We start from the raw sequence: 525,770 nt of genomic DNA on the forward strand, positions 1-525,770 counted from the left end.
TTTAGGTGCGAACACACTCACTCACAGACAAGCGGACAACTTTTCTCCGACTCCGCTATACACGATACATAGATTCGTTCACTTCGTTCACTCATCTATTAAAAGTCAAAACAATCTTAGTAAAGACACGATAATGCTATTATAAATGGAAACTTTTTTAAAGCCTAGCAAACTAAGAAAGAGGAGTCAATAAAAATTGTTGGTATTTCATAATAATTTGTTTGGATTAGAATGAGACATGGTGTTACTGAATTTATGCGTTTTGGAAGTTTATTGACTAACCGATGAAAATAAGTCGTTCACCCATTAAATTTGGCTGCACTAATAAAACAACTACAGCGGAAAATAAACGTCTTGAGTCAAAATGCCGTAAGTAGTAAAGAAATCAAAGCAATTAACGGTAAAGTAATTTACGCATCTGACTTAGTAACCGAGCTCAGCTGGCAAGACTGTAGTCAATCTATCAAATGAAAACAAGAGAAAGGGATGAGGCGGAATAGGGGTGGTTTAGGCGTTGTTTTACCAACATCGCTTAGGATCGTAGACGTAAGGTTTGGATTCAGGGTTAGAAATATACACAATTCTATACTGTTTTTATACAAAATGGTTCCTCAGGTGCTCTCCAACAAGAGAATATATGAATATAAGTTAAGTTTAGAATTGTACCCCACAATGCTGTTCACAAATTCTTAAATCGTATCTCGTGTTGTACATCCTCACAATCTTTTTATATAATTTTCCTTTTGAAGCCACACTTAGTAGTTACAGCTAAGTAGTTATGTTATAGTAACTATAAGTTAAAAGGTCTCGGGTTTGATCTTTGGACAAGTGAGTATTTCTTTCATGATTCGAAACTGTACTCAATTGTTCTTGATTATTTAACTGTAAACAAGTGGTCGTGGCTAATATCATATTTGGGATAAATAGGAAAAGATTTATATAATCTCCAAAAACATAGACATTTCTAGATTGTTTTGAAAGTACAAATTATTCATGCATATTCTATAAGACATTTATTTAGTTTGAAATTATTGAATTGTTTTTTACGAGCTGCAAGCTTTGGAAATGTTGCCTTCGCAACAAAACATGTTGGCTACAGAGCAATATTGACCTCAATCGTTGGCAATTTGTAAGTAAAACGTATAAGTAATTGTCTTAACAAAATATAACAGTGGAACGATACGTCGATTGGAAATTAAACTATTAATAACAATTGTTCTTTTACATGACATATTTGAATAATTAATTCCGTCGTTAGCTAAAGGGCAAATAAGATTTCTAATTACAATATGTTATACTGTTATAAATACAATAAGTTGATTCATAAAACATAATGAGTTGAGAACGTTATAAACAACCGATCCTCGGCTTGTAGGAAGTACAGGAAAGGGCAACTTGGGGGTTGTAAATCTAAAGTAGAACGGAGCGATAAATAACTCCGTCTCAACTGTTGTAAGTAGTGCTTATAACCTGCGTTATACCGGCATCAGTTAAATATGTAGTGAAATGTTAATTTTGTTATCTACCAACTAACTTTAATTTGTTGTAACATTGGCTACTTTTTTCAAACTCAATGTTCAATTTCAGAATATAAAACTGAGGTTGTAAGATGTGATGTGATAGCTGAATCGTTTGAAAATAATACCTTAATATATGCAATAGGCTGCATGCGTAAATATGACTTTCGCAGTTTTTATTTAATCATAGATATTATTACAAGGTTTTACAGTGTATATAGGTTTACCTTGGAAAGAAGAATGTTGAACGTTTTAAGGCAGATTTCAACATATGAATCAAGATAATAATAAATTATGTTCCTTGAGACCAGACTTTTAGCAATAGAACGAGATGACTAAATAAGTCCAATGAGAGTTGAAGATTCTGCAATTAAAGTTCTAAGGATACCTCTAGAGTTATCGAAATCATAGCAATATGATTACATTGCCTGTATTTACTCATGCTGCATAGTATTTATTGTGTTGCTATAATTCTTGTTCTCTGTTGTTATTTTGTTGTCATTGCTTAGAATATAATCTATTGTTATTTGGTTCTACTCGTTATTTATTTTTAGGTTATCTGTAGGCACTATGTCTTGTGCTCGAAATCTTGTTGTGTCCAGTTTTTGTATCGGTATCAGTGAATAAAAAAAGGCAATATGTTACTTATTTGACTAGAACTATACATAATGCATAAATGACGTGTCAATGAATAAACTATACAATATACTTTTCCTATTGTTACTGTAAGGCATATAAATAATTAGGCTCTCAAACACTAAACAAGACGTTTAAGGTTAAATCTAAGCGTTGAACGAAATGGGAAACGCAGGAAACGCTGCACCAGCTGATCGTAGTCGTAGTGTGTTGCCAACTTATTTTAAAACGTAAGCGTATTAGGTGCCTATGCACATTCTGTTTTGTGTTGTTGGTTTTATGTACTGGAGTGCATAAAAAAATGAGTGCGGCAAAAGTAAGTAAATGCAGCAATTAGCTACTTTCCGTGCTATAGTCAATGTAAGGAATGTAAGGAAGCCCACTTTGCCAGATAACTGTAAGAAAATACAATTCGTCCTAATCATGTCAGTCCTAAAAGATTTATATTGGAAGAACCTCGCTGTGAAAATGCAGTTATTACGCTCATGACTGTCCGTAAGCAATACATTTACAGACACAGTAGTAGTATTTTGATCGTAGCAACTTTCTAAGGGGTTTTTTAAACGACGTTTGACTAAATTTCCAAGTGATTGTGTAAAACATTGAAGAGCAGTGATCCGTTAACACGTGTTTCTTCAAAGATAGTTGAATTATTTTAGCATTATTTAGCATCTGATGATTAGGGCTTTCCGCGGATAATATGGGACAATATTTATAACTTGTAAATATAGAGAAGTATTATTTTTTATTTTAATATTTAAATTTTCTTATATAATTATACATATTGACAAATGTATAAAACCAGGAACATACAAAAATAATATTAATTCACCGTAAATGCATAATAAATGCATAACTACGTATATGCGACGATTATAATGTTGTTAGGTTGTTTCTCTTAACAGTCAAGAGAAATTTTGAATGAGAACGTTTCATTATTGTTTCTTTAATGCTTGATGGTGATAAAATTTACGCAAGAAACTAGTAGCAGCAAGAAAATTCAATACTACTGTAACGGTAATACAGTTGATTATACTCACTGGCAAGTGTATAGTAAGCAGTACTTAATAAATCCCAAATACTTTAGATTATTATAATTTAAAATAGGTTAATTTGTTTAAGCTTTGTAAAATAACATGAAGCCACAGCCTAGTCTCTACCTCTGGTTTACGAAGGTTTACTGATTAACACTGACGCCTCTTATTTTTGTTTGATGAAAGCACTTAACTTGTGACGGACTGGGGCCCGGATGTGCTACATGCGCCATTGTTGTTGGAGCTAAAAGCGGCGGGAGATGTACAATAATGGCGCCAGAGGCAAAGCTACTGCTTTAAAAGCCGGAAATTCACTTCCTAGCAAATTATATACCTGGCGCTTATATATTATGGTCATTAAATGGATTTGGTTTGGGATTTCAGTTTACAATTTGTAAGCTTTAAAGAATGAAATTATCTAATATGTTCAAAAGATTAACAGACGTCATTTGGAATAGAAAATCTTACTAATATTATAACTAATAAACCAACCCAAGTATATGACCAGCGAATTTCAACGCGTCCACAGTTAAATTCAGCGTCGGAACGAGTATTCAACCATTTCAAACCTACCCCTCCCCAACAACCCTTATCCCTTGTTTTCAGTTGATAGATTGACTACAGCCCAGCTGAGCCTGCCTTCAATGAACCAGGCTGATTTAGTGACTTAAATTAATCTATCCCTAATTGCTTATTTTGGCCAAATACATTTATCCATTTTGCATTTTTAAGTCTTGTAAACTGTTTAAACGTTTCTTGCTATCGAGCACTTCTTTTCGTAACAGAGAATGTTTTCTTAGTACAGTAGACAAGTCTGGTCTAACGGGTAGAACACAAGAATTCCGATTAGGCTCAAATGGTTTAAACTATGTGATTTGATAACACTCAACTTGGTGTTTTAGAGACTACAATGAGGTTCAGGTTCACATACCCAAAATAGAAGTTCATAGTTATTTTACCACACATTTTTTCCCAATTTCATTTATAAATAGAAAACGATATCTTCATTATGAAACTAGTTTAAATTATAAACTACCTACTATTATACTTTACTCCTTAAATGTTTTATCTAGGCCTACATAATATTCACCGACATTGCCATAAATATAAGGCATCAAATGATCGTTTGTGTAGACACAGAAGATTGTTTTACTTGCCATAATCCCTAGCTCAAACTCTATCTTCGGATTCAATCTCTAGATTAAGTATAAACTATTCAGTGCATCGCTCTGTGGCGCCCATCCAACCTAAATCTGGATCTCGCTTTTCAGTAATTCCAGTATAATTTTTGTCTTATTATTTCAGGTTAGCTAAATCGTCTAAATGGAGATGATGTTAGAGGTGAAGTACTGTACATGTAAACGAACTACCGTTTGTAAAAACACAATTAAGTTGAACTAATTAACATTAGAATATAAATTCAAATATTTTATCCCATTGCATTGAACTATTCATTGTTGAAGAGCGATACTGTTTTTGTGGTTTAACCCGGGTGTGTCATCGTCATGGAGAGTTCAAATCCCACTAATCACTAGTTACTGTGAACAAAGGTCTATTCGCTGGCTCGCGGCCCACCAATCATATCACAAAAACATAAGGAAAAGTCTTAGGCAAGGAAAACGTTTCCTTTTTGATAAACTCTATCTATTTGAAGCCGTAGGCCTACTATGCGTAAGACAATTACTTAGTTATATGTTTTATATTCATATGCAAGAAGCTTGATTTTTCAATCAATACCGCCACAGTAAAACTTTAATCTGAACATCATGCGGATTTATTTACCTAGAAATAAAAACTTAAAATGTTTACTCAAAGGTGTGAATGTTCGTGGATCGTTCGTAGTTTTTTTTACTTTTCTATACTATGAGGTTATTCTCACATTATGGGAGTTTTGTTAGTCGGTATGCTCCAAGCTAGCTATATCATAATCACTGTGAAGAGAAGACAAACTACTGTAATTGCAAGTTTGATGCAAGGAACATGTAAGGTTCACCGTTAAGGCTCAGCGGGTAAGTTGCACTGTAATAGGTTCAGAGTGAAATGTTCAGCGTACAAGTTGCCCCGTATAAGGTTTAGAGTGTAAGGTGCAACGTGTAAGGTTCGGTGTGTAAGTTTCACCGTAATAGGTAAAATTCAAAAGATACGTCTAGAGTTATCGAAATCAATGCAATATGATTGCATTCCCTGTATTACGCGTGTTGCATAGTATTTATTGTGTTGCTATCATTCTTGTTCTCTGTTGTTATTTTGTTCTCATTGCTTGGAATCTAATCTATTGTTATTTGGTTCTGCTCGTTATTTATTTTGAGGTTATCTGTAGGTACTATGTCTTGTGCTCGAAATCTTGTTGTGTCCAGTTTTTGTATCGGTATCCGTGAATAGAAAAAGGCAATAAGTTACTTATTTGACCAGAACTAAACATAATGCTTAAATGTTGTGTCAATGAATAAATTATACAATATACTTTTCCTATTGTTACTGTAAGGCATATAAATAATTAGGCTTTCAAACATTAAACAAGACTTTAAGGTTAAATCTAAGCGTTGAACGAAATGGGAAAGGCAGGAAACGCTGCACCAGCTGATCGTAGTCGTAGTACTTTGTGTTGCCAACTTATTTTGAAACGTAAGCGTACAAGTTGCCCCGTATAAGGTTTAGAGTGTAAGGTGCAACGTGTAAGGTTCGGCGTGTAAGTTTCACCGTAATAGGTATAAGGTTTAGAGTCTAAGGTTCAGCGTGTAAGATTCAGCGTGTTATAAAGTTCAGCGTGTAAGTTTCACCGTAATATGTTCACTGTGTAAAGGTTCAACGTATAAGATTCAAAGTGAGGTTCAGCGTGTCATATCCCGAGTGTACCCCGATTGGCCAAGCTTCGCCATCGATTGCAAATGAATCATAATAACACTTATTCAGTACAATGGAGTGGACTGACCCCAGCTTGTGTCTTATGCTTCTTGATTGATCAGATAGTATCGAAGAAAGTGAAATCGCACAAGCTGCATTTCCACGGTGCAATGGTGCATCTGCTATGATGTTGCAGTGTAGATAATGTATCAAGAGGAACCTAGATCCCTCATTATTTCAATTGGACTATTATTATGCAATGTGCTCTTTTAATTTTTGTTTGCCTTTGGGGAGATCAAAACGTAAAAGTAAAGTGGCCCCGAGCCAATGCACTTTATGCTTATTCCCTATATGGATAATTCGCTAGAGCACAGTATCATATTTTTTCAACAAGCTCGTATGAATTCACCAAATAACAAACGAGCAAATCAAGCCAGTGTTTAGACTTGTGTTAATTTCCACACCTGTGACGCCATTGTCGGGCGAGTTATTTAATTTACTGCTGTGTACAGTTCGTTACCCGTATTGTTTTCTTTGAGAGAATCGATCTGATTCAAAGTCCCTTTTACAATTAAATCGGGTTGATTGAATAAGAGTATATTAGAAAGAGGAAACTCTCTATTGGAAAGACGTTAGTCTTGTTGATTTGATTTCAAGTGTTATTGATTAGTGTTTTAGTTTAATTGACAGTTTAATTTGCGTTTATATTTTTCAATATAGAAAAAATGTATACATTCGCTAATCGGAAGAAAAGTGGATGGAAAATTTATGAATAAAATAATATAAATAAATACAAAGTAATTCACAAAAAAGGTTTGCTTCCGTTCCTGCAGACAAGAGAGAATACGTTAAAACACTAGATTACTTTACTTGAAGCTATGTGTGAATATTGTGTGACCCCAAGACACGATGGATATAATAATGCAACTCATATTTTTAAAACATTTCAAGTTACTCTTAAAGTTACTCTGAAGTTACGTTAAGTTACTCTTATCTTAAGTTATTATATGCTGACTTGTATTTTTTGAAATCTTTCGGCGTTGATTCTGTACTGCATAACCAAATGCCAAAAGTATTTTCCTACTTTTATAAAGAGACGATTAAATATTGTTCTGTGTGTGGTGGCATTGTTTGCATAGATATGACACGATTCTGTGACGGTTTGTAATCTATGGTAGTACGTACCAACCGGAAAAAAGAGTTTCTTATCAACACGGCAAGTTTACGTGCTTACACTTACGTTCTGCAACCAAAAGTACATTTTAAATTGTACTTGCTATTGGTTTAAACTACTTGATGTTCATTACCTTATTTCTTTCGTGTTATATGTGGTTATATACAGGAAATCAGTAGAAAAAATAGCTTTTTCTATTAAATACTACACATTCTTTCGTAACTTACCTAAGGCAAGTTAAAATTATTAATAAATCACACACTACAAAAGTTGTGACCAGTTACAAATTGAAATTAAATTCCCATTAGCTAGGCATGGGTGAAAAATACCACATACTCAGTTAGTTCATCAATGTAGATGAAACATAACTGCAGGCTTCATACGGCAACTGTGTTTTCGATACATGCGAGCTGGAAGATTGATTATCTTGTTCAACGAACAGAAACGCTTATTGGAGATAATTATTAATCGTCAATGCCTCAATCAACCTTCCGTTTTTACGGTAAATGCTTCCAACCCATTGAGATCATATTGACGTGGAAATCTAGATATTACGTGTATTTTATAACATTTCTTTACACAGTATGGAAATGTATTACAGTTATACAATTTCACTTCATATTAAGATGTTTTTTTGAGATTGTTTGATTTGTATTTTGCAGTTAACAGTGTTCAGTTACAATACTAACTACGAACTCTGATCCACAGCCTAAAATATATTAGTAAAATACTTTCCTATACAGTTTTCCATTGAAATGGTGACCTTTTATTCTATGAAAAATGTTGATGTAGGCCTAACTAAATAGTTAATCAATTTTTTGATATTCTTAATACATTTAATGAAATGTCAGCTATTAAAAATGTAGTGCCTACACTACAACGTAAAAGTGAATTTAATCAAAGACAAAAAGTAATTCTTTTTGTCTTCGATTTAATGTTTTTATGTATAAAAGTAATATTTGGACCATCATACAGTAGTGCATGTAACATTCTGGCATGATTAATTATGAATGTATGATGTCTAAATTCAAAATCCAAACCACAAAATTATTTATTTATGATATGGCACTGACTTGGCCTTTTACAGTAAGGTCCAATTGATTCATTAAGTCACATGTTTCAAAGCATTTTCCTTTCTTTTTTAAGCACAAAAATATATAATTACTAATTTTAAGGTGGTTTGTGGCAGGCACTTATTTTGAAACAATGGACCAACTGTTTTAATAAATTAAAGGTGGTATGGAAAAAAATAATTTGTCTACAGCATTACTTGTACACAAGCTATAGGTTTACTACTGTTGTACTATGACGATACTATTCCTATTCATAATTTAGTGTGTCGTAAATAGTCAATTTGCAACACCAGTAGTGTTGGGAATACTAAAATGCTTCATTTTGACAGTCGTTAATTCTTTGTAAAACAAAAATTGTATTCATATGAATTAAGATTTAATCGCATAAAACTGAACATATTAAAACCTTTTACTTCTCTTACAAAATATAATTTAGTACTACTTATGATGTTTACTGAAATTACAAATGTGGTTTCGCAAAACTGTTTTGATAGTATGTTATCCTGTTATAGTCAGCAAACCCTCCAAGGACTCAACAGTATATTTAATTCCAAACGCTTTTGGTTCATTAGGACCTTTTGTCTCACGTACACTCTGTTCACATTACTGCTGTGCAACGAGTACAGTCTGTTTACACGATTATTTTATGGAAGACTTAATTTTCGTACATAATTGTAATAACGCAGTCTACAATCTAAACAAGATTCAAAAACATTTTCCAAACACAAAAGAGGTACAAATCTTTTATTGTTAGGCTTTGAATTGGAATAGAAACTATCTTCTTTATAGGTTATAGTGTTATAGGTTATAGGTTATAGGTAATAGTACTTATCTATAAGATCCATCAAATGAGGAGATATATATCGAATAGTGTAATAGTTGGTATGTAGAAACTGGTGCTGTAAAAATAATTCTGTCATTATGCTATAACAGGAAAATAACACATTAAGAATGTTGATGATTTTAAGGGTCGCTAACAACAAAGTTGATTTTGTTATAACCGGTATCATAGCCAAAATGATGTTTTAAGAAACTGTAAACACTTGCAATTAATAGACTATTATCATCAGTAATAATAACACAATGTGTATTTAACACGCAAAGCCTGCAATTCAAAAAAGAAGTAAATTAGATTTTTCACATTATAAATCCTGACCAAACATTTATTTTGTTTAAATGATGGATGGCTCAACTTTTACTCTTAAATAAGTAATCCCCATTTTGGTTGATAATTTTCATGAATGCAATAAAATGAATAACTAGTTCATTACATTCTCTTCGTATGATGAGACCAAAACTGTCCAACGAATGACGTAGTTTTCATAATTTAATGTGACAAATATATAATTGATGTACCGTATGGTTTCCTAAAATAGTTTTTTGTCCTATTACGCTAGTCACGAGCCCGAGATTGTTTTCACATTACTTCAGGCAGACCTAGGGGTTGCGGCATTATCACTTAGATAAAATCCATTGTTTATTTGACGGGGTTTAAACGTGGGGCCTCGGGAACCGAAGTCCCTCGCTATAACATGGCTATAACCACTAGGTTAGCTCGCTCCCAAAAATGGTGGTACCATAGATACTTCATCTATGGTGGTACTATGCTGTTTATATGCATTTAATACTATTACTTCACATTGACTTGTTCCATAGGCCTATAAAATCGAAAAAGATCACTTTTGATAAGACTCCATGTACTTTATTGCAACGACAGTAAACAATAGACCAGTAAGTAACAGAGAGTCCAGAGTCTAGGTCACTGCCATGCTTTCACCGCGATCAACACACACATACATACAAAGCAAGCCGCATCACGTAGGCTCATGGGCGTGTGTAAGTGTGAAGATCGTGAGATTGGTAAAAACAAATGAATCGCCTTCTACTGGCCACGATCTCATTCGCTCTTCCTGGTCTGTGCAAAGGTCGTGAATATTGGCGATCTATCATCATCTCCAACTCCAATACTGATGAAAACAGAGTCAGCCTAGATGATGCTAAGTGAACTCATCCAGATAAAATAGATCTCTGATACAGACCACCATTCTCTTAGACACTGAATGTAGACTTATTTACCATACTGTATATAGACCGGTTAAAACTTTTGGATTTTCAAGAATATAATTATCAAATAATAAATTAGTTTATGTATTTTCAATAGTGGTGAAAATTACAAATTTCATCAGAGTCCAAAACTTATTTCCTAAGCAAAACGAACAATGCGATAGTATTTTACAATTAAAAGATAATAATTAGTTATTTGTGCAACTTGTGAGCAAAGTTGACTCACTCGAGAGAAATCCTTACGAGAGGAATGGTTTCTCGAGTGAGGCAATTGTACTTGCACTCGAGTTGCACATTATATTTTTCCTACAGTTACCATAAAACAAATAAATTGGTGAAGAAACGTAACATATTTTTACACCGAAGTGAACTTTTAATATAACATTTAATGTGAAGTGACAAATACAACAGTACAACAGATGACCAGCTGATTTACATCCAGTGCTGCCAACGTATTTTGCACGCATACAACCTTGTCTGCATGTTACGCGCTCACTATTTCGTGCCTTCACATTGCAAATCTGGAGTAAGACAAAATAATTAGAAAAAGACAATGTTAACATTGTCTCACCGATGAGCGAATTGGCCACTTTGATTTCTCAAATCAGTGAGAGAACATGTACATTGTTAGGTAACTGCAGGAAAAATAATTATTATCACCATTTGAGATGGGGAAGCCCCAAGCCCCCTATGAGCGAACCCAAATATGAGCGAAGGATGAGTGTAGAATGGAGTGTGATCCCTTGTGTAACTTTGTTACTGACTAGGTCCAGTTGTTTCATTAATCAGGCTCATTTATTAAAAGCCATTAAGGACAGCTGGCTCCAGTTTCGAACCATCAAAAAGCTATACACTTTGCTTGCAAAACAGTTTTTAGTTGAATAAACCTGCTGATTGGTTAGTCCGTGGTACAACTACATGTTTCATAGTCCCTGGGTGTCCGTTGTCGCCTGGAAAGCCTCCAACGACGCCCAGTCGCCCACACAAGCCGCGGTTTCTCAAAACTGCTTCTATGCTCTGATAACCCCCGATCTAGGTGCAACAGCAATTAATGCTGGTTTGCTGCGATATCGAGCCCGCCATCTTGCTAGTTAATTGGACGTATTACGCTCACGTTTGCGTTAGATCTGGTGTTTTCAGTGGCAATGCTTTGTGTACTTATCTTAATACGTTCGGAGTGCGTTGCTGAACTCGTGGAATGTTGGTTTCGCATTGTTGGGCAACGACGGTTTGGAATAGGTTTCGCATTCTATGTATTAGGTGTTGAGGCAAAATCGAGAACTTAGTGGTCATGGATTTATCATTTTTTGGTTTATTACGTATCATGATCAACTATAATATTAGACCCCTTCTAATTTTGTAAAGACAAAGTTGAGTGTAACAAATACTACAGAAGAAATAGCTACGAATTTGGTCAAAAGTAGGGAGTAAGGAGTAAGTATTGAAAACCTAGGTGGTCTTTGGGCGATATTGACTTATCACCCTGTCCGTACTAAAAGTTAAATACCTCTAAGCCATCATTGAGACTACAGTAGTGTTTTGGTGATCAACCTTAATTGATATTTATTTTTATACGAGAGACGTTAAGGGATGGAGCTGATTGTATTTGAAATATTTTGTACTTCACCTCCAGCTACGATTTGTTGTCAGCTTTTAAATTTGAGTAATATTTATCTTTTGGTAATTATAAGGAAAATGGATTGAAAGATACGTGAGAGTGGAAAAGGCATGAGAGGAAGAAGTGTCCCAATGATTATTATGATTGACATTATTCGAACGCTTTTTGAGCCCCCTACTTTCCTGGATTTTAAATTGACAAACTTCAGAAGAAAACAATCAGGAGATTAACAGGGAAAATTATATTATACAAACGTTTTGCTCATAATCTTCATTTACTTCGCATTGGCATCTTCTTCAAACGAGAAGTGGTTAGCCGAAGGCCGCAGTCCCGGCTCCTTTCCAAGAATTATTTACCAGTCAAATTTCTTGAACAATATTCTTGGTTTTAATTCCTTTCTTACTAACCGGTCACTTTTCTCCGTCTCAAAGTAGTACTGTAGACCAACACTTCTTCCCTTGCTGGGATTGCCTCTTCAAGATGGAGTGAAACCGGTTTAGCGCAATTAATGTTGATTTAATGTGAAACGGATGATTTCAATTTCTGTTTGTCGTTTTCATTGCTGACCAATGCTCAACGAAAGTAGCAGAATCTTTTGTTTTATTAGGAGGGGAATCATCCTTTCTGTAGCATGCTTCATTTTGGTATCTGTGACTAACCATATAAATCATATACGTCATATAAATCTTCTGCTGTCGGGTATTTTCTTAGATATCTGAAATGTATACCTTGCACACAATCAACTAACTTTAAATTATTCGAAAATTACATAGATTCAATACTTGATTTATTTACACCTGCATTTCTGACACCCAGTTTCAACACATTTGCAACATTTACCCCCGTAGCCGCCACTTCCTCGACTGTAAATCTTGGCTATTTGAAGTCATCATTGTTTCACGGTTGGATGCGCAGCGACTGAGCGACTCCAGCAGATCGGCTGTTGTTTATGTTCTGTCTCTCAGGCCGCAATAACAAAGATCACAGGTCAAACAATACCGGGTAAACACAGATTAAAACATAACAAGTGATTGCGCAAAGAGTTATGTAAATATGTAGTTCATTAAGGGAGAAAGAGGGGGGATCGTAGCTGGTCGTGCGGAACCTAGGGAAAGCACACTCTCTGGCCAGAGATGGATCGGCATCTGGCCAAGCATCAGCTGTTTTTAAATCTGCTTTAGTAGGAAGTTAGAAACCAAATAGTGCTCGTTGTGATTTTTGGATTTCCCCAAGAAAACAAGAATAAATCAGTTTTATCTATCGTTGATAAATGTGATACTATCTTATTAAAAAATATGTACAAGTACATATTTTTTTAAATATGTATTCTATATTTAATTTATCAGATGGGTTCCATAGCACCCATTTATGGGTGTGGCATTATTACATATCCGTAACAGAATTAACCTTGATGAGTATATATTTAAAGCAAGGCTTACAGAACGGTCCCGAGTTTCTGGACGCGGATGTCTGTAAATATACGTATGACGGCTACTGCTGCAACAATTTCCCGCGAGTGTCACCGGTTTTTTAATTTGATCGATAAACTTTGTTAGGAAACCTAGAAATACGTTTTGAACTCAAACAAGGATTTCTTAACTGAATTCTTGGGCAGTGGAGTAACTTGTGTTCAACGGCTTATATACTTATTTGGGCAGTTATAAATTGTACTTATCCTAGACAAAAGCTGTTTTATACATATTGGTAACATCTTAACAGATCTTAAAGACAACAATAAACCTGTAAATTTTCATTAACAACCATTATTATACAAAGTTTATTATAAACATAGAGTTGAGTATTAATACAGAAGTAAGGGGTTTCAAAGGACTGCTAGCTTGCAATGAACGTAAATACCTTATAAAACAGTACATCCACTGCACGTGCAGCCTATATGGGTAGCATTTGAGAGTGACAGAGACAGTATTATTTGGGAAGAGAAAAACATCATCGAATTCTGGCCACTTTCCCTTAGACGTGTTTGATTATTTCCGAACGCAATACTTCTAGAATACACAATGGCTTTTGATCAACCACCATACTTAACTTGATAATAAAATCCGGAGAAACTAAAACAATTAAAATCTAATCTACACGCCAAATTGTCTATTACAACATCCAAAGAACATGTTTAAGTGTAATCGGACCCCTCATCCATCATGATGGTCCAGATAATGCGTCTCTTGCACACACAGCAGCGCAGCTGGAGATCGGTAACAATTGGAGACTAGTTGTTAAACGACCTAGTTACCAAAGCTCTTAAAAGTCTTAAAAGTCTATCAGGCCTAGCTAATAACAATATAACGGAGGCTTAGGATGTATTTGTACAACAATTAATTCAATTATTGACACTTAGCAAACATAACAATAAATCAGTTGATGATCATTGAGTTTTACCTTACTTCACCCCTAACTTAAAAGAATAATTAACTTGTCTGCACGGTGGTGGCTTAAAGAAAGAAAGGCACCTCACAGTACAAATCACTTGGGAAATCCAGTAAAGGATATTGAAGGGGGCGGCGTTAAAGTTCTTACTTATCATTCCAAAATGCTTTTCCAGAATTACTGTGTTTTTTTTTTGTGTGTAACTAGTGGGCGAAGAGAAATGTTTACGCACGAGGTGAGTGTGGAAAGTTTCTCGAGTGCAGCAAAGGTAGTTTGCTCTCGCGTTACACATTATATTTTTCGTACGTTACTTTAGATAATTAGTCTTTCAAACACTGTACAACACGTTTTTAGTTTAGGTTAAATCCAAACATTGAAAGAAATGGAAAACGCTGCACCAGCTGATCGTAGTCGTAATATCTTTAAGTGTTGCCAGCTTATTTTCAAGCGTACGCGGATTACGTTCATAATAAAAGCACGCTGTTTTGTGTTGTTTGGTTGGAATACAGGTGTGCGCCAAAGTAAAAACTGTGCGCCAAAGTAAGGCTTTCTGTACTAAAATCTGTACAAGGAAGCCCACTTTGTCTGTGGGAAAAATGCATTGTGTAGCACCTGAACTGTTTAATTAGACTAGCCTATTATTTAATACCTTTACGTCCTCATTTCAGAAGAGCATGGTCAAACTCACTACATGTTTCGCCTATACATAGACATTGTCAAGTGATCCATCAAGAACGTTTTCTTCACCTGGAAGAACCTGGTTTCTTCACGTTTCTCACAGCAAGATTGGAATCATGAAGAAATAAGCGACACACATTTTCAAATCGTATTCAAACACGTTTCTCTCAGGTAAATCAATGGTATTCCTATGGTTTTCTATATGTTTTCCAGTAGATTACAGTGATTGTGCTGTACTTGTCGGTTGGCCAATCCGCGCGTCGGCGTCAGCGCAGCCGTGAGGACAAACAACGCACTAATGATGCCCTAATGGCGGCACAGCCCCTTGATCTGAGGTCAAGGGTTCGAGTCCGGGCGGTGGCTAATGTCACGAGAACAGTGTATCTGATGAAAGCGAGGAAAGCAATTGTAGCGTCCTTTTGTTGCTTGATTAGAGTGTGCAATGCCTTGAACAGATGTTAGCAAACGAGTGATGGTCATAGTGTCCTGGGAATTGAGTGATTGCAGAAATCCAGAAATAAATACCTCGGCTATCAATTAGATACATTATGTATGTACGAAAAATTACCAAAATCACGCTTAAGTAATTCAAGTCTTAGTCCTTATCTTGCAAATGGTAATGATTCTGTTATTAGTTGTTGTCTATGAACAGTTTGAACTAACTAGCTACAATCCACAAAAGTTCATTTAATTGATCATTCACTATATTTGTAGAAAACATTATTTGTTGCTTTATCATCGTTTCTCGAAACATTTTTACTTACTATTTCGAGTGAGCTGCAATGAAAAACAACACTCATCTTCTCACGAATACATTGTTTAACGTAAATAAATATACGTCACGTTACACCTCGTCATATTTGATCAATATTCGCATATATTATTCTATAATAATCCACTATACTCATAGAGCCAATATAGTTATGCACCTAGATAACCTCACTAGGTCCTTTAGACAGATGAAAGACAATCGGGCCGTCAAACCCTAAATTATAGTTTAGCTCTGTTCTGCTCCATAAACATCGTCCATTCGTCCCATAACCTGTGTAGACCCTAACGTTAAATGATCATCCAGCCATATCATAAATATCTATCCTCCCCAATACACCCATACAACCTGTGTAGAGACCGGACCACCTGATCATAGGATTACAGCGCCTGGACATACATAATCAATACTCGTCTATTCAGTTGCCACGTGCGTTTGTGAGTTTAGTTTGTATGGGTAGAAATAACTGTAAATTAAAGCAAAACATTCTTTTTATCAACAACATGTATTTGATTATACAACTTTAAGACACAATATCTGAAATAATGTTTTGTAGTACTGCATCAAAAACAGATGTTTTCAACACATGCGGTCTAATGTAGAGTTTTTTCTTCCTAGGTAGTAAAAGAAAATATTACTCCCTTGGGAGTGAAAATCAGAAGAACATTTTGATTACTTGTTTATTTTCATTGTCCAAGGAATCGGTTGTATTTAATGTATTGGTTGTATAGATTGTTTACAATCCTTTGTATTCAGTTTAGTATTTTCGTTGACTGTATACACATCTGTTGACGATGCTGGTACGGAAAACGGTTTATTGCTCTGAAAGCCATAAATCAGAGAAAACTATTGACGTAATAATAGTTCGTTATATCGATATCTACCAATAATGGACACAAACACAATCTCATTAGACGAAATGATACAATACCGTACTAATCAGCTGCTTGTTTACAATGACAAAATTGAAAACTGGATGAAAGTAATTTTGGGAATCTATCTTTACATGAATAGTTATTTGTGTAACTAGTGGTGAAAGTGGCACTTTGCTGCACACGAGAGCAATGTTTACGCACGAGCCGCAGGCGAGTGTGGAATGATCTCGAGTGCAGCAAAGGCCTTTTTCACTCGTGTTACACATTATATTTTTCCTACAGTCACTATAAAGCATATAAATAATTAGTCTTTCAAACACTATGCAACACGTTTTTAGGTTCAGCTGGCAACACAAATGGTGCCCTAGAGAAAGTAGTACCCGCGGTCCATATCACTCCGCTATTTTTCCTCGGCAAGAAATGTGCTCCGCGTTTTGAGAATATAGTTCCGTATGTTTTTGTAATTTGAAGTGGTTTCCGCGCCTAAAAAAAATGCTTAAAAGGTATTTTCTTGTTTATTAAGATCGTAGGAAGGTTTTAAAAACGTTTAAAAGAAAAGTCCAGAAAGTTCAGAAATACCGAAACTATAAACACGAAATGACAGGTTAAATCGTAGTTATAATAGTCAATCAGCTGCTCATAGTATAATTATCTTTAAGTGTTGCCAACCTATTTCCAAGCGTACACGGATTACGTGCATAATGGAACCACGCTGTTTTGTGTTGTTTAGTTGGAATCCTGATGTGCGGCAAAGTATAAACCGTACGGCAAAGTATAAACCGTACGGCAAAGTATAAATATGCAGCAATTAGCAGCTTTCTGTACTATAAACAGTACAAGGAAGCCAACTTTGTCGGGTGACTGTAGGAAAAAGTATTTTTGTTTTGTAACTTATACAAACAAAAATACTTTCTATTGTAAACATAGAGTAGTTTGCTTAGGTAATGAATGATACAATACAATGAATAATGCAGTTCATCACATGGGCTAATGTGTCTTTTTACCCCTCGCTTATTGTCAGAAAAACTTGAGCTCGTTGCCAAAAGAGGCACTTTACGCCTTAGTGCTATACTATTTCGTCATATTACATCAAAACAACTGCTTTCAATACATGCGCTGCGGGTCTTTAGCAGCTCCTTTTTTTCTCCTACGGAGTAAAACCACCTGGAGTCAATGAGTCAGCGCTTCATTGAGCTCACTTGTCAACTTCGATTTTAAACAATCAGTTGTAACTAAGGATTTGGTCGTATTACTTGTTTTCACCGTATTTCATCGTTTCATTGATGTCGACTGGATTTAAATTGGTTTATGTTTAAACTAAAAATATGGATGAGACGGGGAAACGCATATCCCAAAATTACACTCAAAAAGGTCTATAATTAGGAACTCGCTAGATTTAGTAAAAAAATAAAGATTTTTTTATATTTTTAATTGTTAAATCTCAACAATTTCAAGGATTTTTTAACGGACTTAATGATTGGTACACAGTCACAGCTAATCCAATTTTAACATGGTGACCATTGCACACCTATGGCATAGGTGGCAGCGTGAATGCAGATAAGCTGGCAAAAACAGTTCGATCATGCCATTCCTTGGACCGGAGTCATTCTATGGCCTCAGCAAAGCTACCGCCAAACATGCAATCAACAAATGGTCCAGGGAACAACACCTTGAGCGTTGGCGTAATAACCCTGGACAATCACTTGGCAAGAAACTGCTCTCAGAACCTAGCACCCTCTTCACTCGCTGGCTGCTAAAGCTGGGAATAGGGCAGGTCAAGCGGGCTCTTATCACTGGAAACGGCTATTTCAGGAAACACCTTTACACTCTAGGAATCGTTGTGTCGGAGTGTCGGCTTTGCAAGCAGTCCGATGAGACTACCAAACACATTATTCTGGACTGACATACTTGGGGCTAGGAGAAGGGCCCTGTTTGGTCTAAAGCAGCCAAATGATGAATCAGACGCTAACATTTGGCAAATGCTCCTGAACCTGGTCAAGGACACGGGTATAGGTTTACCCAGTTAGTGGTAATTGGGGTACAACAAGGCAGAATAAGCTTTGATTGACGTGCTAGGACCCTTAGTCCACCCCTCTCTCAATACAATGCAATACAATACAATTTCCCACTTACACTATCATAGACTAACCAATCACCTCATGCCATCTTACGTCCACCATCCCACCACTTAACCCTACGCCACCAAGCCGTCCCATTACCGCCGTAAACTCTCGCTAGTTTCGCCACCGACTCACGAGCATCTCGTGGTTGAGTAATGCATAATTTCCAGCGTCCACAAAACAAAACGACTCTTTGTTGTCCAATTTGCAGTGCGGATGGGCGGGGAGGGCCCGGGGCCCTGTGGGGGACACGGACGGCACGACGCTTTATCTGCGTATCAGGGGACGGCCCCCGCGGAGGCGGCTAACGTTGTAACTTGCCTCTCAAACTGGCGCACCGCGGGATGGTCACCATAAACCTCTAGACAGGAGTAAGTGTGCAGATTGGGAGTTGTAGAGATAATTAATTTGTGACAGATTAAGCTGGTGTGAAACCAATGGTGATGCTCAGAAGAAACAGTAATCATTCCAAGAAGACCATCCGTTGCTAGTTTCTTTCTACTAAAGGTATAACAGTCCTATTTGTTCAAACATAAAAAAGTGTGCTGTCTAAAATTCTCTCTTAGTTTTTGGTACAATGAGTTTTTCCTTTCATGTTGGCTTGGATAAAAGATTATGTGTTCTTAAACTGGCTATAAATGTAAATGGTTGCAGAATGTCTTTTATTATTCGTGCCAAAGGTTGTACTGTATTTTATATTTTGGCCTTTCATAGGATGATCCTTGATGTTGACGAAGAAGGTGATACTATAAGCTTCCGTGTCAGAAAATCTGTACATAAACTGTATTTCACTATATAATAAACCTTTCGGTGGTTTAGTAAACCCAAACCTAGATAGCTATGCCAGTTTTGTAACCATCTCAGAGGCTCAGGTGGTTCGTCTCGAAAACCTTTTAAAAAAATAATTCTTTAAATACAAGAACACTTTAGTGTTGCCAAAATTGAATGTTTAGGTACATTAAGACTAACTAAATGTTTAAGGACTAGGTTTTGTGAAAAAATGCAGTATCGTGATAGTGAAGCTTGCGCACTTAATTATGATTTAAATTGTTACAAACAATTCATAAACATGTTAGTCAATATTATACACAAAAAAAATAAACCGTTTCCTGTCACTTCAATGTTCTAGTCTAAATTTTATACTATCAGAACTTAATCAGAGTTATCTATTTTCCTTTCAAGTAGTTAAGCTTTTAAGTTAAATTTCTGATAAAGGTCAATAACTACAGTATTCCCTAAAAACGCTTTTCTTTAACTTTTGCACTTGGTTCAACAATTTCAAGGATCTGCACCGTACTTTTAATTCAATCAACAAACCTGTCACGTAATGGGAAACGCAACGTATGGACGCAGCGCAGAAATAATGAAACGAATGGATCTACCGTGTATGTTAGTTATAAAGAGTTTCGGCCTGAGGACACTTTCCACCTCGTTATCAGGTACATCTGTGGGAGGAGCTTCCAGTTGTAACTTGTAGGGTTAACAGCCACCACGAGGTGTAGGTTACTTCTTGGTAATATACTATTAACACTATTATACGGGGTGTAATGGATATGGCTAGCTCAAGAGAGTGTATGTGCGAAAGAGTGTGCAAAGTATCTGGGAACGTATGTTGGGACATTAGTACTTTCATCTGTTTTGTGAACCAAAGGGTTTTTGGCATCGTCCTCTCAAATATCAAGATACCCCCGCAGAAAACCTGCAGACTAAGGGAAATTCAATGTTTCTGATTGAAATATTCACTTGAAATTGAAAGATTTTATTATATTTAAATAACAATAATTTTAATCAGTACTTAGGTTTGCTGCTACAGGTAAACTAGGTGATAAAGTGTATTGTTTGATATAATTACAACAGCTTAGTATGAAAATAACAAATAAGTAACATTTGATCAAGGCACATACCTAAACAAGCAAACAGTTAATTTATCCTCCATAAGAATAACACAAGAATTTTAAATGTACAGTTTTTTTTATTTCCTCCGAATAATAACACGTCGATGTACTGAATCATTTGTTTTAAAGCTCTACAACCTGGTTTGGATGGAAAGTTCTCTCTCTTTAAAAAAAATGGAAGATACCAACTTTTACCCTATTAAACCCCATAACATCCCCCATAAAACCTCGTTCCCATAGTTTGACCATGCTGGTTCGCGAACTGTTGCAACATTTGTTAAAATGTGTACCTAATTTATGCATTAGTTTATTTTACTAGAGCTCAACTAATCCATTAAACTAAGGGATCCTATGAAAGGATATGACTCTTTTAATTATGAAGTGTTAGTAAACGATTGATATGATTGATTATAGGCAATTAAAGAGCTGTATGTTGTATGTGGGTTGCTTTATGATTGTTTTACCATCTTTGTTCGGTAAAATGGCAGTTCAAAAATTGAACTCAGCTGAAAAACTATTGATTTATAAACATGAGAAACATTTTAGTCCAGTTCTTATAGTGAAATAACCCACAAACCAACTGAATAAAAAATATATGAAAGATGTTCTAGATTCAACTTGATAAATGTGACTTTTATGTACTGAAATTAAAGAGTTGCCTCAGGGAAATCAAGAGATTCTTGGGACATATGTTTCTTTTGCAATTAATAAATCAAAGGTCTGTATTAAAAGGTTCTAAAAATAGTTCTATGTTTTCCAGAATAAATTATAATGTTTATCACATTATTGTGCTAATATAGATTTGTTTTAACCGTTAGTTAATAATTAAGAGTTTTCGGATAGTACATAAAATTACGTCTAATAACACTTACAACATATATTTACGATTATTGATCGATCACCACTTCGGCTACTATATTTTATAAATTTACCATCTTGTGAATTAATAGTATAAGTGTAAATATATGTTTTAAGTATTATTAGACGTAGTTTCATTTACTTTCCGTAGATTTAATAACAAGCACAATGCTGATCAAAAAATTATTTAACAGTATTTTTTTTTCAAAATGTTGCCATTAATAAAGTGAAATATGTGATGAATGTAAAACATTGATTTATTCATATGGAAAAATAATATTTAGTTCATCTTTCTTTTGATATCTTTACTTAAGGTATTATTTAGAATCAGTGATATTATTTTGACAGTTATAATTTGCAATCACTATAATCTTTATGTAACGCTACTCACACAGTATTTTTTACAATAAATAGTTGCACATGATTATTATACATTTTTATATTAAGTTTTAGGTTTTATCAATACTAATGTGAAAAGGTGATTTAACTGTTAATGTATCAACAACCCTTAAGAAGAAAAACACAGAGTAAATGCATTTTACCGAGAGGAATATATTCTTAAGTAACAAAGAGGATTTGAGGCTTTCCTCATCGGCTTACGTGATTCCAGGTCTCACGTGGAACAACGGCCTTCTAGGCTGAAATAACATTAACACCAGTAAACGATAACAATTCTATGGCTGTATTCGGGAAACTATTCCCCAAATATAACACCATAACTAGTATTTTAAACGTTTATAACGCTAAACGAAATTACTTGATAACATCCATACAGGCCGTAGTGTGAAACCTATAACTACTTTTAGCTATGGTTTTGTTTCTTATTAGCCATGGTTTTCAGAAGAATATTTATATTAACAATGGGATCTCCTAGCACAAATGACTATCAAAGCCATCAGATTTAACTCACTTAGCAATAGTTTAACTACTGTTGAGTGTCTAATTATTTGTATCTCGACTAGAACTTCTATGTTCACAATCAAAACATTATAAAAAGATTAAGAGAGATTAAGATTACTCAATTGAAATAGATTACCCTGTATATTACTGTTTCCCAAATCAAATAAAAACTTCTTTTATTTCATATAAATTAATTATTTTTTGCAGTTTTTACAAAATATAATATATGTACAATAGAGCCCCATTCTCGTACAATGTTAACGCATAAACCTAGTAGAAGAGTATGTTCTATTAACACGATTTTTCACACAAACAGACGGTGAAACAAACAAATCAAGTAGTCGTAAAAAGATCACGGGTAGAACATACAATCAAGTAGACGTACAAACAACAGCTGTCTTGTCCTAGAGCATCATGTATCCGGTCAAAGCTATTATGTCAGTCCATTAACTAGCAATTACACATACAATGGGTAGACCAAAACTCCTAATGCATTTACATTACTCTATTGCAATATGGTGAATATAATAGCATTACACAATCTTATCCTAAATTGATTAAAATGTCAGATATTGTGGTATTAAGGTATGCATGTACGAAAAATCTGTTCATATTGGTGTTATTCGATTGCATAAAATATGGGGTGTACACAATATCAAAGGTCGCCGCCGGTTCGATCCTGAGAAAAGTGTGTAGCTTTTGATCGTTCGAATCTGGACCTAGCTGGCGTTGATAAATGATCCTGGCTAATGAAACAGCTGATTTTAGTCTGTAACAAAGCTACCCATACCATCTCACAATAATCAACACGAATATTTGTGTCAAATTACGCACTTAGGTGGCGCCCTTAATTCTAATGATAATAATGAGGACGATGATAGTGAATATTATTATACACTAGATGGCCCGACGGACGTCGTCCTGTCCTAATGTGTCATTTTATGTCAAATGCTCGATCATTTTCAAGACGAGCTCGTTCGTATGGCTCAATCACGTCCTGGTTGAAGTTCGTTCGCTACGCTCACTCACCTTTAGGTTGGAGCTCGTTCACTGCGCTCACTTGCCTTCAGGTTAGCTCGTTTGCTACGCTAACTCACCTCCAGGTTGAAGTTCGTTCGCTACGCTCACTCACCTTTTGGTTGCAAATTAGCTGTTGTCATAGATTTAAAAAAAATAATAGTGCTGCACCCTGTTGGTAAACCTATTAAATTTTTAATGCTATTGAACATCACAGAATCAAATTATTTAGTTGAACCAGCTGTTAAGATTCTTTAATTCCATTTAAATATAAGTACTCATAAGGTTAACATGGGAAACTCCAGAGCCACTGGGGCGGAGCCCTTTTGACAGATCTGCACCAAACTTCACACAAAACATCCTTGAATAATGCTTAATAATACCTGAAAATTTCATTACAATCTGTCGAGCGGTTTCGGAGTCCATAAAGGACAAACAAACAAACAAACAAACATACATTGGATTATATATATATATATATATATATATATATATATATATATATATATATATATTTAACTATATCTTACGAAATAGGCTAACTCGTGACTACTGTATAAGAAACAATGAATACATTTGGCTCTGGCATTTACAATAACTGTTATAGAAACACGTTGATTTTAACTGTACTCACTATTCAATACACGTTTTGATCAAGAGTATTTAGTTCATAATAGGTCAATTATTTAACTAGAGACATCGCCAATATCGAAGGAATAAACGGCTAGACACGGCGTAAGCCCCTCGGGCGTAGGCAAACTCGGCCTAGTTCTGATGAAGTGCGACAAGTGTTCCCAGGCTAGTGTCCGAAGAGTAGAGGAAGTTTTTAGTGGGTAGTCTCTGGGCCTTAAGGGTGTTTGGTCAAAAATTTGATGTCTTATTTTTTGTTATTGTTCAATTGTACTAAAAATTAGGGATACAAATATATAAGAAAAAATTATTTATTTTGAATATTAAGCGAGATATGGAGCTTGAAAGTAGTAAATTTTTAATCTTTGATACCAGTTCACAGGGAGAATGGGTAATGCGATCCTCACCAAAATTTGCGTTCAGGTGTGGAAAAATAAGATAATAATCACTAGCTATTTAAAATTTAAAAAAATTTTTAAAAATTTTATTTTTTATTATTTATAAATTTTTAAAAAAATTAAAAAAAAATTAAAAAAAAAATTAAAAATAGCTGTTTGTTTTTGGGAAAAATGTATCTGTATGTTGGGAAAAAAAATGTGATATGTCAACTCGTTTGGGCTGTGAATTCGTACCTTTGATGCCTTGCGCTGTCGGAGCACTACTCGTTGAGAGTGTGTACACTAACACCGGGGCTCTACAATACAACTATAAACGTATTCTTTCAATGTTAAAGGATGTTAATAATTACGTGATGTTAAAGAATTCTAAAGCCCCGGTGTTAGTGTACAAACTCTCAACGAGTAGTGCTCCGACAGCGCAAGGCATCAAAGGTACGATTTCACAGCCCAAACGAGTTAACATATCACATTTTTTTTTATTCCAACATACAGATACATTTTTCCCAAAAACAAACAGCTATTTTTTAAATAAAAAAAAAAAAATATTTTTTTAAAAAATTTATAAAAAATAAAAAATAATTTTTTTTTTTATTTTAATTTTAAATAGCTAGTGATTATTATCTTATTTTTCCACACCTGAATGCAAATTTTGGTGAGGATCGCATTACCCATTCTCCCTGTGAACTGGTACCAAAGATTAAAAATTTACTACTTTCAAGCTCCATATCTCGCTTAATATTCAAAATAAAAAATTTTTTCCTATATATTTGTATCTCTAATTTTTAGTACAATTAAACAATAAAAAAATCAGACATGAAAATTTGCGACCAAACACCCTTAAGCCCGTTGGAGTCCCACACTACAGGCTAGCCACCTGTTTGCATAAATGCATTTTCCCACCTCTCCCTAAAAAAAAAATATATCGAAGGCCCTCATAAAGTTCGTAAAAAACTTGTAAATATTTTAACTAACCATATTAAATTATATTTTCTTCAAACGTACTTTCTACCCAGGTCCTGGTTATTATATCACTAGCAAAACATTGTACATGTACACGTGTATAATAAGGTGAAACCTAGCCAATAAATTTTGAGGGTTTAAATTAGTTTAGTTAATTTTAAAGTTGACTGGCGTCTTCAAATAACCGCACATGTATGTTATAAATTATCATTTCTTCAAAGGTAACTTTGTTGTAAGTATACCATATAAAACTAATATTACTGCTCAGATAAATAAGACTTTTTCAAATCCAAACCGTGGTTAAAACCTGTATCCAATCATGATGCCTTAAGAGATGTCTGAGAGTAATCTGAGATTGCACTTTTAACTTTTAAAAGACAGGTTCTTAACTATTATGTTTTACAGGATGGTAAAGTATTCCAACTAATCTTCAAGAAGAACTGGTAATATTGGAATTAATATTAATTTGAAATAACAACTTCACCAATATTTCTGAATTTTTACGAATTTTAAAAATTCAGAAATATTGGTGAAGTTGTTATTTCAAATTAATATTCCAACTAAGTGAATTATTAGAATATCAATATATTCAGAATAAAACATAATAGCTGTGAATATGAATAAAAACTTTATCATTTCCAAGATACATTTTTGTATCCTTGACAATTTATTCCTAACTCTAAATATTAATTCGTGTTATTTAAATGCATGTTATTTAACCATGGTTTGAAACTGCAAAATACTACATCAATAATATTGTATATGAATCACACAGAAAATTAGAATAGATTTTATAAACTTTGATTAGACACATAAAAACCTTTCAAATTTAAAGTTTTGGAAGAAAACCTTCTATAGGAGTAGTTAATCAAATTTCATGTTAATGTTTAAGAAAATAATCTAAAAAAGACACACATAAAAATCACTATACAGTCGGTAAAAGAGGACAAATGGTTGCATTTTTTATGTACACATTACATATTTATAAATTTTAAAAATCGAGGAGCACTTAGGACATTTAAATATTTTATTTGAATAAACATTTACTAGGAAACTTTTCGTCTACTTTAAACTTTAAGGTGATGTAAATGGAGTTATACTAGACCAAGGGACAGTAGATGGTATGTAACTTGGACAAAAGGGTCTAACGGCCTAAATCACACAACTACTTAAAATAACACCTCAGGCAAAGTTTAAGAGGAAAGAGGCTTTGAGTTTTAACGACTTTAGTCGCTCGACCTTTTGGTTTTACTACATCAAAGCCTTTATATAAAGGAGAGTAACATTTTGTAAAATCACCGGCAGTTTGAATAAATAACTGTTTTTATTCCACTCACAGTAAACTACAACATGTATACACGTCACAATTTAATAGTTCTATTTATATTATTTTAGTTTTTAAATAGTCTACTCATATTGTTTTTGTTGTTAAATAGTCCATTTATTTTGTTTTTGTTGTTAAATAGTCTATTTATATTGTTTTTGTTGTTAAATAGTCTACTTATATATTTTTTTTTGTTAAATAGTCTATTTATGTTGTTTTCATGCAACATACTAGTATTGCTTTACGTCCTGTTTTACCTTTGTATATCATTCAACAAAGCAGTATTGTATTTATTTACTATTATTATTTTAAATGCTTAATCTATTTCTATTAAACATCATAATTTTGTACCAATTTCTATCAATATTGTAAAATGGCGTTTGCCGTATTTTATAATAAATAAATCCAATGCTCAGTCTCTGCAATACGTCTTACGAAAGGAAAAAAGTATAGTAAACATTTTAGCGAATTTCCCCTACGTATAGAGAAGATGCTATGTTACTGTAGGTGGCACGGATTTTTTATGGATGTATTGTTAGAAAATTAGGCAAATTTATTTATTTTACTTATGACCGTTTTTGAAAGTAGCCGTTTCAGTTCAGTTCTTAGAATTGAACATTTTCACATAATAGCATTGTTTAGTTACATAACAGCAGTTTTACTTAATTTAGTTAGCACTGAAACTTAGTTACTGATTAGTTTTGCTTAACAACACGGGTAACGGACCAATGAGGTTCAAGGATTGAGAGAGAAGAAGTAAAATTGTAATGCTTCGAACTTCAACTAATCAGCTGTACAGGCCAATTTAATTGTTAACGATTGGTGCAATGAGTGTTCGGTACAATGGTTCGTTGCATTACTGTCGGTGGCACTGAGAGAGTATAAACGAAAACATAGGTTAAATAACATAGGTCTCTTAGAAGTTTTGAGTAGTGATTATGAGTAATTAAAAACCGGTCGCAGGTAAAGAAGTGTACGCAACTCGAGTAAATAGAGTTAACGCGATCTTTGCGTAAACTACTATTATACTATAATATTAACATTTCAAAATTTCCCTCACCTGTAACAGAAGACCCAGGGATTCGTTAATCCCAATGTTATTTAATAGGAATAAATATGACATTAAAGGAAACGTGTTAGTAGAAATCCCGCCAGACAAATGGAAACTTACTTTCTGCAGGTTTGCTGCTGCGGGAATATTTGATATTAAGACATTACTTATTAATATTTGCTTTTTGATAAGTATAATAAGACATAACTTATTATACTTATTAAGACTTTACAAACCTCGTTGTTGTACTACCTACCATTTCTCAGTGATAAGGATTTATTATGAACAATTTTTAAGCTGTGGTAATTTTTAAAATTTGAACGTGTACAAAACATATTTCAAGTACTGATCTGATTGTAATTTATTCACAATTAAAACTAGATCCTAAGGCAAGTTATCCAGCATGAAATTGAAATGTCGAAAGAGTGAATTTACAAAGACCTGCAATGACAATGCCAAGTCCTTCTGTTTATTCAGTGTCAAATCTATTCAGCTTTCCTTGTGTTTGCTCAGGTCTTGCTCTTCAGTTGACACTGTTCAACGTTTGTCTGCGACGAACAATGCGAATTCATTTAAAACAAAAGCTTTATATTTTATAGATTCAAAAATCAGTAGTTATTTAAGATTTATTTATATTTCACTGGACCTAACATATTTAACACGACTCATAAAACGTAATTGTGAATTACATATGATATGTGGTCTTTGTGTATTTAAAAAGGCGTTAAAAAAGTAATTTATCAATTTAAATGTTATTGACTTGGTGTGCGTGAGTACATGAAGACATTTTGCATCGTTATTATATTTTTTATGGTATAACAATATTTGTTTACACTGATTACATAATAAATATTGTTCAATATAGCTAATTAACTTATCTAATAAATGTTTTATTAAATCCGAGCAAAGCTCGTCTCTCGGTACTTAATGCAATAAAAGGTTTCACCGTAATATTCCCATTTAGCCTGTTCTAATTAACCGTTTTAAACGATTAAGGTATCATTGTAAGGTTTATCTAGAGGATCGAAGAATGGTAATTAAAAAAGGTAATTTTCTTAGGGCTTCGCCCTCCCTTAGAGTTAGGTTTTTTTATATAGTTCGCTTTCAAAGAATCAATGATGCTGACCAAACGTTTGTATAATGAGTTTAAATGTGAATTTTAATTTAATAGCAGACCTTTCCGTTTTATTGTTAAACAACAGTAAGGTTGTAAACAAGAGACAAAAGGTTTTTGAAAATTTACTTTAAACAGGCTATCGGTGCTTTTATCTAAATTTTTGAACTTTTGGAGGTTCGTTCTTTATGGCGTATATATACAACCCACAAATTTAATTAATTGTATATGTTTTTTTATTTAACTAATAAACTGTCTTTGGAAGATAAAGGGTATTCTATTTATCTTTTTGAACCAATTGAAATACGCAAAATCACATGGGTCGACTCTTATATGGTAATTCAATATTAATTACCACGAAGGCTTCAATTTCAATTACACCAGATTGTTGGTTATATGCCACACTGAAATACTTGGCAAACTATTACACAAGGGATCTCATGCATTGTTCCTGGAACATAATCGATACAAGTTCGAACTGATTAGACCAGACATTCTCCATGCTGCATGGTCGATCGGTCACAGCCCTATCACCAGTCACTCGACGCATGAACCAATAACAAAATTTAATAACGGGCAAACAGATGATGGATGCCGGAAATGCAGGGTTTGGTGGCACACGCCTAGCCCCAGGGGGTCACGGCGGTGCCTGGCACGGACCATGGGAAAGATAGGGAGGAATCTTGGAGAGTATCGTAATGACATTGTGGTAGAGGGGGGAGGAGGGAGGTGCATGGATACTATGGAGGTAAACATGTTTATTGAGTAAAATTGAGACATGGGAGAAAAACGAAGAAATTCTTGGATGGAGTGTGGAATCTATTGAAATATTAGTTCTTGGATAGTATCGCAATGACATGAGGATTTTGTGTTAGCAGGGTCCACACATACAATATCCAAGGTAATTATAGATGTCCATGAACACATAGAGTGAATCGGAGACATGGTAGATATGAGGTCAGATGTATTATATATATATATTTAAAAATGATCACGAATACATGAGAATAGTTAGAGGTGTAGGAAGTTGCACAAAATATGCAGGAGGTTTGGGTAAACAAACTAGCCGTAAACTAAATTATATTGCACTAAAACAAACTTAAAATGTCACGAATACATGAGATGGGTTGGAGGTGTAGGAAGTTACACAAATATATCCTGGATTTTTTGTATACAAACTAGCCTTTAACCAGATTATATTGTACTAAAAAAAACTTAAAATGTAAGCGTCAGAACACTTTAACACAGAATATTAAATATTATTCAATATTACGTTTAAAACAAATTTGGGTGTATTTTTCTAGTGCACTTTTACTAGCAAACCATGGTAAATTCTATTTCCTAACCGATCGTCAAAGTGTAGCTCAATATTAATGCATTAAACTGGTGGCTCAAGTGACTGAGGGTTGAGTTTTATGTGGTCAATGCCAGCGGCAGCCAACCCGTAGTTACTATCGCTGTATACGGGAATTTCGACATAATAGATTTTGCACGATTTGATATTTAATAATAACCTAGATAAAGTGCTTGCCTTGAAATCAATCACTATAGAAAGGTGAAAGAACAATTGTTTGTTTGATATGGTCGTTTATCTTGTGGTTTCGGTACATAAAGCGCCACGCTGAGTATTTAAGTCGCTGCTTGGTTATTATTCTTTACAGTCATTCTCCATTCTTAATTGAGTTTAATTACGCATATTCTCATCCCCTAATTAATTAGTGATACAGTAGATTCTTGATAATAAGTCTCTCATGATCAAATATGACTTGTAATCAAAGTTGACTTCTTATAGAGGTTTGCAATACCATGTAATTAAGGGTAATACAAAGTCAAGGTCATTTGAAAGTGACACTTGTTATCGAGGGTCTTCTTATTGAGGTTCCACTGTATCCAATATTGTTGTTGACTAACATTTAAACATTGTAGTTGCCACATCGTTGTCCTAGGCCAAGGTAGGTGTAACGCCAAGGCGCCGCTTGTCTGTAGCTGCAGAATGTCACAGCTGTTCACAGTTATAGTTATCACAGCTGACACGACTTCCTGTTGACCCGTGGCTGTAGAGGCCGAGGTCTCGGGTGTAACACAGTGGTAACTCGCGGTCAAGCGTACTCGGGAGTTTGGGGACAATGTTTAATTCCATGTGAGAATGAATGTGATCAAGATTGCAGTAGAAGTATAAATAAGTCGACCGTTTCTAAACAGACAAACGTTTCATTTGGTCTCTATAAACTATTTTGATCCATATTTTAAACGCTATATAACATGCTTTATGACCATACTAAGAACCTTTTCAACGTATTCAGCAATACTAGACACCATCAGCCAAAAAGAATGAGTCTAAGAAAACAGAAACTATAATATATTATAGTTTACATATTATGTAAAGTTTTGCAACACCCAATTATTAATACCAATGATGATCACCACCTTCATTATGTTATTACTGTATACATTAGTTGGGTGGATCAAGTAACTCCGCTATTGGTTTCAGACAAGCCTCTAGGCCTACAATGATGAAATACATTTTTCTCACTAAAGCAATACCCTCAAAAATTACTTTAAAAATACACATTTACCAAAATATTTATTTTTTTATTCAGTGTTTTGTACAAATATTTTAGTGCAAACTTAATTTGATAATGTTTTCGTTAAAAATGGTTTTTTTGTGATATTTTCTTATTTCAATGAATACTCGGTATTTTGAATACCTTGATTAAAATTTCGTAGTAGGTTAGCCTATTACTAGGTATGTAATATTACTATATATATCGTAAAAAAAACTGACATAATTTTTTTTTATTGGCTAGCTAACAAGCTAACACTTAATTAATTTAAACACTCATGAACTGATTGAAAAAAAAAACATTTTTTTTAGCAAGAATAAGCGTGGCAATAAAATACTAGAGACTGTAAATCCCGTTTTCGAACCAAAAACGACACAGAAAATCACAATGCCTACGTCAGCTGTTAAATGTGTCTAGAAATCCTATGCATCTTTCACATTTAACAAGGTGGGCAGTACAGTTTTGAAATTGATGAAGTGATTCAACCACGGTTATATAATGTGTGTAATTCTGTTGATGTGGGAATCGGGCTGAAACGACGAAACAGTTGACTGGCGTGTGAACTGGGCGAGGAACGAGACCTCCTAACTGCAGCAAACCTACCAACTATTGTGAGCTTGTACATTCAATCGTGAAAAATACATAATTACCTGAAACTTGCAGTGTTATGACGTAGAAAATGTAGAATAGTCTATTATTTAATTCATATAAGAAAAAAACGCAATAATTTTAAATTTAAACAAAATACCTATAAAAGGATTAAAATTTGTCAGTAACAAATCTACACAGATCATCTCACTACATTCTACACTCGTCCATCACTCATATTAAGGTTGAATTACCTAGGTGGTGATCCCAAGTAAAAATGCTGATAATGGTGATAATAAACCTAACGACAGTTTAGTGCTTTTCCTAATATAAATGTCAAAATAGTGATTTTCAAAAACCTTAGTGTGTTAAAACTACTTCCTTTCCCAATTAATAAGGTCATTATTTTGACATCATGGCTATTTACTGGAAAAAAAAATTGTATTGTCAAAGTCAATTTGCTATTATGTAGTTTTATTTAAAGCCATGCAAACTTGGATATAAAATACTATTCCCAACCAAACATTCTGAAATTCGTAACCGCATGATTTGGAGGAATGTCTTTTGTAATGCACTTACACGGTAATGTACTCTAGTATTTGATAGCTTTTTTACTCAAATAAATTGTAATCAACTAATAAGTAGGGATATAATAACTGACAACTTTAAAAAAGTTTCATTCCAGCACAAAGTAACGAAATGTAAGAGCTTAACTATAATTTCAGTTTGAAGGCAACTTCAGTTGTAGACGACAATAGGAAAAACGAGGTCAGCCAGTTTTGGCGCGCGGTGCCCAACTTTATGTGTCAAAACCCGCAACTAGTTCAATTATGTGGAACAAAACCGAGCACGGGACATCTGGCTTTTGTGGCAACTGTCACTTGGGTGGCTTCGTTGTATTTCATATACGAGTAGTTTAACCGTACATGACGACATGACGTCATACAGACATAATAGACGGGGGAAGGTAGGGGTGTAGTTATATGTCCACTGGAAGATAGCTTATCCTTTCATGATACCAGTTTTATGCTACCAAAGACATAGTATTTTGTATTGTTATCAATTCCACTTAAAATCGGACTAAAATTAGACTAGATTTGACATAGATTACGTTTAAGATTTTAGCTATCATTAAATAGACTAAACGGTATGAAAATTATAGTTAGGACATTTTACCACAATTTTAAGATTGCGACGGCAAGATTATTGTAGATGAAAAATCTAATTATCAATTTAAAGATGGGTAGTTAGTAATTTATAAAACTGTACACTACTTAATAGAATTTACACATAAAGATTAAAGTATTTTTTCATCGAAGACTTTAAATTATCTCATATCACGTAAAACAAAAATGTTCATACAAGCTATTTTAATTAATAGCTAACTTTTCTTTCATACATTTAATCTAGTTCAACATTTAACTTTTAAACACATGTTTCTTAACACTATAGAAACATTTGTAAAATGCATTGGTTGAATTCCAATTAAATGTGATCTCTAATAATATAAAAACTAATTGATTAAACTCCGGCTGTCAAACTGTTTGATAATACCATTAAATTAATTACATCCTCTACATTGTAATGGCTTTTGACAGTTTATTTTCATAGTCAGCATTCAGCTCGGTACTAAACTTTAACTATGTATTTTATATTACTGTATTTATACTTTAACGTATAACATTTTACATTTTATTATACGTTTACATCTGTATGAATCTTATTATTACTCATTGTTAGTAAATTGTTTTTTCACTCTATGCACCAATGCCCAGTTATGAAATGCATTATAAAGTAATAAACGAGCGCTGTGATACCCTATGAATCCTACAGAAAAACGTCATTTTATATTTAGAAAACAGTCATTTATTTGGTTTGTTACGGAATTGTTGGGTATCTTTTCAAAGAAAAGAACCCCCCATGGTAGCTTAGTAAACTCCTTCTTCACAAAGAAATAAAATCAAATGAATGCAACACATCTATAATCGAAATGTGCACATTACAGAAAGTTCTAAAGTAAAATCGTATAACGAACCCGTAATTTTAAAGCCATAATAAGACAGAGTATATTTATATATGCCTAATAATAAAACGTATTTTATATTTGTAAGATATGTTTTCGACTTATATGATTTGTGAAATTAATATTCATGGGAGTAATTAATATTCATAGGGTAATTAATATTCATGAGAGTGCAATTGGTAATTAGGGGTATTCAGTCATAAAATTATAACATAATCTATTAACCTATAATAAACTCCTTAGCCAAATCAAAATCTTCTTTAGTGTTAAGATTTGCAGCCAGACTTGTCATGTGATATCAAATCCTGTCAATATAAAGTCAAATATTATATTTTGTTTTATATTTACAATATATCCATGTTTTTTTAGTTTTAATAAAATAATTTCCAAAAAACAAAAGATAAAAGGTTTATCATATATGTTTTAAACGCTTATCACGTTGAACTAAGAAATTTGATATTGTTTTATCTCACAATACTCCATTATATAACGTGAAACTTCCAAGACGCTAGCGTCTTCACAAAGCTAGAGTTTAAGTCATAGAACAATGAAATTTAGGTCAAACTGTCTAGCTGGTATAACTCCCTCATGTGTATGCTCCAACTTAATCTCTTCCTATAATCTATTATCAATAAAACTAGGAATTACTTGTCATCTAGTATAAGTGTCAATACAGTATACAAGTTTTAATCGGGTTTCCAATCTGCTTTTGTCGATGAATGTGATACTTAGTAGTTTGATGTGTGATGAGTAGTTTGATTCAAGAGAAAATCATGCAACTATGAATTTTTTAAGATGTCTTGTGTGAAATGTGTTTACAATATTTGCTTGTCAATAGAGTCAAAGATAAGGTCAAAGAGAGCTGCTGGTGAAGAGGAAAAATAATAATAGAAAGTTAAAATTTGCATGTAAAAATGTATGTTTGAACCTGTAAAGGAAGACCTCGTGTAGCATTGGATAGTGCATTTTTTTATTGTTATTTGGCAAATGACCGTCGCGGGCTACCAAAAGAATTAAGGAATACATTTCCTAAATGCTAATTTTAAATACAATTTAAAACTGTAATTGGACCAAATATTCGGATTTTAGGTGTAGAGATAAAAAAAAAATTGTAACACGCAAACAAACAAAGTTTTAAAAGTGTAGTAGCTTTTGTAGGGAGGAAGATATAAAAAAACATTTTTGCCTCGAATTACAATACTACATAATAAGCTATATTGTATAGGTCTTTTTATGGGCTCACAAACTTACTTTTAACATTTAGTGAAAACGACTTACTTATTTATGTTAAAGGTGAAGTGTACAATCATGTATTCTAGAGAATTCCTAGGAAATCTTTACATTACCTAGAATGTGCTGGGTAAATTATGAAATAAGGCACTATATACGCCTATATGGCCTGGTCATTCCATGGAATGCCCGATGGTACTACAAGTGGACAAAACAGTTTGTCATACAAATCTCTTTATTTAATACTTTGCCTGACACAACTGTGGTAATCCTATAACAATTCTATGCATTATACACAACACCTAGTTAAAGTATATAAATTCCAACTATAATACTACATTTCACACTTTGCCTAAGAGCATGTGCGAAATACCTAGTCAATCTATAGAATACCGTCAGTTCATACTTTGGTGGTACTGTAAACAATACTTCAACTTGAAACCGAAAAGACTTGCAAAACACTTTCACAAATTGAGAAAAAATCACAAGTCTGTGTAGTCTATATAATAATCACTCGTGTTTTAAGTCCTTTCAATTCCAAAATTCAATCTATCTAGCATGCCTGGGTCCTCGCTCTATCCTGTGTACATTTCCAACTCTAGGTAAAGCTAGTGCTGTGGTGGGGGAGTTATATAGACAGCGCCGGCCGCGAGCACTGCAGTGGGTGCCTGATGTACATGGATACCGTAGCCATGCTGTTTATACAGGTAGGCGCAACTCATTGACGAGTTTCATGGATTATTAGTTTCATTTTTATTTTACCTGAATGATTTCGTTTTTTTTTGTATTTTTGTAAATTTCCTATAAAGGGAAAAGTTATTACCGAAGGTCTCATGGACCTGGACTCGGGACTTAATTCTTTTTCATTTTGATGTGCCCGAACACACAAAAAAATAATACTAATTTCCATATGTGTCCGTTAGTATGATAACTTGAATAAATACAATTAGATTCAAGGAAATTTGGTACAAACGTGTAAAACCACGTTTATTCAAAAAGTTCACGAACCAGCGTATCGGGCTATGGGAACGGCGTTTTTTATTTATGGGATAAAAATAAGGTTAAGAGTTTTCCATTAGTATGTATTATAGTTTATTTATTAAATTGATCTGGGAAATCGGATATATGAGATTACATAATCCATCCTAAGAAATTTAAATCACGACTTAGTGATGTTAGTAAATGATCTCCATTTTTCAAAGTTTTCGTATTTTCTCCCTAATGCATATATATATATATATATATACAAAAAATAACAATTTATCACATCAACAATGTTGATGGTATAAATAATATTTATTTAACTAATATTTGTGGAATATATAAATCCATTGCACTGAACCAATGCTACGTTCTGATAATAAACTGCCATTCAACGGTATGGCATTGTTATCTCAAGTGCAATAGGATAGCTCGTGGAAATGATTGATTGAGGAGCAACATGTTATTTGAAGTTTATTAATTCTATAGGTACGCTTTAATTCTAACTTATTACCGGTCTTTTTTAACAACCATTTCTGTAAGACCTACTTATTGGTAATCCTTGACCTAGAATCTAGGACTTACCATAATTAAAACATTAATAATTGTACTGCTTATAGATGCATTAATTATCAAAATATATTAAACTAGCTGTACCCGCGGGCTTTGCCCCGTTTAACTTCATAAGTATTAATAATAAATTAAAAGTGACTATCTCCACTAAGCCTGTGGTTATATTGGCTCTATTCATGAAAAAAATCTGCTCAATTGGTCAAGTCGTCGTCGTGTCCTAATGTGGTTTTATGTCAATGCTCGTTAATTTTCAAGATGAGCTCGTTCGCATGGCTCAATCACGTCCTGATTAAAGTTCGTTTGCTACGCTTACTCACCTTTAGGTTGGAGCTCGTTCGCTGCGCTCACTTGCCTTCAGGTTAGCTCGTTCGCTACGCTAACTCGCCTCCAGGTTGAAGTTTTAAATGTAAAAAAATAGTGCTGCACCCTGTTGGTAAACCTATTAACTCTTTAATGCTATTGAACATCACAGAGTCAACCTGTTTAGTTGAACCAGCTGTTAAGATTCTTTGATTCCATTTAAATATGAGTACTTATAAGGTTAACATGCGAAAGTCCAAAGCCACTGGGGCGGAGCCCGAAAGCCCGATCAGAATAAAAACTATTTAGTTTTCCTATTTAATGCCCAAAGAATCGGTGTACCGAATTTCAGCCTCCTAGGTAAATGGGAAGTCTGAGAATTAGTGATGAGAGAGTGAGTGAGTCAGTGAGGGCTTTGCCTTTTATAAGTATAGATAATATATATATATATAAATATATATAAAATATACACCAAAATAAATAAGTATATTTCCATTCCTTACTTGTTAGCACCTAATATGAGGTACTTTTCATAGGTCAGTACGGTAACAGGAAAATTGTGATCCAAAGAAATCAAATTGTGAAACACATGTTTCAGCCACATGTATACGTTTGGTGGTTGTGGTATGTGCCATGATTCAATCTATCTTGTTCGTGGTCTCTTGTTTTTTCTATGAAATATTTCACATACAGCTTTTGTCGGGATACAAGAACATAGCATTAGATCTCAGCTATATAGTTATTGCTATAAACACTATGTAGATTTCAACACCTTTAAGATGATAAGGATCTATTGTATCTTTATCGATGACAGGGAAAAACTGACAAATAAATGTAAAATTGAAATAATTTTCAGGCCATGAACTTATATTAAAGAAATGTGAAAGTATATTAAGTAATATGAATTGAAAATGGAATTAATTATCATAAGGACTTCGTTTATACAGATATCCAACGTTAAATTTGTATTTTATTTAATCTATATAGATTATTAGGAAGTAGGTATGACCGTAACTATAAAGGTACGTCCTATGTTTATGAACACCTTTTTAAGTTCATCTTAACCAAAATCCCATAGTGTTTATTATGAGTTCTTACTTCTTAGACAAACATGTTAACTAACCAATTCTACATTTAATTCTTTGTTATAATCTTTCACGAATTGAAATTCTTTGGACAATTCATATTGCATATTACTTAGTACATATTACTTTACGCATATTGCTTTGGTTTAATATTTCTCAGTAGTATTCTACTTTGTTCTTTTGTAACTTTAACTGATTGTTGCAGAAAAGTAGCAAGACATTTCACAAATAAATGTCTTAACTTTAAAGTGGACTTGTTAAGGCAATAAAACCAGTTTTTTGTGTTACTTTGTGCAAAAAGCCTTAATACACATTGAGCAACCTACAGATATACTGAGGGTAGGTTAATCTTTGAAATAAAACTGGTAAAATACAAATATTTATATTTATATATTTTGTTCATTTTTTAAATTAGAAATGAGCACTGTACCTAATGTTGTGTTGTAATTTTTTCGTAGTTCAATACCACACTAAAATTCCGTAACAATAAAATTAGAATGTTGGAGACTTCTTATGTTTAAAATTCAAAAGGACACAGTTCAAGATAAAAAAAATAACTTTACCTGCATTTTTTAAGTTTAATCGTAAAACTATAATACATACGATAGAAGAAACGGCTGTAGAGCACAATTTGGTCTAATTATACAGTCTTCTTAGTTTAATGCCTTAATACAGTTCCTTCCTAATGCCTTAAGTACACCTGTTATATGTTCTTAATATAAGGTAACTGCTCTTCTTACTTAGTTCTAAAATTGCATTGCCTCAATACAGTTAGCAACTTCGTATTCTGGTTAATTTCTACACTCAAAGAGTTGGCTGTTTTAATATTGAAGGTTCTTACATTTGATTTGTTTGATACATACACACCTATACTGTAGCTATAGTTATTTGTTAGTAAATTAAATACTCGTTTACAGAACTGGTGAACTGTTTTGTTCGCAGCATACTTCAACACATTTAGTGTAATAATTATTCATATACAAGAACCCTTTAATGACGATCGAGCTTCTTTTAAATAATGATGTTGGGTTTTTATTGTTTGATTAAAGAAGTAGCACACTTTTATGTGAACTGGAAATAGGTAGAAAAGAATAAATGTAGAATGGTCAAAGATGTTATGAAGACTCGGGTTTGCTTGGTTGGTTACTTACTAAGACTAGCTACAGTACTTGTTAAACGAGGATATTTCATTAAAAACCCCAAAACCAAGGACAGTCGGTTCAGTTACGAACCAAATAGAATCATTTTGATTTTCTCAATGCGGAACTATCTGCCTTGTAAGTAATATATAAAACCTCTGTTGCCCAGCTATGAGATCTCTCACTGCTATAAAATATTTTCTCATAAAAATGATTTCTGTCAAAACCTCATTTTACATTTCGGTGCAATTAAAAAGCATTATATTCGGTCTTTCTTAGAATTAGGATTTTAACCAAAATATGATAAAACGACAGTTTGGTAAGTGCTATAACTAAGTAAGATAGGATTTTTTAATATTGTACCACGTCGTTTTTCCTCATCTACTCTATAATCTGATTGAACAAGTAACAAGTGCATTAGGAAAATCAAATGGTCACATGGTTAATTGTGATAATTGACCTGCGAGTGTGATTGGCATGGTAATTAATTAACCATGCCAAGTAGCAACAATGTGAATAAAGCTTGGGCTGGAATCATTGACTATATAACACTACATATATATACACTGTAGTGTTATATAGTCAATGCTGGAATTCTTTATATAAAATACAAGTTGAATCTGAAACGAAATAAATACCTCAAAAACTTGGAATAAGAATTTCATTGATATTTTTTTGTTTTCCTCTGATACGTTGGGTTTTGTTTAGATTTAGATAATAATCAGGTAATTTATGAAAGGTTTCGGGTAACGTTCACACTTTTCTTGAATTAGCTGAAACCTTAAAACGGAACTGTTCCATCACAAATATAGGTTTGAAGAATAAATGCGTGCTTATAATTGTGCAATGTCTTCGATGAAATTCAATTTTGTGTTTGACATTTTTAATGGTACAAGTTTACAATTCCAAATATGTATATATCACAATATTAGTTATACTGTTGTGTATAGGGGTTTTATTCATACAAAGCACACCCCATTGACAAACAAAAGAGGTCAACTAAGAGATGGAACTGTTTTCTTACGATCTGATTTGAATAACGAACGGAGATTGTTCCCAGCTGTATCATTGACAGCTAAGTAAAGGAAGGACATAGATGGACTGCTCGGATTGAAAGTGACTGATGACCAACCAGCGGAGTTGAATTGATGGCAACGTAGGAGAGATACCCTGGAACATATGTTTGCGGATTTGATTGGAAAATAACATTTTGTTGATAAGAAATGTTCTAGGAACATTATAATTATTGTAGGAGACGAAGGACAATTGCTTATTAGGAGTGTAGGAACATTTATTTTTGTTGTAAACGAAGAAAACGTTTATGAAGAAATATACTTGGTTATGACTCGGAGGGTCTACAACGCATGGTATTTTAAGTGCACCTTTTAGAAAATTTAGTCTATACTGATGGTAACCACTGAGGAATCGTTAAAAACGTTACGTGTTCGATGGACGTAATATGTTTACATTCACTGGTCATGGGAAAAATTGCGTAAAGGGGATGTATGAAAAATACAAAGATACGTTTTATCCAAACAAACATATATTCACAGATGTACTGGAAAATACACGGGACTGAAAGTGTTTAATAGATTATGAAGTATAGCAGATACTCTATTGTTTGTTATTTGTAAATATACATGGGTAACGAACTCAGTGGTAGATTGCAGGACTTTGATCCTTTGACTTTGTCAATTTTGTCGAAGTGAAAATGCCAAAACCATCTAGGCCCAGCCTAATGTGTAAAGCGATTCTGGGATAGAGTCTAGCTCCCTTGGATGCCCCTAGGTGAGACAAAACAATATACATAAATATTTAAACAAATTGTAAAATAAATTCCTCTACATGTATTGTGGTTTGGGATTCGTTCTCTTAAAATTGTGTACAACCACATCTATAGCACAACTAAGGACTGCATATTTCAAATGAAAACATACAAATGTGACTCCCTATAACTTGAATAAATGCACCGTCCTAAAAACATGAAAAGAATAATCGTCGTAATGGCATGTTTATGCCACTTGCTGTTTACTTATGCTTTAACAATGGAGAATGTCTAATGCAATTGATTAACTAGTCTCACACTCGGATTAATTAACATGTTCTACTGACGACATATGGAGAGACACACCTAGCAGAAACATATGTTTACTGACACATCTCAACATACAGCAGCGAAACACATCTTCCTGTATATCTTTTGGAGTGTGATAATAATTCAGTACTGTTCAAATTGTGTACATATTTTAGGAGCCAGAATACAACAATGATTGATAACAGTTTAGTAAATTCTCGAATCAAACGTGTTTGCAAAATGTCAATTTTCGTTAATGAGGTTGCCCTTGGGTTTTGTTGTTGTTGATAAGATACTGGACTAACTGGTTTACTGGACTAAGCAGATAGGTAAGATTTGAATGCACGCTCTTGGTCAAATAATCAGCCATCAGTTAATTGCAAAGCTGAAAATCATCTTTTTATCCCCACGCTAATGTTTCATTAATCTTTGTTAAAAATATTTCATATCTGTATATCCTCATCTTAAATAATAGTTATGTGTTGTTATTATGTGGTTTACACCTTAAGACGACTAGTGTTTGTCGCGCTTTATCTGCATTTGCTGCAAAGGAGGTGTATAAAATGAACACGTATTTCTGTTTGCCGGGGGTTTAATACACTTGTTCATCAATACAAAAATAATAAAGCTGCAATGCAAATTTTAAAAAATCATGCTAAAGGAGATTATACTGTGATTGTTTGTTTTAGGTGTTTGTATGAAGTGATTTAATACGAACGCGGGAAATGAATATTGTTTTGACGCAAGATTGTAAGTTTAGAGCATCAGGTGGCTAACTAAGTGCTAAACAGAGAAAAATTCACAATATTACTTTTTTACGAAGCGTAAATGCTATACAGGTGTTGATATATCACATTGAAAGCATGAGTGAAAGCAATATATCCACGTGCGGCAGACAGGAGAGCGGCAGACATGACAGGCAATGAAAGGCTTAGTGAAAACTTACTATCGATAGTACTATCGATAGTATCGATAGTTTGAAAATATCGATAGTGGGTCGATAGTATTATACTATCGATGAGACTATCGATAGTTTTTTTTACGTTAAATTAAGTAAAGAAATCATTATCTGGTACTCTTACATTTCATTGTTTGTCTGTTAATGCATACATATAGTTAATATTATAGACTATTTTTTTTTTAATTCATTGTAGAAAAGCTCGGTAGACAAGTAGGCTACCTTCTCAAACATTTGAAAGCGGGGGCATTTGCTAATTCACTACCGGACTTATGGGTACATTTGCCTCGTGGGTTTTAGCATACATAGTAGACACCGGTATACGGTATTTTCCTTTGATCTATGGTTTTAGATTGTCATAAAATATATATATATATATATATATTATTTATGCTATGTGAGTAAAAAAATATTTTTGTAGTGAATAATAAAAAGAAAATAGTAAGAGAATTTTTCTTTTTTTATTGTTGTAACCCTTAAAAAAAAACTTATTGTTATTTTATACAAATGTTGTAATATTTTGGAAAAAAAAACATAAAGGGGGCTCCAGGGCGTCACTCATAAATTGTTAAAATTAATAATCTGATACAGCTTTATCTTCGACTAGGTAGAAACCATTGTTTAAACTCATGCAGGCAGGATATATACAATATTATATGCATTAAAATTCCATTTGAGTGACTATCGATAGTACTATCGATAGTATCGATAGTTTTTAAAAAACTATCGAAAACTATCGATAGTGTGACTATCGATAGTAAGTTTTCACTAGAAAGGCTGGGGCGTGTGACCTTCAGTCTTATCAGAGGTCAAGTTCAAGGCCACGGTGACGCCCGCGCCGCAGTTACTGGGTCGATGTACTCCGCTGTTTACTCCTGAAGATTTCATCGCGAACAAGATAAATTCTTTGGTTTTCTCAAGAGATTTAAAAGACAGCATTGGCAGCAAATATATTTATGTCAAAATTTCTCATTTGTCTGGTAAAGTTGTGATACAAATTATTACAAACTAATTGCTGTCTTATAAAGCATAAGGAGTACATGTTTATGTTAATTAAAATTGTATATTAATTGAAGTATTTTTATGCCAACAAACCGTGAAATAAAGTGAATGTATTAATGACAAATTTTGAAATATCTGAAATAGATATTGACTAGAAATAATAATTACTTAAGTCAGTATTCAACCAAGCTTCTATAGTATACAATGTTAAGTGTTAATCTACTCACAATTACAACATTTTTAATTTATTACAATGTAAAACACAACTATGAACAGTTGTACTTTATTACTTTGTTTTTGTGAACTATCTTGACATATCAATGTCATTTTGGTATATTAAATACTGGTGTGAACCAAATTTTGGTCAAATACTTTATTAAAGATCATAATGGTACTAATACCTTATAAGTGGATACGATGACATAACGTATTTTGTATTTATTGTATTTTTTCACTACACAAAAAAACTTCATTCAAAGTGTATTAAAACTTAATAAAAACAAATAAAATACAATTATTAAAAAAATACCAAAGTAAAATACATTTACATATAGTATGGCCATAGCTTTATGGAAATGGTAAACATCCTGATTCAAACATACGTACCTAGTGTAAATCAAACAAATAATTATTTGTGCTAAGTTACTTTTTTCATTTCTTGTATTACTTGGTAAGGGGGAGACATAAAATGCATATGGTACAAATCCTGTAATTGATCAAATCCAACAAAACTCTGTCATGTCCGATGTTTATACATTTTGTAGTTATGAAACTAAATACCTTTTTCTTTTGAATTTTGATGTCGGAACAAATCGTGGCGTTGCACGAAATGAATTAATTCCTCGCCCTCTCCGACAATCTAAATTGCTCAATCTGAACGTAGATAAGCTCGACGAATTATTATTACAGGTTAGCGGTCAAAGTGTTTTATTACGTCAACTTCAGATAAATAACTCAGTTTTTTCACCAGTTACGATGAACTTTGAGGTGAATACCTACGTAAGGTGATTTAAAGAAAGATTGTGGCCAAAGATCTAGTAGATAGTACTTTACTGCTTTAGGATTTTACTGAAAATACTGATGAATACGAAAGTTTTTTTTATTTATAAATTAATTTGGTTGAACACATTAAAGATGTTTTTACATTGGCGGCTGGCACAAATAAAACTCACACTGTTGTTTTCCTAGTAATTTTCATAAGATAAAATGGATCATTATTAAATTGTGAAAATAAAACGTACCTAAAATTGTTATAACATCAATGTACACGAGACAACTTAACATTGTAGATATAGTTCTGTTTAAATTGCGTTAAATTTGATAAGAAAGGGTAACACGCATATGAGATATAATTACTCGAAAAGTACTATAAAATGGGACAAAGGAAAAATTACACGTAAATATTGTATAGCAAATCGTAAAAACGGCCACACAGTTATGAATATAAAAATCAAATTAGTAGCTAGGACTACGTATGAAACTATTTGGACATTGAGTTAAGAATCACGTTAGGTGTAATTGTTTGAATAATCGATCGATTAGTTTTTTAAAGGTTCTGCTCTTCAATGATATAGTGGTTTGGTCTATCAGGTGTAAAAACGGCGGATATTTCCAATAAAACTACATTTGAATACAATAAGCTATAATACCCTCGCCGCTGCTAACCTGCAGACTAAACGAATTTATTTTTGCATGATTGGATTTTAACAAAAAGATTTCCTTAAAAATGTCAGATTTATTTCCTCAGAACATTAAGTTTAATGATTACTTTCGTTTGCTGCCACAGAGAAGGAAATACTGTTAAGTGTGTTTTTTATGGTGATAGCATAGAATGAAGTAAATACATTTTATAAATTTGATTGATGAAATGAAAATAATTAAATTAAATTATTTGGCTAATCCATTGACAAACAAACTACAACAGTTTCCGTACAGTCCTTAAAAATAACATAGAATTTTTTAATGTACACTTTTTATTTTCTCCGTTATCATTATGTTCGAAACGACATTTCAGTATACTAATTATAATTTTTTAAGCTACACAAAACGGCTTAGAAAGGAAATTACGAAATTTTATGTTTTTAGGTTCAATGTGTATTTGACCACTACGGACATAAAATTAGACAAATCGGTCCCGGGTCAAGGTCTTACCATGAGACATACGGTAATACTGTAGTTGATTCCCAATGGGAAATTCGCTAAACGAGAGGCGAGATATTGATTAGACAGTAGACAGTGAGTACGGCCACCCACAAGTCCTTACCCTTGTCATTAGCCCCTCTAATCACTGGTGGTTGTCAGGATCTGTCCCTTTCCTTTCCCAAGTCAATCACACCTCACTTGTGAAAGGTGTGGGGAGCGAACACGCTTCAAACCCTTTTGTAACACGTTGCGCCACGTATCGTCCGTCGTGTGCGTGTGAACCTTGGAAAGTCTCTTATCTCTGTGTCAACTGTGGGTGTTTGGTGCATGGGTAGATTTATTTGAAGGATTGCTATTTTTACTGAATAAGTTATACCATAAGGTAATCCTAATGCCACCACCACATCAAACCTGCAGACTAAGCGAATTTCCATTTGCCAGATTGGATTTACACTAAAATGTCTCCTTTAAATATCACATTTATTCTCTATATTAATAGAATTAGTTTTACAAGTAATTAGGTTTGCTGCAACAGAGAGGCTAAAAGAGTTTTTTTTCTATGTAAATAGTTTAGTAAGAAATAAATGCATTTTTCCAAATTTGATCAAAATATGTTCATAAAAAAGCAAACTACAGCAGATTACTTATTCCCTATAAGAATAACATGGGAAAATTAAAATTAATTACTAAAATTATTTTTTCCGCAATTATTAGGCACTGTAATAAACTAAATCATGTGTTTTTTAAGCTCTTCAAAATGGTTTGGAAAGAAATTGACACTACAACCCGCACCCTCTACAGACCCTGCTGTCTGGTGCACCGCCCCTGCGGTTGACTAACCCTTTGACAATACTGTGAAGGCGCTATGTTACAGATAGTCAGTCTACTGTTCACGACGGTGTACGCGGCAGAGGTAGGAATCCCAGAGAGGTTCCTCAGACCTCGACACTACAACCCGCACCCTCTACAGACCCTGCTGTCTGGTGCTGCGCCCCTGTCGCTCACTAACCCTTTGACAATACTGTGAAGGCTCCATGTTACAGATGGTCAGTCTACTGTTCACGACGGTGTACTCGGCAGAGGTAGGAATCCCAGAGAGGTTCCTGAGACCTCGACACTACAACCCGCACCCTCTACAGACCCTGCTGTCTGGTGCTGCGCCCCTGTCGCTCACTAACCCTTTGACAATACTGTGAAGGCTCCATGTTACAGATGGTCAGTCTACTGTTCACGACGGTGTACTCGGCAGAGGTAGGAATCCCAGAGAGGTTCCTGAGACCTCGACACTACAACCCGCACCCTCTACAGACCCTGCTGTCTGGTGCTGCGCCCCTGTCGCTCACTAACCCTTTGACAATACTGTGAAGGCTCTATGTTACAGATAGTCAGTCTACTGTTCACGACGGTGTACTCGGCAGAGGTAGGAATCCCAGAGAGGTTCCTGAGACCTCGACACTACAACCCGCACCCTCTACAGACCCTGCTGTCTGGTGCTGCGTCCCTGCGGCTGACTAACCCTTTGACAATACTGTGAAGGCTCCATGTTACAGATAGTCAGTCTACTGTTCACGACAGTGTACGCGGCAGAGGTAGGAGTCCCCGAGAGGTTCCTGAGACCTCGACACTACAACCCGCACCCTCTACAGACCCTGCTGTCTGGTGCTGCGCCCCTGTCGCTCACTAACCCTTTGACAATACTGTGAAGGCTCCATGTTACAGATAGTCAGTCTAGTGTTCACGACAGTGTACGCGGCAGAGGTAGGAGTCCCCGAGAGGTTCCTCAGACCTCGACACTACAACCCGCACCCTCTACAGACCCTGCTGTCTGGTGCTGCGCCCTTGCGGCTGTCACAGGTACTACTGGATCAACCCCCGTACCAGCTGTACCCTCGGACCTCCGCCAGACAAGATGACAGCAGTCCTGTACAGTTCCCAGAGGTTCCTGCAACAGTCAAGCCTCCAAAGAAAACCTCCTCGGTGTATGGTCTGGTAAATATACGCATCAATTCATTGTTACCCTATCGCAGCTTGTATAGAATTTAGAAATACTTAACTGAAAAAAAAATAAAACTATAGATCACAAAATATTATTTGGCACAATCAAGAATCCAAACACCCCTCGTAAAGTAATGGTGAAGATAAACAATGAGCTGTTTAGGTTGTGAGCAGAGAAATATGTTTTTTGGTTGATGAATCTATTGGTGGATCCCAATTATGCTTTTTCCAGTTGGCTCCAGCCCAACAACCTCTAAACAAGTCATTCTGTTAATTAAAGTTTTATTTTGGCTCATTTGAGTTTTGTTATAGGCCCTACCATTACTCTAAGGTTCAAAAGGGTTGCCGTAAAAATGAAATTATTTGTTTTACTCCTTGCGTACCATATCGTCTTGGTTCTAAGTGAACAAACAAGTACAATAACTACAACTAGTAAATCACATTTATTTGATCGTAAATTAGTTACATGAGTTTTATTTGAACTATTAATTCTAAATTATTTTTACCTGATATTTAAAAATATCATAAAAAATGTAATTATTTATTTATAGTATAGAGATATTACTTTTCATTACGTATAACATGTTTATGCTATGTATTTTATCACATGAATCCAACCTTTCAAACTAAAGATTATAAATACTGTATCAGGAAGTCTTGCTTGTCTGTGGTATAATTAAAGACTGCAACATTTACAGGCAACCCACTTGACTTTATTGTATAGCGTACAGCTTCTAGAGAGCTGCAGGCCCTCGGTATATCCTCATTCTGTAATAGAACCACTGTGCTCATATAACAGAAGGAGAAATTAAAAGATCGAGGGCGTAATAGTTTTTGTTATTTATTATACCACACTTTCCTCGACATTATATGTTTTTTAAATTAAAACTTGGTACCTTAGGCTAGACGTTCATACCACCTGTGTCGTCGCATATTCTGCTTTGTACGGAAACAAAGTTTTTATTTTTTTCTAACTATATATTACCGTGTAATTCTTTTATAACATTTATATCTACTTGAATAAAACAAACATAGTTTCTAAAAAGGAGATTAAAGGACTAAATAGTAGACTAAAGGAGTTGACTCTAGTTGTCTTTTCTATATACTTCTCTTTGTTTTTCTGTTGTGTAGGTCATTTTTAGATCGTTATTTTTCGGAGCAATTTAACATAAAAAGTGCATAGAAATGTACTTCCTCTAAGTTTTTATGAAACCCATACTAAACAAATAGTCGGGGGGCAAACTGTATTCCGTGGGATTTTTTGTGAAGGGAATGTGTGACTATGTGGAATCTCTTTATTATATGTCACATAATGGTGTAGTACCGGGTGTTTACCCTCAAATTGGGGGGTTTGGTTTTTATGACGTCTTAAATCCAAGATGGCCGCCATGTGTGACATCTATTCATTAAATTGATAATAACTCTTTTCAGAGTAAAATAATCGAATTTTTATTTATACCATTGAATTCAGCTCAAAAAATCAAACAATTTGGTGTTTTGAATCATTGCTCTATGACCATTAGTTACCGAGATATTGAAGGCGGAAAACACAGAACATTGTCCCCAAGCAAGACCCCACTACCCCCATGTTATCCTTATGGGGAAAAAATAAAATTGTATATCTAGCTTATTACTCAGCATATCTTAATAATAATTGGTATGTGGCTTCATTTAGTAGAGATCTACTTGATTATGGCCTAAAATCCCCCATTTTTACATTTCCGTGGCAGCAAACCTGCATACTCACTTCCCATGTTAATCTTATGGAAATTTTTTTGCATGCTTGTTTATGAACATACGTGTTGAGAAATGTTAATGTGTGGCCCCATTTTAATTATTTATTGAAGCATTTGCAATTCGTTGAGTATACAGGTCTGCTGCTACGGGGTTATTGTAGCTATAAACAAATTACAGGTCTAAAATAGGTAGAAAATAAAATAAATTAGACTAGTTGTGAGGCATATGTAATTTTGTAGGATTTTGAATTAAGCAATTGTATGATTGTTGGCAATAGATAGGTAATGATATGTCTGTAAGTGTGGCCACGCTGGTGTTTTCGGCCGCCATCTTGGATCCGCCATATTGGATATTAATAACTTTTTTTATGCAATGCTAGTGTTGTGACACATCATTATGAACTAAATTTTCACGCTGATTTCAATGCTGAAATATGTTTTTAAATATCTTTTTTCGTTTGGAAGATATTCAAATAAAAAAGGTCATCAGTGTTACAATTTTTAGACGTGGAACCTCTTATATGCCTTATATGTCTTATATGCATCATCACACATAATTTACTTTGTACTTACACCAAACAAATGTTGTAACCCTGATGACCAGCCCTGTATGTCTTTAATTGCTTTAACCAAAGACAAATTTCAAAATAAAAATAATTATTCATGTTAAATAAAGGTCCATGATTAATTTTCAATTAGTCAGATTTCATTTAGTGATTGATAAAATTTTAAACCAAACATTTACTGAGTAATTTGAGGCTAGAATGAACCCTTTGACGTATTAACAACCCGAGATATAAATCTTTAAAAAAAACCTGATTTGGAAAAAGTTAAATTTAATATTGTGTTGTGGTTCATAGCTCAACTCTAACTCGTCCGATTTTAATGATCGATAGCTTAAATAAAAGCTCTTACATCACTGAATACTTTAAGACTAGAACAAATTACAAGCGATAATAAGAACTGGATATATGAGAAAAATAATCTGAAAAATAATTAAAGTACGAAACATCCGTAAGAAATGTATGGGGGGGGGAGTTTTCATTTCAATATATCTTCGAAACGAAAAACGATATTTACAAACGGTTTTCGGAATTGAAATTAACGTAAACATCTAGTTTATAATAATGAGTCACAACACCAGCATTAGATTTAAAAATTTGTATTAATATCCAATATGGTGGATCCAAGACGGCGGGCCAAAAACACTAGCTAGGCTACACTTTCAGACAAAACACCCGGTAGTACACGATTCTATATGTCACCTATCTATCACCACCAATCAATCATACAATTGCACAAAAACACAAGAAATTACATATGACCCAGAACTATAGTCTATTTTATTTTATTTTATACCTATCATTTGTGAGATTTTTTTATTGCTACAATACCCCCGTAGCAGCAGACCTGTATACTCAACGAATTGCAAATGCTTCAATAAATAATTAAAATGGAGCCACACATCATCATTTCTCAAAGTATGTTCATGGACAAGCATGCAAAAATATTGACCATAAGAATACCACGGAAAGTGAGTATGCAGGTTTGCTGCCACGGAAATGTAAAAATGGGGGATTTTAGGCCATAATCAAGTAGATCTCTACTAAATGAAGCCACATACCAATTATTATTAAGATATGCTGAGTAATAAGCTAGATATACAGTTTTATTTTTTCCCATAAGGATAACATGGGGGTAGTGGGGTCTTGCTTGGGGACAATGTTCTGTGTTTTCCGCCTTCAATATCTCGGTAACTAATGGTCATAGAGCAATGATTCAAAACACCAAATTGTTTGATTTTTTGAGCTGAATTCAATGGTATAAATAAAAATTCGATTATTTTACTCTGAAAAGAGTTATTATCAATTTAATGAATAGATGTCACACATGGCGGCCATCTTGGATTTAAGACGTCATAAAAACCAAACCCCGCAATTTGAGGGTAAACACCCGGTACTACACCATTATGTGACATATAATAAAGAGATTACACATTCCCTTCACAAAAAATCCCACGGAAGCTGGATATGTGCAGTTTGCTCCTGGACTAAAATATAGTTACTAGAGAATTTGACTCAATACGTCTTTTCTATATACTTCTCTTTGTTTTTCTGCTGTGTAGGCCATTTTTAGACCGTTATTCTTCGGACTGATTTAACATAAAAAGTACATAGAAATATACTTCCTCTATGTGTTTGGGAAACCCATACTAGTTTTTCTACTTTTTTACCATTTCATAAGCAACAGAACACAAAGGTGACTTTTGAGTCACTAACATGTTGGTAGGAACACTTATCGATAAGATATATTTAACTCCTGTTAAGGCTTCAAATGTTTTTATGAACTACGTTATAAAACATTGTTGATGCTATGTTACATATTTTAAGCTAATACATATAAACATTTTAATTTTTGCTGCCTCTAGGTGCCGAAGAACTACGCATTCGCGTACGCGGTGAAGGACCGCCAGTCCGGAGACGACTTCTCACACAAGCAGGCGCACAACGGGCAGTCGACCAAGGGCGAGTACAGGGTTAAGCTTCCCGACGGTCGTACACAGATAGTGAGTTATACTGCGGACAATTCAGGGTACAAAGCCGACGTGAGGTACGATGAGGCTGCCAAACCCGTGTCCAACCCTCAGGTGTACTACACAGGGCGACCAGCAGACAGTGTATACTACACTCCTAGGTACAGCGGTGTGTCCAACAGCATCCTACAGGAGCCTGACTACTCTGACGAACCAGAGGTGGGTACACTACTATTTTTTGTTTCAATGTACATCAGTGAGATTTTTAATTGCAAAAGTGTATGGAAAAAAAGATTCGAAGCCTCAAAGTTTGCGAAGGGGAGGATACGTCCTTCTCACACTTATGTTTAAGACACTTACGACTAAAGAAAAATCAACACAGGGTATTTTAAAGAGAAGTAAAATTTTACAATAACACTTTTTCTAGAATTTTGGATAGTAGAGTTGTTGTAGATGTTATCTCTAGGGTCCAATAAACAATTAAGTTTATACAAACATGATGTAACTACTGATAGTTTGATGTTTTTGATGCAATGACAAGCAAGTATTGTGCAAGCCTAAGCCTCTGTTAACAGTTGTACCTAAAGTAGAATATTTGTCCACACGAACTAAAAAACTAATCCAACACTACAACTCGTAACTGGTGGTTTTTGTTGAGTGCCAGTTCTGTCGCAGTGTATACTTTCTTTACAGCACCTTTCTGGTAGGAGCAATAAAATTAAACAACACTTACGCCACGTACACTCTCAAGTATCAAAATACAGACAACTAATATCTAACCCAAGTAATGTATCTCTTCCAGGTGATCTACAAACATCCAGTCCACGTTGTCGCTAAGTCCCACAGTGTTGCTGCCCAGTACGCCAAACCCTCTGCTACCCCTCGCCCACTAGAAGTACTCTTCAGTCCCACCCCTAGGCCATACAAGAGTCTACAACCTCTGCAGCTCAGGGCTCTTCCCCAGACTGCCGAGGAGTACACTAGCTCAGACTCCCCTAACTACTACCCCTATGTATCGTCCACCCCGTCACCTCCTGTGTCCGGGTACTACGCCTCTGCTGTGTCGTCCACCGCTACCCCTATAGAGGAGGAGCAAGACGACATACCCCGGCCTGCTACCAAACCCGCCCCTATCTCTAACTTCTACGCTACATCAACGACGCCGGCCCCCCACGGGGTGAGGTACATCCTCGTCCCTTCCCACTACTATGATGAATCATAAGTGGAAGTGTTATTTGCTCATTATGTGCCTTGGACCTTTGGACAGTTATACCCAAGTCCTATGTGTATACTTGGCGTGTGTTCTGTGTGTACCTATATTATGACTACTTAATCGTTTAACCATATAGATAAAGTTATAGACAGTTTGATTTGAGAGTGCAATGTGAAATGTTATAAATGAGTACTAACGTAAGTACGTTAGCCTTGGACTAATTACAGTACTAAATTCCGTTTAAAAAATGTTGGATGTTTTAGGGGAAGATTTCCTAGGTTCCCTAACTTTTTTTGCTTAATGTATTAATCAGCTGATCAGCTGTCGGCTTGTTGTCGAAGTTAGGATGATGTGGGGGGAATCACTTCCCTCAAACAGCCAAACGATTGTGAACGGAGAGTTGTCATTTTCTAAAATTAAATCAAGCATTAAAAGGAAATTTACAGCGATGACAAAATATTGGATCCAAAGATAGCTCAACAAGCCTATGATGAGTAAATATTTGTGGTGTTTAATGTTACACGCTATAGTCTATAGGGGAATCACCAAGATGTAGTCAGTAAAGTAACAGATCACTTTGACATAGGTGTATGCCATAACTGGTGCCTAAAATTTTAACGTATGAAAAGGAGTGAGAATACCAGTCCTCAGAAAGTGTTACCGTTTTATGAGTCAGTTACCACGAGTTTAAGACTTCAAACATTATGGAACATAAATAAGACTTATATAATACTCACACATTTTACAAATAATAGAATAAGTTAATTTCTAGTATTAATAATTTAAGGTTTAATTTTGTATATTTGTAATAAAATATGATATATTTTATTTGTGTATTTTATAATTCACTGTAATCATACCATTTAGTGATAACCAAACCGTACTGTTTCGTTGGCATCATACCGAAGAAAAATGGTGAACTACTAGGGCTCACGATAATTTGACAGTTTTAGAGGTGTTGAAATATTTACCAGCCTGATTACTTTTAAGTACGTATGCTTCGTGTCTTTGTTATTAAATACTTAGTGTTGACTATTTAAAAATAAAAATGTTATAAATGCACGTATATTGATGCAAATTTAGAACAATATACGGAGCAAAGATACAAGACTCTCGCGTAGTACCCAATGCTAATTCAGCTTATGTGGAATGGAAAATGTGAATTTCAGGAGCAATTTAACTGCTTTCATAACGAATTGGAACGTTTGAAGTATTTCCCCATTTCATACCAACAGTGCTACAACTACTCTTATATCTATATAGAACTGTAACAAATATCAGGATCCAACATTTTAATAATGACATGGACAGCCTGAACGCCAAGCTTGGTAAAATATTAACTATCTGACATTCAACATTGAAGTAAATTCTTTCGAAGCAAAATACTGTAAAGCGATTCGATTTTATTGAAACTCCAGTGGACTGCAAAGTGAAGTTCAATCCCGTCTTGCAACCAACTGTTGCAAACAAGTTAACAATTGATTCGCTGGACCCTGAGAGCCACTTCAAGTATTGGTTGCAGTACCTGGTATGATATATGGTAAAAAATACGGGATTTTACAAGTGGTGCAGCCAAGTGGGTTTTAACCAACAACTCTTCATACTCAACAGTGACCGGTTTTTAAAGTCGTAACTGCATTGTGATAGTATAGTATACATCGTGTAGATTTTATTAGGATTTTCTAATGTATATCCTGATCATAGTTGTATTTATTCTCAAACGGTATGTGTTTATTGATGTAATTTTTGCGAATGTCCTATTTAGGGATCTATTGCCATAGGTCTCATGGTAAAACCAAGCCCGGGACCGATATAATGTTTTTATGTCCCCAGAGGCCAAAAAACCATTCGTTCAGATTCATATATTTGTGTCCGTTAGCACCATTAGCAGTAAAAATCATCCGAAATTGATGAAATTATATACAATTCTATTAGCCTTTCTTTATTCCTACTAGATCAAGAACCAGCGTAATTGGACTACGGTAACGGGGTTTTACAGGGGATTTTATGGGGGTAAAAGTTGTTATTCCTATTTTGGCTCCCAATACATACAATTTTTGCAATTATCTTCCTAACTATTTTGCAGAGCTTAAAAAAAACTAATAATTTAGGATATTCAAGTGTTCTTAAGGTGACGGAGAAAATGCCAAAAAACTAAGAATTTAAAATTCTTATTCAGCTTTGGGGATCAGCAAGTACCTCAAACATTGAAATTATTCAACGTTACTAATCGAAATTACTACGTAATCATCTTGCACTAAATTTATTGGACAATCACAACACCACTTACAGACTGAAGCGACATACAATATTGGACCTCCCATTCAGGTTCAGCTAAGTGCTATCAACATTCTCATGTTCTTCAAGTTAACTTTTAATGTTGTATTGTTATTTCATTTGCTTATTGTCCAACTTTTGAACAGATTGTAAATTAAATAAGGTAAACAAATTGAATCGGATGGTGATTATATAAACTGTTTTAGTTTGCTTGTTTATATATATTTTGAAAACATTTGGCAAGTTTATTTATGTTATACTATGCTTTTATTATTTATTATTAAAAAAAAAACTTTTACCTTCCTTTCCCTAAGCAAACCTGCGTACTCTTTAAACGCAATTTTACTTGAATAGGAAATAAACCAGACTATTTTGAGAAAACATTTTAGTGATAATCCAACATCGCAAATGAAAATAGGCTTGATCTGCAGGTTTACTGAGGGGGGGGGGTATATTTTTTATACTATGATATGATATATTGACGGTGATTTCTTCTGACTCCTAGTGGGCCGTCCCCGAAGAGGTAGTGTATCACTGAATCATATATTGAAATGATCTTAATATGTTCCAAGTTTTAAAGCTACATCTTTAATACTTTTTGAAATATTTAACCGTCCCGGGACTTTTTCGCCCTGTATAAATTTGCTATAACTTTAACGGTATAATGTAATATCTACTCGGTATGTATATATAATGACAAGCATATGTTACTATTCGTTTATCAACAGGTACAGGTTAATCTTTCCCTAGGGCATTGCTGTCTAGTACATTAGACATAACAACTCCACTGTGGCCATGTAGCATGTAATACAACTGGTATAGGTTACTTTACACTAGAATTTCGTACTATTGCCTGTCCCCTTTTTAACTTGAACTTTTCATTATTGTGTACTAACCTATCTGTGATTTGTCTATTGTGGTAGATTATAGTTTCAAAGCATTTAAAACGGTTGGAAAACGGCAAAATGAATTAATAATTCATTGAGTAAATATCATTCACTGCATTTAAACTGCTATATTTTACTTAAATATCTTGCCTAAAAACCCTATATAATAATGTACTAACTCAATACTGTACGTGGTGCAATTTTAACTGTAGCTTAGTCAACGTTTTACTATAATGTTTATTTAAAGAATTGCCTGATGATGTATCCAAGAACCCTCCATGTCAACCAGTATTCGAAAACAATTCAATAATTTTAGTTTTTATTGCCCGGACATTAGATCTAAAACTATTCTACACGTTTAGTAAAATAATAACAATGACTATTGTTTTCACTGTCACTAGATTTCCTTTAAAATTAGTACCGTCAACACTTTTAATTCTTAAACATTTGAAACTTTGCATGTGATTTAGAACTTGTTTTAAAGAAAGGTATGGAATAAAGTTTTTTTTCGATAGGCCTACAAATGTGATAACTACTGTAATATACTATCACGTTTCTACATAGATTGATGCTTGCCAAATAAAATAATTACAGGTCAAACATTTTTTTTCTATCTTTGCTTGTACAAACAAGCAACAAACTATTGAATATCTTAAGGCCATTTACCGTGTCTTTGAAACTTAAACACAGCGTTGCAAAACAATGTTTACTCATTAAACTTTCTATTGTTAAAGTTTTTCGATTACCTGCTGTAAAATAGTAATTAGTCTAAGACGTAAAATTGGACTGGTAAAAATTCTTTTGAGAAGCATATTCATAGAACACATTCAAAGGTAAATGTTTTCAAACAAGTTTTGAAACCAAGCAAAACTTTTAATAACATTAATTGTTTATTTTTTACAATATGAAAAGACACAAAATTCTCTTAATTTGTATCTTATTTTTTATATTCATAGATGAAACTACTTAAATCACAACAATGATATATTTTAAAATTATAATCTATTTGTTAATTCGTTTGTTTAATTAATGTCACTGTAGACGTAAAATTAACTTTTGAAACTTTGTAAAAAGCTTTACGTAGCTAAAACAGGTAAAGTTAACAATCATTATCATTTCATTAAACAGATTGGAAAATAAAATTGGCCGATTAACACTTGACATGTTTCTTGTACTATGATTTAAGGTGGAAGATAATCATAGGAAGATGTCAGTAGTTTGACATAATATCTTAAATTATAAATAAAAAAGGGGTTCTACAAACGTGGTTAGCTCTTAAACTTATATATTGCTACTGACCGTAGTTATTATCTAATCTTAGACTAGGCAATGGCAGTCTTCAGACTAGGCAGTAACTAACTAAGTCTAATGCCAAGGGTGTTAATGTTCCTTAATGTATTGCCCCCTTACTCCCGTGCGGTTTTCTGGGATAGTATACCACCGCAGCCTTCCACACATGTGGTCAAAAGGTTGCAAAAAGGGGTTGGGAGATCCTTCTACCAATTTTTAACGAGACCAAGTTTCCTTCTTATATTAAGGTTGGCCCTATTAATAGTTTCTTTCCTGTTTTCTACTGTTTTTCTTCTTCCTTTTAAGTCTGGCCTCTGCAACGATGCCACAATTCCCGTCTAGGGCCCGAAAGGGGCTTGTTTCTGCCGTCACACCGAAGGGACCTTGGGCAGTGCGGGGCACACCAGTACCTCTGCACTATATGGGTTCCCATGGCCCCCTAGTTCACCCTGGGCGATAAAAGAGGAAACTTCCAAAGAGGAGTTACTAGGACTGTCACGAGTAAATCTGATCTTCCGGTATTGGGAAAACAGAGCCCAGGCTTCGGGGAACAGAAGTAGAGGTTTGACACCTCACAACCCTATCCGGTTATTCCGAGCTACCCTTTTCCGGGAAAACGCTGTTCTAAGTGTAAGACTCACTAACCCAATTTAAATCAGCAACAGATACCCGAAATGGTAGAACCTGGTGCTAGTAAGCTGTTTGTACTTCGGCATTTGAGGTTTATCTGGGCTAACTGCTGTTGAAAAGCCCTATAATTACGGGTTCAATGCCATATAAGACTGCTGTCGATGGGCACGGTATTCTCGATAACGACCAAGGGGGGACAATCGTTGGTGTGTCACAGTTCGTTGAGGGTATTCTCCGAACCAACAAGCCAGACCTTGAATGAGCGGTCTAGGTTATAAAATAAGTGAATCCCAGAAAAAACGCGAGTCCTGAGGGCTTAACTCGCATGTCAATTAGGCTTTGGAAGAAATATGACAAACAATACCAGGTCTGTGCCCAACAGTGTAGAGGTTTTTTAGTGAGTTTTATGATCAATTTATGAGTCTAAGAGGCTGGCCACATGAGGTTGACAATTTTATACGAAGCTAGTAAGACTTCAATTTCTCTATTTACAACAGGCAATGATCAGCTAAACATCAGTCAAAGCACACATTAGCTACAAGCTCAGGCCGATAAGTTCACTCGAGTAGATCTCTGATATTGACGCACACAGAATGATCTGTCCGTGTGTAATTTACTGATACTTGAGTAATTTGATACATTTGACTATCGACTATATTCGGTGAGATCTCAGACCAGTAATAATATACATTTTCATTTTTATCCGCTAAAACGACATAAAATATAGTTTGCATTTAAGTTAAATGGTCCAATGCTTATCAATTTGACTGTAGTTTGGTAAGAGCAAAATATTATTGGGGTTTTTCTTCAGGCTTAATACAATTTATAAAACTGCGCAATGTAGTAAACACAATTCAAACTTTATTATTATTTGTGTACGCCAAAGTTTCCAACCCAATAAACCCAACATTCCACTGAGAGCTATTAAATACAACCCAAGTGATACTCATACAACTTCAGTACTCTGTCAAATGACCTGGGTGAATTTCAAAGTACGTTTTACATGAATTCAAAAGGTATTTTCAGTAACGTCATTTCGGTGTACTTATCTACAAATATTAACGTTTTTTCACAGAAGTTCTTTGCTCAACTAATTTAAATCATCGAGCTAGTTGCTTTCTAGAAATTGTAACAACTTAATTTGATTTTATGACAAGTTGTGAAATATTTTCAGTCCTTAACACAAAATGTGTACACAGGTTGCCCTTGCATATACAGGGTGTAACGAAAATCCGGAACTGGCTATACATAACCATATTTTAAATTTTTTTTTTCGAAAATGTTCGGTAATATTTTTTGATTTCAACTTCGTTTAGGCACTATCCGCCATTTTTTAACATTTCTATTTCCGTAATGCATTAAGTTATAATTTTATTAAATAAATAATTTTATATCAATTGGGGTCAAGATATCATTTGATATGGAGCTTTACGGGATAAATGTCTAAATCAACAAAAAAAATTATTTTCAGACGTTTCTTTTAAATTTTTAAACTTAAATTACTAAAGAATGGCTAAATGTATTAAAAAAACGTCCTGAACACTTTTAATTGGCAATTTTAAAATCTTATCCAACAATACAAAGTTTAAAACGATCAAATAAGTGATAGCTGAAATATTACGATTTTTAATTATAATGAAATTAGGTGGAATAAGGTTAAGCTAGTCATGTTTGCCCCACTTTACAACTAAAATCATAATATACCTTATTCGATCTTTTTGGTGTGGGTAACGTTGGATAGGAAATTAAAATTGCTAAATAAAAATATTCTTACCATTTTTTCATAAACTCAGCCATTTTCTTAGTAATTTAAGTTAAAGTGGCCACCATTTTCAAAATAAACATCGAATAAAACCCAAAAATAATTTTTCGTGGATTTAGACATTTATCCTGTAAAGCTCCATTCCAAATTATAATTTTATACATTAATCTATTACGGAAATATAAATGTTTAAGGGGAAAAAAACTAAATGGCGATAACGGCTAAACGAAGTTTAAAACGGAAAAAAATACTGAACATTCTTGATTTATTTTTATATCTAGAATATGGTTATGTATAGCCAGTTCCGGATTTTCGTGACACCCTGTATGGAAAAGAATACTGAATTTTTTACTTATGTTTAAAATGCAAAGGATATAGTGTTTAATACATAGTGGTCGTAGTTGTATACATCCTTACTATTTAGCTTACCTGTGTAGCGTCAACTAATTTATAAAAAAAATATATAAAAAACTGCTCTTTAAAAATATTGGCATTTTACAGCTCCATAATAAATACTGACACATTTTCCCTATTAAATTTATTGAACTGAAAATGCTTTAACAATAAAGGAAGTTAATTGAGTAAACATTGTTTTGCAGCATTTGGTTTCGAAGATACGACAAAGAACCTGGAGGATATTCGAAATGAGTTCGGCTTCTTAAACATTAAAACTTAAAACATTCGTTTGTGCAATAGACATAGCTGTTAGGTCTGTAACTTTTGAGTTAATTCCTAAGCTTTTGTATCTCGTAGGTTTACCAAGCGGAAATTTCTTTGTGAACCAACGCATTATGTTTTGTTATCCATACAATACAATATACATTGGGTTGACTACAAACAAAATGAGATATAGGTTTTTCATACATCTCAAGTCAGTTTTCTCATGATTGATTTGGTATACATACGAGTATCAAATTATCACTACGATGACATCGCAACACCATGTAAATACTGAAACTTCTGTTGTCATTGTGCTCTTCTCTAACACAGATGATATGTGTATTCCTAGTCTAATAACTGCTGTCACGGATTTGGGTGTGAAGAGACGAAACAGATCCTAGGAATATCCTTAAGGGTTGGACAGCTTCACTTTCATTCAAAATGGTAATGGAGTAAACATTAAGCTGACAAACTTTGAGTTTTGAAGTTAATAGACACTTTGATCAAAGAAGAAATGTAGAAGGAACAAAAATACTATAAAAGCAACAAAAATGTTTTCAGCTTAAGCTCTGTACAATCTTAGGGCAGAAATGTAAACCTCAAGCAAGTATTACAGGTTTTAAGTATCTTTACCGTGTCTTTTAAACTAAACACAGCGTTGCAAAACACCGATACCTCATTAAACTTTCTTTATTGTTAAACTTTTTCGATTACCTGCTGTAAAATAGTAATTAATTACAGATTGGGAATTGAATTAGTGGTAGTTTTCTTTCTTCTTTCAAGTCACATTTTTATCCAACATAGTTCGATCATTCGACATTATTAGTTTAAAATATATATTTAAAACTCTAATGTAATCGATGGTTTTCCGATAGTGATAATTGTCATAGTCAAGGATCATAGTTAAGGTCGTACAAAATAGTGTCAACTATTTTCATCATCGGAGCTACATTTTTATATTCATTTATATAAAGTGAAATTCGTTGTTAATCCTGATCGAAGTGTTTTTGACAGATGATGGGGCATCGACGGGTCACATTGCTGTATAAGGTGAGTTTATAATTCAGTAATTCCATGGGTATTTATTTTTATATTGTTCTTTTGTTCTTTTACAGATGTTTTATGGATTGAAAATTAATGAAAGTGGCATAATAAAGTTTTTATTTCCTAATACATCATTTCCTCAAGTGATTGACCAGTTTTTCTTAAATATACTACATTTTAATGAATTTATTAACCCTATGTACCGTAGGGTTATGAATCAAACCATGCTGTTAGTTTTCTTCCAATCACAGTGTTTACCCTCATCCAAACTAGAAAACAATATTTATTCACCATAGTGTATCTCTAAAAAATCTCTAAAAATGAGTTTAAATTAAGTAAATTTTCTTCTAAGCACATTGTGTTTTGTTTTTATCCAAACTAGCTACACAGTCTAAACGGGAACCCCGTACCAGCTCCAACTCATGTTTATTCATAAAATTATCATTATTCTCAAAGCCAATTCTGAAAATTCTCTTTGCTTTTAAATAGGCAAGTAAACTTTAAACGATTGTTTATAAATGTGAAACTTGTGGTGATGTTTATCCGAGCAAGCTTTTTGTTTAGTAATATTCTGATGTTCCGTAACATTATTTTATAAGGGGACAGAGCAAATACTATTATGGGATACTGCAGTAGGCTAGTGTGCCATAGGGCCATATACAAGGGACAGTATAATTAGGGTTTGGGTACAATGATAATATTTCTATTTTGAAGTTTACCACGGAAGTAACAAGTAGTTTCCCGTATTATAGGGAAATAATTATGTATTTAAATACCTTTTTTCTACATACTAGGAAATCGTCATAAAGAAATAAGTTACCAAACCTTTTCAAAGGTGTTTTTCATAGATAGCAAGCTTTTGGTATCCATGTTAAAGTAAATAATTTCATAACCAAGGGACAACGATTGGACGTAATTTATACTACAGATATTTAGACGGATATTGGTTCGGACAAATACTGTAGACGATATCTGGACAAAAAATACATTTTCGATAAATATGAAATCTTGTACTGTTACAGCCACTAAGGTATTTTTCCACAGAAAACACATATTACTATAAATCTACATTCCAGTCCAGTTATCAAATGTATCGTCGCCTTCACTCAAACTAAACACATATAACCCACTTAAACTTTTATAATTTCGTATATTAGTGGCAACATCAATCAAAGCACACATTAGCTATTACCTCAGGCTGATTGGTTCACTGGAGTATATCTTCAATGCACACAGAATAATTAGTCTATGTGTAATGTACTTATACTTGAGTAATCCATATACATTTAACTAAGCGTATCAATCGAATATTCAACATAAATATTCAATGAATAGGCTTTTCAAAAAAGTACGTCCAAAACATTTTTTCGTTTAATATTGTTAATGTTGGAATCTTGAAACACCATTAATTTTATTTATTTTCGTGGGATTGTTTTGAAATAGTACCTTAAATCCACGGATATTTGTTAGATAAATAAATATTCAAATTAATAATTTATTTGAACTTTTTATAATACTAATTAAACTATTTATTACTTCAATAATTATATTTTGTTAATAGGTCCTCATATAAACAGTGTAAATAAGACTACTGTAATTAACATGAGGATAAAGGTTGCATTAGTTACTGAGGTAATATATAAAATAATCTCTTGCCTAATATAAATCAACAAATACAATACAGACTTTACATTCACTAATGTTTCTATACCAGTGAGCCCCACATACTACTGGCAGCAATACAACGTTCTTTACAACTAAATACCCTTGTAAGCACGTAATACCTTGGACGGTGAGTCTCAAATTGGTTCGAGGATATTGAGTTCGATTTTTGGTGTGTCTACAAAGTTCAAAGGGTGTGAGATATTAATATTTACAAACACATTAAAAGCAATAACTAATTGAATTGCACTGTAAAATGTTAAATTTCCAACCGGGCCAAAATAGTTGGTACCAACAGAAAATGGTAGCTTAGTGGTAAGAACACGGTTTCATAGGTATGGAATTTTAGCTTCCTAACTAGGTATTATATTTACCCTTCTTTAGTGATTGTCATTTGACCAATTGGAACTATATTATAACATTTCACTGCCACTAGATGGCCGCACATACGAGTGGGCTTCTAGTGGCTACAAAATCGCTGTTCGATTTGTTTTTTATGTTAACAAGTTGTCTACATATAATACAAGACCTGTGAAACAATGTAAAATGATTCAAACCTTATAACGATGTCAATTGCACGAACAAGTCGTAATATTTCAGGAAGCCGAGCTGATTTCAAGTATCCTCCAGGCTTTGTCGTATCTTTGAAGCCATAACATAGCCTTGCAAAACGATGTTTACTCAATTAACTTCTGTTTTCTACCAAATATGGTAGGTAGCTTTAACTATAGATGTAGCTACATTTGATTATTTTATGACATTGCTACTAATAGACTCATTAGACAAATACAAAATGAGATTCCTTTCAATCATCAATAATATAAATGTTAATACAAGACAACAATGATTTTAACTAAGCTTTGTGGAATACTTTAAGCTTAATGTTATAAACATGACAATCGCCTCTAACAAGGCTTTACGCAACTGCTTCGTATTATATCAAATATATTAAAAAGAAAATTAAACATTTTTCGAAAATCCAGTTGAACTACTCAGTTTGGAATAGAAAGCTTAAAAACCTTCGTCTGGTTTTTTCATTTTATTAAGCAGGTGACTTAACCCATCCACATAGCTTATGGTATAACAAACTGATACATTCCTTCTCCCATTAGTTTGTAAACAATATAATGCGTAAACTAAATATGATATTTTATGGGTAAAATCACAAAAATTGCAAACACTTTTCAACCGTAATTGTTACTGCATTAGGGTTTGTAGTATTGTCTTTATAGTAAAAAGGACCATATTATGCTATATTGTAAATAAAACAATTCAAACTGTTTTGTGAAAACACAATCTTCCGTTATTTTATAAACTTTTGTGGGAAAATTGCCACTAAGAATCGAAATTTCTAAGAAATGAAAGAGCATACACAATCACACACAGACTGAAATCTCTGTGTAAACAATTTTTTTCAGGGGCACCCAAAATGGATATTAGTAGCTTATAACAACAAGGAAATATTGTAGTAAATTAATAATAAAACTGTAGGGATGCAATACTATGCGTTTTGTTTATATCCAACCCAAGTTACAGAGTAAACGGGAATCCCTCAACAAAGCCCAGACTGGCTTAGGTCATGTTTATTCATCAAGTTATAATTATTCTCAAAGCTGTGTATTTCTAAGAAAGTCTTTGCCGTGAGGTAGTTTCTAGTCTTTGTATATACATTTCCAGTTTAAAATACTTGGTTTCTTTTCTTTAAATGTCGATGTAGAGAAAGCATTTTGTATTGATACTGAACATACATCTTTTTGTGATAGCATATTGAAACATATATCGTTACTATCATAGACACATGTCCTTTTTCGACCATATTGGAAAATTGTGGAAATAAAAAAAATAGAGTTATTATTTTTTATGTCTTAGGAAAATATAAGATTTGACCGGTAGCTTAATCTCTAGACATTACTGTATCCAAGATAAGCTGTACTCACATGTCATAGTTAGCCTATTCAAGTGTGTTTTACCTGTCAGTTTGGAATGTTTTATAGGAGTTTAATAGTGTGCACGCTGTCAATCTAATTTAAAAATTAAAAATTAGTTTTATATGACAGTTTTATTTAATGGGTTAAATGATAAAATAAAAACATTTGCTTTATCACAGAACCATCTATATTTGCCTTTGGTAGAATTTGGCTTTGAAGTAAATAAACCAATTATTGAAACTAAATTAACTTAATATAACATCTTGTACAAGTCTTATTCGTCAATTGATTTGACATGTGTAAATAACTTAGGTACTTGGTTGTTGGGAAATGCAATTCAGTTTATAGCTTTAGAATGAATAACTGATTAGTGAATCAAATTTAAAACATAATATGACTACAAACAATGGTGTAGATGTATGTTATGTTATGATGTATAATTAATTATCTGTCATGTATTGGTAAGCCTACTATACAGAGTGTTAATGGAAGACAAGCAGAGAAGACAAGATAAACTTCGATCTATCAGTGTCTGTTGTACGAGTAAACTCATCCGTCAACGATATATTATAAACATATTGTGTTCTTGGAAGGTTATATAAGAAAAAAAAGTTTGGCTGTTAAAATATAGCTATAAACGAGTTTATCCTGTAGACTTTTTATACAGGGCGTATTTTTAAACACAACCTAAATTATAAGTACTGAGACACATCCTAATGACAAAACAGGCTTATATGTTGGTATCCCTGTTTTCTTTACTTCATTGCATCATATGTATTCTTACATAGGTATATATGAGGCTTAGTGTAATTGGGAATTTATTGTAAATAAGACACAACATTGTTTCCCCAAGCTCAAAGAGTTATAAGAATAAGTTTAAAGTGAATTATTGGTTCTATGCCAAGAAAGATTTGAAATTCAGCTTACAGGTGTGATTCCAGTGCCCAATAAATCGACTGTTATTTACAATACTAAACTTCATTGATAACAATGCAGCAATTTATATCAGCCAGTCAGTAATGAAGTTAAGAAAACAGGGATACCAACATAAGCTTGTTTTGTCATTAAAATGTGTTTTCCAGTATTTTAATTTAAGTTACTTACTTACTGATGGGGCGTCACAAATCTCAGTAGATTTTTTGCCTCGTAGATTAGCCACCTCTACTCTTCTCTATCCTCAATTTAAGTTTCGTTAAGGAAAAGTACACCCTACATTTATATTTGAAGTGAAAAGGATTGTATTTACGATCTAAATCCTTAAAATTTTCGTTTTAGAGTTGATCCTACAACTCAGATCTTTTTAAACGTTTTTAGGAATCTATTGACGTTTCCAGTGACGTAATGCGCTTTATAATGTATATGTTTAATCTGTTTTCAACTACTTTCCCGTTTTACACAGGAAAAAAAACACCGTTATATACTGGGTTTAAAAAATATTACATTAAATGGCATTAACTGGTTATAAAACTGTAAAAGTTGGATGTAATTTCTCCTAGAATGGCTTAGGAAGTTTGAGGCAAGGCAAGTTTAACTCACTTCAGTTAGCAACTTGCCTACTGATGTCGGAAAAATTGAGAGTTAACAGTAATATACAAAATGTTTTAAATTAAAATGCTGTTATACGTTATATACGTAGATTTTTTTCGTCTCATAAAATGGATTTGAAATATATATCCCATGTTTCTAAGTTAGTTTTAAAGAGATTTTACGTGTTTTACATTACCTTTTAAGACTTTAATGAGTATCATCATTGACTATATATACCTCCAGTAGGTATATATAGTCAATGGTATCATGTATAGGTTTACATAAGAATAACTTAACTAAACAATAAAATAATTCATAATAAGTAATAGTTTATTACTCTCACCTGCCAAGTTCCAAACAACCGCCTTCCTTTGTTAACATTTTTAAAGTCAGTAACCTACTCATAATTTTCCAAACCTGTTTTCGCAAACTTATTTAAAAGCAACTTGTACAAAATAATTGCTATAAATAATATAAATATAAACTATTTAGCTTAATCCTATCCTATATTCTAATACGAGCAATGTCTATTTGTCTGTCTGTAATATATATATCGAGATCCAGCGGAAGGATTTTGGCTACATTATTTTGGTATTAGGGACTTAAAGCCTTAAAAACGTGATTGGCGATAGCCACTACCTCAGGAAAATTCGTATTTCACAACACAACTCATTTTAAAATGTAAAGATTTAACATTGGCCTTGTGGGTCGCCAAGAAACTATGTTGCTTGAACCAAATAACAAGGAAAAATAAACAAAACACTTTTGGGTATGTGTTTATAACAGGCTATCAACAGTAGGCTATACTTGCAAATTACAAAAATCAGTACAAAGGGAAAAACGTCAGTTGTATTTATTGAGCAAAGATTACACTAAAGATTTGATAGTTTGTGGATGTTCTATCTAAGAGTATTTAAACACTTAGTAATGAATAGGGTTGTAATTTTAGGAATAGGTAATTTTGGATCAAACAAATTTATTGGTGGACCAGTAGGCCCTATCGCAGGAAACTGCGAATGTTGCTGAAAATAAGTAATTTGGTTACTAAAAAAGCTACTAAAAGCACTGGACTTTTAGTGGTTTAGATCGGAAAATTACAGGAACAGAAATAGGTTTGATCATATCATTTTAACAATATTCCAAGTAAATTAATTACATCTGTGGTGTTTTATTGGCATAAAACTATTACCGTATGCTAAATACCAATGAAAAAGAGACAGAATCTCAATTTCTTTAGAAGTAGTAGCACAAAATCGTTGTCACAAGCATTTGAAACTAATATGATTTTCTTTAGACCATACTTCTCCTGTCATCGGTGAGCGTAAAGTCGACTAAATGGTTTCAATGACTAGATGAGAGAAGACCATAAAAGTGTATCTTATTTTTGTTTAAAACTGCATGATTCTACATAGTACAACTTTACAATACAGAGTTTTTTTCTAATTTCAAAAATCAAATGTCTATGGTTTGTAATAAAAATGTGTTATGTAAATTATAAAACGTGTATGTTTACGATGTTAGTTTAACTATGAAACCCATTTAACCGAGCAAGGCTTGGTCCCCCGGTACTGCACAGTAATGTAGATACATTATGTAACCCAAAAAATGTATTTATAGGTGAGATCAATATGTATCATTTAAAAGTTTTTGTGTACTGCTTCTGTATACCCTTTCCTCATTATAATTACGAAGCACATTGATTTTGAGATACTTTGTAGAAATATTCTGTGTTTTGTTTATACCTAAACCAAGTTGCAGAGTTTAAACGGGCATCCCTCGCCATAGTCGGTTTGTCTCAGCTCATGTTTATTCACCATATTATAACTATTCTCAAAGCCGTGCGTTTCTCCCAAAGTCTCTGATGTCTGGAAGTTTATTCTGTTGTTTATAAATTTTCAGTGTAGATTTATTTTCATGTTCTAAAAATACCAAGTGTTTACGTAGTCGTAGTATGTGTATGCAAATAGTATTGCAAATAAAAAAAAATAAAATAAAATTGTTGCAAACACAATTTGCTGTTTTACGTCTGTTTAATGCGCCATAATGTTTGCAATTTTATAACGCGAAAACTGTAGGTCAATGATATTTACTAGACATATGCTTTCTTAATCAATCAATATTTTGCCACATAACACACTACGAAATGTAGTTTTACTACGAGTTTACAAAAAAAAGCTCAAGTAATTTTACTTTTTTTCAATAGTGTTAAGGTGAAAGGAATTCATGAACGCCTCAGAGACTTCCGAAATATCCACTGAAGTGATCTGCAAACAAGTAAGTGATCGAGTTGCTTTAAAATATGGGGATTACTTAGAAATTGAAGCTTTCATTTGAACCTGCTTTCATCTAGTTTTAATTGGACACTAATAATTATTATTGAAATGAAATCTTTATTTGGAAATTGAAATAAATTTCCAAAATATTTTAATAATTCAATATAATAGTGTTTAAATTTACATTTACAGGCTATATAGCAGCAAAAGATAATACTAATATTGGTTCTTTATAAAAATTGTAATCAGCTTATGTGTGTTTTAGCACTTTTTCTTTCTATTTTCGTTGAGGGAAAAGGAATATTATGCTAACACTATGAATATTTTCTATTTATTGTTGTTAGAATTAAATTATGAATTTGTATTAATACATAATTAATACAAACAACCATTGTGTCTTTGCTGTAATATTTGTTTTTAGTAACAACTGACCAATGCTAGTATTGCAAATAAAGCTAGTTCTTTCACTTTCAGAGCTTATTAAATTAAGGAGATTTAAGATTTTAATTATTTAATTTAAATTAAATTAAGACAAAACACTGTTAGGCTAGGTTTGGAAATAGATAAAACATAGGTTTGGATAAGTAGGCTATACCACGTAAATGATTGGAAGTGGGAAAAACATTAAATTATGAATTCCTTATTTAAGATTTTACATGACATCGATATTCGGAATGTTAATATTTAAATTAACAAAATCTTTTTTTAATAAACTTAACCTCATTAACTAAATCATTAACGCATCGTTAACGCTTGACAAATCCTTCCAAGTTCCGGAATACCTCATCCGCATCATAGAGGATTATCTCCGGTTCCGCCTCCTCACGTATGACACTGCGGAAGGCCCGCGGACGATGAGTGTCACTTCTGCTGCTCCCCAAGGTTCCATACTCGGCCCAGACCTTTGCGTTTAGGTCATAAAGAATCTAAATGCCAGAAACGGGCGAGCCCAGAGGGCTTAGGTCACATGTTGGCCTGTCTTGAAGTAATGTGACAAACAATTCCAGGTCTGTGTCCAACCGAGTAGAGGTGTTTATAGTGAGTATGATAAATCCAGGAGTCTCACACTACAGGCTGGCTACCTGTGTGCGTAAAAGCATTTTCCCTCCTCTACCTAAAAAAAAAAAAAAAAACATTTGACAAATGAATTAGACACAAATACATCTTGCTCTTGCATACTTTCGAAACTAATTCGTACAACTTCTTAAGGGTAAAACTGTCATAGTTAGCTTGGATGAAAAACTTTTAAATTATAGGTAAACATCGTAAATTAGCGAGGAAATTTCAAATTAAGTAAAAACGTCGTGTAAGTGTCATAGTGTCGAGTCAAAGGTTTATCCAGTGATACTTCACGTCTGTCAATGTTTCAACGAATTACTAAGTGATCAATCATACCAGATGAGGAAACAATGTTCAACCCGAATTCAAATTTGAAATGAATAGTGACACTATTCTTATAAATTCATTATTATGAAGCATTATTATCTTTTTAAATACAATAGGGAATCAGCTAATTCCAAATAAGTTCAGTTAAATATTTGATTTAAATTATATTGTCACAATCAATTTCTAAAGCAATACTGTACTTTAATTTCTACTTTTTAACTGTACAAGCAAAACTATATTTATCGGTTGGTTGATAGTACGTTTGATTAGGTCATTTTGTGTACACATAAAAGATGCTTGTGAGTTTTCGGCTATACATAGCATTTCGTAATTTGATGAAATCGCGTATATTTGTTATTCTTTACTCCTAATCTACAGCATTGCAATCTCGTAAAATAAAATAAATATTGATAGAAAACATTTATCTACATGCATAACTCATGAGCCACAGTAACACTGTAAAATTTAACCAACAATGTTTCATAAATATATGTAACATTAATAATATCTTTCTCGATACCACAACAGTTCCTACTTGATACGTACATGAATTATACACAAACCAATGAACTGAGTTGCGTTTATTAACGTTGATATTCAATCGCTCTGGAATTTCGTAATCACCGGGGTAAAATCTACATTCTACATCCATCATAATTAAGAGTTCTTGGCTTGTAAAAAATATTTTATATGTATGACACCATGTATTACTTATCTTCAATTAATTAAAATATCGATTAAAATGATATTAGCTTCAAGAAATAGGACTTAAGGGTTATTTTTTCATTACGTGCAAAGAGAATATAGCATTTTCCTAACAGTTTTATTTCTTTGTTTTGTGATCTTTCCTTTTTCTACATCAACGATCAAAGTAAAAAGTGCCTTTGGCCGTTCGCCTTTACATGCTCTGTTATTTAAAGAACTTTTGTTGGAGATTGAATGGGTTTTTAGTTCAGTAAAAGTTTGGAAGACTTTAAGTACAGTCATTGACTATACACTGGGATCGAATGTACGCAAAAGTAACAGAGAAATGTAATGCCAGGAGTATGTAAACAAACACTGAAACTTGCATTTCAGAAAAAAAATTACTAAGTAACCAAGGTTATTCCTTCGGTCTAGTCTTAGCGTTACGTTTTGGCCTCAGTTGACATTATTAATCGCTATAATACATTCAGTTATTTAAAATGAGATTTTGTAAATTGAATTCAAGTTTGTAAGCAGAATTACCTTTATCATCGTTATTTGTCATGCGATATCCCAGTTGGCAATTTGATACTATATTTCATGAGTTCCTTTGTTTTTACCCATAACTTAGTAAGTAGTGTACATCAAAATAAATAGCATACGAAATTACATTTTTTTTACACATTAGTTTTTACGTAAAGACTTTCATGGCTTTTACCCAGTAAAAGGCTTTCCTTGATACATTACTAAATCTGATTTCAAATAACTATATGCATAAAAATAATTCTCACTTACAGGAGAATGTTTTAAGCTCTAATATTTACAAAGCCGAACTGATTTAGAATACTTTCCGGGCTCTTTGCGGCATTTTTAAAAGTTAAACACAGCGTTGCAAAACAATGTTTACTCATTTAACTTTCTTTATTGTTAAAGTTTTTCAATTACCTGCTGTAGATAGTAATTCGCTGTAAATCTGAAGTAAAAGGATATTTTAACAAGCTTAAATAAAAACGTGTTATGTGTATTTATTGTTAATAAACTTATGCTATTGCAATTTTAATCAGCTCTTTCCATAACCTCTGACTATTGATAGAACTTCGGTATTTAAAAGTCAATATAATTTACAATGAAAAATAATAATGAATTGATTTTAAGATTTTCCTTTGGATACATTTTATTACTATTCACTCATACATATAATCAAGGGGGATCATCTCATAACTCCAAGGTTTCACAACTCCAAGTGATCATAACTCCAAAGTTTCATAAGTCCAAGAGATCATAACTCCAAATTATATTTAATCCAAAGTGTCACAACTACAAGTACCCGAAAAGGGATCATTTCATTACTCCAAGAAAAATATAAGCGCAAGTGATCATAACTCCAAAGTTCCATAAGTCCAAGTGATCATAACTCCAAAGTTTCATAAGTCCAAGTAAAAATTAAACCAGAGTCTCATAACTCCAAAAGTTGAGTGGAGTCTCATATCTCCAAGTGGAATGTGTAGTACAGTCAGCGCCACAAGTTCCTGCGCTGTCCGCTCCGCTGTAATACTGTCAGCAGCCGTTGCCGCATCATTGTACAGTATCTATATACCTACCGTCGCCTGTCAAACGATTATGTAATTTTGTTATATACTTACAGATTAATTAATTCTTACTTCTATGCTAAAGGGACTTTAACCTTTAACTACTCGCGTGGGTTTTACTAACGTATGTACTCGCGTGGGGTGTTTTTGACACCCCGTTATTACATATTTGTTATAATTGTATTAACACTAATAATTGGTAAATAACATTTTTTTTTATTTAAGTTTAATTTACTGTATACTGTTTCCAATATGAAAGAGTTATTTATTTTAAGTTATACAATGTAAATAATATATTTCTTTTACCAACTGCAATTTGTGTGTGTATTTGGTCAACTTTTGCATATAAACCATTTGTTGTATTGAAAAATATGTATTTTGTCATTGAACTGTTTGATATTGAATAACTAGCATATGTACTATCCGGAAAATATATATTTTTTAAAAGATTATATTATGTCTGTGAATGGTAAAGGTATTATTTTTTCCTAAAATGTACTACTAAAAAAACAGTTTTTAGGGGGGGGGATCGTAACACACACAAGTTTTGTGCAAACAAATTTATTTATATGTCAAAAACACTTGTTTGTTATCGAAATAAATGTAAATAAAAAATGTCCTTTTATTATGCCTACTTTTAGAGTCTTTCGCAAAAAGAAAAAAACATTACCTTATACAGGAACTTGTACTTTTTACGAAACGTTAACACTCACGTGGGGAGTTGAAAACACCCTATACTTTGTAATACACATGTATTACCAAGTGAACACTAGAGATCGCACGGGGACTTTGGATGAGAAACGTTCACAGTTTTAACTTTATATTTCAGGTAATTTAAACTAGGTGTACAATGCAGTTGTCTGCTTGCAATATTGAGCAGATAGCAGACATAATAATCAAATAATTTTCTAAAGTCAATGTTACATATGTTTCTCGTAAATGAAATGCATACTTGCAGTATCCAATCTCATTAGTATATATTTTGTTTCAAATGAATGAAATGTCTAATTTCGTTATTCAAAGTCAATTACAAGTCTGGTTCAATTAAATGTATTGTCTACTTCAAAGTATATATGTTTCATCTGGTTCTCATAAATTAAATGTCTATTTGCAGTAGCAGTATCCTAAATCAATAGTACACCAGCTTCACAAAAATGATAAATTTACTTGCAGTATCCAATGTCAATGGTCCATTTGGTTTACACAAATGAGATGCCTATTTGCAGCATTCAAAGTCAATGATACGTCGAGTTCACTTAAACGAATTGTTTACTTGAAGTATACAAACTCAATGGTACATATCGTTCACATAAATAAATTGTCTACTTGCAGGATCCAAAGAAATGGTTAATTTGATTCCCATAAACAGAGTGCCGATTCGCAGTATATTAAGTCAATGTTACGTCTGGTTCACGTCAATGGAATGTCTACTTGCAGCATCTAAACTCAGTGGTATCTTCGGTTCATATTAATGGAAGTCCTAATTATTGCAGTACCTATTCTGCCTAAGTCTGCATTATTTAATTGTAAGTCTAGTTCACTGAAATGGAAAGCCTACTTGGAATTGCAAGTTAAATGGAAATATAACTCAATGGTAGGCTTATATTTGGTTAAAATGTAATGGATATTTAGATTATTTAAAGTCAAAGGTGTTTCAGCCTTATTCCGGCGACCATAATTATTGGTTGTTTTCATTTTGTAGTAAATTATGCTCAATGATATTAATCTTATTGTTCTTCCCTTTTTCTGTGTCCTATACGGTAATGTACTTTTTAAACGATTCTTTGACTAACATAATGTGGCTACAAGTGGAATAAAATTGTAGAATACACTAAAAACCATATAAGATGTTGAAAAATTATCAAATATTTACAAGAAATGTTTATTATATGGAACTGTTAGGTACGTAGTCTATGAGTTGAGTCTTAAACTCGTCGGAAATTATGACTTTCATTCGTTTTCAAATAAGTTATTTGTTTTTGAATAACTACTTGACTTCTTTGCAATTGCTCGATTTCGAGCAACATGTACATTATACATTAAAACGTCACAGAGTGATTTATTTCACGATGCTAATCAATAACCATTTGACATATTTTCATGCTTTTTGTGTTGCAAGAAACATCGTTACCCCTAGGACTGCCAATAACCGATACCGTATGTTTCAGTTCGAAAGACTATGACAACATACCTTAGTGTAGCAATAACACAAATAAGGTCCTCGATATCAATGCTTCTCTTTCATTCAAAAAGATGTTTTATGACATTTCTTCAATTTGAGTCATGCCTATTTATATGTTATTACTATACATTACAAATAAAACTGTGAGCAATACTCTTACAAAACTTGTACAACCTTTTTTTGTCCGAACATAATCCCCCAGATGAACATATTTCCTAGCATCAAAAACATATTTTTTCAAGTAAATAAAACAAACGCCAATTAATTGCATTGCCCAGCTCTTTCATTAAATAAACAGAATTAAATTATTCAAACTGCGAAAGCATAACAGACGTAGCCCATTGAAATCGGCCTATGGGGACCTGAGAAATTAGTCCATACCTATAATGTTCAGAAAATATGCACATTCTAAGCTCAAGTTTGATGTGCAGTATGCCTATATTTTTATTTGGTAAACTGCCATAATAGTTTACATTTAATTTGATTGTATTTATATGCAATATTTATATATTAATTTATATTTATATTTATATTTATATTAATATTTATAGGCCTTTCTTACTTAAATTTACATTTTTTAAACGGGCAGTTCAGAAGACGGGGCACGGAAGCCACGTCATGTTGGTAACATTGACAATTCGAAGTAAGCGGCAGGCAGGTTGCCAGTATGGATACTAAAAAAGTCCCACACGCCCCTGCTCGCCCCTCCACGCAACTCTCCATCAATTCCAGAACATGAAAGGATCCATAATGTCATATGGGTTCAAGTTATGACCAAATGTTACAGAACCACTTTTGTTAGCTGTTTTGTTCTACACCTTTTAATTTTCTAACTCTTCTCTAGAGTCATTATTAAAAGAATTAATAAATATTTTCGTAATGAGCGACATTTCCTGCCTGTATGCTAAACGAAACGTGATACGTAGATCTATATAATTAATACGCGAACACGAAGTTTGTCGGTTGAACTCCTCCGTCATTTCTTGACCGATTTTATCCATTGACGTATCATTGGAAAGAGCGTGTCGCGTAGATTTGCAAACTGGTCTTGAACTGGATTTGAAAAAGTCCCTTGGGCTCTCAGTGGCTTTGAAGGTTCCCATGTTATCCTTATGAAGATCATAATTGTTAAAATTTTGATCAGCTATATAATTCAATTGCTGTCAATATTTAAGCTGCATTTCAAAGAAAAGCGTCCTACAAAAATTAGATCTTTAAAAAATAAATCATTGAAAGAACTCATTTGCAAATTATTGAAACATTAAAAGTCATAGAACGCCCCCTAGTAGAAGAAATAGAGATAATATTTGTTTAAAGAATTAACTATCGTCATTAGCCTGTATAATGAAGAACACCTACAAGATTCAGATTCCTACAAACTATGAACGAGGATGTTAGCCGAAGTGCTACAAATTTTATTAGGCCCAAGGCAACAATAAATAAACAGGCAATAATGCTCCTCTGGCATGACGTCATCATAAGTAACGGCAATGACGTAATGTTATTTTTTACTTTCTCCCCCTATACCATAGTATATGGAGAAAGTATTGTTTTCGTCAAAATTTTCGAGTTTGAGTTTTGAGTGGATATATTCGTTTTGGGTCCCCCTGGACCCAAAAAAGTGGTTTTCGAAGGGATGTCTGTGTGTGTGTGTGTGTCTGTGTGTGTGTCTGTGTGTCTGGATGTGTACAGAGCTAGGGACTACACCTGTGGTCCGATTTCGATGAAATTTGGTATGTAGGTTCTAATCCATGGTATCTCCAGGCATTTTTTCATTTTTTTGAAATTTTGATTTTTAATGGGGATTTTCCCATAAAAACCCATAAAAACCGGAAAAATTGGATTTTCTCGAAAATGGCCCGAACGATTTCGATAAAAATTTAGTATGTTGTAGCCCTTAAAATTCTGAAGAAAATGGTATAAATCCCATTTCTGTAAAAATTACGGTTCAAAAGTTATGGTAAATTATGTTATTTTCCCATAAAACCCCATAAAATAACGAAAAATAGGATTTTAGAAAAAAATACGGTTTTATTTTAACATAGTATGTTATAGTACTTAAAGTTTTTATAGTTTTTCTTTTTTTTAATTTTTTTTAATGGGAATTTTCCCATAAAACTCCATAAAATAACGGAAAAATAGGATTTTCCCAAAAACGGCCTGAACGATTTTGATAAAATTTTTGTATGTCATAGTCCTTTATATTCTGAACAAAATGGTACAAATCTCATTTCTGTAAAAATTATGGTTCAAAAGTTATTGTAAATTATGTTGTTTTCCCATAAAAACCCCATAAAATAACGGAAAAGTCGGATTTTTACAAAAATGGCCCGAACGATTTTGATAAAAATTAAGTATGTAGTCCTTTAAATTCTGAACAAAATTGTACTAATCCCATTTCCGTATATTTACTCTCACCGCTTACACATGATAAAGGTTGTTGACAAACTTATGGGAGAAAGTATGTGTCAGAATGCTGATACCGTTTATTTATATTTAGTTGCCAAGAAAAGATTAAAATAATCAGCTGAACAAACGGCAAACATTATGTTATTGCCGTCGCCTATGATGACGTCATGCCAAAGGAGCATTATGGCATGTTTATTTAGTTTTTGCCTTGGTGGGCCATGAAAATCCCATCATCCCAAGCATACTGCTAAAGTATGGTTTTTATATTGGGTACCGTTCTGAGTTGCACCATGGAGTAAATCGATAGCAGATGCATTACAGGGTAAAGTGTTCTTTATTTTGCTTACACCAGTTTAAGAGATCTGGATGGAAATTCCTCAATAAAACTCTGACTAATACAGGTCAAGTTTAGTCAACAAATCATAATTACTTTAAAATATTTATATTTAAAGTCACTGATGCAAGGTAGTTCCTAGTCTTTAATTGGAGAATTTTACTTAAATTTTAACTTTGGCTTGATTAGCTTAACATGATGGTAGAGGGGTGGATGATTTTTTTAAACATTGCCAATAATTATAGACCTAATAATTTCATATGTTGAAACTAATGGGGTGGTATCAATGATGAGTAATTGGCATTTCCCAATTAATGTTTTCCATTATTATCAAGTATAATTAATTGTCTGCCATGTATTGGTAAGCCTACAATACAGAGTGTTAATGGAAGACAACCAGAGAAGACAAGATAAGCCTCGATCTATCAGTGTCTGTTGTACGAGTAAACTCATCCTTTATCGATATATTATAAACATGTGTTTTTGGAAGATTATATACGACAAGCGAACACTTTCGATGCCTTAAATATACTTAAAAATCTGAATACTTAATCAAATCGTGCCTGTCGTACAAAAACTGTTTTAAAAATTTAAGTGATTCAGCTTGAAGTTTAATGAGATGTTGGGATTTTATATACTGTATTCCTGTAATATAGATCAGTGAAAGAAAGATTCCAACCCGGTCCTAATTTTAACGGAATAGGCCAAGACGATGCTGGGAAAAGCTTGGGTTGAAAACACGAAAAATACCAAAATGATAAACTACATTTTTCGTTGTTTGAATTTTGTTGAGCTAATTAAGTAATGAATTTGAGAATTTTTTTTACATATTGCATTCCTATTAATAATCCATACCGACCCATTATCATCACATTTTTTGCAATATTTTGCTAGAAAAAGAAAAATTGTATGTTTTAATCTTCTACAAAACGTAAAAACTTGTCAAAAAAGAACAAATAGTGAGTAAGTAATTTTAGTTGGGTTTCATTTATTTTAGTAAAACGAATTCGAAGTAAAACACCTGAGATAATGCCGAAAGATCTTCTGAAGTGATGAGCAAATAGACTTTCTGTCAATGTGCGGATTACTCAGGAATTAAAACTTTTATCAGAACCTGCTTGACGGATCTAATTGAATTAAAGACTAGTTAATTTATTTTAACTGTAGTCCTTAACCGAGAAAAAAGCAGAATGTTGTAGGCTATGATGCCACTTGGATGAATCTAATATATCAGTTTCTTAAATAAACAGAATGAGAAGTTTAAATAAAACACTCTTTAAGTTATTTTACATTAGATACAATATTAAAAAGATTCTATTTAATCTAGAATGGATTTGGTTTCAAATAGAGAATACAAACGTTACTAAATCATATGTAACGAGTTATTTTTCCTAGGGGGGTAAATATTTGCTATTTGGTCGCGCACCGATTGTTGAGGTAGGCAAGCGGCGGCGGCGAACCTGGCTAGCGCCCTTTGACCCGGCTTATCAGTTCGGATAAGCTTGGGTATCCTGGGACTACCGGATAGCCGAGAAGGACATTCTAGTGGTGGATCCCGTACAGTGAAGAAGGCAGTGTTGGTGTCCAGTGGAGACGGACGGCGTACGTGGGTGGTACAGAGAAGTGTACGGTGTCGTGTGATATTGGTGCTCAAGGAGTGAGTGTCGGCATTCAAGTTGGGTAGTGAGTCAGTAACCCACTTGTGGTGAGTGGACGACGTTTTATTATATTTTGGTTTAAGAGAGTTAGAGTTGTAACCGTGCTGGTCAAAGCCTGTCAGTAGTTAGGATTTATATTAGTCAGGAATAATATTAAAGTGTATTCCTGACGGTTCTGGGCAGGTGCTAGAGCGCAAATAATATAATTTAATTGACTGTAGTAGATATTATTTTGCGTTGTACCTAGAGTTAGTTATATTATTAATATAACTCTGAGGCCCGACAAACCTAAGCTGCACGATTTAGCGTGCGTAGTTGGAAACACGTGGCCAGTAGGCTAGTAGCTAATATTATTAGCCGATTAACAGAAGCCCAGCTAAGTAACATAAAGTTGGTAGTAGCAGTAGCAGTAGTAGGGTTGTTATTGTTTATTCATTTGATTATTTTAATTTAACCTGAACAGCTTGTTTGGTAGTCCAACACGTTATCTTGGTAGCTTGGATAGCGGAGTACCGGCTATCAGATAATATATTTATCTATAGTGTTTGGAGTATTTAATATTTATTTATCTGCTACTAAGTAGCTCAATATTTTAATAGTGCCATTGCCATTTAGTTTTGCTTGTTTGGCTTGGTATTTATTGAGACCAGCTACTGGTGTTGTAGTCACTCTACCTATAGTGTACTTGTATTGTTATCTGGTATTTTTATTGAGTGAACTGTTTGATTCTTAGCTTGGGCATTAGAATTGTGTATTGGATTATAGTGGCCTAGTAGACCCCGCCTGGTGATAACACGCGTTGTGGTTTTTATTGGCAAGTCGTCGTGTAACTCACTGTGTTTTAGGCACTCTGGGCTTGACTATTGGATAGTTAGGACGAAGCCCGAGTTGCGTAGTCAGCAACGACCCCCTAGGAGTGTGGAGAATCGGCGTAGGCCTGGTAGTGATTATTGCACGTTTGTTGTGGTGACTTGTTTTTGACTTGTTCACAGTGCCCGTGTATGAGCCAGTCCTATACCGGTTAGACCCGGCTTTTGGCCTAGTGGTTTCCCTGACCTTATCGCAGACCCTGGAATTTTACCCAGCCATTGTAGGCTGAGCTATCCCGGCAAACGGTGACGACTGCACTTTTAATATTTTTTTTCCCAGTGCAGAAAATCTCGTCGCACATATACAGTGTGTAAATTAAGTATTGAAACAAATCTGTATTTTTAAAACCGAAATAGATAGAAATATTTTGTTTGTGGCAATAATTGTTAACAAAGGTCCCGCAATTTTTTACATAAATAGTTATTTGTGTAACTAGGGGTGAAAGTGGCACTTTGCTGCACACGAGAGCAATGTTTACGCACGAGCCGCAGGCGAGTGTGGATTGATCTCGAGTGCAGCAAAGGCCTTTTTCACTCGTGTTACACATTATATTTTTCCTACAGTCACTATAAAGCATATAAATAATTAGTCTTTCAAACACTATGCAACACGTTTTTAGGTTCAGCTGGCAACACAAATGGTGCCCTAGAGAAAGTAGTACCCGCGGTCCATATCACTCCGCTATTTTTCCTCGGCAAGAAATGTGCTCCATGTTTTGAGAATATAGTTCCGTATGTTTTTGTAATTTGAAGTGGTTTCCGCACCTAAAAAAATGCTTAAAAGGTATTTTCTTGTTTATTAAGATCGTAGGAAGGTTTTAAAAACGTTTAAAAGAAAAGTCCAGAAATACCGAAACTATAAACACGAAATGACAGGTTAAATCGTAGTTATAATAGTCAATCAGCTGCTCATAGTATAATTATCTTTAAGTGTTGCCAACCTATTTCCAAGCGTACACGGATTACGTGCATAATGGAACCACGCTGTTTTGTGTTGTTTCGTTGGAATCCTGATGTGCGGCAAAGTATAAACCGTACGGCAAAGTATAAACCGTACGGCAAAGTATAAATATGCAGCAATTAGCAGCTTTCTGTACTATAAACAGTACAAGGAAGCCAACTTTGTCGGGTGACTGTAGGAAAAAATATTTTTTTACCCCCCTAACATGGTAGGGGGTAGGGGGTGAATAATTTTTTTCAAATAGCAACCCCTATTGAGTGACCCCTCATTTTAAAGGGTTTGTTAAAATAAACACAATGACGCAAATCCGAGGTGAATATCTTACCCTAGCCAAAATGGCAGGTATTCCAAAATTTGATTTACTGTATGTGAAAAGCACCAATTTCACAAATTATGGAAAGAAATCTGTATTTTAAAAACCGAAATAGATAGAAATATTTTGTTTGTGGCAATAATTGTTAACAAAGGTTCCAAAATTTTTACATCAGAAATATTTTTCAACCCTCCTAACAGGGTAGGGGGTAGGGGGTGACTTATTTTTTTCAAATGGCAACCCCTATTGAGTGACCTCTCATTTTGAAGTGTTTGTTAAAAGAAAAACAATGACCCAAACCCGAGGTAGATATCTCACCCCTAGTCTAAATGGCGGGTATCCCAAAATTAAATTTTTGTAAAAAAGCACCCATTTTGGAATATCCTCCATTTTGGCTAGGGGTGAGATATTGAACCCGGATTGGCGTCAATGTGTTTCTTTTAACAAACCCTTCAAAATGAGGGGTCACTCAATAGGGGTTGCTATTTGACAAAAATAAGTCACCCCTTACCCCCTACCCTGTTAGGGGGGTAAAAAAGTATTTTTGATGTAAAAAATTGCGGAACCTTTGTTAACAATTATTGCCACAAACAGAATATTTCTATCTATTTTGGTTTTAAAAATACAGATTTGTTTCAATACTTAATTTACACACTGTATAATCAAGTAAGTGGGAAGTTATTCGTGGAAGATCAAGGAAGTGAACTTAAACTGTGAAAATCGTTCAAAAAGATCTAGTGGATACTGTTGTAGTTTGTAGTCAACACAGTTTCACTGTGGCATTTTTATATATATTTTATATTTTTTTTTAGGTTGGCGGCCTCTTTTAACCTTGCATTTACCCGTCCACATAGACTAACCACCCGTGCGTGGAACGTTTACAGCAAGCAAGGAGAGAGCCGGTACAGATCAAAGTTGAACTGCACTGATTGTCAGTGGCAGTGACCAGGATCCGAACCCACGACATCGCTGCCTTGGGACCGAAGTCCGTGACGCTACCGACTGAGCCACCGACTCACTTTACTCGTTATATTACTTACCAACTATTCTATTTCTGTTAATATCCACGCCTTTGGGATTTCTTCGCGTTTTTTTTTTTTGTAAACGGAATCGTCCAAACCCTGGTCTGCTTACAATCTAACATCCCATCATTATATAAGTATAACAATTTAGTCTAACATCCCAATATAAGCCTAATTAACTAGCTGGGTCTGGAAACGTTATCGGTTAGAAATGAACCAGAGCCTTATTCAGACTTTATAGTGATCATCTCAACCACTCGAATACCCAGAAAATTATGTTCTTGTTTTGTGTTGATTAAAGACTTATTGAAATAAACTTCCCGTAAATACTGAGTATTTATTTAATTTCAAATACTTCTGTTTGTCAAGTCATTAACACGGATCGAAACACCACATTATTACTTTCTAAAACGATTCATAAGTTATGTATAATATTCATTTATGTAAGATATTTATAAATAATTTAAAATAGCGAAAATAGCCAAGACCGCTGAGCTATGACTCGCATCAGTCAATGCCTCTACAATTGACTTAGTGATCAATCTTAGCTTTGACAAGAAGCGTTCTTTAATATCCTAATGGATTTAACATTATGGCACTGTCGTTTAATAATAAATATCTAATAAAATATAATAGTTCATAATACTCATTTTGCAGCAAACCTGCATGCTAGGCAATATTCCCTTTGACTAATTGAATTTTCACTAAAATATATCCTTAGATTTATTAGGTATAAACAACCGTAGGCTGTAGGCTGGACTGTAGGCTGTGACACACATTACATTAATTTCACATGATATTTTATTTCTTATTAAATTTCCGTTAAATGTCACTCACTGACTTTTTGGGGTTAGGAGACCTTTTATCCGAAATAAACTGATTACTAAACAAATCTACATTAAACAGCTTTTATATTGTTTTAGGTTCGTTGTTTAAAATTTTAGGTAACAGAATGTGTGTATAATCTTTGCTTAAGCTATAAATATTCAATGTATACTCACACTTTATATTGATAATGCATTACTTAAAATTGAGTTTAGCCATTAGTTAGTGCCTTAAGTACTCGAGACGACTTTGTAAAACTCATAACCCAAGAAACACATCTACTGGGCATGTCTTGCCCACTTTGTACGATATAACTCCCATACCTGGGTCGTATCTATAACTCAACGCCTCTTGTGCTTGGAGAACCAATCTTTCACTCATGCAACGTATTATACATAAATAAAGCCTCCATACACTAAAACCTCGATAAAGAAAGCCCTTATAACTATGTGGAAAAATGGTTTATAAATATTTCCATGCACACAATGCATTTAGAAATACGATTTTTTTATAATTGCGATATAATTAATTATTTAACCATGCTTTAGTGGAAATCAGAGGATGAAATCCTATGACTTAGTAAAATCCTTTTAAAACGTTATGTTACTGAACAGAATATGTAAAGGTGTAATTTTAAAAGTGTAGGTAAATTGGTAGGTAAGTGGTAAGTGGAATAAGATTCGCCTATTGGGTCTGTTGATGATTGGAGTGTCCAATAGAAATCGATCACCACTTACCAACTTTTATATGTATTTACCGTCTTGTGAGTCAACGGTATAAGTTTAAATATATTATTACAAGTGTTATTATATATTTTTCTTTTTTTCTTGGATACATTGCAATAACAGTTGGTAAATTTAATCTACACCATAGCATATTAACTATTAACTACTAACGTTTAAAAAGGAAATATAGGTTTTACATAATTGATAACTATTATTCATATAGTGTGTCGATTATGAATTTTTATTAATTGTCTGCCATGTATTGGTAAGCCTACAATACAGAGTGTTAATGGAAGACAAGCAGAGAAGACAAGATAAGCTTCGATCTATCAGTGTCAAGTACGAGTAAACTCATCCGTCAATGATATATTATAAACATGCGTTTTTGTAAAATTATAGTAGGCAAAGCTAAAAAATCTGATTTTGCTCTAAGGTCAAAATTAATATTTAAAAAAGTATAAGAACCAATATAGATTTACCTGGGCAGAAACAGATTTTTGTTGAAGAATTAACTCAGGATATCAAATGCATAAAAGTTAATCAGACGCGCTTACAATTGAGCAACTCTTAAAATGTTATGATATTTTTACCCTGCGATATAAAGCAATACATTTATGTAAGCATAACCTTACAATTTTTGGAAAACAATAAGTTTTATTTTCTTATTGAACTTATTCTATTGTTAAGAATACGGTTAGCCTATTATATAAAAAAAGTTCCTTTAGCTCGTATAATAGTGTAAAAGTTGGCAACATTGCCTTGTAAGCTTAAGGAGTTTGAATGTAAGAGAAGTTTAACTTACTCCCGTTAGCGACTTGCTTACTGATGTCGGTGAAAACGTGAGTTAACACGAATTACCAACGTTGGTTAAAATTTTAATATAAACACCCTTGTGTTACAGTGTGTGCCTTAAGTAGATACCGCCAATTTAGTAACAGTTTAATGGGCCAAAACAAAACGAGAATAAGAATAAAATATTTTCCAAATAAGTCTCGATTTACCACTATTGTAGTAGTAAATTTATATACTAAAACCCATTAAAGATATCCTTATGAAATTTTGTATACAACTAGAAGTTATAAACCATTTGATAAAAATCATAATTAAATTGGTTTTAAAATGGTGATTTTTTCATGATTGGAAAATTTCTGATATTATGACATATAGAGGAATGTTCTAATAATTTGTTCTACATTTCTTCCTCTGGTTAGCCATTTTTTCCTCTAAAATATTCAACAAGGTTTTCTTCAAAAGTCCAGACTCCATCGAAATGTAGATTCAGTATCCACTACTTTTACAATGTATTGAAATGGTATTGTAAGAGTAGCACTAAAACAACCTTAAAGCTTTTGTCAAGATAACAAATTTTACTACAGCGCAAAGACACAGCCTAAGGGACAACATAATTTACGCCGTGCTTTACTTTAACGATACAAGTTTTCTCATCCGTCTTAATACTTTGAAAATTAAAGTGCATTAGTACTCCTTTCAAAGGTTCTAGGTATCCTTGTAAATCGCTGGACGGTTAAATAAATCTATCAACGTATCTGGAAAAGATTTTAAATTTAAAAATATTAGATTTAAGTCTAATTTTAAATAACAAATGGTAATATATTTAAAACAAGAAACTGAAAGTTTTTCTTAAATATGTTGTCACTATTTTATATGTTTCTGAAAAAGTTTGAAAATATTATTCAATCAAGTAATAGTAAAGTTGCTCAGTAAGAATTGTTATCTTTTAGTAATTAACTACTGTGCATAGATAATTGTAGGTATTATTGTCACATTTTAAACCATTAAACATCTTTTATACTAAGGGATATTTAAAATTTGGCTTGTAGCTATTAACTTTAGGTTTTGTTATTATTAACATTCTAGTAATTTCTTTTGTTGTATAATCTTTTGTCTCAAATACTTTGCAAATAATTATAGCCAGGCACAATGTAGCAGGATTACCGCTCCTAAGTTTCAAAACTCTAAAATCTTTAAATATTAATTAACATTATCTTAAAATGTTAACTCCCTCTCATATAGAGAGGAATCCACCATTATTACTTCAAATTTGACCGAGCTATTGATCGTTTGAATCAGTTAAGTTCTAGATACTGTATTACTCAATCAAAAATCATAAATTTGATTATTTATCAGATATGATATTTATTTTAACGCGGTGGAACAGCACGGGTCCTCTAGTTAACTTTGGATTGAATGCAACACTGAGTGTGCCATCTAGACCACTTCTAGGTGTGTTACGGACTTGGAATGTCCCTCGCTTCTTGGTGATGGCCTCTCACCCCTTCCTTAATTTCTAAATGACGACTAACAGCTAAGGGGCCAACCAACGCTGAGCCAAACGTGAGTATATCCTATACAATCTGGTCTAAGAACCTTAAGTCAAATCCCGGCTTTCATTTAAGCAATTACTTATTCAAATCAGATGAGTTTCAAGCAAACGCAAGGTGAACAACCAACATAACATATCTGTATATGTTTGTATATTTGTATAAGGTTTATCTATGATTAAAAATCAATAGTTCCAGTATGGTTATAACCAGTAAATTAGAGGCTTTAATTTGAGCTATTGATTGTTTGAATCAGTTAAGTTCTAGATACTGTATTACTCAATCAAAAATCATAAATTTGATTATTTATCAGATATGATATTTATTTTAACGCTGTGGAACAGTACGGGTCCTATAGTTAACTTCGGATTGAATGTGTTACCTAAAAATCCTATGAGTTCTGTAGTATTCCTAACTGTTATAAAGAAATGTCCAATGTCTGTTTTAATTAAGAAAATAATTAAAACAGTATTAGTCTTTGTAGTGTAGCAAAAATGTCGTTCAAAACACGAGTGAAAGTAGGTCCATACTTATTCTCGACCATTTAAAGTGATCGATAAATCTCGCACTTCAAACATGGTCTCAAATATGTAATGACCCAATTTATGCTCTTGTTATGAAATGTACTATTGCTGACTGGAGGAGTCAATCATGTTTTAAGGATACTGCTATTTTCAACGTTAGTTTTCTATTTTAACTCCCATGTACGAATTATATAATACAGTTAATGTATATTATCGAGGTACAGTATATAGTACATGACATGATACACAATGTAGAGTAATACTAGACAAAATGCCTCAAAACTCATTCAATTGTTTCCTAAAGTGTTTCCATGAAGTTATAGTGGAAATTACAGGAAAGCAGTTTCTAAAAAGCACAACACAAAGGCAAACGACTTTGATCTTTGGGGTGGAAAAGGAAGATCACAAAGCAAGGAAATACAAAGTATTAACTTGAGAAGAGCACAAAGATCATTCACTAACCAGAAATAAAACATAACATGATATGATTTAAAAGTTAACCCTCGTTAATTTGCCTAGTTAGTTTTGAAATCATAGTTTATTTAAAACTGAATAAAACTAGTTGCATAAAAGGAACACATTTTTAAACCTTGGAATAAAAACATGTAATCGTTTGCATATTTATGTTTAAATAATTATCAATTGGAATCTATTATGGTTTCAATATTTTTAAATTAGACGACTGTCAACAATTATTATTATAATGCACATAGAGGCTATGATATCAAAGTTATCTAGATCCTGTTACCTTTTAACGTTTTGATTCAATTTAAGTACTATTTAAAAAAATGTCATATTGTTTTAATAATTTAGTTGAGAAAACTCATTTTTTGTCCAACGTTTATCATATCATTTTGGGATCATGATTTCATTGAGCCAATTTTCCTTTCAACAGATTAAATTACAAAACAGTTACGTGTATTATGTATTACAATCTACAACCACTATTGTATTTAAAATTGTAATGATTATCTCATAACCTAACAACTCAAATTGGTATTATTAAATGGAACTATTTCTCAATTAGATGCTATAAAGCACTTCAATTAGAAAACTGTGGAATTCTGCTCATACATATCACGTCTATGTGCTGTACAGCCATAGAATTGGTTACACGTTTCATAGTTAAATTTATCAAATTAAATCAAATGACAAATAAGCTGGCCTACAATGTCAAACAGAGTTATTTTGCAACATAACTGGCAAGTTCAATAAGGAGGTTAACCAAGACAGCTGAGCTATGACTCGCATCCGTCAATGCCTCTACAATTGACATAGTGATCAATCACATCTTAGACAAGGATTTCTCTTTAATATCCTAATGGAAGATAGGTTATGGTACTTTACGCAACGATCGCGTAAAGATAGTGTTAACGACGAAGTAGGAATTTAAGTTGCGTACACTACTTTACCTACGACCGTTTCTTAATTACTAACAATCACTAATCATATACTTTAAGCAAGGCTATGTTTTTGTTTATAACATCTCATGACTTTTTAAACTAAAAAAAGAATATGTAAGTACTTTTTTTACTAATGGTTTGCCGAGTGTGCTGTTTGGTTTTCACCCTTTGCATCGCGAGTTTCAGGTACTATTCACTTGTCACCTGACACATTTATGTATATATATATTTTTTTCTGTTTCAGATGGTGTTGAAGGAATTGTTTTATTTATCTTTTATTTATCTTATCTTTTGATGTTTATTTCATAATGTATTAGATTAACGTTTTCCAATGACTTATGTAATTTGAGTTCTAAAGGGATTAAAATGATCTTATGTCTTATGTCTTATTGCTACTGACAGTGATGCAGCGGCTCATTGTACCAACCACTAATTGCACCACTCAACAATGAAATTGGTCTTATCAGCTGATAAGTTGAAGTTCGAAGCATTACAATTTCACTTCTTTTCTCTTGCAAACTTTGAACCTCATTGGTGCGTTACTCGTGTTGTTAAGTAAAACGATGCTGTTAAGTAAGTAATCAATTTTGTTAAGTGAATCTTTTCAAAATCAGGTCAACTGAAACGGCTAGTTAAAAAACGGCCTTAGGTAAACGTAGTTTTAAATTCAATTACATAGCTTAATAACTATGATGAATTTAATTAATCTGGCTCAAATATATGTATTACCTTAAACACTTTTGGAAATTTTTTAGCACTCATCCCAACGTTGTACTGATGATCTCAAACATTCTAGATTGCCCCAACGATCTGTGGCTTTAGATGGAAGGAGTGTTAAAAAGCACTGTTCCTTTGACAGATCTATCCAATTTAATTTTTTTTTATTTTTCAAGAATCGTAGAATTTACTATGCAGACATCTTTGTACACGAATAACATTTATTTGATTTATTACTTTAACTTGACGATGTTTCAAGTAGATCATTGTGGCTTATTTATGACTGTTTACTATAAATATAAACAACAATTAAAATTGTTAGTACAACGAAAACAATTATTTCAAAATCCTATTTGTAATCTACGAGTAAATAAATAGGTCTATGGAGTAAAATTTGGTTTCCAAACCAGAATGTTTGGCACGGAATTCCCACAAAGGTTTCTCGAGTGATTTGAACTCCTCAATCAAACTAGCAATCAATAACACTTTTATCAGAAAGAGTAAAACTGTCAGTAACTGTGGAGTGGATGCAAATGTAGTTTTGAACAATCAACCTCGTCAATGGTTGTCTATGGTAAAGTGATATAAAACTAAAATTATTTTAGTAACTAAATAGTTAAATGTCGTGTGCTTCAGTAAAATTCACTCTGCTTTCTGACGTATATGGATTTGGTTATACAAAAAAACATCAGTGCATACTATATTGACCAATAAAACACATTTAGGATTCCCATATTATTCTTTTGAAGGAAAGAAAACTTTTGTAGTTTACTTGTTTATGGATAGTACCTGGGCACCGAGCTTTGCTCGGAGAAAATCATTAGTTCAATCTGAAAGCAGTCTTAGTATCGGAGATACATAAATCTGTTCCCAAACTCCACACGGCTCGCCTTTACAACGTCCTACACCATTTCCTACGTCATGGACCTGTTTCCCTCCATTCCCATAGCACTTTAGGATTGTAGATACCTTAATCTAATCGTTATTAACAGTTCCCACACTCCGGACAGCTCGCCTTGACTACTTCCTTCACCACTTCCAACGTCGCGGACCTGTTTTTCTCCCTTCCCATAGCATTTCAGAATTGCAGATACGTTAATCTAATCGTCATAAACAGTTCCCACGCTCCATACTAATCGCCTTTACTACTTCCTTCACCACTTCCTACGTCGCAAACATGTTTCCCTCCCTTCCCATTGCATTTAAAGATTGCAGATACGTTAATCTAATCGTCATAAACAGTTCCCACACTCCGGACAGCTCGCCTTGACTACTTCCTTCACCACTTCCTACGTCGCAAACATGTTTCCCTCCCTTCCCATTGCATTTAAAGATTGCAGATACCTTAATCTAATCGTCATAAACAGTTCCCACACTCCGCACAGCTCGCCTTGACTACTTCCTTCACCACTTCCTACGTCACGGACCTCTTTCCTTCCCTTCCCATAGCATTTTAGGATTGCAGATACCTTAATGTATTTGTCATAAACAGATCCTAGACTTCGCACTGCTACCCTTGACTACAATGTATCGAGTAATCTTAAGTATAATCTTTGCTCAATATTAACAAGTGATGTTTTTCCTTTTGTACTGTATTTGTAATTTGCTAGTATACTGTGGGTAGTTGGCTTATTATGAATACATGCTACAACTTCAAGTCTTTTGTTTTCTTTTTCCTTGTTATTTAATTCAGCCAACATGGTTACCTAGCAACCCATAAGATTAATGTAAAAAAATGTGATTTTCAGTTTCATTTTTCTACGTAATTAGATTTTTTTGGCAGTTCTAACTGCATGAAACTCGTTTTTAGGCCAGAAACGAACTATTTACAAAATTTGAAGAAAATCGTCGGAGCCGTTTTTGAAATCTTTGGGCAACCAAGCAAGCAAGCAAGCAAGCATACAAGCAAACATTGCTCGTATTAGAGTATAGGATATGTTGATTAAATCTGGCAAATATATTTATTTTATCCGATGCTATTAAAAGTTGGTCAAAACCCCTTTTACTCCCGCCCGGTAGCAGCAAAATTAAGTACTCCTTAAACCTAAAGGTATTTGAATGGAGAATAAATAAATCTGAAAAAAAATAGTAAAAATTAATTCACACAAATCAAAATTTGCATATTCCTTAAATTATTTTAGCCCCCTGCAATAGGGGGATTTTAATTAAGCATAACTACATTTCACTGACTAGTATAATGTCTAAAATGATTTCCTAACAATCAATAAAAGACTAACCAACACTGAAAAGGTCTGTTAAATAACGTTCAGTCGGCCCAAGTATACAAGGTTACGAATTCTAGTTAAAGTCAAAGTTTAACGCAAAGACACAGCCTAAGGGACTACAAATTTACGCAGTGCTTTACTTTAACGATACAAGTTTTGCCATTTGTATAAATACTTTTGAACTTGAATGAATCATATTGCTGCAACCATTATACACATGTATTCCTTAAGTTTTACGTATACATTTAAGGTTGGGTAGGTATTAATTTATTTGTTTAACTTAATAAGTTATTAATATTGTGAAATTGTATCGACGATATTACTACTTTTTAAATCAAATTGAATGTGTTGAAAAATTATATTAGTGTAATTATTGAACCACTCTTTATAAGACATAATTATTAATATTTCACTGAAAAAGATTTTATAATATTACTTTTCTTGCAGCCTTAGTACTCACTAAACTAGAGAGTAAATCCGACATTTTTAAGGAGATATTTTACTTAAAATATAATGAAACAAACGGAAATTCACTTGGTTTGCAGGTTTAGGCCTATATTGTTCTAATGGTTAAGGTTTTTAGAAAAATAATTTCACGATATAAAACATACTTCCACTTTGCTTAGTTCTTACTATGTAGTTTCGTAAAATTTTAAGATTATTTATAAGCGTAAAAATAGTATTCTTATAGTGACTGTTAATATTGAAGATTTGAAATGTTTTAACCTGCATATTAATGTAAAATTTTTTTTTGCATTTTGCTCCATCAACATTTATTGTAAATATAATTCCAAGGTTATATAGATTGGTAAAACATATTATTTTTATCATCACAATGCATGGAAGGTTTATGCTGAATAACTTCAAACGAAGTTAAATAAGGGTAAATTAACCATCGTATCCCTTGGAAGGCTCTCTCCAATGCAAATTCTGACTCTTTAATTTGATACAAATCTTTTGAATGGCAAGAATCTCGATTTGCATATGAAGTAGGCAGTTTTATTCCCATTCTCTGAGAGATAGTGCGTATGATTTGATTTTCGTCCAAAAGTCAAATGGTCTGTTTAGAACTGATATTAAAATGCGTATGGATAAAATTATGTTGTTTGTTTATAGCTCTTTGATTTAATGTGGTTGTATTTATTAATTGCACTGTATAACCATGAAAAAAATTATACAATTTTGAGATATTTATTAATAAATTCTTTTAATTTTCTCGTAACCTGAATTTTTCATTAAACGTTATTGTAAAGCATCAAAAAAACCCGATGATTTATAAAGTATATGATAGAGTTAGGAAAACAAAACGTACCAATGATAGCCATTTTCTTTTGATATTTGGCTAAAATGTACAATGGAAAATATACAAAGTATTTACTTGAGTACGAGAGTGTGTAAACAATGATAAAAGAGAATCATTTAATCATTAGAAAATCATTTAGAGAATCATTTAGTGTCTTATCTGTATGTCATCTAACTTTGTTTTTCCAAACAGTTTTAAGGTCAGTGACAGTTTTTGAAATTGTTAATATTGGAACGTAGCTTTATTTGAGTGCATACATTTTCTTGTACGTGATTCTCATTTAGTTTTACATTATGAAAATAAATACCTTGAAGATGCTAAAGATTTAATTTAATTTTAATATGGTAGGGGTTTAAATTGTATTATAAAGTTCATTATGTAACAATTAGTTAAAATATTTTATGCTTTAGGACAGAAGTAAAAAATGATTCCGCGTAAGCTGTTGTGCAGTAGAAACCTTTGAGTTTACAAAAAAAGACGTTACGAAAAACTGTAGCAGTTTTACTTTTGGTGGTTACAAGAATGTTACACCACTAATTTGATGTTTCAGTATGCAAGTCAAATTGTAAAATATTGTTAAATTAATAATTGAGTATTGCTTGGTTCCATTACCTTTAATTCTACGATATCTTTTTTAAAACTAGCTACTCTACACATTAAATTTAGGCTCAATACAAAAGGAAAAATTCAACTTACTTACATAATTATCTAGTTATTCACAGTACCTTGGTTTCATTTTGCCAATTTTCCAGTCCAGCGATCCTATTACAAAAGGCTGACGTGTAAAAAGCTAGTTGCAATATTACCATTCTTGACGGAAACTTTAACGTTACATCGTTGGTTAAAGTTGAGTGGGTTTGATATGTTTTGCAATTATTTGACACGTAATGATATTGATCGATTACATTCTTGCCAGGTAAATATTTTGGATATGTTTGTATTCGTTTCTCAGCCTAGTTTTATCATAGATGATATTTCTATCAATGCTTACTTGTAAATACCGCCTAAGTTCTGAGTATAGACATAGGTCAGTTCGTGTTTAATTTTTGCTCAAAATAAATAATTTTATCATAAGTAAATGATTCTATGTCAGAACATGATTTCCTGGAATAGTAAAAATATGATAACGTGGGTGGCTTAGTGGAAGGCTTTCTGTCCTACTCTTCTAAAATCAATGGATTTAGCCCCATTCAACACATAAATTTGTTTCCACAATCCATATTTGATAATTAATAGTTGGATTGATAATTATTGTACCATTCAAAAACATTAAAGTTTAAAAATCGATAAAAGTTTTCCTTTTTCACGTCCCTTTGAAATAACTTAAATCAAAAGTATGTTGGGTTACTATGACTAGTTTCTAGTGAAATAATCACAAAACTGTACCGAACAAAGCCTAAAACATGTATCTGTATCAGGATTATGAAGTAGTATGCGTATAAGAGTTATTTTACCTTCTTACAGCTGAATAGTATAACTAAATATTTTCGAGGAATGCGTAAATCAGGTACCAAATACAAATTTTCATAATTTATTTGACAAATTTTTAATTTATCGCAAAATGCATTCACATACAGTAATAAAATAAAATTAAGCAAAGTTTTACGACATGAAACAACTAAATTGTATACACCATCGTAAATATAAAAACACGTGTCCTTAAAAAGTATATACAAATGTTAATAAAATATAAGAGGATACATTAGACTTAAAACTGTAGAATTACAAAGCGTATTGAAACAGGTAGTTAGAGTAAACAAGCTTTGGCAGATAGTGGATTCAACATTACAGGATTATTTCAAATCTTCTTTCAGTTGCTTTGGTTGTTCCCATGGGAAGATTGCACGCCCAAAATGACCATATGTACTTGTCTTCTGGTATACGGGATTACGTAGGTTCAAATCCCTGTAATAGAGGTTAAATAGGTTAGGGACCAAATGGTATTCTATTTCATATTCCATTGCACAATGTTTCCTACAATCACATTGTTACATTACTTATTCGTATGAGCATAAGTAAATTTGGGCGCTACCTGTAGAATGTTACAAATTACACTTCCACACACATTACACTTTACAAATTACACTGTGTAATATGACAGTCCATATGGGTTAAATACAGTGTGATCAAGAATAATTAGAGTAAACATTAAATGGGGGACATTCATTTACTGTGGCAGTTAAAAAATATAATTTAGTTTTCTGAAATTCCAACTTTAAAAATTCTTATGGAACACCATATATTTTATCATGTGTCAAAAAACAACTATGCAATTGAATGTGCAATTTAAAAACGTTTTTATTCTTGACATTCTTTCTATAAAGCTACTCGTTTAGGAGTTACAATCTACTTCTGTTGTAAATTTTGCATGATAGTTGCATAATAGTCCCTAAACGAGTAAGTTTAGAGTGAAAATGCTAAGAGTAAATAAGTCTTAAAATATAGGTTGTTCCATAAGATATTTCTAAGTTGGCCGCCATATTTATGGAGGCTGCATTCGAAAAAAACTAAATTCATACTTTTAAATGCCACAAAAAAATAATGCAATGTCCCCTATATACTTGATCACCCTATATACTTTTCTAATATAGCTACTCAAGCTCACCTCACAATTTTGCCAGGCCTCAGATCAAAGTTGTTGTTGACGATGGCCAAGAGTTCCTTCTGAGATTTGCTTGATGTTCCATAGTCGAACACGGTGATAGAGATCGGTTCCGCAACACCAATGGCGTATGACACCTAAACACATTGATAAACAAATGGTTGTACACCGTTCGAATTGAGAAATTATTGATATACGATTAAGTAACTAAACCAGTAAACTTATGGTTGACTTAAACCACATTTAGCAGAATTTTATTTGCCAAAGGTATACAAATTCAGCACAGAAACAAAATTATACTGGAGTAACACTTTAAGTTAGCAAAAACATTTAGGAATTATTTTACATGTCTAAAAACTGATAGCTCCTTATGTTACTGTAATGAATTTAAGCTGTTTAGTTAACAAAGCGGTTCAATGGTGATAAAATCTATTTTTGAACAGGCGTTATGAACAAATCTACGTATCAGCTCAAAATATTAAGAAATTACTGAATACCATCACTGGGAATAAACACAGTGGGGCATTTAAATTTGTTCCTAATTGCTACTAATAGTAAACTTAATAACACGTAACCATTATCATAGAGTAAGTAGACCTTTTCTCTCATTACATATTCAAAAGCTTGATTCGGCGTGTTTCATGTCGGGCAACGCTTGTGTGCGTTGATGCATGACATTTCCTCCCTTAATGAAAGGGAATGTTTACAGTTTATAACGCTAGAGGACACCTACTAGGTTTTTACAAAATGCGTTTGTTCTTCGTTTCTACTTAAAATGGTTTACAATACCTGCATATGTATTTATCCTTTGTTGCTGATTTAGGCAACTAGTTTCGGTTCTTGTTTTGAACCATCTTCAGGCCTCAAGGCCCTGAAATTCGAATGAAGTGATCACTTGACACCTTGAGGCCTGAAGATGGTTCAAAACAAGAACCGAAACTAGTTGCCTAAATCAGCAACAAAGGATTACTATATGCAGTAATTGTAAGCCATTTTAAGTATAATAGAGTAATATGGAGGCTAAACAACTATTTTAAAATGTCTTTTCTACTTTTAAGCCAATGGAAGTAGGTAACCTATAAATAGAAGGAATACGTAAACTTATTTAAGCGTTATCTCAAAAAAATAAAGCAAAAGAAAACCAAACTACATCTCAAAAACACTGTAAGGAAACACTGCAGGTGTTGAAACACTGCTGTGTGTTCAACCTACAAGCTCACATACCTGTACCAGACATCTCCTACAGTGTCCGGCGGCTACCAGAGACTTAGCTACCCATCTGGCTGCGTAGGCGGCGCTGCGGTCTACTTTGGTAAAGTCTTTCCCTGAGAACGCTCCTCCGCCGTGTGCTCCCCAGCCTCCGTAGGTGTCCACTATGATCTTCCGACCTGTCAGCCCAGCGTCTCCCTATACAGTATTTATCATGTTTCAATATGCATGTGATTTATATTGTTGGGTTAGGTGGATCTTAAAACGTATAAGCTGCAATACTTAGGGATAATTTTGGATACACAATGTTTTGAACATTTTTAAGCAACTTTAATTAGGAGAATTACAAAGAAAATATTTTTTTATATTTCTAAATTTTGCTTTGCTAAATTAATATGATTTATTCCTGGAGTTTGAATAAGACGTATTACTCAACACGATAAACATACTGATATATCAACAGCACGTCACTACTAGAATACATATTACTTGGAACCAAACATAACATTAGTTATTTAATACATTAGGATATCACTAGTTACTGTATCCTCGATATCGATATAATTACTTTACCCTAGTTATATAGAAACAACTGCAACTCTGATCTAGTGTTTTAATATGTTTGCGTTTCAATAGAAAGTTACTTCAATGAAGACACGTGGAACGTCAAGGAAAGATTATGTAATTATCGGGAGTATTCGTTACCCCCCTCATAAAAAGTCTCCCAAAACAATTAAACTAACGAGTCTGTTCTATTCTCATGATGAAATCCACCAGTAAAAATACTGTAAGTACAGTGCACAGAATAGGAAAATTATATACATATTATTTACAAAAAATTTCAAAACATAAGGAGTTTTGTTAAGAAGAAATCCTTTATAAAACCATTCTGACGTCTTGAGTCATCATACCTGAGGTCCCCCCACAATGAATTCCCCGCACGGGTTGACGTGTATCTTGGTGTTTTGGTCGAGGAACCTTGCAGGTATCACTTCCTGGACGACCCTCTCTATGATTTGTTGTCGTAGCTGGTCCAAGGTGATGTCCTCGGAGTGTTGTACCGAGATTACGACGGTATGAACCCTCAAGGGGATGCAGGCTCCTTGGTCGAAACGGTATTCACAGGTAATCTGTACATTATGATGTGGCATTACAGCAATAGATTTAATAATTGTAATAGTGGCTAAGATTATCTTAATGTAATGTGGGGGAGTGAGCTGGTCTAGTGGTAGAGAGCAGGTATTCGGTTCCCGAGGTCCCAGGTTCGAATGCCACCAAACACAAATGGATGTCTTCAAAGTGATAATGCCGCAATGTAGTCTGAAGAACTGTGAACACGATACCGGTCTGGAGCCTAGTAAAATATGTAGAGCCTACGTCGGGATTGCAACGATAATGTACGATTCATATGAAAAGCAATCATGGAATATAGAGTTCCAGATGGAGGGATTTAAGAATTTTCTTTCAGCAGAATCTTAAGTACCTTTTGTAAAAAAGTTGGTAAATGATTTTAAGTAAAATGTTATCCAATTGGTTTTTTTGTTGAATGAATCATCCCTTTGAATTAGTATAGTACATATGACTTGAGCCCTGACAAATAAATTTAGTCACTATTGCTGTCTTATTCCTTGATAGGCATTACTATGACCTATCTCATGACGGTATATCATAAACTAGTTTTTTTTTTCAAACCAATCGAGAACAGCAAATACTATTTCCCCTAATTCTCATATTACTTTTTGTCCTATACTTTGTGACCTATTTCAAACTGTCAAGTTTTCGGACGACATTCGAAAACTCGGGTAGTAAATTGTAAACTAACTAAGTCTGTATTTTTCACATTGTCAATAGGTATCTATCATCAAAGTAGTTCATAAGGGTATATTACGCCAAGAATATCTTTAAATATTTTGATGCATCTTTGAATTTATTATTTCAAAACAAATTAGGCCACATAAAACTCACCCCACTTGTAATAATCTATATGATTTTTCAATGCATGTAACATATATTCTCACCACATTGTGCTAATTACCTGGGTTTTAGTGTCCGGTCTGGCCCAAGGGAACTCCCCGTTCCTCCTCAGTTCTGCGATCTTCTCGTTGAGTTTGTGAGACAGAACCACAGTAAGAGGCATACACTCCTCGGTCTCGTCTGTAGCATATCCGAACATCAGGCCCTTAAAATAAACACACAATAGTTACAGACACTTTTAAATGTAATAAACAACATATGGTATTAAAGTAATTCAATCACTCGAATAATGAATTACTTAATTATACACAAAATTAAAGCTAAGAGAGATTTCTGTTTTCCTGTTGCTTACTAATGAGACAATAAACGAGTAGTTTCACACATTACGTATTTTTATTTTATTTTATAATCAGTGTTTAGAGCAGCCCTACATTAGAACCTTGATAGGGAGTATCTTCTGCGGATTGTCAAATAAAACATGTTATCAAGGTCTTATATGGTCTTATCAAGGTCTTATGAGGTATTGTTATCTTACCGAGGTTTGCAATACTACGTGATAGTTGAAACCCAAGGGTATTAAATAATTATATTATTAAAGGAGCATTGAGGAAGGTGGGTAGTCTGATGTGTCACTGAAGTCAGGAAATTGAATTCCATTAGAAGAAATGTTTGGGTTTGACTTTTTGATTCTCTGCTGCAACCAGATAAGCAACTAATAGGCAGGTCTTTATACTATATAAGAAAATATACTCATTTCTGCCACTTCCAGTACAGAACCTAAATCCCAGCCAAGCATTGTTTTAATGCGAACAGATAAGAGAGAACTAACAGCAAAATTTACTCTGAAAACAACCAAAACTGTGTCCTAGTTCGATACTGAGGTCGTGAGACGTACTTCAAAGGAAATAGATCTCAACTACACTCCAAAGACTTGTCAATACCTGTGTTAGTGTTTCGAAACATAACAGTATTTTATGTTCTATGCTATGGACTAAACCAAGTATAGAAGAGATCGGAAGAAGTTGATTTCTTTTTTCGGCATAACGTTGTACAATTATTTGTATAAACAAACCTTGAGTCGTTAAAGCGTCGAGGCTGTAAAAAATGGCTGTAAAATAAGTGTGATAACCAATCCAGATTAACTCATTCATGTGTTTGGTATGGTTATTAAAATCTTTTATTTGTACTGTTAATTTATTTAGTCATCGTATTACGTAGTATGAGTATAATATTGAAGTATGTAAGATTGCAAGTTTTACATTGACAGGTTGCCTATAAAGAAATTCATTTACACTCCATAAACGTTTTCATTGTACGAATATACAGCCGAATATATAAGCCAGCTAAATGCATATTACCTGGTCACCCCTATACCCTGTTGAGAGGTTGCTTATAAATAAATGCATATTTTACCCAACATAAACAGTTTTACGTACGAATATACAAGTCTACCAGCTGATTGTACATTACCTGGTCACCTGCTCCTATATCATCCTCCTCTCTGTCCACATGGACGCCACTGGCAATGTTAGGCGATTGTTGTTCCAAGGCAACAAGCACGTTGCAAGTCCTGTAGTCAAACCCTAAACAACAACAAAGTCACTTTTTATAAAGACTGTTGAGTTTACACGATGTAAAATTAATGTGCATATGCGTTTTGTGTTTACTGCACTGTTGAACATTTTTGGGTTTTTTTTTGGGCCAAGCCCTGGTCCAGTTACTAACGTCGGAACTACTTCAGACTAACCCTAGAGGTCGTGGCATCATCACATGGATAAAATCAATTGGTGATTGCCTGGATTTGAACCCGGGACCTTGGACTCCGAAGCCTCTAGCTATACTACTAGACCACCTGATCCCAATGTCGGCTTTTTGATAGCAAAAATTAATTAATAAACCATGAACAAATTGCATACGAGTCCAGATTGGATCCAAATTGGATCGAATCAGCTTGTATGGGTGAAGTCGAGTACTATAACCACTGTATACCGAGCATAACATTTCTTCCAGGAGGTACCTCAATTGTAAAAGTTAGTGTGAAATATTAAGTATATTCGATGTCACATAGATTTCACGTGTTAGATTATGTCAAAGAAAACCGTCTAGACGCTAGTTTTTATTTTAAAATAAGGCACACATGTATAATAGCATAACGAATTTGATAAAACAGTAATCGTGGTTGACGCTATGCAAATGTTTATCGTGTTAAATGGGAAAAAAATCAAAACCAGGATTTATTTTCACGCATTTTGATTAACTAGACTCCCTATCGCCCATCTATACACTAAAATTTTCTTTTGTTAATGTTTCTGTATCCATGATTTAGATTTTGTTTTTGTTGTATATTAATGTAATTGTTAAAATATATGTGTTATATTTATGACAGGTTAAGTGTAAGAAAGACCATGTGGCCCTAACTTTTGCCTGTATAAATAAATAATATTTCATTTCATTTCATTTCATAACTTTAACCTTATATAGGTTAGGACTCCAAAACATGTTAATGTAAATTGGTCAAAATTATCCACACAAGACTCAAGGCTCAAGTAGTGTTTGATTAAGTTACTAAATAATGGCTATATTTTAAGATGTAATAAATTTATTTTAACTATGTCTAAACACAGAGATGTAACATACTTCTCTGGTGTTAAACTTAGAGTAGTACACACTACAAGTACTTAAATTGCTTTGCTCGCATACTTAATTAATAGATGGATGTACAGTACTCTTAGTTTAAGGCTAAACTTTCTAAACTTGAAATGTTACTTGGTTTATTTGGCTATTAGTTTTCATTCTTCATTATTTACCTTTGTGGTAAAAGTGGCACTTATGATCTAAATAAATCCACATTCAATCCATGAGAAATCGTTTTAACAATGCGTTCGTGTACTGTTTTAAAACATTATGAAGCTAAGTGGCTATAATGTTCACAACGAAAAAATCAGCCATTTATAAAGGGATACTGAGAATATGCAGTAGCTTATATGACCGTTCAAAACTGCATGCGGTATTTCAATTGGTTCTGAGTTATAACAGTAATGGTCTGGATAGTTAGTTTCTGGCTGTATTAGTTAAGTTATACAAAATACAATGATAAACACAAGGGAATGCTCCTAATACACGTTGTTGATTTTGTTCTAAATTTCTTTTAATATTGTACCAAATGTAGTTTTACGTATATTTTAACCTAGTTTCAATATAATTGACTGGATACTGAATCAGATCTACCCATACATACTGACCAGTTATAGCCTATTTGGTAAGAATTGAGCTATCCACATAGGGCACTACAGTCCAAAATGTTATTTTATGACTTAGCTTTTTGTTACTACTATAGTTTACGTGGTGTAAGATATGCTATAGTTTATAATGAGGTTCATCAGCTTGACTTGGTTTAAAGAAGGCAAATACCTTTTGAGGAGTTGTCGTAGCCGATGTGTTTGACTGTGTCTCTGACTATTTGTTGGTAGTCAACAACCGCCTTAGATGTGATCTCACCACACAACAACACCATCCCCGTCTTGGTTACCGTTTCTGCAAAAAATATTACAACATAGAACTGAGTGTCATAGATATTTGAGTATTATTTTATAGCCTCTTTTAAATTTTAGTATTTAAATGACATTATGGACTCACGAATGCCTCATCAACTGTTGCAAAGTAATTAGTTAGTAATTGATTGTCTGATGTGTATATTTAGACGCTCGTATTCAGTTAGAAATACTATTTCAGACTGGTAACTTTGAAAAAATCAACTATATAGTAGACACAAAACGGTACATACTTTCAGATTTTGGAGAGCAGACTCAATATTCGAGACTGTTAAGAAACATTGGAAACAAAGTTACACATTATGTGGCTCTGTATTGCTAGTTTATTTTTAATTTTTTAATAAACAAGTAATAACGTTTTTTAACTAATATTTATAATAAAGATTTTCCCTAAGTTTAAGAGCAGCATGACTCCACGTGACATTATTTTTCGTCTTTTAAATTTATGACTAATAAATTTTTGGTAATATGTGATTTTTATTTGTTTTGTTAGTCTCTTAAGTCCTTGCAGTTTTCTTACGAGCGTATTAAAATGATTACAACGATCAGTAAACATCACACTTACCACAAGCCACTCTAGCGTCCGGGTCCTGCTTCAAATGAGCGTCCAATATGGCGTCACTTATCTGATCGCACATCTTGTCTGGGAACAACAATACACTCGATTAATAATCAGCATATCAAACAATGACGTGTTCTGCGTTTAAACAATGGTGACGTCATGAATAGGGGTGGCATCATCCTACGATGTCATGTATTTTCATATTCATCCTTTCAGATAATATGGGTGATATGTACAGTAGTCACCCTTTTGTAAATTTTTAAGTAAATTTAATAACGTAAACATGTTCATCTGTAAGAGCAGGAAAATTAAATTAAGCCAAACGTTGGCACAAGTAGTCAGCTCTTTTCTGCCAGCAAATTTCAAACTAAGTCATTTCTTCTGATATCAATCTTGATCTTAACCAAATAACTGGTAAACTAAGAATATACATAAGCACACCATTTATTGTGCGTTATATTCCGAAGATAAACAACTTTTTATGTACCCACAAATATCACCTAATGTTTTTGTGTAGCATGAAAACAGTTGCACATTTGATAGTACGGATGGATTTATTTTATTAAATTTAAATTGGTGATATTTTAAATTAAGGTGGCCATGTTTATAGAGAACCCTAGGTAGGCTACACTCGCTGCAATAGTAGCATGAAGCAGCGGTGTGTCCCCCTTTACAACAATGAGAACCTTAGACTATTATTTAAGGTACAATGGTTTTCGTCCACAGTTCATTAGAGTATGGTGAAACGTTGTGAGTTTTACCACACTATCTTGAACTATGGACGTAGAGGTATGCAACTTAAATAATAATCTAAACAGTTCAGGGGCTACACAATGAATTCTAATTGAGGACCATCTCTGTATTTTAGGACTCTATTAATTAAAAGCTACATGCCATGCCTCTTTCATTGCTAGCATACAAGAATTATTATAAAAAATGTATGTTAATTCAATACAAAATTATACTTAAACAGTGTGTGATCTTACCAGGGTGGCCTTCCCCGACAGACTCTGATGTGAACAGAAAAGTGTCCTGGTTCTGTGTTTGCTCCATGCAGACCTTCTGCAGGCATCTGTGTTGGTTGGGACAGGTGTGAGCCAGTCTGGAGACGTGAGTCGCTTCCGGCATAATATCTACATCAAATATAAAAATATACAAATATATATAAACAAATATACAATTAATAATCCTTATATATAATACGTGAATGCGATTTCTACGGAACACTACTCCTCCGTTAATAATTGACGGATTTTTACAAACGAGGTGTCAAAATTTAGTATTTTTTTTGTAGACGCCCCCTTTTACAAATTTTTGTCACAAATTCGGGCTTTGCCCCACAGGCCATCAAAATCCCAATGTAATTCTTATAAAGAAAAGATTTTGTATACTTAAACAGACGAATAATTTGTATTAATTACAGCTGTTCGTAGTTAACACATGATACACACAAGAGTGTTCGTTTTCAGAGTGAGTTCGTTTCCAGTTTCGATAACTGGAGTGAAGTGATGATTACATTATCTTTGAGTTGACTCTTTTAAGTCAACGGAAATTGTGACTGTTATTCGTAAAAAAAAAAACTCCTTTAATATTTGCAATTGCTCGAATTCGAGCAACAGGTGCACTAGTTTTATTTATTGCTTGTAAGTACTATTGATTTGGTCGCTGTTTTAAACGTTGGGTTAGGAGGCTATATCTTGATCTCAAAGGAATGAGTTGGTTGAGTAGGCCTAAATATCGTATGATTAAAATACAAAGTAAGCCAGTATCTGCTTAACATAAAAAATATAAAAACATGCGCTACTATTATTAATCCCCCCACTTCACTGCATTAACTTAGTTTTTAAGGAAAAGTAAAGGATTACCGACGATCCAACTATACGTTTTTGCATGGTTAAGAGTTTTTTGCATTTTTGCTATAAACGCTATTGAACGTAAACATAATTATTTATAATTCCTCTTTCTGAATACCGTACATTAATTATTATAAAAGTAAAAAGTTAGTAATCCTAGCTAACACAATTTCACCCCAAGGCTATATAATCTGTATGCAGTATCAACGGGCAAACTGGAGTATTTCGTCACAAACGTATATTCTACACTTGTACTACAAACAAGGTAAATAAAATGTGGCAAGTGGGGATCGATAACGTCTGTTGGGTCTGATGACGATTGTAGTGTCCAATCGAAATTTATCATCACTTTTCATCTTTTTTATAGGTAATATTTACCGTCTTGAGAGTTAACAGTATAAGTGAAAATATATGTTTTTGTGTTAATAGACGTACTATCACTTAACTTATCTAAGTGATAGGATTATGCACTATCATATTGTGCCGTTCTTTCTTTTTCGCTCTAAATTCTTCTCCTCATTTACAGTGTTTTTTTCCATTTAGCTTTTTTTCCATAAGCTTAATTAAAATCATGAAAAGAAAAAAGCAAATTCAATCACGTTCTTGTGAAATGTACCACTGACCCTAAGTCCAATCCCGGGGCGATAGCCTTCTGCATATCTTTGAGCGTGATAACACTAAATATAGTTAAACAATTATCTCGAAAGCATTTACGTAATGTATGACAGCTATCACTTTTGCAAATTTACTTTGATATGGAATTTTCCTATTTGCTTTAAATCAACGTTCACGAAATCTAACCTTTATCTTTTTACTTTATGCTTTCGTGCCTGTTTCATATAGGAGAGGATCGAGGTTACGTATATTTACTCGTATCATACTAAATTATATTGCCTAATGTATCGAACAGTTTTGAAATCTAACATATATGGTCATTAACAATATGAAATCGTACTTTTTTACCTATTGAATAAATCCAACCCTTCATACGTAGAAAATAATCACACACTAAATATTCAAGGAGAAAATTTTCTACACCCAAATATAACAGGGCACTATTAATATTTCATAAACATAGTTTCTAAAGTCTTGTTATTTGTGTTAATCCACTTCACAAGAACGAGCTTAATTTAATAATAATCGTATTTGTAAGTCGTAAGTCATTTATTTGGACGGATGAGGTACAGACATTTCCTTGAAGATAACTAGGAATTATGTGTAACGTGTATAACTAGGAATCACTTAGCTAAACCGTTCTCTGGAATTACTTTCAATTTACACCAAAATTGACAAGTTATCTATCTACACGAAATCAATAGAAATTATAAGCTCTTGTTGCCTATTACATAAATAAGAAGTTAGTACTAAAAATTTGTTTAAAGATGCAATCAAACATTTATACATCAGCAACAAATGTTATGTAATATCAGAAAGCTTCAAATATAAATAAAGTATTTTAAAACACTCTTCATGATCAGTAACTAAGATAATTAATCCTAGTTTCATATAAAAAGAATGAAATCTCTTCTAAATGGTGATTCGAACCGTATGATGTACAGATTGATGCAAAATCCGAGTCTATAGCCTTGTTTGAAGATCCTGCGTTAAACTGTTTACTCTATAAACACCTTATCAATCAATGGCACCTATGTTTTGACACTGCTCCTATAACCCCCCCCCCCCCATGACCCCCTTCACTACCCTACTGACAACATCAATACGTCCATGACACTTAGAGTGGCTCTATGCGGTGTTTATGCTGATTACCTTAGTGCAATCAATTACTCTGATGTAACTATGTTTGTATGATAAAATCAAATATAATAAAGTTTCATATTCAAGTTTTTTCCATCTAAATTAAAACATAGTTAATCACGAACTAAAATACGTAGACTTTTCTTTTTAAAAGATAAAATTTACGAAATGTTTCTATTTCTTGACTATTTAGGCCTAAAATTATTATTACATGTTAATTGTTGCTATGTACTGTTTATAAATGTGACAAGTTAAATGTATAAATGCAATTTTAAGCAGTTTGTTTTAGTTGCACGACTCCACATACGTTGACGAACAAAGAGAGAAAGGTTTTGTAAAGTGTTAGAAATTCAATATCGTAAATAGGTTGTTAAGTAAAATAAATATATTTGATAGTTAATTATTATCTTTAAGCCCCAGCATAAAATTGTGTAAATTTTATACCAACTTACATGAATCAAAAGATTATTAATTTTCTATTTTCATAGGGAATTCTTTTTAAATATCGACAAACGAATAGTTATGTGCTTAAAGTTATGACTACCCCAAATATTCTGACAACATACTAACTACAATTTTTATTTTACTGCAAAATTGAGTGAGTCTTTTAAAAAACAAACAATACTTACTACGAAAGGCAAGAACTCCTTTGGTTGGTAAATACATTTTTATTTACTTAAAAACAGTAAATGAGTACAAAACAAGATAATTAGATAATTGTAACCACAATAGAAAGTTAAATAATGTTTACGCTATGAACTGCTAAAATCCTTTAAAATTCGAGTGAACAAATTTGTGTTGAAAATATCACCGATTTTTGTACAAAGGAAAAACATATTTAATTTTACGCCATATTCTTATGTTCAAATCAAATACTAATTATTTTTTCACATAAGGTACCTTATTTCATCCGATAAAAAAGTTAACAAATGTAAGGTTCGTGTATTTTGGCTCAGAGTAGCTTGTAAAATACTCACAATTGATTTTAAGTGAAGACGTGGACAGAGAGAAGGAGATAGACGACTCGGAACACGACCGACGACGACTAAAAACTGTGCGGTCCTAAGTCCGACTATATATAGTCGTTATCTCCATGAGGAGGCTAGTTGTTGACTTGGGAGGCGTAATCTTGTGTCATCTTAAAATGTCCATCCAACATGCAACCATCATTTAATATTAGTTCAAACTTTCAGCAAACGAATATTTTATTTACAAACATCAGTTACTGGGTATTCTGCGATTTAGGAATAGGTTTGCTTCATTTATTGACTGTGAACGGATTAAAAACTTCCTTGGTAAATATTTTTTTGATTAAAATGGTAAAAGGTTGTTAAGAAACGAAATAATTTCAATGTTTTAAATTTATTGTTGGTATAATAAGAGCCTGATTTCTCCCATAAAGCTTGAAACTAAATTATTACCTTGGAGTGAAGATTTTTTTCCATCTTAGGCATTCACAATTACAATCTAGATTGAAAATGAACTGATCAGTGAATTGTTGGTCAGCTGCAGAAGTTTAATTATTTAGTAAACTGTTAATTAAATATTTTCTAGCAGACTTATCATTTGTCTAAAGTATTGTCTCCCTATTACATTGTATTTTCACAAATTGAAAGTTTAAGGGTATTACCAGCGTCAATTACATAAAACATATTTCTTCATATTATGTCAACAACTTTAGACCTAGTTAAAACAAAATAAAAATATTGTCTTTATACTATCTAGGAATGTTTTTTTTCTTCTTCAAAATAATACTATTAAGAAAGAAAACAAAGGAAATTCCAAGAAATCTGAATGTGGCGTATTACCCAAATACTTTTTTTGTTCCATAATAAACTACTTAAATAAATCGAAAATATTTGTTGCCAATGTGTCATTTAAGTTAACAGGCAAATAGCTGTTGTTCAGAAACAAAATAAAGTTGAGGGGTAAACTTAAAGAATTTTTTATCATTAAAAAATCGTATACAATACCCAATTAGCAAAGTATATATGCAAAAACATTTCTAAACACAGTTGTTGACAAAACAATTTTATGATATCACCAGATTGCTAATTACTTATGGAAATAAAAGGCCAAGGTCTGCTTATCTGATTAACATCTTTAAAACCCTGTGATCTGATAGTAGTTTAAATACAATACTTACGGTTCATATCTCAAAACGATCTGGTAAGGCCTGCTGGTTCAATCCTTCACAGACATGGAAATATACTGGCTTAAACCACTTGAATGAATGTTATCACTGCAGTAAAAACCCTGATTACATGACATAATCAAGAAAAATTACAAACAACTTTCTTTATGAACTTTGGCTCGGGGGGTTTTGTGATAAGTCAGTAACTTCTTTAGAACAAACTGTTTTCGTTTCTGGTTTAATCTGCATGTCGATAACCTTTCCTCTAAGCATGAAAACTATTAGTGGTCATTTCTAAAACTACAGTTATGTTTTGAACTGAAGTAAAGAGAGGAAAATGTTTCTACAATTAATCGGTGTTTACAAACTACTGTCTAATATATTACGTCTTTAGCAAGTTGTTAAAGAAATTTAAACTTTATGATTAATCCTAGGTGTTCTGTTTCCCAAGTTATATTGAGGGCGAGTCATTTTTATTCTTCTGTTTATCTCCATGTACAGGAAGGTGAATCAATTTTTAGTAGTATACTTAACACTTAGTAGACTGGAAACTTAAAGTTACCTCCAAGTTAGTAAAATATGTTTAAAATATCTTAATCATAGGTTACGCGAACAAAAAGTAATATATTTTAAGTGGCGTATTAGGGTTGTTATGGTTTATGAAATTAAGTTATGAAAGTAAAAATATTGAAACCTATATTTTTGCTTCTTATGGAAATAACTAATGCTTTTTACAAAAAGAAAGCACATATTTGATGGATTTTATATGGTAAAAACACGACTTAAAACTACTACCAAGTTTTATTAGTACTTTTCTGTTATACCAAACAGACCAGGTTAGGTTTGGTAATTTTTAATAATTAATTTCAATTAAAATTTTGTTTACATATCTAAATTTAACCTATCCTGGTGAGATTGATATAACCACAGAATAAAGAATCTGTAGTATAACAAAAGAGTTTCGTGTATTAAAGGGAGGAAACCCCTCCAGAAACCTTAAATCTTGAATCTTGTAATTTTAATTCTTATTGTATTGGCCTTTTTCATTTTTTAAATTTTTTAAGTTTAAACAATCAATTATCAATTATCAATTATTTAAGATGGGGACGCCACTATGTGCGTATTTTAACCCAAATATGAGTGAAGGATGAGTGTAGGATGAGTGGCGCGATCTTGTAGTCTTGTTAGTGACTAAGGCCGACATGTTCCTTAGACACAGCTGTTAATTAATAGCCCATACAGCTAATGGCAACTAAGGGACCTACAGTTTATAGTGGAATCCGAACCACATTTTTCCTTGTAATTTACGAATTGGTCTAATTATCAGGATAGTACTGCGGATAGTCGTAGTACTCACTAGTGCGGACGTTAATCCACACCAGTGAGCATCGCATCCACAGTGCATCCCTATAAATATCCACAATTCGTGACCTCCTAGTAGCTGGATTACAGGACGACGCCACCCGTCCCAGTCAAACAAAAAATAAGCTTTTAAAAAAATTTCAATATTTTGGGACATTATTCTATTAGGAATGAACAATTCAGATAATTAGCATGTCACGTGAAATATCAGCGCTCAGCGCACACTTGAGTTGGCTCGGTGATTGCTTCAGCAGGGATAATGTGCTGATGTGAGCTGCTGATGTCATTAATTGACTTGCTTCAGACTGTACGCTAGAAGACGAACTAATTACTCAAATATTAGAAGTTTAGAGAATTCAAACTATGATCAATTCTTGTTGTTTCCTGCTGTTTTAGGTTCATTATTATTTTCAACCAAAATAATCGTGCAGGGTAATTTGGCTATCTAGTTCCACGGCTATGTGTTATTTTTACTTGACTGTATCAGAAGAATAACAATTTAATTTTTTCTAAAGTAACGGTGATGTTTGTTCAATGATAATATTATTTTCGTGTAATGGTTGTATCCATTTACTCCAGAACGTTTGTCAAACCAATTCTTGAGTAGTTAAACACCTAACACTGAGCACAGTAGTTGAAATATCAGAAACAGTGTAATTTAATTATTAATTCAATTAGTAGTAAGTCACCCGCCGCAGCAAACTTGTAGACTAAGCAAATATCCTTATGCATCAATTGATTTTCAAAAAAATCTATTTTAATAACATTTGGTTTAACGATTTCAATTAAAATAGGTTAATAGGTTTGCTGCTACAGGGAGGCTGCTTAAGTGTTTTTTTAGTTAACTATTAGCAGCTTAGTATAAAAACAAATTCCCAAGTTTAATGATATTATTTCCATAAACAAGCAAACTACAACATTTTCCATAATAATAACATGGGTTTTTTAAATTTCCAATTTTTGAATTTTCTCCGTAACCAAAAAACGTTAAAAAACACTTTGCAATTCTAAACCTTTTTAACTGCTTTAAAATGTTCTAGAGGTAAACTGGTAAATTTTGTGATTTAAAGCCTAATTTTTACTCCCATAAAACCCCCTGTAAACCCTGTTCCAATGGTCCGATCAAGCTCTGGTTTGCGAACCCAATCAAGTTTATCTCGCCTGACACATTCAAACCAAATTTCATCAAAATGGGACAAAAACTACTCAAGCTAACGTGTTAACTTAAAAAGATTAATTACAAATATACAAATTTGAACGAATAGCGTTTTTGGTCTCTAGGGACATCAAAATGAAAATTATATCGGTCCCGGCTCCAGGTCTTACATTGCTACCTACGGTAATACCTACTTCCCTATAGGGAAATTTGCTAAAAGAAAGAACTGAAACTTTATAGCACTTTATAACATATTTTCAGTTCTGCTAATGTTTTACATCATTTTTCACTGTTTCCTGACAAATGTCTGTAATTGTGTTGACTGAGTTCACCGAACACACAGCTTTCTATATTTATAAAAGTAATTACTTACAAAAAAGTATTCACATATTAAAAGTAATTATTTCTAAAAGTAGATAATATGTTTTTCACACAAAACTCAATTTTTTCTATGTAGAATCATATTTCATAAATATATGGATACCTTGTAATTAGCAAGGGATTGAATTATGATGGTGCATATAACATCAAACAAAAGCATTTTGAGTTTCTGAATGTCGCTAATGGAAAGCTGTTTATCTAATTTAAAATATATATATTCATATATATCTGGTTCACGAAACGGGTTTCTTAAATGAAAATTCATAGGAATCGACTAAAGATTCTGATGTACCTAGGTCCATTGACTATATAGATAAAACCAATGCATGAATACTACGGTAATACCTAGTCCCTCACTTAACGTACACAGGTTCACTAACAAAGCCTTAATAATTTTAAAATGTAATATTCATCATTGGTTCAACAATATTTGTTTAAATAATGTTAAAGGCTGTTTATTTTTACGTAAAGCATCTCTTTAATTACCATTGTAACAAAATAGTAATCCAGTTACATATTTTTCACAGAGTAATCTTCCTCTCAATTCATACTTTGAAATGACACTTCATTTATTTACCCGCCAATTTTCCCGCCTAACAATGCATACTTGAGATTTTGGAGGTAACTAAAAGTGCTCTAGTCCGTTAATGGGGTCCAGGATTTGTGTGATCCGGTGCTCTACGGCTCTACGTGGCCGGACTTAAATGCGGGAGAGAAACGGAATGACAGATCCAGGCGCTGCGTCTTACATTTTTATCGGTTCGAACAAAAGAGAAAATAATGAAAATAGTTCAACTTTTATAACACGTTTGACTTTGAGAGAAATTTACAATTTTCAAGCTTTTCCTCTTGGCATAATTAGCGTAAGGTGATTTTCCAATGATACCAACCACCGTACTCTAGAAAGGCTCTAAAAAGATACATCATACTCTAGAAAGGCTCTCAAGATTTATGATTTGAGAACAAATTGATTATGAAATTATTGTTTACTCTATATAACCTTAAATAGACTTGTTAAAGTTTAAACTTGTACAAAAAAATAAAAACCCTTTTCAATAACTAAAAATTATTCATTATACTGTCCTGTTGGTGAAAACCGTTATCAGAAGTGAACGCTGTTCATTGAACAGTAATAACATTTTTATTCAATTTAACACGAAGAATCCAAGTTCAGTTTTATCTTCAGTTGAAAAATAATAACCCCTTATGACTATTAAATTATTTATGTAGGAGTATTTTCATAATATTTTAATTTTACATTTCCAGGAAATTTTGGCGAATATCTTTACAAAACCTTTTAATTTACTCTCGTGAAAACGTGAATACTAAAATGGTAATAATTTTAAGAAGGAGTTGTAATAAAATATGTGTACCTATATTCAAAAACCTTCTTGTGAACCATTCTTCGAATCTGTTAATTGAAGGCTTTGAATACTTAAATTTTCAAAAATTATTGTTTTCTTCTCACATTTGCCACATTTTGAATCAGCGCAACATTTAAATAAAGTTCAATAATGCATTTATCACGCATTAACTGTTACCGACGAGTTCGAGACAAAGGAGCCAATTTATCTTTTACGTTCAACTCAAGCGTTTTGTGAGGAAATAACGCAAATTGGTTACTAACAGCGAAGACGAGACAAAGGGTAGTCACAGACATAACAACAGGAGATTCCATTGACCTTATACCTTATTGATCTTTCTTTTAAAAAAGATGTGAGGTTGAAATCAGATTTTATGTTTGTAAATCTTTAACATTTTATCGAAGTTAGTTCATTAGTACCAAATGTTGACATATTAAACATAAAAAATAAATGTGGTACTGATATAGTCCGTTCAAAAAACATCCTCATGCGAGAAAATTTCATTACGACGATTTGGATTTAAACAAACTGGCAACAAATTTTACATTGGAATGGAATGTCAAGTAGTATCAATAGTCAAAAATATTATACACATTAACTACTCGTTTGATTTAGCCTTTGCCTCTCAAATGAATAGGTACAATACTTACAGTGACAACTAATAGGTTGATCGGTTTTCAAATCAGAAAAATAACATTATCTGACAAAAACAATAAAAAATAATCGTACACTTTTGAAAGAATGTAAGTTAAATGTATAAATATCATGATGTTATCGGAAATACTTTCCAACCATTACAAATACAAATTGCTATATGCAATCCCTTGAACAAAATGGCATGTAAACTTTTTTTTATTGTAAATTTTTAATTCCCAAATTAACTAAAAATGCAATTTACTAGGTCTTTTAAATTTGTAAGAAAGGTTATGTACCGGTAACCATATAAAAATAATTTTCAACTGGAAATATGTTATACAACAGAATTAAAGTTCTATTATTTTTTAGTACTATATTTTCAAGTAACAGTACAATTTATATAAAGAGAATCTCCACACTGGATTTTTGTTGTTTTCAGATTTAAAATATGGCAAGAGGAAATACGCTAAAAGCATCAGTTTTGCGGATACCAATAACATATTGGAAATAGCGGGTGTGTTGAGCCTTAGGAAATCCCTTGTTCTATTATCAGTCCCCGAGGTTTAGGTGTATTAGACCAAGAAGATTGATTTCCTTCTCTTAATGCTGATGTGGAAAAAATCCTAGACATAGATAGTTTTAAACGTATTTCTTACATCCTTACATCTTTACCGCATACAATAGTTATTTGTGTAACTAGTGGGCGTAGTGGGAAATGTTTACGCAAGAGCCGTAGGCGAGTGTGGAAAGTTTCTAGAGTGTAGCAAAGGCAGTTTGCACTCGAGTTTCACATTATATTTTTTCTACAGTTACAATAAAGCATATAAATAATTAGTCTTTCAAATACTGTTGTAGAACACGTTTTTAGGTTATGTTAAATCCAAACATTTAACAAAATGGGAATCGCTGCACCAGCTGATCGTAGTCGTAATATCTTTAAGTGTTGCCAACTGATTTTCAAGCGTACACGTATTACGTGCCTAATGAAAGCACGATGTTTTGTGTTGTTTGGTTTAAATACAGCTGTGCGGCAAAAAAAAAAAAAAAAAAAAAAAAACACTGTGCAGCAAAAGTAAGTATGTAGCAATTAGCAACCTTCTGTGCTATAATCAGTGCAAGGAAGGCCACTTTGTCAGGTGACTGTAACATTTTTTATGTAGATTATTTGATTTCCATAGCGTTCTGGTCACCAATGTTGTTATTGTAAACTAGTAGAGTAGCCCAGCGATTACCAGGGTAAAAAAAAAACAATCAACAGGAATGATTAGAATAACCATTTGAAACGAGGAATGTATTTTGTATTTTCTGTTCTGTTTGAACATGTTTAGCTCTGTTTTTGTTCCGTTCATGTAGACATATCAATCAGTGAACAAACATTATAAACTGAAAACTTAAATAAGTAGTGTTGTTTTCGTTGCGCCGTACAACTGACGCTATGCAACCTCTTAGCGCAAATGATAAGCCTGCATACTTGAAGGCGCAGAAGTGGAACAAACTATTTATAAAAATTAAGTTCTTTCGTATTTTTCAGAAATGCTCTAAGACTATTGTAGTTTCGTAAGGCAACAAGTTTTGGGTATAAAGAATATAAATCCGAAAACTTCTACGTAAAAACATTTTACAACTTCACATATAATTAGGACACCCATACAAGGTGTCCCATAAATAAACATCTAAACCCTGGATAATGGTTTTTTGACTCAAAATAATAAAGAAAATACTGAACAATTTTTTTTTAGATTGTCCTTACCGATCTTTATGAAACTTGGGATGTATGAAATGTAGAAGAGACCTATGTTAAGAAAAACGCTTGGTTTCATAAAAATGTTAAATGTTATAAGGGCGGCCATTTTAATTTATTATAATTTAAATTAGTAAAGAATACCTGATTTTATTAAAAAATCTTGAGTAAACTTCTAATTACCATGTAAAATGTCCTATCATACAATACCAAGTTTTTAAAAATCAAATAGGAAAAAAGCTTGAATATCTTTATTTTTTTATGTGAAATAAGGCAGAATGCTAAGATAGTCAGGGTACCCTCATTTTGACACCATGGTGTACATCTATTTTAAAGCTCCACCTTATTTTTTGGACTCAAATACCGGTACTGTATTCGCTTTTATGAAATTTAATGAGGCTTATTGACTTTTATGGGCAGTCTATTTTATCGTTACGATCTTGTAATAGTTTGAGAGAGGTGTTGGCCTAATATGATAGACATTGACACTTTGAACATAAAGCTTTGAACTTGACATACTTTCAATGCGTTATCCACCAATCTGTTATTTATTACTTAATATGCGGTCTTGTTCATCTATCTTCCGTACTATCAACGAATGTTATTAAGTCATTCAATATGATGGATATACTTTTTGGAAGTGCATTACTTCCATTGGAGATTTTGTAAAAATTTTAGGCTGGCGTTTCTAACATCATTCATGTATCGATTTTCCCAATAACATGTTTAGTAATCACCAACCTCATCAGATAATATTTATCTATATATTAATAGGCAAGCATGTTTCTTTAAAACCTTTTTTCTCAGCTTGTGTGCATCGTGGGGTAAATCTGCGCATACCGTTAGAAAGCAATTTTCCTGTAGGTGTGCAGAATCCCTTTGTAAATTTAAATAGGCTCAAAGATAAACACAAAAAATGAGTTTAAAAATTTGAAAAAATTAACATGGATCTTATGCGTTGCCATGCTGGTGACGAAATAACAACGAAATATAAACAGAAAATCAAAACAAATGGAAGAAACTCCAATCACATGTTTTATTTACAGTGTGTGGGGTGAAAATAGAGAAGTGAGTACATTACATATTTTTGGTCGAGTTTCGACCACTGGACGACCTCTCGTACTTTTAAAAAGAATACTTCAACCTCCATTTAATCATAAACTGATGATTTATTTTTGAATTGTTGTAAAACCAAACTAACCTGTCGTTCACGTAAATTGCTTCTCATTTTTTATTTGCAATTATAGATTCTATTAAGTGTGTGTTCTTGAACCGTTGCACTGATATTTATTTTTTAAAGATCACTTTTATTATACATATAAAATCTAAATACATACATTTTATTAAAATGGTAATATAATTGGTAATTAATTGGTAATAGCAAAGATTGAAGGAGTAGACAACTCCTTTAATCTGAGGAAATAGTAAGACAAAATGTGTTTAAAATAGTACAAAATTTTGGTGATTTGGATAACCAAGCGTTATTTCATAATAATAAAATACTATTCCCTATGTCGCCTGTCATTTATTCAAAATCTATTTTTAAATTTATTCCAAGTCTAAAAATATTAAGAGAAGAAGATATATTAAGAAAAACGCCAATTTCATTATTTCTAATCTCGTCAAAATGGACTTACACTGTATTTTTTATAATATTGCAGATGTCTAATAAGACTGCAGACATTACACATTCCCAAGTCCTCCGCCTACTCGTTTCTTTATGCAGCAACTAATTTAATCTAACCAGGCCCATCTCATTCTTTTGCCTTTTTGTATCCAATTTCCTTTCTTACCCTCTTTACCTACACGCCAATACACTTTAAACACTCTAATAGGATTAATTTTACGATTACCTCAAAAGAAAACTTTTGTAATGCAAGGAGGAAAATTACAACAAGTATTTTATCCGACTAAAATACATAATGGAAGTTTTTTTGTATATATTGAATCATTCTATTTCCTACTTAATTGTAGTTGTGGATAATTATTCCATAAAAGCAATCTTTGTTAAGTTTGGATGGTCTTATCGGTAAATCGTAGCATTTCTGTCTGAACGCTCGGGTTCAAATCTTATAATGACTAAAATGTGGGGTGTTGCTAAAGCCCGTGGGATCGAACAGAAAATTAAGATACTGGCCACTTGTCTTAGTAAATAGTTATAGGACTATTTACCAAAAAATAAATTTCTACAAATCAAATTACTAAAAAGATAACTAAAAAGGCATTTAAAAGGAACAAAACCCGCAGAAAACCTGCAGACTAGGAGAATTTCTATTTGTCTAATTGGATTTTAATAAAATATTTGCTTAAGTCAGATGTATTCCCAATTTCAATAACATTAAATTTAACGAGTGTCTGCTGTTACGGGAAAGGTAAAAAGTGTTTGTTGGCTGAATAATCAATTAGTTAATAGTACAGAATGAATTAAATAAATTTGCCAACAACTCCTACTACCAAATGAGAAAGTTTGGGTGTATAGATGGATGGATGGATGGATATTTGTGACAAGTAAACGTGAAAAATACTGGTCGGATTCGGCTGAAATTTGGTCCGATGATAGCTCACATTCCGATTTAACATATAGACGCAATCTTATCTTAAAAATCCTTTTGGGCTCCGCCCCAGTGGCTCTGGAGTTTCCCATGTTAACCTATATTATTTAAAAGAAATGAATTGTGTCAGCTGTTTCAACTACACAAGTTGGTTCTATGATTTTAATAGCATTAAAAAGTTATAAGGTTTACCAACAGGGTTATTCATTTAGTAGCACTATTCATTTTTTTTAGTGTAATTGTTTTATACTTGTACTCCAACCCCGTACGAAGGACGGGTACTCGGCTATTTTCTACCAACAGGGTTATTAATTTAGTAGCACTATTCATTTTGTTTAGTGTAATTGTTTTATACTTATACACCAACCCCATACGAAGGACGGGTACTCGGCTAGTTTCCTTATATGTAAGACGCAAGTCCTGGATTTTGAAGGATATTTTCTCCTGGAGTATGATAAATAAAGCTTAAAGCAAATACAATTCCAATCATACATAATGTGGTTTTAGTAGTACAAAATGTATCATAACAAATGCACGATAGAAAAGCTTGGACTTTGAAAACCTGCTGACTAAGCAGCCTTGTAGTTAAATTTTTGGGTACATTGAAATAGCTATTAATAAAAGTGTGTACATAATAAGGCTTACGCTCTCTTATAATTGGCCCAATAGTACTTATGTATGCAGCTATAAAGAACAAACAAACTATGCCACAATAAAGCACTACTGAAAGAATTTAAAAATTGATAATTTTGTTAAACCGCACTTGCCATACCCTTTATCAGGATAGCTAGAAGAATTATCTATCTTGTATAAAATAAATTTTAATGAGGAAAAAATGCAACTCTTGATTATCTAGCAACTTATAGTATACTAAAGTGTTTGAGCTGTTGTTAAGGTATGTAGGAATGGTAAAAGTAATACAACAGAAGGTTTTTTTATTTACTTACTAATACTACATATAGCATCAATCGATGCTTTTCGCCGTCAGAAACAATGAACAAAATGGTACAGTGGTTTAGAACCTGGATTTTCCTATGTCGACCACAATAATTCCTTTTCCCCATTGGGACATTTTGTATAAAACAATAATAGTACTAATTATTAGTGCTTAAAATAAAAATGTAATAACATATTTTTGTCCCAATACCATCACAATCTTGTTTTTGCAAAAATGTACATGAAGTCCTGAACAATATGTGCATACACGTGCAACACGGTTGCATGAAAGGTAGGCGCCTACATTTGACATGAATGCAATATGGTTGCAGTACTTGTTTCGCCTGCTCTACCGATGTAGGCGCTTTCCGTTGCTTGAAGGCGGAGAGAAGTTTTTCAGGTATAGCACCTTTCCAAATAAAAAAAACAAAAAACAAAACAATTAAATGAGCTATGTACAAGTTTTGTTATCATCGATGTTGTGTGTAAGGTTAGTTTAATTTATTATACTATTTATTTACTATCTTATTTACAATATATTACTATCTTATTTATTCATACTTTGAATAGCTGGATAGTTTTGTATGTTTTTGTAATTTATTTACTGGAATAAAAATTTAATTTATTAATTCATCCGTTCATTTATTAATTTGCCTGAACATAATTTTTTTAATGTTTTGTTATTTAGAGTCTTATGATTAAAGTTTATTATTAGAGCTGACAAATATTTAAGCATAACGTATGCAGGTTGTTCAGTATTGACTGAACTCGTTGCTGTAAAAGGTCTTTTAAGTGTACACAATTTGTGATTAGTATTAAAAATCCAAGTCAAATAGAATTGAGTTCTTTAACTCAATGTAAAGTTTAGTACATTGAATGTCCTTTAAAATACAGTACTTTTATAATAATATTGGAACTGGCATGATTTTCGCTAATGTTTCTTAATATTTATAAAAGAAAACAATCGTAAAATATTAAAAAAATAAACAATTATTATTTATCCTGGTGAAATAAATAAAAGAACTGACAGCCATTATGCAAACCCTACTGATTACCGATGAGATATCAACTGTCATGAACTCATTGTTCAAATGGAACTTTAAGCTCTTAATTATAAGGGGGAAAAAGATAAGGCCAACCAAAAATAAATATAAATTCATAGGGATATGTCTCAGAAGCGAACGCAACGGTTTCTCGGAATTAGGGCGTTTGCATTAGAAGTGCAATTGTTTTATAATCTTACTACTGTAATTATTTACAAAAATTCAATCATAAATTGTCAACAATTATATGTGACGCAGTAATTGTACTGACAGATTCCAAACTATATTAAAGATCCTTTAAAACAAACTGGTGAGAACCTATAATTTATGTTTACACTTCATGCACAATGAGATTCTTAAATCATCGAAGAAATAAAGAGTACAACCAGTGACTAAAACAAATCCATTAAGTCTGTTAATGGAGTTGGGATTTGTGTCTAATCCCTATCGCGATAGCTGGGACTTCAGCGATCTAATGGCGGAAATGTTTGTAATAAACACTGATCATGTGACATTAGTTGCTTGCTAGTTTCAGCCAAACGAGGTATTTATTTGGAATTCCTGTGTCTAGAGTCTTTCACGAAATACACTCACTTCTCTAGTAAGTGTTAAGCTAGTGTTTGAAAAAGATGCTGGTACAATATCTAGTGCAATGATAAACTTCATTTGGGAGTTATGTTGACTTGAAGATGACCCTCTGTATTTAAGCCGAAACGTTTATGAAACGTCGAAAGTGGTGTCGCTGTCGTCACCTGAATACTGGGATTCTACAATATACAACCAAATAGGATTCTCTATTACCTACTACTGTTCATTCAAACGGTACAATTTAAACTAAACGAGGGAGTAATTTTTTACCAAACAATTAAAAACACTTCGAATATACAAGTCAATTCCAGATTTAGCACATAATGTGTATGCGAGTTTGGGTAATTTTAAATCGTAGGAAAAAGAATAAATATCGAACATTTTTTGCCAAATAAAGATTATTCCTACAAAAACCTAGGCTGTTAAAAGTTGTTTATTAATTGAAATATAAGTTCCTTTGGTAATATTTAAATGAGAAATAGAAACAAATATAAACGGAATAACCAAACATTCACAGCTTTCAAACGAAGAAAATAAAGCAATTGGAATCGGTTAGTGAGTAACCATGTTTTTACGTATTCCTACTGATTTTGACAAAGTGAGGAATATCAAAATTTCAGTTCAGTCAAAATGGATTATGTGAAAATCAAAGGCGTTCAGTAAAAGGGAAGACCAGTCTTTGTACTTATTCCTACGTTTTTACAGCTCTTTCAATCTTCAAAGTTTTCACTATAATTTCGTCTATTTGGATGAAACTCCTTGATTAAAGGCTTTAAATCTTGTCTGAAAACCACTATATTTAACACCCAATCACCTTTTTATTCACACCTTCTGCCAAAAGTATTACAATTCATAAGTCTTGTAGTAAAAAGGAAGCTTGAATCTTACATAGTTAAAGTTTACCCATTTACACACTAACTAAGCACGCTAGTGTTTCGTTACGGTTTATTTTAATGATGAAAATCACCTGTTTTCATTGTTGCACAATCTAAATGTATACAGAAACAGGCGTTAGTTTGATTTACTGTTTTTTGTTTTTTTTCGCATAGTACGTGTTTGAAATTGCTCAAAATATGTCTAAAATGTCTGATGAATTGATGAAAAAGCTTCAGAGTTAACTAAACACCACCCACCAGAGAAATCACGAGAAAGACATGAAGAGGAATACAGAAAGTTTATGAACTGGTACAAACATAGATAAAACATACTCCCCCAAGGTACAAATCACTAAATCTTAAACCAAATTAAGTAAGTGACGAAGTAGTTATTAATATATTTATCAAAAAATATCTATAATCATGAAACCATATTGTAAAGAGGATTTTCAATTATAAGAGTGGTCTAAAACTATTATAATATTACTAAAGTCTGTTAATCTGTATGTGTGTATTTTTGCGTCTTGAAGAATATTATCGTTCGTAACTTGTACCAAAATGTATTTTCCGGCACTTGCTACATTTTTCCCGCCACCGGATTCGCCTCGTACGTGAAAATAACATTCACAAGCGCGGCTTCGCCTCACACAGGAAACTTGAGCGCGCGCGCTCCGGAAAATGCCACTTTCGGTCCTAGTAATCCGTACTATTTCACACTTTGTCACCTTTCACTGTAGTAGGAAAGGCGGACTTAACATTAGGTAGGTTAAACTCGTAGATAGGGTAATTAGGTAATTGTAGATATTACGTCACTTGAGAACGGAAGGAGTTCCTTTACCTCATGAAACGTAGCTTAGTAAAAACACTTAATGATGAAAAGTTAACTTTACTTTAACTCATTACAAAAACACAATGTTACATTTGTTATAACGAGGACAAAAATACAATCGACCTTGAAGATAATTACTGCCTCAAAGGTACAAGCCATTCAGGTTAGCAGACAGGTAATTGACCGGTTCCCAGATATCTACGAAAGTATAATAAAGCGATTCACTCAATTGATCTGGCTTGGGAACAAACCAATTGTGGTCTCACGTTGGAACAATACACTATAACCATAACTATAACAATACTCATTAATTTAAACTCCCTGATTTTTAACTAGTGCAATATTCAAACCATTTCAACACGAGTGTAATTTTGTGAACCAATTACATTTTGCATTTTTATGTTTTAGATTTTTATGTTAAATCGATGAAACTGTATACTGAGATAAATGGATGCATTTGTCGTTGTCAAACCGTTAATTAACATAGAGAGCTAGTTTCAAAGCTGCATTGCTCCATTTAAGATCTGATTGGTCAAAACTATAGTCATAGTTAACTATAACTATAAAGATGGTTTTGTCAGTTTTGAAAATTGGAAATGTTTATATCTGTGATGAATTCAACAGTGATGTATCTAACCATTTTATTGTAGCCATAATCCTAGAGACAAAAACTACTGTAAATGTAATTCAGGGGTTTTTAGTAAGCTCATTATGCAAGCATAGTTTTATTTCTAATTTCTTAGTATGCTTGATACTCATCTTTTAGTTATGAGAGATTTAGTTTCAAAGGTACCAATGAACCCCCAAAATTATTTGCATGCTGTATACGACTTACTGTTCAAAATGCAATACTATTAGCTGAAGGACTTCTATGCTATTAGTTAGTTCTGATGTAAGTTATTGTGAACTTTAAATCCATATAGTTAATTTATTGTTTGTAGGCAGATAACATAGCAAAATTTAAAAACTCAATTTTTTCGGTAAACTTATTTGTTAATATAGACTTAAGGTAAATTCAAACGATATTTTATAAGGTTTTACAAAAATTACGTCTGAAATCGTTTATGAATAAATAAATAAAAACTGAATCAATTAGCCAACCCTACGATGATTACTTTTGTCAAATTCAAATACAACAAAAACGCTTGCGATGACATTAGAAAAATCAATCACGTTGTACAAGCAACAACAATGACCTAACCTCAAACACCGCCAGGACGACTGGCTGGTGTGGCCGTGTACAGTGCTGCCCCTGTCGGCGCGCCGGCGCAACACGCACTCTGCGCAGCTTCGCCGGGCCAACGTCAGTACACCCAGCGCGCTCGCGGACGTCCTAGCTGTGCGTGTATCAATGAACCTGGATACGGTTTGTGCTTATCTGTGCAGTGGTAGTGTTGTGCCGTGCGTCTGTGTTGTTAAATGCGTAAACTGATAACTGGTTGGGGGCCGGCGACATGGAATCCCAACATCGGGGGTGGATCTACTATCTTCTGTTGTGTCTCACTTATTCATACGGTAAATATGTAGATAGGGAGGTTAGTGGTAATGACGCAGTCGATGTTTTTACTGTAGATATGTTGTTTATGTGTCAACAATGAGTGTGTGTCATATCCATATGATGGAAGTGACTTAGGTTAAGATAAATTGCACTCTTAATTTAATATTGGATTTATCGTGGTATTGATTGTAATCGACAGATAATAATAATATCGAATAAAGGAAGTGTTCTAGAATGATTATGTCAGGTGTTTTGCTTTGAGAGGACACGCCTAACCGAGTCAAAAGGTCGCAGGGTGTGTTTACGTTTGAACTCATGATAAGGTCCGATTGATGTTTTCATACTGTATTCAAACATTTCGTTGTCATTTCGTCATCATTTGTCATTTCGTAGTAAACAATTCTTTAATAATACTACTCGCATTTTTAAATCGATTTCGAACTATCAGAATATAGGCCTAATCAAGGAGGTAAAAATAAAACATGTAGTCTACTCTATTGTAATCGAGGTAAAATTTTTTGCCTACCTTCAATGATAAATTTTATGTTTATTAACATTGTGGTTGATTAATTAATTATATTAAGTAGAATGTTATAAATATTCACCAGAAGAATTCTACGGTACAGTAAAACATTGTGGTTAACGTTGTTTTTGTTTAAAATATAGGATCATAATGTAAGACACATATTTTATGTACACCAACTTTTGAAATATAAATCGTTACAGGCATGTAATCTTTGTATAATGATATGAAAAAATTAAGCGAATCCAAGCATTTTCGAAATTTGATACTAGTTTAGCTGCATTACAACTGCAACAAACAATCTTACAATTTAACAATCTAATAGGTCTAGCAAAATAAGTTAAAAAAGTATTTATCTTTTAATTTCAAATTACTGTAATGTAAAGAATAGCTACCTACTTGTCAGTTTGTATAACGAAACTTGAATAAAGCAGAGTAGTGTGTATGCGTTTCGCTTGATCTATTTATTATTTTATATATTATAATTTATCTTTATTTTTTTAGTCGACGATCAACACAATTTCATTTTTGATTAGGCTACATAATATAACATGCCAAAATTATATTAACTTTAATAAATAATCACGTCAAATTTTCCACCTTAGCTGCCTTGAAACCTTTTACAACGCCCAGTTTTTTACTCTAAATTATAATATTTATATCCCACGTGAGAGAAGCACTTGAAAATCTAGTTTCCAAAATTGAAGCTCTTAAACAACCTTGGCACACCGGATGGTGCTAATGAAATAATAAACGTCCGAAACACATGTCTCCCAAATTACACGCCAAGCCATAAACTTAATGACGATTATATTAAAATGAGCGATCGGTATCTACCGGTTATCCTTGCATAAGCCGTCCGGACTCGAATACAGTGCTTTTGTTTGCCGGCTTTTGTAACAGGAGTAGGATTAAATATTCAAAATGTAGCTAAAGACCAAGACAAAAGATGAAAGATGTACTGTATTGTTGTCAAAGCTCCACTTCACATCTTTTGTTCGGACGCTGGACAAAATATCTCATTTGCTAGAAAACACTCCCCTCGCAGGGGGTGTGAAAAAGTTATGCTATTTAATGTGGGCCATTTGATGTTGGAGATAAAAATTGCTATGGATGTTTCGGCGGAAATTTATAAAAATGTTGTATTGTTTCTTGAAACATGTCGAAATTAGTTTTATTAACACTATTTGTTGATGTCCGAATACAAGGTAATTTAGTCTGGATTACTTAATTCTTTTATAATGATACACTACACATGGATAACATAGACATTTCTTTTGATTGTTTTTGTTCTGATGGTAGCATTATAGGCTTACTTTATTATATTATATTATATTATTGTTATACTAGCCTATTATATGGTTATTGAGCATTCTAAAGAATCAGGCGTTTGAATAAAATTCGCATTAAAAAAATTATTAAATAGGCGTACGGTACAATAAACTATTTTTTCAAGTTTTTTTTTAGAATTTAAAATAATGTTACAGTTTCTAGTTCAATTTTTAAAATATTTATTTCTTGGATGAAGATTATAAGCCAGGATTGGTACGCAACTATGATAGACAGTACTCTAAACATGCAAACACCTCTAGACATTCTCTTGATTTTTATTAGTTTGAAAAATAAAGTTTTATCCAGAACCAGTGTTATTAAAACCATATTGCAAGAACCCATAATATCTATTGAGCATGCATCAAGTCAGGTACCTATTTTTATAATTTTACTAGGGTTACTGCTTTTATTGCAGGATGTTTCTCCTTACAAAATACATGTAAGTTAGCTAATTTTTATGTTCATATAGTTGCCTCTAAATTAATTGTTACATTATTACATTGGGGTTTACGGTACTTTACATATCATTTATTAATTTAATAAGCATTATTGATTTGTTAATTTAAAATAGACCCAGTAGTATTTAATACATGGTTATAAATATGGTAATAGTTTGTAGTTTAATATTTTAAATAAATAGGTAATAAATAACATTTTAAAGTTTAATATTTTTTCTATGCTTAATTAAATAATTTCTAAATTAAGAGTTGAATAATCCCTAACATAAACAAATTTTGGAATTATTCAAAATTCATACTGAAGAAATTAATGATTTACGCCTACTAAAAACCATCGATCTCTATTATTACTACAGCTGTAATAATAATAGAGATCAATGCTAAAAACCCACGTCTTCCCTGTAGCAGCAAACCTATGTACTCGTTGAACAGTGTTATTTAAAAATAGGGAATAAATCTGACATTTTAATTAGGGAATGGTATATTTTAGTATAAATATAATCAGACAAAAGGAAATTCGCTTAGTCTGCAGGTTTGCTGCGGTGGGGGTATTTATTCTTATGATGCAAATAAGATAGATTTAAAAATATACAACTGGTCGTATTTAATCCATACTTTAATCTACTCGCCAAATGTTACTCTTCGTTAATTCTACATAGGACTACATAAGGTCATAGTTAGTTATTTATACGAATTAGTTGGTAGGCTAAAACATAATTTTGCGTGTCAACGGTAAAAACAGTGAATCAGTACGGTTTCAGTGTTTTAGCCCGTTCTTTAATAATTCTTTTTAAGATGACGTCATAATCAGCTGTTCGATTGTTGTATTGTTGTTGTTCAGTTTTCACGTCGTAGTTTGTCTAGTTGTGGATAGAGACGGTCGCGATCGGTCGAATGTTTTGCGCGTTGATTGAACTATATATTGTCGGAATGTTGATTCAACGGTAATGATCAGGTTTGATGACAGCAGGTCAAAGTGGCCTAATATCATCTAATTGTACAGTCTGATTGTACTCATGGTTTGTTCGGTGGTGTGATTGTGACATACGAAACCCAGTAGCATTTTCTGTGTAGCTTTGCTTCTACTTCATGTAAAGGTAAATATTTTTAGTAATATTGTTATTAGGGCATTGTATACCAAGAACGCAATTTATACGATTAGCAATTGTTTTGTTAGTTTTCGTTATGAAAACATGTGTTGGATAAAATTAAGAAATAAGCTGTTTTCTTTTAATAGGTATTTATTTTGTTCATGGCAAGACGAGTAGCCTATTACCGTTTTGAACCACGCCCAATGAGGGCTTGTTTTAGATATTAAATTCAATCAATAGCTATAGTTTCATTTTCAGTTTCTATTAGATTTTTTGGAAACCTTTACAAACTGTAATTTGTCCGAGTCATGTAAGACGCCATTTCGTATTCGTTGTATTTAATTTGTTTATCCTTCAAACGCCAATCAAAATTATTATAGAACATGCACTAGGCACATATGACAATACTGCATTAATTCAATACATACAATAATGATCAATACACAAGCTACAAACTTAAACAGCAAGTTTGAGGTGTTTTAGGGACTCTCTCTTATAAAAATCATAATTAACCTTCAAATAAAAGTCAATTAATGTAATATAAAAGATTTGTGTTTGGATTTAGGCCAAATTAAGCTTAACGGCATAATGTAGCTTTCTTCATCCAACGTAATTTCAACACATAAAACACAAGTTTTTTTCATTTAGATAACTTTGTTATTGTTTTCAAAAAATTAAATGTTTTATATTTTCTAAATGTGACCTTCCATTTTCTAGAAATGTCAAATACAATCTTAGTTTAGGTGTAAAAAATATTTGTAACCACGTCCCCCGTTACTAAAGCATGTTTCATTGTAAATCAATTTATTTTAAATTCAATTGCAAAAATAAACGTTTCGAAATATCCCTTTGTACAGTTCGTCAGTCAATTTGTAACACATTTCTCTGCACCAACCACAAAGCGCCGGTGTAGATACTGTTACATAATGAGCCAACTGTAAATCAAAGGCAGATAGTTGATATCAGCAGGTATTATTCCACCATCCCGTTGTATTATCTATGTTCAGATACCATTAAAATGGTAATCCAGTCGGTGTTTGTATTCTGTTCGGTTCACGTTGCTGTGCGCTATTCAATATTCAAGTACTTCATGCTGTAGTCTAGGATATTTATGTCATGTCCATATTGTTAAATGTTTATTTATGGTTTGAAAATTCAAACATACAGGCGCCAAATAGTTTTAAACTCATTAACAATCCAAATGATGTTGAATGATTTCGAAATGTAGTGGATGGTTTTCAATTGTTGTTGATCCACTTGTGTTAATAATTTTTTAATTAGTAACCGTACAGTTTATGGTACGGATATTTCTCAAAGTATTCCTAAATCAGAAGTGTCGTTTGGCATGTGTTTCATAATTGTTGCCGTTACCGTGAAACAAACCTTAACCAGAGATCAAGCAACTTGTGAACTTGTGAAAAGATTTTATTTTATTGTGAAACAGTCTAAGCTAAATCTTAGTAAAAACTAGAAATGAAATTGTTTACGTAAAATTACGCACTACTGACCATAATTTGAAACAGTTTAATCGGCGATAAAAAAATAGCCATTAATCGGTGATACAAAACATATGTGAGGTTTAATTATTAATAAAAAAATATGTAACTATGCTCGTTATTTCACCTGTACCTATAGAAATTATTAGGGTATGGTATAGTATACTACATAGTCTACAGTATAACTTTCTTCTTTTAAGCACTTCATATCGTATGATTAAATGCATTGCTTTGATTTTTACCATAGCACAATGAAGAATAATTTATTACCCATTTTATCAGTTTCCAAAGCTAAATGTATCAGTTTTTGGGACATTTTAGCTGAATTCGTTTAGTCAAAAATCTTTAATCCGTAAATCATTGGTCGACATAAAGCCCCTATCATTATTATTAACGAGCGGTTTAACAAGTTAAATATACATCCTTGATGAAGTGGTTCATAAAGTAAATCATTGCACACAGCAGTTACATTATTATGACGATTTAACACATAAATACTACGGCTCTATGTATTGTGGTTAGCAACATAATCGTCTCATAAAATGAATTTGTTAAGTATCATTATTAACCATTACATTGTTATGCATAATGTACACCGGTGTATTGCAGAGATAGTATAAATTATGTAGTACGTTCGGAGCTGAGTGCGCGATAAGCAACATATATAATGCCACTTCACCGAGCGTTAGATTAAGAGTAGTGGCTGAATAAATAGTATTTTGAGATATTTTTACTAAGCAATTTTGTAAACTTAATATAGGCCTACAATATTTAATTTTGTACACGTTTTAAAATTTGTCATATAGTGATTTGGTGTTTTGTATTAATTCAAACAGCGTTTCGCATGCTTCCTTAATTCTAGCGTTGCATCCCTTACTGACAGGATTTTCGTCTTTGCTGTACAATATTTTGATACATAAGTTTATTTGGGGTCGCGTTGAAAACTATCTTTAGCGACAAAAGAATAATCGTGTATTTACTAGTATCGTATTATCGTAAGTTTTATTTATGGATTTCAAAACTAGATAAATATGTGATTTTAATTTCTAATAATTCTATCTTGACTGAAAAATGTGACCAGGGTTAATAAAACCCCAGGGTCTAAGTTTAATTAAACCTTAGATGTTACTCTTTTTTAGATTGATAAGACTAAAACTATCTGTAATACCATAACAATTGGCATTTTTATATACTGACGTTTTCCCGAGGATTTTGTTTATAGTCAAAGATTTTTTATTTTATGTCATCATTCAGTTTCGAACTCCTGGTAAAACATGTCGTAATTACATTTGGTCCATATAATCTCTTCTAACCGTCTTGACATTTTGAATGTTAGCAACGATCCAAGTGGTGTTTGCAAAACCCCTGTTCTATTTTCTGTGCCCCCCGCCGCGCCGCGTCGTAGCACATGTGCTGCACGCTGCACCGTGTGATCGCCCCCGCTGTGTTTTTGCCAACCTGACTCACTCCCCCCCCCCCCCCCCCCGACATCGGGGTGTTATCTCCCTTATCACCCCCTTGTCATGATTTCCGTCCCTGAGCAGTTTGCGGACATCCCTCCTATATCGGGTAAATATATCGCCCCATTCAATTTCTTCCTTTTCTTCCTTTTTCTATTTACTGCTTATCTCGTGTTTTATTAGCTTTCTGGAGGATTTATTTGATTTTTCGAGAGTGTGTACTGTGGTCCACCCGACATATTATGGATATCATGTGGCTTGAATTGAAGTTGAGTTTAAGCGAATTTATTTGTTGGGAAGAAGCTATACCGCAGGTGGCACGGTGGGATCAAGACACAGGACTAATTTTGTTGATATTTGGCTTCAAGGTACGGTGGGATGAACTTTAACTTCAGCTAGTTCGGGTCATGAGAACGGGGTGTTTTGGATTTTACAATTTTCAAAGGTTGATTTTTCAAATTTTTATTCTAAAAACATGGATATGCCCAATTTTAATCGAGGCTATCGTGTAGAGCTTATCTTAATTACTTCATCCTATATTATTAGACTAACGTTTGGTAAAAAAAAACTTTTTAGGTAGCAAACCTAAGTACTCGTTTAATCTTAATGTTATTAAAAGGGTTATTATATGATTACTTGTTTATGGAAATATTTCAGTTAAAGTCCTATCACACAAATTGAAATTCGATTAGTCGCCAGGTTTTCTGTGCCAGCGGTAATATTAAGTTGTTTAGTAGCTAAGATTTACTAATACTCAAATTTATATTGCTTGATCATTCAAATATACAGTGTTTTACCATAGTTAGCAAACCCAATAGAGTAGCTAGGTACCTACTTAACAGTTACAATAGGACGAACGACAACTGATGTAGTTACTTGGCAAATCTAGAATTCTAACCAAACAATCGATAAATCATTCTTTCAACATAATACATAGCAGTATAATGCGCTAAGTATTTCATCATCCACGTAGTCGTTCGCCGGAACTATAAATTCTACGTTTTGAAACATAAACCAAGCAGAAACGATAAATTTCACTTCCGACACACAGTATACAAATCAATCAATCCACATCTAAGCTAGCTTCTAACTACACAAAGGTTTGAAGTTGCACAAAGTAAATTGTTTCACACTTCACGTAAGAGTAGAACTTCCGGACCTCAAAGAATGTTGCACGATATTTATGTTGGGGATGGCCTAGTTTATACTGGGCCCATGCCCCGTATAAATATTAGCCAACCCCGGCCACCCCTTGTTTGTTTTTGCCCCTGGAACACGGACCTTAAAAGCGTTCTCAAGGTTTCTAGTCCATAATGTAAACGCTTTAAAACATTGTTAAGAATAAGAATAACACGTCGATTGATGATGACGTGTGGATTGTGAATTACAAATCGTATTTGGTGTTGTATACTCATATTTTTTAGAACTAGTAAATATTAGGTACAGGGTGTCCCACGAAGAGGTTTTTATTTTTGAACTAATCCACCACACAAACCCAAACACGCTATACTCAACACTTCACAGTTGCACCAAACATGTAAAATAAATACCCTCGATTTATATTGTTTCCGAACAATCATAAAATAATGGAACCCTTAAAAATTCTTCATTAAAGTAATTTAATTTGCAAAAACAATCCTAATTTAATCTTGATGTTTAGTAATGTTACAAAAATAAAACTCCAGTAACCAAAGATATGATAGTGGTGTATTATAAACTAAATGTATTTGATACACAACTTTTAACTTGAACTGATGTCAGTTTAATCACTATGCACCTTAAATACGCCAGAAAAGCATGTTTGCTAAATTTCTTCCACCATTTCTTTTATCTATTAAATCAGAATCAAATGCGACTGGAAGGTGTTGCTTTTACAAACGTATTTTTTTCTATGGTTTTTTTTAGTTTTTGGCTCGTTTGATACCTACGTATGGCATATCAATTCAATAACAGTAACCTCTTCGTAGGACACCCTGTATATTTTTAAACATAACATAATTGCCATAAAATATTGGTAATAGCGTAACAAGGTGTGGGTGAAACAAGAAGGTAAATGTCACTGAAGCCAAAATAGCAAGCCAAATTTATTAGCCTACATTTTGCCTCACATTGAACTAAAATAGAGTGTTTTCACCTAGTTAAAATTAAATCCGTGTGGACAATCATTTTATCGCAAACACTTACCCCCACATTTTCAAACTTTCTCAGTCCCTTTGAAGGCTTATTTGGTCCTCCGATGTAATACACGTATAATCACACCGTGTGAACAAAGGATTAGCGACGCGAAGGAGAATCCCGGCAAGCATCCACTCGCAGATCAAAAGGCTGTTGCGAGTATACATGCTTTTAGCTAATTAGAAATATTCTTGAGTGGCGCGATAGTGTATTAATATGCTGATGTGTATCAACTTTGTGCTTTTAAAAGTTCTTAATTAAATTGCATGTCGTCCAACTCGTGTTTGTAATAATCGTTTAGTGGTCAATGTTTATTTTTAATTATTTTATAATAGTTTAAACGAGACATATATTCATATTGCTCAAAACCTTTTCACTTGATGTTTATTATAAATTATCGAAGAATGAATCTTTTCTTTGACTCCAGGATCACTAGGTATCCAACCAAACTCTACATTCATTGTATATAGGTATCCAATAAGCTCAACCGAACGTGCAATACTATCAATAAATTGAAACTCCAATTGACAAAATGTAAACTATAAATCCTGTCTATTTAAAAATTTATATTCAAGCATCTCGTTCAAATTATAAAACAAAATTTTCCAACGCGACGTGAATGATATGGATAAATACATACAGTCAACGATGTAAACAACTGAATTGTTCATATCGTTGTATACAGTTGAAATCTAGATTAACATTCGTATGCTACTTGTTAACCAAGTAAAAAATCGTCCACTTTGCCATATGTGAAGCATTCTCTTGGAAACGTCTCGGGCAAATAATGTTTGTTCTGGGAGATTGGCAGCTTATGGAGAATATCGCATATGGGACAGGGTATATCTTGTTTGCTTTTTCTCTATCAGAAATCCTACCTTTGCTGACTGCAGCAGATATTTGTCTTCTATTTGCTGAGGAAACAATGTTGTATTGCATTTGTCATTCGAAATGTCTCGAATGTACTGCACGATTTTCGTGTGTTTACAGAATTCGATGTTGGGAACTAATACTTTTTTATTTGTTACTAAATTTTCAAAATGTTTATATATTGTGTAGATATATCTGTGTTGGTATAACAAAAAAGTTTTAACCACACAAATCTTTTTCTCATAAACTTAATTGGCTGATTAATTAGAACAGGAAAACTTATAACCGGTTGGCCCAGTATCGTAACTGTGAAATTAATAATAATGAACATTGGTCTTTACTAAATACCGGAATTAATATTAATTGTATTATATTATTAATCATATAATATTATACTATTAATTAATATCAATAAGTTCCACTACAGTTTGGTTATTGATTCGCTGGTTTATTGCAGAATCCATTATATCTGAGATTCTATAAAATTGCTATGGATATTCTAAAGTTTGTAAAACCGTCAATCCCCCAGTCCCTCGTATTTAAACATTTCTTAAATAGTCTAATCCTATTATCGATACACAGTTTTAGATTTTATACCCAACACACATAAAAAAAAATACTTTTAAACGTTATATTCTTTAGTAAACTTTTATTATCTCTTGTATTTCGCAAATTGTAAAACACTAACAAATTATTTTCCTGGTTTACACATTAACACTGTATTCTTCACCACTTAATGATAATCACCCCATTGTTGGTTCACTAACTACTGTATCATCTGAGTGTAAACATAAGTTGTAGATAGTTCTGTGGGAACGTATCCACCATTAGGCTGTGTACAGTCCACTCAGAAATCGCTCTCATCTCTGCGAGTGTTTGTACTGTTATCATTGTTTGTGCGTGATGCTAACCATCTGAAACACATATCACAGGCTGTATGTTGTATAAAAGGGATGATTGTGCAATAACGCTTTTTAAGGTAGTTTGTATAATTATTGTAGATTAGCTCAGGCGTTAGGTTCAATATATAAAAAAAAAATGGATCCCCATGAGGAAATCTTTCTAGTATTGGAAAAAAAACTCTCTACTAAAAGCTGTGATAATTTAATGCGGTCCTAATCACACGTAATACAATTAATTGGAAAATTCAATAAATAAATCCATTGTTGGTTTCCATTCCACATTTACATTTCAAGGTACCGTTTATATAATATAATACGTGAAAACCGCACGTTATAAATAGAAAATACGTTTTTTAATTGTATGAAAGTGCGATAAAGCAAATAGTACACGTCTTGAAAAATAAAATTTGCGTTACCCAGCTAACGGTTTACTACTTTGATTGAGAACTACAAAGATTTTCTCTCCAATACATAAACGTCGGAATAAACATAAATCTGCGAACCCTATTAATATTTTATTACTGATCGGTTATGGGCTCAAACGTGATTGCTTCGTAAAAATATTACACGCAACGTTCCAGATTTTACTGTTTTAGATAACTCGGTATAGTTCTTTGTGTCACTAGGTATGTAAAAGACTAGTCTACTCATTTTAGCTAACACAACACACTTACGTGTTTTTTTACACTTGGATGAATATCTTTCTGGAGTAAAAAGCCTATAAGCAGAGCAATATATCGATGGGGACGATGTTTACGTTCTTATCTTTCGTTCTTTTCAGTTCGTTTGAGTCGTTGGTACTCGTCAGACTTGTGTTTAGTCTATGTGATCACACGAAACTGTCGTAGTTTACAGAAGGAGTACTGTTTTCTTCCTTTGCTCTCGACATTAATATTTTGCAACAGTGAGTTTTTTACTAGTAGTTTTTTCAGCTCTTTGGTAAATCTATAAAGATCCTAAAATAGTTTAACGCATAGCGAAATTGATTAAACAGTTTTCCTAAATAAAGACACCAAACAAGGTCGGAGAGCTACACGTAGACGTCTTTAAGTTGTTCGATGTTCTTGTTAAAATAGTAGTTGTGATGAGTGACGGATCTGGAAATCGATCTTTACAATAATCCGTTGAATAATCTGGTTCCAACGATAAAAGGTAGGAGTGTAGGGGTCCCGGCCACTGGTCGTAAATTCAGGGCCATATTTATATAATCTAACCTAACCTAACAAAACTTCTATATGCGGATTAGGGCCAGAGGTGGCCGGTTATCCGTTTCCCAAAAATTAGGTAGCCTCCCTAGTGACCAAAATTCACCCGTTTTATTTCATCTCAGCAGTTGTTTTACTTCCAGATTTTATTAAGTTACTTGCTACACCTAATGCGTCACAATCAGTAACCTTCGGTGGTAAACGTATAAAAACGTTTCATAAATGGCTATAAAACATTAACTTTCAGTCTCTTCACACAACCAGTTTCACTCTGTTGCCAGTTGGCCGAATGTTGATAGGAGGGGAGGGGGTGCATTTATTCCGCTACCTTTTACGAGCGTTCAGCGACTCTTGAATGCTAAAAACCTTTATACCTCGCGGAAGTTATAAATCTCACCTCGCAGGCTGGGAAATGTCTTTTACATTGGCGGAAACGCAGTTCTGTTCAAGACAAATATAACTCTTTTTTCGAACACGTTATCAGTAAGAGAGAGTACGTTTTACACAGTTATGTTACTAAATAAATTGGTTGCTAACCAAACTATATTTTTTTGCCATCGACTGGGGATGATTGGGACAATGTGAATATTCCTAACTTAACCATTATAATTAAGTGTTGTATGTTTTCTCCTCATGGTGTATCTATCCTGAAGAGGTGTCTGGTGTATGCGTGTATTCCCTACAACTCTCTTCTGCTCTGAAAGTCATCAAGCTCGTATTGACATGCCGGGAGATGTTTGACACTGCACCCTACCATTTAATCTTTTCCTCCCCTCACTCCATAATTCTTCTCCGAAATAGCCACCCCTCATCGACCCCTGGCTTACATAGTCAGATGGTTCTTTTATTAACTGCTAGCAGGGAGGTTGACGTTAGGTTTTATTAGGTTTCGTTTGATGAACATATTGGACTTTGTTATCAAGTTGGATACAGTAAATTATTAGTTTCTATTGACAAAATTTTTTTACTACTGTTAGTAAGAACGTATGCTAGTTCCATTATCATACAACCAATTTATTAACTGTCACCCATGTAGTGTAAAGTATACACAATCCTTAAAGTATTGTCGTTCCAAAATCCAACTTTTATTCATTACAACAATGTCAACAATGCTATTAAAAGAATAGTCATGTCCTATTTAATAGTTTACGTTCGCAATTTTATAGTGCATTTGGAAAATCTAGACAATGTAATGTATTTGACACATGCAATATAATCGCACACTAATAAAGAAAATACCGTGAGATATTTTCCATTAACACTGTCCTTAATGTTTTATTATGCTATAAATCTCTAAACGCCAAATTCAGCTTTTGACCCTAATCGTAATCGCCTGTTGGAGGTTTTGTGCCGATAAACCAAGGTATAATCGAATGTTTCCTCCTATTAGAGGAATAGGACAGGTCGCTTCCTCGACTCTTCACCCTGACTAACAGGCCTGGGTCACGCGATGGAAGAACGCTCAACCTTACAATAGAATTTGGCTACAATGTATTGTGGGTTCTGCACAAAATCTCATTGTGTATCATCATGAGATTAATCTTTTGTATTATTGTCACGAATCAACAAGAATTAACTTTGTATGAAGACATATGAAGTGTATTTAGGTTTGGTAGAGCAAGACCCCAACTAGTCGTCGAATCCTTCTATTGTAAAGATCTAATCATTCTTGCCCTTTTTTGTTTTTTTACGACGAATTAAAAAATGACACACAGCTAAACAACTGCCGATTTTACAATAGGACCAAGAGGGCTACTCACAATGTTTAAGTAATTAGATTTAAGATAATCAATTCAAGACACGACTCTGCGGTATTTAGCAGACAAAATAAATGGTATCGGCAAACTGACAACTGATACATACTTTATCCCATTAGCTTGCCAGCAACTCTTATAATGGGTAAGCGGTGGGTGTAACTATGATGTTTTATTGGAAAATTACAAAAAAATTCAATAAGATTTGAACCGTATTCGTCAAAACTCTGGGTCGAGACTGAATAATTCCGTATCGTATCAAAATCATCATAACATTAAAAATGATGTTCAAAATTGTAGTTTTTGTGAAAAACTAGGATTTTTAATGGATTTCATGAGGAAAATTAAACAATAGCCTATATAAAAAAAAATCGAAAGCACAAAAAACTGGAGATGACATGGATTTAGTACCCAAATCCCGAATTTTTTTTCAAAACTGGACCCGAGGTGGAATCTGAAGCTCTGTATGTATCAACATCCACAGGGGGAACCAAAAACTTTTTTTCATCCTAAACATAATCTCGGATTTTATGAAGAAAACAATACTTTCTCTATACAGGGGGAGAAGGTAAACATGTATACTATGCAGCTATAGTGCTAAACAAGAGCCAGCCTGTTAGTTAAGTGCTTGAAACAGCTCAGGTGTCTCGCTGCAGATTGAAATCGGTACCTATTAAAGTTGGCAAAGTTGTCCAGAACATTGAAATAGTGGGTCAGACTACTCAGGACTGTAAACGCCGCCGCTTTTGACAGAACAGTTTGTGATAAAGTCGCTTTAGCAACTTGAACCCACTCGACCTTCTTCTCGTATCCTTTTGAAACTCAGTCTTTTCGGAATTTCGAAATTGCGTTATTTGTTTTTAAACATCCAATCACCTAACATACTCGAATGAAAGGTGACAACTTGACGCTGCAAGGAAGTTGTGAAAAGTTAAGTCGGTTTAGTTGTACATAAAACTGATCGTGAGGTTATTTCTTCTCTTCTCCATGGTAATGGGAGAAAAACCTGTTTAGAAGCTTTGAATAGTGTTTTAAAGACGCTGTGCTTACTTGCCGTTAACCTGAAGTCAATTATGTAACCGGTTTGAAATCGAGTACTTTTTTTTAACAAATTTGTCAATTTTTCATTGAGGCTATTTCAATCAGGAGTTGGAGGACATGGTTTTTAAGCTCATTTGAATTTTCATATGCTAAAATTTAGAGTATAATTATTTAAATTTGTTCTGCTTGGGCAATGTTTTCTAATTTGATACCTCTTTAATAGTGTTGTAAAGTCAAGCTTATATTAGTAATGGTTGGAAACTTCAAGTTCGAGTTGAAAAATACAACTAAATACTGGAAAATTAGCTTTTTGTTAAGTCTTTACAAACATTATCAACAGCTCTTAATGCATCATTCGAATACAAAAAGTGTAAATTGAAACAGTGTAATAAACTACTGTACATAAAACTGATCGTGAGGTTATTTCTTCTCTTCCCCATGGTAATGGGAGAAAACCCTGTTTAGAAGCTTTGAATAGTGTTTTAAAGACGCTGTGCTTACTTGCCGTTAACCTGAAGTCAATTATGTAACCGGTTTGAAATCGAGTACTTTTTTTAACAAATTTGTCAATTTTTCATTGAGGCTATTTCAGTCAGGAGTTGGAGGACATGGTTTTTAAGCTCATTTGAATTTTCATATGCTAAAATTTAGAGTATAATTATTTAAATTTGTTCTGCTTGGGCAATGTTTTCTAATTTGATACCTCTTTAATAGTGTTGTAAAGTCAAGCTTATATTAGTAATGGATGGAAACTTCAAGTTCGAGTTGAAAAATACAACTAAATACTGGAAAATTAGCTTTTTGTTAAGTCTTTACAAACATTATCAACAGCTCTTAATGCATCATTCGAATACAAAAATTGTAAATTGAAACAGTAATAAACTACTGATATGTAATAATTGTTGTTTACTTTACCATTGAATAAAAACAGAGCAAGGCAGTTGGTAAAGGTAAAAAGTCAGAAGCCAATAATAGAGCCAAGAGCTGGCCTTATCATAGTGAGATACAGTTCCCCTGGGTCCTCCCCCCTAATGTAAGTCTCCGCTATCATCGCGGACGCTCCCCCTCTAATATATTCACTTGCATTCCCAAATAGTTCTTGAAAAATCTTCAAAATTGTTTATCGTGTTGGAAACAATAGTTATTGGCTAGTGCTTGATTTGCATATTTCATATAATCCATTTATTTTTTTATATTTACAATTCATATAAGCTCGGTTCACACGGTGGAATTTTATCCGTGGATTTTTAGACAGAATACTGTACTGACTTTATTACCATTAAATTCCGCATAAATTTAATTTTTTTTACTAAAATAATAAAATGCGCACAACCGTTGCAGATGATGCAAATGATTGGGTCCAATCCCTTTAGCCTTTGAGAATAAATATAGGAAGTTACATCTATAATAAATTGATCATGGAGAACATCTTTCCATGCCAAATTTAAAGTTGTATAAATAGAACCTCTTAAAAGCGTCCTTAGTCAGACGTTTTGTCCTTTAAATACCTCCTTATTATAACTCATTTTTATATACCCAAGACTGTTAAACATTCTTTAATGTTTAATTTTATTCTCAACCATCTCCTTGTTATTATTCAACATAGATGAAAATGCTATTAAATTTGTGGACAGAGTAAAAAAATGATCACATATATAAAGCGTCTGCTACTAACAAAAGTGAAAGACGTTGTAAAATTGGTTTATATATATTTCAAAGATCAATTAAGATAAGGCATTGACAAAAGCGAGAAACAAACAAGCATTGTTAAGCCGGCCTTCGAATTAATGTTAGGTATTAACAATGACCCTCTCACCCCCACCCTCTCGTCAAGGGGTGAAAACAAGGGGTTTGGGGGAGGGATGAGTCGTTAATGTTATGTTCAAAACATGAAGGACCTGATAGGTCATACAACCATACTAGACGTCTCACTTCAATGTTAATTAATAATCAAACCAATCTTTCATCGTGTTTGGGTACTATTGTATAAGAGATTATAATAAATGAAAGATATGCTTAATATAGTACTATACATTTTATTCTTTATTTCTCATTATCACTTCAAATTAGGGAATAGCCTAATCTATTGAGCCTTAAAGGTAAAGAGTTGTCCATTTTGCAAAATTCTATCCTTAAAATGTGCGATTTCGCGTTCTAAACCTTTTGTTTAACGAAGCAATTTTTACAAGACAATAATAATGTATTACAATTATTAGCCTTTCACCATAGTAGATGTCCGTGTTAATTTCCTTTTAAATATCAGTGTTTGATGGAGAATATAATTTTTGCATAAGAATTTTATCACTTTGTTCCTTTAGACTATAGGCTACATGAACAACCAACAACAGTTTATCGATTAAATATGTAGTTTGGCACAAATTAGAAATCAAATAGGGCCTACAGTGGCCTACAGTAGTAAAATAATAATTCTCAGTAAAGTTTGCAATAGACAGGTGTACACAAAAACAAGATGTTTAATTTACAAATCTTACATAAAAACCCTATACCAGCATACACTTTTTACATCATTATGTATATTTGAGATAAATCAATATCAATCAATTTGTTTTCCAAAGATGAGGTAGCCATTGCGTGGTCGTGTTAAATGCAGCCACTTACAGCGGTGGCCGAGGTCTATAACATGTTTGTGGGCTGATGGCATGCTAATAACCACTTTGGCCTGGCTATGTCTCTTTGAATTACCAAACCCGTGCATCTGACAGCCTCGAATAATCACCAGTTTCGGTCTGTTTGTAAATTATGTCTCCTCCGAGGTACTGTAGTTGGCTCTACTCGCCTCGGTGTGTAGTGAACGGAAACTTTGATCATGTTTATTATAGATGATTTAGCGTTTTTAAAATTGTATTATTTAAATGACTTCGATGTGTATTTATTGATTAGTGTATTGCATGATTTTGTTTTAATCCGTTTTCTAATAGGCATTCAAAATTAAAATGTAGAGAGGATATGGCATATTCTTTACTTTGTTTAGTCTGAATTGTTCCTTGGTGTTTTAAATGAATAAATAAATCATGATTATATTTAGCTTATATTTTTATTCGTTAAATTACTAAATTATCTTAAATTATCTAATGTACGAAATTTAGTACCGAAAGTTAATTCTTTATTACTTGCTTACGATTTTCAATGTGTTTTGATAAAAATGTCTAATCAATATTATTCATAATTACTTTTACTAACGTAAAAGCTACGTTAAATAAACAATCATGATTATATTATTATTTAAGTGAAAGTACTATGTAAGCTAAACCTCATTTTTGTTAGTCTAAAATATTTTCATTAATCATTCTTACATGTTGAATACAATATCTTCACAACTCATAGTTTCAATTTATCACCGAGACGCAGACAGATTTATCACAGCTGTTTACCAAAATCACTCCAGTAAATCCTAGATTCGTTTTTGTTCTAAAACTTTTCAAAACGGAGAATTATGATCGAACGCTTTGGCACCGAGATTATGCACGGCTGAGTTATGGCGGGGTTCAATGAATTCATGAGATTACTCGACCCTACCAAGTACATGGGCTAGGTCAGTGCTTCAATTATAACTTGGAACACTTGAAACTCTGAGGAAATGCACAACTATTCCCTAATTGGCTTTGTTCCATGGTAAAGGCTTCGGTGTGTTTTGTTCGTTTGTAAACCACGAGTTCGATTCCGTTGTATTTTTATGTTCTTGAGAATCGGTTTATATGTAATATTTTACGGCCTGCTAAGCATTTGTATGTGCAGGGTGTTTATAAAAAACTTTACAACTTACAACAACCATAAAACCATTTGTCCACTTAAATCTATGAAATAACAATGAAAGTCTGGAAAATCATTTCAAGTTTTGGTACCTACATAATAGTGAGTTCACCTAACATCAATGTGTTTGCCATTATTAGCACTCAACAATACTTTGTAATAATACAGTCTAAATTCCAGTTTGGACCAACCACTTAAAATAAGAAAATTAATTTCAGCAAAGGTCTCCAGATTCCTACTCTTGAATTCTACTTTGGTGTTCTCTTTACATGTTCGCGATTCCACTCAAAAAAGTCACATAGGGTAATATCTGGTGACCAAGAAGGTCAATTAATAAGGTCTTTAGAACATGCTTTCATTGTACAGGGTTATTACAAATGATGTTCCTGATTTTGATTATAAATATTACTGGGTTATTTTGTTTCAAGACTATTTTAGTTGGTACCATTGGAAAGAAAAACTCATAAAGTTTTATTTACATTGGTTTGGGTGCATATCAGCTGTTTGTCAAGTCAATTGTTGTAAGTGTTGTGTAATGGCTGAATTTAAAGGCGGGAAAGCTTTTTGCCAGTTGGAATATTACATTAACCAATCTGTTATTAGTGTGCAACGACACTTTAGAACCAGGTTTAACGATGATCCTCCTAGTAACCACTATATTGGCAAGTGACACTTGAAATTTAAGATAAATGGCTGCATTTGAATGTTACTTGTAGTAGGGCTGAACTTAACAAGGTGCTGCCTGAGATATGGAATGATTTCGGTAGTCCGAATAATGACACACCCCTGAACTGGCCTACAAGATCTCCGGACATCACCCCCTGTATTTTTTTCTTGTGGGGATACATCAAAGATAAGGCGTACACACCACCATTATCAGATAGCATACTTGAGATTCAGCAGCGGATTACCAATGCTATCGAAACAAAAGATCAAGACACACTTTTCAAAGTCTAGCAAGAGCTTGACTACATTATTGACATCTGTCGTACCACAAGGGGTTCCCGTATCGAGCATTTACAGTTCTGTGTATCTGTATCGAAACTTTTTGAGTTTTTCAACAGTTGTAACCATTTTATTTCTTTGTATAACAAATAAAACTATAATTTATGTATGTATGAAATCATGAACATCATTTGTAATAACCCTGTATTTCTAACGAGACTCATCAATTAATTTGTTATTGTTTACTAAGCAACAATAAACCAATCAGCTGATAAAACTGCTACCGATTAAAACTTGCTTAGCCACTCTGCATGTGTTCTTTTCAGAAATCTTTTATGTTGAATGTAAAGGGGATGGGAAGATGGTGAAGTTTTATTTTTTTAACACTCTGAACTTTATTATAATTTTCTGTTCATGTTGTTAAAAAAAAAAATAATAACGTTTATTAGAGTTATTTGTTTAATTTTGTTCTTTTTCAGTAACTGTTACAATAAAGCACGATTAAATTATGCTAATAAAATTTGAGTCGCAATATTTTCTATTTGAATGAAAATGAAAGTCAGCAACACAGGGTGTGTCAGGCTGAAGCTAGAGAGGAACGTTCCTACATCTAACAAGCTTTTCCTCTCTGACTCACAAAAAGTTCCTCAGACATCAACTACTTTAGCAGCTTACACTCTGTTGACCTGGAGAATTATTTTGGCGATAAATTAGACTTTTAACCGTAATGCCGGCGTGATTTAGTCTTTAGAAGAGGAAAGAAACAGTTGCGGCAGTTAAAATAGATTCATTTAATCAACAATCAAATTATCCTTTATTAATTTTGTACAGAATATACATGAATAGTGTCAATAACATACACATAGACATAGACATATTTTATTCATGAATTAGGTACAAATGATACATTGCACATCTCAATCGTCAAATACATTATATAAAACAATTAACAATTTAGGTCCATACAATACTTTTGTTTCGGTATTTATCATTTCAGTACTAAGTTTTAGCAAAATAATTCGTTCAAGGAAGAAATAAATTTAACTTGACCCCCGATATTTCAATTCCGCAATAATTTACCTCCTAAGTATGTTTGCAGAAGCACGGCAGGAAATTCTACTGATGAACTAATAAATCCCTTTCTCCCAAACGTTTCTCCGCATAATTTCGTTGCTGATCTGCTATATTTACTCGCCGGTTACAATGCTTTTAATATCAGCCAGCCGTGACAGCTCATGATTTATACCCTAATGACTTGTTTCCTCTTCTCCATCATCCTTCATTCTTCTTAGTTCTGACTTTCTACGGATATCTTCACGTGTTGACCTATATTCACGATGATGATGACGTAAGTGGTTTGTAGAGTGTATCGTCGATGACGATGTTAACTAGCACAGGTACAGGTACGCACTGAGTTTTCGAACCTTGTTTGGATAACACTGAACAAGTGGATCGGTAGTATATTTTATATTACCAAACAATTCTAAACAAATTAAAAACATCCAGTAACAATTTAATTTCATATAGTGTAAGTCTTACTAATACTCAAAAGAACAGCTCAATGAGTATTTAAGTTTTCAAGTAGGAATTTAGGGTCTACAGTCTAATTTTGTACTATTCATAACTACTAACTATTCTATAAAGTTGCTATTTTATATTTCTTAAATCGGGGTTTTGAAGAGTATCATGACAACTGCTTACGTTGAGTCTGGAAAGACAGCATAATCAAGTAAAACTATATTATATGGTGCCTAATATTGTGGTATCTTAATCTCGCAATTAATGAAATATCATAAACTTATTGTTTAGTGTATATCATAAGTAGATAGGGCAAAAGTGTAGTTGAGATTAACGCTTTATTTAAAATTTTGTAATTAGCTCAATCCTACAACGTTAATATATAATAAAGGAAAAAAAAAACATAATATAAAATGTTATTAGTAGTTACAAATACTATAATAACGACATGGGCAGGAACGTAATATTCGACAATATTCCGTTTTTATACCTAAACGTTATTATGATATACCTCGCTCAGGAAAAAATCCCTCCAGTACCCCATAGACCATGCCTGCCCCAGTTTCAGTTCTAGACTAGGATGACTTGTCGACCCGCTTGGCCTGGTGAAGGTTTTGTCAGACGTTTTTGTATAACTGTATACCGTCGGGCTACTCAGCAACTTAATTATACTCCTAAATTCTTTCTCCCTGACTATAGAATGCTCGATTAACCTCTTTCGGTTTTACTAACAATGTTTTAGTTTCCGTGACCCGTTTGTTGTAATTAGTGTTTTATAAGTACGGCCTACAAAGTTATTCTGAGGAATTTGTGTTGATTTTCGTCGAACATAGTTTTTAGTACTGTTTTTCTGTAATCGGTTAAACTGTTGATTGAACACTAATTGATGATTGGTTTTTGATAGGCTACATGACATTTTTTATACGTACAATAAAACTTAATCTTTTTTGAAGTAGAAAATCATCAGGCATTTAATTCTAAAATAAAAGGGTACGTAACTTCATTTTGAAAATTCTTTGAGTTTTAATGCATTAACTACAAATTTGCTATTGTAAAAATATCACTATTGCAGCTTTACCATTGGAATTGACATAACAGCTATGCAATAATAATACATGTAAACATCTTTAAAAACTATTACTCACCCTTTTTGCTTATTTATCACGCCCTTTTGGCAGCTTTATTACCACAACTGTTAAAATTGCACCTGAAGAGAAATTAAATGTTAAATAATCAAAATTCAAGACGACGTTTGAAGCGAAAGACGATTCAATATGATTTATTGATGAGTGTAATTTTGTTTGTCGGAGAAAGGCGAGCTTATAAAAGGAATATCAAGTTGATTAGATCGGAAAGAACAAACGGCTGATGATATATTTTCACTTCTCCTAACAAAGTCTATTTCGCTCTCAAAGTGAGTGTAACTGTTCAATTGGACGAGGGCTCAGGTCTACCAAGCTCTTTGTACCATTAAAGGCACACGCGCGCTGGCTTAAGCCTCGATTTATTTTATTACATTTGAGTCTTTCCCTTTAAACCCCCTTAGCATGCAGTGATTTGGCGCACAATTAGTTTTGAAGAGTACAAATTTGGTTTAGGTTATAGCGGTTTTCCTCTTTCCCCTTTTCAGCGATTTGATGTAGTATATAGTAAAAAAAATCATCAACTTAAAATATAATACCGATAAGGTCGTTTGTTGATTTGAATTCCATCTTAGACGTAGAATTAATTTAAAAATCTCTAAGTAATTTGATAATTTGTGTATTGATATTCTTCGATGGCTTGTCTTGTTTATTTGTACAGAAAAGCTTAAGTCAGTTAAACCCACAATGAGTAAATAAAAGAAACAATAGGTTACAACGAGTCAAAATGTGCATTTTCACAATTTATCTGTCAAATATAAAATGAATCTATTATTAATAAACCTTTCTTAGATATTAAGCCACTCTATAATATTGGGTAATTTTATAAAGATGCAGAATATAATTCCCACATCTAACCATTCTTTCGAACCTCCTTTGTATTTTTGCAGTTGTCGGTGAAAATGTGAAGTGCTTAGGCAAAGTAATGGGTTTTGTACAAATGAAAGTAATTAAAACATTCCCGTGCATGCGGAAGCGCGGGTTGCGGAATTTATTAAGTAGTTTCCGATGTAGGATTGCTACAGAGTAATCAGTTAAAAGGCCAGTCGGCCAATCGCGGCGATTTATTTTTATTGAACTCTCACTTTGTCTGATTCAATTTGGCTTTGAAGCTCTTCTCGACAAATTGACGAGACCACGCTTTTGTGACGGCTGCAGAACGAGTTATTCTGATCGGTTTTCTTTGAAATAGTTTTTTTATCGTGCTGACGCCAAGTATTATTATTAAATCAAATATGAACCAAGCACGAGGTGAAATCTATTAACCACATCTGAACACCCCGTTGCAGCTAACCTGCAAACAAATTATACTATCGGTATCGCGGTTGCATTTTAATTCAAACCTGCCCATATATATTTTACTCTGAGATCAAAACCCACCATATCCTAAATAAAATTAACCCAGAAAGTACTTGGTTAACTTGAACTTAACACAAAAAATGCTTTAATTACTCGTCAAAATTATACAATATAGTTTCCCGAAAATTATTGATGTCCTTGAGGAAGCAATCTTCCAAAATAACTTTGGTAATTTTGTCCTTTGAGAAACATGAAACGATAAAGGTACATTGGCCCCGAAACTTAGTCTTGTCATGAAGTCAGGGTTGAATTTTTCCTCTTCCATCTGTTTAAAACTAGACATTGAATTAAAAGAATATATTTTGTGATCAAAACTATTGTTAAAGATCAATACTGAGATAGGGGCAAGACCTGGGATGCAGGTGAATGCATTATATAGGCCGAGAGGGGTCTTGGCATTATCACTTAGATAAAATCTATTGGTGATTGGTGAGAATTGAACCCGGGACTTCGGAGAACGACTAAGCGTATTTTGTAACTCTTAATTCATAAACGAATTAGTTTTCTCTAACAAACACCAGAGAACTATCACACGCTGGTTTTAACGCACAAAACAATATTCCCAGAGTCCGAGATTCTCAGGATGATTTTGACGAATCAGAGCCCGAGTCTCAAGTTGTGTCGGACTCCACTTCGCCATTTATTGACTCCCTCTCTTGTTTTCCTCAGCTATCTCGTGTTTTAATCTTATTGGCTCATCCAATAGAGCTTCGCAATTTACCACCCTTTTTTCTTGGCATCAAGTTCGGATAAGTTTGCTCTTTTAAATCTGTCTTTCACCGGGAAACTTTAGATGGCCTGCCACTCGAAATGTATTTGTGCTGATAACTGTAGGAACTTGGTTTGTTGTTCACCGTGTTAAGTCAGTTTGATTTATACGAATTAAATACTCGATTTTGCGGATTTTAACTTTCATTGTAACTAAGTTTGATATGTGATTCAAAACCAAATATATATTTCGGCATCGGTGTACTTTATGTACTCGTATAAAAGTAAACGTTTCCCCCCACTACATTGTATGATGGATTGCAGAAGCCGCTTGGTTACGAATCTAGGCTATAATTTGCTATTTAAATTCTTATCCGTGAAGTAAATCAATATTCTTATGAAACGATTTCGATTATAAAAGGTAATCCAAAATACTGTAGTCCCTGTTAAAGCTATAGATGTAACGAAATGTGTACTAAACCAGTTTTATTCATCATCAATTATAATGACTTTCCATGAGTACACATTCCATTTGGTAATAAACAATTTCAAAATTCGCAGCTAAACGAATCTTACAGCATGTTTTTAAGCAAAAGCTATGTAATAATGTTCTTGTAAATGAAACTGCTCAAGATTCAAACTTATAAGTGATATAGAAACACAAAATCGCCGAACGTAAAGCGATGAACATTAGAACGACGGGATTTCCAAGACAAATAGCACTAACTATGCGGGTGGCTGCAAACCTGGTTAAGTTATTAGCTTACCGTCCTTTGTTCTATTTTACTTGACCTTGATTTTAAACAGTCTTCACTTGCATAGTTTCGCATAATTTATCTTGTTTTATAAACTGTACAATGAGTTCCTTCGTTGTTTAGCTCCTTCTCATTAAATTCCACTACTTCCACTTACTTAATTTTATCTAAAAGGGGTTTGAACTTAACCAGAACTTATATTCACATTATAATGCTACAATTACCCCTATAGTATGCATTGTACATCACCGATTACCTTACAAGTAGTTGCGGACGAATAACGTTGAGTATACTACAATGTTTAATTGTACAAGATTGTTAAACGTTTTTGTTAATTTTCATATTTAAATTTCATCGTACATGAATACCATAAATGACCATATTAAAATCCTTATAGGACAAGCAATGTTTATGTAAGTTTTAAAACTAACTATCGGTTACCTAATATTTGTGGTGAAATAAAAAGGTCATGTAAAAGTTACCCTAAAATAAAAGAAAAGAGAAACATTTAGTTTACACCACCTCCAGGCGTTACCAGTAATGAAACACAGAAAACATTCCATATTTTGTTAAGTATTACATTTTAAACAAACGCGATTCCATTTAAACCTCCTAGATGCTGGATAGTGTGTGCACATGCACATAACGTGGACAGGTTTCTCCAATGAAACAACAAATGCTGTTGTCGCAATAGCTAACGGATGGGCCATTATAGGGAAACAGTTGTGTTTTGATGATGCATGTGCAGCTGACTTATACCGGTCATGCGTCTGTTTTATGCTCGCTTAATGCCGGGGTTCGAATTCAAATCACTGTTCGGTCCTCTATTTCACCCCGTGGTACGCCAAGCATCAGCCATAAATCAGGGCCCAATTGTTATTGGTTTACTGTTTTACGTTTGCTCATGGTTTACTAACGGGGTTTAAAAAATGTTTAACCTTATAGAGGTAAAGTAGAGTAATTGCACATAACATTGTATTTATGGTTTTTATTTCAGTTTTTAAAACGTGTCTTGAAATAAAGTTATAGAGGTTCGCAAATGGTAAATTGTTTTAGAATGTTTCTACGGTTAATTTTCAGTATTGGTAGTTATTAATTTCTTACTTGCATACATAAGTCTGACATTATTAAATAATGTTTTAATAAAAATCATAATAAGAACATATGGTAATTATATCGAAGATTCTTTTTTATGAGATACTAAATCACAGATTGTGTATAATATTCTCAGCCCGACAATGAAGCACACCAGATATGAGTCGGCGAGATAAACGAGTAATGCCACTCGTCAACTTTTATTAACTCGTCATAATAAGTATATCATTATATATTTAAACACATCGTAATTGCTACTACTATCTATCGGAAATCTAATTCTACATTATCAGTGTAACCAACGGCAAACTTACACGTAATTAACCAGGAAACCTCAAAGAAATGTGACACGATTTAAATTATCTGATGAAATAAAAGTCAAGGTGAAGTTAATTTAGCATTGTTGTATCGTGTGCACATAAAACGTGAGCAGTAGTGATTATAAGTGTACCCTTCACCGATATACTGCGTTATGCTCTATATAGACTACAGTATCGGGTACTCGCCCTGAGCGCTGTGGTTTAATGACAGGTTCTCAGTTGGCTGATGAATCTCGGACTCTCTTTGTCCAACAAATGCCAAGGATACTCTATACTCTGACTTTGCTTTCTACTTCATATATCCGCACCTACAATCCTACACTCTACACTCACACTGACCTAGAAACTCCTGACTTGGGAAATGTGATCTGGTTTTGTGGAATTACACGGTAATTTCAAGACTGAAATTGGATCCGGGATGTAACAGTGTGTGGGTAATTGGGTAACAAATTGAATTGTACATGAGCTTCTTCTAGCTTTGTGTTCCTAGAGGTGGAATAACTGGTTGATTTTTAATTAACTGAATTTATATGCGAAACAAAGTCAAGAAGATATAAACGAAAATACGTTTGAAGTGGAAAAATAATGATTGCATTTATAGTACAATCTTAAAATAATAACCATCATACTGAATTTCATAGGTCAACCACTGACCTAACATCAAATTCTCAATATTGAAAATATCGAATTATGGTGACACTGTAGCCCCGGGTATGTTTATATTGTTTAGGCCGTCGGTGGTGTGTTGTGATTGTGGCGTTATTCGTTTGCAGCCCCGGCGGCGCATCTCCCCCCCCTCTCCCCTTCCTCAGGTTACAATCAATTAGACCGCTCGGCAGGTGGGTGCCATCTGCTATAACACTTTCACGCCAGCTTGAGCTATGGCTTCTTCAGCTTCCTTTCGGTTGTTTTAGCCAGTCGATTCTCTTGGTTGTCGCGTCGTCGAACTTAACATGTTGTTTCGAAATGATTGTATTCAGTCTTATACAACCTATGTGTATATTATACACAATATTGTTTATCAGACGTTGCTGAACAACAAATAATGTGTGTATGGTCGAGTAGGTCAACGAAACACATCTTTAATTCATTTCGAAATAAGGCTTTTGCTGCTATTCTTGTCTTAATTGGGGTTCAAAATAGTAAGAGGAATCTGGATTATAAAAAGTTTTCAAAATAAGAAAATCATAAACTATTCATTTGGTGCATAAATCTGAAAAAGAATTCAAACTGAACATTGTACAGTATTACTCACAGGAGATCATTAAAATAACAAAAACCTTAATAATCGGAGCAACAATTGTTTACATTTGAAGAATAGCCGTATAAATTAAAAGGGTTTTAAACATAATAAAATGTACCTTCATTGGCATTCGCAGAAAATAGATTTGTACATAATTTGGCAAAAACCTCGAAAACAATCAATGCACAAGAAGCTACTGCAATCACTCATCTTCTCACAAACACATCTTAAAACCAAATAATACTTCTTTACTATACAAAACTCATTTTTCAACTAGATTTTTTACGAGAAAACAATCGTCTTCATGTCTCAAGCAGTTCTGAATAGTAAATCAAGACTATTGCCGGGAATCGCTTCATTTCAATGACAACTCAGATTGACTGCAAATTGATCTATTCACGATGCAAGAATATCAGAATGATAGCAAGTCGTGACCCATATCCGACAGTCGTTCAAACTAGAATGTTTTCATTGTTGATGGCCGTCGAGTGTCAACTTGATGTTGATTGTTTCCTCCAAGACTCATTGTTGATGACACTCCAGTCATGTCTGGTGCTGAATTGTTTATTTTATTTATCTTTCATTTATATTTCAACAAATAGTTAAATTGCTTAGCCGAAGTTGTATAAAATTGTTATAAGACAATTTCCTATGGAGAATACACTATTAAGTCTCGTGGTAAGACATAAACCCGTGGTCGATTTACTTTTTGTTTTGATATCCCCAGAGGTAAAAAAAAGCACCATCCGTTCAGATTCACATATGTGTCCGTTACCACGTTAACTCGGATGAAAATCATCCGATTTTGGTGAAATTTGGCTTAAACGTGTAAACCTACTACGAACTAGCATTACTCGGATGATTGACTTCGATTTTGTATGTGGCAACAATTGTTTTATTTTTTTTATTTTTTTAACAAGTAAATTAATTTTTAGTGATTCGTTCTTTGAAACCTGTAACTTTAACCAATCCGGTGATTTTTTTTTAACGTATTAACCACTTTAACCTGTTGTAAACCGCTCAGTCTCAAGTCACTTCAACACCCAGTAGACCTCGTAGACCGTAACGTCTAGACCACCGAGCCGTACGGTGTTTGCTCTAACAGTGTCTATTATCATACAATTATCACTGGACGACTGGACCGTGTAAACATAACACCACAGTAGTCTTGCTCTCTGCACCGAGAGTCGCCTTGTGTCTTCAGCTGTGACATTGGCTTGTCCTTTGTCTTTGTGATCAGCTGTTATCAGGGTGTGCAGGTTAAACACCCTTTTATATCATCCTTATGTAGCTGAAGACAATGTGTATGTATTTTAATGTCGCTTGAATGAGTTGGGGTTTGTCTTGAAGATTTATTTTATTGATTTCACATTTACTACGATTTATTAGATAATTTTGAATATTTTGTACGTTTTCATACAACCCACAGCAGTCTATACATTTCACATTTTTTGTATGGAGAAATGGACGACCTCAATCTCCATCTAGTTAAACAAATGAAACACATTGGAAATAGTTTGTAAAACAAAAAAAGCTCAATTCCAGCGCTCAAATATGCATTGTTTAGCGAGTAAACAGTAGTTATGAATGCAACAAAATACACACAAAACAAAAGCATTGCAGTTATAAAGTTAACAATAATAACCCACCTCGATAAAACGATATTCCGGATCATCCAATAGCTGATCGCTTTATCAGAAAATCTTTTTCATCCCGCTTCATAAAATCCATTGATTTGCAAAGTGGATTTAATTCTTAGAATATTATACCCAATCACGACGAAATATTGTTGGGAACATTTTTCTAATTTATTTGCAACGCATATGTTGAGAACTTGTTAAGTCTAATCCTAAACACTTAAATCCTAAATATTATTTGTACACAAGAGTGTGCGTTTACAAAACGTTTATACTCCTCTGGAGAACGTTCCAAGTAAAAAGAATCTGCAAAGTTAATTCTGCTCTGTAATTTTGCTAAGTTTTTGTTCGGAACAGTCATAAATGAAGGTGGAGCTATTCAGTTAGAGCTCGGTGGAAATGGAAAACAACATGATCTGTCCCTGGCTGGGACTAACTCGCTGGAAGAAAGTTGAGCAAGTCGTTTCGACTGCTGCTGGTGCTTTACTTTAATTACACCTTCTGGAATAATCTCCACAAACCAAATGTCTGGCTGACACCGAGAATACGCTAGTTTCTTTATGTTTCCATTTAATCTTTGTTTTTCAACTAGTTTCTAGTTGTGTATCGCTTATTTTGATGTTTTCAGGTTAAATGTCTTTGTATACTTCTGATAAACTTATCACGTCAAAAAGTAAAATACAAAAACTGAGATAGCCGAAATATTTGTTATATATTTTAAATGAAAAAAGTGTGTGTTGTCTTATTTATGTGGATTAGAAGGTATACTATACAAACTAATGTCCTGCTTTACTGCGTATGCCACTGCCTATTAATTTGTAAGGGAACTTTCCAAACCCTGGTGTTTGTTGCTATCTACGTCCACCTGTTGTTATAAACCTTTGGAGTAAGGTTGTAGGTTCATCTCATAACACAATTATAATGACGCGGCCTGCAGTCTACTGATATCTGCACACTGCCCGGTCGGTTACATTTGATGTATTGTGCAGCAATGCTGTTCATCTAGGTTTGTTACTGAACCATACTGTGCATTACGACTTTTTAAATATCATACTCAAAGTGTTAGTACGATTCAAATCGGATCGTAGGGGAATCGAAGTAATTCGAAAATTGAAGATAGAAAAGTATATGAAAATGGGAAAATTTTCAACTGTCCCTTGAGTGGCATAACTAGCTTAAAATAGAATAAACTCTGCAACACATAACTACTGTCCTAATCACAAACTATTATACAAAATACACATGTTTTTACAATCCATTATACATTTTTGAGAAATTGACTTGGCCACATGTTAGGAAAGGTGAATACGTTTGAGTATTGATGAGCTTGTTCTGTATTCCCATTGATAGTGTCGGGTGGAGGAGAGCGTTCCCTAGAGCTCGTCTCCTAGACCGATATATACTAGAGTCTAGAGACTGAAGACATCCGCTACATGTTGTTAATGTTTACTTTGCAATGTCCTTAGACCCATCACTTTAGTATATACTCTATAGTTCACTAGTAGCTGAACCCGTGCTTTGCATCACAATATGAGCACAAAAGGAAAAAATATAGTAAGCCTACTGTACTTAAATGGTGTTTCGTAGAAAAACATTTACAATACTATAAACACAACCACGATTAATACAAGATTTACTTAAATTTCTAAATTCATAGACCTATTGTGTTTTTTTATAATAAATATCACAAAAAGAGAAAAAAATACTTTATTTTTTGGAGTTTTTTAATTCATTTTCATCACCTGAATTAAAGAGTACATGATTGGTATTTGGAACGTAAAAAGGTTAATGCCTACATTCATTTTTCAATCACTCCGGACATCAGCCAGTACTTACTTTACAATACACATGTAAAAACTTACCCTGTAATTCTTAAGATAGTCTTTGAATCGTTTGATATCAATAAGGGAATCTAAAAAAAAAAAACTGGCTTTATGATCTTTGTGCACATTTTCAATAAATTTAGTCAAGGAGCGTAATAAAAATAATTACAGAAAAACACGTTGTAAATACAGTTAAACATTTTTACATTTACTGACTGTATTCATATCTATACATTTAACTGTATATACATTTAACTGTATTCCTACTTACTTTAACTTTTTTAATTTTAAAAGAATTAAACAGCTACGCAACACACAGGACTGGGCATATTGTTGCCATGTTTATAAACTGGGACCAGTAAGCAAGTAGACAGACCCAATAGCTTGTTGCAAGTGACATGGATTTCCAAGTATTTATTTATTGGACTTGTATCGCTTTTGTCCTCTACTCGTTACTGGTTTAGCCATGCTTTACCATCTCTCGCATACTCCCATAACTCCCACCCTACATGGTAACTTGGGACAGAAACATCAATGATTTACAATGGGAAATTAACTTAATTTTATTATATTAAAACTGAGAAAACTCCTTTTCATAGTAACTAACTGCACAATGCCAAACCGTTGCAGAGCAAAATGTAAATGCTGTCGCAATACGCACAACTGAATTAGTTTGATTTATAAGTTGCGTCACAACAACTGGCTGAGTAGCCGAGTGGTTATAGTGCTTCTAAAGGTTGCCGGTTCGATCCTGAGGAAAGTCAGTAATTTTTTAACCTTTTGAAATTGGATTAAACAGATCCAGATCGTTGGACTTTTAAATAAATGACTCTGGCTAAAGAAATAGTGGATCTTTGTCAATAGCAAAGCTAAAGAGATCATCAAACTCTTGTGTACACTCAACCTTAGCTTAAAATACCGCACCTAGCTATGCGTCACTGTCTGAAAGATACAAATTACAAATATAAAAAAAAACCTTTAAAACGTTTGGGCTTGCAAACATTCAAAGTCTTCACTCTTAATGGATATTTTTACCAAAATATCAACCAAAGCTCTACAACTTTTCACTACCAGGAAAACCTTGTGACAGCCTAGGTTGGCAACTGGGTAGGGCTTTCAACGCGCCATTCCCTATTCAAAGGACTTGCGCAAACTTGCCACAATTTCGTTAAGCCGAGGCAAAGAAAACTTTACTTCGCTAAAAGTAAAAAGTTTCTCTTGCAATCAAATATTTCGCCCTGTGAAAGAATCAGCGCGTTTATACTCCTCTCGGAAAAGATTCTGGAATCGAGCCTTGTAAAATCCTTTAAAACCTTTAAGGGATATAATTCTCTATGAACTCACTCCCGCTCTAATTACGGATTTAAACTTGTCATCAAACTTTGCGAATTTCCTCTTTGCGTTTTCATTGAGATATTTTTTTAAGGAACAAAAGGTTTCTGCACAAATATTTCTTTTGTTACTGAAAATGCAGCGTAAATTTATTGAATAAGAATTCATTATACATTATCGTCATTAATTTAATTGCATAATGTATTAGAGTGATACATTTTTATAACTTAGTGCTTTTACGAATATACATATGAATTCATTTGAGATTCGTGTATTTGATTCACTATAATAGTTCTATTCTTTAGATAGATATCCATTGTTAGTTTTGTATTCCATTCATGTAATTTGTTGATGTATAAATGTTTTACACTTTATTCTATTTTTACAGGTAAGGATTATCCATCGTGTTTGGAAGGTGTAAAAATAGTTCCTGAACGAGTAAGTAATAATAATTTCTACGTAAAATCTTTTTCTATCACATTACAAATTTACAGTGTATGTGATAGTATAATATGGTGGTATATTTGTTTAAAATAGTACCAACATTGTGTAGAATATTGTCACCAAATAACCATACTGAGGTCATTTTCAAATGACATACGAAGTTACTAACTCAAAACAGCAACTACAACCACACAACACTAAAACACTTTACCTTTATAGCGCTAACTGTGCTAGAACAAAGAGGAGGGGCGGGACAGTTAACTTGATTAAATAAATCCCATCAGTTAGTAGTTTGTATTGCTTGTATTCCACAATACTGTTTATTATCAATACGAATACAGTGCTTTGCTAATTTTAATTTGATTTAGTTAGTGTGTAAATATTTGTTCTCTGTTCAATATTCTTGTTAGTGTTTGTATCGGTTTAGGTGAAATTTAAACTAAATTTTGCTCAGGTAAAAATACATGATTATGGATTTTGTTCAATTAAATCCATATAAATGTACTATGATTAATTATGAAAAAAGATTTTAATCGATCATCTAAACCGCAGTAAATGCTGATACATCGTAGCCAACCCTTTGTAAATCCTGCCCATCGAAAAGTCAGTTGTCGAAAACAAATTGCACTTTAAAACTCATCCGAACACAACTCGTGACAAAGACGAATAAAATTGGATCAAAGAAGTGAATTGAGGATCAGTAACTGGTGAACTAGTAAACCTGGGATTTCCGTAGTTGAATCGAAGCAAGTCCTAAGTAAGAATGGCTGTATTTATTGAGCTATTACTGCGTTACAGAACCAAGACTAGCCTCTAAGTCTGCCATTGTTAAACTTCCAATTGTACCGAACTGGATTATTCGGCTTCTATTGTAACTATTGGCGATAAACGCTCACTTACTTTGTACTCTGATTGTTCTGATTGTTTTTGAGTTTATTGTTCTATTTGCTGGTGTTGAAAGCTATTTTAGTTAATTTTAAATGTTAGGTTATCTTTTCCATCAAGAGAAAAATGTTTTTATTTACCTAGAAGAATATTACTCATTAATTGCTGTATGTTTAAACAGCTTCTTATTTCTTATTACTTTTGCACTTTCTAGTGTGGCGTTGCAATTTTATAAAGTAGTGCAGTACATTTGTTAGTTTAGTTTTAACACTAGGATTTGACAATATCTGTTGGTTTTGTAAAAACAATGATTAATACAAAGCCTCGTTGCCGAAACATTTTCCAGCTGTTTTTTTTTAATTTTTTTCTAAACTATTTTACACTTGTTTTTACACATTTTATTAAAATGCAGGGACGTTTTACTTCTATGCAACACTTATGATGAACCTTCTTTTTTGGGGGGGGGGGGGGGTCTGATCCCAAAAAAGTGTAGCGGCCCCACATGTAGGTCTCGTAATAAATAATAACTTTAATCAACCATTAATCAGGATTATAAACGTTATCAAATGTATTGTTCATCATATCGCTCCTAAAACAAAAGACATAGGCCTGATTACCAGATAATATTCCACACAATCATTACAATAATTAATTATAATGTAGTACAGTACCGTAATGTATTATTTTGTAATCTCCTCACTATGCTACACAGACCCATATACCAAGCTGGAGACCCAGTCCATTTACTAGCAATCTGGTTGAAATCACCAATTTACTATCGAGGGTGGCCGCGGGTTGGAGAGGTATGGGGGGGGGGCTTTTTACCCTCCAAATTAATGGCCCTCTCGACAGCTCTGACTAGTTCACATTGTGGGTGGAATCCAAATCGATCGGTTATCGCCTGTGTTTTATAAGAGCTAAATAATTTTCACCCGTGTAAACCGACCACAGAGTAATATTCAGCATGACCCAGCGTGTTTGAGCTCTCCATGGTATAGTTGGGATGAATTTTAGTTGCGTATTCAACGAATTTAAGTAGTTTGAACGATAACTTGAGTAAAAATAGTCTGATTATGATGGAATTTGGTATAAATGGTTAAACCTGCGTTAATTTGAACGATTTCACAAACCAGCATGATCTGACTATGGAAACAAAGATTTATGGGGGGGGGGGCAAATTTGTTTTACTAATTGTTTAGGTACCCTAAAAATCATGAAATGTTAATATTTCTCTCTAAAACATTGTGTATAGCTTAAAACAAATAATTTAGTATTTTGGGAAGCGTTGTTTATGTCTAACGGCTACGTAGAAAATTCCGTTGTTATTGTTACGGAAAATAAATAAACTGTTGTAGTTTGCTTGTTTATTGATCTATTCTGATCCAACCAGGTAAATGGAAATTCACTTAGTCTGCAGGTTTGCTGGTAGGGCTATTTAAATACACAATGCTACCAAAAACGCAAGATTGATTTTTTTACCACGTTACAACTACAGAATTATCTTCGTATTAATTGGGACCTAATAAAATTATAGTAAAACGGGAAAATTGAGTATTTTTTAAAATTGTTGTTTTAATTATTTTGTCGCCTGTGAAAGTAAAACAAAGTAGAAGGTTGTATTTTTAACCCGACCCCCCGTGGAGGTCCAAGCCACTTTTGCGGCGCGGAGTTGGCAAAATATCAAAGTCTGTTCTTCTCTTATCTAACGTAGGTATTAGAACTGACAATCAACCGTCTGCTTAGTATTCTTCTATAATTGGTTAAATTAAATTTTATCTCAGTTATATTGATTTTTGTTTTCTCACATTTGTTCGTGATGGTATTGTATACCCTACCTATCAGCACAATTTAAATTATGATTCCTAATTGTTGCACATTTTCGGATTCGTATTTTTTTAAATTATATATTGAAAGTCCACCGAAAGTTTCAAGGAAGGTTCTGATTGCTTCTCCCAAGAGCAATCAGAAGATAAAAATTTTAATAAAAACATTCTTATTTTGTCATTTTTAAGTATTCTTTAAGGATGGAATATATGTATTTATTTATATTTATACAATAATGATGTAGTTGTATTGGTTCTAGATAAATACAGTTTATGTTTGAATTAATTCAATTTGAAATTTATTTACTTGTTGAATGTCAGTGGAACATATTTTATTGCAAATGCCATTGATATGAGGACACCAAACTGGTAGATATAGATTGTCTAAAGCTAGGACTTTAACTCACTCAGGACAAAGTAAACTAAACTATGCGGTTATCTCGAAATGTTAACTGGTGAGTCGTAAATAAAAATCGTTAAATTTAAGAGATTCCGCAGAAAAAAAACTCAGTGAAAAAACCTTGCAGAGTTAAAAACACATTGATTGTTGTAACCACTTTAATTAGTTAATAGTAAAATAACAAGGCTACAATTTTAAATCGATTTATTTTCTTGAGAAGTTTACAAATTAAGGAATTTAGAAAGCTCGAAGTGTGATGATTAGATTGACCCTGTCTTCAGATATGTTTGCAAAACAGCTAACTTTGTATTTTGTTTTTAATCTTTGTTTAAATTTGATTCCCTTCTTTACCAAATTTACACTAGCTTACAAGCACCAGTATACCACTGTAATACGGTTTTAATTTGTATTTTACACTATATAGTTGGTAAGAACTGTATGTACAGTAGTATTGTTTAGCCCTTCACCGTAGTATTGCCCAAAATAACGCAGATACATCAAACAGTAACTGTAAAGGCCTATATGAATTATTCAAGTTGAATGTTTGGAATACGAAGCGTCCGAAGAATGTAACGCACATGTTTCCCTTGTTTTGGTTTTGTTTTGTTCTCTGACTTTTTACAATGTTTAAATGGTCTGTTTTATCTAAAATGTTCCACAGCAAACCTGCATAGTAAGTGAATTTCAACTTTTTCTGATTGCATTTTAATTCAAATTCTCCCTAAATGTCACATTTATTACCCATTTCAATAACACCAGATTTAACGAGTAGAATAGTATTATAAAGCTTACAAAAAAGTGTAAGCATATAATTTTCATGATTGAATTAGTGTAAGAAACGTGGTGAGAATGTAATAGGTCAAACTAATTAAGATGTTCGAAACAAAATGTTAAATTAATATTTTAGAGTGAACATTTCTTGAATATTTGTCCTACGAGACGTTACACCAGAGAAGCAATATGTCCCTTCTTTCACATTAGACGTGTTCGCCTCAGTGAATACCCAGAATCATAGTTTGGCTCACATTCAAACTCTTGTCTTAAGCGGCGGTCCACAGTAAAGAGAACATTTACACGTTTTTATATTCTCCTTTATCTACCTTCGAATCCAAGTACCAGCTAATTCACTGGGCTAATTTACATTCTAGTGATTTTAATCCCCCAACAATTGAGTAATTAGAAATTATGTATTAATTTTGGAATTTAAACTTTTTTATTAACTAATTTATTAATTTAATACTTTATGTTCCTGTGGTGATACTAGGAACCGACAAAAATACATTTCTAGGGTTTAAAAGTATTATTGTTAACCGGAGATAAAGTTTAACTAAAACGCATATAGCTATTTCTATATCTACAAATATGTAAAACAAACAAATATTCGCATTGGTAAATTTCCATTGCGCCTTTTGCAAATAGGCTTGTATTGTGTAACAAACAGAAATTTTAAACATGGATCAAACATTGCGAAAGGCAAATATGATCGTTGAATGCGCGTATGTTTTATTTGCGATGTATGGCTAAACCAAGCATCACCAACATACAACAGAGCAATGTATAAATTGATTCTATCTGGAACTACCTGCATCGCCTGTTTGAGAAATATTAGGGCTACAGCGTAAATCAAATATCGCGCGGCACATATAGGGAGTGCAACTGACATTTTCTGTGGATTCCTCTCCGTATATGCTTTCTTTTGCACTTACATCATCCCTATTACTATGAAGCATACTCAATACAGTGTGTAAATTAAGTCTGGCACATATTTTTTATCTTTTTTTCTATAGTAGATAGAAGTAATCAATTTGCGGGACTAATTAATAAAAAATGTTAGGCACTTTTTACAAATTTTGAAAATAAAAATTCCCTTAAGACAAAGGGGGGGTGGGGGGGTAACTAAAAAATTTCAAATGACAACCCCAATCTTGTGACCCCTCATTTTAAAGGTATTTGGAAGACAAATTTAACGACGTGTCTAAAAATGTTTTTTAAGCACCCTGTCCAATATGGCGGCTTAAAATGTGCTTAGGGTTGAACAAGTAAATTAAGTCTGAAACACCCTTAGGGGGATTTTTTCAAATAAATAAAAAAGTGCATAATTTTGGCTCAGTCTCACAAGTGGATAAGTTCTATCTATTAATGGCAAAACAGATGAAATTGTGTTCCAGACCCCACCCGTTTAACCCCAAGCACATTTAAAGCCGCCATCTTGGACAGGATGCAAAAAAAATTTTCAGACACATCGTTAAATTTGTCTTCCAAATACCTTTAAAATGAGGGGTCACAAGATGGGGGTTGTCATTTGAAAATTTTTAGTTACCCCCCACCCCCACCTTACCCTTAAGGGAATTTTTTTTTTTTATTATGAATAAGTGCCAAACATTTGTTCTTACTCAGTCCCGCAAAATAATTCCTTCTATCTACAAAGAGTAAAAAAGATAAGAAATGTATGCCATACCTAATTTACCCGTTCAACCCTAAGTACATTTTAAACCGCCATCTTGGATAGGGTGCAAAAAAAATTTTTTCAGACACATCTTTAGATTTGTCTTCCAAATACCTTTAAAATGAGGGGTCACAAGATGGGGGTTGTCATTTGAAAATGTTTAGTTACCACCCACCCCCACTTGCCCTTAAGGGAATTTTTATTTTCAAAATTTGTAAAAAGTGCCTAACATTTGTTACTAATCAGTCCCGCAAATTGATTTCTTCTATCTACTATAGAAAAAAAGATAAAAATTGTGTGCCAGACTTAATTTACACACTATCAATACTATGTGTTGAGCGAGCTGGATATAGTGGTAGAGTGCAGTACTTCTGTGCCTGAGGACTTGGGTTCAAATCCCCAAAATTACCAATGAGTTTGTTTTATTGATAATGCCGCAACCCCAAGAAGGTTAAACATTCTCTGTCTAGAGCCTAGCGTCCTAAGACAAAAAAAAAAAATGTATCATATCAACCATACATTAATCATACTTTTTCACTGCATAATTTTCTATTTAAATCTGTCATTGGCTCCCCTTTTAGACCCATCAAAGTATGAAACGCTAAGAAATAATTCATACAACATAAAAAGAATGTGAACGAAGAAACAAACTACAAAAATTTAAAATTATTCAATGGAAATCGCAGGCACACATACATGTATGAAACAGTTATTTACCTATGATAAAGCAGCATTAAACGTTTATAGAGATTGATAACCTCTAATATAATCGAAATTGCTAAAATATAAGAGTTTATGAACTAAAAAACTACCTTCATGTTAAAATTAATTGTATTTTCAAAGTGCTGAAGCGTTGCTTCTTTTTCTCTATTACATATCTCTATCATAAAACATATAATAAACTACACATTTGCATCATATTCCTCATATCTATATGATGTCCACAGACAGTTCTGTGATAGTGTTCTCTAGACTTGACTACAATGTTTACTTTCGCAATATCTTCTTTGATCGGTTTGCACTAGAATGCGATTTGAGAGTTCCCAGAGTATATACAGAAGATGAATCATGCATCAGCTACTGTAAATTTCATGCGCTTCGGAAATCTTCTGAAAATTTTGCTGCAATTCTGGTATTGTTAGTATCATGTATGGCGATTTTTACTTGATACATTTTTTATTGATAAAATTATTTATATACGTATAATTTTAGTTTATTGGGTTGTTTGTAATCAGACATGAGTATATATAACACACATCAACAGCGAGCACTAATATCGACTAGGGATGAATTAATTTACACATCACAGAAACGATATAACAATTTATGAAGCAAGTTTAATCTAGTTAAGTGTGTTCAATCACATAGGACGATCATTTATATATTAATCTGATTATATTTATTAAAAAATCTTGATGCTTACTCTTTTATCTTGAAATTAATGTTTGGTACAGTGTTGCATCGAACAGTGTTTCCTATACTCCTTTAAAAATCCTTTAAAAAGATTTACTTGCAATTAATTGTGTTCGTCATCAAAAAAGTCTATGCATACCACGGAAATGTCAGTTCTGCATTCAAAATAGTTTACTTTAAATATCAAGCATGTTCAAACGTTTGAACTAATAGAAAATCAAATTATTTCTATTGTATTTTGTAATAGGTTATTTCTTAGTGATATCTTTTAAAGTAGTGCAGCATATACAATTTAAATAAAATCTACACAAAGCTGTTTTTTTTTTAAGTCTCCATTGCCGATGTTCATTAAATTAAATGTTCTTAAAGTTAGAATGTTTATGACAAGTTAATAAAGCTAGCTAAAGCAACGCTTTGATGCCAGTGTCAAATTGGATAACCAGCCTTAACCAATTTGACATAATTAAACAGGACACACTGTGGAACTTATATTATAATTTCTCACTATAACTAAAACCCGGGGTCTATGATCCATTTAGGATGCGGGTAAAATTATTTCGTGTAGTCGATATTTATGTTACTATTTCGACCGTGGAAAACATACTTTGGGTTTTATAAGTGGCTAGGCTGAGACTCAACTTTTGAAACTGAGTAGTCTTTTAACTTGATATTACATATCAATTTCAAAGCATACTGATATTGGTTTAGCCACTGTGGACACTTCACAGCAAGGACTAAAACTATAACGTTTTGCAGTGTCATTTAACGACTTATCTTTCCCTCCTAGTTGACCCTCGCATGACACATTCACAGCTATATAGGATGTAATGATTACTACAAAGCTTTGACAACACTGCTCAGTGTGCGGCCGTAGTGGAGACATCTGATACTTATTTAACTGCTGTTTTTTGTAGCTTTCCCCTGTTTTTCAACGTCGCAGTGTCTATGAAACCCAACCCGTTCGGTTCTCGTATCGTATCGTATGACGCTGTGGATGTGTTTCAATTTCAAATGTTCGGTTTTGTTGTGTTTCTTGTATGGATTTGGGTATTTTATGTACCATCAGAATTCTAGGGTAAGATTCAGTTTGACGAATATATTTATGAAATATGAAGTGGATGATAGCTTTTTTTAACTAAGAAAGTGTGTTTACCGAAGGTTAGGCATAATGGATCAAAATATTGTTAAGAAAAAATCATTACTAAATTATTCTCAAACTGAATGTTTCTTTAAATGAAGTCATCCACCTAATACGTAATGTAAAGTTGTCTAATGTATTTCCATCTAATATGGATATAAAAAATTCAACTGAGTTTAGATATAGGATTCCATACTAAAAGGTAATTTCTTCGTACTAAAGTTTAATTTCTTAATATATAAAAGAATCCGTTACCTCGTGTTATTTGATCGATTGTACAATATTTAGATGATACATTAGCAACCTAGTTGAGTATCTACATACACATAAACTGAGACTAAATTTGGCATGGTGATAAAGAAAGGAATGGAGTGACCAATCCTTGAAATACATTAGTTATTTAACTAAGTAGTTTCGAATGAATTATCCAATAACTCAACTGAAAATTCTCTGATCATACAAAATTTCACCTAAGACACGAGCATGTGTATAACATCACCCCCGCTCGTGATGGGCTAATGTAATTAATTAATTTCTCAACGGTGCCCCAACAGCGCGCATGATCCCATAATTGATTTGACACCTAATTTACACCCCTAGTGCACATATTTACCGACCTTATAACTCAATTACAGTGGGTGATTTCCATTTTAAAATACATTTTCTCCGACTCTAAATGAAAACTGATTAGTGCAACTGTTATAATTTTCTTTGCTAAGAGTATTTAGTCGAAATGACGGCTTGTTGAATAATTTATTACAAAATCTAATTGGCCTTCGTCAATACTTTTTAATGAGGGGTCGATTGAATTCTCAGTTCGAAATGGAAAAGTTTATTTCATTTCAGAACTGCACTCTTTTAATGGTAGAGTTGTGTTCGAGAAAATATTAATCGTTTGATACCGTCCATTGTAAGAGGGAAAATATTGTTAAGATTTCGAGACTTTTTTACATTATGTAATTGTCATGCTATTTTAAGCTGAGCTCTTTTTTAAAAGTAGCTCATAGCTTTTATGAGACCGATAGACTTGAGCACATCAAGAATACCTATAACAGTATACAGAACCCTTATTTCAAACAGTGTACTTACGTAATGTTATACATTTATATTCTACATTCATAAATGTAAGATAATGCTAATTGTAACATATTTTTAGGAATAGCATATTTTTAGGAGAAGCAAAAACTTTTGAAAATATCTTAAAAGTCTAAAAAGGTCCGCTTTAAGTATTGTTTTTATCGTAAACATCGTACTTGTTAACCTATTAGGTTTAGAATTTGGTAATTTGTAGATAGTTCTTTATATATATATATATATATACAATTTTGTAGTCTCTCAATTATACTTTACGTCTCAAACGACTGTGAATAGTTTTATTGATGTGGAAATAATGCATTAACCCATCCACTATGGTTAAATACATATTTGACATTAAGATGTTTGCATGCATCTATATTCAATGGTTCGTGTATGTATTTGACTAGCTTTCCATACATGATACACCCAGCTCGTTAAATACATCTTGCACCCCAAAACCATGAAACCCTTAGTTTTCTCCCGGACAAATTATGTCGTCTAGTATTGAAATATCGCTTTTTCTTATTTATGGATTCTTTGTTTACCGCCACGACGGTGGGGGGGGGGGTGGGGGGTGTCTTCCCCCCTTATTGAGAAACAATGCCGCGTAGCCGAGGCAGATGCGCATCATTCATTATAGGAGGGGCTGCGTCGAGTTGTGATCTACATTAATGCAAATTGCACGTTTCCTCCGCCGCGACACTCCAGATGTACATCTTGATGTTTTATGACAGCCGTATTAATACCTCGAGGGGAGTTTGCTTTTGGCTCTAAAGATTTCCTCAAATGACAAATCCTTATCACGTCGTAATTGAATATTTAATATCAGAGATACGTTTTGAAGACTTAAGTTCATATGCGGAGGTAGATCTAAGAAAATTCTTAACAAGATTGTTTTCTTGGTTTTATTTACATAAAAACGTTATCATAAAGTGTACAATTTGAATATGATATCATATTTCGACTGGGACATCACAGAATGGAACACAACTCACACAATTTCGTAAGTGGGTTTCGACAAAATACAAATTCTTCAAATTGATCACAAAACAATAACTATCACCATGTAGATAATATACACAGTATATATTTTTTTCTTTTCGCCTCTAGTTTTAATAATAAAAAAAACGTCAATACAAGTTTTGTACATTGTCACCAGTTTCAGTCCATGATAAAAACGTTGGCTGGCAAGCGCTGGTTTCCGTTCTGACAACTTTTAATTTGGTGCCGATCCAAATCAAACCAGCATCAAAGTTTATGACAGCATCTGATTACTTGTTTGCCAACGCTTCTGAACTTCGCGAACATCTTAAACGTTGCAAACTTCTTTTTGAAATGCTTCTTATTCATACGTTGTAATTTAACGTTTCAAATCAATCGGGTGAATCCAAGTGGGGTGTTAAATCGATCATTTGTATTTGAGTCTAGTGTAAGGTTTTATAAAGATAACCCAAACAACTTGGACAGTATTTTTATTACATTGGTTTACACTTCATCATTAAGATTTTTTTAAATTTGGTTTCATAATGGTTTCGAAAAAAAAGAATAACTATGCAACCAATAAAATATTATTCAAAAGGGGTTTTGATTAAAAACCCACTCTTTGGATAATATGCGTGAAATTCAAACGCCTACGATATTTCCACCAACACGCTGTCAATAAAATTGTATATTTGTGATATCTACACGCGTACATACTGTACATACATACGATTATATCTAATTATTATGTAATAGCCATTAAAGTAGTCGTAAGCGCATATCGACAATTTTTACCTGTAATCTGTGATCCTAACGGGTACAGGGAATCGCAGGGAATCTACGATATATTATCGGGTAAGATAATGATTCGATAAAATATTTAATTTGATATTTGAAATTTGAAATTTTGATTATTTGAAATAGAATGTAAATGTTGATTTTCTGTTACGGGCTTTTAAAGAATGCTGTATTCTACTCTTTTCGATTGCGCTGGGGCGTTACGATTTGGTTATTAGGTTAGTTCGGTTTAGTTTATGACAATTAAAAACGATGAAACATATACAGCTTTATCTTTGTTAAAAATTAATTAAAATAAACATATCCACTTTGATGTTATAAATGTTATTTTGTTCGTTATTATTATAAACATATCCAAGCCAAACACTGTGCCGAACTAAATAACCTAACCCCCGCAGAACAGTGTGAACGATTTTTCGATTGCTTAAAATATTTTGTAATAGGTAAATCGTTATCTTTATTTATATCCAATAACTATACCGAGTAAGATTCAAATATCGAAACAATATTCCACCCATACATATAGTAGATTTTTTGCGGAACTGTACGGTTCCCCAAGTAATATAACCCAGGCCTTCCTTTTAAACCACTACACGACACCGGAAACAGCTCATTAACACTTTGCAAAGCATTTTTATACAGAATCGTAATTGGCAGGTTTCAAGGGTGATTTTTACTGAAATTAATAAAGAAGAGACCCGATAGAGAATCAACACAGTGGAGTGGTTGGAGCTACGGTTAAGTTCAAATTAGTTTCGCACCGAGGGCTCACCAAACACACAAGTCGCAGTTTTGTTGGAGTTACGCGTCGGATAACCAATCGGCGAGACGGTGTCTTGTGTTGTGTTTCTTCTCTAACTCTCGATGGTTCTCCAAACTATGATTCGTTCCATGTGGTTTATGTCTGCAGTTCTGTGTATTCTAACTTGAGAACTGCTATCGGTTGAGTGTGTTGGTTTACGAACTGGTTTACGATCTGGTTTTAAAAGTAAATTTCAACCAAGCTGTTTAATTAGTTTTATAATTTCATTACGTTTAACTTATTACTAATTCTCATAAAATGGTTTTATAGGTGTTCAAAACAAGTTTGTTGGAATTGGTAAACAGTTTTATAATATTAATGTTGAAGAAATTACTGCACGCTATACAAGGGGCGTCATTTGCATTACTCCAAACAGTGTTTGACTTACCTTACCCAAACACACATTCCGTGAAACAACGTGTAAAAGGTTAGACGAAAAAATAACAGAAAGAGAAGTCATGAAATTTGATTGTATGAACTAGGTCTTCGACAACTACAGTGTGTAAGGCAAATCCAAGGATGATTAAACCTGACAGTCATCAAGCTAATGTCATCTACCAGTCCGGGGTTGTCAGAGGGGGGGGGGAGGGGGCTCCATCTGTCTAAGGGCGGAACAGTCTCTAGGGGAGGGCCATAAATCATCATGTCTGCAATTTCATTTACACTCTAGATAAGTTTAAGAACAGGGGCGAAGTCAGAAAGTGATAAGGGCATCAGAGAGCTGTCTTTGTGGAAATTCCGCGAATCTGTGTTTCCGTCACAATACAAGTTTTAGTTGGGTAAGTATTTTTCCCTTTTGCTATGATGTATAAACATTATATTCTTCATATGCAATTATGTTGTAATCTCCTTGAATGTTCAATACCATTCAATCTTAATAAAATCGTTGTTATTATTTCTTAACTGTAAAGTTTTCTTGTTTCATTCTATTTCAGCTATTGTAGTTTATTCTATAGAAATATGTACACAATTTTGTAAAATAAAAAAAAAATTTGAAACACATTTAAACTAAGAATTTTTGATTACAAAAATATTGTGGAATAATAGAAGTGCATCTTTATATTATGTTTAATTGAATTTTGAATACACGGCCATTATCGTTTTATTACACTTTTCACCTTACTCTTCAACATAACGAATTACTACATAACACGAAGTACAACATCACATATTTCCCCAGTGAGTCGTATCATACCATCGATACACTGCAGGAGTTTGTTCACAAGTACTTGGCACAAGTTGATTTCTGTTTGAGTTATTAAACATACGAACACCGGAGTGAACTGGGTTGGCATCTCTTGATCCGTAAACGGCCAAATGAGTTTGACAGGTCCCTGATTGGCGGAGCAGCCGCACTCCGCTAATGACGTAGTTCTAGTTACGAGTGGAGTATGAGATGTCATGAGGGTCGGTTTGTCTAGTTTTGAATCAGCACACGTTAGTGTGGTAAATGATTTGAATTAGCTTTGATAATTTTTGTACTTTTGTAGCCTACTTATTGGTACAATGGTGTTTAATAACCAGTTGAATAGTTTACAGAGTCAAAATTAAATATCTCACATAGCAATATACGTTTTTCCTTATAATACACTTCTGCAATGTCGGCATTCGATTCCTATGTTAAACGTGTAGCCATTTTCAGATTAAGAAACAACTGAATGGAACAGGCCACAGATAGACCACATTGCTTGTTATCTACCGTTTTCGTTATATTACGCTACATATCTTTCAGTGTTTTTTTAAAGATGCTACGGCAATATACTCTAATATATATCATCCATTACAGTATGGAAACTCATTTTTGTTATCATCTTCGACGGGTTTACTTAACAATGTTTTCTTTATATGGCAAATATAGATGGGATGTATAGGCTACTTAACTATGATGATGATCAAAACAAATTGATCATATTCGAAACAGGTATTTTATGATGTTTTATCACATCATTACACGTGCCTCATCACATAACCGTTCGGTTTATTCATAAACGAAACATGAAGACCATCAGATATACTTTGGCCTAATCACATAACCGATATATTGACTTATCAACCAAATATATTGGTCTGTATAGATACAATAAACACCAATCCAATATGCCCGTGTTGAATTTATGTTATTATTTTAAGTAATGCTTTGTGCTGATTTTCGATGCACAAACAACTTACCACAGGATTATATTTGATGGTTCTTCTTAAATTGCTGTTTTGCCGGATAATAGGTAATGATTTTATCACACTTTCTTGCAGAATACGTAAATTATTCTTGCCAATAAAATTTTATTTTACAGGAAAGCAACCGATCACCATACATCCAGATTCCACATATAACATTGATAGAAATGTGAAAGAAATATTTTGATTTAAAGAAAATCAAATGCACCTTAACTTGAAGAAAGTGCGCAAGACTAGCGAAGAAATCAAACAACTTTATTCTAAGAAACTGTAATACGGTAACTGTGTTGAAAACAACTCTCAGAGTGAAGCACTTCACCAACAGAGACCCAAACGTTCTTATACTTATTTATTTCGAGCGATATTTTGACCTAAAATAAAAATTTCAAAGGACGTTGTATCGCTTGAAGCGAGATGTGTGAAAGAAACTAGAATCAAGTAAAAGAACGCGGGGGCGGCACAACCCGACCTTAAATGAGACGGACTTACCGGTGAATTTTACAAAAAGCGTTCAAGAGAAGATTAAAAAGTAATTGGTGTTTACCCATCGCCTCTTTCAATTAAAAACTGTTTCCACGAGCTTCGCCGTCCTAAGAGAAAGGTGTTTGCGAATAATGCAGACCTAAGTAGGAAAATTAATAAAGGAAGGGAAGTTAAACGCTATTTTCGTAACATTTTACGAAGGGAGCTTTTTGACGGGCGCCCTTTCTGGTTTCTATAGTGTTGTACCTACTAGGTTTGTTTTTGTTTTGTAGAAGTGCTGCTTGGACCTAAACCTATGTCACATTATATAGAACGTATCCAAGCCATACTACTGTTCTACCTCTATTGTAAAATTTTTAGAAATTTTTACCAAAGTTGTCATAGTCAAAATGAATAAAGTTTTAAAAGTAATGCATACAAATTATAAGAAGGTTTATATTTTAGTAAACTGAATGATAAATAAGCTTTTTAAATATAATTGTATTGCTTATGTAATGTTAATGGAAGAAACTACAACAAATCACTAGGTGTTATGATTGCTGATATTTTGGATCGAAAATAGCAAAAAATTTTTCGAAAATAGCAAATAGGTTTGGAACAACCATCTACTGAAAAAATCAAATAGGCCTAATGTGTATTTTGTAAAGTATTAAATAAAAGTATTGTGTAAGTACATTTATACTCGACCTAGTTGTGCGAATAGAGCAGTTTACAACATAAAGTTAAGTTTTTGCTTGATAACACACTCCAAGTACAGCGGAGTTAGTTAGTCCCAGTGTAGCTCCAACACGTTGAACGTTGAACGCTGAACTGCAAACAGCCCAATTACACCAGAACAGCGAGTCAACAATTTACCTCAACTTGGAAGAGGCTTAGAAACTCTTTGTCGGCAACTTTGCAAACTCCGTAAAATAAATCTCTGTCGACAAAGTTGTTGTAATTAAATTATAGCCGTTGGCTCGCCACCTAGCGGACGCCATATTGCGTTAAATTAGTGCGAAGTGATTACTTTAGTGATAACTAGGAGGTAGGGTGTTCGTCGCAGGGGGAATCAGCCTGGGGTCGTCTGTAATTATATTACTGTTTGATTTAACTTAGGTACTTAATACTTATGTTTGGACGAGTAGATGGATCAATGGTCTGATCATGCTGTGGATATTTTGATGAAGTAGGCCCGTTGAATTGTTTCCAATGAATTCGCATTGACTGAATAGTAGTTGAAAAAAGTAATACAATTTTCGTAAGCTATATTTATGTGGTCTGTTAAGAAGGATTTAAAGGAGAAAAAAGATATCTTGAACGGGTTTTCAAGTATGAAGTCAGGTAAAAATATTGAAAAATACCTAAAAAATTAATTTATTGTAACTACGAATAAATGTTCTTTAGCCAAAATTATTTCTTGGAAGAGCATAAGACTGAAATTTGAATTGAAGAAAACGAAAGGAGGGTTATTGGGGGATAGGGGGGTTGTCGTTGGTCGTTGCTGCTCAATGCAAAATTTGAGGAGTAATTTACTAACACCTGCCCTTTTAAAACTACAACACATTGTTTACATACATGTTTTGTAAGTGGTATCAGATCGCCTCTACGATTATTTCTCCTTAAATTCCATACACATACGCTTCGATAATTAAAAAAATGAAAGTATTTCACTCCACCCTAATCACATGTTCAAGTTTGACCAAAACAACCGCAAAATGGCTAAACTAAAACGTGTTACCGCACAATCATGGAAAAGGCGATCTTAAACGTAAACAAGTGTAATCACCATCTAACACGAAACGAGGTGTTACCGACGATATCGTTATCAGATGTGTTAATTAACCAGTAATCGTGAAGCGTAGAGCGTGGCGCGTATCGCACGTAATACTATGATAAACTAAACGTCGTTTACACGCTACGCTACGGTAAACCACCGTGCGTGACTGTACCACTTGCATGTACAAATTGCTGCTTTGATTGTACCGGCGAGCGCAACTGCGTGAAATTACTGGATAAATCAAAATAGTTTTGTTATTCCGCCCTAACAACAGGGTTGACGATGGCTGATGTTGTCAGGGTTGAACGCAGAGGCTATCTGATCGTTGATTGTTTCAAATGAGTCTTTATGGCTCAAGAAATAATTTTGCTTTATTTGACAGTTTTTCGGGTACGATGGATTGCATTGTTTAGTGTGTATTCTGAAAGGAAATAAATGCGTAACTAGATAGATCAACTTAAATACCCCCGCCTCAGTAAACCTGTAGACTAAACGAATTCCCATTTACCTGGTTGGATTGCCTGCGAAATATTTCCTTAAATTGTCAGATTTATTTTCTACTTCAATGTAATATAAATGACTGCTTTAGTTTGCTGCTTTAGGGAACGTAATAAAGTGTGTTTCTATTGAATTATTAAACGCTTAGTTACTATGAAGTTAAACATTCTATAAATGTTATAAAAGAAATCCATAAACGATGAATACTACAACAGTTTATTCATTTCATACAGTTATAAAGGATGGATTTTATACCACGCTCCATTTTAAAGGATTCATTTTTATAATAGTAACTATACTATTGACTATATAATCCATTTACAAAACCATTTTAAAATGTCACTTTAGGATTAGAAGAGGTGAAACAGTGTATTACATACCACAATAACTCAATGGGGAAGGCCATGTTTCAGTTCTAGTCTTATCAGGATGCACCAGGCCAGTGCTAAATAGATACTTGCCATAAAACAGGCTGTGGCCCTTCAGTTGCGCTTTCATCTCGTCAAATGACACGAATTTTGTTGTGTTGGTACCATTTAACTTATTATAATAGTTAATTCAGAGATTTTAGTATATTTTTTATCGTATTTCGTGTAGTAATGCTCATTTTAGGACCTAATGGCAATTAATGTTGTTAGAAAGTTGCAAAAACAATTGTAATTTGTGTAGTCTAGTCCCAATAGGTTTTGTCGCTTTCGTTTTCAATTTGTTTGTGACAATGAACAATCAATTATTAAATGTATAACATACCAGGACTAATAACTTTTGAACTGTGTCAGTTATAAATTTGATGGATCATTCGCGTTTTTTAATTAAATTTGCACTCAATGTGTCAAATTCATCGTTGACTCGTTTAACTATCAATTTTATTTCAAAGCGGGTTCTGTGACTAGTGTCATTTTTAGCTGAAACCAATTACAAATATAACAAACATTTTTATTGGTTTTAAATTATCACTTAAATATATAAATATTTTTATCTGGGTCAATCGTCGTGTTTGTAAAATGAACCGTTTGCATATGATCTTTTTCGAAATAAATTAAGTTTGTTTGGGTTTGTATTTAGTTTTCATTCGTTTGCATATCCAGGCTAAGGCTCCACAGAAACCCTGTCAAATAACGGGATTTTATTCAAAATGATAATTGAATATGCGAAGCAGATGTTTCCCCGTGTAGCCGAAAACAGTTTTGATTTTGGCCCCGCGGCTCTACAGGAAGAAATCGGCAGTTTATAATGTCGATAGAAACAAAATAAAATGGATGGAGACGACATTTATTACAACATGTTTATATTTCCCTGTATTTTCTTCTGTTCTACACCAACCTATTGCTTAAAAAATAATCACTAATTTGTCAGCGTCTTACCAATATAATCTGAACTATAATGATTTTATTTTCTTCCGTAGACTTTTTTGCAGATAATTTGTATTCGAGAATATGTGTTGTTTATTTCAACACATTCTGCTTGCAAAAATAAACTTGTTTCTCTGTCCTGCTTGTTAACAATCCGACGTTAAAGTGAAACCAACTATAACTGGTTTTGTAAAATTATTTCGTCTGTACTGGTTATATTTTTTGAGGTTGAGTTATAGTGTTGAAAACACCAATTGATCACAAAGCCACTCCCATAACAGTTTATTATGCTAAATCGAAAGTCGTCTAATGGTTCCTCATTCGTTTGACGAGAGGGTTTGTTGATGTTGATGTTGTTGTGTTGTTGTGTTGGTCTGGTTGTTTAAACTGGCAGGTTTGTTGTTGGAGATACTACACCAAACGTTCCCCAGCCTAATGGCCAGTATTTGCCAATCTACAAGTCGATAAATATTTCACGTCTTATTTGTGTTCTTTGGCAACACAGAAGCCAATCAAGCGCTCTTTGTGCTTTAATCTTCGTTCATCTTTTATTTCGTCAGAATATAAAATTTATTTAAAACTCTAAAATATTTATATGCTTTAGCTGTTGGTTGAATATAACAGGTTAACTTATACCTTTACGATTATTTGAAATTAAATAGAGGTGTATTCTTTTGCCATGTTACAAAGAGATTTACTTCCAAAGAACATCTAGAAAGAAATGAACTATAATGTATGGAAAGAAATTTCAGTTTTCTGTTCTATAAAAAAATGTTGACACAATTTTAATGTAACCATCAGAAAGTTGCGGAATTCCGGACGGTGCGGCAGTAACGGATTAAATTCCCAACTTACCCATTTACGAGATTTATAAACAATTGAGAATTTGTACCATTTCCTTACAATATTTTCTCAGAAAACTCTTTCATACATGCCGACGTAAAATGCCAGTGTTGTAGAATATCAACAAATTACTTAAACGGCAAAATAGTATCTCTTGCTAACTTCCACGATTTTATTATTAGCAAAGTGATATAGTTCAGAAAATGTTTCAGAATATCTTTTGATGTTTTTTTTACATTGGATATATTGCTTTCAAAGTCGTCGGCGATCTTGACCTTTGGCGTGGGATGTCCCTTTTCTGTAAACTAATACAGTAAAGACCCCTAGTCTGTCGTGGCGCCGAGTCGGGTCGATACGGAGAGCGTCTCGAGCGAAGCCCCTATTTCCTTGACTTATCGGTTGTTGATACAATTTCGTATTTAGTCTTGACACCGGACCCATCAGACTAGAAATTCCACTACATTTATCCTTTGGATAAAATTATTAGAATCGGTCGCTGTTCCGTGTAAAAACTGCGCTACCGTTAACGAAGCATTTAGAAATGACAAATTTCAGTCTTATTTTTTCAAGTTGAACAGTTAAAACTTACGAGTGAAGGAATATTTGTTACAACGTCTTTCATTTGAAACCTGGTAAATTGAGTGTGAAAAATATCTTTTCACTATAAACCTATTTATAAACTCTAACTAATATACAAACCAATGAACTTCAAACTAGTTTATAGCATTACCTGTAAAGTGGTTTCAATATGATACAAATAACACAATTTTAAAACGGTTTTAAAATACCCAAACCAAACAATTAAAAATTCTTCATGTTTGAGATTAAATTGCTATTTGCATGGATTTTGTTTTATAAACTCTGCGAATTCAAATCAGTAATCTCAATGTTGAATACAAACAAACACATTACTATTAAACATTTATAATTTTTCTTAACATGGTTTTTGGCAAATACCCATCGTAAAAGATTAAAAACTAGAAGCGCGAAATTTCATTCCGGCCACAAACTCAAACAAAGCTGTACAATTTCAAGCAGGCCTCAGTTGGTCTCGGAGCTGTGTTGTAGTGCGACGTTTTAATTAAAGCCATTCTTTAAAGTGATGCGTCCGAAGACGTATTTAGTTTGAAATTCTCCGAATCACATGTTTAATTAGTTCCAAACTCTTGACGCCAGAAGCTTTCCAAAGTGAAACTGTAGATTAAACGTGAACAAATAATCAATATTTGCCTCTTGTTTGCTAGTAAATTAATTATCTGGGTAGTTCAATATGAACATGGCATGGTATGTTCTAAAGTATAACGTTCGATGGAAAGTTGGCCCTTGCATTTGTCTCGTATGTCTATATTTTTTATTAAACATCTTTACAAAACATTTAAAAGTAGGTGTGGTTATGGATTAAATTTTTTAAGAAGATGGAAAGCAATCAAGGTTTCCTTTTAATTCAGTGACCTCTTTATGTTTAAGAAAACCTGAAACTCTTTAGCATAGTTTCAGGTTTTCTACGTGTAGACATCTTGTTTTGCATTTTATTTGAAAAATTGTTTCCTGAAATGGGGTTAAAAGAAAACTGTTGTATATTTAAATGTAGGACAGATCCTAACAAGCAGAATTTTAGGGTTTGAACCCAGACATATCTAACGATGGCATAAATTTATGGGGATGCAAACTAAAAGAACGGTGTTCGACAGTAGATAGGCTAAAAAATGTTTAGTGGCCCTTGACTAAAGTCAATTCAATGACTGTAGTTTTCCTACAGAAGAGTTCTCAAAAATATGATTTCAGTATCACCATCATACTCCTTATTATGGTACACACGTTTTCGCGTAAAAACACAACTAAGGCTACATTTTTACCTACAAAAAATTCAACCCCCTTTGTGTTTGTAGTACTTTCCTGCGGTTGGAAGTTCAGTTTCAAAGTGAACATGGAAACGCCGCACGTTCGCACACAACAATACAAACGTTGCAATCATGTTGATTAAAAACTCCCCCAGTTGCGGCCCCATCATACCTATCATTCAATTAACTCGCCAATACTGTGCTGAGGCAATATTTGTGCCATTTTTCATCACGATATGATGTTTAAATTAGACAGGGCTGTGTTTAAAACGTAAATGTTGTCGGAAACGAAGTTGTATTTACGAAAGAATAGCGTTCATAATTATGATTGAACAAAAGTGTTTAAGGTTACAGTTTTTAGATAAATAGGCAATTGTAAAAATTGTCTTAAGTTTTTAACCACTTAGGCCTATACGATGCAAAATATAAGACTATGTATAATACTTGTCTTTAAGGTGGAACTAGGCGTGAAGAAACCTATACATGAACTTAAAATACAATGTTGGATCAGTTTTTACAAACTTAACCTTTATAGACAGACGCAGTCGTACGATCAACTTCATTGTACTGGGTGTTCAAATAGTGTGGTGACGCCTTAATATTTTTTAAAGTTCTTTATCAGAGAAACACATTGCAGCAAACCCAACTGGAAAAGGATTTGTTTGTAAGTAGAAGCCTCTCACAGTTTGTCAACCTTTCCGTAGCGGAGATTAAGAGACAGAAGTGAATACTCAACCATGTTGGTTATGATGGTGTTGTAACCAACATAATTTCACATCTGATGTGTAGAGGGAGGGAAATATCACTGTTGGTTGTTTTAATTTTCGAAACACGCATTATTTATAAAAAAAAATATTAAGGCTCTCTTTTTGAACACCTGGTATATCAACTTTCCTTATCAAATTCATTTACCTTTACACAATATTGAAAATGTCGTATCACACACCTGCGAAATATCAAAAATACCTTCACCTGTGTCAAGAAACGAAGTGGATCTCTTTAGGATACAAAGATGTTTATAACGACGAGTCAGTCGGGTGGAAAGCGACTCCGATATCATTGCCTCCCAAAGCACACTCTCTCCTTCTGGAGCCCCATCTCCCTGCAGATATCAATAAAAGCTACCCTCTGCCCCTCCTGCACACCTACTGTCGATCAACATTTGTCCTTTGTCAGCATTTTCCTGAGCTGCATAAGGAAATTTGAATAGTAACAATAGTACACGTGTTATATCTAATTTAGTTCTTAAGTTAAGCCAAATTTGCCTTAAAAGATGTAACGTAATTTAAGAATGACAGCGTCAAACTGATCAACCACTCTAATAGGCAAAATTAAGTACCATAACTTACTAACTAAAAATCTATATTTATTTTTCACTACTAGTTTAGTCAATCATTATATTCGTCCCAGAAATCCTGTATTTTTTCTGTGAAAATGGTGAATATGTTTACAAATATCAAGAATTTTACTAATTTAATATTTAAAGACATGTAACGATTTACTTTAATGGTGGGACTACTGTTACACAGCATATCTTCCTTATGTTTTCATTTCTTAACTGTTAACACAAAGTGTTTATATTTGCTGTACAATATGTTTCAGATATAATAGTTTTCAATCAGAATCCTACCACACGAATTTAGAAAATCTTACATTTAATTGAGTTGCAGAAGAGGCTTTCTCATCAGCAATTTTGTTCTTAATTTATACTAAATGTACGATTAAAACCTAACTTTATCCCAAATAACCAACCTTGTTACCTAAACTTGCATTTAGAACCTACATTTGGGGAAAGTAAAGTCGCACATAGGTATGAATCATTATTGATTCCATACTTCCCGTCTCAAGGGTGTGATGATACATCTCTTTCTTGCTCGCATAATAAATAAACATCGCAATAAATAAAACAAATTCAATAGAGTAATGGATATTTTTGTAACTACACCATAGTTACTAAAGCTGATACAATTGACTTTTATCTACCATATAAATAACACCGTTGGACTACCACAGCCATTTCTCCGCTAAAACACATTAACGTAATGCTATAGACCCCCATTACTTCTAATGCTATTCATTGCACCCCCTTAGTCTCCGATAAGCCAGTAAATAAAGACGAGTAGCCCAGACACCTTCCCTAATCTTTCCTTCGTTTTCTATATAAATCACTTTATCAACCCTTGGTTTGATGTCCTACCGCTTCATTTCACATTAAATACCTTCGAATTGTGAAAAGTTTCATTTTTTATATTAAAAAATATATGGTTATTTAAATATAGTTTTTTGGTGATAATTTTGGAACCACTTAGAACAAACGAGTTGTCGAAATCAAAATGCAAAGCGTTTTTGGACTTTACTTTTTATTTCAAAATTTTCAATGTAATAAGTTGAAATAATGAAATCAATATTGTAGGAATGATTTAAATGTGTGTTATTAAAGGTCATTTAATTTATAATTGAATTTATTGAATTCTACTAATCACTGATATTAATCATAGTTAGTTATTTTAGACGAAATGAGATTGTTATTATTTTAGTATAATTCAGTCATTTTACCTTAGTTATATTGAAATTGTCTGAAACTAAAATATAACTAGATAAAGTATGTGTGTCAAAGATATTTGTAACTGGACATTCAACTGATATGAAACGATTGTTAAAAACTGTACAACAACTATTAATATACTACAGTTTATTAAATGACTTTACCCTCCACGTTCTGTGCGTTTTGGCACCTTTTTCTCTTCTGATTCCCCGGTGGTCAGATTATGAATTGAGAAACGTCGTGAAACAGAAAACAAATCGTTGTAAATACCTAAATGAATCCATTACTAATCCAATACAGCTATATAATCTTCTATATAATAATTTTTCTCAAAACAATATAATAATGAAAACATTGAATATATAAAAGGCCACTGAGTATTTTGTTGAAGTCATACTTTTAACACAAACAAGGAGAAATGCTGAGGCGCGGTGCGGCGGAGGGAGGTAACGTAGCAGGCGTATATTTTCCCGCGTCAGCTTTATCTGTAGTCTTTTCACGTCAAGACAAAATGTAGGGATCTGCAAAACCTTTATCTCGGCGACGTCGCTGAGCCTATCTCGCAGATGGCGGTTAGCTCTGTACACGTGACGACGGTGTGGAAATGGAGGGAACATGCGAGAAAAGCGCGGGAACGGTGTACATGTGGAATGAAATTTAAGACTGGAAACATGGGACAAGCTTATTAAGTATTAAAAGGGGGGTATGTATGTGTATTTTGTGTAAGCCGTAGTTGAAGCAACATGGAAGTGTTGGTAAAATGTTATATCGTATGGAAAGAACTGAATAAAAGGGAAAGGGTTGAAAGTGTATGATTATTAACGTTTCTAAGTTGTAATGAATTTTTGGGTTCATATATATTTTTCTTCGTTATTGCAGATTGGAACGATTGCAGTGTATGGTAATGCAATTAAAGACATAACAAATCGCTAATATTCTGATTTCGGTTTTAAATTAGCGGTAATCTAAAACAAATAAACCACTGTACTAAACTTAAGGTAATTTACTATGTTAAAATATTTACAATACTGCCGTGTTTGAATTGTTTAAAATGAATTATTTTCCATAAAATTTAAACCCTAGAGTGTTTTTTATAGTTACAAATTCAAACACTATAAATAATATATTTCTTCTTCGTTGTGTTCATATTACTGTTCGAAATAATTGGAAAAAACCAGGAGAAAACTCAAGTTCCTCCCACATTTAGTTTTAAAATCAATTTATCTGAAGAGTCCATAAAATGAGACAGATTTTGCTTGAAGCACGTTTGACTCGGGCCCTTCAAAGATCCAATTCACTGAACAAAAGGCAAAGATGACGGTTCGACCGTCAGCTGGTAGGACTGATGACGCTGCTGTTTATTGGGCACGTCGTCACAATGATGACCTCACTTAAGAGACCATACGTCATCATTTATGTTGCTATGTGTGTCTAAAGCTCTTTGACAAGCTTCTTCTTAGCACCTGATAATAAGGATCAATGCGGAATGTTTAGGTTTTCATTTGTAATTAGTAAATATTTCAATGTAAAATATCCCCACCGAAGAAAGCTGGCAGACTAAGCGTATTTCTATTGTATTTACCCAAATGCATTTTTCATTTTAATAGTTAACCACAAATTCGTAAAATAATCACTAGTAAATCGTACTTAATAAAAACAATTACGCAAATGTTCAGATTTTCAAGTAATAATATTTGACACTATTTTTACATGAATGGCAAAAAGGAAGATGATTTTGAGACTCCAAATGCAGGACGATTCGTTAAAAATCCAACATCAAATTACAGTAAATTTCCTACTTAATCTTGAACCTCAGCGGCCGGAGCCTGTCTTCAGATTAAAATTTCATCACGCCATCTTGTAAATTTCTTAGCAGCGTCTGACTTGTAGGTTGTGTCCGTGTCAGCTTCTCACGAATGGACCCAAGTTTCTCGTGGTTTGCATGTATTGTCTCACATAGGCCAGTTTTGTTTTAGAATTAAGTAGAGATTCTTACTTTTCCTACTTACTTGTAAAGATTTCCTTGAATCATATAACTTTTTATGGATTGAAACAGTACCCTGGAACCAATGATTAAAAGTCTAATGTTTCCTCGAAATAGTCGAAATATTAATTCTAAAGTAAATCTAAAGTGTTTCCATGCTTTTGTAATCACCTAAAGTCGTTAGTGTCTCCGAACATTTCCACCATGAAGCAATACTGTATTTTCACTATGAAATAAAATTCGGAAACTTTCTACGAAACCACTTGAAATATTTACAGTTGTCGAAATCGCCCCAGTTGAAGCATAATGATACATTATTTGACAAACAATCGGAACCAATGGGTAACCTCCTTCGCTAGAAATATTCAATTTCCGGTAGATAATTATCAGATCTCTTCTTGGGCTGATCACCGTTATTCGCTACGCTCGAGTCGAGACTGTGGTGGAAGATGACCTAGTAAGTATTGCTAGTCTATATTTTATACATAGTGAGGCAATACAGCGTAGTGTTATTGACACCGTTGTATCTGACCTCAGAAATATAAAATGTGCATGCGTGGGAACCGATAAACACGGTTGAGATGCTTATTAAAATTAACTGTAGACTGATTTAAAGTCACTAAGAAATTTTTGTTTACAGTTCAATTGAGTATTTACTGTTTCAGTCATCTTATATGCCTATTTAATTTTTTGTAATAGAGTTTTTGTTAACATGAACATTTTCCTAAATAAACGCTTGAAACCTTTACATCTAGGAAAGTCCTACACTCGTACGACTCGGAAACCTAAGTATTTTGATTGTTATTGGGAATTTATTCCCAAAGCATTGACATTTTGTACGTAGCATCTGACTTTAGTAATATCAGTTTTTGTGATGCGAGACTAGATTTTCAATTATCAATTAATTAAGATGGGGACGCCACTATGTGCGTATTTTAACTCAAATATGAGTGAAGGATGAGTGTAGGATGAGTGACGCGATCTTGTAGTCTTGTTAGTAACTAATGCCGACATATTCCTTAGACACTTAATACGTTTACATTCCAACTGTACTAAGTTTCCCTCATAGCATTAATGACCTGAGCAAGAAATACTTTGTAGGTGCTTAAAATACTTTTAAGGACTATTCAAAATCGAATAAAATATATCTGAGGAATTTTAAATCTTCCCAAAGTCTATATTCCTTAATTACAAAAATGTCTCTCTCTTAAAAAGATATAGAAAACGTTTAAATACCTATTCATACCAATAATTATAACACTCTTCTTATTATGATTACACAAAACGCACATAGAAAAAGCCCCTTATATTACGGTCATCTCCTTTAATTCGTCCTATTAATAAAAATCCGTTGTGTTTGAAAACCGCACTCCCGAATTCTGAAAACCACACTTATCTCCCGAATTCCAAAACTTTCCCACTCTAGATCAACGTCTGGCCCAGAAAAGAATAAATTTCTTTATTCTTTCTGTTAAACCGGTCCGAGTGTAAAGGAACGTTCGCGAGTAAATCAATTTAAGTGGAGGAGGGGCGAGTCGCTCGCACTGCTGTAAGCCGTTTATTATAATTCATCGGGCTTGCTGAAGACACCTGCCTCCCCCATATTTCATCATATTACGGTCCAGATGCTAGCACTAGACTACACCGCATTCTGTGTAAACGGATTAGTTCTCACCTCTGCATTGCAAATTTGTATTGTTCCGATGCGTACGTGTGTCAAGTAGCAGGCTTCGGATGATGGACTGTTGGACTGTGGAAATTCCTCCCACAAGTATTTATGTATGCGGACAGTAAATGTTTGTGTAACTTTGTACAATCTAAATACGGGTAGTTTTGCTTCAAGTATAAGGTTTATTGTGATTTTTAAATTACATTCCCGTGCTCCTAGTAAGATGCTAAGAAATACCTATGCTCCAATGACTAACAGGGTTAATGGTCTCAAAAATGTTGATTAAATTTTCTTTTTATATGATTAAATCTTAATCTTTACCTTATTGTCTTGAAGCAATTGGATGGTAATTGTTAGATGGCACGAATTATTGGCTTCATATTCCCCTCAAGTAACGATATAATTTTAATATGAACTCATTAATCATCATCCGTCCCCAAATGCAGCACTATAATAATGTTATTCTTACCAATAAATTTTACTAAATAGTTAGTGTTAAGTTTCAAAAATTTTGAGGGATTATAGTTGTGCGATAGATTGTAATTAAAACTTATTCTGGTAAATAAACTGATCACCTTACTGTTTAAATTTTACAAAAAAAGATCTTACTAAAAATATACGCGTTGGGAACACCTTAGTGAATTAAATTAATTAAAATTATGAAAATACGCACTTATAAAAATTCAATGACCACCCTTTCATTCTATCTACACAGTCCATTACAAACTCTTACCTTTGATTGTCTGAGAGACAGTGTAGTAAGTTGTGAAACTGTTTGACGATGACGTCACAGCCACTAGGGACGGCTTGACGTGGACAAACTGTGACGTAGCGTTCACAGACTGTGTTATCCTCTGGCGACAAAGGTCACTTGTTTTGTCTCTGACTGTTACCTTTGATTGTCTGAGAGACAGTTTAGTAAGTTGTGAAACTGTTTGACGATGACGTCACAGCCACTAGGGACGGCTTGACGTGGACAAACTGTGACGTAGCGTTCACAGACTGTTTTATCCTCTGGCGACAAAGGTCACTTGTTTTGTCTCTGACTGTTACCTTTGATTGTCTGAGAGACAGTTTAGTAAGTTGTGAAACTGTTTGACGATGACGTCAAAGCCACTAGGGACGGCTTGACGTGGACAAAGCGTGACGTAGCGTTCACAGACTGTGTTATCCTCTGGCGACAAAGGTCACTTGTTTTGTCCCTGACTGTTACCTTTGATTGTCTGAGAGACAGTGTAGTAAGTTGTGAAACTGTTTGACGATGACTTCACAGCCACTAGGGACGGCTTGACGTGGACAAAGCGTGACGTAGCGTTCACAGACTGTGTTATCCTCTGGCGACAAAGGTCACTTGTTTTGTATCTGACGGTTACCTTTGATTGTCTGAGAGACAGTGTAGTAAGTTGTGAAACTGTTTGACGATGACGCCACAGCCACTAGGGACGGCTTGACGTGGACAAAGCGTGACGTAGCGTTCACAGACTGTGTTATCCTCTGGCGACAAAGGTCACTTGTTTTGTCTCTGGCGGTTACCTTTGACTGTCAAGTGTATATCCTTTATTTTGGAAGAAGCTCCTTTCGTCGAGGGAAATTAAATTTGTCTTTTACCTTTCCAATGTTTGAGAGTAGTATTTATTGAGAATAATAATACAAATAATAAAATTACGTAAAATGAATTTCTGGTTTACTTAATTTTAAGTGATGATTGTATTTTTAATTAATTTTTCTTACAAGAAAATGAAAAAAAAAATACTGACTACTTCGAATTTGTATAGCTTTGTATTAGAATTTGTATTTTGTTTCGTGAACTAACTTGCTTTGATCTTATGTTTGAAGCCATGCATTTAAAGCAAAGTGTGTTTTCCTTGTAAAGTAGTTTGATTGAAACTACTGCAGTAGTTTGAAAGCTGTTAATTTCTTTACGTTAATTTGAACTTTAAGTGTTCTCAGAAAAAGAAAGTATTAAGATTGGATATTGCAAACTGTATACAAACTATATTATTCCGAGCTAAAAATTGATTTAAACATACTGTTAGAAATTAGTAGCATTTTATTTCGAGTATTCAATGAATCTACACATATAAATCTGTAACATGGTTTTAAAACAATTTTTGGCACCACGGTTTTAAAGGGAATCCTAAAAATACTAAAGTAAGCCTTTTACTTACTCAAATTAATACGTCTTTAGAAACAGGTTGAAAGGGAAAGTACATAAAAAGTATGGGTGTCGCCAAGTTAATGAGGTTCTTTTCAATTTGGAAATTCGTTTTTATCCTTAAAACTGTTCATTTATTTATATTTATACCACAAGGAAGTCCTTTTCAAAATAAATTAATTTTAGAAATATTTCAGTTAAACCAGGATTATATTTGACTAATGTATTACTCTTCTACGTATGTGTGGATGAAAATGTATTTGAATATTGTTCCTGTATTTATAGAAGTTAAGTTAGATAAGATTATAGAGGAGTTGATAAAAAAAGAATACAATCACAAAAGTACTATATAGTGTTTTTAATGTCCACTTTACCTCCCAGGACGCTAGGTTTTAATTTGAACTGATTAACACATTAATATTAAGCTAGCCCTAACCTAGAGGTTTACAGTATTATCACATTGAGATAAAATTTATTGGTGATTGGGAATTTATTTGGTGTGGATTTGAATCAGGGACCTCGGGATCCGAAGCCCCGCACCCTACCACTAAACCAGCTCACTCCCCACTTGAGTGGCGAATAGAAATTTGATGATAAATGCTATCGAATTGAGTTATTTGTCCACTATTTTTAAATAAGGTTTTAAGTATAAGCCAGAAGGTTCAGTAAAATCCTCTGTCATATTAAAAATGGCTTAGGAGTATCTCAGAGTGACAATTTGGGCCTTCCATCACTGGCTTGCCTATATCATATATATTACACCATTACGGTACTTCACCCTCAAAATCACCACGTGGTGATGATCATTAGAGAACAAATCTAGTCAATATTATAACAAGTTACAACTTTCTGTACTTTAATTGTAAACCCTCTACAACACAACAGTTTTCTAAAACATTCGCATTACGGGGGAAAACTATTATATTTCCAAACTTATCTAAGGATCGTGTGAACAAACAGTCCTGAGTATTTTCTATCGACGATTTCGATTTCCTTTAATTGGACGGTTCGGAGGTCGGCGCTCGGAAAATACCCTCTTGACTGTAGTGCCATTGTGAGTGATTCCATCAGAAGCCCAGACATTAGGTGGTTTTGACATGGCCAGGTTTGATGGAATGTTTGGTGCACATGATGGATAGCGTGGAGTGCAGACGCAATCCCACACAAGGGTTCTTGTTATCGCGTTCTTTCTGTGTGCGCTCTCTATTACTTTAGAAATATTAAACAACATTCATAAATGTTTCATTTTAAAGTCGGTTTTGCTATGGGTCATAGATGTTGTAAAGTAGTAGTGTTAAGGTTTTTATATTGATTGGTGCGGTTTTGTAAGATATTCGTTATAAGTGCGGTTGAGTTTTGATAACTTTAGGATTCTAGTTGGATTAGGTGCAGGCTAGGTACTAATAACTCCCAAACTTATCACTTGTTAAGAATACTGATATGATTAATTTGAAGAGCTGTACACAAATATGCAAATTATGTTATTAGAGGGAAAATAAAACAAAAATCTAGTAAATTATTTTTGTAAAGTTTGAAATTAAATTTTTCTTATATTTATTTTGGGTTTTTCTTTAATACAGAACGCCTGAGAGTGCATGAGAGAGATTGTTGCATCCGAACCAATCCCACATCATCATCAAGTAGCTGAAACCCAATATTCATTGGTATCAACAACAAAGCCTCTAGGACAGAAGTTCGCAACTTCATAACAGCATAACAAATATTATACTTTTATAAATAAATGTTTACGTTAACTACGATGCTAAGATCGAGAAGCATATATGTTACCTGACATAAGACATACACAGCTCAACAGTGACTATAACACACAGTGGCTATGTCAGTATGTCGTGTTTATTTCATCCACTAAGGACATTGTGGGGTGATATACTCACCACCGCCCGTTATAAAGTAAGCAGTTGCGGTGAATACATTGCCACTTATCAAATGCACCGTTTGTCTGCAAACGTTACAGTATAAATGTGGCTTTTCCGCTGGACGACCTAAATAGTTAATCTAGCTTGGAAATAGATGATTATTGTTGCGTTGTGGCTTTCAGAGTCCTCATTTAGGGTCTAACAGACCGGAGTTGAACAATGGTTGATAATTCTGAATTAGAATTAAATGTAAATTCAGCGTATTTCAATTAATACTCCCGCTTCACCAAACCTGTAGGCAAAGTGAATGTCGATTTTCCTTATTGGATTTTGACCAAAATATTTTCATCAGGTCAAATTTATTCCATTTGAAATAACATGAGGTTTCACAAGTGCTTAGGTTTGTAGCTACTGGGAAGGAAAACGTGTTTTTTGTAAAAGAAAATTGATAGTATAGAATGAAAGGGATACGATTGCCAAATTTGATCAAAGTATCCCCTATTGTTACTGAGTACATAAACAAGCAAGAGTACAATCAACTGTTCTCCTTAAGTTGTAACTTGGGAATTTTATATGGGCATTTTTAAAATTCACCCCTTAACCCTCATAAACTCCACATAAGAAATTCGTCACAAAAGAAATAGCACGATCAATGATTCGTAAACAAATTCAGCCTCTGAGATCTAAAACACCCTTCGGAAAGAAAAATAAAGTTTCTATTTTTTTTAGAAGTATATTCTCATATCCTCTCCAATTTAATTAAGTTTAATATAATCTCAGTCTGTAACATCTTTGAAACGCCCCTGTCTTTATATTTCCAACTGTACAATGATTTCCTACTTCGTATTACATGTACAATAAATTGATACATTTCCACGATGACAGGTCATGTTACGAGCTCGGATACAATGATGGTGATACTGTATAATCTATGATCTTACTGATTGAGATAATTATCACATAAGCCATTCCATTTACATGATGGAGATACTGTCCTAGATTCAGCGTATGAACTCTTGTTACAGAACAAATTAGCGGTGATTATGGTTATAGTTGTGCATGAACAATGCAAATGCATTTTAATCGCATACTGGTGAATTTAAAATTTTGTTTAGGTTAAAAACGAAAGGTTAGACAAAAACTGTTAAATTTAGATCTGTTAAGAAATACGAAGAGTTGAAACTAACTAAAATGGTAATATAGTTTTTTTGTGATTTGAATAAGTTTGTTGGATTTTCACTTAAATCCAAGCATTGAATTTCCAAATACATTCCGGTTCAGAACCTAGTCCGGGAGTGATTCGATTTTACATAAAGCTCTCCCATCTGAGCCCGGCCACGTATTGAACCCGATGGAATTATGTCTCCTACATTTTATATCATATTTGTGGCCTCGTCTGTTGCCATCACCTTAATTTCTGTTGTGAAAACATTGTGGGAATTTAAAATAGGTTATTTGTGTGTAATTCATATCAAAGATTTAACTATACATTGAAGAAGCCTTTAAAATCTACAAAAGGTCTAATTCTGTACTTTATTTGCCCTAGGACCTTTTATTTTCTGAACTGAATTTACGAGGTTATGAATGCTGTGTATCTGCCCGTGAAATAAAAAAATTAAGTTGCAAACCTTTATACATTTCATCTTACCAGTATGCTTATAACAACAGTGTTCTTTTCTGTTTCAGGTATGTTAAGAAAATACAGTATTACAGAAACTTGCTGCAACGATTCCATCGTAAGGGTAAAACTATGATTTATTAAGACGTAAAATGGTTCATAGAACTATCAATTATAAGTTTAACGATCCAAGCAAATTGTTTTTACGGATTATCGTCCTGAATTCCTGTATTCAACTGTGATACTCATTTGACACAAACCTTATTTTTTTTTTGTCGTGTAGAATAAATTCCTAAAGGAAACAAGTTTACAAATGACACCAAAACATCTTGATTCTGCACACAAGCTTAAGGCATCGCTTCAATTTCACCCTATTACCAAACGCAACGTTTCAATGAATGCAAATGGAACTGGGGAATTGGTCTTTATTGACGGGGAATCATTAATCAGAAAGGGGAATTGTCCCTGGGGAAAGGGGAACTTGCTAACTCGATGCGAGCAGCCCTAGAATTACAACTGTATCGCAGCGCTCGCCAGGAATAAATTATCCCTACCAAACTGCCACTCAAGAACTCTTAACTTGGCCCGCTCTGTCTTCTGCAATTGGTTTATGGGGGTCTGAGTGCTGCTGGGGAGTTAGAAACTAACCAGGAAATTTTTTGTAATTGCGCAAAATATTGTAGTACAGTTAACATATAAAATAGTAAACCATAGTGAGTGATGTGTTGGTGAATTATAGTGTTTAGTTTAGTTCGATTTGGCGGAAATATTCGTCTTTGTTCCATTGTAATTTTGCTATTGTTACACCAAAACTACATAAGAACTGGCGGGTTCATTATCATTCCTAGTAATTGAATTATTCAAACACATCAGTTATCTAATGGTATATTCTACCTGATAATTGGGAATATTTGTTTCCACATACAGGCTGTGTGCGTCGTAATGCAGTTTTGCTCTAAAATAATTATATTTAATTTTTTAAATTATTCGGTTCAGGGATTGATAATGGCCAGCGTGGCTGGTCAAAATGTTATGTATAATTTGTTTATAGTTAAATTTAATCGTATACCAATTTGTGTACAGTCTAGATTGACTACAGCAGTTTATAAAAATAACAGGATAGTGGTACTACATTTGAACATACCTAACATTTCTAAAATTGGCTCACTAAAACTTTACATCTGAAACAAACAGAAAAGTTATTTTTGCAGAGTGTACCTTTATAGAAAGTATTAATTATACCTAAGTCCACAAAGTTGGGAACTGCGAAAGTAAACCGATTACGATACGGTTAGCAGGGAAGAACCATAATGTTAGTTATTAACATAATGTAGTTAATAATGTGCTTTTTCATCACTCCGTAACGAAAATAACTATTTTCGATAACACCTGACATCAATGAAAGTTGTCGTTTCCCAAGCTCTAATTTAGGGCGAGGGAAAATCGATCAGCTGATTTTCCCTCGCTCTAAATTTACTTTCCCTCGCTCTCAATTAGTTCTCCATTTATTCACTACGCGCGCTGGTGTTTTGTTATGTTTTAATTTAATGATTTGAATCAGCTGTATGCGTATTGTTCAAGGTTGTTTTATTCTTTTATTTTGATATTTAAACAAAATTTATTGAGAAATATACGTGGGTTTCCTTTTAGAATTTTTTTTTTATTTTGATGTTCAATCAAATTAATTGAGCAATAAAATAGTTGTAATATTACTGAGGTATGCTATTCTGTGTTTGTGTATTTTTGCGTCGTGATGAAAAGTATCGTTCATAACTCGTACCGAAAGTTATTATCCGGCACTTGTTCCATTATTCCCGTCCTCGGCTTCGCCTCGTACGTGAAGATAGCTCTCACATACTCGGCTTCGCCTCGCACGTGAAATTGATGTTCCATGTGTTCGGCTTCGCCTCACACAAAAACTTGAGCGCGCGACGGAAAATGCCACTTTCGGTCCTAGTAATGAAATATACTATTTCTTTACAGCTTTAAGCATGGTGTACTTTGAGTTTGTCAGAAATAATAAAAGAAAGCAAACTATCTACACTTATGATCAATGTAGCATAAATTACAAAAAAGGGGTTAATTTAATTACATACATTCTTTGACTGTCGATTCAACCTGTATTTTAAAGTATAATCTCAATTTAGGGAGTTGAAAAATTGATTAGGTTTTTAAGATAAAGGCGTGATTACGAAATTTGAAATATTTTTGTATGTATCATGAACTCCAAAATTATCTAAATAGCAGCAACTGTTATTGTTAAACATATCTCGTTGTTCATCCACTGCACCGGATATGTTAGGCACTAAGGTTATCTTATTTCACCATAAACGTCCGTGTTTGCAGAATATTGCAACACTAAATGACGCATCACAGCGTCCGTATCACTTTCGAACAAATTGTAATCAATCACCTGGACCGCCCCGGGGCTACTATAGCCCGGTGGGGGGGGGGGGGGGGGGTTGTGGGGGCTGCTCTCTACAAATCACCTCTATCAGGCCCAATTTTCATCGCTCACCTGGCTTTAATTACTTTTCTCTTGTTTCGCCCGGCCTTAGCAAATTTTTAATATGCATTTAACAAAGGAGGCAATTTTACCTGTGTTGTTTCTTGAAAAGATTAGAGGTCACAAACAATTTACCCTGAATCTAATTTTTTTGTATTGAACCTATAACTTAGTGTAGGATGTATTTATCAATGTTAAATAATAAAGTGTATCTATATTGTAGTGTAAGGTTATTTTAGAAATGTAAAATTTTCAAATTTGGATAAAATCCAAAGGGTCCCCTAAGTGTACGTTATCTACACCAAGTGAAGAAAACCATAAGAAGTTACCTCAACGACTCATGTCTAAAGCTCAAATAGATTTACTTCAAGTTTTCATTAGGTTTGTAATTTACAAATCAAACACTGCTATATCTTTTACAATACAGAATTGCCATCTGGCCCCTCATTTACCATAGTTAATGTCTAGGAAGGGGAGTTTACATAGTTGAACAAATATTATTAAGTCTTCTTTGCTGTGAAACAAAAAAATATTTGCTTTTAATCAGTAATGTTTGGACAATATTGCCATTTTAAACTCTAATAAAGTCATAAACGGCTTTTTAAATATAATATATTATTATTTGCATATTTAACACTGATCAGTTTTAAAAATTTTCATACTGATATCTAATCTTTGCTTTAACGACACACATAAACATACACAATCGTTGATACACATAAACCTATCGTCACACAAGATTCCCTGCAGATACAATTTTCCAGTTTTATAACCACATATCACTCCCAGAGGTTTCGTTTAATTAAAGCCTTCAGTCAAAGTTTCCATGTTTGTTTGTGGCCTGAAATGTTTCTGTAATGAAAATTTCTTTCGCAACAACTACCAGCTTCATGTAGCATTTCTTAACTGTCCGAATCTAAAGCTATTTATCACCACAGAATGTGGAGTAGATGTCTACCCTTTTATCTGTTTTAATCACCACAATATGTGTTTTGTTTACGTAATTTTGGTATAAAAATGCTTGTAAATAAGATATTTGAAATCTATCTATCATTAGTCAATAATTGACTACGAAGGTTTTGTTAATGATTTAGTATGACTGTAAACAATACTAAATCATTAACACACTAAAATTAAACAATAACTTAAAAGACAGAATAGATGGATAATAGCGGTCCTTTTATCATTGGGTTTAAATAAACGGCACTGGCGAAAGAAACAGTAATCTCTTCGTAATCCCACTCTATTCTACTCTCACCCTGCCGTATATGTCTTAAAACAAAACACAAAGTTTGATTTTGTATATTTAAATAAATATATGTGATCAATACCACAAATAAGTTTATCGTTTGGATTAGTACAGTCAAAGTATAGGCTACATGGTATAAAATAGATTCTCCAAGTTCATCAAAATATAACATTACCAGATTATAAAATTCCATTACAAAATTAATTTAAATTGAATTGTTTTGTAAACCTATTGTCCGTTAGTAGCATCATATTAAACCCCTCTGAGCAACGTGATGGTGACCCCTCCCCCCCCCCCTGTACAGTAGCTTACCGCTGGTGATGTTGGGTTGTTTAGTGTATAGAGGAGGGGGGTAGGAGGGTTGGTGTCCGGAAAGATGGGGACGAGGAAACTTAGGGACACGGAAACTTGGGGACAAATCGGGTTTTGAGCCGAGGGGGAGGCAAACAGAGGCTGACTAAGCTCTGAGAACGACTCTTTAAATCGACTCGTTCTCTATTGTTATTGTACCAAGGTCTAGTTGTAACTACGACTTGTTGTATTTATATCTAGTTGTATCTCCCCTTAAATTTTTCACCTTGTTTAAATGGTTACTTTTGTAGTGCTTAGGGGCAACAGATTTAGTACATTGAAGTGTTTTTGTAGGGTTATTTTACTAATCACAGAGTAAACTCGAATTTTAAATGATTATTCAAAATTTTTAAAATCAAAAATACACTTGAATATTTCCAAAACAATAGCTTCAACTTCGTGATGATGTTATAGCCTCCAATTTATGTTATACGACCGTGAACATGGGCGAATTTCTCTCGTTTGTATTAGAACAATAATACAATATAATTCAGGAACAACCCGTGACTAGCTATTACTGAGAAAGATTAAAGAAATGCCTGTTGTAAAATGTGGTCGTAGGCATCTGGTACAATGTATTCCACTTATTGTTTAATATAAGCAAACCCATAAACATTCAGTACTTGGAAAGGTAAGGGAAATATGAGTGAACAGAATACAGCGATGTCCCGTTAATCCCCTCGCACGTTTCTCCGAATCGACTTCATTTGCAATTTCTTAGATTTTCCTTTTAAACAGGCCAGTTGTTGGGGTGTCAAGGTCACTCGGGTCAGTTAACTTTTGTGTAGTTGCGAAAGTGTGATTGACCTCCAATTTCCAACCTAAATATTGTTTTGGTTTTACGTGGCAGTCGCAAAAGAGGAACTCTAAGGTTCAGCTGTTGATAAAACTATTTTTTTCTGAATTCTTAAAAGTGGTGGTAATTTAGGTCTAATTTATTCCTTCGTCAGTGCATACTGATTGAAATATTTATATACAAAATAAATATTGAATAGTGTGAAAAAAGATTCAATACAACAAACAAAGAAAAGTAACAAAGGGTAGTTTAGCAAAAATTGTAAACAAGCGACGTTTTGCAGACGAGGTATATAAAAATCTGTAGGTTTATATCAAGTTTTATTTTAAAAGTGTTACAAACGAAAAATTTCTCATAACTTTTATAAAAAAACAAAATAAATATAAAATGCCTTGTAAACAATTGTAACGAACGTACGTACTTATATTTCAAAAAATACATTGGGCCATTTTCACCAATTTAGTGAATATAAGAAAAAAGAGTTTAATCCCGTGGCGGATCCAGCCAAGGATCCCTCGGCCAGAAAATCATTAACTATCGGGTAATATAATGTAACATATTTCGCTTTATTTTTACAAAGCCTTGTAAACCGATTTGAACAACTTAAAAATAATAACTAAATTTTCTTTGAAAATATATGTCAAAAAATTCAATCTTGACCATGCAGTGATGTGAAATTCCCAGAGTAGACCGCGTAAAATATTGTCTTCTTAAGCATTTCAAAAATTCAGAGATAAAATGTCCATCAGACATGAAAGTAACCAAATACACCATGATCCGACGCAACGTGCAAACAAAAATACAATTTATTTCATAACTTTTATCGTAGGCCTACACAATCACAAAAATATTTGAATTTTAAACTAATTACGTCAGCATATCTTAACAATGTGTCATTACATTATATTCAGTAATATGGTTGCATAGAATGCGTTTATATTTTCTGTAATATATATTTAACTTACCCAAAATGTGTAAAAAAGAATCTAGCAAGCCTAGGCGATTAGGCGGATCAATCGGTACTTGACTGACTTTTTACATTAACTGTTAAAAATGGCTGGTTTACTGTTTGGAAATATTCAAATTATGATTTTGAAGTCAAATCCTGTTACTGTAGCTCTCTGTGAACTGAAACAGGAGAACGATTCGTTCTAAAAGAGTCGTTTCAGAGTCTAGTTCAGCTAATCTCTCCCTCCCCCCCGGTCGAACCCCTATTTGGCCCTAACTTTCCGTGTCCCTAAGTTTCCTTGTCCCCATCTTTCCTAAACTCGGAGGGTTGTGGTCAATATGGTCATTTTGGACGAATAGCTACAGATACCACTAATATTAATACACGAGTAGGGCGATTGGCTATCGATGGTCTCAGTTGATACCTCATGTGCAATGGGTGTTCGGTTTTGAGTAGTTTTAACGAATTGGTAAAGGACCAAAATGGAGATTGTTAAATCTGTATGTTGCCATTAACTTCTGGTTGTTTTAACTTTTAACGTTTTAACGACACACACACACACCTTATTTATTTATCCATCAATGGCCAACATCATTAAGACTATGTTACGATTATTTGTAAATATGACACAATCCAGCGCTAACTGTAACTCGTTAAATCCGTTACAAAAATACAGTAGTAACTGAGTATTATGTAAAATAAATAAATATACTTTTAGCGAATTTCCCATATAGGGAATAAGCTATTACCGTAGTACTCATGGTAAGACCTGGACGCGGGACCGATTTTTTTTTCGTTTTGAGGTCCCTAGAGGCCAAAAACACCATCCGTTCAAATTCATATATATATATATATATATTTATTTATATATATATATATATATATATATATATATATTCATAAAGTCAGCACCATTGTTGATACCTTAAAATGTGCTGCAATTGTTGATACCACTTTCCATCGTATATATTTTTTTATTTTGAATCCTACGTTACAGTGGATGGTATATTATTAAGTTTTATAAAAATTCAGACTTATATATTGTTATATATTTAGTTTATAGTCATGTATAACCAATAGTAATCAAAAGTTGATCTTCTTAAAAAATATCACCTCAAGTTGATACCTCGACCAATATAGAGCCGCCATCTTGCATTCATAAAAACGGCACCAAAGTTGATACGTTAAAACACCTGACTATGTTGATACCTCTTTCCGTCGTATATATTGGTTTATTTTAAAGCCTATCTTATGGAAATAGTTTTACTTCTTTGTCTTATAACATCTTAGACTGATACTTCCTTAAATGTTTAGTTTATAGTCTTTAATAACCAACCAATAGTAATCAAAAGTTGATCTTCTTAAAAAATATCACCTAAAGTTGATACCTCGAACAATATAGAGCCGCCATTTTGCATTCATATAAACGGCACCAAAGTTGATACGTTAAAACACCTGACTATGTTGATACCTCTTTCCGTCGTATATATTGGTTTATTTTAAAGCATGTGTTATGGAAATTGGTTTACTTCTGTGTCTTATAACATTTTAGACAGTTACTTTCTTATATATTTAGTTTATAGTCTTGTATAACCAATAGTAATGAAAAGTTGATATTCTTAAAAATTATCACCTCAAGTTGATACCTCGACTTGTATATAGCCATCATTCTGCATTCATAAAAACAGCACCAAAGTTGATACCTTAAAACAACTGACTATTGTTGATACCTCTTGATACGACAGCGCTCGGCCGAATCTAGTGGCGTCCACGGGAACTATCGGCCCAGCCAAAAATATTCCGCCGCGCCGATCGTGGGATCGCGATTTGACTACCGGAAGTCCACTTCCTGTCTTCTTTTTATCTTCTGCAAACTACACTGAACGTTATTTTTTAATTATTTCTGTAGCTAAAATATGTCTAGCTGTCTCGCAAAGCCTTCGTGGATTTATGCTTAAATTTTCTGTTAGTCAACGTACATATTCAGTTTTTTTCTCTGCAATCCAGGTTTGTGCAGATAAATAATTCAAGCGTGTAAACGGGGATTTAGGGAACAACGTAACCACGGGCCTTCGGTCCCTGAGGTCCGCGGTTTAAATCCTTCTAATCACAGATATAATTACTTTTAGCTTGATGATGCCTAAACAGTTCCGTGGTGAATACAATGTCCTAATATGTAAATGTAGGACATAAAATGAAAAATAATAATATGTTATTATTTATCTAATATTACCAATTCGTAATAAAATCAAACTGTCCTTGATAGTGGTGTAAAATTTTTAATTTTTTGAACTAATAATAATGGATTTAACAAATTGGAGCGAGCTGGTTTGGTTGTAGAACTCAAGGCTTCGATCTCGAGCATTTGGGTTCAAATCCCAGTAATCACCAATTGAGTTTATCTAGGTGATAAAACAATACATAATGTTACTTATCTAATTTTATAAATTCATGATGAACTAGGGTATATTAATTGTCACTAAAAGTGTATTCAATATTTGTTATTGTATTATAACTAATATTAATGGATTTAACAAATGGGAGCGTGCTAGTATAGTCCTAGGAGTAGATTGTGGGGCGGTATTGATGTTATGGGTTTGATTCCCCCCAATTACTAACCAACCCTATCCAATTAGTAAAAATTATTAAGACTCAACAAGCTAAAATTACCAATTCGTGATTAATAGTGCCCAAATAATGGTACCGTAAAATGGTTGATTTTATTCGAACTAAAATTAATGTATTTAACAAGTGGTAGTGGGAGCAGCCTGGTCTAGTTGCAGATCGTAAGGTTTCGGTCACGAGGTTTTGGGTTCAAATTCCGCCAATCACCACTGTTCTTTATCTTGGTGATATAAATGCTTTAGGTTATTCATCTAATACTACCAATTCGTGAAAAATGATAATACTGCAACTGTCACTAATAGTGCTGTAAATAATTGTTTTTTTTTATTATAACTAATTTGTATTGCTTTAAAAAATATAAGCGAGTTGTTCTAGAGCTAGAAGTACAGCGTGAAGCGTCTCCCAAAGTGTTGGGTTCAAATCCAGCTAATCTCTAGTACACTTTATTCAATTCACAAAAATATTAAAGTTTTCAAACAAATACATTATTACTAATTCGTGATAAAGTATAACAGTGTTCTTATCATAATGGCATAAGTTACGGCATTTTATAATAACTAGGCTCAAATCCCTCCTAACACTAATGTTCTTTATAGTGATAATTCCCCTACTCTTTAGGCCTAGGGTGAATAGTAATGTGTTAACAGTTCTGAGTAATAGAGCCTGGCATTCTAGGGTATGATAAACAAATCGTACACAATAAAAAACCATTTCGTGCATTTAATAATTGTATAATAATTATAGTTAATTAATACTTAATACTTTATTCCGATATGGCGACCACACCAATGTAGGTATGTTAAGCCAAGTATGAATTGAAGCATTAAAAAACGAACATAAATATGTCATTCAGAAGTGAATAATACAGTTAGTTTAATGCGCTGGAAGGGAAATAACATGGTCCAATCATGCCAGACCTACCTAACAATGAGTCTGATACCTACCCACTTTTAACGTTGCGTCTGCATTTGGAACACACTTTTTGTTATAGAAAGTAGGTATTATTAATTCAAAGTGGTTTGATATTTGTCTACAATGGACAAAATTTACACTGTTGACTGATTTTCCATCGAGACTAATGCCAGGGATTTTATTTTACATCGATCACTTCAGACCTGCTTCAGACTAGCCCTAGAGGCTGCGGCATTATCACTTGAATAAAATCCATAGGAGATTGGCGGAAATTGAACTCTGGACTTCCAGTGCCGAAGTCCCACGCTCTCCTACACGACCAGCTTGCTCCAGCAGTTCACGGATTAACCATCAACAGACTGATAATTAATCATTATTTGCTGACTAATTATCACAAATTATTCTACTGTTACGATTCTTTAAATTAACTTACCGTTGTGATTGGCAATTTTCCAATGATTCGGAACTCACCTGCACTTGTAGATTGCTAACAAATAGGTAACGTTTTAAAATTATTAAAGCTTTGCCAATGTTATTTTACTATCATCAGCTTTGGCTTGATATTTTGGAACAAACTTTCTTCTTATATATATGTGTAAATTAATGAGTGTTATAGAATGTACAATTTCACAGAAAAAAATTATTGCAATCCCAATTTCATAAAAAGGCATAATTATCAGCTATGGTAAAAATCAGCGATCAGTCGTTAAACGTTGGTTGTAGATTGGTTGTCACATTGTATTGTTGATTGAAGATAACCTTCAATAAGTGTTCTGAATAAGTGTTCAGTTGTTCTGAACCCACCTTTGGTTCTTGGTTGTAGATTAAACTGTAAACAATTTTAAATAGTATTTTGCCAGGCAATGTAAACAACAACAGCCATACCATATTGTATAGTCAATGGTAATATTGTTTTGTTAGATCAAGTTAACATTGTATGTGTTTATAAGCTGGTGATGGCCCAGTGGTTCGGAACCCTCATTTGACTGTAGCTCAATTAAAACAAAATAATAAACATATTATTCTGGCAGGCAATAAAAACTACTTAAGTCATATCGTATTGATAAATTAAGGTAACATTCAATTTTTTTTGGTTAATGATGGCTTAGTGGTTCGGAATCCATCGTTGGCTGTAAATTACTTTGGTTTTTTTAATGGTTAAATAGTAGCCTATTTGACCAGGAAATGTAAACAACTTAGTCATATCGTTTCTATATAAGTAAAATTAGAGTTTTATCTGTAGCCTACATTGCTCAGAATTACATACCAAGTTTTATAAAGATCGGTTGAAAAATTTCAAAAATAAAAATGTTTATGTAAAATATACAAAATGGCGGATATCTGGTTAACCAAGTGATTTTGGAAAAATATTATTCTTGATTTTCTCTTTATTTTGAGCCATAGAACCATTTCCCGGAGTTTGGCTGTTTACTTACGGGACACCCTGTATATTTTTTGGTTATTTTTACGTTTTCTACATTAAAGAAGCCGAAACCGGTCTTTTCTATTATGTCTGTCTGTATGTCACGGCACAGAAGGCATTGTACGCGGCCTTCTTCTGAAAAACGAGAGTACCTATGAATATTGGCGAGAGTGTCTTTAGCTATTACAATATGGCCTCCTTAATTTGTAAATAAAATGTCGGAGTTCAAAACCACAATTTTGTGCGATTTTTGTCAAGTTTCTCACAATGTTTATCACATACGTCATCTATGAAATAACGATCAGCTGTTTGGATCAAGATTATTTTTTCTAGCTGTCACTGATATCCTATACTCTAATATGAGCAATGTTTGCTTGTATGTATGTATGCTTGCACCAAGATATCGAAAACGGCTCCGACAATTTTCTTCAAATGTTGTAAATAGTTTATTCCTGGCCTAAAAAAGGGTTTATTGCAGTTACAACTGCCAACAAAAATCTAATTACATAGAAAAATTAAACTGAAAGTCACATTTTTTAACATTAGTCTTATGGGTTGCTAAGAACCATCTTGGCTGAATTAAATAACAAGGAAAAATTAAACAAAAGACTTGTAAGATGTCTATCTACAGTATACTATCAAATTACAAAATACAGTACAAAAGGAAAAACATTAGTATGTTACTATTGAGCAAAGAGTATACTGAAGATTACTCGATACATTCTAGCAGTACTTTTTTATCTATGATTGTAGTAAAGGCTAGCAGTGTGGAGTTTGGGAACTGTTATGATGATTAGATTAAGGTATCTGCAATCCTAAAATGCTATGGGAAGGGAGGGAAACAGGTCCGCGATGTAGGAAGTGGTGAAGGAAGTAGTAAAGGCAAGCAGTCCGGAGTGTGGGAACTGTTAATACCGATTAGATTAAGGTACAGTATCTGCAATCCTAAAATGGTATGGGAAGGGAGGCAAACAGGTCCATGACGTAGGAAATGGTGAAGGAAGTAGTAAGGCTAGCGGTGCAGAGTGTGGGAACTGTCAGGGAGTGTTGAAGGAAGTAGTAAAGGTGAGCAGTGTGGAGTTTGGGAGTGGATTAATGTATCTGCAATACTAAACTGCGTTCAGAGTAAACTAATGATTTTCCCCGAGCAAAGCTCGGTCCCCAGGTACTGTTTACATTAATATAACTAACTCTGCACATAACCCGTTTTATGGTTTTGGAGTATAGGTACTTAGCTTGGTTTTCATTACTATAATTATGGACATACCCCTCACAAATGTGTAACTTTATAAATTAATAAATTTTGTTAGTGACAAAAAAAAAGTTTTTTCATCAAATTATGATCATTTATCTTTTGTTTTAGCTACCCTAAATAATATGGTGTAAAAATTGAGCATTAATGGTTTGATAGATATTTTTTCCAATAACTCAAGAAGATATTTTTGGCACGTAGCACGGATTTCATTTCCACTCTACAAATGATGTTTACAAATTCCACAACCATTTCCGATCACGTTTTGAAAGCAAATGCTAACCAAGTGAGGTTAAACACATTTTTTCCTTACATTACGGATTTAATTAGTGCAACAATGAGTAACCGTAAATGACATTAAATAATTAGGCATCATTCAGTTCAGGAACCGGAGATTCTTTGTGTATCAAATTGTTCTTGAGTTTTGATAACCGGAAAAAGACCTTGAATCAGTGTTGTATATAGTTGGGAAACTTACATTTTTAAACCAGCGTCGCCAATAGCTGAGATAAAAATATTCTACTCATTGACGGCGCTTCAATGGCGGTTGTGTAAAGTGTAAAGTAAATAATCACAATTGCAGTGGGTGATTGTAACAGAGGTTTACGGATTATGCTCAACTCGCTTTTCCAACGTGTCTTCTCACCGCTATGTGCTGCAATCGCTGGACCATACAACAGCCAATAGGCCATTTATTGCCCATCTCTTGGGTGTGTAGGCCTAACCAATTAATCATAACCAAATATCGACGATGATCCTTGATACCCGTGTTCAATGGTTAGGTTGAGGTAGTATTTGAATTACTTTTAACTAGTGTGGAAAGTAACTTCCAATTATATAAAATATTTTTTGAGTTCAATCTTTGGATATAACATGGACCAACACGATCCGGGTGACATTTAATTGCGAAGCATTTGTTTTGGCTTGAAATTGTCAGATATTGTATTTGCGAAGGTTTATAAAATGTCCTATAATTGTTTTGCCAGCATATCTGGAAATATACAAACCAACTGCTGTTCTGAGTATACGAAGGTTTCCACTGACTACAAGATGGGGGTGCGTAGAACGGGAACACAGAAAGTACTACAGTATTATAAAATTGAGGTGGTGTCTGTGTCTGGGCAGCTGTCTCGACCACGACTAAATACTAAACCGATACAATCAAAGTTAAGCACAAAGATGGTCCACATATTTAGGCACGTCATAGGTATATTCACTTCCCTGAGTTCCTCTCGGGCTACGCCCCTTGGATGTCTAAAGTTTTGAGGTGAGGTTTCCCAAAAGTAAATATTAATTAGTCTCCATGAAAGCACGAGAAAATTCACAATGTTTACCTTTGCGTTGACATTTCAATGTAACGATCAGAACTGCCAAATGCGTATTTCACAATTTCAGACAGCTGATCCAAAGAAATTTAATATATTTTACACAACTATATGGTAGGATTATGTAATTTAAAACTTTATCATAGATAATTTATTCTATATCTATGTCAATGATTATGAAACTGATTCGACTTCCCGTTGCGAAGCACGGTTACAGCAGCTAGTTGTTAAATAAAAAAAAAACATTCGATTACGTGGGTTAGTCGTGACCCAGTGGTTCAGAACCCACATTAGGCTGTAGATTAATAAGTTTTAAAAATAGCTAGGCCTAATGTTAATTAATTAGGCAATGTAATGTAAACAGCAACAGTCATACCTTTGAGTCTATAATATAGTCAATGGTCTTGTATCGTTAGATCAAGTTAACATTTGATTTTGTTTAAACCGGTAATGGCCTAGTGGTTCGGAACCCACCTGTGGCTGTAGATTAACTAGGTGTACAATGCAGTTGTCTGCTTGCAATATTGAGCGGAGCTAGCATATTCATTCTATGTCAATGATATATTTGGTTCACATTTGAAATAGAATTCCTATTTTCAGTAGGTATCCAAAGTCAATTATGAGTCAGGATTAAGCGAATGAATTGTCTACTTGCAGGAACCTATAGAAAGTACAAGTATAACCAAATTCTATGTTTCATCTGGTTCTCATAAATTAAATGTCTACTTGCAGTATCCCATGCCAATGATATATTTGGTTCGCATAAATGTTATGCCTATTTACAGATTCTAAAGTCAATGATACGTCTGGTTCACGTAAACGGATTGTTTACTTGCCGTATCCAAACTTAATGGTACATTTGGTTCATGTAAATAAATAGTCTACTTGCAGTATCCTAAATCAATGGCCAATTAATTTGGTTCACATAAATACAATGTAGGTGTGTCTGTGTGTGTGAAGGCTGTAATCCCTTAGAGTCCTTCGCCTACCTCACTGACTTTTTTTTTATAATTGCACTATCCAAAGTCTATGGTAGGCTTACTTTTGCTTCACTTAAATGGAATGTACTTTTGCAATATTCATACCAATGGTACGTCGGGTTCACGTTTGTAAACGAATTTTCTGCTTGCAGTATCGAAACTCAATATTATATTTGGTTCACATTAATGGAAGTCCTATTTGCAGATTTAATGTTTGCAGACAGGAAATAGGAATTGCAGGTACCTATTCAAAGTCTACATTGATGGTACGTCTTGCTCACATGAATTGGAAGTTTTTTACAGTATTCAAACGCAATGGTAGGCCTATATTTGGTTCACATACCTGTAATGGCTATTTGGAGTATTTAAAGTCAATGGTGCATCAGCCTAATTCCGGCGACCCTTATTATTGGTTATTCATTTTGTAGTAAAGTATGCTCGATGACTCGATGATATTAATCCGATTGTTCTTCTCTTTTTCTCTGAACGGTTTGTAATGAGCAATTTTAGATGATTCGTTGACTATCATACGTTTTGACTCTTGTTTACCTTTTTATTGTTATCTCGCAAATAATGCCATGGCAACCAACTTTCCCTTAAGGTCCATGTTAAATTTCTAAAAGTTTAAATTCACGTAGGGAAAAGCCCTGTGGTCCGATTTGTACCGTTTCAGATTTATACCTTCCCATGGTTGGTTACTATGACTGTGCTAAATTTCGTGCAGATCGCTTCAGCCGTTCAGGAGGAGTATTTGTAAAACAAAAGCAGGGAGTGTAGTATAAGAGCTTCGCTCCGCTCAATTAATTTAAAATTGATAAAATACTATTCAACCAGGCAATGAAAACTACTAAAGTCATATCTAACGTTAAATCAATATACTATTCGATTATGAGGTTCGTGATGTTTCGGTGGTTCGGAACCTACCTTTGCTGAGGAATAATTGATAAATAAATATTTAAATATTATTTTCAGGGGCCTATTTCATAATAAACTACAAAGTAATATTATTAATAAAACAACTGATTGCCCAATGCCAATCTAATGGAAATTACAAATTACAGGTTGTAACTTGTAGCTTATTATGAAATGGGCATATTTTTTTGTTAAATCAAGATATAATTCGATTATGTTTTAGTTAGTGATGTCCCAGTGGTTCGGAACCTATGAATTAGCTGTCATTTGTTAAAAAAATTAATATTATTTTACCAAAAATTATAAAAACAACTAAAGTCACATCATATAGGCTAGTTATACCGAGATAACATTCGATTACGTTTAGTTTAGTGGTGTCCGAGTGGTTCGGAACCCATCTTCGCTGCAGTTTGTTTGAAAACAAAACAAAAAGTGTCTTACGAAATAATTGAAACAACTTAAGTCATGTTTGATTTGTCGATCAGCTGTTTTGTTTCAAATGAATTAATAATGTCAAAGATTTTAAATACATAAACTATTATAGTAAAGTTTTCTAAATCATGGTAATTTATTCTCAACAAAATTTTACTATTCCCAGCATTAAAATAAAGTAGTAAGATCCATTATTAGTAAACTTTAAGTTATACAATCCTTGATTGAAATGTAGTATACGTTAACAGTCATAAGTCACAGCAATTGTTATGTAGTAGACTTTGACTATTTTCAAGTAACAAACAGATGTTTCTGTAAATAAAAATTATCTCCTATGTTATCCTTATGGAGAAATACGAAACTTTAAAAGGCCCAGGGCCTCACTCTCTAATTATTTCCCTAAAAAGAAAGTTTCCTGCACAACTTCACGTTACGCTCTTTCCAATGACATCAAAAACATGTCAATCGGTTCAGTAGTTTCGGAGGAGTAATTGTCACAAAAAACCTGCTTGCGTATTAAATAAGTATAGATATAGATCTAAGTGGCCCCCGCCCCTAGTGGGTTTGGGTAGAGTTTGTTGACATCAGTTACATCTCCGTAGTTTTGAGCTCACAATCGGAACAAATATACGTAGTTGTAAATGCGAGATTTTTTTTCCTAGGACGCTAGTAGACACGAGCCCGTAATTGTTTTTCACATTACTTCAGGCTAGACCTATGGGTTACGGCAATATCACTTAGATAAAATCCATTAGTGATTTACCGGAGTCCCGCGCTCTAACCACTAGACCAGCTCGCTTTAAATGCGAGAATAGTAATATATAAAGTGACACAAACGTTGAACGGAGTAGACTTGGCAACAATGCAGGGAAAATAGATATGGCAACACTGTAACCGGAAATGGATACAATACGCTGCACCGCAAAGTAAACCAAACAAATAATATTAGTCATTCAACGAATGACTATTATTATAGAATAAACGAAAATGAGTTGTATCGTATCTCAATTTCAGTCCATCTGCTTTCTTTGTATGTCTGTCATTGCGTATATAACGCTAAAATTCCAATGTACGTGGACTATTTCGAGGAAGCAACAGTACCTATAAAGATTGAAATTGCCTTCCTGTATTTACTGGATTGGTGAGAATGTCTATTGCCATTAAAACATATTCTAACCATTTTCAAAATAAAATCATTGTTCAAAACTCCCCTTTTGCTCGGTATTATACATATTTACGTCTTTATAAAATAATAATCATCTCTACAGAAAATTCACAAAATCTGTATAAATTATATTAGCCTACAGTTTTGTATGTAAATCGCATAGAATCTTCAATTTTACGTTGCCTAAACTAAGAATGCAGAAACTAGTCTTACCTCAACATATGTTTGGCTGTATGCATTTATTGTATCTCTGCAAAATGTTAGAAACTGAAGTACCTATCAAAATTCAAATGCGTTTCTGTATTTCCTGCAATGGTAAGAATGTCTTTAGCTCTTGATTAAGATCAATACTGTTGATTTAGAAGTTGTTCACATATACAGTAGAACCCCGGTTTACCGAAATAAAGGGGGGGAAGCCGTTTCGGATAACCAATTTCTCGGTTAACCCATCATATGGTGCAATTATTTCCCTGCACGCTGTTTAATGAAATCGAAAATTATGTTGTATTAATAATTTTGTAGCTTAAATGACATGGATTTAATGTATCCCAAGTACAATAGTTTTAGCCTGTAAATAAAATTAAATTACTAGGTACTATCCTGACTAGTAACCCGGATATTCTGCGAATTTGAAATTGTACTGTACGAAAAATTTAAGTTGTAATATGTTTTTGTTCTCACTTCTCAATGGCCCTTTACATTTAATTGGGGCATTGGCAGTTGTCAACAAGTGATAACTATAAATTTACTTATGAAACCCTCACAAAACGTTATCATAATCCATGGGTGTTAAAATCATAGCATTTTATAAACCAACTCATTCACATGCCCATTTTCCAAGAAGTAATTGACAAAAATGTAAGGCATTATATTTCAGTTACGAGAGCAAAGTTCTTCTTTAAGTACAGTAGCTTAGATGTTACCACTGTCGATAAGTAATTCTATGTTAATGACTAATAAGTTTGATGTTAAATGGACACGTTTCGAGGAAATACGTGTGACCACAGAAGGTCTTCCTACTCTAAAGAGAGTCGTACAGTAAAAAATGGTTTGTAATGATTGGAAAATGCACATTTCATAAATTCAGATGTAGGCTTTAACGGAGTCAGCTCAGCATACAACAGCAACAAAAGCAATCCATCATTCTACAGCTAAAAAATTGTTACATTGGTAATGAACTCGAACTGTGCATTAATTGTAATGAATACCACCCCATTTGTTAATTTATTTCTCTCCATTGTTGAAACTTGCACCCAAAGATCTAGATGTAATTTACCAACACCAACTGTTTGAATGTTAACTGCCTGAGGTCATATAAATTCAAAGAATGTACTAGTAAAATACATATAAATGCATACAACTACATAGTGTTAAAAATCACACATTTTTACATCTCAGTGTATATCGATCAAAGAACACGTCTCCAGGCAAGGTATGGAACAGTCCTCCATAACTGGGTATCAGTGGCTGGCATCGCATCACCCCCCCCCCCCCCCCAATAATATTTATTGCAGAAATAGGAGATGATCGTGTACTCACAGTGTTTTCACTAAAGAGAACTGAGAGTGAGGAAGGGTATTTTCGTAAATACTGATACAAAACCATTTTCATCCGCATGTACAATTGATGTTATTCAATTTGAATTCATTTTTTTTTTAATTTGGTGTGTTTTAATGATTTTCACTACTGCAAAAGTAACATCGTGCAAATACATGTTCAAATTAGTAAGTTTTCAGAATTAAATAGTAAGTTGTTGTAAAGTGTGGACTAATTTTCTTATATTTAAATTCCTCTGTCAAAAACCACAACTTCATTAAACAATGACAACTGGTTCCTGGAATAAAAATAATGAACAACTGCTCCACAACTGCTCACGTTAAAGCCGAGTACTTTCTTATCTATCGGAACTTCCGTTGCAAATCATTCCCACGACTCGAGGATAAGCAAAGACTGGCAATGGTGTAAAACAATAAACTATATAAACACATGTAAAGCTTCATTTGAAGCGAGTTTGGAAACATTATATAATTATTGAACAAGTGATTTTTCTTCCTAAATCCTAAATACGTACGGAATAAATCACGTAACACAATACAGTAACAGCCTTGAAATTTCCTTTTGTAAAACTTTGGTTTACTATTAGCTATTACTATTAGCCAAACTGTTGTAAAAATTGCTGTAAAATGGTGATATTTTTCGTTAAAACTTAATATGGGGATATAACAGAGCAAACCTGTGAAATCCGCCGACTTTTACGAAGATTAGATTACAAATACTGTTCAGATGTTTTGTTTATATTTCGCTAATGCCAAAACACACTGTAACCTTAATGTGTCATGGAAAGATTGCTCTCGATAAGGTTAAGGCTTTTTTTGTTTTAGCTAATACTTACTCCAACATATATACATCAAAATAACCATCTTGACGTGTAGATTTGTAAACTAGCTTTAGATTTTTATGTACGCAATAAAACTCGAAAGAGACGCAAAAGACCCTTTGTTTCCTTTTATTAGCGAATTACCCTTTAGGGAAGTAGTTATTACCGTAGGTGGCACGGTAAGACCTATGCCCGGGACCGATTTACTTTTTCATTTTGATGTCATAAAGGTGAAATATGAGCAGATTACTCATCAGATCAATTTTAAAGTCAGGCTGAAAACATGAATGGATCGTCTGCAACTGTAAACGAGAGATGAAAAAGTTAAGAAAATAATATAATATTACACATTTTGCACTTGGTACCCCTTTAAGTATTACATCGTACTGAATCATTGTTTTTACACACATTTCTTAAACATAAAGTAAATAAACTGTGGTGAACTGTCCATTTATTCAAGGTAGTAGTAATAATTGTTTAGCAAACCAAAACTCAGTTATAAACTGTTAAATTGAGAAAGAGGATCAATGAAAGTCAGGTGTAGAATGGTCAATTTTTCATATTATCTAGTATTCAAAATATCTGTTTCTAAATCTTTAGATGCTTACTAAGAAAGTATTTTAAAGTATTTTCTTTCAAATACTGGGACGGGTGGCGTCGTCATGTAATCCAGCTACTAGGAGGTCACGAATTGTGGATATTTATAGGCATGCACTGTGGATGCGAAACTCCCTGGTGTGGATTAACGTCCGCACAAATGAGTACTACGACTATCCGCAGTACTATCCTGATAATTAGACCAATTCGTATATACCAAGGAAAAATGTGGTTCGGATTCCACTATAAACTGTAGGTCCCTTAGTTGCCATTAGCTGTATGGGCTATTAATTAACAGCTGTGTCTAAGGAATGTCGGCCTTAGTCACTAACAAGACTACAAGATCGCGCCACTCACCCTACACTCATCTCCATTCATACTTGGCTTAAAAACACCTACTATGTATGGTCGCCATTTCATTGAACTGTATTAACAGTATAAGTTAATTTTTAAATTTCAAAATAATGACCACATTCAATTTTTTAAGGATAGCCTAATATATTGTAATATGTATCAACGGTACGCCTAAATAACCCCGTTACAACACATTTGCATATTCAGAGAATGTATAAAGACTTATTCGAAAATCCTGCCTTAAAAAAAATTTTGTCAACTCATGTCCAAAAATAAGTGTTCAAAAGATTCATTCATAAGAATAACATATAGGAAGTGAATCTGCAGGTTTCCTGCGAATAAAATTCTTCTGTTGGAAGAACCATTAAATAAATAGTATTAAAATCGTATTGGTCGATCTTTTGTGGTAAACATTTCCGTGATTTTGTGACAATAGATGTCCTCTCTGCAACTCTAATGCTACAGCCTTTTTGAGGTCATACTTTTAAATGGGAGTTGACTAAACTGACTTAAGGATAATAACAAACTTTGAATTTATTCATACATTATTACCGAATAAGTTAATTATCAATCACTGTCTATTCTATATAATTAATACGCTACATGAAACTTAGTCGGTTGAACTCCTCCGCCATTTCTTAATCGATTTTATCCATTGACGTCTCATTGAAAAGAGCGTGTCGCGTAGATTTGCAAACTGTTTTGAAAAAGTCCCTTGGGCTCTGCCCCAGTGGCTTTGAAAGTTCCCATGTTATCCTTATGAAGAACATAATTGTTTACATTTTGATCATCATATTTATTTTTTAATTCATTGAAACGCATTGAGTACATTTATTTACTATTTGAGTTTGTGTAAATATAACCCCCAAGACGGATCGTGTTAGTATGGTTGTATCTTAAATTTGTGTATTTATCGTTGTTTTGTGTCGCTATGACGGATCATGTTAGCATAATTGTAACTTAAATTTGTGCATTTATCGTTTTTTGTGTAGTTAAAATTTGTTTATTTGCTGTTTTTTTTTTTTAAATGCCTACGACGCAACGACAACGAAACATAGACATGAGGCGTATCGTGATAACGACCGCAGCTACAGAACAGTGGCGCGTAGTAGGCTTAACTCATCACAGCCAGCACCTGACCCTGGACAAACTCAACTATATTAGGTTACAAATGCACCCTAACACTACCCCAAAACGATTTTTGGTTCTCGATTGGCCCTCTATCAATGACCTGTGTTGCCTGTACAGCGAGGAATTTTGAGAAGGAGAAAACCGGCCGGAATGCCTTAGGTTTATCAATAACGAAGATAATCGTGGACAACCTTATTTGGCTATAAGTCAGGAAATGTTTGTAGAAAACATTAAAAAGCAATACCTGGGGCCCATTTCATAATAAATTACAAACTAATATTATTAGTAAATCAGCTGATCGCCCAATGCAAATCTAATGGAAATTACAAGTTACAAGTTGTAACTTGTAACTTGTAGTTTATTATGAAATGGGCCCCAGGTTATGAAAATGATACAATATTTACAGGACATGTTGATTACTGTTATAAACATCGCGAGGCGAGTATCTCAATGAGTTACACATCGGTAATCTGTAAGTTGATTCTTTTAAACTCATTGTAAATATTACTGTTATTCGTGTTATTAGGTTATAGAATTTAATATAGAGATTATAGCTGGATTATTCGACTGTAGACTCTTGAAAACATTTTGAGTTACTTTTTTTTAATAAACTAAATAAGTAGTTCCTTACTCTGTGTTTTTAGTTTTCCTGTGGTTCACATACTCTTACCCATTAAATTTAGCTTTAACCCATCAATACAACTAGACATTCCATCCCCATGTTAACTTTATAGCCAGCTTTGTGACCAAAATCGTCGTAGTTGATGTGAGCCACCTACAGATTGCGCTGATCTAAATTACTAAATTCTGCCTAATACACAATCTTTTTAACCAAGTCAAACATAGGGAATGACTTCTGATGAGTTATAGCAACTGTTATGACCCATCAATCAGGTCAGCAACAAAAAATAAGGTATAAAATAGAATTGCAGACAATAGCGTCTGTTTAACTCTGGAAGAAAACCCTCGAGAATTACCACTGATACATCCTGTACTGAACCTAAATTACTATTTCCTTTACTGACCTGGGGCTTTGGTATGTGACAGATGATTCTTTTCAGATCCCTATTCCCAGTGCATTGTCTTTGAAAGACTAATAATTTAAATGATTTTTCTCTAGAGATACTTTCCACAATCACCTACGGCTCGTGCGTAAACATTATTTCCTCTCGTGTGCAGCAAAGGTACTTTTCACTTTTGTTACACATTATATTTTTTCCTGCAATTACTAAAAATCATATAAATAATTAGTCTTCCAAACACTTTATAACACATTTTTAGGTTAGGCTTGAATTAAAAAAATTAAAATGGGAAATGCTGCACCAGCTGATCGTAGTCATGGTATTTTTAAGTGTCATCAACCCATTTCCCAGCGTAAAAGGATTGTGAGCATAATGAAAGCACGTTTTTTGTGTTATTTGGTAGAGAGTGGTGTCGTGTGTGACAAAGAAGAAAACGGCGCGAAAAGTCAAAAGTGTGCGGCGAAGTAAGTAAATGCAGCAATTAGCAGCTTTCTGTTCTATAATCAGTGCAAGAAAGCCCACATTGTCAGGTGACTGTAGGAAAAGGTATTGTTCTCTCTCGCACATCATTTTGTCCTCTAAATGCCGATGTACAATTACTGATACTTTTAATATCATTATATATTTAATCCTTTCCCATTACCATCCCAGTTTATTATCTACAGCTAGTTTCATATTAACAATCTTGAAGTATAAAATTATGGGGTGGCTAGTTACTGAACTGATTTAAGACCCTCAAGACTCCATATTTCTCCTCTATCCTACCTTTTCAGGAATCAGTATTAGTTTTGAATTTCCCCTGAGTAACCTTTTCCTTACATACTACACCAAAAACAGCTCACTCCATCATTCCATAAATATATAATTTATAAAACAATCAATATTAATTTTGCCATGTGTGTACATAGAAATGAATCTACTGATTGATGATAACTATTCGATGGATTATTTTAACACTTTAAGACATTTAATACTTTGTCTGAAATGGCGATTCAAGAAATTATCATTTGAAAACTGCTGTGTTTTAATAAAAGAATAGATTCAAATAACTTTAGTAACTCATTTTATTATAGGTGAAAACAGAAAACATAACTGTACAATCCCAAACATTAGAAAAAAGCTGATCAGCTGGTATAACAAAAACGATCCAAGAAATTATCATTTGGAAACAAGATGAGTCATATGCATTGTTTTAAAAATGTTGACACCATTACGTCTACTACATTCTTAGTTGTTAAAAATGTGTCAGTGACTAAAAAATAGTTTAGGAAATAGTAAAATAGATAGTAAAAATACAAAACAGTTAGGTGCGCGCACCGTATTGGGTGACTCGTCACAGTGGCATACAATGTTGGTTAGGTGCGAAGCATTGGAAACAGGCTTCACTTCACTCTACCGTTTGGCGTGCCCGTTCTATTTTAATTCTGTGGTCACTGCCTGCTGGCGCTCTATGTCAATGACATTAAAATCAAGCTTCTATTCATACAATAGGATTGAAAATCTACATTACTAGGCTGGTAACGGACCGATTTTTAGGTTATACGACAGTATCAACACAAGCAGTGCATTTATATAGAGCTCAGCCACATAACATAACCTCAAATGCTGGGAATATGCACCAAAGTCCGCCACTCTACACAACTAGGCTAACAGACCGGATTTAGGTTATAAGACAGTATCAACATTAGCAGTGCATTTATATAGAGCTCAGCCACATAACATAACCTCAAATGCTGGGAATATGCACCAAAATGCTGGGAATATGCACCAAAGTCCGCCACTCTACTCAACTAGGCTATTAACAGACCGATTTTTAGGTTATACGACAGTATCAACATTAGCAGTGCATTTATATAGAGCTAAGCCACATAACATAACCTCAAAATGCTGGGAATATGCACCAAAGTCCGCCACTCTATACCACTACGCTATTAACAGGCCGGTTTTTAGGTTGTACGACGGTATCAACATTAGCAGTGCATTTATGTAGAGCTAAGCCACATAACATAACCTCAAAATGCTAGGAATGTCCACCAAAGTCCGCGAATCTACACCGATAAGCTATTAACAGACCAGTTTTTAGGTTATACGATGGTATCAACATTAGCAGTGCATTTATATAGAGCTCAGCCACATAACATAACCTCAAATGCAGGGAATATGCACCAAAGTCCGCCAATCTACACAACTAGGCTATTAACAGACCGGTTTTTAGGATGTACGACGGTATCAACATTAGCAGTGCATTTATGTAGAGCTAAGCCACATAACATAACCTCAAAATGCCGGGAATATGTACCAAAGTCCGCCACTCTATACCACTACGCTATTAACAGACCGGTTTTTAGGTTGTACGACGGAATCAACATTAGCAGTGCAGTTATGTAGAGCTAAGCCACATAACATAACCTCAAAATGCTGGAAATATGCACCAAAGGCCGCCACTCTACTCAACTAGGCTATTAACAGACCGATTTTGAGGTTATACGAAAGTATCAACATTAGCAGTGCATTTATATAGAGCTAAGCCACATAACATAACCTCAAAATAATGGGAATATGCACCAAAGGCCGCCACTCTACACCAATAGGCTACTAACAAGACAGATTTTTAGGTTATGCGACGGTATCAACATTAGCAGTGCAATTATCTATAGCTCAGCCACATAACATAATCTCAAAATGCTGGAAATATGCACCAAAGCCCGCGAATCTACACCGATAAGCTATTAACAGACCAGTTTTTAGGTTATACGATGGTATCAACATTAGCATTGCATTTATATAGAGCTCAGCCACATAACATAACCTCGAAATGTAGGGAATATGCACCAAAGTCCGCCACTCTATACCACTACGCTATTAACAGACCGGTTTTTAGGTTATACGATGGTATCAACATTAGCAGTGCATTTATGTAGAGCTAAGCCACATAACATAACCTCAAAATGCTAGGAATGTCCACCAAAGTCCGCGAATCTACACCGATAAGCTATTAACAGACCAGTTTTTAGGTTATACGATGGTATCAACATTAGCAGTGCATTTATATAGAGCTCAGCCACATAACATAACCTAAAATGCAGGGAATATGCACCAAAGTCCGCGAATCTACACCGATAAGCTATTAACAGACCGGTTTTTAGGTTGTACGACGGTATCAACATTAGCAGTGCATTTATGTAGAGCTAAGCCACATAACATAACCTAAAAATGCTGGAAACATGCCCCAAAGTCCGTGAATCTACACCGATAAGCTATTAACAGACCAGTTTTTAGGTTATACGATGGTATCAACATTAGCAGTGCATTTATATAGAGCTCAGCCACATAACATAACCTCAAAATGCCGGGAATATGTACCAAAGTCCGCCACTCTATACCACTACGCTATTAACAGACCGGTTTTTAGGTTGTACGACGGTATCAACATTAGCAGTGCATTTATGTAGAGCTAAGCCACATAACATAACCTGTAACCTCAAAATGCTTGGAATATCCACCAAAGTCCGCGAATCTACACCGATAAGCTATTAACAGACCAGTTTTTTGGTTATACGATGGTATCAACATTAGCAGTGCATTTATATAGAGCTCAGCCACACAACATAACCTCAAAATGCTGGGAATATGCACCAAAGTCCACGCATCTACACCAATAGGCTACTAACAGACCGGTTTTTAGGTGATACGATGGTATCAACATTAGCAGTGCATTTATGTAGAGCACAGCCACATAACATAACCTCAAAATGCTGGGAATATACACCAAAGTCCACCACGACCGATTTTTAGGTTATACGACAGTATCAACATTAGCAGTGCATTTATATAGATTTACAAGTGAATATATAACTGAAATGTTGATACCAGAGTGCTCCAATGTTGATAGTATCAACTTTAGACTGAGTATCAACAAGAGTAGGTAAGATTTAAGACAAGTATCAACTTAAGGCCCACTAGTATACCTATATATATATATATATATATATATATGTGTCCGTCAGCACGATAACTCGAGCAAAAATGATCCGATTTTGATGAAATTTGGTACAAACGTGTAAAAGTACGTTTATTCGAACAAGTTCGCGATCCAGCATGATCGGACCATGGGAACGGGGGTTTACGGGGGGTTTTATGGGGTAAAAATAGGTTTTTCCCATTTTTGACCCAAAAAACATAAAATTTAGCAATTTCTTTCCAAACCATTTTGTAGAGCTTAAAAAAACAAATAATTTAGTATATTGAAGCGTTATTATGCGCCTAATGGTTACGGAGAAAATTCCAAAAAATTGTAAATTTGAAATTCCCATGTTATTCTTATGGAGAATAAGTAAACTGTTGTAGTTTGCTCGTTTGAGAACATATTTTGATCAAATTTGGAAAATGTTTTTATTTCTTACTAACTATTCACATAAAAAAAAAAACAAAACAGTTTTACCCTCCCTGATGCAGCAAACCTAAGTACTTGTTAAACTAATTCTATTTAAATCAAGAATAAATGTTATATTTTTAAGTAGACATTTCAGTGTAAATCCAATCAGTCAAATGGAAATTCGCTTAGTCTGCAGGTTTGCTGCGGCGGGGGTATTTTGTACTCTTAAAGATAATCTTTATCATAGATTTAAGCCAAACGTTTTAATCAATAAACCACCATTGAAGACAAAACAAAACTAGACTGTTTCACATTGAGATATTGTATATAGGATGAGGCAGCAGAGTCAATCAACGAAGGTACGTATTCCATAACTAGATATGCGACGTCGTAGTCTCTCTCGCTACTCATGCGAACTTTCGATAACCGTCGATTCGATATTCGATAACGACATTGTTTCTATTACACGAGCCTACCTTGTTACTCCCCTGTGTACCGAGATCTTCTACAAACATGTTGCGGGATGTTTTAAGAATAAATTTGCATTTTAATATGATTTACACATTGAATATTGAGTGCAGTTAGTTCTGTAATAAACATAACTACCTTTTTGTGTATGTACTTTTATATTTTCCTATTGAATTGAATTTTTGGGACCAATTACGATTGAAATACAGTTGAGCGGAATTTCTGTCCCTAAGAATTGTTCAATTAAAAAAAAAAATGTTTTAGCTGGATATATTTCTACGCTTAATGTATAACTAATTTGACTAAAATTTATTTGCTTTCATCAATATGCGATCGCAGTGCACCATAGTTGTGAAAAGATGGAACTGTACACTTTCTTAGGTCTGTATGAATATGAATATTATATGTAAGTACATTCCATAAAAACAATTTAGACGACATTTACTTCAGTTAGACATTAAAAAAAATTTTAGTTTCTACTTTTACATTTACTATAACAAAAAAAGATTGCATTCAATTTACTCTGAGAAAATTGCACTTGCACAGCGTTTGGGTTTAACACAGTGCTATGAACTTTAGTTAGGAAAGCTGTCCCATCCGCAAGAAACCTAGTTAGAACAAATTTGCTCCGGCGAGCACACGGGCGAAATACTTGATAAGGTAAGAAGCTAAAAAGGGACAGGACCAAGGGAAATGAAAAAGGTAAAGTGGGCCCCAGGCAGCTGGGAATGCTTGGTTCAGCGTTCAGAGTTAATTATTGCTGGGTACAGCTGGGTTAATCTGACCACCCCCACAGGCTTACACGTCTCGTCCTCCGTACACCCTCGCCGGCAAAAACTGTGTTGTCAAAATGTTAAGGGATTGAAAGTGTATACGAAGGATTAAAAACAATTCAGTAGTGGGAGTTTGTGTTGAATTGTATTGACTATCACTAGACTAGACTGTATGGTCGAGTAATATAAACATTATTAGGATTTTGATAGAACAAGCGGTTAATTATAATTTACTACTTAGAGGTCGAGTGGTGTAGAGGCAGAGCATCGAAATTTTGCCCTAAAGCGAAAGCATCGAGTTCAAGTCCCTCTAATCGCCAATATTTTTGCAACCAAGTGACTCCGAGCCCACCTTAATTTTATAGAAAATAGACGAGGAGAAGTCTCTCAAACAAAGAGAATTTGCTCTTAATTGATTAACCATTTGCTCAACCCAAGGTGCTAAAGTTACCTATTAGCAGATTTTGTTCCTTATTCGGGTTATTTCATAATTAAAATCCTACCGCTCATTAAAATCATCAGTTATTGTTGCCACACATATTTCCATCATTATCAATTGCGGTTTAATGTTCCTTAAGAGTTTACGTTACAGCGATTAATTATGAAAGTATTATTTCACCAAGTGTGTTGAAAAGCAAGGTCCTTCAGGTGTATCATACAAATTTTTATAACATCATTATTTGGATACTTGCTCACTTATTCATATCACTCTTCTGAACAACATAATTAATTATAGCGAAGAGATTAAACTGTATTTTGAAGAAAAGAATAAATGAATCCTCGTAGAAGTATTATGTAATTTATTCAGATTCAGGACAGCAGAATCTAGTTAATGTTGGGTGAAAATATAGTCAGCACTGTACCAAAAGTACAGTATACTATACATTGCATTGCCAGTCTATCATCCCGCTGTAGGCTTATCAGACCCACGTGAGCTATGGCGATTAATTATAAAGCCGCTCAGATCACTAATTGGCGTTGTAAATTATGTTCCGTGACAAGAAGAACGGATTTTGTTACCTCAGCTTATCAGGCTGTATCTCCGATTCTAAGCTAAATCTAACCTTGGTTTTGGTTCGGAATTTTTTATTATTTTACTCAAATTAATGATTTTGCAAAAAGTTTTGGTGAGTTTTCTTATGAAAATATGTCTTCGTAGATATTTTCGGAAAGGGGTTTAGTTAGGTGCTAATTACCACATTTTTTATAACAGGTACCAAAAGTAAATATATGGTAAACTATTAACACGTTTTATTCTGTTAAATAGAAAGAAATTGCATGTTAATCAAAAATTCAGGAACTTTAAAAATTACTATCATTCATGTTATGTGTTTCACTCTATCGTACCGAACACTTTTGACACCTTATCCAAAAACAAGATCTTTTAAACCAGCAGACAACTAACCTAGAACCTACCTAAACCACACTAGATACTTCTTAGCTATCTGTAAATCAAATGGTGTTCGAAACAGTTCCAAGCACACTGCCTGTAAATTATTTAAAAGTACTATACCCATTGCCTACACATCCTCATAGTTTTATAGTGAGTGTTTGTGTTCCTCTTGTTGAAAACTGCGAATGAGCACCTGATATTTGATATGTTTACACTACTAGAGAAGTTTAGCTCAAAACACTTTCTTATGTGATGATGCTGATTGTAGAAGGGTCAGGCTGCAGTTCCGCAGGTGCTGAGGCAAGGTCCTGCAGGTGCTGGCGCGTGTCTCGCCCCCCCCTCTCTCTCTCACACACACACACACACAGGCACCTGCCTCCCACCTGTCTACAACAGGTCAGCCTGGTGGCCTGGCCCGTGGCCCAATAAATCCCATTGTCCCGACTTGGCTACCTTACTAATTAGGAGCAGCTTTGTTTCGGCTCTATCTCCGAGGCGCACCTTGCGTTCGGCTTTTAGGGTTTGGGTAATGACCGGATGCGGAAAGAGTAAACCGATTAGATGAGAAAACTGGAAGTTGCCAGAGATGTCTGGACGGAATTATTAGGGATTAGAGTTAAAAAATTTAGGGGAAAAGGGACTGCAAACCTTGGTGTGTGGCTTGTGTATCCGTTGGATGCGAAACATGTTCAGGAAAACTTGGTAAGAACCCGTTTACCAAAAAAAAATATTCGACATGTTACCACAATGACGATTTGTTTCGAAGTTCAAGTATCTGGAAACCAAATATGTTTAGATGGAGGCGAGCTTTATTTTGAAGATTGACCTGAAAGCATACGACCTTAGAAAGAAATCCAATAATATACTTAAGTCTTCTACACTGCGTTAAAATGGCAAGTGAGCTGGTATATTGTTCCAGAGATCCTTAGTTCAAATTCCACTTGTCATCAATGAATTAAATCTAGCAGATAATGCAGCCACCTAGCTTAGCCTGAAGTAACGTAAACAAATATTCCGGACTAGAGCCTTGCGTCCTAGACTCTAGAGTGTAAAATTAGGACATAAAACAACTTTAAAATTTAAGTCAAATTTACGCTTATTGGATAAAAACTAATAAAGAATACGATATTGAGACGGATAAAGACGATGATAAGTTAACGACAACGATAAGTTGACAACGAATTTTAAAACGTCTAGCTTCCACGTCAATCTAGACTTTCTCGCAAACACTTTTAAGCAAACTCAAACTTTATCAAGACATATATAGCCGATGATACAGTATTCTCGTGGTGTAGGGTGCAAGGGTAGAAGTGACATCTGCCTACGAGTGACAGGTGCGGAAGTGGCGACAATCAGGAGGAAATGAGGCCCGCTCAATCATCGGAACAGGACTACTGAAGAAGTGGGTGATGAACAACGATGTCTCGGTATCAAGGACTAGAGGGGGCGGCAAATAGGAGACTAGGAGAGACAGACAATAGGTATACAGTAGAGGGAACTTCATTTGTAACTATGGATTTCGTAAGGGAAGTAGTTAGGTATTAGGAAGTATGTAGTCAGGTATCTTCTATGGGATTCGATTATATTCCTAAAAACCATATTCGTGTAAAACTAAACGGTCTAACGAATATGCTTGATTTGAAGATAAAACTTGCACATTAAACATATCCAACCAACAGATGGTACAGTGGTAGTGCAATTTTATCTTAAAATATTACCTTACGCTTACAACGTTATGTGTAAAGGGTCTCACTGTGATATTACATTTGTAACATCTGATAGAAAATTTTCATATTAAAATTGGTTGAAACTTGTATTTTCAAGCGTCTAGTTTAAAACAGGTATCTAAACAGGTACTAAAACATCCTTTGTTTGATGTGTTTTTGAGAAATCGTAAACCAATCTTATAAGGAAACGTAATAAACGAACGTTCACAGTGGTCTATTATTGTTGGATTTTATCGTAAATCATGAAATTAAATCCCAGTATAATTGCTTACTTCAACATTCTTTCAATAAAATAAGCTTTTTGTTGGAAACTATCGTTGCGACAAGACAACAATAGAAACTATTTTATTTTCAAAGGTATTTTATTGCAACGCTGTTTCAAGCCATTTGATTTAACTTTTCTAAGAGGTTTTAAAACAATACCTCTATCGTTTTCAATGCCCGAGGGTTTGAACTGACTTTTAAGACTGACTGACTTTTCAATTGCGCACTCGATCTCCAATCGGGCAAGTGTTTTTGGGAAACTCGGGCGTTTAAATGCAAGTAGGCGGGTGGGCTAATGGTGGAGAACACTTAGTCTGTCGTTAGCCAACCATTAGGCACATCGATCTCTCTAAGTGCAACATTTGGCGACTTTACTGCCCGCATTTGTGTTTGTGTCGATGCAAACGGTCTATAACCCACGATAACGGCAGTACATCTGTGTCTTTGGTGTGCAAACGGTCTATAGATTATCTTATCTAGATTATCTTATCTTAGATTAAGATACATGTTATCTCAATAATTTACTAAGCCAGCAACAGCAGTACAAATGTAGATTGGTCTGTAAATTATCTATAGGTTATCTAACAGGGATACATAATTATGTATCTCAATAATCTACTAGTCAGTAACAGCAGTAGGTCTACACATGCATCTCAGGTCTGTAAATTATCTATAGATTATTTAACAGAGATACGCATGTATCTCAACAATCTACTAAGTCATCAACAGCTGTGTATATGTTTTTAAGTGTGTAAGCGACCTATAGATTATCTCAAGAAGTTACATAGGAATCCCAACAATCATATAGTTACATTGAAGTATATTATCATGGTATACAACGATAGTAACATAAATATCTTGATATATAGTACAACATACATATTCATGTGTGTACTGCTCTGTAAGCTATGGGACTAATATATGCCTAATTAGTTACTGTTAATTCTGTCTGTTGTACTTATAAACATGCCTAGCGAGTACGGGTATTTAATTACTTTACAAGCATATGCAACAAGATGAGCAGTCATGACTGTTGGTGAACGCGTTTGCGGAATGAAAGTTAAAATAATTTAACGTCGAAAGCGGTATCAAAGGATTAAGCCGGCATGGGACGCTACGTTTAGACATAAATGACACCAACATCCCGGGATCACGTTTATATTTCACGGTTAGTCGACAGACCCACACCACTCACTACGTTTTGGGAAATTGCTGTGTTAATATTTAAACTTTATCATCTAGTTAAATAGTTGAATATTTCAAAACCTTTGCTAGTTAATCGTCTTCCTTTTTAGTAAGCTTATTTAAGAGGATTACAGTAAACAAAAGTAAAATGTTAAAAATCATTACTGTTGAAACGTCAATACAGTAGTTTCATAAATTGTTTAAGTTTAAATTGTAACTGGATCAAATGTGTTAAAACGGTTAAAATGGTTTCATTATGTAAAGTTATCCTGTATTGATTTTAAATTGAATGCTCAAAGATTATGTATTGGGGATGACAATACGTTTTAATTTAATCATTGATTTTATGCCAAGAAAGGTTAGAAGTTAAGTTTCCAGGTGTGATTCCAGTACGTTTAATCGTCTAATCGTCTAATCGTCTAATAAATCAACTTTTATTGGATGGACAAAAAGTTAAGAAACCCGGATTTGTAGAACCTACATTTACCTAGACCTACATTTACATTGGACCTATACTATTTGAGATTGCGAAAACGCCATATTGAGTCGGATTTACAATAAATTGTCAATGCATCCATCTTCTCCCATCCCAATCCGTATATATTCATCCATGCAACAAAGCTATCAGTTGATTGTCAATAAAGTAAAGGAAAAAGGAATATTACGCTTGTGTTGATGGTAATCAATATCTCACATAACTTATAATTTGGGTTGCGTTAAACAAAAAATCCTGTAATTCTCTGCAATAGTGTATTCATTTTGAGTCAAAACCAAAAATATAATTATGAGTAAAACAACCACTTTAGCAAAGAAGGAATTATAAAAAAAGGTTAATCAAAAATTAAAGTGATAAATACTTAACTGCTGAATTTAAACCCGTGAACTCACGTAGTGTTATGAGTCAACCGCAGTTTGTGACATGACCGCATATCGGGCTCGCAATTAAGCACGAAATTATGTCAAACAGAAAACTAAAATAAACAGCTTCGCTTGAACGCAATTAAAGTTGACAATTAATGGCCGTCACTGGCCGCGTTAGGCGAAGAATCAATTAAACTTCCTCACCTCATTTCCACTTTAATTGAATCGAATTTGGATTTAAATTATTGCAATCAATTTGTTTTTATTGGCAGAGATTAGCATTTGTTATTAATCATCCGATTCGAGTTGCTAAAAAAGTAGAGTCTTAATGACATTTATTCAAGATTAATCAGTTTCGTTTCCAAATAAATTTGAAATAATACAATTTAATATACTGTATTAGTTGTAATAGTTTGTGGGGGGTGGAAGATGCTTTAGTTTAAGCGTGCCCTTTGATTAGAAAACTGTATCACAATGTAGCTCAGTTTATCCGTGAGTCAATTGAAATAGGATATTTCTTTGTTCTAACTACTTTAACACGAAGAAAATTCTACTTCACATACGTAGCCAAGGGTGTTATTGTGATTATTCAATAAACATACTTGGAGATGAATTAGCTAAAATAAAAGATAAAGCAAACATTTATAAAAGTCAAACTTGTGCCTTTTTAACTTCCAATTTTTATTCTTCTCAAGTTTACTGTGTTCAATAACATTAAGTTAAGATATAGTTCAGCTGAGGATCCAACCATATACAATTCGATCTCCTGACGCATATGTGTTTACACTTTCAATTTCGCTTGTTAAATCGTAATTTGGGGTCAGTTGACCTTTGTGCTATGACAGAGGCAGAGAAATGTAGTTAAACCTCTAATTGAGGCCAATATTTCTCTTTTGTGTCCATTCTCGCTGAAAATTCTACGAATTTGGCAAAATAGATTTTACCCTAAATTGGGTTTGTTAAATGAGTTAAGATAAAATTGCATTTGCCTGCAATGTTGGACATGCGATATTTCTCTTCGATAAGTTTTTATTGAAATACACTCTATACATATTTTATTTTATTGATATTTTATTTTACACAGCCAGTCTAGTGAGTGTTATTTAGCAGACGTTCACTTTACATGCCACCAACGTGAATAATCATTTGGCGTTTGAAACGTTTTAAATTTGGACGAGCAACCGCAACCAAACCACCTGTATAGGAAATTGGACCGTAGATTGCAGCCTGGAAAGGAAAAGCTGACCAAAACAACATTGTCAGTGGAATTCTTGTTTGTAGGATATTACCTTTTTATATGTTACGATATTGTGTTTTTGATCTAAAAGTTCTAATAAAAGGTTTTGAAAATGCAGAGGCTAATCAATGAAATTCCCTAAATTAACGTTTTCAAATTATTGTTCCCAATTTTGCATATCCCTACTATAATACGAGCAACGTTTGCGCACAATGATTAAAAAAAAACGGCTCCTATGACTTCCTTTAAATTGTTAGGAATATCTTAGTTTCATGCTGAAAATAATATCCATGCTAGCCACTGTTAAAAAAAGTCGTTTTTCGTTAAAAACTCTAGATTAAAATGTAATATTTTTAACATTGGTCTTATGGAAAGCTAGGTGTTTTACGAAAATGAAAATAAATTAATTGTAACATATGTTTCTAACAAACCATCTACAGTACAGTGGCAAATGACCAAATGTAGTACAAAAGAAAAGGACATCTCCGTAAACAACATTTAGCATTGGTTTTAATACACGAGTGTTTTATTAAGCAATGAGAGAATTACGACTCTTTCAAAATCATAGAATATTTTTCCACAAAAGACTATACACTAAAGCTAGGCGCCCACCGGGCAACTCAGCGGGTGACGCGGCGCGGCGCGGCGCGGCGCGACGCCGTGGAAAAAAGTTGCCACGTATCCGTGCCATGTTATCTTATGGACTGACGCCCACCTAGCAACCCAGCGGGTGGCGCAACGCGGCGCGGAAAAAACTTCTTCTCGAATCCGGCAGTGAGAATTCGGTGGAGAATTTCTTCCTCTCGTGTTGCGGCGCCTCCGTTGAGTTGCCTGGTGGGCGCGGGGTAGAGGCACGGAAACGGCGTCTGCCCCTCGTCTGCCGCTCATTCGGGTGTTTTCGGAAAGTATCGTGAGCCCTTCGGGAGTGTTCGGGTTCGAATCGAAGTGCACTGTGCATCCCCTCCAAAAGAATAATTCTCAGCGCTGCCCCGCGCTTCCGCTAGAGTTGCTTGGTGGGCGCGAACCCTGGAGAAGCGGAAGGAAGTTTTTCTCCGCGTCGCGCCGTGCCGCGCCGCGCCGCGTCACCCGCTGAGTTGCCCGGTGGGCGCCTAGCTTAATGCTGAACAAAGTGTATTTAGAAAACCCCAAGGACGTTCTGTAGTTTTTGACGATGCGCCATAAAAATGGGAGTGTTTGACGATCCCACGGATTATAAAATATAAACTATATTGATCATAAACAAACAAATGACCTGAAAATAAATATGTTTGACATTACTATTTATATTATTATTTCAATGCAACTGTCAAAAACGTCCAAACAAGTAAAGATTATTAAATCCATCCAATTACGACATTATTTTATGTTTTTTATCCACTATTCTGTTCTAATATCCGAGGACAATTCCATTGTTGCGACGTTCCTCGATCCAAAAACCTAATGACGCAACCAGAGAGCGCATAATATTCTCAACTCGCACCGATGCTGGTCAACAGCTGATAATACTATAATGATACTATATTTAGATGAAGAATTTTTATTTTGGTAATTTGTTACTGTGTCAGTAATGCGAGTTCATTTAGGCCTACGATACTTTTCAATGACTTGAGACGACAGAGTCGTGCGCAAAATGTTGTGTAAATAGCACCAATACGTTAGCATGAGAAAATGTTTATATATAAGTTCTTATTACATATTTTTGACTGCATTTCATAATATCATGGATATTGTATCTAGGTCTATGTTTTATTTTTTAACGTCACCTACAAATTAACCACGGTGCCCTGGTACTATTTTACAATCAGTTGAATAAACACACAATCAATATTGTGCATGGCTATTACAAGATGCAAGAACATAGTGAAGCATAAACGTTTTGATTCAACCGAGAGAAATCGCTTTAAAATTTCACAGAACAATTCTACCGTATGACCCAATATAGTGCGGTCCACTAGCCATGGCAATAGGTCAGCTGTTTATTTATTGCTTTGTGTGTGCTGCTATAAATAACATGTCCTACGGTTTTGTGGGATAAACTATATTCAGCCATATTTTCAGTATCTTATAGGAGGAATATACGACGTAAACGACATTCCCGATCTTTTCCAATCATTTAGCTTGATTTCAAATTCTTGGAAAAGTTAAACATGCAGACATTAACATTTAATATTCTTCATGGTTTTTTAAAAATATGAACATTTTTAGTTTTTGAAGGTCTTTACAGTGAGGTTTTTATCTTCAAGATATATTTAGAATTTGTGTTTTGTTTCTCTTAAACACATCAAGAACTAAGGACTGGTACACAAAATTACACATTCAACATTCATTTTTCACTCAAACCTGAAAATATACACTCTTGAGTTTCGGTGTCGACGAATCAAATCTTATATCATACAATTGGAGCTACTGTAAAATGTTTACAAAGCAGTTATTGTTAGATTGCAGATCAATAATCAAAACCCAATAATCGTCCTATAATGTTTAACCACGCTCTGAGAACCCTATATTACTTTATGTCGTAGATATGTGTTTATGGTCGAATTTGGCAATATTATCTGCGCAGCGGCCACTGGCCAGATTGCTGGTGCTCGGGTTGGTGACCTGACACCGGAAGTAGCTCGGTTTCCGGTGACCATGCTAATGTCATCTTGAGTCATCAAGTGTTCACAGATTCTTGCTAGTGTGGTACGACAATGGTGAAATTCGACTAGGCTTGCCTCAGCAATGTACATGATGTCACGAAACGCCCTACCGCGTCGGCGCATTTAACGCGTTCAGTTACCGACCTTTATGTAAGGTGTTTCAAATAATGTTTATGTAACAAACAACTGATGTTTCCATTTGAATTCACTTTACTTGTATATGTACACCCATGTTCAGTATTGCATTAAGAAATTAGTTTTTAGATATGTGTGTGTAGTTAGAAACCCACTTTTAGGTAAAAGTACTCCCTATCAATTAAAAATACATAGCCTGATTTGCCAAAAGAATAGTTTTTGTGTTGTAGGTCTTCTACGACTTTATTTTTTATTTATTTACCTAATTTTGTCTCTCGCATAGTTCAAAAATGTTTTTGAAAATTAAAAATTCTTCTGTTCTTTAAAATATAACTTATTGAAACCTTGACTGGACCTTGGCAATAGTCTTGACTGGAAAGTCAATATAAAGATTGTGCAACAAACTGTATAGCTTACGTGTTATTATAACACTATTCCACTATTGCAGTAATTTTTAAGAAGATTTTAGTAGTAGGCAAATTTAATTTTCGATTTTGTTTATAGTTTGGATAAAAACAAAATATCCAACATTAATAACGGATGTATTCATATTGTCCTTGTGATTTAGTGTACTGTAAATTGATTTTTTTTTGTCAACTAGCACTGCTTTGACAGTAATGACCAATTGAATTGAGTGAAAGTTAAGTAATTAATTTGTTTAAGACTGCATAATGTAAAGTCTAAAGTAAGTGAAGGTCTACTTTTTAACCCCACAAAATAAATCTCTATGTAATGATGTAATAATGTGTAATGATTGTGTTTTCTAAGTAAACACCAATCCAACCGAGAATTCAAGTTAAGATTTCATTAAAAACGTTCACTTATGAATGAACCATACAGTTGTGTCAGTGTTGCATTCTTTTATTTCGAGAAGCTTTATATATCCGGTGAGAAGCAATTTTGAGCCGTCAGGGTCCAGAGACACGTCATATCAAGGCGCAATATCGTCTGCCGCTGCAGGGCACAATATCTGGGCATCCATTCTCCGCTTATGTCACAGATGACGACCTTTATCCGTCTGAACTGTCTTATTTTATAAGAGAAAATGTTTTCTTTTTCATCTCCTAATGTTTGTCTTTTGTCATATCTGTTAAACCCGACGTTTCCCGGTTATAAATAAGGGACACGGGATTGCAGAAGCGACTTTTAAATGAAAGTGAGTACGGTCGGTCAGGAAAACCGAGGCTTCTAAAGCTTTTTGACCGACCTCGCTTTGTTAGGGACACTGACCGCTGTTCTCTTTGATGTCCTGTTGTTTCGTGAAATCCGACAGAAAAATATTTTGTATAATTATTTGACATGAAGCTGACCCGGACACCGTAAAAAGTTACAATAACTAAATAATTAAAAGTTTTTACAGGGTACCAACGTTTAATATGTGTCAATGATTTTTCTTGTTGGAGCAAAGACTGACCATAAATAACGTAAATAAAATAAATAGCAGTCTATAAATAAGTAATGAAAAACAATTTTATTTTTGTAATAAACAGCATATTATTTATTTCAAAAAGATTATTGAAAATCGAATTACTACATTCAGCTTTATCTAAAATGTATAATTATTTTACGTTACGCAATTTTTTTTTTATCTTGGGAATTATTCTTACAGCAGCTATATTTAGGCCTAAAGATCATGAACCCATTTACAAATTACGTTGTGGCTGGATAGGATTATAACATTTTTGTCAAAATGATTAGTATATAACTTTTGGATACTACAATTTAGTTTTATATTTTTGATAGATATTTCATCTAACCAATATAATATCTATTTATCTAATAAGAGTTTTAATCTGTGTTTTGGGACTATAGGTCTGTATTTCCATAGAAACACATTTAAAAAACGTCTCATTATACAAGTTAACAATTATTTGAGGACTTGACGTCATTTTACGTGGGACGTTTATAAGACAACTATTAAAACCTGTGTACATACTCTTCATTTCGTATCTCGTATGATTTCCTACCTAAACCACTGCACGTATCAAGTGTACTACCGTTGAGTGCCAATGCCTGTTGAGTGTTGGTCCATTTATTGTTATAATTGACGTGTCGGCTGCACTCAAGCGAGCGTACGACCACGGAACACTTTGCCTAATGCAATCCCGGGTTTGCTGGCTCCCCGCAAATTCAGTTTTTCTTTATTAAATAATCTATAAGTGAATTTTTGTGTTGACTTCGTTTCGTGATACGTAGAATAAAAACTAGAAACATGTTGCCTCGTACTTAAAAATGAAATTAAACAAACATTTGCGGAAACACATTTTTACACCATAGGCAAGTTTAATTCCTTACAATGATAGTAAAGTGCATTTAAAAAATTAAAAATTGCATATTTTTTTATTTACTAATATTTTAATTGTATAGCTATTAAAAACTCCAGATATTTGTATACTTAAAACATTTTTGATCGGTAAAACATCATATTATTATATAAATATAAAATTTAATTGATTTATGGTAAAAATTATCAGTAGTTTAGTATATTGATAAAGTAGTACATACACAATTCACATATTTATTGAAAATCAGTTATAACTAGAAAATATTTTAAAAACAGAAACAATATTGAATGTACTTTCTTAAACATTTACCTTACTTTCATTACATTGACCACTTTTAAAAATAATCGTTTTGCACTATCTATTTTCATACTTTTTTCATATAAACCAGAAGTTATAATGTAATTTGAAGGAGTAAACAAATTTTGATTGATGATTTTATATTGCTGCAATACAAATTCTTTTACGAGTATTATATAAAACATTACAAATCACTGACATATTGTTAAAGAAAACAAAGAATAATACAACTGTCACAAAGGAAGCATTCTCGAGAGCCATGTCCATCTTACAAATTTAATATCCAACCTTTATACAAATTAAACTTAATACAAAGTTTCACTACGTATTTAAATAACTGACAATTGAGATGTTCATTGTGTCAAATGTTGGAAGTGACGCGGGTGAACACTATTACGTGAGCAGAAAAATATTCTTCAGAGAAAACACGGTTTCTGAGAGAGGGAAACTTAATTTGGCAAACAAATGTAAAACCACTTTTCTCGTGTTCATACAGTTCCATAAAGTCGAGGCTTAGAATTCTAGTTGGGCGTTTAAGTTGATCTCGCTACACGTGTAAAAATATTACGTTTGTGTAATTTAGTTTGTAATTTTATAAACTTTATTGCAATAGTACTGACAGTACTGTATGACAGGCCTTAACCTTGTCACGTGTTTATCTTCATTAAGTTTTTTAGGCCATGTAATGTTTTTTTGTTGTTGCAAAAATGTATTCATGTGTAGGTCGGTAATTTGTAATGCTTTCATTTTGTGTTTGTGGAAAATCGTTTAAGCGTTCGTGTTTTATAAGAACGGCTCGGTCACCAAACGTAATTATGTCATGTTCAATATGTGGTGTTTTGTGCCTTTTTGAGTTATGCCATGCACCGTTGAAATAGGCTAATCAAACACCGGATCTAGTGATAACAACTCAATATTGTGTTATATAAGTCAAAATAAATATTTTAACTGTTTAATGTAAATTTACAGATTAAGTTATCGTAGCTCTTCCAGCACTCGTGGTCTAGGTATGATGTAACGTAATAATGGTAATAAATATTAAAATGATTTAAGTTCATAACTAATTTAAAGTTTGCATTTCGATAGTTTCCAAAATAGTTATAAAAACGGAAAATTTTCAAAAAAATGTCTTCTTTCATTAGTTCCTCAACAGTTTGATTAGACCAGATATTGACATTTATCTATTCCTATTGATATAACTCGATTTGCACGAACTCTTCCTCCAATGAATATTATTCCGAGAATCAGACCATCAACTACTGATTCGCAGTGACATTGAATAGAAATGTAACAGATGTGCTTGCCTTTGTATCGAGCACTTTGCCGACCTCAAAACCGGCAATTAGTCATAATTGGTCAACTTTCGATATTAATTGGCTATTCAACTTTACCTGAGCTGTCAATAAACTTATTGTCACCCAACCAGCTTTGACTACGTAGCCAGTGGATTTATTTTTTATTGAAATAATGATTTAACCTTGATATAATATGTTTTTGATAAGTGTATGGTAATTTGTAATTCATGAAATGTTTATTGATATTATTCAAAAATAATTCAACAACATCAAATATGTTTACGGAAATTTATAATGTAATTATGTACAACTATTGTTACATCAGAAAACACGATTTCAACTTCTAGAGTTAACACAAAGACTTGTAAAGTTTGATGGCCAATAAACTAGTGAATTGATAAGATTACGTTGATTTCATTACGACATAAAATAAGTTGTTTAATATTCGTGGTTGATAAACAAGCTGTTAAGTGCTGATCTTAGTTTACCTAAATAGGATCGGTTTAACTTCAACAGTGGAGTTGCTAAGCAATTAAACCTGGAACTTAAGTCAGTAAAATAATTAGTAAATACTTGTTGAACTGTTTAGTAGTTATTCGTGGTACACCGTGTTGTTTCTTTGTTGGAATAAACGGCTAAAAAAGTGGTGGTCGCCTTAAAACTTACCTAACTTGATTGATAAAATACTTCCAAAAAATCTGACTGGCCCATTTTGATGCGTCAGTCTCAGACTAAAAAACTGGATAAAAGGTAGACAAGTCCTGAACACTATCTGTTTGAAACTAACCTGTCCTCGTTTAACCTGGTTTAATATAACCTAACTTTATTAACCTAACCTGAATGAATCTTACCTTACCTTTTGAGCTCTCATTTTTGCAATTTGTTGTTGGCGACTTTATGATATTTCAAATCATAGCCGTAAGAATGAAAACGATTATTATTGTCACCAATACTATCCATAAAAATCTAAACTATTCTACCTCACAATTTGAGTATACTAAAACATAGTTATAACCCGTTCATATTTTGGCCACGCCACTAGTCTCACAATGGTGAGTTTATTCAGCCTACTTGTTAAGTGTTATTCAGTCTTGGGCAGAGGTCAGTCGGGGACGGCCCCAGAATATATTTGCAACACAAGAACGAGTGATTTCCCACAAACTCGCAACTCTATGAAACTGTGTGAATGAGAGAAAAGTGGTTTTACATTTGTTTGCCAAATTAAGTTTCCTTCTGCCGCAGCTGCGGAATTTCCTACTCGGAATATTTTTCAGCTCCGACAATTCTGTTGCTCCCTCGTCAACGCTTGACATTTTTTTACTTTTGTATCATTCTGTCTTTTGCTCTAATTTTACGAGTTGTAACGTTTACACTACTGTATTTTATTTACAGCTTAATTTTATTAATGTTATGTTTTCGGTACGTATCATGTTTCATTGGAAATAAAATACGATATTGTGGTTTCTTGTTTATTTCCTCAACATTTTTCCAGTTCTGGTTAAAATCATTATTGTTTCGAGATTCCACCATACAAAAAAAGTAAAACATATGTTTTGGATGGTTTACGCATTTTTTTACACAATACTTATTTTAGATATAGGAAGGAAGCATACAACTTATACCTTCTATACAACCTATTATTTTTAATGGTGTGAGCCACACCACCGAACAACATATTGCAAGACGTGTTAACATTATTTTCCAGCACTAGTTCCATCCATAAGCCCCTGCGAAATAATTTTTGAGTTTACGGCCGCACATAATTTCTGCACGATATTTCAGACTGTTTTCCCGCCATATTTCGTGATGTTTGACGTCACCCCCGACCCCCCGGCCCCCTTGTCGCCCCTGAGGCCTGTTTGGGTGACAAATTGCCCCATATCATATCAGATAACCCGCGTCACGCTCGTGAATTATGATTCGCCACCCGATACTGTTTAATATTTTATATATGTCGGTGTGCTGCGTTTTTGCTGAAAATTCAATTCGCACGTGTCAATATTAGTGCGTTTATGTAAATAGTTCTAAAATCGGGGTTTGTAATATCGATTTCAGATCAATAGTATAATGTGGTTAAATCGTATTTCATACATGTTTGACTCAGCCACTGACTTGGTGGACGAAAGAATTTTTTTTAGAATTTCCCCTTGTCACGTCTGTGACGCAGAAGATAATATCTCAAATTTTATTTGATTTTTTCCTCGTGGTGGAGTATAACACAAAATATTCAGTGAATATAGACAAGAGTAGCTTATTTCCATAGCGAAGACATAATGTAAAGTCAACTAATAAAGGTAATGCTTGTTAGTTTTTTTTATAATTTGTTCTAAATACTCTATTTTTTTTTGCATCACAAAAAACCCATTTAAATTCCACTCTAAGCCCCCGACATTAATCTAACCTCTATTCTATGAACAGCTATCACAAACCTCAAGTACTGTAGAGGTATTTCACCTTTCACCAGCTGGGCGGAGTCCCCACACCAAGGTCCACAATCAGCTGTTTCTGTATACAGTAATTGCTCGCTGAGTCAGGTGGCAGACACTTTCTTTGTGCGTGTCACAACGTACAGTTAGCGCTCGCTGCAGTTGTTATCTACTTTACTGTCTACTCCATTGTCTATTGAATTTTTACTGTTTAATTACCGTTTAGCCGCACTTACCGGCTAATCACATCTGGCTGCAAATGTCAAGCCAATTATTACAGTTGTACACGTTTATTTTGGAATGCGTTTTTATCGCTGTGTGTTTCGTATGCAGTATTTTATTCTTCCGACTAGTGATAGATTTTGATTCAAGTAATTAAACTTATTTTATTTATGTGCTTATTTTGTGTATTTCGATGTAAATTATCTTAAACTGATACCAAATATATATTACATGCTTTGGTTTATTACAACATCGAAAATATATATTTTCCAGTATACATCTGGCCGAATGGCTTGCAGGAAATTGTTTTAATACTAACATAATTTTACAGCAATCACTAGTTGAGCATGTTACTTGCAGACAAACAGTCGTATCTAAATAAATATATATATATAAATATCTTCAGTCTTCCAGCTAAACAAAATATAAACGATATTTAGTAAATATTCTATGCTCATTCAATTTCATTGATGAAACCCATGTTTGAATATCAAAAGAGCTAACAATGTAATTTAATGCGATGTGTTAACTTATTTAAAATTTCTATTGACTTAAAGGCAAATGTAGGTTGAAGAGCTAATGCAATATCCTAGTTTACTTATAGTTAATCAAAGGAGGCGAACATTTGAAATGCGATTCCTAGCATCATGCAAGTGTGAACAGATATAACTGTTTCCTTCGAAACATGTCGAGAAAACAATAGTCCAGTTTGTAAGTGCAACATGTAGGATACGCGTTCTCTCATTGCTGAATCCATCCTTGAGGAATTCTTTGATTTATCACTGAGAAGTCCACCTCTATAGCCCATTCCACAGAATTGTAAGCTTTAAGCTTCTGCAAGGAGCTCATAAATAAAAAATATTGCTGTCGTAATTTCGTTGTAACATATTTGATTTTTCAACTCCGTGTTCCACCGTTTGAATCGTTTTATGTGGTTTTGTCTTGTTCGTTCAGTTAGTGAAATATATATTTTATTAAAGTGGAAAATATTGTAAATTATAGGGAGTTTCTTTTGATATTTAACAATTTCCAAGTATCTATGTGCGAGCACGTAGCGCTGTTGATTTGCATGAGTAACCCTTCCCCCGAATCTGCATATCCTAGAAGCTTATCCGGGTCCTTACTACAGTGTTTTAATTCAAAGGTAAAACTAATTTAGTTACAATATAAAAATACATGCTTTATTTTTTTCGTTTTCATACGTCGAGCTATACAATAATTTATAATTATCCACGCTATGGAGTACTATTTTTCTTTAAGGTACAGATTCAAATTGTAGTGTTACTCAAAACATAAAACTGGTGTAAGATGTGCTGATAGTTCAATATAGATAAACTCTACAGTTAGATCAAACCTTTTGTAGAGTTAAAATACCGAAAAAAAGTTACCTTATATAAAAGAAATTAGTAATTTTTGTATGTTACTTAGAAATGAAATCTGTACGTATATATTTAACGAATAAAACTCAATTTCGTTTTATACTTATACTATTCTATGAGTTATATTTTACTAATTTCAATCTGTAAAATATTCCAATTAATTCATACACTCATATAAAAAGACACGAAAAGTTCAAATACGTGTATGGATAATAGTCACTAGTCGTTAATAATTTGCATGATATAACATTTTGTTTAAGTGAAGTGAGTGGATATCAAGTACAAGAAACTCAGTCAATTTAAAGTTCAATATAAAGACCCTGAACTATTCCACTGTAAATGTTAACTGAATTTGAACCAATAAAATAAAATAAAATTAAAACTAAATCCCTTAAGATTTTATGCTGACTCAATATTATTAAAATTGAAGCTACATATCTTAAAATCACCATAAATAACTTTAATATCTCATGGTATCCAGTATTTTGCTAAACGACATAGAGCTCTCCGCACCGTTTGTAGATAAATTGAAACCGCTGGTATTATAAACCTTGGTATAAATCAATATTAACCAAGTCTGAGAACAGGATATCTAGGTTAGCGAACCGTTTCCAGCTAGGTTATTACTGCTGCAAGTGTATTAGGTTGTTACAACCAACCGATCGCCCGTAAGGGATTATTGCTAGTTTATTCTGCCATTGTGTTTTCATGCATTCCGACTAAATTGAAATTGAACACTGCAGTTGTCGTGTTTTTGTACTTTTGTTTATTTGTTCAAAAAACTTTAAACAGAACACGTGGGCTGTGTAATGTGCATATAACTTGTGAGTAAATAACAAAATTTTTTTACCCCTTTAAATATTTGCATTACAACGGTGTACTTGTTTTATAGGGGAGGGAAGGTGGATAAGGTGGGTAAGGGGAGTAGGGACAATAGCCTCACCAATTATCATCATTTATCACATCTTACCTAGACAGACAGTGGTTTATGCTATGCACCAAGTTATCACAACTGAACTGTAGTTGCGCGGTGTGAACGGGCGAGGGGAGGTGGATATGGCGGGTGTGGGAGTAGGGACAAAAGCCACACCGATTATCATCATTTATCACATCTTACCTAGACAGACAGTGGTATATGCACCAAGTTATCACAACTGAACTGTAGTTGCACGGTGTGAACGGGCGAGGGAAGGTGGATAAGGCGGGTGTGGGAGTAGGGACAATAGCCACACCGATTATCATCATTTATCACATCTTACCAAGACAGGCAGTGGTATATGCACCAAGTTATCACAACTGAACTGTAGTTGCCCGGTGTGAACGGGCGAGGGAAGGTGGATAAGGCGGGTGTGGGAGTAGGGACAATAGCCACACCGATTATCATCATTTATCATGGCCGCCGTTTCCTTACAATTATCCCGACGTCACTTTTGATGATGTCCAGGACGGTTGCGGCCCTGAGAATAGAGCATTGGATAAAACTCTACGAATTGTCCAAGTCTCTGAAAATAGAAGAACTCAATTACAAGAAAACCTAACATACACATTTTATTTTGATCTAGGTTAAGTTTGATCCTATGATCCTACAATTTCTGCAACAATTTCTCATGTTTTAAATAGTTCTTACGATAGTCAGCTGTTTATATAGAGTGATTGAGCTGAATTTACAGTCGAAAACATTAAAATTGCATAAGGTTAATTGACTGTATTGACGCTTCTTTTGAAATCAAAGGTGTTATATCCCGGGTAACCTTTGGGAAAAGGGATACTACCCTTTTCATAGTAAAGAAAATTACACATTATAATTATTTAAATGAATTTATCACCTCTTAGCAATTTCAGTTCTCACAGCTAAAATATTGATTAGTATTGTAAACAATAAGCGATGAAACGATCACCACACGCATCCGTTATCGTCAACAAGAACAATGACTTGATAGAATTCAATTCCGGGATGTACATCGACATCGGGCCATGATGTTACAGAGATATTGCAATGTTACCTTGCATCTCCTGTTTACGAGTGTCGTTCCGTGTTGATGTCTGATGTGCTCAATGCGAGTGTAGGAGTTTTGCCAACGGGTATCAGGTAGAAAGGGTCCCCATCCATGAATTCCACATACTGCGGAGTTTTGCCAACGGTTGTGGGTTGCGCGAGAGGGGGAGATAGAGAGAGAGATTACACATGACCGTGAGGGTGGCTTCCGCTAGGGGTGGACAAACCAGGCAGGATGCTGACTGTGTCCATAGTAATGGAGTTATGCACCTCTGACTGTGAAAAGAAATGTATTGAATTTCTAACCTAACCTAACCTAACCTAACCTAACCTAACCTAACCTAACCTAACCTAACCTAACCTAACCTAACCTAACCTAACCTAACCTAACCTAACCTAACCCACTGCGACAAGCGCATAACTGCCAAGCGTAGACAACCCTGACAATCGCTCTCCCTCCCTCCCTCACACTCTTTCTCCCACCACCACCGTTGGCAAATCTCCGCACCAAGAGGTGGCCGAAGGCATCCCCCCATCTACCTGACACCCGTTGGCAAAACTCCGGTTCCCCTCAATGCTGATCAATACATGTGACAATGGCAATGTCGACGTCAGCAGCTGATAGCAGGCGTCAGCTCACTGAATAATTGTCCGACATATTGATTGTGTTGTCACTTTTAACATGAATATCAGATATGTAAATCAAAATCTGTAATAGCATGTCGATGTCGGTTCATGGATGGATTTCCCCAAAATAGAAATACATTACGGATATTTTGTGCAATTGTTTTGGAAGTCAATTTAACGATTTTCCTTGTTTATTTGACATGGATTATTACGTAATGTTTCATAATCGAGCTTTCACAGCTGTTGTCGATTAGAGGAGGAAATCTGTTGAGTCTTGTTTTACCCTACAATTAGTCTATATAACACAAAATCATCACCTTCTCCAATGATCGTATAAAGATACAAACAGTCCACGATGGTGGGTTAGTCTCGTCATCCTATTAATTACTTGAGCCACAAATACCGGTTCACAGCGCTGCCCGTTTCCAATTGGACTTCAATCACAGCTGATCGCTTCTTTAGCCACACAGCTTCACTCTGAACCGCTTATCTCCTCAAGTACCGCAGTCCGTTGTATGGTCGACTGCTTGGAATTGCTTGTCTTAACCCGACCCCACTTCTGTAGAGGAGAATATCTCAGCGACTCAAGTTCGTGAATAAACGTTGCTTCTGTATCCAATGGGTCGTTTTTAGTTAATTCAATGATACAAACCCCTTAGGAAATGTCAAACACATGAATTACATTTTGAAGATTAGTAAAAAGATTGAGTACTAAGAATTACATCAAATAGTTTGACAATCAAGACAAAAATGAAAGTTTTAAATTTTTAATAAGACTTTTTAGTTTATTTTTTGTTTGGCTATATGAATTTTAAAATTGATTTTATAAATAATATTAAATAGACTAAGCTGTGAACATTTGGAGAAAATAACGATATTAAAACTGCTCTAGTACTAAAGATATTCTAACCTGTTTTACAAAGCAAGTAACTAAGAGAATCGTAAGTATGCATTATTTACGAGTACCAAGAATGTGATATGGGTCCCAAGCAAATATTATTGCTTAATCAGTATACATTATTTACATTTAATAAAATTGCTGTAAGTAATGCTGCAGAAAGACTAGAAATACTCTTTATCTACTCTTTATGTGTTATTGCATGTCTATTTTAGACTTTAAGATGTCTCCTCTTTAACATGTGGTAATGCATAAAAAGTGAAGCAATAAATGGGACCACGCCATTAACTATGACCGTGTAAATATGATATTAAATATTCTAATGACAAACCAGTTAAGCATACTAGTTTGTCAGCTGTCTGGTTGACTCTAGTAGCTTACGTTCAGAAATGCATAAAGAAGCGACGAGTGTGCTGGGGCTCACATGCGGGCGGTAAATAGCAATTTATGTATTACGTCATAACGCTGTATTTACATCGTCCACCGGGGGACAAATTAAAATATCTTGTCCTGAGCTAGAGTTATATAAGGTTCCTATACTTATACTGTAATCCTCCACCACATTGTACAACCATCCTTCCTCTTAACTTACCTTGCCAAAACTAAAATGTGAAATTTTCATCGTTTAACAACCCTCGTTTATATAATAAGCGAATAATATAAGATTGAAAATTAAGTTTTCACACGTAATTTAATTAGTTGTATGTTTATTTTCAACTAAATTGGATACTTTGATGTAATTTAAGTTATTTTAGAATTTTGCAGAATTTGTATAAAATCTTTTCGTTTCGAGCCCGGGATTGTTTTTCATGTACTTCAGGCTAGACCTAGGGGTTCCTGCATTATCTTTTAGATAAAATCCATTGGTGATTTGTGGGATTTGAACCTGGGACCACGCTCTAACCACTACACCAGCTCGCTCCCCCCTTATTACCTTGAAGAATGAGCTCGTATAGTAGACTTGAGTGCGAAATTTTGTCACTTGAGGTAGGTACCGGGTTCAACCCCCAGCAATCACCAATGGTTTTTGCCTATGTGATAACGCGCAACCTCCTGAAGTAAATCTTTAAAAATCCTGGGCTATGGGGTGTATTAAAACCATATTTTTGACATTATTCAAATTTCGACGATCGTATTCCTAGGTAACTTACATTCACTAATACTGCACCAATACTGGCTATTCATTAGTTGTTACAACAGAATGTGGAACGCACAATATACGGGCTTTTCTTGATTACAACGATAGAGTGATTGTTCCGTTTACATCGTTCGTCCTAAATTGTACCATTTGATGAACTGTTTTGTTGAATTCGCGTTTTAATTTGCCTAAGGCCTTATATATTCACAACCCCTTGCTTGCAGTTAGAACTATTACTTATTTCGATTTGGTTGTATTTTGAGTGGGAAATCCGACGAATGAAAGGTAATAATAAAAAAATCAATTTGGGTTGGTCGATTTAAATTTTAATTCAACAATATTTGTTAATGATGTTATAGTGGCTCGGCCTCACAAAACTTCTCCAACTGATACTCAAAATAGTTTTTTTTTTTATTGGATTAGCAACTTTTTGAAATGGGAAAAAACAATTTAGCGCCTTGATGAAACCAAAGAGACTTGAATATTTAGTAAAATTATATTAGGCAACTATATGGTATTCATTTGATAAATACTAACTCGGTTAATGTGTTTATGTGAAAAATCACGTTCTGTAACCTTTACTTCCTCAATCAACTTGTAACAGCATTGATTTTACTGTTTGTCTAAACTCAGGTCCAGAATAACAGTTTTTTCCTATTTATTTGGAAAGTTCAGACGACAACATCCATCCGATACACATAAAAAGTATGTTCAGTGAAGCTACTACACAAGTGCTATCTAGGTCCGATATGTTCCACGGCTTTACAATAGATGACCCAGGACGGCTTATTTGAATAGTCCGCAGTATGGGAACATTCTGAAGATACGCTCCATTCAATAGGTTTCTTCTCGTAGGAAGGCAGAGCGCCAAATCGCTTATAATGACGCTCCTTGCTAACCCAGTTTCTTATTCTCACTATTTATTTTTTGCCACAACTTCCCATGACACATTTTATCGCCTGACTGGTCATAAGCGAACCACGCTCGCTCAGTGAGTGAGTCGCGTTTTTGTCAGATCCGCTCGCCTCGCCGGTACGTTTTTCAAATCTTGCGGTTGCGGTAAATTTAGGGGTTGTTTGTCACTTTCACTCGTTTGTGGTGTGAATGTTTCTGCACATAGAAGTTGTTAGATGTTATCCAATGTTTGATGCAAGCGTTAAGCTTGGTCAGGGGAACGAGTAGGCGGCGTGATTACCCGCATGGTAAAACCGCTTTGGAGGGAGTTTAAATTAACTTCGTCATCGGTGTGAAAGAAATTTTAACGATATAACAAGATTTTAATTTTGTTTTGGGGCATTTCAAACATATGTTTACAGCATGTATAGACATTGTAATTTAAGGTTCAATCAAGGAAGATACTGTACTATGTTTGTTTTGTTGATTCCATAATCCTCGCGGTTATATTCAGTGTAAAAGTCATTTCGTCAACTATTTTTCGGCATGAAAATTTGTCTGTAACAACAATATTTATATTCTGAAATCAATTTCTACAAATTAAATACATCTACATGCATACAATCCACGATTATACTCATGACTCGTATTATTAATGCGTCATACGTTTTTTTAAAATTTCACCCAACCATTTCACACATAGTAAATAAACGTTTTTAGAACACGCTGTACTACAATTCCAATCATTTTCCTAGCGATTTTCAATTCGTGAAATTGGCGTTTAAATGGAAAAGGAACAGATGGCAAGCGTATATACTGTAATGCACTGTGAGTCCTTGGCAGAGGGAGGGTGTTGGATTAGGGCGGTTCAAGGGAGAATTATGTTAGTCTGTTTGTGACGTAAGCGACGGTTGGATCCTCAGACGCAGGATAAAGTAGCAGTCACCCATGTAGTGTGGCGCTGCTTGGCTTTGTTATGTTTATACTTTATACGTTGGGGTAGGGATGAGCGGAAAAGCTAAGTTTTCTTCGTTTGGAATTGTTTTGAGTCACCCAAACGAGGAAAATGTTAATCGTGTATTTTCGAATTGGTTGCATATGTCTTGGATATTTATTGTATTGCTTACTGTATTGTAGTATTTAATTTAATTGCTATACTGTAAAATAAAATATAATTGAATAAGCTCTGAAAATTATAAATAGCTAAATAATTTTACTCTAGATGTTTATAGGTTAGTATGCTTGTGCCCATCTACAAATTGTCACATGCTACGACTGTTAATGTGAATTTCTGTTGGTATTTCCTATGATTTGTTTATTAAAAGTATTCCTTCGTAAATTTGATTTGTTAAACAAATAACCACGCTTTTTCCATTTCTAAATTCAGTACATAATAAAATAAAATATAAAATTAAAGGTATTACAAACATGAAATATACCCTAATAATAAAACATAATCTTATAGCAATATATATTCTTCGAACTCGATATACGGAGCTATTTTCCTTGATCGTTTGAGTATAAAACTTGCATTATCATTAAAATATAAATCTTATCGTGATCTTACTATAGTAAAGCTTGCGAATTGCTTACCTTTGCAAGCTGAAGAGCTTCTCTACCTTGTGTTGGAGTTCTCATGCAAAGCGGATAGAATATCGTAAGATTTGAGAGTCGCTGTTGTTATATCTGCGTAGTTCATGACATATTATGTCCAGTCGACATCTCTCCCCCCCCCCACCCTACCCCATCAGTCAACCCACTCACCCTTAACCTTGCCGACATAAACTAACACTTCATCACATCATACTATTGACCTTATGTACCACCGTATAGGGAAATAATGTTACTTTGACTCCCTAAACCTCTAGAATCTAGTATATCATATAAAAAATATAGTGGAGAAATACTCCAAAGATTTCTGTATGATATGGATCATATGATATGGATGATATGGAAGACTATTGTTCATTTAAAGGGGTAAAACTTACACATTATTTGTTTCAATCAGTTTTCATTGCTATTGACGTTTGGCTAATGATTTTTCAAGTAATTTTTTAAGCTCTGTTATAATATGCATGTGAATGGTATTAAGTTTTACCTGGTGAATTATGATAGCTTTATGTGATTGTTGGTAAAGCTAAGTATTCAGCAGTTGAAATGTAGGCATTATTCAAATATATCAGATTGGCGCACTAAATAGAAATTAGCTCTAAAATATTTAAATTCTCAATATATGTTCTTGTAGGCTATATAAAACAATATTTAATACAATTCAATGTTTTATAGGCTGTAGGGCTTCATTCTATAATTTCAATTTACTTTGAATCTACCGATTATATTTTTAATTTAACATTCAAAGTAAATGAAAGATGAATACAATATACTTCAAATGTGTAATTCTACCAACGTTTTTGAAGAGTTTCCATGTTTTCGGTAGAACAGTTTTTAATTTCCAATGCTACTTCTGGTTGGATCAAAGCTGGAGCGTTTGGTATTGGTTCGTCCCGTTCTCGATAATTATGTTTCGATCTTGTAGTTTATTTGTCGTTCAATGTGTATTGAATTGGGAACCAAGGAATAATTTAATTTAATTATAAAATAGTCATCAAGCTTCAAAATTCGTAAAATTATGAATGTTCAACTTGTAATTATAATTACAAAGGTAACAGCCATCAAAAAATATACTAATGTATTATTGATTTGTTTTAAATGTTTACTATGAATTATTATATGAATTCACTTAAACCTTACAAAAAGTATATCTTACAGTATACCCTTCATATAAGATTTCCATTACGCACTAAACGATTGTGTCTTTTACTCAACTTGGCCCAATAAATATTGGTTTAGTCAGATGTAGATGGATTACATCTAAATCGTATTAACACAAAAAGCACTGTTAAATTTATTTTCTGCCATTTAGTGGTTATTGGTTTAATTAACTTTTCAACATTTCATCAATACTTTTTTATAGCTGTTGTAAATTAATGTGTTGTTTCACCACAGTAAATCTATTTCAAATAAAAAGAGATAACTTACAAATTCAAATTCAAAGCACCCTTTTTGTATAAACAGCCAATGCAGATTTATCGGTTTCAAATATCAATTTTTACTAAACCTACACCAGAAATCACAGAAAACATACTACTATAACCGTATGTTTTCTGTGCCGAAAGATATTAAAGTAAGTACGGGTTGCCACTAGAGGTTTATACACTTGCGCAAACTTACTGCATAAATAACTCAATCAATCCCCTAATGCTACGAAGCGCTCTTTAAACACTGAACTTTGTAGCAACAATTCCTCAAATGTACCTTTATTGCCGGGAGGATCAGTGTTGCCACATCACGAGATAGATTTCCCTCCTCCCCAAGTTTCTCCCGCCGAGGTATCTCTTGCTGGAATGGCCTCATACATCTCGGCAAAGCTCAGTTTAGTCTTTTATTTGATTTTGTAAACGTTATGAATCTGTAGTGAGTGTCTGGTGTAGAGAAGCGTTTGTTGGTTCCGATTCACTGACTGAAACTATCAATCAGATATGTGGCGCTCTGGCCCGGGATTTGCCGCATTTCCTATCCTGCGAAAACTTATGTAATTTTTATGGTTCGATTTTGACACTTAAAATAGTAAAAAAAGTTAGAATTGGCTCTTTGAAGTTGAACCTTTTTATTATGGAGTGAGCATATTTGATTTTTATTCCTTTATTATGAATTGGAATTAGTTTTACTATTTAGATGTGATTATTATAGAGCAATATATTTTGAGCAATTTATAAAAAAAATGCATTTAGTAAAATAGTTTGTTTATGCGTTTTACGGTTTGGTTTTAAGTTATGATATTGAGCAAAGTACGGATTATAAAAGAGCTATAGTAGCAAAATGCATCAGTTGTTTTAAACTTTTTCCAGTTCTTGAAGCATTAAGTTCAAAAGTCTTTCAACTGTTACTGAATTGAATTACATTTTTAAACGCAAGCTTTTGACGCGAACAGTCAATAAGAACAATTGAACAATTAACCTTTAAGCTGTCACCTCCGGCAGTTTCATTGCTACTGTGAATTTCAATTCAATTCCGTTTCTTACAAGGTATTTCCAGACTGCTTTTCTTAAGAATTTGAATTCTCAAGTTGTGATTTCCTTTCTTTTCAAGGTAAAAATATTGACTGGTTACACCTTTGTTAACTTTAAAGTACAATTCATACAATTATTAAGTTGCACGTTATCTTTGGAACTCTACGAACAACTTATACATTTTGATTTATAAACATGCTTTTGATTTGAACTAAGTACCAACAGGCTTACAGATATTAACACTTCAATACATTATTATTCAAACTTTATTTCTTAATGTTTATTAAAGAACACTAAGCAATGTTAACCTTAGCGAAAGTGCGTTGACAATCATTATAACTAAATTCCTGTGTCTATTTTTTTATCAACGCTTATATAAAGAAAATGTTGTCATTTCCAATACACAACATAATTTACAGCAAAATTTTGTTTTACAAATCTTTATGACTTGAGCAGTAAATTCATGGCAGTATCTTTAAAAAAGTGTATAATAGCTCTTTTATCAACATACATTTATTAAACTATACGTACGTTTACTCTATCTCTTTCCACTCTGTTATTTTATTTTTGTTTTTGTTTCGCCTCCAAATTATTGGATGCTTGTCTTTTGCTCTTAACCGTTTTAAACACTACTTCAAGCTGAGCCTAGAGGTTTGCGAAATCATCCACATATTATAAATCCATTGGTGGTTGGTGGGATTAGAACCCATGACCTTGACCGAAGTTCGTTGCTCGCTCTCCAAGTATAGAAAGAAATATTAAGCATTTCGTAATAGGTTAAATCCCTTCTAGTCCACCTAGTAATGTCATTCGTCAAAGCACTTTTTGCAAGATAAATCTTCTTGCCCCAACCTGGGGTAAGGACTCGGCAGCATATTTGGTCAGGATTTACGCCAGGGCCAATTTGGAGCTTGTGTTTGGGGTAGGTTGTTCAAACATGAAGCACTTTATAGTGTGTTGGTCCTATCTTGTGTCTACTGCAGTGGTACTTGATTACATGTACAGTACTTGCTGCAGTTCATGGAATGCTATGGTTCGTAGAATGTAGTAAATGTATAAATTAACATTGTATTTGGAATGTACTTGATGTTTTAATTTGTTACAGGTAAGAAATAATGACCTGTTGAAGATAATTCTTAGTCAAGGTATTTATGTATCTTTCATTTTACTTTTAGCAAGAGTTTAAAACTTCAATTACAGTTTAATATTTAAGGAATAAATATGGGGTTTTATAGTGTCATTAACAGTCAATTACAGGCCGACTTAAGTCTATTTAGCCGTATTGTAATTAATGTTCTACATCTGAAATTGTAAGCTGTACTGAGTAAAAAAAATAAGATAAATCATTTTTGTTAGTTTTTCCTACAATGCTGGCTTCTAAAATTAGATATATTACGTATTGTAGAAAATATTTTCAGAAAATTACGATTTACACCATAAAACAAACTATTTAAGTAATAACAACACCAACAAAAAACAAATATGTTTTTTAAAAAAAAATTCCAAATACATCTTAACTGTTGAAGTTAGAACAGCAAATTTTAAATTTATGAGTAGTAATTTGTACAAAAACAAGGTTTATTAGATACATTTTTACTAAAACTATGATGAGTTATTTTTACCATTTAGTCACACAACCTATTTCAACATGTTTATCACTCATAACATCCAACCATAAAACGGAATTCTACTTTGAACTGAATGCAAAGCTTTAAACTGAACCGTCCTAGAGACATAGCCTGGTACAGTAGAAGCAATGTATCAGTCCCTTGTTCACTCTTGTATTGACTTAAGTTGATAACTTACATGTTGGAACCTTGCAACTTGTACCAACTTTCCCGTCCCGCATATTTGAACTAAAAACTTTAGTGACAAATCATCCTTCGTGAAATGCGAGCGTTCACGAGAATGCATGTCCTTATTGAATTTAACGTCAAGTTCTTGTTTCTCTGGCAATATCAAGAACTGTAATACGTATTTTTCAGAAGGGAAACTGTTTTCAGAATAATGTTTTGTATTGTTGCATTATATTTATATACATTTTGTTTAATACTATACGGAAAATAATTATGCATCACATTTTACAGACACCCTGTATAGTACATGCATTCATAGGTTACTGTGTTTTTCACCAACAAACAGTTTACAATAAAAGGGAGTTAAAGTTTCCTGTTAGATCAGTCATGATATAGAAATAATTTATTTTGTATATGTATATAAATAATACTCTTGCTCCTACAAAGAACGCTCCAATTCAGTATTATTTTTAAATACGATCATGCTCAAATAAATTAATACGTAAAACATAGGGTTTAAGTAAACAAGACAAATGTGTATTCATATTGTAATCAATGTTAAATAGTTTAATATCTCCCCTATAATGTTATTAAATATATAATTAATGAAAGGACATTGATTTGTTACGTTAAATAAACAATTTAAAATACTAGCACATTTTTTTACTTTAGATTTTTAATTGTTTGTAAGAAATGATTATTAACAGAGTTAAAATGCAAAGCATACCAGTTTAGAAATAGTTTTTCTCAGTGATGCCACAACACCCAGCTTCATTTCCCTCCAAGTCCCAACGACATAGCTCACAAAGACAGCTCCATATGTAACGTAACGCCCTGAGGGAGTGGTACAAACACTTCGGCAAGAAAATTCCCATTAATCTTACATGTTGTTTTGTACAAAATGAACGAGAACTAAATTGATTTTGTCGATACAGCTTTTGATTGTTCTAAAGGGAATTTAATATAGCGGTACAGAGTGGAATTACAGTTTCAAATTGCAATAGAGTGTTTTAATTATGATAAAATTGTCTTTTATAAAATTGATGGAAACTAATTCTATATTATTATTATCAAATCCTAATTGTCAAACGATGTTAATTTTATATACTACCTTTATCATGATCTATCAATTGTTGTATACCACTGTTGTGTTTGTCATTATTATTTACATGTAATGTTACAAAATATGCACTTCGTTTTCACCATTTTAGTGAGCAGCAGTATAAAATGAGTCATTCTTGAATGCACCCTAATTCACGTGTTTTTGCCTTTTAATCTTAAAGCCACGTAGGCCTAAAAAAAATCTATTGATATATTGTGACTCTAGGAAAAAAAGAACATTATTTACCGGCATATATTGTCTCCAGGAGCAAATTGAAACAACATGGAAATATAGTGACTCTAGAACAAAATGAACAATATAATTATGGACGTATATATTGACCCTAGGAGAAAATGGCAATGTAAATGGACATATAGCGGACGAATCTATGAGAAAATAAACAATAGTTACCTCTTTATACTGACTCCAGGAGAAAAATGACAATACTGTATTTATGGACTTATATAGTGACTCTAGGAGAATATGGAGTTGCGATGCTCTAAACAGAACACACGGTAAATGGAGGGCCGCCACAGAGTGTTCAACATTATCCGACTACGTTCATCACTATCCTAAAACAACATTCAAAATCCTTCTTTGTTGCTGAAACGCATCAGGCCGTATGATGCGTAAGCCTATAATAATATTATGTGAACGCAAATCCATCACATTTTACTTATTATGTGTTAATACCTTGTGGTCCACTTTTTATTTCATGAGGTAAACTATCGAGCTTCACAATGCTATCATATTTGCGGAAATTTAATTTGGACTCGTCCCAAGCTTTGTTTATTGCAGATTAATGTTTTGTATGAATATTATAGTAAAGTAAAAAAAGTAGTTCTATATTTTGGCGGTTTGCTACGAACTTTAACGTTGTTATGATTTAGACACAACCAACCTTTCGATTAACATAATTTTGAATGGAAACAAGTTACTTTGCAGCAGCTTATGTGACTAGGTTATTTTGATTGTTGTACGCTAAAGGGTTACAAAAATGTAAATGCAAGGATGAATTTCAGAAAAAGAGTCACACGCTAAACTGTTCTCCTTTAGGTCAACCCGGTACACAATGAGAGAAATATAGATGTGTTTTAGTATAGATATAACCTTTAGCAGTTTGTAGTATTTGAACCATACTTATCAAAATCGGTGTTTTGTCCTTAAACATGGTTTCGCGCCCTTATATAAAAAAATCCGTTTTTTTGTATATATTTTTTTCTTAAACATTACAAAGCTTTTTATTTTACATATACTATTTGTGAGTTCTCTGTTTGATTATTCGTGTCAATTAAACTAACCTTACTCCTACTAAATATTATTTGTAATTTTAAAAAAATCTACAAGGGTGCGTTCGAATACTAGATGCAACTTTTATCCATCCTATTTCTACAAGTACTTATTTAGCAGATAAATACTTACTTGAAATAGAGCAATATAAAACGTTCTGCGTCTAGAAAACCGCATTATCCTTCTGGAACCCGTGGAACATTATTTAGTCAGGATTTACATTGGAAGGCAATTTAGTGCCGAGGCTTGGGTTGGATATTCAAACAGGCGCTTCTGTCAGGGCGACTGTTATTTGCCGAAGCGAAATTGAAACTTACGGAAGCTGCTGTAATTAGAAGTATAGCTTTGTAGAAATGTGTACATAAAAAATAATATTATTTAAAATATTTAAAATTATTATGCCATGAGAATTGTTAAAGAGGGTTTTATAGTTTGGTTGGTGTATAAATGTCTATTACATGTGATTAATTAATTAGTTATCGTAACAATGCATGGAGTGTATTATTAGATTGGCTTTCAATGTCTTAAAGAACAACAGATTTTTTTATTTTTTATGAGGCATTACCTGCCAGAATTTAACTTATGTTTTATTTTTCTGTGAAGGTGGCCTCACTCAGGATAGCCTAGGAGATCCAAATTATTTGCCAAAAACTTTCTGTTTTGTATAGTTTACGTTTCTTTAATTTCAAAAATATTTTTGTTTTCGCATTAAATATCTTACAGGTACTAAGAAAAGGTATTTTATTATTTTTTTGTTGTTGTGTTGTTTCACATAGTTTTATTTAGTATTTATGGAATAATACTGTAAAAAGCTGTAAATGATTGTTATATATTAACAACTCATTATTATTTATACATTCATTAATTATAATTATTATATCGAAATACTAAGACTATTTCACAATGATCTAATACTTTTGTTAAAACATGGAAATGTTAACGGTTTCATAAGTAATTCATAACATCTTGAGAGTAAACAATATAGTTCCACAATGGCTCTGAGGGTTGATTTTAACAAGAACATTGTAAAATCTATGGATGTAAGTAAAGTTGGACCTTCTACTTGTACAAACTGAGTTTGCGAAGAGACTGCATGTATTCGTAACTGGGTCATATTCTTCTAGGAAACACTTCCTTTATAACACAGTTAAATTTTTACACTATTACAATACACAGCAACTAACATGTATGACCTAACTAATGCGTTGTGAATAATCAAACTTAAAATATTCACAGTTTGATCAAATAAGCCCTAACAAACAAATAATTTTAAACACATGATATTGGAAAAAGGTTTTTTTAAACGAATTAAAGTTTCATTACTATGTTCTTAGTATTGTATTTGACAAGATTAATAAAAACATACATATCAGTTACTAAGCTTTATAAAATAATTGAACAAATTGTGGAGCTACATTTCTAAGAGATTATAAACATAAGAAATCTTAACCTCGACTTAAACAGCTAAATTATTACTTTTGCCGGAAACTAAACCATAATTTTAATCATCCAAGATTTACCCCTTGACGGGTATAATGGTATAAACTGAACACATTAAACCAGCGTAGAAACGTAGGCTCTAAGCTGCAAGCCTAATGCTGGTGGTTTGTGTGCGGGTTGGATGGCTGTATGGTTGGATGGTTGGATGGTTGGAGGGTTGGAGGGTTGGTTTAGCCACGATGGATCGCAAGTGCTGTTAATCGGATCGGCGGAACACTCTGCGCTTATTACGTAGAGTACATATTGTTTCATCTTGCGGGAAGTTGATCCCGGCAACGCGCACGACAGTGTGTACTGTCATACTCCTTTTATCTATGGTACTGTGTACAATGGGGTCTTCCGTTAGAGAACTACAGTGAACACGATGGAAAATGTTTATAACTGTAATTAATAATGTATCGTGAGTGGGTTTTTACGATTTTTGTCATGGTTAATTGTGCATTTTATTCATCATTATTGTGATGGATGTACAATATTCCATTGTAGAGTCAGGTGAAAAAAATAGTTCGAAGCAGGTGCAAGAATCTTTTAAAATTCATTGTCTGAATTCGAAGATGTATATATTTTTTTAAATCCTTGATTATTATTTCGAAATGTATAAAAACCTTAACACTCTGATATGGTGACTTAACATATTCTACGAGAAGATATATGCAATTTGCTGATTGAATTGTATTTAAACCTTTGCCAAGTTTAGTGTAAATAGGAAATGCGGCAAATCCCGGGCCAGAGCGCCACATACCTGATTGATAGCTTCAGTCAGTGAATTGGAACCAACAAACGCTTCTCTACACTAGACATTCACTACAGATTCATAACGTTTACAAAATCAAATAAAAGACTAAACTGAGCTTTGCAGAGATATATGAGGCCATTCCAGCAAGAGATACCTCGGCGGGAGAAACTTGGGGAGGAGGGAAATCTATCTCGTGATGTGGCAACACTGATCCTCCCGGCAATAAAGGTACATTTATAACAAACTGAGGTATTGTTATGCTACCAAGTTTATTGTTATAAATGCGCTGCATATCGTTTTATGTAAAGACTTCGCGAGTATAATGTGAAACGTTTGATATCGTTCAAATTCGCCAGTATGATTTTCTATGTCACGTGTCTAGTATATATGTATGATTATTATATATAATAATTGTAAATTGTAAAACAAATTTTTTTTTAAATTTGCCAATTTGGTATAGCAGTCTTTTAGATTAATCCTGGATGGTAACAAAACAAAATCATGTTTTGTAAAGCGTGACATTGAGTTAATCTAAAGTCCATTGTCACTCATCAAAGTTTAACATTTAATAGTTTATCATTTAGCTACCGTGTCGTAAAACTGATATAAATAAAAAATTTACAAAATATTTCCTCGCTTTTTATTTGGGCAGTTTACACTAACTGATTTACTAAAGTGTTATCATAATTAAGTTTAAGTTTATAGGAAATTTTTAATTTCATATTGTATTAAATTACCCAAACCATTACTTTGTGTACAAATTCGTAATCGTCAATCAGCACTTATAACACTAAACATATGCTCAGTTGGCTATCGTAATTTGGAGCTAATTAAAAATCAAATGGACAAAATACTTTGGCATTGATCGTTTGAACGGTGAACAGTGTGATTCCAGTGGATAGTTTCAATTTGCTCCAAACGATGCGCTTTTACTGGCTTTCAGCCCCAGCCATCTAGCTAACGACGCTGAAACGTTTTGAACAAATAAATATTTACAGTCCAGTAGGACGGGCATGCTTATATTTTCATCGTAGTTAATATTTATGCTCATGACGGTTATGTCTTGAAATGATGATTTTTTCTCCTTTAAAAATTATAGTAAATCGATATCTCAGGACAACTTTTAGTTTCATTTGAATCGTCTAGTGTACATCAACGCAGTTGTACAGGAAAAATATAATTTAACATTGTTGATTGCTATGTTAATTGCCAGCCATAGGCAGTATCATCAGATGACTTACACAGCAAAATTATTGTGAATTATCTGTTAAACAAATTAATACCACATAGCTATGTTATAACATTTTTCTATTGAAATCACCTTTGGTATACTAATTTTATATGAATAGTTAGTATTGGCGCGTTTAAATTAATGATAACGTACGGAAACTAAGTTACTGAAAGGCAAGAACATTGACCATAATTAAAAAATCTTACGAAATTTCCAAAGTGAAGTTTTTTTATAATAAAATTATGGATAAAATGCTCCTAAAGGTGTGTGATATATTTAGCGCGATTCTTTACAATATAACTGTGTACTGTAATTAATTAAGGGAAACGGGTATCTAAATATTTTTTAAAAGAATTATCGTGAACAATTTCCACCAGTAACGCGAACAGGTTGGCGAGCACGGTAGGTTATTAGTATAATTACATTTCTGCTGATAAACGTATTGCTATTATTAGGTACGTGAGCTCGTTTGTATTGCCACTTAATTTATCATTTAAATTCCTGTTAAATAACATTTAAGAATTATTTGCTACAATTTGCTTCCTCGTGTAATTAGTTTGAATGTTATTTCAATTTTATGTAACTTGTAAGCTGGCACGTGATATGAGTGCAATAGGTGCAATAATCATTATTTTTTCCTTTTTCAATCCAACAGATTCAAACAAACTGTGGTTATCAGTTTTGGATAAAAATTATTCTCTTTTAATTTTAAAAATTAAATATATGTTTTATATAATATGATAAAGTCGACCAACACGATCAACACTTCAATCTTTTTGCATATTTCAAGCTATCTCTGTTAAAACCTAACCTATAGTACAGTATGTATATATCAATAATACACGTATGAAAATACTCATACTGTATTTTAAGTACTCCAATACGGGTTTCAGATGAGATTTAACGCTCAAAGCGGCCTATTATCGGCTCGAGGCGCGGGTATAGAAAACGATATTTTTCGCTTCATGGGGCGAAACTAAAAGGTAAGGCGCCCAAGTGGCAATAACAACTGCTTTTGAAATGTTAAACGCCTTTTACCAGCGAGTGCGTTGCAATTGCTCGCGAGTGCAGGTATACGTCATGTATTGTTTATTCCTGTCTGGGGTTCGACTTGAACGTTCCATAATTTTGCATGTTTATACTGTGGAATTTATGTTATTAGCAAAAATTGTCTCCTAAAAGGTTGATCGGTATTTTTGTGTAAAAAGCTATGTATCCGGTAAACCTATTGAATCTCTAAATAAAAAAGAATTATGTACTTTAATATCATACACAAAGATTGTTCGCTAGTCTAGTAACAATAAATAAGAGTGATTATGAGTAACAATATTAAATAAGCTAAAAAACATGATACCTGGTCAGAGAGAAAATATTAGGGCCAATAAGTTAAATATTAAATATTTACTAGGTTTGATAAGACGTGGTTGGTTCGGTGTTTAATTTTGCTGTAGTTCAACATACAAATATTATATAGAGGTGTAAGGCGTATTATGCTTTAGCATTTGTATACTGTAACCTACTTTTTCAATACACCCAGTTTAACCATAGCGTCGCAGTGCAAGACAGTAAAGCAAATGTATACAGCTTGTAGATCGGGGGTTCGATCGACTGCAGTTGTGCTAAAGCCCCCTTCTACTGCATAACCCGAGCACTTGGGGTTTTGTTCAATTTGTTTTGAGTCGTTGTATTCTTCGAGTTGACTGTTTTGCTATTCTTTCAGCGAGATATGCCGGTATGTAGTGTAGTGACTGTTATGGAATGGAATATCACGAATCGCTAGTTTTTCAATGAGAAACTCAACACCGAAAAGTATTTCTCCGGGTTATTGTTGACCGTCAGACTAAATATCCTCACAGGGGTTAGCATCTTTTATGAAATTGAGTTGTAAACTTTATACGCGATTAAACCGGAACAACATACATCATAAAACCCTCCACTTTACAGCAGGGGAACTCTGCTCACCGGTTATCGCCGGATCGTTTCATTAACTTTACAATAAACCGAATTATCGAAACGGTTTCATCTGGCGAGCCGGTCTTTGAAATTCGCCTCTCCCGGAATCGCGCAATAAACGCGTTATATGATCCATAAAGCATCGGGCGATATTCGATTAATTAACCGGCTCGAATTACATTCGTAGGAATTTCATTCGAGAAAAGTAGACTTATTTAGAGTGGCAATTATTTAGGACAAAAGGACACGAACTCATTAAAACATTCCCGTCTGGTTGTTAATAAAGTACGTGTCATCAACGGAGCTGCGAGACTGTACCCTTGTGGCATTCCTCCGCTGAATTGTAGCGTCCCCTTTTTGTTACTTCACGCTTATTGCTCTGTGGTTTGATTGATGTGTTTGTACTCGGTCGAGGCGTTACGGATTTTGGACGAATAGCTTAATCCGACTTTAATCTCAGGTCGAGAACTGTGAAATCCCGAGCGAGTGGGGCTGACAATGTCAAAATGAATTGACGTTTGAGCGACTGCAAACGTAGTCAGAAAATTATAACTTTCACGAGAGTATTACTGTAATACTATACTGTGAGTTTATACGGTAATAATTATACTTAACTATTATATTAAGTATTGCAATGGTGTATTTATTATATACAAATCTATCCCTGCCTATTTATATCTAGAATGTAGAACAAGAACCTAAAATCGGACAGTGTGATTGGAAAACGATTTCAACTGTCCCAGTCCCCGGTGACTGTCGTGCGTGACTCAATCTATCTTCGGTTCTAACCGATTACGAGACATTCGTTATATCGGAACCATAACTATTTCAGTTTGGTTAATTCATTGCTAACTTAATTGTGTTAAGCAACCCAACATTCGCTTCCATGCAACATATTTTTCTAAATAATTTAAATGTTTTAAATCATTGATAGACACTGAGTATGCCATTTCAATCTGCAAATGGTGAGTGTGGATTAGTTGATCTGAGTAACTTTGGCACCAGATGATTCTTAGCTAGGACATTGTCCCATAGCTTTTCCACTATCCTCACTTCAACGCACACACTTTAAATCCCTTACCCAAATTAAGTTCCTCCAGTCAAATACTCTTCAAAGTCCATTTGTCCGAGAACAAAATCCACTAAACTCCACTACGATTTATGCCGCGATAAATATAAACTAACAGAGCATAATGTCAATTGCATTCCGGTTGGAGTAGTTAATTGTCCAGGTCGTAACAATTATCCGGCCAGTTTTCCCATAACAATACACTACCTGACTCCGCTCCAATTACACCAGTGTAATGCCGCATGAAGCTTCAGCTGAAGCTCGCTTCTAATGAAGCTACTCGTTAGTATTATCAGCTAACTTGTTAAGTCCTGTTTTAATCTCGTTACAAAGAGGACAACGAATGTTCTTACTTCCAAGCTTAGCTGTTGCCAACTTTAAGCCGTTTGTCTCCTTTTAAAAATCTCTTTGCTCTTTTGAATTCCCCGAGATAATTCACTTATCAACTTGAAAATTAATCCAGTTTAGGCGTCTTGTATTTTATGATTTTATTGTGATTCAGTTTTGAAATTAGTTTTACGTTGCAGTTCAGGAAGGAATAGTTATGAAATCATGGATGATTAATTCAAATAGAAACAATTAGGTTGCTAGAGTTTCTACTAGAGTTTCGTAAATAAAGATAAATGAATCTAAATCGTAAGCTCAATATAAAATGCTTCAAATATTTCTTTAATTGATCAATCATTTTTTGACGTTTCGTTAATAATGCTTTTGGAATACAGAATACATCAATAATTAGTATTACAAAAACATTATTTAAGTTATTTGCTCTTTTCTCCATTTAAAGAACCGCCATCCGGGATCTACGATGTTGGAGATGTTAAAACACAATTTCTAAAGCTATTACCGATTTGAATAACACGCTCAACATCCCACAAGGCAACAATTTATTCAACATTTCAACTGCAGAGCTCACAGCGTTGTTTAAACACGAAATTGCAATATGAATAATTCTTAAAGCGTTTATCCGCACAACAGCCGACCGCGAGACCTCGGTCGCGGCGCTAAACAATTTGCAGGAATTTGACTTACAAAAGATAAGCTGTTGATAAATCCCCCCAGTTGCCTCAAATTAAACGACGGTTCCGAGCAATTTGTTGCGCCGACGCTCATTTCCATTTTGCGTCTCTTTCGGACGAAATCTTGGACAGTTAATGCACCGTGAAATTCAGTTTCTTCTGCGCTGAAATAAGTCCATAAATAGTGCCAAGACGTATGAAATTAGATGTCAACTGAAGGTTTTAGATTATTTGCCGGTTGTATATGGCCAATCAGCAAGAAAATATGAAAGTTACCACAAACCTGTAATTGATCAGAAGTTCAACGTGGCTTTATTATACTGTATTCAACAAGTGAAACAAACTGCTGCTACTTATTTTTCAGCAACAAAACTAAATACCCGTAAAAAAATAAATTTAGTTCACTTCTAAAACAACATATTTAGGCAATTAATTTGAATTTTTTATTAATTATTTTTTTGTACCAGAAAAATAGCCGCGATTGTAAAGTATTTCAAGCATTTTAAGTATTTCACTCGAGAGATTTCGTTCTGTTAGCCCGAAAGACGATCGTGGTATTTTTGGGATTGGTTCAGTGGAGAAACAGGTCTATATTCGATGCGATTAATTCCGCTACTACGTTGTGCCTGGCTGATTTACACATGGGACACAGTTAACCAGATATTCTCGCTGTGAGTGAAAACATTCCAGCCTAGAACTTGATTGATTCTGTTGGTTTGAGAGCAATAAATGTATTTTCTTAGCTAGTTCATTGAAATAGGTCAATATTCGTCCCTATCACTTTACACGCTGATTTACACGCAGCCATGCACGGATTGTCGCTGCATGTGAACGCATTCCGGAGAACGCTCGTGATTCTGTTGGTCCGAGGGTGAGGTAACGGGAGGCTGAGCCAGTTGGGCCGCGGAACTATAATTATCAACCGGTTTCGAGATCGGTCGCCGGTCCGCTCTCAGACGACGGTCCAATTCCAGAGTCTTCAGCTAAGCTCTTATTGTTCCACGCAATCATGTGGCGAGAAGCGATTTTAATATCGATATTCTGCACTTCCTCTCTCAATGCAACCGGTTTCTAGTGTAAGTGATGAGTTTGGTGCGATTCGCGTGTGAAGCGGATCCTGTTCAGTAATATTACTTAGAATTTAAACTGCAAACGGATGTATTAGGGAGAACAGTAATACGTTTCCCAGCGGTTTGATACAGGGAGTCGACGAGGCAGCACAGGTCAAGGCAGCCAAGCGACAAATGGAGACAACGTCAACACGGCTACTCCGGCTGTTGTTGGATTGTAGCGTGGGGGAATATTGTGGAAAAGGTCAAATATAGTTAAATGGCTAGCAATTTGTTGATTTGTGGATATCGTAGTTAGAAGTAATCGCAACTATTCTCTGCAATAACGTTACATTAATTTATTTTGCATTTATATCTATTAATTATATTGAATGTAAATGATTAATTACATCAAACGTACAAGAGACTCTACTGGTGAGTTTGCTTGTTTAAGTAATATAGCCTCCTAATTATTTGAGCTAATATCCATTTATTATTTACCCTCTAAAACATCATTTAATTGTTTTGTTTTTTTTAAGAGATCATACTGTACCCTATGGTAGACTGGAAAAAAAACAGCATAGAGAACCTTCTTACAAAGTCCCATCATTGAGTTCTTGTAATTGTTTGTTTATGCAATGTCTTACTATTTTTTGTACTTCCTGTATTGAACGAATAATCATGCATTTAGCCTATTTTGACCTTATTTTACATAAGTTTACATTTTACATAATAAGGTAGAAGAACCTCTATAATAAGTCTCTCATGAAGACAATCAACTTAAAGACTTGCAATCATGGTTGACCTCTTATAGAGGTTTGCAATAACATGTGATATAAAATCGAATGATATATTAAAACACCACTTTTATTGAGGTTTCACTATAAAGTAGCCGTCTGTGACTGTTGTATAGCTTTGCTTTAAACATCGTTAAATCGTTTAGTAAAGAATCACTATGACTAAATGTGGCTAGGGAGTCAACCGAGCCGGGTTTTAAAGCATCGCTTTCCACATACGCATTTCAAAGATAAATATCCCTTTCAAACCCTTCAGATTGCTTGAGAATTTCCTCGTGTGTTGCCAAGACGGCAAAGACTCAAATTCTTTTTGAGAGTGATAAATTATTTATGATCAGTCAAAGTGCATTTCTCCTCTGCTCGCTTCTATTTCCGATCCAGACTTTTGCTATGTAAACTTTGATAAAGTAGAACGAGGCTATCGATTAAGCCACACATAATCAACAATGATAAATTGACGAACGAAATCGAAATATATTACCATAAACAATAGAAATAAGAAATAAATCTAACGGAAAAAGTGGCGTGACAAAATGTGGCAAATGTTATTGCAATGCCACAAACCCGCAAGATCGACAGCGTACAAATCAGTGAGGGTAATATCGACGGCAATGTGCGGATATTCGGAATTCCGACGTCACGTGAAAACAAACCGAGTTCCTATACTCCTGGTACAAATCTGTGCGGCATGACGTCCATTATTGTGAGCCAGAGACAAGGAATGGCGATGGTTTATCTTTCCGTACACACTTCGACAATATTTTATTCATTACTAATTCTAGTTTGTTTATGGGATAAAATAACTGGAAAATTGTGAACAACACGTGGTATGAATTTAATCAACTACAGTATTAAACGTTGTATAGTTTACAGAAACATTTTAAAATCATGATAAGGGTGCAATTACCTCTTGAACGGAACCTAATATGTAATATTTTGGTGATCCAACCAAAGTATTTGTGACTTAGGTGGTTAAAGCTCCATTGACGAACTTGTAAGACCCGACATTGTACAAAGTTCTGCAAAACAGTACAAAATATTGGCTTTCTCAATTGGTTCGAGCGTCTGCAAAAACTTATTTCACCAACAAACTAGATTTTTTTTAGAAAATATCTTGGCCTGCAATCTTTTTTGACAAATATACATGCGGTACTCCACTTTTCGACACATAGCACTAAGCTGTATCCATGTGTTGACAACAATGCCTGCACCTGTCTGTACGCTACATCAGCATGTTCAACGTCACTCTACACTCCAGTGACGTCACTCAGTTCTCTGTTCTACTAACTACTGCTAGACATTGAGCCAGAAAGCTGAAGGTGTCCGTGAGAGCTTCCTGTGCCGCGTACAGGTGGAAGGTGGAGGGGAGGGGAATGGAGTTCTTGTGTCCGACGGATGTGTTTTTCCCGCGACTGGTTGGCTCGCCCCGAGGCTACCATAATATCGGGAGCAGGTGCAGCTCCCCCCCCCCCACAAACAAGGCTGGTCAGATGTCCACGTAGATTGATATCGCTGGGAAGTAATCAGACGTCGCGGGTCGTGGGTGGAGTGACCTCGGGAGTGAAAACAACGTGGTCAATTACCGACCTATTTCACTTCTCACTTTCTTTTGAAAATTCGCCAATATTTTGGGCCGTGTAGAAATATGACGGCGTACTGTACAGTATAAATAAATGCATGTCCAACTGACATAGCTTTTTATGTATTTATGTATGTTTGTATAAAATATGTATTTCTTCTGACATAAACTATGTTTAATGTATAATTAATACTCATTTGAGTAAATTTATAATCTGACTAGAATGTTTATTATCTATTTTAATAATAAAAAAAATAGAAAAAAAATATAATGTTTTTATTTATTTTGATCTGTAAAATAATCCGATTTATTCTGAACCTCAAAACGAACTCAATGTACGGCTATCGTGCCAAACTTTGGTTACAATTTTGAACACTTTAATTATGCATTTCACAAAACAGTGAATATTAAACACAAGTATGTATGCGAAATCAACAACCTACATAATCATGTGCGAGTCTAAATGCGGAGATATAGCGGAAGGGTGAGACCATAACTGAGGGAGGGCAAGGAATGTTGTGGTTAGAAGCTCTACATCCCCTGTACGAGAAGCAATGCGAGGGGGCGCACTGAAGCACCTGTTCCAAAACTCATTCTTTGTCTAAACACACAGGACCCGCTTACCTTGCCTCTGATCGCTGGGAACGTATCTTTTACGCACCTTTATTAAATTTCCACCCATCTACATAATCAGAAAGGGTGTTTTATTGTGTATAAAACCTTGTGAGAGTTGCCTCTGTCTTATATGTAAAGTTATGTTCTTTGTATGGTTTCGGTTTACATATGCGATTTGCGTAGGAAGATCCGCCTTAGGGGGTAATATGGAAGGAAAATAAAACAATGTTATGCATATATGTTGTTGAAGGCGTAGGTGTGCGCTTTACGTTTAAAAATAGTTTTGTTTTATCTTGCATTTACAGTGTTAATTAATTACGGTGTCTCATGTGAATGGTTTTTGTCGGGCTTTAATGTTAATAAAAAGTCAAGTATTAACGTAAACCAAAGATCCTAGTTGATAAATCACGACGCACGTTTAGAGTCTTAATGCTGTAAATATCACCATTGATTATATATATCACTTATGCTGTTTCTGCACTCATAAGTGAAAAGTCTTACTAACTCTCCTGTGTACAAATCCTCAATATAAACGTATACTCGTAATTACAAGCGAATCAGGCCAGGGATCGCGCGTGATCAGGCAAACGTTACATCCAAGTACCTCGTGCCTCGTGCATACAAACAACTCCAATTCGGCATTCTGTACCACGCAATGTGCACGTGTCGCCAACTCCATCCTCAATTTCCACAAAATAATTAGACGCTGATGAATAGAATAAACAAGACGGGGACGGGTTCAGTGTTCGGCCAGGTTGGCCAACATAATGAATCTGGAGCAGCAGCAATGCTACCAACCTACCGACTAATTCCCACGCCGCGTTCTCACGTTCTTCTAATGACCACAATCTGCCGTAATTTCTTACGCATATTAATCACCTATTTTCACTTATTTTTCATAATACTCTGGTGTTGGCCTCATTGAAATTTACAAATAAATAATCGTGATTTTAAATTGACTAGGTGTAAAAAAGTTACAGAGCGGCCGTTTCAATTTCGGAGGTGAATTGGGCATTTACATGGTCCTTGTGGCCAAATTATTCTTGATTGATATTAAGTGTCCAAATCGGTTTCGGTTTGCACGGTTATTCAGGGTGTTTTTTATATGCAAAATATTTAAAAGCCACACGTCTTATGAGAGAAGTGCCCTTTTGCAAATAATTGACGAGTTAGTAATTGTCTACATTATAGCCCCTAAACACCGTTCGCTTTTCTTTTAAACTGTAAAATATAAAGGTTTTCAGATCGGTTCATTCTATTAAGTCTCTATAATATAGAAACCATCGAAAATTAACTTGTAAAGCCTTTATAGGATATGCCCCGAATAATTATTCATCACAACCCAATTGCTATATAATTTGTTTGAAAGAAAAATATATTTTTCCAATTAAGTAAATTAATGCAATCAATACAGTTTGTAATCCAGCAATAGAAAGTGAAAGAAACACTTTGTTGTTTTAAATTACTAGTTTCAGTATGGCGGAAATGTTGAAACAGCGTGTATTGACTGTATAGAAGACTGGATATTCCAGTGAGCTTTTGGCATCGGGAGGAAGGGGCGAACGGATGATAAATCCCCGAAACAGCGGTTGTATCGTTCATTACGAAACTTGATTTACTACTTCCAGTGTTACTGTTTATTCAGTTAACCTCTGGCTTATTTTTGTACCAATAGTTTGTGCAATGTGTCGTGTAGCTTTGCACAAGCTTGCAATTTTGTCTGTTTGGATAGCACAGTATAAAATGATGCACTCTCCCATTATTGTTTGACAATCCAACTCTTTAACTATAATTTAAGCACATACCCGGTTTTATTTTACACAACATTGACAAGTCAAATTTTGACTGTGTTAGTATCCCCCAAAGGTCCTAATGAATATTACTAACGAATACCTCTTACTTAGTGTTGTAAACACCAAAAACATGTTCAACGTTTGGCGTGTAAAATAACAAAATAACGGTTTCCAAATGCAGGAAGATTAAACGTATCCCACCTTATCCAATCCGCCTTTTCCAATACATATCACTGATTTGTATGAATTACCTTTGATCGTGGAAGGGTGAGGGGGGGTAGGGGTAAGCCAAATAGAAGTTTAAATCGGTCGACGTTTCCCGACCGTAAAATTGAGTCACTTTTTCAGATCGACTTTTGCCCGCTTACTTTTAAAACAATAGAACTGCCGGGCTGCCATTGATTAAGGGAAGTGTGAGGGCGATTGAACTTTTTGTAGAGATCGGTTTCAGTTTCTGTTCGCCACTTTTTACTAGTTCGTTTTACAAATTCGTCGAACTTTGCCGTTTCACTTACTCGATAATAAAGTTCCGAGATCGTGTTTAAAAAATATAAATCTAAAATTTTAAGATTTAAGAACTGATATTTTTATGCCACTTACGTAGCGAAAAAATGTCTAGTTCAAAAATGTGGGGCCACATGGCCAATAAAGTTATGACAACTTTTAATTCATTATAATCTTGTGTTGCACAATTGTGTGCCATATAAACATTGCGAACACCGACATTGAGGGCTGGTTCTGAAAATACACTTTATGACATGTAAAGGACCGTGTTAAATCTACAAAGGCTGTCAGGCCAAAGCTTACCACACAACTCAAACCGGGTGATCTACTTTAGGGCAGACAAGAAACCACTGCATTATTATGCACATATGTATTTTTACATTTATATATTAATATTAGTAATATACCGAAAAGAATACTTTAATGTTGAATGTACTTATTGTAATTAATTTATGATTCGATATTATATAACTAAACGCAGATTAAATCAAGTACATTTTTTAGTAAACAATTATATTTTTTAGAGAATTATTTTTGAACGTATATTTTTGATAAAATACCTAAAAAATAAGTGTGCAGATAAAGTAAAATTATATTATACAATTCAAATAACAAACATGTATCTTTCCAAGGCGGAAATAATGTTTGTTTACAGGCTTATTGAGTTCGTATTCCGGCCGCCGGCAACTGCGACGCTTTTAGGGGAAGTTTTGTCGCAACCGCACAACAATATTTCCAAAATCCCTTTTCAAATAAGTCGGCGAGTTTCGTGCGCAGGAAGAGAGCAATTTAAGATATCCTACAGGCTCGTCCTGAATAACCATCCCGGGGCTGACAATTTCCTCCCTCCACTCGGAAAATCGCCGTATTATTCTTAATTTATCTCGCCTTTCTCCTTTATAGGCCAGTGAGAAGCAAAACGCCCAGAGTTCAACTGTTCTTCGTTTTTAGTGAAGTGCAATAATTTTGTCGTGAGATGTGGGTAACTTATTGTGATTTTATTTATGTTTTTTGGACGGAAAAAGTTTTTTTGCGGTGTCATTAAACAATAGTGTTATCGAGAAATATCTTTATAACCGGAGTTTTTGTTTTATGGGTTAGTATTATTATGAAGTCTTAACATTTTGAGGAATGATAAAAAAAAAAAATTGAACCATATTTGGGTTGGGTCAAAGAAGATTATTGTATGCCGTTGCTGTTTGATCTAACCAATATTAAAAAATTGTTACATTTGAAGAACTTTATCTTCAGATGAATAAAACTTTATATTTGGAGCGAATCAATTAACACACTTTTATAACATATCATGCTGGAGCCTGGCATGGTATGGTAGAACAGCCTGGCTTTTCTACCAAAATCTTAAGGCTGTTGTGTTTTTTAACCTACTATTTCTTATTAATTTATGAGTTTTACTATCTGTGTTTGTCAAAAAGATTCGAAAAACTAGTTTCGTTAATAAATTAATTCACCTTCAAGCTTTAGGGTGACATAGTTAAGCTACAGCCCGTTGTACGGTATGTTCATTTGTAGGTGTATGAGAATACAACTTTCATAATACCAGTCATTAGTTTAAAACCTGGACCAAATGCCGAGTGAATCTTCTAGGGTCCATACCAGATTGGGTTAAAAAGGACTCAAACAACGCTTTTCAAACACGTAACAAACTTTGTGGATACACCGATGATTGAACCTCCTCTCACACCAAAGTCCACACCAACTAGCTTAGCATAAATCTCTCGGTGACATTTGGGATCTCATATTTTGAGTTCCGAAATGAGACAAGCATATTCCACTGATATGTTCTACAACCAGAACAGTCTCCAGGAATCGTCTCAAGGATTACCGAGACTGCTCTAGACCACTTCCTGCGTATCCTCGAGGCGACCTGGAACATTCACCGGAGTAGCAGAGCACAAAGAAGGCGATGCTGAAAGTGCAAGCAATCAGCCGTATAACCAGTTTCCCCCACTACCAAGGGGCGCACGCAGTCCACGCGAACAGGCCAGCGCCCTCCGCCCTGGGCTGGGGAACGGTCCAAACCAAACCATTCACGGCAGTGCGGTAATTGCAACAGCCTCTCCCACGACAAATCCCCCATTGTAGCCGTGAGATTTCCCGCGCGTTTCCTCTAATTAGTCCGCCATCTTGTAAAAGCGAAACTCTTTTGTTTAATGTTGGCTCGAAGGAAGTGCACTGTTAAAGGGGGAACGAATTTTGGCGTGTATTTTATCATGACACACTATAATGGGTCAATAAGATAGAATACTACTGAACATAATGTAAAATATACTATACCTATGAGTTAAGCGTGTAAGTTTGCCTCGAAAATTGTAAATTATTCTTTACGCAATAATAAACGTTGATGAGCAATGTTTTAATTAAATTTGACGTTGAACAATCCGATTAGTTTTGTATAGTTTCGTATTGTAAAAATACAAAGCCGATTATCAATAGTTACTGCTCTATTGTTACTTGTAACCATAAATGTATTTAACAGGTACTCCCATAATGATTCTATTCTGGATACATAATAACATTCCCGATACTTTTGCTAACAGTACGATACGAATTTTTATTTTTCGACATGAAACCCCACCCTGAACTAATTTCAGAATTCACTGTATCCAACGTTTATCCACCCCCGTTTTTCGCCCCCGATGTTTGCCCGCCTAATTAAAAGCGAGAATCATTTTTCACCTGGATTTTCCCGGCTGGCTCGTTATAAGTTTGACTTTTATTAATTGCGCGTCCAATAAAAACCCGCACAGAAGTCCTTTGAAGCCGGTTTGTCCGTGTTGCAAGTCTCTTTAACTTTATAAACTCGTATTTATTATCGTCTTATATACGTCGCCGCCGGTCTCTTTAGCTTTTACATTTACTATTAAACTTGCTTTTCACACACCCTGTTGGATTGGTTAAAAGTTATCTTTTCATAGAGTAGCAATAGAAAAGTGTCGGGATTTAGAAATTGAACAAATTTGTGGTCTTTTTAGAATTTTAAAATATACTTTAACTGTCATGACATCAGTGTTTTAATTACAGAAAACTTGGTGTAACATCATTCGGTTTAAAAAAAACTCTTTAAAGAAAATAATTGAGTTAGCCTATTTGCAAGTTTGTGATAATTACTTAGTGTGCTGCGTTCTTTAGCGCTAATACAAGTAAGATTAACATGAGTGTACATTTGCAACGTCATTTTGTTATGACAACTCATAAATGTTGTTTATGTTTAGTTTTTTTAACCAATATTGAATGCTTTGTTCAGGTGATCAGGTGCGCATTAGTAACTGGTTATCGTGTTCAAAAATAAATATTGATTATTGGCTAATGGCATGGAGTCATTTACCATCGTTCTCTTCCAGTTTAATTGCGATTCCTCTCAATAATTTAATAATTAATAATTTAATTTTACCATAAATACTTAACAATACCATAATTTAGATTACCTTAACAACCATAACCCAATACAAAGTTAGTTAAAGTTTTTGAACATGTTTTTGAGCCATAAAATCAACAAAGCTACTTATTTTTATAATACCGTACGAACTTTTCAATTTATTCAAGAAACGTCTAAAACTGTTGTTGATGAAGATTCACAGGATTCCCGGGCCAATGTGTACAGACAGCCGTGACGTTGATTTTCACGCAGCCAACGTGACGGTAAGCGATTGGTCGCGCAATGACGTGAGAAAACTGACGTCACGCTAAGACAAAAGTCACAGCGATTATACATTAACGTTTACAGTGAAAGGATTTAAACACTTTCCGTCATAAAGCAGCAAAACCGGCTGTTTTCAATATTATACGCGAAGGGTGTAATAGCTCCTTCTCCTTAAGGCAAAAATAAATAAGTTAATAATAATTAATAAAGTCGAGAACATCAGCTGTAAAAATGTATTTTTTGAAAGTTCATCCGCTGACTTTGTGGAAAAAATAGTCCGGATTGATAAAACTGGTATTGCATCATTATCAAAACGTATTGTGTCTTTTGTCGGAAATATTTGATGCTTCTCTACGATAAAAACGATAGTAAATCCGATGGACATTTAGACAGAATTGAATTTATTTTTGTGTATTGACACTTAACAATTCCAAACCTCGGCTTTACCTCAGTTTTTGAACATGAGCTAATCAGTTAGGCCTCATTGATGAAATATAATATTATATTTACTTAAAGATGTTATTGAGCTAGCAAGTTTGGTGTTTTCACAAGTTTGAGTTCTATTAACAACCATCATGTTCATTGGAAAAACGTTCCGCATGAAAAAGTAGGAACAGTAACCACGTGACGCGTATCAATGTGACATTGTAAAGTCAGCTGAAACCAACGTCAACCTCACAATGTCTGTCTTGCTCTAACTAGCATTTCAGTGTAAAACCCGCCGCGCATTCTGGCATATTTAACCTCAGCTCCAGCGGCCAACTTTGTTGCGATGTTGGTTTCAATGGGCGTGAGAAACAGTTTAAAGTTTCCCAACGTTATAATCTGCCGATTGTTTGCTTCTTCCTTTTTAAAATTGCTTTAATTTAATTAACCTAGTAGTATTACTTTTGCTTATAATAGTAATGTTTACGTTAAGTGCGGCAATAATTTATGTAAATTTATATTTTGACATTCGTCGAGGTTTAATTTTTTGGTGGGTAGCAAAATAAACAGTAAGTTAGTTGACCTTCATCCTGAGAAAAAATTAGTAGTCCTTTGACGATTTAAAACTTGATGTATTTCCTCTTGATTTAGCTCCAATGAATGGTTTTTGACTAAAGAAAGCACCAACATCAACCAGTAATAAAACTATCATCAATTTTTTTAAACTCATTTTCGCCTCAAAAATGCAACTTAGTGTGCCGGTGTCGTTCGCACGTAATCGGATTTGAGCGCTGACAATCGTTAATTGGACGTAAAATAATAATATAACTCCACAAAACGTTCATAATAATAAGTAAAACTATTAAATTGACCAATTAATATTATGTAAATCCAACGAGCAAATTACTTTTTCAACTACCCTAATAAAAAGTCTAACTTATTCATACTCAAGAAGCCTATACGGTGCGACAGCCGATTATTATTGGTATCAGTTGCGGGTTTCGACAGTTGGAGAAGGGCACCCCCTCCTTATCTTCTTTCGTATCACTTACGCCTGTTGCGGACTTAACGGGTTCTTTACAAATAAAACTTGGCGATTTTATAATAACTATTTATTTACACTAATTATTCTATATTTACAGATATTACAATTACCTAACACCTAACTAACCCTATCTAACCTAGCTAAAGCCTATTCTAATTTACAATGATTCTACTTACAGCTAACCTTTTACAGGATTTATCACTACTTCTGTTACAGCACTGTCACTACACTGCCACTAGTGTCACTACACTGTATCTACACTGTTACTGCCACTAGCACTAGCACTGGTCACTAACACCGACGGGCGCTTGCCGCGACGATTCTCGGAAGGCTCAACTCAACTCAACTGCCGTGTGCCGGAAGACGGTCCCTTATATAAATTTACCGTGGAACATTCTGGAGACCCCTGGTAGCCTAGACAAAGGTGTTTACGCCGTAGAAGTGTAGAAGGTTCTAGGGCTCCTATTGAGGTAGTACGTTGACATGGGTCTATTGTCTATCAGTGGTGCGCTAGGAGAAACCCGTGTAAACAAACAACCCTTTTGAGACGGCGCCTGGCTATTGTTGCGCGGGGCTCCTGACTTGTAACACTACCCCCTCCTTAAGACTGTTCTGCCCCAGAACAGATTTCTCTCGAAGCTTGAGATCTTCTGGACCAATAATGTCTCCGGTTCCCCACGGGTTGTATACACAGACCACAATGTCGATGCCAGTGTCCTCGAAAAGTTCCTGCACCATATCCCTCACGATCCTCCACTCCAATCCGTCATAACCACATCCCAGCCTGGGGATAGCAAGCTTCTTTATTCCAATCCGAAGGAGCTTGTCACGTAGGTCTTGCAGGCTTTTCTTCAACGATTCGTAGGAAGGCTTATTGTTTGACGTTTCCTTTGTTACGAGGTAGAACAAATGCTGTCCATTGCGCTTCAGGTGAAGGGTCGTGCCAATGGTGGGGCTCTGACGCTCAAGATCTTCGGTCCCTCCAAACTTTTTTCTGAAGACTGTGGCTATACCTCGCGACGCTCTCAGGTCTTCTGCTACGCAGTGTGCCAAGGCATATTCCACTGGCAAGGTGAAGAGGTCCTTGTATAACAGCCTCGGTCCTTCCTTCCCACGTCTCTCAGGCACGGCGTCTTGGCTCGGTTGAGAGGTTCCGAACTTGTTGGCCGTGATCTCCTTTGTAGGGTGCAAGCCTGTTAAAATGAACTATTTTTGGTTTGCCATTTGGTTGTTTCTTAATCCTGTAGATGACGTCATTTAAACGGGAAATAACTTCATAGGGTCCTTCCCATGAGTTCTGGAGTTTAGGTGAATAACCACAACGCCTTCGGGGATTATGTAGCCACACGAGATCACCAGGTGTGAACCCTCCTTTCTCGGCCTTCACGTCGTACCTCTCCTTCATCCTGTCACTTGCTCCAGATATGTTGCGACGAACTTTCTCATGTATCTCGTCCATCCTCTTCCGCAGATCCGATACGTAGTCCTCGCCAACCACACATTCATCCGGCTTCAATCCATACTGCAGATCGCATGGAAGACGTAGCTCTCGCCCGAAAACTACGTTGGCTGGAGTTTGGCCGGTGGTTTCGTTGACAGAACTCCTATAAGCAAGTAGGAACAGGTGCAGGTATTGGTCCCAGTCCCGCTGATGTTCGGAGACAACCTTTGACAGATATCTTCCCATCGTCCTGTTCATGCGTTCTACCATGCCATCTGACTGTGGATGAAGAGGTGTTGTTCGAGTCTTCCGGATACCAAGAACTTCACACATTCTAGAGAATACCACTGACTCAAAATTTCTTCCTTGGTCAGAATGAAGTTCGAGCGGGACGCCAAATCGGCTAACCAGTTCTTTGATTAATATATCTGCAACTGTTACCGCTTCCTGGTTAGGCAATGCATAGGCCTCTACCCATTTGCTGAAGTAGTCCATTGCAACCAAAATAAATCTATTTCCAGCATCGGACATGGGGAACGGTCCTGCAACGTCAATGGCAATGCGCTCGAACGGGGCACCTACGTTGTATTTCCTCATTGGGGCTTTTCGTTTGTTGACAGGGCCATTTGATGCTGCGCAGGTCACACATCTTCTGCACCAGTCTATGACGTCATCTTTCTGATTAGCCCAGTAGAAGCGCTCCCTTACTTTCACCAGTGTACGGTGTACCCCTAGATGGCCTCCAGAAATTCCATCGTGCACTTCCCTTAGCACTTCAGGAACCCTCTTCCTTGGAATTATTATTTGGAGTTTTCGGTGCCCCCCTTCCTCCGATTCGACGACTCGCTTCAAAACTCCTTCTTCCATTAAAATCGAGTTCCACTGCGCCCAGTAGGTCTTGACGTTCTTAGACAATGGAGCAATATCCTGCCACGACGGTCTTCCTTTATTGTCCATCTTCCACTGCATGACGTGTCTTAGGTCTGGGTCTTCCTTCTGGTCCTCTGACAGTTTCTTACTGTCCCATTCGTCGTCAACAGCGGTCACGCGATGAACTGATGCACTTTTGTCTTCCTTGCGTGTGCAGTGCATGCAGGTGTCTCCACATGGTCTTCTTGAAAGTGCATCCGCATTCCTGTGGCTCGGTCCCGCACGATGGACTGATTCGAAGTCATACTCCTGTAACCTTTCCAACCATCTAGCAACCTGCCCTTCTGGAGACTTGAATCTTAGAAGCCATATCAGTGCGGCATGGTCCGTTCTCAAGAGGAACCTTCTTCCATACAAATACTTGTGAAAGTGTTCTATGGACTTCACCACTGCCAGAAGCTCCCTCCTGGTGACACAGTAATTTCGCTCCGGTGCTGACAGTACCTTACTGAAGTATCCGATCACATGTTCTTCTCCATCCTGAAGTTGAGAAAGGACTCCTCCAATGGCGGTATTGCTGGCATCCGTGTCTAGTACGAATTTTCCGTCTGGTCGTGGATAGCTCAATATGGGTGCGCTGCATAATTTGGCCTTCAGCTCTTCAAAAGATTTCTCACAGTCGTTGTCCCAAACAAAGGTTCTCTTGTCTTCGGTCAATTTAGTTAGTGGTTTGGCAATATTAGCAAATCCTTTTACAAATCTTCTGTAGTAAGCGCACAGCCCAAGGAAGCTCCTAACTTGGTGTTTATCCTGAGGTATTGGCCAATCAGTGATAGCTCTGATCTTCTCCGGATCCACAGATACTCCTTTGTCTGATACAACATGGCCGAGGTAATTAACCTGTTTGCGGAACAAGTTGCACTTCTTGGGGTTCAACTTGAGATTAGCCATCCGCAGTCGCATAAAGACATTCTCCAGGTTCTTCAGGTGGTCTTCGAAGGATTTGCCTAGGACGATAATGTCATCCAAGTATACCAGGCATGTTTCCCATGACAATCCCCTGAGGACGTTCTCCATGAGCCTTTCAAAAGTAGCAGGGGCATTGCAAAGTCCAAAAGGAAGCACAGTGAATTGGTAAAGTCCTGTCTCAATAGAGAACGCTGTCTTCTCCTTGTCCTCAGGAGCGAGCCCGACCTGCCAGTAGCCACTTCTGAGGTCTAAGGTTGAGAATATCTGACATCCTCCCAGAGTGTCGAGTGTGTCATCAATCCTGGGTAGAGGGTAGCTGTCTTTCTTGGTGACATTGTTGAGAAGGCGGTAGTCTACGCAAAATCTTGTTGAGCCGTCTTTCTTTTTCACTAGTACCACAGGTGACACCCAAGGGCTGCTAGAAGGCTCGATGACACCATCCGCTTCCATCTCCTTTATGATTCTCTCGGCTTCGTCACGTTTTGCCAGTGGGAGTCGTCTAGGGGCCTGACGTATGGGTTTTGCATCTCCGGTATCTATCTTGTGTTGTACTATATACGTCCTTCCTCTAGGGCCACTTCCGTACTCAAAGACATCTTGCCATCTAGTAATAAAGTCCTTTATTTTTGCACTTTGTTGATGCGTCAGCTCCTGACAGGTGCTCTCCACGAAATCTTCTAGCTCCTTTGGTAATCCATTTGGAGATGGCGGGCATGATTTTAGTTGACGTACCACCGAATTAACAGCCACGCACGTTCCGATCGTTACTCCTCTTTTTATCGTAACAGGAAAACCATTCAAGTTCATCAGTTGCACCGGATTTTCATGTCCTAAGTTAAATAAGGATCTGGCGACAAAGACACCACGTCCAAGCTGGGATTCACTGTCACTTCCTGGCTCCAGAAGAACACTTTGCCCACTAGTCCAATCTCCTTCGACAATAGTTCGGGCGATGACTTGGCTGCGTGCTGGTAGCGTTGTGTCTTCCAGAAGAAGGACGCGTGCAGAGATATCTTTTCCGTGTCGTAGTATGACATCTTCATCTCCGAGAGTCACTAGTCCTCTTGACATGTCCAACTTCAGTCCGTACTTCACCATTATATCGGTTCCCAAAATCACGTCCTCGTCTATGTCGGCAACAAGTGCGCAGTGTTGAAACACGCAGCCACCGATGTGGAAGGTAGCAACCGTCTGCCCATAGACCTGAGCCAGCTGACCTGTAGCTGTACGTAGAGACCACGATGTTGGTGAAATATCTTCCGTCGACACAGTGTTTGGATTCAGGATGGTCATAGTCGCCCCGGTGTCCAGAAGACAGCTTTGGAGACGCCCGTTCACCTTTCCGTCTATGTAGAAACTGCTTGACTGACTTCCAAGTGAAGCAACTTTAACACTTTTCCTCGGGGCTTTCAAATCGCGGGCTGACGGTTGCCCCTTTCCATCAACCCTCCTTAGTTTTCCTGTTCCGGTTCTGATGTGGTCGAAGGACATTTACTCCGGGGATGCCCCATCTGTCCACAGCTCCAACAGCGTATCTGCCGGCGACGTGTTTTTAGCGCCTCCAGAACTCGTTTCACCAGCTCCTCGATGTCGAGTGGAGATGTAGGTTCTGCGTCTGCCACACGGACTCGGGCCTGACCTCTCACCGACTGCCGTACAGCCTCGAACTCCAGTGCCTGTGTCAGTGCGTCACTCAGGGTCTTAGGTCTGGCGAGCTTCACTGCCTGTTGAGTCTCAGGTTCACGTAGACCGTCTAGGAATTTATCCACTGCCAAACTCTCGTAGACATCATCCGTGACCGATGGATAGGCGTTTCTCACCAGACGAGCAATGTCGGCTTCAAATTCCTGAAGTGACTCGCTGGGTTTCTGGATCCGGTTCCGCAGTTGAGATCGGTAAAGCTGGTCCATGTGTCGATGCCCAAAGCGCATGTCCAATCTCCTCACTAGTTCTGGGAAATTCTTCCGCTCCGCCATTGGCATAGCATGCAGAACTGCTAACGCATCACCCCGTAGTGCAAGGCACAGTGCTGAAGCCTTTGTCTCCTCAGTCCACCCATGGACCATAGCCGCTGTCTCGAAGAGAAGCATGTAGTCCTCCCAGGGGGTTTTGCCATCGAAGTGAGGAACGATGTTCTGTGGGGCAACGGCAGCAGTGGTGGGCGCTGGCTTGGAGATCGTTTCTGGGGTGTTATCCTGCCGAAGTTCGTCCGTGCTAGCCGATGACGCAGGTGTGAAGCTTCCCGACGCAGCCATCTCCTGCCTGAGCTTATCAACTAACCTATCTTCTAGATTTTTTTCTAAACAATTAAATTTCTCATCCATTTCATTCATTCTACTTTCTAAACTATCAACTTTGCTCGAATACTCATCTAATTTGTTCAGCATTTTTGATTCTACATTTGACATTTTTGCCTCAATGCTAGCTTCTAAGCTTTTGTTATTTTCTGACATTTTAGACTCAATATTAGCTTCTAGGTTTTCTAATGCTTTACTAGTTTCTGACATTTTTGACTCTAAGTTTTTGTTATTTTCTGACATTTTAGATTCAATATTAGCTTCTAGGTTCTTACTAGTTTCTGACATTTTTGACTCTAATGTTTTACTACTTTCTGAAATTTTTGACTCCAAGTTTTTAAGCATTTTATTGACATCAGATGTTTCAAATAAAACGTTATCCAGATCTTCACCTGCATCAATTAAAGCTTGTTTAAGGCGTGCCTGAAGGGCTGATTTAGTTCCACTAGTATCTAGATCTCGTTCTTCTAATTCTCTCCTAAGATCAGCTACTTTTAATTCATCAAGTTTTACACCTTTGAAAGCCATTTTTATGCAAAACAATTAAAATAATTTTACAATAAATGATTTTGTCCTTTGTAAACAAATTTAAGACACAAATTACTAATATGTAACAAAGACCCTGATTCTTTACTAATTCTAATACAACTAAAATTAAACTCAATATTTTACTTTTAAAATCGCCAAAATAATGCCGCTTTCTGACACCAATTGTTGCGGACTTAACGGGTTCTTTACAAATAAAACTTGGCGATTTTATAATAACTATTTATTTACACTAATTATTCTATATTTACAGATATTACAATTACCTAACACCTAACTAACCCTATCTAACCTAGCTAAAGCCTATTCTAATTTACAATGATTCTACTTACAGCTAACCTTTTACAGGATTTATCACTACTTCTGTTACAGCACTGTCACTACACTGCCACTAGTGTCACTACACTGTATCTACACTGTTACTGCCACTAGCACTAGCACTGGTCACTAACACCGACGGGCGCTTGCCGCGACGATTCTCGGAAGGCTCAACTCAACTCAACTGCCGTGTGCCGGAAGACGGTCCCTTATATAAATTTACCGTGGAACATTCTGGAGACCCCTGGTAGCCTAGACAAAGGTGTTTACGCCGTAGAAGTGTAGAAGGTTCTAGGGCTCCTATTGAGGTAGTACGTTGACATGGGTCTATTGTCTATCAGTGGTGCGCTAGGAGAAACCCGTGTAAACAAACAACCCTTTTGAGACGGCGCCTGGCTATTGTTGCGCGGGGCTCCTGACTTGTAACACGCCTTAAGCAGTAATTGGATTTCTAGCGTTACACATTGTTCTTGAATCGTATCAAGACTCAAGTCATAGATCAGATCCTGTAATGTTAACTTCGATTGGAAATTTTATCCGTTCCAGTTTATTGGAAATTCGATCTCTATTATTCAACAGCGTACCTCTGTAGCTTTATTTTTCTACTTTACTGAAATATTTTTTGAAACTGAGAAACGTATGTATGTTTTTAATGTAAGAACTTTGTGAATCTGTATTTAAATTAGAATAGAACTTGTTTGTTCTTTGGAATCTCTGTAGAAAAAATATTTAATATTATCTCTGGTTATGGAACGTGATTTTACAACCAATGATCATTAATGTACTGCAAAATGCATCTTATTTTACTGTTTTACATACGTATTCACTTCTCAACGGTCCTGTAATATTAGTGCATTTCGAGTACATTATTTTACACACGACCACACGATGAACACTGTTTACTCTGATAAAACTAAATAACATGATAAGTTAATTGATTCGCAATTGAACTGTGAGTGGACGTATGAGCGTCGTCAGTTTCGTCACTCCCCTCGTAACCAACCACTCTACGCTCTACGCGCCACGCGCATTGATTGTCACTCATGATGAGTATTATATACGCTCGGCTTTGTTCCACACAATACTCGTGGACTATAATGCTGCACACCACGCTGCACTATTGCTGCGGTGGTGGTAAAACTGCATACAGGGTGCGGTTGAGTCGTGCGGTCTAAAACTGCATATTGGTTGCATATTATGTATTTTAAATTTAATAAGCTACTTGTTTATGTTGGACACAATAATGTCATTTTGTCACAAAAAGGGGTTGTTGAAATTAGGAGAAAATTTGTGCTGTCTTTATTTTAAATGTATGACTAGTGAAATTTGCAATTGTAAATTATCTTTGTAATATTAAATTTTGAAGCTAGAAGCGAGTAATAACACTAAAAATAATCTGAATATGTGTTGATCTGACTGTGTAATTGATATAAAGATTTAACGTTAGTAAAAGTGTCCACGATTCAATCGATATTTTATTTTGTCATTGATTCCAGGTAGGACTAACCAGTAACCCCACAGTTATAAACTCTCATTAATAGAGCATTTATGTATTTTTATCTACATATAATACATGCTCATGGCCGAAACCTTACATAGTATTTGTAATAAAAAGTAAATATACCATTCCTATATTAAACATTAACTACTAAATATTAGTATAACGGTCTAACCTATCTTGAGTATTGGATAGATTCAATAACTTTTCAGTGAAACAAGACAAATATTCTCTATTCATAATTAGATTACAAAATTTGTTTTCGTCAATTTTTTAAAATAACTTGTACAAATCAAAATGTGAGTCTCGAAAAATACAAAAATATGCTTGGGATATTATTTGGTGCTTTAGAAGTTCTGTAAAAATGTGTAAGGCAAATAAACAATAGGTATAATATACATAAATCTCCTCCATAATTTTATACTATTACTAAACGCAACATGTTCAATATCACACTATTGTAACTCTTCATTCTTCCTGTATTTCAAAAGATTGAGAGGGACCACAAAGTGGATCCGAGAGTTTCGCAGTCAAAAGTTAACATCAAAGTCGAAAGAAAAATCCACGGTTGGAAAATGTACTTTATCTGATGATAAATAATTTATTACATCCCCTTAGAGTTTCTTTAGAAACCGTCTGCGTAATACACGAGACATTCCTTAAGAGGCAATCTGAACGACTTAAGAGGGATATTTGTCTTTGAAATGGATCATATGTCTGTGGTGAAGTAAAGTATGCTTTTACACCGGGTTTGCTATTGACTCGCTTCGAATGGTGTTTTGTTGTGGCTTCTAGATGTGTTTAAAATAGTTTTACTTCTTGTTGCCACAACTGTTACCTCGCAAATAAAATGATAACAAAAAATTACACGGATTGCTATGCAATATCCTCAGTATGTTTGATTCGACAGTGCAGTATTTTCGTTATGTAAAATAATATTTTAAGTTTTGAATCTAAAAGTTAATTGTGTTATACATATTAATGTCTACGCCACTACACTTGCACCATACAATTAGGAAAGCACCTTGGGAGCTACACGCTTTGTTGTTGATTTGTATTTTTGGCTGCAGCATTTTTAACATGTAGCCTATTAAGATGTAAGTAGTATGGGCTAAATGTCTTTTTTGTTTTCCCAGGTAAGGAATCTTATAAAATGCAGTCTCAATCATCTTGTGGTATGTATTGATATACAATATAATAAGATATTACTTTTTTGCTAATAAATGTTATTTGATGAATAAAAAAAAAACAATTTTTCCTCATAAGGCTGAACAGTTTTAATATTAACTTTGGAATTTAAGTTTGATACTTGTTAAAGCTCTCATGGATTATGATTTTGTTTATATTGTTGCAGAGAATGATAAATTTTAATTTTATTACTCGAGTTTCAATTTTGTCTTTTAGAGTCTAACTCCAACCGTAAAGGTAATGTACCATATGGTTTAGCACCGGGGTGTATACTTTGTAACGAAATTAATCATCACGTTTAATAAATACTAAGTAAATCACAAGCAAATTACGAAACTCGCCTGCTAATTGCAAGTCCTCCAAATGAAGACATTGAAGTACACTCTGTAAACACTTACCGTACACGACGTTTGCTCAGGTTATATGAACACTAGCTGTCGTAATTGCTTGGCTTACGGGTAGTATTAAGATAACCTTTGCTAGAGAAACATTTAACCTATATAGTGATAATCATCCATTTACAATTAAATAGTTAATTAACTTATATCAAGTGTGTGCTGATTTTCTAACGTAAACCCGTTGTATGCGAACCACTGCACGTGGATAAAACTAAACTCTTGGTTTTTTAAATCAGTCGAGTATAAAATGCAAATGCTTTGGAAAACATAATAGAATTATAGGATTGATTACAAAACAACATAGGATAATAGGATTGATTACAAAACAACATAGAATAATAGGATTGATTACAAAACAACATAGAATAATAGGATTGATTACAAAACACCACAGGATCACAGGATTGATTACAGAATCACCTCCATTGGTGATTTCGTCGGTTAATTAAACCTCTTCACAGTGTAAACTCGATATTTTGTTTTCTCTACACTGACAAGGGAACTGAAGGATCCGTGCTCGTGAGTGCCCTAAACTTTTAATTACAAATAGTGTACAAAATTTGTCTCGATATTGGAAAATAATAGTCTTAAACGTGCAGTAAACAATAATTAGAACTGGATAATTTAGGTGATCATCTTGATGGGGTTTCGTAATACTAAACGAAAAGGGTTAATTAATTTAATTATTCAAAAGTTGAATTGATTTTAAGGTTTTTAATCAGCACATGAACGGATTTAACTATAATCTACTCATTGTCAGTGATATGAGTTTGTAACTTGACTAAGACTATAAACCACAACAGCTTGGTAACGGTAACAAGCGTTGTGTCGCTGGGGTCGGGTATCTCCGTATGTTATTGTTGCTAGTTTAGATCTCGCACCCGCTTTAAATCCACCCAACCGAACTGGAATGGAATACAATTCCACAAATAAATCCATACTTACACCAAAATACTATACCTGCATCAAAATATACTGCATTTGCTCACTCAAATATATACACACACTTGAATCTGTACTCGAACCCAAATCTGTTCTCGTTCCAAAATCTGTACCCGCGTCTAATCTGTTCTTATACCCAAATCTGTTCCCTCACCCAAATCTGTCCCTACATATATAAATTGTAAATCTGTACCCGCACACTAAACGACTAACTCACACAACAATTTAAGTATCCCAACCAATTTATTACTCATTCCCAAATAATTTTTTTCACGTTGAAAACCTCCAACCATATTCAAACCTTTACTCGCACCCATGAAACTCCGAAATGTCTTACCTTACCCAAACTAAAAACACACTCTAGCAAATTTTTCCTTTGACCCACGATTCTGAGCTACTATAAACATGACATAAAACATTGTAATACCAGAAACAAAGGGTATTACAGTGTAGAATAACACATGAGAGTGTAGTTTGAGCTCTTTACCGCCCCAGATTGGTGTAAGTCTCTCAATAAATTCTCAAAAAGTATCAACCAACTAGAATAGAATATCCTGTAAATCTTAGTTCTAAGTAGGTCGACAATATAAGCCACTAGAACATTATTGCTCTTTAGTCTGCAAATTCACTCAGGGAATGAAAATTGTCATTGTTTGTAACTGCTGTTGTTTTACAAATACACAAATTAAATTAGAGAATCAACGTAGGCGTAGACTCATCCTTAAACAACTGGTGGTGAAAAATACTGATTTCGACGTAAATATTTAAGAGCAAATTGAAATGACTGCAAAAGTGTATCCTACAAATACATTATATTTCCGTTTTAATTCAACGCACCCAAACTGAGTCACCAAGCACCCAAACTGTCGCCCACGCACCCATAGGATCTCAATCAGTTCAGTAAATATCTTACCCTCTCTTCAGTTTGCTACTTTGGTTCCGGTTTTGATCGAAGCATCGTTAGAGTTGATCAATATTGGTTCAGTGTATTTGTGTCGGACGAGGAAGAATCGCGAAACGCACAAATAGTAAAATACCACCACTACCTCCATCAATGACATTTGATTTTGCCTTTGAAAGCGTTGTGCATTTACCGCGTAAATGCACTGTGTACGTATATGTTGGTCATTTTAGGACAAACAAAAAGAATTATACACTTTATGTGCAGCATTTAGGGTTATCCTAAATTGTAGTTTATACCTGTGTTAAAATCTATGTCAATATTTTCCCTACAAGTTGTTTTACTTATGTTTTACTTAGTTTTTAGTTAATTTACAGTTGTTTTGGTTATAAGTTTAATTATGATATATATAAAAAAAAACAGGTCGACGTTGGGTGTTGACGACAAGACCAGGTTTAGACCATTCCCTTCAAGAAGTAAAAATTGCTATTGACGTGGAAAACACACACACAAAAAATATATCACCAATCCCAGTCTAGAAGGAAAATGTATGCATTTGAGGAAAAACTTAAGGTATTAGCACCTTTTGATTTTTTATTGTAGATCTATATGTTACAACTCAACTGCGCAAAAATTATGCAAAACCTTTTTATAGCTTAGGGCTTAACAAAAGTGACCCCTTCCCTTTGTGTATTAATTTTAAAAACACGTTCAAAGCAATGCTATTTGTTATATAGTCTGTATGTGAACATGAAACAGAAAATACCTAAAGGTAAATCATTACTTACATTTTCTGCTTATGAGATGTTCCACTATACAGTGTAAGGTATCACCGTTGACTGTAAGGATTTACAGTCAACGGTATCACTCAAACAATTAAATATCATTTACTTGCAGACGTGTCACTAATTCGCATCAAGCAACATTTTGTGTCTCTTATCGTATACATATTATATACGTTATTGCATTTACTATATTTACATTGAAGTAAGCACTAGTTATGTTATGCATAATCAGATCAATTTATTCCATAACACTAGTTCACTAAAGTGTGCAGAAAACAAAATAACCTAGTTAATTTTAGCGATAATATATTGTGAACTATGATGTTTTGCTGTACAACGTATCCAATTGTAGTAATTAACTAAATCTCCTTACCATCTATCAGTTTCCACTACGGTTAATTTACATGCTTACCTATCCTGCTCGTATCGAAATCCATCTTGTTTGTGTTATTGTATAGAAACAGTTGCATGTTGTGTTTTAACTAGAGACATTTCTTCTTCTTAGTCTTCTAATAATTTAATCATGAAAGATACTCAGTTCATTTTAAGGTGTATTCTGCAATATTGGATGTTCCACCAAACTAGGTATTAATTGAAGCAATTAACTAATCTCCTTAGCTTCCAGCTGGTTAACGGGTTGTCTTGTCTCACGTGATACTGAGCTTGCAACACTTGCTTACGTCATTGTCCGCCATTTTGTTTGTATTGTCCATGCAATGGTTGTTTGTTCTCGAAACGGTTGCATGTTAGTGCTCACTCTAACTAGAACTTAGTTTGTTCACAGTTTCTGAAAAAAATTTCATTTACGTGGAATGTCTCATGTTTTGGAAAAAAATTGAGGCAATAGTTTAAAAATAATTGTGTATTCAATGTGACAGAGTGCATATACAAATTATGAAAGATTAAAGTTACCAACCACTGTAACATTGCGAAAAATAAATATCCCCGTCACAGAAATTCTAAAGAATAAGTTAATTTACAAATTCCTCATTTATTTCCCATACCATATTTCCTTAAACATACCGGACTTATTTATTGTTCAAATGTTTATCTGTATCTAAACGAATACTGTTTTGGTGCCTGGAAAAACAAAACGAAAAAGGTTAATCGGCCCTGGGTCCAGGTCTTACAGAGAGACCTACGTTAATAGCATCTTATCTTACTAATATTATAAATCTGAAAGTTTGTGAGTTTGTGTGTATGTTTGTGTGTATGTTTGTGTGTGTGTTTGTGTGTGTGTTGCTCAATCACGCATAAACTACTGGACGGATTGGGCTGAAATTTGGCATGATGATAGCTCACATTCCCGATTAACATTAAAGCATATTCTTATCTCAAAAACCCTTTCGGGCTCCGCCCCAGTGGCTCTGTAGTTCCCCATGTTAATCTTATGATTTTTCATATTTAAAAGGAATTAATGAATCTTAACAGCTGTTTCAATTAAACAAGTTGGTTCTGTTCTATGATGTTCAATAGCATAAAAGTTAAAAGGATTACCAACAGGGTGCAGCACTATTAATTTTTTTTAAATATATGACAACAGCTAATTTCCAACCAAAAGATGAGTGAGCGTAGCGAACGAGCTAACCTGAAGGCAAGTGAGCGCAGCGAATGAGCTTCAACCTAAAGGTGAGTGAGCGTAGCGAACGAACTTCAACCAGGACGTGAATGAGCCATACGAATACTTATGAAGTTAAACGGGGCGAAGCCCGCGGGTACAGCTAGTATTCCATATATTGGAAATTCACAAAAATTTAAAAACAAAAGTCTAACCTCCAAAAAAATGTATGAGACTATTTTTAAATTCGATGTTTATAAGCCTACAGGTCATAAAGCCGCTAGTTTTAGAAATAGCTTGTAATAACTTCAACCTAAGGTTAATTTATTTAAACTCAACAAATTATAGACTTTAACTATGACACTTTATTCTTAACCATATGTTTACACTTTATTATAAATTTACAATGCTTGTTTTTTCCTCAAAAGCAGTGTTTTATCCCGGGTTTGATTGCCGGTAAATCCCCCCTCCCCCACTATTTAATCTTTTTACCCCCTTTCTCCCTCCACCAGGTATTTTCTAATCTGGTTATCACCGTCTGAGGGAGCAGGTTTCTCCTTTGAGTCGTCTTATAATCTATTACGGAGATAATTTTGGGCAAGCTATTTTTCTCTTGAAAGGATTAGGGAGAATTCTGCCTGCTTGGATACTTTAACCTTTTTGCAAAGGAATATCTTTGTAATATAATTATGTCTTTCCCCCGAGATACAAATTGTTTTCAGGTCAGTGAAGTAATTTTAAATTATTTTTGTACACTTTTCTGTTGGCTTTGTGATTCCGTTTGTTGGGTAATTGAATAAGAAAATGTTGAAAAAAGATTGATGTCTACCTCGTTTACAAAAAAAAACTCCTTTAACATGCATATACATTATTTTATATTTTATGGTGTTGATAAAAGAATAACAATAAAACAATTTTATATTTATATTCTCACCTTAGTAATGTTTTGTAATCTTAGAAGAATTTGCTTTGATAAAATTAACATAATAACGTTAAAAAAATCCCCACCCCCTCCTTAGAAATACATTATTCATGTAAATGCAGTGATCTCAGCTTTTCAAATCTACTGCTAACTAAACCTATACAAGTTCAACCAATACTGTACTTAAATTTAATACGAAATAGGCACATTTCTGTTATAACGACCACACCAGGTAAGGTTAGGTTAAATAAACATACATTTTAAAATTATTAAGTAAATTAATGTTTAATATTCCTTGTGTATTAGTTATAATAGGAACTAAACTATTGTGGTTGGTTAAACAGAAAATTAGAGGAAAAACTAAACATTTAACTTTTAACAGTTGTTATTTACCTCCCACATAATATTTAACAACCCTTTTATAAAGCAGCACCAACAACAAAACCAACATCTCTTGACTTTTGATCTTTTAAATAGCCGTCGTTGGTAACTGTTACCACACTTGTAACATAGTGCATGTAAAATTAATGGTAATAATATGGAACATTGGGTAACTTAAAGTAACACTAACCTATTATTAAGCTAACCTTTAACGTAAGTGCCCTGTTAACAAGGTAACCACAGCACGATCACCGAACACTGTACAGTTTAGCATGCTGCATGTTCAAGCACCAAGTACTCCGTGCTCTCGACACTTGTGGTTGTTAGGTAGGTTTAAATTGACCGTACTCCACGCTCCAATGAATACATCACCTGTTTTACCATCTGAAATGCGACTCTGCTGCATAAACAGGCGAGTGCGCATATGGCGACAACACACGTGCACAACTGATATAGCTGGTCAAGTGCAAGTTGTATTGCAATTGTAATTGTCTATGAAAATATATATGTTAAAGGTTCAAGTTATAAGGTTTTAGATCTAGTTTGGTTGTTGTTGATCAGCTTTACTATTTCATTATTTCATTGTATATGTAAGGTAAAACTACGGTTCATTGACCGTACAAATTTGACATAATAAATTGGATGGGTAGAAAATATTTTGTATTTGTACTTTGTATCAGAAAAACTATACTTGACACCATATAAATAGGATTTGGGGTAAAAACCGGCCTTTAAAGAAATACAAGTTTGTTCGGCATACATTTGTTGAACAGAAACTAAATCTTTTGAGGTTTACGAATAAGATGAATACAGTGCACATACAAATAAAATATGATTGTTTTTCTATAGTACAAATTTAAAGACATTTGCAACTTTTTATTGAATTGTATGTATGATTACTGTAATGCTAAAATATATCGATAGTTGAAAATCGATTTAGTAATTTGATTGTTAATAGTAAAAGGACGTATGCATACTTGATAAAATGATTATATTTTAATACTTTTGAATCATTGAAATTGATCATTAACAGGCTATTTGCTAATTCTAGCCTACTAATTTACCCCCTTTTGGTGGCATTTGGTTAAATAGTCGCAAATTGTGTGTTTTTTTCAAAGGCCGTAAACAACAAGGTAGCTTTACCGGAAGCTGTTTATTAAAAATTTGATTATGTTCGGCGATTGGCGGGATGAAAGCGCCAGCTGCTCCATCGAGCGGGAAACTTGATTAGACAACGCGCTGCACCTCCTGCAGAGGATTAGGGGGTCTAACGAATTGAGTCTGGGGGTAATCAAGTATCAGGCCAAAGTGCAAGCCTTCAGAGCGACAAACATTTGCACGTTAATTGCTACAGCTTTGACGAATCAGGGCTCATTAGTGGGGGTGGGGGTGACAAGGAAAATGTTGCAAACTGATTTGATAAAGATGAGGAAGTTGATTGGAAACGTTTGATGTTTTGAGACTTAAATGTTTTTATATAAGTTTTAACACACACAAATTGGCGAAACCATTATTTTATACATGTTTGATGAACTTATTTTTTCGTACCGCACGAATTGTTTTGCTTACTATTTCGCAATGCATACTTTTAGGGTTGTTCTTATAGTGGTTTCCAATGTGACTTTGACCGCATTGTAGAAAGTTATAGAACATTAAACTGCTGCCCGTTATCGATTACAACTTTAAGAACACAATTTTTCTTTTTCTTTTTCAAATATATCTTTATCTTTTTAGGGACGCTAATTATAATTACTGAAATAAATCGCCACTAAATATGCAGACCAAGGGAGAAATAAACAAGAAATTCTAATTACACCTCACTGTTAATGCACCACTTGGTCCAAAACTTAAACACAACATAAATAGGTAAACCTTACGGTCGGAAGTTGCTTAGTTTGTCTACAGAGTTGGCGAGACGTATAAACACAACGGGTGCCGGAAAACGCATTGCGCTCGTGGTCGCGGGTGCGCGTGCGTCAGCGGCCTCCCAAACTAGGAACAACAGTAACATCTGCCTGCCAACTAATTACCAACTAGGAGGTGTTTACGCATCAAGTAACTTGTTAGTTGTCGATCGTACCGCAGTGTCTGAGAGTTTCCAGTCCAACTGGCGATCAAGTTGTCTGCTCCGATGGCTCGCTGTTTAATATATTGCGGCGTTGAATTAAACTTAGTTGGTTGAACTTGGCGTTGCAGTACTTGGCTTTGGATTAAAGGGATTGTAGGAAATTATGTAAATATTTATTTCACCTACGTCAGAACATTTTTTTTTCAAGAAAAAAATTCAAATGGTTTCACAGAAAATTGACAGAAAACCTTTAAAACTTCGCCGTAGGTAGAGCTAGTTAGGAAGGCGACGTATGTTTGTAATATAAATTGTAAGAACACCTACGTTAACACGCATGCATGATAATGAATACAAATTTGATTGATTTTTTTATACATTATATTCTTTAAATACACATTCAACTCATTCTTCGTTTAGCAACGCAACAGTATGTTGAGGATTTATTTTTTATGTATGACATGGACTTAAAAGGTTAGTACTGTAGGTGATTTGCCTTATTAGTGACCACATGAATATATGGCCAGTTCGGCACAGTGCAATCTACAGTAAAATCTTGTTTAAGATAGGTAACTATTCTGCTGAAAAAAACACCCCACTGTCATTAAAAATTCATCTGTCTCACAGCAGTACCAGAATTATAAAAAACCACAAATATTATGCTTTTCAATCTCATAATTAATTACAATAAAGATACGCTGAGGCGAAGTAAGATAAAAGCGGTTTCAAACAGTATCCTTCCCGCTAGTGACGTATGATCCATTTCAAAGACAAATATCCCCTTTAGATTGCCACTTAAGACATACTCAACAGCGCAGACGGTTCCGAACCTTCTGTTGAAGACTGTTATAAATTATTTATCAACTTCCAGCTTGTGCAAACCTCAACTTTGGTTTTCATCTGTTTTTCTTTCGACTCCGCGCGAAGTTTTGAGTCGGAAATCCGCCAGAGTTCACCGCGGGATTTCAATCATGAAAGTAATTAATTAAGCGCTATTTTACCTCCATAATTGAGCTTTCAATCTTCCATCCTTGAAATATCGAATATCAGCAAGTTGTTGATTTACTCTTTCGTTTTAACGAACCACTCTATAAACAGCGTATTATTGACTAAAGATTTTGTTATCTGTGAGATTTCTAAAATTTTATTTTTTGGAAACATTATTATGAATTTATCGTTTAGTTTTCTAAACAAATAGACACCTTACAAATAAATTTAAATCAACCTTTCCTGTAATCATTGACGTCTGATCAATACAGGATGATTTCGATTCTTATAATTATATTAAATTTTACGTTTAAAAATCTTTCTGAAAACTATTTTTTTAGGTCACATTACAGCTTTTACGTTACTCGAGAAAGTCGAAAATAACAGTTGTATGGAATTATCAAGCCCATCTGCCCTACGAAAGTTGCAAACTTGTAACAATTCCAGCCGAGAATTGCATTTCTTCCCTGGATCTAACGTAATTTAGACCTTGTTTAAACTTTACACTCCCAGGCATCCTCTTCTTGTGTACTGAATGCTAATTAAACATTATTACTACAGCCAAAGTCGTTACTATGCCCTACCAATTAGGTTGGAAAAGTTAAGCTGAGTTAGCTTTTCATAGTTATGTAGTAACTTTCAGTTCGTCATTGTATGAATTGATGGTGAGTAATCAATGGAATTTACTAGATAGTGTATTTGATAATTTTGCAATAATTTATTCACAATAATCTTACTGGATGAAGAGACTTTACGTTATTATAATAATCGTGTCTTCAAGACTCTGTAGGCATCCTACATTAAAAAAAAATGCGATTATAAGAGATAACACTGTCGTTTTGATATTACTTAAATAGCATACAAATTAAAATTCTTATTTATTGATTTCCAAGGTTCTGAAGAGCATTAGTTTGATCTATCATGTTTTGCAGTAATGGCTAGTAAAAATGTATTAGTTTTTTTCTTCATTTTGACAAATGTTTACAATAAAAGTTAAAATAAGAAATCTACCAGTGGCATGTATTTTGATTGGGCTTTCTCTTTTAACTTAGAAAATAACACCATATAGAAAGAAAATAATCGAATAACATTCATATCAATTCGCATGTATGCTGCTATTACACAATAATTAAGTTCACCTACGATTTTAAGTCCCTATGGAACATTCTTTAAATCAAAAGTAACATCTCCAAGAGGGGGGGGGGGGGGGGCACAATTCCCGCACCACGGCTCACAATGTCTTTGGGTTATAAAATTACATAATTTCTTGTACGAGATCCACCTCAATGTAAAAGTTCATGGGTATCAATTTGAACGCAAAGATCTCGAAAAAAAGTCGAGATCATATTCTTACAAAGCTATACAAAAATTGTTCTAAAACCCCCTTTGGTAGTGTTGCCTGTACAGGCGACTAGAAAGTTAATCTAATATAATCCAAGTACTCGAAACTAGACACAAAAAAAAAAAAACACATTGCCTCCTTACTGATTATACTTCTAATACATAAATTAAAATACCAGTTACAAAATCGTAATCCTACGAGTTGCCAAACTACAAATTTAAATAAATTTTCATATTTAAATTGATCACCCGGCCAAGTCAAGGCCTCGCTGTGTCAAGTGTCACTAAAAAGCCGACCATATGTCGCGGAGGCTGTGGGAGGGACGTCATTATTAGCTCTCTGTGGGGGAGAGACAGAGGAGTTGTTCAACTCACCTGTTATTTCCATCTTGTTTCTCTCCCTCGTAACCCTCCTCTTCATATATCACGTGACGAACTCTCTGACGCGTCGCGACTTTCATTGCATACATTAAAATTGATTGGTTCGTAGTTGTCTTGTGTATATACATTGTAGTTACAGTAGAATGTTTGTTCTCTATCTATTTTTTCATTTTATTTACTTCATGAATAATAAGTTAACATGCGATATTTATCACGTTGGTTCATACGATGGAGATTCTTATACAGCAACATATTTGTAAAGTAAATTGGCATAATTCATAAAAAGGTTTGACTCAGGTTGAAAAACATCGAAGTGCAGTGATAAAGATCTGATTATACTGAGTTTGTTTTGATAACACTATTGAAACGTTTATTAATATTTGGTTTTCAATCTTGTTCGTTGTCCGAGTAATAAGATTGTTCACACGATTATTGTCCTTGTTAATAACAGCTAACAACAGACAAAATACACCTGATTACCCCTATTAACTATTATCATCTCATCAGTATCCCTCTATCTTGAAGGTAGGTTGAACACAATCTTGTGACGTCACTAGGATGGCCGTCCATCGTAAATACCTTCAGATAACCAGTGATTTGTTGTGCAATTTCCGGAAGTCGCAACCCCTGGCGCGTGTGATGGCAGCTTCCCCTTCCGCGACGTCAAAACTCCCGCCAAATCTGTGTTATCTCCCGCGCTTGGCCAACATCATCAATTGATCTGCGGACTTATGTACATGAAAAAATGTGCTCTTCTGCTTGTATAGTGAAAATAGTCAGTACGGAATACTTATCACAAACCAACAAACGTATTTAAATATGCGCACACAAATACGTATTATTTAAACAATTTTGTAAATTTGGAAAATTAATTTCGCTAATTCAGCAAATAAGTTTTTTTTACGTTTGGTTCCACACGAATCACTCTGACTTGAGATCACCTTACCTCTGTTTATTTATTGTATTGGTAGATGGATTGCCCATCCAACTAAACTGCATTATGTTGAATGTGTTAAACTCAATTTAAATTCCTACTTACTGCATTCATAATGTAATTATAGGAAAGGCGTGTATGTATAAATATAAAATAAAATATTACACAGCACATCTACTTAAATAAATATGGATTATATAAATCATTATTAAATTATTAAACAAAAGATAACTTTACAAAATTTGCAACACCAAAGAAATAGCCTAAGAATAGAATGACAAACGTTTGCCTTCACACAAGACCCATCCTATCAATTCCCACCTCATAAATTTCAAATTTAACATTTTTTGCCAATCTGTAAAGTTGTTCCTGCTTGCTTCCTGTCGCCAACCTTCTCCCACGAGTTAAGAAAGGCGAAGAGTAAATAAGGGGAGGCATTGATGGATTCGGGGGCCATTTTAAGGGCGGACAAAAGCCTTTATTTGATTACTGTACATTCCAGGCTGGCCGGACAATGTAAACCGGCCGTTATTGTGAACCCTAAAGCTGTTATACAAGCTATATTTTTCCAAAATACTTTCATATTTCAAAAATGTTCAACCCACTAACATTTTGTAATTTGTTCAGAGTTGTACAATGTATATATATCACATGGGTATAACCCACATAATGAAAAACTGTTAAGATTTTCAAAAGTATGCTTTGCATTTTGCACAAATGCTAGGACAGTATTAGAGAATTTCTGTTAAGTTGTGTGAGAATCGGTGGTCATGATAAGACCATTGCATTACCGTTTTAGGTAAAACATTTGTTCGTTACTGCTTCTACAACTATTTCAATTAAGCCATAAATAAATATATATATATATATATAATATACTATATTGATTGTCGATCTAAGGACTTCCTTTTTCGTTTTCAATGACCTCGCTTGATAATGTAATTAACAAAGTAGTTAAAAATGTGTCTTTAAAAATATGGATTTGGACCGTTTTCCCTAAAATGTGTATTATTTTCAATATCTTTCTAAAAATTGACGCCGGTTGCAGACAAAATAAAAACTGTATCCGTAAATAATACCGAACAACAAAAACTGTTTAAAATTAAACTTAATTTCTTTTAAAATCTATATACTATGTTATATACTAAAAAATTTTATCCGCAGTATATATTTGCATTTAGGTCAGCTTTAACATCGACAGTACACCCTTTAAGTTTCTACTTAATAAATATATAAACTCCACAGTCCAAAATACATTCACAAAGTAAGTTACATTGCAATTTTACCACATTCACCAACTAATTCAACAAAAATAAAGACATTGTGTCCAACTCAAATAGTTTGTGTACATCCTTGGTCCAGTGACCTTTTTTACACACAGGAGTTATTTTGTCACGTCACCGTTGTTTCCAAATCGACTCGTCGTGTGTGATAACTCCCTCAAAGAGCCTGAAATAACCAAACCCCTTGGTGGGAATGTACCAACTGTTTGCCTACAAACTGAGAACCTGTGTAAACGGACGATCAGTTCAGTTCAATATACACCTGGCCAACTCCAATGTTTCGTTCCTCAGTCCAATCAGAATCGCGATTCGTAGGAATAACATTGCGTTACAAACAATCGCTTTGGTAACCTAATGAGATTCCTGTTTGTTGTCTGCCTCTCATTTATCGGCGTTTCGACGACTTTTCCGACGTTTTCCCAACATTTAGTTTGTTTCTATTGTGAACCTCGCTGGAATGATGAGCTTCTTGTCCGGCAAATAATCCTCAAACTGGTTAGAAATGTTTTCCCATTTTTTCTATCTCGATACAATTAGGATTTTGTAATATTGAACCACAAATCTCGTTGAAGAGAAGGTTTTGATGTGGATAAAACTATTTTTATACGACGTTTCCAAAAACCAATAAGTTAATTTACGACCAAACTGTATAAATGGATAAATGTTCGGGTAGTTTGATTTAAAAAATAGAGCTCATATTTTTTGCTTAATATTTTCCAGATTTTGATTATATATCCTGCCATTTTTTATATAAAATAACAGTTGATCTGAATTCTCCGCTTAACAGTATTTTATCTAACAAAATTTCTTTTGAAAAAGATTTTATATTTGTTTTTTTACAGTGTACACATTCATACCTTTGCCTCATTTGCTTTCCAAACTCCACTGAAAATACGAATGAGTACATTATTAAATAAACTGGACGATAATGAATTAACTTATAAACATTTAAAGCAGTTAAATAAATGAGAAAATGTTTTTTCTAACTGATTGAGTTTGCTCCAATGTAAAAAATTACAATTTACCTGGTTAATCATGTTTGCCCTGAAACAACAAGTGGACTCGTAGTAATTATATTTACTGTTCACGTACGTAAGAAAAGTAAAACATTGAAAACACATTTTTTTACCATTCTCACAGCTTGCTCGCACACGATTTTCACAGTTTGGTAATCCAAAGCTCCCTTTTCCCTGTTGTCCCTGTTTATCCACCCTTTGACTAATCCCTCGCACCGCTTTCATCAAAGACACGCATGACTCGGGCCTGTCAAAGGGACGAGCAATCCCTCCAAGATGGAATTGTTGATGTTCTTAGACATCCAGGGGTTGTAGCGGGGGGGGGGGAGGGGGTGAATTGGCCCCGGCGCCACGGTATTGTGAGTTACCATGGAGTCAGGGATGTTACCCCCGTGGCTCCCCTGCAATTATATATACCAAGCTTCTGTTCCACCCCCTACCAACCTCTGAAGGCTTTCAAATAAAAGAACCCTCTGTAAATACAAGGGTAGGCGTTTTGTGAGACTTTTGTTTCATTTTGAATCGTAAGATGTGAAATGTGGGGGGTTAATTTACTACAGAAACATTTACTTTAAGTCTTTAGACGTAGATCATTGCTGGGATGATACAAATGGCTTATTTCGGTAAAAGTTTAAGTGAAGTGTATTAGCTAGCTGAATAACATCACGGCGACGATTAGGTTATTTTACTTCATGCTGATACTTTATTACTATTACCATAGATAGATTAAAAGAAGTCTATTGCGTGTTTTTTTTTTACAATTAACGCGCCTTAAAACGAATTCAAGAACTGACGGGTTTCAAGCTTATTAGGACCTATTAGGACAACAATTTCAGAAGACTTAAATTTATTTTTACATTTTTAAAGGACATTTGAGCCGTGATTTAAAAATACTATACGTTTTGCAGTGTTGCGTGGAGTATATCAGGGCTGCACGACCATGAGACGAAAATTTGCTGATTCTTACATTATATGAATCTTTTGGAGTTATTTAAATACTACGACAGCGATAAGGTAAAAGAGTAGACAACTTCCTAAAAGGTAAGTATAAAATGATAAATTTAACACACAATATGTGTGCAGAAAGTTGTTGAAAGAATGTTTGATAGCACTTCAATCGTTTTTAGAGCTACGTCTAAAAAAAATGTGTCTTCAAATTCTATTTTATAAAAATGTATTGCTAATAAACGGTAGAAATTTTCTAAAGTTGTGTAATGAAAAGTTCCTCCAGGAGTAACCCGACATCGTCGGGTAAAGAAATTTTCTTCAAAATGCTTTTTTAAGAAATTCAAACATTCTTGAGCTCGTTTTATCACGGAATATAATCAGAAGTTGATATTAAGAAAGTTCTGACTTTCATCGCAGCAAGGCTTTAATCTGGGAAAGAGTTATTGTTAAGATTAAAATATGCTCCGTAGGTAAAACTTGCTGCAAACCGTAATTAAAATGCTTTATTGTGTTATTTAGGAACCCCATTCCCGAGATATTATCCTCTTTAGGGATTATGATCAATTAGGCCATGGTATGATCAATAACTTAAGCTGTAAGGCCTTTAAAGAAGGTAATTTAAACTTGCGTCGTCTCTGAAAACGCATTCAAAGCAACTCTTTCATGTTTTATGTTATTTTTACTATATAATTATTTGCCTTTTTTCATTTAAGTAGAACCTTTTTATTTTATATACTTACTTAATCTAATGCCAATACCAATACTATATACATACTGTATTAATAGGAAAGCAATTAGTCTGGCAAACAAACCTATTTATTATTCTAATAAATACAAACACATCTAGAACAGTAAAAAATTAAATAAATATAATAAAATTACCCTTTTGTACCTTTGTGTGTGCCGGTTTAAAACAATCAAGCAAATTTAAATACAGCGCATGAATAATAGATGACGAGGCGGATTTTTGCTGCTCAAAAGCAGATTTGTTTAGTATGTGTTTTGCGGCTTGACGAGCCGTGTTGCATTAGAGATCCTCAGGGATTTGACAATGTAAAATGAAAGATCACTAAATCGTGTTGTTCGCTTTCATTTTACACCCCTCCGGTATTTGCATAGATTCTTTGGTAAATTATCTACATTCTTTAGTGTGGCAAAAATACCTTTATTTTGTTTAATCCTGCTAATAACCACTTAAACAAAACCAGAGAGTCTACGAAGCGACTATCGACTTTTGAATTTTACACAGCTACATCTGTTTTAAGCAAAGCGCAATAATTAACGGTACTATTTTACGCGATAACCTCTAAAGATCCGTTTTACCCAGTTGTACACGAATAAATTACCGCTTGGCAACAGGACAACATTTAAATTAGTTTATTAGGGAACACATTTTTCAACTCTAATTGAAACCGTTCCCGATGTTTTAGTATTTCACCCTTGTAATTTAAGCTGCAGTTTGTTGTGTATCATTTCTCAATATCCGAAAGCAATATTACTTGGGTTTACATTTACACTGTAGTCTTATTTACACTATTTAATATGGTTACAACCGCATAACCTATATAACTTATTATGGAGTAGTTTATAATTGAACCGAGTTCCTTTCCTACATTTGCAAATTTGTACTACTAAAAGATTTTAACTAACAAACAATTCTTTTGCTTAAAATAAGTTTGCTTTAAATGTACAAAAAGGATCGTCAAAGGATATGTTACACATTAATGAATGAAGATTTAAATATTTTCTTGAGGATTCCGATTTAACAATGTTTACACCGATTGTATAATATAGCTACCTGTTAAAAATGTTAAGTTACTAGAAAGCGAGATTATATTTATTTTTGTTTAAACTATACACCAAAAACCCTCTTATAACGGTGGTTTTTGAATAATTTATGATATTTCTCATCTAATCTTACGCAATTTGGTTATTTAAGTGTTTGCCTTGACCAAAACTGCTCACTTTTCTCTTAGTACTAAAACTTCCGGTGCTTTGAAGAACGTATACACAACGATTATTTATGATTTTTTAACTATTTTGCATTATTTACCGCATACCCATCTCTATAGAGATACATTGCTCCATAGGCCAGTTGTGTTTGGGCCTAAAGATAAAGAGGCCTACTTAATTTTTTCTACTATTCAATTTTTTCTCGTTTATGATAAAATGTTTTTCCTTTACCGGTATGGAACTGTGTGCTTTCAGCTTTGTATGTGGTAAATATACTTGTGACGAATAAGGAAGATCCTTAGCGGCGATCATTGTTGGGTAATACACGTTTCGCATAGACTTTGCCCTAGACACCAGCGACTAGTGCTAGACACCACTTAAGTGTATCGTATTTTTCCTTTGGTGTACTACAAAAAATATGTAACCTTACCTGTTGGTGTTTGATCCTCACCATTTATCGTTCAAAGTTTATACATTTTCAGTAAAATTCTCTACAAACTTCTCCAAAGTCTCTGAAGTGGCATGTCTTCCTTCCTAGCAGGAGGGATAAATATAGATATTTTCACGCCGAATTTTTAAGGCGAATATGATTGTTTGCCATTGCTTTCTCACTGCCATCAGCTGCTTTAGCTAAGATGTTTTCATACTGCCCAGTCCTTGTTCTCCAGACTATCCACCCCGTGTTGCCCCTTAACCTTGACCAGGACAGTGATTCCCGCCAAGTGTCGGACAGGAAGGAAGCGTCCTCAGCACCGGAAGTGACGGAGTTCCCAGGCTGGTCATGCTTCACCTCTCCACTATCATTAGTTAATTTGCCCCTACAAGCGCGATAATTACCCAGCCTCACGGTAAACAGGTAATTAATTGACAAGTTATCGATGTAAGTGTTTGCGATGTAATTTCAGTAATTTGCTAGTGAAGATTTACTTTTGATGAGCTCCCAGGCGTCAGGCGTTCGGACCTGAAATTAAAACAACATCAAGATATGAATGTGGTAAGCACTGTTGATATGTGATGAACAAGGGCTGTCTCTTTCAGAGAGTTTCATAATGGTAAAATTTCAAATACAGCGCCCTATACATTTGATATTAATGTTGCCTCATTAATTTGTACACAATTAATAACTGTGCATAATCTGAGAGAGAACTAAAGGGATTTGTATGATTTGAACTGATGTTCCTTCGCAAACAACTATGGATTGTTTACGCACTTCATTCTGTTGTAACCCAAATGCTATTTAACTCAACAATGTGTCCATTTTGCCGCCATTTTCCCGTTTTACCCGCCATCGCAGACGCTGTTTCGCAGGTGTAAATGGACCGAGGCCGTAATCGGATCTGCACAGTGCACATTTGTTTGTCATGATTATGGTTAATTCGGCTTAGCGCAGTTTTCATCTTTACCAATCCGCTTTGGCCACCAATGTTATTAGCGCTTGCCAATGTTTATCCAATAAACTACCCCCCCCCCTCCTGTCTCTGCTACTCCATCAAGCTGGATTAGCTAGGTTATTTTATTTACTTCAGCCTCTGTTTTACGTTCGTAATTTGACTGATTGTAAATTTTGAAGTTGTTTTTGCTCATAGTTGCTCAACATAACTGACAAAAATGTGTCTTTTTTGTAAATGGTCGTATGTCATCAATAGGAGTTGTTTGTTTTGCATGCTAAAATACTTCCTTTAAAGCTGAAAAGTTTACTGTAGGTCACAGAGTAATATTTTGTTTGTACCCAAATTTAAATAACATCAAGTACAATCCACCACAAAACCTCAAATGTAAATGTAAAACAAATACATAATTCATATCTGGTTTTCTTTATTCCATTGCACAGTTTTGGTATTGAAGTATTTACTGGTTTTACAATTATAAAGCACAACGTGTACAAAAAAGTTCTGGATTCCTAATAGCTATTCTGAACAAAACTTTTAATTTACTACACCATTAAAGAATAGTCATAAAAATTGAAATAATGTACTTAATATCTGTAAAAACAACCAATCATCAAAAGAATCATATCAACGAATGCATTTTTTACATTTTCTAATACAATTAATCTTTTACACTTTAAATAGATGACGAAATTTGTTTAATCCTTTACTTATATAGGCCTAGATAATAGTACTGAAATTTCCTTTTTCATTCACGTCCGAAGAAGTTATTGTTTTCTGTCCCATATTAGTATCTGATCCAGAGCTGTAGACCTTCATTTTATAATTTACAAAAAACTATTAACTAAGCCGTTAGGTGTTCTCCTTTTTTATAATAATATATTTTTCGTATGAAAATTAATTTTTCTTTTCTCTGTGTGATTGTGAATCACTCATAGTGAAACTAACACTTAAGGGAATGTAAATGATGGTCTATTTAACTAAATATTGAAATTAAACTCCAAATTTATACTAACACTTATACTCAGCAAAAATTTAGAATTTTGAATAAATTATATTTGTTGCGATCCAGAACATTCCCTATACAACGCAACGTACAGATACGACACGATAAAAAAGGGATTGAATTGGCTCATCAATCTGGGCTGTTCCCGTTCGATTTTTCAAGCAATTAAATCTATTTTCGCGTAAGCGGTAAATTGATTCCGTGGATCTGCCTGCGTGGCCAGCTATTGTTCACCTTTGCATGACGCCCTCCAACTCTTTAGCATTGTTACTCGCTAATGATATATGACAGGTTGGAAAAATGTTTATCGTTGAATGAGCATGTCAAAATATTTTATATAAACAAACATTATTTGTGCGTTACAGTATTTTTATTATGAAAATTAATGGGGTTCTCGTTCCATACGTGTATTTTGTGATTGATTAAGTATAGTCCGACGACACATTATTGGCATTAATAATTATTGACGTTTATACATTTAAGCTCATTAAATTTAAAATACAATTGCATGATAAAAAATTATTGATTCCGTTTTAATTTAAATCATTTCAACCTTTCGTTTATATTAAATACATACCGGAAGTTGGTTAAATGATATAGATTAGATGTTAAATCTAAATAGCGCAGTAACACAAAAAACTACCCAGTGGAGCAGTAAAATTTAAATTGACCAATTTAGATATTTAACGTGTTTTAGTAACATTATTTATAAACATATCTAAAGGTGTCAAACTAGGAAGGAGTGAACACTTTGTTTCAACGTCCTTAAAAATGTTTTGTGCATTAATTGGTTAACACAAGATTATGGCTCGTATGTTTTAACTCATTGGAAAGTATGTGATCGTATATTAGTCATTATAATTTTACAATGAGCTTAGGTTGTATGTTTAAAAATGTATTTCAATCCATCAAAACATGGGTTGGTGTCATTGGCACCTTTGATCTCCGTTGTTTAAAAATAAACAACTAATCCCTGTGGGGCTCGATATCATAACGCCCTCAAAGGTTGAAACCCAAAACACGTCAGTGAAAAGAACTTTTCGCTTCATTCTAACATCAACTCATCTATTTACCTTTTTATTGCCTTGTTTTCTTACATTTTAAAATACTGTAATATTTTATCTTGAAATGCAATTTTTAATCTAGATTTTACCTGCTAACAACATAGTAAACAATAACGATATAAAAATACACACTGATATGAGTGAAGAGAGTTCTCAAATATAGAGATAATTCTCTCTGCTTGAAAGTGCTGTGCTTTTAGTTGGATAGCTGAACTTAATTGCAGCAATATTGTCACACAGATACAATCATTGGTGGATTGGCTGGATTCGAGCTACTCACATTCATTATTTGTACGTACAATTTTCTGGGAACCATAATTATTCACCATCACGGTGTCATACGATCTAAACATGTTTTACACGTATAATGATATACAATCTACCTAATGCGCTAATCAAATTACCAGTTATATGTTAACTATTGCGATCACTCTATTAATTAATCTCGCTACCATAGCGCAAATTGATCAATTCCGTAACGTGGTTTACTCATTGGTCCGCCACGTTTAGGTGTGAGTGTCTCTCTTAACGTGATGAGACTGGTAATTACGAAACTTGTTTACACATTTCCAAAGGAAATTTCGATGGCTCGTCTTCCGGTGCCTACTATAACTAATTTTGTTTTGAAATTAATTTGTCATCATAATATTTGTTTATAAAATGTTTAAGTATATATCATAGTTCAGTAAAAATTATTAAAAATACTATATATAAAAATGTAAAAAAATATGTAAAAAAATATACAGGGTGAATAAAATGTCAAGACCCCCCCCTTTAATATTTTTCTAAGTAAATATATAGAGATATACTTTTGGTGGTCGTGCAATCCTAGCAGGAAGTTTCATTTGATGATTTTGAAATTATTGAGTGTCCCACAAAAAGGGGATTTTGGGGGCAACTCTAATTTTTTTAAATGTAAACTCCCTTCAAATGAACTCTGGTTTTCACAATTCTTTAAGTTTTTGTAAACACTTCAATTCGAGGTGACCCTTGAAGGGGCTTTACATTTAAAAATTTTGATTTGCCCCCAAAATCCTCTCTTTTTGGGGGACACTCAAAATTTCAAAATCATAAAATGAAACTTCCTGCTAAGATTGCACGACTACCAAATGAATTTCTCTGTATATTTACTTAGAAAAATATTAGGGGGGGGGGTCTTGCCTTTTTATTCACCTTGCATTTTTAGTAATTCAAATACAGTACGTGTATAATCACAGTAACTGAAATAAAAAAAAATAGATTCTTACTTAAAGTCTTTACTTGTAAGCGATAATACACATTACGAAGCTAATAGTAGACTTGCAATGGTATTGGACATATTTGGTATCGAATACATCAATGTATCGTTGGAACATTTGACTGGAGCAAACAAAATCGACGAATGACAATATTTTTGTTTGTTTCGCGAGCGCAGCGCCACAGTTTCTGCCCCAGTTCGCACTTCGGAGTCTGAATATATTTGAACATCCAGCTCAGGGTTATTCATAATGTATGAACGTCTTGACAGCCGTCACCATCCATATTTAAACTTTACTTTCGTCGTTATTGCTACCCCAAATAATGCAAAAATCCCTCCTATCTTTGGAACCGACCGTCCGCACTTATTTTGTATGCGAAAACACAATTTAATGATATAACAGAGAAAAAATAATGAGGACGTGTGGAAAAAAATTCAACACGTTTGTTTTGCTGGACATCATTCTTAAGGTAAAAATGTGTATTTTCCATTCTCCGTCCTACACTTATATAAGTGATCTTTTCTGTGGGGTACCCTCACAATTTAGGGCGTAAAATGGTAATCAATGTTTGAGAAATGTATTTTCAAAATGCAAATGAATAATAGCAAAACGTAATAGCAGTTTTAACACATCTTAAAAAGTATCGTGATTCACTTACATTATTTCATACCCGTGTTACCCCTATATCTAAAAATGAAGCAACACACTACGTCTATAAATAAGTATTGTATCTGATGGAGTAATTACTGACAGAGCCACTTGGAATTGTGTCTCAAGTATGTGATTGGAATGTTGATGGAGGTTTTTTCTGAGACTCAATCGACTCGCTCAACAAGATCTGTAAGTGACATATGATTGTAATATTGTTGTAAAAATTTGTTATAATATCTTCCACTGATTCCAACCCGTCTCACTTTCAAATCCACAATCACTGTGACTTCAGAAAATACGACATACAATAATTATTAGAGTCAGATTGTGAAACACCTTGTCTCTGCAAATAATTTTCATTTTCTTTGTGATGTACCATTCAGACCACTCTGATGTTGTCCTAGGACATTTGCTCTCTTCGTCTCTTCTGAAATCCACCTTAAATTCGACCAAACACATTTCAAATACCAAAAATATGAAAACAGAGGAGAAAATTGTCGTGATTGATGGTGTTTTTAATTGGACGTACATGCCTGAAGGATATGATTGGTCAATCGCTACAAGAATTAATTGCCGGATTATTAGAACTAAGTCTCGTGGAAGTGACAGATAATCTTCTAGGCTTTCTATAAAGATGGACTTGGAAGGAGTGTTTATAGATGAAAACTCCTACTTAGTTTAAGCCCATTGGACTAGTTGGAAGTACGACCTTTGCCTTGTCTTAGAACTTTAGATACCATCGAACTTTAGAGCCATCGATAGAGTGCGTGTAAATTAATGAGTTCTGTTAAAAGAATGACGTAGAATAACTTGACCCATATAGGAATATTTTGGTATTCTTCATCATGTTCTATTAAACGAATGCTTATTCCGAGGTTGTCCTAGGGGAATGGATCTCTTCACCCTCTGATCTGTTGATCTCCACCTGACTTCTGGGATCTACTCAGCCTCTGTCCCACCTGTTCAGCACTTGACCCCGTACGACTGTCGACGCCGGAGACACACCCGACCAAGCAGTCAAATTACACGACCATCGGGGGTTATGTTGCGTGAAGACGTAAGGTGAAGACTCAAAGGACCCTTAGGGGGGGAGGGGAGGGGGGCGCACCACTCGACCGGAACCTGGCAACATTAGTGTCCAGCAAACAGCATACATTATCGTGATAGCTTTCTTAACCCGAGTGTAGAGCACAGGGAATATTGAATACCGCATTGCTGTTGAGGATCTAGTTTAGATAAACACATAGAGGTTGTCATACAGAAAGATATGATTGTGAACTTTTTTATCCATACTTCGATAAAAAGTAGCTACAAAATAATTGTCTTTAGATCTAAAATCAGTAAAATCACCCATATGTGATGGTGTTAATTATATTTCGTTACTTCCAAATCGTAGATTCTGCTCCCAAATTTGTCACAAGACCAGATAAGGCTTTCTAACTAAATGTTAATATACCCCCTGAGAATGTCTGTGGCACTTTTTGCTTACTTTTAAACTTAATTTACTCATCTCCGGTGGCAGGTTTGAAAAGACCATACATTAATATTTTGTTAAATTTTATTCAAAGTCAAAACGAACTCAATGACATTATAGGTTATTCCTGGTTCGAATTTGTCAAGGGATATTTTAATTAGAAAATTTACAATATATAAAAGTAAATATTAAAGTCTCACGGTCGCTGCTAGTTAATATATTTGCAAATACATGAATACATTATTCCATCAATGCATGTTATAATATAAAACCTTTCTAAACAAAGCGCCGAATGTCAACAAAGAACGCGCTGGAAGCAATAAATAATGGCGTTTTTAGTTTGTATAATGGCGATCTCTGCCACGATTTCCAGAATAGTTTATATCGTACAATAGTTTGCACGGATTGACAACACATGTTGTAAATGCAATAATGCATCTTTCTTCCGGTGATCGTCTCCGAACAATTGGAAATTGTATTAGGACCTGTTTGGAATAGTTCATTTTGGAACTTTTCTAACATGTTTATATCCGTCTTACTAAAACGAGGATGTAAATTATTTACAGCAAAGAGAATCTTTATACTTTAAATAGCCGTATTTTTTAATTTCGTATTGACGAGTTTCATAAAACCTACCAGTGAAAACACAGCTCTGACCAATCTACAAATCTATCGCATTTCTCGTTTTGTAGCTAAACGGCCATACAAATCATTGTGGTATTTAGGTTGCATGCGACTTACCACTTAAGTACAGTATACATTTTCATCCATTCTTTTCGTTCCTAGTCTAGCCGGCGCCCTCTAATAAGGTCTTTACCATGCATATGTCAATTTTCGAGAGCAATCTTACCTAATAAATGTATAATGTTTGTATATTTGGTATTGTATATGATTAAAAGAAATCATTACAGTTTATTTTTACAAAAATCATATGGGTTATGTAGCAATATTTACGACCTAAAAGAATAATGCAGCCTATGACTAAGCGAATCAATGTTAACTAACTTTTCAAAAAGTCTTCAACTTTCGGTTAGTTGCATTAATTGTATTTGTTAGCTGTACATTTATTGTGTAGACTCTACAATTTTCTATTTTCTATAGTAGTAATTGTTATTGTACAATTTAATTCTACTTCTGTGATGGATTCGCTTTATTCTCTTAATAAAGCTTCTATAGTACAGAAATAAAAGTATTTTGCGTGCTCTGTTGGTATTAGAAAAAACATACACCGATTTATATTCTGGACATTTGCATTTACCTGTTATTCAATTGGTACTTTAATTTTTTGTAAGATTGTACCGCGCAAAATAAATTGCACATATTGTTTATTATACATATATATTGTAAGTTTTTTGTGTTTAAAATATAAAAACTCAGCTACGTGTGCACCTTTACGGATATTATTATTTGACATATTACTATATGTATATAAGCTCTAAAGGGGCTTTTTATGTTTCAAAATACCTATGTAGAAAATACTCAATACTCGTTCTTACTTTTCTAATTAATATTATGGGATTCTAAGTTTAAAATACCTAGAAATACGATACCTCAAGCGTTTACATGCTCAAGACAATTTTGACAATCGATTTGGCACGAAAAAGTGAAAACAAAAATCAGTAAATGTATGAAACAGTATTCATGTTCTTTTTATTGTGTAGGATTGACATTTAGGAAAAACATCATACCAAAGTACATAATATTATTAAATGCATCGTATATTACAAAATAATACATATTTTAGTTTTATATATTGTTCTGTAAAATTTTATTCATCTACGGATAAAATTCTGGATCAATTTGTGCATCGGAAAATCCAATTTGTATAAAATTTATCATATTTATAGCTGGGAAATAAAATTTTCTCCAATACCTATTATAATCGCAGATCTGGGTTATAGCTGCAGGTTATCTATTGGTGATAATTTATGTAGATGGGTCCATAATTTAGTACCCCTCTAGATCGTCTATTAGGGATGGTTATATCGTATAATATTGTCTTCCTTAACTCCAATTCCCCTTGTTTGGTTTAAATTATAGTCTTGGCCTTGATAATGCGTTTATAATTTGTTTTATCGATTAGAAGCGTAACTCTGCATACAGATATAATTTATGTCCATTAAAACTCTGTTGTTGTTAAAATTAAAATATCGTTGGTAACTGGATATTAAACAGTTTATTCGTCCATTTGGAAATTAATTTTGCCCAAATCGTGTGATGACCGGAAGACAACAAACCTGGGGATTATTTATTCAATTCGTAGCTTTATATCAGCCAGATATATAAATCGCACGGGTGACACGAGCGTGACACTTTTATTTCTCTGTTTGTAGCGGGCAACATCAAAATGCATGAAGCTCTCGCGGTCCAGCCTGAATATTTATAGGTGAATCATCAAAGTATCTTGGTTTCGTTGGAATTTGTGTCTGAAATGACACATCCATCAGAGAGTATGTAAATATTGTACTAGATATCGGGCTTCAATCACTAGATCCAAGATTGGTTTACACATTTTTATTTACAAATTTATGAAAAAACGGTTAGGTTAGTTTACGTTGGCGTTATTATGATTTTAAATATTTGGATTGTATTTTTTTTAAGTTAACGGCATGTCATTTTATTAATTATATTTATATGTTACTAATAAATATTTATATTTTTCAGGTACGTAGAGCCAAGGATGTTGCCGTACGAGTAAGTAGCCGGCATATAAACCCTAAAACCTGTTTACAGTTTTCCTTTGAATCTGTACGTGTTTTGATACACACATTTATTGTGTAATTTGTTTTAAAGGAATTATCGATATTTTTAAGCCTTATGACAATGTGTTGGCTGCTCAGCATTGGAACATTCCCAATTATTATTTTTTAATCTGTATGTTTTCGTGTGGAATAGTTTTACTCCACAAATCTGCTTCAAGATATTTTTATTGCATTAAACCTAATTAGTTTGCACAATAAGCTTCGATAGACGGACTGGCCGCCGAGTCCATCCCCTCCTACAATATAATTAGTTTAAAACCTGACAAGAAATTGTATAACCCGACTTATAGATTAATAAAAACATTATATACCTACCAAATGTAAGTGAAAACTATTTTAAATCGTATAAAGTTTACACACGATCTATATAAATATGAACATTGGCAATAAACCAAATGCGAAGCACATATCTGAAAATCAGTTCATCCCCAACCCTACTATAAACGATGATTTATCCAGCTTTAATTCCCTCGCTAAATTGAACATACAACACTAGCAATAAAAATGTAAAACTCAACTCGAGTATAACATCTCGATTAGCATACAAATGACCTTAAAACACAGTGAAATTTTCATTACAGCTCTGGACATCGTTCTATTTGTAAATGACTGCTTACGTTTACTGTGTCATTTGCATTAGTTAAAACTATTTGTCGAGTAAACAAGTAAATGATGTACACTATACGTCTTAGTTTAATACATTACAATCTAAAAACCCACAAGTTAGTCAATTTTGGAATGGTATTATTATAAAGAGCTTTCATGGAGTATTCGATTGGTTAGGATGATCCATTCATGCGTATTTTTATTTGTAACAAGCCCTCAATTATGTTTAAAATGAGATTTGTACACAATACAGACTATAATTCACTACCGTTCTCTTACAAAAACCGTTGATAAATTCCACTGGCGAGGACGGAAAAAATAAGAAAAATAGAGAAAAATAACACAAAATATTAACCTAAAACAATGCTCCAATAATATTGTATCAAGAAATATTCTACGACGTAACTCAACTCATTTTCATAAATCTTTTGTGGACTTAATGATTGGTGGAAGGGTTACCAAGTCATTATTATTGTATAGCGTATTGTATTTCTGATGTTAAAATTTAAAGCTTTAAAGTTGTAAACGTTTTAACTAACAAAACCGTTTTAATGTAGAGAAATCAACGATAATAATATTTTGTTCCACGAACTTGACACTGTTTTTCACAGTATATGCGAGTCTTAACATTAAAACTATTTTAAATTATAGAACCCTTAAAAATAAGTTCTGACTTCAAGTTTATGTATTCTTAAGATGTACAGTCTATGGACAGAAGTGAGCCATGATTCTCTTCCTAAGGGTTTATATATAAAAACAATACTACTGCGAATGAACTATGGACGTATGAAAAAATGAATACAATAATATGACATTTCGTAATTCATATAAAGTGTCTGTAGTTCATTTTACCGACTATCAAGGTTCTAGGTACAACAATGTAGTATTTCCTAGTCAACAAAAAGGCAGATGTTAAAGAGGTGATTTGGTCTCTACGGAGCTTTTTGATAATGCAGGAGAGGTTTTGTTAGCTTCGGTACCAACTTGGGGCAGTGACAGTAATTGGGGCAAGTCACATTCGGTTTGTTAGGGTATCTCACATCGTTAAGGTCTTTCTTTTGCTCGTGTAGCCTTTTGTAATCAGCTGCCGTCTTCGTTTACGAGAAAAAAAACAGTGAAATATTTTTTTTTTAATCAGCTGATTACTGATTGGTGACTAAAATACAAAATTCTGACAACAACTTAACTTTTTCCCGATGAAAGGTTGATAAATCATTAAACAGGTAGTAAATAATGAGTCTTAACCTTAAATTATTCAACTTTCTCCAACGCTAATTTCAACAACGTATAAACCCACAAAGTTTACTTTACCAACAAGAACATGGATTAAATAGTTTGTGATCGGTAACATAATAGGGAAGTTAACCGAAAACTTGGTGAAATTAAACAACTATTCAGCCCAAACTTGACAATAACCAAAAGTGCTAAAAGCTTGCCGAGTTTGTAAAACCCTATCCCGCTCTCTGTCTTATTAACTTGGCTTCTTGCAACTATACTTTGCCTGTTTGCCTTTATCAGTAATACAATTGATGCATATACCAACATCCTCTTTGTATGGATGATTTTAAATTCATCTAAATTATATTTTAGGAATTTTTGTTTAATTGTCAGACATATTCGTTTACACTGTAATGTTAGGTTGTTAGAATGATTCTGCTTCTTGTAATGAACATTTTAACTTCTGATCTACTGTAAAGTTTTAAATTGAAAGGTTCTGCATTTCATCCCAATAAATAGTTGTAATAAGGCCACCATTAAATTATTTCAATTCTATTGTTATTTATTACATGTAAATACGAGCAAAATACATTTTAGTTGGTCTACAGTAAATGAAGATGATATATAACGCAAACAATGGTAAAATTTCTGATTTGTACTATTTCTACTTGTTATGTGATTTTATAAATCGTCGTTAAGTCTTAGTATTTTACTAATCGTGGTGTAAAATGTCCTAAATCATTCCATAAATAATAACCCTGATCATTCCCAGGTAAAAAAGAAAATCTGTCATAATTTACCAATAAAGTGTTGATGCACCGTACTGAAACACTCTTCTACAATTTAATTCATTAAATATTTATTCAAGGGTATACATTTTAGTGAGTTGTACAATACGCAAAAATATTGTAATCATTACATAGGAATTATTTTCTTCAGCAAAATCAGTGGAAGAATTTCAATGGCTTAATGGTGTACACTTCATATAATACTTTAGCTCCATATTGCATGTCACAACACAGTGTTTGCTAAAGTATAAGTCAATGGTTTTTAAAGACTAGCATAATCATTACTATATTAGCCAACCACAACAGTTCAAGTTATCACTAAAAGAATATTTCATGCCACACACAACGTTCAAGAATCCACACTAATACAATATTTCAGCTTGTTTTCCAAACAACGTACGTCACGGCCAGCTCGGGCAAGGTTGATAAAGTCCGTCATAAAATCTTATTGCATGGAGCGTTAATGGCGGAGCCACATACAGAATCATAAAGGAGGCTTGGCAGAGAGGGGCAGAGAATGGATAAAGTTGGTAGTCGGCCAGGAGCAGGCTGGTGATAAAACAATATGGCCGCCGCAGATAAGGTGTGTCAAGTTGAAACTTCAACCCTCCACAGATTGGTATTTTGGTCCTCTTAACCATTTTCCTAGTCATAATAGTTTTCAGTTTTCCCAAATTTGTGTACAGAGGTTGAGGGTAACTTTAAATTCGTATTGTTTACATTTTAAATTGAGTTGAGTTTCGATCATCCGACCTAAACCAGCCTTGGGAAAGTTGGATAATCTGAAAAGTAGGAAAATATAGAAAACACTATAAAGCACTCAAAAGCATTTTAAACGTAAATATTTTTAAGTTTAAAATTCATACGTCAATAGCTTTTTATTTTGAAGCCAACGTGCTAAACAACATAAAAACAACTGAAAAAATGCTATAACCCTGTTATTCTTATCTACTCAGTTTGAATGGTATCCGTTCTCACCTTGGCTAAATATGTAAGTAAATAAAGCGTTATGCAGTCTGAGGAGTTGACAAACTGTCTGTGATGTAAGCTGAAATATTTGAAAGATAAATTCAAATGCTTGTAATTAATACCCTTGGCACTAAATATCTTCCTGGTATACACAAGTATCACAAGAGGGGTTGTCTTTTTATACCCGTCACTGTGTGAGCCAACAAATATATGGATTTTGTTAAATGATTATTGGTACTATATTTCCAGGGTCGGATAACGCAGGTCGGATAGCACAGGTTGGATAGTACGGGTCGGATAACACAGGTCGGATAGTACATGTCGGATAACACGCGTAGGATAGCACAGGTTGAATAGCACGGGTCGGATAGCACAGGTCGGATAACACAGGTCGGATAGCACAAGTCGGATAACACGGGTCGGATAAGTGGAGACCGAACAACCGAGACAGTACTGTATTGTTTGAATTTTTCTTTAGTCATTGCTAATTAATTTATTACGTTAAATATAAGACCTATTTTGATTAGCGTTATTTGGGGAACGCACTTGGTGCTTAATTGAAGAAAAATTGCGCAATATGTTCTTTTACTCTTGCAATACACTCTTACCCCATTCCTAAATTGTTATAAGATTATATATGTCTACATTTTGCACGTATAATTAATTGCAACGAGACTTCTACTATTTATAATGTAACTTGTTGGAAACCTAAATTGAATAACCATTCTAAAAGTGATCGAACATTAAGAAAATAAGTTTCTGAAGCTGAATAAATTCAATTATTCAAAGTATCTAGAACGGGTTTCCTTTGATCCTTTTAAAGCGCAAAAGTCGATGTCCCCATTCCGACCAAATGGCACTCTATTAAATAAGTTCTTTGATGAGACTGAAAGAATACAAGCTAATTAAAGAGAAGAATATTATTCTGCCTCATTAATGGCAAAAGGATCTCTTAGTCCTTAATAATATTGTTTTGTTGTCTTTTCTTTATTGTTGAGAAAATGAAATTAATGGGGTTGTTGATTAAAATTCAAAATGAGTTTCGGTTAATAACTAATTATTCTTTCCTAGGTTATAAATTTTGATTTTTTAGATACGAATGTGAAATAATTATGGCTCAGTAGATTTATAACTTTTGTGGGGTAATAAGTTTTATTTTCGTATTGGATTGTTACAGAAACTTCGTTTTTATGTTATAAAATGATGTTGATAGTAAAAAATGCATTCATGGAGGAAACACGATGTAGTCGGTAAATAAATACTTTCTGTTCGATTACTTTGTCACCGTATTTTTACCCTAATGTTACGGTTTTTAAATTTATAAGACAAATTTAATACAATTTACCCAACTAAACTTATTTCTAAAAATCACTAACAAAGCCTAAATCCATCAAATGTTTCAGCGAAGCATCCAAAACGTCTCCTCAGACTTGAAAAAAACGTACAATTTCCTTCAACATCAACTCAGCCTGTTTCAACGGCTGAACTTAATTTCAGAAAGAATAAATTATATGTTTACAAAAGCTTTTGCAAGCTCTTTGCTAGGGTAAGATATAGACAGATAGGCCACATCATGCAAATATTCCTACAGAGGATTCTGGTCCACAAACGCTGTTAAGCCAAATTGGGCCCACTTTGATGCTGCAGGTATAAATATGCAGCGGCCTCGGGTACCTCATGCATTTTGATGTCACTTTCGAATAAAAGAGAAATAAAAATGTCGCATGTTCGTCGTTGTATGTGATTTATAACGTTGGAGCCGTAACTAGAAAACGTGATTGTAATTTTCCCGCGGTTTCGGAACAGAATTGGAACGTAAATATTCAAATGTTTTATTTCGGTTCAGCGTAAAAATGTACATTGTTGAATTTTAGATACTGAAACACGTTTTCGTCATTTTTTTATTATTTTCTTTAAAAAATGTAAAATGTAATCATTTAGAGCTGAAGAGGTAAAACTATATTAGGTTATTTCTGAGATGTATATGAAACTTTGAACAAGGTTCTCGATTCAATCGTGTAACCTTAATGATATTTCCGTGTTTTTGATAATAGAAAAGTTAGTTTTTTGCTTTTTTGCCACTGGCCGTATATAGATTGGTTATACAGTGATATTTTTAATCAAACCAAAATAAAATGAATTTAGAAAAAATGGAAAAAGCTTTAATTTCTTTATAGTTTTTGCCAAGTTGATTTTTTTTTGCCAAAATGTATTTTTGTCTTGATCGTGCCACGTATTGCATTTTCAAATCGGGAAAGTGTCCAGATTCTCTTTGTACACTGAATAATACATTTAAAATTTATCATTACAATATTAGACATATTTCACTCGCATTTGAATCTAAATTTTTCTCTATCCATATACCCATATACCCAACATATACCCAATTTTCAACATTCTCAACTACAACGACGAATATCTAATTATAAAAACCTTTACACCAAAGCTCCAAAGACAAGCAAGAGTCTTTAAGGCCACATGATACAAAGTCACTCCCTACATTTATCTTGGAGGGAAAACATTTAGTTCTTCGCTTAAAAACAAGACGAAACGACCATCAATCAAGATGACGTACTGGTAAAAAATCCACAGATTTGGGGACCTCTGTTTTTTGTTAAGTCGGCTTAACTTAACAAAGCCGTTTCGAATAAATCTTGTTAATAGTTTCGTAGAAAACATTTTCCCTTTGTATCTAGGTTGTTAACATTCTTCATATTTTCAACGGAAAAATATAAAATGCTAACAATTTTAATACGTAAAAATGTTTAGTTTTTTACATTTGAATAACTTTTATGGAAGGCAATCACAAAAAATAATTTATTCCAGGGTAAAATGACAGTTGATTAATAATTACAGACTTTTCTTTGCCGCTCTTTGAAAGTTGTTTCACGTAGAATTTGTAAATTAGTTTGAACGGACAACTTTCAGTTTAGAGTCTAACTGGATTAAAACTTTCTTTAAACTACTTCGACTTCACGTCACATTGGATTAGGGTACATAAAGGTAGTTTCCTATTTCTTGTCATTCTAAGGACATGTAGTGATTTAAAATACTGTTTAAGTAATTTTACCGATATGTATTAAAGATTTAACTCAGTAGGCGTAAATAATTGTATATGTACAACGAAGTGTTTTTTTACGTGTTTACACAAAATAAGTTATTTTATCTCACTCATGTGAAAACTTTTATGATAAATATATTTTATTACTGTTACTTAACACTAATTTGTTCCATAACTGAAAATATTTTATAAAAATATGCATCTCAGAGTAAATTCTAGATAAAATCTCTGCGAAATTGCATTTCCCCAGCTAATCTTGCCGGTCGGCCGTTTCCACATTCTCTTATCTGATGGCAGCCATATTGTTTTATCAGAATGTTATTGGCCTGTCCCCAACTTAATACATTTCCACTGGAACTGGCCCCAAATTCTACATCGGACTCGTTGTTTGCCAAGTCTCTTTGTTGTCAACTTCGAAAACAACCCTTGAGCGGGAAAAAGATTCGGAGGAATCTTCTGGATATACACACGGTACACTGTACTTTGCATTTATCAGGGACCACTATACGACCAGCAAGGCCACGAAATATGTTATTTTGTATTGAAACACCCGTAATTTGTACTTATTATTTATTTTTTCTTAAACAAAAACTGTTAAAATATTTCTTAAAATTCGAGAATTGATAATATAGCCTAAATATTCTACACCGTTAAGTGTTTCAATAATCTCCGTAAATATAATTATTACTAGGAATCTATGATAAATGTATACGTTTGTTAGAACCCAAATGAATCCGTTTAGAGATTGATATACACGTTGGAGCTTTATATCAAACTGAACTTTCACGCTTAGTACATGAAAACTAACACAAAAAAACTTATGCAAATTTATGAAATGATCATTTTAAGTATACACTCTCCATTATATAAAACAAGAAACAAAGTTAATGGAAAATATAACTAATATATCAGCTGAGTTGAGCAAGTATTACGTTAATCAATTAACAAACCATAGAGGTGCAATTAGAGTTATGAAATTTAACATCTGTGTATTAAAACTAATTAAATTTGCATTAGTTATACGATAAAAGCTTGAAAAGATGATATTATAATGATTTAGTAACCATCTTATCAGTCAAATCTAATTTCGTAGTCAATAAAAACAGTTTATACGGTGAAATACGAAGTGAAATACGTATATGTAAATTAGTTTTCTTCGTTTTAGACAAATTAAAAAAAAACTTTCCTCACAATCAATGAGACTCAACACCAAGTCAGAGGCTGTTGTACTGTGATGTCATCGATCTATAAGCCAAGGTAGAAGGTAAAATTTGAGCTCTGTAGGAGAATTGTCTCCTATTTAGGGCCAATCTTGTACTTAACCATCCTAAGCACATAAAATGCTGGCAACGAATAGCTTAACTAAATCTTGAGTTAATTAGTAAATACAAAAACTTATTTTTAATACATTATCTGCCTTAAATGTGTTTTTATTATGTTTAATTTGTAAATATCCTTAATTTTTAGGATATTTTCAATGCAATTTTCTTGATTTTAGACATAAACTGAGTCTTATAAAAACAATTTGTGGATATGGTTTCAAGTAGAATAGAGGAAGGAAGAAGGAAAAAAGGCACCTAACAACACTGAGGGCTACGCTACTTGTGGCTAATTAATTAAGTAATAAACAGCTTCTTGATCAATAAATTATTCCAACGGAAATTTGTTGAGAACAAAACAACCAAAGCAATGGTAGTTTGGGGGATGGTACCTGCGCTTGCGCACCCAGCTTGCCAAATCGAATGTATCAATGAGGAATGCTTTTAGAGAAAAATTTAAAGATCAAAATTATAAGAATCTTACCAGATATCCTTGGTTGTATGTTCGTCACAATATTGTGCAAGTACATCACGTACATAGCCCACTGAGCCGTAAGCGCGCATCTGTTCCATAATTAAGCGTTAGCTGCGCCGGCTGCAATGGAGAATCCTCCTGCTGAATTAATTAAATTCAACCGGAATTATGCTTACATTACATCGTCCCGAGAGATCCACGCTAACATTACAATTAGTAAATTAAATTTCCCAGTTCATATTTTGTAATTGGGGTTTTAACTTGTATTATTAAACGTTTATTGAATCTTTGGCGTTCATCGATTATGAGGTGAGGGGTTGACGTTTGATTCATATAAAGTAATAAAATGAAAGCGAGTGTGTTTAACCTCCTTGCGATGTATTTTGTAAGTGTACTGAATAAATGGGTTTGAACGTTATAACAAATTGCTAATTCTATGGCTAAAGCAATTCAAAAATATGCTTGAACGTGATTACCGAACTAGTTTTACTTCGGTAAACTATTACAATTCTTTCTTATTTTAAGAAAGAAATGTAATAGTCAAATAATTTTAGTAATAACTCAGATTAATAAAGCTGGTTCCAGGTAATTGGTGAATTGAATTTACATATTTATTAGGTTAGCTGTTAATTTTAACAATGCATATTTTGCTCCGATGCAAGTTATAATTCTTTGTACAGAAACTTAAATAATATATATTTTTAACACTTCCAATGCAAAAAACATTTTTAAACTTAAAAATATACTTAAGAAAATCCTAAACAAGTGTTTATGGACACGGGACTGTGAGGTACATATTTAGGCTTTAACATTTTATTTTATGACTGTAACAAACATATTCATCAGAAAAGGTTTTATTTTTTTCGTAAGCATCTAATAAAACTGTAATTGCTTTAACAGCAGGTGGTTCGGCAAATATAAACGTTACCGTTGCTAAGTAAATTTAATTTAAAATAATCCACTTAATATTGTTTAATCTCGATCTGCCCACTTCGTTACTCCTCGCTTCAAACATATTGTAACACAACCTAGGCCTAATAATTAGTAAATAATTATACATTTCAATTGGACTTTTAGTATAACGATTTAATCGACTAATATTACTATGAGTGCTCTCATAGACTTAAAATTCAATAAATATTTAACATATTACAAACATGTACTCACAGCATGTTTTTTTGTTTTAAATGAATATTGTTTACCACAGATAAGTAGCCAATTGCGTCACAATATTGCCGAAGACCCTATTTTATCATTAGAAACGCTAAGGGCCGGCGTAAAGAGAAGAATGGAGTCTGTAAATTGGCTCTTTATCAAGGGACTCTTTATCTCAAGTTATTTACTTGAGCGAAACAACTTTAATTGGAACAACTTCGATGTGTTACATGAAAGCTTCGCATGACAAGTTTGTTTCCATCAAGATGGCGAAATGTTAATTTATCTGCAGTATGATTAATATAATCAGACTGCTTACATCTATTTATTTATATAGATGAAAGGTTTCATATCAATTTTATTTTTTGGTAAGCTTCAGACAAAATTATTAACTAGGCCTATGTCGAATGTTTTTGCATACTCTGACTCACTAGTAACGCGTTAAAATAGAACGTGGAACCATTAAAATATCCAAACGACGAGCAACATGTTTATGAAAAATAGTTATACTCATTCCAAATGAATATATATAATATTTGTGTAAACCAATTTTTGTGACTTTAAAAGTCCTGATTTATTAATGTGTAGCTTAAACCATAAACTACAGTATAGTTAACAAAATACAAAGTACAATAAGACCTTTGTGAGCAACAGTTTTATATTGAGTTATAAACAAAATGCAATACTATAAAGAAATTAAAATTGTAGAAAATATAGTACGAGCAACTGCATTCAACGAATTGGTAACACTACAACATATTTTATCGTTATGATCCACAATAGTACAGAAACAATGTCGAGAAAGAAAAATAAATAACGGTTAAATTAAGCGAGTTCTCTGCGGTTGGAAGTTGTTCGCTGTAATTTTGAACTTTAATACAAACTCCTGGAAATCATTAGTGGATGATTAACATTTTGATGAACTCCCGAACGCGACGGAGGATCTGTTGTAAAGCGTTCATAAAGACTTATTAGGTTTTTCAAGAGCCGTTCACTTTTAGAGTAAGTAATATTGCTAATGTAAAATTTCGCCTGCACTTTCGATGCACTCGGATCAAATTGTGAGGATGTTCCCTTATGGAAATGGAATTGGAGGGTCGCCGTTAGTTTTATGGATATCGCCGATACTCCGCTCCTCCGTACCGGGACATTTATTGCGATGGCCCCGACTTCCGACACTTAAGTTGGTCTATTTTTGTTCCTTTCGTGAGACGTTTTAAGACTTTTGAATTCAATTAGTTGTTTCCAACGACATTGTAAAATTTACTCTGAGATCTAATCTGTTTAGTAATTTGACAGGGTTTTGGTTATTTTTAAAACTTAAAATATTTATTTAAAATGGTTCAAAGTTTAAATAAATTGTGTTCTAACTATTATTTTAATTGTGTAAATCCCAAGAATGAAATAAAGATACACGACACAATATTTTTTATTTGTATCCTAGTTTACATTCCAAACTAGGGTAAACAGAAGGCACCCATTTTTGAGGTTAATCGTAAGAAAGGTCCTAATTTCACTTATAATAAACAAGTATTCATTCACACCTCACATACCTCTACTAGTGCTGGCGCAGCCCCAGTGGATAATAGAAAGAACCCTTTTGCACCTTGGGCTTAGGACTTGATCTTTGGCGCAGTTCCGGGTTACCCTATGCCCTATAGTTTTGATGAGTAATCCGTAATTCAAAAACAAATTCAGTCCTGATCCCACGAACCAAAAAGGTTGTATCTGGCATCCACCGGGACTGCGTCAGCATTAGTTCAGGTAGGTGTTTCTCAGACAATTATTCCTTCAGTGGACAACTCTGTCCATGCTGTATATCACGCGGGGGCTTCACTTTATGAATGAACCACAGTCCGGTGAGCTATTATGTTCGCAGTATAGAGTGTAGAGTGTCCGGCCGCGGTAGACCCACGAAAGTAACACCAGCGTTGTGCAACCTGGGAACTGCTGGCTAGAGTTACACCCGGGACCGTGGGAAGGGGAGGTTCATCAGGACACAGACCTCTAAGATGTCAAGGAGTCAATGCCACGACGACATGATTATTTTTTAAGAATAAGAATATACATGTGCTTACTTTGGTTACAGGTTTCAACTATGGTGATTTTCTCCAAATGATGCGAGGGAAAGAGTCCTTAGGTACTTAATGCAGTCTATAACCTACCTTATAGCTTAGGTGCAAATACATGGCAAATAGTTGGAGGGTGAAGGCGTGTAGATTATTAGATAGTTTAAATAGACTATTCCAAATCCGATCAGGGAGTATTGAATGAAAGTTCTCACAACTTAAAAGGGATGGTAAACGTGACTGTTGAACTGATTTGTGATTGTGATTTGTGTGATAACTAATTATAATTTTATTATTTGTTTAGTTGAATTATCTAGAACTTAAAGACCAATCTTAGATGAGTAGAAATGATTTTAACACGGTTATTAATCAAATACAAATGCAAGTAATTACTAATATTTTATTGTGTTTGTTTCAAACAGTAACAGACCTACAACATTTCGACTACTGTTGCGTTTTTTAAGGCCGTAGGCATAAATAAAAAAAATCTCTTATTGACTGCGTATTAAAACCATAACCAACGAGTTAAACAATTAATTCCAAGCTCATACAAATTTTACCATGATTTAAATTTGTTCTGCCAAACATGATAATTTCTTTTAACATTGTATTTTTTTGTTTACATTTTATTGTAATTTGGGTTTTACAGCATGTACACCTTTGTAAAGAAGGTTGTATATGTTCAAACCCTAAGTAAGGGGTTTGCATCTTTTTCGTCTAGCTAGAGAGACGAAAAGTCAACGTGCAATGTGCAATCAATTTATCGAGTATTTTTGTACATTAACTGTACAAATATTTTGGTTTAACACTAAATATCCAACATGTTTTATAGGTTACTAGTTTATAAAACAAGACAAGACATTAATTAGAATAATCCATTTAAGTATATGGGGTTTAAAGTCACTCAGCCTCCACGTAATGCAAGCCAGGTTGATGCACAGAATTTAAAACACTTTAAGCTTCCACTTAACTCTCACGAAGCAGTTTTGTCTCAGTTTCGAAATAACCTAACGTCACCTAAGTTTCTCAAGTTTCTTCTAATTAATTTAAATTCAAACTTAAACAGCCGCCGTTCAAACTTGCGTAATCGAATCTGCGAACTTGGCTGAAGTTGAAAAGAAGTATATCTCCCAACTCATAAAACCCCGATAACATACCGGCTATATCAGATTATAATAAATTATTCACTAAGCTAGTGCAATAAACTTCCAATATTCAAATCTGCCAAAGTCCTAATGGGCCATTAAGCAGAGATGTAAAGCACCGTTTAAAATTCTTGTTGGGTTTTCGTGTAGAAGTATTTCTTTGAAAACTTTCCCCATCAGTATTGCTCGCGGCGAGGGCTTCTAATGGTTGAGAACTCGTTGTTTAAAAGTTAATAGTTGTTAGTCTTTTTGATTTGCTGATGTTAAACTTAGTAATTGTTATTGCATATACATTTGCTGGTGTAAATTCGCATCTAATAAAAAAAACACCTTAAATCAAGGTAAATTTTTGAAAATTTAAAATAAAATAAAATAAAAACTTACATTTCTTATCTAATTATCCAAGACTTGCTGTATTAAAAGTTTTGTGAATCACGAATAAAGTAATATTCCATTCTTATTTCGAGACCACAAATGCCTAGTTGTATATGAATTTCAATTTTATATTTTGCGAATTTTCCCGTATCCAGTGTTACCAACCAAATAGTGTGCCATTGGCCAGAGTTTTCCTCCCCCTCTTTACCCTTAAACGACCTATTGTTCTACATGCAAATGCCGTTTAGTACCAATCAATAAGTCCAACCCGCTAGCAGCATCTCTGTACCACACGAACATCCATGCTACATGTCGTTGTACTGACTGGCAACACTGACAACCCCACCCCTCGCCCTCTTGTCATAAAAGTTGTTTTTTAATAAGACAGCTATTAAGGGACTCTACTTTTAAGTATAGTTTAAGAAAAGTATAGTTTAAGTATAGTGTTAAAATAACAGCTAGGAGAATGGATTTATTTTAGTATATGGATGGAATTCGTATACAATATCCAATACATCTAAATTCAGTTGAATACACACGACATTTATTGTGTAATCAATCTTTATGTTTTAATTAGTTTTGCCTAGTATGTAAAAGATATTGTAAATGTCTTGAGGGTGCTCAATTGTAGTTTCTTAGCAGGACTAAGGAGAATAAAAAAATAAATTCTTTTCTTTTCTTTTATTCTCCTTAGTCTATGGTTAAAGGTAAAGTAATTATTAGAATACATCAAGTCGCAAATTTTGGAATACCTTCATAATAAACAAAAAAATACCAGATATTTGAAAAAAGTGTTATGTTTAGTAGTATTTTTATTGAATATTTATGCATTTTTTTATGTTTCTAAACTAGGGATTTATAGGTCTGGGAAGTTGTAGACACAATATTAGAATTTATACGTATGTTGACATAGTCACCTCCTGGCTTAGCGGTTTTTACCGATAGAGAACAGACTTGTTTTATCATTTGTTAAGATATTAATATATTTTAACATACTCGTATTTCAAAACTAGTTATGTGCGCTTAGCCCACTGTAACGACTACTAACAAGTCAAACATAATTTTTTAAACAACTTTAGCTTGTTAACTTGTTCCAAAAATTATCGTATACTAAAAATCCATCCATGAAAATCTTCAAACAATTACAACATTAATACATTCAAACCCGGTAAGCTACAATTGTAAATTTACAACCGGAGAATCGTTGGCTTCCATTAACGTTGGGAGAGCTGTACAAGTAGATTGTGTTTCCATGTAGCTACGACGTCGCGGTGGCAGGCGCCACGGGATGGACGGCCAGGAAACAGAACTGGCCACGACTTGGAAACTGAGGAAGTGGAAGGCAAAAGTTAGAATTAATCTGGCTCGTTATAGAAGTTGGAGCCATTATCGATCTGCAAGGTTGGCTCCAACCCAATACATAGTCCGCAGTGGTACGTTCATTTGTAACAATACATCGTTGCACTAACCGCATCACCCTCAACTAATGCCTTACCGTTTAAAAATATGTTTGGTCCAGATTGTTATTTTGACGTTGGTATTTAGTTGGTTGTAATTTCTAAGTAGCGTAAATAATTTATTTTTGTAGTTTTTTTTATTCGTAAATGTGTGGTTAATCATTCTCCATTTCATTTTCACAATAAAAGCACAAGACTATCGCAAGGTTTGTTAACATCCTAAAAATTTACATCCACTTTACATGCGTATTTTATTTTATTATTTATTACCTTCAACTAACTTTTTTGAAAATTACCGATCGTCTCTTGGCTCTAACGAAAACATAAACGAACTGTGCATTTTTGTAGAAGATGAACCCATATTTAACGTGAACTCACTTGACGATTATGATCACGATATGGAATACGAAGAAAGCTTTATATTTTGCAATGAGATGGAACGTATACTTGTAGTACTGTATCCAATGTTATAGGAATAGTGTGCCAAATAACCTACAGTAGTTAGAGTAAATTTGAATTGATCAAGCAAGTGTAATTATTTGCTCAGTAATTAAGCATCCAATCTCTGTAGAACATATTCCAGAGATTAGACGAGCAATCCACCCACATTGATTAGAAAATGGGTTATCGTGTATAGTCAACTTTGAAAATCGATGTTAGTTTTGAAACAGTGCATTTGATCAAAAAAATATTCGAGAAAAATAAAATTAATGACAAGGTAAGTATAAGTTTCCTTAAGTGACAGACAGTATTAACCCTATTTTATTTTAGTAGAATGAAATCTCAAAAACATTTAATTATCTCATAATTACATATCTCAAAAATTACAAGCCATAAAAACTCAGGAATTTACATGGAGGTTCCAATCAACCTCTACACAATAAGTAGCGTTTTCAAGAAATTCCATGAGGGCTCTGCCCCAGTGGATTTTAAAGTTTCCATGTCATCCTTATGGAGAAAATATTTGTTTACATTTAAACACATAAATACTTATGAAACTGCACTATTAATTAAGGGGGACAGGTGTTTATATTTTATTACATAAAATGAAAATATTTTCATTATTTTTGTGGTTTGAAAAAGTATTTTTACTGCATAACAGATTTCTAATAGTTAAATGAAATCAATAAGGGTAGGCCCTACTCAGGTTGAACGTTTAACTTTTTAATTTAAATTTTCTTGAGTATTTTCTTTTATTTTCTTTTACCAGCCGCTATGTAAAAAGTAGTTACTTCATGTACGAAGTTATGGAAAATTTTTATGATATGTTCTATAATGCATATTAATAATTATGACCAAACTATAAAATGTCACAGAGGCTACTGCGAGAACTTGAAACCATTTCAATCCTCAAATTGAATCATTACAACTGCCAATGCAGTGATGCAGTTCTAATTTATACACACATACCAACATGACAAGTTCGATTATATAATATGATTTTCAAGGTAAGTAAATACATTGTTGCCGCCACACATACTCATATTACGAGTTGATTCTCTCCTCATTAAACGAACTATCTAGTTACCAGCTTATCCCGAGTATAACCAGCCCCAATACGCCACTAATTAGATAGGTAGCTCCCAACTCTTCACTCAACGATAATTAATGGTGTTGTATGTAGAAACCGTGTTAGCGAGAAGAGCTTTTCTTAACTTCTGCGACTTTGCTGTCTCCGAGAAAATTAATGAAATTCCTCCGTTTTGGCGATGGTTAACAACATGCTGCTTTGTGTTACCAAATTGAGTTTGTGTTGAAATTTTGCAATATCCATTAAAACCATGCATATTGTTTTGCGAGATTTAACCTATTTTGCGGTAGAACCTTTTAGAATCCTTTTCAAGCTTTTAGTGTGTTAAGGAAATTGAAACAACACTTAACCTGCAACTTATCAGCTTATTTATTCATGAAGTGTACCGACGCATAAAAGTGTCTCTTACAGTTTTAAACAAGTTTATAACTTATTTCAATTACTTTGGTGTGATTTAATTTTTCATTTTAAGCAAACGTGACAGTGCTTTAAGCGAACATTTTCATAGTGTACAGTTGATGAATGAATGTTTAGTTTATAGTTATATTTGGTTTCGAATTTAAGAACATGTTTCTTAAGAAAATCATTGTTTAGTTTATATTTAGATTTACTAGGTTAAATGTAGGAAAGAACCATGTGGTCCTAATTGTTCGTCTCAATAAATAAGTATTTTCATTCATTCAACGCTAACCTAACCTTACCTTTATGTAGCTACTGTATGATGATTCCTCCTATTCATAGTTTTAACAAAAGGTTTATTATTCCTACTATAACCTTCAAGTTGAAACCTAAATTAGAGGAATATGTTAAATCAATAATGGTAAATCATGTATCTTGAACATCTTTCACAGTATTATTTAGCATCCAGTAGAGGGATAATTTTGCCCAAATTAAAATGTTATTGTTCTTTATTCATTCTGTGGATGGAAACTTAATCCCGTCGAAAGTGCGAGGGAGGCAAGAACCACGTAAGAGCTGTAAAATTAATTTAAGATGAGACTGGAAGGGCGGCAAACATTAGCTTGTAGTAGTTTTTGGTTCCTTTTCAGTAAGTGTAACGTTATCTCCGCAAATTAGTCGAATCAATTTAATTTATTTTCTACATATATTTACTACATTATTTATTCTTAGTACTAGTCTTGATCCTTTTTTACTTATTGAAGACAACAGAAAAATCGCATAATGCATTTGGATACTAAACTATCTTAAATTTAATTGTAATTAAGAGGGATATAAGGACAGGGAATTAAAATAACCAATGTAATACTAGGATATTAAAATAATGAGTACGACGTAATGTGTGTTCATTCAGGTCATGCAAGACCTTCTTTCAAGGATTTATGACTAAAATGCGCCCTTATAGAATATTGAAGCTGGACCCGGTGCTATTAATTAAATAGTTTTCAGCCGAAGTAAACCTAATAATCGGTAATAGTATTCTGAATGTTATTTTCGTCCAATTAGGTTTACTTAAAATGTGTCTTTAAATGATATACAATATTTGAGAGGCAGACCATTAGTTTGCTATTTATCATAAGTCACTAAAACAGTTTATTATTAGATTTAGTAAAAATGTTTACATTACCTTTATACGTCTTTGTCAAACCTTCACAGTGACTCGATACCTAGACAACTGTTTGCGGCTCAAACTAGAAGTGAAAGGTCTAGTTTAAACACAATGTCACGTATTGTGCTTATTTATAATTCCTTAATGAGCTATAAACATTTCCTTTACGGTCAACCGCAAAGTAATTCTTTATTTTTAAACTAATCCATGTTCGTACTCAAACCTTTTCTCGCTTAACGACCACTCCGACGTAAGGGTGGCAACCCCTACGGTCAGGAATCCAATCAGTCGGACCATTCCGAGTTGAAACGACGTGTCGGTTGAATCTAGCGACCTTCTTGAACAAATTAAATTCCATCCTAACTTAGAAACTTTACTCTCTTGTGTTCAGTGCCAACTAAAATAATTAATCATTGCCCCCTCCCCTCGTGGGCCGCGACTCTTGGAAACCGTGTCCAAATAAATTCGGCGCTCCGGTGTATTATCTTCAACAGGCTCCATAAATCGTGACGTCACCGCCATACCGTTCATCTTGCTTCCAGTTAAAACTGAATTAAACTTTGCTGCATTGAACGCGTTTAATGAATTATCGAGCCAAGTTTCTCAGGTTAAACTTGTCAATGGAACTCGCTACAACTTGCGTACTCTGACAATTTGTTCCCCGATATCTCGGCAGTCGGCGTGATAACTTGAAACTAATAGACGCCTTTTGACTTCTCTTCGTGAATAGGATAAACAATCAGGCAATTGTGATAATGAGTGCCTGTTTACTTTCGATAACATGCCTGATATGTTTGAATTGTTTAGCTACTTTTGGGTCGACGAATGAGTTTTTAGATAATATTTACTATTACTAATTACAAATTTATTTTGTGTGTGTTACACGATACTTTTTATTTAAATACCTACTAAATTTTACAATATCTTAAAAAATCAGACCTCGCATTCAACGAAAAGAAAAATACGTTTGCTACTTTTAAAAGACACAATTTATCTTAGATGCAGAAGAGCATAGTGTAAATCGTTTGTCGCATTCATCACTAAACGTGAGGAGCGAACGGCGATATTAGAGTCGGGATATTTCGGGTTTATTTCCGGCAGCGAAGGTGAATATTTCAATTTCCTCCCACCAGGCGCTCCCGGTTGAACCCTCGCCTTTGCCCCAAACTGGGGCATATGTTTGACCTGAGTAATATCCAAATATTATTTACCTCGCCAAAGGATTACGAGGAGAACCTAAAAAGACTAGACATTGATTTTCCGATGTTTCTCCATTCCAGGTTGAATCAATAAGTTAATTACAGATTTGAAGAAAGTAATTACATGTTATATAATGGAGAAATTGTTTAAAACAGAACTTTGATGATTTATAATTTTGGAATTTCTTAATTTACTAGTTATTAACACACGTAGGTTTGCTGGGGTCATAAATTAGGGAAAACATTGTTACGTCAATGTTTATGGTTATGAGCCGTACTGTTTCTTTTGTTATATTCTCACTTCTGTAAAAAATCGAAATCTACACGTTCATTGTTCAGAAGGTATAGTTTTCTTTTGCTCACACGAATAGGTCTACAGGAGAAATGTAATCAATTAAGTATTCAATTGTCTTAGTTGGCACTTTTTTCTAACGCATGATATGCGTTACTTACGGTGACTTACGGTAATTGTCTAGTCTTATTACTGCATTGAGTCGTGTATTTTATTTCCAGTTGACGGATAATCTCAGATGATCAGGTTTGTAATGCTGTTTATGATTTTCTTACCGAGCAAATTCACTCGTTTATTGCCTTATAAGCATTAACTGACTTATTTAACCTAGGACTAACCTATATTGACATTGAAACGTTAACTCAATAAACCCGAAACGTCAAAAGTTTGTCAAAGTCACACAGAATCATATTCTGCAGTATGACAAAAAGGGACAGATTATATTTGTAAAATTAAATTCCGCCGCTGAAATACACTAATTGCAGCCCACACAGAGTGGCCCGCGCTAAATGCATTGACGGGTAATCCAGCGGGAATCCTAACCCTGGCTACAGTTTTAACCCCGCGACAGCGGCGCTTAGATTGATGTTATGGTATTGTGATATTCTGTAAAAGGTCGAGAGCTCCTGACATCTGAGATTGGCTAATTTTATAAACTTAGGATAAAAAAAAACGAGTTTTGTGGACAAACACTTTTTTGATCCAATCGTCGAAAAATATCTGTGATAATGCATTAAGATGGAAGCTCAATATATAACGAAATCGCCCTCTAACAAATATACATTTGTTAATGTAACATATAATAATAACTGACAAAGCTTAATCGTAATGGGATATATTTAACCATACTATCAGTTTTTACACATTCTCAACCTCTATACCAAGAGAAAATCAACGTCGTCTGTTGTTTATTAGACTTAAAATACTCACGGTTGTTAATTTGTATATTCTTTGTTCATTAATGCACATAAAAATTAACCTACAAGAATTTGTCAAAAGAGAGAGCAAACAAAACTACAATAAGAGGACATGTTTAGACTTGATATCCCAATGCACAGATTAGCCGAACTGGGTCATCTCACAAAATTATCTGTATTTTATTTTGTAATAAACTTCTATCATATGCTAGAACTGTACCAGTAAACGTTTTCAAGAGAAAAATTCACGATTGGCTATTGGAAATTTCAATAATTTTGTTGATTAATCTTCCTAAATTAATTTTTAGATATAAATCGTCAAGAAATTTTGTTGTTATTGTTAGTGTATATATAGGTTTATCATTGTTATATGTGTATAATGACAGATTTTTCATGTAATATTAGCAAAATTGAATAAAGATTTTTAATTTCAGATTTGTGAAAGAGCAATGCATTATTGCAGCACAAAATATGTAGTACTTATAGTACTCCTGTACTGTAGTACTCCTAACAAAATTAACATAGGTTGGACAGTTCCAGTTTATGTTTAATAATTTTTACTTTCGGGCAAGTGTCAGCATTTGTATATATTTATGGTCCATTCTGTTTCTGTTGTAATATTCATGACTATTTCTGCAATTGCCGCTGTTATGTCTTATTTGTATTGTCTTGTGATTATTGAGTGCAAGTATAGAGTGGCAAGTGTGAGTGTCGAGTGGAGAGTGCAAGTAAGAGTGCCGGACTAATTGCTGTACGAGTGGATGATGTAGACTCCAGCCAGATTCGGAGCTCGTTCAATTAGACGATAACCGAAACCTGTTTACGCCCCTGAGGGCTTCCCACGGCCTCGGACCGACCATTGCCTGCTTCCGTTGACAAAGCAGAGCAGCGACGACACCTCCGCCTTCACCTTCGTAACAACACGCTTATGACACTTATGCAAATCACACTTTCAAATCGGACTTTTTTTCGTAAACTAGTTTGGGCGGAAGCATTTTGTATGTTTATCGGTGATACGTCATTTTAGTTGTTTTTGTTTATGTTGATGTTAATGTGTATTTAAAATTATCCTTAATGGATGGTTATGGATAAGGAGATAGTTACGAAAGTTGTTTTCTACTCTATACAGTATTTTTTTTAATGCTCACACAGCAGGAAAACCTAGAATATGTGAAGTGTTTCTTAGTAATTTTGCTTTTTAAAAAAGGAAATGGCCTCACGAAAACATTTTCAATGTTGAAAATTAAGTCATTAATCACCATTATTCACCCAGTTCTGTTCACGAGCTTCGTAGCTACCCAAACACTATTAGTTAGCTATAATGTCCATATCATCTTGAGTGCTGTCACATTCACCTTGCCCGTCTTCCCACCTGCCTAAATAGCAGATAACACAGATGTCCACTAGCTGCAGCAGCGTGCGCCTGCAGATGCAGCTGATTGTTCACCTGGCAATATGCAGGTGCATCACACACCTTTCTAGCCATTATGAAGTAGCAGATGCTAAACTGCACTTAACGTCTTAATGGCTCTCCGGGATAAAGTTGTTTTATGTACACACATAGTTGTTTTGGTGATGAGTTGTTTAAATGAACACTGCTATTCTACATCATACAGTTACTGTACGATGACTACTAAATTAATTTAAAATATAACAGAAGTCCGAACATGGAATTTAACACAAGTTATTTAAACCCTGTTGAAGTTTATACCAAAGAAAAATTGCCTTGAACTAAGGTAACCTATTTTAAGTAACATAGCTACCTACCCCTATTCAACGTAATTTGGAATACATTTTTGATTATTTTTCCTTTGGAACTCAAATTTTGGACTTGAAAAAGGTTTTTGAAGAAAACGATGCTCTCGATGGGAACCCCATCTATGGAAAAATCAGAAGCCTTGTCTCTACAGCAGTTCTATTAGTGTCTCCTAATGAACAATTCATCTTCAGCACAGTAGTATTTTTGAACATTTATCTAGAGGAGTAGTCGGAATACAGTAACTGTATGATCCTTAAAGTTCCATAAGTATCCTTAAAGTATCCTTTAAGTTGGGATCCACCCACTTAGTGTGTAACTACCCAACTTCACTCATCTCATCACCGTCCGATTATTCCCGAACCACATCTATTGATCCTGTAGAAGATTGCTGGACTGCCCCATCCACCGATTACACGCTTGTCCCTCCATTCTCCACAGGACAATTCCTTTCTTCGGTGGACGTGGCCAATAGATTGGTCCTGGTTATTAGCCTGTTTGGTTTCCCAGTGGACGCTACAGGTTCGAATACCGTCGCGTCTTCACCACACGTCCGTGGTCCGCCCTCGGCAAAAACCCGACAAGATGGTTTACACTCTTTTCTTTGTTTTCACGGTGTCGGTTTCCTACTAATTTTTTGTCCAACTTTACCAATCGGTAGTGTTTATTATTCAAGGATGGATTCATGAGTTGCTTGGGTTGTGTCGTGTTTAGTATGTTTTCGACATCGTGGATATTATCACTATATTGTGTATAAGTTGATGTTTGTACTGCTGAAATTGGTTTCTTTGCAAGCGAAACGGGTTGAAAATGAAAAAAAAATATATTTTAATGGTAGATCATAAATGAGAAAAATAACTATTCTCATATTACAAAGGTTTTTCTTGGTGAGAGTACTACTTATTGTATCGAATAGATGACAATATTTTGTTACATAAAGGTGTTTAAGAATATACCTACTTAATCTACCTATAAATTCTAGATCTGAATTGATAAACTTATTTTTCATCGTGAAGTATGCAGACCAATAGCTAATATCAGTTTTATATTCTAAATAATGTGACAACACTCCCTCTGTTGCATGGGCTAATGAAAGGGTTCACTTTCAATCCTTAACTCAACGCTAAACAATCGTGCGATGAAAAGAACGTAATGAATCTGCCTACAGTAACGTGATAAGATGTTATCAAAACATTTGCAGGGTAGAAAAAACACGTGGAACCGACGAAGGTAAACAGAGCAAGATTAAAATGGACTGAGCCAGACCCGCGAGCTGTTTTAATAAACGGACAAAGTAAAACACGGCAGTTCCGCGCAAAAAGTGGGAGTTTCGCTGACTTTTTCAAACGTGGGAAACGAAAGCAGCGTCAAACGGGGGGCAATCTTTGATACTTTGTCAGTAAAGCACTTTATCTTGTCGCAGAAACAATTAATCTCTGGGGAACAGGCTGCTTGACGGCCTGGCTCGTATTCAAAGTGAGTTTTAGCTTAAGTTTCAAACACTACTCCCCTTACAAAATGTTGTTCCGATTCTTAAAAGCTTTTTGATTCCCTATAGGAGCTAATCTTTGTAAGCTGGTTTAAAGAAATCCCCCCCCCCCCATTTTTATATATGAATGTCTATGGCTTGTGTGTATCGTTTAATGATTTTCCATGAACATTTTCCACATAAAAATTGCGATGATTTTCCAGATCCCACCATTAAATTAAATAAGCTTTGAACAATATATTGTTCGTTTAGTGCATGCAGACTGCTTAGAAAAGAGATAAAGGCAAATTAAAAAATAAGTATATTTTGCAATTTTACTAAGCATTCTTAACGTGCCAATGGTATGATCAAAGTATTGAGTCTAAACTTAAATATTACTTTTTAAATTGAAGCTTCTGTTTGGAAAAGAAGGTGTTACAGCAAGACCGTTACGGTTGATTTTATCAAAGAAATGAAAATGTATTATTTACAAAAATGTTTTACAGGAGTTACTTTGTAGTAAATTTGTAGTACACAAGGTACTAAAGTGGGAAGTTGCTCTCCTCTTCATTACTCTATTGGTAGAGATTAATCCATTACACATTCCATGCAGTGCTGGATTGTCCTCTACATTCTCTCATTGCATGTCACCTATTCCATACTGAATCCATATCAATTAAATCACATCGCACGATCATTAAATCAAGCAGCGGCGTTTCATGACTAATTATTTTCAACGTTTGATTAAATTAACTATCGAACTTTGCATTAGTTTCACAGCAAGTAATTATGATTAATTTATTTCCGATGTTTATTCACCGGTGATGTTTGTTTTAAGTTGTAGATGTGATTAGATTACTTTAATTATCGGTGATTTAATGTAATCGTATGTTCATTTCATGATATGCATGTTTTATTTGTTAAGTGTGCACATTTATCTTTTACACTTTATAAATGTTCGCGTTATTTATACAACTTTATTAAAAAATATCGTATGTGATATTAGTTAAACAATAGTTATTTGTGAGCAAACAACTAGTCAGCAAAGTGAGCAATTGACTCACTCGAGAGAAATACTTACTCATGAGCCGTAGGCGAGTGAGGAATGGTTTCTCGAGTAGGCAATTGCACTTTGCACTCGAGTTGCACATTATATTTTTCCTACAGTTACCATAAAAAAAAAATAAATTTGTAAAGAAACGTAACATATTTTTTTTAAACAGAAGTGAACTTTTAATACGAAATTTTTAATAACAGTGCAACAGCTGACCAGCTGATTTACAGCCAGTGCTGCAAACGTATTTCGCGCGCATACGACCTTGCCTGCATGTTACGCGCTCACTATTTCGTGCCTTTACGTTGCAAATCTGGAGTGAGTGAGACAAAGTAATTAGAGTGAGACAATGTTAACATTGTCTCACTGATGAGTGAATTGGCCACTTTGCTTTCTCAAATCAGTGAGAGAACATCTACATTGTTAGGCATCTGTAGGAAAATACATTTGGTTGGAATAAATACAACTCAGTTTTATTTTTACTCTATTCTGAATTGTTAAGGATTGGGAATTTGAAATTGATAATACTAGCTCAGAATAAAACGGCTCTAATTCAACTTTGTATAGTTCTTTCTATTGCTTTTGTGTCTTACAAATGAAAGGAAATGAGATTACTTTAAATTCTTCACATACCAGGTGGTTATGGCACAAGGCCTTATCTGTCTATTGAGTGTTTAGTCGCCATTTGCCAAGCATTTATATGGTAATACTTACAATAATCATACCTTATTTATACTTTTTGGCTGACATCAGATGAATGTAATGCTTCTTTAACTTGGCTAGTAACTGATAAACGTGTCACTTTGTTACCAAGCAAGGTAACCAGTAAGGACACCAGTCCCAGGGTACCAGTGTAAGGTAGTAGTTGTTGACAAACACGTGTCATCCCAGATGAATGAACAATGAATGCCAGAAGGGCAGAATTGTGAACTGTTTAAAGATCAAGCTGCAAAATATTTGTTAAGCTCGGTGCTTTAGTTTGTTACGTAGATCAGCAATTTCATAGCTAGGCTAAAGTCATTTTTCAAAAGTCCAAAGATAAAATTGGATTTTAAACAAATACTTAATATCAGGATCGAACTGGTGATCTTTTTATTGTATTTATGATTTCCAGCATAGCTGTAAAGACACTGAACTAAATTTTTATTAGTTAGTTAGTTAGTTGTTAACCCATCCAAAAAAGTTTTTAGTATAGAAGGTATCTGATTTTAACTTGAAAATCAATGGTAATGGCTTGAAATTTATTGCAATCATTAGTCTGTAAGGATGTGAATAACCATCTCCCTAAATGTAATACAACGTGTAAACAACACATTACATGTAACCAAGTAAGTTTCCAAGGTCGTGTAGCATTTTGTTGCTGTATCCAGGCGAGTTTAGTAATTAATTAACAAAGTCTAGCACCGCGAACATAAGAAACGTCAAGCCTCATTAACTTACAGGCCACGCATCGCTCATCAGTGCATCCCTGTATCAATGTCTAACTAAATGTCATACAACGTGTAAACAACACATTACATGTAACCAAGTAAGTTTCCAAGGTCGTGTAGCATTTTGTTGCTGTATCCAGGTGAGTTTAGTAATTAATTAACAAAGTCTAGCACCGCGAACATGAGTAACGTCAAGCCTCATTAACTTACAGGCCACACATCGCTCATCAGTACATCCCTGTATCAATGTCTAACTAAATGTCATACAACGTGTAAACAACACATTACATGTAACCAAGTAAGTTTCCAAGGTCGTGTAGCATTTTGATGCTGTATCCAGGCGAGTTTAGTAATTAATTAACAAAGTCTAGCACCGCGAACATGAGTAACGGCAAGCCTCATTAACTTACAGGCCACACATCGCTCATCAGTACATCCCTGTATCAATGTCTAACTAAATGTCATACAACGTGTAAACGACACATTACATGTCACCAAGTAAGTTTCCAAGGTCGTGTAGCATTTTGTTGCTGTATCCATGTGAGTTTAGTAATTAATTAACAAAGTCTAGCACCGCGAACATGAGTAACGTCAAGCCTCATTAACTTAAAGGCCACACATCGCTCATCAGTACATCCCTGTATCAATGTCTAACTAAATGTCATACAACGTGTAAACAACACATTACACGTAACCAAGTAAGTTTCCAAGGTCGTGTAGCATTTTGTTGCTGTATCCAGGCGAGTTTAGTAATTAATTAACAAAGTCTAGCACCGCGAACATGAGTAACGGCAAGCCTCATTAACTTACAGGCCACGCATCGCTCCTCAGTGCATCCCTGTATCAATGTCTAACTAAATGTCACACATCGAGTAAACAACACAAGACATGTAACCAAGTAAGTTTCCAAGGTCGTGTAGTATTTTGTTGCTGTATCCAGGTGAGTTTAGTAATTAATTAACAAAGTCTAGCACCGCGAACATGAGTAACGTCAAGCTTCATTAACTTACAGGCCACACATCGCTCATCAGTACATCCCAGTATCAATGTCTAACTAAATGTCATACAACGTGTAAACAACACATTACATGTGACCAAGTAAGTTTCCAAGGTCGTGTAGCATTTTGTTGCTGTATCCAGGTGAGTTTAGTAATTAATTAACAAAGTCTAGCACCGCGAACATGAGTAACGTCAAGCCTCATTAACTTACAGGCCACACATCGCTCATCAGTACATCCCTGTATCAATGTCTAACTAAATGTCATACAACGTGTAAACAACACATTACACGTAACCAAGTAAGTTTCCAAGGTCGTGTAGTATTTTGTTACTGTATCCAGGCGAGTTTAGTAATTAATTAACAAAGTCTAGCACCGCGAACATGAGTAACGGCAAGCCTCATTAACTTACAGGCCACACATTGCTCATCAGTACATCCCTGTATCAATGTCTAACTAAATGTCATACAACGTGTAAACGACACATTACATGTAACCAAGTAAGTTTCCAAGGTCGTGTAGCATTTTGTTGCTGTATCCAGGTGAGTTTAGTAATTAATTAACAAAGTCTAGCACCGCGAACATGAGTAACGTCAAGCCTCATTAACTTACAGGCCACACATCGCTCATCAGTACATCCCTGTATCAATGTCTAACTAAATGTCATACAACGTGTAAACAACACATTACATGTAACCAAGTAAGTTTCCAAGGTCGTGTAGTATTTTGTTACTGTATCCAGGCGAGTTTAGTAATTAATTAACAAAGTCTAGCACCGCGAACATGAGTAACGGCAAGCCTCATTAACTTACAGGCCACACATCGCTCATCAGTACATCCCTGTATCAATGCCTAACTAAATGTCATACAACGTGTAAACAACACATTACACGTAACCAAGTAAGTTTCCAAGGTCGTGTAGTATTTTGTTACTGTATCCAGGCGAGTTTAGTAATTAATTAACAAAGTCTAGCACCGCGAACATGAGTAACGGCAAGCCTCATTAACTTACAGGCCACGCATCGCTCATCAGTGCATCCCTGTATCAATGTCTAACTAAATGTCATACAACGTGTAAACGACACATTACATGTAACCAAGTAAGTTTCCAAGGTCGTGTAGCATTTTGATGCTGTATCCAGGCGAGTTTAGTAATTAATTAACAAAGTCTAGCACCGCGAACATGAGTAACGGCAAGCCTCATTAACTTACAGGCCACACATCGCTCATCAGTACATCCCTGTATCAATGTCTAACTAAATGTCATACAACGTGTAAACAACACATTACATGTGACCAAGTAAGTTTCCAAGGTCGTGTAGCATTTTGTTGCTGTATCCAGGTGAGTTTAGTAATTAATTAACAAAGTCTAGCACCGCGAACATGAGTAACGTCAAGCCTCATTAACTTACAGGCCACACATCGCTCATCAGTACATCCCTGTATCAATGTCTAACTAAATGTCATACAACGTGTAAACAACACATTACACGTAACCAAGTAAGTTTCCAAGGTCGTGTAGTATTTTGTTACTGTATCCAGGCGAGTTTAGTAATTAATTAACAAAGTCTAGCACCGCGAACATGAGTAACGGCAAGCCTCATTAACTTACAGGCCACACATTGCTCATCAGTACATCCCTGTATCAATGTCTAACTAAATGTCATACAACGTGTAAACGACACATTACATGTAACCAAGTAAGTTTCCAAGGTCGTGTAGCATTTTGTTGCTGTATCCAGGTGAGTTTAGTAATTAATTAACAAAGTCTAGCACCGCGAACATGAGTAACGTCAAGCCTCATTAACTTACAGGCCACACATCGCTCATCAGTACATCCCTGTATCAATGTCTAACTAAATGTCATACAACGTGTAAACAACACATTACATGTAACCAAGTAAGTTTCCAAGGTCGTGTAGCATTTTGATGCTGTATCCAGGCGAGTTTAGTAATTAATTAACAAAGTCTAGCACCGCGAACATGAGTAACGGCAAGCCTCATTAACTTACAGGCCACACATCGCTCATCAGTACATCCCTGTATCAATGTCTAACTAAATGTCATACAACGTGTAAACGACACATTACATGTAACCAAGTAAGTTTCCAAGGTCGTGTAGCATTTTGTTGCTGTATCCAGGTGAGTTTAGTAATTAATTAACAAAGTCTAGCACCGCGAACATGAGTAACGTCAAGCCTCATTAACTTAAAGGCCACACATCGCTCATCAGTACATCCCTGTATCAATGTCTAACTAAATGTCATACAACGTGTAAACAACACATTACACGTAACCAAGTAAGTTTTTAAGGTCGTGTAGCATTTTGTTGCTGTATCCAGGTGAGTTTAGTAATTAATTAACAAAGTCTAGCACCGCGAACATGAGTAACGTCAAGCCTCATTAACTTACAGGCCACACATCGCTCATCAGTACATCCCTGTATCAATGTGTAACTAAATGTCATACAACGTGTAAACAACACATTACACGTAACCAAGTAAGTTTCCAAGGTCGTGTAGTATTTTGTTACTGTATCCAGGCGAGTTTAGTAATTAATTAACAAAGTCTAGCACCGCGAACATGAGTAACGGCAAGCCTCATTAACTTACAGGCCACACATTGCTCATCAGTACATCCCTGTATCAATGTCTAACTAAATGTCATACAACGTGTAAACGACACATTACATGTAACCAAGTAAGTTTCCAAGGTCGTGTAGCATTTTGTTGCTGTATCCAGGTGAGTTTAGTAATTAATTAACAAAGTCTAGCACCGCGAACATGAGTAACGTCAAGCCTCATTAACTTACAGGCCACACATCGCTCATCAGTACATCCCTGTATCAATGTCTAACTAAATGTCATACAACGTGTAAACAACACATTACATGTAACCAAGTAAGTTTCCAAGGTCGTGTAGTATTTTGTTACTGTATCCAGGCGAGTTTAGTAATTAATTAACAAAGTCTAGCACCGCGAACATGAGTAACGGCAAGCCTCATTAACTTACAGGCCACACATCGCTCATCAGTACATCCCTGTATCAATGCCTAACTAAATGTCATACAACGTGTAAACAACACATTACACGTAACCAAGTAAGTTTCCAAGGTCGTGTAGTATTTTGTTACTGTATCCAGGCGAGTTTAGTAATTAATTAACAAAGTCTAGCACCGCGAACATGAGTAACGGCAAGCCTCATTAACTTACAGGCCACGCATCGCTCATCAGTGCATCCCTGTATCAATGTCTAACTAAATGTCATACAACGTGTAAACGACACATTACATGTAACCAAGTAAGTTTCCAAGGTCGTGTAGCATTTTGATGCTGTATCCAGGCGAGTTTAGTAATTAATTAACAAAGTCTAGCACCGCGAACATGAGTAACGGCAAGCCTCATTAACTTACAGGCCACACATCGCTCATCAGTACATCCCTGTATCAATGTCTAACTAAATGTCATACAACGTGTAAACGACACATTACATGTAACCAAGTAAGTTTCCAAGGTCGTGTAGCATTTTGTTGCTGTATCCAGGTGAGTTTAGTAATTAATTAACAAAGTCTAGCACCGCGAACATGAGTAACGTCAAGCCTCATTAACTTAAAGGCCACACATCGCTCATCAGTACATCCCTGTATCAATGTCTAACTAAATGTCATACAACGTGTAAACAACACATTACACGTAACCAAGTAAGTTTCCAAGGTCGTGTAGCATTTTGTTGCTGTATCCAGGCGAGTTTAGTAATTAATTAACAAAGTCTAGCACCGCGAACATGAGTAACGGCAAGCCTCATTAACTTACAGGCCACGCATCGCTCCTCAGTGCATCCCTGTATCAATGTCTAACTAAATGTCACACATCGAGTAAACAACACAAGACATGTAACCAAGTAAGTTTCCAAGGTCGTGTAGTATTTTGTTGCTGTATCCAGGTGAGTTTAGTAATTAATTATCAAAGTCTAGCACCGCGAACATGAGTAACGGCAAGCCTCATTAACTTACAGGCCACGCATCGCTCATCAGTACATCCCTGTATCAATGTCGCGGAATCTAACTAAATATTGTTAGTTTTGTACGATCAATAGTAATTAGGATCCACAGTGGCTGAAATTATAGTAAATTATAGGCATCCAATAATGCAATCCAAGTGTAAAATGCATTATGTTAAACGTAGAAGGCCATTAGTAATGCGACCGAGCTGTAATTGGTGAAATTTAATACAGACTATTAATGGAATCGTCAGATGATGATCAAATGATTATTTAAGTTTCATTTCTGACTATGGGTATCTTCGTTAATTTATATAGCACATTTAGTTTTATTCATATGCAAATATACCTTAGTGTAACAGTTTTCTTAGATTCGTTAATTTAATTTATTATGTTGTAATTCGAACATCTTATGAAAGTATTCTGTCACGTAAGTAAACATTATGCATAGTATTCTATACAAATAATATCCGTATTTTTTCTACCACTGGAGGAAGTAAATATTTGTTTCATATCCGAGGGAAACAAAAAGTCTGGAATTCATCCGAAATGTTACTCTCAATCCTTGAAAGTTGAGCTGTCAAGCTGTATCGCAAAGTTTGCTACAAGTTGCTGGAGTGACCTTACAACTGAATTATTCTTATTGACTTTATTGTAGAAAGTTTCAAAGACGTAATTATATTTATAAAAAGTAGTAAAGTTTGTGGGCCCTTGCTTTTGAAAAAATCGGACCAGATTTATGTGCCATTTGTTGTAATTTATGGGTAACACTAGTTTACTAAACTGAGTTACAATACAACATACTTTCTCTCTCTAAGCTTATTAGAATCTTCATATCCAATATTTATTTATTAGATCCATTTGAGTATTGTACTTTAATAATTACGTTCCATTCGTTCCATGTGGCAGATTAGTAATTCTTTAAACAAATTAAAAATACCAAAATAACTGGACTTTCGATACATGCGTAACCAAATTTGTAAGGATCATTGAGGTCTTCATTGAGCCCTAAAAGAAATACATTCAGAAAAGATATACAATGCAAAAACTAGAAATTTTGAGGGAAACTACATTACTTAATCTGCATGTGAGAAAAATTAAACATGGTCAGAAAAAAATCATAATTGTACCTCCAAATGTTGCTATTTTTATGGTATAGTTTGTTAAATCTATATTTTATTGTATAGTATCGCATTAAAAAAAAACTTGATTTTCTTACTTTGCTTTTAGAAAAAGGTTGTTATTTTATTCATATTAATTATTTAATATTTCTAATACGTCTCATCTATTTACGCATCGGTTTAAAGATAAAGCTGTTAAAACCAGTGTAATCAAATAATTTTTGTATATCCAGATGAACAGGGTCGCGATACATGTATGTGATAGTTTGACGTCAAAAAAGTAATAACATTTTAAAATTACTTCGCAAATTCTACTTCTTCCACCGCCGTAACAGTTTTTAAAATATTGGTTTACGATTCAGATACGTCACCTGATCTTACCCACGCGCGTTGATTGGTTTAGCGCTAACACTCAGCGATGTTCACATCCGTTGATTAACATAATATATCAATTATGTGATCCGATCAATGGAGTTGTCGTGGGGTGCGTTAAATGTAAGCTACGCAGAGGGATTTGGAATTAGTGTTTGCGCACTGTGATGAGGCTTACACGGTTTAATGCTGGGGAAATGATTAGTGAATGCTTTTAATAATATGAGAGTGATGACGAAATAACTATCTGTTGGGCAAAACCTGAGAACGGGTTATCCAATTTTAAACTCAAGTAAATAAATTTGGTTGAAATGGATTGTGAAAACATAAACTCAGATGCCTCCTAAAGTATCATGACATTATTTATAATTTATTATTTTAGTCAAATATTAATTTAAAAAAATGTTAATTTATCTTTCAAAGTAACATCATTGATCACTTCAGTGTTATTAATCGTGGTTGTTAAGGGGAAATTTGTGTTCTCCAGCATATTTTTTTATTGAGTTGGAATTTTCGAAAGCTATCAAAAGTGAGCACTGGAACAATGTTGGCAAAATATTAAAATCCGTATACCATTTTTTTCTATACATAACTAACAATAGTAATAATTTAATTCGTTTTTATTACTAACAAAATATGATTATATTTCACGATCTCTTTCTCCACGTCGCTAATCCAACCTTCTCCCATGTCAAATCAATAACCATCATATAGCAAAGCTCGGTCCCCGACCTGGTCACTGGGTGATTGATAATCTCCATTGTAAGTTGGTCTCACGATCCTCAAAATCAAATTCAATTTGTTCCTCCTCAAGGCGAAGGATGGTTTATTGATTTTCCTGGCCATTATTGCTCCAAGGGTGGCCGTAATAATCAATAATGTGCTCTATATGTGTCCACAGTCATTTTCAATTTGCTCGGTCGCATGGTAATACCAATAACTCTCCGGGACATCGCTCGGGCTGTTTCGAAACACTTCACGGTGTCAGTCGCTGGAGTTTAAACTTTTGTTATTTAATTTATTCATCACACGTTTAAAGTAAGTTTTTTGAGTGAAAATGATATCTATTACATGATTGGGTTACCATTATTTTGCAATGACCTAAGTGATGAAGCATATTGTATGTGTTACATTATTTATAAAAACATCAATACTTCTTGTTTCACGAAAACAACTAACGAAAAATACAGTGTCCACAAAGTATTGCTACAATAACATACATTAATCTTACTGGAGCTATTAACGTATGATTTTCACGTGTTGGTTGTATCAGCCACATTCTTACGTTTAGTTTTATTCGTAATTGTGGCCGAGTTTGTTCATCTTAATACATAGTGTGACCTAAAATTAAGATGTTTGGCTGATACAATAAAAAAATGTGCTGGCCGTCATGTTGTCCTCCTCAATTCTTAAAATCACCTGCACGATTTCCTCTTATAGGGTAAATGAAGGATATTGTTTAAAAGACACAAACACACACTTCAATTGAAGATCTACGAGACAATTGCGGTCATTAGGGAAGATCTTCTCCAGGATTCTAATGAAATGCGGAAAACTGAATTTAATATTTAAAATGAAATGGAAGTAGCATTTGATTTTTATCCTGGATAGAAAAAAATATATAAAGGTTCATCTTAGTACATATGCTTAGGTGTTTGTCTAGTGGATGTCCTCAATTTACCCAATAAGAATAAATTACAAGGGGTGATGTCGGGAAAACGAAAAGAAAAAGCTGTATCACAAAATCCATTCTGAGAAATAATAATCTTGGTGACGGCTATGAGTAAACTAAATTTTAGAATGAAGCTAAATGCAACCCTCATGAATGGAGATGGAACATCCTACCATTGACTAAGGAAATAAAATGGAAAACTTTGTTTCCCTTGTCTGTGATCCTACATAGAGAAGTAACACTACAGTAAAGAGTAAATTGACAAAAATTTTACTTGGCCTAATCGTGTTTGGACACCCTGTATAATTTGCCTTTATAGTTGATATAACGTATTTAATATGTTCATTTGTATATGCATGGTTTGTAAGCTCTCATTTTGTACTATTTTGTTACAGGTATGTTTAGAAAAACAGTATACATTGTCGGGGTAAGTTAGTTTACATCAAAACTCGCATCTTGATATCGTATAGAAATGTTTATGGAAGCAAATTATTGTGAATGTTAAATAATAATCATAAACGAAACGTCCAATATCACAACCTGGTGGAAAAATCGTAGCTATAAACTCAATTACAATAAAAAGAAAAAAGCTTCAACAGAAACATACTGCGTTCAAAAATATGTAGTTTCACAAAAGGGTTAACTTTCGAAAAATTCAAATGACAACAAGTTTTACGGCAGGTGTTAAAATAAACATTTAGCTTGTATTATAAATGACGACAAGTTGGTCTGACAGTTGAGTAACGCATATTGCGCGAGCTGACGACGATTAATCAAGGAGTGCGCGCGAGCGGCCGCAGGCGAGTACACGCAAGGAATGCCTCGGACCTCCAAAAATTTCATTATTCTTTTGTACAAGGGTCCTCGGCATTTCGCTGTCGCAACTTTCAGGGATTGTCTCTTTCCCTCTCCAGATTTCCTCCCTTTGAGTGGAGACTCTCTTTACATCGACTACCCGCGTTTGAGTACAAAAGCTTCTCTATTGGGCTTAGCGATTCTGGAAAACTACCAGATGTTTTATTTTCTCTTGAATATCAAACGATGCTGAAAGTCTTGTTACAGAGCTGGTTAGCAGAAATTTTAAATATTGATACTTATGGTAAAAAGAGGATGAAATTCTACTTAAAAAATCTTTTTCATTATCAAAAATAAAATAATGATACTGTTTAGTTTATGTACTCTATTTATTTTAAACCATTCACTCTGTAGAATATTTAAAAAGAAAATATTTTTTAAATAACATTTATAACTAGATCCTTAAAAACAATTAACTAGTTTAAGTAGGAAAAAAATTATCTACGAGTACATTTCCTTAATGCAAAGACGACTTCTTACATACATTTGTAAAGCATTTGGTTGTATAAAACCCTAATATACGCTACAGTTTATTTATTAAGCGGTTAACGCATTAAAAAAAATACTTAACATCTTACGTATACTTAGGCAAGCATGTTTCTTTTCTTAACTCTCGTGCATTGCGAGAAAATCTACGTATACTGTTAGAAAGATATTTTTCTGTAGATGTTCAGAATCCCTTTATAACTTAAAATAAGGTAAAAAAATAAGCGCAAAAAATTAAAATTAACATGGGCCTTATGGGTTGTTATGCAGGTGAAGAAATAACAACGAAATATAAACAGAAAATCAAAACAAATGGAAGAGATTTTAATAACATGTTTTATTTATAGCGTGCGGTGAAAATAGAGAAGTCTGTACATTACATATTTTTGGTCGAGTTTTCGACCACTGGACGACCTCTAGTTCATATAATTAGTTTTATGTCTCTAAAGACATCACGAAATCAAACATATCCATTCCCCCTAATTCAACTGGTCACGAGTTTTATTTTAACAAAATGATGTTGTCTAACCAACCTAAAAGACTGTGTTCAGTGTAGTGATCAATATTTCAAGCCAGCAGCACATCTCTGTTCTAACACTTGTGCATCATCCAGCTCACATATTATTTACAGACCGCAGCAGGATGGTCGCCATATGTGACACCTCCTTCAACTTGTTTACAATCTTCCGATCATAATCTTCCCTCTGGCTTAATGCCAACATCTATAGAATCTAGCTTCTAACACGTAGCATGTAACATCTAGCCTCTAACATTTATCCTGTATGATCTCCAGAGGTTGGCATAATTGATCCCTAATAGCACTTCACCTTTGTTGTTCATTCATAAGCATTTGGCTTGTAACGCCTAAGATCCTTTTGATATCCAGCTCTTCCAGTCACTATCTCATTCATACTATCTATACCAAAAAAGGTTACAATTAAATTTTAACTGGATCTTAGTCTGTTTTTCTGTTCAGTAGTGTAGGAGTTGTTAGTCCTCTCCTCCATACACAGTAGTACATACAAAGTATTTTTTGTTAACATATAGGCCTATCAGACTGTGTTGTGAAATCGATAATCTTTTTCCTTCTTTGACACTTTAAATGTGTTCTTCACATTGGTGTCTGCCAATTTGTGTATATTTTGGTTGTAGCATTCGTTCCTAAAAATGCGATTCGGAAACCTTACAAGTGGTTTGGTTTTTATTGATTAGAATATGAGAGCTTCCTGATTTTCCGTTTTAAACTGTATTGGTGATTGGTGATATAAAACTCGCACCATGGCAAACCCAGAAATCCTAAAATCAGCTCCAATAGTTTTAGTTTACATTTTTATAATATTATAGGCTATTTAACACGAACAAAATTAACCAACTAAACCGTTAAAAAAATGAAGGCCTCAAAGCTATGATATATTAAAAATTATGTTTAACGAAACATAATTTCACATACAAACCTTCTAAGTCTCCTCAATAAAAATTGGAACACCATTAAGAGCCGAGTGTAGCTCTTAACATAGCTTTGTCAAGTACACTACCAATCTGTCTCCATTGAAATGCTTTTCTTTCTATTTAGAAAGAGTTGTAAGGATGACGAAAGCATTAAGCTTATCATTGTACAAGTGCCTTATCACTATTGGCTGATACAGGGCCAGACGAGGGGCGTATCAAGCATATGGTACTTATATCCGACCAGGCGTCGACATAATTATTAATAACTAAGCGGTTATTCATAGTTGATTTTAAACTAGTTCATTCATGACTTTATAATTTTTATTTATAATTCTGAATGTGATACAATGTACTTTATTATGTATTTATATTTTTCTTTAATAAAAACATTTTAAGGATGCACTGTTTTTAATTTAACACTTCAACAGCAGCCCTATTTATTGAAAATTAAAACATAAATAACCAACAAAAGTATTACTCAATCAAAGAATAGTTCCCTAGAATGATAACTATTGTCATTAAATTTTCTTTGTACAAAATTTAAAAAGACCATAACAAGTTTTTTTAGGGTTCAAAAACAATTATTATTAACATTAAAGATGGTGCAAGTGAATCTTGTAAGACCTATTGTTATGCAATCTTCTTTCAAAAATTCCGTTTTCGTTCCTTGAAAGTCTGAGAAAAATAATGCCATTATTAAGTATAGCACACAACTGATGATTTAATTTACTAAGGTTTCGCCATTGAATATTCTTACAAAACTTTAAAATTGTAACATTACGTCACAAAAGAATAAATATAGTCCATAAAAGTTGTATAAAGGAATTTATAAAGTTTACTACCTAATGTTACTATTCTGTTGAAATACATTGTGTGTATTTTAGATAGAGTAAAATATTTTAAGGCAGCATCAACATACTTCTTTAGGAAACCCACGTGTTTATTACCTTTTGATTTTATTCACATTTGTATAGTTTCTGTCAAAACCTTGGGTGTAAATGTTAAACAGGTCTATTGAGGACCAAAGTGTAGGCTATTTCTACCGATATTTGAAGAGGTCATTTGTGTTGCATTGTGCCAAATCCCTACGTGAGCGCGGGGACGGACTGTTGTGTAATTCCACGGCTTTTCCATGGGATTTGCCCCGCGCTCTCTCTAGTGTCAGCTGTTGAAGTGATTTACCATTGTAATATTGTAATAAGACGAATAAATACAGTAGAATTTTATATTTTTATTAAAAACAATATCCCTACTGTAATGTTTAGGTATTTCATTTATTTTCTTAAGTACATTTGTAGTTGAATATTCAATGAAAATTAAATATTGAATCGTAATATCTTATAATAGTGAGGAATGAAAAATAAATAGTTGCATATTAAAATTGCAGTTTTTAGTTTAATAACATTGTGAATATTTCTTTATGAAAGTGTCGTATAATTTACTAACTGTTTTTATGTAAACTTAGAGATTTTTTGAATTTACTAACAAAAATCGTTAATAAATATGCAAACCTTAAGTGGTTATTATTATAATATCATTTCAATAAAGTTCCGTTAAAATAACATACCTTTGCTTATTTAACATGTCTTTATATCCAAGCACCTTCTGTCTTTAGATTGTTGAATATATATTTTGGTTTATGTAGTCCTACATACCATAAACACAAGTGGACGTTTATTTAACAGTTCAAACAGCTAAACGACCCATCGCTCTTAAAACTCTTTCTATAGTTTTACCAATGAGATAAAAAACATTGAAAATCCGAATGAATCAAGGTAATATTGTAAGATCTCAACTAACTTCAAACCAAGCTAATTTCTAAGGTTTCAATTCAATTTGGATAAAACCATATTTGGTTTCCCGAAAAACTGTTGATCTATATTAACTTCTAACCATTAATGTTCACATTTATTTCCTTTTAACAATGATGATAATCCCGTAGCAAATATTTTTTTACACACATTGTGTTGTTATTACTACAAATATAATTCATCAAATCTCCAGATGTTATTGCCAGAATAACGAATAGAATGGTTGGAATATGCCTCTAAGACAAATTTTCAAATTAGAAACACACCTTAGAAACTTTTCCAGTATTACAGATGCCTCTTGGGGCCGACGCCAGCTCTTGAACCTTCATCCAATTGGCACTCGAACAAGAAAATGTCAAGATATTTCAAATACCTTGAGATTTTGTGAAAAGATGATAGTCGATTTTCTGCAACCCTCCAAAAGTCGGAAAATAATTTCAACCTTTTCCATGTGTATCTTGTGAAGTTGTTACCATTATTGTAAAACAAAATTGTGTTAACAAAATTAAATTCATAAGGTATTGCAGCACTTGAGAATAAATGTATGCTTGTGTTTCAAAAGGATAGTAAATGTTGTCAACTATAGAAATGTAGATATAGGAACAAAACACTCGTCGTATCTAAAGCTTAAGACTGTAAAACTATAAACTAGATAATTTTCAAGTTTTTTACAGTTTTTTTACAAGTAATTCACAATTTTATGTAAAAAACGTGAAAATTTGCGTACATAAAGCCCGAGGCTAAATCCCGGTATTTAGAGAGTCCGATCGACGACATTTTGTTGTCTGTATATCATATTGAATATAGAAAATACACCGCTGCTTTACACAGGGCGGGATTATTTTGTCATTTGGCTTTAGCTGCAGAATTAGTTGTTATACTGTGTTATATACAGTATATGGCTCGTTTTTAATTCTGATGTTTCTGCACACATTCGTCAATAGAATGACAAGTTTTGATATGTTACTATTGGCAATTTTATATTTTTACCATAAAATAAATATAGTTTTGTTTTGCATCGTCTAATTATAGAGGATGGTTAACAATTAGGCCTAATACTGAACAGATATTAACTGAATTATTAGAATTATGACATCTGTTGTTTTAACTCTATTTCATATTGAAGATCGTATTATGTATGTGAGTGGTGTTTTTAAAATATAAGTACATTCCCTTTATTCAAACGATTTTTATGTAGTTGGATGGAATCCAACGATGAGGACTACCCTACAAAATAGTTCTATGTTTTGCCTTTGAATATCTACGAGTACAGTACATCCCTATATAAATCTTTCGACATAGTTCATAAATTAACGTTTAAAACCCCAGGGATCTAAAATATCCCTTTTCCACTGTTGTATGTATCCTATTACGGAAGTTTATAACACATACTTGCTTTAGAATAGTAAAATCAAGCTAATGCACTATTTTTGTTACATTTACTAGATAGGTTACAGAATTTGTTCGTAGTTTTATGGGAAATCTGGAAATTTATTTTTTCCAACAGTAATTACTAGTATCGAATTTCGCGCCAAAAGTTAAATCGTTTAGAAGGCCACAGCTGTAATTAGTGGCGGGTAATTGTCCCGACTCGCGCTCTGACGTCACCGGTCGTGGCTTCCGTTTAGATTGCTTCCATTTATATTGTAAATGTTTCGTCGTTTTTATCCAAGTAAATTTGTTTAATAAACCTGACAGTTTTACTGAAAGGCGGGTGTCTAATTCAGTTATGCAGTGTTTATGAGGGTGGTTTAATAAATATAATTTTAAGAAATGGGTTTTGGGAATTTGTATGTGGATATGGAAAATATTTTTTATTGTCAAAACTCTAAATTCTTGGTATTGCATTTAGTGATTAACTGTGTACATTTGAACACAGAAAACCCGTTTGTATATTAATAATCAACTTTTGACTTAGAAATGTCATACTCATAAGTCCAGTTGCTACATAAAAAAATAGCTTGATTGGTCTACTTGCGGATTGCACTGTTAATGTCGTCACAGTATCGAACACGATTTAATCAATCTAAACCGGAAGAACCATTTAATGGAAATGGTAACAACTTTTGAGTCTGCATAAAGAATAGTACTGTAGTATACAAATATATACGATGAAATAGCATTTCAATCGTAGAATATTCTATATGAGCGGATCATAGAACATGGTTCCAATTGTGGGAACTGGCAACTCCCGTTCTATGTAATCAGCACAACTTCACTTACAAAATAAACCATGCAATGCAATGACATTTCAAAAAGCATCAATTAGTTGTTAAATGTTGTTATAATCGTGAACAACGGAGAACTATTTAGTTTTACATTTCACTACCAGTATACCACTTAGCTGCTATATATCGAATGTATGCTTACCACTCAAAGACTGCGATAGATAAATATATTTAACTTTGTACATACATCGCGAGCGCTCGGCGTTTCAACATCGTAAAGCTAAAAGCATTTGCATTTTATGTAAATACTATTTTACGCGTTAGACAAACGCGCAGGTTGATATTGGAAATGTCGGCTTTCCACAATTTCCCCGGAAAGTCTGGTAGTGGTAATTTTGGGACGTATTGTGTGTTGGATGCGTGCTAACTTTGATGTGCAACCCTGTGCAGTACCTCGGGGCGAATTTACCATTGGAAATATAATTTATCATACAAAGAGTATTGTATTTTTTCTGTTGTATTTGGTTTGGTAATTAATGACGTTCTAAAATAGAGGTGGTTTCCGTGTATCTGTTTTTTACTGGTAAACGCACAACTGCCTAAACTAATTAGGCTGAAATTTCACATAATGGTATATCATAAACGCAGTGAAAACCTGGGCCTGTTTATTTTCTTTGAATGCCCACAGGCTATCTCATGGATGCATAAACATCCGCTTTTTCAAGTAAACTTTGATCATTTTTTACGTTAACAAAAAACCGAAATGTGTAGTTCCCTTTTGTTTTATTAATTTAGGATATTCTGTGACGTTCTTTTCGAGTTAATTAGGCTTATACATACATGTTATTCTATTAGTTCTGAATTCCTTGCAAAGTACCAGTAAAGTAACTAGAACTTAGTAATAGTATTCATGTAAACATAAACAATCGTTTAAGTAACCTCCATCACTGTCACAGTAACCTTTTAAAACAATGACGTTTTATCCTTAATCTTTAATTCTGACCAATGTATCATGAATATGCTTTGTTTCGCATAGACGCTAAAAATTACGAATAGTTCACAAAGTAAAGTTAAGTTAGTGTTGTTTTATACTTTCAAACTATTTACTAATCTTGTTGAATCTTATCGTTCAGTTCGTTTACCAAAAATGCCGCACACGTCCTAAAAAGTTGAACGTGCAATATAGTTGTTAATTATGGTGAGCTTTTAATATATCTAATATTAAAAGCTCACCATAACTGGAAGTGCACAAAGTCAAAATTATCAATACCTATGTAAGGCTACAACACTCCAGATCAGAGTGTTCCAGAGCATTTCCTCACCGCTGGAGCCGACGGTGAACCAGAACCGGTTGTAGGCCGTGTTCGCGTGGAACTCTCGTGGAGCCACGCGCCTAAACCGGTTCCTACCCGGTCCCAACCTGTTGCTCTCCCTCTGTCTCTCTCTCTCTCCCTCTCGCTCTCGCTCATTCACGACCACGACTCGCTACCGACAACTACTATGACCTCTCACCTCTACACAGGGAAGCCACAACCTGTCACAGATTACAGCATTGCTCGAGACCTACAGGGGGGGAGGGTAATTGGTTGATGTATCAATTGCACTTCAAAACTATTGTCGACGACCTTGTCAAATGGAATTTAATTATAACTCATTGTTGCTATGTTGCTAATGTGACTTATATTGCTGGTCTTGGGGATGTATTGGGCCTTAGCTAATATCGTTGCGGAAAATGGAGCTATTTATTGTAGAAAAACTATAAAATATTCAACGAACGCGATTACTTTTGTTGGCTGTATAAAGTGGTATTGTCTTGTTATTCCAAAGAGAGTTGAACGTTTAAAATTGAGCAATATTTTCCGTTGCAAATTCAAAAGTTGTTTATCTTACCGTCCAAAAACACAATATCAATGAATGTACATTTACTATAAAATTTCCCAGTTATAAAAGTTTATTGTTGAAACATTTTCCCTCTTGTAGCGAACGAGTGTTTGTTGATACAGGCCTTATACGTGGAACGAAAACACACCCTGACTGCAGTCAATAATTCAAACTGATCACTTAAGCAGTCAAAGCGACTGTGTGCTTAAAGGCAGATGCACCTTTGATCAATTTTCATTCTGTGGCTCTTAATATTCTGCTGTGCAACTCTGAGTGAATTCTCTCCACGCACGATGCATAACTTTACACTATGTGTTGATTATCTTGAGACAATATTGTTCTTGTAGAAGTAAACTATTTCAACTATTGTAGTACATACACAACTGCATTAGTTTGACGAAAATTTATAATATCAAACAGTTCCTCTTATCTTCTATATGTAACTAAAGAGGTCATGTGATGTATCAAGAGGTGTCAGCTTTGACGTGAGTCAATTAGAACAGGTCGTGTTTTCATTTTAGGCTTACCCTGTATCTGGAGCAAAATACTGGTTTGCCCTTTCATCTTGCACGCCTCTGAAATTCTTCCAGCATATACAAACCTGATTTTCAACAGTTTCGTTTTTCTTTTGGTAGTAATAATACAAACTATTCAACTTAACTTTTTCAAGGTGCTTAGGTTCCAGATTATAAAATTGTTTATAAAATGACCGTATTTATCAGGCTAACATTAGCTTTCTTTGAGTTTTATCCACGTAGTTTTAGTACTACATCAACCTTTAAAATATTTGGGTTAAATCAGTAAAACTACTGAGAATTATCTCAAGGAGTAAAAAATTTGTATTAGCTGTTTTTATTTAAAGATTTAAATCATTAAGTGTAAATATTTTCTAAAGGCATATGTTCTGATTTTATCTCTATCATTATAGATCACATGATGACCTGTATTCAATAGCACGCATGAACTTCAAACAAGTTCAATCTAGATCGGGAAGTAAACTATGTAAACTATTTGTACAACAAATACACAAATTAATCTTGTGATTGTTCTATGACAAATTAAGCTCAAAGTACCAACTATCTTAAATTACTCCTCCATTACCCCCTTCCCCAACATGTAAGAAATTCTGAACACTCTTCTCGAATCAAAAGTTTTACCCAGTTAGAATGCTCAACGACAAAAGTGATTCAGTCAACAGGAAATGAAAGTAACAGCTGGTGGCTGTTTAAGGCGTAAACAATATCTGGATCTTTATAAAGTTAAGAAGATGCAAGGATTAAAAACTAAGCTGAGATTCGGTTTGGGAGAGTCGAGAGTGTCCATGCTTCGAAATTAATTTTCATCCTTTTAAAAGGATTGTTGCTGGAGTAATCTGGAGTATTTTCTCATCAGAGCTCTGATAATGTTTGCTTTTAATCCGTCCCCCCTTTAAACCCACCCCTTCTTCCAACTCCAAATACGAGAATCATTCGTTAATACCAATTTCCACCGCTCTCGGCTCTGTTAACACACTCTCGATGTCCAATTTACCTCCTTCAATAAACAAAAGTAACTTTGTTTTTGCTTTTGATACGTTATTACCTTTTTCCCAATATTCGTTTTCAACAACGTCCCATCTGAACACTAGGATATTGATGAGTTTAATTCCTTTTTTGTATAAACAATTACTCAAATATTTCATTTTCGTTATTGAATGTGAGTTTTGAGGAGATTTCCTGAATGAAATCTATATACACAGAACAAGTTTATAACTTTTAATTAATATCAGTTTATAACAGATACTTTTGTAAGTATCGAGCACATATATACGTGTATATGAGTATAAATCACTCCCTTTTAGCGATAAGCTTACATGTGATGTAAGAAACCAATTTAACAAAAGGTTTTCTCTACCAAACTATTTTTAAATACTACATAGAGTAGTTTGTTTCAATTTAGTGCATATTGCATATACAAATCTCCTAAATAACTTGCAGGTTCTACGCAGTATTAAAGAAACCAATTTTCTCTCCAAGAACATCAGAAAGGCCAAAGAATAAACAGTAAAGGTTGGAATTGCTGTTCTACTTAGAATGATCTTGGAGAATAACTCAACTCGGCCTCAAACTCTTGATTACTTGACATTGTCCGAGTTTAGATGTATTTTCAATCGATACTCTTACCTCTTCAGACCGTTCGAGTTCGAATAAATGTTCATTCAAACTTGGTTTCTTAGTGCATTGTTTTAAACAGCGATCCGAATTTGCGACTTTGACGGGTGATAAAAATTAAGAATCATCGAAATTTATTCATTAACAAAGTTTTTTTGTCAGAAACTTACCTTTGGTTATTTTGTTTTATTTTACACCCTTCCAAGGTAAAAATTGCACTTAGTTATATTTTGCATCTTAAGTAACTATAATCTGTATATCATAATGCAAAATTAGGAGTAGTACTAAGTATAAGTGTATTAAATAAAAACAAATTATAGAAAACATTGTCATGCGAGTGTATAAATTACAGGGAAGATAAGGGTTATGATGGATTATTAGTCAAATCTAAACTGCGTATTGGCAACGTTGACAACATTGGCACTATATTCTTTACCTCTGATATCATCTTTCACTGACGAGTAACTTATAAACCTTAATTAAAAATGTGAGGGTTAACACTACACATGCATTGTGCCTTGAGGTGAAATATCTTGTAAAATAGTTTGTTACGAAACCTGTCTCTTCTTTAATCTACTTGTAAATTTATAGAGTAATCCTAGACGTCTGAACCTAACCAGCTGTTGTGAAATGGTTTACGTTCACAGACATTTTACGTTTACGTTCATCGTAGACGCGTTTACTACTGAAACGTTTACAGTCTGACGTGCGTTGTTTTACTGTATGACGGTGTAAAAACGTTTAAGCTGCTTTGCGTTAAATTATTTACTAAACGCGTGTTGTTTTATTTAGTCATTACCTCGCTGGAGGGAGTTCATCGCGGAGTTGCGGCTTTGTTCTACCCCTTGATGTAAGCTTAGAGTTTTCTTGTTGATAAATCTAACCTATAAATATTTTAACGGTTGGTTTGGATTTACAGTGATAAGTGTTCGTAGTTTTTGCGAATCTGTGTGATGCTACAATATGTTATAGCAAAACAATGTTCGTTACACTTGGAATTAGTTCACATTGTAAGTTATTTTTGTTACAAAATGATTAAGGTTATTTGAGAAGGTATTGGGTGTTGGTAAAATTTGTATTTTAAATCTACAAAATGAAAGACTTAAATTGATGTACCCCAAGAAAAATTTACTTTTTTCATACATCTCCTATTCTTTACCAATATAGTATAACCAACCAGCCGTATAACCTAGCACGTGCACCTTTGTTTAGGAAAACCGTATACGACAATAATGAAATACGTGTCAATTTCTACATTCAATATTGATATTCTCTATCTCTGTGTAATCCCTTATTTCACTATATTTCCGTAAAACGCTGATTTTTTCATACATTTTTTGTAAATTCAATGATTTACAAAAGAGTCTTTGAATTTTTTCAAACGTAGACAAAAATCGAGGTATTTTGCAGTTATGATTTCCAAGTTCTAATCCATGGTATCTCCAGGCGTTTTTCATTTTTTTTAAATTTTTATTGATTGTTAATGGGGATTTTCCCATAAAAACCGGAAAAAAGGAATTTTCTCAAAAACGGCCCGAACGATTTTGATAACAATTAAGTATTTTGTAGCCCTTTCAATTCTGAACAAAATGGTACAAATCCCATTTCTGTAAAAATTACGGTTCAAAAATTATTGTAAATTATGTTATTTTCCCGTTTTTATGAAATATATGATTATCGAAAAACTCCGGTTTTGATTTAACTTAGTATGTTATGGTCCTTACCATTTTGATAGTGTTTTTCATTTTTTCGAAATTTTGATTTTTAATGGGGATTTTCCCATAAAATAACGGAAAAATCATATTTTAATGATAAAGGTTGTTGAAAAACTTTGAGAGGAAGTATGTGTCAGAATGCTGAAACAGTTTATTTCATAACATTTTTTTGAATTCAACGATTTACAAAAAAGTCTTTGAATTTTTTCAAACGTAGACAAAAATCGAGGTATTTTGCAGTTATGATTTCACCGAAGCACAGTAAGAGTTTTATTCTCCAAGACAATATTACCTTCAGCTTTTTACAGCGAAGCCTGAAGAAATCACTTGACATACACAAGGGAAACATACGCATAATGCGTCGCTTTCCGGCGGAACTTGGTCTCATGTCAGGCAGGTTTATAAGGCGATTTTTGCTTTCCAATATCTGTTGAAAATGTTCTCTTCTGGAAATAAAAACACTAACTCAAAAATGTATAAAAAATATTTGTCTGGTTTCCATTAAAACGGTTTAATACATTTTAAATACACAATACAATTGGTGAAGATAAACATTAAATGAATGGAATAATTTATAAATGTTTGTTGTTTTGTAATTAGACACACATAGCCTATTGACACTTTCAATTATTTATTCTACTGATTACATTATCAAGTAGTTTTCGTCGTGATGTTTTGAACGGGGGTTTTTATACTGTTTAGGGAGGATTTAAACGATTGACAAATTGATGGAGGGTTTCATATTTATAGCGCAAAATCTTTAGAATTTGTTGTACAATAGGCAATAAAAAGTTTAAACATACTTTTAAACAGAATTTTATGATTTATAATATAATATCCATCACAAAACCTAGCCTCGACGAATATTAATCCACTATGGTTTTTCGTAAATATAATAAATACATGATACTTTACATTAAGCAGTACTGAGTTAGAATTTAGTCAATATTTGGAAAAGTGAAAAAGAAGCGAAGGACGAAGAACTGATTATTGGCATCAACCCTTGTCAATTGAACTCCAGAAGAAATAAGTTTTAAAGTTAACTTAAGAGTCGTCTGAAACTCTGCGAGCTCAGATTAATTTTCAGCGGAGTAATTTTGTTACTTGACCAGATTGTAATCTTGGGTATTTTTCTTTCGATCAGAACGGTTTTAATCTCGCCCACCCCCAGCACCAAAGTCCGTTAATTCCAATTTCTGCCGCCGCCAGCGTTGTCCGCAGTCCATTTACGCTTGGGCGTGTATTTGCAACGCCAACAAGCACAATTTTTGATGTAACTCGAAATTTATTTGTAGTTTTACATCGACTGTAGTGCTGGTTTTAAAATTTGTTGTATTTACTGTTATTAAAAATATACCACAAAATTCGGTCATATGAATTCAATTTATATTTTATTTTAACTCCGTTTGAGATGCAATTCCAATACAGCAGTACCAGAAATGATGTAATTTTACAATACTTATCTAGAAAACTTGACATACATTACACTGTACATTATACATACTACACTGTACATTATACTGTAAATATGTTGTAATATTTGTGATTTGTCTTTTTTTTAAATATTCGTAGCACCGTGTACTCATTTTTTTCATTACCTAAACTAAATTTTATTGGAACTGTCAATTTTAAATAAAAATAATTAATTTTTATTTTCTTAACATTATTTATGATGTATAGATGTTAAGGAATTGAGTGTTAATGATATGGTTGCTCTTTTACTGCTAGGTTTATTAATTAAAAAAAAAAAACAATTGTAAAAAAATGTTCTTACAGTACTAGTAATTGACACACGTTTATAAAAATCAAACAAGTCTTTATTTTTTCATGTGGGGGTTTTTTTATGTTTTATTTTTCTTATAGTCCTATTTCTTCTTGTAAATTTTAATTTATTTTAGCTCTTTATATCTTTTTTATTTTATCTTAGCAAGTTTAACTATATTTGTGGAAATTGTATCAATTATAGTCTAGTAACTGTGTAGTAATTTTAACACACGACGAATGAGTGTTGCTGTAATATGACACACAAATTACCTGAATAAATTTATTACTTGTGGCTCAACACAAAAATTATTTTTCCTGAACAAACGTAGGAGTTTTTTTTTTTGAAGTACTAGTTTAAAATTCCTTTCGTCATTACAAATATTTACTAATTCTTTAATACTTTTATTCAGTATATATATTGTATATACATGTTTCCAAATTGAACTACTTCCCCCAGAGGTTGTGGTCAAGGGGTGGGGTAGGTTTGTGAGAGGCATGTAATGGGGGGGAGAGGGGTTTGTTATTTGCGTATTCATCCCTAAGGATTAGTTACCACACTTGTTTTCGTGTGTTCCCTTGCTCATAATTTTGGTAGTGAGTCCACTTTGGTAGAATACTTTTACATTGCGAAACATTTCTGCTATAAACAGTCTCTTTCGGAGTTTAACAATGTTCGCACGAGGGTCACATGATGTTTTTGTTGAAGAATCTCAGTTAACAAGTGGTTATGGGTTGGAAAATATTTGTTTATTTTGTGATGAGTCAGTAAAGACTATTTACATATTTATAATTTTTTTCAATTAATGATTTTTACTGTAAGGGTGTGTTTGTTGATAATTATTTCAATTGTAATGTCATGCAATGCTGAAGTATTCATTATTTCGTTTTGGCATTATGTCCTTTCGAATCTTTAATCGCCGCAGATACATGTTTCGTATACTGTATCACGTTTTAAAAAAAAAATAAAATAAATAAATAAAAACTAATCAGACATAAAACATTCGATTCAATGTCTTAACTAATTAAATAACTTACAAAATATTGAAAAAGAAATAATAAACTTTGACCGATACACAAAAAATGTTTAATTGATTTTTCCTATGTTATTCTTATGGAGAATATTGTAATATATTGTAGGTTGCTTTTTTATGGATGTATTTTTATCAAACCTGACAAATTTATTTCATAGTAAGCTATTAATAAAAAAAAATACTTCACTACCCTCCCTTTAGCAGGAAACCTAGGTACTTGTTAAACCTAATGTTATTTAAATAGATTTAATTGAAAACCCATAGTTGGAACAATCTCGTTAAATCATTGAATTAGTCGGTTTATTCGCCGCAAGATCGCACTGACATTCGCATGTTCCGTCAGATGAACGTTATAACCGGGGACAAAGCCTACAGTCGTCTTATAATTCAGTTTTATGGTTAGGGATGAATATTGCGGGAAGCCATTACCTACAACTGAACAATGAGGAGACGCGCGCCACTCGTATTTCACTGAACATGTGGTCCCGTCAGCGTTGAGCGTTTCCTCCGCCAGAGTGCTCTTCGCTAACTATTCCAATATTCTAGGTAAATGTGAAGAGCACTTGATATTAGTTCAAAATTAATCCGAGCATTAGGAATTCAATATTGAGTTTCGTTGAAAGTTAATATACGTTATTGAACAGAAATACCCTAAACGGCAACTGTTTAATCTCTAGCTTCAGCGAGTATGTTACAAAGTTGGATAATTTAATCGGTTGAACAATTTTTTTTTTAATTGTGCATATGAATTAGTAAGAATCTAATTAAATTTTGTTTCAATCATTGTAATCTAGTGAGATTCCGGTTTTTATTTATACACAAAACTTATTAGTCATCTGTAAAGAATTTGGCGCATTTTATAGTTTTTTTCAAACTATCATTTTCCTCCTTTAAAGTAGAACTTTATAAAGTTAGAGACTATTTTATTCGTTGTGCATTGTTGAATTAAAACTATTATCGAATCCCTGCCATATTACAATCACCTATAATTGGGTCATTGTAACACCATATCATACTTACAAAGCATTACAGTTGATGTTTGGTTGGTCTAGTCAAAATGTTGTAGTTTGCTTGTTTTCGGATATACTTTGATCAAACTTAGCAAATTAACTTACTTTATTACCCTCCCTGTAGTAGCAAACATAGGTACTTGTTAAACAAAATGTTATTTTAACAGATTTAATTGAAAATCCAATCGGGCAAATGGAAATTCGCTTAGTCTGTAGGTTTGCTGCGGCGGGGGTATTTCACTACAAGTCAATAGCATGCAAGATTAGTTCTTATGATGCAACGCTGTTTCTTTTCCATATAATGGTTCTTAAAATATTTTATACAGAACTCTACTGTCCTCTTAAAGTAAACGACGGTTTATTACGTGTTTCCAACAGTCACAGCGCGCGCGGCCAATCACAGCGGCAAGCGATATTTCCAATATGTGGACAACTCTGAGATTCTGCGCCCCATTAGTAGTTTCCTACTCCAGTAAACGCCGGTTCGACCGAAATTGGTAATTTCCGTCCAAACCTGCCCGACTCGGCCTATCAGCTGGTTAATACGACGTATTACAAGGGCCATCTCACCCACGACACGTCCATTCATTCTTATTGATACTCCTTAAGTCCATTCATGGTTTGGTTTACCTGCTAACGAACTTTATTCACTGGCTTGCGTAAGAAAAATCATGGTTACCTAATACTGTATTAGTTATTACCATGTGTTTGTTAAAATTGTTTTAATTTGTATGTACGTAGATTTGTGTAAAAAAAAAACATGTTTCCTATTGTCCTTTTATTGTTTAGAATGAATTTCAACTGATGTGCAAATCGTGTCTGAATCGTCAGTAGGCCTAACGTTCACAATACATTTATGCGATACGTTAAACAATATTTTTTTTAATAGTTTTATATCAATTCGATAATGTTTTTTTCTCTTGCAATTTAGTATGCAGTCAGTGTGTTGTATTTACTTTGGACCTTTTTTTCTTAAATATGTATTTTATTAAATTGTTGTCTTACAGAACGACATACCAGTGTGGTTGATATACGAGTTTATCTACAATTATGTTTTGGCTAGGACAGTTCAATTATAAATAATGTACTCCTAAACGTGCTTAAATGAAGCTACAAATATATAAAAGTTGTATAAATATATAAATTATTGTTACCTTTTACTGACTAACCATATAATCATAACTACTTGATCGTAATAATTTCGTAATAAAATGATAACGAGTCAACTTTGATAGCCTACTTTATGTTTTAGTACCGTACCTAAATTTAAATAGCCCTGTGTCTAATATTTATAATTTTAGTAGTACTGTATTAGTCCAGTGCAATTAGGTTATGACCCGGACAAAATTGATAACAGGCTGAAAATTGGTGGAAATGTTCAAAACAATGTCCTGAGTGGCCCACGCAAAGTCCCAAGAAATCCCAGTTGGGGAACGGCCGCCATTTTGAAAAAACTGCCGCCATCTTGGAAATTTAGATTTCTTGCTGTATCTTTTGAAGTAATTGTCCGAAAGACCTTATTTATGTCTCAAATTAAACGTTTTGGGCTCATGTATGAGGGTAATATATAGTTTAAAAGTTCTAAGCATATATTTTAATTATATTAAGCTAAAAAATATCTATAATAACTATATAGATACGGTTATGCCCCCCTTTTATACGAATTGTGGATATTTATAGGCATGCAAGGTGGATGCGATGCTCCCTGGTGTGGATTAACGTCCGCACAAGTGAGTACTATGACTATCCGCAGTACTATCCTGATAATTAGACCAATTCGTTAATTACAAGGAAAAAAATTGGTTCGGATTCCACTATAAACTGTAGGTCCCTTAGTTGCCATTAGCTGTATGGGCTATTAATTAACATTTGTGTCTAAGGAACATGTCGGCCTTAGTCACTAACGAGACTACAAGATCGCGCCACTCATCCTTCACTCATAATTTGTTAAAATACGCACATAGTGGCGTCCTCATCTAAAATAATTGATATAAATATACAAAATATATACAAAATAAGCTTTTTCTCTTTTCTTGTAATGGACTTGTTTAACCCATTAACCCTATTGACATTTCTTGCACCCCACAATGCTTAGTTTTTGGAATTGGTTAAATATAAATATAATATCCATTTAACTATGATGAAGCTTTAAAGAGGAGACAACTAATACAGCTCATGCAATTATTGCTGCAGCTCGACCACGATCTTTCATATCGCCCCTGCTGCTCAGCCTTCACAGACGGTATGGCTCGTACTTGCTGTTAGACATTCTATCGTAGCTCGGAGTTTGCTCGACATACAAGAAAGTCAATTATGAGACTTCGATAGCTGATAATGTCTCACCTTCAATAGATGAACGTTCATTATGTTTTCGACAACGCGGATTACAACGTTTAAAACACTTGATGGACATGGTTCTCTTCACGCCATGGGTGACATTGAGTGCATAAACACCAGCCGAAATGTGTCAAGTGCTCCTGTACCACGATCTACAATCCCAAAACAAAATGTGTCCTTCTATCTCATGGCTTTCAGTCAGTGACACCTTACCAACGCCCGCCTAAGCCTGGGACATCTTTAGTAGTATTGGGAGATGTCAGTACAGCCCTTTCCGAACCAAAAATTGTTGTAGATGCTTGTCTTGCTGACACCCTATGGCTCATTAACTACCAACTGAGTGACAAACCAAGTCCAGGTTGGAATGGATTCATGGATACAGTACAACTACCCTTATGGTCTTAAATGCACCACGATGCATGGATACTGCACTGGACACGGATGTGCCAACCGCGATAGTTACAACGAAGATGACATCACCGAAATAACATTAAACAGCGAGTAGTTACATTATAAGTTTATATGCAATATTAAAATATAGTGGTAATCAATTATAGCAACTATATCTAGATGATTCTATTTTAAGATCGGAACAAACAAAATTATTAATTGCTTTTTCATAATTTATTTTGTACTTCATTGTTAAATTGATGCTTTCCTAGTCAAGATTATAATTTCCTGTTACCGATGTTGCTCTGCGCCTGCCATAGATTTAAGTTAGTTAAGTTTTCTGTTAAATGCATGTTGTTACCACTTAGGCTTCTTGAATCCACATTGTAAATTGGTGATCTTGCCGTTGGAATAAATAAATAAATAACAAATTACAGCATTTAGGTGAATAAAAAGTCAATACCCCCCTTTTCTAATACTTTCTAAGTGAATATACAGAGATGTCCTTTTTGGTGGTCGTCCAATCTTAGCAGGGAGTTTCATTTTATGAATTTGAAATTTTTAAATGTTCCCCAAAAAGGGGGGATTTTGGGGGCAACTCAAAAATTTTAAACGTAAACCCCCTTCAAGTGACATCTCATTTTAATGAGTTTACAATAACTTTAAGAATGGTGAAAACCAGAGTTTGCTATTTCATCTTTATCAAAAAATGGGAGTCCGTCAAACGTTATGGAAAATCAATGGTAATATTGGTTCGTAATTGTAATATTGGCTACCATTTTGGACAGAGGAGAATACTCAAAGATTTTAAAATCATAAAATGAAACTTCCTGCTAAGGTTGCATCGCCACCAAAAGGATTACTCTATAATATTTACTTAGGAACAAATTAAAGGGGGGGAATTACTTTTTACTACACAGGAAAATTAATGTAACACTATCGTCATTAAACTTTTGACGGGCTACCATTTTGGATAGAGAAGATATAGGGAACTCTGGTTTTCGCCGTTCTTTAAGTTTTTGTAAACACTTCAAGATGAGGTGTCACTTGAATAGGATTTACTTGAAAATTTTTGAGTTGCCCTTAAAATTCCCTCTTTTTGGGGGACACTCAAAAATTGTAAAATCATCAAATGAAACTTCCTACTAAGATTGCAACACCACCAAAAGGATATTTCTGTATACTTACTTAGAAAAATATTTGGGGGGGGGGTCTTGACTTTTTATTCACCCTTTATTTAACCAATTCCAAAGACTAAACATAGTGAATTGCATGAAATGCCAAAAGGGTTAATGGCTTTAACAAGTCCATTAAGAGCAAAAGAAAAAAGCTTCATTTTGTAAATATTTTGTAAATTTATATCATTTTATGGATATATTTTTAGGTTAATATAAATAATATTTATGCTTAGAACGTAATAAACTCTTTAATTATATACTACACTCATACATGAGTTCAAAACGCTTAATTTGAGACATAAATAATGCCTTTCGGACTATTACTTCAAAAGATACAGCAAAAAAATCTAAATTTCCATGATGGCGGCAGTTTTTTCAAGATGGCGGCCGTTCCCCAACTGGGATTTCTTGGGACTTTGTGTGGGCCACTCAGGACATTGTTCTGAACGTTTACACCAATTTTCAGCCTGTTATCAATTTTGTCCGGGTCAAGGTAATTTTTTGTCTAATTGCACTGGACTATATGTTAATCAGATGCGTAGGCCTACAAATAAAGCGCAGGAAAACCTATTTATGAGAAAACAACTCATTAACTGCATTAAAGTTTGGTGAGTTAATTATACAAACAAAACGCTATGTTCACTGTCACCGAGCAAAACAAAATGTTCAAAAATCAACAACACAAATTACAACCCGAGCGGGAGGTTTGTTTTCCTCGACAATTTTAGCTTTCAAATCCCTGCAAAGAAGCGCCGCTGCAATTGTTTATCTCAGCTGAGTTTTTCACCGCAGTTTTTGGGGCGGAATGCCCTTATGCCCCGGTTGTTGCTGGGTGGCAGGGTTTGGTGGAGGGAGGGGGTGGTGTGAATGATTGGGACTTTTTATTGAGTCTTCTGCAGCGGACTGTTTGCCAATTATCATTTTTCAACGTTTCTTCTCGCCGCAACTCCATCTTGAATTATAACCTCAGATTGTCCGCCATTGTTCTCACTTGTTTACCTTCTTTCTACATCATCAGTTCATATTCTTACACTATTTTTAGTTTAAACTTTTAAACCTAACTTTGATTAGTTAGTATTTAAATGTGTTCAATAAATGCTTAATGTTTTAAATCAAATGTTTACTGTACACAAGAGTTAACAGGAAAACGTGTTAGATACACTGTTTTACATAAAATCTCCCCGGGTAATATTCAGGTCCACTGAGCGCCGTTAGCAAAGTCCAAAGCAAAACACTCATTCACAGCTGTAAAGCTTTTAAACGTGAAGTTTGCGTTTTATTTCCGAGCTGAAAGCCCTCTTTGAAGCGATCTTTATCTCGAAGGGCCCCTAAAGCCGGTAAAGTCCGTAATGATAGCAGTACATTACACCGGTGACCCCTCTCTTCTTATTTATTCTTGAGGGTTGTTCTGCTAGGCCAGGGGAGGGGGGAGCGCAGTGCAGAGGTTGTGAATGTTTTGCAATTAAAGTTGAGCTTGAGTCAAGTCTACCTGGTCCCATCCATTGTTCCGCTGAATATATTATCAAGTTCACGCTTGCTTCTGACAGTTTGTTTTCCTTATCTAATCCAGATTTAGCACTGCGATTATTCTTCCTTTGTTAACTCGGTCTTGGGGCTGGATTATAACCGAGTTAATTAAAAGTTTTTACACGCTCGGCAGATAGGATCTGCTGAGTCAACTTGGTCAGTTTTACATGTGTGTTTTGGCCTCGTTACCTTTTTATAACTCAGAGCCTTGTTAATTTGAAAGTTGAGTGTTCGCAGGGATAAGATCTTTTATGCGAATTGCAGTGATACTAATTATGTTCATTTAAAAAGAAAGAGTTAACAATATAGTAAGGTTTATACAGTTATTGTACATCGTCACTTCTGTTGAGCCTCATCCGTATTAATCTACTTAATTACTCAGTAACTTCTTCCTTTGAATTGGGTATTGTGATTTTTCTATTATGATCCCATTTTTCGATTTTTACAAATCAAACGAGTTTTGAAAGGTATTGGTGTTGTATATATTACAGGCATATACAACTACTTTTGTTATTTGCAATGCAATTAGTATAGTTTTTCTGATCTCGTGCCGTTGATATAAATAAATAATTAAATAAATATATGATTTCATCATACAAATCACATAAATTACATTAAACATTAACTTTACAACATCACAAACTATTTATCCTTAAGGAAGATTTCCTTGCACGATTTCTGCTCGGCTACAACTGCCTTTTCGACTGAGGTGTCAAAAAAATAAAGTTTAATTTCAGTCTAGAGACGAAGCAGGTGATCCTCACTACCCGGCTCAGCAAAAACTAGACCGGCTAGGATCAGGTTGTCTTGGTGGGGCGGAGGTCCAAGGCTAAGCCCCCGGGCTCCTGGATCCGGAGTCATTCACTCCGCTCTACTCTAATTACTGAACCAGTTCCAGTCCCATGACCGGCTCCGAATGCGCTCTCATCTGTGTATATTGTCACTGCTTCCTCCGCTTTATATAACCCAGGAAACCGTGGGAATACGTTTATGGCGGGAACGTATTACAGATTGGCGGCAAGAGGTTGATGAAGGCAGTAGCTATGTGTTAATAAGAGAAACAGGTGTAAATTAAGGATGTGTATGAAATTTAATATCGGGTAATAAAAGTATCCAATGTATTTATCATATTATTAGTTTATATCTCATCTTCATAGTTTTTTCCTCAATCGGATATGTTCAATTCGTTTATAAATGCGTTAATTAGTTGAAATTGAATAAACAATTTTGAATCAATGGAAGATTTATCTTGTCATACTCGCCTTTTAAACATTAGGAGAATGCAACCAACTGTATAGGCCTACTGGTATTTAATGTGGAAATGTAAGTTAATACATTTTGCTATTGATACGTAAATAAACTGGACACTCCACTCAAATGTTACATTTTAGGGCGGGTTTTAGTACAAATAACTTAGTATGTATATTTACAGAAGCATTGTGCTGCTATAAAATCATTTTATTTATTAAGCTTTTAATAATATCAAACTAATGCGGGAAATAACATACAGTAAAATGTAATCCCGCAGCATCCTATGATAAAACAAGTATTTAGTTAGTCAATACAAAGGACATCTACTTCGGATTCTAAATTCAATGGTTGCAATGTTGTCCTAACATGTATTTAATTTAAATATTGGTTGTTCGTGTATTTTAGAATTGTTAAATATTAATAAAGCATTCACTATTTATTACAATGCACTTATATTGGCAAATATGAGATTAATGTTGCGAATGATTCTCACAAAACCAATAATCCGCAAATTCTCATTAGTTAGGTTAGGAGCGCAGTAAATGCAGTGTACACAATACAAGGTTGTATCCAATATACACTATACAACACACTGTATACTGTATAGTGTATACACCAAGGCAAATCTCAGAACAATCCAGCAACTAAGCAAACAACCTGATTTACCAGCCAGTTGTAATTGACTTTAAACATAAGGGATTAGAATGCAGCAATACTGTTAGTATAAGCGCCAAACTGACTTTAGACGGATTACTTACTTACCTACAGTTGGTATACTGTTTCTATAAGCAACGTATATAGCCGAATTCCCTTAGTATTGTCATAAAAGAATAAAATAATGACGCTTACTCTAATATTTTTCAATAATGTGAAGATAATTTTTACTTTACTCCTTCAATAACGCTTTTAATCAGCATATACAGGGTGAATAAAAAGTCAAGACCCCCCCCTCTAATATTTTTCCAAGTAAATATACAGAGATATCCTTTTGGTGGTCGAGCAACCTTAGCAGGAAGTTTCATTTTATCATTTTAAAAGTTTTGAGTGTCCCCCCAAAAGGGGGGATTTGGGGGGCAACTCAAATATTTTAAATGTAAACCCCCTTCAAGTGACACCTCATTTTAAAGTGTTTATAAAAACTTAAAGAATGGTGAAAACTAGGGGTCGATATCTCTTCTCTATCCAAAATGGTAGCCCGTCAAATGTTGTGGAAAATCAATGGTAAAATTGTTAATATTGGCTGCCATTTTGGATAGAGAAGAGATAGCGAGCTCTGGTTTTCACCATTCTTTAAGTTTTTGTAAACACTTCAAAATGAGGTCACTTAAAGGGGGTTTACATTTAAAATTTTCGAGTGTCCCCCTAAAAGGGGGGATTCGGGGGACAAATAAAAATGTTTCAATAGAAACCCATATCAAGTGACACCTCATTTTGAAGTGTTTACAAAAACTTAAAGAATGGTGAAAACCAGAGCTCGCTATCTCTTCTCTATCCAAAATGGCAGCCAATATTAACAATTTTACCATTGATTTTCCACAACATTTGACGGGCTACCATTTTGGATAGAGAAGAGATATCGACCTTTAGTTTTCACCATTCTTTAAGTTTTTGTAAACGCTTCAAAATAAGGTGTCACTTGATGGGGGTTTACATTTAAAATATTTGAGTTGCTCCCCAAATCCCCCCTTTAGGGGGGACACTCAAAAATTTCAAAATGATAAAATGAAACTTCCTGCTAAGATTGCTCGACCACCAAAAGGATATCTCTGTATATTTACTTGGAAAAATATTAGAGGGGGGGGGTCTTGACTTTTTATTCACCCTGTACATAGAAATTATTACGTAAAGAAATTTGAAGTACAATAAAATACGTGCAAAAATTAAGCGTAAACAAATTTAGCTAAACTTGAATGCCAAATACCATACTATATTTACACTAAACTGTTTGTTCTATAACAAACAGTTTGTATTGCTTGTGTGTCTGTACAGTATCTCAATTAGTCTTATAGGCTACATCTCTTGTGTTGTAATAATAGCTAAGAGTGTCTATTTATTTTTTTATACTTGACCATTCTTTCGTAGTCTGTGGTTGTGTATACAGGGTGTCCAGCTGCGGACAAGATTATTCGGGAGGTCAAAACAAGCAAAAAAGCAATACAACATGTGTCCTATATCAAACCGTTTAGCGTCTGTCTGTCTGTTTGTGCTATTTAAAAAAAAACAGACATAACTCCTTAACGGTTTGAGCTATAGCGTTAAAATTCTGTAAAAATGTTTTTGAAAATAAAATACAATATTTAGACCGACCAGCTGTTAAACCAATAAGCTGTTTACTTTAACTTCTGATAACACTGTCTTCAGCTCTCCAGCTTTCCATTATTTTATTACAAAAACAGCAATTGCTCAGTTAATAATGGCTCGATCTTAACTTTCTTTGCAACATCTTTTAGTAAATAAAACGTTGCAACTTTTGGTATCGAGTAAAATGCCAAAAAAATTTATACGTTTATAGATATTAAGCTTTGAAAACAAAGAATGCTACCATTTTGAAACGTATATAAATTACTAAAACGATAAACATATTAAGGAGTTGCAAATGTTTTTGTAAAAAGCATATACAGACAGACAGATGCTTAATGGTTTGAGATAGGACACATGTTGTATTGCACTTTTTACCTCCCGAATAATCTAGTTTGTCCTAGTAGAAGCTGGATACTCTGTATATTAGCTGAAAATCAAACTAGTTAGATAGATTACTGAAACTAGTTCCTCATCTACGACCATTAATTAAAAGTCTCCGATCAAGGCGAGCAACTCAAAAATGGCATCTAAAACCTTCCAAATAATACATTCTGTATTTCAGCTACAGCTATATTATTCTACAGTTCCTCCTCCATCTGAGCCAAACGTTTTCCAAGTGGTTCTTTGATCCAAAGTTGGAATTTTCCAATCAGCATCGCCCTCAATTAAAAAGTGGGATGTCCCGTTGAAAACTCAAGCAATGACACGATACGTTGAACAAACATCATTTGTGTAGCCACTTACAGAAGTCTCGGTCCGTGTAATCCAGCTTGAAATGACAGTCTGTAGACTTGCAGCTCAGCAATCTCTGTAGCATTGAGATGATTGCCAGTGGACGCGGCCACTAATTGTTGACGATCTGGGTGTTGAGGGATTCAGCGGATGTTGGAATTGTGAATCGGTGATCCAATAAAAAATGACCGCTTCATAGTCTTATTATCAGCTATAAAACCTAGAGTTGTTTGAATGGTAGAAAATCACAGGGACACCTTGCGTGATGACGAGACATACAGAAGCTAGTAGAGGAATGTTTGACAACCTGTTATTTGTCGTTCTTTGAAATTAGTTTACCTTACGTACTGCTGTTTGATGAGCTTAGTTGGGTGAAGGGCTTGTTGAAATTGTTATAAAGTTTGCGGTACAGTTTCAAAGGTATAGGCCCTAAGTCGTAGTTATTTTCTTAGATATTAAGTATTTTAATATAATTAAGGGGGTTCCCATTACGATATATTCCTCACTATGAACCAGTATTTAATTTAGTCAAATCGGAAAATTGTTACTAAAACTAATACTTAGTTGACACGACAATATGGGCCCTACCTACTCTCGATAACGCGAAAAATGTAATAGGTAGTGTAGATAAAAAAACATGCACATGCATACCTTTCTATAGCACGAAATTTTAAAGTTAACATTCTTAATTGTTGTTACAAAACTTGTAAATGGACAATGCTTCTCATCACATTAATTAAGGTCCACAGTGTCTGAAATCCACTACCAAAATATAAATTCACTCTTATTTTAATTTCATAAATGAATAACAGTCTATGCCCTAACACATGCTACCCCTAGAGTGTTGGACCACTGCAAGTATAACTTAGCCTTGTCAGTAGTGGTAGCTAAGTGGTATGATATGCAAATACCCTGTCATCGAGCCCGAGATAAATCATAGACCAACGTGCAGTGGTGAAATCTAAGTATTTGCCTTAAGGCTCGATTGTATACCGCAATTGCTTGACAGTATAGATAAGGAGATAAGGGCAAGGCAATGACATGTATGTTGGGTGTCCTCCTGATTGCGAACAGTCCTGATTGCGAACAGTCCAGACTGCGAACATGTTTGGGTCTACGAGGTGGAGGGGGTCGTCCGTGGGGTGGGGAGGATTCCTGATTGCGAACACATTTTGAGTGGTCGGGGTTTCAATCCTTTCATAGAAACCCTTAACAGAATGATTTAGCCTAAATCACAACTTAAGACTGGTAATATACATAATGGAGAGGATGAATGTTCTTGAAGACACATATCTTTATAGCAGTCATAATTTTCGACGAGTTTAAAAGACCACACTAAATGCTTATGTAACTAATTGAAATGCTCACGCTATTTAATAGCGCTTTGAAATAATAAACGCTTCTTGTATTTTCTGAGACGAATTATTAGACACCTCAAACGTTAAAATCGGTCCAGAAATAACGGAGGAGTTTTGTTTCCAAAAAAACCCCTCACGTATTAATATTAGAGATACTGACTATGGTTTAACATAATTAGCCGAAATAACATGCATTTGCCAATATCAAAATCCAAACTCAATCATTACCTAAAAAAACATCGTCAACGAGCAATTTAAATAGCAACTAAAACAAATACAATACTTACATACATCTTACATCCGAAATATCATGATATGCATTACACATTACAACATCAATAATTCAATCACGTTTCCAACTCAATCATTACCCAAAAACATCAAATACAAGCAATTAAAACTCACGTTCAACAACAGCGACTAAACCATCTTTACCATCTTTACAGATTCCAAAATATTTGTTCGCAGTCTGGACGACTCATGTTCAGGTAGTCCACAGCATTTTTGAGGTGTTCGCAGTCTGGACGATTTTACCCTTGTTCGCAATCTGGACTGTTCGCAATCAGGACACAACCGTATGTTGGCCTTATAATGAAGGGCAACCGGTTACCAATATCCTTTTGCACGAGTTTCTCACATTGATCAATTGAAATGCGTTTCATTGATAAAATCTGGTTTTATCAAACGTCTTATGCATTTTTTAAAGGCCTTTTTTCCCAATTTGTGTAGCAAATCATGAAAGTTTGCTTTCGCCACACTACGATGTTTTTAGCCGTTTTACAAACGTTTATTGGAGGCCGAAAGCAACCTATTGCTTCCCATGCCAGCAATCTCTAGGGCCAAAAATAAGCCGTTCGCTTATTTTCTAAAAACATAAATGCATATCAAAATATACAATCAGTATCCATAGCATAGCAATATACTTGTTTTTTTTTTATTTTCACAGCTGCTTAACAACTATTTATTATTATTTTTGCTGATTACTCGAAATATTTCTTCACATAATATCAAAGCTGTAGTTGATTTGACTGTTTATTATTATTCTGGTGAATATTGGTAATAGGGTATAGTGTGGTGAAAAATAGCGTTCGTACCATGGACCGAAATGAATTTGCAGCTCTCGATCGTTTTACCATAGATTAAGCATGCGTAATCTATGGTTTTACGTTCTCGACTTCTCGAACCTAAAAACTATGTCGAGCAGAAAAAACCTCATTTTCTACCCTAAAGACTATGAAATATACTATTAGTAGTAATTGTCGAAAACGATCAACTATCATGCAACATAAGTAATATAAAGGTTTAGTTTATTTCTTTGTGTAGGATACTTTTTGATCACTCGTTTTGTGCATTTCACTGTTAAATTTATATTATAAATTTAAATTTAAAATGGACGAAACCTATACACATGTTATGACAATGTATTCCTTAGATTTTAATGTTTTAAACCAGTGTCCAGTTAGTAATACTTTCCCAACAAAGAAACATCCTACACTCATTCAAAAGATGATGACAATAATGTGTAAGCAAATTATGAAATCAAAAAGACACATGCAATCAAGCTACAGCAATAAAAGGTTTACATGTAAGATAAATGTATAAAATAAATAACAGTGCTTGACGTAACCTATCCGAGGAAAGGATTGGTGAACTACTGAGAAACAATTTCGATTAAGTTGGTAATCATGGGTCAAACACAGAACTGTAAGTTAGTTTGCTATCAATTTAAGCGCGGTCTTCCTTCGAGTAGTTGTAAAACTACAGAAGTGGTCCTGACAAGCTGACACCAACTAACTCTACGTATTTCAGTAGGAAAAACGATTACTTCCTTACAACCTTTTTAACAAAATCAACCATCAACACCTACTTCTTCCATGGGGGATATAGGAGTTGTTTCTATATTTCCATTTCTACAGAATAACTATTTTGCGTTAAAGTCAAGCTCCCCCTTTTATTAATCGTTTCTCGCAAAATAACTTTACTAATTGCACTAAATGATTAAGTGGAAAGGGCAAACCTTGTTTAATGTCGACTATTAAACTAGACACAGATTTCAATAAACATAATGATATTATACCATTTGAGAAATAGTCTTAAGTCTTCTAAGTCTTTAGATCTAAGGCATTACGGATGTCATTTAGAAACTTAGGCTCATCCGATTACTTAAGAGGATAAACGTATCATTCATTATAGTGTAGTCTACGGTAAAATATTGAGATTATTCGAAAAAAAATAATGAGAATGTTAGACTTGCGTAATGGTAGATGGTTAGATGGATAGCGGACTCGAGAGAGTACGAGACAAATTCGGCAATAATAGCTAAATTTATTAAAAACGTTAGTAATGCAATAACTTCAAATTAACGTAGAATATTTAGTATGTACCACTGAAACTTTAATCATACTTAAGTAATTTAATTAATAAACAAACTTGTACTTTTCGATTAAAAGCTACTTTGGTGGGACAAGATAACAAATAAATGTATAACGAGTAAATTCTTCCTATTCAATGTTATTAGCTCGAGTCCACTTTACTTCATAATTAGCTGCTTTCATAACATGTTTAACTGTTTGAAGCACTCTCAATAGAATGATGCAGAATGTTTCATTCATCAGGGGTTGTTTAGAGAAATGTTTTCTCACAAGGGTTTTCCTGGAGGTTTAAGTTCTCCAAATATTTTAGAAAATGATAACGATGGACGTTTAGTGCTACAGTTTATTATTTTAAATCAAGTTTTGGAGATGATTTTTCTAAAAATGCTATGACTAATTATTGGCCTTTGCTAAATTTCGACATAATAGCCTAAAGAACTCACAAGAAAAATATGGAAAAAATGTTAATACATTTTTTTCTTAAATAGTGAAAATTAGGTTAGTTTTAATACGTTTCTCACCATATTTGTTAAAGCATAAATATTAGATTTCCTGGTGAACGTTTTCTCAACCCACTGTAATTCTGTTGCTTGTTTAAGTATAGGAATTGAACAATGTTCACTTGAACGAGTTAAACACACGAATTCCTAATTTTAAAATTGGAAAGCTGCATCTTGGTTAACGTTTTATTTATTTTTAGAAACAATACTTTAAGAATTTAACCTTAAAGTTTTGATCTCTGACTCGCCCAGTGGCTTTGTGTAATGGATTAAAAAAAATATTGTGTTTATATGTAAAGCTACTGAATTGCCAAATGGACACACATGAGGTTATGAGATAACCTGTATAGTACAGAGTACTACCATTTTGTTTTAGCCGTGTTGATGTTAAATTAATGTTATTTTGTGTACCTAATTCCTAACATATTTTGTTTTTTTCACAGGTATGTATTGTTAGTCTGATTTAAAACTGCGTCGTACCTCCGACCTAAACCCGTAAGTAAACAAATGGTTGCTATATAATTTTTTATCTTTTTATTGTTTGAACTATTTAAACTATGCCTACTATAAACAAATAAATATTTTATTTATTCCTCATTAGGATTTTGCTACAGTTGCGGTGATACATTTTAACTTTTCTAACTGTTGTGTTACTATTTAGTAAATTATATGATCAACTCTCTTATTATTTAGAGTCTCTTATCAGTATATTAGTCTCTAATCAGTTTGTTTCTTAACTTTTTCAATAAAAACCCGGGAAAATGCAATTTTGTCTAAAAAAACGCGATTCGAATTTTCGAAAGCTTCCACATGGCGCATGGCCGGATATACGGTATGAGAATAATTAAACATGATTTACTTCCTTTAATTACACTCAACGTTGTGAATTAATTTACGATTTAGTAAATTAAAACATCCGTGTAGTTCTTTTAGACCAAATTGGAACGGGGATTTACATTAAAACAAAAAAAGAAATTTGACTTCGTAGTAAATATTGGAGGTAAATTATTCATCGAAACATTTCTCTGTTAATGAGATGTCACTGCAGAAACCGGTGGTGGAAACTCAAGTTGATTACAGGTCTTGTTTTGACTTATAGTAATTAAACTTTTACGTATATTTTACTTTAGAAATCTGGTTGATTTGAAATTTTAAAATTTTGTTGTAATTAAAATGTTGTATGGACAAAGACTCAATTAGGGTTTTATCATAATTGTAGCACGTATACCGTATTTTCATAAGTAATAGCATATTAAATAGGGAGGTCATACACCCTAATAGATGAATTATTCCTAAGAAAAGCCGCAAATTGTTCAAAGGTATAAGTTATCCGGTACGCGTTTAAAATGTACTAGTTAACCGCCCGTGCTCCGCTACGGGAATATTATCAGCAATAAAATAATAAATAATAATTAACAAATACTGTTTTCATTGTATTTTACTTAGGAGCTGCTTAATTTTTTACATGAAATAGAACTGATAGTTTGCCTGTTATTTAAACTATTTTATGTTAATCAAACCGATATATTGGTTTAACCAAATGAATGTTTTATATTAATTCGAGTCTTATTTGAAAAATAAATAGTAGGCCTATACGAACTGTGCAATACTGATTACCTAATAAGCAGCTACCCATGCTATGGAGATAATTTGTTCAAGTATATCCCTATATTCCTTGTTTTTTTCATTACATTTGTTGTATGGAATAAAGATAGTCACTTACATGTAAATCACACATCAGCAGTTGGTCGCATTTCACGAACATTTGACCCATTCTGTGAGTAAAAGCTGTGTTTTGTGTTTACATCGTATGTAAAAAGTTGGGCATACTTTGTTCAATGTTAGAGGGTTATACAATTATTATTATTATGTCTGCACAATATATTATACAAAACAGACAAAATTTAGAATTTAAAAAAAAAAACACAGTGTACAGGCCTCTACTTACAGTAGATATATAAATGTTAACCAAAAGAAATAAAAAATGAATGTAATAGAAGGAAATTTTACTTTAAACTAAAGAAATTCCTAGTAGAAAAAGCAATTTACTCCTTTCAGGAATTTCACAATTTACAATAGGCTATTGTGAATAGACAAAAAGTGACTCACTGACTCTATTCATTGCACTTGCACATTTATGAATAAAGGAGATTTTGATTTGATTTGAGGGTATTAACGGTCCAATCCGATGGTAAAAGGAGTCTCGGATGTTAAAATGTTATAGACTACCAGAAAGATGTTGATTTAAGTGAGACTTAGAACTCGCCATTTGAAATGCAGATTTGTATGATACGGTTATATTATTCAAATAGTTTTTTTGCTTCCTTTGACCCTTAATACTTTGTGTATAATCGCTGTAGCCCCGTTGATAAGATTTTCCATAAACTCAAAATGCTGATAAGGAGCTCATTTTACCTACCCCTTGTGACAACATTAAGGAGAATAATTTGTGTCCCTGTTAGTCTGTTCAGAATCGAAATTCATAGATTTTCAGTAGTGACAAATCCAATTTAACAACCAAAATTCCAAAGAGTTGGTGTTTTTGTAGGGACTTCCAGAGCACATTTAAAACCATTACTGCTCTTTACCTTTTTAGTTCGATGGTTCTCTACGTGTTTTTTCGTTTTGTATGTCTCTTTTTGCCCGATTAATGATTACATTTTCTTTTTCTTTGTGTACTTTTCACACCCTGGGGTTATTGATAACGTTTTATAATGCTATAATTACCCGAGTTGACATTGCCATTAAACATCAAGTCACATACTTCTTTGCCAGAACTGAAATCGTAAGTCACAGTTTCTCAAGCAACTTCCCTATGTACTCGGAAAAAATAGTTAGGGTATAGTTCACTGATAAATATTGTAGTTCCACGTATTCCAGCGTACTCGCCATCTTGGGAAGGTAAAATTTGGTACTGTACTGCTGAACGTCAAACACTGATCTTGAGTAAGATTAATCAGTTACGATAAAATGTTTGTATGTTTCTCACTCATTAGCAATAATCTGTACAACTTGCAAGCAGATTTCTCTATGATTGTTCTGGTGGCTATAGAGAATAAATTATATTGATCAAAACAATCAGTTTCCGTCCCCTGATATGGGTATTATTTCACATTGCATACTCAAACTTAAACTCAATTACCACTTTCCTTCAGATCACTTCACAGGAAAACTAAAACATTTCAAAAATACAAAATTTACACCAAAACATACTTAAAAATAATGTTCAAATACATTTATAAATAATACATTATGGTATGAAAAGTTAACAAATATACTTTTCCTTGATCAAAATCGTGTGTTTATAAACAGAAACTCTTAGATTAATAATTGCATACTGAAAGTGAGGTTATAAAAACAATAACAAATGTTTGACAAACATTAAACAGCTGACGAATAATTTATAAACTGTGTATTATATTCTTCAATAAGAATTGTATTGACTCAACCTTTGAAGGGCTGTAGGTCTTAACCCTTAGACAAAACGTGAATTCTAATGAAGTTCGGCAAATCTATGCATTATCCCCTTTACTTTGACACATAGATCTTGTGGATCGGTCCAGTAATTACTGACAAAACAGTGTTACAACTGTGTATTAAATATATAGATTATGATGTTTACTTATTATTTAACAAATCTAAAAGATTTGAAACCATCTGTCCGTAAATAATTACTTTTCCTAAGGTATTTAGATCAAATTATGTGAAGTGCGCGCTCTAAAATCACTCTAAATGTAACGCTATATTTAAAAGTGTTTGTTCTATCTAAGTCAATTGTTGTTAATATTAGTTATATCTTAGCATCATGTACATACTTTACAAATATTGCATAACTAATTAATACAATGTATCAGTTAGGTATCTTAACTCTGGCAATTTGGAAATATTCAATTTAAAAAGTTGGTAAACGAGGTAAAACGGAAGCCATTAGATTACCTGAACATGAAAAATCTTTTAAGGAAAACGCCAAATTTGAGTCTGGGGTTCTAAAACTTTGACGAACAGAACACCAGAACAATCGGCAAAGCTTGTGGCTATCTACAAACAGACTCACTTTGACATTGCCAAAAGATATGTCTACGACCAGTTAGTGGTCATATTGAGGAAGACGAGATATAAATCTAGTTTGAATCTTTAATGTTCAATATATGCAAGTGAAAAGAGCTAAAACTGCTCTTAACTTTAGTAAAAACGAATTCCTAGAGAATAAATTACATAATATAACGTAATTTATACTCAGAAACTACATTGTATTCCTAAATTGAAAATTGATTAAAATGGAAGCAGTACGATAAGATGACTTTACAGAAAACCGTTATTAGCTTTAAATTAAAAGCCAGTTAAATAATTTAGCTCTTCTACAAGGACCTCTGTTTGAATTAATTCACTTTAGTCTTCTGAATGTTTATAGATAGAGACCAAAATTAATGTTATAACCATCATTTCTCTGAATAAAAATTAACGAAAATACGTTATGCGGAATGTGCTTCATAATCTGGTTAGAATTTTAAATGTTCTATCATTATCAATGTCGCTTTGTTCGCTTTCGCTTTGTTTATTTATATTCATGCGATTGCATTGTTATCATTTATAAGCTGCGTAATATATTAATTTATATTACGCCAGCTGTGAAATACAAGTTTGTTATTGTTGGTTCAACATAAAATGATAAAATGATAAATTAATTGTTCCTGTGCTACCTGCAGCTGTTGTTTGCAGTTATTCACAGAAATTAATTAAACCATATTTTACCATTTTCACTTGAAATCCGTTTTCTTTGTTTAAGGACTGTTACATACGAACAAGTATCTTTATTTTTATCGAATTACCTTAATTTTTATTAAATGGAAAACGATTTTTTTTTATTTGCTAATATTCAAAATGTTTTTTATAACGTTTAACAAAATCTACTAAATTCTAACAATGCTCTGACTAGTTAAAGTTGACAATTTATATTAACAATGTTAACCAATGATTCTATTTCATACATGACTACTCTACTTTATAATATATCACTTAAATCTTTCCGAGAATAAACTACCCGTATACCTATCATTTACCTATCAATATGGATATGATATAGAACGTCAAGCGCCGAATAAAGCCCACACTGATATCACGCTAATATCCACGCACGGAGATAGAATGTTTCAATATCAGTTCATTGAAGATTTTCCATCAGTGTTATAACGGTTCTTTCGTAGGCTCACGCGCGATTGGGTTTGTATTGAAAATCTACTACGGAGCCCTCTTGTGCTTATATGCGTTGTCATACCCACGCTTATAACAGTCTACAATATCTCATCTGTTTGAATCTTCCTTATAACTGCTTGTATTTTAAGTGATGTTTTTTTTTAGTGTAACCTCGAAATTTTGGAATTATGGAACAATACCACATGTGTGGTTTTAACGCATTATAATTAGGTTTGGTTAGAGTATTTATTGAGGAAGGTGTGACTGATGTAAAAAAGAGGAAAAGGAGGACGGTGTTAAAAGGTTTAAGCGTAGTACTTTAGTCAAGAAGAAACTAGTTCGATTCCCACCAATTGACTGTGTTTTACAGCTTTTACTTGGGATTTCGATGCATTCAATCTGCAATTCTGTAGTATTGTACATATTTGTTGAAAACAACAGTAAAGTTTGAGACATAAAAAACGTTTTTCATTTAATTCTTAGCTATCCTCATGCAGGCATACTAAATGTCTTGGAAAAGAACGTTGATTTAGAAATACATTTGTAGTTTTTTTCAGATTATATACTTTCAACCATGGTTAAACGTATTTATTATACAGCAGACAAACATATGACAAAGTCTTTCGTTGCAAAGAGCTCCTAGTCTAAAATCCTTTAATTAATTGTCTAATCTCTATTAAAAGAACTTAGAACTAGATTGTCGACTTTAAACCATGTTTAAACAAATTTAAATTGCAACTGACAAAAATATGGGGAAGACTCTCGTTTTCGAGACCGCCTGGTCTAAAACCCTCAAATTAATTGATTTTAAAACTTCAATAAATAAAACTATGTCTATGCCACTCTCTGTAATATTTCTAAAATAAACTGTTTAATTTTCTAAAGTCACATTTTCTAACGAACGCCAATTTAACATTTCACCTCTGAGCTGTCCATGTTATGTTCTATTGAAATTCCACGTGTTAATAGTCAAGTTTATGTCTTGAAATAAAACACGTTTGAAATTCACACCTGTATCCTATAAAGAGCTTTATACCATAAGCAACGTAGGACTACTAAGCTTGCCTATCACGTTGGCACGTTGTCGTTGAGTTAACGTCACGTTTGTAACGCCGGAACGTGATCTCAACGGACTTCCGGTTTAAATCGGGATTTCGTTAAGCAATATTTAAATATTCAGCTTGGCACGAAAATGTGACGAGTTGTTCTCTCAATTGTCCTTGATTTTTGCTTAAATCGTTCCCAAAGAAATTTACTAACCAAAATTTATTTTATTTTAATAAATTACCATGATCCATTTCAATGTAGTTTTTTATGTGAGCATCGATGGATGAATGGTAATAAATTTTGAGTTTTGAATCGTAACGTACATGCGAGTCACTAAATAAAAAGGTAGAGAGTTTGAAATACCTATTTCATCTTTCATCCCTGCTGATATAGACTTGGAATAGTTAAGTACTAATTTAGTTAGTCGTAATAGTACACACATCATCAGGTTTTTAGAGTGGTTATCGAAAGTGTTTTAATTAAGTTACATCTCAAACGATGTTCTTCGATAGCGATTTATACTATTTCCCATAGTTGAGTGATATAAAAGGTGTAAGATTATACGATTAAGGTTAGAAGTAAGAAAGGTCAATTAAGACTACTATCAGACGATGTGGTTGTTTTATGGGTGAATACTAAATCGGTCGTATATTTTTACGGCAAAATATATACTGCAGATATTCTATATTATGACTACGCTTTGTATACAATGTGAGAAGCATTCAAGCGAAGTATGAAATGGAGTAAAAACGATAGGATTTTTATACGCCCTGTCTAGGCATTGTGTATAATGCATTCTATAAAATGCTGACAAGTATAAAGTAAAGAGGTTTATTCAAAAATCTATGGACTTGTTATACTATAATTTTTATAACATTTTATTACAATTACTTGTGTGGATATTTGAACCTGAATACGAATGCGAAGTGTGTGTAGAATGGAGTTAGATGATCTGTGCAGCTTTGTTGCCAACTAAAATCAGCTGTTTCTTTTGCCCAATGATCAGGAACAGCTGGGTTCTCTTTCGAAACCTCAAAAAGCAACTGATACAGTATACAGTAACTTAGGTTAAACAAAAAACTTGTTAAACATCTATCAGCTGCAGACTCAAAGGAAAATGTTTCATAAGGAAAATTTGTGGCGTAATGTTAACCTAAATAATTCATCCGTATATTTCTGGAGAACGTAGTAGAAAACTTCTTTCACAAAGTTAATTAAAGTAGTTTAGTAGCGTTTTCATAACTCCCAATGTTTATACAGCCTTTTCCGTAATACTGTAACCATATTTGTTTCGTTAAGGAAGATGCAAATATTAAAAACTACTATCGATGTGCTGTACAAATTGTAAAAAACTACAATACACGGTACAAAATACTGAACATTAAATATACTGGAATAATTTTAATTTGGAAATACAACCACGCTAAAACATAAAGATATTTTACATTGCGGAAAACGCTCGCGCCCATACAATACGTTGTAAGTGTCAAAGTCATATGCCGCTACTCCCGGAGCCTGGCTTGCATATTCACGTTTGTTGGCAAATGCCGTTTATATTCCACACCTTGTACTGAAAACGAGAACTTTTCATTCCTTCACAGGCTCATACAATTCTCATATATTGAGTTAATATTACCTAATGTTGTATCGTATTGCGCGCATATGTGCAAAGAGGAACTACTGTAGTTTTGTTTTACACCTAATGTAATACACTTAACATATTCAATTGAGTTACACTTGTGTTATGGTTTTAACGTATTCTAACACGTTTTTATACCAGATAAGTGTATACGAGTACAATTTACATGGTATTCACAAAATAAGATGAACGAGATTAAATATTCATGTACGAATAACCTGTAGTAGGGTTTGAGTGCATGATTTTTTATTTAAAGACAAACAAAGATATTCGTAACTACCTATAATCTCGCCTATAATGACCTATAAATCTATTAGACGTCAGTCTAAAAAAATTTTTTTTGGAATATCTATTAAATATCTGTTTTTAGCATAGTTACCTTATGTGTTTGATCTCTATGTGTTTTATCTATGCAAAAGCAAAAACTGGAGGTATGTTATATACTGAACGGCTGATTTCATACTAACACTCAAGCCACGCTTTGAACTTTAGTTGTAAAGAATAAATACAAAGTTATAGAATGAGATCCTAAGTTTTTACAATTAATTGTTATTAGAATTGTTGGTTTTTAGTTTTAAATGCTGAACTAACTATTTTATTGTTTCATGACGATTTAGATGGTGGACATATTTATCCCTAATGCACTTGATTGTAAGTAATTAAATATTTGTCAACACGAAGTTAATGAGTTTCAATGTACGAACTTGAATCAGAGTAAGATCCTATATTACTTTAAGGCTTATATGACAGTGTGCTTGACGGAGACGTTATTTTATCAGCAATTCAGACGGATGGCGATGACTGCGACATCACAAGAGTCATATAAACAGAAGCAACCTCTCTTTTCCATTTCTTCACTGAGGTGAGCGCTCTTAAACCCTCTTGACATCAATGCTTGGCTCGAATGAGACGAGCCAGATATGTGTATAAAGGAACCCCACGTGAAAATAATCTTGCCAACCCTGAATTGTCAAACATACCTTTCGAGTGGAACACATTTTATTTTATTCTGTAAAATAATATGTTTTTATTCACTATATATATTTCTTTTTACTATTGCGATACGTTCCATCTTATTGGGTTAATAGGTTCGTTAATGTTTTTTCATTTGTTTTAATTTCTTGTAAAGCACAATATGCACAAGAGTTGCTACTAGGTGGCGTTCGCAGAGGCATCCACAAAATTGAGCGGAGCCATCATCAAGGGTTTATATTATATTGTTTTGGTCATACTGCAGTAATACCAGTCGTTTTTAATGCATGCGTTGCGGGTCTAAAGTAGCAATTTTACTCTTTAGGAAGTAAAGAAGTTTTTATCCTCTATGGAGTAAAAATAGTTTTTATTCTCTATGGAGTAAAAATCAGCTGTTGTCAACTCAGTTGTAAATTTCTATTATAAACGATTGCATGTATTGAAATATGTATCGATTCGTGCTTCGAAATTACTTTAACCTACAGTCTACAGTCTCTTCCCATAGCGTTTTAGCTTTGCAGATACATTAATCCATTCCCACACTCAACACGGTCACCTTTACTACTTCCTTCACCACCCCCTATGTAGTTGACCTATTTCCCTCTCTTCCCATAACATTTTAGGATTGCAGATATATTAATGTAATTGCCAAAGACAGTTCCCACACTCTGCACTGCAAGCCTTACCACTTCCTTCACCATTTCTTACGTCATAGACTTGTTTCCTTCCCTTCTCATAGCATTTTTGAATTAAAGATACATCAATATAACTGCCTCAGACGGTTTTCACACTATGCTCATACTTTACTACTTTCTAAGCCTTTTTCTACATCGTGGACCTGTTTTCATCACTTTCCATAGCAATTTAGTATTTTAGATACGTTAATCTAATTGCCACAAACATTCCCCACACTCCGCACTGCTAGCCTTTACTACTTCTTTCACCATTTTCTATGTCGTGGGGATGCTTCCATCCCTTCTCATAGCATTTCAGCATTGCAGATACATTAATTTAACTGCTACAAATGGTTTCCAGTTCCCTCACCAATAATTCCTTCACCACTTCATACGTCTCGGACCTTTTCTCTCCCTTCCCATAGCATTTTATGATTGCAGATACCTTAATCTAATTGTCATAAACAGTTCCTATTCTCCAGACAGCTTGCCTTGACTACTTCCTTCATCACTTCGTATGTCGCGGACCCGTTATCCTCCCTTCCCATAGCATTTTGTGATTGCATATATCTTCATCTAATCGTCATAAACAGTTCCCACACTCCGGACTGCTCGCCTTTAGTACTGTACTTCCTTCACCACTTCCTACGTGACGGACCTGTTTCCCTCCCTTCCCATAGCATCATAGGATTGCAGATACCTTAATCTAATCGTCATAAACAGTTCCCACACTCCGGACAGCTTGCCTTGACTACCTCCTTCACCACTTCCTACATCGTGGACCCACAAACATTCCCCACACTCCGCACTGCTAGCCTTTACTACTTCTTTCACCATTTTCTATGTCGTAGGGATGCTTCCATCCCTTCTCATAGCATTTCAGCATTGCAGATACATTAATTTAACTGCTACAAACGGTTTCCAGTTCCCTCACCAATAATTCCTTCACCACTTCATACGTCTCGGACCTTTTCTCTCCCTTCCCATAGCATTTTATGATTGCAGATACCTTTATCTAATTGTCATAAACAGTTCCTATTCTCCAGACAGCTTGCCTTGACTACTTCCTTCATCACTTCGTATGTCGCAGACCCGTTATCCTCCCTTCCCATAGCATTTTATGATTGCAGATATCTTCATCTAATCGTCATAAACAGTTCCCACACTCCGGACTGCTCGCCTTTAGTACTGTACTTCCTTCACCACTTCCTACGTGACGGACATGTTTCCCTCCCTTCCCATAGTATCATAGGATTGCAAATACCTTAATATAATGGTCATAAGCAATTCCCACACTCCGGACAGCTTGCCTTGACTACCTCCTTCATCACTTCCTACGTCGCGGACCCGTTTTCCTCCCTTCCCATAGGATTTTATGATTGCAGATACCTTAATCTAATCGTCATAAACAGTTCCAACACTCCGGACTGCTCGCCTTTACTACTTCCTTCGCCACTTCCTACGCCACGGAACTGTTTCCTTCCCTTCCCATAGCATTTTATGATTGCAGATACCTCAATCTAATCGTCATAAACAGTTCCAACACTCCAGACTGCTCGCCTTGACTACTTCCTTCATCACTTCCTACGTCGCGGACCCGTTATCCTCCCTTCCCATAGCATTTTATGATTGCAGATATCTTCATCTAATCGTCATAAACAGTTTTTACACTCCGGACTGCTCGCCTTTACTACTTCCTTCACCACTTCCTACGTGACGGACCCGTTTTCCTCCCTACATCGTGGACATGTTTCCCTCTCTTCCCACAGCATCATAGGATTGCAAATACCTTAATATAATGGTCATAAGCAGTTCCTACACTCTGGACAGCTCGCCTTACTACTTTCCACACTCCAGACTGTTCACCTTTAGTACTTCCTTTAACACTTCCTACGTCGCGGACCTCAAGGTCCGTCATGATTATTAAGGTGTCGTCATTTGATTATTTTATGATCCATATCACCGTTTATGTTCTAATATCTGTGGAATATGCTATCAGCTATTTATTTATCTACTGCATTCAAAAGTCAACAGCTGATCATATGTCTTTGTTTATGTGTCAAATACTGCTTCCATAAGGATTACATTGAAACTTTGAGACCCAGTAGGGCGGATTCCTGAGAGTTATTTTTAACGCCATATAGATGTTGGCACTCACCGATATGGTCTTTACCAACATCCAAAATTTGAAAACGATTGATTCAGCCGTCTAGGAGGAGTTTGCGTATTACCATTGACTATATAACACTAGTGTATATAGTCAATGGTATTACGAAATGCATAAAAGTCGACGTATAAGAGCTTCACTCGCTTCGCTCGCTCCGCTCAACAATTAAAGTAGATTTTAGGTCACAATATGTATTCAGATTAACAAACTCGGCAATATGGGTGAAGTAAACTTTAAAATGTGGCTGATTGCAAAAGAACTGTATTTTGCAATGGCAAGTAACAGAATATGAATGACTAATCATTCAATATCAAAATTTTAATTTTTAAAATAGGTCTGCATGAAATTATAACAATTTAGTCTAATCAACCTGCAAAAGGTTAAAATATGTTTGTGATTTATTTATTAATAAAATAATCATATAATGGTAATGTAAAATGAGAAATTAACCGAACCAACAAATGGGTTGAAATGATGCTTTTTTGTTTTTTTTTATTCAAAAATGTTACTTGAAAATAACAAATCCCCAACAATGTATTAACCTTTGCTATATCGTCACTCTTAAAAATATACTATTAAAATGTCGCATACACATATTAATGTTTTCTGGAGTTAGCCTAATAGTATTAGGTTAACTTTGGTGAAAACGTAATATTAGTACATTTTTATTCATTGTAAACTACGCTGCAAGCAATTGAGGAAAATTGTTTGTGTGGTTAAATTTACAGTTTTCTCAAATTAAATGAAATTTTAGTCGCATATCCATAATTAAAAAGTGTACTTAATAAATAATTGTATAATTAATAAATATAAATGTTGGCGGTGCCATAACAATAATTGATTTCTGTCTATCTTACAGGTATGTTTTGAAAATCAAGTGAGTGCACAGTAAGAAAGTAATTGTAGTTTTGAAGATTATGAATGTTCGTGTATTATGTACTACCAATGTTTGAAAAAATAAAACTAAAGTGGTTTCTGAGACTAACCAAAAAGTCGCCCCAAATAAAACGATAAATAAAGAATTGTTAGTTGATAAATTACTTGGGTAAAACTCGATTTAAAGCTCAGAACTGCATTGGTAATCCAGCGGCTTTGTGTTATTGATTTATTGTACTTTACCATATAAAACCATTGTTATCGGATGAATCCATATTGTTCAACAAGATTACTGTATTTATATTGTTACCTTTATACGTTAAATGTAAACCGGATTCTATTTGCGGCTGGTTGATATTTTATGACTGTTGTTCAGGATTTATTATGGTAAATTTTAACTATAGTTGTAACTGTAAAAGTAAATCTAAACTGTAATTGTAAATTATAATTACATAATGAAGTTAATATAGTTTTTTTAAGAGAATATTTTGCTAATTAATTTTTTTTATTAGCATTGTATGACTTGTTGTTTAATTTATGGAAAGTAAATATAATATATGTTCATACGTAAATAATATGTGTCCGAAAACGTTTGAAACTTATATTCACACTAATATTGTTGATTCATTCGTATAAAATAAATATACTTATAAATACATATTAAAGATGGTAGATGGTGATCGATTTCGATTCGAGACTCCAATCATCAGACCCAATGAGCGGAAATATTTGTTTGCGAATATTTTATATTACATAATCTAACACATTATATCGTCTAACACATTGCCATTTATTATAGGCATTTTAAGTTTTGAACCTAATCCCATTAAGTTAAATACTCTACACTGATGATTGCATAATACTTCTCTTCATCTAAAATATGTGTTTACAGTTTAAATTGTCTACGGATACAATAAAAGAAACGAATATGCAAGCAACTGACTGGCATAGTTTTGAAACACATTGAGAATCTTAAAACAACTACGACGCAATAATCAGCACATTTGCAGCAGTTTAAGTTTTACGAGACTGTACCTGTACAGTATAAGTAGACATCTAGGCGAGCATTCCAAGTAGGGCTTTATTGTTTGTTCATCTGTCTACTTTGACAGAATTCAGACTCATTAAATTTCACGTTTGAACAAATTAAATTATATTATATATTTTTATTTAACTTGATTTTCTGTTAATGTGAAAATGGCCAGTTAAATTCGAAAATGTTGCTACAACATTGTATGTTGGCAGAGCGTGTGTTGTGTTACAATGTATGAACACGTGAAAACATCAGAAATGCTTATTTTAAAAAGTCTCTGCACTTAATTCGAATTCATTATGGTTCGTTTGAGCGAGGCTTAAAAGCTTTTAAGGCGTGTGTGCTGCTTTGTGGTAGTTTAGGAAACCAAGTGTACACACATCATGTTGGGCTTGCTCCGAGTGCCTATGATCCAATGTTTGTAACATGATTCACTCGATATGTTGGATCATATATACGCTTCAAACAATTGTAATCGATTACCTTACACTTTTTTCATCTACTTCAAAACGTTATAACTTAAATTGGTTTAGTTAGGATTAAACATAATAATGTGGTATGCATAATGGTAAAATCAATACGATTTGTTTTAGAAAATCTTTTCAACTTAACTTACCAAGTTAAAAATTATAGCTTTCTCTAATGTGAGTTAGAAAACGATTATTTTTACAATCTTAATTGGCAATAAACCTAATATCACAGATCAAGCGCATCATTATAGCGCTGTTACAATTGACATAACATCTAAATGGTTATCCAGGTAGTTAACAATATTTCTTGAGATGATTGCATTTTTACATTATTATGAAAATAACTTGTATACCTAGTTGAAATATTTGATGCATTTTAACTTCCCACACTTTAGTAGCTCAAATGATGTAGTTATCTGGTTTACATCCAATTTAAGTACAGTACTACCCTAGATTAAATGACCTAAACAGATTGGCAACATTGAGCATTTCAACTGCTTCAATTCGGATTAAGGTTTGAGTAGTTTTAGGTCACAACAATAACCTAGAAGTGTACAAACATTAACCCACAAGTGTTGTAGTTACATTATGTAGTTATTGTGAGCGTCTTGATTACAATACGTTACCTTTTCTTGGTAACTTAAGTGACATATATGGCTAAACATTGTATAGCTTTGTCGTAGGTTTCTATAAATAAAACGTAGACAAAAGATTAGGTAAATTTGACTACATATTGGTAATAAATATAACATTTTAGGTATTTATTTAATTATTTTAAGAGGTTTTCAAAACCTTCTTAAGTTTGGTTTAATCTTAGATTACCTTAGATCTTTACAACATTATTTTGAAATGTAATTTGTACCAATCTGATTGTTTTTTCTTTAACATCACGTTCAATAATGCCTTTTACATATTTTGTCTGTCAACCGTTTATTAATACACGGCTACATACATTTTTTCTATCCGTAACGTAAAGTTATAATGTCTTTTTTATCAACAATCGTGAATACCATGGTTTATAATAGTTTTGTTACACAAATCAAAAACACTTTTCCGTGAAATAATACCTCAAATATTAACTATGTATTATGTAAATACCAATAGTTTTCTATAGGCCTATAATATTGTGAAATACTGCAAGAGAGATCGATCTTCGACAAAACAATCAAACTGGTTAGTTGCCATTATAAATTTCGCAATAATGGCAAACATTGTTTTTATACAGCAAGGGATGTGTATTTATAGCATGTAGTCGGTGTATCAGCAGTTTGTAGTTGTAGCAGATACACACAACAGTAACCATATCCCAGTGCAGTTGAAAGGCCAAACTGACAATCAATACACTTGGTCCAACGCCAGATCTTCCCTTGCTCCACTTACCTTGTGTCTGAAGACGATTAAACAATACAAAATACGTTTGTAATACTTTGCTGGCTGTTGTCTCGGGTATCTGGATCAGTGCACTCTAGTGAGGCAAACAACCTGGAAAACATTAACAGTCACAAAATTAAATATACTAAGTAATTACCCTTTGGTGATTGACATGCTGGTTACTTCGAGTGATATGTATGATAATTGATTCTGAGTGAGGTGGATAAAGATAAATTAATACGAAATAAATAATTTTCTTATGTTAAAACCGGATTTTGTGTATACTCGTTGAAGGATTATGTGAATAGAAATCCTTACATAAGAGCTACCCACATGGAAAATAATACTTTCAACGAGTAGATAACACGAATGACATGTCACTTAAGGGCACGACAATTAAGTTAGAAAAATCATGCAAACATAAAAAATGGATAGTCATACTGATTCAAGACTGGTTTTGCTAAATGCAAATTTTAAATTTCCTCCCTTAAATCCTCTTCAAGAGATACATTTTGATGAAGAACGTGTGGCAGCAGTCTATATACGAGGGTAAGGTGTTATCAAATTTGGTACTCTCAGGTATAGGGGGAGGCTCTAGGGTAGTACGCATTATGTAAATTGGAACTCGTTTTCGAAACAGAAATATGGAGCTGTACTCAGACGGGGTAGATTGTGAGGTTATTTGTTTTACGGTTGTAGTTGGTAACATTTTTTAACTTTGGCTTGAATTGTATTATCGAAAGTTTTCCCTATTTTATAGTTTTTTTTGTCGAAGTAGATTTCAAATTAAGACGGATATCCTTGGTTAAAATGTAATTTTTACTTCATTGCTGGAATCTCATATGTAAATGTGCTCCGGACAAACTGGCAATGACGTCATAACAATGTCAAAAGTAATTGGTAATTCGCGAGGATTGAACCAGTGCTGTCAAGGCACAAGACTTGCGCTTTGACCTCAATACCACTCGCATTTCGTGTTTTACTATTTTTATCACCCCTATTACGTATGTAAAATCTCAATTTTTACGATGCGACGTGACATTAAAAGACTAACTCATTACTTAAAATACGTTTGAATATATAAATTGTAAAAGTTTGTTTCTAATCAATCGTTTACGGTGTTTACCATGTTTTCAAATGCTCCAAGGATCGTAACGCAAGGCTGCTAGTGGTTCAACCATTTTATTAGCAATTCTCAAAAGCTGTCAAAGATCAATTAGATAGGTTATAAAGCATATCGCGTAAACAGCTGTTAACAGCCAAGGGACATCTTAGCATTACGTTTAACGTCCGATAAACGTATTTCTTACGACCTCGAAGCACCACTTGGCCCAAAATTGAAAATGATACGGCATTGACGACTTTCATAAAAACGCAGTAATACAAAACTGTCGATATAAAAGCACTTGATGATATTTGTCCCATAAAGTGGATAAATTGTGTGGTTGTTTTTCGTTTTGACGTATCTTATTATAGCTATAATAATATTTTGAATGATAAATTTTTTACTCATTTTAAATCATTTTTGTGTTCCGAAAAATTATTGTATAAAAAAATCTTCATAAACAGTACAGGCTATTTAGGTATCTAATTAAAAGGCTGTATGACCCATGGTAAATTTAACATATGTTACTCTCCGATTGTAATTTCTATATTTACAAAGACACAAAGTATAAAAAAATGTATTCATAGATTGTTCATAGTCAACATTCAATAGATATAAATATTGCAATAAAGTTTGTTCCAAACTATATGTAACTACATACTGTATAAATGACACTTTGCCTGATTCTCTTTGCCTCACCATGATATAATACGCCCCAACTTGTGCTGTATCTAAAGTTTTAGTTTAACAAACATTCGTCTCAAAGAGACATTCAAGTCAAGTAGGTTCAGAGCCTAAAAGCACTCATGCCCTCAAGGCGTGCGTTTGAGTCTGAAATAGGATGGTAATTCATAATTAAGCAAACGGAAATTGTGACCTAGCTTGTGTAAACAAGAAATTCTTTTGTTGCCATAGCATTTGAGGATCTTTTTATGTGATTTTAATCAACTATTCAGAAGTATTATAGTATATTAAATATTGTTATGGTGGATGCTTTTTCTGTAATTTTCAATTTATTAATAGTTTTTAATACAAATAATATTTTTTACTTTGTTAACAACAGTCTTTGCCTCTTAAAACTTTATGAAGTACCCAATTTGAATTGTTATAGTAGTCAACAAAAACAACCAGTGTTAATTGTAATTATTTTTCTGTATCAGTGTTGCGTAGTTGTAATGTTATAATATTTTGTAAAAGCTGTAAAAAATTATTATTTTTTACGAAATAAAAGCAATTTTGATTTTATTTGAATGTAAACTTGGAAATTGTTTAATTTTATCAGAACAAAACTACCACTCTTACTATTTAAAATAAATAAATTAAGCACTTATTGGTAAATAATAGCATAGTGACAAATACAGTTAAATATCACAAAGTTTGAGGTCATAAAATTATAATTGGCATGAATACATTATTTAACTGTCAATTCCGTTCTATCCCTATCTTATTTTTCATTTCGCAAATCCTTCAATGCCACATCCTGACCGATGTCTAACTTCAACGTCACTGTATTCAAATAACTTTGATATAACTAAAATATTTTATAGCCTCTTGCATTAATATTACCTCAAATGAACACATAAACAAACAATTATCTATTGATTTCAAATGGTAAAGTATTCTAAAGCTAATATTTTACTCAGGTTAAGGGTGAGAGACTGAAGGGAATATATCTAAGTGTCTTTGGCATGTTTTGGGTAGCTTATGTTTATCTACACTTGGGAATTCACGCGAAAGTTATGATCGTAGATACTGCCTAGTCATGCGTGAATATGTTACTTTACAGGGCTTCCATAAAATGTATTTTCATTTTACTTTTTGCTCTATGTGTTGTCCTCCTTTCAGGCTAAATTCCAGTACAAGAGAAATAAAATTTGTTTTACACACGAAAACTTAAACTTAATTTTATTTAGTAAACTTGTCATGGAATGATATTTTTAGGGGTATAGGTAAAGGTAGACACTTAAAATGTTGTTTCATTGCAATTTTTAAATAAGCATCTACCAAAATATTGTTTCATAACATTATAATTATATACCTAATAAATATACATTGTGCACCTGATGTTTTTTCGGCCTAACAAGCTGGCACATTTAACAAGTAAATACTGTAAATACCTTTAAACTAATAAATAGGCATAAAATCCATATTTAAACCATTTGTTGCCAACAATAGAATAGCCATTTTATATATTTCTTTTGGATAGGTTCATGCAAATAGAATAAGAACTTCTAAATGGAAAAGACTATTAGAATCAATTTGGCAAAACATACGCTTCCGTTTTTTGCTACGAAATCCAAATCGAACACCGGATGCCGTTGAAGCCGGATTGAATAAATTTAAACTATTATTGAAGCATGACTCAGCGAAAACTTGACGGGTACAAGTGTTGACCAAGTTCGACACGACCGGAAATCTTCTGGAACCGTAAGCAGCGTAGGCTACGTTGTGGGAGAACTTGCACACCCACCCACATACGCACACGCACAAACACGAACGCACACAAACACACGCACACACAGGCAAATCAGCGTATTAACCTATTACCGGCACGCGGACAGATAAACGATCTTACACAGTTAATTGTCAGGTAATGTCGATAGAGTGGCATTGCTCTGGAGGTTACAGGTGGGAGGTAATACGAGGTTATAGCGACTAGTACGGGAGTGTGGAACTGTCACCGGAGAGAAGCAGTTGTATAAAGAAGGGTAGGAGTTAGTCGTACAGTATTAGGGGATCTGCAGTCATAAGGAGCAACTAGTCTTGTTGAGGACAGGAGAGAAGAAACCGGAGTCGTACCAGGAGATCAGGAGTCGTAATAGGTGGGCAGCGATGGTAACAGAAGAGCAGAAACTTAAATCTGAGGGAACCAATTGCATACTTAGTGTAGAAGTTGTAACAGGAGTTCGAGGAAGTACTTGTATCAGGAAAAGGAAAGGTTTCCTGTTAGCCCATCAGTTTAATAAACATATCGTATGTTGTTATAAAACACAACTTTAAACATCATATCTCTGCCGTATGTGTCGTAGTTTCAGTCTGTGCATTTCAAAGGGATGCTATGTCTGTAAACGAAATATCTCTTTTCCAAATATACACAAGCATCAATACGAATAAATGTGACGGTGTGATCGTTAAGTCCCAAAATTTTTACCAAGAGAATACACTACTAATGGAAATTATAATGCAGTGTAACTAAAACTCTCGATCCTTTAGTTATGTATAATAAACTATCATTATTGCATGTTAACTTGTATACATCATTTGTTAAGAATTAGTGCAATAACAATAGTTCAAATGTTTACAAGTTCTCTGTTTAACGAATCGGTAAAAAACCTCTTGTATAATATTTGTACACGTTGTAAACTAGTCCAATACAAACACCGGTGTCGTACACAGGTGAATTCCTGTATTTTGCCAGCAATACAACCCCAATACAATCTCAATCCGACCAGCCGCTCTATACGGCTCCATATTTCTGTTTCTAAAACGAGTTCCAATTTCCATAACGCGTTCCTTCCGGCCCCTTCACCTCGGATTCGATCTTGCTTTACCCATTCTAACTTCACTGGTGTTTGTCTGGTTAAGTTTATTGTCCTGGTCTTGGTGGCCTTACTACAGCACATAATGAGAAGGTCAGTGATTATCGGATGTTAAAATTCTGTTCTGTTTTCATTTGGCTACTTTTATAGTTTAATGTTAGATGTCTATGATGTGTAAATTAGATGTCTATTTTTTATTTGTTGGAGTGCACCTATATAGGCTCTCTAATGTTAGATTCAACTCTTGCCCTAGATATCTTTTGATTTGAGGTCATGCGGATTAGAGGGCGCAACATTAAATAAAAACGTTTGTCACTTATTCATATTTATTTCTCATATAACTTACAGTAAAACGCCAATTACGTATTGGAAACATCACACTTAGATTTTGAAATTCAAAGATCTAGATTTTTTAATCTAAAATTTTTCGCAGTTGAATCACCACGGGAAATCAATGAAACTACACTGCCTCGCACACTTTATTATACAAATATTTACTAATATAGTTTTACATTAATATTATGAAACACATAAGAAAGATCTATATTGTAAAACAAATATTAAAAACATCCGTAATTTTATACACACGTAGCAAAAACTTTAAGAGAAAATATCGTGTTTTTAATCAATCTGTTGGGTTTCCACCTTACCTCCGATATAACACGGACAACGAATTGAGCCTTTGGGCGGTGTTACAGCGCTTTTGAAATCGGGACAAACCGAAGGTATCGATTGTTATCTTTGTCGAATATCATATCGATTATCTAAATTAAAAGCAGTTCGATAATCGTAACACTGTATATGAAATATTACACAACACAGTACCTAAATAATGTAACTAGATAAACTATAATAGATAATTCAGTCGTCGAAGTTGCAGTATATTTTTTACATAAGCTGACTCAAACGAAGTTAGTAAATGTTCGTGAGCGGAATCATAAAAGCCCGCCTTGTTTTACATCTAGTATTTGCTGACCTGAAAGCTATTCTGCAGGAGCAAATGCAGTTTTCCTAGAGTTGAAATTTGTTAAGTCAACTGTAACTTTTTGCAACACATCTGCTACCACTGATAACCGACTTTTGTTCCAACCCTTAGCAGTTTTCTGGAGTTATTTCTATTTAAGTTTGAAAAAATGTGTTTTTAAAAACTTGAATTACATGCAATAAGACCACTTTAAATATGCTTTACTTTAAAATAGATTTTTATACGGCCGGAAATTTATTAAATAAGTTTTCTATTCAAAAGTAACTGCAGTTATTTTAAATATTTAATGACATATTCACCTGAACAAACAAAACAGATAATTAAGATTTACCAAGCTACTTGGGCCTTATTTATTAAGCTATTTACCTTGGTCCTGGAATGTATTTTTTTTTTTTTTTGTTCTACCAAATTGATTGACGATAATTGAAATGTGCTATAGAGTATTAGTATTTACACCTTAATTAGAGAAATTGTTGTGATTAGGACTAACATAATAAGTAGTTAGTAGTGTAAAAATACAGCAAAAAGATGAATACTTAAAGCTTCACATTCGAGTATTTCTCTCGTAATGATATTATCTTAACATTTTACTGCTAATATAGCTTCAATTTGAACGTTTGTGTGTTTCGCCTGCAGCACCTACAAAGACCACTAATTGATGCGGTTCACTAAACAAACGCTAGTCGGGATTAATATCTTGTTTATCTACAGTTGAGCTAAACGCAATAAACAGGGGGGGGTACTGATGTCGGCACAATAAAACCTACCTGTTTGGCGGTGGCTGTTTTATTAAGTCTTTTATTCACTCACTACCACTCCCCACTTTACCAACCCACTCAGCGAGTTCCCGCGCAATCATTCAGGTCGTCATTTTGGCGGGTAAACTTTACAAGCATTTACTACTTTTTTAATAGTTAGGAAGCTAGTTTGTTTCAAACTGTTTAGGCAGTATTCTGTGGTTGGTCAAATATACTGTAGATATAGGTATTATATTTTGTAAATTACTTTGGCATATAGATGACAGAAAATTATTATACAAACATAAATGTATATTATACGAGGCCACGATAGGGTCACAAAACATTTACGCTGACTAAGGTGTTTATATACAGTAGTAATACTCATTTAATCCAATTAAAATCTATCATAATCGAGAACATTATCACTTAACGGCAGAGAACATTCTTGCTGGTCTTAAACCTCCCCTTGTTTCATGGAGCTGTATGTATTATGTCCTCCAGATGCATGGAAATATCTCCATAAAGCATAAAGAACCTATTCAAATATTAACTCAGATGCATTTTGTGACGTTTCTTTGTTTTATAGTCACCATTTGCTTAAGTAGTTTGTAGTGCTGAAGTTTAGAATTACCATAGAATTTGATTGATATTGGAGTGCGGATTTCATGTAGTTACAACGGAGCACTGTCTTTTTGGAAATTCAGATTTCTAGTCTATCTAAAGCTTTTTGTCTCCCTATCTGGTAACCAAAAAAGTTCCTTAAGATTAAGAGAAGTTCCTCTTTATTAATTACTCACTTTCACAGTCATACGATACTTTACTATCCATCTAAATATATAATTACTCTAAAACCAACCGCGGAAAAATATTTGTTTTCTAGGCTACGACCGATAAACGTAAGCTCGCGACCTGGTGAATGCTGGGTATTAACACGTTGTGTATGCAAATGATCACCAAACGAAATAATGACAAACAATTAACATACACTTCTCATCAGATGCCCCTCAAGACATTAAAAACTCGAAAGAACGTAATAAAGCGGTACTCGACAAAAAACAATATTAAAACAGGAAAGTGAAGCAAGCCCCAGGAGTGTGATGTGTTCTGGCTCCCTCTAGGGTCTTGCTATGGGTCGTCTCGTCCTACTCGCTCCTACGTCGGTTCAACCAGGCTACAATAGGTTGCATGTTTCAATACTAAACTAAGTACGTAATAATACAGTATGATTCGAGGAAAACCAAGAAATAGAATAAATAAAATTGAATACAATGGTATACTTTGATATAATCATTTTTCGAGTTTTATGAATCTAGCTGTCCTCGATCATTGGAATTTTACTAAATTATTCTGGCTATAACCTTCTCTCTCAAAAATAGAAAAATACGGTCGATAAAAAATCTAGACTTATCATCTTACTCAATAGTAAAATGACATCTCGCTTATCTGAGTGAGTGAAATGATCGTCTCACTCTTCTGAAAATGAATAAGATTGTTGATTCATAAATACGTGTAACTTAATTTGTATTGTCTTTAGAAAAAATATACCCGTTTCACTCTCATCACACCGAATGCCATTGCATAAGCGTAGTGTTCTTGTTACAATGATTATGTTTATATAAAAAAATACTATACTGTAACGTTTTTAAATTCGATTCATACATTTATTTTATCATCTATCTATAAATTGTCTTACAAAACACTCCGTTAGCGATGTATACAGGGTTACATGCTGACCCAGCGAGACCTGATCAGCTCAGCAAGCAGCAAGTGCTGACGTCGCTGCTGCTCGATACATCAGTTCCCCAACATTGACACTGTATGCATCATTGGGCCCGTTCTTTGTATAATGAAACTATACCTATGAGTAAGTTAGGTTGGAGGCGGTTTAAAATAAACATGAACTGTTTCATTTCAACTACCACAGAAATAAGGACTTTGGGAGAAACTATAACTTTTACTGTTGTAGTCACTCTTAGTTGTATTTTAATTTTTTATTGCTGCAGCTGGTCCATATAGATATCTACTTCAGTATCCTAAGGTAAATGGTCTTTTGCAATATTATATCTCTGTAACCAGCTACTACCTATTTATAGTTGATAGAGCTATATACATACTGGTCTCTTTTTGATTGGTTTTGTAGGCGTTGAAAAAATATATTTTTTTCTGAAAGTGGTATATTTGTAACTCTAGGTTGGTCGTTTAAAGATAGTTGAATAAAAATAAACAGTTTTATTATAATAACTAATGTTTACGCACCTATATCACGTAAAGACTCAAATATGACTTCACTTCCAGGTTAGTGATTTACCTAAATTGTTTGGTTACATAATTATTTACTCACCTTACATCGAGATTCCCTTAGGGAAGTAACTATAAAAACTTAATCAAGAAAATCTATCTTGAAAAAAATTCGAGGTATGAATTTATTTGCAAACGTGTTTAAATATTTTAAGACACGTTCAAAAAAAGTTTGTACCGTTTTAAACGAGTGGCCAATTAAACATTTAATTTTCACAATTTTCATTAAACTATTTAAACAAAATCTAAAGTTGTATCCATCACTTAACTTCAGTAAGGTCGGATATAAATGTTATAGCCTACAAAACTATTAAGCCACCCATAGCGACTTGGTGTAGTGTTTAAGAGCATTTTTACATTACCTTAATGCCTTGCTTGCTGTTCGAGGCTCCAAAAGGCAGTTACCTTTGCACTAAATTGGTTTATAGCTATTTAAAGACATCAGTGTTGTAGAATGGAGAATATTAATTCGTAAACAGACACTGAAAACTATATCTGTAAATTCTGCATATATTTGATACAGTCATTTTCTTCGTTGGTTTGAACCATAGTTTATTATTTGTATAAGCAAGTCTCCGTGTAGGCTATAAAGCTCATTTATTCGTAGGAATTTGTTTTCCTGTAATAGTTTTTTTAATACAGATTTTTGTAATACATAGGTATAAGAAAACATCTCTTTACTACTTAATAAGTCAGTATGTGAGTAATAATGTTTTTGCGAATAAACTTAAAAAGATCAAGTTAAATTATTCAGTAACCATTGTCATTGGTCTAAAGAATGAGGAAATAAATACTCAAATCGGTGGAATATTTTCAATAGAACGTCGAAAACTGTGCTAACGGTTCATCCAAAAAGTTTAAAATCGATGAGAGCGACTCGTAGCCAACTATTGGATTGAAACCAACATTACAGCCTGAGGGGTTATCATCGCTATATCCTTGTCAGTATAGTGAACCTCCCAGATCCTTCAAGTTTCTTGTTTGTGGGGTAAAAAAAATTATATACACCTGCTTGTATGAACTTTCAATTTCGTAATATCAGGTGACTTCCATATTTACTCTTTTAACCAAATCAAATATGCAAATTCGTACAATAATCTCTTACAAAAAATTCAAATTTGACTAGTTTCTGTGTGGAGTTGCATCATAACTGTTGCGTATACTTGATGTTCAGTCGTCAGCGTGTTGTAACATAAATTGACGATTGCTCAAATAAATGTTTGAAAATTGTGTTAAAATCTGACAGGGCTTAACAAATATAATTAGGTCGACATAAATAATTAACCTATTCATGCGTGTCGAACCATTGACCTTTGATGATTCAAATTACAACCGGCTCACGACCCGTTGGAAAATCCATCTAATTACATTATGTTTATAAGCTCTGCGATTACGCGTCCTTTGAACTTCGGCAAGAGGATTTGTTCTGTTTTGTTTGTAAATCCGTACGTCTCGGATGTTTACCAGATTTTATAACAGAAAATTATCTTTTACAATAAATGAAAGTGATTTATGTATGTTCATTTCGATTTAAATGTTTATCTATTGTCAGTAGGAAAATATACTTTAGGGGGGGGGGGGGAAATGAGGTTACTTTCAGAGAACTTGGTAGTTTTAAATACAACGCTTGTAAAAATATTACCTTATCCATTTAGTTAATATATCGATCATTCTGATGAAATCGTGTCATATATATGATTGGCGTGCAATCATCTAAGTAGAAAAGAAACTTTGAAATACGATGTACTTAAACACAAGATTAAACTGTCGGTATTTGGTATAATACCGAACACACCGATAAATTGACTTAAAAATAAGATTTTTATTAGTTTAAATAACAAAATCATCCTAACCTAACCTAAAACATAGTCCACCCTTAGATTAGGTTACGTCAGGGTAGGTTTTAATTATTAGGTGTGATCTGTATGATACCAAAGTACCAAAATGTCTCACTAACTTCAAGTGGTCGAATCATAATACCTCAGCTTTTGGTCACCCCTTAAGTGTAACAGTCTTACAGGACCTGGCAAGACCAATATTATCATTTCTCCACCACCCAAATTTAGCGTTTGTGGTTCGACACACGACCATCACCTTTTTGTCGAAATTTTATATTTTGACATCCAGAAACAATTAAAAAGTGCACTATGAACACATTTACAAAGTGTGTCAGAGCAATTGTGGACGCCAGGGGTCCACACTGACTCCAATACTATTACGTTTAATGTTCACGTTTAGAGTCGTAAAAATCATAACCTTTTATAGCAGACAGCGTGTATTTAATACTGTTATGGCTGCACTTAACCTTATTTATGCATCGGTGTAAAATATACACAATTATACTTTATAGTATTGTAGGGTTTAAAATCTAAGGATTGTGTTCTAATGTCATATTGATAACAGTTAATTAATTTTGAAATTGCATACTGAGGACAAATTTATCAAACCATAGTCTTTTAAAGTAATAAAACCATAAGTATATACGGGATAAACTACATTTGTTATGGAGAGAAACATAATTTAAAGTATTCGTCCTTTATCTTAAAAGTGTGTTGCGTTCATTGATGATGCATTCCATGTGTTCCAGACAAATTATGAAATGTTTACACATTGCCTAAAATGAACCAAGCCAAGTATGAAATAAAGCTCACTCCATACACCTTGCCTAGTTATTGTGTAGGATGCATGTTAGCACTAGGTTTAGTATAAAATACTTGATTGTAGGAAATCTTCATACTGTTGTTTCCTTGTTTGACATTAACAAAACTTCCTAACCTAACCTTATTGTGTAAAAAATATTTCACTATACTGTAGGCCCTCTTTGCAATTTTGATTCCTCTTTTGGCATTTTCCAGCATCGTATAAAATGAACTGACCTAACCTTACCCTACGAAAATTACCTAATAATTTAAAACAAATTGTTTATGTTAAATTTTTATTTTATTTTTTGTACAACAAACCTGTGGGTATTCTATATAATTGCTATGCATGATACAAAATATTTAGTAACAGTTGATTTAACTCAAATATCATTACTCCATTTCATACTCTGTCCAAAAACTTCGGGCTATATATAGAATCCCTGCATTTTATAGCATATTATGCTAGTAAAATGTATGCTTACAGTGTTTCTCCATAAACCAAGTGCGTCTTATATTTAAAAAACTCAATAATATCGTGTTTCATGACAGTTTAAGTACATAATATCAATCTTCTGTTTCCCTGCAATTATTTAAAAACGCGTTACACCACTGAGAGCGAAGCGTATTGAAATATCCTATTTCTGTTTAACATTGTGTTTAACCAATATACAAAAGACTTTGGACAGAAACGAAGACCTCGAGCATAGGAAACAGTAGAGATCTCAGTGTTTGTTTGGTATTCAAAGCAGACATCGCCAATATTCTTCAGTAAGGCCATATTTGATCCAGTATTGGTTGGTGTCGACGTCCTTAAAGTCTTTATACAACGATTGGAACGTGTTTTGGAAGCCCTTATGTTCTCTTTGTCCATGTGTACAATGTTAGAGTTCTGCCGTCTTGAGAGATTTTTGTTTTGTTTTTTTAAGTATCAGTAGACTTGTACTAAAAATTTAAATACTTTTAAATGAATTGAGATGAAAAAGTGTATACAAAAACTAATCCAAACTATATTGAAATAATTTCATAACATTTAACAATTAAAACTTTGTCAATACAAAGGCAGTATGTGGACTTATATTGAAGTGTGCACGTCACAGAGCTGCGATATTTTTCGTTTCTTCTACAATCAATCAGACTGATTGATTAACGATATCACAAATAAATCACATATTGTAATTTGAAGCTGATTGATAATCACGATCTATTAAATATTCTTTTTAGATCATAGAGTAATTTCATACTGCGATTTCAATATGAATTAATATTTTTTTGTTTAAGTTATTTTGCGATATGGGTCTATCGGGTGAAAGAAAAGCAGGAGTCATAATGAAAAATATACTGTACGCATCATAGTTCGAATTTAATAATATACCTTAAAAAATTAAATGAAAGATATTTGGTAATAAATATGTCAATAAATGGTTCAAAAGACTGTATTCAAATATTAAAATACAGTATTCAGAGTTATTAACCAAATCATCTCACGTAAACAAGTAAATATAATACATTACTAAAAAATAGTTTAAGCACCCGCATAAAGTAATCATTTATAATAATACTATCTTGGGTAGTCATACTACTTTCAAGAATCAAAAACACGTTAATTTAGCAGTTTTGATTCCCTATCCAACAACACCAACTTAAAAAAGATCGATTGAAAAATAACTGAAATATAATGATTTTTGTATTTGTAAAATGTTCTAAAATCTGACTACTGTAGATGAGCCTCATTCTATCCCATTTTACAACTAAAAATCTTAATATTTCGGCTATTTGTTTTTTGATATTTTTGAAGTTGGTGTAATAGGATAGGTGATTAAAAATGCTAAGTAAAATTTTTCTTGACATATTTAATGCAATGAGCAATATTTTCAAATTTAAAAAAAAAATTAGAATGGCCGCAATTTTGAAATTTTATGTTGGATCAAGATAATTTTTTTTCTTAAAATGAGTCTCTTCTACTTCAACATGCATACCAAGTTTTACGAAGATCAGTTTTAAAGGTTTCAATGATAAAAATGTTTTTGTAAAAAATGCAAAATAGCTTATATCAGGTTAACGAAGCAATTTTTTGGGAGGATTGAATATGTGGAAATTCTTTAAATTACATAGGACTACGAAAGCTCCTAGTTTTCTGCATATAGCTGGAAATTTTATATCATCTATCATGTATATATCATAAATACTGCATATAAAATAAACTAGACTAAATGTCCAAAAATAAACTAAATTCAAGATTTTTATGATCCAAAATATTTAAAATTCTTATTAAAACGCGTAAAGATCGAAATGATGACTCTAATGCCGCGATGTATTCCACCCACACATCGCATTGTCCCATAACACAGGCGAGCCGACCAGTTCTGTATTGGATGGCTGCAATATGCTCTAAGGGCTTTATGGATTTATTGAATCGTGCATCAGTTTACCCCTCCGCGTGTTTTTACATTATCCCAAAATGTGCGTTTTTATTGGCCGTAAATCCTAAGTTTGATGCGGGATTCGCCTTTCCCCCAAGGGCATAGCAGCTGCAGCAGACCAAGGTGGAATTTATACATAATTTATGATTGTTTTTGCAAAAAACCCACTCTTGTGTAAACATTATGAACTACTAATTTATTGAATGGCCTTAACGATATAATTAAATAAATTGTGACTATGTTTTCTTTAATTTTTTACGGCTATACCAGTAAGTTATTTCATTTATTAGTTCACCATAAATGTTATCCAATTGTGTCAAAATCTGGATTTTTACCACACAAGATATCATGAATGTATGTAAATAATTTAAATCTAACTATTATCACTATTAAGATGTGAACGCCCAGTTGCGTTTTTTAAGTATATGAGTGAAGGATGGGAGTAGAATGTTGTTAAATGATCTGTGTAGCTTTGTTACTTAATAAGGTCAACTGTTGCATTAGCCATAATCATTATTTAAAAGCCCAATGATCAAGGGCAGCTGAATTCAGTTTCGAACCTTCAAAAAGCTACTGACTTTTCCCAGGATCGATCAGACATTTTTTTATTGTTACGCGAGCTACCCAGACCCCACTCAGCTATCCAGCCAGTCCCAAAAATATTAAAATGTTTTATAATATTTTAATTACTGTTTAATGCCAGTAATTTTATTTTTCACCTCTTGGGTGCACTAAATATTTAAAATGAATACTACAATTTAATTATGCGTTTTAAAATACATAGCTTTTTTTCAACAAATAATCAAACACACAACACCAAATTATAACTCCTGCTGTTCTCCGTTAACACTGGAGCCCATCGTTAATGTTAAACGGATATTTGTTTCCAGTAAAATTTCTTTCAACAAGGAGAACGGAAATTACAATTCCCGCTAAGGAATAACAAACGAGCTCAGTGTATTTTTCTTACTCCAAGCTCGCTCCATAACAGCGTAAAACAGTGCTTGTTTCCCCACTGATGTAGACGGTGCAAAATATACAAGATCAGCTCGAGACGGCGGCGGGGTGTATCCGATATCGTATACAGCACTCCTTACGTACTGAAGGTTATTTCTCTACGTCATTTTCAGTAGTTTTGCTATGTAATATTCAGTCAGAATGATAGCTACTGAAACGTGGTATAAGAAATGGGCTGAGTGAATGTTTTAGTAGTCCGTAATAAATTGCTGGTCTTAAGAATCGGTTATGGACGAGGATTTATTATTGGGGGCATAGTTAACTAACTATGCTTTCTACCAACGGGGTGAAGCTAAGTTTTAACAAAACCCTAGTGCTGTGACTGTGTAAATCCCGATAAAAATTCTCGTAGTAGAAATACATACGACCTATTAACGTCAATGATCATGATTTTTATAGGTAAAACTATAACCTGCGTTCAGCTTAACGGTTTTGGTTTATAAAATTGCCTAACATTCACAGAATTCTGATATTAATGTTTCACAATAATTTTGATTGAAATTAAATATTGAACAGTCACATATTTTGTATGAGTATCATCGTAGTTCAGTATTTAATGGTTATGGAAAATCCAATAATTAAGTTTATTTTATTTAGAATTTTACTAGCCGCCTGTTGCCCTCCTTTTCTTATCTTTCTTGTTAGTTAATTTATTTTATCAATGTTTATTGGATACTACGGTTGTGTCTATACCAAAGTCGATAAGGAAAATATATATTTTTTGAACATATAGTTTTACTAAACAACTAGAATTAGGGGTTGAATTAAATAAGAAGAACTCGTAAGTATAGAACTTTTATCGCATGCAGGGCACTTATATACAGTGCAAATTGCAGTAAAAGTTGCAAAGCTGTCGAGAACTCATCATTGCCAATCAAGGCGACTCATCCATCATTGATTTCTGGTTTGATTGATGGCGGAAACATTTTTGGGAAAGCGTCACCCACCTCTGCAGATTGTGATTTTAAAGCCGGGTTTCGGCTTTCGTCAGACCCATTTGCATATTGGTGACAAGGTGAATTAAATCAACTTTGACGAATACAGAATACAATTACGTCGTGTGGAGAGGGTTCTTTTCAGTTTGTCTGTGGAATATGTACCAACCAAACAATGGAAGAAGTTTGTGTATTTGTAATAGTTTAGTATCAATGTTTACGCTGTTAATGTATTTAATCAATTTTCGAAATTGAATATAACATGTAAAAAAAAGTATCTGAAACATTTTGTATCTACATACCTATAAGTATATGTTTTAATTCTTACGAAATTTGTCTGCTATTATATTAAGTTGGTAAATTAAAAACAACTGTGCACCCTGAAATTAATTTATTTTCTTGAACCAATTTTCACACTGCATAGTAAATACTTAACTGTTGTTTATATTATTGGTTTTGTGTGTCCAATTAGACTTTACAGATGATTTTTAAAGATATAGAATTTGTAAATCAGTTGACTGTTAATTGTAAAACTTTATCAAAAGTGGGGTTCTTAAATGAATTCGGTTTTTAAAATCAAGGTTAATATTTTTTTTAGATTTTCTTTATAAATGAGAGCTTCTTTGGCTGAATCATCAAGTGCAAACTCGAATCTGTCTAGTTTCCATAATTATTAAAGATAAAAGAATAATAGAAGTACGAACTAGACTGAATAATACAGTCAAACGCTGTAGTTACGTTCATTAGCTATTTTAGATTCTGTGTGAAAAATAAACGAGCCAACATGGTCATATAAAACACCTATAAGCTTTAGCAAAACTATACATTAACTATGGATTAATAATACCGCATTGTTTACTATTGTTTTGCATAACCACTAAACAATATGACACAAAGAGAATGATAAAACGTTCTGTGGTTGTTTGAATGTTAATTCAGCCCTATATTTGCTGCTAGAACGTCAGCATTCTGAAATGTTTGAGATGGAAATGTTCCCTATATAATACAGCGGGTGGATTCTGCATCTGAAACATCAGTCGGCGTGCGCCTTGGGCTTAAGTACTTTGAGAGTTATAAGACAAAATAGATTTCTCATTTGCTTTGTATGAATACGCAAACTAAATGTTCTTTCGACTATATGGGACTCCATTAAGCGTTAAAGTAAAAAGAAATACAGTAATGTGTATTTGAAATTTATTGAAAATTATACTGAAGATTAGTTTTCAGAATCAGATAAACTTTTTGAATATTACTATATTTCGTTATTTTATTAATCATATATATTTTAATCAAAAATGTATTATTACAATGCACCTCCCAAATTACTGCTTTTAAAATCCTAAATGCAGAATTGTTGCATTATATTCATCTTTCTAAATACTTAGCTTGAGTTACCTTAGATTCATTACAGTCAATACAAATACAGAGAAGGGTTGGAATAGCGTGATACTTTATTTAAATTTAAGTAATAACTAATCCTAATCGGTAATGATTATTGGTATTCTTATTTACTCCTTATAACCACAATTGTTTTCCTAGCCAACACACTTTTATCAAGGCGAAAATTTCATTTTACAAAATGAACACCTGAAAAATCGAACAGCATCTGAATTTTCTTGTCGCTCCAACAGTAAGGTTATTGCAAAACGTACACTCAGCAGCTAAACATAAGTGGATCAGCATTGGCTACTGGCTAAACATAGATATCCGTGAACTGACTTTAAAATACACCTTTATGTAAAAACATAGTCGTTACAATAACTTTGACTTTATCATGTTGTAAACATTTACCACAACGTGTTATTTCTTATGGTATTATTTTTTTTAGGGTTTAAGGTCATGTTCCTCAAAGAAAACAGTTTTAAAATATAAATGAAATTTTGTTAAATCAAAAACTTAATTTTAAGAAACTTAATTTTTCGAGCCTGATAAACTTGATTATGGAATATTCATGAAAATCAATATAAAAATATTAAACAGTAAATTTACTATTATTTATTTATTCGGTTTAAATATTTAACTGCAGTTAGCTTCCCAACAGTTAATTCATTTACATATAACAATATGTTACCATTACATTAACATTTTGATACATAACAACATTAAGTTGTGAAGGGATTTTTATTCTTACCTGGAAAATTATCACTAAAACATCAATTTGACGTGACAGTTTATTCCACATGCATTCCCTGATTGCAATTAGTTCGACCAAAACTCTCTTTCGTAAAACTAACTGTTGTAGTTTACCATTAACATATTCCCGAACCAATATCTTAATTTCTGAGTAACACAAACATTTCTTATTCCTACTATTTATTCGTGCTACCAAAGAAGTATAACATTTACCCTTTTCATTGTGTTCAAAACCATAAAAGGATCAGGGCCCAAGCGGATATGAGTAATCTTTTGAGAAGCTCTAGTAACTGCTCGGGATATCAAAGTAGTTTGGATAGAGAGTCAAAGTATAAAATCAACATTTGTCTCAAATAACGTTAACGTCGCCAAATACAGTGGAATTCTGTGTGTTTAGGCCTTGATTCTGAAACAAGCTTACAAAAACCGTCTGACAAAGACTCGTAAGCCGAGATTATTACTCCGCGGGTAATTTCCTGTTTTCCCAGCCTAAAGAAACGCTCATTCAAGTATCATCCTCTTACATTAGGTTCTCTGTGACGTGGAAATTATAATTAGTATGTTCCAGTAATGCCATAATTCTTACTAATGAGCTCTCTGCGTAGGAACATACCTTGGTTGTGTTCTGTGAAATTTCACTGCTTTTCAGATCAAGTTTCTAGGTATAAACATGATATACTACAGAAATACTACATATTGGCTACTACTATTGTGCTAAAATATGTTTCATTCCCTCGAATGTGTAAATATTTAGCTTCAAATTTTACATGGCTGTAAAATAAAAGTTTTCGGTTATATTAAGCAGTTAAAATCAGTAAATGTGGATTATGAATGTCACCAGTTGAGAAACGTTAATTAACAGGGTTTACAGCACTCTAAAACTTAATTGATACTGTATCGATATTATTTGCATAAACGAGCTCATATTGAGCTCATAGTGAGGTTGTTAAGTGTAAAGCTCTATTTATATAACTTGTTTCTATTCAAACTTTTAATTGTGCTCAGAAAATGTTGGTTACTAAACATCATTGGTTGGATCATCATAATTCATTGATCATAATTGATTATTTTATTTTTTGTAGATTGTAATCTGAATTCATGTGAATCAACTGTTTAACCTTTCATATTCACTGAGCTATATTGATTTTAAGAATCGTCGTTTCTTTGATTTAACAAGCTAAGAATAAACGCGAAAAGCGATTTCTTGATGAGAATTCACAGCGTAAAATAACATTGCATTATTGATGATGTTTAATGGAAATATTTCAAGCGTTAAGCTTCGTCAGAGAACAATGTATAATAAAAGAGAAATCGAGAAACTTTGAAACGCGGCCTAGTGTGCTTGGATAAACAGTTCGCTGGAAATCCAAATGGAATCTAAAAATAGCTTAATGAATTTTGATTTACATTGTCAATATAATAATTTAATTCGACGATTAACTTGAAAAATTTCATTTCTAAATTAATTCCATTCATGCAAAATAATTGGTAGTAAATTGTATTGATTAAATATAACTATAATATTTAAAAAAATACAATAAAATTATATTCTTAGTGGTTAATAATTGAACATTTTGTTTTTACACGTAATCAGCAAATGGAATAACTTAAAAGGAAATCGCAAGGTATTATGGTACTATCAGGCCTAGCAACGACTGTTAAACTATATTTATAATGTACCACATCTATTTCAGGTTCTGTAACTTACTAAAATGATATCAATTAATAATTGAACTCACATCGGAAACATTTTTCACAATTTTTTTAGGCTATTCAGTGCTAAAATAGAACATTTACGTCAAATAAGTCTGTGTAATCGTTCAATAATTCATTACACTTTATATGATTAAATCACCCATCACTCTGTTGTAAACTCGAGAAATATCGTTGTAAACATTGTCTAGTGAGGAACGTTGTAGAGTGATTGTGTCTCGGAGGAGGTAAATTAATAACAGCAATGGAGAGATGGGCTAAGAGAAGTGAAGCGACCTGGGAGAAATGTTGAGAAAAGGAGTCTAGTCCCGAGACGCAGAGAAACACATAGTCCGTGTGGGACCTGCCTTCTCTATCTTTCTCTTCTCTTCGTCTCTCTTCTTTTCTGTTGTACGTTAATTACTGAACCATCGCCTTCACAGGTCCTCAGAGAGGCTTCTGAGTAGCCTTGGCGGAATATCCTCTACACACTTCCATCAGCAAATGTAGCTTTTTATTAATTTATCGCTGAGAGAAGTTTATTATATTGGTGCCTATGATGAGACCTATATTCTTGATATGGGGCTTTATATTTTAATGCTACCTAACTAGGAGCTACCACATTACTTATAGGCATGGTGGCTGGTGATAGTGTAAGCCGGTCCCCAGGAAAAATCTGTTAACGATTGAAGCAGCTGAGCTAAGAAAAAGTGATTGAAATGCGGTGTCAAAAGTTCAGTTTATCCTCAATGTAACAAGGGAGAACAAATATTATTTTATTTATTTATAATTACAAAGTTTCTCGAAAATTAGTTGGAAGGTATAACAACAAAGAATATAGGTGAGGTATTAAATTGTCAATTATCAAAGTCAAATAAAAGAATAGTAGTCAATTTTAGTACAACATTTCAATCACTATTTATTTACTCATTTTCAATATTAAAACATGTGATAATTTATCTTCACAAATAAATCATACAACAGAAATATAAGGATTAATCAATGGTCATACATATATATGAAATTAGTCATTAACATGAGGGAAGTTTGGAAAAAATCTCAATCGCGCATGTCATGCTACAAACACAGCCGTGGTTCTATTATTGCTTATTGTACCAAAATTTTTAAAATGAGCTGTAACAATAAGTAACAGAAGATTCAACATAGTAACATAACAGCTAGTTGAATTTTCCTAAGTTTTCAACAGATAAATTTTACCATTTAAAACCCCCTTTCAGGCCTGACAAACATTTATACGTAAATCGCTGGAGAAGTGTTATTTATCAATACAGTACTCATACATTTTCTAAGAATCGTTCAACCGCTGAATTAAACATTTCTAGAATCTGTTATGATACTTTTACCTCTAATACATATTCATGAAATAACATTTCGTCTTCGCGTGCATCAAATACACCCACCACATTTCTTCAACTAGCTTAACTCTAAACATAGCTCATATTCAATATTCCGACTTCAATAATAAGGTAATTCAATAACTTCGCCACCAAAGAGTTAACGGACTCTACAAACTGTAAGTTGTTTTACAATGCATGTATTTTTAATGTCTTTACTTCCCTATATATAGATTTGAGGATAGAATTGGAAAAATTAATGGTTTTGAGTTTCAAATTTGGGTGAAAATATCATTTATGAAAAAAGTACCGTAGTTTTCGAAGTGGTAACTGTGTGAGTGTGTATGTGAAGATGTACAAATCTAAAAAATACACATCACAGATCATGGTCATGGTCTGTTTTTACGAAATGTTATAGATATCAGGTTTTTAAACGTTTTAGATTTTTTTATACGGGAAAATCAACTTTTCACAACAACGGCTCGAACTATTTTGATTAGAATATATTATGCTATATGTTTTAACTCTAAACAAAATGGTTTGACCCCCAGTTCTGTAAAAATTACGGTTGAAGAGTTTTTGCAATTTATGTTATTTTACCCTATCATAGTTACTTACACCGACTACCCATCATAAGCGTTGTCGATTAAGATCAACCTAACCCATTATAAGTGTGTGTTGGTTTGCTAATACGTTTACTTGTCTATTTTTTACATTTCTACTACTTTTCCAACTTCAATACTTATGATTAATAGTTCGACAAGCTACAATCATTGACATCAACTCCATTCATTCACACAACTCGTTCCAACGGTTTACAACCCCATAAATCCTCCCCATACATCTCCAATACGCCGCGCACTACTGTGGCAGCCCGGCCCAGCTAATTGGTACACTAATCATTCTCATTGCTATGCGCTGGGAAGATCCACCTGATAACACTTCCTTCGTCACACTCCGAGGAGTGGGAAAACTCCCATGCCTTTCGCTCTCACACCGCACAACCTCTATTAATAGCCCGGTTTTTGCAATAAAGACGACTTTAGTTCGGGGAACAAGTGTAAAACTGTAATTGGAGCGCTTGCCCAGTCATTGCTCAGTAGTAAGTGGTAGCGGAAAGTTGGGGAGCTACTATGAAGTCTCCGTCGGTGTCGTAGCGTAAATTAATTATACGTTGATAAGGTTGAGATTATGGTAATTAGCCTCATTAGCATTGCGTTGCCTAACCTTCAAGTGTCTTCAGTTTTCTCACGTTTTTCATCAGTTTTCGGTTGTGGGACGTCAGTTTCAGTGGTTTCTTTTGATATTGTCAAAAAACTATTAGATGCCTCGTAGCTTTCTCAATGGGAATACTGTAATTTAAGTTATGATATAACTTTTTAGCACATTCTTTATTAATCTTTCGGTGTTATTTTGGGACCTATTTTATTTTTTCAGTGTAAAATTCTTCCGACGGTTAGCTTAAATACCAAAGGTGCATCATGCTTAGTAGTGATTGAACTTTTTGTCCTAGGACGCTAGACACGAGCCTGGATTTTTTTTCCACATTACTTCAGCCTAGACGTAGTAGGAATTGAACTAACGAAATATATTATTAAATATCTCAATTTTAAATATATTCATAAGCTGAGGCAATATGAATTTTTATACGGTGAGGTTTTTCCACATCAGAGATTTTTATGGTTAGATGGCTTTTATTAATAAGTTGACCACGCCATTCCTATTTACAGTTAATATACTATATTTTGAAAAGACAGAACGTTTTTCATTATTATTGGCATACAATTTTACCAATATTTTGCTTGTAATCCTCATATTATTTTCATTATTTTAGTAGGCTATTCAATTCCTATTTTAATTTTAAAAAAAGTCATAATAACATTAAATTCCAAGACTTTTTGTGCAAACTATTTGAATTCTGAATTTTATTGGTATTCCTTTAACACATTTGTGAAAATAATCCAACATAAAAATGCCTCTCATGATAGTCTTAAAAAGTACTTACCCAACCTGACCTACAAATAAACAGATTCTCATGCCGTCAATATCGGTTCATGACGGATTCCATGTCACCCTTGATTAAAATAGTTCCACGTTTTCCAGATAATTCACACCTTTTCACAGAGACGGAACATGAAATTTAATATGCAAAAGGAACATCAATGATAGCCGGGCTAGCGGCGATTGGCGAAGTCTCCGTGAATACAGAACAGACTGACAATGCGACTAATGATGAACAGCTGTGACGTGTCATCGGAAGTACAAATATAGCCAACTGTTAATAGGAAAAATCTTAGGATAAATTTTGCATTAAAAAGTGTCAAAGTAGCGTTCAATTTCGGTTACCAAAACGATAATTTTCACATTGTTTATCTTAAATTAGCTCTTAAAATTAAGTACGTATTATGTCCGTATTTTTTGCTATCATAGCCTGTACAAACAGCCTTTCCTTTAAATGTAGCAATATATTTCCGCCAACACAATTATAAATTTAATTTGTCTGAATGCTGGTTGAGGATGAATTTTCATGTTATTGTAGTGTAACATACGATATGAAAAGATAATAAACAAAAACATGTCGAAAACGAGGAAATAATTTGTTCATCGATCGGGATTTAACAATAACATGTACAGCTGGCGTCATCGGACCCAGATAATTATTTTTTGCCCTTAGAAGAGAAAAAGAGCAAGGCCTAATTAAACCCCGCACCGTATGCATTGAAGACAGCCGTTTTTGATGCGGTGCGACAACAAATATTTTATACCCTAGGGCAATAGAGAATCAGCTGTCAATTTTACTTAAGAGAATAGTAACGATTGGTATAACCTTATTTATCGTTATTGAAATGTTTTTGTTTTTATTATCACCTTGTAAACTATACATATTAAAAGAATATGCCGATTATCGAAGTAACTTGTAATTATCAACAAATGTTTACGTATCTTATCAAATTCAACCACTCTCTTTTTGTCGAGTAGGTCATGTCTAACATCCGTCAGGCACCAAATATGTTTATGTAGCCTTGTAGTGCAGTAGACCACGCAGATTGAGCCTCTTGAAACTGTCAGCCAAGGGTGGAATGGCGTCTCAAGAGGGTGCTAGGCCAACCCTAAACAACCTTTCTGTATAGGGGTGGAAGGAATCCATTTTGTTAGGGATTTTTCGGATTTTCATTGAAGCAATGTTTACACCAAATTAATTTCTTTCCTTATACGTAAATATTGATTGCTTATACTTTGCAGTGGTGTTTTAAAGAACGTTTAAAAACTTTCGAATCGGTGATTTATTTTTCATTATTTTTGTTCAATGTTTCTTATTATTTTGTCCTTATCATCAGTAGAATTCTATTAAAAATATTAGGCAATAGGGTAATGTAATGTTTAGGATTAGATATTGTTTCTGAACTGCATTGTTTAACCCAGTAAACATATAAACTTTTGGTAATGGCTTATTAGGCATTTTAAACGTTACCATATTTTATAAAATAATATGGTTTTATGGTTTCGATGTTGAATGAACTAATAACGTTTTTCGGCTACCTAATATCCAATACAGCCATAAGAAAATAAAAACACTACCGTGTTAAATAATCATAATTTTGTGGAACACAATCTATTCAAAATATGGTCATTCATGCGAATAAAATTCTTTTTTTATCCTCAAAAGAGTTCGTTTAACTGAATAAAAGATAGTGAAAATAACTATTGTAACAAAATATAATCAGGCTTTTGGAAAAGCTCGTTCGAATGAACCGTCAGTGCATTGAGCTCGCTAATGCACTTCGCCAGCACTGTTGCCAGTGGCTGACAATTAATTACTAGTTGCTAAAACGCTGCGGGTTTTGCCGCCAAAATTAGTCAGCTTTTTCACCGTCATGGCGAAACCTTGTTAACTCTTTATGGAGAAAATCAGAGTGTAAAAGCGCTGTTCACCCAGCTTCAACAGGATGCGTTTAAAAAGTGCTGTAATTAACACGGGATGTAATTAATTTGTAAAGCTTGTTTCTTGTTTGGATCCTGTTGAAACAGTTGTTTGACTTGTTCTTGAACGTGGTTCAGGTAAATGTGGAAATAGCGGCTTTATTGTAACTGTGAGTTTGTCTGAGGTGTTATTTTTTACTGAGGCTCTCAGCAGGTTTCTTGTTCTATGTAATTTCTATGGGACCCATTACTGATCTACCATATATTTCAGGTATAGGTAGGGAAATATGTTTACGCGCACAAGTGAAAAATTTATCCGACGATATTGGTACAATGTTGTAAACCATTGTAATCGAAAATCATTTTGTTTCTTATGCGCAATTTTGATACGCATTCGTACTACCTTTTGTGTTTTTGGTACTTAAACTCGAGGAGTTTGGCTTTAAGTATTCCTTTTCCAAGTTTGCATCACAAGCTATCTCAGAGTGCAATAAGCAAAGTTATCTTACGCTATTTCATCCCTTGCAACGTACAACAATCGATAAAATACATCGATGCGTACAACTTATCTCATTCAAGTCGTCAGTATATGCATTCTATTTCAAAATGTTTGTTAAATTCCTTGTTTTGAACAGGATTTTGAAAGAGTGCCTAATACTTTACCATCTTGTTATACGTGTACCTCTCCAGCTATTTTAAAAGTGGAAAACTAATATTTTTTCTCATACAAATATTTTGACATCCATCACAACACATTGGTATGTTCGTAAATATCCTCGGGTTGCCTCAACTCAGATGGTGCAATCAAAGTGGACGCAGTTTGTAGCCTTGTCTTTCCATTTCCCATTTCGAGGTTTCCCTACAAACATTTCTCACAGTTAAGCCCTCGATTGAGCGGTTTTGGTGAACCTCGAAATCGGAAATGGACGAATTGGTCAATTCCTCGCCCTATGGTTGTCGAGATGAATGGACGTCGAGTTGTGATGTTATTGATGTTGGTCGCGTGCCGTCCGTCTGTCTATCTGTCTGTCTGTCTGTCTGTCTGTCTGTCTGTCTGTCTGTCTGTCTGTCCGTCTGTCCGTCTGAGTCGTTGTGTCATGTCAACTGAAGTGACCAGTGTCGCAGTCTCGTTGGATGGACACGCCCCATTAAACCAACGTACAAAAACTGAAATAGTTCGCCACTTGGCTTATAAATGAAGCTGGTGAAACTCATCGCTTGCTTAATAGCATTCATGCACTTGCAGGTGGTCAATGTATGGTTAAAAGAAGACGTAGACATCTTTTAAAATTCGAATATTTACTATTATTTTCTCTTCTATTTATATATTTTTATTTTCAACGGCAACGCTAAAAACGTTCTATTTATATTCAACTCTCAGCACATAAATTATTAAGGCTCAAATAGCAAACATTAATTAATTTATATTATAAATTCTTGAGACCTAAGTCAATATTAAACGATTTATCGTAAAAAGATGTTATTGATATTTAAAATAACAAGGACTTATAACGGTTAGCATTATATTGTCATTATTTGCTTGTTAAGTTCGGTTTGGATTATAATGCAATCCCAATGCTTTCAAAAATTACATTAACTTTATATTTCATTTTTAAGCCTTAAATCGAATGCAAACCTTATAAATTACGTGAATAAACGTGTTTCTTCAATTTGGTGATACCTTTTGAAACTATGGCTTTACAGCCCAAAAAAATTGCTGGTTTTAGCCATCTTTTATTTTTAAATTTTAGTGTGCTCCTATAAAACAATATCTATCTATCTATACTATTATAAAATACCCCCGCCGCAGCAAACCTGCAGACTAAGCGAATTTCTATTTGACTGATTGGATTTACACTGAAATGTCTACTTATAAATATAACATTTATTCTTGATTTAAATAGAATTAGTTCAAAAAGTACTTAGGTTTGCTGCATCAGGGAGGGTAAAACTTTTTTTTTGTAAAATGTGAATAGGTAGTGAGAAATAAAAACATTTTCCAAATTTGATCAAAATATGTTCACAAACAAGCAAACTACAACAGTTTACTTATTCTCCATAAGAATAACATGGGAATTTTAAATTTACAATTTTTTGGAATTTTCTCCATAACTATTAGGCGCATAATAACGCTTCAATATACTAAATTATTTGTTTTTTTAAGCTCTACAAAATGGTTTAGAAAGAAATTGCTAAATTTTATGTTTTTTGGGTCAAAAATAGGAAAAACCTATTTTTACCCCATAAAACCCCCCGTAAACCCCCGTTCCCATGGTCCGATCATGCTGGATCGCGAACTCGTTCGAATAAACGTACGTTTACACGTTTGTACCAAATTTCATCCAAATCGGATCATTTTTGCTCGAGTTATCGTGCTGACGGACATATATATATATATATATATATATATATAAATATATAAATATATATATATATATATATGAATTTGAACGGATGGTGTTTTTGGCCTCTAGGGACCTCAAAACGAAAAAAAAAATGGGTCCCGCGTCCAGGTCTTACCATGAGTACTACGGTAATAGCTTATTCCCTATATGGGAAATTCGCTAAAAGAGGTGGTGTCTGTGTGTGTGTATGGGAAAAGTAAACGCGAAAACTACTGGTCGGATCGGGCTGAAATTTGGCATGATGATAGCTCACATTCCCGATTAACATATAGGCATATTTTTATCCCAAAAATCCTTTCGGGCTCCGCCCCAGTGGCTCTGGAGTTTCCCATGTAAACCTTATGAGAAATGAAATTATTGAATCTTAACAGCTGTTTCAATTAAACAAGTTGGTTCTGTTCTGTGATGTTCAATAGCATTAAAGTTACAAGGATTACCAACAGGGTGCAGCACTAGCACTATTATTTCTTTTACATTTATGACAACAGCTAATTTCAACCAAAAGGTGAGTGAGCGTAGCGAACGAACTTCAACCTGGAGGCGAGTGAGCGTAGCGAACGAGCTAACCTGAAGGCAAGTGAGCGTAGCGAACGAGCTAACCTGAAGGAAAGTGAGCGCAGCGAACGAGCTCCAACCTAAAGGTGAGTGAGCGTAGCGAACGAACTTCAAAAAGAACCGAAATTTCTTAAACCATGTCCTCACTCATAACTGCTATAAGCATTTGATACTTATATGCCAACCCCGTACGAAGGACGGGTACTCTGCTAGTTTATTTTAAATTCTTCTCAATGCTGATTGACAGTACAAAAGGGATTATACCTAAAATCGTTGGCGTTACTATTAAATAAGCGATAAACCTACCTTCTGCTAGGTTTATTCTAACACTAAAACTATTACGAACAATGAGAACGAACCGGTTTTATAGGTAGTTAACAAACGAGAGGCAATTGATCAAAGCCTGGATGTTGTTGGAAACGACCAAATCACTGTTCAACAATGGTCAGAATTTACTGTCCTTGTTTATAAAAGTGGTGTTTTAATTTGCACATGAATGAATTAGCCAATGTAAATGCAGTGGGTGCAATTCGTTGGGCGATTGTTAAATAAACTGCACCATTTCGTCACAGCCACGTTTTTATTGTTGGTGTTTAGATATTTTTATTATTCTTTCCATTTTAATAAATGATAGTGACAGCACTAACCTAGATAACTAGTGAAAGAGATTTCAAAGAGTATTTTATATTTATTTTTTCTATTAAGGGCTCATTCAGTCGCCTTTGTACTTTTTATGTTTCATAATATGTTCATAATATGTTTAATGATTTTACAGTTTTGAACCAATTTCCATCTAAATTTAAGACGTATAATTTTTTTTAAGTCTGTTTTTTAATTAAATTAATTTAAATTTGTTTACGTTATCTCTATGATGTATTGTACATTAAATATTCTTGTATTCATGTAATATGATCATACTTCATTTTTTTGTTATTTAGAATTAATTACAGTCTTAAGTACTTTTAATGAATGCTAATTTATTTACTAAATAGACTTGGTTTTTTTACAGGTATGATGCTCTAACAACCTTAAGTAAGATAAGTGAGTATGAAACCGCCACATTTTATTCATAGGAAAATTAGAAAAATACACAGATTATTCACCTGGCACTTGTAAAACTTGCGTAAGGTACATTTGAGATGTTAACTATCATGTCTATTCATAGTGAAAACGCAGTTTGCGAAGAAACCATCTTAGCATATCGTCTGTTATTTTGTCCAAAACCTTTTGATTTTTTATAAAAAAATTAGCAAAACTAAATAACTCGCTCATTCACAAAGCATAGAAGTCTTTGAAAAAAAAACTGGTATTTTTTAGCCGTTTATAGTTGTATAAATGATGATTTTATTTCGATCGTGGTAGTTTCCACACCAATTGAATTAAAAATATTCTCTAAAAGACTTTTCACTATGCACGATTTGTACCCCTTTAAAAAAATCAAATTAAAGGGTGACTAGAAAGTGTTAACTTTAAAACTTGTACACTTTTCAGGTCCAAGAATCTTGAAGTTTGAATTATTAACGTGAACATTGTTCCTGAAATCTGTAAACACATTTTCCAGTAGCAATCTTTGTGAAGAACGTTTAACGGGTAAACGTTGCTGGAGGAAATGTCAAAAGGAGCCAGAGCTTACACGTGGAGGAAAGTCTGAGATTTACAGCTTTAAGCTTAACTACTCGGACATCATTGTTTCGCCAAGGAGTAAATTATAACAGAAATCCTAAAAATATGAATCACAATTTTATTTTGACTCTTCTTCTGAGACGAGCAAGACATTAATGCAATTTATTTGGCAGCCCATATAATTGCAAATTTTCAATTGTATGTTTGAATACTATATCTATTCATAGTGCAATGGCAGTTTGGCCTCGCCAAAATTCCAAAACTTGTCAACAAGGATCAATTTATAGTTAATAATACGTAAAATTATAAAGTTTTTCTTTATTTACAATCATATTATATTACCTAATTAGTTTTATGACGGTTTATGGAAGACAACTGTATATAATAATGTAAGAAATTTCTTACAAGTATACAAAATAATTTTAAACGTGTTTCTTGATTAACAAGTAGACAACAATATTTCGCAAGTGGCTCAGTATTTGTTCACAGGCGTCAAGCGAACATAGTCTACAAGTAAATATCAAAATGCAAATCGTTTTCGCTAAAAGCTCGCGTTTCATTTTTATGTTTTGGACCATAAAAGGTCACTTCGGGATCGGAGGCACGACTTGCAGATATGGAGTGTTGTGGCGCCACTTGGTCCCATGTATCAGGAGTCCATCTTGCGTTACCTGTGTCTCAAGATGGGTCGTCAGGGCACTGAAGGTGAACAGTCAAGTAAGTTTGTTTATTTGTAAGAAGGGTTTTCTAAAAAGGGATGGAGCTAATACCTAAGTGGAGTATAAACGCAACAGCTCCTCATTTAATAATTGGTTGAACACCTCCAGTTCCTATTAAACATCTATTACCCCTAACCAGTTCAGGGTGTTTCCACATCTGAGGTCAAAATATTTTCATTTAACTCGTCAGAACTGAATGACTTCTATCGAGTTTTTAAATTATTTATACAATCACAGGGCTGCCTTCAGTAATAAAGCTATACAGATCATCTCACTCCATTCTACACTCACCTTGGTTTTTAATTCAGCTTAAAATATACACTCATTGGCGTTGATGTCTCAAAAGTATGTGTAATGACTATGCACCCTTAATAATCATTTTAAAGTTTTAATAAATTTGAAAACAACATTTCCTAGTAAAACCTGTTATTTGAATATTACGAATAAAATATATCAAAGCACACACCTGTGGATTTAAAAGGTTACGTGAACTCGTATAGAATAAAGTAAAGTGGCAAAAGTTTACGATGCAATCATAAGATAGGTCTAAGGGAGTTTGTCCATAAAATGTCAGATTTTGGCGGTAAAGATTTAGGAACCTCGTGTGGGAAAGTTTCGAAGACCTTGGGTTAATGAAATTCCCGTGGGACCTGTGTGAGCTCCTCTTAAACAAAATTCTGTCTGTTACAGCTGAAATTGTATTTGTTTCAACTCTCGTTGGAAACTCTGAAAACATATACTTTTTAAATACTGAGAGTTTCAGTGACATGGATATAGATAATGTTAATTTGAAAATGTAAATGTTTTCAGACAAGACAATGTTACGTCACATATTTTTCTCTTCTTTACTCATCCTGAAAATAAACTGTAAGCTCATTAACCTTTACACTCTTGTAAGGCACGGTTGTATTTTGCACTATGCTTTTTAGTGAAGATAAGGGTGTACAACATTTTTAATTACTGTAATTACTTTCAATTGTTGTTACTTATTCAGATAATACCTATAATTGAATTGCCCCTGAATATCGTCCCATGTAAACTGTGCTTGTGGATGGTGCAAATATGTGTCATTGTACACAAATCGAGTAGTAAATCAGAGAGATGTTTTGTCATTGTAAATATTAGGATTTTAGCAAATATTTAACTTTCCGCTAGCGTTTTGTTAGCATAGAAGCTTGATTCTTATATTATTTATTACATTATTACTGCAATGCGGATTTGTACTACAATTTGACTTAAACTGTGTCAGTTTGTCGGTTTCATTTTTGATTAAAATACTTGTAACAATAAAAAAATCTTTTGTGGTACTTTTTGACCTAAATTAATGTTTTTGGTTTAAAGTGAAAAGCAGAGGAATTCTCGATAATACCGTTAGTTGTCACACGCTTGCATACGTCGGCCACCACAGATATTCATCCGTGAAAATTAAATTAATTCGCTAATCAACTTAAAAAGGTTCCAGTCGGCTATGTATTATATAGAAGGAATATGTTGTCATTGACAGTTCAGATAAAATGCTTTCATCGTTTGTATATTTCACTTTATACAACTACTACAGTAACGATTGATTTTGGAAATAGTAGGCCTACACATGTACAGACGTGCAACAAGTAACGTATAAAAGTCAAGGTAGCGTGTTTGTCAGTGACATATTTCATTGTTCGTGCACTGTCTACACGCTAGACCTCATGTCCATTCCCTAAAGCGAAACTGTACATATCTACATGTCTAGCGTATTTAAACATGCCGAAACTTATCCAGCTCCTATCGCTAGGACGCCACGCGTACCTTTTGAGTTGACAATATTTAGTTTTATATAGATTTACTATGGGAGAACTCATATATCTGGAACTAACGTATTGGTGGATAAAAACAATAGATATTATGCACAGAACATCGTTTATTCTTACAAATCTACTTCAACAAGGCGGACTCGTGAGAACCAAAACCGTACTGGATGTTTACGTATATACTTGTGGTACAGATAAGCGACGAAGCTTTCTTGGATTTATTAAAGTACAAAAAATCCAATGACTTATACCACCTTTATCATATACTTTATACCAAGCATTGTACAACGGTCATTTACAGAAGTATTACATTTGAAACCACTATAATCCAATAAGTATACAATAATAGTTTTGAAACGTACTCTTCCAAATTAATAGCAGGTGAATAATAGTTCCATTGAAACATAAACACTATTCAACTAAATTCAAACAAATTAAAACAGTAATCAACACAATAATCGTCAACTTAAACTTGCTTATCCCATTGTAAAAGTAATATGCTCATCAAGCAATAGCAAGAACCGCCTTCGTTTAGAGATTTCCCCAAAGATCCATCCTATTTTGCTGAAGATCTTCATCGCTGTAAGTAATTTATTTTTGCGTCTCCAGAGAGAAAATCACTTTCGCTCATTTTGTCTTATAATCCCACAGCGTGTTGTTAACCACACCGGCGATTGTTGCAAATGTGACGTGATTATCATCAGTCATTCCTGCGAGAACCCTTTGTTTACAGTTTTATAGAAAAGCTGTGGCTAATAAAGTGCAAATATAAATCAATAATCTATTATGAAACCCCGAGGTATCCGACGTGAAGCGCATCGCATTACGTGATCTCCGAGGAATACAAATACACTTTAACGGAACAGTAGATCATAAATAATCCATCATTTATAGCAGAACGCGCTTTTAGTTCGAATGCAAAATTCAAAGCGGATGTTTGCTTTTTAGTAGAGGTTTCTTTCAGCAAAATACACAGGAAATTACGGTTCTCTCGCTGAGGAATAATAATCTCGAGCGGGCTTTATTTTCTCTTGTTTCTGAAGACTTTTTCATAACAAAGTAAAGACGAATTTCGCTCTGCTTTAGTCTGTGTATTCACTCTGGACTTGTTTCGTGTGAATATATAGTTTTACCTTTTTATTTGCAGGCTTGTAAATATTGCAAGCGTGTCTTGTTAATTAATATAAGAACCATAATGGTAAAAGTTTAAAACATTTTTAACACCTCAAATATCTTTTACGAGGGACACTCCGCATTTTATTAGGGTACAAAATTACATTACATTAACATTACAGCTTAATCGTAAAAATCTTTTAAGTGGGGCGACTGAAAAATTGTTGCTACAGCGAAAACCCTTATTGTACAGTTTTAAGTGCATACATAGGTGAACTACGTACTCCCTATTAGTTCAAACACGTTTTGTACATTTCAAAATAACCATGAGTAGGTTCAATAATACTCCCCGTATCCACAGATAATCCTGGTATTCGGATCAAGCTATAATCTTTGAGGATTAAAGCCATAATCATTATTTTCTACCATATTATTTAAAGCTAGGACCAAAACCAGTAAAATCTGTGAATAAAACCATAAACCTAAACTGATTTTCTAATTAACTCAACCACGAGCCTAAATTTAACTTTAATGTACCTATTGGCTAAGTTGGAAATTGTACCGATGGAAATTAGTTTTAGACTGAAAGTGGCTACATGGTAGGGGTATAAAATTCATTTTGACATCTATGTGTTAACACAATTTGACGTAGCCTTCTCAACTTAAAATTAGATGTACTTTTCATGTAGGTTATCGGTAATATCATAACAAAAGCATCGAAATAATGTTTATACAATTTAGCTTCTTGGTTAAAACTTCATATTGTGTTATCAAGCTGAACCACAATATTACAAATACGTCATGAATATTTTTTTTTTTATTGGTAGAAAATTGTAAAGCAACAGATGAAGAGAAGCTCTCCTGAAGAGAGTCCTTGAATCTCGACTGATAACAAACGTTATCAAGATGCAAATGACGAGCTCTTGCCCCCCCCCTCCAGAAAACCCCCCATAGAACCCCCACAACACCCACAAGAGTACTAACAAGTACTGTTGTTAGAAAATCATAGACATCGGAATTAAAAGTACATGCATAAAAAATACCGTAATGAATATTTGCTTAATGGAAAAAGTTATCGTGCTTGTTTATGTTTTGTGGAATAATTTGAATGATTGGATTGGAACAAACATAACTGGCATTTATTGAGAAAGACTTTGGGTACGGAGTAAAAAAGTGTTAAAAGGTTGTTTCATATTTACAGATTGTAAGTATTTTATTCGCATGATTATGTTTAAATTACCGCTAGATTTAATTGATCCTCAAAATGTCTGTAATGTCAGTAAAGTAACTAAAAACCTCTCGATTTAGCTGTGGTTACACGAAACAGTGTTTAACCATTGGATAATGCAAGTAGACTTATCACTCTATATTAAAATTTGAGGCTTGTTTTCGTGTTTGCAGTCATGTCCGGTTACTGGCTGGGCGCGTTCAAGTGCAAATGGTTCTACTTTATTTTAGGCTTTGACAGCGTTCGGCTTTTACATTTTCCCTAAAATAAGCAAAGAAAACTTTTGCTTACATTGGCGTACTCGATGGTAACAAATATGGAACATTAAATAGGCTTTAGATTTTACCAAAGAATGATGGATATAATAGCCAAAAATCAATGGTATCATTACATTTAGAATACCATTTTTTGAGTAAAGTGGAACTCGCACTTATCCCAATACTCATCACCGCCTCCAATAACATCGCTATAATACTAATTTGAAATGTCCATTCACTTTCTAAATAAACCCCTTTCAGATTTATTCATATCAAACTAAGTTTTCCACACTGGGAATAATACAGGCTGGGCACGCACCACTTCTATCGCGTCCACAGAAGGTTTAAATCCCTTCAGATTAATAACACTGGCCCGGGCGTCGTTCACTTTGACATTTCGGTTGTCCGTCGGGCTTTACATCTGTGCAACTCAATGAGTTTGTGCCTATAATGCTGTACATGAAACACACAACTCGCACATGTTTGGCATAAATAACTTTTTCTAACATACTTTTTCAGTATATTACCGATTGTAATTTCTATTTAAAAATACTGGGTTCAAAAGATATAGCTACGATACTGGTTTATTTACTTTCTCGGGTTTACGTGTTCAAGACTACTCTTCCCCCCCCCCCCCCCTAGTATATACATAAAGTTTTTTTTTTCAATTTTTATTTTGAGTTTTGGGTCTACTTGTGACGTGGATATGTAAAGAGCTTCAGACTACACCTGTAGTCAAAGTCTAATTTTTGGTATTTGGGTACTAATCCTTGTTACTAATTTATTTGTATATCCAAGTGAGGCTCTCTTCCATGACTTCTTAGACTTGTTTGCACGTGCATGGTTCATACAATACATTTACCAATAATGATTTTGGTACTAGAATAGCTTAAAAACATCTATATTTCCACAAAGCATCAGCACTGATAAGTCTTCAAGCATTGGTAAGATTATTATGTTAATTTTAGATGCAAACCGGTTCAAGTAAACATACATATTCAGTCATGTGTTTATTTACCAGTGGACTGTGGGTCCGAGTGTGCGCGTACGTAGTTGCGGCTTAGTGTGTGTGTTGGTCCGTGTGTGTGTGTATAAGCCGCTACTCAGCCCACCTATAAGAGTGAACGAACTCCTTTATCGCCCAACGTCATTTTATTGACACACTTTCTTCCCTCGCCTTCCCCAGATTTGTGTCCTGAAACTTTTCTCCTAACAGATTTATGTTTTATGCTAAATTTATATTCATGCTGATTCTAAACTACAACAGCGAACAGATGATTGCGAGATGAAAATCTGAGTATTTATTTTATCTACGGTGAAACAAAACATAAAAGGGTTAAACTAAATAACTAAAATGTCCTTTAATATTCATTAGCTTCTTAAAAATAATGAAAACCCTTTTATTTTTCAGAGATAATACTGTGGCACCTATAATGCAAACTTGTTAAACCTATCTAAGTTTAGGTCAAGACTGTGTATGTTTATCTATTGGATCTAGTGCAAAACCTTATGTCTCTCAGAACTCTGTACGTATTTTCTACACTAAACACGTACACAGTACATCAAATGCTTATGTTATTTGAACTCTTTCAAGGTTTGGCGTTTTATTTGCTGTTCTTTTTAAATTTTTTTTATAGTATACCCTAGCCACAGCAAACCTTTTGACTAAGCGAATTGTCATATGCCTAATTGGATTTTCACAAAAATATTTCCTTGTCCGTCAGACTTTTTTATAAGTAATATTAGGATGAGTAATTAAGTATTGCTGCTACTGGGAATAAAGTTAAGTTTGTTCTAATTTTATTTTTGTTGTGTTTACGCTAATAAGGATACAAAACATGCATACGAAAAAGGGCAAATGGAATTTGAACTAGCATTTCACTTATTTATCATCCATAATTACATTTCGGTTTTAACTTTATCATATCGTTACGAGTTTTAACCCAGCGAATGAGTTGTGCCCAAATCCAGCTCGGGAGAGTTAAGCAAATCACGCTAAAAGCCCTAGACGCGGGGGTCTTGTTACCTCCTGAACAGCGTCTTTTGTCTCTGCATTTTATAACTTCCCTTTCCAACTTTGAAAACAAATACGCGCTGTATGCTATCAAAACTAAATTTTTAGTCGTTTTAGGAGTCGATTTGAAGCTGGTAAAGTTATGCGACGATTCTAAAATTGTTGTAGAATAAAAGTAAAGTGACACTAGCCTACAAATACTAAATGTTTTATTAGATTAAGCAAGGAGTGATATCATTAACATTCTTATTAGGAATAAGTTGGTGAGAAGCAAAATTTAAAACATTAAATTAATATTACACTAACTTTTGATACATAAACGAGCAAAAACTTATGAACCACAATAATTTTCATACGTTCAAAATAAATTTTAGGTATAGTTTTAAAACGAGTTGTACTAAGAAGCTAAGGTAACACTTTTCTCAATTTTCTACTTCCCATAAACTACGACAATTACATCACTGTAAAACACAGAGATAAAACAGAATTGAAACCCGATAATCAAACACAATTATTTTACAAACCAACTGTAAACAATATTGCAACGAAGGCAACTCAATAATGGACTTGAAAAGGCAAAAAAAGTAATGGAGGCATTAAGTCGATTGATTCTCTCGGGCAGCATTCTTTGTCAGCGAGTCTTTTAGGAAGATCTTTGTAGAGCTTCTATTGGGTCCAATCTAGTAATAGCCCCGGGACAGTGAGTCACGTCCGTTGTCAACATGCCCGTAGCCTACGTGAATTATACGTGTCCACGTGCCACGTGACCACCGCGTGCCGCGCGTGCGCACTCCAACAATGCCCGGTATTCCATCCAGAGTGCGATAAAATCGTGGAAAATAATCTTATAATCCTTTGTTCTTAAATAATGAACTATTGTGAAGTATCATTTTATTGTGCAAAAATTCAATGGTTTTAAGAAGTCGTCTAAGGGTTTTACGGTATTAGCCTATATAGAGTACTGTTTTTAGTCTTCTTAATATATTTACAACTACTTGACATTTACGTGGCTCACATAGTCTTAATAGCTGGCTGTAGTTTTCACAAGCACGTTTTCCTTCTGTGAATAACAAAAAGGATTCTATCTTGCTTGGAAATAAAATGTATACCAAATTAAATACGCACAATTATCATCAAAATAGGACGTGACTTTTATGGTGACCAGAGGACGGGACTTCTGATCTAACAGCTTCAGCTTGAATCCCACCAATCACAAATTGTGTGCTGTTCTTTGTGATTTTGTCCACTATTGCTTTTGATATTGTATATTTAATATATATATATATATATATGGAGGTACAGTAATCCATAAATAAATAGGTTTCTCAATTGGGCAAATCTTTGAATACGGAGGGTTCCTTTAAATAAACTTATACAATTATTAAGTTAATTCGTAAGTTTATTCCTTTACCATGGAGGTATTGTATAAATATAACATTGATAAACTAAATCATAAATCAAAATTGTTGAGACTCAAAAAAGATTTTTTCACACATACTTAATCGAATCGGCCTGAAATGGCTCACTTTTATGTGTTATTGCATAAAAAAAACACCATATTCCAACATTCAAACTCCATCATAAATGCCGTGAGTTTTAATCACTAGAGGAGACATTTCGTTTAAGCAATATCTTTTAAATATTTAAATGACGCTATGTAATATACGAACTTAAACATACACCTGCACATATCTTACAATATGGTACAGTTATTTCCACAATTTTCTCACAGCTGAATTCTAAACCTTGAAATTTCCTCCAAATGAAGTCGTTTCAAGAATATCGTCGCGGAATGCTAAGCGAAACTCAATTAGAATGACAAGGAAGGTGAAGAATAGTTGTCGATCTCGTCTTTGAAAGAATGAATATTCACACAGAAGTCTGTTTTCTTCGTCGTTAGTTATGCAAATGCAAATGAAGTGTTTCCTGGCGCAGTGAGTCATTTCTGCCTGGCAGGCCTCACATGTTGACATTACCTACGTCTTGGCCTACAACATGTGACATTTGTCCTGTCATTAGTCTTTCTTAAGCCTGAGAAGTGAACTTGCTGTTCCGTCTACCAGCTGATACATTACTGTAGGTCGGGATTTAGGTAGTGTTGACGTAAAATTATATACAATATTTAATAGATATTAACTGTGTAACGAAGGGATCCATTAAAATAATATGGTTTGTCATGTTAAGCCTTTAGTGTTGCTTTAGTTCCTTAAATTCAGAACAAAATTGTACAAATCCCATTTCCGTATATTTACTCTCACCGCTTACACATGGTAAAGGTTGTTGACAAACTTATGGGAGAAAGTATGTGTCAGAAGCTGATATCGTTTATTTAATCTTTGATATGAGAAACACAAGTTTTGTTTAGTGATCTAGAATCAGATTTCGTCTTTAGGTGGAAAGGAATACAAGAACATGAAAAGATCAATAACTTAAAAGAGAATTGAGATAAAATAAGTGAACATGAAAAGACTGGCGCACTGGTCCTTGCCGGTAAAGAAACCTAAAATAACAAAAACAAATGCTGAGAAAAGTCGAATGAAAAGACAAAAAATTCTTTATCAAATTAACCTCTTCTAAGCGAAGAAAAATATTTTGTACTTTTGTTTTAGTTGTTATGCAAATTACGCATAAAGTTGATCCTCAAGCAATAGTTTTATCAAAGAAATACGAATACTTGAATTAACAACACAATCCGTCTTACCTGAGGTTATTTAAGAGTAACTGGAACTGTAACAATCAGTGAAATTAGAATTTTCGTTCGTAGTTTTTCTGCACATTGTAGTAAATAATTACCCATACATTACATGTTAAGGTCATTGTATTTTTACGATTTAATTACTTTATATAATTTGGTGTGTTCTAGAAAAAGTATGAGAATTTCTAAACAGCAGTCTTCTAGTTCAAATATCTTCTTGTTTGAAAAACTTACAAATGTCACAAGTGTAGCGAAGGATGCAAAACATCGTGCTCTCTTCCTGGTAGTAGGTTAAACAGAATTTTAACTTATTTCTAATCCATATTTTTCATCGAATTTCTCACATAGGGAATAATCGTAGATCTCATGATAAAACCTCGGACCTAGGAATGATTTACTTTTTCGTTGTGTTGTCCCCAAAAGCCAATATTGTACTTCAAGTTAGAATGAGATGTAAAACCTATTGTTAAAATATCTCCATTGAAAAATTTAAATACTGGTACAATGCGTTTGTATGTGTTACATTGATTCAAAATCTATTATTGTTAAGTATGAAATTATAATGCTAAAATAAGTAGACACTTTGTATTCGTCTACATCATTGTTTCCGATGTAGTCAAGTAACTCCAACACCCTTCTCGAACAACAATGCACGTCATTCAAAAGCTTATATTCAAGAATTAGGGAAAGCGTGTTGTATTCAAAATCTCTGAAAACAAAATGAGACAATGCGTTTTGTTCACTCAACAAAAGATTAATCAAATAACCGTAGTAATATGGACCGTAACTATTATGTCTTTGTTTAAACAAACAATGCATTGCGATGCTCTTCTCGTGGATATTATTGTATGTTTTGTCGGATAAACAATCGAGGGAGTTTTCCTAGAAGTCTTTAATTACATTTATTATAGAAAGGTAAGTGTATACATAAGGATCCAGATTTGTAGAATTGGAGTATAAAAGGTTCTTTATGTTTCTAAGATACAGTACATGTAGCTCTCTGTAAACGTCATCTTCATAATCAACATGTGTCATAAATCTGAAAATAATTTCTCCATCCAATTAAAAAGTTGCTAACAAATTAATATAATTCCCTTACCAAGATTAAATCTTTGTTCAATATTTTAAGCTATATTTATTTATTTACAAAAGAAAACTCACAATAGATTTTACGCCCAGTCTTCAGGACGACTCTTTTTAAAATTCAATGACAATTCTTTCTGAACATATTGCAATTGACTTTGGTTCTCACTCATTCTTTTGCAAACCTAAAACCTATTTGATGTGCGTTTCATATCCGGCGTCGTTTGAAGCGCTGAAGTCGACTTAGAGTTTCGCTTTTATTTTACAGTAAGTGCTTTGCACTTTAGTAAAATAATATGGATTATACGTGAAAATAAAAAAAAAAACTAATTTTAATCCTTGAATAGATATACATCAACGCACTTAAGAACCCAAGTTTAGGACTAAAACATATCTAAACATTGTGTTTCGCTGATCAGAAACATAAAAAATAAATATGCGAGTTGTTTAATCTACGATACAGGTACTACGTAACGATTAATAATATAAATAGCTAATCTATTTGATTAGTTCATAGATTATACGTGAAAATACAAAAAAAAAACTAATTTTAATCCTTGAATAGATATACATCAACGCACTTAAGAACCCAAGTTTAGGTAAACATTGTGTTTCGCTGATCAGGAACATAAAAAATAAATATGCGAGTTGTTTAATCTACGATACAGGTACTACGTAACGATTAATAATATAAATAGCTAATCTATTTGATTAGTTCATAGATTATACGTGAAAATACAAAAAAAAACTAATTTTAATCCTTGAATAGATATACATCAACGCACTTAAGAACCCAAGTTTAGGACTAAAACACATCTAAACATTGTGTTTCGCTGATCAGAAACATAAAAAATAAATATGCGAGTTGTTTAATCTACGATACAGGTACTACGTAACGATTAATAATATAAATAACTACTCTATTTGATTAGTTCATATTTTATTCTCACGTAACCCCAATTTTAATTAGTTATTTTAACCATAGACCTACTGAAAGATAACGTTAACCTTATATACTAAAACTAAACTTATGCCTTTCTAAGTCGTGTCTTTTACAAGATAACTACAACTACTTACCAGGACGTAAGCTATAATTTCCCCACAATATCTGACACACCCTGTATTACTTCATCAGTCGTGACGCTTTGCTGCGTTACAAAAGCGTCACCTTACAATCGTGACGTTCACTTAATTATCTGGATTGCAGCGAAATTCGGTCAAACCCACGCACACTTTTGATTGTATGTTACCTTATTAGATTGTACTTTGCGCAACTGGAATTCTCATGAAAAATGTAATTTAACGTTTCTTATTTCAAAGTGAATACATTTTTACTGTTTCCTATTCCATTTTACATTTAGTTTGTAAAATTGTAAAAGTGTTTTTTGAAAGTTTGATCCTGAAATCGCCTTCCTATCATGTCTAATAAACGTGTAAGTTTTTTTAAATACTGTAAGTCGATTTATAGCTTATGCGGTTAAAAAAATTCAGCTAAACCTCTTATTCACAGCATTATTACAATACTCAACACAGAATAGGACACATCTATTATGGACATTGATACTTGGATATTTTAAATTCAGGCCTTTAGGTCAGAAATCCCGTGCTTTTATCCACTAGCAAATTCATGCTCCTCTATAAAGCCATTTATTGATAAACATTAACATAATAGTCATATTACTGTATGTACTTTTGTAAGTGGTAACACTCACACAGGGTTCAAGTCTACACATAAATATACATACAGTAAAATAAATTACATTTGACAAAACGTTGGTAGAAATTATGATAATATTTCCCCTAGACTCATTGTAAATGTTGACGTTTATTTATAAATTGTGATACAATAAATTCAAAAATGGATTTAACCAAAAACTCGCTTTTGGTATTTTCATGCGTATGGTTTATTTAGTTTAATTAGTAACTTTAACCTGCTTAATTTGAACATTTCGCGCCTTTTTCGACCCCGTTGTAGTTTTCGCGCCATTTCAAGCACATCTTTAATCCGAATATTTTTTCACCGCCAATATGTTTCATAATTCAGCAGATCACCAGCTGACTAACACATGGGATGTGCGAACGCCGCGCAACAGCTGGTCTTATGTAATCCCGGTTTATTTGAGTTTTTTCCCCCGGGGCCCACCAGCTGTTGCCGCCCCCCGCGCCGCCCCACAGATAGCAAGTGTCGTCTGGTCACCACACTTGTATTGTTATTGTTACTTTTTGACTACCAAGTATTTATAAGTACCGCATGTCTGCTGGATAACCGTACAATGTTGTTCAATGTTTAGGAGAAACCAGATCAAATAGTATACGGTTGTTGTGGTTATTTGTAGGGGTTTCTTCGTTTATATAGCTTGGTGCACTCAACAGCTGTTAAGAAATGTGCTCCTTAGACTGGTATGACTATAATAAAAGTAAAAGAATGTGCTTTTGTTCGTCCCTGGATTCTAATCAAAGGATGATGGTTTAGTAGTGATTTTGAATCAATAATGTTTATCGATTTCGTTCAATTTACTTTAGTTTTTCTTTATATTGGGTGGTATTATATTAATGCTGTTTAGCATTAACATGGTATTAAACAGACATCCTTGTGTCTTCTTAGCAAAAGTTTTGTATTCTCAGAAACAAAATTAAGATATTGTACTGCTATTTACAAAGTACAAAATAAACTCAACAAAATTACTTGTATAATTTCCCTTACGGGCCAAAACGATTAAAATGTTCATTTTACATTTCTAAAACATATTGACGAGGAAATATAAATGTTAAATAGAAAGCTGAGTATAATCATTCTTTTCTGAATATTATTCAAATACAACGATGAACTGTAAAAGCAAAGGAGAAGTTTAAGAAAATAAAATCAATGAAGAGTAATTAAGGGTAAGAACAAAGCTCGGATTTATTTAGAATTTACAAAGCCTTGTCTTATTGTCTGTTTCTTTAGGTCTTCCGATCAAAGTAACGCATTATTGGAAATGTAAAGGAATCGTTATTATTTTTCTGAATGATGATTTCTCGATCTTTGTTTTTGAATTCTATTTATTTAATCTTGAAGACGTTGGTGGGTGTGTTTAATAGTATTCCTTGTGTTCATTATAGATTCTAATAATACAATATTGAAAATGAATAACCACTTTTAGTGGTAGTCCTTTATTTTCTCAAGAATACAAATTATTTAACTAATTAAGTTATTAAACTACCAACTTTAAATATACTTGTAGGGCTTTGACCCCATTAACTAACCAATTTCATTCTTAAATAAGGTTTCTTTATCTATAATTGAAGTGTATAGTAAAGTAAAATGTTTTAAGTTTATTTTTCAATTCATAATTACTTTTGAATGCGAACGAAGAAGAGAAATTAGAAATTAATAAACAAATTGAGAGAGAATAATGTTTGCTATGATATTTTGGAATCGAATAATTATTATAATCAGTGATTAAATTAAGAAAATGTCATTATCCATGATAGTTCCTTAACTTATTTGAAAAGTATCACATTAACTTCCTAAAATTTTAAGTTAAATCAAGAAGCAAACGTTGCTTTAGAATCAATGCTACTGCAAACTGTTTTGAAGGTTTTATCTGGGTTATATTAAAGTTTTATTTCATTTTATATTTATTTACCTTTTTGAGGATTTTTTTTGGAAAGGATCTTGAGTGCAAACCAGCTATAAAATTTCTTGCGGTTTTATACAATTGTTATTTTATTTTCTTTCATTTTGAGGTAATATAACAATGGCCTGTCATTCGAACCCGCAGACATATTACTAACTACATTACGGTAAAAAAGTGCAGTTAACAATACGCTACCCGAAGACATGGAGAGTTAAGTTTGTAGTTAGTTACCAAGTCAGCCCTTCGCTATTCGCTACAAACAACGACGCATTACCATTAATGCCAAAACTGGGTCGTCGAATGGTTCTGCGCCGCTCGTTGACCCTAAATACTTTTCTAAGCGCTTCTTCCTCCATCCTGCACATTTTATAGCCTTATACTGCGGATTTCATAACTTATTTCTGAAATAAAATTTTATTTTTTCCCGATTCCTCGTTTGTGTCAGACAATCAATAGATATATTAATCTAAGAAACTAAGTGGACTTATATTTTGTGAAATTAGAATTTTTGCTGTTTCTCTACTTGAAGCACCATTGTACTAGTTTTCCGACCCCGCCGTAGCAAACCTGCAGACCAAGTGAATGTCCATTTGCTCGATTGAATATTTACTTAAAGATTTTCTTCATTCCCTATTTAAATAACATACTGTCTGATGCTCGCTGAAGTTTTTTGTTTTGAAATACTTATTGTGTAGAATGAAATAAATAAATTGACCAAATGTTTTCAACATAAAATCCCGATTTATACCCCATAAAATACCATTCGTACAAATTCAGTATTTTTTTTTTGTCTGTTGGGAATTAAAAACGAAAAACGAAATCCGTCCCGGGCCTAAGTCTTAGACGGTAATTAGTTCTACGGTAATAGCTTATTCTTCAAATGGAAAATTCTATTAACCATTATCGATATTCCTGAAATCATTAATTCATTTAACTCACATATAGTTTTGTAATAATAATGGTTATTATTATTAATTGAAGACCGAGTTTGAAACAACTGTTATTCCAACCACAACCGATGTAAACCGAGTTTGGTTTTGCTTTATTTATCTCGAAAGACAAACAGCTTTCATATTTCAGAAAATAATTGGTTTTAGAAATAAATTAACAGCGTAAAATGAAGTAAACAACGTTTATATAAATGCTGAATGTTATTAAGCCAGTGTTTGGCTTTCCAGTGGTTTATGTATATTATTTTTTACGACTATATTAAATTTGTTTGTGTATAATTGAATGAACGAAGTGAATTCTCATACTGGTACGAAAAGCATCTCTATGGATTACAAAAACTCGAGAACGATTACATCTATCAACTTGATGTTTTGCACAAAGATTCTATAGTATAATATCATGCCGGGGATCGTTTTTGGAGCATATTTGTTCAGTAATTACTATTTAATCCTAAAAAAACCATTTTAATTTTCCCCCATAAGAATAACATTAGGAGCTACCTTCTTCTTCTTTTTTTTGTTTACATTTTACGAGCAACAATTTTGTTATTTTGCTTCTTGCTTTAGACAAAGAGTCCAAATTGTCTATTATTTCTTTAATCCATGGAGTAAACAGTTTTACGCATAAGAACGCTTTACACTAACTTATAACTATTTAAAAGAATATTTATCTGTGGAAATAAATATCGGATTTAAAAATATCCACCGAAATTTATTAACTTACATTCGATAAAATTATTTAGGTAGTTACATGTTGTTATGGTTGTTTGTTCAGTAGGATTGAATAAAATCAGCCTAATTATTACTATTTTTTTTAAAAGAGTCACTTTTTTTCAAAATTTGTTTATTGTCGTCTGTCGTCGTCGATTGGATTGTGTTGTGATTCGTGATTGTGTGTTCGTGTTGTTGGGTGCTGTCTGCTGAGCTGAGTTTTATGTTGATGTTAACACCGTTAGTTAAATAGTAATAAAGTAATTAATTGTAGTAGTTAGGGTGTTATGGTTACACTTTGAAGTGTAGTTTGTGATACTACAGTCGTCAATCGCAACTAAAAGACTAGATCCAGGTTAAAGAGGCTCGATGCATTAACCAAGAAAATCTGAGGGATTCATGGCCATTGGCAAGGAAGGAATAATATACTGTGTTGTTTAAAAATTAATTGTCATTGTTGTGATATGATCTTTCAAGTGTTGGCCCATTTTAAACTGACAAGAGTGTACCCTATCAAAACTGACAACGTTTGTGTTCGGGTAGCGTACAATCAAAGGTAGGCTAATAGCCTAGGCCTACCTTGGCCTATTCTACAGTCCAATTAACTTAAGCTTAAGGACCTAGGCCTTATATAGATCAATTTCTTCTTGCCTTTAACTTAGATAGGTAGGTAGCCTATATCTCTGGGCCTTAACTTAAGCTAGGTTTTTCTCGGCCCGGATTGCGGAAAAGCGAATAACAATGTGTGTCACTCCGCTTCTAGAAAACAGTAGGCTAATTAAATTACTGTAGGCCTACTTAAGACAAGAATAGCAGCCTGTGTGGGTAAACTTCCATATCTGTTGGCACAAATAACCGAATGAGTAATATTGATTATTCGATTGTTTAATTCGATATATTGTTTGGTTAGTTAGGTTAGGTTAACCTTACCTACCTAAGTAACCAAACGATACGTATTTATTCCGTATAGGTGCCTTCAAACAAATTTTTAATTTTGATATCTTACTTTATATTTTTTTACCTCCTGAATCCAAATATTCTATTATTTTTCACCGCTGATGAATATTTCTCAAGATATAGCCGTAGAAATATACAACATTACAATAAACAAGGTAGGATGGATAACATTTACAAGTGGAATGAACTGTGGGTTAACTAAGCCTACAGCTGACTGTTTTCAACCACACGACAAGCAACTGTAAAAGTACAGTTCTCATTTAGGCATGTCAGGGTGGTAGGTCGTGCTTTATGCGAATTGGTGACTGCATTAAGTGTTTTGAAGTTAGGTTAGATTAGGAAGGTAAAGTTTAGGTTATAATGTATCGAGTTGTTGGTTTATGTCGCCTGCATACTGTTTTTGTAAAATTAAAATCTTGAGAAAAACACTTCAAATTACCTTTTCAAAAATGCTTGCATTTTTATCAATACTTGCATTGTATTGATAATTTCATATACTGAAAATCAATAATTTAGCTCAATTCGACACACATTCAAATAACAAAATTATATTGTGGAAACGATAGCTTCTTATGTATCGAACCGAATCAAAATTGATACAGGCCTCAATTTATTTATATTTAAAATTATATTAATACATCACAGGTTCTCTGCCAAACTTTACTCCTAGGCATGTACTTCTTGGTTTTTAATTGACTTTGGAGTATCACCATGAATACATGTTTCATCCTAATTTTACTTAGTTAGGCCTAGGCCTGTAGGGGCCTAATAGTCGACAGAGTTAGAAAATAAGCCAAGTCGTAGTTGGCAATTTTTTGCTTGGGTTTATCCAAATAAGCAACTCCAATGCAGTGTGCCCTATTTTCAATTTTTAATAATAGCCAATTGCGTAATGAAGATACCATTTAAGGCTACGATATTGCGTAAATCAAGGCCATTTTGAATTGTAGTACCGTAGGTACCTATAAATGTTAGGATCTAGATAACTTATGTCCAATTAATTGTGCTTCTATACCTAATATGTCTTAGGGTAAAAAAACACATACAGCAATTCAGAGCGGAGCAGGCGGGCTGTAGCGTCGAGAGTGTGAGCGACTGATGTCGGACACATGCAGCGACTTAAGCGAGAGCGACACGAACGGGAGCTCGATCATTTCCAAGATACCACAAAGCAAGTTTGCAGCAATTTGCAGCACAGCAAAAAGGCCGCGGCCTTAGAAGTGGCAACATCGCAAGTAGGCTTGTAACAGCTGTTTTGTTTTTTGAGGCAGCTAATAGTATTTGTGTATTTGTTAATAATATGAAAACTTGCTTACCGGTACTGGGCTATGAAAATATGGACTCCCCTTTTAAATGTACAAAAATATATTTTTGATTTTTAAATCTTGTTTTGGTCTTCAATTCTCTATGTTTTATTTTCAATCTTTGAATACATTTATGTTCTTAAATCTAAATTCAAATGGATAGTATGCAAATTAATGAGCTGGTGTCACCTGTTTGCCATGTTATCTTTTGCGATGTTTGGCGCTAGACAAGTTAAAGGTGGCCGTGGCAAAAGACTTGGCTTAAAACATTACAAAGTGACTATTCACATGACAAAATTACGTCACAACCCCTTCCCGTTCCAGTATTGCAAAATAATGAAAAAAAAAACATTTACTCTAGACCCCATTATGAATTACTTACCTACTCACTCACATTAAATTTCTGCGAAGATGGAGGTTCCTTTAAAATTTGTCTATTTTGAAGCAAAAGACGCGCATGTTAAGGATTAAACGTTCTAGAACAGTCAATTGAGCGCGAAAGCCATTTCTGTTATCAAAAGGGCCAATTTTTGAAATGCTACACATACAGTTTGGTTAGGTTAGGTTAGTTAAGAACAGTTAGCCTAAATTTCAGAATTCTACTATCAAACCGTATTTTGAAATGTTACAGCAAGTTTGATTAGGTTAGATGTAATAGTTTAGAACAATTTAATTTCATAATCAATATTATAGGTGCGGGCAGATAAAGTGAAGTTGATTCCATCCATTTCGGCTAATGAGGTTAAGAGGCACTACCGTTCCTATACGGTACTAGGTTTTCTTTGAGGGCAATCTTTTTTTAAACAGTTTTAAAAGTAACTGGATTAGGAACGTATAATGTGGCGTCATTTGGAACAGACGTGTGGTAGCAGCGCACATCTGACGTGTTGTTAAGAAGTATTAATCATGATTTATGCAATACCATTCTACCTCAACCTTTGAATGCATTCTTTCAAAAAGAAAAGGTTCGAGAAGGTTCTGAAACACTCTGGGTAAGTTTTGGTTAGGGTGGAATGGGCATACAGAGCAGCCTACTGGCGAAAGTGGACCTAAAAATGTCCACAGAATCGTTGCCCGCTCCGCTCCCAATTGCTAGAAAAACAAACGAGATTGTTCCTATGTTAACCGTTTCGCTCCGCTATGCTCGCAACAGCAGTTTGTGTGCGTGTTACTACTTGATTGTATTGGTTTGATTTTGTCACTCTAAATCGCGCCGTTCCGCTCTGTTCCCAGTCGCTGTATGTGTGTTTTTACCCTTAGGTTAAGCTAGACTGGTCATATAAAGTAACGCGAATCGCATCTTGGGTAGGGGTAGGCTACATACATAACATCATGTATTAAAAAAAATAATTATGGTCATGTGGGTAACATATATTGTTTCACGTTGTATATAATAGCTATGTTAAAATGAACATTTTGGGTCATAGGGCCTCTAGGTTATTTTTAAGAAGAAACTTTTACACTGTTCTGCGGGTATTTGGTTAGCTTAGTTGAGTTTCGCTAGGTTTAGTTCATGGTACAGTAATAACTACCTTCTTTTTAAAGACTAGGTCCCTACTTATGAAAAAGGTTGAATTTAAAAAATGATATTTTTTCATTATCATAAACTAAAATGATTCTAACTAACCTAACCTATATGCAGCAGAGTGGCAGGGCTTTTATAGATATACTGATAATAACAACAGAAAAAACTATAACAATGAATGAAATATTTGAATAGGCCTACATATTTATATCAAACAAACATTTCATGCGATAATATATCGTAAGTACTCTGTGAAACTGTTCACTGTGTTTTCCTGCTTACAGTATGCATCACAAAATAACAGCCAATAGTGCCTTGGTAATCTGATTATTTTTGTATCATAGTCTGATCCGTTAAAACGAGTGTGAAATAACGCTCATCATGTCTTCCTTTCAACACGCTCGCTACCGATTGCCACATATATGCGATGCTGAGATCATTGTCACGGAACGGACCAGGGTACATTTTAATATTACACATCTAGAGCGGGTATCACTTGGTTCACAGTACTCACAGACCATGGACCAGTGATGCAGCAAAGTAAAAAAACTGTTTTGCCAACTATCATATAATACCACTAATCATCATTTACATAGACCAAGTGAACTGCTTAGTCTCTTGTTTACATTCTGACTGTGGCTCAACATTCACACAAAGTAACAGCTGTTAAACTACCAGTGGCAAATCAAAGGGGGGGGGGCATAGAGGCTTTAGAAAGCCCCTCACCCCAATTGGACCCTGGAAGTATAAATTCAAACATAAATTTCGTTATAAAAACGTAACGGTGGTTATAGACCTTAAATATGGCTTTAAAAATAGAAAATTGTCCGTGCGAGAAGCTCTTGGACTTCCTTCTGGTGAAGAACACCCTGCAAGCCCCCCATGATAAGGCCCTAGAACCGCCACTGTAAATTACAATGCAGATTTTAACCTTTATAAAGAAAGTTTGTCATTATACCAGACATGCTGACCCAAAGATCGAAGATCTTTGAAAATGGACTCTGGATATAAATTCAACGTAGAGGGGTCAAAGCCCTAAAGGAAATTACCATTTGCAATTGCAGCTTGATTATTAGCTAAAATTACACCTAACAATTAATATAAAAATCTGACACTTACATTACCTATGTTTTAAAGTAAATTGGCTGGAAAAAGGATGTTACAGGGAAACCCCTTATTGTTTTAAGATTATGGATAATTTAAAATAGTTTTAGACCTACAACTTTTTAGTTTGGTTTCTTAGCTACTATCCAGCGAATTTCTCATATATACAGTATTGGGAATAGACTAAGCTATTACTGTCTCAGGTCTCATGGTAAGACATAGACCTGGGACCACTTTAATATTTAGTTTTGATGTTCCAGTGACAAAAAACCCTATCCGTTCAGATTCATTTATATACCATCCAATTTCAATGACATTTTGTACAAATCTGGTCAGACGAGAGAGCGCAGAACTATGATCGAACTACAGGAACAGGGTAATGGGTAAAATTTGGTTTTTCTCATTTTGGACCATATCAAAATAAAATATTTTCTCTCTAACCCATTTTGAACAGCGTGAAAAACAAGTAAATTAGTACATTGGAATATTGTTGTACGGTTATTTAATACAGGGAAAATATAAAATATCCCCACCGCAGTAAACCTGCAGACTAAGAAAATTTCTACTTTCCTAGCTGGATTTCTACTCAAATATTTCCTTAAAATTCTCAGATTTATTTCCTATTTGAATAACATTAATTTTAATGAGTTCTTAGGTTTGCTGCTACAGGGAAGGTATTGAGGTGTTTTTTAATTGAAATGTTGATAGCTTAGTATGATAGCGTTGATAGCTTAGTAGTACAAAAATAGCAAATTTGATTAAAATATATCCATAAACAAGCAAACTAAAACAGTTTATTTATTCCCCATAAGAATAACATGGGAATTTTAAATTTACAATTTATTTAATCATCTCTGTAACCGTTAGGCATACAAATACTCTTCAATATACAAAATTATTTCCTTTTTTAACTTCCACAAAACGGTTTGGAAAGAAATTGTTAAATTTTGTGTATTTAGGGTCGAAAATGGGAAAAACCAATTGTTACTCCATAAAACCCCCCATAAACCCCCATTCTCATAGTCCGATCATGCTTGTTTGCGAACTTGTTTGAATAAACGTAGGTTTACACGTTTGTACCAAATTTCATGAACATCGGATAATTTTTGCTTGAGCATATATAAGCATATAAGCATAAGGGTTGGCATATAAGTATAAAATGCTTGTTGCAGTAATACTCAAGCTTTGCGTTTGCAATTGGGAAGGACACAGTTTGGTAAATTTTTTTTTTTAAGAGGTTGGCGGCCTCTTTTAACCTTGCATTTGCCCGTCCACATAGACTACAGATCTGTGCGTGGAACGTATCCAGCAAAGCAAGGGGTGAGCCGGTACAGTTCCACGGTGAACTGTACCACAGAAAACATATTACTATAACTCAGAATGCCAACCGCGTGGTAAAAAGCATTAAGTGTTTTGAGAGAGCTTTGCCTGTCAATCGTAGGCAGCGCCACCAGCGTTGCCATGCACTCAGCATAGCAACGCTGGTGGCGCTTCTGGGTTATAGTAGTATGTTTTCTGTGACTGTACTGATAAAAGTTAGTGGCAGTGACCAGGATCCGAACCCACGACACTACTGCCTTGGGCCCGAAGTCCGCGACGCTACCGACTGACTCACCAAATTTTGTTCTTTAAATTTACGGCATGCTATAGTATAACACATATACCATAGCCATAATGTTCTACCACTGCACCTAAACCTTAGAAAAAATAAACTATCAAACATTTGCACAATCACAAATCATTCAATAAATTTAAAACATAAAACATAACTGTAAACAATCCTACTTTGACAGTTTCCATTGCATATAAGTTTTTGTTTCTGCCTTGCAGTGGTTACCATAGGTTGTGGCGCACACCGCTGGGAGCGCCAAGTAGTTACGTAGCGCGTAAGTACATGGGACAGCTCCCAGCGGTGTGCTGTGCGCCATAACCTATGGTAAACGCTTTTACTTTGTATTTAATATCATATGTTCAGCTGTTTTATGTTTTTTATATTTTGTAAAAAAAATATCAATTACATTCTGTTGTTCATCCAAACAAGACCTATCTCTCTCTTCTCTTTCTTTTATAATATACTGTTTTATTATTCAAATTACCAACAACCTGTGTTCCAATAATAATATATTTAACTATGATGTCCTCCTCCGGTTTGGAAGTGGTGGAGGACAAAACGAATGATATTAGTGATGGCGGGGGCAGCGGTGTTAACAGTAGGTACATAATCTTTAATGTAAGCATAGGTTGATATGCACATCATTTTAAAGGTCTGGTCAAGTGGAGTTCATTGCCGGAAACCGCGTCAAAAAAGGTCCATCCGTTTTAAAATGGTGGCAGTCCAATGTTCTTGCGGAAAATACCTGCACAGGCCTTAGTATTGGTAAATACTTGTATTAAACATTAGCTTGAGAGCTGAAATTGTATTTTAAAGTCAGCTAGCTCATAGACTAAGTTTATTCAATCTTCAAAACAAATTTAACCGGGTTTCGGATTTCCCGGCTAATGTTGACTATGAGTATTTACCAACTCTAAGCCTGTGCAGGTATATTCTGCAAGAACTTTGGACTGCCGCCATTTTGTAACGGATTAACCTTTTTTGACACGGTTTCGGGCAATGAACTCCAATTGACCAGACCTTTAAAAAGATGTGAATATCAACCTATGCTTAAATTAAAGATTATGTACCTACTCCTCATGGGCCGTCCCCTGGTGAAGGTAAAAAAATGGTAATGCTTGCAAAAAATAGTTTTCATACATATAAGTTGGTGTAAAAGATTTGAATTTTTTAACGAATTTAGTTAAAAAGATATCAAGCCGTTTCTAGAATTTTTTGTCACCCTGTATATATATATACTAGCTGTTGTACCCGTGCTTTGCAACGGGAAGAGGACACATAATAGAAATCTTTTTTTATCGTTACATCTGTTGCATATAATATAGTTACTCATCCACCAACGCATTTAGAAACAAAATTCAACTCTTATGGCCTTAATAGAAACGTTTAAGTTATGACTTTTAAATCTGGAAAGTAGTGGAAATCACCATTTTGGGTTTGATTAATTTCAAATCTTGTGTAGGCTGATATGAAAAAAACTGACCAAATCCTCGAATAAAACTTTCACATACATGATTTACCTTCATCTCCCTTAGTTACATATCTTTTTTCTTAATTTTTGAAATTTTAAATTTCAATTTTGAAGTTGCAAAAATACTAATTTTAAAATTTAAATGAAAATTTTTTAAATTTCACTCTTCTTCATATTAAATCACAAATCCTTCCATATTTAGTTTCTTCACTCACAATAAATCATTAACAAAACTAAGTCCAAGCTGTTATAATCTTTAGAAATATTGTTGTGCCTTATCATAGTCTTTTGAAATATAAAAGAGACTATATCTGTACTATAAAACATTTTAAACAAATAATTTAGCATTAAAGACAGCATACAAAACTAATATGAACATCAAAGCATCAAGGAAAAATGTAATAAAATCATGTAATCAAAAATCAAGCAAACATACCTTTATATGCTTCATCGCATCTCTGATTCTACTCTACAAAAATATCAACAAACAACTTAATATCATACCAGTTCTTTTAATCAGTTCCATCGTCTATTACTTTTACATTTTCACATTTACCATTAAGTAAACAGAGTAACAGATATTTAATAGATTTTAGAAACAAAAGAACACTGTGTACTGCTTAGTTTTATTATATTTTCCTTGGTTTAATTTAATCAGTGATGTGACAAAACACAAATAATATATTTATCATTTAAAGTAAATGTGAACTGAAAGATATGTTAAGATAAAATAAGAGTATTTAAATCAACGATATACAATTTAGTTATTGATATTCTTAAGTTTAATTTAAGCATACGTTTAACATTTTTTTATTTCTATAATCATTGATATAGCTTTTGAATAAATGATTTATGATAAAATTTCAGATTAAATAAACCAACCACATAATTATATGAAATATTATACAGTATTAAATTTCATTGGATCAGCTGTCTTAAAATGTGAAATATATGCAATTTGGTAGTTCTTCTTGTTTACATTGAAATGTCAAAGCAAATGTAAACATTTTGAGTATTCTCATTGCAGCCATGGAGACCAATCAATATTTACTTTTAAAATCCTCACATCAGAACTTTCAAAGCCAAAGGGGCAAAGCCCACGGTCAATATTGAAGGGTAAATAGTCCTATAATGGTCCTTGGTGTGGTAACTATATTTTTGTAAAATTTAAGCCCAGTTGGTTCAGTAGTTTTTGCACCTATTAGTAATACACATACAGACAGACACCATTAGATTTTTATATAATAGTATAGATATAGATATGAGTTTAAACGGAGTGTGTTTTGGCCTCTAGGGCCATAAAGGAAAAAGTAAATCGGTCCCGGGTCTAGGTCTCACCATGAGACCTATGGTAATAGCTTATTCCCTGTATGGGAAATTTGCTAAAATAAAAATTCCCACGGTATTTTTTTTATTTTATACTAAGCTATTAAGTATTTAACTAAAAATTACACTTTATTACTCTCCATGTATTAGCAAACCTAAGTACTTGTCAAACCTTATGTTACCTATTTAAATAGATTAAGTGAAATTTAAATAAGGCAAATTGAATTTCGCTTAGTCTGCAGGTTTGCTGAGTTGGAGGTATTTTTTAGACCCAATTCATGATGTACTGAATGTTTAAGATAAAAGAGACCCATATTTTAAAACAAAACAATACTTCCATCGATGTAAAACTTTGAAATTGGGGACCCTCTTTAAGATTTTAAAGTTAAATTCCATAAAAACAAGCAACCAATTAAAATTTACACTACATTGCATTAAAATCCAAGTTCAATAGCACTTAGAATGTAAAATACCCCCGCCGCAGCAAACCTGCCGACTAAGCGAATTTCCATTTGTCTGAATTGATTTTCAGTTAAATATATTTTAATAACATTAGGTTTAACGAGTACCTAGGTTTGCTGCTACAAGGAAACTAGTAAAGTGTGTTTTTGAGTAAAATATTGATAGCTTAGTACAAAATAAATAAATTTGCCAAATTTGATCAAAATATATCCATAAACAAGCAAACTACAACATTTGACAATATTCTCCATAAGAATAACATGGGAATTTTAAATTTACAATTTTTTTAATTTTCTCCGTTACTAATAATCGAATAAAAATACTTTTATATACTAAATTATTTGTTTTTTTAAGCTCTTTAAAAAGGTCTAAAGAGAAATCGGGAAATTTTGTGTTTTGAGGGTCAAAAGTGAGAAAAACCAATTTTTACCCCATAAAACCCCCCGTAAAGCCCCGTTCCCATGGTCCGATCGTGCTGGTTTGCGAACTCATTCAAGTTTATCCCGCTTTACACCTTTAAACCAAATTTCATCAAAATCGGACAAAAATTACTCAAGTTATCGCGTTCACGGACGTATATATATATATATAAGTATATATATATATATATATATACATATATAAAAATTTGAACGAATGGTGTTTTTGGCCTCTGGGGACATCAAAATGAAAAAGTAAATCGGTCCCGGGTCTAGGTCTTACCGTGCCACCTACGGTAATAGCTACTTCCCTATAGGGAAATTCGCTAAAAGGGTCACACTTTAAGTTTAAAGATTGGTTTTAACTAACTTACAGCATAGCAGAGTCCATGATTACAAGTGCTGTATTGTGTACTGAATTCTTTGAGTATAGGTAACTGATTTGTATGTCAAGTAACAGTCTAATGAACACCAACAAGCTTTAAGATTTCTGCAGGAATGCCATCAGCTAAACATGTTGAACAAGATCAACATGTTTCACTAGATCAAATATAATCATCATGAAATTGCAAATATTAACATTTTGGGCCATAGGGCCCAGGTTATTTTTAAGATGAATCTTTTACACTTAGCTTAGTTGAGTTTCGCTAGGTTTAGTTCATGGTAATAACTATAAAAATAGTTATAAAAAAAAACTAAGAAGTATTGATTGTGTGGCAGTGGTTTAGGGTTGAATATAGCCGTCTGTATAATTGTTGTTACTTTTTTACAATGTAAAGTAAGATTGTAGTCACCAGGTGCTCTTCCATTTCTCAGGGATCAGACAATGAAGGATAGTTCCTCTTCCCGAAAAGCTGGTAACGCGCCCTAATCTCCAAATTCCCTTGCTGGTCACGGTGGGTGCTTTGGAAATAACACTTCAATGACAGTAGCCACGGCGACAGGTTCCATGATCCATGACCGTAGGGGGTGATCAAGTCACTAGCTTTTGGGTTACAATCTTGTAGCCTATCACCCAAGGATTATTCTGGATGTCCTGGTACAGTTGCTTCCAGCACCTGATGTTACTCCAGTTGATATCACCATGGTCATCTCGCATGGGGGCCTTGTGCTCTGCCGATCTAGCATTACCTTCAGGCCGGTTTCTGGCATGCTGCGCTGCTCGTCAGAGCCCTAGCACATTCTCTGGGGTCCTGCAATCTTGGGTTTCCACCAGTAAACTGGCTTCTTTCTGCGGTGGGCGAAAGTCCTAGGCATGGAACAGTCAAATGCCGAAGATGGTGGGACGCATCTTCAATGTGGCTTGAAATTCGGCACTTTTAATGTCCCCAACAGTTTGATTTTTTATGTAACCCTGAAAAGTGGCCTGGCAAAGACAACTGAGGTTCCAACATTGAGACGGATGAGCTGAATTGGCATATGGATACCCAACTCAGGAAAGCTCGGGAAGTTCCCTGAAGACGATTGCCTGATAAGTCCCTTGCAGAGTAGTCCTTGGAGACTCACCAGTCCGTGACTGGTGGACTAGGGCTTCAGATGCCAGAGAGATGTTAGGGATCATCTTTCCTTGCCAGTGGTGACAGATGATGAAAATGTCACCTGTATTAAGGATATATGAAGGTAGCCTGGCTGCCATCTCTACAACATACTGACCCTCTGTGTTTGTTTGGGGTAAACCCCATTCCACCGCCCTAGCATTGAAATCCCTTCAAACAGTCACCTCACCAACACCATCGATTTTTAAGATCTCGTCCTCCAGAGAGTTGACCATCTGACAGTACTCTGCAATGTGCTGGTTGGGTGTGAAGTAACAGGAGAAAAAAATACTTGATACAAAATATTTACTCCTGCATAATAATTTTGAATTTAAAACTATCTTACGATATGGTAAAGTAAAGTAGTAGGGCTGTCATGAGTAGAAAATTTAAGGTACGACCCTTGGCGAGGGCTTTCTACGAGTGTCGTTAACACTATTTACGCGAGTTGCGTACACCACTTTACCTACGACAGTGTTATAATTACTTAAAATCACTACTCATAACTTCTAAGAAGAGAGGTTATGTTTTCGTTTATAGTATCATAGCCACTGAAAATTATGGAACGAAACATTGTACCAAACACTGATTGTTAAGCACCACTCGACAATTAAATGAGCCGATTAGTTCAAATCATTACAATTTTAATTCCTCTATCTTAATAGTTGAACCCATGGTGGAAGGAAAATACAAAGGTGTGCTATTCCCGTAATTTGCTGTTGAAGTCACAGTCACCAAGATTGCAAACACCATTTCACCATTTAGAACAAAAATATATAAACAATAACAATCAAATCAAAAACAAATATATATATATATTTAAATACGGCAATACTGTACAATCAAGTGATTTTTCGTTTGCAATCTGGGTGACGTCAGAATATGACAGGAATAGCACACCTATGTAGCCTATTTTCCTTCCACCATGACTTGAACCTCATTGGTCCGTTACCTGTGTTATGATAAAACTATGATGTTATGAGAAACTTTTAAATTCTAACAACTGAGCTGAAACGGCTATTTTAATAAACGGTCGTAGGTAAATGTATTAAAATGTGAATCCAAATATATAAAGTTTTAAAACTGTTTCGGGTAAACATTTGTTTGATCATTCACACAACAAATTCAGCAGTATCTGATGGTTCAAAAATAGTGTTTCCTCCCACGCAACACCTAAAAGGTTTTAATTCTTGTATTTTGAAATGTTTATAATTCTTATGGGTCATGTAAGGGATGTCCTTACCCTCAATGTATAATGGTTCTCACTGTTATAATTTATTTCCGAATGTTGTAGAGCAATGAAACATCACAAAGTAATTGTTGGAGTTTCTATAGATTGACAAACCTAATATTATTTAGCATTTTCGAGCAATATTGCTGCTTTTAAATACATCGAAATACATTCAGTGATTATACATAGTTCCTTAGTAAATTTTCTCAAACCTGCCTAATGACCTTGGAACAAGGTCCCTTTCATATACCAACTCCCTGATTCCTGGTCCTGCTTTAATGACGCAAGTCCAAAGTACAGTAAAGAAAATGCTTTGGTGAAAAAGTATTATGGATTTGGTGTTAGTGCCTTAATGAAGTTAAAACTGCTTGAGCAGCTGATCAACTGATATGAATGTGGATAGGCCTACTGTTAAATAACATTTTTTTATGTATGAAATGGTCTTCGTTCATTCTCATACGTGACTTCGGAGCGTACTCCTAGTGTAACAATACGTGTGTCAATGTGAGGTTGTGTAGTTAATAGAAGTAACGTCCGCCTATCTATATGTTGGAATGTACTTGTGTCTAAAAAACTCATTTATGTTTATGTAAGTGTGTGTGGTAATCTATGTGCATATGGGCTGTTCATTCAAATACTGGGATTTATCAAACAACAGAAGATCCTAGAAAAGGAATGATTTATTTATAGCCGGTTTATAGACCGTAAATCGTAACTGGGCTTGGAGATGATATTTCACATGTCACCAAGAGGTCGGTATGAGTTAAATAATCTAATTGGACCCCTCTACTGTGTTGTGGGAGGGGGGGGGGGGTACTTTACCGCCTCTGCTAGGTGTCTGGTTTCAAACAGGTGGGTCACAATATGTAGGCCTATGCTGGTACCGTGAGCACCGAACATTACCATTGTAAGCTTTGTCTTTGTGTTGAAGAGAAGGTTTTGAGTATTTGTTTCAATCATACACACCGCAAACTTATCATGTTTTACAGAAATTATTAAACTTTAAAGTATTTACTTACAGTCTAGTATAGTCTACTGAAACATTGCTGAGTTAGTCGTGCAGAAGAGCTGTCAATTTAACAATGTGAGAATATCGACTGACTTTGAAGTAACCGTTTTGCTACTCCCGCGCGTTTTACATCTGTTCGATACTGCTGAAAACAGCTGTTTCTTCAAACAACTCTTTGAAGAGTTGACTTCCTGAAACCTGGTCCCAAGTCTTCCGGCACGCCATTGGAACTGCATTTCATGGCGTAAACAGTTTTGTTTGTAACCCTCTATATACTACGTGTTGATTCTGGGTGGTATGTTTGGGCGTAAAATCATCTTGGAGTGACTTACTTGACTAAACATTTAGGCTTAGCTTTTTATACTGTTCCTAAAGGACACTTTAATAGCTTTTATGTATTGCAAAACTTATTATTCTTATAATACGATTATAAAAACGGGTTGGTACAATTTAAATAGTTTAAAATGGACTACTTAATTGTAACACACAATTCCTTTTTTCTCTCATAAATGTTTTCCTCTCGCTCTCATCATCTCATCTCATTTCAAATTACATCACTGAAATTTTTTACAGCCTCCTAGATCATTATTTTGGCAAATTATACAGTTTTACCAAATATTGAAATGTACATCCACAGCTTAGCACAGATTCTCGTGATATAAAGAAATTACAACTCATTTGGAATGTGTAGATGACTAGCGACAATAATTTTGTAAAATTAAACCCTTCTGTGGTTATATTTACACAAAGAATGACAACAGAATATTCAATGCTGTTGAACGCTGATGTTGAACTCTACGCGTTGAAAGCTGAACGGAGGACACACTAGTTAGGACAAATGTTATTGGGTTGCGACGTGCTCCGAATCGGCAAAAAATTAAAAGCCAAATGACTATGTAAACCATTCCTCTGGGTTCGCGCACGTCCATGTTCCTATGTACCCAGCACGTCCCTTCCAGATACATGTTTGAAACATTACACCACTTAGCTAACTCCTGCACTGGCGCAGACAAACGGAATTTAGATCACCTGTGAAACTTGCATTGCTACTACACGTTTGTACTTCAGTGTTAGTTCTCTTTGATACTAGTACTCCTTGAAGGTTTTGTACTATACTGTGATAGGCAGGGACTAGAAGTTTGTACATTGTTTGATGTCAGCGACAGTGTAAAGTTGGTACTATTTTAATCGGATTTATGTTTTGCTGCTGCGTAATGACGTAAAGCTCTTAAAATTCAATGTAAACCCTTACAGATGAGTTGGATCTAACTGGCAAACCCTCACGTATAGAACGTTGTGTATTGAGATGGACGGAGGAACATATTGAAAAAGAGCATTCACCAATCATCACACGAAATTTTTAAGGTTAACATGTATTTTAATACAACAATAGTTCTTAGTTATTATGAGCTTCAAGTCACAAAGCTTTGTGATAAACGTGACATATTCTTTACCGCAGTTATTTTTTACTTAACTTAATATTACATACATTGTTCAGTTTACATCCATACACAAATGTCCTAATAACGTTTACGTAATGAATCAAAAGGAGAAAATATGAGATCTTAGATCAAATATTGTGTTATTGGTATCACTTTTCCGTAAATGTGCAACCGTTCTTTGCTTGAGGGAATAAAAGCCATCCAATGATCCATTTCTCTCTTTTGTACACGACACATATGGATTTCATCTTGAACTTTCCTTAGACATCCATGATATATGTAGAGTTGTTTTGTGTAAATACATTTCTTAGAAGCCATTTATATGTTCACGTTAGCAATATGTGATCAAACGTCTTATTTTTACCTTTTTTCTTTGTTTATACCTTTGGGTTTCAATAAAACGAATAAACATTTTTAATAGGGAAAATTACCTATCACCCTAGTATTATTCCTATGAATACCTAGTGTAACATGACTCAATCAAATTTCAAAGCAAGCATCTTTATCCAAACTGAAAAATATCCATTCAACTCCATTATCAACAATCCATTCCTCAAAACGTAACATTTCTGTATACAAAGTTGGATGTTTTGTGACGCTAGATTGCCTCCCACAGCCCAGTAATTGAATGTAGGGTCGGTGGTGGTCTTATGAGCTGTAAACCCAACCCTTCCCTGGGCTAGCGATTATGTCGCCTGGACAACCAAGACCAAGACAATGGCTTCTGACATGAGGCCTCAACGGTCCACAAGTCGTTAATCTTCGGCCCAACTCAATTTATTTACCGTGAAAACAAACTTGCAGTCATACAATTTGGCCATTTTATAGTGGTTGTCATTATGTTAGTAATTAGTCATTGTAGTGTGGTTGAAGGAATATTAAAAAGTAACTTGATGTGCTTACATTGGTTTTAAATCTGTTCATTATTAGCGAATTTCCCATATAGGGAATAAGCTATTACCGTAGTACTCATGGTAAGACCTGGACGCGGGACCGATTTTTTTTCGTTTTGAGGTCCCTAGAGGCCAAAAACACCATTCGTTCAAATTCATATATATATATATATATATATATATATATATATATTTATATATATATCTATATATATGTGTCCGTCAGCACGATAACTCGAGCAAAAATGATCCGATTTTGATGAAATTTGGTACAAACGTGTAAACGTACGTTTATTCGAACGAGTTCGCGATCCAGCATGATCGGACCATGGGAACGGGGGTTTACGGGGGGTTTTATGGGGTAAAAATAGGTTTTTCCCATTTTTGACCCAAAAAAGATAAAATTTAGCAATTTCTTTCCAAACCATTTTGTAGAGCTTAAAAAAACAAATAACTTAGTATATTGAAGCGTTATTATGCGCCTAATTGTTACGGAGAAAATTCCAACAAATTTTAAATTTAAAATTCCCATGTTATTCTTATGGAGAATAAGTAAACTGTTGTAGTTTGCTTGTTTGTGAACATATTTTGATCAAATTTGGAAAATGTTTTTATTTCTTACGAAACTATTCACATTAAAAAAAAAAACAGTTTTACCCTCCCTGATGCAGCAAACCTAAGTACTTGTTAAACTAATTCTATTTAAATCAAGAATAAATGTTATATTTTTAAGTAGACATTTCAGTGTAAATCCAATCAGTCAAATGGAAATTCGCTTAGTCTGCAGGTTTGCTGCGGCGGGGGTATTTTGTTTGGTACCATATGGTATTAAGTACTTCCACCATAGAATGGCTTATTGGCACCCCTCGACCTCATCATAAGACTGTCAAGTTCAATGTTTATATAATTAATTACCAACCAACATACATAGCTCATAAAAAAGTACAGTGAAATAATCCACAAGTTAAATAGAAAAAAGTAACAAAAATTTAATAATTGTAAACTTTAAAAATGTAATGCACGTTCGAATATTGTATAATCGTCACAACAGATTCCGCCGTAATTCTCAAACGTAATCCAGAAAGAAACGACAAACGCAATGATAAAGCACGGACTGTGGTTTAATTGTGTCTGATTCAGTCTACATCCTACACGGCGCACCCATGTTTGTGGAATCAATGAACTGATCGAGTGGCATTTCTGCTGTGTACATCAATAAATTCGGCGTTCTGCGTTGGATTCATCCATTTCCATACAGTTTTACTCTTTGTGTTAATCCGTTTCAGTCTTAAAACATATTTGTAATTTGATATTTATTTGTAAAACATGTGCTGTTTGTAAATTGTGTGGTTGGGATGTTTAACTTATCGTATTTTCTCTGTTGACAGCATTTCTTACTGTGTTTAATCGTACAAAACACAGCATGTATTAAATAAAATCGTTGAGAAATACAAAAAAACTGTTTTACGACTTCTCGTGCAACAGTTTTATTTATTTCTCAACGATTTTATCATTTTATGTAACTCAAAGATTTTATGTAACTACTGATGAGATAATCCGTTATAATAAATATTTTACTCTATCATTGAATTTAGAAACATTTCATCCGCCCTTTGTGACATTGAGTGGTAAATTTGGTTGTCAGAAAAAAAGTACAAACGGATAAGAGACTCTGTTATGCTAAAATTAGAATTTGAAACATCCTCAAAACCAAGTCAAATGAATGTTCTATTACAAAACTATTTAATAATTCTTTCACATTTTACAAGGTTCGTATCAAACCAGAAAGGTTCATGTTAACACTCATATTTAATACTTAATAAACCATAAATAAAAAGGTTTAAGATTGTTTAAGCGTCAATGAGGTAGCTCTTCAGTGGTCTTTGAAACCATCTTGTCAACAAATGTTTCTAATTCATAGTAAACTTTCTTATTAGCATGGAGCATACATATGTGTTTGTTTCAATGGTTCATCTAACATTTTCTTTAATGATGTAAAAAATTACAGGTTGTAGAAACGTAAATTATACCGTCCCAGCTCGTTATTCAATTTTACTGAAAAAAACTCAACTCAATTCTACAAAGGAAATCAATAAATAAACAGTAAACAAGTCTTGCATACGAAATCATAAAACAACCAATAAGGGATGAAAAAACGTGTTTTTTGGGTCATCTAGGCATATTTCATGAGACTTAAAACTTTTGACATTTCATACACCTTTCCATAGTAAAACTGGACATACTGAACTAGGGACTTAAAGAAAAAATAAAATGTACTTTACCTGAGCCATAATTTTTCCTGTATAGCGTGCACTATACTGAAGGTTACCTAGTAGTTTGTTGTCTCCGCCTACAGTCAGCTGTTAGCCCACGTCTGGTAGCTAGTGGCTGTCGTACACTCAAGGTTGTTACAACCTTTCTTGGTAATTCCTTGGTCTGTCACAAAGTAGAGTGCACGAGTTTAATTAATCAATTAACCTTTCAAAGGGGATATACACAACAGCTTGGTGCTGGAGCTAGACCATGAGTCATATAGTTAACAGTCGCCCTTAGGTCATGTTCGACTCAAAACAGAAATGGATGCGTTGGTATTGATTGCGGGCATAAATTTGGCTTTGTTACGACAGTAAAATATTTATAAATTAAATTGAAAAAGAATCACACAAGCACACAAAAAGTGAGCACTTAAAATCTTTGATTTGGTCGCTAAATTGGTACCCGAGTTACATTTAACTGTATAAACAAGGCTTGAATGAATCTGCTACTAATTATAAAATAAAGTATATTTAATATAAATTAGCTCTAATTAGTAAAGCTCGTGTTCAAATGTTCCACAACGTGTTCAATTCGCCAATTTATTTTTTAAACACATAAAACCGCGTTTTATATGGATACCCTGAATCTCAAGTTACCTATGTCTAACTACCACTTTTGAAAGGGAATATGGCTAAAGGTACAAAGTAAAAAATATCTTACACAATTACAAACTTCATAATACAATTATATTACTTTTAATTAGTGCTTCTCACCAAAATAGTGGATCGATCCTCAAACTTTTGACCCAAGAAGGGTTCCAACCGTGCGGTGGTCAATCATCAACTGGCAAACCCTTAGTCGTGACGGAAGCTCGGGCAGCTCGTGGTCCCAAGTCACGTGCCTTGACCACCGAACTGACCAGCTTCAGGTGGTTCAATTATGTGGTAGATACGTATCTTTATACTACTGTTGTATATTGCCCCTATTACTTTATACCCTGAGAATAGGAATATGTATGGGTGAGAGTAGTAGTGGTTCTACTTTGGGAAAGCCGAAGTTAATAGTCAAGACGTACTTCTTAATTAGTGAGTCTTCAAAAAATTAACTTGGCAATTGTTTGTAAAATAATATTTAAAGAAAAAGATTTGTAAGTTTGATTTACAGCTATTGATACATGGATATTTCCAACTCATTTGCATATTATTTATTTTAGGTATTATTGAAAGCATGAGTTGGTGTAAAAATAGGAGTAATGGTCTTACCATAGACAAAAAGAATTACGGATCAATCAGATTTTTAGTGTATATCGAAATTTAAAATAAGACAGTTAGCACATCTTGGCGTCATAAAATAGTTTATTTCGTACCTAGGGCCGAAAATGAGGTTCTGCCGGTTCGAGAACCTAAAACGATCGAGAGCTGCAAAACCATTTCGGTCCGTGGTACGAACGTTATTTTTCACCACACTATACCCTATTAGGTACCACTATTCACCACAATAATAATGCACACTTATAGTCAACACAACTACAACTTTAAGTTTATGTGAAGAAATAATTTTGAGGAATCAGCAAAAATATTAATAAATAGTTGCTAGGCAGCGGTGACAATAAAATAATTATATTGCAATGCTATGGATACTGATTGTGTATTTAATATGCATTATTGTTTTAAGAAAGTAATCGGGCAGCTGATTTTTGGCCCTAGGGATGTAAAAACATGCTCTTTCCCCAAATGACGATGACAGCTGGCAAAGACATCAATACGTAGCTTTCGGCCTCCAATAAACGTTTGTAAAACGGCTAAAACACCGTAGTGAGGTGAAAACAAAATTTAATCGTTGAAATGGACTTAATGTATTTGTAACAGTTATATTTTTTATTAGGCCTATTTATCCGTAAAAGTAGAAAACAGGAAAATGAACTCTTTTAAAAACAACAGTTTTTAAATTCATTTTGCCTCTCAAATTCAATGAAATAATATTGTTCAGCGGTCCGTAAATATGATATCGCAAATTGACCAAAAGGATGGCTCGAAGCCTTTAAAAATAATAGCTAAGTTATCAAAGATAAATGGAATAAATTCCTATCCAAGTGGAAGACTGCAGGGGGGTGTTTTGCTTGACATCTTGAAAATATCGATACTTGTTTTCAAAGACGTGTTTCATTAAGTTCACGTCTGTTTTTAAGATTTAATTTCAACTATGCCGTGACGTTATTAATTCCTTAGGATGTAAAAATAATTGCATTTTATTTTTAGTTCTTGGAAAGTGATACTCAGAGAGTTTTAATACTATATTCAAGTTTTCCTAGAAATCTGTTCTGTTTCCCAAGGTTTTATGATATTGATCATTTTATCTTAGTCTTTAGAACAGACATTGGGCTACTTTGTGGTGAAAAATTACCAGTCTTCTACAAACTTTTGTTGTATTTTGAACTGGATGTTTTTATATTTGTGCGTGTAATAAAGTTGCCAATGTGTACTTTGCCTATTAGGAAACAGTCCAGCCCTGGTCTTTTACCATCGAACGTCGATTTTTATGCATCGCAAACTGATAGCCCAAAAATCAACCGTGCTTGGATTGAACCGGCAACTTTAAGATTGAAGGCGAGCAGTGCATCCACTAAACAGAGTTTAAGCTTTCATTATTAGCGCAAGCATTGCTAAGCTGGAATTGATTGGTTAAGTAACGTCTTCGAACCAGACAAAGCGGTGCGGCCGATCTAATGATTTAAGCTCATACATTCTATCCTAAAGGTACGAGTTCAAGTCCTGCTAATGGTAAATTTCGATTTGTTGTTAGCCAATGTCACTATACTGTGGCTCGGGTCTGACATGAGACTGTATATTAACCTGTTGGGTTATAAATCAGTCCCCTTTAGATGTGAAGACACTTGTCCCAGTATTGCAGATACCCTTCCTCAAAATACTTACGATGTATTTTCTAATTGTGTGTCATATGAACCTCCAAATTTAAGAAACCTTCCGCTTTACCTAACACACCCATCACGCTGTTTATATTTCAATCCACCTTTGTTTACAGCTTCCTCAGTACAGACAACTAATCTACCTGCTGATTTACCTGTGTATACGGGCGTGCTCGTGTGTGTGTCAGTGTGTAAGTGTACAGGTGACCCAGAACTACCCACGTAGTCTGAAAGTTCCACTTGCCTCGCTCAACCCACGTTCTCCCATAGTTTATTGATGCATTTTAACTTAGACACTCGCCTTTTATAGAATGACTTACTGTACACAGCCAACGGTATCGACGATAATTGCAACCACCCTAGTACAGTACACGTATTACGTCATAGGAAACAAGGAATCATCGGTGAAAATAAATTATTACTGTGTTTGATGTTTGTTCATGGTGTTGTAGTTACTGTGAGTTACTGTACGTCGTATCTCACGTCGTAGTTACTGTACGTCGTAGTAATATGTGAGTTACTGAACGTTTGTTATTGTTGATCTTTTGACCCGAAAATGGCTGCAATGATTATGATTAAAATTAAGTATATTATGGTTCTATAAACATTAAACAAAACTGTAAAACCCCCAATGCTGTAGAATTACAGTTCAAAAGTTGTTGACTGGTATCGTTTTAGATTATATATGATACTCCGTTTTCAATGGAAACGTATCCAACGGTTTCATAATAAACTACAGAACCAAACAAAAGGAGAATATTCTGAGAATACACCAAATAATAATCGAGAATATACTCCATTTGGAACATCATCAATGCTTCAGCTACTAAGAACGTTTGAAGTGTTGAGAAACTTGAGAGTAAAGCAATCGAACTTGCAGACCACAATGCTGTAATTGACTTCAGGGCGGAGTTTTCGGTATCAATATCACCTGTATGCATCGGGCAAGTGAATATAGAGGGCAATGGTATAGATTTCGCCTCGACACTTATCAGGCCCAATTGGATAACTACAATGGATAAAACTGATATGTAGGGGACCCTGTCAGTTGACTATAACATCTTGACGTGGTCAACAAATGAAAAACTAATAGACTTTTACGAGTACTTTAGGTATACAAAACCCAATCATTTGAATAATCACTTGTAATAGTAATCTTGATGGAATTTTTTCACGTAATCTTGTAAACATCCTTCCATTTGTTTGATTTCTTTAGATAATAATATATTTCACCACTGTGGTAGGTCGACTGTACACCAAGGACCATCCTATTGGAACTGTTTCTGGAGCCGTACTGATTTCTTGAACTTACAGTTTGCTTGTATACATGCTGACTTGTATTCATGTTGTTGCAGTGCGAGGACAGTTACAGTACTTCCGTGTCCAGCCGAAGGACGTGAAGGTCCACGAGGGAGGCGAGGTGACTCTGCAATGTGAGGTCGCGAACCGAGCAGGCTTCGTACAGTGGACCAAGGATGGCTTTGCTCTTGGTGAGTACTTTGTTGTGAACAGCTGTTGACTTGGTGTATTATGTGAAAATTATAAACTCGGTATAGAGTACTGGAGTATGTCGAACTAGAACGACCGTTGTCATGGTAGGTGGGTCAACGAGTGAGCTGGATTCAGTGTGGCTGGGCTTGGATATGATCTTGCTCTCTTTAAATTTCTGAAACTTGGTCGAAAAGAATCCAAATCAGTCTAGTTTTAGTAGATATAGTAAAAACTCAAAGGTCCTAGCCTAATTTCACGTGAATGAAACAGTATAAATATGCGATTCCCCATAAAACCTAAATGTGTATCCCAGTTATCATCTCATGTCAAAGCTGTCTAAGTTAACAAGATTTTCAATTTTAAATAAAAACTTCATCATAACGTGTAGTTATTGAACACCTCCTGGAAAAATGCATACGCCACGTCACATCTAATCGAGAAAAAAGGAATTTCTCGCAAGTGAATAAATAGATTCCTGATTATCCGGTACTTATTATTATTTTGGTTTTTTGGATCCCAAAATTCCTTAACTTTAATCTGAACCAGTCTTCAATTAATGTAATATTTAAAATATAAATATCGATAAATAAACGAAATAACCAATCTCGACACTGTTTCAGTGAGAAGAAATTAATGGTTATTGTAAAAATGAGTAGTGAAATAATTAGCTTTATGTAACGTATAAGTATTTTATTTATTGTATCTCTGTAGCAAGTCCCCAATTCCGACCCTTTCTATTGCAGTTGTGTGTCCTGGTTGGCCAAAATGTGGAAACACTGGCTTTGTGGCAAACCACGGACTGTCGGAGTATTATTAATTTAATTGAATCTATATTAATCATTAACAAGATAGTGGTACAGAAACACTAACCTAGTTAAATATAGTTTCGAATACATATTTAATTTCGTTCTATTAGGTCAACCAGGAACATTATAGGAGGAATGAGGATGCATAATATTTTAAAATGCAAACACGTAGAAAATAATGAAATAATCCCACCATTTTCATCTCCATGGCGATATTTTCCTGAGCCTGAGATCTGGCATAGCTTACTAATTGGATGGGCGAACTTAAGTTGAAGGGATAATTGGAGTGATGGCGTGGAGGGGGAGGGAGGTAGGATCGTGTCAATTATAGCCCAGTTACTCAAAGCCGACTTAGATAAAGCGACTGGAGCCCAACACTACACAAACAAACACAAGCACTCGACACTCGGCGAGCTGCGGGGAGTCTCTAACTGGGGATTTGCAAACTGAGGGAAAACTATTGCGGAACAGCTATTACTTTTGATTTTAATTGTAGAAATGAAATACGGTTAAATAATTAAGTTTTCATAGTAAATCTTGACACACGTCTGGCGTGCCTCCATATACTCCTGCCAGTGCTCGCGTCTTAAAAGAAGAACTATGCTGAATAACAACCGACTACTTTTTTTACGTGTTTATGTTTTTTGTTACTGAACTTTCCTCACACCTCTTTAGGGGAAAAAATATTCCCTAAACGGATCTGACGATGTCGTTTGCGCAGAAATACGCATAATTCAGTAGGAGAAATTTGAACCCAAAGGCGACAGCATTTGTCCTTTTATTTTTCCATAGTGAGTTGACGATGAGTCAATAAAAAATTAAATCATTTAAGTTTAGGGCACAAACGATTTTACGAGTTATATTTTGAAATAAATGTACAGAATACAAGGAAAACTTTATTTTTAGTACGAAAGCCGCGATTATATTAGACTAGTTGGCAGGCAGGTTATCTGTCTACTGGCATCGTGTAAACACGGCCTAAAAGAAAATGAAAGAAACCTTTTAATGGTGTTAAAGGTACTTATATTAAAATGCACATAACATTGTCTTTAATGGGTTTGAAAAATTAATTGTTCTCTTCCACATGATGAAATTCATTCATTCAATATCATACTTCTATGTAGGTTCTTTTACGAAACTCACAAATTTAATTATAAATGTTTCACAGCTACTGAGTTTATATAAATGTAATATTCTGTGATCGGCCGGAAACTAAAATCTTGAACCCGTGACCTCTTCACCCCATCGCTCCATTGGAATCTCTAAGTATCGCATTTAGGATCCAGTTAGCAATTCCCCAGACTTGCGCAGAGCGTTAATTTTCCACAATTCCGCAAATGCAAATCCCGCGTTCCGATATCCGACTTTATTGTAAACTGCCGGTTTTAAAATGCTTTCTGGTCCAGTGGCGTGGAAAATGCATCTTCTAGGAAGCGCCGTTTGAAGGCATCTGTTGTCCCGGGAATACAAAATAAGATAAACTCCGCTACAATTATGCCTCCCTCCTCATCTCAGGAATTGCTTAGATGGATACAACCAATCCCCGGTGATTCGGTCGACCGTCACAAACAAACTGTCACTGCGTCTTCATTTCCGTAATCCTGTTTTTCTGTTGGCCTGATATATTAGAGTGAAGTAACGGAATAAGAATCAGGGAATGAATCGTATATATTACAATTGAAATTTTAATCTATGACTTACTAATATTGTGAGTGTGTATCAAGCAGCAATAAACTTTACATTGCGGTCATACTTAATCATCAGCGTAGTTGAACACTGTAATTTTAGATTCACACTGATTTTCCTCGTTCTCGTATTCAAGGAATATCGAAGCAAATGAATTGATAGTACTGCATATTTTCCTTATTGTTGATTATACCGAGGCTCCCAAGTATTATTCTATCCTATTTCAGATAACTATTTTGAAAAACTAGTCCGCAAACACCCCAGTTTCGTTTGCACCCAACAAATATTTTGTGACAACTTTTTTAAAGCCTTACAATAAACTTTCTTAAACTATTAATAGATATACGGCCTTCTAAATTTTGGCGATTTTTCTGCTTAATCTCATAATAAATAAATTTGTACTTTAAAAATGATAAAATTTGTACTTACTGAATATGTCATATTGTAATTGTAATCTGCTAGGTGCCAATGCCAATACGTACACCAAGTCAAATTCTAAGTGCATAAGTTATTTTAAGATATTTTTTATAAAGAATTCTTTTGAAAATGTATTTAATTACGCATACAATCTATCACAAGTTAATTAATCTTATCATTTGCTAGTTACATTTTGCAAAACAGTTTCCCTGGTACAGTATCCTTTTTACAATAAGGATCCCTCTCGTTTAACTTTGTTTGATCTGCATTGTTGGATGCGATCGCAAACTATTTGTTTTACCTTTCACTTTCACCCAAGGTGGATTTTCAACTTCCGCTGCTCGGGCTTTACCAATAAGGGGAACAATAGGATATTACTGCTCAAGTTGGCTTAGCTACCGGGGCGAGTGCCAATTATTTACTTAATTATCCGTATAATCACTGGCTCCCGAACCTCTAATTGCTGAGATTTGTGGGTTTGTCGAGCACATCTGCGATCTACAGTCAGAATGGCGAAATGGGAAAAGTTTTTATGTGTTTTGTGTGCAAATGAGGGCTGGGAATTGCGTTATGATTTGTCCCTGCGTTGGAGATGCTGCGTTTCTTACACGTCTGCACGTTGTACTGTGTTGTTCATACTTGGCTCTTGAAAGTTGAAAGTTGTAAGGTTAAACTGGGAAATGTTACTCAATCGGACATTTAATAGTCTTTTTGTTTGTTTACCAATTATTTATGTAAAAGCTCGTAACTCCTACATTGTCTGAGGAAGAAACTGTTTGTTTGACTATTCTAAGATTTTTAGTAATTTTTTTAAAATTTTTTTGCACCACGTAAAGGAAAAATGTATTATTTCTGAGAAAATCAAATGTGTTGTTCAAAAAAGTTTAATCACTTACAACGTATAATATTTACCAATTTACCGTAAATGTGTAACGGCGCATAATTAATTAACAAATTTGCTATTATTATAAAATATAATGGGGCAGTGTTATATGACTTAACATTTACAGTCGTGTTTTGACACATTAAAAGTTGTGGTATCGAAACGTTCGTTTTGCAAACTGTTGAAAACACGTAGTTCAAGCGATGGACATTATGTATCATAACATTGATAACGATGTTTCTAGTTGCCCTGAGCGTGTACAGCATGCTATAAACTGTCAGAAACGCTGTACCAGTCTATCAGATACATGTTCTGCAGAAAACTAGCCACAAACTAGTGTTCAGTAATTGTATAAACCTCCTCCAAAATGAAATAAAAACTCAGTTATGTTGTGGCTGTGTACATAAAACAGTTTTATCAAGTAACGATAACCTCTAGTATTGATGCTGAGATGATAAAACCTACTGTTAGAATTATTGAACGTTTAGTTCGCTGTTGGGATGCACAGACCTCCTACTCATGACCTTATTTTAATCATCATTGCTATCTATACATGCTTCATGTTTACAACCTTATTGCAACCTTATTACAACCTTATTCCACATTTTATGTGGAAATTTACTTATTGTTCTAGTATAGAATAGATTGTAAACAAATACTTGTTAAATAAATAAATCAATAAATAAATTGGTTTAAAAACCTTTTTCTGTACATGGTTCAAAAAAAGTAAAAACACTGACCCTTGGAGATTGGGTTTATACCAAGTGATACACATTCTGCAATACAGATTCATTTTCATAAAGTAGTATAATCAATCTGTATCAAATTAGGCTACATTGTACAGCGATGACTATTTTGTGACCATGTAGCTCTCATTATGCTAGTTAGCCTACACAAAACAGATGATATATGTTCTTGGAAAAGCATGCCACTGTGGACTATAATCAAATGCTTATTAAGGTAGCATTGACTAGAATATCGAAAACACCTTTTGAACACAGTATCGCCAAAGATAGCATATGCTATCACTAACAGATGATTGATTGAATTCGAATTTAGTTGTAATTCGAAACAACCACACTAATAGGAATTCAACAAAGCTGAAGTGACATTTCTTTGTTGCTTAAACAAATTAATTTTATGTAGTAGGGTTAAATTAGTTTTCACTGAGTATCCATAACCACATACTGTTCTAGTAACTGTATAGTTTTCTTTTTTTACAAATAGTTGAGACCAAAGCAATGGACACTATGTGGTGGTTTAAAAATAATATAGATTTTCAACTGTCCACCGCCGCTAGGTCCAGTAACAAAAACAGGTAAACAAAACAGAGGGCTTGCTTTGTTGTGGCCGCATTGAATAACCACGAATATTGAGTCGGGTTTAATATTTGTTTTACATTATCACACTGGTTTACGCAATTTATATAATATTTTGCTAAAACCCACTGCCAATAAACGTACTCCAAATATGAAAATTTAACAAATAAGTACTCAAAATTGCATTGTTACAATAGAATGTTAGGTGAAGTGGTGTTGCCAACACTGTTGAGTTATTTGGAGTGCTTTCAACTGAAATATGTAACTTATCAAGTATTAGAACGAGCTTATATCTAGTTGTTTTGTTTGCATTCATGGAAATTAGACAATATGAATAAATAATTGTTGGAGAATTTCGTAATAATGAATGAATAACTGCACGGTTGTTTCTCCTCAATTTTGTATTAGCTTTGAACAAATATTAAGGTAATACTAAGGCTATTTTTGTGATTTTCGTTGCTATTGCGATTTTGACTGTGAAAAGCTTTGGTTTTCTAAATTGTTTTATGGAATTTTTAAAGTGTTAATGTTTTCACATAATAAAGGCATAGTTTTTACCGTATAAGTGTTTCAAACTGTGAGAACGAATAAATCTTTTAGAGTATAATTGTTGTATAATATATCCCTTGTAAAGAGAATCGATCAAATGGAAAAAAATGTTAAAGTGTGTTAACTGCGAAAGGAAATCTCCATAACTTTGCTCAATATGTAGCAATTACACCTACATTCAATAAAGAAAGACTAACTTAAGTATATATTTTCCATTGTGTAAAATTTTTCATTTTAATTTATTTACAATAGGTTTTGGTTATTTACTATACATACAAAGCTTTGTCAGATACTGAGGTGCACTTTTGTTACAGGGTTCAGCTCTGTGATCCCAGGTTTCCCGCGCTACTCTGTGATCGGCGACAGTAAAAACGGAGTGTTCAACCTGCGAGTTGTGAACGCTTCTCTGGAGGACGACGCCGAGTTCCAGTGTCAGGTCGGACCCGCGAACTTCCACAAGGCTATCAGGGCGGACGCCCGGCTCTCCGTCATATGTGAGTATACATAGAGTACACTCTTCATCTGTAGAGTATGTCCTCATCTAAATGAATGCATCGCACCTACAATGTGTGGAATCTATGTACCATTAATAACAATAATAACACTTTTTCTTGCAATTTCTATTTGACGATTGAATGAAAATAGTTTTCACTGGAACAAGCACTACAAATACCATAGACGTTTGCTAGAGCTGGTGCACGTTTTTGTTGTAAAGTTTCAATTGCATTACGGACGCGCCGTTAAACTTGATGCAGCAATATGGATACATCTGTGTTAGGCGGGAATTGCATCGTAAAAGATGAAGGCGATCACACAATGTGATAGAATACACAGTGTAAAATCACTTTTTATATCCAATTAGTATTATTATTCGTGTATGCTTTCGTGTAAGAAAACAATATTTTCATTGACAAATCCATTATTTATTCGTATTATGTTTAGCACATAGTATTTTGTTGAATTTCAAAATCCGCATGACCACTTTCACTCTCGATTTCCAACAAATGTTGGGGTCAGTAATGAGTCAAATGTGGGGTCGGGCGGGGCAATTCATCAGCTAAGATACCTGGATGGACTGTGTGAGAGAGAGCGCAGATAGGGAGTGCCGTGAGAGTGAGTGAGACAGAGAACAGACTGTACCATCGATCCAGTGAGGCATGCGCGTTGCGACCCCCGCGTCTCAAATGTGCGTTTTGGCCCAATTAAATATGTTTATTGTTCAGGGAGCGACAACACTTGACAACACTGCACTCAGCGACCACTGTGTCCCTGGTTGTCGGGGTTTCGTGATTTGTTTCTTCATTGTGTTTCGGTTTTTAATTGGAAAATTGTCGACGATTTATTAGCAAAAATAAAAGTTCCCTATACACAATTTTCACTTTGATACAAAATTAATGCTGCAGTAGTTGATTGTAATACAGTTTGGAAAAATATTAACGGTATTAATGAAAATTGCATTTATATTAAGGACGCGCAAACATACTATTACCATTTCAAGGCCAGTTATGAATAATATGAAATATATATTTTCAATATGGAGTGCTGAAACAACAGAAATATATTTTACACCATTTTCAACTAGAGATCATCAAAAACTGAGTTTAGTAAAAAATGTGTACAGTACTGTAATTTTATACACAAACAAAATAAGGGTTTTACTGGCGGATTATTGTGCTCTTGTAATACACTTTAGGAACCTTGGATTCTCCTAATAAATCCACTATCTACTATACTTATTCAACATTAACGTCCTGTGAAACTAATAAAAACATAAATCATAAACAGTAATGAGCTTAAAATAATAAATTTAGGCATAATGTCTTTATTCGGTGCAAAACTGCTTATATTTCTCACACAAATTTTTCCCTTGCATAAATCAAAGGCTTTTAGTTAATTGTTTACATTGCATGCTCAGGCCTAGTTCTAATTCATCTAAATTATTACATTTATTAAACACAATTATACCTGACAATGTATTTGTTTGAAACATAGTGTAAATAGGTGGTGTTAGTTCAACAATGATAGTGCCAAATCGTAAACATCAGCGATCAAAATAAACACCCTGCTATTTGTGAGTAACAAAAATAACATTTTCAATCAGCATTGCTTAATTACTGTAAATATACGAGAGAAATTTAAATGAACTGGTTAATTGCTTCGATGCCTAACAATAACAATCAAATTGTAATGTTAGAAAGTTTTCTGTTATATTTACTCTTGTTTTACTAATAAACTCTTAGTTTAATAGCAAGGGGAGTTTATGTGAGAATCAATGAACTATCAAACCCATATTTGCGAAGCGTTTTAATGTTCTCAGTATTACAACAACGTAATAAAAGCAAGGTCACAATAGCATAGTTCATTCTTTAATTTTAAGCAAAATTTTATTAAATTACCTTACAAAATGATGCCTATTTTCTGCGTTATTAAAATTCATCGGTAGTAGTAATGATAGTTTGGGTCTTGAATCGTTGAAGACTAAACGATACTATAATGAGGACGACAATCGAGGCAGAGAGAGTTGGAATTTTGAACGTTAAGCCGTTAGGTGATATTGCTCCAGTCCTTGTAATGAAATCCTTTCTCTCTTTAAGTTGTGGAATAATTTGAAAATTGACATTTTAATGCAATTATTCTTCCAATTAACTTCTTGTTTAAATTTTACGGTTGTTGTTTTAGCTTGGGTGAATTTGAAGTTGTTAATATTTTTTGTACAGTATTTTCCAATGTCACGAATTAGTTTCGTAATCATCCTACATTGGAATAATATAAAATTATGTTATCCGTTCCGCCACTCTTTCCTAAAATATGTGGTTATAACATTTTAATTATTTATTAGACAACAAATTAACTTCTTAAATTGTTTAAAATCGGTTGAACGAGAACAGTTTTAACACTACTAAGTTGTACGTTTGCTGATAGAGATCTTTATTCTTTTAGAGATTTTTATGTTTTAAAATCATCTTGTGAATGTAAATTTTCTTTTCTCTAAAACGACAAATAAAGTTTTTGTATTACAATCAACTTTTGGTGGTGTGTGTGTTTTTTTTTTTCAGGAGGTTCACTGCTACAATTGTCTTGTGTTTAAACATTCATCAGCCTTATTTAGAGACTTATATATCTTTTATTGGATAATAAAATGCAGCAAAATGTGCCATTATACTTTCAAAGCTTGTTACTGATTTTAAAGTCACAATATAAAGCACACAGTAAAGAATACACTTTCCACTCAAATAAACAAACCATTCGTTTCATCAAATGATACTCCCTCGTGGAGATATTCAAAACAAAGAAGTCGTTCGGTAAAACTGTGGACTGTGTCAACACACTTGAACGTCAAATCCTGGAATACAGGGAGTTCCCCAGGGACCTCTGGAACACCGGGTATCTATATGACCTGAGCAGGGACAGTATTTGTGTTAGGACGTTCCAACGAACTGTTATTCCTTTACTGTAGTCTCTCTCAATTACCCCCCCCCCCCCCCAAAGTAACAGTATGAGGGGAAGTTCCGTGCTTTTCACTATTTCCATCACACTTCAATGTGTTTGTAAGGATCATTGAAGCGGCGGAATATATCGGGTTTGAAATGTATTGTTCGTGTGGTAAAAATGTGTCATTGAGTTGGTGGGTTTCAACATTCACAAAAAGAATAAAACATGGCATGCTTCGATGATTGGATTTTTACAGTAGAACGTCTTTAGTTTTAAGGACACGTTTGAATAAACAAGACCATGTAAATATATTTTTCCTACAGTTACCTAACAATGTACATGTTCTCTCACTGATTTGAGAAAGCAAAGTGGCCAATTCGCTCATCAGTGAGACAATGTTAACATTGTCTCACTCTAATTACTTTGTCTCACTCCAGATTTGCATCGTGAAGGCACGAAATAGTGAGCGCGTAACATGCAGTCAACGTCGTATGCGCGCGAAATACGTTGGCAGCACTGGCTGTAAATCAGCTGGTCAGCTGTTGTACTGTTGTATTTGTCACTTCGCATTAAATGTTATGTTAAAAGTTCACTTCTGTGTAAAAATAGGTTATGTTTCTTCACCAATTTATTTGTTTTATGGTAACTGTAGGAAAAGTATAATGTGCAACTCGAGTTCAAAGTACAATTGCCTCACTCGAGAAACCATTCCTCACTCGCCTACGGCTCGTGAGTAAGGATTTCTCTCGAGTGAGTCAATTGCTCACTTTTCTCACTAGTTGCACAAATAACTATTCTTGTTCAGTTTATTTTCATTTTTAACATCGAGTTAGCAAACATAAAGGTTTGGCTGAACAAACACACTTAAGTCAATCTTGGGTTAGAGATCGGTGATGAAAGAGTGATTCGTTCACAGTGTAAATTATTTTAGCGCAGGTTTTAAACATGCATTTACATACATGTAAATAAAAATGTTGTTTTTGCTCAATTCAATCGTAATAAACTTATTTTTTGTGAATACAAATGTAGGTAAATCTAAATATAAACTTAGACAACTTCAACTTTGATGCTATAGAAATAACAGGTGAGGCATAATAACGAGCGATTTTAAAAAGCGCGCGAACCAAGCTGCGTTGGAGGGAGGTGGAGGGGATAGCATCAGTTACGTTTGGCGCGAAATAGCATTTAGTCACAATGGAGCGCTGGACCCCACAGCATCGTGCGTACGCTGTCAAAGCCTTTTATCAAAACGGTAGTTCATACCAGTTAGCACGTCGTGCATTCCGCAACCATTTCAACATTAATCGGAATCAGCCGGTGCCATCTGCCTGTGCGATTAAAAATTGGGTTAAGAACTTTGAAGAGACTGCGTGAACGACAAGGAAGAAAACAGGAAGACCGAAAACTGTGCGCACACCTGAAAACGTTGAACGTGTAAGAGTCGCCATTGACAGAAGCCCTCGTCGCTCAGCTCGCCGACACAGCGTTACACTTGGGATTTCAAACCGAACGGTAAGACGAATTTTACACCAAGATTTGCACTTCCACCCGTACAAAATCCAAATGGTTCAGGCCCTAAAGGAAACGGATTTTGTAAGCAGAAGCCGGTTCAGCTTAGAATTTTTGGATTTGATTAATGAAGACGAGGACATTGTAAACCGTTTGTGGATGAGTGATGAAGCGCACTTCCATCTCTCAGGTTATGTTAACAAGCAAAACTTTCGATTTTGGAGTGATGTTAACCCTAGAGAACTGCATCAGCAGCCATTGCATTCCAAAAAAGTAACTGTTTGGTGCGCCATGTCTTCATTGGGGATCATAGGGCCATACTTCTTTGAAGATGGCCAAGGCAATGCGGTGACAGTGACTTCGCAGAGATACGCAGAGATGTTGGACAACTTTTTTACTCCACAACTTGGACAGTACGAAGTGAACGATGAAATGTTTTTCCAGCAAGACGGAGCAACATCCCACACTGCTCGAGTAAGCATGCATATTGTCAATCAGTTGTTTCCAAATCGTGTGATCTCCCGAAATGGAGATATTGCATGGCCCTCTCGTTCACCTGACCTCACAGCATGTGATTTTTTCTTGTGGGGTTATCTGAAAAGTAAGGTTTACCAAGGTAATCCTCCTAGAACAATTGAAGCCCTGAAAGAGCGGATCCGGCAGGAAGTTGGTCAAATCGCACTGGCAATGCTACGAAATGTGATGAGTCACTTCAAGGTCCGGCTGGAGGAATGAGTACGTTTAAACGGACGCCATCTTACTGGAGTTATTTTCAAGAAATAACTGACATTTTACTGTTGCAGAAAATGCTTTTTCATGTTTTTTAATATTGTGGAATAAAAATAATTTTTTTACAAAGGGTTTTTATTTAACAGTATTTTTAAAATCGCTTGTTATTATGCCTCACCTTGTACATTTCGATAAACTTAACGCAATTTTTAGTCAGCTGCTAATTAAATGTCTACAGTTAGAATCCCGATTTCCTCCTCGACATTATGGCAATAATGGATTACTATGTACACATAATACATATGGTCCTACACAGCTGGATGATCCAACAATTATACGCTACATCATTCCATAATACATATACTATGGATGACCCAACAACCCAACAACATATACCCGGTCCCATAATGCATAATACTCGTTGTATTCAACTGAATGATCCAACAATCAAACAACATCCAATTAAATAATACCCGTTACTAAACTATAAGGTCCAACAGTTGATTCCAAGCCCCCAGATTGTCACTCATCAACAACAGTTTCTCCTTTCTCAGTGTTGTAGACGTAATGTTTAATTCAACATGAGATGACACCATTCGCCAGTACTTTGTCCCGTTATCAGCTCGTCCTAACCCACCACATTTCCTATATAGATTCTCCTCTCGTCCTATCTCTCCCCTTATTGAATCAAGATCAGTATCACTCAGTTCCTTTATCGAGTGTCGTCAAACCTGTTTTACGAGTTCCTTTTCTACCTTTGTGGGAAGAGTATTTTGTCAGAGTGGTTTTAATGAGTCCTTTTAATTGTTTAAATTTAGTTATTGGATTACACAATAATTGTAATAGAGTCAAAATTTTATTTTCATGTTCAAGGTTGTTTGAGTTGTAAAACTTGAGGGATTTGATGTCAAATTGTTATACTAATTTAATAATTATAATTATTTTTACTTTTAAATTTTTTCTTTTTTGCTTACTTAAATCCATTGGTCTCCCCATCCCCGATTGTATGGGTATCAAGGAGGTTATGCAAGTGAACTGTAGTAATGAATTGTAAAAATTTCAAATAAAGTATGTTGTTGCATGTAAACAACTACGTACCTTAAAAAAATTTAAGTTTACCTTAAAAAGGTATCAGTTCGACAATGGTTGATGTTTTAACGGTGCAAGCCAGATAAATCTATTAATTTTGTCCGTAAAAAGACATTTATTCACCAGCAAAATAGGCTTTATCTGGGTAACTAATAAACTGACAATTTAACCTATTGTTCTGTTGTACACAAGATAAATCTATTAATTTTGTAAGTTAGAAGACATTTATTTGCCAGTAAAATCTTCTTTATCTGGGTAACTAATAAATTAACAATTAAGCTATTGTTCTGATGTACGCTCTAAATTTATTAGTTTTTGTATGCTACAAGAATTTGAATTGCAAGTCAAATAATTTTAAATATTAATAAATCGACATCTTAAGCTACAGTTCAAAGTTGAATCGGTCCCCAGTACATGTTAATAGTGTGTTTTGTCACCAGGTCCGGGGTTCACTAAATCACCTGATGTATGACCCCCCCCCTCAACCCCCTACTACATGATTTGTCGTGGCACCATTGCTCTAATTGAGTGATGGATGTTACTACTCTTAGTTCCTCTTTCGCCACTTTTTATTCACTGTCACATTGTTCTCTGTGTATAGACTGGTGGTGCATTGTTCACCTGTGTTTTATTGGGATTTTTCACGTGATTTATGCTTCTTTGTGTAAAGTTTTACTTAATGTTTACGATTTTCATCTGTTAAATGATTGTAGTAAGCTTTAATAAGTAGTTATATTTTAGATTTTTTTGTCAATATCTGAAATATTTTAAAAATTGTTTAACAGTAAAGTTCAAACATTTTACACATATTCAAATAATTTGTAGATTTTGCTAAATAAAAGCACCATTAGGATTTGTAGATTAACTTTTGAAATGAAATGAAAAATGATTTATAAAACAGGCAAAGTTAAGGAATAGATTGTTCTATTTTATTCTTAACCTAACAAAATAATTTTGTGAGCTTCACAGGATTTAAATTAAAATTTAATCCTAAAATTGGGGATAATAAAACTCATTCTATTTTAAAGTATTATCTCTTAAGACACCTTCTACGATCTTTGAACATTTTAAAAATTGTTTAACAGTAAAGTTCAAACATTTTACACATATTCAAATAATTTGTAGATTTTGCTAAATAAAAGCACCATTAGGATTTGTAGTTTAATCTACAAATCCTAATGGTGCTTTTATTTAGCAAAATCTTCAAATTATTTGAATATGTGTAAAATGTTTGAACTTTACTGTTAAACAATTTTTAAAATGTTCAAAGATCGTAGAAGGTGTCTTAAGAGATAATACTTTAAAATAGAATGAGTTTTATTATCCCCAATTTTAGGATTAAATTTTAATTTAAATCCTGTGAAGCTCACAAAATTATTTTGTTAGGTTAAGAATAAAATAGAACAATCTATTCCTTAACTTTGCCTGTTTTATAAATCATTTTTCATTTCATTTCAAAAGTTTATCAACAGCTAATCATTACCTTAAGTCTCAAGAATGACAAAATGTTTTGCTTACAGCCCCTCCATCCTCCATTGAAATGGTCAACCACACGGCCAATTCAAAAATAGAGATACGAGAAAATGAAGAGTTTCAGCTCGAGTGCCTTGTGAAGAACTCCAAACCTGCGGCGAAAATAGTCTGGTACAGAGGACAGGTGGAGCTAAAACTGGGTAAGATAATCTACATTGGTCAATAGAAATATACATATAACATATTATAATTTTCAATTATCTTTTACAAGAAGACATTTCCGCAAACTGCACATTTTCATAGGACTCAAAACTTGTTTCCGGGGCAAAAAGATTATACAATACCCTTACTATTCAATGATTATGTTTACTTAAGAAAATTATTAGGTGAATGCAGCTACTAATTAATAATGAAAAAATGTTTTTAATTTTACAATCACTATAAATAGTGAATTACCGGTACCTTCCTGAGATTACAATTATTAAAAAGTGGTCTATTTAAATGCTTTTCATAAACTGATTTGTTTATTGCTTACGATTCACATTTAAACCGATATAAAGAAAATGGGTGTACATCCTTGAATCTTTATTGATTATCTTTATAGAGAAATTATAATCTCTTATATAGATTATAATTTCTCCTTTTGAAAAAAAGAAGTAAGTTAAATAAGGTCAAGTTTATTGTTCAATGATGTTGCAGTTCAGAAACCAATTTAAAAGGAACTTGAAGATTTAATGTGGGAATATTTTCTATCTAAATCAAAAACTTATTTTCTGATTTATAAAAAGCTGTGTAATAATATTGTTTTTCAATTCTCTCAAAGCTGATTTACAATTACAGAGCTCTGATACCGTAACTTAGTTAGGAAATTTAATGATCTCACATGAAGTTTGTCAAGCTGAAAGTTAAGCAAGTAAAGTCAGCCGCAAATACTTCAAGAAACCCTGCAAGTCACAGTTTACAATTAAATTGTTCTTGGGTTAGGAAACAGTAAAACTCAACTTGGAGTTTTGTTGGAACTACGTGTGTGTTTATATTGAACAGAACAACACGAATGTTATTGTTTAACTTTTCCCTTCAAATTCCTTACTTGAATGTTTAATACTATTGAGTGGTTGTCTTTGGTATTTGTGGTAACATTCTTCCAACATTCTTTTCTTGTTGGTTTTATTGGTGGGTCAGTTTTACATTAGATAGTAGATAGTAGATTTTCTTTATCGCCATCCCAATAAATACCTGGTAATAGTTTTTACTGAAGTAAGTAATAAATTATTGGTTTTTCTATAGATGTTATTAATGTAAATATTTTAAATGATAAACTATGAAATCGAAGATTACCTGAATATAATTTAAACACACTAAATGTTGCATTGCAATATTCTACTTTTTCATTTCCCACTATTTGCAAAATGTTGACACTTGACTATTTTTTTTTAATTAGTAGGCCTACATACTGGTTTCTTTCAAAATTAGTAATTATTGTTTTAGCTATCTCAACTACATAACAATATACCTGTAGTATAAAAGTGATTGTTTAAAAGCATTACATAAAATATTTACTTATGACTCTCTTTCAGTATAGAAATATATTTAGCTTATTTATCATCCTTTTCCTTTTGAAGGTAGCTTAGCTTGACCAATTTTTTGTGCTTAATTAGATAATATGTTAAAAACTTTTACTTCCTAATGTTATTATAAGCAAAAAACTGATTTATCTCATAGACAAATTTAGCCAACCGTCCATGTCAATGAACTTAAGCTTTATAAGACACGAAAATACATAAAGAAAATAACCCATAGTTGGTTGTTAATAGTAACATGTGAACCCTTCTGTTGTTTTATTTAATTTATGTATTTTGTTTGTAGACAAGAGAGTAGACAGAGTGATAGAAGTAGAGACTCCGGGACAGAGAGCGAAGAGGTTTACAGTAAGTAGCAGAATCACGCTGCAGCCGACTGCGGAGGACGACTACGCAGACTACACTTGCGCAGCCAAGCATGAGGCCTTGCCTGATGACATGCCTCTGCGTACCACCGTACAACTCAGCGTATTATGTAAGTGTGCAGACTTTCTATAGATTATAAAAGTATAAATAACATTAAATCAGAGCTGCTTTAGTCAATGGACCTGGAGCCAGGGACGCAAAGGTTCATATACAAACTGTGTGTGTTAGTAATTTTTTTTACTGTCTCTTAGGATTATCGGATATGATTCAGGGAAAATAATAAGGGTGGTAAAAGATCATGAAACACTGTGTGATTTTGTAGGGATTAAAAGTTATTCGTTATAAACCAATTAATTGTTAGAGGTGAAATACATTTTATCCGGAAAGACATTTTAAGTTCAATCCGTCAGTAACAGAAGGTAACCTTGTTCTCTTTTCATGTTCAGATTATTGATATTCATATTTAATGAGTACAACTAAACACTTGCATTCAACATAATCTGTATCATTCATTAAACCCCTCAACTCAATTTATTAACCTCGACTATTGAGTACAGATTTTAGCTTTGTTAAGCATGCAAATATGTTAACCATACATGTAGTTGGTACTGAAGTTGTTTTTTTGGTAGGTAAACAAAAAATAAACCTCTTTTTTTGTTGGCAAATATGTTTAACCCTTTGGTAACCTATTCCAGATCCCCCTGGGTTGCCGTACATTGAGGGATACACGGAAGGAGAGACGATCCGCCGAGGACAAACGGTGGAGTTGATCTGTAGATCTCGAGGAGGCAATCCCCCGGCTCAGCTGATCTGGTATAAGAACGGTGAACAGATCCGGATGGCGTACAGAACAGCTGGTAGACTGTCTGAGAATATATACACATTCACTGCAGACTCCAGCGACAACAAGGCAAAGTATAGGTGAGTTCGGAGATGGTAGGGAAAAGTGATTTATGTTAAAAGAGGAATTAGTATGAAAGTAACCCAGCTTTCCTTTCCTTTACCGTTCTGTTTAAAATTAATTTTTCTGGCTAAACAAATAGCTGATCTTAATCTAGCTTAATCTGCTAACAATGGGGAATGGGCACACGGGAGGGACTAAGGCTAAAGGTGTAGTGACGTCGTATCTCTAGTGGCTAATGTCTACTCTTGAGGAAACACGATTACCGTAACGAAACGTTGAGTTTTCAGTGGGGTTCGTGGCATAGTTAGTAACGTTTCGATTCGGTATTCAGTAGATCCCGGGTTCGAATCCCGCTGGAAGCACTAACTTTTTGTCAACAAATTTTTATATCAGCAAGTTTGGTTGGTTAGGTTAGGTTATGACAGTTTAATTTTACAATACTAAATTTTAAAATTAATTTAATAATTAATTAAAAATTATAAGTAATCATTAATTAGATTTTTATCTTATACAGTTTTTATATTATCAGCAAGTCTGGTTGGTTAGGCTATGTTATGTCAGTGCTATTTTAAAAATTAAAAATTTATTTTATAATTTTAAAACAATATTTTATAATTAAAAAGTTAATTTTATAACTAAAAATAAAAAAATAATAATTTTTTCAACTTAGCGGTTCTAGCGGCGAACGCTGACACTACAAGATATGTTAGCCTTAGTCCCTCCCGTGTGTCCCACCGCTAACAATGGTGTGCAGATCATCTCATTCCATTCTAAATCATTGTATTCATAGCTAAAAATACAATTGCAAAACTCTATGAATAAAATTATAAACAATCTAATAATCAAGACATTGGAAAACCGACAGTGCGTTTATTTACTTTACCAAGAAACCAAATTTAAAGTACCTTTAGGTCCATTATTAGTGTAAATAACTGTAAATTACTTATTAGTTCAGGTTGGATTATCTTGGATACAGAATTAGGTAATTTTTAGATAACTCGATGATCAAAAAAATATTTATGATTGAAACAGTTGTTTAATCCTCAAGAGTCAGTAAAGTAAGGTAATTTTACTGTCTCAAAGCTATATATGTTACTGTTACTAATATAAAATGTTCTATTACAGGTGTGACGCCTCCAACGTGATGAATCCAAGCCCACTCAAAGCCGAGGTTACGCTCACTGTTCTATGTAAGCTGAATATAGTTTTATGTTCTAGATGTTATTCAATTTACCAGAAATTTAAATTTAACTAACTAAGTAACTTTATTTCCACTGAAACATGTATTCAGTTTTGTAAAGATAACACGTTACTTCTTATAGAACCAACCAGACAACAAATGATCTTCGTAAAAGAATTTTTTTTTCAATTAGATTGATATTTTAAATAATAGGTGATCCTCAAGAATACTACTTGGCATTAAAATATATATCATAAGTGTTCCAATTAAGTAAATCCATTTTAAAAAATACATGATATTCATAATACAGTATGATTAAATTTGAAAAATTGTTCACTCTATCAAAATACAGATCAACAGTTTTAGTTACTATATTTTTTTTGTCTGTAAAGATATAGATTTACAAAGTCATGCACAATTTTTTGATTTCCATCCAAAATCATCAAAAATCTCCAATAACCATTTGTGTTTTCATCCACTATTCACAGACGTTTTTATTGCAAAAACAGCCGGGCCGAAAGTATTAGAAAGAACGAAGAGAGTTTGGTACGCCGGGATAACCTTGTTTACTGGCAAAGTTTTAAGTCAATTTCTAAACTGTGCAAAGTTTAAGAGCTGTCATTTACAAAGTTAACACACCTGTCCCATTAGTATTAGGACTGAATTGCCCTAATAAACTGTGTTTGTGTAGCTGCTTTCTGTTTGCTAATTAAGTTTTCAACTTTGAAAATTATTGCTTCACATTAGACTGGAAAATATTCAATCCAAGATATCCCATTACATTTTAAATATGTATTAGATTTAGGGGAAAAAATTATATTTTTTTATACTATTGAAACCATGTACTTTATTCTTATCTACAAGTGGAGGAATGATCTTTGACTGATTACAACTTCCACTTTTCCTTACTTAGATCACTTTTAGCTGGGTTAACTGTTACTAAGAGTCAATTTTATACATTTATAACCACAGTTTCTTATTTACGTTGTGATAGAATCTAAATCATTTTGTACATCAGAAAAACACATTTTACATGTAAACATTTTTTATATTTTATGATACAAATCAAGTATTGAACGTTTTTGGTAGGCATTAACTTGAACAAGCTTAAACAGGTTTAGTTGTGATAGCAGTTAGTTAAGATGGGAATTTGACCCCTTCTAACCCCTTTTAAAGTTGGTGCAACTTTCAATCTGAGTAGGCAGTTGATTAACAGGCAGACTCAAAATCTGTCCATTTCCCTTGATACCCAAGTTGACGCTTTACGAGCTGATGTTTGCCCTTCCACCCAAACACACCAGTTTACTGTACCTCAGTTTATACTACTTTGTGACATAATTATTACCATACCTTCACTCAGTAGCTTCGTTATTATATTATGTTCTTTGTTTTATTTAAATTTTTGTGGGAAAAGACTTTCAAAATTGAGAACTGTAGTAACGGTCCATCTTGATTATGAATCAACCTTATACTATGGATGAATACTAACAATTATATTGCAATACTAAAGATAAGTATTGAAATAATATGATACTAAAGATTCAAACTAATGAACAGACTAATAATTATTTTATTAAATATTTGTTCAAATATTTCAAGGCTGGTCTTCGCTGCCTTTACTTAACCATACCCCTTATCCTAAGACATAATTGGTCTTTCAATAGGCCTACATACAAGTAAAAAAATTAGTTTTAGGATGTTTTAATTATACATAAAACACCCCTAATATTTGTGTTTAGGGTGCTTAGTTTCTCACGTTTCATCAGACTTACCTAATTGAATAGATAATAGTGCTCTGGCACAAGAAGAACATAAAATGTTACACTTTACACAAAAGTCAAGATATTACTGTCCCTAATAGAACTTTTAACCAAGTGAGGTTTAATGCTTAACTGTTTGACTAAAATCTTCCTTTGTCAAACATATTTTTGAGAACAAATTAAATATTCTAATTGTTGTGTAAAGTGTATCGTTTCTTGTGCTAGTGAACAATTTACCATGCCATATACTTTTCTAAAATCCTTATCCTTTACAATAATCATGTGCCTTACACTATTTAATTTCCAGTCGCACCAGCCCATGTGACGATATCAGGACCTACGGAGGCTCGCGTGGGAGACGTTGTACCACTCACCTGCGTGACGGCCGGTAGCAATCCTCCGGCAGACATCAAGTGGCTGATTGGTGGAAAGAGTGTTCGCAACGCTACGCAACGTAACGCTGTAGCTCCTGAGGGAGGCTGGATAACCATGTCTAACACTACAGCCGTGGTGGACACCGACAAGAGAGCTCTGGTGGTGATCTGCCACGGACTCAATATGCAACTCAGCGAGAACATTGTCAGCACACATACCATCAATGTGCTGTGTAAGTTCTAGACATAAGGGTGTAAACGAATGTGGGATATTCATCGTTGAGTTTTTTGATTATAGATGAGGGTCTTTAGTAATTTGGTGTGGTTATGATATTGATTGACGTTTGTTGTTCAGCTTAGGAATAAATCTTTGACGTCATGCCATAGATTAAACAAACACATGAATTTGTATTCCTTATAGATCAGTTGAAGACAACTTTAGTGTTCCCAACAGTTCTTCTAGAGGTGTGTTTTTGTTTACAATTTGTTTCAAAATTAGTTCAACGAAAAAATCTAATTATAAACAATTGTTGGTCTTTTTAGTTTTATAACCAAACAGTAAAGCACAAATCATAAAATTAACATTAAAATAAGAGAAAATTTCAACACTAGTACTCAACCTCACCAAGATGAACGACAAATAGAAAACAAGCTTCAGGCTTTACAATGTGATTAGAAGTTCTTGCATTAGTTTATAGAACCATACTTTCTAGCATACTATCAAGTCAATACTTATTGCTAACCATCCAAACCACTATCAAAATAGTTGTCTTTGTTAATATTGTATCTTTTTTATAGCTTTATATCCTTACCACCTTTGATTTATTTCTTCATTTCTCTTCCTAGATCCCCCTGGACCTCCCATCATCAGTGGCTACACCAAGGGAAACCACATTGCAGCAGGAACTGTGCAGAAGATATCCTGTATATCCTCAGGGGGAAATCCTCTAGCCACCATCACTTGGTACAAGAATGACAAGAAGGTCAGTGAATCTACTTGGATACGTTAGTATAGTTTAGTTTCTTTAAGATACTTATACAGTTTAGTTGTACCAGGTATGCATTATAGAGCATGACTGGTCAGTCAAATGACGATGAAACCCTTAAGCACTTGACACCAGTTATTTAAAGCAACGTTTAACTGCTTTCAATTCTTTTCTTAATGTGTGTTAATGTGTTAATGTGTTTCCAACCCAGTCATTCACTCAAAAAAACTAAATTTAATCAATTATTGTAAAAACTCTTCAAATAATTTTGAATTCTCCCCTCTTCCTACAGATCCAGTCAGTGACCAAAGTGACAGATCGCTCGGTCTCGGCCGAGGTTACAATCCTCACGAATGTGACGGACAACGAGGCAGTGTACAAGTGTGAAGCTGCCAACTCCGCCACCGAGATCCCTCTCTTTGAGACAGTCACTCTCAGCGTCTTTTGTAAGTCTCTTTGAACTGTTCCCTGATTCGAATATATTTGAAGTCTTAAGTTGTGTACGTGATGTTTCTCTTTGGAGATTCTATTGAGATGTTTTTCGTTGAAGCGTTTTGTCATTTATGATTCTTTGCGTCCAGCATTGTATGTTTTATTCAATTCTCTTTGTTCAAGCTATAAAGTCTTAAATTTAGTACACCCAACTGATCATATTTATTTATAAGTTTCAACAATAACCTGATTTTGAGTATAAACTAATTAATCTATATGCCAGCGCTACGAAGTAGAAGTTCCTTATTGTAGAAAATTCAAACTGTAAACGTATTAAAACCTATTTTATATATTTTTCCTAATCACTACTTCCTGTTTCTGCAGGTAAAAACAATGCTTACGTGTATTTAAAAACTCCTAACAACATCCCCCCCCCCTTCCTGGTCTCATTCATGTGATTTCAATGAAACAGTTTCTGTGTTATTTACAACAGTTAAGCGATATAATAGAATGCTTAATTGTGTCAATAAGCTATAAAGGCATAACCAGTCTTCACCTATTCTTAAAAAAAAAATTGTCTGAACTGAAAACTGAATATGGAACCCTATGATTTCTTCCACTTTGTATTTTCACTATTTTTCTTGTTCTGTAGTCCCGCCAGACCATGTGAGGATAAGAAGGGAACCGGAAGAGCTTCGGGCCGGAACCACTGCAACTTTGACATGTGATGCGGCATCCAGCAATCCTCCAGCACAGATGACGTGGTGGCGCGACGGTATACCGATATCTGAGGGAATCACAAACTCCTCCAAACCTGGTCTGCATAGGTAGGTGATGTTTATAAATACTTTAGAGGAAGAATTTCTATTAAGTATCTAATAAGGACTGCACACTCAAAGAAAGGATAACAATTCAATTTAGCCATTGACGTTAGGATTCTGAAGTGGATTACATAGAGCATGAAGTAGATGCATTTTTTTAATTGGAACTAGGATTGTAATGTATATAGTTCTGTTTTAGTCAAATTATTTGCTTAGTTGTTAGGATATAGTATAGGAAAATTGTTTGTTGCAGGGGAACATTCTCCAGCATGCAATTGAAGCTCAACATCACCCCAGAGATGGACGGACAAGTCTATACGTGTCAAGCTATGAACCTTGCGCTGCAGAGGAGCGTGCATGATGCTGTAACCATGAACATTCTATGTGAGTCAATATGTCAAGTATTCTTAATTATGTTAAGAGAAGGTAAAAGATAAGACCGTACTGAAACATTTTTTGACTCTAACTACTACTCTCCTATCGGTTTTTGAATTTGAAGTACCGTAAACCTGGTATGTCTTGTTTTCAAAAACTTACTGGTTTAAAGGCAGCAATTATTGAGAGTAAAATGTATTAGCTCAAAGAATAAATATTCAACTATAAATGTAAGTGGTGTAAACTATACAGACAGAAGTTATTTTTGGCAAGGTAAGTCCAGAAATTAATTCATGTTTTTTGTTTAAGTTATCTTTTGACATACCTTAAACATAATTAATGCATAATTTTAATTAAACAAGATAAACTTTCATTTCCCAGTTTGTTTCAACATAAAGCAAACTAACCCTGACACTTTGCATGTTGGTAGTTCCAAACTTTTCTGATTTATGCATGAGGGTTGGCTGCTAGAAACATTGTTACAAATTTATTTTCTTTGTTGAAATGATTATATGACTCTAAACTGGTTTTATTTGAACATATTTTAATGAAACAGTTAATATATTTCTTACACATTGTAAACTCTATTATTGAATGATTTTTGTAACCATCATTGATAATTATTTATTTATTGCTGATTATTGTCAATTTAATCCATGATTTATTAAAGGTTCAATTGGACAGATATTTAATATTGTGGCTGTGCTTATAAGAGTAATAAATAGGTTTATTGGTAGATTAAATTAAATTATTATCCTTTGAGAATACAGTACATTCAATAATTATATTACATCTAAAATATGTACCCATTTCCATTAGACATATTTACTTCACTTGAACATACAGTAGCACATAAAAGTCATCTATTTTAGCACCCAATAATTTGATCAAATACTCTGTTAACTGTCTATATATTCTTTAAAATAGTTAGTAGTAATGTTTCTGTCAAATGGATTATTATTATTATATAAAGTGATTTTAGTAAACTTATTATTTGTCACCATTTATGCCGTTTAAGGTATAGGCACTAGTAAAAAAAAATTTTTTTTCTACCACTAAGGTTTTGACGCTGGTTTTAGTTATGAACATGCAGATTAAACCATTTTGACACAAACAATGTCTTATTGGGACATTTTTTAAATATTTCTACCGTTTGTTTGCAGACAAGCCCGTGTTCAATGAGCTGCCAGAGAGGGAGCTGTCAGGTGTGGAGGGTGACAGTTTATTGGTCGCACCACAAGCCACAGGCCGGCCCTCCACCATCAGCTATACCTGGACCAAGGACAAGGCCCCGCTGAGCCCCGGGCCCCATCTACACGTGGAGGGCCCCTTGCTCAACTTCACCCGTCTCAACAGGTCCGACGCAGGGGTATACACTTGTGAAGCTGTCAACAGTGAGGGAGCCACATCAGTTTCCATCACCATATCTGTACAATGTGAGTATAAACCGTTACTTGTTGATTGACTTGGTTAAGAAATAATAATTCAGTAGAACCCCTCATATCCGGCCACCACGGGACCAAGCCCCTGGCCGGATATCGATTTGGCCGGATAAACCAACCTATTATGAAAATGACAATTCATACCTAATAATAATAGGTAATTAATATATGCAATCAAAAGTATCATTTAACTCTGTTCTGGGACCATTTTTAGAAAAATAAACATGTTTGTAAAAAGGAAAAAAATATTTCTAGGTTAAAGTCATTAAGTAATGAATGTACAAATATTATGATTTCAGGTAACAAAACCTATTAAATGGAGGTAAAAACGACAATAAATTGTACTTGAAGATCATTAGGACTTAAATGGTACATGCATTTCTACTCAACATTCTTATCCATTTTGTGAAATACAAAAATTAATGTACTGTACTGTACTAACCCCACTTTGGAAATAATCAACCAACTGATCAGTAGGCCTCCTAGCTCAACTGAGTATAGTGACTCAGCAAATAAATGTATATACAAACAGATAAGTAAAGAGAACAATTTATTTTATGACATGAGCGGTCACAAAGACTAGTGCTTGCATCTAAACGTCTGTAAGCTGTGAGAAAAAACATTTTGATATTGGCTTCTTGGAAGGGGCCACATAAACAGAGGACCGGTAAAACCAAGGCCGGATATGAGGGGTTCTACTGTAATGGGTTTTCTCATTTTTTTTTATTGAGTGTTTTAATGACAATGGCAGTTTGTACCTTTAAGAGATTTAACTTAGTGTAGGTACTGTCGAAACCGGTACGGTAGCCCATACCCATCTTGGGTATAAAACCAGCAACCTTCAAATAACATGGTACATAGCAGTACTATTTAAACTGCTTATTGACTTTCTCCAGGATCAAAATTAGGATGTTTTGATTCTTTAGAGAGCACTGTGTCCTCTTAGTATACCTTACACATAGTGTTGTGCAAATATTTCACTGAGGATTGAAACAATTTTTTCCAAATTGACAATTTTGCTCATGACAAACAATTGTCTGATCGGGTATTCCTAAAAGAATCATAAAGGTTCAATGCTTACACTAAGCTAAGCCTGTAGTAAATAACACTTTACCTCCAGATCCAGCAACCGTGGTGGCAGTCAGTGACAAAGTAGTGGTGGGGGAAGATGAAGTAGCGCAGCTGTGGTGCCATGTGGAAGGGCATCCCTTGTCTGGTGTACACGTCACATGGAAACGAGACAACTACAACATCGCAGGAAGAACAGAGATGTCGTTCAAGAACAATACTTCGTACCTCATCATCAACCATCCAACCAAGGAGGACATTGGAACGTTCTACTGTGTGGCGAACAACGGACTTAGCAACCAAACTTCCAAAGATGCTTTTCTCATTGTCAAACGTAAGTAGGAATTTGAATAAGCTAACCTTAAATATTTTAAATTACTTTTCACTTTTAGACTCCATTAAAATTTGCTTGCTAGAAACATAAAGTATTTTAGTTCGCAAATATTTTGTGTTAACAATGGGTATAATTTAATTAAATTCTTCCAACAGACAAACCAGAGATGGATCTTGCCCCACATCTAGCCAAAGCTGCCAGCAACAGTGGCGACACTGGTAGACTGGTGTGTCGTGGTAGTGGCGCACCTGCTCTGAATTTTACCTGGCGGAGAAATGGAGAAGCAATACCATTGGAAACTCCGCAGAAATACACCTTCGAGTACAACACGGTAAGCTCATAGTCTAATTAACTTTTTGTTCCAAGTGACAACCTAACTTTTTTCTATCAGGAAGTTTTAATATCAATAGGGGTTTTAAAATTTGGACATTATAGGTTTGAGTGGATAATGTGACTCAATGTCCATTTCATGATTTCGATTTATTAGGAAGAGCAACTTTTTTACTTGCTACTTTGTGGATTTATCAATATAGTTCTAGTTTTCTTGATACTCAATAAATAATCAATAGTAGAAGTTGTAGATAACATAAAAAAACATTAAAAACAGTGGTAAAATATTCTTTATAATTTTTCAGAATGATTTTTAACTGTTTATTGATTTCCACACAACTTTATCTCATTTTTCAGATTGACGAAGTGACTTACGAGTCCGTCCTGTCTGTTCGAAACGTGGAACTCTCTGACTATGGAAGGTACGAGTGTCTGGCGAGGAACGAATTAGGGTTCGCCACGTCTGAGGTGAAGCTCTCCGTGACTTCGGCACCAGAGCCTCCGTACAACCTGCAAGTGTTGAACATCACTCATGACTCTGTAACCCTACAATGGACTCCTGGGTTTGACGGTGGTCTGCCAGCATCTTACAGGATACGCTACAAACCTCTGCAACAACCCAATACTAACTACCACTATGAGGTACTTCAAACTTCATACTAGCTAGCAATTTTCAATTTTATATGTAAACAATCAGTTAGAAATTCAAAAAGTACCTCTAGTATCGATTATTATCTTGTTAAAAGATCATGTGTACTTTTTTGCTGAATTTTACGGCATATTCACTAATTTAGCAATAAAAAATGCATTTATAGTCCTACAGAAAATTATTACTTAAAAAAAAAATTCTTGACCACTTGAATAATTGTTGCATAATTGCGCCTTGAAAGAACCACATCACTTCAACGAACACTATGACATAAATAAATATACCCACAAATAATCAAAGAATAAAACTTGTATTTCTTTATTAGGATAGAAACTGTTCCTTTTTACAATGAAAAGTTAAATCCTTCACTGTGCTACCTGAATATAATAGCTAAGTGGATATTTGTTTATCATTGGGCTAAGGAAACAGCAGATTTTTGTCACAAGGCATCTCACTCCACTCTAAGCACATTATTTTACTCTCATTCAGATTAAAGTACTTAGTATTGTGTCTATGTGTTGATTTTATCAACAGTTTTATATCTCTTCTATGTTGTATTGCAGGACACGGGTAATGCCACTACCTGGGTAGTCCGTGGTCTACAGCTGGGCACAGAATATCGCTTCAGTGTGATGGCGTCCAACCACCTCGGCATCAGCAAGTACATGCCTGACACCTTCAAAGTCACTACCTCGAGTGAGTACAGAGACTAGTAAATGATTACAAGTAGTTATATTGTTTTGATATTAATGTTTGCAGTTGTATGACACCAAAACCAGCATAGCCATTGTGTGCTCGTTTTGTATTTCTCAAGTAGTAATGAGTAAATAATTATTATAACTGTCTTAGAATAACTTGATCGAACAATTGGAAGGAAGTCTTTAAGAGTTTGTACCCCAGAAAAAGTATAAAAAGTAAAAATTGTTTTATTTTATTTTAAATTGTAGATAATGTTTCATATGACTGTTTAATCCAGCCTACTACATTTTATTATTCACTATTTGGTTTCAAGGTATTGAAACTGCTCAATTCATTAGATTATGTATCCTGTTTATCCTTATTAATAAATTATTAATTGATTTATTTATGAAGATTTTAAGTTTATATATTTGCAAGGACAACCATAAAATCTCTAATTTTGTGTTCAGCATTCACAATTTTAAAAACCAAATGTTTTTCTTGATCACATCAACAAACCTATGAACCTGCCTTAGGTATAAAGCAAATATTATTTATACTGGGTGTTAATAAGAGGGTAAATGTTATTTTATTATGAACCTTTTTAAAATCACAACTTAGTTAGACGCATAGAAATTTTACCAATTCTAATTATTTTAATAAGTTTATATTTCAAACACAAAGTTTTACCTGAATATTTTTATTAACAATAGGTAACTGAATGTGTATTTTTATTTTATTACATCAAATGTTTTATATACATTATATACATTATGTTCTATTAAGCATGACTGTATTATGCTGCATGTATTGTCTTGTGCAAGCAGCATGGCCTTGGCATGACAAGTGTTTGTATTTGAATGTTTATTTAGCCTAACTAAAATAGGTACTAATACATCATCTTAGCATATCCTCCTAATAAGAACTGTTTCTGTTAATATGAATAACAAAAAATTCTATAATAATCATCGTGTTAAAATATAATTAACTGTAAAATGTAATTATGAAACAAAAATCTTTAAATTAATATTCTACCGGTCATTCTGGTGGTAAAAAATATTGTTAAAATACGAATTCATAACCATATATGAAAAAATATTGTTTAAACAGATGAAAAGAAAATATATACCAGTTTCTGACACTTTTAGCTTAGATCCGCAAACCAAAAACAGTCTTGATTGGTTATTATAATGGGCGGAATATCGGGGTAAGTCCAATAATGGAATCGTAAGCAGTTGTAGGCTCGTGGGGGATTGTGGGTGGAATTGAATCCATCTGAAGTAGCAATCTGTGGCGTAATCCGCCATTGGACAGCCGATGTTGGATTACTCTCACAAATAATACAATATTGCACGCTTCTCTCAATGAAGGCATTTCTATTAAATATAATTTAAACTGTCCACAGAGTAATCAAATATACATCACTCTCCATGGGAATCAGTTAAATCATGTTCATTCAATGTTCCCAACGGTTTTAATTTACCTGTTAAATATTTGACAGTTTCTATTAGGGATTTTTGTTCAATTAACAAGTTTATTTGATGATTTGTTGTACTTTTTGACAAATCAATATTGGACAGTTTTTAATTTAACTTGATATTTTACTAGTATGCTCAAGTGTATCACTTTACATGTTACCACAAGCAACAAAGTTAGTTTATATTATAACCTTGGTTTTTTACAACAGGTATTATGGACATTAATCTAATAAATATACTTAAATAAAATATACTAAAATTACTAAAATAAATATAGGCCTACTAAACTCCACTTTTTACTAAAATGTATCTAAAATTATAGTTACAAATATTTTTTTGATTAATTGTTGCAAAGTGACTATGTATGTTTAGAAATCTTTACTATAAATATAAACTATAAAATTAAGAAGATATTATTTTTAGTTACCGGTATGCCTGCAAACTAGAACGTAATGCTTGCTAAGTCATAAACATGTATAAAGTATTCTTGCATGTCAGTCAGAATCTAGCTCGACATCATTCAGTAACATGGAACTTATTAACAAACTGTCTCCTCCAAGGCAATGCTTTGAATGTAATATGCTTATAAATATTCATATTTTCATCCGTCTCCCTGTTTAGGGTGTATGGGTACATCGCCAAAATACATTTTCACTATAGAAATAAATTACACTTGAAAGAATAACATGACAATCTATATATTAATAGTTTTAATTATTAAGCAAAGACATGCTAACTTACCTTTATAATGTGGCTACACATGAAAAATATATTAATATGAAGTAACTCCCAGAAGTTAGAAAAAAAGTTTTACTTTTATTTTCTTAATATTTTGCGTTTTATTAATAGGTTTTTAATAGATTTTTTTTATATTTGATATTGAATAACATATACTACTATTAGTAAAAAAAAAACAAGTTGTACATATTTATAATTTGTACTGTCAAATGTTAATAATACAAGAACATATTCTCTGCAAGAGACATTCAAAGTTAAATATTTCAAGACTTAAAAAACTTGTTAACTACTATCTATACTATCTATATCTGGAACTCATCTATTTTTAAATCAAATTTATTATTTTCATATCTAAATGTGTAAAAATAAAAGCATATCGCTTTTCCATTGTGTTTACAAACACCGACTCCAGTAATTATTAAATTTTTAAATGTATTATTTCATACAAAATAATCAAACAGTTTTAAAAAAATAAATGTTCATCCAAGTAAAACCCTAAACTCTACCAAATAAAAATAATAATGGCCAAAATTAAAAATTTAAATTGTGACACACAGCTCCTACATTTACAATTTAATAATTCAAACAGTGTTACAAATAATATCCAATACTTGTTTCACCCGGATAATTCTCCAAATCAAGTCTACCAAATACAAAAAGTCTATAAAAATCAAATTAGTGACACACATTACATGGTGGTGTACCCTGCTTACTAACGCTGTACTAACCGCTGTGGGTGTGGGGCAGGTGTAGCTCCGCTCTCTGTGGCCTCGCGGGGCAAAGACGGGGCTCCAGCGGGGGCCAACATGGTGCTGGTGGTGGGTGCCGTAGTTGGGGCTACTCTTCTGCTTGTCAATGTACTCCTGGGTGCTTGCTGTCTGCGGAGACGAGCGGCCAAGCGAGTCACAGGTTAGTTATGTTTGTTACGTTCGTAGATCTACCTGATGGAGTTGCTCTGGCGTCAGATCTTCCGTTAGTTCTCACATTGGCTCTGGCCTCCACCGGAGCTGTGCTACTACTACTCAATGTGGCATTGGTCGCCTGCTTTGTGTATCGCAAACGGAGACGGTCGGGCATCGAGAGTTCAGGTTAATATCTATTTTACAGTGAAACCTCTATTGCAAAACTCTAGTATCAAGTGGTCCTTGATAACTTTTGTTTTTTTAAGACTCTTGATTTTGTTTTACCCTCAATCACATGTCATTTTAAACCTTGATAAGAAGTCTACCTTGATCACAAGTCTTATTTGATGACCATTTGAGACTTGTTATTGAGGTTCTACTGTAATAATTAGAAATATAGGTATTCATATTTGGGTTAAAATAATTACAAAATGTTACCCTCATTCCATTGGGCTTGGGAAACACAATGATACTGTTGGATCATTTATTATAAGTGTGTTCTGTTAGTCAGTGTATACCATTTAAATTTTGTTTATACTTTAGTTTAAAGTATGTACTAATCACTCCCATTTGCAAGATTAAAATTTATTTTTATTAAAATATTTAATTTAAATACAACCATTTTTAAATGAGGCAGAATGTTGAATAAGATTCACAGAATGGAAAATTATAAGAGAGAGGCGTCGTATGAGAATACAAATAAATTTATCCTGTCATATTTATCATTTGATTTAAAATTTCATTTATTGGCCATCCAAACATTTCCCTAAACTTTATTATAAATTGATTTAATGGTTTCAGCTAAATTAACTAACCATTCTCACATGGCTCTATAAATCGCCTATTAATGTGTGTTAATATATTCATCTGATAAAATATTTAACTTATTTTATACAATGAAAAAAAAGAATGGACATTTTGTTTTCCCATCTTACACTTGCTGTCTTATTGTATTTTTTTTTTATTTTTATTGGCTTTCTTAAACGTAACAATACCCTCATTTCAAACAGAGAAAATTAAACCCCACCCTGATCAATCAGAATAAAAATTTACGTTTATGAGAAACTAGGGATACGAATGCAATGTTTTGCCTTAATAAAGTAAAGGTAGCTCTAGTAGAGTGGCTAGAGCTGGACATTCCCAAAGGATTGGTTATACATAGTTAATCAAGACAGCGAGCTTTCAGCGAGAACCACAGTAACCACACGTTCTGCCATTGTTTATTAATAGAGTTGCTCTTAGGTTGCCCAACTAACCAAATACTTGGAGAAACCCAATAATGCGACCTTTTGTTGGTTAAGAAGAGAGAAACTTTTAATTATTAAATTTTTAACCAATTTAATGTGCTTGTCTCTGAACAAAGTAGATTTTCTTGTGTAGTGATAAAAGACTATGTAGTTGAGTTATAGCATTGACATAGTTCAGTTTAGTGGTAATTTAGTACTTGGTATGTTAGCACACTAAAGCTTCAACATATTTCAAGATTATATTAAATGTTACATTATATATTAACAAATCTCTAAATTTAGTGAATAGCATTCAATTCCAACAATCTAAAAAATTTTGCTTAAAAACTCAAATTATCAAAATTATAAAACCTTTCTGAGCTAATGAAAACAATGTGAATTTTGGTTTATGAAGTCTGGAAAATTAATTCATACTACATCATTCAAGATAAATGTATACATTAATACAATATATCTGCAATATTGGTACTTAATACTTGATTATGAATAGTAAAAAACCAAATTTTTCACAATATACAAAAGAGTTAGTCCCCACCATACAATGAAAATATGATCCATATCTTACTTGTTACAATTTAAAATCTAACAAATCCACAAACCCCAAGTAGATTATTCTCTAGCAGACGACTAATTAACATTAATGTTGACAGGCGTGAGTGAGCAGAGTAGCAGCAAGTCAGCCACAATAGAGATGTACGCTCCGAGCAGTTACAACGAGACCGTGACAGGAGAAACGTTGAGCTCCGTCAGTGAGAAGAGCGAGAGTTACTCGGATAGCAATGCTGAGTATACGGTGAGCTGGATAACTGTTGTCGTTAACATTTCTGAGTTTCAGTCTCTTGTAGTTTAGATTTCTGAGTTTTTAACTTTTATAGTTAAGATCTCTGAGTTTCTATCTCTTGTATTTAACATCTCTGAGTTTCTAACTCTTATAGTTAACATATTTGAGTTTCTAACACTCATAGTTAACAAATCTGAGTTTCTAACTCTAATATCAATGAGATCTGCGTTTCTAACTCTTATAGTTAACATATCTGCTTTTCTAACCTTTTAGTTAATATCTTTCAGTTTTGAACTCTTAGTTAATATCTCTTAGTTTTAAACTCTTATAATTAACATATTTGAGTTTCTAGCACTTACAGTTAATATCAATGAGTTTCTAACTCTTGTTTTTAACATCTATAAGATTATAACTTTACACTATATTCTAACTTCAACTTTATCTCTAACTTTTAACGATTACTTTAAATTAAATTATTTTAAAACTTCCATTGATAAAATGTTAATAGAATCCCTGGTTTAACAGGAGGACTCTAGGAAAGCTGCTGCCAGTACCTACTTGATAGAACAGATTGAGTATCCGTTCCAATACCCAGGCTACGAGATGCAACATCAGATCAAGGAGGCGGAGACCATTGGGCTTCACCGCAACGCTTACGCAACCCACAATGGCCAGTCCATCGATTATGGTGTGTATAAATTTAAAAAGTATTAACTTCATATTGCATGCTGTACTTACATTTATAAATATTTTTCCGCAACTCTTAAAAACATTTTAATGATATCAAATTTCTTCATTACCTAGTAAAACATAGTCAACAATTTCCACAAGTTTCTCCAATTAATACAAATTTATTTAAATGATAATAATAATCTTAATATGTTTCTTGTCAACACTATTTTATTGACTCTATTAAAACACGTTCTTAGGTCATAATAGAGTTTTCCTCTGGAGGCATTTTTTTTTTAGAATATTATGCATTTTCAAGAGTAACCGTACTTTTCAGGCCTCTTTCTGGGAACCTATTGAACTTCACTTCACTCTCCTCCCTCCCACCTACTACCTACTAATATTTCAATACCCGAAAAACCTTCTATTGTCACCGATGGTGTTTCAAAATCACTTTCAAAAGACACTTGTGAAGGGTTATCTATTTGCCGCTTTACAAAAAAGAAGAAATTATTGAAATAACTGAACCAATCAAGGAACAGACGTCTCATCCATAATCCATAATTGGGTGGAGGACTGAGGACTTATATGAGCGTAATTACTGAGGTGATGCAGGGTGTAGGGCCTCGGGGTATTGGTACTAAGCTAGGCAATTACACAATAGATTAACTGGGCTGCCTGCGGAGCGTTACAACAAGACAGGCTTAACACTGATACCACAGATTAGGCTGTCACAATAAACATTCTGGAAATAAATAAATATCACATTTCCAACAAATAACTTGTCAATTCAACAACTTTAACAACTTAACAATTTAACAAGTTGATAAACGATGCAGAAAACAATAAAATATAAATTGAAGGAGACTAAAAAGCTGTGTAATTTTTAAATACTCTACAGCATTTAGATTGATCCCTATTATAAGAAGTAAAAGCCTCATCTACATTATATAATGTGATTTGGTTATAATTTTTACTCTCTCAATAAACCTTGGCAAGATCTAGTTCATTACTTAAATGTCTACACTTTACTTCTTTAAGTCTTGAAAAAGTAGAAATAGAACATAATTATTCTTTTTAACACTAGACACGAGCAAGGAAGAACCCAAGCAGCAGGCACTGTGCGGATGTTCCTATCACACGGCTCCTTCCTCCAGCGTACTAGTATACATGATGTCGAGGGGGGTTCGGAGAAGTATCAATGTTGAACTTTGCTTCAAACACGAGTCAACATTGAATTTTTACTCTGTACTTTACTTTTTCTGTGACCTTGGTCAGTTTCAGTTTCCATGATTACCAACAGTCAAACTAGTTAAAGTTCCATAGAAATGAAACCATCATGTGGTGTATTATTATTCAGGTTTTGCCTTTTTTCCCACCAATATTTCAAGTTAAATAGGTATAAAAAAGATACAAATTTTAATAATTTAAAACAATGTTTGTTTGCAGGTGGGCAGCCCATGGACCCGTCGGCGTACTACAATGTTTCCCCCGACCCCCGCTACGTGGCGTACCCCCCACCAGTGCAGTTCGCCCAGCCCCCCCTTCGTACCCCCGTCCCCCCACCTGACGTGACGGTGCTCAGCGCCCCGCCTCCACTACTCTCCACCTTCAGTTATGCCAACTCCATCGAGACAGAGGGGCACCTCGTGTGACACATGACCACTGTTCGTTGACCACGGCAATACTGAGGGGATCGAAGAATCTGCGATTTTTACTTGTAAGTTTTTCGTCCCAAACTATCCCGTCGTTTGATCACCATACTATCACAATGATAATCTAGATATCTGAGGTTTTTGGAAACGATCTAATTCACTCTGGATACTTTGCATTTTTTTGTAAACTAGAACATCCAAAGTGATCCAAAATCCTCCGATTCATCCATCAACTTTTCTATATTGATGATAACTCAACGTAATTAATTCAGATAAATATTTGTTGGGTTACTACAATCCTTTTATATTTTGTTTGAAGATATAATGTATTCAATGGTGTTGTTCTTTTGAGATAAAACATTTTCCAGTAGTAATGTTCTTACTGCTAGAAAAGTTAACAGTACAATAAAAATCAAAATGATTTGATAATTCTGGACCTACTGGTCTTCAACCCAAATTTTACTTCATCCACCTTCAAAGCCATGTACATATCAAATCATCTGAACTCATTCTCTCTCTAGCAACTTGAATAGTTTAAAGTTTAACAAATTTTCAAACCTCCCTCATATAAACTTAATGTAAAAAGCAGATTCGTCTTCCAAAGCCCCTAGTGTTGTCGCGACAACGTAGAAATGTGCTGTGAGGACTCATTTAGAGCCACATTTGGTCATCGTTGTGACAGTGTTGCCAAAATATATTTTCTACAACCGAGAGTGGTGTATTGAACACGGACTAGTCGAAGTGAATCGTACCAAAGTAGTGTACATAGGACTCGATACATACAACAGCTCAATCCCATTTTTATACTCGATTACACAATCTATTGTTAAGGATATTCCAAAATTATTCTTTTTAAGTGTAATACATGAAAATTTCATTCCATCAGTTGTATGTATGTCTGTGGTACCAAAGTGGACAATTTTGTAGTCTTTTTCCACTATAATACTCAGTGTGATTTTCGATGTAAGCTTCTTTTTCAATGTTATTTCTTAGGTATCGATTTGTGTGTTTTCCTACGTATTTTAAGTGGTTTCTTTGTGTGATGTTAAGTTTGCTTAAGTTTTTTGAACAAAATGATCAACAGTATTTTTTATAATATCAGGTATGTAATGAAAGTTAATTACATAGTTAAATTTGTTTGGTTATAGTTAGTTTAGTTACTCTTTACTACATTTACAATATAGTTTACAAAGATGTTTTTAAAAATTACAACGGTATATAGTTTAGTAAAAAAAAGATTATTGATTATTTCTGAACGTATAGTTGTTACAGAACGTGCCAAATCGCGAGGATGATATTTTCATGTATTATTATAAGAACAATAAGCAAGAACTGTGTACTCTCAATCACGTTGTGATCTAATGTATGTTCAGTAAGTGTATTGATCTCATGTTATCTTAGACAAGATTCGTCCGCAGCCTCCCAGGCACAATGAACAGTTCTGGCACCGAGCGGTATTTCCTTTCTTATTGTAAAATAGCTGTTTGTTTTTGTTATTTGACATGCCGCTCTCCAGGACTGTGTATGTATGTACATAAGCTGTAGTCTAGTTGGACGCTCAGTGGGAAGGTGGACGGCCTATGTAAAAATATTTTTAATAAAGAAACATATTTTGTCACAAAAATTACATACCCGCATTCAGTTATAACGTTGCCTTGTGTTTACTGGATCCTGAGAGAGTTTTCTGTAATTATTTGTGTATGTAGAAGTCTGATAAGCATTTAGTTAAAGGTGACTTTATTTATGACGTCCTTGTAAAAATGTAATTTTATTTGTATCATAGAACTGTACATTTTCTCTTTTATACTGTCACAAAATACTTTTTGTTCACAAATTCTTGGGAGTAAGTAATTATTTTATCGACCTTGTATAATATGTATAAGACTGGCATTATGTATCGATATTATTCGTTAGTTATTATCGTTTGCTGTCTTATATCCGTTTTTACATAGACGGTTATGTAATTTCAAAATTGTAGACCTACTATTGTAAACTAATAATGTTTATAAGTTTAATGAAATGTTTCCGATGTTGATTGTTAATCTATTTTTAAAAGTTTGTTATATCTCGGAGTCGAAACAATAATCGTCGAGTTTTCTAGGAGGCTGTTCAGAAGGTTCTCGTGTTTATTTGTAGCTAGATCATGCTATATTTTGTACGCTACACCCCGGTATCAATGTTACTTTACCCAAGCTAAGTGTTGATTACCAGGTTACGATTAATCAGTGGTTTCTCATTCCAAATCGTATTCGTATTTACAATAATGTGCATTATGTTGATAAATAAAGTTGATTTTTAATTTTTAATTCCTACTCCCTTTATTTCCCTGTTAATAATTAACTGTTAGTATTAATATTAGTGAAATCATGTCTGTGTAAAAATATCCTTTTATGACAAAAGGATATCGGTAAAACTTTATAATTCAACCCAACAAGGATGAGATGAAATTGGAAGGAATCCAAGGCTTTCCAAAAGAATGACTGAAGCTTCTATATACATTTCATTGTTTGGGAAAAGACCTTGCTCAAACTTTAAAATAAGTATAAAGGTAAAAACATAAATTTTCCATGTGCCATTCTTTTTTTATGATATACTTAGTATTCAAGCTTGAAAAGTAAAAAATACCCTGCCACAGCAAACCTGCAGTCTAAGCTTGTCAGTTTGTTGACAATTTACTAATCAAAGAGGTATAAAATAATAATAAAAAAAAAAAAAAAAAAAAAAAAAAAAAAAAAAAAAACTTAAATACAGATGGCATTTGAGAGAAGAAGAAACATCATGATTATGTAAGTTTTATTTAGTCAATGGCAGTGATAGACAGTGCTGACCAGCTAGTACAGTTTTGATCAGTTTTATCAATTTGTCTTCCATTTTAACTATTTTATCAACATGACAATTTTCAATAATAATCGTGATTGTGGCAGTTTTTTAAAGAATCTATTGACATAACACAATGTATTCATACATTGATGATTTGGTTGCATTTGCATACAAAATGACCTGATGAAGTTCTAAGGAACGAAACTAGTCATCTCACCAACAACTGTGGTTGGATAAGGTAATCATTTTATTTGATGAATAATAAAGTGTGTTTTTAGTCAAATGTTTTTAGCATAGTATATAAAATATATACAGTACATTTATTTGATCAAATATCTATATCTATACTTATTGACAAGCAAACTAAAACAGTTTAATTAATCTCCATAAGAATAATTTGGGAATTTTAAAAAGGTTTTTTTTTATAAATTTTCTTGCTTACTAATAATTAGGTAATTATTCCGTATAGGTGCCTCCAAACGAAATTTTAATTTTGATATCTTACTTTATAGTTTTTTACCTCCTGAATCCAAATATACCATTATTTTTCACTGCTGATGGATATTTTTCAAGATTTCGCCGTAATAATATACAACATTACAATAAACAAGGTACGATGGATGACATTTACAAGTGGATTGAACTATGGGTTAAGTAAGCCAACAGCTGATTGTTTTCAATCATAGTCAAGCAGATGGAAGTGACAACTTTAATTAGCTAGGCTACCTCTGATTCTGCAATATGAAAATCACCTGATTAAGTTACACTAAGAACAATAAGTTAATGCATTTAATAAAATGTACCTATTATTGTTACCAGTATTTTATCCTTTTTAATGATTTATTGATTTATATTTCGCCGTTTGGAAATTACATAATAAAATGGTGCTATTCTAACATAATCTAACCTAACCAAACCTCTAGAATGCAAGCAAACTCCTTTTAATGTCAAAAAAGGTATGTGAGGGTGGTAGGTCGTGCTTTATGTGAATTGGTGACTGCATTCAGTCCTTTGAAGGTAGGTTAGATTAGGTAAGTTAAAGTTTAGGTTATAATGTATCGAGTTGTTAGTTTATGTCGCCTGCAGACTGTTTTTGTAAAATTAAAATCCAGAAAAAAACACTTCAAATAACTATTTCAAAAATGCAAGAAATCAAAAGTGCAAGCATTTTTGAAATAGTTATCATTGCGCTGGCACTCCATACTGGACATGAATATAAAAGTACTCAATGTGTTTAGCAGACCTTAAATATAGCAGTCCATGACAAAATAAGTAGAGGCAGAGCTATAGAAGTTACCAAAACATCATTTGTCTCTTAGGACTAAATTTACTAAAATACAAACTTTTCCTACATAATAGAAATTATACATAAAACTCGGTCGTCTTTAAATATCTTGCTTAGCTATCACATACAAACAGATGTTAGTTATTTTGAAGCAAAACGTATAAATCCACTTATACAATAATCAAGGAAAAGTTTGTATAAACTTTAATAAAGGGTATAAATATTCATACTATATCGTATAACAAACAATGTGGCACGAAATAAACTCAAAAACATTTCGATAACAATGCAATTCAATTTGTATCAATCGGAACTACTTTCTTTGAAAAAATCAGTGATGAATTGAGCCATAAAAATGTAGAGCTGATTTTCTTTATTCCAGCTGTTTCTTTTTAGCTATAATTTGTTTTATTCTGCAGTGAAAACAGCTGCTGTCAGTCAATACATGAATTATTGCAAATAAATTAATTTACTCTCTGAGAGATTATTAATCGCCTTGTGAAGAATGACTGTAGGCCTACATTGTATGACTAAAATTCCATTGATATTGAAGAAAATAGTCCCGATTGATAAAAATATTATTGCATCCATATCAAAATGTTTTTGTGTTTTATTGTCTTGTCAAAATGTATTTTTCACTAAAATAACCTCAACATTTACCCTTTATAAACATCTGAACAAATTGAAATTTATCATTGTTTTGGCGGGGTAATAGGTGTAGCTTCTAAAAACACAAACGGCAACTGCTGTTTGTAAACCAATAACAAGAACAAGGCAGAAATAATTTTACGGAAGGCGATTTATCAAGTAAGGACAATTTTAAAATTATCGTTTTGTAATTTAGTTAGCTTAGATAATGGTGCAGTAAAATATTTTTCATCACATGGACAAAGTGTCTTTTGACCCTTGCTCCTTTGCCAACCCTGGATTCGCTCTTGGTCGTTACACATGAGCTCGTGTCGAAAAATTCACTCTAGGACCTACTGATGTAATATATATTTTTACAGAAAAATAATAATACTCAGAAGAACTATTGTGAGAAGGATTGGGTAAAAATGTTGTATCGTTATCTTCGGTTTTATATATACTTTTTAATTCGCTTAATAATTGGAATTATTAATCAAGCCCAGTCGAATACGAACCTGGTATATTTTATTAGGTAAATTAGACATTATTCCAAGTTTCCCTTTTTACATCAACATGTTATAGCATTTTAAGGCTTCATTGATCGAGTGCTATAGAGATGCTATAGAGATTATGGAAATGACAAACTGGGCGGTCGTGTTTTGCCTAAACAATGGATCAACCAGGACAAGCAGAGCCAAATGTTGATATGAGTAAATGGCGAACTCTCATAACACTGTTAAAGCAGCAGACAAAAATCACGTATGAAATTTGTTTTACAAATTTTAGTTGTTTAGTTTTGTTGATTAAACTCTTTGACAAAGAAGAAAGACGAACTGAAATAGGAAAAAGGGAAGTTAGCCACAGCTGAATTTTATGACAAGGTCGAGATTAGACTAGTCCAAATCAAACTTTGTTTAAAAACTAAATATATGTGAAAGGGTAGATAATATAGTTATGGCCTACACATAATTTTGGGGCTGATGAACGATCTTATAATTATTTAGAAACATACCTTAGAACTTTAAACAACGTAAAAGTACTGTACAAGTGTTTAAAACAAATTGTCTGCACATTGTGAACGTGTATTGTATTATTCAATTAAGGAAATCACCTGTAGGGTAAACCATTGACTTTGGATACTAAAGTAGTTATCATCTACGTGACCAGCTCTACTGACATGTATGTAAAAGAATTTATAATAGTTGGATAAGATAATAGAATCGCTTCTCCTTGCGTTTTTTGCACATTTTGTTTTTTATTCGATAATATTGATGGGGGGAAATGACAAAACAGATACTTAACTATACGTTGTCTAGATGGCAGGTAGTATTAAAACTTAAAAAAGAAGGTATGTAAAAAAGGAATTGTATTTAAAAATTAGAAAATATTTCGGTGGCTTGAGCAAAATAAGTTAAATTTAACAAAAACTAACTAAAACTTCCACCTGAAATTGGACTACCGTGCGGTTTTCCGGGTTAGAATAGATCAGCAGTTAGTTGTTCCTGGCTTATCGTAAGATGCGACCAATAACAGGCGTTGGGAAATGCTCTTCATGCGAGGCTAAGTTTGATTCTTATATTTCGTTTGGACCTCCAAATACTTTTTATATCAAATAGTTTTTTCTTCCTTTAAAAAAGTATCCACAAACAAAGATTAAAACATCCACGTTAATATTGAAACTTAAATTAAATATTGAATAGACTCAAATAATTATAAGTGTAGGAAATCATGGTGGGTAGGAAATAATCCAGATTTTAACAGTTTTTGTTGTAATTAATAAAATCATAGACGTGTAAAGCTGAAGTTAGTTTTATACAAACGTAATAAACTTGTCATAAAAGTAATCCGAGTCTGATGGTCCCCGTGTTGGCTCCAGATATTGGCCTCAGTTCTATCAACACGTCTATCGTAGCGTAGTTTGCAATCAGATTTGTTCATATTTCATCTGCAAAGTCAAATCGGAAATGGATAAAGTCTTACAAAAACCAATAAAACATCTCCCTTGTGTTTTGGATGGCGATTGATAGATTATAATTTTTTTTTTTTTTCAAATCGGGTAACAAGACACTACCATATTATGCAAAATCAAATAGGAAAATGTATATAGCCTTACCAAAAACAATGAAATGCCTTTCTTGTGCTGTGGATAGAGATTAACAGCTTATAGATTGTGCTTGAAGTTTATTAACATATCACTGTGAATGGATGAACGTTACGTTTACGTATTATTGACAATTTTGTTATATTACACATGATATAACTAAATTACGGATCTTGACATCAAGTTCAACAAGGATTGCTTACGTCATGACATAACCCCTCATTACGTTCAACATGTATGTGTCCTGTGTTGAGTGTATGTTCGTATTTAAAAACCAACGAAGCCAATCAAGCAGATTCAATGTATTTATTTCCTGGACTGAAGTGTCAGACGATGGCATCTTATAACAACACAAATCTTAAAGAAACACTATTGTTACTTTTGGACCTGCATGACAGGTAATAAAACACCATGAAATTTTATCTTAAAATATAGCTGAAGCGCATTACTGAAAATTATAAATAAAATAAAATAGATCATTGGCAAAAGTCTCAGAAAAAACCACAGAGAATTGGAAAAACATAAAATTTGTAAAAACAATAATTTAAAAGTATAATATTATTCTTTAAAATATTGAAATAATTGCATCATCATGCTGCATTCACAACACGAATAAATACTATAGTATATTTCGTACCTAGGGCCGAAAATGAGGTTTTGCCGGCTCGAGATAGTTTTTAAGTTCGAGACGAAGTCGAGAACTTAAATCGATCGAGAGCTGCAAAACCATTTCGGTCCGTGGTACGAACGCTATTTTTCACCGCACTATACCCTATTACCACTATTCACCACTATAATAATGCACACTGATAGTCAACACAACTACAACTTTAAGGTTATGAAGAAATAATTTGAGGAATCAGCAAAAATAAAAATAAATAGTTGCTAGGCAACGGTGACAATAACACTATTGCAATGCTATGGATTTTGATTGTGTATTTAAAATGCATTCATGTTTAAGTAAGTAAGCGGACAGCTGATTTTGCGGCCCCGGCCTGTAAAAACCTGCTCGGTCCCCAAATTACGATGACAGCTGGCATGGCCAGCAAAACGTAACTTTCAGCCACCAATTAACGTATGTAATACAGCCAAAAACATCATAGTGTGGTGAAATAGTATATTTCGTACCTAGGGCCGAAAATGAGGTTTTGCCGGCTCGAGATAGTTTTTAAGTTCGAGACGAAGTCGAGAACTTAAATCGATCGAGAGCTGCAAAACCATTTCGGTCCGTGGTACGAACGCTATTTTTCACCACACTATACCCTTTTACCACTATTCACCACTATAATAATGCACACTGATAGTCAACATAACTACAACTTTAAGGTTATGTGAAGAAATAATTTGAGGAATCAGCTAAAATAAAAATAAATAGTTGCTAGGCAACGGTGACAATAACACAATTCTATTGCAATGCTATGGATTTTGATTGTGTATTTAAAATGCATTCATGTTTTAAGTAAGTAAGCGAACAGCTGATTTTGCGGCCCCGGCCTGTAAAAACCTGCTCGGTCCCCAAATTACGATGACAGCTGGCATGGCCAGCAAAACGTAACTTTCGGCCACCAGTTAACGTATGTAATACAGCCAAAAACATCATGGTGTGGTGAAAATATATTTAAACATGTATATAGATGCATTCATAACACTAATAATCAAAGCGTTCCTGGTAGACTAATTGTAAATCTGATGAAGTAGATTTGGAGAAAAACACTCTAACAAGCTAATCATACATTATTGTTAGAACCTTGTTAACGATATACTGGTAAATTGGTGATATTTCCTCCATTGTTGATTAGCTTCTAGTAATTCATTTCGGAGTTGGAGTGGTTTTCGGTACATCAACTAGATAAAAGTATGTACACCAATTATGTCATGACCTGAGTTGACTATTCAATAGTCAAAGGGTCTATTCAAGCTCTTGTTTGTAGTGGTACTTATGAGATTTGGTTAGATATACAGTAAGTATTAATGTAAAAGAAAATTTCAAGACTTTACCCTTAAGATAACTTGTTAATGTTGTATGAAATAATTGAAAGATCATTAATGCATTTCAATGCGATATGTAATTTATTTCACTCAAAACCAAGTCTACAGTATTGTTACGTTGTTCATATTGCTTTTAAAGTTACAAACAGGAAAGTTTCAACTAAGCCACTCTACGATATCAGTTACCATCTCTAGGGTCGTTGTATTGGTTACTCAGATTAGATTCTATATCAATCACACTCAGTAATAGTTTACGATTTAGTTTTCATTGATTACAGAAACTAAGTAGATCTGAATACCTCTGACAGTTTGAATATTTTAAATTACGTGACAAATACACGGAAAACTGTACACGTTAAATATTGCTAGTTTTAAATTCTGGATTTAGTAATTTACCATGTTTGAAGACCTATATATTAATAAGCAAGCGTATTTCTTGAAACCCTTTTCCTGTATATATGCAAAATATCTTTATAAATTGAAATTGGTTCAAAATAAGCGCAACAAATTAATTTAAAGTTTACAAAATGAACATGAGCCTTATGATTTGCCATGATGGTGATAAATATTTCAGAAAATCAAAACAAATGGAAGAAATTCCAATCACATGTTTTATTTACAGCGGAAAGATGGAAATAGAGAAGTGCATGATACATATTTGACCGAGTTTTCGACCACTGGGCGACGTCTAGTCAATTTAATTCAATAGCTGGAAATATAATTTCAATTTGCTATACTTATTTTGTAATCTTAAAGTAACCCGCAATACTGTCTGTCTTATAAATGTTAAAACAATAATGGCATAAACACTTTTTGGTTGCATTAATAGACTGGAATCCGTGCTCTTTGAAGAATTTCAGTAGATTCCTCTAACTTTATTTTTTTTTATTTTAATATGATTTACTTGCAGCGTAATATGCTAAGATCGGGAGATCACATTAAAACAATGTTTTATGCTAAAATCTTGATGTGACAAGACTCTAAAATACATTTTAGCGAATTGGAGATAAAAATGTTGATGCCAGTTATGTTTCAGTATACGTCTATATACAAGAATATAACTAGTATAATGTATCATTTGAACAAGTGATAATATATCACGATAAATATATGGATTATATTGTGTTCTTTGTTTAGGGAGGAATTGAGACGAATATACCGAAACCACCACCTTCTTCTACCCATGTGTTACTTTAAAAGCGTTACACTGCAGAAACCACTTAAAAGTATCTTAAAAACGCAATATATAAAAAACAGTACTCAAAATTTAGGTGGAAGATAACATTCTAATTACAATGTTTCACAGATTTTAAAAAGCATTATGAAAAGTTAAGTATTAAGTTCTTGCATTGACTATACCCTTTTAGTTTTAAATATTATAACGGTTGATATAATACTAGAGATCGTATACGTTACAAAAAGGTGTCCTTTTATTTCGTAGCTTTCGATAAAATATATTGAGTGAGAACGAAATAAATAATCGACAGCAGAACAACTTGACTGAGGCTCAACTCAGCTGAGTTGGTTTTTACTTCTAACTGGCTACATATTGGAAATAATAATGGAATTCCTACTTGGAAGAATGTTTAAAGATTTTACTTTATCGACACTCAACAATTAATACTAGGTTATACACTGAACCAAACACAGTGCATTTTACGCTATAGTGTGTGATACTGCAGTAATAGGCGAAATACTATGTAGTTCTATTACTACGTAGGTATAGTACTACAGTATGTAGTTTGTATATTAGACCTACTAACACTATGCATCACTAATAAGGTTTATAGATTTGGTGTATTTTTTAAAGTACAGCTGTTCATTTTCGGTTCTCATTGCGTTGATATTGTCTTATCATGTTCAACAATGTTTAAACGTCATTCATTTTCCAGTCTTTGCTTTCATGTTGTTGCGCATTTTAATTTAGTCTATACACTGAACCCAACACAGTGCATTTTACGCAATATAGTGTGTGATACTGCAGTAATAGGCGAAATACTATGTAGTTCTATTACTACGTAGGTATAGTACTACAGTATGTAGTTTGTATATTAGATCTACTAACTATGCAGCACTAATAAGGTTTATAGATTTGGTGTATTTTTTAAAGTACAGCTGTTCATTTTCGGTTCTCATTGCGTTGATGCTGTCTTATCATGTTCAACAATGTTTAAACGACATTCATTTTCCAGTCTTGGCTTTCATGTTATTGCGCATTTTAATTTAGTCTACAAAAAAAGCAAAGGGATTTTTACGGCTAGCATAAATGGAACCAAAAAGGATGACAGCTAAACACTGCCATAAAATTAACTAAAATTTTGATTTAATTTAAGAATAAAACAAAGTACCAAATTTGTTATTATTTGATTTTAAAAAGCATGCATTTCACTTATCCGTAAAACTAATTAGTTATCATCTTCAATCTGAGATGCAATCAAGAAGACGTCAGCTCCAATCTGACCAACTTTGCCAATCAGCTGTCTTCTGGAGTTGTCAAATGTAGATCTGAAAACACCATTATAACTGTTGTCTTTGGAATAGCATTATAATTTTAATCTGATAATAAGTGTAAGAATAAATAAATATAGATATAAATTGTAAAGTGTTACATAGGCCTATATATTTATATTTTAACGGACGTAGATCGTAGTAATTAATTATTTTATTATATAACTAACCCTAATATTTAGTTAGTTACTGAATTTAATTGGCTATTTACTACAGAGAAAAACGAACGCCATGCACTAAACGCCTTTTTACTTCTTGATATTTAATTTGAATTAAAATAAAGACACTGCAAGAATTTCAGAGTTTTATGTATTATGTTTCGTTTATAGGTGTTTAAACCTTTTTAATAACATAAAATAGTTATTTGCACATTTCAATAACATTCTGTTACCATCCACAGAATTGTCGGCTAAATAAATATTATTAACTATTTTTAAGTATAAATAAAAACTGTTAATGTTTCCATGAGATTAATTTGCATCTAGTAACTTAGTAAAAGTTATCAGTTTATTTAATAAAAGATAGTAAGTAAGAGGTTGCTTTAGTTTATTAATTAGTATTCCAATTGTAATCAAGAGGGCGTCAGTGTCATCCAACTAACTTAGGCAATTTACTGCTTCTGTAAGATGGTTCTATAATGTATTCTTTAAAACATAGTTTTGAGCTATTTTATACTTTCAAAAATATTATATTATTAGGTGAAATTAATTTATTAAATCATATGACTAATCAAAACTAGATTTATAAGGTTATGTTTTAATAAAAAAACAGTTCAGCCGCATTAACTTAATTAAAGAAACTTTATTATTTAAATACCTCGAACATAGGTCTCCAAATATATTATTTTAAGTTATCACTATCTTTACATTAACTAAAATATAATATTTTTAATATTTTAATTCATAAACAGCAGTGGTTATATGTCACATACTTTATTTTAAATATAACATTTTTTATTTACAGTAGTTCCAGTAGCCAAATATCAAATTAAGCTAAAAAAAATAATTATACAATTTTTCAACCTATAGATTATATTATAAGCACAAAAAATGAATTTAAATTTAAAAAAATGAACATGGTCTTTACGGTTTTCCATGCTGGTGATATTTCAGAAAATCAAAACAAATGGAAGAAATTCCAATCACATGTTTTGTTTAGTGCATGTATTTTCTTCGAGTAGCAGACAGCAAATAAAAAAAGATTAACAACGTTTAAAATTAATAATAGCCCTGTGTTAAATACAGTAATACATACTGGAGTCAAATGTTAAAAAGTAAATTTGCACAAGATATTATCATGCATATACTGTGTGTGGATCAGTATTCAGCCTTGCACGTCCTAGGATGAAAGACCGTGATTCATTAACGACGAGATGAAAGTGGCAACACGGCAACCTCGGCCTACCGAAACTGCTGTTACCCTGATTCCTTATAGGTTCTGTGCAATGTTTGTTTTTCACGTTTTTATTACTGTTATTACCTTGACAATAGGCCGCTGATGCGACGTTGCCAAACCAACGCCGTGGCCTTGTATTAGAGAGAAGGTATGGTTGTAGTATAGAATCAGGACGCATATCAAACCTCAATATAGACTACGTCAATTAAAAGAAATCATTGTGAGAATTCTAGATTAATATCATAATTTATTTGCTAACCGGGTACACATCCTGCTCTTTCATTTATTCATTTCTTATTTATGACTCCCTTTGACGTATTTTTCTAAATATAAATATAACTTCATATAACATTGAGTTATATCACTCCTTTCAATTAATTAAAATTACCGACGCATACTTCTACTTATAAACATTAAATAGAGCCCGTAAAAATAAAATAAAATAATACGCGAGGTAAGGTTGGATCATCTGCGGATTGCGGTACAATGACGGAGTTGTTGGAAGTTGCCAACCAGTCAATGGTGGTTAGGTCTGGCAACTTGCTCTAAGTTTCTCTCTGTCTCGCAATTCCCATCCATGCCTCGTATCAAGCTCGAAAATGCTTATTGATGTAACAAATTCAACTACTCGAATACATAATATTGTACTTTATTGTTATCAGCGGTTGAAAACTACTTATACTGTCTCACAGTACATTTCTCAATCTATAAAATTTTATACAGGGTGAATAAAAGTCAAGACCCCCTCTCTAATATCTTTCTAAGTAAATATACAGAGATATTCTTTTGGTGGAGGGCAATCTTAGCAGGAAGTTTCATTTTATTATTTTGAATTTTTAAATGTCCCCCAAAAAGGGGGGATTCAGGGGCAACTCCAACATTTTAAACGTAAACCAGCTTCAAGTGACACCTCATTTTAAAGTATTCACAAAAGCTTAAAGAATGGTGAAAACCAGAGTTTGCTTTTTCGTCTCTATCCAAAATGGAAGCGCGTCAAATGTTATGGAAAATCAATGGTAATATTGATACAATTTTATACAATAACTTGTTTACTTATAGAGATACGACCTCGGACCTAATAATCTTTATTGTAGTTTACATTTTTATAATTACAACGACGTTTTAACCGATGTACTATCTTTTACCGTTTTCGAAATATCAGCGTTTTAACGCATAGCGCCCCCCGCCATGTTTGCTCCCTCCCCCACTTTATCGACCACTTTTGAAATAGGCGACATACGTAATTTTGATCACCACAGTCCATATTACAATAATCAACAATAACATTGCGTACTACTTTCATGCATGCTCGAACCCCCTCAGCTCCTGGACTAAAAAGGATAACTCTGTAACATTTACTTAAGAAGAAATTAGAGGGAGAGAAATTAGTTTTTATTACACAATAAAATAAACTAATATAACAGTAACGTAATTAAACTTTTGATGGGTTACCATTTTGGATAGCGAAGAGGAACTCTGATTTTCACCATTCTTTAATTTTTTGTAAATACTTAAAAATGAGGTTTCACTTGAATAGGGGTTACATTTAAAAAATTTTAGTTTCCCGCAAAATCCCTCCTTTTTGAGGGACACTCAAAAATTTCAAAGTCATTAAATTAAACTTTCTGCTAAGATTGCAAGACCACCAAAATGATATCTCTGTATATTTACTTGGAAAAATATTAGAGGGGAGGGGGGTCTTGACTGTTTATTCACCCTGTATAACACGATTAAACCTCATATTTCATTCAGGTTGTTGTTTTTATTTTACAAACATAAAGTTTTAGAAATTTTATTTTCATGTACTTTACTAAGTCGTTTGACAGTAGGGACGAGTAAAACGACAAAAAGAAGGAATTGAGTTTAAAACCATAAAAGTCTCTAGGAACAATATTGATGATGACAAAGAGTTATTTTCCAACCATATTAATGCTATATGACAAAGAAGCATATTAATGCTATATGACAAAGAAGCATATTAATGCTATATGACAAAGAAGCATATTAATGCTATATGACAAAGAAGCATATTATTGATATATGACAAAGTTTATTCGTAAACATAAACGCTACGCAGAATCTCTATTTCGGTCGGCCTGGGCTGCAACGTTGCCACTAGTCTCACCGTGGACTTTTATTAATTAATTAATCCAGGCTATGAGCATTAGTCGTGTACAAAGCCATGATAAACAAAGACGAGCACAGGTGTAGCTCATAGTTCACCAGTCTATGGGACAAACATGATCTATTGTTATCATAAATCGGCAGCTCTTTGTTGCCTCTGCAATTCTAAATGCATTCAATAGACGCTCGATTAAGACGCGTTGTTATCAAATAATTAATTGCTGTACCTTTGTATTAGGACAAAGTAAATTGACACGTTTTCAAACAGAAATATTTTTTTTCACATCATACTTATGTTTATGTTATGTTATACTCATGTTTCCAGGAGGGTTTGAGCCTGGGAAATCTGATGAGTTTCTAAGAACAGAACTGTTTTACAAAAGAGCTTTGGTGTTGAACAAATTACAAACAATTTAAAGACATATATTTTGAGAGAAATGTTTTTATTAAACTTTAGGCCGAATTATTAGAATCTCCTCCTTTTAATCCAAACCTCACAGGAGTTAAACAAAAGACTGCTATAGTTCGACGGTGGATTTTGCGAGAAGGACCTCCTCCTGGAAAGGGATACTAGGTGCCATAAGGTGAAACAAAGCAAGGTTGTTCCTGTAAAACAAAATAGTTTAAATAAATATATTTTACTTAATGTTTAAAACTCTTTCCACTGCCCATTAATAGTAGGAATATGTGGTTTGACTCATTAACTATAAACACCTGATGAATACCACAAAAAACCTGTATCTACTGTCTACTTCTTACCATCCGTACTTATTACGAGTAAAAGAACAAAAAACTATTAGTAAAATCTAAACTTTTTCAAACATTGTTTACGTAGCAAAGCCTTAATATTAACTAAAATATTGAATAGTTAAAGTATGAATATAAAAACACTTAGACGGTCGCATAAACGGTACAACAAAACTACTAAACCCTGATGTTCCAATCATTTCTAAGACCTACGTAAATGTTTAAATTTGTAAAGTGAAAGTTACTCGTACTACTCACTAAATCGAAACATTACTCACCATGTGGCGTTACTACTTACAAAACGAATGAAAATACTACTTGTATTTTTAAAGGCTTCCGATCAGAATATTTCAATAACGAATAGTAACATTGATCGGTATGTAACGTTTTGACATTTCGATATGCTGATGCACGCTTTCAAATGTTTGACATTAGGACGTTTATTGGGACATGTTATATTGTAAGCAACAGTGAAATAACATTCGAGTCTGTACTTTATTTTCGTTGAGGGTTCTGTTATTACACCAAATTGTAGTGATCTTTTACAATTTGTGTTGGAAATTGAGTTTGATACACGGCGAAATGATATTCTTGAAATATTTGAAATTAAAATGGTGATAAATGATACAACTCACTGTTAGGTGAACAAAAAATATATTGAAGGAAAAACTATTTACAAAAATCTTATAATAAATACACTATTGTTCATTAAACAAAGTGCTAGAGGAAGAATGTTATATACCAACCAAAGGAGATACTAATTTCACTTAACAAAATGAGATGTATTGAACTATAAATATGTTTACCGTTTTAAAGTATTTAAAACCATACACATATTTTAAAAAGGGTTTTCATTTATGGCCATTATATTACAAAATTAACACAACAGTATAAGTATCTGAGAGAATTGATGCTTCGATCAGTTAGTGTTGTCATTAAGTCGAGATGCAATCTGTAAGGTGTCAGTATCAATCAGTAAGTTGGGCAATTATTGTCATTAGCGAGACATATGTCTGATGACGACTTATAGCACTTTCGTTGTAAAAAAATTATGAATCTCTATGGTAAAAATGGATTATGCTCTTCTCTCAAAATCATGGTCGACTTGAAACATGTAAAATAAAATTCGAAAAAGTTTAGGTAACATAAAATGATAATATTCACTATTAAGTGGGCCAAAAAAATGTAATGATGGTTTTCTTTTTATTTTGACAGATTAAACAATTTCCTAGAGTTTGGCTGTTTACGGGACACTATATGAATACACCGGATTGGGCTTAAAGCTACAAACGAGTAGCAATTACACCCAGTTCCTGTAATTCAGATATCATATCAATTTGGACACGTACAGACAAACAATTGAAGTAAAACGACAGAGTGCAATGGACTCGCTCCAAATTTGATTAGTTTTAAACCCCGTCTATTACAACTTTCTACACTTGTCAAGACTATACTAATGCTGGAGTAGGTCCAAATAGCGAATTAAAATTATTTTAATCGACTCTGAAACCCCAATGCTTTCCTATAAGGGATGCCTACTGATGGATCGCACCGGGCCAATTAGGAAATAGGTAATCCCTCAAGAGAGCCCTTCTAATTGAAGGGTCTCTCATTACCTAATATCACAAACTAGGCGTCTAATGTCAGATTAGGCCTATCATAGATAGAGTTGAATATTAATACCTAACCTGTTTTATTCTGCTTGGATTATATTTATACAAGAAAAATGTTTGGAAAGTGTAATTCTCATTTTTGACGCGATTGTTTCCTAAACAATTTTATGATGACGTATGTGATGAATCCAGTCTATTTCACTCTAAATGAGTTGCTTATAGCTTACTCTGGAGTCTAGGGGGACGCCCCCAACGAAAGATGTTCGTACTCTTCAACGAGACAGTAATATTCTGCGTCTATTTGTTCGAGCAAGCTGCAGGGAGGCATTTTCAAATTTGGGATCTTGACAATCTCCCCCCTATAATTTTTTATAACTTGCAAATTATAACATACAACGGAAAAATAATGCTACACTAGAAACCAAACACATCTCTACAGCTAAATATTTCTATTTACGTTAATTAGACGTAAACATTTTCAAAAATCCACAAAACAGCCTGAACTTAACAAGAAAAAAACTAGTATAAAAAAAAGTAAACTCTTAATGGATTATAAAGCGAAAAAAATTGTAATATAACGTTTAGGACCTTTAGACTCAAATACACTGCAAAACAATACGCCCGTCTGCCCTTTCTTTCACGATTATCAAGTAGCTACTGCGAGTTTAAATGGTTGCACAAATAGTCTTTTCGACACCTCCGAATCCCTTGTATTAAAAAGTCAGTAAAACCAGGATACGAAGAAGAAGAGAAAGTAATTAATTAAAAGTTTTTAAAGGTTTTTAGGTTATTAAATGGTCAAACCTACAACATTGTAAAGCAAAATACTGCCTTGTAGGAATTCGTTCACATTGCTGTTTCGATGTGTTCAAACCACATTTATGACAACTTAAATAAACATTCGGCAGTTGTTAAAAAACATTCCGAAAATTACATACTGAAACACACCGAACAAAACATACCGGATAAAAATACATTCCGATAATTGATTTTAAGACATTTTTATTTACTTTAAGTGGAAATGTATATAAAAGCTAATGTAAACGTGTCATCATAGCACAAAACATGGAAGCGTCTATGGATAAAATGAAATACAGATAAAAATGTTTTATTACGTGCGAATTTTACAAATATTTAAAATTTGAAATTGAAAATAACACTCACACATGCAAAATAATAATAACAGATTAAATTATAATATTGCATATTACTTTGATTTAAAGTTACTATTGATATATTGTATTTCCAAAAGGAGTAATTATACTTTTAGCAACATTAGTCGTCAGTTAACCAATGTAGCCTAGTCTATGTAATAACATATAATCGCCTAACTTTGCTGATTAAAGCTGACATCATCTATTCACATTAGTATACAATACGTCCAATCTCGTAGATAAGACTTTCTCTGTAAATGGGTTCTTCTCCTAATAATACTAATATTAACACTTCCTCCATGATAAAAAGTACATGTTAATTACTTCAAGTTTCCTTCCATTTAAAAGAATATAATATTGTTATTTTCAACTTAGTATTTTAACAACAATATTTTTTTTTATTTGATAATTAATACATTCGATAAATGTATACGTGCATACTTTTTCCTCATATCTTTTGTCATATATTTCGTAAACTTAAATTTTTTCTTCGTGATATAAAAAAATTCTGTCTGTAAAAATAAATGTTATTTTATTTTTTTAATGTACATAGCTATTGTTAAACTGGGCGGAAGATGAACTCGGACCCCAAACACAGGCCCTAGTCCATTTGGGGATTATTTTTCATACTGGGTTTTTTGCATTATAATACTTGTATTAAAATATGAATTAGTTAATGCATTCATTCATTATGATTAATATCACTCAGACATGTAAATTAAAAAGGCCTATGCAATTTTTAATAGAAACAGCATACTATAATTAATTCTACTTACTTTTAACTGAATCCGTTATGATTTTAGTTTACTATTTCTAATCTTGAAAACAAAACTTTAAATAAATCAATGTCCTCACTAGTCCGAAACTGTATCAAATAACCTATTAAAAATTTTATATATTGGTCTTGGTAGATATTATATTTATATGGAACTCAATTGAACTACACGAGTAATGGTTGTGTAGTATTGTAGTGAATGGACAGAGAGTGATAATGGTGTTTTCAACCAAAGTGCCACTAAAGGACGTGTAAAACAATGATCCAACACACCAAGTGATCCAATCTGGTGTGTTTTGGAAGGTTTTGAAGGACTTTATCCTCTTTAATTTGTCCTTTCACTTGTTTTAGCACTTGGGAGAGTGAGCCCTCTCAAAGATCACCTGTCGATATCTTAAGGTTGTGTTGCTTTAAAAATTATACTATTGTCAGATTTGGTATAAGTACTAGGATGATAATGCAACACGCATTATGACTAAGAAAATTTTGTTTTTCTTCATCTTAGCTGCTTCAAAAAATCCTGTTTGTTATGCTTTATAAGCCTTTAAAGAGACTATTGTTGAATATAGTTGAGAAAACTAACGGATTATTTTAAAACGTAAATTTGATCCATAGTCATACATTTTTTACGGCTACGAAACATATAAATTAGAAGTTTGTTGTGTGTTGTTAAGCCTTGTTAATTTTTTCAATAAATGTTGATAGTGCTAAGCAAGTCAAAATTCATTTACCCTTTTAAACTATGGTTCTTTTATGATATCGACTTTTACGAGAAGTTTCCAATTTAATCGGTATTCATACGTTTCTGAAAAGGCCTACCCTAAAGATATTTTATTATTTAGTGAGTCAGCGGCTCAGTCGGTGGCGTCAATTATGCTGAGCCCAATGTAGCGATGTCTTGGGATCCGAAATCCTGGTACTTGCCACTTCTTTGTATTTTTTTTCTTTTTTTCTTATTTTGTATGTATTTACGCCAGTGGCATTTTTTACGTTTTGAAAGGGAACGGTCCAAACCCTGGTCTTAATACTATCTAACGTCGACGTTTTTGTTAGATAGCATCATTAATTCATAGCCCAATGACAAAATACATCTGGGTCTGGAAACGATCTCACTTTTATAAGTACACTCCACCCTTGCTTGTACTGTACCTGCTCGCCCCCTTTTTTGGTGGATACGTTCGACGCACAGGCCTCTGTGACCAGAACAGGAAAATGCGATGAAAAAAGGCCACCAACCTCTTAAAAAACTTACAATATATTATTTTTTAAATCCAAACGAAATTTAAACACTTAGTGCGGACGGTTTCTTCTGCATTTTTTTGTATCAATGATTTTAAGTTTACGTTGTTTGTGTCAGGATTTGTTATTTATATGTCAACTAATTTATCTATTTTAAACCTAAGCTAAATCACACAAATATCATTACAATGAACCATCTCTAAACTTTCGATCTTAGTCCAAAGTCAAATTGAAATCAGACGCAGACAGGGTGATTGGTAAAGTTGGCTGCGCCTAAGTTTCGCTGCTCTAGGGTTGTTGTGCTGCTGGCTTGACTATTAGCTAATGAATGCTGCACACGTAAGATGTATTATATAGGTGTTGTAAATGTTGATGAGTGTCTTATGGAGTCAGACATTTAATTAACACATCCACTTGGTAACGAGGGATTTGTAGTTGGTGAACATGAGAACATTAAAAGTTTTTTTTAATTTTTTTATTGTAAGGTTGTAAACTAGACCGTTCTTAGATTTTTTTAAATATATTAATAAGTTGAAGATATGAATTTGTAATGTACCTGATATAAAGACAAACCTGTTTTTGAACATGCTGCTTACTTATTAAACCAAATTCGTGTAAAATCCTAGTATTAAATACATTACAAATAAAAAATCACCGTAATCCAAATATTTACAGAATTTATTGCATTATCGTAGTTTGTTATTTTGCCTGTATTAAGTGTACAGCTTAAAAATGGTTATAGTGTACATTTATCAAATATATTTTGTATCTACAATTTATTTTAAACAGATGACAATCCTTGTTATAAATGGTTCAGGCAAAAGAGAAAGCAGATAGGACAATTTCAAATATGATAGTCTATCAGTAACAGTAACAAGGGTTCACGTGAAATATATGGCTTGGATATACTTTCCAAAACTACCAGCATCTCTTATGATATGAGACCTTTTCTGTAATGCAAAAGAATTCTAGTTGAGTCATTCCAGTATTTTAGTTGTTTTTGAAATCGTTTATCAGATTCATTTATTGGAATAACTATAATGCTATGTTCGAAAGAGTTTCATCCCTTTTATGAAGATATAGTAAAACAGTAAAACATAAAATATACATAAATATAATATTCAAACAATAATAACGCGAACGCGCGTTGATTGTTTATATGAATAATTCCATAGGGTGGTTGTCGAGTTTCATTTTGGGTTGTCACTTTTACTCATATAAAAGTGAGGACAGCAGAGTTTTAGCAAAACATTATTCTATAGTTATTAGAAATAAATTTTAACAACACGATGAAACTCAAGAAACCAAAATAAATCTTTTATCGATTTTTAAACTATGAAATGTTTACATCTAGTCTAAAATAAAAAGAGTTTTTTCTCAAAATAGCTTATTACCGTAGTGGTATTTCCGAACAGCTGTGCCTTTTCGTATCAGAGTCCTCAGAGTAAAAAAAACCACCGCCGTTTAAAACTTTTGCATCTTTTTAATTTGACCTGAAAAAGTGATTTTTCTAATTTTCGTATCCGTAAGTTCAGAGTTTTTGCTTTGTTCCACAAATACAAATTGTAACTATTCCTCCTAAAACACACATTTTTATATGACACAAAGAACATATCAAACACATTGTTATACTTGTTCCGTATTCAAGCATCTACGCAACCTAGGTGAATCCAGACTTCATTCATATTTTGTTCTGACCCTTGCCCTGTCACGTGATGTCTGGCAATTTCCCCCATTCCCCATGTACTCTTCAACCCGGCATCATGTTCTCGCCATTTTCCCTAGTTTTTTATTATAATATTCCCCTACTCTATTTGTGGCATATAAATTGAACTTATATATTATCTTATGTTTATCTTATGTATTTATTTGTGACACACCTAACAAAAAAGTGAACTGAATAGTTAAAAACTGTATTCAAACTGTTCTTGGTGCAACTACCGGTCGCGTACGCGAAAGCTGGCCAGCAAACATCAAGTGCGTCAACGTCAACGGTCTACTAGACATCACTTCAGTAAAAAGGAAGGTACCAAATCACATTTCTTCCTATTTAAAAGTTTATTATTTTGTGCTCACAGTGTGTCTCTAAAACTGATCTTAACATAATATATCTCACATCCCTCATTTTTTATACAGTCCACCATATCGAAGTTTACCCCCCATTCGCTGGTCCTGTCGAGCCGGACTACATTTGCCAATTAAAATATAATTGATACAGTACAATAATTTATTTCTCAAATGAATGTTTATGATCAGTGTCACATCCCTAACTGGTAATATTTTGTCTTGTGAAACATTATTACGAACAATTTTAATGTCCATTCCTGTTTCATACCAGACAATTATTTTCATGTTCAATTTTGTCACTGCCACCTAAATCACGTCAAGTTAGGCCTACCTAGTTTGTCTTGAAATAAATCAAGCTTAGAACATTTTTCAGGATTGAATATTTATTCACATCTCATCCATAAAATCCTTTTAAATAATAAGGTCTCACAATCAATTCAGCCTTATTATTTTGGTGTATAAATAAAACTGCAAAGTTAGTAGTTATTTCCCTGAAATATTCTATCCCATTGTCCGCCATTTTGCAACAACGTTCTGTCCTTTGCGATACACCTTGGTAGTTGGTAGTTCTCAACATCGCCAACAGATCGCTCTGCGCTACATGGCAACCAATAACCTGCAAGATTAGTGAAACGGTGGAACTGAGGACGAACCAATCACCTGTCTGCTATTAAACTGAAAACTCAACTCATCAAAACTCTGTTCATCTACATCAGCTGTTTGTTTAAATATAACCCGATATTGAATTGAAACATATCAACATAACCTGCAAGTTTGTTTATGTTCTTGAAAAATGAAGACATTATTTATTTAATCAAATACTAATTGAAAAGGGTCCTGAACTGGAGAAAACTGGTAATTATTGTTATTGCTATGCTCTCTTTATTCATTATTGTAAATATTATTGTCAACAGAGATTATTGGTGATAATAACAAATAGATAATTGACTTCACTTTACTATTGAAGTTGAATTGCAAATTGATTTATGCACTTCAGTAGGCCTAGATTTATGAGATCATTATTAATTTAAGATTTTGGGCTATTTTATGAAAACTCATCTATTCTTGTTGTGTGTTATTTAATTTGTTTGTTCATGATGAGATTCACTACCCTACAAAGAAAAGCAAAACTTGTTAAAAACAGGTTTCAGAAAATAAATAAATATTTGTCAAACCAACTTCCTCGAACTGAAGGTCAAGAATTGACTCCTGCTAATATACAGCGTTTACACAATTATAATGAGGAGGTCAGAGATCTATTTACTGACTTTAAAACTTTATTTAATAGAGTTGTGACTGATGACCCTGCTTCTGATTGTGATGAGGAGGAATCATTTTCAATGCATGATGAACTTTCTGACTTGTATGTAGCCCTTATAAGTGACATTAAAGTTCTTTTGCCAGTTGAACCTGTTGTAACACCTACTCCACCTCCAGCTTCTCTGCGCCTGCCTAAATTTGAGTTGCCTAAATTTAGTGGTAACTATGAAGAGTGGGTTAGTTTCTATAATATTTTTGAAGCCTCTGTCAATGCGAATAATACTGTCTCCCCAGTGAATAAGTTTCAGTATTTGCTTAGTGCCCTGAGTGGTGAGCCCTTAGACTTGGTTAAGAGTCTTAATATTACTCCTGAAAACTATGTGGTAGCCCTTCGACTTCTCAAGGATCGCTATGAAAACAAGAGACGTATTGTCACTCAGCTTGTTACAAAAATTCTGGATTTATCGCCCATTACTAGTGGTTCGCTTAAGAGCTTGCAATCATTTCTCACTGTATATAAGGAAAATACTCAAGCTTTGAAAAACTTAAATCATGACATTACAACTGAAAACACCCTGTTAGTCTTAACACTTTTAAAGAAGATCCCAGCTGATATTAGAAAATCTTTTGAAGACTCTCGCGCCTTAAACAATGAGATCCCTCTTGTTAATGATTTAATGACCTTTCTTGAAATGGAATTCAAGCGTTTAGAAGGTGCTAGTATTTGTCTCAGTTCACCATCTACCTCAAAGTATTCCACTGGCCAAAAGTGTCCTACAAACATAACTAGGCCTAATAAGTTTACACGTGAAAGTAAGCCACATTTCACCAACCATACAAAAACTGCTCTTGTCGCCACAACCAACTCTTGTAGATTTTGTCAAGCTGCAGATCACAACATATACAAGTGTCAAAATTTCCTAGCTAGAAGTGTGAGTGAAAGATCTGAGTTTATTCGCAAGAATAGGATTTGTACAAACTGCCTCGGTTATCTTCATAACACTTTCAACTGCCCCTCAAGTAAAGTGTGTCAGATTTGCTCCAAACATCACCATACTCTATTGCATGAGCCCACACGTAGTTCACTTCAGTCACAGTCAAGCTATCAAACTAAGCTGTCTCCTCAAAATAAGACCTACACACCTAATTCATCTTCAAAGAATACAACAACTATTAATCCTACTGCTTCTACAAACGTTAACGCTTTTGTAGGATTGTCTAGTCAACTCAATCCAACTAAAACCACAATCCTTCTTGGTACATGTTTAGTTCATGTCTCTTCACAACATGGTCAACATACTGTACTCCGTGCTGTGCTCGACTCCGCTGCCCAACTTACCCTTATATCAGAGAAAGCTATTCAACTCATCAACGCCCCACGTACTCGACTCCATGATGAAATAAAAGGAATCTCTGGTGCAGTTATTAATTCTAGAGGTATCGTACATGTCAACATGTCTGCGATCAATGGAAATCCTTTGGCTAAAAACCATCCTTGTATGGTTTTGAGTAGTATCACATCACCCCTGCCTCAGATACCAGTTTCACACCAGGTTAAGGAATCTTTGAAACATTTTATCCTAGCCGATCCCTGTTTCGATCAGCCTGGAGAGATAGATTTACTTATCGGTGCAGACTTATTTGCCCTAACCCTCACAGGCGAACAGCATAGATTAGGACAAAATTTACCTCAAGCTCTTGGAACCATTTTTGGTTTTGTTGTGATGGGCCTCGCTCCTGTAGCCTCTGTAGCAGGAGACTCATCAAACACATTTCCCATCTCACTCTTGACAACTCATGATTTGGACCTTCATAATTCACTTCAAAAATTCTGGACGCTAGAAGAACCCCCAATACGGATCAAGGCTCAGACTGAGGAAGATACCCTCTGTTTACAACATTTTGAAAACACCCATAGACGTGATGACTCAGGTCGTTACATAATCGAGCTGCCCAAGAAACCAAATCATTCCCCTCTTGGTGAATCTTGTACCAAAGCACAATTGAGACTTAGCTCGATGGAAAGGAAATTCTCTAATCAACCCGAGTTACAAAGGCTCTATTCTGAATTTATGGATGACTACATTGAATCAGGTCATATGACTATTTGTAAAGAACCTCCCACCTCTGAATACTATTATTTGCCTCACCACGGTGTCTTCAAGGAGAATCCCCCGAATTCAAAAATACGTGTTGTTTTTGACGGCAGCGCTAAAACTACTAATGGCATATCATTGAACGACATTCTCATGCCTGGCCCCAAACTTCAAAATGATATCAGTGATGTTTTATTGTATTTTAGATGTCATAAAATTGTATTCACCTGTGACATACGTCAAATGTATCGTCAGATCTTGGTTTCTGATAAGGACAAAAGTTATCAAATGATATACTGGCGTGCTAGTCCAGATGATCCACTCCAAACGTACAAACTCAATACAGTTACATATGGGCTTAATTGTTCCCCTTTTATTGCAATCAAAACCTTGCACCAGCTAGTTTTGGACGAAGGTCAACCATACCCACAAGCTTCTGATATCTTGACCAAGACTATCTTCTATGATGATATTATAGCTGGAGCTGAAGATCTTGATAAAGCTATGTCAGCTCAAAATGAACTGAAAACATTGCTGTCTAAAGGCGGTTTTGAACTCCGTAAGTGGATCAGTAATGCACCCCAACTCTTGGATCAGATTCCAGTCGAACACAAAGAATCACCAGTGGAGTTGACTGATGGTAGTGAGGCCTTCTACAGTGTATTGGGTTTAAGATGGACCCCAGAGACAGACATGCTCTCATACAAAGTGAAGAATGTTGAAGTAGGCCACTTGCTAACCAAGAGAATGATTCTCTCAACAATCGCTAAACTCTATGATCTCCCAGGATTTCTCACACCTGTAATATTTTGGGCTAAAACACTCATTCAATATCTTTGGACCACAGGTCTAAAATGGGATGATCCAATTCAAGATGAGATAAGAACAAAATGGATTTCCTTTTTAGAAGAACTACCCGTGATCCAAAACCTAAGGATCCCACGTTACATCTTTACCTCAACTCATAAGCTTGCAGAACTTCATGGTTTCAGCGATGCTTCGGAGAAAGGATATGCTGCAGTAGTCTACCTCCGTGTGATCAACTTATCGAATGATGTTAAAATTAATCTGATAATGGCCAAATCTAAAGTCGCCCCACTAAAAAGAGTATCTCTGCCTCGTCTCGAACTGTGCGGTGCTCACCTACTTGGAAAGCTCCTGCAATACTGTTCAAATCTTCTTTCGTCCCACATTAAGATTGACTCGATGTATGCTTGGTGTGACTCTACCATTGTTCTTACATGGATACGCACTCACCCCTATCGCTTAAAAGTCTATGTGGCCAACCGTGTCTCAGAACTACAAGAATTAATCTCTCCTGAATCATGGCATTACGTCAAGTCCCTAGACAACCCAGCAGATTGTGCAACCCGAGGACTCTCCCCATCTCAACTCTTAAGCCACCAATTGTGGTGGAAGGGACCTGAATGGTTATACTTGTCATCAGATCTTTGGCCAAAGCCCGAATTCAGTTTAATCACTGATCAAGACACTCTTGAAGTCAAACCAAATCCCTTGAATGTCCTAGTTAACGTTGAAAAGTTAGAAAATGACAGATTTGATTTACTTGAAAAATTCTCATGCTTTAGAAAACTTGTAAATGTCACTGCTTATGTTCTACGATTCATCCATTATCTTCGTGGGAACGCCCGACTAGCTGGACAACTTAGTTATAAAGAGATCTCTTCTGCTAAAATGAATCTCTTCAAACTCATTCAAATTTCATCTTTCAAGGATGACATCACAGCTCTGAAAAAGGGCACTCAGTGCAGCTTAAGACTGGCTCGGTTATCACCTTACATTGACGATAACGGTTTGGTAAGAGTAGGCGGTAGGTTGAAACATTCGAACCTTACTCAAGATGCCAAATACCCAATCCTGTTACCTAAATCTCATAATGTTGTAAAACTGTTGGTCATGCACTATCATCTCAAATATTTACACGCAGGCCCTCAGTTGCTGCAATCGATCCTCACTCAAGAAGTATGGATATTATCTGCTCGTAGTGTAATCAGATCTGTAATCTTTAAATGTCAAAGATGTTTTAAGTTGAAACCTACAAATCAACCTCCACTTATGGGAGACTTACCCGAAACTCGACTACGGCCTGTAAGACCATTCTATCATACTGGCATGGATTATAGCGGTCACTTTGAAGTGAAAGTACACACCACTAGGAATTCTCAAAAGCTTAAGTCATACCTCTGCCTATTTGTTTGCTTTACCACAAAAGCGGTGCACTTGGAAGTTGTAACTGATCTCTCAGTGGGCTCATTCATTGCTGCTCTTAAAAGATTTGTTTCTCGTCGTAGACTTTGTGCTCACCTATACTCTGATTGTGGAACGAACTATGTCGGTGCCTCCAAGCAACTGAATAAGACCTTCCAGAATTTCATTGATGAAAGGAATACTCAAGATGCTCTCACTAACTTCGCCCTCGATCATTCAATTAATTTTCATTTCCAACCACCAGCCGCGCCTCACCAAGGAGGCCTTTGGGAGAGTGCCATAAAGAGCTCAAAGTACCATCTCAAGAGAGTAATTGGAGATCAAATTCTAACACTAATGGAGCTGATAACCCTTGTCACGCAGGTGGAAGCAGTATTGAACTCTCGTCCACTAACAGCTCTATCAGCAGATCCATCTGACATCACAGCACTCACCCCAGGTCATTTTCTCATCGGGACATCTCTTGTTGCAGTACCTGAAGTAAATGTATCCGATATTCCTGACAATCGACTAAAGCATTGGCAAACAGTTCAGGCTCTACATCAGCGCTTCTGGAGAAGGTGGCACCAAGAGTATTTGCACCAGCTTCAACAAAGGAAAAAGTGGATAAAGCCAAACAAGAATCTTGAAGTAGGCGATTTAGTCATTATCCATGACCCAAAAACACCACCACTTCTCTGGCCTCTTGGTCGCATTGTGAAGACATCACCTGGAGCAGATGGCATCGTTCGAGTTGTCTCCATCAAGACTTCGAGAGGAATCTTCTGTCGCCCTGCTACCAAGGTGTACCCGCTCCCCTAATCACAAAATATTTCTATTTAATGTCCTATTTCATGTTTATATTTATAATTGTCATATATATCATATCTTATAATTAGGTGTGTCATCATTATCTATTGTGTATATATATCTACATTGTATTACTTGTGCCCATTTATGAGTCAATGAATCAATTTATGAATCTGTTGAACCATGTATGGTTCAAGGCGGGCGGCATGTTCCGTATTCAAGCATCTACGCAACCTAGGTGAATCCAGACTTCATTCATATTTTGTTCTGACCCTTGCCCTGTCACGTGATGTCTGGCAATTTCCCCCATTCCCCATGTACTCTTCAACCCGGCATCATGTTCTCGCCATTTTCCCTAGTTTTTTATTATAATATTCCCCTACTCTATTTGTGGCATATAAATTGAACTTATATATTATCGTATGTTTATCTTATGTATTTATTTGTGACACACCTAACAAAAAAGTGAACTGAATAGTTAAAAACTGTATTCAAACTGTTCTTGGTGCAACTACCGGTCGCGTACGCGAAAGCTGGCCAGCAAACATCAAGTGCGTCAACGTCAACGGTCTACTAGACATCACTTCAGTAAAAAGGAAGGTACCAAATCACATTTCTTCCTATTTAAAAGTTTATTATTTTGTGCTCACAGTGTGTCTCTAAAACTGATCTTAACATAATATATCTCACATCCCTCATTTTTTATACAGTCCACCATATCGAAGTTTACCCCCCAATACTAAAAATAAAAGGAAGGAAAAATAGGCAAAGTACCGTATTGTAGCTCAAAAATATACTTTGGTCTTCGCTTCGTCGATTTTCTTTTACACAGCATTTTTATAAATTTGTACACTGTTTGCGTAACATTTTTTAACGATCATCGTTACACCATATGAGCTTAGTTATTGTACTGTTAATCAGTAAATAATGCATTGCCAGCAATACAATATCAGTTTTATAATAGAAAATCGCAAATAATAACGTAGGTAACTTAAAAATATATTTTTTTAAGTAATTTTTTTTCTGTACCGACCCACTATATTTTTGTTGAATATGCTCTATACTCTGACATCTGTGAGTTTTTATCAAAAATTAGCGTTTTTATCTAATTCCCATAAATTAGAATCCAGTAAATTAAATTCCCTAACAGTTAAGAGAACTGTGCCATAGTAAATAAGACAACAGCCAGACCATCTTATAGAGGCGGTTAATTGTCTAAGTTGGTGGGTTGATTCTGACGCCCTCTTGATTACAGCTGGAATACTAATTAAAATTGTGGATATTTACTTAGTTTTTTTACAGTTAACTATAGTTTTACTGTAAAAACACAGTATTTCATACGATCCGAATAAATTAGTGTATATTACAACAAAACTTAACTTCCTGATAGAATAAAATGTTGTTCGATTCCTCGGTGGGCTTTTAACGTTGAAAAAGAAATCATTAGTTATTTGTATGTCAATAATAATATGTTAAACTATTATTTTAATGGACAAAAGCCATATAAGTTGAATTAATTTACACTCTATCAACTATGCATTAGGATATGTTTTTTTTTAATTTTACATTTAAAAAAAAGTCATACAACGTCCACTAGTCATACACAGTTTTCCAAAGCATTTCCTTGGGGTTGTTTCTTAGTAAATGCCTGATTTAGTAATTGTTAAAGGTTTATATTATAATGTACTCAAATAAGATTAAAGTTTTATTTCGAAGAAAGTTTTGAGATAAAAGCATATAATTTAAAATTTGTTTTCTTAAACCGGTTTGTCTCTTTTACAACCCGTCTATCGTTAAACATTCAACTGAGTGATCGGCTGCCTGTTATGAGGAAAAATGTTAAGTATCACAGAATCTTTGAAACTGAACTGTATAAATAAATCAAACGTTATGGGATGGTAAGCCCTTAAGGAAATAATTGTTTCGTTATAATTCGTCGCTGAGCTAATCATAAGCTTTACATGAAACCTAAATCGTAAAAATCGGCTGGGCCGGCTACAAAAGGGATGTAACAGCGAAACCCCTTACTTTATAAGTATATAGACACATTATAATATAATTCCAAAGACAACAGCTATAATGGAGTTTTCAGATCTACATTTGACAACTCCAGAAGACAGCTGATTGGCAAAGTTGGTCAGATTGGAACTGACGTCTTCTTGATTGCATCTCAGATGTAGATAGTGATTAGTTTTGTAGGAACACATTTTAATTAAACTAATAACATTACTAGTGTACATGTTGCTCGAATTCGAGCAATTCCAAAGTATTTCAGGAGTTATTTAAAAACGAATAACAGTCATATTTACAATGAGTTTAAAAGAGTCAACTCAAGGATTAGGTACCGGCGTGTAACTCAGAACACGATTATCTTCGTTATTGATAAACCTAAAGAAGGCCGGTTTTCTCCTTCTCAAAATGCCTCGATGTACAGGCACCACAGGTCATTGATAGATGGCCAATTGAAAACGAAAAGTCGTTTTGGATTAGTGTTAGGGTGCATTTGTAACCTAATAGTTGAGATTGTCCAGGGTCAGGTGCTGACTGTGATGAGTTAAGCCTATTACGCGTTACTGTTCTGTAGCTGCGGTCGTTATCACGATTACGCCTCCTGTCTACGTTTCGTTGTTGTCACGTCAAAGGCATTTAAAAGAAAAAAAAACAAAAAACAAATTATAGCTACACAAAACAACGATAAATGCAGACATTTAAGTTACAATCGTGCTAACACGATCCGTCGTAGCGGCACAAAACGACGATAAATACACAAATTTAAGATACAACCATACTAACACGATCCGTCTTGGGGGTTATGTTTACACAAACTCAAATAGTAAACATTGAATTGAAAAATAAATAACAGCAATTAAATTATACAGCTGATCAAAATGTAAACAATTATGTTCTTCATAAAGATAACATGGGAACTTTCTAAGCCACTGGGGCAGAGTCCAAGGGATTTTTCAGAAATGTAAGGCCAGTTTGCAAATCTACGCGACACGCTCTTTCCAATGAGACATCAACGGATAAAATCGGTTAAGAAATGGCGGAGGAGTTCAACCGACAAAGTTTCATGTAGCGTATTAATTATATAGATAAGTAGGTTATTGGCTGATTCGGACCAAACCTATAAGTACGGATCACTATATTTACCATTATACATTGAGGTGCCTGATTCAATGTAATTTCTTCAATCATTGGACAAAATTAGATTAGGGGTTTGCACACACTCATAACTGTACCTAGAAGTTCTGTAAGGATATCGCTCTTTTGATTAAGGCTTCGCTACACGCCATCTAAGTTTTAACTTTTAATGTATGGTTTTAGGAAGTAATTATTAAATAGCATTTAAAGCACCCGAAGGAGCAAAATCATGTTTATATTGTAATAATTGAACCGTTGATTAGAAGTTTATTGTTACATACATTGCCACTAACAATAGTATTGCTTATTCAATATTTTATAAAGTGTATTACTAACGCACTAATCATAATATTGTCATAAACCCGAATTTGGTGGAATATAATCCACCACTAAAGCCAAACTACCTATTGAGTAACATTGACTAAAATAGAAATAATCCACACTATCTCTTTTAAACACCTTAAAATATTGCAATGAAGTTATTTAAAATCGTCTACGAATCATATTTTTAAGATTACATAAATTAGAAAAACTGCGTAACAAAAACTAGTCTTAGGAAAATAAATATATTCATAGATTGAATGCTGGAATGGAATATGACATAAAGCAAATTTGTGAGGAATCCCGAATGATGACGTCATCTGTTGTGAATAAGCCGAAGGCATCTCCAGAGATGTTACAATGTAATTTAGATCTGAACAGATAGACCTATCATGCAGCAATGTGAAAAATTCGCCTTAACATACGAATATAACAATTAAACAGCCTCATGGATTTGTTTATAATCTTAAGTAAATACCATCTTGACTAGGGGTAGCACTCATATTATATTATGTGGACATTATAATCTACCACCATTAGTTCAACAATTTTACAAATCAGGAAAGGTAAATAAAAGAGGTTAGTATGATTAAGATAAAGATACAACTGGATGTAGAACAGAACTGAACGAGTGAATTGCGAGGTGTTTTCCGCCACTACGAATCATAAAAAAAATTAACACACAATCGCTTGTTGAATGAGTCTTTGCTTTATCCTTGCATTTGTACTGGAGGGTAAAGCACATTTCAACTAGGAGATTTTTATATCGTACATGCATAAAGCTATAAGCCAATGAAATGATTCCCTTATTTGGTACCAACCTAACAAAATATCAGCGTCTCGATTATGGGATTATTAGCAGAGTTGCCGTGCTAGTACTCCCTTCAGTTGTAATTATAACTTAATAATTATAATAATGATCGATTTCAACTAGTAGCAACAGTGACTAACTCGCTTGATACAGGGGAAAGAGCTGGTCTAGTTAGAGCGCGGAACTTCAGTCCTTGAGGTCTAAACAGGCTAAACGACATTGTAACAATGTTTACAATGTTTAATATTATCTGAAAAATGTTTATACTCCAGTTAACAAGGTACAAGTTAAATGTAAAGTACAAGTGTTTTTATAAAGTACAAGTTAAGTGTAAGTGTATACAGTAAGTCTGTATAAATATCAACAAGTTTTGAACGAAATATTTTACTACTCACGGTTTTTATTCCAAATGATGAATTTATTCAGGTTATTTTCAGTTAATTTGTATTACTTAGTCATTTCTCCATCAGGAAAATTAAATAGAACCCATTAAAATAAATCATTATTTTCGTGTTCAAAAAGCCAATGAAATCTGTAACTGTAGATTGCAGTGTGGTACTTATTTTATTGGACCAACGTTTAATAGTAGCATATGCTTTGAAAAAATAATGGGTTAGATAATAAAACACACCGTATTGCATATTTTGATATGATCAATAATTTCGAAAAGAACTTTAAACAAAGGTGTTGAAATAATGCTGAACCCTGAAAATTTATTATATTTAAAATAACACAATGCCGAATAAATTACGCAAGGGAACTTTATTCTGTAAAGCCTCTTCAACCCACACAGAGGGAGATGAGACTGTGAGGGTATTAGTGACATGGAGATTAACAGAGTGAATATTTACATTTTGTTGGAATATACGTTAGGTAATTTTATAAAAGAACAACTCTTTGAAAAATCTGTTTTTCTCTTATTTTAATACTTTTTTGTAACACTTAATGGTTCTTTAATGCATCAAAATAAGTGGGGCAATTGAGAACTACAGAACAATAATTTATATTTTTTTAACTTGTATTTAGTAGAATGAAACACCGTAGTGGTGATGAAAAAGACACACCACTTAAAATCTAACAAAACAAATACCATATTACCTGAAAAAATGTTATATTAATCTAAAGAATTTTAAAAGTAGCCTACAACTGATTTAATGATTGGTCCTAAACTAGTTGCATTTGGTAATAAAATACGTGTTGTGACGTGAATGCTCACAACCTATTTGACCCTCCATTACTGAAACTTTAATTCAAAATACTATTATTCAAAGGGTTCGTATAATTCCAAATCACGACTTATTTTTCTGTGTGATTGATACAGAATATGAGTATCTAATCAATACAAGGACCCTGTAGATGGTAACTGATATTGTAGAGTGGTTTAGTCAAGAACTTTCCTGTAAGATAATGAACCTGTAATTTAATATCAATCCTGACAATGATAATACGATATAGATAATGCCTCTGACTGTTGTAACTAGTATCTGGTCTCACAAATTTTCATATCAGTTTATTTATTCGGAAAAAATATTTATTATAAATCTATTTTAATTGTTAAATAGTGTAGTTTACATAGAAATTCGCTTAATTTTAGTAGCAAATTCTACATTATTATGTGTTATAAGGTATAATGACATGTGGTTGTTTTATATAATGCACTGTGAATCTGTTAAATACCACAATATAAGAAATTGATCTATATATTCAATACAATAAAGTTATTTGCCGTCCGTAATATCCCTTTTTTAGCCGTTCTACTAAACCAATTTTTACGATTGATTTTTCATTATTATGCTTATGATAAAGGGCAGTGATGCATGGTGACACGAAAGCCAATGTCTTTTAGGGCTTCGCCCCTGTAGCGTTAGCTTACCAGAATTAACTTTGAAGATTCAAGGATACTGACCAACTTTCTTCCTAATGGTTTAAATGTAAATTTAAATTTAACAGCTCATCAATCAACTGAATATTTAACCACGGGTGTGTAAGGGTGAAAGTTTTTAACAGTCCAAGCGACGGTATTCTTTTTAAACCTTTAAACATATATGTAACACTTTTCCGTTCCAGAACACCCAGAGGGGTTGATTTAAGAGATTGGTGACGTCATAACACGGACAAGCTCTGTAATTCTGACGTGGACTGATTCAGAAATCCCAGACACATGTCAATCATTGTATATTGACATGTTGTATCCCACCATGTAACAACTGTTATGTTCCGCGGCTTAAGGACACTCACTTGCCATTTGTTACTAAAATATATTGACATAGGTTTTAACATTGCAGTCCAGTTAGTTATTTTCGCATTGTTTGCACAATAAGTGTTAATGTTGTTCATTTGGAGCTCATTAGATTTGTAATTTTTTAATATTTTTTTTCATACAGTATTTTGTAAACTCGTACCTTTGATAATTTTTAGCTACTTTTACGCCATAAAGCATTTTCTTAATCAATAATGAATGAACGAATGGTTAAACGTACAATTAAAAAATATAAGTATATATTTTGTTCATACAGTATAATGCGTGTTACTAAGTTACCGATTGAAAAAAATCTTCTAATAACTCTTTTATAAATAGTTATTTCTGTTAAGTCTCATAAAATATCTTTACTCTATTGATAAAGCGTCTACATATTGTTAAATCTATGTTTTGAGATATTTAAACCTGATTTCATAGTTTATATAAAATAAAAACCCCTTTGTTAACGGAAAAAATATTACAAAAATACAACAGTGTATGTGAAAGAAAAAAATCCGAAGCATTCAATGTATCTGTGTATAGAATGTATCAAGTGTTCAAGCTAATAGACATATTTCCTAAAGTAATCCAAAATCTCATAATGCATTATGGGGGGTGTGGATTCAACGCTTTGCGAATGAACTTACACTTTGTCCATACACTACATTAATATTTCATCCATATTAAATTAAATGCATACTTTTTGCAAAAATCTTATACAGCAAGTAAAAGACTTTGTATAAAACAAATGTAAAACTCGTTGTTAAATATAATCGGTCTTCTCTGTAGGATATTGATAAACATTACAGTACAGACATATTATGGGTAAAGTATAAACAGAAAATTATTTCTTGATAACTTTTGGATATGTGTTTTATTTCGTGTAAAATAAAATCGAATGATTCTAATTAAATCTTTATTATTTGTACTATGCATTCGATGTTCTAGCTTTTGCGAATGTCTACACCCAAAGTAAAGTTTACAAATTATATTACACTCTAAAACTACAAACAATTTATAGATTGACATTATTATTACTCAAACTACATGTATACAGGAGAGGTGAGGTGATCATATAATATGTAAATATCGCATAAACACTGTGAAGATAAATGCCTCTGCGTCCACAGAAAACTAAATTTCCTTTCAACGGTAAAGAGGCAATTCTTTTCTGTTGACGTTTTAGCTATTCCTACTTTATTTCCCTGAAGACTTTCAATATCATTCTGCACTGGAAATTGTTTATGTTCTGTTGATTTTCATTTCATATAAATAGTATTTGGATAGGTTGTTCATCCATATAATAGTACATTTCGTACCTAGGGCCGAAAATTAGGTTTTCCGGATCGAGATCATTTTTCAACGATTTAAAACAAAAGCAAGAACTTAAAGTGTAATAATCCTGTTGACAATAGTATATATCTTCTCATATAAATAAGCTCTTGTACGCACAACGGGTCAAGATTACGTCCATAACAGGTCCAAACCCGTCCATTGTCTACAATTAATGGACTGTCATTCTCACATCATCACCCATTGTTGTTCTTGGCTTGGTACTGCTTGTTCCATGTTCTTGTGTTCCGCTCGCCGTTTGTTTAGTTTATGTGTAGGCCTACGTCTGTGATAACTCATAGAATGTCCACTGTTATAGTATTATCGATTCAGAGTTTATCGTTGTTAAGCATTGCTGACCAAAAGTTTGTTATAAGCTCTTTAAATGTAAGTGTTTCATTGTAAACTTTGACTTTCGTAAAAGAATGGATTGAGCATTAATTTGTTTAGTAAATATTTTACAAGTCTAAATAAGAAGTACAAACTTGATGATATTGGTAGTAAAAAGCAAAAAATAAAACTAAATAGTGGCTTTGTAAAGTTCAACTAATGATTTAGGTAAAATTCCATCGAGTAAAAATGTTCATTAAAATTACCTTTTATATCATGAAAAGTGTCATTTTTTTAAGTACACCTCTAGCCATAAATGCCATAATAGCCATAAATCTTAGTGCCATTCTGTATTATCAGCCTCAATAAATCTGCTATTTGAGCCAACCGGCAAGCCAATCTTTTGAACATGTTGTACTGTATTTACTGTTTTAAATCCATTGCTGTGGAAAGTATAACGTTTAGAGTATAGGATTTGTATCATATACTTTTCAACTCAGGTCACAGTTAATAAATATTAATCACTCTTTTAAAACCTCAAGTTGGTATTAAGCTACATAGATTCTTTAAATGATTGAGAAGTTTTCAATCGAGTTGAACTATAGCCGATTTTACGTGATCACTTTTTTAGTTCTTACATTTAACTCTTTACAAATATGAATCAACAATGAAAACAACTTGTTGCAACATGTTGATGTTATACTCATCTCTCTTCTCATATGTGCTAATAAAAACAGAAACTATCATAATATAAATTTGTATGTATTTAGGTAAATAATTGTTGGTAATAAAGCAAAAATTAGATAGCAGAGAAGAAGCGTCCTGCATTTATACAGAACATCGCCAGACGACCCTCATTTATTGCAAATGTGACTTCGTCCTTTCTGGATGTACACTTTCTACTTTATCAAATCCTAAATATTTAGACTATTTGAAACTTTTGAAATATACGACGTAGTTTTTTTGTACTGATAAAAGGTTTTTTTATGAAGGGTGAATACTGATTTCTGGGTAGGATTGTTAATATATATGACGTCCCACAGTGATAACTAGTAACAATCATCATTATCATCATCATCACCATCATCATATATATTAAAACGTGACAGTGTTTTTTTTCACGATACTGAATCAACCACTTGACAGATTTTCATGGTTTTTGTAATAAAAGAAAGATAAATTTTAGAACTAGGGAATGTCGAAGCCATAATTTTAGATTAGGGTTTCAGTTTTTTTATAAATTAAGATTTGATTTTTAAAAAGTCTAGCAGCCGACGCTAACATTCTACTCTAGCTTTTGGTATAATACCATAACAGCTGTAAACATTCAGCGTTTTCGACACAAATTCAGCTTTTGGATGAAAATGAAATGACATACGTAGAATTGACTTATTTATACTATGTGTAATGCTATAATCATTGATACGTTCATGTAATCGGTAAGAGAATAAGAGTTTATTTAAATATATATAGTAAAATAATATTTTTGTAATTTATTTTTTACAGTCTTTAAAATATTTGGTTTGTTTTAGTGAAATATAATTTGTTACAACTAACAGATGGTAGAATAAAAAATATTCTTTAGAACTATGAGGCTAGTTTATTTACTCTGAGATTTTGTGATTGATTAAAGAAAATAAGTAAGATTCCATAACCATTGCTGTAAACGAATACAAAAAAAACGAATCTGCAAAAGAAAGCTTATGCAACTTATTTTACTACTAGACTTTTTTTAGGAAGGGTGGGGAAAATAACAATGATCATATGTTTTATTTCATCTTGGAAGCTTTTTCTTTACTATAAATTTTGAGCTGCATGTTTGAATTAGTAATAGACACAACAGTGGACTACTCGATTCCCGTACGTAGGACGGGCCACCAAAGCTCGTTAGTCTTAAATTATAAAGCATGTCAACAGCCGAAAATTTTTTTAACATCTTATGCAGATGAAGATGGTTTTTCGAACCCAGGAGCGAAATGTAATAACATTATTTGTGTTAGCATATAACGTTGATATGTGTGTCTATATGTTTGATATGTAGATCTGCCAGAAGATGAGGTGCACTCCGTGACCGGGTTCAGAAGTATGGAATAATATTGAATTAGGTACTTCACCTACGTCTCAATTTCAACACATAAGTATTGCCACGGACGTACTATGGTATACATGTATACGTATAACCAATAAATAAATGTTATGTGAATGATAAAATAATAAAAAAAAAACTATTGATGAAAACGTGTTGAAGTGTAATTTAGTGTTGTGAATGTTCCATATTTTTTACAATTAAGTATTTATCAGAAAAGTTTGTCATCATGTTGTTTACTTGTATGATCTCATTTTGTGGCAGCATTTAGGCCTAGATGGAATTTACTTCGAACCTCTTTCAAAATTCTCGAATATTTCAATAACCTTTAACGGGTTCATCCACTATTTATACAGCTTATATTATATTTATGAATATCAATCATATACTTTGAGGTTGTGTATGGCTTAAATTAAACTTTAATGTTCATTTTAGAACTTGCATGTTTAGTGCAAAGTAAGAAGTTCTTTAAGCAAGCTTTTGTAAAATTTCTATTACGTTGAACTCAGCTTACAATATGGACGAACCAAAACTAATATCAAAACCTATTTAAATATTTGACTACTTTGTGTTACCCGTATTCAATATTGTTATTGTAATGACTATTAAATACAAATTAATAAGGTAACAATCTTTAATTGCCACTAGCTTCATATGTAAAATCATTTTCTCGCAAAAAAATAAGATTAAGTACATAAACAATTTTTAAAGCAGTAAACATCTTGGTAATTTCGTTTTAAGAACCCCATTAATGTGCCAGTACGCAAACTTAAAAAATCTTAATTCACCAATTCAGGATGCAAAGGTACCTGAGGCAAGTTAGAGTCCTTGGACAGTCGAATAGTTAACCACGATCACGGCCCTTTGTTTAGCTTGGCGTCGTGCCCGATGTTCATGTTGTTTGAATTAGTTGCTGCAGTTCTGTCATTTACACCTGACTAGACAGCTTAGCTCTTGATTAACTGCTGTTGTATTCTACAGGAAGTATACTTCGAGTCAGAATATAAGTTTGTTCAATGTCTTGTTTATGTTCTTCATACTTGAAAAAGTCTCAGCAAATAATAATATATAAAAAAACGTGTGCATGACAAGAGTTGAAGTTATAATGAAGTTATATAGTTATTTAATTTATTTTGGTGATTTAAAATAATCAGATGTAAAAAATAATCAATAATCTAAAAGGAAAACCAAGGTTCTTTTATTTTTCAACTTTTCAACGACGCATGCATATAAAATATATTTATTAATTTTGTATCTTAAGTTTTTTATTAGGTTACTGATTGATTCTCATCTGTGTAAACAGTATTAGTATCCTTTGAAACTTTCACCCAACGAATGCATTTTGTTTTATTTTCCTCTATCAAACGCTTTTAAATAAGTTGAAAAGGATCATATTCTACAACATTCCCCTTTTAAACACGAACAGATTTCACTCATTCAATGGCTTTTATAAGCCAACATGTACTTTAGCCTTTAAAATGACTCCAGAAAAGGCTTAGTATTATAACTGAATCAATTTATTAATGACTTCAAAGGAGGGATTTGGTATGATGTGAACACTCGTTTGTGTAGTTAGATACCTGATGATGGCAATGAACAATATATATTTCCTTTCATGTAGTTACTTAACTTGCAGCTAATTTTGCGATTAAATGCATTTAAAGTAATATTAGTTTTTGGAAATGGTTTTAAAATCATCGCTTAAGACAACTTTTAAATTACTAAGAAAACGGCCAAGTTTCAGCTCTTATATTTCCTGTGTTGATGGTTACTGGTATTAAAAGCAAAATATTAATAAGTAATTAGTATCAATCTAAATCACGGTATAAATGGACAGTATGATTGATATCGAGCCAAATCTGTATAACCAATACATCCACCCTGGAGACGTTACTGATATTGCTGAGTGGTTTAGTTGAGAACTCAATAATGGCTTATCAACACTTGTGCTGGAATTAGCAACTCATTATGTTTAGTAGATGATTTGCTGATAAAGCAACTTTGACAGCAAATTTTGACAGGAAAGAAAATAAGCAAAACGCATCTAAGTAATAATAGGTACCATACTTAGTACATAAATGCATCTGATGAAGATCTGTTTCATAGCAATTTTTGTTGAGTTTAACTACACTAAGTAGTATCAGTTTTTTACTCAATTAGG

General features: G+C 33.9%; 4 protein-coding genes across 5 annotated transcripts; 3 read left to right on the forward strand and 1 right to left on the reverse strand.

Moving 5' to 3' along the window:
- Positions 1–47,303: 47,303 nt before the first annotated feature.
- On the forward strand, positions 47,304–53,481 carry LOC129004672 (cuticle protein 8-like). The gene is made up of 3 exons (XM_054433230.1): positions 47,304–47,582; positions 51,753–52,076; positions 52,660–53,481. Exons 1-3 carry the CDS (start codon positions 47,304–47,306, stop codon positions 53,077–53,079), a joined length of 1,023 nt encoding a protein of 340 aa, XP_054289205.1. The 3' UTR covers positions 53,080–53,481.
- A 40,515-nt stretch (positions 53,482–93,996) lies between these two features.
- On the reverse strand, positions 93,997–107,062 carry LOC129004637 (S-adenosylmethionine synthase-like). Its single transcript, XM_054433185.1, has 10 exons — positions 106,965–107,062; positions 103,366–103,512; positions 102,383–102,460; positions 101,678–101,800; positions 99,737–99,849; positions 98,328–98,471; positions 97,204–97,422; positions 96,308–96,490; positions 95,087–95,220; positions 93,997–94,386 (listed from the first exon to the last, which is right to left on the reverse strand). Exons 2-10 carry the CDS (start codon positions 103,505–103,507, stop codon positions 94,275–94,277), a joined length of 1,248 nt encoding a protein of 415 aa, XP_054289160.1. The 5' UTR covers positions 103,508–103,512; positions 106,965–107,062; the 3' UTR covers positions 93,997–94,274.
- A 15,844-nt stretch (positions 107,063–122,906) lies between these two features.
- LOC129004623 (nephrin-like) lies at positions 122,907–486,834 on the forward strand. Of its 2 annotated transcripts, none has more exons than XM_054433169.1 (21): positions 122,907–123,099; positions 449,752–449,886; positions 455,862–456,041; positions 463,827–463,979; positions 465,646–465,834; positions 466,421–466,646; positions 467,755–467,819; positions 469,877–470,176; positions 470,790–470,926; positions 471,222–471,375; positions 472,014–472,188; positions 472,436–472,566; positions 473,721–473,993; positions 475,120–475,401; positions 475,557–475,732; positions 476,089–476,373; positions 476,944–477,076; positions 480,022–480,183; positions 482,074–482,216; positions 482,730–482,892; positions 484,323–486,834. In XM_054433169.1, the coding sequence occupies exons 1-21, from the start codon at positions 123,039–123,041 to the stop codon at positions 484,526–484,528; spliced, it is 3,729 nt and encodes a 1,242-aa protein (XP_054289144.1). In that variant the 5' UTR covers positions 122,907–123,038; the 3' UTR covers positions 484,529–486,834. The 2 variants fall into 2 exon arrangements, with proteins under 2 accessions (XP_054289144.1, XP_054289145.1); XM_054433170.1 differs by lacking the exon at positions 480,022–480,183 and adding an exon at positions 480,210–480,362.
- Positions 486,835–497,739: 10,905 nt separating this feature from the next.
- Positions 497,740–513,358, forward strand: LOC129004673 (uncharacterized). Its single transcript, XM_054433231.1, has 3 exons — positions 497,740–497,783; positions 508,261–508,451; positions 509,445–513,358. The coding sequence occupies exons 1-3, from the start codon at positions 497,740–497,742 to the stop codon at positions 513,356–513,358; spliced, it is 4,149 nt and encodes a 1,382-aa protein (XP_054289206.1).
- Positions 513,359–525,770: the final 12,412 nt, after the last annotated feature.

The sequence above is a fragment of the Macrosteles quadrilineatus genome, unplaced genomic scaffold, assembly GCF_028750875.1.
Source record: "Macrosteles quadrilineatus isolate MER2022 unplaced genomic scaffold, UCM_ALF_1.0 Scaffold_10__1_contigs__length_6754688, whole genome shotgun sequence".
NCBI classification, from domain to species: domain Eukaryota; kingdom Metazoa; phylum Arthropoda; class Insecta; order Hemiptera; family Cicadellidae; genus Macrosteles; species Macrosteles quadrilineatus.

Bases quoted from the DNA above. Each gene is read 5' to 3' on its own strand.
- LOC129004623 (XM_054433169.1), top strand. From the start codon at position 123,039: ATGGAATCCCAACATCGGGGGTGGATCTACTATCTTCTGTTGTGTCTC. The intron at 470,927-471,221 runs GTCAGTGAATCT...CTCTTCCTACAG, and splicing joins GGTACAAGAATGACAAGAAG to ATCCAGTCAGTGACCAAAGT. The intron at 482,893-484,322 runs GTGTGTATAAAT...GTTTGTTTGCAG, and splicing joins TGGCCAGTCCATCGATTATG to GTGGGCAGCCCATGGACCCG.
- LOC129004672 (XM_054433230.1), top strand. From the start codon at position 47,304: ATGTTACAGATAGTCAGTCTAGTGTTCACGACAGTGTACGCGGCAGAG. The intron at 47,583-51,752 runs GTAAATATACGC...TGCTGCCTCTAG, and splicing joins CCTCCTCGGTGTATGGTCTG to GTGCCGAAGAACTACGCATT. The intron at 52,077-52,659 runs GTGGGTACACTA...TATCTCTTCCAG, and splicing joins ACTACTCTGACGAACCAGAG to GTGATCTACAAACATCCAGT.
- LOC129004637 (XM_054433185.1), bottom strand. From the start codon at position 103,507: ATGCCGGAAGCGACTCACGTCTCCAGACTGGCTCACACCTGTCCCAAC. The intron at 102,461-103,365 runs GTAAGATCACAC...TGTTGTTCCCAG, and splicing joins TGTCGGGGAAGGCCACCCTG to ACAAGATGTGCGATCAGATA. The intron at 101,801-102,382 runs GTAAGTGTGATG...TATTTTTTGCAG, and splicing joins GGACGCTAGAGTGGCTTGTG to AAACGGTAACCAAGACGGGG.
- LOC129004673 (XM_054433231.1), top strand. From the start codon at position 497,740: ATGACGGAGTTGTTGGAAGTTGCCAACCAGTCAATGGTGGTTAG. The intron at 497,784-508,260 runs GTCTGGCAACTT...TTTATTTAATAG, and splicing joins AACCAGTCAATGGTGGTTAG to AGTTGTGACTGATGACCCTG. The intron at 508,452-509,444 runs GTAACTATGAAG...ACGCTTTTGTAG, and splicing joins TGAGTTGCCTAAATTTAGTG to GATTGTCTAGTCAACTCAAT.